This window comes from Stegodyphus dumicola, chromosome 1 (genome assembly GCF_044657685.1).
Source record: "Stegodyphus dumicola isolate Sdum_Otavi_A_Nest chromosome 1, ASM4465768v1".
Lineage (NCBI taxonomy): Eukaryota > Metazoa > Arthropoda > Arachnida > Araneae > Eresidae > Stegodyphus > Stegodyphus dumicola.
The window spans coordinates 136,311,661-136,888,376 of record NC_140768.1 but is presented as its reverse complement, the minus strand read 5'-3'; the positions used below and the strand labels follow the sequence as shown (position 1 = coordinate 136,888,376).

The 576,716-nt window shown below is 32.5% G+C and overlaps 5 protein-coding genes across 15 annotated transcripts; 2 read left to right on the top strand and 3 right to left on the bottom strand.

Annotated features, from left to right (window-relative positions):
- Positions 1 to 38,353: 38,353 nt before the first annotated feature.
- On the bottom strand, positions 38,354 to 98,457 carry TBC1d7 (TBC1 domain family member 7). 4 transcript variants are annotated; one of them, XR_015042302.1, is made up of 8 exons: positions 97,837 to 98,457; positions 73,549 to 73,733; positions 59,912 to 60,052; positions 52,424 to 52,569; positions 44,987 to 45,116; positions 43,883 to 43,957; positions 40,773 to 40,828; positions 38,354 to 39,346 (listed from the first exon to the last, which is right to left on the bottom strand). XR_015042302.1 is itself a non-coding variant. In XM_085821195.1 (7 exons), the coding sequence occupies exons 1-6, from the start codon at positions 98,024 to 98,026 to the stop codon at positions 43,898 to 43,900; spliced, it is 852 nt and encodes a 283-aa protein (XP_085677321.1). In that variant the 5' UTR covers positions 98,027 to 98,457; the 3' UTR covers positions 38,354 to 39,346; positions 43,883 to 43,897. The 4 variants fall into 4 exon arrangements, 2 of the variants coding, with proteins under 2 accessions (XP_085677321.1, XP_085677313.1); XR_015042298.1 differs by lacking the exon at positions 38,354 to 39,346 and adding an exon at positions 40,203 to 40,552; XM_085821195.1 differs by lacking the exon at positions 40,773 to 40,828.
- A 28,568-nt stretch (positions 98,458 to 127,025) lies between these two features.
- On the bottom strand, positions 127,026 to 194,720 carry Rad23 (UV excision repair protein Rad23). Of its 2 annotated transcripts, none has more exons than XM_035374319.2 (8): positions 194,517 to 194,720; positions 188,041 to 188,119; positions 185,192 to 185,271; positions 172,955 to 173,166; positions 168,728 to 168,911; positions 166,371 to 166,467; positions 155,550 to 155,869; positions 127,026 to 140,693 (listed from the first exon to the last, which is right to left on the bottom strand). In XM_035374319.2, the coding sequence occupies exons 1-8, from the start codon at positions 194,580 to 194,582 to the stop codon at positions 140,652 to 140,654; spliced, it is 1,080 nt and encodes a 359-aa protein (XP_035230210.2). In that variant the 5' UTR covers positions 194,583 to 194,720; the 3' UTR covers positions 127,026 to 140,651. The 2 variants fall into 2 exon arrangements, with proteins under 2 accessions (XP_035230210.2, XP_035230209.2); XM_035374318.2 differs by lacking the exon at positions 127,026 to 140,693 and adding an exon at positions 145,956 to 146,659.
- Positions 194,721 to 194,818: 98 nt separating this feature from the next.
- LOC118201403 (sperm-specific sodium:proton exchanger-like) lies at positions 194,819 to 446,502 on the top strand. 6 transcript variants are annotated; one of them, XR_015042259.1, is made up of 27 exons: positions 194,819 to 194,953; positions 203,824 to 203,901; positions 215,400 to 215,469; positions 219,325 to 219,520; positions 229,447 to 229,701; positions 243,009 to 243,149; positions 243,987 to 244,100; positions 248,944 to 249,214; positions 253,772 to 253,915; positions 263,538 to 263,709; positions 278,007 to 278,088; positions 279,149 to 279,327; positions 282,241 to 282,387; positions 299,072 to 299,169; positions 306,910 to 306,973; positions 312,464 to 312,760; positions 327,221 to 327,415; positions 328,003 to 328,188; positions 330,601 to 330,765; positions 336,579 to 336,704; positions 338,262 to 338,360; positions 340,025 to 340,228; positions 345,062 to 345,190; positions 347,862 to 348,059; positions 375,303 to 375,461; positions 440,404 to 440,572; positions 446,291 to 446,502. XR_015042259.1 is itself a non-coding variant. In XM_085821147.1 (26 exons), exons 4-26 carry the CDS (start codon positions 219,370 to 219,372, stop codon positions 406,677 to 406,679), a joined length of 3,741 nt encoding a protein of 1,246 aa, XP_085677273.1. In that variant the 5' UTR covers positions 194,819 to 194,953; positions 203,824 to 203,901; positions 215,400 to 215,469; positions 219,325 to 219,369; the 3' UTR covers positions 406,680 to 407,820. The 6 variants fall into 6 exon arrangements, 4 of the variants coding, with proteins under 4 accessions (XP_085677273.1, XP_085677277.1, XP_085677289.1 ...); XR_015042261.1 differs by lacking the exon at positions 446,291 to 446,502 and adding an exon at positions 443,939 to 446,284; XM_085821147.1 differs by lacking the exons at positions 440,404 to 440,572; positions 446,291 to 446,502 and adding an exon at positions 406,515 to 407,820.
- LOC118197310 (uncharacterized) lies at positions 390,825 to 525,396 on the bottom strand. Of its 2 annotated transcripts, none has more exons than XM_085821168.1 (11): positions 525,254 to 525,396; positions 510,506 to 510,656; positions 489,435 to 490,535; positions 486,506 to 486,619; positions 471,540 to 471,638; positions 454,516 to 454,714; positions 442,067 to 442,226; positions 436,903 to 437,087; positions 424,399 to 424,510; positions 411,880 to 411,946; positions 390,825 to 390,982 (listed from the first exon to the last, which is right to left on the bottom strand). In XM_085821168.1, the coding sequence occupies exons 2-11, from the start codon at positions 510,633 to 510,635 to the stop codon at positions 390,894 to 390,896; spliced, it is 2,256 nt and encodes a 751-aa protein (XP_085677294.1). In that variant the 5' UTR covers positions 510,636 to 510,656; positions 525,254 to 525,396; the 3' UTR covers positions 390,825 to 390,893. The 2 variants fall into 2 exon arrangements, with proteins under 2 accessions (XP_085677294.1, XP_085677291.1); XM_085821165.1 differs by lacking the exon at positions 525,254 to 525,396 and adding an exon at positions 520,433 to 520,510.
- Positions 525,397 to 525,680: 284 nt separating this feature from the next.
- On the top strand, positions 525,681 to 560,467 carry RpL15 (ribosomal protein L15). The gene is made up of 4 exons (XM_085821183.1): positions 525,681 to 525,831; positions 535,050 to 535,228; positions 545,825 to 545,961; positions 560,122 to 560,467. Exons 2-4 carry the CDS (start codon positions 535,057 to 535,059, stop codon positions 560,425 to 560,427), a joined length of 615 nt encoding a protein of 204 aa, XP_085677309.1. The 5' UTR covers positions 525,681 to 525,831; positions 535,050 to 535,056; the 3' UTR covers positions 560,428 to 560,467.
- Positions 560,468 to 576,716: the final 16,249 nt, after the last annotated feature.

The following is a 576,716-nucleotide window of genomic DNA, read 5'->3' as shown; positions in this document are numbered from 1 at the left end:
ACAATACTCCCGGATGCCTGTAGAAACTCCTCGCGGATGAGGGACATTGGTTGGGTGTGGTTCTTCCGAATTTCTCTGGACAGCACTCGTCGGTCTCTATCTTCCAGTTTCGTTGGTCTGCCGACTCGGGGCACATTCCGACAATCATTGCACACCTTGCACTTCTTAATCACATAGGCCACTGTCGATGTACTCCAGATCATTAGATATGTCCGTTAAGGATCGGCCACATTTGTGATACCCGATAATTATACCTTTCTCGAAATCAGAGAGCTCCGAACTGCGAGGCATCTTGCACGCGACTAAAGCCGATGCTGTTTCCTACACGATATATACCTGCGGAGTCCGTGACGTACCTTAGGACCACAGATATCATCATTTGCATAGGTGTCCAAATATTTATTGGTAGTCAGTGTATAACCACTAGATTATGCATATGAATCAACATGAAAATGTCAAGCTTATTTTTCCAGCGTAGAGTTGTCATCCCATTTGTGAAACGCACTGTTCGTTTCTCCTCTATTCAGATATTTTTTCCCTTATATCATTTTGGATATGCTTCCTATACAGAATAATAGTTCAATATGCATTTGTTTTATTTTCATTTAATAAATTTTAAAAAAAGTTTGGGGGATGAAAAGAAATTACCCATCAATAATTTATGGCCTTTGTTTTTAAGTGCCACTCCTTTCTTTCACGACATTATAAGATACCAACAAAATGCTTCGTAACTTGCCCAGAAATATTATCAGTAAATTTGCCAGCATACTTAACGCCTGTTTCACACTAAATTACTTTCCTGATCTCTGTTATCAAGCAAAGACCTTTCTTCTCCCCAAACCTGACGGATATCGACCTATCAGTCTGTTATCCAGCCTAGGAAAAATTTAGGAACGAATTATACTTACAAGAATCGAGCCATATTTTCATCTTTTACCTAACGATCAATAAGGCTTCAGAAAAAATCTTAGCATGACTTGCCAACTCGTGAGAATTGTTGAATTCGTCGGATCTGCATTTCACAATAAGTGTTGCGCTCCTTATGCTGGACGTGGCAAAAGCATTTGACCGCCTCTGCCATGAGAGGCTCATCTTCAAGCTTATCAAACTAGGACTTCCTAGAGAACTTATTCTTCTGATCTTCTCCTTTTTGCAAAACTGTACATTCTTCGTTGCACAAGGAAATGAAAAGTCAACTCCAAGACCTATAAGATCCAGTATCCCGCAAGGCAGTATCCTTGGTTCTGAGCTTTACCACCGAATTTCGTGTTTTTTTAGGGATGCATGCCGCTCCAAATCTGCAAGAGTAACGATGATTTTCGCCAGCTAAACGCTTTTACTTACTGCTCAACAACGGCCTGTATCCCCTCAAAGCACACATATTCCATTACAAAATCTCTTTATTTCACCCCCTCTATCTGCCTTTCATTTTTGGCTGATATTTTTTAATCACTTTGTATATGTGTATGTTTGTATAAGATAAAAATTCTATTTTTATTTCAGGCCCTTTAATTTTTAATATGGAAATTCTTCCTTTTTGAATTGCGTTATACACCAGGCTCTGTTTTATTTCAAATAAAATTTAAGAAGTAAACATTATTTGCCAATAGCTTTGAGGGAACGCTTTGATGATTCAAAATGTCTTATTGCAACATAATCTCTCTCCAAAAATTCAAAATATTTTAAAACGCGGCAAACTCTTCCAAGCCCGCATCTGTTAACATAATTAGTACCTAATTTACCTGCTGAAATCTACATGTGTGTGCAAATTAAATGCCCATCACTTGAAACTGTGCGTTGCTAAAAACGAAGGATCAAATATTTCGAATCATAAATTCGTCACAATCAAGAATAACGCCATAATAAAAAAAAAACTGAATGATTTTTTTTAAAAAAGTACAAATTAGGTAAATTACTTTAGAAGTTCCAAAAACTCTTGATTTGGAATATTATTTTTCGTCCTATCTAACGGTACAAAAATCGAAATTCTGCACTGTTTAAAACACGGATATGAGAGAAAATACATTACCCAACATTGGAAAATGCAGCACCAAGCAGGACAGGCCTAAAAATTACGCAAATTTCAGGGTAGACGCACCTCACCGAATTATGCGAATGATGTGAGATGTGCAGCTCTCCAACGCACGTTGAAAAAGATATAAGGGAAGGAACCTGCAGAATGTTCAACTTTAGTGCCGTTATTTCTGCTAGGGAAATCATCGTACAAAATCTGTTCTTATCTTAGAGGACGCGTCTAATAGCAGAGAATGCCAGGCCGTCAACGGAGGCAGTTACAGCAGAATTTAAGAGGGGCATGGTGATCGAACTGAGAAAGGCAGGTTGGTCCATACGGCAAATCTCAGCTGACACACACCTTGATGCGTCCACAGTACCAGCTGTGGCAACGATGGTTGGAACAAGGAAATGTGCCAAGTTCGACGGGTGCCGGTGCAGCCAGAATGACGTCAGCACGTATGGACCGACGCATTCGACGACAGGAGGTGGTGCACTCGCAAGTCACTTCTACCTCCATTCTGCAGCATGTTCAAGACAACCTGCATGCTCCAATATCGACCAGAGCTATTTGCCGTCGATTGGTGGCTAGTGGCCTGCATTCGTGGCGTCCGCTAAGAAACTGCAATTGACCCCACATCATACACTCCAACATCTGCAATGGTGCCGTGCTCGAGCGATGTGGACGACGAAATGGCACAAAGGTCGTGTTCTCAGGATGAGACAAGCTTCTGTTTCTCCAATGATAGTCTCCGCGTACGAGTGTGGCGTCGATGTGGAGACAGGTTCAATCCCGGCAGCAATTGTGGAACGCTCCACTGCGCGACATCATGGTTTGGGGGCCAACTGCTTACGATTCCAGGTCACCTCTAGTTCGTATTCAAAGCACTATGACGGCCCAATGATACGTGGATCATGTGCTGCGGCTGCTGACACTTCTGTACCTTCAGGGAGTGGCCAATGCCCTCTATCAGCAGTACAACGCCCGACCACACACTGCTCGCATGAGCCAACGTATTCTGGAAGGTATCTTTTTGTTAGTCAAATTGCGCTTTGCGACGCTGCCAACTGGCTCACAGGCCACAGAACAACCCTCTTTTCGGCCTGTGTTATTGAAGTAAATCCACTTTTCATCACAAGTGACGATCCGGTCCAGAATTTTGTCCTTGCGCTGATATTCGAGCAGATTAGTGCAGGCCCGAACACGTATATCCTTATCCTTTTTAGACAGTTCATGTGGCACCCAGCGATTGAACTTATACGTCAAGTTTATGCGACGTATAGCGCGGCTAATGGATATGGGACTAACGTCTAACTCCTTAGCAAGTTCTATAGTGATTCTATACTGATTTTCTTCTACAAGTTCTCGCAAGCGGGCCTCATCAACGTCAGTAGGCCTGCCAGAGCGCTCTGCTTTTGAGCCCAGTCCTTGTTTTTGAACTTTCGGTCCCAAACTTTTTAGTGTCATATGTTACGACATTAGTACCTAAAGCTGTAGCACATGATTTGGTGACATTTTGTAGCTGATTTTTTGAAACAGAATTGGAAGTAAATGATGGTTCTAATCTGGTAGCGTGATAGTTCTATTTCAGACCCCTTGTACTTAATAGTAACGATAATTTTTTACAAATTTCACAACACAGTGTATAAGCTAGTTCTCCCGCCTTATTAGCATGCATTCGCAGTTTAGTGGTCAGCACGCTGGGCGCGTATTCCATAGGTCCGTGGTTCGATTACCGGCGAAGGTGTTGCTCATTTTTAACTTCTCCTGCTTCCAAAACATACCTAATATCTCTACAGTGGCGCCCGAACTAAAAGGGTGGTTGATGATGATTCTCCACACCCAGGATTTGGCGATTGGGTCCCCTAAAACCCTAGACGCCCTTTAAAAGGGAGAGTATATAAAGAATTTCTCCTGCCTTTGTAGTGTAGTGGTCAGCACACTCGGCGAGTATTCTAGAGGTCTGTGGTTCGATTCCCGGCCAAGGTGTTTGCTAATTTTTCCATTGTTCTGCTTCCAAAAAATACCTAATATCTCTATGAGTGTTCTAAAACAAATCACTTTTTTTTCAAATGCCAAAAATCATTTGACAAAATATGATTAAACACGCCAGCGTATTATGTTTGCGAAGACGTTATTTGCGATGGCGGGAAAGTTTCGTTAAAACCCAATATTGATGTATGTTATTGATTCCCCTTAAAAAGTCGGGATCTGTCCATGGAATCAGCAATAATTCTTCTGCTTTACTCTACTATTTAGTTTTTATTTACACTGCTGTACCTTTATTTATAATCTGGTAGCTTATATTCAAATCTAAAAATGCTTTCTTAATTGCCAATTATTACAACAATAGCCCACTTTTGCATTCTAAATTTCATTTCGAATTTCCCAGGAGAAAATTTCCTTTATTTTGCTTTGTTATTCTCCCTCCTTTCAGCATGCCTTCGTGATGTAACGGTTAGCACACTCGTTTCGTATTCGAAAGGACGAGGTTCGAGTCCTGACGACGAGGGTATTTCTCATTTTCCATATCCTCTTGCTCGAAAATAACCTAATGACTCTACAGTAGCCCCGACCTAAAAGATGGTGGATGATGATTTTTCGATCAGGATTTGGCGATTGGGTTCCCTAAAGCCCATATCACACGGCGTTTGTTTCACATGAACAACTGTTTCGGACAATTTTTATGCCTGTTTTACTGAAAGACGTGCGACCTTTTCCTTCCTTTCGAAAAAAGTTGCAAGTTGTTCGGTTTCAACCAATCAGCTATCAGCGCCGAACGCTGTTATCTTGTTTGCAATGGAGAACCAGTTTTCCCTGTGTTAACCCCAAAGCGAGCTGTGGTGATTGGCTGTTGTGACAAAGCAGAAAAATTGTTCCAAACAGTTGTTCTTTCGAAACAAACCGACGTGTGATAGCAGCCTAAGGTATTTCCCCCCCTCCTTTCTGCATGCTTTCGAGGTGTAATGGTAGTACACTCGGTGCGTATTCGAGAGGTCTAGGTTCGAGTCCCGGCGAAGGCATTGCTAATTTTTCACATCTCCCATATCAAAGAAATCCTGACAATCTACAACTGAATTGAATTATTTATATAAATATAAAAAAGAGGGATTGTCATTGATTAGAATGAAGACATAAAATTATTTCTGAAAACATTTTTTAGAAATTTGATAATTAGCTTTAAATATAAGTAACCTAATCTGAAGAGAAGGTGAAAATGTAATAAATTGATAAAAGAACTAATTTTGTAGGGGGGGGAATTCTCGTAGTAGAAATGAAAGAAGTAATATACGTTTTAATCTTACAACAACAACAAACAAACAAACAAAAAAAAAAAAAAAAAAAAAAAACTGAGATATGTAAATTTAACGAGTTATCTTTTGACTTTCATTTTCTAATCAGTGAAAAATTAACATTAATAAAATTTAAGCTATCCAAATGAAGAAGCTTATAATTTAGCATTTAAATACCTAAATGATATACAAATAAAAATTTCATCACAACTTTCTAGCTTTAAAAACCAGTTATTTGAACAGTAAGACTGCTTTAAATATTTTGAAGATAATTCTCTAAATACAGCCTAGTTCAATCATAATGAAATTTGAAGCTGAAATAAGGCTAATATTCCCAGTTACTGTTGATAATGGTAAGAGAAGCTTCTATAATCTTAAAATAAGAAAAAATTATGAAACATCTTCATCTGTTCTCTGTATAGAATATAAATTAAACTATCAAATTCCTTCTGGAAAAAATATTGATGATTTTGTTCTATAAAGGTAAGGAGAATTAAATTATATACAGTCAAAAGTCTTTAATCCGGACTTTAATCCGGAGTCTTTAATCGGGACTTCGGCGATTCCGAATTATCGATTTTTCCAGATTATAGATCATCAGTTTAAATCTGGTAAGATGGCATGCAGAAGTTATAAAATTAAAAATATGAAACCGTAATTTATGAAATAAAGAACAATTATGATCTAAAGGATATCAAAATTGAAAAAAAAAAAAAAAAAAAAAAAAAGCTTAATATTTATTTGTTTTTTTTTATTAAACATTTCTTTCAATGTAAGTTGTTTAAGTTGCTTTGTTTTATGTGATAATACTTTCTCTTTAATTCTATAAACATACATAATTTCTTCTTCAGTTACAAAGTTCCGCTGGTCAAGTCCTATAATTGCTGTATCGAGAATACCGACTAATTTGTCAATCGAAATTTTTCCGTTTTCAATAACCTCTGTGTCACTTTCTTCACTATCGGAAGCGAATTATAATGAGGAGGAATTTGATTTAAATCATATCAAAGACGGAGTACATGGAGATAAAATACTGCATTTAGTAAGGAATTATAAGACAAATAAAATAAAAACATCTGCCCTGAAGATAAGGATAGTGCTGACAGATCAACTTCCAATTCATTGCGCGCCGTGTCGTTCCCTTCCCCCGCAGAGCAGCGTGAAATTGATAAACATATTTCGGAATGATTAGATAATCAAAGGATATGCCTTTATCCATTTTTTGCAGCAATTCCACTTTTGGTTTAATGGACTTCGAAACATACTTTCGCTTTGTAGATCCTTTACATATTAGTAAATATATATCGGAAATTCTATTTGACATAATCGAAAGTTCAAGCTTACTTTTATAAAATTGCTGTAACAGTCTGCAAAAAATAATAAGCCGGATCCAATTCGAAGATTAAGGAACAACGCAATCTGCAACATTACCTGAATTAGATAATTTCAGCTTAGCTTATACCGTCCGTTATACATTAAACGCGCTTGCGTAAACGTATTATGCGCATGCGCACACGCATATTCGCAGCCGTAAAGGTCTTACGCGCATGCATCAAAGCGACGCATGCGCAGAAATTTTGTAGATTTGAGGTCGGATTATAGATCATTCCGGATTATGGGTGTCCGAATTAACGACTTTTGACTGTATATAAAATTACATAATTAGTACAGCATTTTTTACATTGCTATCTATTTTGTTTCTTTGATATTTGCTATTTTTTAAACATTTCTCAGTTTATAAATATAGATCATTAATTGTAACATAATTTTTCTGAATATATAAAGCTATGATTGAACATATTATAAGTAATAGAATGTTGTGATTTGAAATATTTATCTTCAATGAATATGAAAGCGTATAAATATCATTAATTTCAATAAACATAGGGGTATGCCTCTGCTTAAGGCAAAAAAATATCTATGTAATGCTCTACTTAGTTAGAGTCAGCATTGCAATATATGTTTTAAAAATTCCTCAGTGTAACCTCAAAAATATGTATTGATATTTATAATTATAAAAACACATAATTTCTAGACCTTTCACCAGAAAACGTTGAGGCATTATTTCCAATTCAATCAGTTCTTATGATTCAGAGAACGTAAAGAGATAATATAAAAATCAGCTCTGTGCTTCAAATCCCTAATGCATTATTTATGGAACTCCTAAATGTATTCTTTTCATGTGGTATCTATTGTCATGACTTTGAGCACACATGTTTGGGACAAGAATATTTGCATCTGATAAATGTTTGTTAATATAAATATTCAGTTTAAATTGAATTTTCAGAATATATTTTCATATGTGAAATTTTCAGAAATTTTTATACATGGAACATACCTTCATCCACATTAAGAAACCTTATAATGTATTTTGCTTATATCATTTAATGACTATTATCTAAAAATATGTCGCATTACTTAGCATTCCTGACTGCATAACTTTTCTTCTGTTTTATCTTCTCAGAAACAAAATAAATCATTATATTTTAATGCTTTTCTGCATAAATTATTTTCTTTTATTTAGTCCCAGAAATAAAATAAACCAACTTACTTTAATGTTTTTTTTCTGAAATAATTTAAAGTAGTCTTTTAGATATTTTCAGTAACAATTTGGATATAAAAGTTCAGCTGAACTTTGGGAAGTGGCAATTACATGTTTTGCTATGCTTTTGTACACTAAAGCCTACATTTAATAATTTTATTGCATCGAATCTACTGTCTCTTATTTTAGATTACAAGTGAATCATTTCTTATGGGATTCACGATTAGGCCTTTTCAACACTAGATTTTTTTTCCACTTGTTGTAATCTCAACTATTTCTAAATGTTAGGTTAGGTTATTTAACTATGGCAAAGCCTTGAGGGCTATCTGCCTAAGGGGACGGATGCCTTTGTGGAGGACTTTCTAAGGGAAACTGGCTTGTATATACGTTACACATGGGTAAAACCACGAAAACGGCCATGCAGCCAACCCATTTGCGGGATTCGAACCTTGGGCTGAACTACCAGTGTTCAGAGACTTTACCGCTCGGCCGCTGGTGGGCCCCTATTTCTAAATAATGTCATCTGGTGTGACCGCACAGATTCTAGTGCCAGCTCTCATGAGGTTTCAGGTGGTTTATAGACGTCTTTTATTTCCTTTCAGAGGCAGATGTAAATGCTCCAAGTCCTTATATGCATCATAAGAGAGTGATTTTTTATTACTGAAAAACAGCTAAAACAGAAGCAAAATGCATGGTCTTTTTCTTCACTATGATTAATTAATTATGATCTCCATTGTTCAAGTCCCTGATGCAATGATTTGGTGAATATTTTCTAAAATAAAATAATTATCCCCTTTCTCTAGCAGATCTTTCAGTTCTTTGGCATCACTTACAGAAGGATTCTATCTTATCACATCAATGTTGAAGTACATTACTCAATTTCTTTTATGAAGAGAAAAATGCTAAAGCAATGCAATTATTGCTCTCATTATTACTAAAGTCAAAATTACTAGGATAACACGTCCTGATTTTGGTGGGACAGTCCTGCTTTTTGGAGGACTATCCCGTGCCCCACAGATTTTTAAAAATGTCCCGCTTTTTTAGAAAACATCTGCATTTCTTATTTTAAATGTACTGTTAAAATATATTACCTATTATTTATTAATTATTATAGTAAATAAATAAAAAATACATAAATAAAAAAAACACATAAAATGTATGCAGAGTACACTAAAATAGGCGATGTAACGAGTTAGATTTACTCGGTGGTGTTCGATCATTGTCGTTACATCTCGTCAAGGAATATCTATTGTTAATGGAGGAACAGCTAGCATTAGCTCAAGGGCTATTTGCTTTCTACACTATAAACCAAATCAAAGTTTCAGATCAATTGATTGTACATCGTAAATGATCAAAACATTGTACGACAAAAAATTTGCAGAAGCAACGACAAAAACTGAAGCAATTATTTGTAATGATTTTTCACTATATTCGTTTTCACAATTGCAGAAACAATTAGATTTTAAATGCACATTTATATCCATATATTATGATGCTTCCAACCACAAAAATTTTAAATTATTTTCCACAATTGTTAAACTTTTTGATCTAGAAACAGAAATTAAAATTAGAATATTAGATTTTATTTCACTGCCGGGTTAAACTTCAGAAATAATTTTTGATTCAATATGTACTATTTTAAAAAATAATAATTTGAACTATAAAATCATTGCCTATTGTGAAGATAACACTAATGCAAATTTTGGTGGAAAAGCTAGAAGAAGCATCAATAACGTTTTTACGAACTTAACGAACATTTGAACCACAAAATTATTAGAGTAGCTTGTTGGAAAGAAGGAACGGAAGACCCTCAGATGTATCCCCAGGGGTGTTCTCTATCAAAATTTGGATGGCTGCAGCATTAACGCAGTGGAATTATACCTGTATTACCAACAGTTTAATTTGCATATTCCACCACATGATGAAATGATGCTTGGTACTGAATTTGGAAAGAAATGAAGGACAGAAGATATGCTTCTAGTTCCATATAATTTGATATTAGTCTAACACTGACATACAGTGTGTTCATTTTAAAGCAGATAAGAAACAAAATCATTATTTCAGTCTTGTATCTCTATTATTACAGTTGTTTTAAAGGGAGAATCAAGTAATAGAAAATAAAATAAAAAATAGAAATGCAAAACTCAAATAATGATTTTTTTAAATGATCTGTCTTATAATAAATGCACTGTGTTATGAATAACACAACATATTGCATTACACTTTACTCATATCTCATCACAAGCAACTTCAGTCCCGTCTTCCCTAGGATACTATGTTCAGCTGTTTCTTTGTAATATACATGTCAACAACCTTATATTTATGTTAGAAGATAGGGATGTAAATGTATTGATGTATGCTGAAAATTTGGTGACATGGTCTTCCATCCTCAAAAAAGGTACACAGAAATAGTTAATTAAATGATGTCATGAAGACTTGAGTACTTGGTGCCAATTAAATAACATGCATAGAAACAGAAAAGCCTGCCTGTATAACTTTTGTATTGTGTCACAAGCCTTTTGACTTGGAGTTTTATATAATAATATCCATGTGCCTCAATACTAAACTTTTAACTAAATGGGAATTGTCTTAAATAGAAATTTGTCTTGGAATTAATGGATTGGAGGAATTATCATTGAAATAATTGTTTCTAAACTTTTAACTACACGGTAATTGTCTTAAATAGGAATTGGTCTTGGAATTAATGGGTGGAGGAACTAATGTTAAAGATAAATAATTTTTTCAATGTAATTAAACAACAGGAGTAAGGTGGGGATATGCGACTTCCACTTTATTTACAACTTACAAACCTACTTACTGTTATGAAATATTCCAGCACTCAATTAATAACTGCCTTTGAGGATTTGAAGAACAAATTGGAACAAATGCAAAATCAGATTCTTCACCTTGACTGGCATTGAAAAAAACAACCCTAAGAGTTACTTTTATACCGAACTGGACAACTGTGCATGTCTCATGAGATACAAATTTCCAACTCAAGTTTCAACAACATTCTTAGACTTTCATAGATGTCTCAGATAAACTTTGAGCTACAAAGCTTAAAATTCAGCAGGGTTTTGTTTAATTTACATTGAGGGAAAAACTCAAGGATTTTGATGATTTACTAGACTGGTGCCCTTGTGAAGATACAATAGTTGTGTTTTGATTAGCAGTGGAATATCATTGCTGGGCTGTCCACAGTAAGACTGGAATTTTTAATAGTCTTGATTATCTCTGCCATTCTGGCTTTATGGATAGTGATCACTTCCTTCTTTGTCCTGCTCTAATAAAGAATTCTCTACTTAAACATAATTGGGAAGCTCGAAATAACATGAGACTTTTTTTCACACTATTTTAAACTTTAGTAATTTAAATTTAGCATTTTAAACTTTAGTAATTTAAATTCTGGCTTGGCTATTGAATTCTAATTTTATGCTTATATGCTATATTTTAATATTGTTTTATCACCTAAGGATAAATTTTCAAAGGTTTTTCTTTTCAAGTATATAGTTTACGAAATTTAACTCATAATATCCTAAAATATGATTTTAACTAACAAGGAATAAATAACATTTTTATGACTTGAGTATCAAGTATAATAACTGAAATTCAAATATTTCTTATTCGTAACATATTTTACTTGTATTCACTATCAAACATGCCAAACTTGAATAACACTGAATCTTGAAGGATCTTAATATCCAGTACTGTAAGCCTGAATACAGATGATACTGTAAGCAGCTTCTGTTTTATTACTTGATAAATACAAAGTTCTAAGATTGAAAACGAGGAAAAAAAAAAAAAAAAAGATTAAAAACCTAGGAATTGAAATACCACAACATATAAGGGAGAGTTAAATAAGCTCGTAACTAAAAAAATAAGAAAACTGTAGCATGTTTTTCTTTAGTACTACTACTTTAATACATTTTATTACCTGTTACAACAAGTTTGATTGTTATGGCATTTGGATTTACAAAGTAGATCAGCTGATTTGCACAAACAGATGTTCGTAGTACACTTTTTTCAGCTGCATTTTCTAAGTCCTTGTACCCCAACTAAAGAAATTTTTTTTTTTTTTTACTATTTCACATACACTTACTTCTTCTATACCAACTTCTTCAATGTTCAAAAAATTTTTCTTTACAAAAAATAAACTGCTTTCCTGTTTACAACGATTTTAATTTACCGAACTTACTATCAAAAACATAAAAACTCATCATCTTAAATATCTCTAATAATGGCTATTATTGATTTTGGATCCATTTTTTATCTATCAATATCAGGTACTTTTATTTTAACATTTTTCCAAAAGTATTTGTCCAAATGTAGGTTTCGGAAAGTTTTTAGTAGACACAGTCTTCATCTTCTTTGCCTGCTTCTGAAGTCCTTCCTTAACTGTCTCTCGAAACACTTTCACATTTTGAGTTTTCTTGATAATTGCACCCGTTGTGTCAGAGTATATATCTGGTTCTTTCATTTCAATTCAAACTTTAGTATCTGCTTCCATTGTTATGTCTGATTATTTTTCATATGCATTATTATTATCTTGCAATTCTAAATCAACTGTTGATTCGAGATTAGTTTTCCCATTTTCTGTATTAATCACACATTCATTAGTAATACATACTTATAACTTTTTTCTAAATCCTGTTCAGTGGTCATGTTACTAATCAAATTATGTGGCAAAACTGAGTTAGCAAGTCCTAGCTTCATAAGACAACTTTGCAGGACATCACAGGATAGCTTCATTAAGATGAACATTTGAATCCTTCCTGATATGCTTTGTTTTTTTATTTTTGAACAAATTTTAATCCTTCTGACCAATTTCCTATCTTATTTGTTTCCAACATGTTCTCAACATCTTGGTTCACCTGTTCGACAGAACTTTGTGACTGACTGTGTCTCGGTTTTCAGTGAGCTATTTTTATATCACTCCACATTTCACATAAACTGTTTATGATTTGATTTGGTTGCAAAATTCCCTCCTATTATCAGAGTGAAGAATGCTCAGGGCTCCAAAAGCTATGAAAATATCCAGAAAGTGATATGCTACTTCAACAATTCTTTTACTGTGTAAACATCGGAGTAGGACAAATTGTGTAAGATGATCTTGATGCACTCAAATGAATTTCATATCATGATCAGTATTGGACTGCATATCTATTAGGTTGACTTGGCATCGAGAATTCATTTCACTATGCACAACTGATTTAATTACAATCCCATCTTTCACAGTTTTTTGTTTCTTCTGACATGGTTCGCATAGTCTTAAATATGTGAAAATAGGTTCTACTGTTACATTCTTGTACTTACGATTCAGTTCTTTAATCATGTAAGTTCTTTCACCATGGCCAATTGCAATATGAGTGCTGTGTTGAAGACTTCATCAGTTGTAACATAATATAGGATTTTTGCAAATAGTGATATTATAAGTTTGTCCTTTCCTCCAATTAGAATACGACAGCGTTTCAACCTTCTGTAATGAACTGTTTGTTTCTCCATCACATATTTCTCACTTGTTAAATAAAAGCAGTTATCAGGCTTATTTTTTACAAATTCAGACAAAATGTCATAATCTTTTTCCGCATAACATCACTCATTTCCCATCAGCAAAATAAAAAAAGCAATGTATGTAAAAATAGAAACAAACTTCAGGGAAAGTGCAGAATCACCCCTGTTTAGCGCATTTCTCAAAATCGCCAACTTGAAAATAACAAGTCTAAGAATTGCACAAACTCAGTGTCCATGTACACAATGACCTATTTTTGCTTAAAATAACATCAGAGAATTACACAAACTCGGCACTACGCACTACCTTGACTTTGTCCATGTGAACATCGATAAGTGGGCGATTCTGCACTTGCACCCAAACTTCTTCTTTTTTAGATCGTAGCTGCTTACACTTGTTTAAATTATGTCCAAGTTAGACTGCGAATGGTGCAAATAAGGAGAGGCAGGAACAGAAAAGTGTCATGACGGAATTTGTGTGCGGAGGCTTATTCAAGGTTGATTTAAATCCCTCGTTTCAGGATTTTACCAGAAGGCATTGGTAACTCCTCGGTTTTACCTCAAAGGCTGAAGTGGAATCATATTAAAGCATACTTCGAGCTTTTAACAAGCTACTTTGGTAAAAGCTAGGTTTTACTGGTAAAACCTAGGATTTACCAGACTTTAGGATCTTACAGTAACATATCTCCATTCATACTGCGTATAATATTTTACTCGTAAAATATATACGATTTTCTTATATTCTTATATATATTGATTCAAATAATGAATAAAACTTAAATGCAATAATGAAAAACAAGTGCAAATGATTTTTTAAAAAGCACGTAGCTTTTTCATAATATTTATTAAATTATAAAATGAACAAATATAATTTTTTCACAATTTTTATTTATTAAATTATAAAATGAACAAATATCATTATTTCACAATTCACAAAATTACACATATATACAACAGTTAATATATATTATTAGTAATCTTCCTTTTACTTACTGTTTATTCCTAACCTACTTTTTTTTTTTTTTCTTTATTACAGATACTTTAATAATCCCATTAAAATATTCTCGTGCTTTCATGAAAAGCAGTATTCAGCAGAATTACTAGATTTTATTTTAAATGATTTTATTTTAAATTAGATTTTATTTTAAATGATGTTATGATCATCAGTTATGTTATGATCATGTTATCAAAAACAGCAGTAATATTAAAGAATATGAAGATTTAAAAATTATTAGAACACTGCTCGTATTTTGTTATACTTCTAACTCGGAAAAAAAAATCTTCCGGATTCTACAATTCTGAAGTTTTAGTTACATGCTCCATTACATAACGCATTTGTAATCTAAGTTTGTTTTATTTGGTTATTAATGCAGTTATATGTAATCATGTCGAAACATTTATCAATACGTAATGGATGTAGTTACCAAATAATTTTTTGCCATCGGTGTTTGTTTACATCATGATATTAAGGATTTTCTATGAACTAAACTTCTCGAAATTCACATAAAAAAGTGGAAAACAGCCAATTATAGTAATCCAGACAAATAGTTTGTGACGTATTGTTGCTACCAGTCACGTGAGACCCACTAACTTCCGTAAACCGTCAGCGTTTGTAGTCGCATAATTGTAACGGACTTTTTGGAAATACGCTTCCCTGCCACAATGTTCGTTCACTTTAACTGCAATGGACTCAACGGTCGCCTTACTTAAGGCTCCTATATAAGAGCTGTCACGATCACGAAAGCTGGAGGCAGTGTCTAAACATAGCTCCGAAATTTTTTAAATAACTGTTTCAGTAAATATTTTCAACTCTCTAAAAAAGTTTAATGCACCTTTCCTATGCAATGTCTCATTCATCAAATTGAAAAAGGAAACTTCGCTTCATCGAAACTTCAGGTGTTTTGTAACTGTTTACTATCAACACGAGAAATCCAAAAGAGGCCCTGACACGGAATATTCAGATAAGTAACATTCTGTTCTCTATACAATATATGTTTTCTCTATCACTAGAGTGCAATTAAATTTTTTTTATTTATTATTTTTCATAAGATTCTAGCATTATACAATAGTTAGTAATAGTAGCAAGTTATGTGGTTCTTTTCTTCGTAACTATTCCGTAGAGACGCCACATTTCTTATCAGTAGTCTGTTCTTATCAGCAATTCACACCCTTCGGAGGCCCCCTCTTCGTGCTTAGGAATTTCTTGAGAGGGAAAAAATGGGGATCTCTTGACCAACGATGAGTATAGATTGTGATTTTTGTAACTAAGATCCCCGACTTTTTTTTTTTTTTTCAGGTCTCAAACTTAGAATTATGAGCAAATAAAAATACAGTGTGACGGAATTTGTTAAAGTTGTACTATAATAAATTACAATGGTTAATTAATAAATTAATTTTATATTTAACTAATATTTAAGAAAAATAAACTGTGTAATTTATTTTTGCTGAAATGCTCTCACACTGTGTATGGATTTATGATTTTGTCAATTACTGTTTTTCTAAAATATACATGAATTTTTTGGGAACGGCAATAGTTAATGTTACTTTAGTTAAAATATTATGTACATCTCTGTGATGATATATGTCTTTTCTAGTTAGGTCTCAAGATTAGGGCATGCACATTACCATGTAGGAATTCATTCATTTATTATTTTTTTTTATTAAACTTAGCTAAAGTTTGCTTCTTAAAGACACTAATTTTTGCAGATGAACTCCTTAACTACGCTCATGGACACAATCGTATTTTAGGGTATTTTCTACTTCTTTTCCTTTTCTTTCTATAGGCCCTTTTTTTTCCCCTCTATTATTTTAGGGCCATTTCATTTAAATTTTATTTTGTCTCATCTTTTCTTTCTGGCCTTTTGAACTCGTACAAAATGTACGAAGTTCCTTTTTACTCTCCTCAAATACGAAATTGCCCCTCTTTCTATATACCTTTCCTTCGCACCTATGCTTGATTTTTCGCCCATCGATGCAGAAAGACTTAGCGGTTGCAAAACAAGACATCTGTCTACTTTGTCTGTCTGTCTGTCTGGCTCCTATATACCAGGCTGAATCATCAGGCATTCGCGCCAAAGAATCTCTAAGGAGAAGAATGAAAGCTTCCATAGACGCAATGTAAACCTGTTTCGCCTCTGCGCCGCTGTACCGAAGAGCCACGGTTATGCAGTGAAACAACAGCGCAGGGTGAAATTTAAACAGCGCAGTTCGAGGAGATAGTAAATTTTTTATTTTGAAATAACTCAAAATGTTTTATTTTCATACATTTCTGGAGTTTTATGAGCAAAAGGATGTTAGTTGGAATTTTGGGGCGAATTATAGAAACCCTGTCCAATTTTTATTTTCAATTTAAACAGCAAGCCGTACGAAGACAAAATTTAAATGAAATAAATATCTTAATTCTTTTCTTCTGTAAACTTAAAAAGGGGGAAAACACATGCCATACAAAACGTAATAAATTTTTATGGATCTATAGTTAAAATTTTACAGTGAAATTTTAAAAGCAAAATTTGCAATAACTAACTGAAGCAGAAAAAAAAATATTTAAAGACAATTAAAGGCGCCCCTAAATAAATTGAAAACACTGAAATACATTATAATTATCCGACAAAAACTTTAAAAACAAATTACCATGAAAAAGTTTAGACAATTATTTGGAATGACCATTGTGAAAGCCAAGAGCAAAGTTTTCACTCAATAGCCAAAACCATTTCACTTACAGCATTACATTTAAAAAGTCTTTAAAAGAATTTCACATAGCTAAAACCAAGTACCTCTGACTACAATAACAAAGAACGATTTCGAACAACGTGGTAAAAGATTGCTAACATGGCCGACGGCATGCTGCATTCTTTGATGCTGCTTTGTTGCCTCCTGGTGTTATTTCGCACATGCGCAGTGAGGTACGGAGGGTGGATAGCTTTGGAATGGTTTGCCCCTTTAAAGTAAGCTTCAGGGATATACATAATGTGTCTCTTCGGTCTGACGGAGCCACATTTGCCCCGGAGAACCTTTACTTCTTCTCCTTAGAGATTCTTTGTTCGCGCTCCCAAGTGGGAAATTTAATGGCGGCTGTGTAGTTACGGTGCAACAATTTTTTGTGTTTTTTTTGTGTAAAATGGGCGGATGTACAGCTATTACTTGTTCAAATCATTCACGGAAAGGTCATACATTGGTAAAATTTCCTAAAAATGAAAAAAGAAGAAAAATATGGGTAAATAATTGCCGAAGAGACAATTGGAAACCTGGTCCAGGCGCTGAACTTTGCTTAGTAAGTATAATGTTAATTACGCCTTCATTTAGAGTTTATATCTTCTGTGATGTTTATAATGTGCAAGTAAAGTGAAATTCTTGTGTACAATAACCTGAGTATCTGCTAATTTCTGTAATAATATTTATAATTAAATTAGTCTAGGGTTAATGTACCCGTCGCCAAACATCGCCAATGTAGATGTTTTGAATGTGGAAAAGAAATTTCTCTTCTAATATAAAGCGCGGATTTTGTTTTCCTGTGCTAATTGTGGAATTTATACTAATGTAACATGAAAATCATTAGCATATTGAAATTTATTAAAAAATAAATAATAATTTGGAAAGTCAAGATAAAATCTGAATGTTTGCTAAAGATATATGTAACATTATACTATAGTTGCAATATCGTTGGAATGATATATAATTTTTTCTTTATTTTATAATCACTATTGTTAAAAAGTTAGATGAGTTGTTTATGCACGGTGCCCACTACTGTTTCTTGGTTATTATAACTTCCAGAATTTTGACATTGACATCTGAAGTCAATAGAATAAATTGAATAGTGTGAGACAAAATATATATAATCTGACTTCAATAATTGCAAGGATTGTGCAAGTTTATTTATAATCACAGTATTATACAATTTGGCAATGGAGTAAAGATTTAGAAATGAATGCAGAACATTCAAATTAGTATTTTCTTGTTTCTAATATATAGAAATATAGTCTATTTTCCAGTATAAAAGTTTTACTTAAAAGTATGGGAAAGCAGATTTGTTTCATGCATGATCTTTATAATACTGGTATGAAATGAATGAATTTTAATCTGTAAACAATTTTTTGTTAATATTGAAATGTGTTTCTTTGGGTACATTTTTAGGCACTTGTGGATCATGTCAGACGACATGCAATAGAAAAAAGATGTCCGTGTGCATAAATTTTCCCATTGTGATACTTCATTTTATCTAAATTTCAAGGATAATTCTTTTTATTTTTATATGGCATGTTATCAGTATAAAGGCTAGTGAAAATAAATTGGTATGTGTATCTGTTTTTGAAGTGTAATGCTTAAATAAAAGATGGTGTGTGTTTCTTCATTTAAACAAAATTTCAAGGATAGTATTTTTCAGTGTTGTGCTGTTTGTTATTTCTCAATGTAAAGGGTAACAAGGGGAAAAAAACTGGTATGGTATATCTGTTTTTTAAGCATGATAATTTTATTTATTTCTTTAGTGATGCATATATATAGAGAGAAGGTGTTTGGTCCAACTGAAGTTATAATAAATCTAATTTTACTAGATCTCTCCCTCCCCTCAGGTGTAGAAAATTTTCAAGTGCAGAAAGTTTATTTGCAGAATTATTTCATTTCTGATAAACTTATTATCATTAATTTTTTATATAACATGTTATTAAGTTACACATTTGACTACTGTGTAATAAAACTGTATTTAGGGCAAAAAATTAACTATAATTTTGCATCTGGTGACTAATATCATATGCTTCTAAGAATATTACTTTAACTTTTTCCATAATTTTTGTATTTCAGGAACATGAAACTGTTATTTTGATATACTTAAATAATAAAAGTGTGTATCTGAATCAATTAATGGATACAAATATTTTACAGTTATTTTTAGAAGATATTTGCCATATCGCTTCTAATAATTCATAAAGTATGTTAAAATATAGGTAAATAATTTGGTGCAGAATTCAAATTCAGGGTTTAAAATATAGTCAATCATAAGACTAAATAATTTTTATTTTCATGATTTGCCTGGGCTTAAGAATGTACTTTTCACCCGGTGGAAATTGTCATCAAACTGTCCTGAACAGGCTTTTTGTTGATAATAACTTCCAGGCCTATCAGTACCTCCTTTTGAGTGGAGTATGTTGTAAGTGCATAATCTAATTGCAATAATATAATCTATTCGCAATTACAAAATAATTATAAATGCAGTTACATCTTAAATAGAGGCCATTTTAATACTTTTAAATTTTCTCAAGATAACTTCCCATTAAGGTTCATTTGGAGGAAACTATGCAAATACTAAAAAAGAAGTTATGCTAAATTTATATATTTTGTACAGTACTTTCTTGTTATAATGCTGTTCAATATATCTTCAATACTTTTGTAAATTTAACGACATTCTTTGCAATCACTGTGGTGCTTTAAAAAGAAGTTTCTTAGTTATGCTTTCTAATAAGAATGGGTTTAAAATTAAGTATTATGTATAATAACTAGCAGTTAAAAAAACTTGACTGCATGAAAATGCTGTTGCTGTGTAAAATAAAAAATAAGCTTTCTTTTATGCTTTGAAATGAATTACATGTGGTTAAGTCGTCCTTTTACAATTTAAGAATGTGATTAACACACATTCTTAAATTGGACAGGTTTTAGCTAAATTATTAGTATAAAATATATAAACTATGAATTATTTTGTAACATAACTCAAATTACAAAATTCATTCTATATACGTTCAAAGTTATTATCTTTTATGGAATAACTGTTTTTTAATTTAGGTAAAAATTGGATTTTTAGAAATATTACAAATACAATGCAACACAAAGGTGATCTGATTGAAGAGGAAGGACTTTTTATTACGGTTTCTAGTTCGTATTTATATTACATTTGATGAAAAGCATCCAAAACACAGAATGCTGTACTTTCTTCTTCCATATATGTTATGAAATATTTCACACATTTAAAAGAAAGTGTTTCTTCAGAATCTTGCACAATAATTTCCATATACCTGAGACTTAAATGACAACATATTCTTAAGTTATTTTTTTAGTATGAATTTACAGTGCTTTTATGGAAATTTTGTTAAAATGTCATTAAGATAAAGTTATTTGCACACTCTACGCTTTAACTATTTCCCCATTTGACACTATTGAAAGTTTTTATTCATATCTTATTTATTACAGTCTGCTAACGAAACTGAAACATCTAAAGAATAAGTTATTTTGAATATGTTTACAAAATATACGCGAAATTTTTATTTAAGTGAAAACGTCTATATACTATTCAAGAATTAATAAATTATCCGAAAAGTTTATATGCGCTGAATGCCGCGCGTCTATAAAATAAATCTTTAAAAAACAGCAGACATTCAGCCAGCGTGTGCGATAAACGCGCCAAAATTGGCAGCGGGTTCACTCCCTCGCCAAGAGAGAAAAGTTGGTGATTCAGCCTGGTTTAAAGGAGCCTTAGCCTTACTGCCATGCGAAACAAATGCGCATGCTATCTTCCTAAGCGGAAACAAGACTGGGAAAGAAAAAATCTCCAAAACTAAATAAATTCATCTTCTATCGCAGAGACAGAGATACTTGCGCAGGCGGAGTCGCCATCCTTGTTCACCGAGATCTCCCTCAATGCGAAGTCTCCCTAGACCACCTTCTGCATGACTCCCGCACGGAAGCGATCGCTGTTAAAATCACCTTAAAAAAAACCCCTTCTCCTGATTGAAGTTTACAATCCCCCTCAGCATGTGCTCTCTGAAAACTTCCTTTGGTCTCTCAGCACCTTTTCCTCTATCCCTACTATTATTCAAGGTGATTTCAACGCTCACTCACCCTTATGGGGTTCCTCTAGCACAAACGCTAGTGGGGCCTCACTCGAAAAATTTCTTCTCCAGTCCCAATTCACCCTGATGAACTATCCTGCTCCTACTTACTTTCACCACTCGGGCACTACCAGCACTCTAGACCTTTCTCTAATCTCATCACACTTCGCACACCGTCTTGCATGGCATGCACACCCCCACTCCTACGGCAGCGACCATGTTCCTATCTATCTCCACTTTCCCTCTTCCTCTCCTCCTCAGACGGTCAAGAGAAAGATTCTTGACCACTCTGAGGTTGTCTCTAAATTTGCTAAACTATCTCACCACACCTCCTTCTATTCCCTATCTGACTGTGAGTCTTTTTTCTCTCACATTCAGAACGTCACCCGCGAGAGCTCCCATAAAATTACAGTACCTGTTTGGAAGAAAAACCTTACCTCTTTTAACAAATTATGCGCAATCAGAACTCGATACAAAAGGATTGCGTATAGTACTAAAGATCCTAAAGATCTTATAACTTACCGTAGGGTAAATGCTAAAATCAACCGACAAATAAAATATCTAGCAAAAAAAAAAAAAAAAAAAAAAAAAAAAAATGGGAACATGCAAGTCTCTCCTTCGATCCCAAAATTCCAAAATCTAAAATTTGGAAAATTATTAAATCTCTCTCCTCCTCGCCTATCCCAAATCCTGCTTGGCATACCATCCTTGCTCTTGAAAACTGAGACCTAAATTCTTCTGTCTGCACCCTCTTCTCTTCAGAATTTAACCCCCCTATAAATCCTATCCCATCCTTTCCTTTCCAACTCATTGAGGCCTATATTTTCTTTCATAAACCTCCTCTCAATCATGCCCTTGACTCTCCCTTTCTACCCTGCAAACTGCGTACCGCAATTCGTACCCTCCGCACAAACTCCTCAGAAGGGCCAGACGGCATTTCCAATAAAACACTGAAACTCTTTCCTCACAAAAAACTCAGCCTACTTCTCTCAACCTTCAATTTCTTGTGGACTAACTCGAAATTCCCCTCCTCCTGGAAACAATCTCTCATCATCCCAATCCCTAAACCGGGGAAAGACCTCTCATCCCCATCTTCCTATCGTCCCATCTGTCTCAGCTCCTGTCTCGGAAAACTCTTTGAAAAACTTGTTAAGAATAGACTCTCTTGGGCCTTCGAAAACTTCAATATTTATAATCCTCATCTGTATGGATTCAGATCAAATAGATCTGCTATCGACATCGTCCTACTACTTACCCTCGACATCCAAGATGCTTTTCATCACAAAAAAGAGACTTCTGTTGTCTTCTTCGACCTCAAAAGTGCATTCGACTCTGTAAATCCAAAAGCACTCCTCTGCAAATTTCTTAAACTAGGATTTGGTAAAATTATTAACAAATATATCAAATTCTTTCTTTCTCCCCGTGATTCCAGTATTAAACTCGGCTCCCATCTTTCCAGCCCTTTCTCCATGGATCACGGCACCCCACAAGGAGGAGTACTTTCTCCCCTTCTCTTTAATCTTAAGCTCAATGACCTCCCCTCCCTCATCAATAGCAACATCCGCATCGCCATTTTTGCCGATGATATTGAGATTTGGTCCATCTTGGACAAGGGTATTAACTTACAATACGCAATAGACCAAGTCTGTGACTATTGCACAGAATGGGGTTTCTCCCTAGCCCCAGAGAAATGCCGCCATCTATTCTTTTCCAAAAAACGACATCCATGCCCCCCACTCTCTTAATCTATGACCTCCCCATTCCTCCCACCTCTTCTCACAAATTCTTAGGAGTCACTCTTGACAGCTCACTATCCTTTACTCCACATATCAAACAACTAACCTCTAAAACAAAGTCTACATCTAACATACTCAAATCCTGTACTGGCACTTCTATCGGCCCTAACCCACACTCGCAGCTCCTCCTTTATATCTCTACTGTCCGCTCTATCTCCATTTACAGCATCCCCGTGCTATGTAATCTATCCACAAATAAGCTCAAACCCCTGGAGATTGCCCACAAAATGGCTATTAAGAGAGCTCTCGGACTTCTCCGATTTACCCCCTCCTCTGAGGTGTACATCGAATCCCAACTAAAACCCATATTCCTTAAAGCCCAACACCAACTCCTCCATCTTCTTCACAGAGTGTGCATCTCAGCAAATAATCATCCCTTAGCTCCTCTGCTACTTTCACCTATGCGTTCAGGCAATATAATGGATTTCCTCAAAATTAAAACTCCAAATCTTTCCTTTCTTACAACCCCCCTGCCTCTCCTATCAACTCCCCAGCCCGCTGGGACTTCTCTCCAGCACCCACTCGATGCTATATACCTTCCCTTCCCTCAAAATCCTCCCTTCCTTCATCAGCTATTCAGTCTCTCTGCCTAGACACTCTTACTAATCTTCCTCCTAATTCCATTTTCATTTTTACTGATGGCTCCCTTACACCAACCCACAATGGTGCAGCATATGTTATCCCGAAATTGGGCATTCAACAAAACTTCACCCTTCAAGACAAATGTACCATTATGGAGCTGGAACTCCTTGCCATACGTGAGGTACTCTCATGGTTCTCTTCTTCTAATCATCCCCATAGCTTTATTCTCACCGATAGCAAATCTGGCTTACTGGCCCTTCAAAAGCTCCTTTCTTCTACTTCCCTTCACACGCTTCTATCAGAAATTTACTCCCTTTATAAGACTTGCATCTCGCTCAATAAATCAGTCAAATTTCAATGGATCCCCTCCCACATTGGCCTTGCTGGAAATGAAGAGGCGGATCGACTCGCTAAACTTCCCACAGGTACTTCAATTTCTCTTCCACCTTCCGCCCTCCAAACCAAAAAATCTCTTATACTCTCTCTCAATACTGACTTCACCTCCTATCTACAAAATCATTCTGCCAACCCTTGGCGCCCCCTCTCTTCAATCACTCTCTCCAATAAGCTACTTTCTCATCCCCCAAAAAAAGTTGACACTTGCCTGCGCCGTCTGAGAACAGGCGCTATCCTCACCCGCGAATTACTATTTAAATTTAATAAAATTGACTCCCCCCTTTGCCTATTCTGTAAGGTCCCTGACACCCTCGAACACCTCCTACTTTATTGCTCTCTCTACTCCGCGCCCAGGAACACCCTACAGACTCATCTTCTTGCACTTTCTGAATCCCCTCTCTATCCTTGCTGCACTCTACTCCACTTCCTCTACCATTCTCAAACTCCTAGGAGACTTCGTCAAAGACTGCAATTTCATAAATATGCTTTAAATCACCTCTTTGTCCCTTCTACCTCCAGCCCTCTGTCTCCCTCAACCACTACTTCTTCACCAACCTCTTCTAGAGCTCTACATGCCTGCTGGCTTTCCTCCTTCATTAACATCTGTCCACTATACTCAACTTTCTTCTTCCCCTTCTCTCCCTACTATGCATTACTACAAGACCGAGAGTCCAAAGCACTTACTTCTGTAAGAGACAAAAATACTACTCGACAAACGTTCCTCAACCGAGAAACTCTTCTCCTAGCCACCTCCAACCAGCACCGACAAACCTCCGAAATAAGTATCCAAATTTATGTCTCTCTTCCTATTCTAATTTATATCTTCACTTCACCACGCCAGCTCATCACCTGCTCTATCTTCCTATTCTGAAATAGGTCATGCACATATTCATCTCCGGCTCTTCTGCTCCCTCATTCTACTTCCATATTACCTCCATCTCCAAATCCTGCTCTCAAAATATTCCTCTTCAAGACGCACTTATCTATACATTTTTTCACATATATCTGTCCTTACTCTTAGAAATCTTATCAATCACCTTACATGGGCAAGTTTGCACGAATATATGAATTAATGCTACATTATCTGAATTTTCCTGACCTTACCATCCTTCGCTTTCCCTTTACTCTATGGATATCTCAAGCTTTCCCGGTCTCTCTCCCCTCTATTATAATTATTTACCTTATATATTTCTCTTCTCTCTAATAACTCGAAAGGGGCCACTCTATCTCCCCCTTTCCCTACTAAATAAAATCCTCCGTCCATTCCTTTTATCCATTTGGATTTAGACTCTGTCCCAAAGATTTCTGAAAATCCATGCACTAACCATTCTAGACTGATATCTAGATTCCAGTGTACTGAAAGTCATAGTTCTTTGGCATCGTCAAGTTCTCGGGAGCCGATCAGGACATCGAAATCGGGACGCCAAGCGACACAAGAAGAACCAAAACAAGGAAATTGGTTTGAGACATTCTTCCAAAACTGTAAGAACTTTCGTTTTTACCTTAACCCCGCAATTTATTTTATTTTTTGTTCTTTTTCAATAATTACCCTTTCATCTTATATTTATGAATAAAATTAGTCTAAATTTTTCTTCTCTTTTTATTAATTTTTCCCCCTTTTTGCATTTCTATCAAATGTGTAATTCCTCAATCCTACTGAAGTTATTATATGATAATATAATTTCTAGACATGCAACTAGATATAACTATTCTATGTTGTTAAGTTCTCCTTACCATGATTATATGCTGTATTTACTTGTTTATATACTTAAAAAATATATTTATTTATTTATAAATTGTTTTTCTTCCTCTGATTCCTGATGGAATCTACCGTATATTCTATTGTACAGTATATATGAAAGAATACAATGTGACAATTGAACTACTTATAAAACTTCACCAGTCGACATGCTCTATTACTGCATAATGTACTTATGTTTTCACATGTGCTTTTCTTTTTTTTTTTTCCCTTCCCTCTCCCTGTATATCGTGTAAATTTTTAAATATGTTAAATATTTAGTGCCTCCTCGATGCAAATATTCCCTGATTGTGGACACAACTATCTTAAAATAATATTATTTACCTAATTTTCTTACCTACTCTCATCACACAGTTCCACCGTCATCATACTCATACGTATTAGCAAATTAGGTTTTTCTTCTCTTCCTTTTCCTCTATTGGCCTTTTTTTTTTTTTTTATATATATATATATCTTTTTAAATTTCTTTCCTCTCGATTTCACTATGGGCCATTTATTTTTTTAATTTATTTTGTCCTAACTTTTCTTTCGGGCCTTTTGAACTCGTATAAAACAATACGAAGTTCCTTTTTACTATCCTCTAAATTGCCCCCTTTCTATATACCTTTCCTTCGCACCTATGCTTGATTTTTCGCCCATGTGTGCAGAAAGACTTAGCGGGTGCAAAACAAGACATCTTTCTACTTTGTCTGTCTGTCTACTAGCCGTTGACGAGCTTGCGAGTAAATACGGTTCGCCGCCAACGGATCTTCTCCGGAAGAAAGGGTTATAATTGATAAAGATATGGCTGTAAAGGTTAGTTTTGTTTTGACATTTTTATAATTTCAGTATTGTGCGTCAAACTGCACTTAGTACTATTGTGCTACACATTCATTGCTTTTTTTTCATGTGTAATTTATTCTTCACTTATTTATTGTTATTTTTTCAGATTTCTACGTTATCTTTTCTGAATTTTTGAGCTATGAATAGATGGATTTTTTTTTTTTTTTTTTTAGATTAAGGAAATTGTCAGACATGATACTTGTCTGTAGTGTCTTAGAAGGATTATTTTTCAATCAAAAAGATGTTCTGAGAGACATAACATGAAATTATGTCTCAAGGGAAATGGATTAGGCATATTTCATTGTCATTGGTTTCATGCCTTAGGAAAGAAACCATCAAGTGTCTGGTTAAGAAGCGCATGGCAGAGGGACCAATTATTATGACTGACGAATGGCAGGCATGGGTATTATGTGCATAAGATTGTTAATTATCTCGCAAATTTTGTTAAGTTGCAACTGATGCGCTTAGTCTATAAAATCCTGCTGCCTCTGAAATTATGAGTACAAAATTGTGGTCTTGAAAAGTAGAATTAGCTAATCACCTACTGAATACCTGTTCCGACATGAAGTTAAGTGTAATGGCCAAGATCCATTGATTAAATCGCTATTAAAAATTTTCTCCTCATAGGGTAATATGCATCTGTCAATTTCCTCGTAGGGTAATATGCACTGTGATCCAATAAAATATTGATCTTGCATTTCTAATTCATTGGTCAGTGTGTGTAATACCTTATAAGCAATGATATTAATTGTATATTATTTTATAGATAATATTTCTTGCTTTCTCATTGTTTTGATTTAATAATGGTATTTTGTTCCCATGTCTAAATAATTGGGTGTTAACTGGTCCAGATTTAATTTTTCAGCCAGTGTATATTGTTTGTCTTGCTGTTTTGTTTGTTTTTATCCAAACATGATGTGTTAATATGTACTAAAGATGCAATAGCTGAATTTAATAATTTTTATGTACCTTTAATTAATGTGGCTAATGTTATGCAAATGCTAATTGTTATACTAATCATTAGATTGCAATGCTTGTTTAAAACACAAATTCACTTTAGATCCAGGTGAATCAGCAATCTTGCTCAGCAAATTTCAGATCCATGTACTTCAGAAATTACCAACATTTTGAAAAATCCTGCCTTGCTTAATTCAGCAAAAGTACATAATTTCTTCATAAATGATTCAATAAGCTTCTTATGTTTGTTTTGAATAAATGAAATAATGCTGAATTAGTTGTTGTCCCACTAGTACTGAAATCCTGTGAAAATGAGAAATTTCTCATATATCCCATCTTGGAGTTCAGAAAACGTACGAAATCTTATTGAAAGATTCTTTTAGAAGAGTATGTATAATGACACAAAGAATTTTGTTCTCCCGTATCATTTACATAACAAATACAAATCTTTCACTCCTAAACAGGCTCCATTTAAAGCTATCAGAATACCTAAATATCCAAATGACTTTTTTCCGTGTATATTGGTTGTCCTGTACGAAATTGTGGACATGATCTCATTATTCTAGATCATTTTTCTAAACATCTTGTTTTATGACTTCTCAAAAATCTCACTGCTAAAACTATTACAGCACATTTATTACAATATATGTACCTGGAAGACCAGAAATGATCTTGATTTAGACACAATATCCTTCACTGGTGTTTGAATCGATTACCAAATGCTTGGATATTAAATTATCTCACTGTATTCCTCAGAGACCTGAGTATAATGAACAAAATGAACATTTTAATACCTGCATCAAGAGCTCTTTGCTTATACTTCATGAAAAAGGTATTCCATTTGAAACTGCATTGCTTATCCATCAAAATATTTACAATGGTACTGTTCATCCTTCAACTGGTTATTCTCCTAATATTCTGCATTTTGGAAGAAAATTATCATTACCTTTTATTATGTTTAATCTTGATCCAAAGCCATTCAGGTGGAAAAATCATATTATTTGTGTGATTTTTTAACACAACTAAAACTAAGTTATGAGCATGCCTATGAGATGTTGGAATAAAGCAAATAGAACTGAATACTTGAAAAATGTCATATTAAGATCATTCAATGTTAATTATATAGTGTATGTGAAATCTAAGGTTACATTCCAGCATAGGTTTTCGAAAACTTTTTCTTCTAAAGTAAATGATGTAAATTATGTTATTTGTGCACTTGACAATGATGTTTTCTCAGCCATTTATAGAATTCACATCAGTTGCCTTCGTTTGGCTCCTAAAAGATTCTCCCACACTTCAGTACACTGCTTATACGTCCATTATACATAAAATGCGCACGCGAAAACGTATTCTGCACTTGCGCACATTCATATGCGCAGTCGTAAAAGGTCTTACGCGCACGCGTGAACGCCTCTGCACATGTGTCAACGCGGCGCATGCGCAGAAAGTTTTTAGTTTTTATGTCCGGATTATAGATCATTTCGAATTATGGGTGTCTGTGTCCGAATTAACGACTTTTGACTGTATGTATTTTGCATAAAAAGTTGCTTGTTTTGAATTATGGAATATTTAAATAAGTGGTTCTATGTTTTAATGTTAAAAAATTTGTTTTTGTGTAGATGGCATGGTTTTAGTGATACCTAAATGAAAAAATCTTCCCATTTAAAATGTAATCTATGTAATATGTATTTCAGACTGTTAGCTCCATAGCGATTGTCATGATTTTATATGAGGCTGGCACCATGATACCGGAATTTTTATTATGCACATAATTAATTTTTCCTCCTTCCCTCAAAAAGGGATGAATATCCGATGAGGTCACATGTATTCCTCAGTCCTTGGAATTATTACAAGCCATCTAGAACCAGATAAGGGATTTCATCTGGCGACAATATTTTTGCCAACAGGTTTGTTATAACATGACCAAGCTATGTCATCAGACAACTCATTTCAGTTCAGTTTGTCTGCAAAGTGAAAGATATATTACGATTGGTTGTTCTCGCTGTGGAATATTTTCATTTTCCTTATACTTTTCTTTCTGGAGTATGTTTGACTTTATATCTCCACTTACCGTATGAGAAATGTCAAATGTTGTTAACGAAGGCTGTGAAACTACACTCAGTGCACAGAAATACAAATTTTTAGGTGCCAGGAGGGATTCTACTGTGGCGGACTTCATGCAATCAATATGGAGCAAAGTCTGACGAGAATCGATAAATAAACAATCTTTGAAAATGTATTCAGGACTCTTCTTTTCCTTTTATTGGACAGCTCACCATGACATGGCAAATATCATGATCCTACCTTGGGTAAGCCACTGTACTATTGAAGTATTCTCTTAACACTACACACACTTCCTATAGCTCACCCTTGTGTGTAACAATATAAAACAATACTGCTAAGATTGTTTCGGGATTATTTATATAATTACTGTTACATTTTTATTAAATTTTTGTTATTTAATTGAAATTGTTTCTTTCATTGCGAGTCTTTAATCGTTGAAAAAGATATATTAAATTGAGAATAAAAAAGTAAATAATTACTGCAAGAGAAAACAGACTTTAGTTTTATATAGTTAATGATGTTTTTTAAATACCGCAGCAAGCATACATTAGGTATTCTGATATTAAACTAGTAGTTTTGCAACAAATATAATTAGACTCTATTAGTAAATGATCAGTTCAAAAAATGAAAATAAAAAATAGAAGCAGTAAAACATAACACATGCAAAACATTTTTTTCAAAAATGCTACATGTACCAATTTGAAACTTAACAGCGAGAAAATATCATATCATTATAACTGTGATAAAATTTTTCTGAACATAAGAAATTCATCTTTTAGGCTATTGAATGGGATAGAATGACTTTGAAAACTTATTAATTACACTTAATTTCAGGGAGGAGGAACACCATTGTAGGTAATGAGAGTAATATATAATTTAACCATGGCCAACAGTTCAATGTCTTCATACAGATCCTTTGGAGGAAAAGAGCACATGTACTTTTTTATGTTTCACGTGGAAAAACCAGGAAAATGCCCATGCAGCTAGCCTCTTGATGGGATTCGAACCCAGGACCAAACTAGCAGTATTTGGTGACTTTTGCTGCTCAACTGCTGGTGGGAAAGAACAAGGTACTTGCAAATTGAACACAAATTTAATGAATCACTCTAGCCTCCTATAGCTCACCATTGTGTAACAATATAAAACAATACTGCTAAGATTGTTTTGGGATTATATAATTACTGTTAAATTTTTGTTATATAATTGAACTTGTTTCTTTCATTGCGAGTCTTTAATCGTTGAAAAAGAGATATTAAATTGAGAATAAAAAAGTAAATAATTACTGCAAGAGAAAACAGACTTTAGTTTTATATAGTTAATGATATTTTTTAAATACCACAGCAAGCATACATTAGGTATTCTGATGTTAAACGGGTAGTTTTGCAACAAATGTAATTAGACTCTATTAGTAAATGATCAGTTCAAAAAATGAAAATAAAAAATAGGGGCAGTAAAACATAACACATGCAAAGCATGTTTTTCAAAAAAGCTACATGTACCAATCTGAAACTTAACAGCGAGAAAATATAACATTATAACTGTGATAAAATTTTTCTGAACATAAGAAATTCATCTTTTAGGCTATTGAATGGGATAGAATTTTCCTCCTTTGGAAAGAAAAGAGGACATGTACTTTTAAAATCAAAAAGATCTGCATTATATTTTTAGTTAAAATACTGCATTTATTGGTTAGAAGTTAGTTCAAGCAGGCCAAAATTAAAGATAGATTGAATTAGTCAATATTTTTTACTCTTTATATTTAATTATGAATAATATAGTTCAGCATAACCAAGCGTTCAGAATACTTAACTGAATTCAAATCCGAATTCTATTTTAAAATCTTTTGAAATCAATTTGAAACATACTTCTCAAATAACAAAGATATGGAAATTTTTAACAGAAAACAGTAAAAATATCAAAATCAAAACTGACATCTGATTCATAAAAAAGAATAACTTATTATGATAGTACAGAAAATTTACTGACTGAAGCAAAAAATTCTATAAGCTTCATTAAAATTTCGCCACAGTTTATATCAAGCTGTGTATCTAAGCATTTTACAAAATGAGAGACGCGAAGAAACTATTCTAATTAAATTTAACATATATACAGCAAGTATTATTACTAGTAATATGATTATTTTTCTAAGGGGGAGGGACTGAAAAATAATCATTAAATTAATCATTCATAAAAAGTACTACAAGCCTTACAGCATGAAAGCTGTAAATTAATTTTATAATTTGAGGAATAAAATACAATCATTAGTGAGCATAATATTATAACGTTGATAATAACGCAATCCATGACATTAAAAACGTAAACATTTTTTCATTCGGTACTAAGCTTCGCCGCCTGGCTACTCAATAAATGTTTACATTTGGAACTACTAAGATGGAACAACAGCGCCATCTAGTGAACGCGACATTTTAGGACCGTTTTTCTACTAGACAGTTTCACCTCCTTCATTATACTCCGTGGTCCAGACCTTGATTCTTCCCTACATGGTATTACGCAATTGGATTCAAGAGCTGCTGCCGGTATTGGGAGAATAAAAAACTAAATAAAGGAAAAGAAAGAGACTTACCAATCTGAGGTGTTTTTCATTCTAATTTTCAACAGACTGCGTTAAATTTCCGGAATAGAATCATTCTTCGCTTGGGTTGGTAGACCGCAGAACTTTTAGTCCTATTCAATCCAGATTGGAAAGTGACAAAAAAAAAAAAAAAAAAAGGTTTGTTGTTTGTTTTGCAGCGAACTGTAACAGTTTCACTATTCGAGATTTTGCGGAGAAAGGGGAGAACCCCCCAACCTTCGTACTGTATAATGTATTGGCCAAATAAATGAAATTATTTTGACTATTCGATTACTTTCCCTTTATTTAAGCCATTCCGAATATTATTCCTTAGAAAGCTAATTTGTGTTAAAACACAACCATTTTTGGAAGTTTACTATACTTCAGCAGTTACTGCAACTATGTTATTATAAACATTCATACATATGCTCATAATATAAGTATAACGATCATAATAAACATGAATATGAACTGACCAAGCGAAACGAGAATGCAAATTATCAAGATCTTGATAGAAATTCAAACGTGTGTAGTATTTGGGTGGGAGGAAAAGAATGCCGAATGTACCGGAGTTTTCTACTGCTTTTGCAATTTTTTGACCAACAGAACGACGGGCACCTATCTGTCTGTACTCTCCGCGCACACCAAAGGTTATGTTAATGCAAAGAAAGGGGGAAAAGCTATTTCCGGGAGTATGATTCATCATCTGACATTCCATATTAGGAAGAAAAGTTGTTTATTTAGTTTCGGCTTTGGTACGGGGAAAAATTGTGCGTTCATTAAAAAAAAAAAAAAAAGCACTAAAAGCAAAAAATAAGCACTAAAAACAAAAAAATAAGGGCTTTAAAGAAAATGTAAGCATCTATAAGGGCCTTTATATTTTATTTTCAAATATAAGGACTTATAAGCACTTATAAGGACCGCTACGAACCCTGTTTGAATATTCTGAGACAATTACATGGGGAAAAACCCTGCGAAAAGTGCAGAATCGCCCACTGCTTGGCGCGTTTTTAAGAATTGCACATACTCGGTATCCATGTACACATCGACCTATTTTCACTTAAAAAAATATCCCAGAATCGCACAAAAATGGCATTGCGCACTTCCTTGACTTAATCCATGTACACTGCTTTGCACATACTCGGTATCCATACACACATCGACCTATTTTCACTTAAAAAGTCAAGGAAAATTGACAAAAATCCAATTCTTCTTACTCTTGTAAAAAGCAACGAACAAATAAGTGGGCAATTCTGCCAAAACTCTTACTATGAAAAAATTGAAAAGAAGATATTTTTAATTAATTACATAGCTAATTTTGCTTTTGCTAAAAGCTGTTTCGTAAATTATGCTTTAGAGCATTATACCTTGTTTACTTTTCAGATTCAAAATATTGTACAATAAGTTGCCAAAATGAAACTTTATAACATGACAGAAAAATAAAAATGTTTTTATTTTAATGTTACTTTTTAAATATACTTATATATAATGGTAATATACATTACATTACCATTATTTTAATGAAATTTATCAATGTTATGATGTTTTAAAAAAATCGTCGAAAAATTCTGAGATCTCGGAATTAAAAGTTTTCTATAGAAGCTGATCTTAAAATCGCCAAAATATTGATAAGTCGCCAAATTTAGAACCGTTTAATAAGAGAATTCACATCACCAAAGCGAAAAGTTGTTTAAAAGCTCTTTATTAAAAAAATGAATATCAAAATGCTTATGTTTCACTTCCTGCTTAGAAAATCGAGTATTCCATCATTTTTATTAAAAATAGAAACAAATTATAACCCATTCAAAAGATAACCATATATGTCAGTGAATCGCCAAAAATATTCCCCCAACATGCCAATTCACACTCAAAATGGCAGTCATAAAAACAGACAGAAATTTCAGATGATTAAAATTAAGGACCTTCTGCTGAGTTTGGCCAAAATTAAGGACCAAAAATCGATTCCAAAAAATCTAAGGACTGTACGAACCCTGTTGAATACTGATTATTTATTAAATAAAGTGTAATCAGTTCCTTGAAAATTGCCCAGGCACGATCGCCATCAGCTTTTAGGCTTGATGATAGCCAACTTCCATGGTTGATGAGATTTTATGTAAATACTGAAATAGCTTTGTTTAGTCATTTCACATTTTTATATTGTTTATGCTAATTTTTTCATTTCTTTTCGTGGTTTGGTATAATCTACTTAGATGATGGATGTCTTCTTGGAGACTTTTTAAGGAAAAGTGGCTCATATTCACATTACACATGGGGAAAACCATGAAAATGTCCATGCGTGGAATCTCCAGGTTGAACTGCCAGTGTTCAGCGATTTTACCACTCTGCTAGTACACTATTTCTTGTTTAAGCAGTTGGTATTTTATAATAAATCAATGCTAAAATTGATTCAAAAGTAGTTCATTTTTATTTATTATTTTCATTGGTCATGTTGATTTCATAGTTGATAATCCATGTATGTTGAAGTTTTAAAATAGGATTAATAAATTGCTGGCAGTCTGGCCGAAAGACTGATACTTATTAAAATATTCATCATTTGGCAAGCTTGAGTGATGAATTATGACTGTGCTTGATGGAATAATATAAGTAGTGAGTGTTTTTGAAATTACTGAACACATGAATTTACAAAATAAAGTTTTAATTAATTTTGTTTTAGTTTTACATGAAAGTTCTCTTTTGCACATTTAATGTATATAAGATTATTTTAGGAATTGGATGTAAAGGAAATTGTTGCATGTTTATTTTTATTAGTGTGTTTACCACTTATTTTTGTAATTCATTCATAATTTTCTTAATTTAATGGTATTAATAAATCAATGTATCAAATTTTGGCATGAGTATTTTTCTTCAGCAAACCCTAAAATACATAAATACAGTAAATTTAAATGAACACACAATACTTACCATTGCTAATTGTTGGTTTCTCTAAGATGACCACCTTCATAAATGAGCTTATTCTCTAGAATCATAAATTGTCATCTTGGAGAGGGTTCATTGTATATAAAAATGACAATATATTTTGATTATGATATTCTTAATATCTAGGGAAATTGATCTGCTGCTGACTGAATAATAAAGTACACTACATTCTATATCACTAATTCTGTAAGGTGGCCGCAGGTCATGAGACAGGGGTTCCTGGACCGAAGCTCCGTCCCAGACTAACAAAGGCTGAAAGAGAGGTTAACACTAGAGCAAAGAAATCCACTGGCTTTGTTCCAAAAATACAGGATAATGATTTTAACAGGGTTGTTAATAGATTGTGGCACATATGCAAGCAATGCATCAGCAGCAGAAAATAAGCAATACAAGTTTACAGATAAGATATATGTAAGTAAATATTACAAAAAAATAAAAGATACAAAAAGCAAAGATGAGCAGTCAAATAGTACAAGTTATAAAAAGGGATTGAGAACAAAAAATGTCAGCAATAAACACTACAAATTGTAGCTTTTGAACATAGTTCTCTAGCATACTACCTGTGCAAATTATAACAACTTTAAATTCTTAATTATTTTCCTTTACCATTTCAATACCTTTTTGAGAATTATTTTAGAAATATCCTTGCAAATTTAAATAGAAATACAAAACCTAAAAGATTGTGTATTGAAGAAAATACAGAGAATCATCAGAGTTTTATTTTGACCTTTTGGAGTTTTTCATTGAGTTTTCTAAAATTCTAGGTAAAGATAGCTAAGGGACTGTCAGATATTTAATATTACCAAAACAGTATATGGTAAATATCATTGCTACGTGGACAGGGCATTAATGGGCAATGTGGATGGGAATTGTGGCATTAATTATAGATACAAAATTCTTTTATAATTTTTTTTTATATTTATTTCTTGGCTAATCTGTTCATGATAATTTTGTAGTTTTTTGGATTCTATGGGTTTATATAGAGTTCTGCTGCTGAGTAATGCTTGTTACTACATGAGGTAAAAACTTTTAAAAATTATTCCATTTGAATTTCAGAGATGGATTTAATTGAATTATTTAATTATGACAACATATACAAGGACTAATACTTAAACAAAGGGATGTTCTCATGGATATTTTTAAGGCAATTAGCCTGTATTTACTTTATACATTGCTATTACCAAAAGTAATGCAAAAGTCATTTTTACTATTTCATTAACTGACACAGATTGTACAAACCCCATTGTTAGAATGATGGTATTATTCAACTTAATTTTCATTACATACAATTTATCCCATTGCTGAAGCCAACATTTGAATCCCCTTTGGAAAAAATTAGCTGCACATTGTTTTACTTATTTTCAATTCATTTATGTCAACATATTGTTGCCATGGATTGTCCTTCACTGGACAAGTAGAAGTCTAAAAGTTTTGTTTTTTAATCGAATGGCATGCACTTGCCTTTTTTCGGCATTGTACATTCCTAAGGTGGTCATTTTATTGTGGACGCACCTAACAGGCGGCCACCATTACCTCCTATGAGGGGGCAGACAATTTACATCTGTGCCTTCTTTGGGATTCGAACCTGGGCCCTTCAGTATCACAGTCGGCTCCCCTAACCACTAAACAATCTGGGCTAGAAGTCTAAATGTACAAAATGTAGTCTAAATAATAGATTAAAGTTCACTATCCAGACACTAGTTTGCTGATTACGTAACTTACTGGGGGCCAAAGATGCTTAAGGGCATGCATAATAATGATGAATGTGAATTATGTTCTGCTTTAGTCTTTTATTCCTGATGACTTTTCAAAGCTCTTGGAGGGCATGAATGTAATACCTGTTGTTCACTGCGAGGAATAGAACTTGGGAAAACTACTTTTTTTCAGCTTCAGCTACAGGTGGGTACAGCAGTGTGATATTTCGATATGATTCCTTATTCATTTTGTATTTATATATAAAATGGATTCTAAAGCTCGTAGATTTTGCATAATCTAATAGTGTAAAGTATATATAATGCACATGGTTATTTACTCATAGAGTATTTTGATTATTTTTTATTCTGCATGTGTACTTAGCTAATGTGAACAGGTTAATCGCAGGATATATACCATTTGGACTATTTTAATGTTAAGCTAATATTCATAGTTTTGAGCTTGAGAAGTGTTATGATCTGTACGTGCTTACTCCCAATAACATAGCAACATTTCAAAAATTAGTTTACCTCTCTTTGTCAGATCTATTACAAACATAACACAGCAAAATTGATTAATGCATGTAAAAAGCAAACTCCAGAAATACAAAGTGGTTATGAAATTTATACACCAAAAAGCTAAACTCTGTAAAAATTTAACAAAATGGCATTATCATGCTGCTCTGGCACCCATCAGTATTACTTAGCCATTTATGGCTAACTCTCGTTTCAGCTATTGCAATTACCCCTTGAGACCAAAAGGAATTTGTTACTACATCACAAATAACAGCCTAACAATGGCAGGCTATAAATGCAGTCATGACCAAAAGCTTAAGTGGTTCCCATTAAGAGCTTGTTATTAGATTTGATTTTGTTCTGCTGTTGACTAATATCAGAAATCTTTTCTCATGATAGCATAATAAAACAGATAATATAGTGGTGATACATTTAATGATAAATACCATTCTCTTTCCAACGCTTTTTTTAGTGTAAAAGTTCTCATAGTTTATGATGAAAACTGGTATTTTTGCGAAGATGACCATTGAACATATCCAACAAATTGTTGCAAAATTTAAATCAAAGCATACCGTGACTGTCAGCCCATTTCAAATAATACATATGATACAAATAAATACACACATGGAAATTTTCAAACAATTTTCTTTACCAGAGCAACAAGTATAATGCTTTTTAATTTATTAAAGGGGTGAAGTTAAGTGATGGGAAGTGCAGTGCTCATTATTTTCTTTACTAACAATTGAAAGTTCATACAGTCGGTCATTTTGGTGTAAATCAGAGTTTCTTAAACTTTTTTCAGTCGCAACCCCCAGGACCTCATAATATTTACAAAAATTTTGTGGGACCCCATAAGTATTGTGCAAATCCAACATACATGTAAGTAAAATTTTCAATTTTTTCACTTGTTCTGTAATATACTATTGCAGTTTTAGGTCATTAACTTTAATTTCTAATTTTAAGACATAGAACAATGTGAAAATTTTAAATAAGTAACAGACAAAATGACAGGGTCACGTGCAATGCAAGGAAAATAAACATTTATAGTATAAAAAGAATGCGTCAAAACAGTCTCTTTTTTTTTTTTTTTTTTTGTCTGCATAGTCTTATCTTTATCTATTTTCAGCTACATTGTGTAAAAATATATGGTAATTGTAAAATTATTATAATAAGTTAAAGAAATATCAAAACTGCTAAAATTTTTGGTGACCCACAGTTTAAGACACCCTGGTGTAGATAATAGCTTTACCCTTTGAGTAACAAGATTAGAACATGAAGTGTGATATTAACAGGTATTTACGATGAACTGCTATTAATAAGAGAGTGGTTCATGGAATGTAAAGAATTTAAACTGTTCAGATATTTATTAAATTATTCCTAAAATCTTTAACAATAAGGCCCTGAGTAGGATTTTCTGGTCCAAAAATTTCACATTTATTTTTGTAAGATAATCCTATATTCTATCATAATATGAGTCTTGTACAATTAATTGCACTTTCAACAGTGGATGGCCCAAAAGAAATGGAAAAAAAAAAAAAAAAAACTGATATTGTAAACAATGTAGGTTTTTAGGTTAATTTGCATAAGTTAAGTGACTGTCTGTTTGCTAGTTTCTGATCTTTTGGTGTAACAGAAATGTTTCACCTTCTGAAATGACATTTGGCAAAGTAATTTATTCACAAAGCAGAACATAATTAATGCCATTAAATTTGATGGCATTCTCTTCTTATTTTGAAGACTTATTCTACATACGACTCTTTCAAAATATACTTAAACTCCTTTTTTAATGTATTAACTCTTCCAGAATTTCTAAAAATTTTCAACCTTTGTGCACTAATAAAAATTAATCATGAACGTCAGTCTTCAAGATTACTGTCCATGAAGATTATTTGTCCATATACGATGACACCGTACTTACGATTTTGAACATAACACATAATGATGATTATGTTTATATGCAGTTTTTCAGATCTCGGAATTCAAGATTTCAAAATTTGTATATAAGTAAAAAAAAGTCTGGACCACAATCACCTCTAGCTTCTTTAACAATTTTTTGCTTATTGCATAGCTACATCTCTAGTTTCTGTAATGAAAATTACATTAAAATTACAATTAGCATTCTATATATTGTAATTTTTTTAGATACTGTTATATAATTCAAAAGCAATAATGATACCAAAAATTGTTAAATTGGTATACTCGTATTTTGAATGTGGCATCATCATATGAAATAAAATCAATTGGGGGAAAAATAATAGGGCAATATGTTGTAGCTAGTGTTCTAAAAGGATGCAGTTTCTCCAGGCCTAACCTTTAATACTCTTGAAACATATAGGAAGGGCAGTATTTTTATAAGCAAAAGAAAAAAATCTGAGGTGTTTCAGATTTTAAATTACGTCCAAAGGGGTTTTTTTAATGTTTTGTGTGTTTCCTTTATTAAATATGTTCTTTGCACTTAAACTATAAAATTCAGCTCAAGAGCAATGTCGCAAAATAATTTTAAAATGAGCATATCTTTAGAATTTCCGAAACGCAGTTCTGCGCACTGGAGATAAACAGTCCCCCCCCCCCGTAGAGTGTTGCCATTGCTTGCTTTTAAATCATTGAGTTTGTTAATCAAAAATTTGTTAAAGTTTTACAAAATATGAAATTGATAATAAAACAAATTCCAGATTTCACATTTGGGCTTTCAGATGCTCATATTTGCAGTAGGATTACATCATTCGAAACTGGATGGCTCTAGGTACCATTGTTTTATCACAACGCGAGAAACATATGTACATTTATTCAGATTCATCATTATTTAATTTCTTTAAATATAATACAGGGCGATAGTATTTGGTGGCAATAATTTGAAAAGTGATAGAGCCTTTTAAAGTTTGCAATGCAAAACAATAGTCTTTCAGGGACAAAGCCCCTTTGGACTAAAAATACTAAAGTTTCTAACAAAAAATTCCCTTCATTTATTCATGTAAAATTTGTAAAAAAGCATTTATTAATAAAAACACTAAAAAATAAAATTAATTTGTAGCAGATTTTTCTTTATACACATTTCATTCCACAGACAAAAATATCACAGGTTTGAAGATGATCGCAGTCTGCCCTTCCTAAATGCAATCACTATTTCATGCAAGAAAAGAACAAAATGTTCCAAGAATGAATGTTACATAAGGAATAAATATGAAGTAAGGAAAGTTTTTCGCAGCCGTTGATGAATGTATAAACTTAAAAGTAACAATGATTACAGAAAACTGAAAATTCTGAGATCTTTTGATTTGGCAGAATATTTCTGAAAAAAGAAAAAAGTTATACAGTATAATTTTCAAATATATAACTAAACTTGAAATACATATGTTTAAAACAATATATTTTATTTAAATTTAACAAACAAATAAAAAATGCTAATTTAAAAATGTAACTAGTTAAGCAAACTGAAGAATTTTATGACAAGAAATTAATTTATTATGAAAAAAATACCAGTTTTCCAATTATAAAATCTGGACACTTACCAATATGAAAGGACATATCACTGAAGGCAACTTTTTTGTTAAATTAAGATGTTACACTATAGGATAAAAAATTATAACTAATTTTAAATGTGTATCAGCAAAATCAATTTTTGAAGTGATATTAAAAAAATGTAACAGTTTGAAACAGCATTTAAAAAATTATAGCAGCTTTTCATAAATTAAAAAACATATAACATGTTAAAGGTTACTGAAAAATGCGAATGTTAGCTAAATATAAGCGTAAAGCTGATACAAATTTCTGTCAAAAATTTTTTTTTTAAATTGCTCAACAAGTGAAACATTTTCCGATTACTGTAAATTTATATTATGAACAATGAATATTTATGTTTTTGTCTTAGGACCTTAAAAAAAATTTTTTTTTGGTACAATTCATTTTGTCATCATTCAGTATTCTTGATACAGTTTTAAACAGAGGAATTCCATTAATTTGTAGGGTTTCCCTCAGTTCACTAACCAGTTATTATAATTTTGGTATCTTTTCTGAATTTTCTGCTTCACCTCACATTTCCTCGCCAGAATGCAAATTTTAAGTGGGAGAAAGAGCGTATTCAAATGTTTAGACAGATTTCACTAGTATAGTGCATGTTTGCTATTTTGGCCTCCAGCTGTTAACTTATCAGTGGCTACACAGTCTGGCCATTTATTTGTTCTGTTGCGGGTATAAACTGCTGAGTCAGCCTGTTAAGATAGATTAAATTGTGAAGTCTAGTACTACTTCTTTCCAATTTATAGTTCTCATTGCAAGTAATCGGTGTTTTTGTGAGCACGGAAACAGTGCCTTTTTGTTAAAAATTACAAAGTAAATTTTATTTCCTCGAATAAATTCCAGAATGGATTAAGCATGATTCTGTGTAATAAATAAAAGGGCTATTTACACCTTTACCCTGCTGTAATTGTTTTCACGCCTATGCAAGAGTCACACTCTGAGATCTAAACACTTTGTATGATAGCAAAAAAGGTTAGATCTTATAAAATCCTGTTTTGCAATCAATGATTTATAATCTGTTTAAAGGTATTTTCGCAAAGTTTGTAAAACCAGTCTTTGTTTTGTCTTCTAATTCTATATATGTAATTTATGGTGAAATAGAAAAAACAGAAGAAGAATGAAGATTTGGTAATAGGGACTGCAACTAACAGAGTAGTGGAAGAACTTTCAGATCACGTTCAAAGCTATTTCTGCCGAGTATGTGATTAAATTTCCAATCCACATACAACTACATAAATTTCCAATCAACAATGAAGGGACTTTATATGCTAAAGCTCTTCAAATACAATTTTTTGCTCTAACAAATACATTTTTTTTTTCCCTGATACAACAAGATACTTTTTTAAATAGATTTACAGTTTTACTTCATTTAGTCATGAAAATGATATTGATGTTGCAAGTGGTATACTACAATCACAATTTTGCAGTTTACAATTAAAAACTTGAATAAATTTATAAAACCAGCTAGGATTGACGCCCAGTGGTGTTTAATTGGAAAACTGAAAGGTGCTGATAAAATTTTAAAGTATACTGAAATGTCTAGAATAAAGCTGATCATCCTGCCAATGCTCCATAGTAATGCAGAGTGCAAGTTGTTGCAAAATCGATGACTAAATTTATATTAAATATTAATAAAGACACATTAGAAAAACTTTTATTAGCTTAAGCAAGCCTACATTGCAACAGCTATTAACAAAATTATGAAATTTCTTTATTTCTTTCTCAATGAAAGCAAAATCTGCCACTGTTCATAGCATTTGTACGAAAACTGATTAAAGTATTATTTTTTTGTTAAAAGATTCAAATAAAAAAGTCCCCCACCCCCCATGAAAGTATTTTTGTACTGTGTGCATTTAAGAATTAGAAACTGAACTTTCAGATATTAATTAGTAACTATTTAAAGTAAATTCATTATTAAAAAATATATGTTTATCATTTAAAAAATCTTTGATAAAGATCTCCTGATAAAATCAGGAGATCTCCTGTGTTGGCAAGTATGTATATGAAACCTAAGATATTCATTGCTTTATTCTATGAGGCAATTTGCATGCTTTATGGATGCTTAATCCTCTCACTGCGCACTTCTTTTTTATCAAAATAGGTTTAAAAAATTGTGTATTTTTTTTATTACATATTTCAAATCTACATACATTTTAGAGTTAAAATATGCAAAAAATTTTTGTAAAAGAGTTTTTTTTTTCAATATAGAATTAGATCATAGAAAAAGGTTGTCAGAATAATGATATAAAAGGAAAATTTTGAAATTTAATATTGGTTAAATTATGATTTATTTTATAAAATACAAAGTAAAACATATATATACTAATAAAAATATCTGCATAATGTAATATTTTGCACCACTGTCAAACGTTTTCAATAGAAAATGAATTTTCAGATTCCTAACAATCTGCGGAGGAATCTGAGACATTCTCATCAGTTTCGCCATAACTATCTTCAATATACTTGAAATCAGAGTCAGAACTACTATCAGTGTCAGAAATATTGTCAGGAATATAGGTTACATCACTCGTGAAACACTTCCTGCCAGACATCTTTGAGCTCTGAAATGCGTGTGCAAAATGCTACATTACGTATTCTTGTATATTTGCAAAAATGTGGACAACTAACGTCATTTGTTAGCCCACATCTAAATAAACAATTAAACATCACAGAAAAGCTGAAAGGAAACCTTGAATGGGTTGCACAGTTAAATAGATGGCAGAAATTCATCTGCGTGGAAACCGCGGGTTGTGCAAATTTTGGTATTTTTACGTTGCCCATGGAAATAGCAGGATGTGCAGTGAGAGGGTTAAACTTAATTATATACTATCTCAAAAAACAAATTACATCCTTAGCAATCTCTTATTAGAACTTTATAAGCTACTGGATCAAGTTGCTCGAATGTAGATAAGTGTTAATACAGTAGAATAATTAGTTATTCTTGCAGTTATTTTTACACTAAAGAACTATGTACTGCAAAAGAAACAATTGTGCCAAAAGTAAACTTGGGTACAAGAAATTGCTATAGTAATTTAGTAAACATGGTAGCACAATACTCAACATAAATGTAAAAAATAAAATGAAAGAAATGCATGGTTCTTACTGATTAATTTTGGCTTCAGCTGTAGTATAAGTCTAGAGCTTTATTAACTACAACATCAGATGTATCTTCTGGAATCTGTCAAATATAATGAATCTCAAAGTTATATAGTATAATTATTACATTAGCTATAATTAATGCCTAAGAGCTAACCGATGAATAATTATCACATTTTCATGTACCCATTTTATGCATCCCACAGTTCTTTAGGGTGACTATTCCTTTATCATAACTTAAATGATTTATAAATATTAGGTTGGTGCATTCGAAAAGACCAACATCTTTATATGTGCAAAAACTTAACAAAAAAGAGGAATTATTTTAGTCAAAATAGTAATCTTTGGCATCTAGGCCTTTTTGCCAAACTATGAATCTCATGCTCAGAACTGTCATGGCTATGACCTCAAGAATTAGCCAGTACAGCAGCTGCACCTGTCAACAGCCTTTAGGAGGTAGGGAAATTTTAGAATTTAGGAAATGTCAAGATTGCACCAGACAGCAAAAAGTCTGAATCCAGCTCTGCTTTTGACCATGAAGACAGTTGTCCATATGGGAAAAAAGGTGGTAATCTGTTGGGAGACAAGTTTGATGAATGGGATGGGTAAGGAAGGGCTTCACAAGGCAGCTAATAGAATAATTAGTAGGGTTTTAGTGACATATTGAGACAAGTGCTATCATGCAACATAAGCACACCATATATATTCATGAATCTATTCATTCTACCTCAGGTTAAGTTGTACATTCACTCTCTGCAGTTTGGCACACTAATAGTCCAAATTCTTTATTTTATGTTGCATGAGAAAGTAAACAATGCCAAATGCACACCACTACGTTTTGAGAATGAAAGAGCTCCCCAGAATGCTCGTCCCCAGCCGCAGGTGTTACTGATTTTGACTGTGCCTTTTCTAATGTTACAATATTTCCACAGTGATTTCTTGATAAAATGATTGTCAGTTCAGTTAACAGAGACCTTGGTTGACAGAAATTCTACTGTACTTTATAAGTAAAATTTCATATTTCTGTGACGGATCAATGTAAGATTCTAAATAATTTACAAATATACATTAAATACTTATTTCATATCTCTAATTCTACAGCTAGACTCACTTTTTTGAGCAATTCAATAGCCGCTTCTGGCCCAGTTAGCGCTAATAAAGGGTGTCGACGAACCATTAATATTGCAGCTCCAACATACGATAAAATCTTGCAAGATCCACCAATCACTTTATCACATATTCTAAAATAACGAAAAGTACAAATTAAAAGAAATTATAAAATTCAAGGGATAAAGGAAATTTGATTACAGAAATCAAATTCTTTAAATTTACAATGTTCGTATAATGGAATCTCCAATATCATTGTTCGTTTAAAGAGTAACAAGAATAACAAGCTTTATTATGCACTTCCAAATATAAAGCTTTTTCAAAAAAATGGTGATAAATTTTATAAAAAGAGTTTCAATACTGACTGGAAGAATTCTATAAGAATAAAATCCATATACTCAAGAGCAATCTACACAAAATTCACAAAGATATATTTGATAAATATTTTCACAATGGCCAGCTACATGGTTAATAATAGATATATTTTCCCCCATATGAAACTGTTATTTAATATGCTACATATGCTTATAAACTATTCCTAAACCTGTTATCAGAAGAATTGAATTACTCCAGTAATATGAAGGATTACATAAAAACCATTTAATCCTGTCAACAATACACTCAATCCTGTTACTGAATGGAAAAGAAAATGTTGAAATTCGAAGTGAACTATGTAGTTCAAATTCTCTTGCATTGTTCTTCACATTCAGCAAGGTTAATGCAAATTTTCTCTTCTTTTGTGTTTATCTATTCAAAACTACAAAATAAATTACATGTTGCACTGTATAAATAATGATCTAGATTCAGTTTCAAAATCTAATTAATTAAATTTTGTTTCTTATTCTTTCTGAACAAACATGTCGATTAACCCTTAACTTCCCAATTTTTTAAATTTCTATGAAAAAATTATATCAGCTACTTCTTAAGTAATAATAAAAGGAAAAAATATTTTAAAAAAAAAACTAAGCAGTTTTAAATTGAATTTCAGTCTTTTTTTTTTGTTTGTTGCAGAAGTGCAACATTGCACAGTAGTGCTGTAAAATTACAAAACTTTTTTTTATATGAGGATTTTATTATTCATTGTTATAAATTGCTTTAGCCTTACATACAATGAAAACTTTTAAAGCAGTTATTGACTTTGTTGTAAAACGTCTCCTACTTTACACTTTTCGCACTCAGTTTGAGTGTAGCTCTTGCAGTTTGGAAACTTGCACAGTATTCTTTTCTGACCATATTGGCCAATGATTTATACCATCTCTACGAATGTCCTTACATGGAACGGACTGGGCAGTCCCTTTGCATCTTTTAGTCTGAGACATTTGTTCTATTGAAGTATTACTAGGTCTTCCTCTTTTAGCATTTCGATCGTACCCCATTTTGCATAAGCATGATGCAACTTCAGATTTGAATTTCTTTAAATTCATTAGATTTTTTTTTATTATTATTTTTATTTTTTCAGATTTCTTCATTGTTTCTTTAATTTGATCAAATCCAAGCTCTTCTGACCAGTATGCTCTATAGTTTGGCAGGTGAACTAGAGATGCATAAATGTAAATACCCAAATATTGATTTATTTCATTCTCTGATATAGTCAAATGCTTACTTGGATTCTTTTGAATAGCATATCGTTTGCTGTCTTCATAAATGTTACTTATGATCTCTTCCATCCATAAATATTTAAAAATTTGGTACGTAGTGTCCAAATCCGTAATTTCTCTTGGGAGCGTGTCATCTCCATGGAATTTTATTACTTCTTCAATCAATGAAATGTTTTGATTTTTCCATAAAATATTCTTTGAAAATGTTTTATTATTCTTAACAGTTAAATTTAAAAAAGGTTCTCTGACTGAAATACACCAGCGGTCGAGCGGTTAAAGTTGCTGAAACACTGGTAGTTTGTTTTCGTGGTTTTTCCCATGTGTAACTTGTATACAAACCAGTTTCCCTTAGGAAATCCTCCACGAAGGCATCCCACCCTGTAGGCAGATAGCTCTCGAGGCTTTGCCATAATCACACACACACTAACTGAAATATTTCTATCAAATTTATTATCATCATCATTGGATGTTTTTATATTCTGAATTGTATTTTGTGAAACAACACTATTTCACAGTCGCTATCCGAATCATCATTAGATAACACACAATCAGGTAAAAAATTAACATCACCAGCAGAATTTTCAAGACTATCCTCACTTAAATCACTCAATTCGCCCAAATTATTCATATATCTAGCAATTTCATCTTGGGTTAGTATACGCTTTTTGGCCATGTCAAAATGGTAACCAAAGACCAATGTTGCAGACTTGCAACATATAATTAAAATCAAATTTCTTTCAAAATTTTTCTATTAGAAAATCAAAATTTTTTTAAATGAACATAAAATGTTTAAACTTCTTACCTGGTAATTTTTTTCGTCAATAAACAAGAGGAAGCATCAAATATAATGGATTCTTTTTACAGCAAAAACACAGTTCTTGAGGAATCAGAGATTTTTATAATTGTTGCGATTTCTGGGGAAAATGTGCTGCTATCTAGTGACAAATTTAGCATGTATTTTGTTGCAGTAACCTTTTTTTCTTAGATAAGTGATTTGTAGGTAATTAAAAAAAATATTGATTAAATTAAAATAAATCATATGTTGCAGAAATGCAACAGTGGTAAGTTAAGGGTTAATTGTTTTTCTTATTTTTACGAGTTAAAAATGAGTTTCAAACACCTAATATTAGGCACATACATAAGTAATGAAAACACTGATGTGGAATATAGAACATGATACAGTACAGTCTTTAATCCAAACTCGTCGGGACTTCGACGTTTCTGGATTAGGGGATTTTCCGGATTATAGATCATCAATTTAAATTTCGTAAGATGTCATGCAGAACTTATAAAATTAAAAATATGAAACCGTAATTTATGAAATAAAGAGCAATTATGATCTAAAGGGTATCAAAATTTACACACACACACACACACACACACACAAAAAAAAAAAAAAAAAAAAAAAAAAGGCTTAGTATTTATTTGTTTACTGTATTAAACATTTCTTTCAATGCAAGTTGTTTAAGTTGCTTCGTTTTATGTGCTAATACTTTCTCTTTAATTCTATAAACAGACATAATTTCTTGTTCAGTTACAGAGTTTCGCTGTTCAAGTCCTGTAATTGCTGTGCTGAGAATAACGACTAACTTGTCAATCGAAATTTTTTCGTTTTCACTATCCTCTCTGTCACTTTCTTCATGCCTTTATCCATTTTTTGCAGCAATTCCACTTTTTGTTTGATGGACATTAAAACATGCTTTCGCTTTGTAGATCCTTTGGCAGCTCCAGAATCGGAAACTCTTTTTGACATAATCGAAAGTTCAAACTTACTTTTCATAAAATTAAATTTCATAAAACTAAAATTAAGAATTCAATTCCAAGTAACGTTTTAGTTTTGCCTAATACTTTAAGATAAAAAAACTTACTCAGCTGTGAAATTACTTTATCTATATTATATTGATCTTTACTAAAAATCACAATATCATCTACATATAACAAGAGAATTACATTTGAACTCTGATAAACACAATTACACCATTGTATTTTCTTAAAATGTAGATTTTCTAAAGTACTTTCAAATTCACAAAACCATTCACGGCTGCTTTGATTTAGACCGTAAATGGCCTTGTGTAATAAACACACTTTATTTTCCTCTTCAATAAATCCCTCTGGTTGGGTTATATATATATTTTCATTTACGTTTGCATACAAATATGTGTTCTTTACATCTAACTGACAATTAGTCCATACATATAACATACCAGTATAGTGAAAAATATTCTCATGATTGAGAAATTTACTACAGGACTGTAAACGTCATCAAAATCTTCACCTCTTTTCTACCTGAACCCCTGTGCTACTAAACGTGCTTTGTATCTAACCACTTGATTCTTTTCATTTCTTTTTAGCGTATAGACCCATTTGTTTCCTAGCATAGTTTTATTTTCTGGCTTTTCGACTAATTCCCAAACCTTTCTTTTCTTCATTGTGTCAATTTCTTCTTTCATTGCTTTATCCCATTCTTCGGCATTTGCTGATTTTCGTGCTTCTTTAAAATTTTGTGGGATAACAATTTCTACGGAATTTGCTTCTTCAGACACGGAGCTAGTCTCCTGTTCTACAAAATTAACTTTCCACGAGTATTTGTTTTTTCCACTAAAACTTATCTTTTTCACATTTAATATTTCCTGCCTTACAATACTTTTCAATAACATTATAGGATCTAAAACGGGTGTTTGTTCCCTCTACATAATAATATATGTCTGTACGTGTTCCGTCTGGCCTTTTAACTGCTTTTCTTTGCCAGTTTAAGTCTGATACTTCTTTCGGGGTAGACTTGTCATTTGACAACTTTATTTCTTTTCTAGAAGTTTCCTGTTCTTCATCTGATTCTGCTAATAGCTCAGATTCCTCTAGCCTTTTAAACTTAGTTTTTGATTTCTGTTCCAGGATGCCATTTGCTGCATTCAATTTTTCATCGAACTTCACATTACAGGTTTCTATTAATCTGCGTTCTTCTGGTAGCCATATCCTATAAACCCTAGTTTCCTTCTTATATCCTACCATGATTCCTTCTTTGCACCTCATTTGTAATTTATTTCTAATCTGTTTTGGCATGCCAACATAGGCTTTACAACCAAATATTTTAAAATAAACAACACTGGGTTTTCTATTTAGGAACATTTCATAAGGGGTTCAGTTGCTTTTATGACATACTCTGTTCCACGAATGTACGAAACAGCCAAGAGCTTCTGACCACCATTCTTTTCTCATTTTACCATCATCCAGCATAGCTTTAACTGCGCTTAATGCCATTCGGTTAAAACGTTCACACACACCATTCTCTTCTGGGGCGTATGTGTTTGTGCATTCAACCTTAATTCCATTTTCGTCTAAGTACCCTTCGAATTGCCTGTTACAGAATTTCCCACCGTTATCGGTGCGTATACTTATTAATTTTCTATTCATCAGTCTTTCCATTTGCCTATGATAATTCTTTAAGTTGTAGAACGATTCATTTTTATTTTTCATACAATAAACTGTTACTAATCTACAGTAGTCATCCACAATAGCGAGGAAATATTTATTCCCACCCTTAGATGGAACTGGGAGTGAGCCACAAACGTCTAAATAAACCAACTGCAATGGTTTATCCAATCTCTGCAGACTAATCTAATCTAATAATCTAAATAAAATTCATGCTTTATTCCGTAAATTAAAATAAAATAAGCTAACACTGTAGCCTTTACATTTAAAATGATTTGAGTGAAAGAAAACTAGCATTATGCTAACTCATAACAACACATTCGACGATACTGGCGTACATATAATACTCGGCCAACTTGCCGATCTTGACGTCATCGGCAATCATGTTAGCTTACCGCTGATTGACCTCCGATCAAAATTTGCATAAGGAAAAACTAAAGCCAACAGCTATATCATGAATTAAATGCATTTTTATTTAACAGAACTGGATTCAAAAGTAAAAAAAAAAATCTTAACATCTGCATCTATTGCTTTTAAATAGCTTAGTTTACTCATCATTAGTAGACAGTTTAGAGAAGCCAAATATCTTACATTTTTTCGAATAGCAACAGACGTAAATGAAAAGTGAAACTATGCAAAATCATGTTTTCAGACTAATAACCTGGGTTGATGGTTCAGGTGGTACTCTTAGGGTGATTTCCATATAAGAATTGGTAACACACTAATTTGTGTTTCGTTAGGTTGCATATTATTTTCTGTTTATAGAACTAAAAATATGTTTATTATAAATACATAAGAAGCTGTATTAACAATACAATAATGACAATTGGAAATAATTAATACTGAATGCAAAATAACCAACTATTTGTAAGTAAAGTAATTGTCCTCATTATGTGAGAATCTTGCTTTTGATAAGATGTCTCTCCAGTTGAGAGTCTTAGAGCACTCTGTTATCTTATTGCATTATTAATGCCCTTATAATTTTTTGATTGTGTTTTACATTGCCTTATTTGTTACATTCAAAAATAGTATCAGAGGAGCTAAGCTATCACTGGTTTTCCGGCCCACTGAATTCAAAAGGCCTTGATGAAGAATACAGTGTAGATCGCTAAAATCTCTCGACATTAGTCATAAAGTTATGACTCTTGTGATGTCAAGTGGAAGCATTACTGAACGAGTTAAATTCTCCTGCAATGTCAGAGCATACTGTCTCACATCTTGTAAGAACTCAAAGACTACGACTGTGAAGTGACTGCACATGTGAATTTCTTATCTTTATGTGGTCCCTCACACTTGCATATTTTTAATGTCACAAAGAGGCCATGCCACCACAAGATAATGTGATAGGAAAGCTACGTTTCTGAACTATATAATGAGTTGATCAAGAAAGATGATAAAAATTTTTTGGTATTTTGTATTCCTCCTACTAAATTATTGCAGCTTTTTCCTTGTTGTTTGCTTCATGAACTCTTTTAAACTTATTTCTTTTTAATTATTCTTTGAATTACATTAATGTAATAAAAAGAAGTTATTGCAAGTGCAAAATTAAAGCTAATTATATTATATACATAATTAAAATATTTAAATTAATTAGTAATTTAAGCTACAAAAAGTTTCTTCCATTTTTTCTACATTGTGAAACTTATTTCTTCTAGCCAGTTTTTTCTATGGTTCTTCCTAACATAAAAGAAAACTCGTTAACCCTCGTTAGAACTCTCTTCTGTTTTTCTCTCTGAATACTTGCTCAGCAGATAGTCAGTTTTGACTGTACCATAAATTCTTCTTCCCTTCTCTTACCAATTTAGAATACTTGAAGTACAATCAATGAGAAGAACCTCACCCATCTAATTTTTTGTCATATTAAGAATAACAGTGAAAATAAATTCCTTTTGCAAATCAGAAGAGAAATTAATTCTTTGGAATGCTTCTGAAATCAATCCTTAGAATCATGCATAAATATACTGGAGGTTTGTGCAAATGTAATTCTACTGTACATAACAGTTTTTTAATTTCTTTACTGCCTGGTACTTCCTTGTTAAAATTGCCACTGTGCTTAGCTGTGAGAATTGGCAAATTTAATCTCTGAACCTGTAACATGAAAATTTCAAAGGCTTATGCAGTAGTCACTTTAATAAGAAAATACCTAGAAGTTAGTTACACCATAAATGTCTTACACTGATTTCACTGTTTATCAATATCAGATAAAATAATTAATACTTCTAATTTTTTCAATTATCTTAAATGTTTTCTGATATAATTTAATACATTACGGGCTTTATTAAAATGCACACAGGCAAACAGTTTCATGAACAAATAGCAATTTTAAAATAATTAAATTTGTAAATTGCAATGCAAATCCACAAAGTAATATGCCAAATTAAGTAAAACAATAAATAAAAGAAATGAATAATAACCTTGCTAGTGAGCTTTTATGTAAAACTTGAGCAAAATATCTTCCAAACCACAAATCTACAGGTATAATTTCAAAAGCCTTAATCAATCTTAAATGTTCATATAAAACACTATCTTCTTTTCTAAGCACAGCTTCTAACTGCTCTCTCTAAATAAATTTAAAAAAAAAAAAAGGCACAACATTAATAAAGGATTTATATTTTAGGTTATTCAAAAAAAGATAAATGGAGAAGGGAAGGGCAATAGTTTATACAAAAATTTATATAGCAGTTAAGAAGAAATCAAAAACACAGGATACTTTTGAAAGGTATACTTCTACATGTATCTTAATATACATTTACTACAGATTTAAGTATTTGTATAAATGAAAGTAGATATTTTTGGCCAAAAAATACGTTTATGAAATCAAAGATTACTCAATTATTTTTTATCTTCTTCACTTTATGAATAATATCTATGTTGTTAAACAAATTAATTTTATTTTTCATTTATATTAAGTAAAATAGTAGTAAAACGTTAAATATACATTACTACTCAATATGTTTTCCTTTCATTTTTATCATCTTTTTAAACTTGTACTTAATTAGCCATTTGCACCATTCTTTAATTTTAGAACTGAATAATAGCTATGGTATGCTGTATGACACAAATTATGAGATAGCATTAAATTAAAACAGCAGTTGAATGTTAAATAATAAAGTAAACAAAGCAGTAAAATTATACATACAAATAATTTACAATGTGCATATTTTTTGAGTTGTAATCGCATATAATTCAAATTGTGAAAGATTATATTTAAAAAATGGTACAACAGTTTCAAGAAATACTGTCATTAAAAACTACAGTCTGCCTTGGTAAATAGTTGTCTCTAGAATACTCTATAAATTTTTCTTAGGTTGCAGATTTTGTGTAATATAAAGACCTACATTTGATTTGCTGATATTACTTTTACGCACATTTTAATTTGTGATTGGATATATTGTAACGTTGAAATGCACATTTTTCAGCACACAGAATAAATACTTCTATATGAAACAAGTTGCTTAAAGAAATCCAGCCAAGCTTTCGAATTTAAAGTACTGTAACATAACTGCGCATCGGTGGTTTTAAGATTCAGTGGTAATCCAAGTTTATCGAAAGTGTGGTGGTTCAGCAAAACATAACATCACATCTCATATCAATAAATCAAATCAATAATCACCAATCAATAAAATATAAATTGATTTAATTAAATATAATAATATCTCAATCTCAGAAATCGCACATCATCCATCGAGTCTCAGCACACACTCAATGGTGCTCTCAGCGCTCTCTAGCGTTAGATGGGTCTTACCAATAACAAACATATTTTTCTTTGGAAAAAACACTGTGCATTTACCTTTAGTTCAGGGATGCTTGAGGCCATCTAGATTAAAACTTTTTGATTAGAAAGTGATACTTTCTGCCATACAAGAATGGTTTTTTGCCCAAAAATTAAGCAAAAGTATTTATGCAGTAACATTAATAGAGGTTTTTTCTTCACTTTCCTGAACTTGATATGTAAACTGTTTGTTTACAACATGTTAATCTAAAACTATATTTTATCTTAGCAATCAACAGGCTAAAGCATGTGCACATTTAACATTTTTTACCCTTACATTATGAACATGGAGGTTATCTTCAGTACCTTCTTGTTGATCTTCATGCTCCATATAGTAATATTTGCATGGCAAAATATTCTATACTTACTGCAAAGTAAAGCAAACTCCAGCCCTTTAAAGTCCAAATTACATTTTTTTTTTTTTTTTTTTAAATTCAATCTCACATTTGTTCCACTTAATTTTTAGTAAGTCAAATTTAACTCCCCTACCTCAGTTTCTAATGTCATGTAGAATTGATTCTGATTTGCATAAAACAAAATTTTAAGGGAAAAACAGTCGGTCTTATTGCTTGTTATATTTTTAAAATTTTTAAATACTTTAAATTTTTTTTTTTGAAATTAGATAAACAAAACACAGAATAAGATGAGGATGAATCAGTAATAATATCAGGATTTTAGACAATAATTCTGCAGTACTTAGGCATTCATAAAACAATCTTGGCTCAGTTTGATCAGTCAAACTGATGAAACTGATGAAAAAGAATACAGACTTATAAATGGGGGGAGGGGGGCACTTTCCTATATGCCCACATGAGCATTTTAATATTTAATTAGATATTTATTTTAGAAATCAATGAATAAATCTATTTACAAAGGATTTTTTAATACATATTTCATGGCAATCACTGTAAAAACAGATACAGAACATTCCTTCCCTTTAGTAAATTTGTAGCATATGCGATGATCGCAATGAGGCCGAAGGCCTAGCCTTTTTCTTCTTCAATGGTTTGACAGCCCTGGCCTTCTTCACAAGTCTTCTCTAGGCATCTCTACTTTTGGCAACTGATTTCTGTTTTTAACCTTTAAAATATTAAGATCTTTTTTGATACAATCAATCCATCTTAGTGGGGATCTGCCCCAGGGTCTATTTCCCATGGGCTTTGACAGAAAGATTTTCTTACAGCAATGATCTTCATTCATTTTAGCCAGATGGCCAGACATTTAAGTCGTCCCCATGACGAATTTTACAATATCAGGTTGTTTATAAATTTTATAGTTCTAAATTAGTCTTTTCCATGATCCATTCACTTAGACCCCACAAAAAATGCAATGTAAGATCTTTTGCTTAAAAATTCCCATTGCTTCCTCATCACATAAAGTCAATGCCCAAGTCTCTGATGCATAAGACAGATACTACAAGACTTTTGTAAAGAAGCAATTTAGTTCTGAATTTAAGAAAGCTGAATTTTAAATAACTCTTCAGGGCATAAAAACATCTTTTTGCAGCAATGATTCTTTTACACATTTCTGGGGCCAACACATTTTTATTATTTATTTCTGTTTACAAATAAGTAAAACTGTTAACTTTTTGAAATTTATAATTGCATATTTCTAAGTGACTAAGCTGTAAGTCAGACTTTAAGCAAGGTAAATATTTAATTTTATTTTCATTTACAATTAAATTAATTCTTTTAGCACCTGAAATTTCGGTGGTGAAAAAATGGTGAAATTTTCCAGTTAATGGATTTTGTAAAGAAATGTGGAGAAGCGGTAATAAATGAAGATGATATTACAGAAGTTTTTCATTGCGATGACAATGCCCCAATCATCAATCAATTAACGGACAGCGAAATCCATAGTATGGTTCTAGATCCAGAAAATACCACTACCAATAGTGACAGAGAGGTTATTGAAAATGAAAAAATTTAGATTGGCAAGTTATTCGGTATTCTTGACACAGCAATTACAGGACTTGAACAGTGGAACTTTGTAACTGAACAAGACATTATGTCTGTTTATAGAATTAAAGTTATTAGCACAAAAAACAAAGCAAATTAAATGACTTACATTGAAGGAAGTATTTAATAAAGTAAACAAATAAATATTAAGCTTTTTTTTGTAAAATTTGATACCCTTTAGATCATAATTCCTCTTTATTTCATAAATTACAGTTTCGTATTTTTAATTGTATAATTTCTGCATGGCATCTTACCAGATTTAAATTGATAGTCTATAATACAGAAAAATCCCAAATCCGGAATCGCCGAAGTACTGATGAGTCCAGATTTCGGATTCAGTATTGTATACATAATTTTGCATGTGTACAGGTTCATAATGGATTGAATGCACACAGAACTAATGGTAGCTTGATAGAATTTATTTTTCTAAAAGAAACATTTTATGATTCTTGAACTTTCCACAAATGTAATCATAGCTCTTCGCAGTATAAAAGACCACAATCAGTTGTTACCACTTCAGACTATGAAGAACATTAAATGCAGCGCAATGCAAAGCACATTTAAAGAGCAAAACTCACACGGAGATCTCTCAAAACTCTACTCTGAACTGAAAAACTGAGAATGGATGCTTTCTTCGGTCTTACACAATTTTTTTGCAGCTGCTGAGAAATTTCAAATACCTTCCACTTCTTGAAATTACTATAAGGCATGTATGGTTAAAGTTACACATAAGGGCCAGATAGGGTTACATATAAGGATCAATTACAGTTTACATTGACCAGACCCCAATGTCATCAAATGGTCACCGAGTTCCAGTTCTTGCCAAATTTGGCAACAAAAATTAGTTGCCAAATTTGAATGAGATAGTCATTTACCCATTAATGTTACATATTCTTGCTCTTGTAATTTTATTTTTCTGACAAACCTCATTACTTCTTCAGACTTTTCATGTTACATCATACAAAATTTACAGCAATATTTTAATTAATTAAAGAGATGTAGGATTATAAACAAACAACTTTTAAATTTAAATAATTAATCTTAGTTTCAATTCCTTGAAACAAAAAGCAAATTTTCTCATTTTGCAAAACATATTTAAGTATTTTACAGAAACTTAATATTTCAGATATGTCTATTGAATCTTCTTCTTCTTCAATGGCTCGACAACACTGGGTGGGACCGGGCCTTCTCCATGCATCTCTACTTTTGGAACTGTTTTCCAGTTTTTAACCTTTAAAATATTAAGATCTTTTTCGACACAATCAATCCATGTTAGTGGGGGTCTGCCCCAAGTTCTATTTCCCATGGGCTTTGCCAGAAAGACTTTCTTGCAGCAACGATCTTCATTCATGCTAGCAAGATGATCAGTACATTTAAGTCTGTAATTCAATGAATTTTAGAATATCAGGTTGTTTGTAAATTTTATAGAGTTCTAAATTAGATCTTCACCACGATCCATTCACTTGGACCTCACAAAAAATGCAACATAAGATCTTTCGCTCAAAAATTTTCAGTTTCCTCATCACATAAAGTCAATGTCCAAGTCTCTGATCTGATAAGTCAAGACAGATCTTATAAGACTTTTGTAAAGAAGCAAATTAGTTCTTAATTTAAAAAAGCTGGATTTTAAATAATTTTTCAGGCTACAAAAAAACATCTATTTGCAGCAACGATTCTTTTACATATTTCTGGGGCCAACACATTTTTATTTATTCATCTCCATTCCCAAATAAGTAAAAAGTTAACTTTTTGAAATTTTTAATTGCCAATTTCTAAGTGACTAAATTATAAGTCAGACTTTAAGCAAGGTAAATACTTAGTTTTATTTTCGTTTATAAATAAATAAATTCTTTTAGAACTTTGCTCTATGGAATCTATACTCAAAAGTAAAATTATATACCATAACACCTCTTTACAAATTCATTTTATAGGTTGACCAGAAAGTCATTTCACTTTTACGTGATGAAATTTCGAAAGTGCTGTACTAAGCAGTCCTCTCGCAAAGTCAATGAATGTATGGATAAATAAGATTTTTTGTTTTAAAATTTCACATTCATTTTTTTTTCTTATGTTCTGATCAAGACTGGTAACAAAAAGCTCAAGGAAAGTCATCGTACATGTTTTGTCATAGCATGCTTTGTGAAATTTATAAGTGTGACAAGCAACAATGGCTATTTGAAACATTTGTACTACATATCGAAAATAAATTAATTTTCCTCAGATACTGGCAGAACTGACTCATGCCAATCATCATGAAAGCCTCAAACACTGGCAATGGTTTTCCAAATTCCATCAACAAATTTAAACCTCAAGGATGATAATCATCTGGGAAGACTAATGAGACTAGATAATGACCTGCTGGAACCTAACTATTGAAGGATATGTCCATCAGATAATTGCTGAATTTTTAATTACAATTTTTTTGTCCAATTCAAACCTTCCAAGCTGTCAAGCCATTTATATGCATTCAAATATAAAGATATTCGTTTTGAAATGTGTTCAGACAATTAAACTAGTGTAAATATTGGAAGACAAACAGTCAAAGTAGAACAAAAAGTACAAAGTAGAACAGTCATTTTGAAATAATTCTAATCAAGAAAATACCACTTAATTATTGACCTTTTTAAGAAATTTAAGGTTTTAGGGTTAAACTCTTGAAAAGTTAAATTACATTACTGAATTATTCAACCAGCTGCAGTCATCAAAGTCTATCACGTACTTAACAATCACTTAACAAATCAAAAAGAACTACAGACACAAAATTCACGTCAACTTCCAACTGGGAACAAAGCCCTAAATTCCTACATCTTGTTCAGTAGGCAGGAAAAAGATTGTTTCTGATCAAACTGTCACTAGACAGAAATAGATTATGTACATTAAGTTAAAAAATCAATGGCTTTCACTGATTCAGATAATAACTGTAATACTTAAACCAAGTTATTGTAATATTTAACCACCTCAAAATGATTTAACTGCATGTCTGGTGGAATAATACAAGCAGAGTTTACTTTGAGGTATAAGTACCCAGGTTAGACTATCATTACATACCTCTGTAATCAATCATTTAGTCATCTGAATCAAGCTCTTCATGTTAAACATCTAACCCTGGCTCACAAATAAAAAAAGTGTAATCCTGTTCTATAATGGTACAAAACCACATGTTGCACGAATTGCATAAGATTAGAGAATTAAATTGAGAAATTCTACCCACTTCTTACTTTCTAGAGCTGTGGTTCTCAATCTTTTTTGTCCCATGCATACCTTTCACCATTGCTAGATTATCGTTTTTTCCCTCCCTTAGATGATTTTTCAATGTACTTCATAAATTATACGAGAAACAGTATAGAGAATGTTGATGAAGTTTTTTATATTCATAAACTAAAACTAAATACTCAACGTGTAAATAAAAGGCTGATTGTACTCCCACACGAAACTATGAAATTCTATGGAATATCCCCCCCTTCAGTTGGGAACTTCTGCTTCAGATCATGCTTCAACAGATTATCATCTATTCCAATCTTTAGAGCACTTTCCGCAGAACACCACTTCTCAAAATACTAATCAATCAAAACAGATCTCATAGATTTTTTTTTCATTCAAACTGCTTTCCTTTTATAAAAAAGATATTGCATGTTTAGTTCCAAAATGGTAAACTGCTACTTATAATGATACTGATTATGTAATTACAACATTAAATATTTCCTGCATTTTCTATTATTCCAAAATGACATTACTTCCTAGATAAGCTTAACAATTATAAGATGCTAGATTTAATGTAAAAACTTTCTCTTGCAGCTTTAAAGCATTTAAATTTAAACATACCCGCTACAGTTACATACATATTTTATACATAATTTTAACTAATATTAAACCTTCACTGTAACCAAAATATAAATAATAAAATTATGTTATTATTCAAAATATAACAGGTCTTCAAAATTCATAAAGGTGAACAGAATTTACATATTTCATTCCCAAATGTATCTGAAAGAATTGTGATTTTATTGAGAGATACAAAAGCTCAAAATTCATGTCTATTCATATATAAAACATCAAAACAACACATGCAGATTTATAAAAATGTGTAATGCAAAAATTTAGAAGATGAGAAGATAATGTATTTTTTAAATTAATTTTTATGCTATTTCATAATAAATTGAAAATAGACTTACCAAAGATTTGATATTGATACTAAATTTTCTTTGATATAAAACAAAGTTCCTGAATAAGAAGTATGCTACAACATCTGACGAAGTCAGTTCATGGAAAACAGCGGCCAGAGCAATAAGGTTTTGAACATATGGGCTTTCTATCTGAAACATCAAAACACTTCATGAACTGATGAAAGCATAAAATATCTTCATGCATTGTACATTTTATACATACATAAGAAAATATATTAATATTCTGTTAAAGCCATACCAGGCATTTTTTTTTTTTTTTTTTTTGGCTCATTTCTTTCGTCATGCCTTTCGCTTGATGCTTGACATATCTCCCAGTGAATCCACCCTTTTTTTACTAAATTTCTATTCACAACTGATTTATGATGAAATGTTTACATCCAGCAGCTTCCTAATCTGAGATTTATATTGATTCCAGCAGCCTGAAATTAAGAGCAGCACAACACTTAAGAGAGCTAATTAATGGAAGAGCAATTAATGACAGCCTTTGGTGCATTCAAACAAGAGATGAAAGCTGGCCTAGCATCCATTATACAGACGAAAGCTGTTCAAGAAAAAGATGGAAGCTGGTCATTAAAGAAGACATCAGAGCTGTTAACTCCATCAAACTATAAATTCACCTTGAAAAAGTAAATGGTGCCTGCTGTCCAACATATATTCTAGACATATATTCAAATATATGTTGGACAAAGATATTTTGTCCCTAAGAGCGTAAAACAGGAGTGATAAGAAATCGACCCTCAAAGACTGAAACTGCAGTGCTGAAAGCCACATATGAAGAAACTGCAGAAACACCCCAAGGCACAGAAGCTAAAACTGATCCCAGCCACAAAGAGGGAAACTAATTATTGACCATCTCCCATGCAGTGGAGGTTGACAGATAATGAGGTACCTCATTTCAAAGCACTTCAGATTTCTGCAATGAGTGGTAGCAGTAAAAGACTCTTCATCATGGGACATATCGATGGAGTTCCTTGCAATGCAACCATCAACACAGGAGCCAATGTTAACTTCATCCAAAAAGATTTGGCTCAACAATTAGAAGATAAACTCATCTGGACGCTGCCCTGCTTTACACTTCAGAATATGTCCGGGGATAAAAATGCCATCAATGAAAAATTAAACATCAATATCATGTTTGGAAATGCCGCCTACCATCACACGGCATATGTAGCAAATATTACAGATCCTTTCAAACTCGGATTAGACTTTCTATGGAAATACAATTTTTCTTTGGACTTTAAAAATAATTAACTGCATTCTGCCTCTGAGGACATAACCCTATTAGGAATTAATGCTGAAGGAGTTAAATAATGAAGGAGTTAAATCTGTCCACTAAATCATAGTTCAAGATAATATCACAATAAAATGAAAACAGAATTTTTACTTCATGGATCCAGAGTTAAAAGCAGAAATTGCTGGTATGGTGTAATGGAGTATCACAAGAACTGTAATACCCAGTGTGAAGTACTAGTAGCCTCAGCCCTTGTCTACTTATTGAGGACAGTTATCCTGGTGAGAGTTGCCAAAGTCAGCGATAAAGCGAGAATCATTAGGAAAGGCGAAGAGGTTGCAGCATGTACTCCAGTGACCTTTAATAAGCAACCCTAGTCTGCAAATATCTGTGTCTTTGGATAGCCTAATACTGGGATTATTGCAGAATGCAGAACTAAACGACGAAGAGAGGGGTGCTGCCGAATATGTGATTCAAGAAGTTTTCTACCTCTTGTTTTCTGAAGTAGGTCGAACCAGTTTGACACAGCACAGAAATGATACCATGGATCATCTACCAATCCAATATACTAGATGTCTACTGATTCTAAACAGGAAGAGGTAGGAAAACTTCTAAAGGACATGCAAGAAAGCAATGTCATTGAGCCTTCAACAAGTTCTTGGGCCTCTCCCATCATCCTGGTCAGAAAGAAGAATGAATCAACTAGATTTTGAACTGACTATCGCCAGCTGAAGGCGTTTACAAAGAAAGATAGCTACCCTCTTCCCAGTTTTGATGACATTCTGGACACTCTTTTTGGAAGCAAGTGGTTTTTGACACTTGATTTAAAGAGTTGATATTGGCAGGTAGAAATACACCCTGATGACCAAGAAAAGACAGCTTTCACTACCAGACAAGGACTTTGGCAGTTCAAGGTGATGCCGTTTGGACTATGTAATACACCGGCAACATTCAAATGCCTTATGGAGATGGTGTTGAAAAGACTTTCCTATGAAGACTGTCTGATATACCTGGAATGACAACATCCAGAAAAGTTTTCAGGAACATGTATAAAATCATAGGAAGGTCCTTCTGAAACTGAAAAAAGCCAATCTAAAGTTGATTCCCACTAAATGTAAACTATTCAGATAGGAAGTGACTTACCTTTGATATATCATCTCTGCCAAAGATAAGTGTACCGAAAAAGTGTCAACTGTTAAAGACTGAAGACGCCCGAAAATGTCCATATCTAAGAATCTTAATGTGGCTTTGCACATACTATAGGAGATTTGTGAAGGACGTTTCTTTCATCACAAGATATCTTCACAACCTGACGGACAGCAAGCAAAAGTCCTTGTGGACAAAAGGATGTGATCATACATTTACAAACTGAAGGAGGCCTTTAACATTTGCTCCAATACTGATGTAACCTCAGCTCAAAAACCATTTATTTCCAACACGAACGCAAGCAATGATAATATTGTTATACCACAGAGGAATTACTGTGTCATGAGGAAATAGTTGCTTGCCATAGTTAAAGCCATAGGATATTTCTATCAGTACCTCTATGGCAGAAAATTTCTGCTCTGAACAGATCATGCATCATTCATCTAGCTCTTAAATTTAAAGAATCACAAAGATTAAACTGCCAAGTGGATATTGAGACTCCAGGAATATGACATCACTATCTGTCATTGGAAGGGATCATCACATGGAAATGCCAATGCACTGTCAAGAAGACCCTGCCCAGAAAGCTGTAAATATTGCTACTGGATCGAAGTGAAACACGAGCTGGTTAATTCGTCACACATCAAGTTATGTCTTCAACATCATCTGATTCATACCAATGGAGTGATAGAGAAGTCAGGTAGAACCAGTTGGAAGATTCCAACATTAAGTCGATAACTGTCGTAATGGAATCTTCAAATAGGAAACCTACCTGGCAGGACATTTCTGTCTGTAATCCTACGACAAAGCAAAAAGATGCTTCAGAAACTGAAAGAAGCCAATCTAAAGTTAAATCCTCACAAATGTAAATGTGTCATGCAGGAAGTTACTTATTTTTAATAGATCATCACTGCCAAATGCATTGTATATTTTATACATGTATAAAATGTACAAAGCATACATTACACGTAGTTGAAATTAGAAAGTTTGTAAAAAAGGTTAGCTTTAAATATGTTCTTGACCCAAAGATGGCGCCACTGTTTTTTATTCTTCTATAACTGTGCACTCCAATAAAACTTCACTTGTGTTCCAAACTCCCAACAGGTATGTTGTGTATTATTTATTCTCATGCATGCAAGTAACCACTCTCTGCTATATTGAGTTTCTAATAGGTTATGGGCCCAGGCCAGATTAAGAAATGAGGATAAGTAATCTAATGACTAGTTTAGTTTGTTTATTTAATTCTATTTGTAAATTTTTAGAATTACTTTAACCGAAATTGGCCACATGGTTATGTTAGGGTTAGCCAAAGCACATGGTTGCAAAAACTTAACTAGTACAAATATTTTTTACTGTTACTTATTTTGGCAAATGTTTCTTTGAGAATAAAATTAATTCAATAGAAAATTTATTTGAATTTATCTCAAATTATAATTTTTTTTGTCTCTTGTTGATTAAAGTTAAAAAAGGAAAAATGCCAGGGGGAGACGGTTCATTTAGTCATAAACAATTGAGTGGAAGGGAAAATTACATGGATTGGAAATTTTCCATGAAAATGCATCTTATTAAATTAGATTTATGGGCTTATGTAGAGGGTACAAAAGAAGATCCAGTAAAGGATACCAAAGCTCTGTCAAATATAGTTGAAGGGGTAAGTGAAATTATTTTCAATGATATAAGGGATTTAACAAGTGGAAAGGAAGCTTGGAAAGTATTAGCTGAAACATATGAGGATAAGGGAATCACAAGAAAGGTTTCAATAATTAAAACATTAGTGAATACCCGTTATACTGATTGTAAGGATATGTCTGACTATTTACATAGGGTCATTTCATCTTATCAGCAGTTAAAATCTACTGGTGTTAAACCTGATGAAGAATTAATTGCAGGAATAATTTTAGCTAATTTACCTGATAGGTTTGAACCTCTTATAATGGCTTTGAAAAATTGTGGTGAGGCAATAACAGTTGACAATGTTAAAAATCGCTTGTTAGCTGAAGATTCAAAACCCCTAGTCAATGAAAGTAAGGAATACGCATTTGTTAATAAAAATATCGGAAGCAAAAGGTACTTTAAAGGAAAATGTTTTAAATGCGATTTGTTTGGCCACAAAAGCTCCGATTGTCAGAAGTCACCTCTCAAAAAGGATAGATATAATGAACACAAGTTTAACAAAAAGTCTAATGTTGGATTAAAACATAACAAAGGGGAAGAAGCTTATTTAGTGGAAATTAGTGTAGCTAATTCTAATCCACATCCCAATATTTGGTATATGGATTCTTGTGCTTCTTACCACATGACTCCACATAAAGAATTATTAGATGATTATCAGGATGCTAGTATTCATCAAATAAAAACAGGAAGTTCAGTAATAGAAGTAGAAGGTAAGGGTAAAATAACTTTCCTCTTATCTAGAAATAAAAAAGGGGAGTCTGTAACTTTTAGTAATGTTTTACACGTTCCGAAGTTAACAGCCAATTTGCTGTCCATTAAGTATTTAAATAAAGTATTTGGAATGGTTAGTACTTTTACAAGTGAAAGATGTTTTGTGTATGATGGTAAACATTTAGTTGCTACTGGAACAGGTATGGGAGATAATTTGTATTCTCTTGATTTATGTAATGAGTGGGCTTTAATTACTGATAAAAATATTTCAAATGAATTATTACACAAAAGAGTGGGCCATTTAAGTGAAGGAGGAATGACCAGATTAAAAGATATGGTCGAAGGTTTTACATTGTTAAATTGTATGTCATGCATTAAAGGCAAAATGCATAGACAACCATTTCCCAAGGGAAAAGCTAAGCGTGCAAAAGAGTTATTAGGCATAGTACACAGTGACCTGTGTGGGCCTATGAATGTTACATCAATTGGTGGTTCTTGCTACTTTATTAGTTTTATTGATGATTTGTCGCGAATGACTTTTGTTTATTTTTTGAAAAATAAATCTGAAGTTTTTGAAAAATTCAAAATATTTCAAGCATTTGTTGAAAGGCAAACTGGCAAATCAATTAAAATCTTACACTCAGATAATGGTACTGAGTATGTAAACAATGAGATGGATAACTATTTAGCATCAAATGGAATTCTGCATCAAAAATCTATTCCATTTACACCAGAGCAAATGGGTGTAGCTGAACGTAGTAACAGAACTCTTGTAGAGCGAGCACGATCAATGTTGGTGGATGCTCAACTTGATCAAAATTATTGGGCTGAAGCAGTGCAAACTGCAAATCACTGTAAAAATATATCTCCAACTATTGCAGTTGCAGGTATGACCCCTTATGAAAAATGGTATGGGGATAAGCCAAATTTAGAATACTTGAGAGTATTTGGATGTCGTGCATTTGCTCACATTCCAAAACAAAAACGTAAAAAGTGGGATATAAAAGCAAAGGAATTAATGCTTGTTGGGTACTGTCAGGATAGAAAAGGCTATCGATTAATAGATCCCAAAACTTATGAAATAATAAATGCACGAGATGTACAATTTTTGGAAAATGAAATGTACTACAAAAAGGCAAGTAATATGCCAAAATTCTATGATGAATCCTCATTCAGTGGGAGCGTGATTACGACATTTTCAGATACTGAGAATGCAACAGCTGATGATCAGAACGGTGAATTGGAAGGGATGGTTAATGATAATACTCAGTCTGATCATGAATTAGTTAGTACTAGTATTAAATCTCATCACGATGAACATAATACTGCTCAAAATGATAGACATGATAACAGTAGTGTAGTTGATGAGCTACCTACATTGACTAGAAACAGAAAACTTAAGATTCCCAAATAGTTATACGGACTATGACACACACGGGATGCCAGAAATGCCAATGCCAAATTTAGATCGAATGTGCTTTGTTAAAGCTATGGCAGCAGCAACAAATGGTGTGTATTCTGAACCGAAAACCATTGATGAAGCATTAAGGGGCAATGATGCAAACCATTGGAAGGATTCTATATGGGAGACTATATTAGGCCATATTAAAAACAAAACATGGGAAGTAATAGATAAACCTTATGATAAGAACATTGTAGATTGTAAATGGGTTTTCAAAATTAAATGTAATTCAGTAGGCAAGATTGAAAGATATAAAACATGTTTAATTGCTAAGGGCTATTCTCAGATTGAGGGAATAGATTATACTGAAACATTTGCACCAGTTGTCTGATACGTAACATTAAGAGTTTTATTAGCTTATGCAGCTATATATGATTGGGAAATTGACCAAATGGATGCTGTAATGGCTTTTGTACAGGGAACTCTAAATGAAGACATTTATATGAAAATTCCAGACGGTTTCAGTGAATTTTACAAGCAAAACTTAAAGGGAAAGGTCCTAAAATTAAACAAAGCATTAGATGGTTTAAAGCAGAGTGGGTAGACTATGATACCAACTGTTAGAAAAGGGTTTAATAGAAATGGGACTGAGGCAAAGTTCTTTTGATAGTTGTGTCTATATTAAAATAAATGAAAATAAAGATCTTGTTACTATTTATGTTGATGACTTACTCATTTTTAGTAATAACATAGAACTTAAAAATTGGGTAAAACAACAACTTAAAGAAAAATTTGAAATGAAAGACTTGGGACCAGCAAATTATTGCTTAGGAATTAAAATTGAACGAGATAGAACTAAAGGGTCCATTAGCCTTAGTCAAACTCAGTATGTAGAGAATATGCTTTGCAAATATAATATGCATGAATCTCATGGTGTAAAAACACCATTAGACCAAAATCAAGTGTTATCTAAACTGCAGATACCAACTAGTAAGGAACAAAAGCTACCTGTTCCTTATCAGGCTGCCATTGGGAGTCTTTTTTATGCAGCTCAAGCAACACGGCCAGATATAACTTATGCTGTGAATTTCCTTAGCCAGTTCTCCAATAATCCGGCAAGGGTTCACTGGAATGCTGTCAAGCGCATGATGCGGTATCTTCGAGCCACTACAGATGCTACATTGTCTTTTTCAAAGCACTATAGTGCTGATGTCCTTGGTTACAGCGACTCAAACTATGGAGGTGATGCTGGGGATCGACGATCAACCACTGGATATGTTTTCCTCATCGGAGGTGGTGCAGTGTCATGGTGTAGTAAGCGTCAACCAACCATTGCAACTAGTACAACAGAAGCCGAATATATGGCTCTTTCTGCAGCTACTAAAGAAGCCATATGGCTCAACAAAATTGTTAAAGAACTTGAGATTATTACTGCAAAGCCAGTATTATTATACTGCGATAACAACAGTGCTATTAATCTCAGCAAAAATAGTGTGTATCATGGTAGATCAAAGCATATTGATACACAACATCATTTTGTGCGAGAAGCTGTGAAACTTCAGCACATTGACATACAATATGAGACTACTAATGATATGATTGCAGACTTTTTGACAAAAAATGTAAACAGTGCAAAACATGAAATGTGTGCAAAAATGATGGGTTTAAAATGAAGACCAATGTAATTTAATGTTTTATTATATGTATGTGTGCTGATGTAATTTCTCAATGTATTTAATTAGGATGATATTTAAACCTAAAGTGGGAGTGTAAAAAAGGTTAGCTTTAAATATGTTCTTGGCCCATAGATGGCGCCACTGTTTTTTTTATTCTTCTATAACTGTGCACTCCAATAAAACTTCACTTGTGTTCCAAACTCCCAACAGGTATGTTGTGTATTATTTATTCTCATGCATGCAAGTAACCACTCTCTGCTATACAGTCAAAAGTCGTTAATTAGGACACCCATAATCCGGAATAATCTATAATCCGGACCTCAAAGCTAAAATCTTTCTGCGCATGCGCCGCATTGACGCATGCGCATAGGCGTTTTACTCGTGCCCGCAAGACATTTACGACTGCGCATATGCGTCTGCGCAAGTGCAGAATACGTTTTCGCGTGCGCGTTTAATATATAACGGACGGTATAAGCTAAAATTATCTAATTATCTATTTCAGTTAATGTTGATGATTGCGTTGTTCTTTAATCTTCGAATTGGATCCGGCTTATTATTTTTTGCAGACTGTAAGAGCAATTTTCTAAAAGTAAGCTTGAACTTTCGATTATGTCAAATAGAATATCCGATGCTGGAGCTCCCAAAGGATCTAGAAAACGAAAGTATGTTTCGATGTCCATCAAACAAAAAACGAATTGCTACAAAAAATGGATAAAGGCATATTCTTTGTTTATCTAACCGTTCCGAAATCTGTTTATCAATTTCACGCTGCTCTGCGCGGGGGGGGGGACGTCGCGGCGCGCAATGAACTGGAAGTTGATTTGTCAACACTATCGTTATCTTCAGGGCAGATGTTTTTATTTTATTATATGTAGTATTTATTATTCGGCTTATAATTCTTTACTAAATGTAGTATTTAATTTCGATGTACTCCGTCTTTGATATGATTTAAATAAAATTCCTCGTCATTATAAATATCACGAATACAAATCAAATAGTTTTCTGGTTGCAATTTTCTAATTTTGGCTATGCGTGAGGTATGCTTTACGCATCCGCGCGTTGAAAGAAATGTTTAATAAAGTAAACAAATAAATATTAGGCTTCTTTTCTGGTAAATTTTGATACCCTTTAGATCATAATTGCTCATTATTTTATAAATTACGGTTTCATATTTTTAATTTTATAATTTCTGCATGCCATCTTACCAGATTTAAACTGATGATCTATAATCCGGAAAAATCGATAATCCGGAATCGCCGAAGTCCCGACGAGTCCGGATTAAAGACTTTTGACTGTATTGAGTTTCTAATAAAGTTGCAACCAGAAAACGATTTGATGTGTATTCGTGATATTTATAATGACGAGGAATTTGATTTAAATCATATAAAAGACGGAGTACATCGAGATGAAATACTACATTTAGTAAGGAATTATAAGACGAATAAAATAAAAACATCTGCCCTGAAAATAAGGATAGTGCTGACACAGGACTAAAGAGAAGGGCTAGCTCATAGAGCGTTTCCCCCTGAAACAGGCAGTGAGGAGTGATGACGTAGCAATGATGGCACTGAGCGCGGAGATGCAATTGACAACATAGAAATTAGCGTTTTAAATTTGAAGAATCAGCGTTTAAAATGAGCTGTGTGTGAAAGGTAGCTATAATTTGGAAGAGACAATGTTACTGCAGTATGCATTTTACACTGAACATTACAAAATTTAATAGTACTTACTCAAGTTTAAAATAATAGATAAAATGCGCTACTCTTAGCATAAAGTTCCTTTTTTTATTTGCAGGGATTTTTTTTTCTTTAAATGCTTGTTTGTTTCTAATCATTTCTTTATCTGCATGTTAACTAAGAGAACTGTACTACTGCTAAGATAACTATAATAACAGCTATTTAAAATTAATCAAAATAATAACCTTAAATTGGCATAGTTTTAAATGTAGTATATGGTTATATATGGCATATAATAGTGTATGGTTATATATGGCAAAATTTCTGCTAATCTAAGTTTGAGTTTCAGCCTAATTGTAAATTTTACATTAGCATATTTTTCTCCGGATTCATTATAATAACATATATTTTTTAAAAAATAATTTTGTAACTTAGGCTTACATCAATATTTCATTTAAATAAATACATGTAAGATTGTTATCTTAATTTAGACAAAACAACTTTATTCACAGTACCTAAAATAATTATTTAATTTTTCAAAAGTGAGGGTTAAGGGGGCAGGTCTTCTTATGCCAATTACTTTAATATTATACTTTATATATATTTTATCTAGAATGCTAAGCTAGCACAAAATCGAATCAATAATAACAGAGGATACAATAAAAATAACTGTAACAATATCTTAACAGAATTAGTTCTCATTTGAAATATGCTTTACGCTATTAACTTCTAAAATGCAATCTAGAAATATTTCAAATCAAAACATATTATATATACTTACTTTTTGTCTCTCGTTTCCCTTGACCATTAAATAATTTGGTTTTAGTTTGTGACACAATTTAATTCTCTTTAATAATATCAACATTTAAAACAGTTCCATCTTCTAAAACAAATCCTTTATCTAAAAAGTGGTTTCTCAGTAATTTGAGCCCACCAGAGGCCGAGCGGTAAAGTCGCTGAACACTGGTAGTTCGGTCCGAGGTTCGAATCCCGCGAACGGGCTGTTTGCATGGGCGTTTTCGTGGTTTTCCCCATGTGTAACGTGTATACGAGCCAGTTTCCCTTAGAAAGTCCTCCACGAAGGCATCCCTTCCCTTAGGCAGATAGCCCTAGTGTGCTTTGTCATAATTAAATACACCAACACTCAGTAATTTGAGGCAGTGCGCTAAATCTGCAAAAACCCATATTTTTTTCGTTTGGAATACTGGATTTGGAAAATGAGAACTATTAATCGAAATCTGTAACTCTTTCCACAAAGTAGTAGATCCTCCTAAATCAGACACTATTGCTTTCATTTCTACTCTAGATGATTGAATATGTCTTATGAGTGAAAAAAGAAGTTTTTTCTTCATTGGAGTGTTAAAATCAAAAAATATTGGTTGTTTCCACTGCGAAATGAGACCTCTTATTAAAACAAACTGCACTTTTTGAAAAGGACCGATTTTGGTCCAGTTTAGAGTCATAGCAGAGTTTAGAATCTATGTGCATTTCGTCGAAACTGAGAACGCATATTTTTTCTACAGAATTCAAATATTGGCATCTTTCCTTCATTACAGCAAGAACATCACTCTGAATTCCTGGACTACATGAAAATTTAGTGCAGTCCTAAATATCCGCATATAAATGTGCTAGTGCTAGGTAAAGGAATTCCCATTTTTTCTTTCCAAAAATCGTAGCTTTTAGATGACAGAGCTCTTATGACAATGCAACGTGAAATATCTTCACTAGTCCACCGGATTTTTTCCTTCTTTTCTAGCAATGCGTTAATCTGCGTCTTTATAAAAATATGCTTTAGACGTTTTTCCAAATTCTCCGATCTGTTCTGTTTTTTCCTAAATTTCACTGTTTGGGATTTTAATTTCTGAATTTCCGATACAAATTTCTTTCTAAATGTCGTCCACCTTCTTTGTCGCTGAGCAAACATTCTAAAATCTTTCTTTTCTCTATTTGTCAATATTTTATTACAATTTTCTAAGGATATTATTTTGTTCTTCAAATTATCAATACATTCTTGTTTATCTTTACACTTAGGGCACTCGGGGATATTGTCACATAGGGCATTGTCACTTGTGAGTTTTATTTCAAAATCATTCACATTTGATTTATTATTGTCAGCTTCAATTTCGTTCTCGGCCTCAAAATAAATTTTCTTTGGGCTTAATTCCTGTAGTCTTTCAAAAGCACTCTGCATTAGTTTTTTCAAATGTCTCCGATTTCTTGGTGTTATTTTGTTTACTGCACATGATAAATTTACTTTCGGCACAGCATTGCATTTCAACAGTTTCTTTTGCGGCAATCCAAGCAAGCGATTTCTCATGTTATCTTCATAATCACTGCACAGAAAATGTTCGCTGCAAATTCTTGCTTTTTTCACATTAATAGAATCCTGTCTTCGACATTTATGTATCCATTCTTTCGTCAAAAGCAAATTGTCCTTGGGGAAAGCATGAAATACAATATCTCTTCCTTTCGTATTTCTATAAGTGTTACGGGACGTTGCTACAGCACAAGAAGCCATATTACATAAAGGATACTTTAAATATAGAATTTAAAAGGAAAACTGACTAAAACTATATATACACAAATTATTTTAAATATTTGCATTATTAGAAAACAAATATGTATGATTAAAATGAATTTGGGATATGCGATCTCCAAAAAATCGTCTCGCAACTGAATGAAACTACAGTTTTAAAGGCGCGAAATCAGAGCAGGTGCAACAGAGATACGTCAGATTACTCCCGGTTCCCCCCCCCCCTATGAGACTCGCGTCGGCGAGGAGTCGAACAAAGGAATGACCTAGCCCTTCTATTTATCCCTGGTGCTGACAGATCAACTTCCAGTTCATTGCGCGCCGCGACGCCCCCCACCCCGCAGAGCAGCGTGACATTGGTAAACACATTTCGGAATGGTTAGAGAAACAAAAGATATGCCTTTATCGATTTTTTTCAGCAATTCCACTTTTTGTTTGATGGACATCGAAACATGCTTTCGCTTTGTAGATGCTTTGGCAGCTGCAGAATCGGAAATTCTTTTTGAAATAATAGAAAGTTCAAACTTACTTTTATAAAATTGCTCTAACAGTCTGCAAAAAATAATAAGCCAGGTCCGATTAGAAGATTAAGGAACAACGCAATCTGCAACATTAACTGAAATAGATAATGAGATAATTTTAGCTCAGCTTATACTGTCTGTTATACATTAAACGTGCATGGGTAAACGTATTATTCGCGTGCATAGACGCATTATACGTTTACGCATGCGCAGAAAGATAGTAGCTTTGAGGTCCGGATTAGAGATCATTCCGGATTATGGACGTCTGGATTAAAGACTTTTGACTGCATTAGAATAATGCTGTACATAATAATAAATTTAATACATATCCTAAGTCGTGTTTTGGAGATATGAAAAATGCAATTTAAATTTCGTCAATCCGCCCAGTAGAAGGAGACATATAGAACTGTTCCCCATTTTTTTTTCTTTTTTGTGCCTTTTGCCAAATAAAGTACAAGTTTTGAGCAACTTTTAACAAATGTATAAATTTAAATATAATTCTAGCACATTATAAATTTATAAATCATGCATAATATTTACATGATAAAATTTTAACTTTCATTTATTAAATTAATCATTTAATCAATTAAAATATTACACACTAAGATTTTGAAGGCCCAAAAAAAAAAAAAAATCAAGTTATGCAGCAGACATACTCCCGTAACCACAGTGTGTCATGTGTGGTACAAAACACAAACAGCAGTCTATGGCCATATGTGAAATACAGCCACTGAAAGAAGCTAAGGACTATATTTCTACAGAAATTCTTACAATTTTGCTGACATGAAAATAAAGCCATTTTATTCTTAAGCAAAGAATGTGTTTTGGGAGCAAAATTTTGATTTTTTCATGAATGTTTACAGAATGCCTGGTTAAATCTTTATGAATGGACATTAAAGATGTCTTAATGTTACATTTTAACATTAAAATATCTTTGATGGTACTAACTGCTGAGTTACCAGAGACTCTCTTTATTACTGAGTTACAAGAGATTAGGAATTAACTGCTTGCTTTACACAGACAGTACATTTCTTAATAATGTTATAACTGTTCACCTGTTCTTTTTCATTAAACAGAAGTATATCTTTCGTCATCAAAAACATCAGAGTATGAACTACAGACATAGGAGTATCTTCATTTATTTTATGCATAATTTCTAGAGAATGCTTCAGGTGTATATAATGTAGTTGTCGAGTCTTCATGATGGAATCATGGGTTGCTGCATTCACAGAAATTACATCTTTAAAAAATAAAAAGAAATAAAATTACATATATTTTTTACAAACAACTAATTGAATTTATTCAAATGAAAGGAAAAAAATACAGCGAGTTTTCTCTCAGTGCTTCAAATTACTTGATGGTTTTCTCCATTTCAAATTTGATAAAATAACTTAAATTGAAATAAATGTTTCCACGTAATAAAAATTATGGGAATACATACATATTAGTTTCAATAGAAACTACAGGAAATAATTTCAGTTATGCAGATGTTATATATTGAGTTATATGTACTACGTATGGCAGTGGTACACACAGTTATCACATTAATCAGTGGCTCAATTATTAAGATTAACAGGCATTTTTACTTTAACCTAGGTTAGAAACCCAGGGAACTGGCTGGTTTCATAGATATTGTGGATTTTTCTATATGTAAATTATGAAGAAATAAAATAGTAAAGAAGAAACAGGTGAAGTGCAGAATTGCCCACTTATTTGCCACTTTTTTACAAGAGTACGAATAATTGGATTTTTGTCAATTTCCTTTGACTTTTTAAGTGAAAATACATCAATGTGTACATGTACAAAAAGTCAAGGGAGTGCACAATGCCGAATTGGTATAATTTTCTGATGTTTTTTAAAGTGAAAATAGGTAAATGTGTATATGGAATGTGCAATTCTTAAAAACGTGCCAAGTAGTTGGCATTTCTGCATTTTCCCCGAAGAAACCTGTGCATAATGTCAGGAGAAAACCTTCTTAGAGAAAAAGTATACTATATTCTAATTTTTGTACCACTGACATTTTCTCTTCATGTTGACATTCTTTTTGCCAATATGGAAAACATGCCCAAAACTATAACGGTATTTAATTTAAGGAAACAAAAAACAATTAATATATTCAATGTTTTATTGATATTAAGATAAAAGCTAGGAACTATTTAAGCTGACTGAGAACTATTTTCATGTGCCTTTTGCCAGCAATTTCTAAACCAGTGTAATATCTTGTTATTTAATAAATAAATATAATTATTGTTGAAGTGGCAACGCCATATTTGTATTAAACCGTTACTCAGCAGTGTGAGATATTGTTTTAAAAAAAGATGAGATTCTGAAGATTTTAACAGCTAGGAGTAGTATGAAAATTTTGCCACTTAAGAATTGTATAAGATTTGTCTATCACCGAGACTATAAATAAAATTTATGTTCTACTAAGAAGATTGTCTGGTTTGTAAATTACTGCAAAATACATTACAGTCTTAATTAATTGAAGGTTCCACCGAGATCCTGGAAATTAGAAGTGCAATTATCAATTTCGATGGTGCTGGTCTCCTAATCCCAGAAATTTACTGAATTTTTTAGAACAAGTTTGCTAATACCAATTACCAAGTTTGTTTATTTCAAGGAGAAATGGATGTAAGAAGTCTGCCGTTTTAAAGCCAGATTTGAAGCGGATCATTCAAAGGTTATCTTCAGTGCTTCTATAACTTGCGTCCGAGCAAAAGTCTGTCAAAACAGGATACTGCTGATCTCTGAAGATAAGATTAACTTTTGGTTTTCTTAAAAAAGCTTTTATTGAATTTTAATACTTTGTTTCAGAATTATAGTTTAATGTGTAATATTTTGTTTAAAATAACTGACACTAAAAATATTCAGCTTAAATTTATAATTGATATTTGTGGTAAAGAAGTATTTTAAAATTATTATTTATGCTTTACTTTTATTTGTATTGAATTTTTATGTTGATAATTGATATGTGTAAGCCATCCCTACGTTTATATATATATATATATATATATATAAAGAGAGCTGCTAGCTGAATTTTGAATTTGTTGCCAAGCAGGCGCGTGGAAAATAAGTAGCAATGTCAAACTGACGTAGTGTGATTTGATTACACTGCAGAATTGGCAAAAGGTTTTTTTCTTAGTTCTCGCCATCAAGGCGTGTGGTAGATAGTAACGTCTTCCCGACGTATTACAGATTGAATATTCTAAAAGTTGAATTGCCAAACTGGCAAAAATTGTTTTTGTTATCACCAACGAGCTGTGGAGATAGATAGTAAAATTGTCAAACTGATGTGGGTAATTGCCAAACTGGCAAAGGTGTTTATATAGTTATAGCTAACGAGGCTTGTGAATAGTGAGTTAAAAAGTCAACCCGACGTAGTATTATAGTATTTTGTGCCAACCTGGCAAAGTTGTTTAAATAAATCTCTCCTATTGGTTGGTGTGAATTTCGTATTTGAGAAATTAAGTCTCTCCAAAAATTATATATTTTTAATAAAAGTACGAGCTTTTAGATTGTATTTCAAAACGAAGCCTATTAAAGGTAACTTGTGTCAACATGTCATTCTTAGGTAGGAGTAAGAAACAGGATTTAAAAGTACTAGCAGAAGAGTTAGGTTTAACCGTGAATTTAAGATTGCTCAATTGCATAAACTGATTACTGAAAGTCCCGATTATGATGAGGAATTTACTCGAGAAATACTGGCTGCAATTAGAGAAGAAAGGGAAAGAAAAGAAGAATGCGAAAGAGAAGAAAGAGAAAGAAAAGAAGAATGCAAAAGAGAAGAAAGAGAAAAAGAACGCGGAAGAGAAAGAAGAGAAGAACACAAAAGGGAAGAAAGAGAAAAGGAATGCGAAAGAGAAAGAAGAGAAGAACGCGAAAGAGAAGAAAGAAAAGAAGAGCTTGAAAGAGAAGAGCAAATTAGAGCCTTTGAGCTACAGAAACTTCAGCTGGAAGCAATGACTGCCACAGCACAGCCGGTAGAAACTACGCAGTTACTTGAGCAGCCTTTAAAAATCAGAATTCACGATGTCATGCCACGTTTCAACCCTAAAGAAGATGAAATAAGTTTATTTCTGGTGTTATTTGAGCGTCAAGCTAAAATAATGAATATACATGCTGAAAATCAAGTGACTCAACTTATTTCATTGCTGCCTCCCGACATTGTTCAGCTTATTGCTAGAGAACCAGAAGAGGACGCGAAAAAGTATGAATATGTAAAAACTTTACTGTTACAACGATTTAAATTAAGTGCGGAAAAATTTCGACAACTATTTAATAAACACCAAAAATCTACTGAAAGTACTTGGTATGATTTCTACTCTGAATTAAAGAATTATTTAGAAGGATGGCTTAACGGATTAAACATTAAAACTTTTGAACAACTAAAAGATATCATGCTGGTTGATCAAATAAAAAAGCGTACCTCTCCCGATTTCAAAGAACATTTTATGGATCAATGGACAACCATCATTTCACCTACTGAAATGGTTAAAAAAATTGAAGATTTTAAAGATGTGAGAAAAACAATAAAACCGAAATTTTCTGCCAATCAGACTGAGAAAATTAACAAAGGATCATTTAAACCGCGTTATGATAATTTTGTGAAAAAAATAGAGCATCCGCCTCATTTTAAGCATTCTGATAGATGGGATGATTCGAAATACAAGAAAGATCATCAGCAAAGGAATCAGTTCCAAAACAAAAACCAAGAAAATTTATATGACAAAAGATATCGACCACGTTGTTTCGAGTGTGGATCATATGAACATTTTAAGCCTCAGTGTCCCCGCTTAAAACCAAATGAAAAAGATAAATTGCGTATCTTTGAATGATGATTTGTTAGAGACGTATACAATTAACGGTTTAGTGAATGGGTATGAAATGCCTATTCTTCGAGACACAGGAGCCACTGTTGATGTTATTTCTCGAAAATGCATTAATAACATAAAAATGACTGGAGAACATGCCTGGGTACAATATCTTTAAAATGACCGTTTAGTGTGTCTACCGTTAGCGGAAGTTGAAATTAATTGCGAACTTGGTCATATAAAGACAAAGGCAGCTGTTGTTACAAATGATTCCGGAAGATATGCACTGGGTAACAAAACTGCACAATTGTTCAAAAATAAATCATTCTTAAATTTAGAAAACATAAATTCGGTTTTGACACGACCTCAAGTAAAAAGATCTCATGAAGATGATCGAAGCAGAGAAATTGAAATGGAGAAACTAGAAGAACTGAAGTTTATTGAAACTGACGAAGATATTTTACCTCAAGCTGATGAGGAAGACAAGGAACTTAAGAAAGTGATTAATGTTAATTCAAAGGAATTAATTGAATCTCAGCATCAAAGCAGAGATCTAGCGTCATTGCTTAACGAAGCTTGAAAATTCCAGCAAGACAAATGATTTTAAAGTAAAAGAAAACGGATTGTTGGTGAAAAGGAAAATAGATAAAAATGGAAATGAAAGGGAATTAATCGTTAATCCTGAAAAATATAGGGATCAAATAAAATCATTATGTCATTATAGTACATCTGGACATTTAGGCGTCGTCAAAACTAAAGATAGATTAACAAGATACTTTTACTGGCCTAATTGCTATAAAGAAATAGAAGAGTGTGTTAAAACTTGCGATCCATGTCAAATAGTGGGAAAATCTAATGATAAAGCCAAAGCACCTTTGACTTTAGTACCAATTATTGCAGAAGTATTTTCAAAAATTAACTTTGACGCATGCGGTCCTTTACCAATAACACCGAATGGCAATAGATTAATCACAGCTATTTGTTTAGCTTCAAAATATCCGGATGCTGTATCTGTTCCTAATATTGGCACAACGTTAGTAATTGAAGCCATGTTACAAATATTTAGTAGAATGGGTTTCCCGAAAGAAATACAAACTGATCAAGGTACCTCCTTTATGAGCAATCTAGCCATTGAATTTGTAGAAAAATTTGGAATAAAAGTAACTAGAAGCTCAGTACACCATCCACAGAGCAACCCTGCTGAAAGATTTCACCGAACAATCAAACGAATTTTAAAAGTTTTATGTATCGAAGCAGCCCCTGAGTGGGAGAAGCAAGTTCCCGCAGATCTATTTGCTTTAAGAACAATAACGCACGAGAGTACAGGATTTACAGCTGCAGAATTAGTATATGGTCGAAATCTTAGAACACCTATAACATTATTATATGAACAATGGATGAATCCTGAAGACGAATGAAATAATGTTGTTGAATACGTTTTTCAATTGATAAATCGGTTAAAAAGATGCAAAGAGCTGGCTACAGATAAAATGCTGGAAATGCAAACCAAAAGAAAAGTGTGGTACGATCGTAAAGCTATCAAAAGAGAATTCTCTGAAGGGGATTTAGTATTAGTTGTATCAACGAATAAACCAAACAGACTAGCAGTTGAATGGAAAGGTCCTGGGAAGGTTGAGAAGAAATTATCCGAAACTAATTATGTTGTGTGTTTCGAAGGAAAAAATGACTTAAACCAAGTCTACCATGTTAACATGCTAAAACCTTATCATAGACCAGCAGAATCGGTTAACCTTATGATTACAGAAGATCAATCTGCAATTGATGATATGGAGGAAAATTTCCCAACAATTGACTCTGAACCAACACTGTTCGATTTTGAGGACATTAAAGAAAACAGTTCCTTAAGTGATAAGCTAAGTGAACAACAGATTCAAGAATTGCATGATATGCTGCTGAAGTTTTCAAAAATCTTTTCTAATAAACCTGGAAAAACTCATTTAATAACGCATGATATTCAATTGACAGAAAACATCCCAATCCACTGTAAACCATACCGAATGTCTCCTAAACAAACGGATATATTAAAAACAGAAATCGATAAAATGCTTCAGCATAAAATAATTGAAATAGGAGATTCAGATACAGATTTTAGTAGAAGTAGCAGGGAGGGATCCAAGACCTTGTATCGACTATAGAAAATTGAATAAATTGACTGAAACACAATTCTTCCCCTTGCCTAACATCGAACAACGAGTAGAAACGGTAGCAGGCGCAAAATATATAACTCTTTTGGATTTAACAAAGGGATACTGGCAAATACCTTTAACACCTAATGCTCAAAGATTAGCCACTTTTGTTACAAGTTTTGGCACATTTAGACCTCTACGGATGCCTTTCGGACTTGAAAATGCACTATTTTCATTTAGTAAAATGATGGCCGAAATCCTTCACGGTTGTGTAAACTTTGCTGTTCCATATTTAGATGACGTGGCAATCTTTTCAAACACTTGGGAAGAACATCCAAGTCACCTGAAAGCCATTTTATCCAAAATAAAGGACGCTGGTTTAACTATTAAACAAATAAAATGTAAATTTGCTCAAGATAGAGTAAAATATCTAGGACATATTGTAGGTTGTGGTATAAGAATGCCAAGTGAAGTGAAAGTAAAACTATTCTTGATTTTCCAGTGCCATCCACAAAAAGTCAAGTCAGAGCATTTTTAGGATTAGTGGGATATTATAATCATTACATTCCCATGTTCTCACCTATCGCAGCACCTTTAACAGAAACTTTGAAAGGAAACTTAAAGAAAGGGAAAATAAATTGGACAGAAGAGTGCACAAAAGCACTTGAAGAACTAAAGGAGAAACTGTCTCAAAGGCCTATACTACATGCACCTGATTTCAATAAGGAGTTTATTTTGCAAACTGATGCTTCAAACTCTGGTATGGGTGTCATTTTAGCTCAAAACGATGAACGAGACAATGAACATCCCGTATTATACCTCAGTAAGAAGTTTACAGAAACTGAAAAAAAGTACTCTACCATAGAAAAGGAATGGGCCGCCATAATATTTGCTGTAAAGAAACTTCAATGTTATTTAGACGGGCATACTAAATTCCTCATCATGACCGATCATAATCCCTTAGTTTGGCTCAAAAATAATGTGAGTCTAAATCCACGACTTATGAGATAGGCACTAGTACTACAACCCTACAATTACACGATCGTTCATCGAAGTGGTATAAACCATAAAAATGTAGACTCATTAAGTTGTATTCCCTGGCCTGATTAAATAATTTGTTTCTCTATACAGGTAAAAAAATATTTTGTTCCTTCCTCTCTTCCTCAGTGTATGTTATTATGTTATATCTTGTATTTCAATTCTGTATTGTGATAATATTGTTGTTTTAAAGAAAAAAAAAAAAAATCTGAAACATTTCAGATTTTAAATTACGTCCAAAGGGGCGTTTTTTAACATTTTGTGTGTTACCTTTCTTTATTAAATATCATGTTCCTCGCACTTAAACCATAAGATCCAGTGCAACAGCAATATCGCAAAATAGTTTTAAAACGAGCATATCTTTAGAATTTCCGATACAGAGACTCACGCGCTGGAGATAAAAATGTTTTTTCTGCACAACGTTGCCATTGCTCGCTTTGAAATCCTTGAGTTTGTTAATCAAAAATTCGTCAAAGTTTTAAAAAATAGGAAATCGATCATAAAACAAATTTCAAATTTGGTCTTCCACATGCTCATATTCGTTGGAGGATTACGTTATTCAAAATTCGATGACTCTATGTACCGTTGTTTTATCACAATACGAGAAATATACATACATTTATGCAGATTTTTCATTATTTAATTTCTTCAAATATAATGCAGGACTCTAACATTTTGTGGCAACAGTTTGAAAAGTGAACCGACATTTATGAGTCCGGACGCAAAATGCCAAAACGAAACTAATAGTCCTTCGGGATTCAAATCCCTTTGGACTAAAAAAAAAAAAAAAAAAAAAAAAAAGTTATCTGGAGGGGGAGAGGTTGTAATATCTTGTTATTTAATAAATAAATATAATTACTGTTGAAGTGGCAACGCCATATTATTTGTATTAAACCGTTACTCAGCAACGTGAGATATTGTTTTAAAAAAAGATGAGATTCTGAAGATTTTAACAGCTAGGAGTAGTATGAAAATTTTGCCACTTAAGAATTGTATAAAATTTGTCTATCACCGAGACTAGAAATAAAATTTATGTTCTACTAAGAAGATTGTCTGTTTTGTAAATTACTGCAAAATACATTACACCTGACTTATTGAATCATATAGCATAGCTGTCAATCTAAAATTATTGCATCATGTGGTCATACTATTTAAAAAAATCCAGATTGACTTAAATTCACATTATAATGCATAATTCAAGTTATTGAACTACAGTCAAAAGTCGTTAATTCGGACACCCATAATCCGGAATGATCTATAATCCGGACCTGAAAGGTACAAGCTTTCTGCGCATGCGTTGCTTAGGCGTTTACATGTGCGCATAAGACCTTTACAGCTGCGAATGTGCATGTGCATAATACGCTTACGCATGCATATAATGGACGGTATAATCTAAGCTAAAATTATCTAATTCAGTTAATGTTGCAGATTGCGTTGTTCCTTAATCTTCGAATTGGATCCGGCTTATTATTTTTTGCAGACTGTTAGAGTAATTTTATAAAAGTAAGCTTGAACTTTCGATTATGTCAAATAGAATTTCCGATATATGTTTACTAATATGTAAAGGAAATTAAAAATATATATTTACTAATATGTAAAGTAATTACAAAGAGAAAGTACGTTTCGAAGTCCATTAAACAAAAAGTGGAATTGCTGCAAAAAATGGATAAAGGCATATCCTTTGTTTCTTAAACATTCCGAAATCTGTTTATGAATTTCGCGCTGCTCTGCGGCAGAGGGGGGGGGGGAGAACGTGGCGGCGTGCAATTAATTGGAAGTTCATCTGTCAGCACTATCCTTATCTTCAGGGCAGATGATTTTATTTTATTTGGCTTATAATTCCTTACTAAATGTAGTATTTCATCTCGATGTACTCTGTCTTTGATATGATTTAAATCAAGTTCATCGTCATTATAATTCGTTTTCGATAGTTAAGAAAGTGACAGAGAGCTTTTGAAAACGAAAAAATTTCGATTGACAAATTAGTCGGTATTCTCAACACAGCAATTATAGGACTTGAACAGCGGAACTTTGTAACTAAACAAGAAATTATGTCCGTTTAATAGAATTAAAGAGAAAGTATTATCACATGAAACAAAGCAACTTAAACAACTTACATTGACAGAAATGTTTAATAAAGTAAACAAATAAATATTAAGCTTTTCCTTTATGTAAATTTTGATATCCTTTAGATCATAATTGTTCTATATTTCATAAATTACGGTTTCATATTTTTAATTTTGTAATTTCTGCATACCATCTTACCAGATTTAAACTGATGATCTATAATCCGGAAAAACCGATAATCCGGAATCGCCGAAGTCCCGACGAGTCCGGATTAATGACTTTTGACTGCATTTACATAATTCTGATGCAGAATACATTTTTTTCTTGTAATGAATAATAATGGGACTGTTCAGTTTGTCAGCTGATGAAAATGAAAGTGTTGCATTTCTTTAGAATATGATGTTTAGCCTAACAGTAGGAAACACAAAAGTCTGCATTCACTGAAGATGAATGATCAAACTTTATGGATTGAAATTTATGCACTGTTTCTGAATTTGTACAATTCTCATATTTTAGAACTACAGCAAATTACTGTGTACATAAAAAACAACAGCATGTGCAATTCACTGACGTTTTTCCAAGCGAAAACAGATATGGGCTGTGCAAAGTCATATATGATAAGATATTTGTATACAGTACAAAGTCCGTAATTCGGACGTCCATTATCTGGAATGATCTATAATCCCGACCTCAAAGCCACAAACTTATGCATGCGTGTTCGATGCACAAGTCCGCTACCCATGCGCGCTTCCGATAGTGAAGAAAGTAACAGAGAGCGTTACTGAAAATGAAAAAATTTGGTACTATTTGGTTTTGAGGGCCGTAAAAAACTGCAGCAAAAATGTACGCGCAAAAGCGCCAAATCTAGCAAACGCGCCCATTTAACAGCGCGCCAAATCTAGCAAACGCATTGACTTCAGATTGCGTAAGTTTATATAGTTTTATATTTCTTAAGACGCCACTGACATACTAGTTTAATTCTTAAATCCTTTTTTGATTTTAAATCCTTTTTTGATATCCTATGGATTTAACAATTTGGGAATTGCCCATGACGAAAAGTCGGCAATAGAATTTTGGGTAAAGTGCAGAATCAACCACTGCTTGACGCGTTTTTAAGAATTGCACATACTCGGTATCCATGTGCACATCAACCTATTTTCAGTTAAAAAAAAATCCCAGAATTGCACAAAAATGGCACTGCACACCCCCTTGACTTTATCTATGTACACATCGACCTATTTTCATTTAAAAAGTAAAATAAAATTGGCAAAAATTGAATTATTTTTACCCTTGTAAAATAACAATAAAAACAAATAAGTGAGCGATTCTGCACTTCTGAATTCCGATTCTGAATATTTTCAAAGAAAAGGCATCATTCATTATAGAAAATTATGTTTGAACTACCAACGAGATGAAATTATGCTTTAGCAATAAGTCGGTAGCGAAATAGCGATGCAGGCATCCATTCAGTTATATTTAGCAATTTTTATATAAATTATAATAATGATCTGAAATAGTTATTTATTCTTATGCTTCCATTCAGTCATGTTTAGCCTTTTTCATATAAATAATAATAATAAGAGTGTATTAAATGAAATTAACCTTTCATCTAAATTAAAACATCAATCATAGATAGTTATTTACTATTATACTTCCTTTCTTGCCGCAATTATTTTTGGCAGCATTGGCATCAACAATAGTTTGGCGATTTTTTACGGCCCTCGAAACCGAATAGTACCAAAAATTTTTATTGACAAGTTAGTCGGCATTCTCAACACAGCAATTACAGGACTTGAACAGTGGAACTTTGTAGCTGAACAAGAAATTACGTCTGTTTATAGAATTAAAGAGAAAGTATTAGCAGAAACAACGAAGCAACTTAAACACAACTTACATTGAAAGAAATGTTTACTAAATTAAACAGATAAATATTAAGGTTTTTTTTTTTATTTTTGTGTGTGTAAATTTTGATACCCTTTAGATCACAATTGCTCTTTATTTCATAAATTACGGTTTCATATTTTTAACTGTATAATTTCTGCATGCCATCTTACCAGATTTAAATTGATGATCTATAATCCAGAAAAACCCCTAATCCGGAATCGCCAAAGTCCCGATGAGTCCGTATTATGGACTTTGTACTGTATATATCTTGGCGATATTTGTATATATAACTCGTATATATATCTTGGCATCAAGAAAGAATCACCGAAAAACCAAGAGGCACCCAAATGTAAACTTTTACTATTTTCAGAAGTCACCAAACTCTGGATACCATGAGTACAACAGTTCTTTAGGTAACCATATCCACTGTATGTTGCAACCTGAAAGTTCACTGAATCACCTTTCTCTTTTGTAAAAAAATTGCCAAACTGCATAAAGATGGTTTGCTAATATCTAAGTACCATTCTATGCTCTTAGCTGCAAAATCAATCAGGTTATATGAATTGTTATAGTCGTTTCTTTAATTTTCCCCACCGGCGCATATATTATAAAGTTTTTTGTATTATCAGTAATATCTGCTGCAATACGCATTTTAGTTTTCTGTACCACACAAATATGTACCACTCGGTAGTCAATTATGTAAAATTATTATTTGTTGGAAATGCATTTTTTATATCCACTTACAAAAATATATAAATAAATGTTTCAACTATTTTCAGAATTGTTAAAATTCTGCTCTCATTCATCTTTTTAATCTGTAAAAATCAGTGCTTCATACAACCACACAAATACAAAAAAAAAAAAAAAAAAAAAAAAACTGTAAAATAAATCATGATGAAAATCTTCACAGGAGATTAAATTTGCATTTAAATATCAATCAGATGAAAATTACTCCTGATAAATCAGGTAACAAATTCTGCCATATTAATGGCTGGAAAAGAATTCTGCATCATGAAAAAGTATGAAGCCTTAGTTAGAACACCAAACAGACAACGTAAGAAATGTTATATTTTCATATTAAAAAAAGAAAGATCACTAGCTAGAAAATTTTACATGTTCAATGAGTCCATTTTTACTATCTTTGATTAAAAAATTGCTGCACTAATATGGAAATTAAATTGCACTTATCCATTAAAACTGCTCTCGTTATCAATCAAAAAAGCAAAACTGTAAAATTTTAAACATGAGTAGAAACTTTTGAATCAATTTTTAGTGATTCTTCTGAAACAGCAATAACGTCTGGTGATGATTTGCAGTTTAACAGCACAACCATACAAAAATGATGATATTTATGGGAATTACCTAAAGTGGCTCATAATCATATATAGTCAAAAGTCTTTAATCAGGACGTCCATAATCCAGAATAATCTATAATCCGGACCTCAAAGCTACAAACTTTCTGGGGGGCGGGAAACGTCGCTGCACGCAATGAACTGGAAGTTGATCTGTCAGCACTATTCTCATCTTCAGGGCAGATGCTTTTATTTTATTCGGCTTATAATTCCTTACTAAATGTAGTATTTCATCTCGATGTACTCCATCTTTGATATGATTTAAATCAAATTCCTCTCCTCATTATAAATATCACGAATGCACATCAAATAGTTTTCTGGTCGCAATTTTCTAATTTCGACTATGCGTAATGTATGTTTTACACATGCACGCATTGAAAGAAATGTTTAATAAAGTAAACAAATAAATATTAAGCTTTTTTTTTTTTTTTTTGTAAATTTTGATACCCTTTAGAACATAATCCGGAATCGCCGAAGTCCCAACGAGTCTGGACTAAAGACGTTTGAGTGTACTACAGTAAAAAGGTCCAAAAATCTGGACTCGTCAGGCAATTAGAGATTTTGGATTTTTAACCAGTAAGACATGTAGAAATTATAAAATTAAAAATATGAAATGATGAAGCATTTATGACCTTAAGGGAATCAAAATTTATGAAATAGAGCTCAATATTTATTTCTTTGCTATATTATACATTTCTTTCATTGTCAGCTGTTTAAGTTGCTTCATTTTGGTGAATTCCAGTCAAGGACATAATTTCTTGTCTAGTTACAAAGTAAATTTTGTCTTGCTTCTATCGCATGCTGACGAAGTTAAGACTGAATTATATTAGTTTATCTGTTCATTATACTTATTTCCTGCCCAAGCTTAAGGCTAATTCAAGTCTAGAATAAATAAATTCCTACATCAAGTTTATCCAGGGCCAGCATAACCAGCATTTTGCAACCCAGTGCAGCTTCTGGTCCAAAATTCTTCTGTCAAGCACCTCCCTAAATTCTAAAATTTTACCATTCCTTAATTTTATTGCTCAGTGCTCCTTTCAATTCTAAAATGTTTGCCTTCCCTAAATTCCCCCGCTCATTGCAGTCACACCAGCTCTGGAACGGATCACAGGCTCATTCAAATAACAAATTACACTCATGTCCATAAATTAAGGATATTTCGGAGTCATGCAGAAATCGAACTCTAAAATAAATATATCACCTGTAAAATCACTACACACATCTTCAAGAATCATATGCAAATTTCAGGAAGTAACCAGATGACACCGATGGTACGTTACAATGATGAGAGTGTAAGAGAGTGATATATAAGGAATACAGGCAAAGAAGTAAAATTGTTCGCAGGCGCTTTATAAGCATATCAGTGCAATAACCGAATAGTTATAACACAAAGGACGTAGTTGGGTGATTTTTTATGTGGTATAATTATTGGCCGTTTGGAATGTGGGCATACCCAACTGGAAGTATCAGACGAACTTGGAATTGCCCAGAGTGTCATCTCCAGGCTTTGGCAACGATTCCAAGATGATGGTAATGTGAGTAGACGTTACAGCACAGGTCGCCCCAGAGTCACAATGCCGAATGAGGACCGGTATTTGGCAGCTACTGCCAAAAGAAACAGGCGGAACACAGCCTCAGACCTGTCTCGTCAGCTCTCTTCAGCTACTGGTATGACAATTTCAAGGCAGACCGTGTACAGATGCTTAGGGCAGATTGGTCTATATACTCGTAGACCTATCAGATGCATTCCACTTACTGTAACTCACTGTCGCCTGCGGTAAGCCTGGAGTAGAGAGCATGCATTGTGGACACCTCAACAGTGGGCTTGTGTGATGTTTTTCAACGAGTCCAGGTTTAGCTTGCAGTCTGATTCTCGCCGGACTTTCATATGGAGAGCTCCAGGTACCCGTTACCACCAAGGAAACATCATTGAACGAAACCATTACGGAGGTGCAGGAGTGCTCGTTTGGGGTGGAATTATTCTGGGTTTCAGAGACCTGCATGTTGAAATTGGAACCATGAGAAGCCAAATTTATCAGGATGTCATTCTGGAACAACATGTATGTTTGTTTCGGGGCGCCATGGGCGCACAATTTGTGTTTATAGATGACAATGCCCGTCCTCACCGTGCAAACATCGCAAGCGAATGCCTTCAATCGGAGGATATCACCCGTATGGACTGGCCAGCATTCTCACGGGACTTGAATCCAGTAGAGCACGTGTGGGACATGCTTGGCCGATGAGTTGCAGCCCGTCAACCTCCTCCTACTGGTCTACCGGAACTTCGGAGAGCATTGCTTTTTAAGTGGTGTAATATCTCCTAAGATCAGATCGATAATTTGATACTCAGCATGCCTAGGCGTTGTACGGGACTGTATTAACAATCATACCAACCATGTAATATTGTTTTTTTTTTTTTTTTTTTTTTTTTTTTTTTTTTTTTTTTGTAATTTGCTCCAAGGAGAAAAAATAGCTAATTTTTTTAATAATATCAAACATATAGCATCTTTTTTTGCTCTTTACCTTTTATTTAATAAATAAGCTTTACAAATAAGTCAAATTTGTTTTGGTTCTAACTCTTCCTTTGCCTAATTTTGCATTTTCCTTAATTTATGGACATGAGTGTAGGTACTCTTGATTCAAACAACACTAAATGTACTCTTTCGGCTTATGAATATCATTTACAAAACCTACTGGTAACTTGGCAACCAACCCTGCTACAGCATCCTCCTACTTTTTTTTTCCCGCGCCATTTTGTCTTCATGAAGTAAAGACAGATTTCTTTTTTTTTTATTTACTCAACATTTTTTCCAACAATCTGCTAGCCGAATTACGCTTATGCTAGAAATTTTATGGAACAAAAGTGCTTAATCCTGACGAATATTAACTGCAAAATTGAAAGAAAGTGCAGAATCGCAAACTCCTTGCCGCGTTTTTAAGAATGGCACATACACGGTAACCATCGACCTATTTTCACTTAAAAAAACATCCCAGAATTGCACAAAAATGGCATTGTGCACACTCTTGACTTTATCCATGTACACTGCTTTTTTCTCATAAATTAGAAAAATTTGCCCGAAAAATGCAGGAAAATTTTGTGAATCTTTAAAGTCATTAAATAGGACATATATGAAATTACCTGATCGTGAAAAAGTATATACCCTTTCCAAAGATGAACATTTGCACGTATAAAATAAATAAAATATCCAAAAACTTTTCCCTCTAAATTATCTATTATAAACGTCACCTGCGAATTTATAACGCAAGCATTTAAAATGGTTGCAAATACTTAGTGTCAAATACAGTCAAAAGTCGTTAATGCGGACTCGTCGGGACTTCAGCGTTTCCGGATTATAGATCATCAGTTTAAATCTGGTAGGATGGCATGCAGAAATTACAAAATTAAAAATGTTAAACCATAATTTATGAAATAAAGAACAATTATGATCCAAAAGGTATCAAAATTTACAAAAAGAAAAAGCTTAATATTTATTTGTTTACTTTACTAAACATTTCTTTCAATGTAAGTTGTTTAAGTTGCTTCGTTTCATGTGATAATACTTTCTCTTTAATTCTATTAAACAGACATAATTTCCTGTTTAGTTACAAAGTTCTGCTGTTCAAGTCCTATAATTGCTGTCTTGAGAATACCGACTAATTTGTCAATCGAAATTTTTTAGTTTTCAGTAACCTCTGTGTCATTTTCTTTACTATCGGCAGCGAATTATAATGACGAGGGACTTGTTTTAAATCATATCAAAGACGGAGTACATCGAGATGAAATACTATATTTAGTAAGGAATTATAAGCCAAATAAAATAAAAACATCTGCCCTGAAGATAAGGATAGTGCTGACAGATCAACTTCCGATTCATAGTGCGCCGCGGCGTTCCCCTCACCGAGCAGCGTGAAATTGATGAATAGATTTCGGATTTCGAAACATACTTTCGCTTTAGATAATTTACACATTAGCAAATATGTATCGAAAATTCTATTTGATATAATCGAAAGTTCAAGCTTACTTTTATAAAATTGCTCTAACAGTCTGCAAAAAATAATAAGCGGGATCCAATTCGAAGATTAAGGAACAACGCAATCATTAACATTAACTGAAATAGATAATTAGATAATTTTAGCTTATACCGTCCGTTATATGTTAAACGTGCACGCGAAAACGTATTCTGCACTTGCACAGACGCATACGCGCAGTCGTAAATGTCTTGCACGCACGAGTAAAACGCCTATGCGCATGCGTCAATGCGGCGCATGCGCAGAAAGATTTTAGCTTTGAGGTCCGGATTATGGGTGTCCGAATTAACGACTTTTGACTGTATAGCAGAGAGTGGTTACTTGCATGTATGAGAATAAATAATACACAACATACCTGTTGGGAGTTTGGAACACAAGTGAAGTTTTATTGGAGTGCACAGTTATAGAAGAATAAAAAACAGTGGCGCCATCTATGGGCCAAGAACATATTTAAAGCTAACCTTTTTTACACTACCACTTTAGGTTTAAATATCATCCTAATTAAATACATTGAGAAATTACATCAGCACACATACATATAATAAAACATTAAATTACATTAGAGAGCAGAGCAGCGTGAAATTGATAAACAGATTTCGGAATGGTAAGAGAAGCAAATCACTCTGTCACTTTCTTCATGCCTTTATCCATTTTTTGCAGCAATTTCACTTTTTGTTTAATGGACTTCGAAACATACTTTGGCTTTGTAGATCCTTTACATATTAGGAAATATATATCGGAAATTCTATTTGACATACTCGAAAGTTCAAGCTTACTTTTATAAAATTGCTCTAACAGTCTGCAAAAAATAATAAGCCGGATCCAATTCGAAGATTAAAGAACAACGCAATCTGCAACATTAACTGAATTAGATAATTTTAGCTTAGCTTATACCATCCGTTATACATTAAACGCGCATGCGTAAACGTTTTATGCGCATACGCACACGCACATTCGCAGCCACAAAGGTCTTATGCGCACACGTAAATGCCTATGCGTCAACTCGACGCATGCGTTTGTAGCTTTGAGGTCCGGATTATAGATCATTCCGGGTTATGGGTGTCCGAATTAATGGCTTTTGACTGTATTTAAGGTGCTACTTTGGTAGATGGTTGCACGGATTTTGGCGATTTTTCTTTTGGTGAGTAATACAAGTTATGGTAAACCCATTGCTGGATAAGTTATTTATGGTAACCGATACTTTGTTGTCATTTTATTAAAAAAATAATGCGTTTTATTATGCATAACTTTCGTGTTTTAAATATTATTTATGGCTTCTAAATATTGAAAAATCAATTTAATTTTACATTTTTATTTGAAATAAAAATTTTGTTGTTTATAATATTTTATATAAATTTATGTTGTGGATGATGTAATCAATGACGTCACCTTACTTTAAAAGTAATTGGTTTTATTAATATCTATAAATTTAATCTAATGTTTTAAACATTATTTATGGCTGTGAAATATTAAAATACAATTTAATTTTGCATTTGTTTTAAAAATGATTTTATTATGAATGATTATTTAAATAATTTTAATTCTATGTGTGATGTAATCAGCTCCCTGATTGGTTACTGAATATTTGTGCATTACTGCGCCATTTTAAAATTTTATTAGTCATCTCTTCGAATTCCTCAGATTTCAAATGGAATGAATATCTCCGTTTCGAAGATGAATGTTGTTATTGGTAATTACCAAGAATTATTGGTACTGGAATAAAAAAATTGCCCTTTGAGACCTTATTTTGGCCAACCTGTCTTTCCTAATCAAAGATTTATTTATAAATTGTTAATAGCGTCAGAGGAAATTTATTTTAAATTTTGAGGAAACCTCGCTAATTGCTTCTTCAATGATGTGTGAGATATGTGGATAACAGATGAAGATGGTTGAAAGAGCCGATTCAATTATGATTTTGATTTTTTTTGTGGTACTTATCAATAAACAAGAGGTTAAATTACTCAAAAAAATGCAAGTACATATTTTTCTTTTATTTTATAATTGTATACTTCAATTTTTGTTGAAAAAATTAATACACTGTTTTCAAAAATTGCTGAGATAATTATTGTCACATATGTTTTAATGTTAATTATATTTTATATAACGCATTTTAAAGTATTTGAATTTAATAATATTCTAATTCTTTTAAATATTGGTAGGATGGTTTTTAACTCAATATTCAATTTCAGTAATATTTTAATCTAATTAAACATTGGCACAATGTTTTTATAGCGGTGTTTTTATTCTCTTTTTTGCTATATGAAAGTAATAATAGCCTTACTTTAGTATTTTATACTCATAGTAAATACATTTATTTACACTTGAATGACATCTTGAAAAACGCCATTTTCAACAAAAAATTAATCCATTACTTTTAACTATATTTATTTTTTTTTAAAGTTTCGAATACTTTACTATGCATAAAAACAGCGTTTTTCAAGATGGCTGACGATTGTAAAAATCGCGCCAACAATTGCGCCAACGTAAATCGCCAAAAATCCGTGCAACCGTCTACCAAAGTACCACTGTATTTAAATTATTTCCATGCATGTTTACTTCTACTGAAACGTATTCCAAAATGCTACAAACATATAATTCACAAAATCACTATCATTTAATTAAAATATAATTAAATTAAAAAACACTACTTAAAATATAAATAAACACATACATTAAATTAATAAAAATTAGCTTAAAATCTTAATTACTTTAAACTAATTCATTGCTAATAACAATTTTCCAATAATACCATATTAATTTATTTATTCCTTATATTTAGAACAATGCATAAAAATAATATCCTCAAATGATTAAAAATACTAACTAAGTTCAATTGGCTGCAGTACTACTGCTAATTTCTAAATCTGAAATTCAAACTTATCTGTAATATCCTTCCTTTCACACAATCTCATTTCATTCCCACATGTTGAACACTCATACTTATCCGCAATTAATCCTACACTCGTACACCATTCAAGCAATTCTTTTGGATTATCAGATAAACGCAATAAAAATTTCGAATTCACTTTAGATAGGGCCATGGAATCCAAAAATTAAGCAACACTGTTTCACACATCACACAATGAAGCTAAATACAAAATGCTATAAAGTACTGCAGATATTTTTCCAAATTCCCCCCCCTTTTCCGATTAAAGAACTGTGATTTGTCCATAAACATCACATGATCTCTCATTTCTCTCACACAAAATAATGTGTAATTGAAACTGGGTACTTCTCACGTTATTGCCGAATAGGTAGTAACCTTTATCGCCTACCAAAATGTCGCCAAACTGCCTGTTACCATATTCCAAAGATTAGCCAATCTACTTTTTGCATATGGATAGAAATTTCTCTCAAATTTCATCTTGTCAACACAATCAACAATTCACAGCGGAATTAGCTGAAGTCTGTAATCACTGGCAAGTATAATGTGAACATAAAAGGTTACCATGCTGTCTGGCATTCAATTACTAATATTTAAAAAAAAAAATTGCTTAGGCATCACTGCAAGAATCAATTCTCAAGCTGTCATAAATAATGATTCGCTAGGTTTTTAGGTCTCGAATATAAGTTATTTAGTAACTGTAAAGTCGACGATATTTCGATTTGAGATACAAGCTAAACAAAAAGTCTATGGAGTTAAATGGCTATAGAGGCTATGAATACGTTTCTTCAGTACCCAGGTACATATTTTATTAAGAAATATCAAATGCACAAACGTAAAGTATACAAAAAACTTTCCCAAAAGAATAAGATTGATGGTGATCCAGTGGTCTGGACTTTGGATATATTGTTAATCAACTTATTGTACGGGCAAAAAAATTAAAATCTAAGGCACTTAGCTAAATCAGCTGTTGACAATCAAATCCATGAAAAATAGCAATGTTTAATAAATATTGTCAGACTTTAGAAATAAGAGATTAATTACATAATGGTTAAAAAAATACTTAATTTCATTTTTTAATCTCTTCTGTTCATATATTAAAAAAAGTAATAAAGAACTGCATGTGCTAAAACTATGCCTTAAATATTAACCATAAGTCATACAAGAGAACAAACTATTAGGGAAATTTAATTAAAGTGTTCACTGCATAAATCTCCGGCGATATTTGAAATTTGCACATTTCAGATATTAGAATCAAGTTTCCCAGTTTTCGTGATTAAGCATGGTAGCTACTTTAATGAGGAAGAATATGTACAAAGTTCTCACAGAATTTTAAATAATAATAATTTTAGATGTACTCAATATTTCTATAATTTTAATCCAATTCCATATAATTACCATTTTCCATGATATATTGTCCCAATTAGTTTAATAAATTGTTAAATATAAACCTTAGTTATTAAGGAGATCTTGACTTGAAGTCTGATCTAAAGAATATAACTCTGATGAGCAGACAAAAGATTTAACATGGTTCCATAAAAAAAAGAACTCGTTGTTTAAAAAAAAAAAAAAAAAAAAAAAAAAAAGCTCCAATTTTTACCAATTCATTTTTCTAAAAAGATATAATTCTTGTACTGTTCCATACTTAATTCACACTATTCTTAATTATAAATAGAACTTTCCCAAATTCAACAAAATATAAGATGACCTCTTTAAGACAACTGTTTTTTCCAAACTTCTGAATGATTTAATTTTGAAGATATTTTTTTTCGTGATTTAATTTTGAAGATGTTTTTTTCCACTTGAACAAATACTACTTTATTATTTATGGTTTTAGCATATAAACTTAAACATAATTTAAGTACTTATAGTAATTCTGAAAAACAGCATCCTCTTGAAACAAAATATGTAAATTGCAATACTTTAATAATAGTATTTACATGTACACATACACAACATATTACTTAAAGAATTTTTAAGGTAGTAATCATATATGAGGAATTACTCCATGTACTATACAATTTAAAAACATCAGCAATTCTAGCACTTTTTGTAAATATGAGAATTAAACCCTAGAATGTTTGGATTAAAAATTTGAGAAACAAATTTCGGAACAGCTTTAGTATTGGTCCTTATGGCGATATTTTATTTGGTGACAAACTTCAGTCGCCAAGGTAGACCCAGTTTTTAAGATCGAAAAAAAATGGCGGATTGTCAACAAAACCCGATCTAGACTAAATAACAATCCTAAAAAATAAGCTCTTAATCAGAATAAACAGTCTTTCTCTAATTTTCAATATTTCTAGTACTGCTATGATAAATTCTTGAAACACTACTGTAAATGAATTTATAACAATTATTATGTTATGAGTAATGAAATTTACAAAATGTTAATATTTTTAATTACGAAATATAATGTATTAAACATTAATATTTTAAGTAGTTAGTTCATATTTGTATTTTATTATATTAGTACTTAGTTAATATTTTAAATTTACAAAAGGTTAATTTTTATGTTTATGAATAATGAAATTTACAAAAGGTTAATAAATGCATTTCAAACTAGTATAAACTAGTATACGTTACTTTAGTTTCTTAGATTCTGTTTTTCAAACTAGTATATGTTACTTTAGTTTCTTAGATTCTGTTTTTCAAACTAGTATATGTTACTTTAGTTTCTTAGATTCTGTTTTTCAAACTAGTATATGTTACTTTAGTTTCTTAGATTCTGTTATTAAAAGAAAATAAAAAAAATATTTCAAAGTGAAGGAAATCAAATTCAATTATAATGGGCAAGTTTTGTACCAGTGTTAGAAATATTTTTTATGATTAAATATTGTAAGTGGTAAAAATATTAAGAAGTGTGTATTTTTTAATCCCTCAATTTATTACAAGTAATTTATGATTATAATTTAAAAGCTAAAATTAAATTATCATAATGAGTAAATTTTGTACCAATGGTAATAATACAACAATCATCGTAAATGATGATTTCTGTGAAAATTCGAACAGTCATTGGATTCCACTAGTGGTGGAGTGATAGCCACTGAACAGTGGTAGCTCAGGCTGGCTATGTGGGAGTTTTAGTAGTTTCCCGTAGATGTAATGTGAATCTGAGCCAGTTTCTCTTAAAAAGTACTTTATGTAGGCATCCTTCTTCTGCTAGCCAGCATATGTATTTATTTTCTATTCATAATTCTTCTTATTTCTTAATTCTAAATCTTACTTCTGAAGAGAAGAAGTGTTGCATCTATAGGTCGAAAAATATGGTCAATATGTTTGCAAAATCCTGTCAGTTTTGGAAAGCATTTAAATAAAATAAATAATTTGTATGTGATGCAAACAAAAATGCATTACACTATTTCATGTACTGAATAATTAATCAGGGAACATAGTATATTGTAACGTTCCTTTATTTTGTAACCAGAGTTATTTTATGCTTGGGATCTTTACTGTCGATTTCCTCCATCCGTTTTCTCACCAGAATCCAAATGAAGTTTTTATTTTGTAAAACAAACCGTGTTTTGCCTTTTGAGGCCACATTAATAGGTTGCTAGATAAGAAAAGATTTGTAGTCTTCAGCCTTGCATTATAATTGCTGATAGCTGAATTCCATGCCAGTTAAGTTTTTAACCAACTTTGCATTAAATTGATTTGTGCAGCCTTTGGGCTACAAATTTATTTGAATTTAAATTTTACATTTGAACTTAATTGTTATCATAAGTTATCTTGCCACAAGTGGTTGACTGAGTCGTAAGCACAAAGTGTGCCTTCTGTTCTGTACATCTAAACTTTATAATAGAATAAAAGTATATCTTAACTTAATAAGAATATATCTAAACTTTATGATAATAACATTTAAAGACATTGAAATCAGTATCTAAGTGCTTGCCATGTAGTCAAATTTTTATATATAAATTGTACTCTTATTATAGTTTTTATTACAAAAAATTCAGATTTCTGTTAGATAAAATGTTTAAGTAATGTAGAAAATTTTCTTTAAATTTAAAATAAAAAGTCGACTGCTATGTCAACATACTATTAATAAAAGTAATAATACTCAGTGAAGGTTATTCACATACAGCTGTTAGGTTGTAAGATTTACAAAATTTGAGAACTCTAAATTATAAGCAATATATTCCATAATCTAAGCAACATTATATTTTTTATAGTCAGACAAATTATGAAAATGTTATAAAAGCAATAATGAAACCTGATTTTGGTCCTGATTTGAACCTATGAATTCATGCAATTACACATCCCTATAGTTCTAATATGAGGTAAATAAGTATTTTTAGACCATGGTAATTTTGATCTCCTTAGCAAAGGAAACACCAAGAGTTTACCTCATGCTACTGAAAATGTTTTTTTTTTTTTTTTTCCTTGGGGGGTTGGAGTTTATAATAATATGCAGAGTTGACATATGAAAAAATGTCAAGACTCATGTGATGTAATATTAAAAGTCCAGTTTTAACTATCAAAAATTTGGCTTTTTAAAAAATATTTTAAATTTTGTGCTTTCCTAACACAAAAGTAACTTTAAGAAAAACACACAATTTATCCCTCCTGCCATCAAAGCTCTGATACCTATCAAATTCGTTAAAGTTACGTGGACAGAAATGGCGGCATGTTTGAAGCTCAGTATTTAGGGTTACCAAGGTTATCATAATTTTTCATTTATCGCTCCAAAATGTCGCCAAACAAATTTCTCGTCAAAAAGGACTAATACTAAAGCTGTGCCCAAATTTCATCTCATAGTCAAATAAATGTGGCATAAATAGATTACAGTAAACCTGCATCATCACCTCTCCTATCTTTAACAGTAATAGCTTGTAACTTAACGTTCCGATTTCTATAGAATTTCAATTAGATTTACAGCACTTTATGGATTACTACGCAGAAAATAAATTTCTCCTTATAAATTATATTTTCGCTATAAAGTATTTTAAAATATGTGGGCATGTGTAAGAAAGAAGAATTTCTTAAGTTTTTTTTTTTCTTTTCCTGAAAGAAACATTATTCAAAATTATCTTTCCTAAATTTGAATCATGTTTTATGTGCATAAAAGATAAGTTTTTCACATCGAGAATAGAAAACTGGAGTTAAATTCATTACCGGTCAGTATACAAACCTAGAAGGATTTTCCATACGTATTCTCGATATATTGAAGGTAGGGTAAACCTCAAACAAAATTTTGATAGTTTAGCTTTATCCATAGGTTTTTCGTTTATTAAAATTTCTAACGATTTTTTCTCTTCTACACCACGGAATCCAACTTTGTCATAATATGCGGAACGAAAGTTTCGACTTTTATCTGTCATTTTTAGGCTCGAAATATTACATAAAACAGTTACTACACGATTAAATTTTCGCAAAATCCAGTTCAAACATAGTAATCAATAGCAGTCGTAAATAGTATTGCCAAAAGATTAAAACTCAGCATCTAAAATAAGTCGTCGATTATTTCCAGTTCTCTTTCACTCTCTTTAATATCTAATTAAGCCGCAAATTTATAAATCAAGTTAGTCAGTTCTAGAAAGAAACTAAAAGCATGATGCCGCAGATCTCTCAGAAACAAGAGATTGAGACTCTTGGTCCTACAGTCCCAGACACAAGCGTCTAGAACCCAAACCTCACTTTTGCTCATCGCCCGGGTTTCGGAATAACGGAGGGTAATTAACGGAATTCCTTAACGGAAGGAAGAAGGGATTTCATCCAAGCGCTCGCAAATGCTCATGTTGAACTACATCCAAGCTCATGTTGAATTACATCCAACAAGACATATCATCACGATAGTTCTTCCCTTTCTGCGCATGCGCTAGCCACACAATTTCTCCAAGACCTCGTAAATCGCCAACTTTAGTCGCGAGTTGCGTTTCCTAGGGAGGAAGTAAAAATAGGCATCCCGCTGAGAGTTAAAAAAGTACGTGATAACAAAAGTCATCAGGAAAGGCGAAGTGCTTCTATCATGCACTCCGTGCTTCAAAGTCTGTGTCTTCAGAGACTAACATCGGAGTTATTGCTAAACAGGAAGAGGTAACGAAACTAAAGGACATGCAAGAGAGTAATGTTATCAAGCCTTCAGTAAGAACTTGCCATCGTCAGATCGTCCTCGTCAGAAAGAAGGATGGCTCAATATCCAGTTCGACAAATTTCATCGTCACCAAGAAAAGCAACTACTCTTTTCCTAGAGCTGACGACATTCTAGATTCTAGATACTAGATACTGGAAGTAAGTGGTTTTTGACGTTTGACTTAAAGCGTGGATAGAGATATATACTGATGACCAAGAAAAGATGGCATTTATTGGAAGACAAGGCCTTAGATAGTTCAAGATGATGCTGTTTGGATGCTGCAGTGCTCCAGCAGCATTCGGCCTCATGGAAACCGGTCTGAGAGGTCTTTTCTAAGAAGCCTGTGTAATAAACTTGGATGACAGCATAATCGGAGGAAAAAGTTTTGAAGAACATTTAGAAAATATTAAGATGCTTCAGAAATTGATCTTAATGCTTAAATGCTTCCTGGGGCTTTCGACTTTTCAAGTACTTTCTTCCATCGCAAGACCACTTCACAAACTAGCAGAGAGCAAATAAAAGCTGTTGGGGACAAAAGAATGTAAGGATGCATTTTACAAATTAAAGGGAGCTTAAACAATTGCAACAATGCTGACGTTATTTATTTTAGTGAAAGCAGTAGGAATGTCGGTGCTGTTTTGTCCCAAAATATAAACGGTCAAGAACATGTCGTAACATACTAAAGCAAGTGTCTAAACCAGAAAGGAATTACTTTATCACCAGGAAAGAATTGCTCTCCATAGTTGAAGCTTCCCTTATTACGTCTACGGCAGAAAATTTTCCTGCTCCGCCCAGATCATGCATCATTAACCTGGCTCTTAAATTTCAAGAATCCTGAAGTTCAAATAGCCAGGTGAATACAGAGGGATACAATCCCTAGGAATATGATATTACTATCCGTCATTGGAAAGGATCATCACATGGAAACGCTGACTCCCTTTCGATAAGATCTTTCCCAGAAAGCTGCCAATATTGTTTCAGGGTCGAGTGAAATACGAACTGGTCAATTCAGTCGCACATCAAATTACGACTTCAACGTCGCCTGGGATAAGGTTCAGAGAACAGACTTAACGCCAAAACGGGGAGAAACAGCTTATTATGGTAGACCACGTTATGGTTTTCGTCCGATGACGTACTTCTTGTAGGAGGACAGCGTGATACTTTTTCCCTGCTAAGGGATTATCCTTAGCAGCAGATCGGGATACGTATTCGGAAAATATTATTATGTTTGCTGTTTGCTTATCAAGAAAAGAGTATCAAATTAGAAATAGCACATAATTGAATAAAATGTAAAATATTGATAATATATGTAAAAATAAGTGTCTTGCACCTGTAAATATTTATTTAATGCTTTATTTTCTGTTGTCATTTGCTTTGTTATGCTTCCCTCTACTTATCGATGTTCAAACATGGTTTATTCTATAGCTTTTTAGTATTTATTTTATTTGCATTGATTGCAAGTAATCTATAAACATTTTCTTGTACTTTCTTTCTTGCAATGTGTGCTTCCATATCGTAGTGCAATAAAATAAGTCAATGTGTGCTTCCATATCGTAGTGCAATAAAATAAGTCAATGTGTGCTTCCATATCGTAGTGCAATAAAATAAGTCAATGTGTGCTTTCATATCATATATCATTTTTCATAAACAGCTGAAGGACACTGAAAAAAGATCTCTCTTAATATGGGAGAAATTGCACTTGTGTCCCTGGTATTTAATGAATAATAAGAGGAAAGTTAAGCATTTAGGTAGTGAAGGAATTATTTAATGTAGGAGAAAACCAATTCATTAAGCATAATTCTAACATTATTTTGATAACATTTATGAAATCAGACACACCAGAAAGGAGTTGTCTGAATGAGACGAAAATCTGTAGATGGATTGAAAACGAAACTAGTATGATAGGAATTTAATTTTTATTTAGGAAATACAGCTACAAAAGCAAAATAAATAATGCAATGGCCCACCTTTAGCCCTAATGCAAACTCTAATCCTGTTAGGCATTGACTCGTAGAGTTGGCGGATGTGCTCCTGGAGGATTCCTTGGCATATACAGGGCTATCCAAATTAAACTTCCCCAACTCTGAGGCCTGTGCAGAGAGTTGTATGGGTCATAATGTGATGAAATTTTAAAAACAGACACTTCAGATCATGCGCTCAAGATTTATTAAACAAAAAAATTAGTACAAGAAGTTGCCGATAGGTGGCGCTGAAGATCAACAAAACATTCTACAGATAATCTGTAGGTGTGCCGTGGTTCTCCACAAATCTTTCCATTCGCAAAGCAGTGTGTTCCCCAGCGGAACGCAGTAAGTCCACATTAATTCCACGAACATATCGAATAATTGCGTCTTTCAGATGTGCCAAGGTTGCTGGGTGTTCTCGGTAGACCCGATGCTCTAAGATTCCCCAAAACCAAAACTCGCATGACGCGAGATCAGGCGAGCAGGGAGGCTAAGCTGTAGGGAAAGAGTGGCTGATCACACGTGCATCGGTAAAAGTTGCCCGTAACACCTGTTGAATATCGTTGTTGTAATCTTCTGTTGTAACACCAGAAGCTACGAAGAATATGGGGAGGTGCACCATCCTGCATAAATATCGTGTCCTGGAGGCGGCCACGTTGTTGCAGTTCAGGGATCACAAACATCAACATGTCCTGATACCGTTTTCCTGTGACAGAGCAGGTTTTGAACCCTATTGGAGTCACCTCTTCAAAAAAAAAAAAAAAAAAAAAAAAAAAACAGGGCCCAATGACGAATGTTGCAGTGAAACCGCACCATACAGTAACCTTTAGAGGGTTCAAAGGCACTTGATGGATTGCGCGCGGGTTCTCACTTGCCCAAATGCGGCAGTTGTGCGTATTTACTTGATCATTCAGGTGAAAATGGGCCTCATCCGTTCAAAGGATCTTCTACGGCCAAGCAGCATCGACTTCCATTCTGGCAAGGAACTGTAACGCAAATGTTTCCCGAACTACCTGTTTATGTACGCACTAATGTACACTATTCGAATCACGAATGTCGCTGCCTTCGCATCTAACTATCTAACGACGTATCTAAATGCCACATCTAAAATTTCTGCAAGCGGTGGTTCAGCTATAATTCTATCATCAAATACACAATCTAGTTTTAAAAGGATTTATTAAAATACTAAAATTAATCTAATCTAGAATCTAGAATCGAATCTAATGTTACATCTCAGGAGCAGCGTTCTAGCTGCGTCATAAAAAATCGAAAGTTAAGTTCTCACTGTTGCCATTCTGAGGCAGAGAAAAGTTTGTTTCTAATCAAACCGGAACATCGGCATAGTGAAAGTTTCTAGTCAAACAGGAACATCCCGGCCCCCGTTGGACGATTGTCCAACATCATTTGATATTGGAGACGGCTCGGCGAAAGATTCCATCTGAAGTTCTGACGTCTACGACTCGTACTAGTCCATCTGGACCAGAAAAGGTCTCCTCGATGCGAGCTAGTGTCCACTTCATGGGTGTCTTGTTTTTATCTTTTAACAAGACTAGTTGTCCTGCCTTGAGATTGGATCTCACTTGATTCCATTTTGAGCGGTTCTGCAAATGAGTAAGATATTCCACGCTAAAACGGTTCCAGAAATTAGCTCTAAGTTTTTGAATTTTTGAGTCCATCTAGAAGACAAGGTCAAAGAATCTACAGAATCATTCGGTTCTGGTATCGACAAAAGTGGAGCTCCTATTAGGAAATGACCTGGAGTCAAAGGCTGAAGATCTGTTGGATCAGCCGAAATAGGTGATAGAGGTCGAGAGTTCAAGCAAGCTTCTATTTGTGTAATTAATGTATACAGCTCTTCAAAGTTTAAAATTGTCGTTTTCGCGACCTTTGTCAAAATTCTCTTCGTTGATTTTATATTAGCCTCCCATAACCCGCCAAAATGCGGGAAAAGAAGGAGGAATAAATCTCCATGTTATACCTTCTTCGGAAATAAAGCGCTGAATAGGATCCGATCTACAAATTCTAAAGAGTTTATCAAGAACATTCTTCGTTCCCTTGAAGTTCGTAGCGTTATCACTCCAAACAATGGATGGTTTAGATCGTCTGGCAATAAACCTTCTAAGGCATGCTAGAAATGCTTCAGTAGACAAATCCGATACTATTTCTAGATGAATAGCTTTTGTACTAAAGCAAATAAATATCGCGATGTATGATTTAAACGTAACTCTAGATCTTTTCAAATTAGGCTTGGTGATAGCTGGACCTGCAAAGTCCAGTCCTATTTTTTCGAATGGTCTAGTTATTACAACTCTGTCTCTAGGTAAGTCTCCCATCATTTGGTTCCTTGTTCGAAAGTACGTCATGCATTTACTTATAACGCGTCTAACTCTATCTTTTCCGGAAGGTATCCAGTATAATTGTCTAATAAGAGAAAGTGTTGTTTGAACGCCCGAATAAAGAGATTTTTTATGATAATAATCTATGAGTAATTCAGTGAAATGATGTCTTTTGGGTAAAAGTGTAAGGATCTTAAGCTTTACTAACGTTTATTTTATTTTAAATCTTTACTATCACTTCTTATTTTCTACTTCCGGCCAGAATTATAAGCGTTAAGGTTTTTATGCAAAGTTTGTCTGGCGAACGCCAAGTATTTAAGTTGTGGCTTTTTGCCAAGCGAGAGAGAGGAAGCAGTGAGTCGAAGCAGGCCGCTTACCTTAGAAGTTACGCAGTTGCTGGTTGCCTTCCAGCCCAGAGGTTTTAATCCTCTTCATAATTTTTAAACGTATTGTAGTGTTCACAGTTCTCTGTACTACATACGCTTCCTGTTAATATAAGGCCAATCTTCCACGTTTATTATTTTAAAGGTAAATTAGAGTTTAGTTCTATTTTTATATTTTTACGTTAGACCCCCAAGTAGCGGGTCTGTGTATTCCGAAGTACGGAAGTTATTGTAAATAGAGAAAATAAAGGGTTTTATATACCCTTCTTGTGTATCCTGTCTACTTCCCACAATTAGTGAACATAGCATTAGTAAGCTCTCTGTTCCGAGTCAGGTCCTTGCATGTTCCCGAAGAAGGTAAGAAGGAACATTGATCCTGATAGTGGCGCCCAACGAAGAAGAATAACCATGGCCGAGTTTCAAGAAGAACCTGTGCTGCCTGCAGAAACGGCTCAGAATCCAGAAATGCCAGCTGCCGCCCTGGAAGGATTTGGTTACATCGTCCAGACCATGCGCGCTTCGATGAAACCAGAAGCAACATTTAATGGAAACTCACCGGTAACCAGTTTTTTGGAAAAATTGGATGACCACTTCATGCTCTACCCCGTGCACGAGTTTCAAAAAGTTACCTTAGCTACCAGCGCTTTGAGGGGCCAAGCGCTTAACTGGTTCAAATGTATAGGCAGAAGTCTCTTGGGTCAAGCAGGAAGTCCCACCTATACTTACGAGAATTTCAAGACTGCCCTACTAAAAGCCTTCCCTGTTGTAAGGGATCGTGCGAAATTAGAAACGGAACTTTTCAGAATATATCAGCAAAGAATCGAAAATCTCTCAAGCTTTATTTTAAGAAAAATTCACGTCTTCAAACTCTTGTATGGAAACCGTCCGGATCCTGAAATAATTCAAGTGATTTTGCCGAGGTTACTGCCCCAAGTGCAAGACTTTATTGAATTGAGAAATCCGACTACACTGGAAAACTTATTTGAGCTAGCAATCCAGTTTGAAAGTAGAAGAACGGCGGACGTCGAAAGAAGACGCCAATATCAACAGCGAAACCAATTTGGTGCGCCTAGACCACAGCAAACTCAAGCACACGGCTACGGAAGCAAAGCGAATCAGTAGGCAAGGAAACCCGAGCATTCAAACACAGCCGGCGAACGTCGACAGTTCAATAACAATCCAGGAAAAAAGTCTCAAGGCCAGGGGAAAAAGAAGGAAAGCACGGAAATGAAAAATAATTTAAACTAAAACGGATTTCTGCTGACGGAAGGGTGCGAAAATCCGAAGGCCACGAAAACCCCTCTTCCTACAAGTTAAATACAGTAATGGTGAAAAATTTGACTCTTCCGAAGATTGAAAGGTTGGTGAATAATATCCCAGCCACCGCACTCCTGGATACAGGCGCGCAGTGTTCCTGTGTGGCAGAAGATTTTTTTAGGAAGTATTTTCGTAAATATCGCATATATAATTCGGATAATACGACAGTGTTAGCGGCGCAAGGAGAAAAATGTAAGTGCATAGGTAAAGTACCGTTGTATATCCGTATCAAGGACGAACAAGTAAAGGTGATGTTTTTTATAGTAAAGAATATGCAAGCACATATAATCTTAGGAATAGATTTTCTTTCAGACGCACAAGCAACACTGGATTTTAATGAAGCGTCCCTTAAGCTGACAATGAAACCAGTTCGTGCAGAAAAGGCTGAACCGCCGATGTTAAAACTTGACCACCTCTCTAATGACGAGCAAGGAAGAATCCGACAAGTGGTAAGTGAATTTGCTTCGTTATTTAGTGATATTCCAGGATTTACTCAGGTTACTAACCATAGTATTGACACCGGAGATGCGATGCCAGTTCGCCAAAAACCATACCGGTATGATAAGAATAAGGAAAAAATTATAGAATGGCATATTACCGATATGCTACGTAAAAAGATCATAACGCCCATCTCAAGTAGTTATGCTAGCCCGGTGGTTTTATGTAAGAAAAATAATGACTATCCTTTGACGCATCCAAAAAGGTGGAGATTCGCTATTGATTACCGTAAATTAAACTCCATAACTAAATATCCGGTATATCCGTTACCGATCATTGAAGAAATTCTAAGGAACATAAAATCAACCAAATTTATGACGACTTTAGACTTAACGACTGGTTATTTTCAAATAGGGGTTAGGCCTGAGGACGTGCCTAAGACTGCTTTTATAACCAAGTCTGGCACTTATGCATTTTTGCGTATGCCGTTTGGCCTTTCAGGGGCCCCGGCAACATTTCAGCGATGCATGGACATTGTGTTAAGACCTGTTCTTGGAAAGTCCACATTTATCTATTTAGACGATATCATTATTACTAGTGATAATCTCGACCAAAATGTACAGGATTTAAGACAGGTGTTTTCTTTATTAAATGAGGCCGGTCTAAAAGTTAATGTCGAAAAGTGCAAATTTGCAGCCCCTGAATTAAAATATTTAGGTTATAAAATATCTCGAAAAGGAATCGAGACAGATGAATCAAAAATAATCGCTGTACAAAAGTATCCGACTCCAAACACGGCAAAGAAGCTCTCTTCTTTTCTAGGACTTTGTTCATATTATAGGTCCTTTATAAAAGATTTTGCAGCTATCGCTGAGCCATTGTTAAAATTAAAAAGGAAAAAGGCAAGATTCTCGTGGACGGCCGAAGCCAATAGTGCTTTCGAAAAATTAAAACAAGCATTAACGCAAGCCCCTGTGTTGAAATTTCCTGAAAAGGATGAGAATTTAGAAATTTCAGCGGATGCTTCGGATTATGCGGTAGGAGCGGTACTTTCGCAAAATCAGCAGCCCGTGGCATTTTTTAGCCGAACTTTAAATCAAACACAAAGAAACTATTCCGCGACCGAGAGAGAGGCACTTGCAGTTTTGTTAGCAGTGCAAAAGTTCCGAGTCTATTTTGGAAAGGCGCCAATAACAGTGTACTCTGATCATGCGGCGGTAACTAGATTGTACTCAGGGAAAAATTTATTCCCAAGGTTAATAAGATGGGCACTCAAGCTGCAAGAATATAATCTGGTAATCAAGCATACCCCCCGAAAGGAAAATATCGTAGCAGATGCCCTATCAAGAATTAAAATAGATGAACAAGGTAATACCGTAAAGGTGGCAATGCTCACAGCATGTACAATAAATTCCCGAGAAACTGTAATAACCGAACTGGGTAAGGATCCTGAGTTTGGAAGCATTTATGAGTATTTAAAGGATCCTGAAAATTTTAGCCACCAAGATATTGTGGCGATAAGAAATAGGGCGGCCCATTACGAACTAATAGATGGTCTATTATTTTATACAAAAACTACGAATTCCAACAACGAATTTCGACCTGTTATCCCAGCTAGTCTTAGATTAAATATCCTGCAGGAGCTCCATGACAGCCCTTTAGCTTCTCATGCTGGTATTCGAAAAACTATCCAACGCGTACGCGAGGCAGTCTACTTTCCTGAACTGCAAAAGTTAACAAAGGCGTATGTCCAGTCCTGCCCAACATGTCAAGCAGTTAATTATATTAATTTCCGCCCGGCCGGGTTTCTAAATAGTATTAAATCCGAATTTCCAAATAAAATAATTGGCATCGATTTATTGGGCCATTTCTCAAAAAGTCAGTTAAATAAAAGTCGCTATCTCCTTGTTATGGTTGATCATTTTAGTAAATGGACCGAAATTGTTCCCTTAAAACGAGCCTCCGCGAAATTAGTTACTGATTCTATTTTAAATAAATATATTTTAAAATACGGGGCGCCCCTAAAAGTTATATCGGATAATGGTCCTCAATTTGTAAGTAATATATTTGAAGACATGTGCCAAAAACTGGGCATACGTCATTTAAAAATGGTCCCGTATCGGCCGCAATCAAATATAGCGGAACGGGTCAATAGAAATACAGTGAAAATTATCCGTAGTTATGTTAAAAATTTTCATAAAAGCTGGGATAACTATGTCAATGAATTTGCTTTCGCCCTTAGGACCGCAAAACATGATACAACGGGCAAAACCCCTGCTGAGTTATTTTTAGGCAGAAAGATTATAACGCCGTTAGATAAATTATTTTATGTGCAACAAAGAGCCCCAGAATTTAAAATGGGTGATATAGAAAAACTAATTAAGGAAGCAAAGAAGAATACTGAAGTAGCACAGAAAAAAAAATTATATTACGACTTGAAACGACGGGGAGTAACTTATAAAGTAGGGGATGAAGTTTTAAAAATTAAGCATTCACTTTCTTCAGCACCAGAAGATAAGACTGCCAAATTTTTTCCACGATTTGAAGGACCATATGTTATAGAAAAAATAACTCACGCTGTAGTAGTGTTAAAAGCCAGAAATGGTGAAACCTGCTCCGCAAACATTGATCAAATCAAACCCTACTTCGATCGTAATAAAATGCAAATATTTTCAGATCTTTTGCAGGATCCGGCACGGCAGACACCGCAGGCACAAACTCCAGAGGTGGAAAAACGACAAGTACAAGGGCAAGCCATTAAGAGGCAGGAGCAAGTGAAAAGAAAATTTCCCCGCGGAAAAATCATGGAGGTAGGAAGTAAGAAGGAGTCGCCCTAAACAAGTTTCTCCGTACCCTGGTCTGAAGCACCGGCGAACCCTACGTGGTGACCAAAACTGGGTCATTTACCATTGAGTTCTATGGGATTTGACGCGTTCGGGTGTAAATATTTTGTAATTACGTCGCAAATATACATATAAATGTATATATTTTCTTTTTCTACAACACTTCAGAGTCCTAAGTATGTGAAAACAACATATTTTTAAACAACATTTCATTCTGAACGGAATTAAATGCTATACTTTTCACAGGACAGTTTTCTCAGAATGGTTTAATTTGAATGAAATATTTTCACAAGTTTTCGTTAACTAAATTAGAAAAAAAAATTACGGTAATTTAATTTTATTCGGTTAAGGTACAAAAATTAAGATCAAAGTTTATTGTATTATTAATATTAAAATTATGCATTATTTCTTTTCTATTTATAGAGCTTCTTCCTAAAATACTTTCTTAAATATGACATGATTTTTTGGCTTCTTTTAAATCGAAAAATGTAAGTCAATTTATAATTAATGCTCTATTCGGTTCATTTTAAATTAGAGAATTATTAGGAATTAGCGAAATACTTTAAAGAAGTATTTCGCTAATTCCTAATAATTAAATAGGTATTAAATAGTATTTGACTTTCTCTGAATATTTCTGAAAGGGAATAAAATAAGTTTTTTTTTTAAAGTATTATTTAAACTTGTAACTGAATTATAAAATGTAAAGGGAATAATTCTTTTAATTATACTTATCAGATTTTTTTTTTTTACCCTTCATTTCAACAATACATATTCCAAAACTCTTTATTACGTACTTAAGTGCGCATCTCATAGCATTTGCTTTACAATACCTTTTAACAGATTGCTTTCCAATACGAACAATTCTTGCTTAAATAGTTTTCCAACGTATTTGTCAACAGGATTTCAATTTATGTTTACAATTCAATATTAAGGTTATTATATATTTAGATAACATTTATAATCATTATAAATTAGATACATTTAATCATTAGATTTCTTCACAGTACTTTCACAGTTGTTTATAAGTGAATAAATTCTTCATTTCAAATACATTTATAAATAATTTAATGAATATTTAAGTATTTTGTCAAAGGCAGATACATGCTTTTTGCAAGCACATGCATAAATACCCATACATATTTCCTATTTATCATTTCCGGCATGTGCAAATCTTTAATTTCTGTGCATTCACTATATTTTTCGTGTAAAGTAATTTACACTAATTTAGCATACACCCGAAAGTTTTACATAAAAAATATATATGAATATAATTTGAATGAAAATTATAAGTATTATTTTTAATACCCACTCAAAGGTCAGTTTTTCTTCAAAATTCCTCCACGATGGCATCTCTCTCTTTAGGCAGATAGCCTTTGCATGCGTTACTCTATTTAATAAAAACTTAATCTGACCTATGTGCCTAATTACAAATATTACATACATAATTTTATATTTATATTTAGCCATCAAGTTTCAAAATTTTCAAATCTTCTAGAAAATAAATTTTGGCAGATCTCTTTTAGCAATTTTCTTAAAATCTATATTTGTGTAGTGCAACAGCTTAAAATTTTATAAAACAAATTCATAATCAAAATCGCTGTTGTTAGTTATCGAAAAATAACCAAGATTTTTGCGTAAATGTCAGTAAACTATACAAACTGCTATTATCCATCACACTATGAATGTTTCTTTCATGCGAGAGTGTCCTTTTTCGATATCTATGGAACTGTCGTGTGTCGAAATACTATCAGAATCTTGTTAAGCGAGCTTCTGAATGTAAACAAAGAACACCCCGTCTGGTGACCCAAGCGTCAAAGCAGTGCTTCACTTCTAGCGCGGAATGGCCCCTCCTCCCTTTCCTACCTCCATGGGAAAAACTGAAGGTAGCAAGAAAAAGAAGCCGTTCCACCGTCCAGAAAAGAGAGTTCACGAACACCCCCAGAATGAAGAAGGGAGAAGAACGACGTATGTGAAGAGAACCAGGAGAAATAACGGCAACTATAACCCGGTTCTAAAACGGAAGATCTACTCATCCGACAGGACTCTCTGCAGCAAATGCCGCCGAACTGCGGAAGGGCCATCAGCGGCGGAGGAAAAGTTACAAGGAAAATTTGAACGGCCAGCAACGAGGTCCAAGCAGGAACACGAAAGAAGTTTCCCGGTTCCGCCAAGACCAGCTGCCATCAAACGGCCAAGACCACAAGCAGAGGAGAAAAAGAAGGTATTCAAGGGTGACCGAACTGGTGAAAAAAAGGAAGCTTCCAGAGGAAGGCACTGAAGGGCGAGCCCGTACAAGAAGGAGGATAAATCAAACAACTATCTGCAATACCTTTAAGGACTGGGCCCAGAAAAGGATGTCCGAATATCACAAAGATAAGTAAAATTTTATGTTACCTTGCAAACTTAAGTTAATCTTTCATTCTTACTGCAAGTGGCAGATTTCAAGAAGTTTTACCTCATGCGAGGTCTACCTTTATCGCCAAAAGGGCGAGAAATGAGTTGTTACCGATTTTGGTATTATGTTTTTCAATTACTCGCGCGTAAAACTAAAGTTGATGTATAATAGCGTTGTGTAAAGACTTAAATATTGTAAAAAGTTATTGTATAAATTTTATTTAAAACATTCTAGCAAGAAAGAAGTTTTAGTCTGAAAGACTTTTTGAAATGTAGTATTTCAATGTAGAAAGAATTGGCACTTGCTTTGAAAAGAATAGAAGTTAACAATGTACTACTAATGTATGTTTTCAAATGTGTAAAATTAACGGCATGTTGATATGTTCTTATATACAATGTGAACTGTTATTTTAAATGTTAAGAAATACCGTGATATGGTAAAAGTGAATGTTAAAATTTTTTTTTATTCGAGTGACTGTAAAAAGACTAAATCATGGTGAATATGTGTTAAAGGTTGAATGATGTAGTTAGGCTCTATGACGCTACACTTCAGAGTTAGACACTTTCAGAATAGTACCTCAGGGTTTAGAGTTGAAATTAGGGTGTGTTACGAGGTCTTGTATGTTGAATTTTAACACGTTAGTGTTTTGATTGTAGGAGGAAGTGTGGAACACGTAGACAGAAACACATTCGTGTTTGGTGTTCTTTTACAACACATGTCAGAGAGCACGGGGAGAGATAATTAAAATAGTCATGAATGAAATAAGAATGTTAAGAGAAATATAATTATACATGTTACTTGCCATTTCATTGTGTAACATTTCATTAAACTAGTTTTCCTTCCAGATCTCTGGAAGGAACCAGATTTGAATAAGAGCTCCTGTTTGGATGCAGTACAGATGAAAAAAAATTGTGTATCCTGGGAGTTGCTATTGTAAAAACAAATTTCTTTCTTTCTTTTAAATTTCTAGTTCTAGCGAAAAATATTTGTAAAAGATTGGCCTCGCGTTAGATTCTAGAGCTAAAAGTTTTCAACAAGGTCGTTTTAGACCTCAGTTTCAAACTAATTAACTCTGGCGGGAAGTATGTAAGGATCTTAAGTTTTACTAACGTTTATTTTATTTTAAATCTTTACTATCACTTCTTATTTTCTACTTCCGGCCAGAATTATAAGCGTTAAGGTTTTTATGCAAAGTTTGTCTGGCGAACGCCAAGTATTTAAGTTGTGGTTTATTGCCAAGCGAGAGAGAGGAAGCAGTGAGTCGAAGCAGGCCGCTTACCTTAGAAGTTACGCAGTTGCTGGTTGCCTTCCAGGCCGGAGGTTTTAATCCTCTTGATAAATTTAAACGTATTGTAGTGTTCACAGTTCTCTGTACTACATACGCTTCCTGTTAATATAAGGCCAATCTTCTACGTTTATTATTTTAAAGTTAAATTAGAGTTTAGTTCTATTTTTATATTTTTACGTTAGACCCCAAGTATCGGGTCTGTGTATTCCGAAGTACGGAAGTTATTGTAAGTAGAGAAAATAAAGGGTTTTATATACCCTTCTTGTGTATCCTGTCTACTTCCCACAATTAGTGAACATAGCTTTAGTAAGCTCTCTGTTCCGAGTCAGGTCCTTGCATGTTCCCGAAGAAGGTAAGAAGAAACATTGATCCTGATAAAAGAAGTTGATGTTTCTGGTCTTCTGAAAGATTGGAGAAACGCAGTCTCCCACCAACTCGTAAAAGTTCATCTTCATCCAGAAATACATTTAAGGAATAAACCTTACTATTACTTGGAACTGATCGTTTCGACTGCAGGCACTTAATTTCAGGTTGAAATTCAGAATGTTTTACACATTTGACTAGCACCTTTGTTGTATTCTGTAACTCAGAAGCACTCAAAAAACTTTCTTTTCTTAATGATGGATTGGTTCTACAGTTGTTCGCAAACCTTAAACACCACGCAGTGGTTCTAATGAATTTGCTGAATGACGAATACCTTTTAATGAATTCGTTCTCAATAGAATTTTCATCTGTGACTGTTGAGTTTACTACAGCTCCCCTTCGAAGTTCAAGCTCTTCATTATCTTTGAAATCTCTTACTGATTCTGCAAGTTTAGGCCACGAATCGATGCTCTGTAATAGCCACCACATGTCACTATTTCGTAGTTCAGACAACGTTATTCCTTTCGTGGAATTTGTCTTTGTTCCTCTGGTCAGCATATCAGCTGGATTTTCATCTCCAGGGCAATAATTCCAGGACTCAGGTGATGTTTATTAAAGTATGTTAATAAAATAATAATAATATAACATATAGTTTAGATAAGTTCTGCCAACAGTGAGTGTTGTCGTCATCAGGAGATCGTGCTTCGCGATACTGTCGTTCAAACAAGAAGCTATAGTTTGTAATTCCAATAAAAGCTTCGTATTTTTGCTCTGCTGTTTGTTTTCTCTATTTTTAGAAATACCTTTTTAGGTTATGTATTTTTTAAGAAATACTTTTTTAGGTTATGGGTCAAGCAAGTTCCCATATTGCGTCAAATGTTTTGAATTGATGTTTTCTCGAAGAAACGGAACTCGTTAAGCCTAATCAAGTAAGTGTTTTGTTTTCGTTATAGCAATCGAAAGTTGTTTAGAAATCAAAGTATGGAATTATCTAAGGTCCAAGTAAAGCCTTTATCAGGTGAAAGCGATTGGCTTATATGGAAATACAGGATAAAATTTGTTTTAAATTATCATCCTGGTGCTTTAGAAATTGTAGAAGGAACTATAATGAAACCAGAAATTCTTCCTATAGATGCTCCGATTGCGCAACAAGAGAAATATAATGAAGCTGTTAAGAAGTTTCAAAATGCAAACACTAGTGCTATGATGGTATTAACGAATTCCATGACGGAAGAAACTTTGCAAAAAGTTATGAGATTTCAGACTGCTAGAGAAGTGTGGTTGGAATTACATAAGTTATTTGAAGCATCATCAGAAAATCAATTGTATAATATATGCATGCAATTTTTTCAATTCAAGTGGAATGAAAATGATAATATGGCAGCTCATCTTTCCAAATTAAAAAAACTTATGGAATGAGTTGAATTCAGGACTTGAAAAGAAAAATGAAAATAAGTTACCTGACATGCTACTCAATTGCAAGATTTTAGATGTCTTACCAGGACAATACCATTTGTTTAAGTCAAGTTGGTTACTCTTGGGTGAAGACAAAAGAACAGTTGATGAGTTAACAGCACAGCTTTGCTCTCATGAAAGAGAATTTAAAAGTCATGAGAAAGGCAATACAAATGAACAAGTGGCATTAGTAATGTCAAAATCTGAAAAACAAAAGCAATATAAAAAAGACAAATTCAGAAGGAAACCAAGAAAAGAAGATATTTGCAATTATTGCAAAAAGAAAGGACACTGGGGAAAAGATTGTAAACAGTGGATTGCTGATGGAAGACCACCCAAGAATAGGTTAACGAAAACCAATGAAGGAAATACAGGCAGTGTAATACTGATGTCCATTGACGAAGAGGCTAAGACTGATCGAACATCTTTTTGGATTGATAGTGGAGCTACAAGACATATCATGAATTGTATCACATACTTTATTGACTTTATGAAGTTTGATAGTCCCTGTAGCATCAAGGCTGCTGGAAAAGAAACTTTAGTTGCTCTTGGTAAAGGAACAGTATGTGTCAAAACAACTATTGGTATTAAAATCCAAAGAATTTACCTTAAAGATGTTTGGTATGTCCCTGGGATAAACAGAAATTTATTTTCTTTACTTGCTGCTCAAGATAGAAATCCGAATAGTAAATTTATTTCAACAGTTACAGAATGCTGGTTAAAGGTTAATGGTCAAGTAGTGCTTTTTGGAACTCGCAAAGTATATGGTACTTTATACAAGACAGCTATCGAACCTATTATGCCTGATAAAATTATAGAAGTGCATGCTGCTGAAGCAGAGAATTCCTTGTTAGAGTTATATCATCAAAGATGGGGACATCAAGATAAACGTCACATTAAGAACATGCTTGAGAAAGAATTAGGAATTAAAATCCCATTTGAAAGAAAATTGTGTGAACCATGCACTTTTGGCAAAGCACACCGTTTACCATTTGGCATAAGAAAGCCAGCCAGCAAGCCTGGTGAATTAATTTCAGCTGATGTCTGTGGACCTTTTGATGAATCTTTCCAAAAGAAAAGATACTTAGTTGTGTTTAAAGATAGCTACACAAAGTTTCGTTATGGGTATTTTATCAAGGAAAAATCTGCTGTTGTAAATATGTTACAACACATGCTTGCACACGCTAAAATCTTAGGACATTCAGTCAAAGAATTTCACAGCGATAATGGAGGAGAGTTTGACAATGACAAAGTGCGTGCTATTTTGCATTCTGAAGGTATAACTCAAAGACTAACAGCACCTTATTCTCCTGAACAAAATGGCTCTAGTGAAAAGACATACGTACAATAATGGAAATGGCAAGAACATTTAAGTACTCAAATTCTGAAGCTCATTTTCCTGCAGCAATATGGGCTGAACTAGTCAACACTGCCATATATATACTAAACAGAACTGGCAAATCATCAGTAGAAGGCATGAGTCCTTATGAGCTATGGTTTAAAAAGAAACCTCGAATTAAGCATCTTCGTATAGTAGGATCTGTGTGTTATGCCCATATTCCTAAACAAAGAAGAAGGAAAATGGATAATAAGGCTACAAAAGCTTATTTAATTGGTTATGATGGAGACGAAAGATACCGACTATGGATCAAAGAAACCAATAGTGTGATCTGTTCACGGGATGTTATATTTAACGAAAAGCTCACAAATTGTGAAGAAAGGGTGCAGTTACCTATTCAAGATCAAGATAGCCTAATTTCTGGCTCTGAACATCAACAAAATTCAGAAAAGTTTCTTTGTGAAGAAGATAATTTAGAAAAAGAATACAACAAAGAAATATCTAGAAATATATCAGAAGAACATTCTGAAAGAGAAGAACGTGAAGATATTAATTTGCAAAATAATGCACAGTCAAGATTCCTAAGAGATAGAGCTGACTTGAGAAAGCCAAAGCGTTTTGAAGATTATATAATGATAAGTGAAGCTTTTATTATTGATTCTGAAGAACCTGAATCTTATGAAGAAGCGATCAACTGTAAGCAAAGTGTTAATTGGAAAGAAGCTATGGATTCAGAGATGAAATCATTGATAAGAGAATGAAACACGGAGTTTAGAAAAATTACCAAAAGATGCTAAAGCTATACCATGCAAGTGGGTTTATAAGATCAAAAGAAATCCTGATGGATCTATTGATAAATTCAAGGCTAGACTTGTTGCCAAAGGATGTACTCAACGTTTTGGAGTTGATTATGATAAAACGTTTAGTCCAGTAACAAAGTTAGGAACTATTCGTTCAGTTTTGAGCATCGCAGCCAATGAGAAAATGCATCTTTCTCAGTTTGATGTCGGTTCAGCATTCTTATATGGAAAACTTGAAGAATCTATATACATGCAGCAACCAGAAGGATACAGTGACGGTTCGAAGAAAGTCTGTAAGTTGAAACGCAGTTTGTATGGACTTAAACAATCATCACGTTGCTGGAATAAATATTTTGGAGATTTTGTGTCACAGCTGGGCTTCAAGACAAGTGAAGCTGATCCATGCTTATATATAAGAAACAATAACGGCAAGAAGCTAATCGTATGTTTATATGTAGATGATGGTTTAGTAGCATCAACAGATCTACAAGAATCTGAAAAATTTCTCAGAGAATTGAAGTCGAGATTCAGAATCACAACTAAACCAGCAGTATACTTTCTTGGACTTGAAATTAAACATCTTGAAGATGGAAGTATTAAAATTAGTCAGCAAGCTTATGCAAGAAAAATTCTTCAAAAATTTGGGATGGAAGATTGCAAGCCAGTGTCAACTCCTATCCTGAAGGAAGGTCTAACTGAAAAGAAAAAGGAAGATAAATCAAACAGAGAAATTTTTCCTTATAGAGAAGCTGTAGGAGCTTTAATGTATCTTATGTTAGGCACAAGACCAGATTTAGCTTACTGTGTTGGCATTCTATCACGTTACCTAGAAAATCCTTCGAAAGATGATTGGAAAAAAGTGAAACGTGTATTCAGATACATAGCAGGTTCTCTAACTAAAGGTGTTACATACAAGAATAAATACAAACCAGGAATTCTAGAATGCTATAGTGATGCAGATTTTGGAGTCTGTCAAGAAACAGGAAAATCAACGAGTGGAGTAGTGATATTATATAGTGGTGGAGCTATATCATGGATTAGCCAAAGGCAAACAGTTGTTGCAACTTCGACGACTGAAGCAGAAGTAATTGCAGCTAGTGAATGTTCTAGAGAAGTAATTTGGTTAAAGCGACTATTTAGTGATGTAACCAAGTTACGTGAAACTCCAGTAATTCAAGTAGACAACGCCGCTGCAGTGAGACTGTCACCAAACCCGGAGTTTCATCGACGCACAAAACACATTGATATCAAGCACTTTTTCATACGAGAGAAAGTTCTAGAAAAGGAAATCATTGTGCAGCAGGTACCTACAGAGGCGCAAGTTGCTGATATAATGACTAAACCTTTATTTAAACCGAGACTGTTAATTCTTTGTGATAAGATGGGACTTAAGATGTGACTTTTTTTTTAAATTTATTATTATTATTTTTTTTACAAGGGGAAGTATTAAAGTATGTTAATAAAAATAATAATAATATAATATATAGTTTAGATAAGTTCTGGCAACAGTGAGTGTTGTCGTCATCAGGAGATCGTGCTTCGGGATACTGTCGTTCAAACAAAAAGCTATAGTTTGTAATTCCAATAAAAGCTTCGAATTTTTGCTCTGCTGTTTGTTTTCTCTATTTTTAGAAATACCTGTTTAGGTTATGTACTTTTTAAGAAATACTTTTTTAATGTTTTCTTTCGTATTTCCATTACTCGATGTTGGATGAATGGCTTCCATTTATTTAGATCGCCCTTTATCCAATGTAACGTAATAGAAGAGTCTGACCAAAAATATACATTCATCTGGAGTCTTTTCTCTAACTGTTCTTTCACATTTGAGGCTAATCTCGCTCCGATGAGCGCCCCCATCAGCTCTAATCTTGGAAGGGACAGCTTCTTCAGTGGAGCTACTCTCGTTTTGGAAATGACAAAACTACTTCCTATTTCACTGTCCATCGTGACGTATCGCAGGTATATCACAGCTCCATATGCCTTCTGACTAGCTCGGTAAAGCAATGCATTTGAATATCTCTCAATTCAGACTTGTTAGTCTTTCGGAAGTAATGTCGCGGAATGTTTACATTCTGAATCGCTGACAGTTCATTAATCTATTTTTTCATTCTGTTTTCAAAGTCCAATGGTAACGAATCATCCCAATCTACCCCAAATTTCCTGCATTAGTATTTTTGCCCTAATAGTGAATGGACTTATAAATCCAATGGGATCGTAAGGCTTTCCAATGGTTTTAAGAACTTCTCTTTTTGTCATTAGCTTTGTTTTCCCTTGAGCTTGATTAGTTAGATTTTGTGATTCTATCTTCTGAAGGTCTTCCTTGTAATTCCATTTATATCCCAATACCTTCTGTTCCAGAAATTTCTGGATTTCCCAATTTTCGTATTCTTCAAAAACTTCCTACAGATTCCCACAATTTGTTTTCCATTTTCGCATGTTGAAACCAGCAGCCTTCAATATATATCTAATATCTTCATATATGAGTTTGGCTTCATTTTCGACTTCATCCCCGCCTTTTAAATCGTCTATGTATAAACATTCGTTCAATAGTTTAACTGCTTTCTGATTTGTTTCTTTAAAGGTATTTATGTGATGTTTGATAGTAGCGGCAAGCAAAAATGGGCTGGATGTAGCTCCAAACAAAACGCGAGTTATCCTAAGTATTTTCGTGTTAGGTTTTCCATACTTATCTGTAAGGTTATTTGCCCACAAAAATATTACAGCATCCCTATCTTCAGGTGACAGAGAAATCTGGAGAACAAGCCTTTCTCCATTTACTGCCATAGCATTTACTGCCTACATTGGTCGGCAGTAAATGCTATGCTATGTGTCCGAAATTGTATTAATATCTCTAACAATGGTGGATTTAAATTAGGACCGGAATAGAGACAATCGTTTAAAGAGTATTCATTTTTCGAATGGCTGGATGCATCAAATACAACTCTCACGGGTTTGTCAGGTCGGATAACTGGCTGGTGAGGCATGTAATAAATTCTTCCTGTTTCTTCAGAACTTGGATCAATTTTCTCAGCTATACCCATTTTTAAATGCTGTTCTATAACTGAGTGATACTGCTGATGAAGCAGTGGATCATTTCTCAACCTTTTAACCAGTTTATTAAGGCGAACTTCTGCATTTACGTAATTCGTTTTTAATTCAGTCGAATGTTCATTCCAAGGGAGTTTAACGTCATATCGCTTTTCTTTAAATTTGATAGTTCTGTTAAATTCTCTAAAATGTCATTATCTATTTTACTAATTTCCTTCCCTTGTTCAATTCCCAATGTTTCTAATTCCCAAAACTGCTTTAAATGTGTTGAGACCAATTTGTCATCAGCAATAATGTCCATGTTTAACAATTCACCGTTAGAATCAGTCCGGCCCTGAAGGCACCACCCAAATATTGTTTCGGAAGCTATAAGTTTATTTTTAAAACGTTTAAGTCTACCAGTTATTACTTCATGATGGTAATCTGCTCTGATCAAAACAGCAATATTTTTATCACTGAATTGACAAGAATCAGCTAATTGTAATCCTATTAACTCTTTGTTAATTTTGGAAACTGGGATATCAGGGAAAGGCAAATTAGTTGCACATATTTGGTTAGTTTCTAAAGCTTCAATTTCTATATTTAGCGATGGTTTACTTCTGTTTTCTAGTTTAACTTTCACAACATTGTAAGTTTGTTCTGTTGCATGGTTAACCCCAAAGGCAAATACGGACAAAGTCTCCTTTCGAATAACAGGTAATTTACACTTCTCTGAAATGTCCCGAATTATAAAACTTCTCATCGATCCATTGTCTAATAGAATACGAACTGGTTCTAAATTATCCTTCTCAGAAAATGGACGTATCATCACAGTACACGTTTGTAGCAATGCACTGCGGAAAGTTTCAGTTTTTAATTGACTAATTTGAACATCTTCTTTACCGGATGGAATTGTCGGCACGACCTTGATTTTCTCCGATTTGGTTTCGAGTTCGAAACAAATAGACCTATTGTGTTTTTTATTACATATTTCGCACATTTTTCTTTCCTTACACTGCTTAATTTTATGCTGAGATTTTAGGCACATAAAACATCGGGCTTGAGATTTTAAAATATTTCTTTTCTCCTCCACGGTTTTAATTTCGCAGCACTCCGAATCGTGTAGTTCGTCACAATATACGCATTTACTGCTAGCGACTGAAGCAACATATTCATACGTTTTAGGCGAACTTATTTCAAACTGTTTACTGCGCTTGTTGTTTACATTATCGTGAGCGGAGTGGAGACGATCATTTGATTTATGCCTCCAGTTATGAATCATTCCCGCTCGGTGTTTTGTTTTTGCTTCTCTACTTTCATTTAACTGCGTAGCTTTTTCGCGGCTTTCTATTTCTTTACGAATAAATTCCATTAATTCGTTAACGTTCCATGTTTGGTCACTGTTTCTACTGCGACTGTATTCTAATGTTATCTCTGATGGAATTAATTTTAACAATATTGGGCAAAGTAAACTACCGTAAGTTTCTGACACGACGTTCATTGACTTTAAGCATCTAATTTGAGTTTCACACTGATCATATAAATTCCTAAGATTTTCTATATCCCTTACATTTCTAACAGGGGAAAGATTTAACAGTTTATTCAAGTGAGCATTTATTACCAAATCTTTTCTCCCAAACCTGCTAATTAACAGTTCTATAGCTGAATCGTAGTTCTCATTTGTAAGCGAGAGTCCGGAAACGGCATTATAAGCTACCCCACTTAGTAATGACTTTAAGTAACTGAACTTATTTACTTTCGATAATGAATCATTGTTATGGATAGCTGCCTCGAATTGACTCCAAAATTCCTGCCAATTGCTAGAATCACCAAAAAATTTAGCGATAGTCAATTTTGGAAGGCGAATAATTTTATTATTTTCAAGTTTGGAATCTATAGCGGTTTCATTAGGAATGTTCATACTTTCCTTATCCGAATTTTCGAGTTTGTGTAATTCCCTCAATTTTTTTCTTCCTCTAATTTGCCACAGTTGGATTTTTCTTCATATTCTAGAGCGGATGAAACTTCAAGTTCAAATTCATCCTCTGGGACCTTCAAATCCTGTTCTATTTGAGTGTTTAAATCACTCAGAGTTTTTGCCTTTTCGTTTAATATGTCTAAAGTTTCTTCTATTACATTTATACTAACGTCATCTTTGCTTAATTCTGTCTCAATTTTCTTTAGTACCTTGGACACTGCGGTCCTTAATACTTTGCGTTTCAATTTAAACTTAGAGACAGGATCTTCCATAATTACACTTTAAATAGAAAACTTATCCTACCTTTTGCAGGCTTCGTACACTTCACACCGTGCTAATCCATACTTACGAATCCATATTTTCGAATATTAGCCGACTTCCCGGCATATAGCACCAAAAAAATGTTTATGTACGCACTAATGTACACTATTCGAATCACGAATGTCACTGCCTACGCATCTAACTATCTAACGACGTATCTAAATGCCACATCTAAATTTCTGCAAGCGGTGGTTCAGCTATAATTCTATGATCAAATAGTTTTAAAAGGATTTATTAAAATACTAAAATTAATCTAATCTAGAATCTAGAATCGAATCTAATGTTACATCTCAGGAGCAGCTAAGTTCTCACTGTTGCCATTCTGAGGCAGAGAAAAGTTTGTTTCTAATCAAACCGGAACATCGGCATAGTGAAAGTTTCTAGTCAAATCGGAACACTACCCATCGGACAGCTGATGATAACTATGGATTTTGTAAGGAAAATAACCGAGGATTCGACGCATCACACGCCAGACGGTCGTGTAGGGCATATCAACAGCACGAAAAACAGTTGGCACACTGACAACACCATGTGGAGATTGGCTAGTGGGATCCACGACCGCCAAAGCAACGTCTTCTACGCATGCAGATTCCACAACCTGTCGCCCTCTACCTGGTAAAATTCCCAGCTGTCCTGTTCTTTCGAACTTCTTCATCATGTCTCTTAGAGCGCGTGGTGTCATTGGTCCTCGGCGTAAGATCTTCAGCCGACGGAATGCTGTTATCGCAGCACAGAAGTTCTCGTCATTCTGGTAGAAAAGTTTCACTAACAGAGCTTTGTCTTTCAAAGTTGCCATTGTGCATCAGCGAGCTGGAAACAACTGCCTGTGCAAGGCCTGTCTTCCACTTTTGTAGGGCTCGTCTTTTGGATACGTTGCGCAGAAGCTTTATTTCTGCAAATCACGTTGCTGCAATATGCACATTACTATCGGCAACTTCTTGTACTAATTTTTTTTGTGTACTAAATCTCGAGCGCATGATCTGAAGTGTCTGTTTTTGAAATTTCATCACATTATGACCCCTACAACACTCTGCACAGGCCTCTGAGTTGAGGAAGTTTAATTTGGATAACCCTTTACTTTCAGACCAGCAAGATAGAACTGTACTGAACGTCTCCAGACATGTCTTCGCTAGCCGTCGGAACTCACTGCTGAAATGTAAGCCCAGAGATCCGTGAAAGGAAGGGCAAAAATAAAGGGCTAGAATCTCATCGAAGTGCTGCCGTGCTATAAGGGTGCCACACCAAACGAGGCCGGCTGTCAAATGAAATGACACTCCATACCATAGCTCCTGGTTGTCTCGTTGACAGTATCCAGATGAGTATGCATTGCTGTACTGAACGTCTCCAGACATGTCTTCGCTAGCCGTCGGAACTCACTTCGAAGCAGGACTCATCGCTGAAAGCAATTATATTCCAGTCTGTTAGATCCCAGGTCGAATACCTCCGGCACCGCTGCAAACATGCTTAACGGTGTGCAATGACGATGGGTAGCCGGGGAATGCCTTCTGTGACTTTAGCCCCGAGCGTGTTCGGATGATCACTTCGTCCTTGCGTTCTGCAGTCGCTTTTGCTCTACCGTTACATTCTTGACGCTCTCTATAACCATGGTTCACCTATTCCTCTCAATAACATAGAATGGTCTCATCACTCGTATCCAAATATCTAGCTATCCTGCGGCCACCCTCATTCCTTTATTCTTAAATGGTGACATATGCTCGTACTTTTGACGAACCCGTCTACGAGACGTTGGTACAGTCCACCTAGATCGACGGACCCATACTTGCTTGGAAGTTATGCATTACCAGTGGAATATCTTCCGTTTTATGCACCATCCGTCCATAGTTGGCAGAGCAGTGGAGTATAGAGGTGTTGACACAGCTATCCATTTCATCTGGATGCTCCAATGGAGCTCCATAGCTTGTCAACCATTCAACACTAAAAGTTAATCATTTCCATATTTCGTCGTAAGGTATAGCCATACGCAATTTCTACCTATTTGGATAACTTCTCAATGAGTCGATTTCTATGTTATAGGCTGTATGTATACCTGTATGTACGTACGATAGATTTAAATTTATTTGCAACAGTACTTGTTTGTCAGCTGATAACATTACGCTACTGCCTATTAAAATTGCAACATCATGAAGGCGACACGCAATAAATGTCAAATTTGCATGAACCCCAAGTACTACATCCTGGATATAAGAACAATTAGCATTCCAGCGCATGCGCGCAAAGCCTGTATAAGTAATACCATCTGCATTGCATATGCATGGGGCGAAAAAAATTGAACGTGTTTTTCATTCAGAAATCGTATTTAAGCGTTAGTTGCTCGGAATAAGATTATATTACGCCCTCTATAAAAAGAAGAAACTCTTACTAGTATGCGTTGGAATTCGACCACGGCAAGATCGTGGACTCTTTGGACTACGATTCATTCTTCCGCGACATTGCTGCCCGTGTTGATTGGGATCCCATGACTGTAAGGCGAATATGAGATCAATGGGTTCATATTGAACGCCGTGCAAAATCTCAGCGGCCTTGGGCATTAAAACCCGAGAGAACGTTGCGGGCAGTGAGATGACGTCTGCAGCACCACGGACAGTCAGCACGGTGACCACTGTTGCTGTTTCCCATGACGCTACAACAGAAACAGGTGCACCTACAGTGGACTTCATCGACGACACTGGGCACAGGAGTGCACCATGTCGTGATTCAGACGAAAACAATTCTGCGTACAGCATGATACGAGCGCATTTGTGTGCGGAGGCACAGAGAAGAATGACGTTGCCAACTTGCATTCGTGAAAATAACATGGCCACAGCAAACAAAAGGTGCCATTCCGCTTTCATCCTGGTTACGTCTTGTTCCCATAACCGGTAATGTGGGCAAACGTCTTTACATTTGATGTGTTAATGCCCATGGTTGTGCCGTCTTCAAGGCCTGCGTGACGCCATCTTTCAACAAGATGATACACGACCTTATGTTGCCTGTGCTGGCCTGATGTTCCTTGAGACAGAATGTGTTCGAGTGTTGTCCTGATCAGCACATTCTCTAGATCTCTCACTCATCTTATCATGGGTTGCCGGAAGATTGCCATGCCATCACTGGCCAGAAAATAGAATTGAAGCTGCATGGAATGAATTACCTGTGTTTGCCATTCGGGCTTAATTCGATTAGATGCTCAGCCGGATTACAAATGTTGCTGCTGCCAGAGGTGTTAGCTTTATGTACTGAATTGCGCATCTTATTAATCTCATACCACTTGTTAATTTAATCATATCTTCCTCTCAATACATTAATAAATACGACGTCTGCAGCACCACGGACACTGACCACTGTTGCTGCTTCCCATGACGCTATAACAGAGACAAGTGCACATACAATGGACGTCATCGACGACACTGGGCACAGGAGTGCACCATATCGTGATTCAAACGAAACCTATTCTGCGTATAGCATGAGAACGAACGCATCCGTGTGTGGAGGCATAGAGGAGAATGAACGTTGCCAGCTTGCATTCGTGAAAGTCATACGGGCTCAGCACCTGGCGTGTTGCCATTCCACCTTCATCCTGGTCACCTTTTGTTCCCATAACCGGTAATGTGGGCAAATGTCGTTACATTTGTGATGTCTTAATACCCGTGCCCTGTCTTCAAGGCCTGCTTGATGATGTACAAGATTCAACAAGATGACGTACGAACTTATGCTACCCTGAAGTTCTTTGAGACAGAATGTTTCCGAGTGTTGCCCTGATCAGCACATTCTCCAGGCCTCTCACTCATTGAGAACATCTTATCATGGGTTGCCGGGAGATTGCCATGCCATCACTCGCCAGAAAATAGAACTAAAGCTGCATGGAATGAAGTACCTGTATCAGCTTAGCTCAATCAGATGTTCAACCGGATTACAGATGTTACTGGCTGCCAGATGTGTCAGCTTGGTGTACTGAATTCCGCATGTTATGAACGTCAAACCACTTGTTAATTTAATCATATCTTCCTCTCATTATATTAATAAATACAATATATACGATAAATATGATTCTGTTATTTGCTTTGCTTCCTGGTATAGAAATTTTAATGAACAGCACCGTATTTGTTATCTTCTTATGAATCTGTTCTACAATCTAATTTTTTGAATCGTCGATATTTGCATCTTTATATCAGAATCTATCTCATATTCAGGTCCAGTTCTGTTAAAGTGCGCAGTGCGTGAATGCAAAAAGGCCACCAGATCCCTAGTTCGACCTATAGTGTATTTTAAGGAATAAAATCCAAACACTTGGTTATGTATGAATTTGGTGTTTCTATGCTCTTGGTATGTATAGGGCTGCCCAGGCGGTATAATGGTTAATGACGCTGAATGCCGTAGTGAAGGGTCTGGGTTCGAATCCCGAAGAAGGAGTAGCTTTTATTTAACTTATAATATCTTCACATTATAAGCCACCATGTGCATGGATGTTTGTCAGTTTATAATGTGAAGCTATTATAAATTTACAATCATCCATGCTTTCTTCATGCACGAACCAAGCGAGCACTCAAAATACAAGGCCAGCCGAAATTCTCTCGAGAAGCTGATAGTAGAGGAATAAAAGTTGGGAGACCCTCGGATTACCCGCAGGGCCATCCTCCATTAAAAACTGAGATAAAGTTAACAAAACTCAGCAATACACAATGTACTTTCGGGAATGGAACGGGTGCTTACCAATTAACTTCGCCTACAACTGCCTTTTCCAGTTGGGATGTTATGAATGAAACTTCTATATGATAGAATATCTGAAAAGATTTATTTCCATAAAATTAAAGAGTGTTTTTAAACTTAATAGTCCTCATATTAAAAATGATTATTAACGGAAACATAGTGAGATATACCTAAATTTATTTACAACCTCTCCTGTATTCCCGAAAATTCTTATAAATGCCGTTAGTACAGGAAGTTTTCAAAGCTAAACATTAAGAGCAACATAAAAAAATATACAGTGGGGGGGGGGAGAATCCAAAATGATTTATATAGTTTTTTTTGTGGTCAGTACTAAATTTTAATTCTGAGTGAATTGGTTTCGACGTTGTTTGACTGATTGATAAATAGCGCTCTAAAATAATATTGGCTGGTTAAGTTTCGAATTACAAAACATCACCAGCATTATGTAGACAGACTAGACAGACATTACTAGAAATGTCAATGTAGGAAGTCACTTGACATGGATTAATAGAGGAATGACGCAGTCCAGAGATGTTTATTATAAGCAGTTACTATTTTTAGTACAGAAACTGAAAATACCTAAATTAAAATGATGAGTTAAGGGCAAAACAAATTTTAATTAGAATCTTGATTTACATAGTTTCATCTATCAATCTCTAAATATACACTTAACAATATACAAGAAACATTAAAAAATTAATATTCTATTTTCTGAGGTATTTTTTAAATATATATGCAGAAAAAGACTTTAATATCTATAGTTCAGATTTCAGACACAAACTGTCTGCCTAAAGAGATTTGGATTTATTAAGTTATGGAAAAGTATGCTAGTGTATATTCCTTGATGGAATAATGCTGTTAAGGAGAACTTTCTGATGGAAACTGTCTTGTACTTATGTTATGCAAGGGAGAATCTATGAAAACATGCATGCAGCCAATCTGTTCCCTGGGAATTGAACTTGGGCTGAACTATCAGTGCTCAACTGTCTTACCTGCTGGGCTGTGAAGGAAAAAAATGCCTTCATGGATAACTTTCTACAAAAAACTGCCTCTGTTCATGTTATATATAGGGAAAACTACGGAAGCATGCACGGAGCGAATTTGTTCATCATAATTTGGAGTTTGTCTCACTATCAATGTTCAGCAGTCTTACCCACCAGATTCCATGGTAGGGTGTATATATTACATATAGAGTTGTTAATCACATTTATGGATTTTATGCCAGCTCAGTGTGTTCCCTATGTTCCATTCCTTTCCAGTGTGTATGATTTCAAACATGAAAGCAAGATTTCAATATGCAAGCAATAAAAATTGTTTAATACATAGCACTAATGCTGTTATATGAGAACATAAAGCAAAGATTATACAAAATTTCGAAAAAAAAAATTCATATGGCAGTAAACTACGTAACACCACATTTCACAAGTGACAATGCATTGTTTTCACAGATTGTTTAAAGAATCTAGCTGGTAATAACAAAAATTTTTGAATTTGTGTGAAAACTGTCACTAAATTTAGTTTGGTAATGACACAAGATTTTCAATGTATTTTGATAATATTAAAGAACTTTGTTGTTCTGCATGTAATAGAATACAAAATCAAAATGTTCATGTTATGTCTGAAGGCATGACACACACACATACATACAGGCAATAGTTAAAAGAGGCAGAATAATTTTAATTCTAAAAAAAATGGGTGATAATTCCTTATTAATACCATAGACTTGAGCCACAGTTATATGGCAAAACTGTTGTTAATAGATATTTTTTTACCAAATTAGGTTAGATTATTTATATTGCACAGCACGAGGGTTATTTGCAGAAGGCGATACTTTTATGGAGAACTTTCTTAAGGTGAGCTGGCTTGTATTACGTTAAACATGTCCAAAACCGCAAAAACTCTTACACAGCCAGCCCATTTACAAGGATTTGAAACATCCATATTTAGGGATTTGCCACTGGTGGATGTTTGCTTGTAGTATGGAAGACACAAACATCTACAGAATTCAGGTATGCTTGAGATTTCAGTCTCTATAGGGGTATACTGATAATCAGGGTTAGGTCAGATTAATTTATTAAAGCAAAACACATGAGAATATCTGCTCAAGGAGACATATATCTTCGTGGAGGACTTTCTAGAGGAAACTGGTTTGTATTTATGTTTCATATGGAAAGCCATCCAAACACTCATGCAGTCAGCCTGCTCATTGGGATTTAAACACGAGTCTAACAATATTCAGCTTTCTTATTCACTTGGTCATTGGTGGGCTACTTAGAAAAACTACAAGAAGTAGGTATGAAATGTCAAAATTTTTATTTTTATCTCGTACTCTTGCAGGGCAGTGATATTTTTGAATAAAGACTAATCAAAACTATATCAATGTCCCTTTTTCAACTGACCATTTTTGTTAAAATATTCTACTTAAGGATTTTTTTAAATGATGACTATTTAATTATACAGAAATAAAATATAAAAAGTACTGCCATCTTATTCATTTAAACTTTTATATAATAAATTATGAAAAGCAAAATAACATGATTTCTTAAACAATTCAAAATTAATTTTTAAGATGGTTTTAATATATAAATACCAAAGGAAGATTCATTAGACAATATTATTTCTTTCACAGTTGAAGAAAAAGTTTTTTAATTTTATATTTTATTCATAGACTTCATTGTTGAATTGATAAACAATTTAACTGCATTAAACTGTCACATATCTGTAACTTGATAAAAGTTTAGCACAAATTCAGTATGTATTTTAAAGTACTTCACATTTTCTGTTTCTTTCAGATAAAAAAAAAAAAAAAAAAGAGTGTTAAAAATGTGTAAGTTTATATTTAATAATCTGAAACCATAAAAACAAAACATTCAAAATTTTTTCTTTAAATAACAACAAATCAAAATTGTTAAATAATGTACAGCTATTTCACAAAATATTTTATATGAGAATGCACTGTACATTATTTACATGAATATCAATAACATGCATTAGTGACATCTGCCACATTCAAAACATCAGATGGCCTCCAATATTTTAAATCGAGTCCTTTATAACGGTACCAACATCATTATACTTAGAAAATAGAGCTGGTTAATTTTAACACCATTAAATGCTACAATGTATTACATGTTACAAATATAGATTACTGATTTCAAGAGAAGTTAAAATTTACTGTATTACCGTGATTGTTATTAGTGATACTTTGATCCAGTATTTATGGTGTCGCATACACTGAATGCGTACTCACAATTAAACAAGTTAATAATTGTTAGTGAATATCCAGTAATATAATTTCATCACTGTATATAACAGGTAACAACTGCTAATGCCTAATTGAAACTTTCTAAATATTTTATGAAATTGATCTCCATTAGCTGAAATATTTTTCAAAATAGTATACTTCACTTGATAAAACATTCACTTCCCAGTGGTGAAAAAATTAACATACATACATATTAATAATACTTAGAAAAAACCCTTTAGCCAGGTATATATTTCATAGCAGCCATCCCTTGAATGCTTTTGTGAGGTAAACATTCAACTTGATTTGAAAAATATGTTACTTCTTAAAAAAATTTCTTTCCTCTCCTATCTTGATATATCTTCTACAACAGGGATTTTCAACCAAGGGGGCTTCAGGGGGAAGCACATGGTCAGCCTTTTATTTATATGTTAAGTATTTAGTTTTAGTTCATGAATATCAAAATCTACTTTTGTTCCAGTTTTGGAACTTATAAACATTTTCTACACTTTTGCTGTTTAATTTATAAAACAAGTTGAAACATAGCCTGAATCTAAATAAATGTATATGCATTTTTCAAGAGTTGGAGAGGGGGGAAGGATTTTCTAACAATGGCAAAAGAGATGCATAGGGCAGAATAGGTTGTTTTATTATTTTTAATACATCTATGTTATAGTATTTATTATAATTAAAGCCATGGCTTTCAGATACTTTTATAATTGATGAATCAAAGTAATATCCTTTTAATCTTCATTCAAAAAATATTACCATCATAAATATTCATCTAAAATGTGTATGTAGGAAGTATTTTTGTGTTTTTTGTGAAAGGGAAGGCCATAAAGTACTGTACTTTCTTTGTATTCTCAGATTAGTCATGCTACTGTAACATTTATGTTCTCAAAACCTGTGCACTGTATTATCATTTTCCAGGTTACAACTTTAGTTTGACTAAAAAGAAATTCACAAATGTTTCATTGTGCAGAACTTATAAGTTCACAAAATGTTGAGTAGATACTAAAAATTAAGAAAAGTTGAAAACAGTAAAAATCATACTATGCAACCAACTCCAGAAACCATCTGTTGGTGTTTAATGATCTTTTGCACATATTGGTTCATAAATACTGGACAAGTTTCACAAAGATTTAAGAATATTTGCATAGGCAGTTATATTCCTGTATTAGCTAATTCTGTTTCAAAGTCATCAGACATCATGTCAGTAAGAAATGCATGTTACAATTCAGAAATATTCAAGAAACACAATTAGGTGTTCATCATGTTTCAAAATTAGCAAAGCTTTTCAATAAAAAAGAAATATTTTAAGTAAACTGCCATGGGTTTCTTATTTCAACAATAACGCTTACTTACACGACTAAAGAAACAGCGGTACTGTTCTGTTATCGGGATCGAGTTCAGAAATGTATGTATGCGTTTATGTATGCATGTATGTGTTCATTGTATGCATAAGTACAAATATATGTGTGCATACAAATACACATATAAGCACATACATACCAACACATGTTCATACATTTCTGAATCCAGTCCCTTGATAATAGGAACAGTACCAAAATAACTGTTACTGCTTTTGCTCAGTATCTGAGGAAGCAAATTCCTTGGATGTACGAATTGTAAACTTTTCTATACTTTACTTTTTATAGCTAATAAATAAAGCTTTTCCTTCAGATTTTCAAATTTTTCTTTTCCGAAAAATTAATTCTTGCTATTAAAATCTGTTTTTAATTATAAAAACAGATTTTAATAGCAGTAAACTGAAAATAAAAGAAGAGACGTACTGCTGTTTACAATAATGTAAAAATAAAGCAGTAATTTGAAAATACAGAACTATGGATTTTTACTCGACTCTTAATCTATACAATCTCCTCATGACAATGGTAAAAAGTATAAAAAAAGAGGGGAATGAGACTGTAAGCTGTCAAACTATTGTAGTTATAGAAAAGTATAGTTAGTTGTTTGCTATTGCGTGGGTCTTCAGCCCACTTCAGGATCAATATAGGGATCAAACCTCACTACTGCATCACATAACAACTAATTCGTTGGAAATTTGGATCATTAGATATGTTTTGTATTTCCTAATGCAAATCACAGTACAGATATTTATAGGGCATTCAGTACGATTTCAGGTACATTATGAATGCAGGTGATACCAGGATAAAAAACATTTATCTTTTCTGCTACGCAGATGAACACTATACATTTCAAGAGTAATATCAACATGGCAGTTACAGATATGGCACTGTTTGACTTTTGTTTTTAGTTATCAGAGATTAGCAAATAAGGCATAGTTTGAAATTATTATACACACAATGTGATTTCAAAACATTAAATTAGTAATTATTAAAAAGACACACAAATTCTGTTTCAAATGACAATTATATTTCAAAAGCAAAACAACGTGAGTTGCTTATTACATGAGTAAATTACAACGTGAGTAAACTATGAATACAACGTGAGTAAAATATGAATTCCGAGTCTCAGTTTGGCCATGCTTAATCTGTACATAAAGTATATGGCATATAATTATAAAAAAATAACTTCTAAGAAACAGTATATTCTTAATTTGTTTTAAGAATATGTTCTGAAAATTATTCAGATTTTTGAAGTTTTCAAAAAACAACACTTTTTTTTTTCACTTTCATGCAATATATAAATTGCTATTTCAGTGTAGATGAAGTATCAGACTTTCAATACTCAGCTACATAAATTTCTATCCATAAAAATTGTTTTCTTACTTTTTCATTAGAACTAATAAGAGATTTTATTTTAGATATAAAAAATGCACTCAGATATATATGTTCTGCTTTACCACTCAGAAATAATACTTAGTGAATTTTGTGGCATGGGCTATACTTTCACATCATTTTGTTAACTTCTTTAGAATATGGTCACTTTTATCTGGTTGCATGTGTACTCTCCCTTTTATTTTTTGTTTATTACCTCTGTCTTTAAAATATATTGAACTCGCATTCTCTACAATGATTATATATTCTTTATAAAAATGAATATTTAGACAAAAAAAAAAAAAAAAAAGCATAAGACAATTAAACATTATATAACTATAGAGAGCTAATTCTAGAATGGCTACTATGTGGAAGGCTATCAAATACTGCATTTTTAAAGTAAATAATAGAAGCATATTTCTATCTTAGTTATATGAGAATTGAAAAATATGAGATTATAGTATAGTTAGTTATACGAGAATATCTGAAATAATATTTTCACAAGCATACACATAATGTTTCAATACTTGGGTTTTCAAAGCAGAAAAAGTTATAAAATAATACACATCCAGAAATAAGTGTCAAAAGTAGCTAGTTATCTGATACATATGTAGATTATATGAGCAGGAATGTGATATATTAATACATATATAAAATCGGATCGAAAAGTAATTGCAATGCGTTTTCGTAATAGACACACATTACTCGACTTTTAATGCTAATTTAGCAACATAACAGAACAAAATTAGCAATCAGATACCAAACAAATATAAACACATCTTAATCACATTTTTCCCCATGTATTTTCTTTTTCTCCTTAGCACCTATTCCCCACATGATATTTACTTCCGTTGGCATAATGAAATGTCGCCCATATCCTTAAAGGAGCCAAGTTGGTGCAACCAAGGCTGTTCTCCGAACCTTATCCCATCGCCTGACCCAGAACGATGGAGTGATAAAGAAGTCAGGAAAGACCAGTTTGAAGATTCCGACACTAAGCCCATAACTGTCTTAATGGAATCTTCAAATAGGAAACCTACCTGACAGGACATTTCATATGTATAACCCTATGATAAAGCAATACTGGGCTCTCTGGAACTCACTCTATATTTGAAACGGCCTCTTGTAAGCTGAACGTCGAATTGAATGCTGAAAAAACGTTGGCAGCTGATACTTCCACACATTCCGGATCCCTGACGTCCTTAACGAATTACATAGCAGTCTGACAGGAGGCCACTTTAGAACAACGAAGATTTTGCATAGAGTTTGAGAGCGCTTCGATTGAAGTAAAGCAAGGGCTGACGTGCAAAAGTGGTAACAATCTTACGATGCCTGCGCGTGCAGTACCAGATTTATGTATAAGGCTGAACAAGCTATAGCTTAGGGTCCCCACTTTCTTGGCTTCCCCCGGAAAAAATGTAGCATATCCCATATAAAAATATTGACTCATATCCCTCATAAAAAAACTAAACTCAGTGGCGTAACAGCCCTAATGGGCCAAGGCCTGCAGTGCCCGAAATCTGCTTTATTGACCGTGGGCCCCAGGGTAAGCATATGCCCCCGAACAAGTGGTCAGCTTGTCGCATGATCCCCAGTGTTTAGTCTCTAAGCAAACTTGGTACTCATAAAGGGCCCCATAAATACAATAGCTTAAAATCTCATCAAATCTAAATCCGGTCCTGTGTGCGTGCCGGAAAAGACCGAGGAAACACAGTGGAGGAAAGCTGCAATGTTAGGCCATGTAACGTTGCAGCTTGTTGTAATGTTCTAAAAAGACACATCATCTTAGATATCTTGAGACATCTCTCACGTTCTGCGGATGGCAACAAATACATCTTCGTTGTCATTGATTACTTTAAGGTGACCTCCAGCAGAGTAATGATAGATCCTTTTACTTGCAGGTTTGAAGTGCTTTTTCAGTTATCTTCCGTTCACGGAAAGAATTTTATCTCTGCTTTAATTACATAACTATATAAGTTACTTACATAAACAAAACCCTTTACATCCACAGTCAGACGGCATGGTAGAAGGCTTTAATCAAAGCATCCTTAATAACCTACGGCTAATGGTTTCCCAAAATGGACAGGACTGAGACCAGAAGTTACATCTGCTTTTACTGGCTTTTCACAGTTCTGTCGACAGACAACTGGCTATTCCCCATCCCAAATGTTCTTGGGTACTGACTTTTATCTGCTTTGTGTTCTATTACTTGGTTGCCCCAAAACAGAGACCTACAGGACATCGATTTAACGAATGGGGCAAGGTGTGGTTATGGAATCCAGTCTGACAGAAAGGACTTTTTCCAAACCTGCGGTCCTTACACAGCCCTTAACAGGCTGCATGATGTCACTCTTAAGATCCATAACTCATCAAATTTTAAACCTAAAGTCGTTCATTACGACCGGCTAACCGCTTACTATGCAGTGCCCATAGTGTAATGTAATGTAAATAGTGTACTCTAACAATGGTCTTATACGTATATAAATTTGAAAATCCTTGCATTTATTGATTTGGCATTTTATTAATTGTATGTCATTTATTGAAATTATTATTTTATTATTGCAAATTTAGTATTGACTTTCCTTAGTTGTATATATGACTTCTTGTCCAGGGTTTCAACAACTTGGGATGTGTTTTTTTCCCTCATTGTACGAAGTAAAAGAAGTATTGTAATCGAGAGAAATTTTGGGTATCATATTTCAACGAAAATATACATTTTTTCCGCTCTTGAATCCATCTGAATGATGTTTTTGCGTGACATCTGTATGTATGGAGAGAATCAAGGTCTGTTTTTCCCAAAACAGATTCAAAAGAAATTTTTTCCTTGACGTTTGTAGGTACGTACTTATGTATGTATCTCGTGTAAACCAAAAACGAGTAGCCTCAGATCTTTTTTATTTTTGTATATGGGGCTGCTATAACATGTAATTGTGCACCTCCCTTTTTGGTTGCAAATGGCAGCACCAAAAGTACATACATATGACACCCACTCTGTTACTGGGGTTGGTGAGCTAAGTTTTTTTAATGTTTATATGTTGGTAAATAGTGCATTTTTTGCTTTAAAAGTGATTATGTTGTTCTTATGTTCGGTTAAGCTTTTTATTCCTTTACTTAATCTGCATGCAATAACTGTAGGATTATCAACAATTTAAAAATTGTTCAAGTGCGACTAAGCCTAATGGGCCAGCCATTTGTTTGCATTTGAAACTTAGTAGAATAGTGAATTAAATCAGTTTATGTACCTTCAGTGTCTCTTTGCTGAGTGGGACCAAAGTAAACTTAAAATTTTTTTGCACCGAAAAATCTGCCTTCTTGCTTGTTTTTGTTTACAAACTCGAATTTTAATTGTAAATTTTTTTAAAAATCTGTTTTAACTGTATTTGGTGTTTTATGGTTTTATATATTTTCCAATTTTTAATGAAGATATGTTACGAGTTTTCATGCATTTTTGCCTTGCTGCTCAATAAATTCAATTAATAACTAATTGAATGAGAAATACATTTCTAATGAAATTCAAGGAAATAAGTTTAAATGAAATGCAGCAAAAAATGTGGATAATTTAATAGGCCATACAAGGAAGACATGTGGAGTCTACATCAGATTTTTTAAATTTTGATTATAGCAAAGCACTTGAGAGCTACTTGTTGAAAAGTGGTGCAATCCTTGGAAAGGGGACTATGTTACGAATTTTGTATACATGTAAATAATTTTAGTGAAATTACATGTAAATTGCAGCATCTCTTGTATAATGTAACATGAAGGTATCAGAATAAAGGGATCGTCAAGGGGAAAAAAAAAAAAAAAAAAAAAAAAAAGAAAACTACACAGGCAAATCCATTTAACCTTTCGAAGACGGGATGGCCATTATAGTGGCCATAGAGACCTCTTCGAAAAGACTGGGTTGTCCACTTTAGTGGCCATGTATTTTTCCCCCATTTTCCAGGCTGAAATATCAAATTTGACGTCCCTGGGGTTTTGACCACTTATCTCTTTCAAAGGTCTTCCTTTTGCGACATAGATGCACCCCTCTGAGAATCCATTAAACTACACACAAGAATCTTAGTTGCAAATAGGAGGTGATTTCTTAAAGGGGGAAAGCATTCGGTCAAGATTTCCCGTTCTTTGGTACCTTTTACTGCTACCAAAGCCCCGGCCTCAAAAGGTTAACACTGAGTTAAAGAAACGGCTATCTCTTTATGGGAATCGCTTTGGTCCGATCCCCATACAGCTGTAACTGTAACTTTTTTTCTTCCAAAAATCGAAGGTTCTGGAAATTTCTCGGCAGATGGGGGAAAATTATATAAGACTGGAGACAGCATCAGTTTTCAGTTTTAGCTAAAAGGACTGAGAGATCATTGTGCGATGTTACACATTTGAAACTTATTGCATGGCTTGTGTTCACCGTTCTTAATTGTAAGAAGTGGTATTTATTGATTGTGCTTTGTCATACTGCGAAGAGCTGTACGAGTACTTTTTCGCAAAAAGTTACAGAGCATAAATTATTTTTTGAGAAATAAATTTCATCAAGATTTCATGAATTCTGCGTGCATTCAATCCATTGTGAATGTAATTATCGTATGCACATAACAATATATTTATTCTCAAACAAAAAAAAATTTTTTTTTTGGGGGGGGGGGGTAAAAAAAAAGATCCCAGATATATGGATTTACAGTCTATATTTTACAAAAGTGCAAATTCCGGATTTGAGGAAGTAAGAAAATCCGACTATATCCAGACTACAATCACACCTACTTTGGATATGTTATTAGCAAAGATTTATAGTCAAATTGTGTTACACTAGCACTCAGATATCTTTGGCTTGGAATTTGTTAAAGTGATAAACGCGAATCCAGTGTTAACTCGATGCAGGAATATTTGGAATTGAAGAATATGGAGTAGTTTGTGCCGAATTGTCACATATATTTTCAACAGATGTTCGACGCAGGATCCCACGGAATAACTCTCAATAACAGTTCAAAGATGGGATTGTTTACATCAGGAAGCAGACATCCAGCATAGCAAACAGTTAGGTACCATTTATAATGTCGTAATATGCATATGAGTTCCTAATGGTTTGAATGACACAGAACCAACAATAGCTTGATAAAATTCATTTCCCAAAAGAAATATATTACAGTTCTGGACCTTTTCATAAACATACTCATACAACTCTTCTTGGTATAACACATCACAATCAGAGTTAACATTTGAAACTATTCAGAAAGTTAAACATAACATAATGAAAAACACAACCTGATGCTCCCTCCAGTTTTATATAGTTTTGTTCTGGCCACAGAGAAATTGCTGGAAGGCATACACGGTTACAGTTACACATAGGGAAGAAACGAATTCAGAACAAAATGTTGCCAAGTTTGGCAAGAAATCCTTGGTGAGATAGTTTAAGATCAAGTGCAACCATCCTCGCTGAAATACCCTCTATACAGAAGCGTAGAAACAATGTTATTAAGAAGAAAAACATAATCCTTCTTTAAATCACACAGATCTTACAATCAAAATTATCTCCAGATATATTTCTACATAATTATTCATACTGCTGTAAACTTTTATACAAATATTTGATTAATTCATTTATTCACTTTATGATTATTTAGACATTTTGTACAACAGGCTGTCTGTCCTTTGAATATTAAAATCTATCTTCATTCTTATAACACTGTATTTTGTTTCATTTAATTTTTGGATTTAGGTTAATATTTCGGTATTTTTTGTACAACTGAATTTAATGGCCACACATTACATGCAGAAGTGCTAATTTTTTGCATAGAATTGTAGACATTATGATTCTGAATTCAACAATATTTAAACTGCGGTAATAGCTCAATCAGAATCCAATATATGGACCCATGAAACACCATATAAAAATGGCTTCAGCAATTAGCAGTATTCAAAGGAACTGCAGTTCGGAATTAACCAAATTGGATTTTATTGCTCACTATGTTGATAACAAGAATTTGCAATATTTCTCACATATTAAAGAGGTTTTGTCCATCATCTGCATTCTCCTTGAGTTATTTACTTTGATACCTTTTATTAATAGTTTACAGTAAATTGCCAATTTCTTCCTGTTCATATGGAGTGATTATTTAAAAAGACATGCATTAACTTATAAGCTTACAACAATACAGATACAGGAATAAAGAAAATAGCTTTAAGGAGAATAAGTACAAGCTGCCAGTACCCTCACAACAAATTAACCTGAAGATCTGTTGCCTACTAGATGAATTTCTAAAAGATTTTATAAAACATTTCAAAGATCCTTGGGCTCATCTTTCTTCTTCTTCTTTTTTTTTTTTTTATATCACAGCCAAAAATAAGATGGCATTTAGGGAAGATCAGAGTAGTGCCCTCTCACCATTGGCTATTTTATAAAAAGGGAGCCTTCAGTTAGTTCAGAATTAACCCCTTAACTGCATATATAACTCAGCCAATGCGTTAACTGCCACGGGCGTATATACAGTCAAAAGTCGTTAATCCAGACTCGTCGGGACTTCGGCGATTCCGGATTATAGATCATCAGTTTAAATCTCGTAAGATGGCATGCAGAAATTCTAAAATTAAAAATATGAAACCGTAATTTATGAAATAAAGAACAATTATGATCTAAAGGGTATCAAAATTTACAAAAAAAAAAAGAGCTTAATATTTATTTGTTTACTTTATTAAACATTTCTTTCAATGTAAGTTGTTTAAGTTGCTTCATTTTATGTGATAATACTTTCTCTTTAATTCTATAAACAGACATAATTTCTTGTTCAGTTACAAAGTCCCGCTGTTCAAGTCCCGTTAATTGCTGTGCCGAGAATACCGACTAACTTGTCAATCGAAATTTTTTCGTTTTCACTAACCTCTCTGTCACATTCTTCATGTCTTTATCCACTTTTTGCAGCAATTCCACTTTTTGTTTGTTGGACATCGAAACATACTTTCGTTTTGTAGATCCTTTGGAAGTTCCAGCATCGGAAATTCTATTTGACATAATCGAAAGTTCAAGTTTACTTTTATAAAATTGCTCTTACATTCTGCAAAAAATAATAAGCGGGATCCAATTTGAAGATTAAGGAACAACGCAATCATTAACATTAACTGAAATAGATAATTAGAGCTTACACCGTCCGTTATACATTAAACGCGCAGGCGAAAACGTATTCTGCACTTGCGCACACGCATATGCGCACTAGTCAAGGTCTTACGCGCACGCGTAAAACGCCTGTGCGCATTTGCCAACGCGGCGCATGCGCAGAAAGTTTTTAGCTTTGAGGTCCATATTATAGATCATTCCGGATTATGGGTTTCCGAATTAACAACTTTTGACTGTATATGCCTTTCCAAAATACTATTATTTGCTTTCCGCTGCTACCTGTAAAATTATTCGCAAAGCACCACAATGATTTTCACAAAGTATACGAAGGAGGATACTATTTCAAAGAGGAGGGAATTGGAGAGGGGGATGTTTGCCGTAAAAGTAAAAACTGTGCGATATTGGCTGGTGTTGTTTGAGTAAAACGTATTTTTTTAAAAATTCTGTGTCCTCCGTTTTTGTTTACTTTTTTTAGTAGGTTCCAGGAATAAAGAAAGATATAACGGAAGTTTCAAACTCATTTATCTTTTTTGAATTATTTTTTGATGAACTGCTCAGGCTTCATATTGTTACTAAAACCAACCGTTTTGTAGACAAGTATACGAACCAACACCTTGCAAACGAAAAATCAAGAACAAAATCGTGGCAATCAACCTGTTCAGAAGAAGTATATGTTTTTTTAGGCATACTGATTTCACAAGGTATAACACTGAAACCTGATATTACACTTTACTGGTCTAAAAATGAATTGATCGAAACTCTATTTTAGGGATCTTTTTTTATTATAAAAACATAATTTTTATTGTACTGTTACTCAAAACATTAAATTTTGTGCATTCATTTTCTTCTTTTATTCTTTGTTTTGTGAAAGTAAAGAGTTTTTAGAAAGTAAAACTTGCACTTACTCCCCCCCCCCCAACACATCGCATAACTATGCATGCCTGTGTGAAAAAATGTGGCATCGGGAAATGAATCTTGTACGTTTTCCGTTGCAGTTAAGGGGTTAATTTGCTAAGATTGGTGTGCAACTGAGTTTAAGTACTAAATTTTTTAGCCATGGTATTGTAATTGATCTTGAGAATTATACACAACTACCGTTTTCTTATTGATTCCTATGATGTTACCGTACATGGTGAATAAAACTTAATTCATTTGCAAAAAAAAGGGTAGTCACAATGGGTAGCAATCACTTGAAAAACACCAATTATCCACAGAAAAATTAACTATGAACAACCTGATTCTTACCATAAAATTTAATTGCAGCCTTAACTGAATGCAATTTTTTTTTATCTGCAATAATAACTTCAACTGCAAACTGAATACATTATTACCTCCAATGCTGTAAGGAATTTATTTTTTCTTACCCCAAATATATTAGGAGGGATAAAAATTTTTCCAAATTTAAACTATTAACAGTAATAATTTTTCTGAGCTCTCTAATTAATAAGCATATTTTATATACTCTTTGTTCTTAATTTATAATTTTTTATTATTTTATATATCCTTTGTTCTTAGTTTAACATTTAATTTAAGGATTAAAACTTCTGTTATTTTATACATTCCAGCCAATGTCAAAATAGGAACATTAAAATATACAGTTCATCTGCTACTTAACAAAGAATCTCATTTGACAGCAATTAAAATGGAAACTTATTTTTTAAACATTTTATTAAATATGAGTTAACCAAAACAGTTTGTGCAGTTTTAAAAAATAATTACTTCTTGCCTGTTAGTGTGGTAAAATTGATTGTAATGCAGGGCTTGAAGTGTGCCAGAGCTATGCTTCGGTACTTTTCAGTTTTTAAGATATATTACAATTCTAGCTGGAGCTCACAGGAGCCCTAAATAAGATGAGCTCCGTAACTTCTTTTTATGAAACTGACCTACAATTAAAAAAAAAAAAAAAAAAAAAAAAAAAAAAAATTTAGAATTCGTAATATTTTACTTTAAGTAAGACCTTTCAATAATCGGTTTTCCTAAGATACAAATTCATGAGACATTCAAGGAAAATCCCTCACTCACATGTAGAAATCTTTCCATTTAATACGTGTAATAAATTTACGAGAGCTTGCTTAGGAACGCGGAAACTTCTCGTCATGCCATCGTATCTAGTGTTTTGTTATCAATGGTTACAGTTCATTATCTTCACAAGAAGGGAAATTGATGTGCTTTAAGTGACAGCAAGCATAATAGAGTGAAATACTGAGATTCTCAAGAATGCCCTATACTATCGTCTTCTTGCAGTATCCACTAATGTAACCTAATACGGGGGGCGAAAAGTGTCATCAGCAACTTTATGTTCATTCTTAGGAGTCAGATTCAGAACTCTTTTTGCCCCTGACACACATTCCACTTGATGACTATATTTATATCAGTAGGGGGGACATGGTCAAAGAGAACACTTTCTCTCCACGATTCCCCGGCAACTCTTCCTTTTTTCTTAACCGCTCAAAATGTCTCTTTCAACCATTATCTGTATTCTTATCAGCGATAATATAAAAATATTTAATTTTTGTGCTGGTAAAAGAACATTTTATAACCTATGATCCCTTGAAATAGTGTATTATATAGCACGGAAGGTGTGTTTATTTCTTTTATTACTCGGCTTTTGGAGGATTAGAGTAATTCATCAAAATCCGTTACTTTCCATATGTACGAAACAATATGAAGTAGATTTTGCATTACTTTATGGATCCATACAGTATGTAACATAGTGCAGCCTAGCGGATACTTCATTTTACTTTTGCTTAAATTTCAAGTGCACATATTCCTTTTTTATTTCAGTATTTTTCCCCATAATTTAAAGCATAAGGTTTGGAATAATTATACATGGTCATTACTAAAAATTAAACTATTCAGATAAAATTCAATGTTCAAAATATAGTTGGTGTGAAGGTAAATGAAATTAAAAATTTTGTTCAAAAATTTAACTACAGTCAAACGTCGTTAATTCGGACCTCAAAGCTACAAACTTTCTGCGCATGCGTCGCGTTCACGCATGAGCACAGGCGTTTACGAGAGCGCGTAAGACCCTTACGGCTGCGAATATGTTCGAATATGCGCGTTTAATGTGTAACGGAGTTATACGCTAAGCTAAAGTTATCTAATTCAGTTAATGTTGCAGATTGCGTTGTTCCTTAATCTTCGAATTGGATCCGGCTTATTATTTTTTGCAGACTGTTAGAGCAATTTTATAAAAGTAAGCTTGAACTTTCGATTATGTCAAATAGAATTTCTGATATATATTTACTACAAAGCGAAAGTATGTTTTGAAATCCGAAATCTGTTTATCAATTTCACGCTGCTCTGCGGCAGAGGGGGAGGCAGAAACGTCATTATTAGATGATAGATTAGAAAGATTATGTCACATAGAATTTCCGATATATATTTACTAATATGTAATTTGTATCTACAAAGCGAAAGTATGTTTTGAAATCCGAAATCTGTTTATCAATTTCACACGGCGGATTGGAAGTTAATCTGTCAGCACTATCCTTATCTTCAGGGCAGATGTTTTTATTTTATTTGGTTTATAATTCCATACTAAGTGTAGTATTTCATCTCGAGGTACTCCATCTTTGATATGATTTAAATCAAGTTCCTCGTCATTATAATTCGCTTCCAATAGTGAAGAAAGTGACCCAGAGGTTATTGAAAACGAAAATATTTCCATTGACAAATTAGTCGGTATTCTCAACACAGCAATTATAGGACTTGAACAGCGGAACTTTGTAATTAAACAAGAAATTATGTCTGTTTAATAGAATTAAAGAGAAAGTATTACCACATGAAACGAAGCAACTTACATTGAAGGAAATGTTTAATAAAGTAAATAAATAAATATTAAGCTTTTTCTTTTTGTAAATTTTGATACCCTTTAGATCATAATTGTTCTTTATTTCATAAATTACATTTCATATTTTTAATTTTGTAATTTCTGCATGCCATCTTACCAGATTTAAACTGATGATCTATAATCCGGAATCGCCGAAGTCCCGAGGAGTCCGGATTAACGACTTTTGACTGTATTAGCTTTTGCATTTCTGTAGAAAAATTATTTAGGATAAATGTTTTTATTCAAATATGAAGATCAGCATTAATTGAATTAAAAGCATGTATTGCAATAACGAAAACTGCAAAATTTATTATTTATAGTATTTACTCATCTTTTATCCTTCATAACCTGTCGTATTTATTTTCTCATATCACATTTGTTACTTGATTATTTATCTACTTGTAATTTATTTAATACCAATTAACAATGTACTTTGTATTTTAATTTTAATTTCTTGTAATTTAGTATTTTATTTATTATTATTTTGATGATACAGTTTTTATATATCATTCCTAATGAGTTAACGCAGCGCTCCGGCACTTCTCATTTTAGAAATTAAGCCCTGTCTAATGGCAACATATGTTTACATTCCTTTCAATTCCTATTCAGTAGAGAGTTGTTCAACACGTAGCATGTTTCACTACCGGTTTTGTAGGAAGTTTTTTGAGAAACATGTTGTTGGAAATCTTAAAGCCTATTTTTCTTTACAAGTACAAATAAGGAAACAAAGCTACAGAAGTCACTAGAAGAATATGCTCAGCACTGAGAGACATCAGTGAGTGAACGGACTGCTCAAAAGTGGTTGAGCCAATATTCCAGAAATGAAAGCCTTAAACACAACCTCATGTTGGTCATCCAACCATCCTCAAGAAGTCTAGCTGGAGGAGGAAATCCAGCAGAAGCAGAATCCTCAACAAACCTGCCAGGAGCTTGCACACTGATTTGGAGTATCTGATGAAACCATTTGATCACATCTTAATAACTTTGGGATGACATGGAGACTAAGCGAGTGGGTTTCTCGCATCTTGTCTACGGAAAACAAGCTTCAATAGTTGAACATCTGTTTGTCACTACTGTTAAGCCTTAATATAGCTCCATTTCTAGATTAAATATTGACGTGTGACAAAAAATGGATCATGTACGATAACCGCAAGAGGAAACATCTGGAATTAGTTAACTTTTGGTTCAGTCTCATTGGTGCTAAACCAGACATTCATCAAAAGAAGGTAATGCTGTGTGTTTGGTAAATTAGTGCAAATACAGTCCACTACAAATATCCAGAAAGCGGAAAAACCATAACAGCAAACTAGCACTGGTCCAAAAGAAGAGGAGTATCCTCCTTGACGATAATGCCAAACTTCACATGACAAAAGTGACCAAAAGAGTTGATCAAAACACTTTGCTGGGATGTTCTGCCTCCCTATTCCTCAGACTATCACCTGTTTTTGGCAATGGATAACCACCTGCAGGAACAACAGTTCTGAAAATGTGACGATGTCTTAAAGGCTATATCACAATTTTTGGATTAAAGAAAAAAGGATATTTCAGTAAGAGCATTTACAAGCATGTATCTCATTGGGAACATGTAACTGAAGCCAATGATGATTACTTCAAAGAATAAAAAAGCTATTTTAAGATTTTTCTGGGAATTTTTTGATGAATGATGAAAATTGAACAAACTTTCTTGGTTACCTAGTAGAGACCTTCTCTATAGCATAGGTCATTAGTATTAGGTTCTCTACAATACTGCATGTATTATGAAAATGTTCTGAGATAAATAAAAAAACTTTTTTATAGCTGAATATAAGCAACATTTTTTCACAATTTTAATATTTGGTGCTTCCACTTTTAGCTTTAATTACAGCAATAACACAGCTCAGCAACTATCCAATCTTTTTCGACACTCTTCAATAGTTATGCCATTCCAAACTTGTTCAAGAGCATTTTTAACGGAAACTTACAATGTTAACGAGTACTGGCATAGCTTTTGTTTTAAATAACCCCATAGCTGCTCTGTTCAATTAAAATCTGAGGATTGCAGTGGCCAGTCTATAACATAATATTTTTATGAAAAATCCACTATGCCGAAGCTCTGACTTGTGACATGGTGCTTTATTTTGCCAAAATTTGATGCAATACAGGTGTGTATCACAAAATACTATATAAAAAGATCAAAAGCGAGCTTACTGTTGGTTTGGTGTGGTGTATTTAATTATGGCAAAGCACATTAGGGCTATCTACCTAAGGGGGAGGGATGCCTTCGTGGAGGACATTGTAAGGGAAACTGACTCGTATACATATTACACATGGTGACAACCATGAAAAACACCCATGCAGCCAGCCCGTTCGCGGGATTCAAACGTCGGACCAAACTACCAGTGTTTAGCGACTTTACCGCTCGGCTGCTGGTGGGCTACTGTAGGTTTGATTCATCAGAAAAGATAATATCTGACCATTCTTCCTCAGTTAACTGCTTGTGTGATAAAGCCCATTTTATATCAATATTCTACACTGCCCCCCAAAGAGTTACAACTTCAGTTTGCAACCTTTCAAATCAACTAAAGCAAGCTTCCTTCTCTCACTTTTAGCAATCACTGTGCAACCAATTTCTTGTGTTAACTGTACAGCAGGCCCAGGAGAATGTTTTTGGTTTCTTATTGATTTTTGGAAAACAATTAGTTCACCACATTTTGATGTTACTTTTCCCCCAATCTCACTCAAGCATGAAGCTGTTTTCTTATGTTTCAAAGTATACTGTACAACACCTTGAGAGCATTTAAGATTTTTAGCAATCTCAATTTCAGATTTTCCTTTCTTATTTAAAAACAAGATTTGATACTGTTGTGGAACATTAAGTTCTAGCAGTCTTGTACAAACTATTTTTTTTTTAGCATTTTAGATACAACTGTTTTGTCATTTTCTTGTACAAACTATATTAAGTTTCAAAGTTACTAAGTAACAAGTGCAACACAATAATCAACCTTTCACTAAAACAAAGTGTCTCGATAATAAATATTTTTTTAAAGAAAAGTATAATAATGAATTAAACGTTGTTTATTTGCTTTTAATTCTTACTAATTTAAAAACAAATTCACAATTGTTAGACAATAAACACTCTTGTATCTGATTATTACGTTTAAAGTTATCTTAAAAATATGGAAATGCCTAATACTTTGGACCAAAGCTGTACACAGATTCTGCTTTACATAACTATAATAATAAAATATACTAAAAACATTTGTATCTCTTTGGAAATTTGAACCGAGATATATGGCATTCATATACTTAACATATATTATAGAGGCACAGCTGCATGAGAATATTAAAGATTTTATTTCAAGTAATTCTTATTTCATAAGTTCAAAACAGAAACACACTAAAACTTTATAATTTTTGCCAATACGGTACATGTTATATCTGAGCAACAACATGACGTTAAACATACTTCAAATGTACAGCAATCAACATAAATAAAGAAAAATACAACCTCTTTTTTTTTTTTTTTCTTTAAAATGAATTTATTGCAACAAACAAGCCTGGAAGTATATGAACTCAATAAAGAAAATCTCAGCTTGCAAAACACAAAAATCTCAAGAGGAAAAATTTTATGAAAAGGAATTTTTTTAAAGTATTTTCAAAATATTGTAACATGCACAACAGAAAAAAAAAAAAAAAAAAAAAAAAAAAAAAAAATATGTATGTACATATGCATTTAATCAAATGGACAATGGCTGGTTAATGGCATTATTTAATTCAATGTTCATTTTAGAGAAGTACATCTGCTTTATATTTGAGTTATCAGTTCTGATAGTGCCTACTATGTAGATCATCTTGGAAATGAGCAAAGGTAAAAAACAAGTTCTCTTTGCATCTGCATTCTGATATACATTAAGTATGACTTAATCAATCATCAAGATTTTGAGATAAAAGAAAATTAGCAGCAAGGTTTTCATTTTTGTCACAGGCAAAATACGCTTGAATGACCAAATACTCAGGGAATCCCAATGCTTTTAACTGGAAAAGAAAAGAAAAGAAGAAAAAAAAATTAGCAATTTAAAAACTAAAAAATAAACTTTTTTTATATGAAGCTAAAAACAAGGTTTAATGCTTTCAGTGCCATTCCTGGATATAGAAATTATTACAACAATTTCCCTGCAAAATTTCTAATAGATATTTTAATATTGGGTTGTCATGATGCTTTTCTTCTATGTTCTTCAAAGGTCTTTTATTTATATAAAGAACACTCTTTTATTATTATAAAAGTCTTTTATTTATATAAAGAACATTGTGTTTTGCAAGCTGAGATCAAAGAATAGTATATTGCCTGTTTTGTTCAATAACTTTTTGCTTTCTTTAATGATGTTTGTAATTCCTCGTTTACAAAAGAACCTAGCTTTATCAGTGAAAAGCTCAATAAGGTGCTGATTTACAGCCTCATCTAAATTGATTGCTATACCACTAAAGAAATTTTGAAGAGACCAAAACAAGTAAATGCCTGAGGGCACAACATCAGGTTAAGTACGATATGCATGTTGACACTCTTCATTCAAACTCCAAAAATTTTTGCTAGGATCAAATTTGTGTGTAGTCTTGTTTCAGAGCTCCTACCAAAGATGCAACAAATCAGGTCGAATGTACAGCTGTTGCCAACTGCTGGACAACTTCAACAAATCTATCTTCCAGAAACTTCCAGAGCTCAATTATTTAACAGGAACTACATTCCATCCCCATAACAAGAGACCACACACAAGTTTGACAACCTTAAAAAAAATCATTGGAGTTTGAATCGTTTCTTCAAAATTTCTTTTATGGTATAGCAGGGTTCGTACACATTTCCTTACATGAAAATTAAGGACTTTTAAGGACCATCAAAGAAAAAATTAAGGACCTATCAGCAAACAAAAAAAAAAAAAAAAAAAAAAAAAAAAAAAAAAAAAAAAAAAAAATGAATACAATAAAGCAATTATCCACACAACCGACTTCATGCTTGTAATTTCACTTTAAGAAACTAACAGAAGTGTGTATTATGCACTATTATTAAATTCAATTTAATACTTACCATAAAACAATTTTGAAAATTAAACTAACTCCCTACAAGTTATGAAGTAGATAACTTTAAATTAGGAACATAATCTCTTGAAACACATGTATAAGTGCATTTTACACTAATAACAGTCACTATTTTAGAGATTTACATGGTTATTATTTAACTTATTTGATATTTATTTAAACACAGTCAACTACTATTATAATCACAATGTAAGAATATTTTGCAGATTAAAATAACTGATTTGTAAACATACAATTTATTTCCTTGGTTTTTTGAAAGATACTAGAATAATAAACTGTACAATAAAAGATACAAAATATTTGTGCTATTTTTTAAATCTGAAATCTTTTCAGCTATTTTAACATCTAATTTATTTATGTCTATTTCCTTTTCTTTAACTATTCTTCTAAGTTCATTTGCTTTGATAAACAAATCAATGTTCCTGCTGGTCTCAGCTTCATCTGCTAAAGCATCTACTTCTTCATTAACATCTTTAATGTCTTTTAGAAGAAATTTTTTCTTCTGCTTCATATAATCAATTTCTTCGTCAATAATATTTCTTTTCCTCTTTGAATTTTCAGATTTAGTTAAAGATTTTTGTTCTTCTAAATACTGAACTTCTAAATAACGAACTCCACTTCTTGCAGAAGCTGCTGCTGATCTCATTTCTTTATTAATTTCGATATTAAGGTCACATCCAGAAAATTTTATGTAATCAAATACTGTGCATTGAAAAATGTATGATGAGTCACTTAAATTTTCAATTTCAATTGCTTTATTTACAGAGAAGCCCCTTTCCACAGAGGCCTGTTCATGTGACAAGATAAGAATACTTGTCACAGTCAATACTTGAATAGTGAAAATATACATTTTTTATTATATATATATAATTTATTTCCTAAACAATATTGATTAATTGATTATATTATCTCCTAAGTTTAATTAAAGTAGAATTATTTTAAAAGAGTGAATCCATACTGGTAGTTATATTTTGAAAGAAGTATATATATATATATAAATATACAGTACGAAGTTCGAGATCCGGACATCCAATATCTGGAATGATCTAAAATCCGGACCTCAAAGCCACCACCAACCAATTTTTTAGGGCTTTTTTGAAGGGAAGGGGTATGCTTTACGCATGCGCATTAGATTTTTTTCCTCATCATAAAAAACATGTCGGAAATACCAATTCTTAATCTCCGTTTGGCGCTAAATAAAATATCTCATTATTGAAGAAATAATTATTTTAGCATAAATTTGTGTGATTAGTAACTTGACTCCATAGCTGCGTATCTGCTTGGCATAATCTCAAACCGAAACATTTGTTAATTTTACAACGATTATTTTATATCCTTGATGCCGAAATCGTGAATCATTATTTATTGTATTTTGCTTTCATCACCACATGTTTATCAACGGATGACAACTTGAGTATGAATCATGCAGCGACGCCAAATAACAGAGTATTATCCGATTACAGATTTAAGTTTAATGCACAAAAATGTTGACAAGGGGAGATTTAGTAGAAATTTCTTTCCTTATGCTAAAAATAGATTTTGTTAATGATACTCATAGGACAAACGATCATATTTAGTGCTATTTGAATTAAGAATAACTGATTTGTTATTCACATAAAGCCAGAACCAGCGCCAGAGCTCGCATAGCCGCAACAGGCGGCAGAATTTAGCGAAGTTAAACAGAAGTTTTTCATTGCGATGACAATGCCCAATCATCAATCAATTAATGGATGGTGAAATCCGTAGTATGGTTCTAGATCCAGAAAATACCACTACCAATAGTGACAAAGAGGTTATTGAAAATGAAAAAATTTAGATTGGCAAGTTATTCGGTATTCTTGACACAGCAATTACAGGACTTGAACAGCGGAACTTTTTAACTGAACAAGAAATTATATGTCTATAGTATTAGTCTAAAGTATTAGCAGAGAAAACAAATCAAACAACTCACATTGAAAGAAATGTTTAATAAAGTAAACACATAAATATTAAGCTCTTTTCTTTTGTAAATTTTGATACCCTTTACATCATAAATGCTTCATTTCATAAATCATGATTTCATATTTTCAATTTTATAATTTCTACATGCCATCTTAGTAGATTTAAAATGATCTAATATCAGGAAAAATCTCAAATCTGGGATCGCCGAAGTCCCGACGAGTCCAGACCTCGGACTTTGTACTGTATAAATATATATATATATATCACCCTTAAATGACATTGTTTCTTAAAACGTGTTAAACTTTTTGGAGCCACAGCTCCTGGTAACTTTTAGGCGAGCTTACTACAATTTCTAATTTACTTATTTTGCAGCAAATTGCGTAAAATGTTATCTAGACCAAATTGGTCTTACAGTATTGTACTAACTACCTTGCTTGTTATATTATACATATATGAAATGTAATTTCTCATACATTATTTGTTTTGTGCAGCCGGGGCAACAGGAATGAGACAAATTTTGGAATATAAAGTGGTAGGTTTATTTTAGCATCCATCTCACAAGCGTTCTCCTTGTACCTTGAGCAGAAGCCCTATTTATAGATATGTGTGCGTCACGAGGCTCATCCAATCAGCGATATTAATTGAAATCACGAAGTGACGCTATCTTCTCATCAGGAGTGTTCTTAAGGACTTTATGTAATATGACAGATTTATGAGTTTGGCGATTTGGCGGGCGCCAACAGGTTAATATATTTTATACTAAAGAAAGGATTTCGCCAAAATTTAGGAACAGGGATGCAATTTAGGTAGAGAATCGCCAACACATTATTAAGCAATATTATTAGAATTTAATTTAATCAATTGATTTAAAAATATCATTACATACATATATATATATATATAATACGGAATGTATATTTTCAGTTAAACTTCTACCCAATAACTTTAGTAATTCATGAAAGTTAATTTTGCGTCTAGTTAATTCAGGAAAATTAGTTTCAATTAGTTGTTTTCAGCTTTAAAAATATTAAAAATATTTTAATTAGTTAGTTATTTTCAACTAATAATTGTATCGCCATTAGCAAAAATTATGCATTACTATCAACAACATAGGTTTAAACCAAATACTTAATTGTCTATTGAAGCTTCTAAACGTATTTCCGAACTTCACTTTTTCTCGGCTAGCGTTACCGAATTTGCCCTTGGCGACCTAAAATCAAAATGGAGCCAACAGATTTCCCGCGAAATCGATAACAGACCCTCTGCAGAAATAAACTCATAATCCTGATATCCCATACATACAGTATGTGCAAAAGAGAATAAACTCTGTAGAAGGTGATAAATTAATTTATGGCTTAATTGAAACAAGCACAGAAATTAAGCTAAGCAAAACCGTGTAAAAACAAATTGAAATGATAAAACGAAACTTAATTTTCATGTGAATTTTCAGCTCTGACTCTCCCATTCTAGAAATTTCAATTTGTTTCACACAAAGACCACATTTAAGGATTGCTATCCATCAATATCCAGTCTGTAGTCAGCTTGATGAAGCCACAGTTTATTGAAAATGCACTTTCCAGGCATCTCGTTCCTATTGGCGTCGGAAGGGTTGTGGCCTTCCAGGTTGGGATTGCTCTAATTTTGGCAAATATTTTCAGAATCCCCCCCTTTTTTTCCTCGAGCACCTTCATCATCACTTTCACCTCTTAAAGAACTTCCGGCTTCATGCTTTCGTCACAATCTGCCTAAATTTATAGATAACACCTGTTTCGAAAGATTGGGTAAATAGCCAATCAGACACCGATACTTTCGTTTGGGTAGCTAATGGGTTTTTTTTTTTTTTTTTTTTTATCGTTTGCAACGCAAATCCGCCAACAGATTGGTTAAGAGCCGTGCAATTTTAATTCCATATTCATGAGAAATCGCAATTCACACATAGAATGGCAATCATTAGAAATAAGAAATGTCAAATGAGCAAAATTAAGGACCATATATTCATTTTGGCCAAAATTAAGGACTTTTAAGGACCAAAAATCATTTTTGAAAAAATTAAGGACTTTTAAGGACCGTACAAACCCTGTATAGCATTAAATTCAGATTTGGTCATAAATCAGCATCTTGTTCAGCTTTTCACTTCAAAAGGCAGGTTCTTTTGTGAATAAGGAATAATGAAGCTCATTCAAAGAAAGCAAAAAAATTATTGAAAAAAGGGGCAATAACCGACATATCATTGCTTTTTTTTTTTTTTTTTTTTTTATATAAATAAAGGACTTTTGAAGAACATAGAAAAACGCTCCAGGACTTTTCAGACAACCTAATACAGTACCAGTTATGGACTAAACATCACATTATTAAAGAAAATTAACTTGAAAACACCAGAACTTTCATAAACAGAACTGAAAAAAAATTTGTATTATAAGTTAGATTTAATATTATACCTCGCAAGCTTATTTAAAAGCACAGCAAATGGAGCATTAAGAAAATGAAGCTTTATTACAAAGGTAAAATACTGGTTCACAATCAGCATTATTGGTGAAAATTTTATTTAGTAGCACAGCTTTTTGGCTCTTCTTATGACAGACTGCATTTTAACAGCATTTATTACCTAAATTGTTTGTCTGTATTACTTTTAATTTTTATCTTTGAAATATTACGTATAGTGAAGCCTTCAGTGTATGGTGTGTTCGGACTGAACACACTGTACTGGTAGCGCCTGTCACGTGAGAGTGAGTCACAGAATCTGGTCTTGTGCTTCAAATACGGTGAAGGCTGAGAGCACAGATTTATTTATATTTGTTTTTATTCTTTTCTGTTTTGGTTTTTAAAGACCCCGGTGCTTTGTTTTCACTTAGCTATTTGATTTTCAGCAAGAGCAGACCCTTTTTTTTCTTTTGCTTTCATCATGCGTAGTTTGCTTAGTTTTGATTTATGTAGATTTTTATTTGTATATATATATATATATATTTGATAATAATTTTTTTCTAGTCAATAATTGTAAGTATTATAGTATTTTAATTATTTTTCTTATAAATTTTAAAATTGTGTAAATAGCTCAGAGAGGTCTCAGCACTGCCGAAGCAACGAGTTCCCTCCCCCCATTCTTTTTGGTGTGTGCGTGTGTGTGTACAGTATCAGGCTTCCCCGTGGTGCACCCTGGGTTATGCTAAATCTGCTATGGAGATCAGATTTTACTGTTTTTAAATTATTAATAACCAATCTCACAATGGGTTCTAGGACTTCATGTCGATACCAGACAGCCATCAAAGAACCCTGTTTAAAGAAGTGCAGGTCGGTGCGGTATCCTAATGAAATCCTTGCCCACACCATAATGCCTCCGCCTCGGAATGAGTGATGTTCGTTGATGTTTTGGGACTGATTGCGTGTTGTTCACGCCATATTCTTACACGCTTGCATCTGGTTCCAGAGCAAATCTTGACTCAATAACCATGACATTGCCCCAGGCAGACACTTTCCAATTACATGTTCCTGGCACCACTATAATCATGCCCTTCTTTATTGGAGGAATAGAGGAACACAAACTTTAGGTACCTGGGCGTACAGTCTACTCATATGTAATCTTCGACGTACAGTAGCTGCAGATAACATCTTACCAATGGACGCTGTAACTATAGATGTCACACGTGTGGAGGTCGCTCTGCGATTCCGCTTGGCCATAATAGCAATATACTGATCTTCCGCGGGGGTTGTAACCCTTGGGCGAGTGGCTACGGGCTTTCGGACAACTGTCTGTGTGGTTTGGAATTGTTTCCATAAATGTGAAATTACAGAATGATGAACGCCGAAGAAAAGAGCAACATCTGTGATCGACTGTCCTGCTTCAATGCACCCTACAGCACGCCAGCGCTCGGAATCTTCCATTCGTCTTCTGGAAGTCATAGAAACACGTATGTCTTGAAAACAAATTGTACGAAAATTTTAAACACCTTCTATCAGCACTTACAATCAACTTCTGTAACCCTTCATAAAGCTGGCTTCTTATAAAACTGCCTTTCTTTGCATATTTCGTGACATGAAAGCACTATTGGCTGTTACCTAACATATTTGCATACTTCCATCTACCTCTGCAGTGAATTGCATCCTCTTCAATTCTGATTAGCTTCCAAAAATTAGCATTTTCCTCTCCGTACTTAACTTTTGGAAGTGAGTGTATTTTACTGTAATATGTGCTTCACAGCAATGCTCACCTATCGCAGCTCGTGCGGCTCAGTGTGTTTGCTTTGGACACACCCACAAAATATAGACGGTTTGTGGAATCTGTAAAATTACACCTGCATATTCTCCTAGGCCTAAATAGACTGTCTACAAATTTTTTGGGTACAATTCCAACTTTAAAGAGTAGCATGCCGGAAAGGGTTAAGCGGTGTTGCCACTGGCCAGATGAGTAAAAAATTTAAGCGCCAGTAGTTCGCCCTGCTGTTTTAACCTTCTCCTGGTTTTCTTGTGTGTAACGCGACCAGATGATGGTTTCTTCAAGTCCTCCTCAAAGGCATCCCTCCTCTTATGCAGATAGCCCTCGTATGCTTTGCAATAATGAATTAAACAATGCTTGCCCGACATCGTTGGTTAATCTGCGTGTCATATATTGTAATCTAAATTCATCTAATAGCTTCTTAAAAATATGCATTATTTTGTATTACTTTATATACTCCTTAAACCAATAAAAAAGAATACAAAGTTGACAGTAAGCTTTTTTATATCTGGCTTGGAATAAAGAAAATCATTCGAATAACTGGAGTCCTACTAATACTGATGTACTGATAGCTCTGTTAAGAATGCAATCAGTACAAACTTCCCATATGTAATTCTTCCAATCTATTAGTGTTTTGTCAACCATATTTCAGCTACTGAGCATATTGCGTTCAATAATACATACTTTTTGATGGTAGGATCCCATAACTTTGAAAAAAAATCCACTACTGTTCTACAGAAGGAAGGTCCCAAGTTTTTTCAAAATGCAAGGAAAAAATAGAGCAATAACAATTTATATCTTTTTCATAAAAACAAAATAAGGCATATAAAGAATCAATCAGAGTCCAGCAAACAAAAGTGCAGGTGTTATGAGTGTGTTGCTACATCGTGCTTATCAAACTGAAGCTAAATTGCATATCTTGGTGAAATTAAGGACCTATGAACAAACGGGAACTGAATAGGATTAGGATTACTCAGTTATGGCAAAACACACGAGGGCTATCTGCCTAAAGGGAGGGATGCCTTCGTGCAGGACTTTCTAAGGGAAACTGGCTCGTATACACGTCACGAATGGGGAAAACCACGAAAGTGCCCATGCAGCCAGGCCGTTTGCCGGGAACTGAATAAATTCAATTAAAAATATTATCTATGCCTGAACTTCACTTTTGTAATACCGTACAAAAAAATACAGATCTGTAAGTACGATGCATTATTATTAAACATAATTATTAATAAGTTTGAGAATAAAATATACTTTGAAATTTATCAAATAGCATTAAATATTTTACACTTATAATAGTCGGGCATATTTGAAAGATGATAAGCGACTTTTTTTTTTTACGTTTTACTCACAGTTAGTTTTCTGTTGATATTTTTGTTTCATTTTGTCTCATACTTGTTCAATCTAAAGGTTTAGTAATTATGCTTTTAGAGGTAATAATAATAATCTCTCATAATATAGATTTGTTCTTAATTAACACATTAAATATAGTTGTGTTTATAAATAGTCCTACCATACAGACTACACTGAATAAATAAACTAACTGGGTAGAAGACAATATTTGCAAGTCACTTGCATTCAAGAAAATGGAGAACAAAGCAAAATTAAATGTAGGCAATTTAATGATTTAAAAATTATGATTGTGAAATTTAAAATTCTGCTAAAATGAAAGAAAATACATACTCGTTCAATGGCTTCTCTGTCTTGAGGTGAAACCTGAGATGTTGCTTGACTTAAGGAAGATTCCAAAGGAAAACTACCAGCACCTCCTGTAGCAGCAACACCACCAGTTGCAGGTGAGGCATTACTTCCCTGACTGGATATTGCAGGTTCATTCAACATCCTAACAAATGCCTCTTGATTCTGAGATATAAGCTGAAGTAATTGAGGGTTATTTTGTCCTATCTGCTGCAAAACTGCATTTAATAACTGAGGATTCTGCTGTATCACTTGCCTCATTTGTTGAAACTGAGGCTGATTCCTCAAGAATGATAGAGGTTCACCTGAAAATGTTACAGAAAATAAATGAATATTTCAAACAATTTTCATCTTTTAGAAGGGCATCCTTCAATCACCAATATACATTGCCAAACATAAATGAAGATTATGACAAATTACATAATTATTAAATAAAAATAAATATCAACTAATGCTAATTGATGCACATAAACCCTTGATGAAAACGGATTGGGGGAATGCAATTTCACATATATGTGCTATCTTAATTGTTTCCATTTAATTAGCTCAATGCTAGAATTTCATTTATATGCAGTTCAACAACATACATTCATCAATACTAAATGCTTGCTGGCATCAGTTCTGACCAGATGATATCAAAAATTTTAAAAGGTTTCCTTTGACTGAAATGAAACTAAAATGGTAAAGATTGTAAAAGAAATTGAAAGATTTTCAGATTTGGAAGGAGAAGTCAAAGAATTAATCGAGAATGAAGAGCTGGATGATTTTACGACATTAGAGGATAAAGAAAACTGCAATAATGAAGAAGAAAGAGCACCTATAATGTACAAGAAGTTAAATAAATTGTTAGAAAAGGAATTGAATTTGCATCGAAGACTGACCCAAACAAAGTAAAGGAGAAACACTGAAAAACTTTGCACTTATTACTCTCAAGATATTAAAGAGTTGCATTTATCATTGGCCCAAACAAAAAATCCCCCCTCCAAAATTAGTTAAGTTTTTTTCTTTTAGTTGTAAAGCTATTTAAGTTTGTTTAAATTACAAATACTTTCATAATCTTAACTATGCTTCATACATTTTTCTAACACATAGAAATAACTTTGCAGAGCACTATGTCCATCCCACATCCATAGAGAGTTTACTGTATTTATATCTATTACATCCCAATTAACAAAAAACACTACAGCAAATCTACAATTTGTATTATTGGATGGGCATTACCGATTAATTTGGATTTTAAAAAGTTAGAAAAGGTTAGTAACCATTGCATCCAGTTTTTAAAATTTAATCTCATGCAATAGGATTAACAGAAAACTGTAATTAGAAGAAAATCAATTACATATTAAATTTACATTCTCATTACCATATATTATTTATCACTTTGAAGATGTGAGATTCACAAAATATGAATAAACACCAATATATAGTTATATATGTGATATAATGAAAAACTCAAGACTGTCAATTTGAAATAAAAAAAAAAAAACTAGGAGTTTCTAGGAGGTTTTTGCACTGTGAGATGATGCGACTCTTATAGCTCTTGTAGAGCTATAAATTGACTCAAGTTTGCTTTATAATGCATGGTTTAAGTATGATCCTGATGTAAAACATACTAATATTGCCTTAGGTATTGTATATTGCTCTTTAGTTAATTTCATTCAGTAATTTCCTTACACTTTTACATCAAGAAGGTTCCGAGTAAGGAAATGAAATTATCCTTACTAATTATTTATTTATCAAAGTTCTTTTAAATATGATAAATATAAAATTAATGATTAATGTTATTAATTAAATTAATCATATTGTGTGGATAAACTTAACAATGGACTTAACAATTAACAATTGTGCAGAATAAAAAAATTACATACAAATATAATATTAATGGATATCATGCTTAAATCTTCACGAAAAGTTTTACGAATGTCTGTAGCAGATAAAGACAATTTTGATGAAATAACAGGTAGTAAGAAAAATGATGTTGAAAACCATTAGATGGGGAAACTAAATTTGACCAATTAAAAATTCCTTAATTCAATAAACTTTAAATTATGGCTGGGAAATTTTTTCCTTAATAAAGGCTCTCAATTAAAAATCTGGAAATTCAGTGATTTATTGGAAGATGTGATGAAAAACTGGAAAACACTTCAGATGTAAAAATTCAAGCAAAAACCTAATCTGTGCTCAATAAAAAGCGATTTCAAATTACTGCCAAGTGTGTGCAAGGGGAGAAAAGGCGAGATTGAGAATACAAGAAATACACTATTTACTGAATTTATAAACTAATTATCTTCATTCATACTAATCATCGTTAAGTACGAATTCTTATCATCTGCATAGCACAGTACAAAGTCCAAGATCCGGACTTTTCAGGACTTCACCAATTCCGGATATTAGATCATTAGCTTAAATCTAGTAAAATGACATGTAGAAATTATGAAATTAAAAAATGTGAAACTTTGATTTATAAACTAAAGGGTATCAAACTCTCTACATGTTTTATTATTGGAGGAAATAAAATGTGCATGCATAGTGCATAAAAAAAGGTTGATGAAGTCCGGATTTTAGATCATTCTGGATATTGGATGTCTGGATCTCAGACTCCACACTGATAAAATTCATGTTTTACAGTCAAAATTGTTGGAATACCGCTTTCCTATCACTAAAGATATAGATAGTGAGCAGTTTCCTAGAAGGACAGAAAAAAGATGATACTCTGTGGGTTCAGAAGCAAGGTAACATTTTACAACCAAACAAAATCAACAGCAAAAGCAAAGCAAAATCAGGCCTAGCATTACCATGATGAAAGTTAATGCCTTTGCAATTCACAAGTGTTCAAGTATCAGTTCTCCCCTTTTTCTGTCTACCTGTTTGCAATAGAGATCAACATTTATTATTTGGTAAATATCAGCACATCCCCACTAGAATACTCATCACTACAGACATCACTAAACAAAATCTTTCTGAAATACAGTCTCCTTTCAAGGTTTATGTAAAAGCACAGTTTTACACTGCAACTTCGGTGAAATAATCTTCGTCGCTCGGCGCACATGCATAAAGTCTAATTGAACCAGTTTCTTGTTGCTATTTCACAGTGTGCTGCAAGAAACGAGGCTTAACACTTTTTCTTCACACGTTGTGAGCTGCGAGGATGTCGTTGACAGTTTTCAAATTTCAATTTTCTGCAAAATTGTCCTATAGCTTGCCATCCAGTACAGTGGAAAGCCAGAAATCTCATGGAACTGTCAGCTTTTAACAGCAATCCCAAGAAGGCAGCTTTATTTCAATAGGCATGTTTTACCAGCAATCTGTTGCCATGTGCTGTTATGCTCTTCAGATGTAATATTGAGAAACTTCTTTGCGTTTGTAGAAAATGATCTATGTAGTTTAAAGAATAAATGCTTCACCGTAATTTTGCTGTATCTATATTGTGTTGATATAATTGATAATGAAGAAGAAATAGGATTTATTGGCGTGCATGCACATGCTTCAATTGGTAATGATGCTGTACTTGAATGAGAAGAACAAAGTATTAACGGCAACTCATGTGTAATTGCAGAGATTATATATGCAATCAAGAATTGAGTGAAATGATTTAGTAGCTACCAATATATAAAATGAGCAATTACGTAACTGTATTTATTCTGTGAGAAAATCGACTAGCACTATACAGTAAGAAGTAAAACGGTTTTGAGAATATCGAGTGATAAGTCATATGAAGGAGAATTACCGTACAGTCAAAAGTCTTTAATCCGGACTCGTCGGGACTTCGGCGATTCCGGATTATAGATCATCAGTTTAATTCTGGTAAGACGGCATGCAGGAATTATAAAATTAAAAATATGAAACCGTAATTTATGAAATAAATAACAATTACGATCTAAAGGGTATCAAAATTTAAAAAAAAAAAGAGCTTAATATTTATTTGTTTACTTTATTAAACATTTCTTTTAATGTAAGTTGTTTAAGTTGCTTCGTTTTATGTGATTTATAAACAGACATAATTTCTTGTTCAGTTACAAAGTTCCGCTGATCACGTCCTATAATTGCTGTGCTGAGAACACCAACTAATTTGTCAATCGAAATTTTTTTGTTTTCAATAACCTCCGTGTCACTTTCTTCACTATTGGAAACGAATTATAATGATGAGGAATTTGATTTAAATCATGTCAAAAACGGAGTACATCGAGATGAAATGCTACATTTAGTAAGGAATTATAAGCCGAATAAAATAAAAACATCTGCCCTGAAGATAAGGATAGTGCTAACAGATCAACTTCCAATTCATTGCGCGCCGCAACGTCCCCTCCCCCCGCAGAGCAGCGTGAAATTGACAAACAGATTTTGGAATGGTTAGAGAAACAAAGGATATGCCTTTATCCATTTTTTTTGCAGCAATTCCATTTTTTGTTTGATGGACATCGAAACATACTTTCGCTTTGTAGACCCTTTAGCAGCTCCAGCATCGGAAATTCTATTTGACATAATCGAAAGTTCAAGCTTACTTTTATAAAATTGCTCTAACAGTCTGCAAAAAATAATAAGCCGGATCCAATTCGAAGATTAAGGAACAACGCAATCTGCAACATTAACTGAAAAGATAATTAGATAATTTTAGCTTAGCTTATACTGCCCGTTATACATTAAACGTAGAAATATCTAAATATATTTTTACGTATTTTATTTATCAGTGAGCTTACTTCCATGTGAGCATATATCTATGTGGGCATATTTCTGTGTGGGCTTTTTTCCTGTGGACATTTTTCCGGTCACTGTGCAATTCAGTACTCAGTTAGAGACAAAGTATTGGTAATCTCACAACCTATTAGCAACAAAACCAAAAAATGATCCGCAAAATTCGCACCTCGACGAGTTGGCCCCTACATAATATTAAAGAAAGACATTCTTCTGTGAGCTATGAAATAGCTGATATTAAAGATCCAAGTGTGTCTCTTGGAACGTATTGCACGTCTTCTCTTCGACCATTTAAAGAAACCCCTAATGAAACTGAGCCATTTTATCCCGTTAAGAATAGAGGAAAACCAAGAAAGAACATTTCTAGGAATGTTTCACAAAAGAACCAACCACACAGTTCTTCCTCTGGCTACTCACTGATATGTCTTATTAACTGGGGGGGGGGACTGTAACGAACGAATATCGTCAGCAACACCCTCTACTGGCGCTACGGGGAGAATAATCAGTTCAACGCGAGGCATACTTTCGAACCTTAAACACAGGAAATATCCAATGGAAAAAGTTAAGCAATTCTCCAAAACCCACGAAGGACAGAAAATTAGACTCCCCATATACCTACTGGAAATTAAAAAGATCCCATGAAGGCAATAAGATCCACCAGCTTAATAATTTAACATCACCATACCTTAATTTTAACATCACCATAGAGAAATTCAATCCCAAGAAAAAGCCAGTCCAATGCTACCGCTGCCAGCAGTTTGGTCATTCGCAGTATTGTTGCAGTAATCTTGTCAGATGTGCAAAGTGCGGGCAACAGCATCAAAGTAACCAATGAAACAAGAAGCCAGAAGACAAGCCTAAATGTATTTTCTGTGGACTCTGCCACGTCAGCAGCTATAAAGGCTGCAGTGAGTATAAGAAAAGATTCGGAAAAAAAAAAAAAAAAAAAAAAAAGCCCTCCCCAGCCTAATGCTCCAGAATTCACCGAAGAAAACTTCCCTAACTCCAAGACTGCCGAAATTCCAGCGCAGAAAAATCCCAGCCAAGCTACTTATAGCAAGAAACTAAAAAGTAAAATTACTCCTACCCCTAAAGACCTCAGCGACGCAATGAAATACGTAGCGCATTCGGAAACTAAGTACCGTTTCATTCTAGCGCCGTCGCAGCGCTGTGTTAGGCGTCCCGCGCATGCGCACTAGTCTTTCTTGTTCACTGACTTTCAATTGTCGCCATTTTGGTTGCTATATGTTGTGTTTTCAGTTTGCAGTGCACATTCAAAATGTTTAAGACAATTAGTTCTCCTGCTGACTGTGAGATTCGTGCCGTGATTAAATTTTTGAACGCAAGGAATGTTAAACAGGCTGAAATTTATCGTCAAGTGACAGAAGTTTACGGTGAATACTCGATAAGTGATGGAATGGTGAGAAAGTGGGTAAGAATGTTTAATGCAGGTCGAAAAAATGTCCATGCTGAGGCTCGGAGTGGTCGGCCTTCTGTTGTCACCGATGATTTGGTAAGGAAAGTTGATGAAGCAATTCATGAGAACAGACGCTTCACAATGACAACTCTTTCAGAGGCATTGCCACAAATTTCACGTACTGTTTTGTTTGAAATTGTGTCTGACCGCTTGAATTATCGCAAACTGTGTTCCCGATGGGTTCCAAAAACGCTCACTGATGTTCAAAAAAAAAAAAAAAAAAAAAAAAAAAAAAAAAAGCGACTTGGTGCCCTGACATTTATCACGCGGTACAGTGATGAGGGAGAAAACTTTTTAAACCAAATTGTGACAGGTGATGAAACTTGGGTGTGTCATTTCACACCAGACTCGAAACAATTGATGGAGTGGAGACACACTTATTCTCCGAGAAAACAAAAGTTCAAAGTGACAATGTCATCACAAAAAATCATGTGCACTGTCTTCTGGGATAGGAAAGGCGTTTTGTTTACTGAATTTCTTCCCAGAGGTGAAACCATTAATGCGGCACGATATTGTGAGACTTTAACAAAACTAAGGCGTGCCATTCAAAACAAACAAAGAGGAATGCTCAGTAAGGGAATTGTGTTACTCCATGACAATGCTCGACACCATACTGCTGGTGTCATTCAATCGTTAATTCGACAGTTTCATTGAGAGCAGTTCGATCACCCGCCGTACAGCCCGGACTTGGCGCCGTTCGGCTATCACCTGTTCCTGCACATGAAGCACGAGCTTGGTGGCAAGTGCTTTGGATCTGACGATGACACGAAAAATGCTGTGGAGTTGTGGTTATCGAAACTCGCGGGAAGTTTCTTTGACGATGGTATACAAAAACTGGTCACCCGCTATGACAAGTGTTTGATCATTGGCGGAAACTATGTTGAAAAATAGTTTAAAACATGTATTTTCATGCAAAAATAAAATTGGATTCGAAAAAATTGTTTTACTTTTTTTTTTCTCAAAACGGTACTTAGTTTCCGAATATGCCTCGTACATGAATTACTCTATAAAAGCGAATACCTTCTAAACTTCTATTACTCCACACTTTACAGATCAAGGATGCTAATTATCACACTGGCATCAGTGACAAAGTCTGATAATAACTTTCAATTATAAAATAAGTAGAATTTTTTTCACACGGCGTATTATTAGGTAGTAAAATTAGAAGCTGTATTATGTTCATACTATTAAATCAAGTAATATTTATTGCTCAATTTGTTACACCCAAAGGACAGAGGTTAAATTCTATACAACTAGCATGATTTAAGTAAGTTCTTGGTCACAATAAAAGTTAACGGCTTTCAAGTACAAACTGGTACTAGAATATCGGTTTAAAACTGAAATCTGCTATATAATTTGGGAGAACCAACCAATAGCCGAATGATAAAGTCCCTGAACACTGGCAGTTCGATCTGGGTCTGATTACAAGTGAATGGGCTGACTATATAGGTATTTTCATGTTTTTTCCCATGTTTACTGTGGATGTGAGCCAGTCATCCCGAGATATTCCTTCATGAAAGCATCCTTCCTCTTACGCAGATAATTCTATGCTTTGTCCTAATCAAATAACCCTCTCCCCCTCAGTAACATACCGTATTTACGCGAATCTAATGCGCATCGTTTTTGGCCAAATGTAGTACTCAAAATTGGGGTGCGCATTAGATTTGAGTGTAAAGTTCGCTGATGACGTCAACCGAATTAAATCTTAACAATGGATTACTGTATTTCTCGACTACATTTACCGTTACATTTATCGTTGACACATTATTGCATAGAGGATACAAACTGCAGAGTATGTAGTCACGAGATGGAGAACAAGCTGAGAAGAATGTCATATGACGCTACTTTCAAACGTAAAGTAATTCTTTACCCTGAAAGAAATGGCAATAGAAAGGCTGGGAGAGAGTTAAACGTAGCTGAGAGCAATGTTCGCTTGTGGCGGCAACAGAAATTGGCACTGTTTGCAACTAAAACTAGTAGAAAGAAATTCACTGATCCTCGCAAAGGAAGACACCCTAAAATTGAAGAAAGAGTTTTGGAATTTGTACGTGAAAGGAGGAAGAATGGACAACCTGTGACTAGCGACACTATAAGAAATAAAGCAAAAGAGGAGGCTGAAGTTCTTGGAATACCGAAACGAGAGTTTAAAGCTAGCCGTCGATGGGTGGATCGGTTTATGAAGCGAATGGGCTTATTTCTAAGACGCCGTACAACAATATGCCAAAAGCTTCCTGCAGATTTTGAGGGAAAACTACTAACATTTTAGCGGTATGTCATCACACTTCGGAAGGAAAAGAATTTTTTAATGGGGCAAATTGGCAAGCCTGATGAGACGCCAATTTGATTTGATATGCCTCGTAACTACACCATTACGAAGAAGGGGACTAAAAAGTTATCATCAAAATAGTGAATAAAGACGTTTACTATTAATCACTGATTGTAGAAACTGTTAGCTAGATAGAAATGTTACCATTTATTTCATGTTCATACTTTACGATATGTACCGTATATACGGTAGTGGTAATTAACAATGATTGTTTTACATAACAATAGCCCACTAATAGGTTAATTCTATGTTCTGTTACTTTATGTATAAATCCATTGTTGTATAAAATATGGTATCTAAATTTAAATAAAATTATCATACCATTGATTGATAGTTTATATACAAATCCATTGTTGTATAAAATAAGATTCAATAAATTCCTCATACCATTGATGCGCATTACATTCGCCGACAAACAATTTTTTTATTATTTAAAGTTTTAAAATGGGGATGCGCATTAGATTCGCATAAATACGGTAAACATTTCACTAATTACCAAGATTATTCAATATTTCATTTATATAAATCTAGATAAAGTAGAAGACATATATTTATTCAATATAAGCAAATACAATACTATAATAAATTTTATTATGATTTCAAAAATTGTATTGAGTAAACATTAAATTTAATACCATTTACTTCTTTAGAAGAATGGTGGTGGTGGGATGAATTCTAGATCTGGTTACACTGAAACAATTCTATACAGCAGGGGTGGCCAAACTTCAGTCAGTAAGAATCACATATTAAAATATGAGAGCCAAAACTAGATTTTCCACACGGCACATATTTACATCATTTTAAAAATAGCAAAACAGGTTTCAAATGGAAATCTGATTCTAAACATGCATTCAATAACAGTATGCGTTCACATCTGATGACTTTATTTTGGACATTGAGGAGTTAGTTTACCGTATTCATACATATATTTAAGTTTACCATATTTCATATATACATTCAACATGGCTGTTGGCACCTGATCGTCTGCTATGGGAAACCTTTCGCCTCTAAACTTAGTTGCCTAGCAACAAATCTTGTAACGCCCATGCATCAATATCGTTTGTTTTTGTAATTCTTTTTATTAGCTTGTTCGATGAGAAATTTGTTGCTTGGATTTTTGAATGGCTGCTAATTGAGCAGTTAATTTTCAAATAGAATAAAAGATGGATTTAAAAAAAAATTAATTTTGTTATTTCATAGATACAGTCCATAACAACGGCTCTAGCAGGCACGTGGTAATAGCTTCACCAATTGCCAGTTATGGTTATCCTAGTTATAGAGCATTTCAGCTACATTAACTTGCAGAAACTTTTCCAATTTATAAATCTAAAATATTTTTCAGAAATTATTACAAAAGAAATCTGACGATGCTATTATAAAAAAAGATTTCTGAAAAGAATGGATTTGCTCCTGTGCCTCCAAACAACAATTTACAAAGAAAACATTTCACAGTAAATAAAAACAAAACTTTCAAGAAAATAAATATTTCCAATTAAACATTTTGTGGTTTATAATTATCATCTATCTTTCATCAAATACCACTATTATTCTTTAATATACAGGACTCTCAAGATTCATAAACTAAATTTAGTATAACCTTTATTGCTACCAGTAGTCAGTTTTATATGATCACAACTTTTGACACAAAACTTATGCTATTTTTTTTTCCTCCCAGCCAATAAAAAAAAAAAAAAAAAAAAAAAAAAAAAAAAAAAAAAAAAAAAAATTACACAGAAGTTTAGTGTTGTCAACAGATCACATTACAAATGCATAGGTATTAGTCACAGAAACACTGCAAAAGTTTGCTCGACACAACTGACTGCAATTTGCTCTATTGAGATTTATAATGAGTGAAATTTATCCACTGGCTGTTATATTATTAGATAGAGTAACGAATTAGAAATACATAAAGTTAAAATTAATATTCTAAAAAGAGAGAGAGAGAGAGAAGCTACTCAGGTTTAAATGGTACTTGAACAAAATAAATTTAAATCTTGTTAGAACTCAAACAAGCTTTTTTTTGCAATAAGAGCCTTGTGATGGTTTAAAAAACTGGTTACATCTTTTAGATTGCAATCATTACATTACGCAAAGCCAATTAATCACTTCTGGAATGCAATGTATTACATTATGTTAGATCATTCAATAATATCAGATATACTAACAAATACTTTTTTAGAAGTTCTTTATAATAATGCAAATAGAACCATTTATCTACAGTACGCATAAGACATTAAATCTTTGATCAGCACGAATCTGACATGAAGAGATTTACCAGTTATACGACTATTTGTAATTTAGATTTACTTACTGTCACTTCCTGCTGTAACTGAACTATTATTGCTAGATTGTGTATTAGGAGCAGGAGGTGATTCACTTTGAGGTTCGTGTTCAGCAGGAAGCACACCCTGAAATAAGAACCAAAGCTATAAAACACATACGCATTTCAATTCTCAAGCTTCTCATATAAAAGTAAAGAAGTTCTTTGTTGTAAGGGAACAAAAATACGCAGAACTGAAAATAAGAAATTAATTTTTTAATTATAAAAAATACCTTTCAATGTGTGGTTAAAAAAATTAATTTGTAATCACAAGCTGCAGGGTGGGAAAATTAATATCACAGTGGCTAAAAGAATATCATACAATACTGACCTTCTTAGCTGCATGGCTTTTTGCATCTGGTCATGCTGTATTAATGGCTAATTTTAATTATTTAATTAATTATTCGAAAACATGCACGACCTCGAGCATTTAAAGGAGTAACGATTTTCCCTGTGATATATCGCGCAAATAAAAAAGCATTGATGACGATTGGTTTAAAAATCATTTTATACCTGAGGGTCGGTGACATTTGAATTCGGTTGGTTTACCTGATGACTCAAAAATAGTCCTGATTGTTGACAACTGTTCAGCACATACTTCACTTAAAGTTTGAGTGAAGGATAATGTATCCGTATTACTCTTCCCTCCAAATTGTACGTCTATCATTCAGCCTATGTATATGGGAATAGTGCACGTGCTGAAATGCAAATATAAAGTAGCATTTTAAAAATCTATATTAAATTTCTTGAACAATGGCAAGACTATTCAAGACTTTTTGAAATCTTTTAGCATAAAATATACTGTGAGGAGCATCGCAAGATGGTGGGAGGATGAGTCTCCAGATACGTTAAAAAATGCTTGGCATAATTTATGGCCAGCTACCATATTTCATGGTAAGGACAATGATGATAGCCATGAATTTAAAGGTTTTCGGACATCGCAAACAAAACATGAAATTTTCCAGTTATTGGATTTTGTAAAGAACTGTGGAGAAGCGGTACTAAATGAAGATATAACATAAGTTTTTCATTGTGACGACATTGCCCCAATCATCAATCAATTAATGAACAGCGAAATCTGCAGTATGGTTCTAGATTCAGAAAATACCGCTTCTGATAATGAAGAAAGTGACAGAGAGGTTATTGAAAACGAAAAAATTTCGAATGAAAAGTTAGTCGGTACTCTCGACACAGCAAGTATAGGACTTGAACAGTTGAACTTTGTAACTGAACAAGACATTATGTCTGTTTATAGAATCAAAGAGAAAGTATTAGCACAAAAAGAAGCAACTTAAACAACTTACATTGAAATAAATGTTTAATAAAGTAAACAAATAAATATTAAGCTTTTTTTTTTTTGTAAAACTTGATACCCTTTATATTATAATTGTTCTTTATTTCATAAATTACAGTTTCATATTTTTAATTGTATAATTTCTGCATGCCATCTTACCAGATTTAAATTGATGATCTATAATCCGGAATCATCGAAGTCCAACGAGTCCCGATTACGGACTGTAACAACGATTACTGTAACAACAATAGAACAAGCATTTGGTATTCACAACATATTTAATCAGCCAGTAGTCACTGATAATGGGTGTACATGTCTGTACAAAGTGATTTCAAAGAGCAACAGTGCACACAACTAATTAGCAATACCCAAAAATTAATATTCAGTGAAAATATACATATACAAATTTTAAAATTTTAATTACAACATATAAAGACTGTGGCCAAGTTATGTGCATCACTAAATTTACTATTTATTAAAATGTTCAGTACTTTTGATTATTTGCAACCTCAGTTTCAAGATTAAAATATGTTTCATAAAGATGCAGTATTTTGCCATCTAATGTCAAAAGACTTATGCCTGATTGCCCTGCAAATATTTTATTTGTTTAGCTATCTAAACCTCATAAATCAACTGGTATGTTTACTGAATATATAATTCATAAGGAATAGTGATAATTTTTGAAATTGATTTCTACATTAATTATCGTACATTAACATTACAATATATTACAATAACTAGCACGAAGGACATAGCTGAATAAAAGTATCCAAGTAATTTTTTAACTCATCAAATTCCTTGTTTTTTTTTTTTTTTTTTTTTATTATCATCAATAACAACAGTACCCATGAGCTGTAAAGTTAGCCAAGTAAATGTTTCCCACCATTTCACAGGTTGTCAATAAATTGGTGACTATTTGTGTGGGGTGTGAATGATCCCCCCAAAAAACTTTTCTTACTAAATTTTTTTTTAAATGCATTAAATGTTATATTAAGCATTATCCAAAGGGTTTAATATTTAGGTTAAAAACAAGATCCAGAATAAAAATACTCACAGTAAGCAAATATTCAACAGCTCTATCAGGATTATTAAAGCTAGCTCTTAAAGCCCTTTCTACATCCTCTCTTTCATAACCCATTTCAGCAATTTGAGAAACCATTCTTGCATAATCTTCACCTAACACTAAAGTGGATTCTGCAGCTGATATATCTAAACCTTCAACATTCACAGAAGTAAGGCTGGAATAAGATTAAAAAATATATATATTATTATTTTGAAAACTCAAATTCATAAAAGGCACTTTTCTAATAACCTGCGATCCACAGAATTTGCTAACTTATAAAAATTTTGCTACAAAGGAAACAAAAAGAAAACAGTATAATGCAGAAATCTTAGATTCAAATAAATGCAAAAATAAAAAACAGCTTTGATAATGATTATAAATATTTTTAAAAAGTATTCTTACAATATCTATAAAATATAAAGATATTAATAAAGATTTACCATAAATGAAAAGTGGAAAAATAGTGTCACAAACACTTAATACGATGACTAGATTATAATTAAAGAAATAAAGATTTTTATTAAAAACTCTGTGTGATTAGAGAACTAAAATTATCACCTGGAAAATAATCAAAACAATAATAATAATAATAAAAACTAATGCGTTAACCACATGACTTCATTGTACGGAATATTAAATTATACACATTTTTTCTTGCCTTTCATTTAAACTTATTGAATTCAATTGAATCAAATCTACTTCATTGATAGCACATACACCACAACAGAATAAATGCATGCTTTGCCACATTTGGCGAGAAATCGTCCATTTGGTGACATGCCATGTACGGATGGAGAACCTTCTGGAACGAATTTTTACCGGTTTAGCCTAGAATGTTCTTGAACACAAGCTGAAAGCTATATAAACCCTGCTGGCCCGCTGTCAGTTAGTGTGAGAGTGTCTCGTCTAGCGACTGATAGTCAGTCTGATAGTGTCTCGAAGTCTAGGGCCGAGAGCTTGTTAAGCTCCAGGAATGACTGAACCGAAGAGTCGGGCTCTGTGTGTCGTCGAGTGCATCGTAGCATGGAGTCTCGAGCGTATGTGGAGTTCCGAGAACGACCGAGCAGAGCCAGGAGCTGCACTCTGGTGCTTTGCAGTGAAGCTGTCTCGACCGTCATAGCCTGATAATCTCAAGGCTGTGTCGCTGATTGTGTCAGCGTATTTATAGTAGTTCTTTGATGACTATAATGTGATTTTGGAGCTGTCCTGATTAGTACTGGCTAAATAAAGTGTGTTTCGATATTCCATCAAGTGCTGTCGTCATTATTCACTCCAAATCCACACGAACGTAAAGAAAATAACGTAACAATATTATGAGACTTGGAGGGAACACAATTTAAATCAACTTTTAACAAATCTAACTCAGTTTGATTGTTTTTCCTATATCCTTTAGAATATTAAGTCAACTGCCTGTTTTTCATGTTGCTAATAGTAAATGCCTAATACTCTAAGCATTTTCTACTTTGGATCAACATAGAAGTTTATGTCAATAGTAGCAACAACACATAAATAAATGTTCATTTCACAAACCAAGAGTTGATATTAAGTACTGTGTGATGTCACTAATCACCATGGTTACACCCCACATCTCATTCTGAATAGAATTTTTTATATTCACTATCGATACCAAGACAGGCCATCTGGTAAAAACCTATTGACTGCACTGTTTTGGAAACTTAATGATTTATTCATCACAGGACAAAAGATTATGATCTGTCCTTTACTAAATTTTGGTTATGTGCTATCATATACATATGATAGTGACTAAAGGCTGTTGATTTTAAATCTGCATAACAGGAAATTATAACAATGTACCATAAATTAGTAGTTTTTTTTCCTTCTTCTTCCCCATTTTTTTATACCAGAGCCAAGTTGTACATATATTCATTATCCAGTTTATTAAATCCCAATTCTTTTCTAACTGTGCTAAATTTTCCAATAATGTTACTAGCTGGTTATTAATCCTTTCATGACTAGTGGCAGTTACATGCAACACCTTGACATGAGAATAATATATTTTCTCCCTACGTTAATGTGGAACATCACAGTTAAAAGAAAAGTAATCAATCAGCAATAGTATAACAAAAAAAAAAAAAAAAAAAAAGAGTAAGTAGTTTGGTTTATTTGACTACAGCAAAGGACAAGAGGGCTACCTGCTGAGGGGAATCCTCTGAATGGCATAACCTTTTGGATATGGTAACAAAAACTACATTTAAACATCATTTACTTGGTACAAATTAATTATTTTATTCTATGTTTTCAAGAATTTTCAAGCATTAAGATAATATCTAGCTCATTAAAATTCTTTTTAAAAATTCTGAATACGGTAACATAACTAAAAACTTATGATCACATTAAGGCAGACATGACATTCATGAAATAAAATTCCACAAATAACTTTTCTAAGTGGTTTAGATTTTATACTTTTTTGAACAAAAATCTGGAAGTAAAAAAAAAAAAAAAAAAAAAAAAAAAAAAAAAAAAAAAAAAACATCTAGTGAATGAGACTGATTTGGGACGATATGAATAAACTATATCACACAGAGGGGGGGGGCAATTAAATGTCAACAGATTCTCATGATGTTAACATACAAAGCACCAACCCATCAAATACAACACAAACTTAAAAAAATATTCAGGCTAATAAATCATGATTTTACACAACAAAAATCAGGTATTCATGCACATTTCTTGGAAGAATACTTATTTGTGGCATGCTGATACCTAGTTCTCTCATAGCGAAGGGGTTTATAACTGTTAAGAACTATAGCAAATAAAAAGTAAACATTTTACATCACTTATCAGATAGGGTTCATAGCCACATTTTAGTTAAAAAAAATAAGCACCTATAAGCACTTTTCAAGCACATTTTAAGGAAAAAATAAGCACCTGTCTAATTACATTATACACAACTGCATAACCTTAAAAGAAAAATTAGACTTGTAATTTAAAATATGAGCAATGCAATATTTATTATGAGAATGAGCATTACCTCAACAATGGAAAACAATGAACTTTTTTTTTTTTTTTTAATTTTAAATGACAGTTCAATTTACAGAATTAGTTTACAATGAGAGGGGAAAAAACTGTTCAGAACTAAACTATATTACAAAACTTAATGATGATATTTCAGTTGAAAATATGAAAATAAATAATAATTAGCCATATTAATTGTATTCGTTTGGCACCTAATAATAAATACAATTTATTTTTAATTACTGTATAATGTATTGGCAACGAAAATGAAATTATTTTGATTATTCGATTACTTTCCTTTTATTTAAGCCATTCCGAATATTATTCCTTAGAAAGCTAATCTGTGTAAAAACACACCCATTTTTGGAAGTTTATCTATACTTCAGCAGTTACTGCAACTATATTATTATACATATTCATACATATGCTCATAATATAAGCATAACGATCACAATAAACACGAATATGAACTGACCACGCGGAACGAGAATGCAAATTATTAAAATCTTGATAGAAATTCAAACGTGTGTAGTACTTGGGTGGGAAGAAAAGAATACCAAATGTACCGGAATTTTCTACCGTTTTCGCAATTCTTTGGCCAATAGAACGACGTGCACCTGTCTGTACTCTCGCGTGCACCATAGGTTACGTTAATGCAGAGGAAGAGGGGGAAAAGCAATTTCCGGGAGTATGATTCACCATCTGACGTTGCATATAAGGAAGAAAAAAGAAAAGTTGTTTATTTAGTTTCGGCTTTGGTACGGGGGGAAAATGCGCGTTCATTAAAAACAAAGGATAAAAAAAAAAAAAAAAAAAAAAAAAAAAGGCACTAAAAGCAAAAAATAAGCACTAAATAAATAATAATAATAATAAAAAAAAGGCTTTAAAGAAAAAGTAAGAACCTATAAGGGCCTTTATATTTTATTTTCAAATATAAGGACTTATAAGCACTTGTAAGGACCGCTACGAAACCTGTCAGAACTTCAGGGAATTTTCACGACTTTCTTTGCATAGCTAAAGCAAACTATTAAGAATTCTATCGCAGTACAGGGGGGAAAAAATTGCTTGCTTATATACACATGAATCCAATGTAAAGATGAACATCTCATTTAGGAGCCTGCTTCACTTGGAGACAGGATTAGAAAGTTCCTTCCAAAGAAGGAAAAAACACCTGGAAAAAATACGTGAGTGGTTATGCTTCTAAAGACATTCTTGAATCCCCGCAGGAAGTAACGAATATACCTGGTCTCACTTTTGTCATCAGCTGATTCAGTAGTCTCTGATTTAGACTCGGATTTTGAATCTGCAACACTTGATTTATCATCAGAAGGTTTTTCAACAGTTTCTTGAACAGCTGCTGGTTTGGAAGGAGTCTGCCTTGTTACATTAGTTGCCGCCTGAGCAGCAGTAGGGGCACTTTCTGACGAACTTTCCTCATGAGGAGAATTTTGAGGCTAAAAGAAAAAATAAAATTTTCAGCACATGGTGGGACGATGCAAATAAACAATTACAAAGAAACTGAATACTTTAATGAAACACTGTAAACTAGAACTTGTATGCGAAAACAAAGCTAAAAATATAACTTAAGAAGATATTAAAATAAGACCACGGAAAATCCTTTTTCTCCTGAATTTTTTTATATAAGAAAAGTTTACATACTTTTTAACAAACCTTGGAATATGCATGTAAGAAACGTGTGTGTGTGTGTGGGGGGGGGTAAATGTACAAAACTTAGTTTAGTGGAGGTTTTTTATTTAATTTTTTACACTGAAATTTTTACTTTCTTTTCAAGGCAAAACAGCCCAATCTTTTAACATTGTTCCAGACAAAATTTTCTTTTTCTTTCTTATAATTGAAAATTTATTGCATCTGAATTCTAATATAATGGGAGACATCAGTTCTAAGTATGCATAGTGCCTTTAACTTTGTCAGTTCAAACAATGCACTATTTTAATTCAAAAGACACAGACTTCCTGATAATGTTAAATAGACATCTCTGAGAAGTGTCCATTTTTCATGTTGTGAAGATGATATATGTTTTAGTAGCATAATTTAAGATTTAGCCAAAAATTCTTTGGAAAATTTCCTGTCATAACAATTAGTTTCCTCATAAAATTTAGCAATTAAAATATTTTCTAGAGTTTTTGGTGAAATTGAAGAACGAAACATAGTTTTGTTTTTCTTCACAACTCTGAAGACTCTCTCGCACTCAGCATTACTGTGTGGAATTACAGCTGCAGCTTTTTCTGCTGCCAAATTAATTAAGTGGCATGGGCATCCAATAACAATTAATTCATTTTGTTCTTTTTTGAGGAAAGAGGCTACACCCTTTTTGTCACCCACCATGACATGAGCATTATCTGCACCAAATGAAATGCAGTTTGATATTGGGATGTTAAGTTGTTTCAACTCATTAATTACCAAGAAGGCAATATTTTCCTCCGTAGCATCTCCATTTAACAATGGAAGACGCAAAAGATGAGTTTTCATTTCATTAGAAACATCACAGAAATATGTGACAACGATGGGGTAAAGCTTCCAATCGCATTCGTTGCTGCCATCGATTGACACCGAAAATGCTGAATTCTGGAGTGCAGCTATCGTTTTACTTTGTGCATTGCAAGCAGTTTCGTTCACAATAGAAGATGTTTTAGTGCGAGCACAAGCATATTTCTGAGCAATCTTGGAGTCGGGAAACATCCGTCTGAAAAGTTGACCGGCATGATCGGCAGCGCTTAGCGGCATGTTGTGTTCGATGAGGAATGCAGTAAACAAACACTCTGCCAAAATGACATCGGCATCCGAATTCGTAGCCGAATTTGAAAAAAAAATCATCCACTTTCTTTGACGTTGTCGAAGCCGAAGCATTAACTTCATGCTTTTTAAGACTTAACATGCTTCACAATGTCGCTTCTTCCACCGTGACTTATTATGAAGTCACACACGCACACGTTGCAAAAATGCATAGTTATTTCCTTTGAAGGATTCTTTAATTGTTGGAAATTCGGCTTTGTAGGCCAAAAATATTGAGAATACGTTTTTTTTTAAACTCATTTCGTAACGACGACGTATTAAGAAAATTCGTAGCACGTGCAAGCAAACAAAAAAAAAAAAAAAAAAAAAAAAAAAAAAAAAAAAAAAAAAACAGAACGCAACAATCCAAGCTCGCTGAGTAATTCCCTTGCTGCTGAAGCGAACGCGAAAAAAATAATCTGGCGCCCACAAAGAAAAGAATCGGAGAAACTAGTTCAGCGCATTGGATTGGCTGGTTAAGCGGCGAGTTAGGAGAAACCACAGGTTACTGGATTCGAAGTAGTCGGTAGTTGGCGGTATAACACGATGCAATTGGCGAAAAATTCTAAAATTTCGACAAAAAGCACTAAAAACACTTGAAAGAGGAAAAAAATCGTAAAAAATGGATTACGATCGTAAAATCGTAAAAGTTGGCAGGTATGACAATGTGAAATAAAGACCTAGTTATGCTAGTGTGGTGGCGCCATCTGATGTTACAAGGATCAATGAAAAGTCCTTGATTTCTTCGGATTGTTGTTTAATTGTAGACTCTGAAAACTGTTCTTCTGACGATGTTAAGAAAGTTATTAAACTAAAAATTAATCCATTAGAAGCTAAGTTAGGTGTATATACTTTAAAAAAATATTGGAAAAGATAAAGTTTTGCTTAAGTGTTTGACAGAAAATGATCGGAATCGACTTCAAGCCAAGATTGATGAAAAGTCTCCGGAATTGAACATGTCCTTGCCAAAAAAGAAGAATCCCGTTTTACTTGTAAAAAATGTGCCTAATGAAATACCTAATGAAGATCTCCTGAAAGTGATTTTGAACAAATTTGTTCAATTTGTTGTTGAATTTGATGAAAATAGAAGTATATGTAAAGTTCGTTTTACTTTAAAAACCTTCCAGTTAACGAGGCACGTTGTGATTGAAACGCACCCCATGGTTCGTAAACGTATTCTGAATCAAGCCAGGTTGAAAATTAATTGGAGTATATGTGAAATTGATGATTTTATTATCATTAATAGATGTTTTAAGTGTCTTGGGTACAACCATCATGCTGATTAATGTCGTGAGTGAACAGCCTGTTTTAACTGTTCTGGAGAACACAGGGCAAAGGATTGTTCGAATAGGAATGTTGTAGCTTGTATAAACTGCATCCGCTTCAATCATAAAACAAATAAAAGCTATAAAAAAGTGAATGTTAATCACAAACCCTTTTCAGAATGCTGTCCTAGTCATGAATTTATGAGAAAGAACATTCAATCTCGAATTAATTATGGCTAGATTGGCTAGACACGTTCTAAAGTGTGTGCAGTTAAATCTTCATAAATCCAAATCTGCGACACAACAGCTAATTTTAAATATGGAAGCTGATGATATTGACTGTGCTTTGGTTACGGAACCTCATTATTACAAAAATTTTCTTCCAGGATATCCTGGCACTTCTAGACTTTATTGTGATTCTAATTCTGACAATGTAAAGGCGGCAATCATCATTCGATCACGTGATTTATCAAAATTTCTTGATTATAAAAATACGGATTATAATATGGTGACCTTGGATATTACTGTTGGCTCAACTGTGCTTACTCTTTTTTCATACTATTAGAACCCTCAAGAAACATTGACTTAGATCTTCATAAAATTAGTCAAGTCTTTTTGTCCAAAATCTTAATCGACTGGTTTGGTGTATGGCAAATCTGAATTATGGTTTAGTCCCTATTCAGACTCTCGTGGAGATAAACTGAGCGAATTTATTTCTGCCAACAACCTCTTTGTTATTAATGAAGATTATGGACCTACGTTTCAGGCAACTCAGGGTTCTAGTTATATTGATGTTACTGTTATTGGTTCAGATCTTCTCCAGGATGTTTCAAATTGGCGGCTGTCTGAAAAAGAATCCCTTTCTGATCATATGATGATTGAATTTGAATTTTGTCTCTCTACGTTCTTACGAGACACCTCAAATGTTCCTTTTAAGATCTTCAATACAGGAAAAGCAAATCGGGATCGTTTTAGAAAATTTTGTTCTTCTCGCATCACCCGTTTCATTGATATTCTTAACGACTGTACTGACGGTCCTCGCCTAAAAACTCTTGTTGAGAATTTTAATTCTGTTCTTCTCCAGGCATCTCAAATTTCCATACCTGTTAGGAACCATGGTAAGCACAATGTTCCTTGGTGGTCTGCCGAAATTTTTTGTATGAGAAAGAGGCTTAATGCCTCTAGGCGTAGATTTCAGTGTTGTAAAAATCCGCCTCTTAGAGAACTTTATAAAAGTAAATATCTTGAATATAGAAAAGTTTACAATCTAAAGCTTGTTGATGCTAAATCTCAGTCTTGGAAAACATTTCTTTTGACCATTGATGTTCACAATGTATGGAAAAAGATTTACACGTATGGAGTTAAAAGAGATTTCACGAAAAAAATTGAAATAACTGGTATTTGTCTTTCCACTGGAGAGACAACCAACTCTTTAGAAGAGACAATTACTGCTGTGCTTCAGAAATCTTTTCCCTCGGATCTAGAGGAAAATGTTGATGATTTGCATAAGGAATACCGTCAAGCTGCGCGTACTGCTTATTCTTCTTTTGTAGATCCTATGTTTTCTTGTGATGAAGTTAATACAGTTATTTCTATGCTGGAACCAAATAAATCACCTGGTCCTGACTATTTCGAATGAGATTATTAAACAGTTTCATTTAACGTTTCCTCAATTTCTCCATAAACTTTTTAACGTTGGCATTTTCCCATGTGTTTGGAAACATGCTCAAGTAATTCTTATTCCTAAAGGAAATGAGTCTAGGATTCCTCACCTAGATAACCTTAGATGTATAAGCTTACTTCCTGTTTTAGGTAAGTGCTTGGAAAAACTATTTATTAACAGAATTTGCTGGTATCTCCGTCATGGAGACCTTCTTTCTGGTAATCAGTATGGTTTTACACCACAAAAAAGTTCTGAAGACGCTCTTTTACGATTGAATGAAATTGTTCAGAGAGGAAAAAAGAAAAACTTGCACACTATTTTGGTCTTTTTGGATATTAAGGGTGCCTTCGACTATGTGTGGTGGCTTTGTATTCTCAATCTTCTCAAAAAACCGGAACTTTCAATGAATATTTTTTCACTTGTTGCTGATTTTTTAAATGATCGGGCGGCCAAACTGTAATTGGGCTCGGCTTCTGCAATTCGTAACCTTGAAAGAGGTTGCCCTCAGGGCTCTGTTTCAGTACCTACGTTTTGGAATATTATTATTAATGATCTCCTATTAAAACTGGAAGATCTTGCTTGTTGTGATACTATAGCCTTTGCGGATGATGTTTTGTTTTGCTTCCAGAGTAGGGACCTTTCTGCTACTTTTTTTACAGGCACAAGAGACTTTAAATTTTGCCTCCAACTGGTCAAAAGGTTTTAAATTAGATTTTAATCCTGATAAAACCAGGGTTATGATTATTGAAAAGCGAAACATCTGTTATGATGCTTTTCAGTTATCTCTCGATGGCACCCCTTTGACAGTGGTAAAGCAAATGAAATATCTTGGGGTTTCTCTTGACTGTAAATTTTCTTGGAAACAACACTTAATTTATGTATCAGAGAAATGTGATAAATTACAGCGTGGATTAAGTCGTATTACACGCAACACATACAGTATTAATTACAAAGTTCATTTGCTCATTTATAAACAAGGAATTGCACCCTTCATTATGTATGGCTCTAGAGTCTGGGGTATATCGCTCAAGAAGATAAATTATAGATATTTACGATGTGTTCAAAGGCGGATACTTCTGCGGGTCACATGTATTTATCGTACCGTAAGCTATGAGTGTGTTTATGCAATTTCTGGTTTTCCTCCAATTGATATTGCCATTCTTCTTTCTATTGCTTATAAGGAAAATATTTTTGCTTCTGCTGTCTCTCAGTATGATTGTATTTTACCTCTATCTGATCTCCCTCATCCTTCAGAAAGAAATGCTGTTAATTTTATTCAGTTTAGCAATAAAATCGTGGATGATTCGCCTGCAACTTGCTATACTGATGGCAGCAAAATTGATGGCAAGGTTGGTCTCGCATTTGTTGTCTTCAAAAAGGGTTTGAATTTGAGCATTTTCAATTTAGAATCAGAGATGAATGTACCGTTTTCATAGCTAAACTTTTGTGCTTAAACTTCGTTGTCAAATGGGTCTCTAAACAAAACAGTGCTGTTTTGGACTATCTGATTTGTACTGATTCCCTTTCATCCTTGGAGATCTTAAAATGTATTTCTTCTTCTAATAATATCATTATCGAGATTAAAAAAGAACTGAAAAATCTAAAGGATAAAAATATTTCGGTTACATTTTCATTCGTTCGTGGTCATACAAGTGTTGCTGGGAACGAACGAGCCGATTTCCTTGCTAAAACTGCGACTAAGTGGGAAATTGACACTTTTGTCAATATCCCTAATTCCTTTTATAAGAAGGTCATGTATGAAAGCATTGTGGAGTCGTGGAATCACGAATTCATTAATTCAAACAAAGGGTGTTTAACTAGGAGATTTTCCCCTTCTATTTAAATGATATTGTCATGTCATCATTTCTTCACAAATTAACCCAGTTTCTTACTGGACGTGGGAATTTTAAAAGTTAGTTGAACAGATGTTAGTTGAACAGATTTAAGTTGAGTCCTGAGTCTGTCTGTGACTGTGGCTTCGGCGGCGAGGAGAATGTTGAACATGTGCTCCTTCTATGTCCTAAATATGAGAGCGAAAGAAAAGTCTTGAAACTGGGACTGAAAAATTCTAATATTAACTGGTCTCCAGAGTTTTACCAATTTATTTCCGAGAGAAGTGCTTTTTAACACTTTTTGTCAATTCATTGTAAAACTTTGTAATCATCCTCGATTTTATTTCAGTTTTCTCTTCTGTTTATTTTGTATTGTGTTTCATACTTACTTCTGTAAGCCCCATGTGATACTATTTGGTACATGGTGAACTTGTTGTGTTTCTTTTAATTAAAAAAAAAAAAAAAAAAAAAAAAAAAGACAGTAAATACCAAGCAAAACATTTCTTACTCAAAGTCTCTAAAGAAATACTCCACAAAAATGATTCCCATAATTTCATAATTTCTTTCTTTTTTTTTTTTTTTTTGGAGGGACGGGATAAGAAAAACACATACTCACATTTTAGCTAAAATGCATAGAAGGAATCACATGTAAAAATATGTAATTAAGAGTAAATATCGATACTGATAAATTTTTAAATAACACCATTGTTACTATAATGGTTTTAAAAAAATAAATTGCAAAAACTTAAATAATAAATCACAAAAATTATCTACAGCGCCTCTGGGGTTTACCGGTGACCCCCCCCACAAAAATACATTTATATAACTCATCTTATCTTTCGTAGATAATATTTCAACATAATATACATCGCAAAATTAAAAAAAATAATATTGGCGCCATGAGCAAACCACGTAAAATGCGCATGGCAGCCAAAGTGTTAATTTCATTTTGATACAAGTAACAAACAGTTTAATAACAGTCACCACTTATCATAAAAGGATTGTACAGTCAAAGTCTTTAATACGGAATCGTCGGGACTTCGGCGATTCCGGATTATAGATCATCAGTTTAAATCTGGTAAGATGGCGTGCAGAAATTATAAAATTAAAAATATGAAACCGTAATTTATGAAATAAAGAGCAATTATGATCTAAAGGGTATCAAAATTTACAAAAAAAAAAAAAAAAAAAAAAAAAGCTTAATATTTATTTGCTTACTTTATTGACAGATCAACTTCCAGTTCATTGTGTGCCGCGACGCCCCCCCCTTTCGCACAGCAGCGTGAAATTGATAAACAGATTTCAGAAAGGTTAGAGAAACAAAGGATATACCTTTATCCATTTTTTGCAGCAATTCCACTTTTTGTTTGATGGACATCGAAAAATACTTTTGCTTTTTAGATCCTTTGGCAGCTCCAGCATCAGAAATTCTATTTGACATAATCGAAAGTTCAAGCTTACTTTTATAAAATTGCTCTAACAATCTGCAAAAAATAATAAGCCGGATCCAATTCGAAGATTAAGGAACAACGCAATCTGCAACATTAACTGAAATAGACAATTTTAGCTTAGCTTATACCATCAGCTATACATTAAACGCGAACGAGCACACGCATAAAAGTATTACGCGCATGCGTGAACGCATTATTTGTTGACGCATGCGCAGAAAGTTTGTAGTTTTGAGGTCCGGATTATAGATCATTCCAGATTATGGGTGCCCGGATTAACAACTTTCGACTGTAATTTCTAAAGGTACAATTACACAATAATGAAATAAATATTAAAAGTAGTCTAAACAGAAGATTGCTCCTAAGAATCACACAGTCTTTGGCAAAAAAAGTAATTAATTTAATATCCAAAAAACATCTACATAAAAGATGAACCAACCATCACAGCACAGTAAGTGTCATAACTGTTAGTCATACATATGGCATTTATGCTAAATTTGATGCTTGGGCAATTTTTGATGATGATAAAAAATTACTTTTATTAAACAAAAACAAGGAAAATTAGCACATTTGGCCAGGTTATGAATTTTTCAATTAATTACTTTGTTATGAGCAGAGAGTTTCATTAGTTTTTGGGGGGCTGCCCCCCCAAAAAAATGATGAAATATACAGCAGGACTATCAATTAGTTCACACTGGTAGAATTTAGTAGTAGTTTGATTAGTATTTATAAAGATTCTCTAGCATTGCACAGCTGTGGAAAATTTACAAACGATTTTATAGCTTGTTAGAAATTAATGTTAAGTTGTATAAGCACTAGGATGTAATCCACATACTTGGAGTAACAATAAGTAATTCTGAAAAATATCAAGACTTCTTCTGTTACTTTTTTAAGTTCTGTAAAATCTAAAAATAATGATAATAAATAGTTTAGTTGTATTTTCTTTTAAATTTTACTTGACAGTTTCTACTGAATGAAGAGTATAGTCCAAAATTAATCGGAGGGAGAAAATTCAGCTAACAAACAATTAACAAACATACCTTTCTTTTTAAGGTTTCGATATACTTTTAAGAATATAGAAATATACAAAGAGTATTTTTTTTAATTCAAAAAAAGCTGTTTACTTTTTTCCTTAAATAATGGTAGTAAAAAAAGGCAGCAATTCAAATTTTAAAGACAATTTAATATACTTTTTATGATACGGTTTAATATACTTGATATACGGACATTTTTATATAACTTAATTAAATTATTTTAAACTATCTCTGATATTAAAAAGATATATTTACAGAAACAAATGTATATAACTAGCATCAAATTTCTTTCAATAAATACTGCTATTTTGTTGCTATTTGCAGTTTCTCTAAATAGTAGTTTTTAGGTATTACTGCATTACCCATCTAACTATAACAAGAATCATTGGGCAGAAATCTATGTCACCGACGTACACAATTGAGACTTTTACACAAATGTATTTTATCATGCAATTAGAGTGTGCTTTCTTATAACAAACCATAACGCAATGTGGAGTTTGCTGGTAATAAAAAAGAAAGTTATATTTTTTTCAGAAATACGCATTTTGCAAGTAGTTAAGAATGCAGAAATGCGCATTCCATGATTTACAAACGATGAAACTGTTCCAATTATTTCAGGGAATTTGTGTTACGAAGGATAGCAAAAAAACTTGTTTCGAAGAGATTTTAAAGCAGACCGCTGAATAGTATCCACCAGCTATAAAAATCTAAACATTGTCCAGATTGGTTCTCTTTACTATTTTTAAATAATAAAATGTATATAAAATGATGCATTTGGCTAGTTTTCATTTAGCTCAAAAGTAGTTCATGAACTGGTTTTAGGTGATTGTGATAATAGTTTTCTCCGAATAAATGGAATTGCCTGATGGTCTTTTTATGTTAAAAATGTTGATGTGTACATGGAGAGCAGTGCCAAGTTGCTCTGTGATGCCAAGAATTCCAGTTTTTAGCCATACAGTGGTGGCCAAAATTGTGGACCCTTTTGGAAATTTTTATGCTTTTGAAATTTGTATGCTTATAGAAAATGTTACGTTTCGCAAAATGCAAACTTGTATATATCATTTTAAAGATAATTTATTACTGAATTCAATGCAAAACACAGAATTCAATTATTTGCAATACAAAATATGTACTTTAATATAAATAAAAAACACAGTTATGGATTGGTTTGTAATGTCTAGCTTTCCTGGCCAATCACTGTTCTTGTATGAGAACCAATCAAATGTTAGTAACTGCCAGTAGAAGCTGACATCATGTTTACACTTGAAACAATTTATTATTTTTGCTTTGTCTGTAGAAGGAGGACCTGTTTCTTATACACTGCAATTACAAGTAGGAATTTTTGTAAAAATTTTTAATATTTAGTCAAGAAGCAATGACATCAAATAAAAGAGTAGATTGGACACCTAGAAAGGGATGTAATATTATTGCGTTACGAGAAAGTGGTCTTTCCTATGCTGAAATTGCAAAGCAGGTGGATGGTTCAGTGACTACATCTGGAGTCCGAAAGTTTTGTTTACGATGTCAGGAGACAAATTCAATAAAAAACAAAGAAAAAGGCTGAAAAAGGTGCACCACATATATTGATGACAGAAGAATAAAAAGACTATGTCTCCAAGATAGAAAAATGTCATCAGCGGCCATCAGAAGTGATCTGAATGATGCTGGTGTTTCTGTCAGTTCAAGAACAATCAGGAGAAGATTAACAGATGTTGAACTGAGAGGTAGAATTGCACAAAAAAAGCCTTATCTTAATTTTCAGCAACGAAAAAAAAGACTACAATGGGCAAAGGAACACATTAATTGGACACATGATCAGTGGTCACAAGTTATATGGAATGAAGAAACTAAGATATTGTTATTCGGTAGTGATGGGCGAAAATATGCAAGACGTAGAATAGGAGAAGAGCTACATCCTGACTGCATTCAAGCAACTGTGAAGAACCCAGTTAGTGTTATGATTTGGTCATGCATGTCAGCAGATGGTATTGGTCGCCTTCATGTCATCGATGGTACACTGAATGGCAGAAAAAACATTGACACTATTCTAGAACCAAAACTTCTAATTTCCATCAGAGATCTCTTTCCCAACAATGCTTCGTTTACTTTTCAGCAGGATTCTGCTCCTCGGCACACGGCCAAAATATCGAAAGAGTGGTTTCGTACAAAGAGCATTAAATTGTTGTCATGGCCAGGCAACAGTCCTGACCTCAATCATATCGAAAATTTGTGGCACCGTTTGAAAACTTGTCCGAATGAGGTGCCCATCAAATAAAAGGAACTAATAGAGGCATCATGTAATAACGAAAGTGGTGTGATGTCGATGTGAAGCTGTAATCAAAAATAAAATGTACCCACTAAGTACTGATAACTCACTGCAATCATCACTATCTATTGTATATCGATAACTATGCAATTTCAGTGTTTCTTAATGAATGTTACGTGTATTTTTAGTTTTGTTAATTTATTTTGGTTTTTTGTAATTGTCAGTGTGCTACCAGTTTTTAAAATGCTTAGTGTTTTTTCTTTGTTAGATTGGAAAAAAATTAGTCGTCAACGGCTGGCAACTTTGTGGGAGCATTCGATGGATAATGTGATACAGTCAAAAGTTGTTAATTCAGACACCCATAATCCGGACCTCAAAGCTACAAACTTTCTGCGCATGCGTCGCCTTGACACATGCACGCAAGATTTAATGTATAACGGATGGTATAAGCTAAACTAAAATTATCTAATTATCTATTTCAGTTAATGTTGCAGATTGCGTTGTTCCTTAATCTTCGAATTGGGTCCGGCTTATTATTTTTTGCAGACTGTTAGAGTAATTTTATAAAAAGTAAGCTTGAACTTTTGATTATGTCAAATAGAATTTCCGATGCTAGAGCTCCCAAAGGATCCACGAAGTGACGGTATGTTTCGATGTCCATCATACAAAAAGTGGAATTGCTGCAAAAAATGGATAAAGGCATGAAGAAAGTGACAGAGAGGTTAGTGGAAACGAAAAAATTTCGATTAACAAGTTAGTCGGTATTCTCGGCACAGCAATTACAGGACTTGAACAGCGGAACTTTTTAACTGAACAAGAAATTATGTCTGTTTATATAGAATTAGAGAGAAAGTATTACCACATAAAACAAAGCAACTTAAATAACTTACATTGAAAGAAATGTTTAATAAAGTAAAAAAATAAATATTAAGCTTTTTTTTTTTTTTTTTTTGTAAATTTCGATACTTTTTAGATCATAATTGTTCTTTATTTCATAAATTACGGTTTCATATTTTTAATTTTATAATTTCTGCATGCCATCTTACCAGATTTAAGCTGATGATCTATATACCGTAATTGCTGAAGTCCCGACGAGTCCGGATTAACGAGTTTTGACTGTAGTACCTTTTGGATATTACTAAACATAATAAATTAAAGTGCTACATATAGAAACTTACCTTAGTAACCATAATAACTACAAATTTCTTTTCATCAATGTCATAATCACTAATTTTCGTATCATCACTAAGAATTTTTCCTGAAAAATAAAGAAATAAAATTACTTTCGAAAATAAAAAACCGTAAAAAATTCTGGCAGAATTCATAGAAATCCAGATCCCTCTTTTAACAGGTTACATTTTACAAAATATTATTTTTACAGCAGAAGCAAATTACACATTCACTTTAGTACGATAATTCTGTTTATGACAAAAATATAACATGTATGAACCCTAATATCAGACATACAGCGACAGCAATATTTTTAAGGTCTATAGCCACTGTAATAAATCCACCGGAGTAGCTTGCATTTCATTATGAGATTATCTAACAGAGAGAATTACTGATAACAGACTAAAGATATTTTAAGACTCGGAGAAAAATGTTCTAATATGACATGAAATTAAAATGATGGGCAAAAATAAGGAAAATGATAATTCTCGTTTTCATTTTTTTTTTAAATGTCTTCGTTTCAAGTAGTATGTATGAACACTAATTGTAGTATCTACAAAATCAGAAGAATGTCTTACAATTTAGTACACCTATAAAGGAGATGGAATAAATGAAATGATGGTTTCGTTAGGTTACATTATTTGAATATGGCAAAGACACACGGGCTATCTGCCTAAGTGGACATATGAAGGAACTTTGTGAAGGACTTTCTGAAAGAAACTGGCTTATATTCATGTTACATACTAGGGAAAACATGAAAACTAACCACTGTTTGCCCAAGTCCAAACATACATGTTGATTGAACTACCAGTATTAAGGGATAACCACCACTCAGACACAGGTGGGGGCTAAGAATGAAATAGTGGCTAACTGGTTATTGACTAAGCACGTAAAACTACCAGCCTTAAGAAGAATGCCTTCATGGAAGACTTTAAATAGAAACTGCAGTCATATTACATAAGGGGAAAATATCCACAAACCACATGTAGCCATTGCCAGTGTATTAGGAATTAAAACCACTTCAATTCAGTTGATGATGAATTAGGAAACCTAGGATGTAACACATTCATTTACATAGGATAGTACAATTTTTTTGGACAACAAAATTAACTTATGATTAAGAAAGAGTTAATTGGTAGGGTAATGCAATAAAGTATTGCACTGGATAGCAAATTCATAATGGCGATCCTGCATATAGCAGGCATTTAGCATTCAATAGTCTTAGCCATTTGGTTACTGGTGATTCTAAAAGTGGAATGAAGACAACACAATAATGAAATAAAAATGAATGATTGTTAATGCATGAAACATTCATGGTACTGCCAATCTAATACAGTCAAAAGTCGTTAATCCGGACTCGTCGGGACTTCGGCGATTCAAGATTATCGATCATCAGTTTAAATCTCATAAGATGGCATGCAGAAATTCTAAAATTAAAAATATGAAACCGTAATTTATGAAATAAAGAACAATTATGATCTAAATGGTATCAATATTTACAAAAAAAAAAAAGCTTAATATTTATTTGTTTACTTTAATAAACATTTCTTTCAATGTAAGTTGTTTAAGTTACTTCATTTTTTAGGTGATAATACATTCTCTTTAATTCTATAAACAGACATAATTTCTTGTTCAGTTACAAAGTTCCACTGTTCAAGTCCTATAATTGCTGTGTCGAGAATACCGACTAATTTGTCAATCGAAATTTTTTTGTTTTCAATAACATCTGTCACTTTCTTCGCTATCGGAAGCGAATTATAATGATGAGGAATTTGATTTAAATCATATCAAAGACGGAGTACATCGAGATGAAATACTACATTTAGTAAGGAATTATAAGCAATATAAAATAAAAACATCTGACATGAAGATAAGGATACTGCTGACAGATCAACTTTTAATTCATTGCGCGCTGCGGCGTCCCCCCCGCCACAGAGCAGCGCGAAATTGATAAACAGATTTCGGAATGGTTAAAAAACAAAGGATATGCCTTTATCCATTTTTTGGAGCAATTCCACTTTTTGTTTAATGGACTTCGAAACATACTTTTGCTTTGTAGATCCTTTACATATTAGTAAATATATGTGGCGTTCCGACAGATACTTCAACTTCTATTCATGAGATGGCGCCACGTGTAAAATCCAGTTCTTAATCGGAGCAGCAAATCGACATCTTTACTCACTCAGACTTCTCGTCGGACAAGTGTACGCGACGCTAGCACGAACTGTGTTCCGAGCTCTGTGTTGATCTCTGCAATGTAATTTAGTACTTAATATATTCTTTTGTTATAGGAGATTGTCTACTCTTATTTTCTTTAATTATATCATGCATTAAGCACACACAACCACCAAATATATATCAGAAATTCTACTTGACATAATCGAAAGTTCAAGCTTACTTTTATAAAATTGCTCTAACAGTCTGCAAAAAATAATAAGCCGAATCCAATTCGAAGATTAAGGAACAACGCAATCTGCAACATTAACTGAATTAGATAATTTTAGCTTAGCTTATACCGTCCATTATACATTGAACTGCATTCGTAAACGTATTTTGCGCACACGCATATTTGCAGCCGTAAAGGTCTTACGCACATGCGTCAACACGACGCATGCGCAGAAAGTTTGTAGCTTTGAGGTCCGGATTATGGGTGTCCGAATTAATGACTTTTGACTGTATTAGTCACAATACACATTTCCCCCCCTGCTTCAACACTCTCCATGAACAAATATGAATAATAATCAGTTTATATATTTTTTCTTATGTAATGAAGATAATCTGAAAATTGATATAAAATCAGAATATTGTAACTGAATCTAACCCTAAAAAAGCAGCAACAATACAGGATAATGCTTACCTGCATATATCAGCTTTTGGCAATTTGCAGGAAATTCATTACCTTTATGTGCTTCTATTTTTTCCTTAAATGTTCTAACCTACATGATCAAAGCAATTAGTTCCACATAAGAAAAATTTCCATCATAAAATTTTCCAAATCTTTCCATATATTATCAAACAATAATATAATTAATATCAATATTGGAAAATCAACTCTTTAATCTATTCTATTTTTAATTATTGCTTTATATGCTGGTAAGATTCTCTTATTGAAGACACTAGTTCATAATAAATTCTTAATAAATGAGGCATTTTTTATTTCGTGTCAGTTCCAAATTTTTAAAATCAGGTACACTACCAGAAAAAAAAAAGGGGGGGGGAGTTCTATATTTCCTGTTCTACTGGGTCGATTCATGAAATTCAATTCCCCAAAGCGCGACCTAAGATATGTATTAGATTTATATATAGCGTAGTTCTAATATAGGTATTTTGACACAGAATCGGACTTTTTTCTTAAATGATACGCCAATTTTTTCCATATTTCAATTCTACGACTCAAATTATGCCAAACTGCCATGTTTTGTAAAAATCACATGAGTAGTTTTTAAAAGATTAGCTCTCAAAATTTTAGCTCCTCAATGTTAATTAAATTTGATGTATATTTATTAACATTTTTTTTTTTTCTTTGTACTTGATTCTTTTGTCCAAAATTAGGGCTTAATCCCAATGCAATTTGCACATATTTTAAGATTTATTTTTAAAATTTATATTTTTAGATATTTTCCATAAATTTTTTGAAAAAATTTCTACACATTTTACAAAATTTAATATTTAGGCATAATTTGAGTTGAAGAATAGAAATATGGAAAAAAATTGGCATGTCTTTTCAGAAAAATTCTGATTTTGTGACAAAATACCTATATTAGACTAGTGCTTTATATAAATCTAATATATGACCTAAGTCATGTTTTTGAGACATGAAAAATGCAATTTGAATTTTGTTAATTGCCCCAGTAGAACGGGAATTATAGAGCTGTCCCTTTTATTCTTTTGTGCAGTGTACATATATATTAATCAAGAACTCACTATACGGTATTTCTTATTTGTTTAGCTAATTACGACAAACAAATAACAGCTTAAGGGGAGAGAATGCCTTTGTTGAGGATTTTCTAACAGAAATCAGTTCATATTAATATAAAACACAGAGGAGGGAATCCCAGAATTCCTGAACACTCAGCATGCTCATTGGGATTTGAATTCTAGTCAAATATCTTATTAATTCAGCTGCTTGTGGACACTATGATATAGAATTATCTTGGATGATATACATATGAAGGAAGTTCTTATAATCTTAACTGCTAGTTTAATAAAAAGTAAATTACTTTTTTTTAATCACATTTTACATCTGATATCAGAAAATTTACAAAAATATTCCTAAAACAAATTATAGCTTAGTTCACTAAATATTAAAATAAAAGTTTATCTTACAACATATACTTATCTACATTAGTATCTGTTAACTTAGCAACAGACACAGGATGTTTTAAAAGGAAGGAGATAGCTATATTTAGAAATAGGGTACAACTTGGTAGATTACAAATGCTGTGAAATATATCCACATTTATTTACACTTTACTGAGGTATAAAGAAAAATACTTTTTAATTTCTTAGTCCTAAAATGTATACTATAACTGAAAAATATTATAATATTAAGGTTTAATCCTAGTATCCGGTGCACAAGAGACTTGGCTACTTTTGGCGACTTTATGATGAGCAGTAAAAACGGAATGGAACAGCTTTAGTATTGGTCCTTTTGGCGATATTTTATTTGGTGACAAACTTCGGTCGCCAAGGTAGACCCGGTTTTGAAGATCGGAAAAAAATGACGGATTGTCAACAAAACCCGATCTAGACTAAATAACAATCCTAAAAAATAAGCTCTTAATCAGAATAAACAATCTTTCTCTAATTTTCAATATTTCTAGTACTGCTATGATAAATTCTTGAAACACTACTGTGAATGAATTTATAACAATTATTATGTTATGAGTAATGAAATTTACAAAATGTTAATATTTTTAATTACGAAATATAATGTATTAAACATTAATATTTTAAGTAGTTAGTTCATATTTGTATTTTATTATATTAGTACTTAGTTAATATTTTAAATTTACAAAAGGTTAATTTTTATGTTTATGAATAATGAAATTTACAAAAGGTTAATAAATGCATTTCAAACTAGTATATGTTACTTTAGTTTCTTAGATTCTGTTATTAAAAGAAAAGAAAAAAAAAAATTTTTTTTTACAAAAGGTTAATTTTTATGTTTATGAATAATGAAATTTACAAAAGGTTAATAAATGCATTTCAAACTAGTATATGTTACTTTAGTTTCTTAGATTCTGTTATTAAAAGAAAAAAAAAAAAAAAAAAAAAAAAAAAAAAAAAAATTTTTTTTACAAAAGGTTAATTTTTATGTTTATGAATAATGAAATTTACAAAAGGTTAATAAATGCATTTCAAACTAGTATATGTTACTTTAGTTTCTTAGATTCTGTTATTAAAAGAAAATAAAAAAAATATTTCAAAGTGAAGGAAATCAAATTCAATTATAATGGGCAAGTTTTGTACCAGTGTTAGAAATATTTTTTATGATTAAATATTGTAAGTGGTAAAAATATTAAGAAGTGTGTATTTTTTAATCCCTCAATTTATTACAAGTAATTTATGATTATAATTTAAAATCTAAAATTAAATTATCATAATGAGTAAATTTTGTACCAATGGTAATAATACAACAATCATCGTAAATGATGATTTCTGTGAAAATTCGAACAGTCATTGGATTCCACTAGTGGTGGAGTGATAGCCACTGAACAGTGGTAGCTCAGGCTGGCTATGTGGGAGTTTTAGTAGTTTCCCGTAGATGTAATGTGAATCTGAGCCAGTTTCTCTTAAAAAGTACTTTATGTAGGCATCCTTCTTCTGCTAGCCAGCATATGTATTTATTTTCTATTCATAATTCTTCTTATTTCTTAATTCTAAATCTTACTTCTGAAGAGAAGAAGTGTTGCATCTATAGGTCGAAAAATATGGTCAATATGTTTGCAAAATCCTGTCAGTTTTGGAAAGCATTTAAATAAAATAAATAATTTGTATGTGATGCAAACAAAAATGCATTACACTATTTCATGTACTGAATAATTAATCAGGGAACATAGTATATTGTAACGTTCCTTTATTTTGTAACCAGAGTTATTTTATGCTTGGGATCTTTACTGTCGATTTCCTCCATCCGTTTTCTCACCAGAATCCAAATGAAGTTTTTATTTTGTAAAACAAACCGTGTTTTGCCTTTTGAGGCCACATTAATAGGTTGCTAGATAAGAAAAGATTTGTAGTCTTCAGCCTTGCATTATAATTGCTGATAGCTGAATTCCATGCCAGTTAAGTTTTTAACCAACTTTGCATTAAATTGATTTGTGCAGCCTTTGGGCTACAAATTTATTTGAATTTAAATTTTACATTTGAACTTAATTGTTATCATAAGTTATCTTGCCACAAGTGGTTGACTGAGTCGTAAGCACAAAGTGTGCCTTCTGTTCTGTACATCTAAACTTTATAATAGAATAAAAGTATATCTTAACTTAATAAGAATATATCTAAACTTTATGATAATAACATTTAAAGACATTGAAATCAGTATCTAAGTGCTTGCCATGTAGTCAAATTTTTATATATAAATTGTACTCTTATTATAGTTTTTATTACAAAAAATTCAGATTTCTGTTAGATAAAATGTTTAAGTAATGTAGAAAATTTTCTTTAAATTTAAAATAAAAAGTCGACTGCTATGTCAACATACTATTAATAAAAGTAATAATACTCAGTGTAGGTTATTCATATACAGCTGTTAGGTTGTAAGATTTACAAAATTTGAGAACTCTAAATTATAAGCAATATATTCCATAATCTAAGCAACATTATATTTTTTATAGTCAGACAAATTATGAAAATGTTATAAAAGCAATAATGAAACCTGATTTTGGTCCTGATTTGAACCTATGAATTCATGCAATTACACATCCCTATAGTTCTAATATGAGGTAAATAAGTATTTCTAGACCATGGTAATTTTGATCTCCTTAGCAAAGGAAACACCAAGAGTTTACCTTATGCTACTGAAAATGTGTTTTTTTTTTTTCCTTGGGGGGTTGGAGTTTATAATAATATGCAGAGTTGACATATGAAAAAATGTCAAGACTCATGTGATGTAATATTAAAAGTCCAGTTTTAACTATCAAAAATTTGGCTTTTTAAAAACTATTTTAAATGTTGTGCTTTCCTAACACAAAAGTAACTTTAAGAAAAACACACAATTTATCCCTCCTGCCATCAAAGCTCTGATACCTATCAAATTCGTTAAAGTTACGTGGACAGAAATGGCGGCATGTTTGAAGCTCAGTATTTAGGGTTACCAAGGTTATCATAATTTTTCATTTATCCCTCTAAAATGTCGCCAAACAAATTTCTCGCCAAAAAGGACTAATACTAAAGCTGTGCCAACGGAACATATAGAATGAATAGTAAACGAGTTATTCAAAGAATATATATATAGTTATACATAGTATACACTATATAGTTTATACTATGGGTATATAGTGAGAGTATAAAATGTGTAGTATGTACATAGACGTTCTTTGGGCCATTTTTTGTGCTGCCGATAATTTTCAAAATCGCGCCAAGGCTGCACCGTATACTAGGATTTTACCTAATATTAATTATTTAAGCATAAGTAATAAGGTTATATGACATCAAAATCTCATATGAAAATAAATCAAATACAATGCATATATGCATGACAATACATGATTAACCAAATATACATGAAACATTTATATCTCTAAAGTTAACAATTATATTAGATATTATTAAATAAAAGTTTAACACGTTTTATCTATATTTCGTAGAAAGAAACATATTTACAGAAAAAATCAAAAATGTCTACCATGTATCAATACATTTTTCTTACGCAGCATTAGAATCACTATATTTTATTTTAAATAATTCTGGATATGTTACAAATAATTTATTTCAATGTTAAGAAAACTGTTTTATTGTACAAGATAAATGGATGCAGATTGAAGAAATAAAAGGATATGACTAAGTGAGAAATCTGATTACCAAAATTACACAACATTCATCCTGCTAAAGATTTATTGTGAAGATGTAGATGGTGTGATGGCCTGTCAAAACCTTTCAAATAACCTAATTTTCTGCCAAAACTACTTATTTAAACATATTATAAAGGTTTCATGGGTTTTCCTCTCCCTTTTTTTCATAAAGTTACCTCTCCCCAATTTTATAAGCATTTATTTAATAATTCCAAGTTTTTTTTTTTTCCTTTCAATCCAGGCCACAAGCCTGGCTAAAAGTTTGAATCTAGGGCAGTATCAGTCAACAGACATCTGTACTCTTCAACAGATCTTTTAGGTTCCAGTTGAAATTTTAGTTTTCAAGCCGTTAAATGTTAGGAGGATAAATATTAATTCTGGGATTTGTTTCCCAACTACCAAAACATAAAACTTCCCAATTCAGAATCATCTGATGAGAACAGAATATGCTGACATATTCGTTACATGTTAATGTTTTATATGCCTAGTGAATTAAAAAATAACTATGCAATTTAATATTTATTTAAATCATATTACAAACATGATGACCTACATATCAGAAAAGCGTCATTTAATAAATGCTCCATGGCCTACCACATAAATATAATAGCATCGTTAAATTACAAACATAAATATAAAATTATTAAATATAATTTATATTAAGAAACTGTTACTCAAAACAATTATTTCGTCAGTAATACAATTAGCAACTACTTGAAATTTCAAAATGACATATAGTGAAGATACATTTTAAATTCACAAATATATGCATATTTAAATACAAATAGAACTCAAATATTATAATTAAAAAATAGAACTAAGAACTCTTACTGTGCATATGCTATAAAGAAAATCTAAGCGTAACATAACACTTCTGAATTTCACACGAAAACGTCTTCGTGACAATTCAAATGGCAATTTAAAAATTATTTAACGCTAACCTTTTTAAAACTGATGTAAACAGGAAGTAAAATGCGCAAAGTTCAAAACAAGATTTAATTTTGCTGACAGTCAGAATTTCATTACATGAAAGGGGAAAATGCAAAGTCATAAATTTTCAATGAAAACAAATTATGTAGGTAAGGCATGTGAAGTTAAACTGAAAGGGAATAGGTTTGTTTTTCATTTGGCTTTAAATACAAGGAATAGGAACAATATTTATCCCTTCTCACAAACATGTTTTAACAAAAGATAATTCCATGTGACATATAAAACAAATGGTATTACTAATTACATTATCCTAAATATCACAGACAAACATGCAGTAAGGATTACGCAGCGATTTTCTTTAAAAACCATTATATTTAAGCCTACATACCGACTCAGATTCCTCCACTTCAATTTTAAAAGTCTGCTGTTTTAATGTTTTCAACGTTATAATCATTTTTGTAATTAGTTAGTTTCTGCTTACAAATAAGATAAAATAAGGCGATTTACTTTAAAAAAAGAAAAAAATTTCTGAATCCCTAATATCAGAGTAAGCGTGTTGTCGGCATTGGACTCAAGTTGATGTGACGTCACAGTAGACTTCTGCTTCTTCTACAAATTTTCATCTTTACTTTAACTTTTTATGTGGCCTTTATGTAGCTATTATGTGTTGGCGATTAGGAAAGGATCTGATCGAAACGTAATTATTCGCTAACAAAATATGGCAACTGTGAATGCGTAGAACGAATTTTAAATTGTCACAAATTGTTTGTTTCTAAGTTTTTGTTGTGTGTTTTGTTTACAGAAAGGATTTAAATGAAGTATTTTGTGAGTAATAATGTTTTACACTTTTTTTTACAATATTTCAGGTTTTAGGAAGTATGTCTTTGAAGGCATGGGTATCTAACGATCTTTGATTTTGTAAAATAATATTTTGACAGAATATTTTTTTATTTATAAATGCATGTTATTTACAAATTATTTTGGAAATAACTTTCAGTTAAGTCAGCTAGGAATAAGTTGCTTCGTAGTATTTTACGGTAGCCTTAAACTCTACTGCAATTTTACACTTTAGGTAGCAAAACATCCCATTTATTTATTTCAAACTTATTTATGCATTATTTTATTAAAAAATGTTGATAATAATTTTTTTTGTTTTAATGTTTAGGAAGATACATTTTATTTAACCAAGGTGCTCTAAATTATTGTATTAATTTCAAAACTTCCATGCATTTATATCTGTATAAATGAAGTGAATTCTATCTGTATAAATGAATTATTAATTATTGTATTAATTTCAAAACTTCCATACATTTATATCTGTATAAATGAATTATTAATTATTGTATTAATTTCAAAACTTCCATACATTTATATCTGTATAAAAATATGTAACTATTATTTAATAGTTTTTTTGTAAAGTTAGTACCTTTCAATGGATTTTAAATGTATTAATTAGAATTAGCTGAACAGTATTAATTGTCAACAAATGAAAAAAACAAAAACTTTTGCAATTATCTTTTGATAATACTGAAAATAGGAATATAATAAAATCCATCAGTTCATTAGCAATAAACTGAATGTAGAATATTTATCAAAAAAAAAAAAAAAAAAAAAAAAAAAAAAAAATCAAATATTTAGGTAGTGTAAAAAAATTGGTTTAATCCTAATGTACGGTACACACCGGATTTAGCGACATTATGAGCAGTAAATACAGTAATTTATGATGAGCAGTAAATGAGTCATTTTGGTGTTGGTAACAATTTTCAAATTGCGCCAAGGCCGTACTGTATACTAAGATTATACCAAAAAATTACATTTGCAAGACAGAAATAATTTTACTGCATCTCATTTGAAATTATACTGGTAAAAAATGGTATTAGTACTTCAGATGACTGAAGCATTTGAAGAGAAGCATTTATTTGGATATCTTTAGGTTTATTTCACTGATGCATCTAATGCCACCTATTTTTTTTTTTTTTTTCATTCTTCTTTTTCCATATAAGATATGCAATGTTCTCGGTTTTTTGCACTGTTGTTCTCGTGTGTTTATCAATCTGTTTTTGCTGTGTACATTAGAGAATTCCACAAACTTGGCACTATACACAAATTCGGTGCCAGAATCCTAAAATGAGAAAAAAAAAAAAAAAAAAAGAGGCGCATAATGCCTTTAAGCCAGTCATGCTTTATGATTGCAGAAAGCTGATTCTGAGATTTCGTTGAAGGTGACAAAAACTGTATTATGCAGTTCACTGCTATGCTAAAACATTAAAATTTCACTAGGAGAGATACATAATCTTCAGTTACATTTGTGAAAATATCCAGAGATGTAGTAAGCCTTGGTTGCCACATAAAGAAAGGATTGTGAGTTGTCATATACAGTCAAAAGTCGTTAATCCGGACTTATCGAGACTTCGGCGATTCCAGATTATCGATTTTTCTGGATTATAGATCATCAGTTTAAATCTGGTAAGATGGCATGCAGAAATTACAAAATTAAAAATATGAAACTGTAATTTATGAAATAAAGAACAATTATGATCTAAAGGGTATCAAAATTTACAAAAAGAAAACAATAATTATATTTAATAAAAACAATAATTATATTTAAACAATAATTATATATAATAAACAATAATATTTATTTGTTTACTTTATTAAACATTTCTTTCAATGTAAGTTGTTTAAGTTGCTTCGTTTCATGTGATAATACTTTCTCTTTAGTTCTATTAAACAGACATAATTTCTTGTTTAGTTATAAAGTTCCACTGTTCAAGTCCTGTAATTGCTGTGTTGAGAATACTAATGGTTAATCTTTGGATTATGGTAACTTTATGATTTTTTAGCGAAAATTTGGCAACTAACTCTGCTACAGCAACCCTCTATTTTTTTTTCGCCGCCATTTTGTCTTCACGAAGTAAAGACATGTTTCTTTTCTTTTTATTTACTCAACACTTTCTCCAACAATCTACTAGCCGAATTACACTTACGCTAGAAATTTTATGTAACAAAACTGGGTTTAATCCTAGTATCCGGTGCACACGGGATTTGGCTACTTTTGGCGACTTTATGATGAGCAGTAAAAACGGGATATATACGATGACGGGTAACGTAAACAGGTCATTCAAAGAATATATATAGTTATACATAGTATATACTATGTATATAGTGTATATACAATGTATATACACTACAGTATATACTATGTATATAGTGTATAGTATATATATATATATATATATAGACGTTCTTTAGATCATGTTTGTTGTTGGCGCTAATTTTCAAAATCACGCCAAGGCTGCACCGTATACTAGGATTTTACCCAAAACTGCTCAATCATGACAAATATTAACTGCAAAATTGGGAAAAAGTGCACAATCGCATACTCCTTGCGCGTTTTTCCGAATAGCACATACACATAAACCATTTACACGTCAACTTATTTTTACTTAAAAAAACATCCCAGAATTGCACAAAAATGGCATTGCGCACAATCTTCACTATGTCCATATACACTGCTTTTTTTGTCATAAATTAGAAAAATTTCACGAAAATGCATGAAAATTTTGTGAATCTTTAAATCCGGTAAAAAGAACATATATGAAATTACCTGATCGCAAAAAAGTATATACCCTTTCCAAGGACGAACATTTCCACATATAAAATAAATAAAATATCCAAAAACTTTTACCTCTAAATTATCTATTATATTATAAACGTCACCAACGAATTTCTACCACAAACATTAAAAATGGTTACAAATACTTAGTATCAAATATTTAAATTATTTCCATGCACGTTTACTTCAACTGAAATGTATACCAAATTGCTACAAACATAAAATTCACAAAATAACTATCATTTAATTAAAATATAACTAAACCATGTACACGTCGACTTATTTTTATTTAAAAAAACATCCCAGAATTGCACAAAAATGGCATTGCGCACACTTTTCACTATATCCATGTACACTGCTTTTTTCTCATAAATTAGAAAAATTTCACGAAAATGCATAAAAATACTCAACGTATACTACTCAGACGTATTCCAAAATACTACGAACATATAACTCACAAAATCACGATCATTAAATTAAAATATAATTAAATTAAAAAACACTACTTAAAATATAAATAAGCACATGCATTAAATTAATAAAAATTAGATTACAATCCTAATTACTTTAAACTAAATCATTGCTAATAACAGTTTTCCAATAATACCATATTAATTTATTTACTCCTTGCATTTAGAACAATGCATAAAAATAATATCCTCAAATAATTAAAAATACTAACTTACCTAATCTTCAGAATTTTCATTACGTGGCACGCACACTTCCCTACAGAAAGAGTTCCAATCGGCTGCAGTACTACTGCTAATTTCTAAATCCGAAATCCAGTAGTCAACTGGCAGTCTATTCACCCAGTAATAAGAAATTAATAAAATTTCACCCATACTCAAACTACTTTCAGCAAACCATGTACCCTTCCTTACACTCCGTTTCACAAAATGTCCATTTTCACCAGATTTCTTGCACCGCCATTCAAACTTATCTGTAATATCCTTCCTTTCACACAATCTCAACTTATTATTATTATCAGATAAACGTATTAAAAATATAGAATTCACTTTACATAGCGCCATGCAATCTGAAAATTAATCAACACTATTTCACACAACACACAATGAAGCTTAATACAAAATAATACAGTCAAAAGTCGTTAATTCGGAATCGTCGGGACTTCGGTGATTCCGGATTATAGATCATCAGTTTAAATCTGGTAAGATGGCATGCAGAAATTACAAAATTAAAAATATGAAATGTAATTTATGAAATAAAGAACAATTATGATCTAAAGGGTATCGAAATTTACAAAAAATAGCTTAATATTTATTTGTTTACTTTATTAAACATTTCTTTCAATGTAAGTTGCTTCGTTTCATGTGATAATACTTTCTCTTTAATTCTATTAAACAGACATAATTTCTTGTTTAGTTACAAAGTTCCGCTGTTCAAGTCCTATAATTTGCTGTGTTGAGAATACCGACTAATTTGTCAATCGAAATGTTTTCGTTTTCAGTAACCTCTGGGTCACTTTCTTCACTATCAGAAGTGAATTATAATGACGAGGAACTTGATTTAAATCATATCAAAGACGGAGTACATCGAGATGAAATACTACACTTAGTAAGGAATTAAAAGCCAAATAAAATAAAAACATCTGCCCTGAAGATAAGGATAGTGCTGACAGATCAACTTCCAATTCATTGCGCTCCGCGGTGTTTCTACCCCCCTGCCGCAGAGCAGCGTGAAATTGATAAACAGATTTCAGATTTCAAAACATACTTTCGCTTTGTAGATCCTTTACATAATTAAGACACAATAACACGCCGAATAAATACTAATTCAGAAGTCAAACAACAAAAATCAGCGTTATATTTACCAAATTTTCACAGGACTAGTTTCGATGGTTTTACCGAACCACCATCTTCAGCTGCAAAACCGCAAATGAACCAGATAGGAAATAATGATTAGATAAGATAAGAAAGCCTGGACAAGAATAAGCAAGTGGCGCCATCTGTTGGCAAAACCAGAACTAAAACATAATTTTTCTAAAAGCCGAAGGCAAATTTGGATTGGAATTAGGATCATTAACTAGAACAGAAAGATTTTTATGAATGTGAAATGCCTCTAGAAAATCCAGTTCTCCAATGGAAGATGTTTTTTGAATAATTTTGGCAGCAGAAAAATTGAAAGTGTGATTTTTGGACCAACAATGTTGAGCAACAGAAGACTTCTGTGTTTCCTTTTTTCTAACATATGCCTCATGTTCTTTGACGCGAAATTTTAAGGCTCTCTTAGTTTGGCCAATGTAAATTAAACCGCACTGGCAAGGAATCCTATAAATACCCCAGGAATTCATATCCGGAATGGGGTCCTTGAGTATAGAAGTTGGAATTTTATTGATGGGAGAGTAAACAACCCGAAAGTTAAATTTCTGCAAAATATGTGCAACTTTATAGCTAATTGATGGAAAGAAGGGAATGACAACAGAATTTTTATAATCTCCTAAAACAAGAGTGTGCCTTTTAGTGTGTTGAGATGAGAATTTTTTAACTGCTTGATTAATAATGTTGGGTGGAAAGCCCCAGTCAATAGCTATTGCTTTTAAATAATTTAGTTCTTCATCAAGGGCTAGTTTGGAGGAGCAAACTTGAAGAGCACGGAAAACATAGGAATAAAATGAAGCTAACTTTTGTTTAGTCGGATGACATGATTTAAAGTGTGGTGGAAGGCAAACCGATGAAGGTTTACGGTAAACCGTAGTACTGAAGTTGGATGTGTTACGTGTGACCAGAATGTCGAGAAACGGAAGAGAATTGCAAATCTCAAGTTCAAAAGTGAACTGAATAGCAGGATCAATAGAATTCATTGTTGAAAGAACTTTATTTAAATCATCTTTATTACCTTCAAACAGAGTAAAAGTATCGTCTACGTAGCGGAACCATGCGGGGAAGTTTAAAGTTTCAAACAATTTTGATTCATAATAATGCATGTAGATATCAGCCAGGATGGGACTGAGGGGCTTCCCATGGCTAATCCCTCAGTTTGCTTGTAATATTTATTTTGGAAAACAAAATGTGTTTGTTTCAAACAGAGTTGAGTGAGAGAAATTAGCTCATCAATTTCGATGCAAGAGAAATGAAATTCGCAAAGTCTGGTTTCTAGACATCTTAATGCACCCTCCACTGGGACATTGGTGAATAATTATTTTACATCAAAAGAAACCATGAGTAAATTACTAGGAGAAATGTTTTTAACTTTTTTTACAAACTCTTGAATTTTTTATGGTGTAAATGTTATTGTCTAATAGAGTTGAAAATCTAGAAACTAAATATTTAGCTAATGGATACGAGGCAGTACCTAAATTTGATACAATAGGGCGGAAAGGAATACCACTTTTATGAATTTTGGGAAGAGCATATAATCTGGCACAATTCGCAACAGATGGGATAAGTGAATGTTTTAAGTTGCCTGAAATGATTTGCGAAGATTTGATCGCAGTTTTTATTTTTGACAAGTCCGAAGGTGAAGGATCTTTAGGGATCGGATTATATGGTCCTTCGTTTAAGAGTTTAGTGACACCATCGATGTAAGTGTTCCTATCCATGACGACTATCTGGCCACCTTTGTCGGCCTTTGAAATAATAATATCCGGGTTAGAATGAATTTCAAGCAATGTAGCTCTTTCTCTCGCAGTTAGATTTGGTTTCAAAGGTTTATTATTGAATTTCACATTATGAGTGATAAGATGACTAATCATTTCTTTCTGTGAATCTGAAACTTTACTGAACTTCACACAAATTCAGATTTCAGATTCACAGAACTTCAGTTCTCTTCCGTTTCTCGACATTCTGGTCACACGTAACACATCCAACTTCAGTACTACGGTTTACCGTAAACCTTCATCGGTTTGCCTTCCACCACACTTTAAATCATGTCATCCGACTAAACAAAAGTTAGCTTCATTTTATTCCTATGTTTTCCGTGCTCTTCAAGTTTGCTCCTCCAAACTAGCCCTTGATGAAGAACTAAATTATTTAAAAGCAATAGCTATTGACAGGGGCTTTCCACCCAACATTATTAATCAAGCAGTTAAAAAATTCTCATCTCAACACACTAAAAGGCACACTCTTGTTTTAGGAGATTATAAAAATTCTGTTGTCATTCCCTTCTTTCCATCAATTAGCTATAAAGTTGCACATATTTTGCAGAAATTTAACTTTCGGGTTGTTTATTCTCCCATCAATAAAATTCCGAGTTCCATACTCAAGGACCCCATTCCGGATATGAATTCCTGGGGTATTTATAGGATTCCTTGCCAGTGTGGTTTAATTTACATTGGCCAAACTAAGAGAGCCTTAAAATTTCGCGTCAAAGAACATGAGGCATATGTTAGAAAAAGGGAAACACAGAAGTCTTCTGTTGCTCAACATTGTTGGTCCGAAAACCACACTTTCAGTTTTTCTGCTGCCAAAATTATTCAAAAAACATCTTCCATTGGAGAACTGGATTTTCTAGAGGCATTTCACATTCATAAAAATCTTTCTGTTCTAGTTAACGATCCTAATTCCAATCCAAATTTGCCTTCGGCCTTTAAAGAAATTATGTTTTAGTTCTGGTTTCACCAACAGATGGCGCCACTTGCTTATTCTTGTCCAGGCTTTCTTATCTTATCTAATCATTATTTCCTATGTGGTTCATTTGCGGTTTTGCAGCTGAAGATGGTGGTTCGGTAAAACCATCGAACTAGTCCTGTGAAAATTTGGTAAATATAACACTGATTTTTGTTGTTTGACTTCTGAATTAGATCCTTTACATGGTAGTAAATATATATCGGAAATTCTATTTGACATAATCGAAAGTTCAAGCTTACTTTTGTAAAATTGCTCTAACAGTCTACAAAAAATACTAAGCCGCATCCATTTCGAAGATTAAGGAACAACATAATCTGCAACACTAACAGCTTAGCTTATACCGTCCGTTATACATTAAACGTGCATATGCATCAACGCGACGCATGCGCAGAAAGTTTGTAGCTTTGAGGTCCAGATTATGGGTGTCCGAATTAACGACTTTTGACTGTAAATACTTCTTGGTAACGTAGTGCATTTTCTCATAAATACTTTTTTGTAGCTTTTCGGTGGTTTGTGTGGATAGTAAAAAATTACCAAAATAATAAAACAGGAAAGTGCTTAATGCAGTGTACTGAACATGCAGTTAAGCGAACATGAATGCATGTAATTATATGTATGAATGTATACAATTAAAAGTGTTTTAATTAAAACTGCATTCTGCACACATTTATTTATTTAATACTCCTGTAGTGTATGTTCTTTGAAATTATTTTTTTGGAAAACATTAAAAAAATTTTAAGAGGTTCTAGTTCAAAGGGGCTTTGTCTCTGAAGGACTATTGTTTTTGTTTTGCGATTTTGCGTTGATTCACTAAAAACGGCGAATCACTTTTCAGACTGTTGCCAGAAAGTATTATCACCCTGTGTTAAATGTAAGGAAATTAAATAATGAAAAATCTGCACAAATGTATGTTTATTTCTCGCATTGTGATAAAACAACGTTACATAGAGCCATCAAATTCTGAATGACAGAATCCTTCTATGAATATGGGCATGTGGAAGACCAAATTTGAAATTTGAAATTTATTTTATTATCAATTTCCTATTTTGTAAAACTTTGAAGAATTTTTGATTAACAAACTCAAGGATTTCAAAGCGAGCAATGGCAACATTGTACATAAAAAACTTTTTTATCTCCAGCGCATGAGACTCTGTATTAGAAATTGTAAAGATATGCTCGTTTTGAAACTATTTTGCAATATTGCTGAACTGAATTTTATGGTTTAAGAGCAAAGAATGTTATAAATAAATGTAGCATACAAAATGTTAAAAAAATGCTCGTTTGGACGTAATTTAAAATCTGAAACATTTCAGATTTTCTTTTTTTTTTCTTTTTTTTCTTTTTGTTTGTTTCTTTTTTTTTTTTTTTCTTTTTCTCTCTTTCTTTCTTTCTTTTTTTTTCTTTTTTCTTTTTTCTTTTTTCTTTTTTTTTTTAATATTAAGCTTTTAGTCATAAATAATTGCATGGTTTTAAAGGCATTTGCTTATTCATAGGAAAAGAGTGTGATTCATATGAAGAATAAATGTGTTGGTAGGTGCACTTTGATGGAAACAAGCTACTTTTATTCAAAGGTATGCTCACATAATATCTGAAACTAATGTGTACTAAGCAGAACTAATAACTAGAAAGTGGACTGTATTATTATGAAATTATGTTAATAAATCCTAATTGTTGGTTTTTGTGCTGCTTATTGTTAAATATTTCTAATAATAATAATAATAATAAACACAGAAGAGAAACATATCAAAGAGAAACATAAAATTAGCAAAGCAACAACCTTGTAGAATAGAAGAGAATGTGACAATCAAAATCGCAATAACAACCTTGTATTTCGCGTACATTTATTAAAATACTCAATCGATTTCGAGGGCAGCTGCAGGTCCCTCCTCATCAGGAGAACAAAATTACTAGAAAGGGAAAGCAACCTCTGTAACGGCTTTTTATACCCTTCGGTAGTACCATGCGCAAGGAGGCATGCCAATAGATGGCGTTTGATCAACAACCTTGTGTTTCGCGTAGATTTAGTCAAGAACTCAATTGATTTTGAGGGCATGAAATTGATTGAGTTCTTGACTGTCTTGTAGATTCATTGCTATTGGTGAAGAGGGACCTGCGCCTATTTGCCTTTAAAACTAATTGAGTTCTTGACTAAATCTATGCCAAAATGTTGCTGTTTTGTTAATTGTATATTTACCAAAATGTTGTTGCTTTGCCAATTCTATATTTCAAATAATTTTGGAGATATCGCATCTTGTGGCTTAAATACTCTTGCTTGAGAAGGAAAAAAAAAAAAAAAAAAAAAAAACATATCTGCTTCTTTTAGTATACAAGCATGCCATAATAATTTTCCTAAGTATGAATATGTAAGTTTTGCAGTTATTAAATTTATTGATCTAGAATTTTCAAGCTTTTTTCATATTTTAATTTCTTTTGTGGTTTTAAATATGAGACGTGAGATCCTGATTTCTTCTGAGATTATGAACAGATTCTTTTAATCTTCTCAGAGACTATTAGCATTACCTTCGAAAACAGCTCAGGTTAATCTTTGGATTATGGTAACTTGGAGAAAATTTGGCGACCAACCATCCTACAGCACTAGCAATCTGCTAGTTTTTGTTTGGACGCCATTTTGTTTTCACGAAGTAAAGGCATGTTTTTTTTTTTTTACTCAACAGTTTTTTCCAACAATCTGCTAGCCGAATTACGCTTATGCTAGAACTTTTATGGAACAAAAGGGCTTAATCATGACGAAGATTAGGTGCGAAATTGGGAGAAAGTGCCCACTGCTTGCCGCATTTTTAAGAATTGCACATACACGGTATCATCCATGTACATGTTGACCTATTTTCACTTAAAAAAGCATTCCAGAATTGCACAAAAATGGCATTGCGCTCACTCTTGTCTTTATCCATGTACGCTGCTAAAGTCCTAGCTAGTAACCTTTATTGCCTTACCAAAATGTCGCCAAACTACCTGTTACCATATTCCAAAAATTAGCCACAGCTCATTGATAGTAAGCTGTGATTTGCTTGGAACTTATATATTGAATAAGAGTTGATACACAACTTTTCTGTCAGTTCAAAAACAGTATTGGATTGACAGCAAGCTGCATTTGGAGAGTGTAAGAAAAACTAAAAAATATTTATGCATTAAAATTATATGTATGAATGGTAATTTTGCAATTTAATAATAAATTAATACAAAAATATGACAAAAAAGTAGGTTAAATTTAATAAATATAGAACTTTATGCTACTGCACTTTTGCTAGAACTTGGTCCAATTTTTTCAGTGTCATAAATCATGTTATTATTTTGCAACTGAAGTTAGCTTCCAGATTTTATTATCAATAGTACTGTAACTGTAACTAATAAGTAACTGATGATGCCATGAATTCTTTTTAATATATTAGTGTTCATTATCATTAAAAGCATGCAAGCAAGTAGTCCAAAGGAGAAGTTTCTTAAAGATAGATAAAATTATTGAATATTTATAATTTTCCTATAATGAACACTAATAAATTAAAAAGAATTAATTTTGCTCTCATTTTGGCTTTAGCTCAATAAGATAAATATAAAGCAGTTTTATTTAGTATTATTTGTAAATTAAATAATTGTTAAAATTCTGTATTATGAATTAATATGTATAAATATGTCACTAAATTTTTCACACTTTTTTAAACTCATTTAGACAGGCAGCTAAGCTCTGGCATTGTGGTATATTGAGCCTAGAAGTGACACAATGGTACAGTTAACTACCAAAGAACATGATTAAATTTATTCTGTATTGTTTAAAACTGGGGGGAAAAAGAAAGAGAGAGAGGGGGGGATTCCATTTCAAGTGTGAAAATAAGAAAAAAGTTAAGCTTTAATTTTTTTTGTTACATATAAAACCGAAAATTTAAATTTTTTTTGGAATTCATATTGGTAAACATTTTTAAGAATCCTATATTGCATTATTAAAATTAATTTTTAATTAGTTTTGAAAAACTGTGTTGTCTTAAATTTTTAGTATCAAAATAAAAGAAAAATAAAACAAAAAAAAATTGCAATACATCACTTTTTTGAATTAACTTTATGATACAATTCCGTTTTGAGGACCGTAAAAATTCGCCAAACTATTATTTATCCCAAGGCTGCCAAAAATAATTACGGCAACCCTAATGCAAGAAAGGAAGCATAATACTAAATAGCTAAGATTATTGTTTTAATTTAGATGAAAGGTTAATTTCACATCATACAATTTTTTATTATTATAATTTATATAAAAAAAGGCTAATATAACTTAATGGAAGCATAATAGTAAATACCTATTTCAGATTATTATTTTAATTTAGATGAAAGATTAATTTCATATAATACAATTTTTTATTACTTAATTTATGAAAAAAAAAAAAAAAAGGCTAAACATATTTGAAATTAAACGGGTGGCATAAAATTTTTTATGTCTTCCAACATAGCAGAAAAAATTTAAGTTTCTTTGTGCAAATGTCTGTACATAAACTTGGAGAAGTAATAATCGAAATGCTGTCGAGCAGTGCCTAGATGGCCTTTATTAAGCCATTTAGCACTGCTCCACAGCCGCTCTACCGTTCGTGTATAACACCCACTTTCCGGGTCCACAAAATTGTAGTTGTAGTTGACAGTAAAGTGTTCAAAACCGTCATCTTGCAGTTCATCTGACTTGTATGATTTCCAGCACTCAGTATAAATAAAGCTTTCTTCTGCGATATTTTCCTTTATGATGTTCAATAAGGTTTTCACCAATCAATCTGGAACAGCGACTAAGAAACATTCATTTGATTCTCTGCATAATGCGTGGAAAACCCATTGTGACAGAAGAACATGTTCAACATTATTCTTTCTTTTGGCTGAAAAGGCTTTCGTCTACTTCAATAATTTTGCCACATCCGCCGATTTTCAACTTAGGCTGAGCAATCAAAGCTGCGGCACACATTTCACGTATGTAACTGTTCCAGTCTACAACTGTATTGTGGTTCATCTTGAGCTGGAATTCACAAAATTCAACAGATGTCATTTCCTGACACCGAAAACAGATGAACCTAACAACTGTAAGGAAGGTTATTTTTGGTCCTTCAAACCAATTTTGACTTCTTAATTCTTTCTTCTCATTACAGGTTTTTTTCCTGCACCACCATTTCACTACGGAGTTAGTTCAAACATAGTTTTCTATCATGAATGATGCCTTTTTTTTTTTCAAAAAATTCTATTTCAGACTTTTTGCCATTGGGCAATTCCGAAATTATAAAATCCATAGTGTTATCAAAAAGAGAATTAAAAAATTAAACTAGTATTTCAATGGTGATTTGCAAATATAGAATTATCTAAACGTACTCAATTTGAAATCAGATTTGGCATGCTGTTTAATGGGGCGAGTTTGCTAGATTTGGCGTTTTTCCACATGCATTTTCGTTGCAATTTTTTTACGGTCCCCAAAATGGAATTGTACCAAGTTTACAATACCACATCATCTAATCCTCATCACTGGAGTCGTATAGGAACATTGTGATTCTAGTATATTTTCCTGTAGGAGGCCAAATATCCACAATGTTCACTTTGTCTTCATCTGAACATCTAGCGGTGCTATATGACGGTTCATTTCTGTGTTGCAATTTCTGTAAATAATTTTTATGTTGCTTAATACTTGAGTTGTGCTGCATGTGTTGTTTTGTGTACCTTGCAAGGAACCCTTTTTGTTAAGAACATCTCCAATTTGTTTGCCAAATGTAATGCGTAATGTATATCATGAACAGAAAAATTTGGGTTAGATACATTTTCATAATTTTCTTTATCCTCTTTAGTCACTGAATTTATATTGGATTCTTCTAGAAGCCTTGCAAGATCTTCTTTATCCAATGATTTTGCTGAATATAGTTCAACATCTTCAGCAGACGCATCTTCAAACCCTGTACCACGCAGCAAACATGCAACATTACCTATCTGATTGTATTTGGTGTGCTTACATGAAATATTTGAGTCTTCATAAACCATATCTGGTAAAAGAGCTTTCCAACCTGCTTTCACTGTCAAAGCATCAAGATCACTTCTAGGTGAAGATACAGTATTTAATGCAATTTAAGATTGAAAATTCTTTCCAAACTTGCATAAGTGTCTTATTTTCTGCAGCTTCTAAATTATCCAAAATACAATGAAAAGACATTTGTATGTAATATGCCTTAAATGTTGATAATTACACCTTGATCCAGTAGCTAGATTAGTGATGTAGTATTTGGTAAAGAAATATTATCTTTATATTTGGATGTTCTAACTCCTTTGGATGTCCAGAATCATTGTCTAGTAATAGTAATACTTTGAAGCTTAAATTTTTCTTTTTTAAATATCTTTCTATGTTAAAGTGTTGCAAAACCAATCTGCAAACATAGATGAAGTCATCCAAGCTCTATTGTTGGCTTGCCAATAAACTGGTAGCGGCTCTTTAACTACTTTTTTCAATGAGCGAGGATTCATTAGTTATAAATAATGGTTTCATACAACAGTCTCCTTATGCATTAGCCCACCAGCGGCCGAGTGGTAAAGTCGCTGAACACTGGTAGTTCGGTCCGAGGCACAAATCCTGCGAACGGGCTGGCTGCATGGGTGTTTTTGTGGTTTTCCCCATGTGTAACGTGTATACGGGCCAGTTTTCCTTAGAAAGTCCTCTACGAAGGCATCCCTCCCCTTAGGCAGATAGCCCTCGAGGCTTTTGCCGTAATTAAATAACCTAACCTAACCTGATGCATTACTGCATAGGAGAAGAGTGATCCTTTTCTTAGGCATTTTTGTTCCAGGCATAGAGTTCTGATTTTTTTTAAATATATGTACAAAATGGCGGATTTTTCTAGTCTAAACCAGTCTCATTGTCATTAAAAATTTGGTCTGCTGCATAAAAGTTTTCTGCAATTCTGTTGTAAATTGATCAGCAGTCTCTACATCTGCAAAAACACTTTCTCCTTGGAACCTGATTAGAGAATGCCTTGCTTTAAACCTTTCCATCCAGCCTTTACTAGCACAAAATGATTGCGATTGTTGTTCTATGGTAGTTTGCTGACGTTCTTGTAAATACTTATATATCTTAAGTGCTTTTTGTTTGATAATGTTCCCACTCACTCTTTTATTTGCACAATCATCAATCCATATTGAATAAGCTTTCTTAGTATTCATGATATTTACATTTGTTGAAAAAAGGCACTCTTTTATTTGCACAATCATCAATACAAATTGAATGTACTTTCTCAGTATTCATGATATTTACATTTGTTGAACAAAAACTTCGTGTAACACCTAAAGTTACTATTGATGCATACTCTTTTATTTTTTCTTCATTCCTTTTTAGTAGCCTCATTAAAGTTCTCTGTCTGTTCAACAACTGAAACTTTTCTCTTCTCAATTCGTCAATAACGACTTTTTATTGCTAGAGGGGTGTAGTATCTGACGACTGTTTGGTGATCAACAGAGCGTGCTTGGTGCATGTAGCTCTTCTCCAAGAAGGGTTAATGTATTTTAAGAGAGTTGCATGTTAGCCTCGGAAGAGTAAGGTTGTAGATTTCGCTGTGCTATAGGAGCAATATACTGCTCTGAGTTTACTATTATGCTTTGAACCATATTTTTAATAAATGTTTGTTTTGTCTTGTTGAATGGTGCTTTATTGAACCAGGAAGCCATTACAACACGCTCTCTTTCGAGAACCAGAGAGGTTAGAAGCTTAGAGCTTTGAAAATGGAAGTGGTGTAAAGTTAAGCCTAACTCACGAAAGAAGTTCGCAAAAGGGAGTAAAAACGTGAGAATTATTTAATTGTGAGTTTAAAAAGCTTGATTCTAAAGGAAAATAAGAGAAAATGTTCAAAAATGCAAAGAAAGAGGATTTAGTAACAGTTCTATTGGAAATTGGCTAAGAAGCATCCTCGGATTTGAAACTGGTAGAACTGAAACACAAACTCCAGAATAGCAAGGAATACATCGAAGATGCTGATTTCGTGAAAGAAATTCTGATTACTGCAGTGGAGAATAGAAAAAGAAAAGAAGAAATGGAAAGAATGCAGATGGAAGAAGAAAGATTAAAAACAGAAAGAGAACACGAAATAGAATTAGTGAAGATTCGAGCAACTCAAAATGAAGGAAGTAGAAGTCCGACACCTTCAATCCAAAACACAGGACGAGAAACCGAAATTTCGCTCGACAAGCTGATCAAAGGAGTAGAAATACTGACTATACCAGTACCGAAAAGAGCAGAAGCATTGAATATATTTTTCGATTCTATCGAAAGAGTATTTAAGCACAAGAAGTTTCCTGAAGAATACAAATCGGAAATATTATTGAAATTAATTGGAGAAAAAAGCTTCAAATGTTCTTGTTTATATAAAGGAGGAAGATCTGCAAAATTACAAAAAAGTGAAAATTTATTCTGAAGGAATACCAAGCTACTCTGCAAACCTGTTTAGAAAACTTCAGAACTAAACGTTATTCCGGCGAAACGCATATCTAGTTCGCTTCAAGACTAACAGCTACATGAGACTATTACTGCAAGTCAAGAGAAGTAAATGATTTCGAAACACTCAAGGAGTTAATTATTTCGGATAAATTATTCCAAGCTTTAGATGAAGTAACAGCTGCACACGTTGCAATATGCCAAGGAAATAAATGGTTGAAGCCGCAAGAATTAGCTAAAGAATGGGATATTTATTTCGCGGCTAAAGGAAAATCTTTCGATGAAGTCCGAAATGGAATTAAGCGATCACCGAGATTCCTGGATACAACATGTACACAAGATAAATATATTCTGCCACACATGAGAAGAGAATATTCAAAACAAGAAGGATTTCACATGAGAAGAAAAGAATGTTATATTTGTGAAAACTATCAACACTTCGCAAGAGATTGCCCAAACAAAAGAAGAAAGAACAAAAGTGCAGTAAATAGGAAGGGAAAGGATGATCCCAAAACTCAAAAAAGTTCAAACAGAACATCAAAAGAAAAAGCCATTTTAGCTAAAGTAGACTCATCCCATCTACAATCCGAATTCGTAGAATGCATCGTTCAACCACTGTAAAAATAGATGTTTTTATTAACTCTGAGAAAATCGAAGCCATCGTAGACTCTGGAATACAGATAATGATCGTACATTCATCGCTCATTCCAAATTTAGACGAGAGAGAAAGAATTAAAATATGGCTAACACCTGCTTCCTGCTTTCGGACAACCGATTGAAGCAAAAGTTTGCTGTGGACCTATTTACCATAAAGACCATGAAAGCAATGTATTTAATTTTGTGGATACATTAATTGCAGTGACTGATAAGCTAAATGTGCCTTGCCTAATAACACCAGAAATACACAAACTGTTGATTTATCCTGTGGCAAAACAATCAAGTGCAGAAAGAAATAATTACAGAAGCGAAAACTTACAAACTTTATTCGCCAAACAAAACAAAGTTTATTCACCAATGCATAGTCAAAGGACAGCATCGAGCCCCCTCCTCCCGCTAATGCTTTTAGGGGAGAAAAACGAAGGAGAGAAGGCGAGTGCTTACGTAAACACAGACTTGTCGTCTGCTGAACACCTACGCGAAGAGCAAGCTAACTGTCCCTCGCTGAGAGAAGCATGGAAGCTAGCTGTAGAAAAGAAAGGAAATTATTTATTTATTGATCATCTGTTACATCACCAAGAAAAATATTAAGACAGACTGTTTTTCAGTTAGTGCTTCCGCTTAGTAGAAGAGCACAAGTGTTGGAATTAGCACATAGTTCCATTTTCCGTGCCCATCTTGGAATAAGGAAAAAAAAAGAGTGAATACAATATTAATTTTTTTGGCCTGGATTAGCACAAGATGTCGAAACCTTTTGTAAAACGTGCAAAGATTGTCAGTTGAAGAGTCCAGAAAGCGATCGGACAAGATTCCCATCACACCAGTCAGAAGGCCAGGATTACATTTTGAAGCAGTTAACATCGACATTATGGACCTATTGAACCTCCTTCTGCTAAGAAACATAAATACATGTTATGCCTGGTAGATCAACATTCCCGATGGCCAGAAGCCATTCCACTGAGAAGCTTGACAGCAAAAGATTTTGGAGATTTTCATGAGAACAGGAATCCTTAATACAATAGCTAGTGATAACGGAAGTAACTTTGTTTCAAAATTAACTAAACAATTCCAGAAAAGACTAGGTTCTCACCCTAGGTTTTCGCAATCAAGAAGCTGGAAACGCCGAAAATGAAAAGAGATCTTAAAAATCTGTTAGGATTATGTAATTATTATTGCGATTATATCCCAGGGTAGGCAGAAATCGCCTACCCAGTCACAGAACTCACGAAAAATAAACAACCAAAATACTCGAATGGACAGAAATTCATGAGTCAACATTTCAACAACTGAAGGAACGATTAGCAATGTCAACGGAGTTGATCACCCCAACATTGCAAGATCCATTTGTCATTCATTCTGATGCATCCCAGATTGGAATAGGTGCATGTTTATCACAGCAAAGGGGAGAGAAACAATTTCCCATGTGTTACGCGAGCAAGAAATTATCGAAACCTCAACAAAGCTTGTCGACTAAAGAGCATGAAGCTTATGTTATAGTATAAGCATTGAAGATGTTCGAACCTTGGATTTTTTCTTTTTTTAATAATTTTACAATTTTGTGCAAATATGATGTTTATGTAATTTGAAATAGATAAAAAAATTATTGGATAACAAATATTCGAGGTAAGTGGTAAATTTAGATATTTGGTTGATCTTTACAATATGGTAACTGGTAGTTTGGCGACATTTTGGAGGCGATAAAGGTTACTACCTGGGACTTTGGTAATAATGTGAGCAGTACTCAGTTCCGATTACGCATTATTTTGTGTGAGGGAAATGAGAGATCATGGGATATGTCATGTGATATTAATGGACGAATTACGGTTCTTTAATCGGAAAAGGGGGGAAATCGGGAAAAAATCTGGAAATTTTGTATTTGGTTTATTCTGTGTTGTGTGAAACAGTGTTCGTGAATTTTTGGATCCCATGGCCGTAACTAAAGAAAAGTTTATCGGACACGTAATCAAGATTCTGAAGAAGATTAGGTAAGTTAGTATTTTTAATTATTTGAGGATATTATTTTTATGCATTGTTCTAAATGTAAGGTGGAAGTAAAGGAATTTGGTATTATTGGGAAAATTGTTATTAGCAATGATTTAGTTTAAAGTAATTAGGATTGTAAGGTAATTTTTATTAATTTAATGTATGTGCTCATTTATATTTTAAGTAGTGTTTTTGAATTTAATTATATTTTAATTAAATGATAGTTATTTTGTGAATTTTATGTTTGTAGGAATTTGGTATACGTTTAAGTTGAAGTAAACGTGCATGGAAATAATTTAAATATTTGATACTAAGTATTTGTAATGCTTGCGGTATGAATTCGTTGGTGACGTGTATAATGTAATAGATGATTTAGAGGTAAAAGTTTTTGGATATTTTATTTATTTTACATGTGGAAATGTTCATATTTGGAAAGGGTAAATACTTTTTCGCGATCAGGTAATTTCATATATGTTCTTTTTACCGGGTTTAAAGATTGAGAAAATTGTCATGTATTTTCGTGAAATTTTTCTAATTTATGAGAAAAAAGCAGTGTACATGGATATAGTGAAGAGTGTGCGCAATGCCATTTTTGTGCAATTCTGGGATGTTTTTTTAAGTAAAAATAAGTCGGCGTGTACATGGTTTATGTGTATGTGTTATTTTGAAAAACGCGTAAGGAGTATGGTATTGTGCAGTTTTTCCCAATTTTGCAGTGAATATTTGTCATGATTAAGCAGTTTTGTTAAATAAAATTTCTAGCATAAGTGTAATTCGGCTAGTAGATTGTTGGAAGAAGTGTTCAGTAGATAAAAAGAAAAGAAACATGTCTTTACTTCGTGAAGACAAAATGGCGGCGGGAAAAAAAAAATAGAGGGTTGCTGTAGGAGAGTTGGTCGCCAAATTTTCGCCAAAAAAACGCCAAGTTACCATAATGTAAAGATCAACCAGATATTTTTCTCCCAAGGATATAAATCATGTTTCAGCATCATTAATTAAAGAGAATGTTAAGAATAGAATTATATATTTATTTAAGTAACCTGAATAGAGAAATTTTGATAATGTTTTATTGATAATTTTCATAAGTAAGAAGCTAAATAATTTTTTACTGTCATCATTGGAATAATACTGGGCTATATTTTAACATGTGTATAAAAGAAAAAATATCAACTTGGTTTCTTTGTGTTAAAAAATTGAGAAAGTGTTACAATAATAATAATATTTGGAACCAGTGGGGTGAAGTTAAGAAAAATGGGTTACCTATGTTTATATATGTTTCTGTAGTAAATTGATATGTAATTGTAGGTATAGCATTGCAAATGTCTGTAGTAGTTGAGATTTGAATATTAGTGCAGAATGTTTAAATTTATATGTAGTTTGTTTTTCTTTTTCTCATTGATTGCAAACAGTTGCTAGATTTTAGTTTCCAGATTGATGATTGATTCGTAAACAGTATCAACAACAATTTTACGATGGGGGTGTAGTATCTGGCGACTGTTTCGTGATCAACAGTGTGTGTTTGGCACATGTAGCTCTTCTCCAAGAAGGGTTAATGTATTTTAAGAGAGTTGCATATTAGCCTCGGGAGAGTAAGGTTGTAGATTTCACTGTGCTGTAGGAGCGACGTACTGCTCTGAGTTTATTATTATGCTTTGAACCATATTTTTAATAAATGTTTGTTTCGTCTTGTTAAATGATGCCTTATTGAACCACGAAGCCATTACAAGGGGAAATCCTTCTTCTCTATACAGCAGAGGAAGTGACCTTGATTAAAACGAGTCAATGTTTGGACAGCTAGAATTTGTCGAGAATCATTTAGTTTAAAACCCGGTAATTTGGGAGAAGGTATCCATGTTCTTTGGGGGTTACATGTATTCCAGATGCTGTCTGCTAAAATTTGGTATTTAGTTTTTAATCTCTGTGATTTTTAGTAATCACATGTTACATTCATGTACTTTATCTTGCTTTCCTATCTTCCTATTCCAGATGTTTGTGCTTCTTTTATACAGTTGTGCTTATTTATCTGTGTTTTTCCCTTGAAGAAAAAATCCGTTTTGTGAGTATGGTTTTCATAATTAAAATATTTGAATATAAAATAATTCTTTTTTTTTTTAACCTTGCAACAAATTAAGAATTATTAATTACTTAAAAAACATGAAATAGTTTGTTACCTACTGATTGTAATGGAGGACATTCAGTAATGTGGGCATTTCTTTCCCTAGAAAAAATGGAAGAGAATATATTTAGTTCATGCAAAAATTTAAGTCTGAAGAAAGTTTAACATTTAGTAAGAAATAAATCTGGGAATAGATAACAAATTATAAGCTGATATAATTGTGCATATTTTCATTCATCATACCAATAAAAATGTTTATGCTTTGCAAACAACCTATATTAACCTTTCAAATGCTTAGAGAGGACTTAAATTTTAAAGCAGTTTTAAGTTGGTTATATAATTTTATATCAAGGTATGTGTATGATTATTGGATTCAACTCGGGTAAAACGTTTTGTGAAATTCAAGTGTTAAAAGTAGTTTCAGATATTTTCAAAGGCTAAAATTATAAAAGCATTGCTCAAGTTTTAAATTTTATTTTAGGCAAAAAGTTAGCAATGTCTGAGAACTATGGCATTTAATAAAGTAAATGTTTTTTGTAGATTAAAATTATATTGATTAAAAAAATTAGGAAATCAGAAACATGTTTCTTCCAGAACGTCAATTTTCCACGAAACATGTCTTAAAAATTACAGAGATGGGCATCAGTTATTTTATTAAATAACTCAGATGTATTTTCATTTCTTTACAATTAAGGGAGCAAAAATCATCAAAATAAAAAATGAAAATTAATCAACAAAAAAAAAAAAAAAAAAAAAAAAAAAAAATTTTTTTTACCTATTCTTGGACGATTTTGCTGCTCATTTTTATCCCTCAAGTTTCAAACATGAAAATACTGATTTATTCTTCCCACCAGTACTGCTTCCATTTTGCAATCTTTAGTTCAAAATGTTATAAAAACTTTAAAGTATTTCTAACACACTTGATTCATCAAGATGGAGAAAAACATTTAGAGAAATTAAGAATCTGAATTTTAAATACTATGCACATACAGTAAAGAAATATGATTAATTATTAAAACTGAAATGGTAGAAATTGCTGTCTTCACTTGAAATGAGAGCGAATACATCATAAATTCGATTACATATAATACAGAAAATTTTGAGTTATGTTGGTTTTAAGCAGAGGATGATAATGATGATATTGATTTTAAATTACTGACAGACACTCCTGCAAATTCAAAGCATCGGTATCTGTCAAATAATTAAAAACAACTAGACATTCTATTCGGCATGGTAGTAAAAAGCTTGCTTTCACAGTATTTAGCCTGGGTTCAAATTGTGTGGATAAGGTGTAGATGTATGTGATTGCTTACATCCTCTTCTTTTGGGTGTAAATTGGCTTATGCCCTGTTGTGCTTCTTGAGTGGTGAGATAATTTAAATGGGTAATGGGTTTGGTTATTTTTGACAAATACTTGAACAGGCAAGTCTCCAGCCAATGTTTTAAAAAAGTCATTACTTTTTTTTACATTTATAATTTTATTCCTGACTTGGACTGTGTCCAGCCACTGCATTAAAACAAAGTCTTAATTTTCCCCCTACAATTATAATTTAATTTGCCATATTTAAAAGGTAAATAAAATTATAGTTGTAGGAAAAAGTATCTAAATGATAAAATGGGAGGGTGAAAACTTTTAGAGCTATAAAACTTTTTATGTTAATCTTGAAACCATAATAAAAAAGGTCATTCAGTACAAGTTCTACATGAGAGTAGAACTCAAGTGGTTTCAAGCTATTCTTGAAGGAAGAGAGAGAAAATTGGAACTTATTCAGAGCATAATTATATGTTTTAAGATCTAAAGCATTCACAATACAGTATTTCTCTTTTTTTTTTTTTTTTTTTTTTGCTGAAAAGTAGAATATTTAAAGAATGAAATTAAATTTTATCGATTAAAATATATAATGCGATTTTTTTTAAGAATGTTTTTTTGAAAATGTCATCATTTAGGAAATCACGTATCCTTATGATTCTGTTTTGTTAATAAAAATGTTCCCATTGTCTTGAAAAAAATCATCTTTTCAAAAATGAATCTGGATCCAAAAGGATTAGATTTCATTAAGTTAGGTTATAATTTTGAAAAATTTGTCTTTTAATCAATATTTGCATCAAAATTTATGCAAAAATGAAATATTAATCAGTGTAACAGTCTCTAGTTATGTCACTCAGCATTTGAAACTAGTTATATCATAAGACAACATTATATCAACATTAAGACAAATATATCAACATTAAATTGATATTGTTAAGTGTTTTTTTTTTTTTTTTTTTGAATGGTTACAAACTAAAAGCAATTAACTTGTAAGTACCTGCACTGGGTATGAGATACCGAAGCTGTTTAGTTTCAGTGTTTACATCAAGTTATTTTGTTCATATTGGGCTAAAATTTCTAGTAGCTGAAGTGAAGGTACATTCTTTAAAACAGGAAAGGTGAACTGTGTCTAGAAACAATTTTCTTAGAATGATTCCTTCGGGTATGTCATATCTGCACGAGTTCCTGCATTGTTTAGACTTTGTTTCTCATTTTACTTCATTGCTCAGCACAGCATGGTATCTTAGCTATGAGGATGATATCAAAGGTTGTGAAATCTTTTTAAAAACTGTTTTGGGTGAAGATGAGTCCTTTATTGAAGAAAGTAAAGAAGTTTTGGATGAAGAATATTTTAGTGGACACTATTTTTTACAGAGAATGCCACAGATACTGAAATAGAAGATGAGCCTTAAATCTGCCAAAATGAATAATTGCTTGGTTAAAAACAAAATGACTAAATGGTTTAAAAAGAAATTTGTTTCTAAAAACAGTCAGATTGAATTGTTTACAAGAATACAGTAAAAAGGGAAACCAAACAAATCCTCCAAGAACGAAAACAAAATGGATTTCGGTATTAATGAACCATTTAATAACTTGAAGAAACTTATAAAAGATGTGCATTTTATTCTAGTACAAAAAGGCAGAAAAGCCCAATTTATTTTCTAAAAATGTAGAGCATTTGTATGGAACATTGGCACACTATCTCTGAAAACTATAAACTAAATATAAGTAGCATTAATACTTATAAAATAAAATTATTTCTTTTTTTATATTTTATTTATGAAATAATATTTTATTTATGGTATTTAAATAGAGAAAAACACTCTCAGGTATGCGGTACTTGGTACGGATTCCCGTGTTTGTATTTACTGCATAAGTGTTGCCAGGTTAAAAAGTAAAGATCTAAAAACTTAACTGAAGATTTGTAACCTATATTCATATTTGTGATATTTTGTTTATTTTAGTTTAGTTAGTGTAAATAGTTTTTATATGACATATCAGATAGACACATTTAGAGACAGTAAAAATGTGAGTAAACATTGTGAAGTTTTTAAAGTCATATCTTGTTTGTCAGTTAGCTAGGTACCAGATCAAATTTTGAAGACATTTTTCATTATTAGAAGATATTGCCTTAGCTGTAAATAATGTTTTCTTAAGTCTTGTTATATGCACTCTTTTACTGTTAGCTGTGGATTTCCACCACTCTAATGGAATCACTGCTTGTAAAACTTAGCCATCAAATAATGAACTATTGCATGTTGTTGTAGGAAATGTAACCCCCTTCCCCCCAAAAAATTGTTTATAATATTTTTTTTATTTAACTGATTAAAATTATGGTTTAAATTAGTAGTTTTAACCATTGTTGACATTCTGGGCACTACTGCTTTGATCTATAAATTGCATCATGTAATGTAATTTTATTTTTAATAATTGTTGTTGCTGGTGTGTGATTAAATTAGAATGAATAATTATGATTTACCTTTTAGATAATAAAAGAAGTGTTTCTATCTTATATAATTACTCTAAACACTATGTCAGAGGAGTTGAGACTTGAACTGCTTGGGCTCGAAAGTGATACCAATGTTACAGAAATTTGGAAAATCAATAAAAAAGTAGCTTACGAAAGCTATTTGATTGGAGCTAGAGGCACTCATTTTGTAATGTGCTGTCTTTTTGCTGGAAGTAAGTTTTGTTAAAATGATTTATTTATTTTTTCTATACTGTATTTACTTTTGTATCTCCCTTTTCATTACTAATTTTTTTTTATATGAAAATTGAGAGAGAAAATTTATGCAAATAATTTAATTTCTGGAGTGTGAGAAGAATCTAACAAATGAAAAGACAAACTATTGGCAACACAGTGTTATTTACTTAAAAGAAACCTACTTTCTAATAAGAATATATAGCAATATTAACATTATATCAATATCTAATAAGATATTGAGAGTGTTATTTGATTTATGCTTACAGTATCTTGAATCTCTCATTCGTTTACTGTTGCCTGATGCAACTCTTTAGGCCTCAAATCGTTTAATGCTGCTGAAACTGCTATCTATGTCAACTGCTATAGCTTGCAATCCATCGGCATTGTCACCTTTATCATCATCTTCATCACCATTCAATCTGTCTTTCCACATATAGTGGTCTAAATAAGTATCAAGAAGATAAGATGTCCGCATTTTTGGGAAGCTCTTCATAATTTCTTCATCAATTAGAGTCTATGCATCCAAAAATCCATAAGGAAATCAATTAGTAAAGTGAAAAAAAAAAGTCACTATGTGGAAAAATTAATTTCAAAGTTTATGAACGGTTGCTTCCTGGTCGCCTTGAGGAAGGGAAAATTGCATAAATTCTGGAGATAAAAGAAAAAAAAAAAAAAAAAACCCGTAACTTTGAGCTAAAAGCCAAGTGGGAAAATGTGTAAGTTAAGTACTGCATATACAGTCAAAAGTCGTTAATTTGGACACACATAATCCGGACCTCAAAGCTACAAACTTTCTGCGCATGCATCGCGTTGGACCTTTACGGCTGCGAATATGCGTGTGCGCATGTGCATAATACGTTTATGCATGCGCGTTTAATGTATAACGGATGGTATAAGCTCAGCTAAAATGATCTAATTCAGTTAATGTTGCAGATTGCATTGTTCTTTAATCTTCGAATTGGATCCGGCTTATTATTTTTTGCAGACTGTTAGAGCAATCTTATAAAAGTAAGCTTGGAACTTTCAATTATGTCAAATAGAATTTCCAATATATATTTACTAATATGTAAAGGATCTACAAAGCAAAAGTATGTTTCGAAGTCCAACATGAAAACGTGAAAGATTACTTTTTCTAAAATAAATTAGAAAATATATTATGTGCAAATAGAATATTCGTTGAAAATGAAATAGACTTCAACCTTTGGATATAACGATGGTTTTAGATGAAATTTCTGCCTATGAAAAGAAATTGACGTATAATTAATTCTTCATGAGGGTACAGTAGACTTTAAGGTACCCCTTGTATTATGGCGAAGTTGTTATTTGATTTATCGCCAAGTTGTTGTTTCATTTATGGTAGGGTGCATGGTTCTGGGAAATTTTGAATCATGGGATGTTTTGTGAGCATTTTTGTGGTGTGTGTTGGTTTGATACTTTAGACAGTAGAATGGCTGATTGTAGTAAGATTATTTTGAAGTTTCTGTATGATTTGGAGCGAATGGGGAAAAGAGCTTTAATTGACTGGTGTGTAAATGAAGGTTTACTTAGTAGCCATTATAGGTGTCCTGTATGTAGGAAGGATATGTGTCTAGTCGAACGTAAAAACCATTTAGATGGATTTGAATGGGTTTGTAGGAAGAAAGGTTCAGATGGTCACTATGTGAAGCGTTCGATCAGAAAGAGTACCTGGTTTCAAAAAGTCATTTGAGTATGATTGATATAGTTAAAAGTCGTTAATTCGGACTCCCATAATCCGGACCTCAAAGCTACAAACTTTCTGCGCATGCGTCGCATTGACCTTTACGGCTGCGAATATGTGTGTGCGCATGTGCATAATATGTATACGCAAGCGTGTTTAATGTATAACGGATGGTATAAGCTCAGCTAAAATTATCTAATTCAGTTAATCTTGCAGATTGCGTTGTTCCTTAATCTTCGAATTGAATCCGGCTTATTATTTTTTGCAGACTGTTAGAGCAATTTTATAAAAGTAAGCTTGAACTTTTGATTATGTCAAATAGAATTTGTGATATATATTTACTAATATGTAAAGGATCTACAAAGCAAAAGTATGTTTCAAAGTTCATTAAACAAAAAGTGGAATTGCTGCAAAAAATGGATAAAGGCATATCCTTTGTTTATCTAACCATTCCGAAATCTGTTTATCAATTTCATGCTGCTCTGCGGCAGGGGGGGACGTCACGGCACGTAATGAATTGGAAGTTGATCTGTCAGCACTATCCTTATCTTCAGGGCAGATGTTTTTATTTTATTTGGCTTATAATTCCTTACTAAATGTAGTATTTCATCTCGATGTACTCCGTCTTTGATATGATTTAAATCAAATTCCTCGTCATTCTAATTCGCTTCCGATAGCAAAGAAAGTAACACAGAGGTTATTGAAAACGAAAAAATTTTGATCGACAAATTAGTCGGTATTCTCGACACAGCAATTATAGGACTTGAACAGCGGAACTTTGTAACTGAACAAGAAATTAGGTCTGTTTATAGAATTAAAGAGAAAGTATTATCACATAAAAAACGAAGCAACTTAAACAACTTACATTGAAAGAAATGTTTAATAAAATAAACAAATAAATATTAAGCTTTTTTTTTTTTTTTTTTTTTTTTTGTAAATTTTGATACCCTTTAGATCATAATTGTTCTTTATTTCATAAATTACGGTTTCATATTTTTAATTTTATAATTTCTGCATGCCATCTTACGAGATTTAAACTGATGATCTATAATCCGGAAAAATCGATAATCCAGAATTGCCAAAGTCCCGACGAGTCTGAATTAACGACTTTTGACTGTATTAATGGCTACATGTAACCTTTTCAGCTTGCAAATTCTCCTTATTGTTTGCCTGCCAATGCCTGTATTGTTAGCTTGGTAGCATCTGACATATAGCTGGTGAAATTCTTTGCCTGCTTTTCAGAAAAAAATTCAAATGCTGTTTTATTGACAGCATCGTATATATTCTGGAAAAGGGTTTGGTATCATTTGTAGCAAAATGATTAAAGCCATGGAATCCTGATAGTTTCTCCTTTGGTTTGATTTTGAACAGAGTGTACTGTGAGTTTTCATAATTTTCCTTTTGGACAATCTAATACAGTTTAATTTCACTTGGAATGTCCATAAAAATGTCACTTACTTGAATACTTTTTTTTAATAAATCAGTTTATTAAACACTGAATTGGAAAAGAAACCTGCCTGTGTAATATTTAAAACTATTAAAAAAAACATTCATAGATTAGCAGAGATTTCAAATAAACCTCTATTGATTTCAATGGTTATCAAAAGCAGGTTCCTCATCTTCAGAAGTTAATCAGTTATCAGTGATATGGGCATTCTAAGTTCTCCTATTGTGGCAATTTTAATTCACTAGATGTGGGCCCGTAGAGTGAAGATTGTATCAACTGTCAGGAAGATCATCCAATATTTTCTTGATCCTGTAATAAACGGAAAAAGGAAAGTAAAGTGGAGAATATAAAGGTCACCAAAAGCATAGTTTATGCGGAAGCTAAGTAGATAGTAGATGGTACTCAGCCGTGTCCTTATATTTCTTATACCAATGCTCCTAAGTCTTTTCAATCTATTCCAGCATTTCCTTGTGCTCAACATGAGAACCAAAAAACAAGCAGTAATAAAACAAACAAGAAAGAATTAGGGGCCAGATCCTCTGAAGCATACTGCAAAGAGAAAACAAGAGATTATACAAAATAAATAAAAATCCAGAAGTTCAAGCAACAGCTTATTTGAGAGAATGTGTTTTGATATGACAGATTTGGAGATAGATGGTTCCTTGCTTAACTAAGAAAGCTAAAGAGTAGAGTCAAAGCAAAAGCTAGAAAAGTATGCAAAGTCAGAGGATTTGTGGATATCTTATGTGTCATCAACAATGTTTTCTGCACCTAGCAAGAAAGTATGGGAAAGAGTCCAAAGAGCATTGGATGTATTATAAAAGGGTTACTCACTTTCAATTTACAGACAAATGACTAAATGATAAGCTGCAAAAAAGAAACTGCAAACACAAGCAGGGAAGCTTTTGTTAGTATGTCATGTAGCAATAGTTATCCTCCAGAATTTCTATCCTATGGGCTACAATCAGAAAATACCCAATTTCTATCTAATATTTCCAACTTAGAAGTTGTAATGATGATTTTACAGTGCTTTTGTTCAAAACTAGTCAAGACTGATGACTTCTCAAGCACTCATGGTATTAGCTAAGAGATGATAAAACACTTCTCTAAAACCTCTCTAAATCATTGGCTGCTCTTCTTATACTGTATAATAATGTTATGTGTGTATTTGTTCATTAATGGGTTGAATGTGCACAGAATCAATGATAGCTTCATGTAATTTGTTTTTTCCAAAACATTTTACACTTCTGGAATATTTCACGCAGAAGCACTCATATAGCTCTTTTTAGTATGACGGAGCACAATCAAATGATCAAACTCTAAAAATGTTGAACACAAGGCTAATGTAAAGAGCCTAAAATGTATAATCTTGCATGGTGATCTCAATACACTAAGCTAAAAACAGAAAACTGATGGTGTCTCTGCTCTTATATAGTTTTCCTTCATCTGCAAAGAAATTTCTAGTATCTTCTATAACTCAAAATTGCTGGAAGGCATACACAGTTATAGTTACATAGGGATGGATACAATTGCAGTTACACAGGGATTCAGCTAGCTACACTTATGCAGAAATCAGACCAAACTATCAGCAAATGGCCAGCAAGTTGATAATTTGTCAGCAAATTCGTAGCGAAAATGTGCAAAAATCATAGCCAACTTGTCGCTTTCTCACCAAATTGGTGAGATAGTCATTTACCTCAATGTTAAATTAACTTAACCCTATAACTCTATTTTTCTGGTTTTGCTTCTGAAGCCTTCCATTTTATGTTATACAAAAGATACTACAATTTACATATAATTCCATTAAAATGTTTTCACATATATACAAAATTTGTAACATTTGAATATGGGTTGAACAGGGTTTCCCAGATGCGTAACAAAGGGCTAGCGCAAAAGCAGGGAGAGATCGTAAGGATCCTTCCAACTATTGTACCATTTCTCTGAGCAGTTGTATATGCAAAGTTCTCAAAAAGATGGTATACTTGTGTTTAGTCCACTACTTAGAACAAAATTATCATTTGTCCCCATGTGAGAGTAATTTCCGTAATGAAAGATCAACTACAGACAATATTGTCATCCTAGAAACGGCTGCATGAAAGGTTTCCTGAAAAGCAACCACATAGTATTCATCTTTTTCAATATGGAAAAAGCATATGACAGAACATATGAGAAAGCATATGAGGTGGAGGTATAGGATACTTCTTCATTTATACAATACCAGATTACGTGGATGATTGCCAATCAGTTTAATAGTTAAATGTTATCAAATACAGACTGTTTCCTGACAAATGAGTTCATTCAAAAAGAGGGTGTTCCTCAAATATTTATTAATAGTCCCTCTTTTTAATTTAAGAATTAGCTTTATTCTTAAAGAATTTCCGTAAGCAGTTCTTGGGGTATTATATGTAGATGATTTTCAGATTAGTTGTCAAGGCTGAGACATGTTGTATCCAAAGACAACTCCAGATTTGTTTAAGCAAAATTAGTAAATGGGCCATTAGAAATATATTCAAGTTCTCGAACCAGAAGATACTACATGTGCATTTTGGTTACAAAAAAAACCTACATCCAGAATAAGATTTCTTCCTGAATGGTGCGCTGATACTGGTGGTGCCAGAGGAATAATCCTGCAATTATTTGATGAAAGGCTCAGTTTTTTGTTTCACGTACCAAGCCTGAAGAACCAAGAACGTCTTTACAAATACCTCTTGAGGAGCTGATTGATATTCTATATTGCATATTCACCGAATTCTTATGTAACAGAAAATTGAATATGGGTAAATTGTCTATGGATCTGCATGGTCTTCTGTGTTACTGAAACTTGCTCATATTCATTACCAAGCTGTGCAGATTTTCTCCAATGCATTCAGAATGTCTCTAGTGTGCAGAGTCTTTATGCTGAATGCTTTGAGCCATCTTTAAGCCGCTGTTTTAAGACATGTCTGTTGTCTCTGAATTACTACTTCAGTTTTAATTCTCAACCATTTCATGCTGATTGATCTCTTCTCTTTGATGATTGCTATCATCTTTTGTGTAACAAGCACAAGATTCATGCATTTCTCCATTTGTTTTACAGTGACACTCACTTTTGGATAGCTTTGACTGATGTGAAATTTAAAGCAGTCAAGTTGTATTGTATTCCACCTTGGACATATTTTAAAATTCTTATTTTTAATGTTTTTAGTGATTTTGTTAAGAACAGTACTTATGATATTGCATTATGACAAATTTTTGAAGAGCATAGATGCTAATACAGTAGTATGTTCCAATGTATAAAGATGTCTCAAAGACCAACAGTCAGGTTGCATTGGCATTTGTGTGTGAAGATGCTGTCAAAAGCTTTAGGTTTGCTGAGGTCTTTTCAATTTTCTTCTTAGAAGTAGTTGCCATCTGTAATGATTTGACATTTATATCTAAGCAAGAAATATATTATTTGTGCAGATTTAAAAAGTGCCCTGATGTGCCCCAAAAGTGAAAGTCTTTTATAATGACAACCCTTTAATTTGGGGGGGGGGAACAGTTAAGCTAGAACAAAATTTGAACAATTGGGATTACAACATTTTTTACTGCTTGGTACTTGAATACATAGGAATCAAGGGGAACTAATTGACTGATATTGCAGCTTAGTAGCTTGTTGACAATTCAACCAGTCTATTCCCTTTAGAAGGTCAGAAGGTCATCAAAAGCAGATTGTTAGATAAATAGTAGCAGTTATGGGAGATTCAAGTGAATAACAAACTGAAATGTGTTAAATCCAGGGTGCAAGTTTGGGAACTGAACACAAACTGTATAGAGGATTTGCTCTTGATTCACCTGCATATTGGTTACTTAAGATTAACTCATCAATATTTATCAAAAGGAGGAAATGAACCATTTATCCATTTTGTGCTATTCTCTTTTATTCGTTGTCCATATTTTAATAATTTTTAATTCCCTTACAATACTGTTTTAGCATGAAACAAATCTTACACTAATAGACATAATTGGAGGGCAGCTATCTTTAGCTATTTAAAGGTTATCATAATGTATTATTGCATATAAATTTTAACTGAAGATTAGGCTTTTGATATGCACCCTTTGCAGACAAGTATTTGGGCACACAAAATAGTTTTAAACTTTGTTGTCAGCCTTCTATTATCACTCTCCTTTTATGTTTCAAAATGTTTTTATGTTATGTTTTTTTCACATAATTTTGTATTTTTGTTATGTCATTTAATTATATTGCTATTTTATGTCATAGCTATGTATGTATGTACACAGCACTCCCCCCCCCAAAAAAAAAGGGCTTCCGTTCTACTGGGCTGATTGGCAAAATTCACCTTGAGCTTTTCATGTCTTGAAAGCATGACTTACGATATATATTAGATTTATATATAGCATTGTTCTAACATAGTTATTTTGACACAAAATTGAACTTTTCCTGAAATAACATACCAATTTTTTTTTCCCCGCAGTTCGTTTCTACGACTCAAATTATGCCAGATTTCCAAGTTTTGTAAAAATCACATGAGTAGTTTTTAAAAAATTAGCTCTTAAATTTTTTGTTCCTCAGTGTTAATTGAATTTAATACATATTTATTAATATCTCCTTTTTTATTAAACGTATTTGATTATTCCTTTCACGTTTCAAAATTTAGATTCATTCCAAATAAAATTCGTCTTATTTTTTATGATTTATTTTTGAAATTTGTATTTTAAAATAATATTTATAAATTTTTTAAAAAACAATTTTGAATTATAACCTATAAAATTTTCACCATTATCTTAAAGTAGATGTATTTCTAAGCATACCTGCAAAAAATTAGAGTTTTTATTCAAGTAGAGTTATTATTTCCTAAGATATACGGGAATTTACATACTGGCGTGTTTTGAAATTTGGTGTATTTGTTATAAGTGATAATAACTCCAAATGTAGTTTATGCACTTTGTTAAAATTATTTGAAAGTATGAACTACGACTTTTATCCCAATCATGTACAATGAAAAAATGGAAAGGAAGATAGGTTGCTATAAATTGCCAAGTGTTGCCAAGTGAATTATTCTTGGCACAAACTGACAAAAATAAGATAAATTTTTGAATTCCTGTGTAAATTTTGCGCCAAATTTTACAAAATTTAATATATATTTAGGGATAATTCGAAGCATAGAATTGAAATATGGAAAAAATTTTTTATGTCATTCTAGAAAAAGTCCAATTTCATGTCAAATTACCTATACTAGAACAAGGCTATATATAAATCTAATTTATATCCTAAGTCACGCTTTCGAGTTGTGAAAAATGCAATTTGAATTTCTTCATTTGACCCAATAGAATGGGAGATATCGAACTGTTGCCCCCTTTTTGCACAGTGTCCCTGCATGTAATGAGTGTGTGGATTCTAAGAATGTAACAGTGGGTCTTTATTTTATTTACGTCATGTATACATTGTAACCTTATGCTTGGCACATCACAATCTTTGGTTATGCACCAAAAAAAAAAAAAAAAAAAAAAAAAAAAAAAAAAAAAAAAAAAAAAATTTTTTTGATTCTTAAGTGCCTGAAGTAGAGATGGAAGAAAGTGAAAATGTGGCTGTTAAGTTGTTATAAACTGATAGTAAAGCTATGAAATTGCAATTATCAAGTATTGAACCATCTGAAAATTAATGTGATGCAGACATGGGAGAACCTGATGTACAGCTTAGGCAGAGTTATGTATACTTAAAGCTATATATACCCTGCCTGTATGCAGAGTACTTTAATTCAGTAATAGTAGTAGTATGCTGAATTCAGTAGTAGTCTTTTGAGTTCAGAGATAAGCTTGATAGTGACTGAACTGAGTTGGGAGCTGTACTTTAGTACTTTTCTGTGAAGTTGTTTTCACCAATGTAGCTTGAAGGCTGTGTTGCTGATTGTTTCAATGCATTTATCGTAGTTTTTCAATGACTGTAAATGCGTCTCTGGATCTCTTCTGTGTAATACTATGTTTTGATTCTTCATCAAGTGGATCAGTCACTCCAAATCCTAGAACAGTATTTTATTTTGATGTGTGGTTCATTTCCTTTGCTTATATTGTAAAGACATTAGATTTTTTTCGAAGCAGGAGACATGAAAAATGAGCAATGCCCTTGCTGGTAGTCGAACCACGGACCTCTCAAATACGTGCCAAGTGTACTGACCACTGCACCATCAAAGAATGCTAAGAAAGTGGAAGAAATACCTTATGTACTCCCCCTTTTAAAGGGAAACTGAGAATTAGGGGACTTATCGCCGAGATCCTGGTGGTGGAGAGTCATCATCCACCACCTTTTTTAGTTTTGCTGCCACTGTAGAGACATTAGGTTATTTCGAAGCAGGAGATGGGAAAAGTGTGCAATGCCCTTGGTGGGACTCAAACCACAGATCTCTCGCATGCAAGCCGAGTGTGCTGACTACTACACCACAAAGGCATTCTAAGAAGGCAGGAGAAATACCTTATAATATATTGAATTTATACTTTAAGGCAATCAACACGATTTTTAGAATTTTTTATGCCACATTCCAAGGCAATATAATTAGTTAGTTGTCATATGTTTATGCATTGTATCTTTGTATAGTTATATATTAAAAGAATTCATGGCAAATTTCAAAAAATTCATTTAATTATCTGTAAATTAAAGATAACAAAAAGTATATAAGTGTGAAATCAAATTGCAATGCAATTTTTTTTCCAACTGTATTTTTTATAGTAATCTGATTGCAATTTAAATATGTATTGTTTGAAATATTCTTTTTTATTTGTAGTTGCTATCCAGTTTGGCTCTAAGAAATATCACTACCCTTACACTGTTGGTTGCTTCATATTTGGATTTGTCATAGGAATTTTAGCGCTTAATAGTTCATTTATACAAGATTATACTGCCATCACTAAAATGGATCCTAGTAATTTGATGCTTATCTTTCTCCCAATTCTTATTTTCGAATCTTCTTTCTCAATGGATGCTCATATGTTCTTCAGAGCCTTACCACAATGTATTGCACTTGCTGTACCAGGGCTATGTAAGTTACTTAATATTTTAGTAAATAAGAACATATATCTTTTCATTCTATTTGGGAAAAAAATGCTTGAAAGAGGTTATTACAACTGGACTTTGTTTTCTTGAAGAATACAGTCAAAAGTCGTTAATCCGGACTCGTCGGGACTTCAGCGATTCCGGATTATCGATTTTTCCGGATTATAGATCATCAGTTTAAATCTGGTAAGATGGCATGCAGAAATTACAAAATTAAAAATATGAAACCGTAATTTATGAAATAAAGAACAATTATGATCTTAAGGGTATCAAAATTTACAAAAAGAAAAAGCTTAATATTTATTTGTTTACTTTATTAAACATTTCCTTCAATGTAAGTTGCTTCGTTTCATGTGATAATACTTTCTCTTTAATTCTATTAAACAGACATAATTTCTTGTTTAGTTACAAAGTTCCGCTGCTCAAGTCCTGTAATTGCTGTGTTGAGAATACCGACTAATTTGTCAATCGAAATGTTTTCGTTTTCAATAACCTCTGGGTCACTTTCTTCACTATCGGAAGCGAATTATAATGACCAGGAACTTGATTTAAATCATATCAAAGACAGAATGAAATACTACACTTAGTATGGAATTATAAACCAAATAAAATAAAAACATCTGCCCTGAAGATAAGGATAGTGCTGACAGATCAACTTCCAATCCGCTGCGTGAAATTGATAAACAGATTTCGGATCTCAAAACATACTTTCGCTTTGTAGATACAAATTACATATTAGTAAATATATATCGGAAATTCTATTTGACATAATCTTTCTAATCTATCATAATCTAATAATTACGTTTCTGCCCCCCCCTCTGCCGCAGAGCAGCGTGAAATTGATAAACAGATTTCGGATTTCAAAACACACTTTCGCTTTGTAGTAAATATATATCGGAAATTCTATTTGACATAATCGAAAGTTCAAGCTTACTTTTATAAAATTGCTCTAACAGTCTGCAAAAAATAATAAGCCGGATCCAATTCGAAGATTAAGGAACAACGCAATCGGCAACATTAACTGAATTAGATAACTTTAGCGTATAACTCCGTTACAATTTAAACGCGCATGCGCACAAACATATTCGCAGCCCTAAGGGTCTTACGCGCTCTCGTAAACGCCTGTGCGCATGCGTGAACGCGACGCATGCGCAGAAAGTTTGTAGCTTTGAGGTCTGGATTATAGATCATTCCGGATTATGGGTGTCCAAATTAACGACTTTTGACTGTATATGCTGTTAACCCTACAAACAGCTGGGCCATATTTATAAAAGATTTATTCCCATTTTGCATATATGAGTTTGCTGTTTAAATTTATTCATATATGTTCTAAAAAAAGTAAGGTAAAGCAATGTATAAATGCCATACAAATATAGAATATCACCATTAGATCTGAAAGAATTGTTACTCAGCAAGTTAAAGTAAATATAATTTTAAATTTGTTTAAAATATCTGATTAAATTTTTACAGTTGTAGTATTAGCTAGAGGCTGATACTAGAAGAGTTGTTCTGACATCAGTTTTATTATCTCATTCTGCTTGGTCAGGTATTGTATTGCATCTAAATTATATTTGCTATATTTGTAATTAAATTCTGAAGATTGGCTGTGATATCCTTAAATTAAGTCAGCTAAGCAATATCCATGCCGATGAATATACAGTGGTGGCCAAAATTATGGACACTTTTGGAAATTTTTATGTTTTTGAACTTTGTATGCTTATAGAAAATGTTATGTTTCGCAAAATGCAAACTTGTATATATCATTTTAAAGAGAATTTATTACTGAATACAATACAAAACACAAAATTCAATTATTTGCAATACAAAAAGTTATATGTACTTTAATATAAATAGAAAACACAGTTATGAAGTGGTTTGTAATGTCTAGCTTTCCTGGCCAATCACTGTTCTTGTTCTGAGAACCAATCAAATGTTAGTAACTGCCAGTAGAAGCTGACACAAGCGTCTAGACCCCAAACCTCACTTTTGCTCATAACCGGTTTTTTCCTTAACTGGGATATGAGGAAGGGAAAAGGGATTTTGAGTATAGGGAATTTTATATAACGTTGTTTATATCGCGTGCCTATGAAATCACTGTACGAAAAATGTATTAACGTATCTTCTGAAATAATAAAATGACGTTTAGAGGAACAAGTAATTTTGCATCGGAAATTCAGCGGATACCCTTGGAAACAATTGAAAGGTCTTTCTCAGGGACATGCAAAATCAACTGTTGACTCTTCTATGAATTACGGAAAAAGATAGCTGCATGCTCAGAGTTGGCGAATTTATTACCTAGATAAAATTCCACTGCTAAAAATTGAGCTAAGCTCTGTTCCATCTATTTGGATCTATTAGTAAGCTTGCATGTATAGTTAAACTTCCCAACATGAAAACAAACTTTCCAGAGATTTAATGCAGGTAGTGCAACACAAGAGTACCTGATCCATCAAAAAAGTATTTTTTTCTGAATGTATATCCTAGAAACAAATCTGTAAGTGACTAGTAGTGAAAAAGTTCCAAGAAAATATATAAATAAATAAAATACCCTGAGCCAAAGTATCCGCCAAACATGCACCCCAAAAATAAGCATATGGTTGAGCTGGTAGTCCGCATTTTAAAAAAAAGGTTCTTATAAATACTAGTTATTTAGAAAGATTGCCTGTGTGGTATCCATGAGAGGATTTTCTGCATATTACAATATTTTCCACATATATTCCTCTATATACAAAAATGAAAACTATACACCACTTTGTACAATTTTTTTTTTATTTAAGATCATAAATCAATCTATTTATATCAGCTATATGAAATGTTTTATTTAAACTATAGCAATTAAATTCATGAATTATAGTAAATTAATAAAGATAAAATAAATTTTAACTGAAAAAGACATGGCAAGTGTTCATACTACAGAATTACATCATTTAAAGTGCAGGAAAGAATGCAAATTTAAAAGTTCTAGTTGAATGCGTTGCCAAATACATTTTGTGGATATTATAGGTTGCCTATTTTGGCAATATAGCACAGTAGCTGGTGAATTCTTTCGCAAGTCGGATGGAAAAAGGCTCCAAACAGCCCAAAATTGTATATTACGTCAAATTTCAAACTCACCTTGGTACATTCGTAATAAATAACCGTATCAATTTTGAGCTCAAAATGGACCAGCTTAATAGTATATATTGTAAATTAGCAAGGAATTTTTTTTGAAAGCAAAAAAAAAAAAAAAAAAAAAAAAAAAAAAAAAAAAAAAAAAAAATTCAAAACCCTACCATTAAAATATGTAATTATGACATTAATGATCCTGCTAACTGCAAACGCCCTATGGCCATACTTAATGTAAATATTAATTGATGTTTTCTTACTGTTACCTGAATTATTATTCAGCACTTGTGTTATATATTGTAACTATGCTTATTGTATAATGTATGTACTTCTTCTCATATATGCACATATTTTGTATCTTGTTTGACAGGACCAGAGTCAATTTAATATTTCAAATTGCTCAAACGTATCCATTATTTTTACCTGCCTTTTTATTCTTTTCCCCTTTTAAATTTTTCACTGAAGGAGTTACACCTACTTCTTGTTTATTCTTCTGATTGCTGTATATCTCCCTTTCAGGATATTTGTCAACGGCTCGAAAAGCTTGCAACCAGATGCTTTCCCCATCAGCTGACTCTCTTTCACTACACCTTTTAAATTCTTATCTCATATTAACAGATTAATGTTAATATCTTGCTTAACTTTATTACCTTTTTATTATAATTTAAAGACTTACCTTAAAGTTATTTATGACAAAATATTTTATGTGACTTGTTACTTATATCTGTTCATATAGCTCAATTTCTTTTTTCATTTAGAAATTTTCTTTGTGTTAATGCTCACATAATTAGTAACTTTTTAATTTTGTTTGATATCGGTAGGGAGTTCAGCCCAGGTAGCCAGGTGTATACACCTTTCCCCTGTGAAACAGGGGATTGCCCATGATGAATTCTTTTTATGGTTGGGTAGGTAATCAGATATTTCTTAGTACCAATTTCTTTTTTATTAATAGTTTATCAATATGTCAATGATTAAAATGCTGATGTTAGGAAAAACTGTTTTTCCTTTATTCTTACATATCGAAAACTGCCACCAAAAATATTAGATGTGACATTTTACCCGTTTTGTGTAACAATTTGTTCTTCATTCCGTCAGGCTTGTGTTTTCCTTCTTGTGCATTATGCAATGCTCCCACAGATTTGCATATGTTATGTAAGTGTCAATATTTGTATTTTCTTTTAGTAAAGCATACTATCCCATCATAACTTACTAAGATGCTGTGTAGTTTATTCAGATGTTTATCCTATACAAGTGTATTATTTATCTACACTATGTTCATGTACTGAATTTAGTGATACCGTTCCTTTCTATACGTAAGATTGTAGGGATTTATATTTATTTTAACTAATAATTTAAAAGGTACTATTCCGTTTTGAAGACCATAAAAGAATTGCAGCAAAAATGTATGCGCCAAATCTAGCAAACGCGCCCATTTAACAGCGCGCCAAATCTAGCGTACACGCTGATTTCAGATTGTGTTAGTTTATATAGTTCTATATTTCTTAAGATGCCACTGACATACTAGTTTAATTTTTAAATTCTTTTTGTGATTTTAAATTAATTTTTTTATATCCTATGGATTTAACAACTTGGGAATTGCCCATGATGAAAAGTGTGCAATAGAATTTTGGTTAAAGTGCGGAATCACCTACTGCTTGACGAGCTTTTAAGAATTGCACATATTTGGTATCCATGTACACATCGACCTATTTTCACTATAAAAAAAAAATCCCAGAATTGCACAAAAATGGCACTGCGCACATCGTTGACTTTTTCTATGTACACATCGACGTATTTTCACTTAAAAAGTAAAAGAAATTTGACAAAAATTCAATTGTGTTGCTTGTAAAAAGCGGCAAACAAATACGTGGACGATTCTGATCTTTACCAAGAATTTTTCAAAGAAAAGGCATCATTCATTATGGAAAATTATGTTTGAACAACCAATGAGATGAAACTATGCTTTAGTGATAACTCGGTAATGAAATACCGATGCAGGCATCCATTCAGTTATGTTTAGCAATTTTTATATAAATTATAATATTGTTATCTGAAATAGTTATTTACTCTTGTGCTTCCATTCAGTCATGTTTAGTCTTTTTTATATAACTTATAATAATAAAAAAGTATTATATGAAATTAACCTTTCATCTAAATTAAAACATCAATCTTAGATAGTTATTTACTATTATACTTCCTTTCTTGTGTTAGGGTTGCCGCAATTATTTTTGACAGCACTGACATCAACAATAGTTTGGGATTTTTTACAGCCCTCAAAACCGAATAGTACCATTTAAAGTTTTATTTGAAACTTTCCTATGAGCCTTCATTCCCTTAATTATCAGTGCCAGAATAGTTAAATGTTGTAGCGCGCGTGAATGAATGCAAATTTTCTATGTTGAAGAAAGTAGTTAAGAGAAAGTTAGGCTCTAGCTGCTATCTCTGCTGTAGGTACGTTTGCTTATTGCTGGTTCAAGTGGCTTATATTGCATTGCTTTGCTGCCACTAATTTAGAAGGAGGTTGAAATTGCAGATCTCGCTGAGCCATGTAGGTTAGTTTTATCACTTGTTAGTATTTCAACTTTTAGTTTCAATTATCTGACTTTCAGTTACCGCCCAAATAAAGGTGAAGTTTGTTAGCTTCGAGTTGATGCATTGTAAATTTTAAAGAGTTAATAAAGGGTACATGAACCCTTCTCCTGTGTAGTTTCCTGCTACTCCAGTATACAGATAGAGGTTAACCCACCTGGACTCTACAAGATAATTCACAGTTAATTTTATTGTAAAATATCTAAGATATACAAAAATAAAAAAAAAAAAGATTATATGGTTAAATGCATTATAAACCGTGCAAGAAATTTACAGATCATTTACTACTCTTCTGTAATTTTAGTGTAACTTATGATCATTACATACTTTTGGTGGTAGTTTTTGATATGTAAAAATAAAGGAAAAACAGTTTTTCCTAACATCAGCATTTTAGTCATTGACAAACTATTAATAAAAAAGAAATAGGTACTAAGAAATATCTAATTATCTACCCAAACATTTAAAAAAAAAAAAAAAAAAAAAAATTCACCACACATTGTGCTATATTGACAAAATAGGCAACCCATAATATCCACAAAATGTATTTGGCAATGCATCCAACTAGAACTTTTAAATTTGCATTCTTTCCTGTGCTTTAAATTATATAATTCTGTGGTATGACTCTTTTTCTATTTTGTGAAATGTGGACTACCAGCTCAACCATGTGCTTATTTTTGGGGTGCATGTTTTGGCGGATACTTTGGCTCAGGGTGTTTTACTTATTTACATATGTTCTTGAAACTTTTTCATAGTCACTTACAGATCTGTTTTTAGGATATACATTCAGAAAAAATACTTTTTTAATGGATCAGGTACTCTTGTGTTGCACTACCTGCATTAATTCTCTGGAAAGTTTCAGTTTTCATGTTGGAAGGTTAAACTATACATACAAGTTTACTAATAGATCCAAACAGATGGAATACAGTTTAGCTCAATTTTTAGCAGTGGAATTTTATCTAGGTAATAAAATTGCCAACTCTGAGCATCAGAAGCTCACAGTCTTGAAATATAGACATTATCATACCAAGCAATGGTCTAAAACAAATTTTCATTGATAAAGATACATCAAACATTGTTTATCATATTTTCACTTTCATAATGTTAATCTTATACAAAATACATGCTTAGTGAATGAAAATGTTTATTTTATGAGATAATTCACAAGTTTTGATGTAATAAATGTGCAGTCCTTTTTAGTCTATTCTCGCTGCTGAGAAAGAAAGCTATTCTGAAAAGACTAAAATATATATTTGTTAAAGATATTCTGAAAAGACTAATATATAACCTCACATCAATATAGGGTCAGACCCAAATTCTCAATTTGCCTATTAATCAATTATATATGCACTCTTCTTTGATATAGTCAAGGTCTCAAGAGTTTTATTAAATGTCTAGGCTTTACAAAATATATCAGAAATATAATTCAGTCCTATCTTAGAGGTTTGTAATGCTATGCCATCCTAACAAACAGACATTCCCCTTAAGTAGTTTACAGGTTCTCGTTAATCATGGATTGGGTGAATAATATTTTGGATATCTAAAGGTTACATCAGGGGCATAGTAGAGGGGGGCATCTGTCCTCGGGTGCAGAATCCAAGGGGCACCAAACTGATATTACGTCATTTTAGAATTAAATGTTTTCCATCCTTTTCAAGCAGTAGGGGGCACGAAATCTTCAGTTGTCCCTTGTCCCTGGGCGCTGAAAACCCTAGCTACGACTCTGGGTTACATACAAGTTTATTTGGGATAATTAACATTTTTAATTAATTTTTCTATGGATTTTAGCACTGCCACAAAATTTTTCTCCTTTCCACAAGAAGTTACAGACAGTTTGTTTTCCAACCAGTCGACCATCAGTATCAAAGTAATCATCAATCAAAACAGTTTTAATGTAGTTGTTTTATATCATGCCAAATCAAAAAAAAAAAAAAAAAAAAAAAAAAAAATTGCACCAAATAATCTTTGCAATCTTATTATTGTGATAATATATTTATATAGCCATTTCTGCAGATGAAAAAATGTGATTTTTCTCGCATAAAAAGCATCACTTAGTCTATTCATATAAATTGTTGCAAATACAAATTTATATATTAGAATCTACATGACGAATAAAAAGTTATATTTGATGTAAAAAAATTGCTGTTGAATTCTTCACAAGGAAAAAGAAAATTGATAGCACTTCAAAATCCATAAAATAATCCTTTCCTGGGTTGAGTGCTCTATTTATCTTGGGACAATTTTCATTTCTAAATTAACAAGGAAATTTTGCAAGGACATATTGCATGTGCTCTTACAAGATGCCACCAAAATTTCATTAAAGTATTTTAAAAATTCTTGATATTCCATGTTTAAAACATTAACTGGACTAAAACATACTGCAGTAGAAGACCTACAAATGGAAGAAGCTACAATCGAGTTCTATTTCCATATTATTAAACTTCCAGAAACTATGAAATTCTAAACAGTATTTTACAATATTTAACGAATATTGTAAACATACCGTGAAAAATCTGGCACACAGAGTATTTGGAATTTTTATAAAAATATCACCTAGGTCTTTCATACACCATATAAAAGCTATTTTTTTACAAAATATGGATTATAAATAATACTGATTAGGTATTATTAAAATGCATATATAAATGTCAACTGTCCAATTTTTCATGAGAGTAAAAATAATATAAAAAATATATATAGAGCGCTTGGAATTGATTTTACACACAATTCATGGACCAACTTCAATATCAATTGTCAAGAAGTCTGATTATTATATTAAATCAATTAAATAAGCAATGTATAATTTTAATTTAAATATGAATTTAAGATGCACTATAATGAATAAATGTCTCTAAGAATGTTATTCCTCATAGTAGCATAGATGATAAACTAAAGATCTCACAACAAGTGTTGCCATGCCATGAGCTTTGGATTCTGGCAGCATAATGGAGTGTAACAGCTAGAAAGCGTAGAAAGATTACAATATGAATATTCCCGCGAACGGGCTGGCTGCAAGGGCGTTTTCGTGGTTTTTCCCGTGTGTAAGTATATGAGCCAGTTTCCCTTAGAAAGTCTTCCACGAAAGCATCCCTTCCCTTAGGCAGATATCCTTAGTGTGCTTTGTCATAATTAAAGAAACCAAACAATATAAATATTTCTGATGATAACATTTTATACCTTTTTGTTGCCTTTTCTATCCTCATCAATATCATAACACATATGCTATTTATTTCTTTGGTTACTTTTAATGCAGCTGTTTAACTCCTATAATGTTTCTCTCAATTCTTACTTTAGGTATTGCTTTATACTTTTTCATTTTTGTTTTGATGTGTACATGCATTAAAATAACATAACAATTTGTATAATGCATGTTTCAGTGGACCAAAAAAATTTAAATAAAAGTAGTAAAATTTCACTACTTTTAATTTTTTTCTTTTTTCTTCCAGTAATGAACAGTCATGTGATTTATGTACATGGAATGGTACTAAATAATCTTAGATTTTGGGAGGGATACAATCAGTTACACATTTAACATTAAAAGAGGTTGAGCGTAGGGAAGAAATATCAGATAAATTTCTCCAAACAGGAAAATGTTTGAAAAATCTTTCTTTTTATAGAATATGTGTATGCACTTAATAGTTAATAAAATATGAATCATTCCATAAAATGAACTAGCAAATTTTTACGAGAATTTTATTTTTGCGGAATGAAAGTCAATATTAAATTTGCCAGACCAAACCAAAGATAAGAGGAAAAATAATTTAAAATATAGCCTATTATGCCTCCTTTAAAAAAATCTACTTATTTACAATCATTTTTTTAAAATTATTTTTTTGTGCATAAAGACCACAGCAGCTGATCCGTGCTTGCATGTACCACACATGTGTTTCAGGAATTAAATAACATGCTTCATTTAACTGTCATTTCGCAGAACAGTAGCTACCTGCTCTTAAAATGTAAATAACAGACATAAAGTCTATTCTTTTTCCACATTCAATTTCCTGTTTATTTAAAAACAGAACATTACCTATCAGCCATAAAGTTAGTCACGCAATTTTTGCCAATTTACAAAGTCGTCAACTAGTTGTATGGATTAAGATAATAAGCGTAAGATAAGCAAAATATTAAATAAAATAAATGCTTGTATAGCTTTGAAAGTTTCAATCTCGTACAGAGAAGGGTTTTTACATTCATAAATCAAAGCTGCTAATGAAAATCAAAACTCTTTATTTTCCTCATACAAAAGTCCGAAATAATGCCCCTTATTTACTCATTATATAGATGAGATTTTAATTAACAAATAATTAGCCAAAATGCAGTCACCTGCTGGCATGGGATCGCCTGCTCATATTGGATAATATAAATATGCGAAATATTTGCATTCAGACAAACTTTGGCACAATTTACAAATGGAAATTTTACACACAATTAATGGTACACAGTATATTGAATGAAATTAGCCACTTTATGTTTAAGAAAAACTAATGTAAGTAAATATAGCACCACTAACGCATATTCGTTAGTATTTCAAGCGATAGTAACATAAGCACGAGGTCTTCGAAATGAGCAATTGCGAGTGCGTGCATGCAATCCAACATGAGCATTTGTAAGCGCTTGGACGAAATCCCTTCTTCCCTCTGTCATTCCGAAACCCGGGTGATGAGCAAAAGTGAGGTTATGGGTCTAGACGCTAGTGAAGCTGACATCATGTTTACACTTGAAACAATTCATTATTTTACTTTGTTCTGTAGAAGGAGTTTCTTATACACTGCAATTACAAGTAGGAATTTTTGTAAAAATTTTTAATATTTAGTCAAGAAGCAATGACATCAAATAAAAGAGTAGATTGGACACCTAGAAAGAGATGTAATATTATTGTGTTACGAGAAAGAGGTCTTTCTTAAGCTGAAATTGCAAGACAGGTGGGTGGTTCAGTGACTACATCTGGACTCCAAAAGTTTTGTTTACGATATCAGGAGACAAATTCAATAAAAAACAAAGAAGGAAAAGGTCGAAAAAGGTGCACCACATCTATTGATGACAGAAGAATAAAAAGACTATGTCTCCAAGATAGAAAAATGTCATCAGCGGCCCTCAGAAGTGATCTGAATAATGCTGGTGTTTCTGTCAGTTCAAGAACAATCAGGAGAAGATTAACAGATGTTGGACTGAGAGGTAGAATTGCACGAAAAAAGCCTTATCTTAATTTTCAGCAATGGAAAAAAAGACTACAGTGGGCAAAGGAACACATTAATTGGACAGATGATCAGTAGTCACAAGTTATATGAAGTGATGAAACTAAGATATTGTTATTCGGTAGTGATGGGCGAAAATATGGAAGATGTAGAATAGGAGAAGAGCTACATCCTGGCTGCATTCAGGCAACTGTGAAGAACCCAGTTAGTGTTATGATTTGGTCATGCATGTCAGCAGATGGTATTGGTCGTCTTCATGTCATCAATGGAACACTGAATGCCAGAAAATACATTGACACTATTATAAAACCAAAACTTCTACCTTCCATCAGAGATTTCTTTCCCAACAATGCTTCATTTATTTTTCAGCAGGCTTCTGCTCCTTGCCATATGGCCAAAATATCGAAAGAGTGGTTTCGTACAAAGAGCATTAAATTGTTGTCATGGCCAGGAAACAGTCCTGACCTCAATCCTATCGAAAATTTGTGGCACTGTTTGAAAACTCTTGTCTGAATGAGGCGCCCATCAAATAAAAGGGAACTAATTGAGGCTATAATTGTTTCCTGGCATCATGTAATAACGAAAGAAGAGCTTAAAACTCTTGTCAGCTCAATGAAACGTCGATGTGAAGCTGTAATAAAAAATAAAGGGTACCCTACTAAGTACTGATAATTCACTGCAATTATCACTATCTAATGTATATCGATAATTGTTATCATTTAACTTTTTTGTATTGAAAATAATTGAATTTTGTGTTTTGTATTGAATTCAGTTATAAATTCTCTTTAAAATGATATATACAAGTTTGCATTTCGTGAAACGTAACGTTTTCTATAAGCATACAAAGTTCAAAAACATAAAAATTTTCAAACGTGTCCACAATTTTGGCCACCACTGTATATTAAAAGTACATTATAGAGTTTGACTTGCTTTGTGAGCATAAACTAAATACAAACTCGTAACAAATATGCAGTGAATTATCACTGAAATAACTACAGAGGTACTTAATAGCCTCCATTATAGAAGTAATTGAGCCACTTCATTTTTGCACTTTGTAAAAAAGCTTTCATTGATTTCTACTGTTTTGTTAGGTCGTCTGATTTTATTGGAAGCTTTGTGTACTACACTATGAGAACGAGCTTTCTGCAGGTGGTGTTCCAATCTATTACTATTTTGTTGGCAGTATCCAGCTGTTTTTTTCACCATTCAACAGATGTTAATTCATTTGACCAGTCACAAATGTGATTCTACAGTCCTCCTCAAACTTTTTTTTTTTTCCAAAATGCTATAAATAAATAAATAAATAAATAAAGCAATAACACTTAATTTATATCCTTATTCTTAAAAGCAAAAAAGGACTTATCAAGAATCAGTCGGGATTATTTCAAATGAAAGTGCAGATGTTAACGTGTTGCTATGTCATGGTTATTGATTATTCACACTGAACCATTTTACTTGGCTGCAGTTTCATGAGTCAACGGAATAATACATAAGAACCAGAAATACAAAATCCTTTTACAAAATAGATTAATTTCACTGACATGATTTTAATAATACTTCTAATCTAGCATTTAGTCCTCTTCGGTGTATCATTTGATCAGTTCTCTACAGTTATAAAAGATACTGATATATATAGCAGTTTTATGCCTTGGTTCACTTTTAATAAACATTGACAGTTGATCTAGCAAACTCAATCTATATTGCAATAATCAAATTAGTAACATATCAGTTAACATGACTTATATGCCTTAAAAACCCGAAGAGGAAGAGAAATAAGAGTTATTTTCATTGTATGAGATGGTTAAAATTATATAGATTTTCTTTTATTTAGTTATTAAAAGTATTTTAAAATATTAAATCAGGCAAAATCAGTCTGAATTTTAAAGTATTCACCATTATACTAGTCCCTTTAAGGGACTAGAATAATGGGTACTCTATCATTAAAAACATCACCTCTCAAAATCTTATTGTAGAATCAATCTGCTTTGAATTTATAGTCATGCTGTTCGTGCTAATTCTTCATATTGAGAATACTAAGAAAAAGTAAGCTTCTTTTCTAAGTAGTTTTTTGTTAAATAGTTTCATATTTCTAGATTGTTTGGTCAAATATGCAGTTACTTCTCAAGGTACTCTGATGGTCAAAATCTGAAAAAAATATGCTTATTGACTAGTTTCAACCTATGCTTAATGCTGTAATTATTTATGATAATTGTCTGCACTGAATGCAATGGATTTCTGTATGTAGGTTAGCTGATGAAATGTCTCTGAATTGTATATAACTTTATGAAACAATTCATTTGCTATCATTTAAGCAGCATCTTAACTCTATTTTTTATGTGTGCATAGGATGTAGTGCTTATTATTATTTGATGTTTGCAATATTTTAACTCTTTATTTTGAATTGCAGTGTTCTGCACAGCCCTCACAGCTCTGTTTGCAAAATATGTTCTTGTGAAATATAATTGGAGCTGGGTCACTACATTTATTTTTGGTGTCATTGTTAGTGCAACTGATCCTGTTGCTGTTGTTGCACTTCTAAAAGAAATGCGTAAGATTCAAAAGCATTTTTTCATTAATATTTTTTAGCATATTTCATTTTAAATACCATATTAATTATGTATAAGAAATCTAGTAAATCTATAAAGAAGAGGTGTTTTCCATATGTACAGATATGTATATGTCAAATATTCTTTTACAAAGGTATATTTAAGTGTACATAAAATACAGGTGGTCACTGAAAGGGTTTAAAAAAATTCATTCTTGTTCATTTTAATTTTTTTTTTTAATAGAGCATCCCTTGGAGATTAAAATGGCTATATATGATGTCCAACAATGAATAAAACTCAGTTTTCTATTCTACTGGAAAATCAATTATTAAAACTCGGAGAAAATGCTGATAACATTTTAATGTCGGAGTATCTCCTGACAAGAATATGATTTGGAGCCTAATTACCAATTTGACAGAAGAGGATGAGTCTGCAGTCTTTTGGGAAGAGGCTCTAATAGCCATGCTGATTCAGTGGTGGTCTTTCACTGGAATATAAAAACTCAATTTTACTCATTGCTGGACATAATATATAGCCATTTCAATCTTCAAGAGATGCCCTACAAAAGAATTTTAGAAACTTTAAAAATAAATAAATAAAAGTAAAGAAGGTTAAAAATGAACAAGTTATGAATTTTTCAAACCCCTCAGTCTTTCAGTGGCCACCCTGTAGAAATCATTAGTCTGTTTCTAAAATAATCAAACATTTCTAAAAGGTCGTACTTTTATATCATAAAAATAATTTTTTCAAATTAATTATTAAAAGGTTTATAATTTTTTATTATTAATGATTAAAGTAGTTTTTTTGTTTTATATTTAATGAGTCTGTTTTTAAAATAGGGATGCCTCATTCTTTTACCATTCTTATTGAAGGAGAAAGTTTATTAAATGATGGAGTAGCTATTGTTCTGTTTGAAATACTTGAACATCATCTTTCAGGAAGAAGCTTAAAAGGTAACCATTTTCTCTATTAATATCTGTGTATGTATGCATACATATATATTATCATTCTTTCTGTTGTTTAAGGCCCTTCTTTTTCCTCATTACATGCAACTCTGATAAAGGTTGTAGGAAAGGTGGTTTATTGGTTACTGATAAATACCAATTGTGTTGCATAAATATATTTTATTGTTTCCTGATTAGGATGAAAAAGTAAGTAGAATAACTTCAATTTTTTTTTTCTGTTTTTGTTTTGGAAGATAAGTTGTATGAGACAATAATCATTTAGTATCAATCCGATGTATTAACATTCTCTGACTCCAGGTATAAAAGTTATGGAAATGATTAATTTGATTCAAAAGAAATTATAAACTGGAAGTGGAATAAGGCGATGGAGAAGTAGTGATTGCTGCATAAATGCATCTTAAAATTTAACTTTAATAATAAAGTTTTGAAATAACAATTGAGATGATACAGTAAAAAGTTTCGCTATAATTCATGTGCAGCATGGAAATGAATTAGATTTATATAAAAATTAATGGCTTTTAATGAATCATTTTAAAGACATTTAATAAATTAATTTTATGCAGTAAGTATTTTCAATGAAAGTAATAAAACTTTGAAGTGTGGTTTTATTATAGTCCTGTGTTTATTTAAGTGACTAAGCTAGGAGATGTTATGTTTCTAATGCTTAGAAAAATATCACAACTGAAATTAATTCACAAGTTAAACAACAAAAATCAGCGTTATATTTACAAAATTTTCACAGGACGCGAAATTTTAATGCTCTCTTAGTTTCGCGTCAAGGAACATGAGGCATATGTTAGAAAAAAGGAAACACAGAAGTCTTCTGTTGCTCAACATTGTTGGTCCCAAAACCACACTTTCAATTTTTCTGCTGCCAAAATTATTCAAAAAACATCTTCCATTGGAGAACTGGATTTTCTAAAGGCATTTCACATTCATAAAAATCTTTCTGTTCTAGTTAACGATCCTAATTCCAATACAAATTTGCCTTCGGCCTTTAAAGAAATTATGTTTTAGTTCTAGTTTCACCAACAGATGGCCCCACTTGCTTATTCTTGTCCAGGCTTTCTTATCTTATCTAATCATTATTTCCTATCTTGTTCATTTGTGGTTTTACAGCTGAGGATGGTGGTTCGGTAAAACCATCGAAACTAGTCCTGTGAAAATTTTGTAAATATAACGCTGACTTTTGTTGTTTAACTTGTGAATTATTATTTATTCGGCGTGCTATTGTGTTTTAACTGAAATTAGCTTATAATGAAGATATGCTTTCTTGCTTGAAGCAAAAATTTTTGGCATTTGTTGTTCTGTAGGGAAGAAAATGAGTTTCATGTCCTTTATTTTTTCCCTCCTTCATTGACGCATTTGGGCTAGATCTGTGAAGTAATGATCATGAAAATATTCTTGAATCCTTTTTGGGGAAAGACGAAAGATTTCATTTTAAATTTATACACTTATAATTTATCAGATAAGTCTATTTGCCTATAAGACCATTGTATGGTCATACTTGCTGTTTTGAATTAATAGTTTTTAATAAGTTTCTTTTGCATCACCTGGTAATATTTGAAGCATACTCTTTCTTTTTGAGGGAAAGAGAACAGAGAAGAGTGGAAGACACAATTTGATTTTTCTCAAAATTGTCTTTTATATTAAAATTAACAGTAGTATTGAACCTATACTGTTTAACAAAGTCGATCTGGTATCTTAAAAATACAGTGAACGCTCTAATGATGACCACTTTTAAAAGTGACCAGAATTTCTCAGAACTTACATTAACATCAGTATTATTGTTATCAATGCTGATAATGATAATAATATTCTCTTAAACAACCATTCCCTTAAGCTGGCATCAAATACATACTAAGACAACTAACAAATATCTAATTATGGTAACAGTGTAAAATAATAAGGCATTTATGTACTAAATAAATCCATATATCAGATATTCAGTGTGAGATTTTTATTATAAGAGAAAGCTTTTTATTAAAAATGGTTTTATACCTGTTTTGGTTCATTAATTTGACCCTTTCTCAGCATAGCATGATTTATTAAAAAATTTGATTTTGTATTTGTGACAAAATTAAGCAATGCTTTCTGCTACTTTCCTCTACTATCCTTTTCCTTTATTGTTTATTCTAAGTTTTCATTTATTATCTGTACAGATGGTAGTATAAAAAAATCAGTGTTCATGGGTGCTCATGTCATTCAAATATGCCATTAATGTTGGTTTATTTTTTCCTTATCTAAATAATTACAGCTAGTTAATGACAATCAAATCATTTAAACTTTAATTTCAAAATTATAAATGCTAACTATAATTACACTTCATGATTTTCTTAAATATTTAGAGCTAACGAAGAAAATTTCTTTGTTGAACATGAAAGAAGTGTAAAACAAGATGAATGCAAATGCAATAAAGTGTTAGTAATTGAGGATTGTATGAAAGTAAAAATAATTTTTATTTTAGCTCTGACCAAAAATTAAGTCATACAGTACTTCTGTTTCAGTATTTTTCTCTACTATTCCATTAGCCTTTGGGTAAGTTCATTATCCAAACTGATAAGAATAGTCATCTTATCTAAGGCTTAAGTTATCTGGAATCATGAGAAGTCATCTTAAAGAAAATTTTTTACTTTTATTATTTTTAGTCCAAAGGGTCAATTTGCCCTGAAGGACTGTTAATTTCATTTTGGTATTCCACAATAAGTGTTGTTTCCCTTTTCAGATTGTTGCCACCAAATATTATTGCCATGTATTCTATTTAAAGAAATTAAATCTGCATGAATGTATGTATGTTTCTCTCATTGTAATAAAACAACAGCCATCAAAAGCCATCAAAATTTGGATAATGTAATCTTCCATAGAATATGGGCATGTGGAAGCCTTAATTTGAATTTGAAATTTGTTTTATTATCAATTTCATATTTCATAACACTTCAACAAATTTTTAATTAAAAAACTAAACGATTTCAAACCAAGCATTAGCAACACTGCAAGGGAAAAAAAAAGCATTTTTATCTCCAGTGAGACTTTGTACAGAAAATTCTAAAGATATGCTCATTTTAAAATTATTTTCCGATATTGCCGTTGAACTGAATTTTGCGGTTTAAGTGCGAAGCACATGCTATTTAATAAATAAAGGTAACACACAAAATCTTAAAAAAAAAAAAAAAAACGCCCCTTTGGATGTAATTTAAAATCTGAAACCTTTCAATTTTTTTTTATATTAATGTTTTGTTTTTTAAGGTAGTTTCTCCTTTCAGCATTAAATTAAATACTATTTTTGAATAAAGAAGCCTCAATTATTATCCATTAAGCATCTATTGTTTAAAAAGTTTTTTTAAATATTTATTATATTTTTTCCAGAATTTTTGCAAATTTTAATGGAAAAAATACTGTCTGTTAAAATTAGGCTCATTAATTGGACTCTACATTCCTCATTCCATCCATAAGGGTAACACACTTTTATGCTATTTCTTTTTTATTTTCACCTTCATTTTTTTGTGTGTTCTAAACAAAGACTATGCAAGACAAGTATGATATCCAGCTCTAAGATAACAAGGATATAATAAGCATATCATGGGACACCATATAGTATTCATGACAATTGAACCCAAAATGTAAAAGGGTTATCAGATTCTATTCAAAATCTTTGTTTGAGCTGCCAGATAGAGGCTATTCAGGGCTGATGCTATGATGTAAATATTGAGATTTTCACCATTTGGTTAAAGAGGAAATAGGGAACATATAGAGGAATCTATGTGGAGATTTTTCAATGATTCTTCTCTTAGGGAATGGAAAGTTTTAATCCTTATCAGTTTGTTTTGTTTGAGATAAATATGCTCTCCACGTTCTATGCTCTGAACAAGAATTCTTCATTCTTTAAGTCTTTTCCAAGATGTGTAGCGGATTCTATATAAAGGTAGTTGGTACCATATGAAAAAATCAAAACTATGATTTTTGCACTCGGAAAAGAAATGGATATGATGACAAACTTGAAGCATACAGAGGTTAAGAAGCATTTTTGAAATGATTTGCCATTCAAAGAAGCCTTAATCTACCAGTATCTGGACAAATGGTTCAGATAAAGGCAAATTCTTGCCTTTATCTGAACACTTTGGAGAATAATAAATTTAATTACTGTGCATAACAATAATTGCAACGAAATCCTTATAGTATGCTTTTTACAAATTAGATTTATTATTAACTTCTTTTAGGCCTGGTGGCGCAGTGGCTAGCGCATCGCACAGCAGCACCACAGGTCTGGAGTTTGATTCCTGGGCTGGGCAAGGTCAACTCAGCCTTTCATCTCTTGCTTTTCCATCTCTTGGGTCGATAAAATGAGTACCAAGTTTGCTTGGGGACTAAACACTGGGGGTCCTGCGACAAGTTGACCACTTGTTCAGGACATATGCTTACTCACCCTTGGGCCCACAGCCAAGAAAGCAGATTTCGGGCACTGCAGGTCTTGGTCCATTAGGGCTGTTATGCCACTAAGTTTTATTAACTTCTTTTGGTCGGTATACAATGCCAATCAGTTGTTTCTTTATTCATCATTAAAGTATTACACATCTTTGATGAGATAATCTATTTTTCTCATTGGAATGGATTCGGTTCACCAAAATCTAGTCTCTTTAATTTCATTTTAATGTGGTTCAACTATATTAGGATTTATATTAATTATATAAATATTAGGAATATTTTCATATTTAATATTCATGGTTAAAAGAATAAGGTAACATAATATATGATATAATAGTCTTATGTTTCTCTGATTAATATAACTGATATATATCTTTTCTTGTTTTTTTTTTCTTTTTTTTTTTTCTAGTTACAGATTCACTAATTGAATTAGGTAAAACTTGTTTTGGAGCACCAGCTTTTGGGTATACCTTGGCAAAAATTTCTGAATGGATTCTTGTGAGAATATACATTAGTCCTGTTTCAGAAATGACTATCACATTTGTTTTTGCTTATGCAACATATTTAACTGCTGAAAGGTTTCTTGGAATATCAGCTGTTGTTGCAGTTGTTCTATATGGAATTACGTTAAGTAGAAACAAAATGTGTATAAGTCCAAAAAGTGAAAGCTTAGTTTATACGTGAGTATTTATCAGATTTATTTTTTAAAACTAGTGTAAACGTACCTGCTAATATTTACAAGTTTCTATAATTTTTGTGACAATATTTTTAAATTTACATTTTTATAAACTTTATATACAAGATTTTTTTTTTCTTTTTCTTTTTTCTTTTTTTTTTTTTTTCATTTTTTTCCCAACCTGTTAAAAGTTATGGTTGTTTGCAATTTATTGATAAACCTCTATCTTAGGCATGTAGTTTTATCAGATACTTAGGTTTTCATTCAAATTTCTCATACTAGCTTTAGCTGCATGACTAGTAAAATCTTTATTCTTGTCTTAATTATATACTTTATTTTTGGAAGAAGACTTTGAAAATCAGAATTACTTATTTTCTAAATTTTTTACCATGTATTGTCTAAATTTTCCATCACATTTCACCATTTTAATAATTTTAAGATCTTATATATAAGATGTTGATCTTATGTATGTAAGATGTGACAAGTATGTCAAATTTAGATTATTTTGGTATATAGCTTTTATACATAGATATATTAATTTAGAAGTCAAACAACAAAATCAGCATTACATTTTCAAAATTTTCACATGACTAGTTTCGATGGTTTTACCGAACCACCATCTTCAGCTGCAAAACCGAAAATGAACAAGATAGGAAATAATGATTAGATAAGATAAGAAAGCCTGGACAAGAATAAGCAAGTGGCACCATCTGTTGATGAAACTAGAACTAAAACATAATTTCTTTAAAGGCCGAAGGCAAAGATGGATTGGAATTAGGATCGTTAACTAAAACAGAAAGATTTTTTTGAATGTGAAATGCCTCTAGAAAATCGAGTTCTCCAATGGAAGAAGTTTTTTGAATAATTTTGGCAGCAGAAAAATTGAAAGTATGATTTTCGGACCAACAATGTTGAGCAACAGAAGACTTCTGTGTTTCCATTTTTCTAACATATGCCTCATGTTCCTTGACACGAAATTTTAAGGCTCTCTTAGTTTGGCCAATGTAAATTAAACCACACTGGCAAGGAATCCTATAAATACCCCAAGTATTCATATCCGGAATGTGGGGTCCTTGAGTAGGGAACTCAGAATTTTATTGATGGGAGAATAAACAACCCGAAAGTTAAATTTCTGCAAAATATGTGCAACTTGATAGCTAATTGATGGAAAGAAGGGAATGACAACAGAATTTTTTTAATCTCCTAAAACAAGAGTGTGCCTTTTAGTGTGTTGAGATGAGAATTTTTAATTGCTTGATTAATAATGTTGGGTGAAAAGCCCCTGTCAATAGCTATTGCTGTTAAATAATTTAGTTCTTCATCAAGGGATAGTTTGTAAGAGCAAACTTGAAGAGCACGGAAAACATAGAAGTAAAATTAAGCTAACTTTTGTTTAGTCGGATGACATGATTTAAAGTGAGGTGGAAGGCAAACCGATGAAGGTTTACGGTAAACCGCAGTACTGAAGTTGGATGTGTTACGTGTGACCAGATTGTCGAGAAACGGAAGAGAATTGCAAGTTTCAAGTTCAAAAGTGAACTGAATAGCAGGATCAATAGAATTTATTGTTGAAAGAACTTTATTTAAATCATCTTTATTACCTTCAAACAGGGTAAAAGTATCGTCTACGTAACAGAACCATGCCGGGAAGTTTAAAGTTTCCAACAATTTTACAACAACAAACACTTTGTTCCTTGTAATATTTATTTTGGAAAACAAAAACTTTGTTTTCCAAAATAAATATTACAAGCAAACTGAAGGATTAGCCTTGGGAAGCCCCCTCAGTCCCATCCTGGCTGATATCTACATGCACTATTATGAATCAAAATTGTTTGAAACTTTAAACTTCCCGGCATGGTTCCGTTACGTAGACGATACTTTTACCCTGTTTGAAGGTAATGAAGATGATTTAAATAAAGTTCTTTCAACAATGAATTCTATTGATCCTGCTATTCAGTTCAGTTTTGAACTTGAAACTTGCAATTCTCTTCCGTTTCTCGACATTCTGGTAACACGTAACACATCCAACTTCAGTACTACGGTTTACGATAAACCTTCATCGGTTTGCCTTCCACCTCACTTTAAATCATGTCATCCGACTAAACAAAAGTTAGCTTCATTTTATTCCTATGTTTTACGTGCTTTTCAAGTTTGCGCCTACAAACTATCCCTTGATGAAGAACTAAATTATTTAACAGCAATAGCTATTGACAGAGGCTTTTCAGCCAACATTATTAATCAAGCAGTTACAAAATTCGTATCTCAAAAGGCACACTCTTGTTTTAAGAGATTGTAAAAATTCTGTTGCCATTCCCTTCTTTTCATCAATTAACTATAAAGTTGTACATATTTTGCAGAAATTTAACTTTCGGGTCATTTATTCTCCCATCAATAAAATTCCGAGTTCCCTACTCAAGGACCCCATTCCGGATATGAATACTTGGGGTATTTATAGGATTTCTTGTCAGTGTGGTTTAATTTACATTGGCCAAACTAAGAGAGCCTTAAAATTCCCCCCTTCCCGAGCAGCGTGAAATTGATAAACAGATTTCGGATTTCAAAACATACTTTCGCTTTAGATCTTTTACATATTAACAAATATATATCGGAAATTCTATTTGATATAATCGAAAGTTTAAGCTTACTTTTATAAAATTGCTCTTACAGTCTGCAAAAAATAATAAGCCGAATCCAATTCAAAAATTAAGGAACAACGCAATCATCAACATTAACTGAAATAGATAATTAGATATTTTTAGCTTATACGTCCATTATACATAAAACGCGCACGCGAAAACGTATTCTGCACTTGCGCACACTCATATGCGCAGTCGTAAAAGGTCTTACACGCACACGTAAACGCCTATGCGCATGTGTCAACGCGGCGCATGCGCAGAAAGTTTTTAGTTTTGATGTCCGGATTATAGATCATTCCGAATTATGGGTGTCCGAATTAACGACTTTTGATTGTATATGCTTTTTATACTGACCTTAATATAAGTTTCATATTTTATCCTTGGTACTTAACCCAGCATAGTGTAAATATATGTGCTTTGTATTTATTGTTTTCTGATGACTTTATGTGTCCCTGGTAGTGATAATTAAGTGAGAGATACCGGACTTCTACAGCCAACTTCCCCTACTCTTGAGGATGGAAGGGGTTGTAACAAACATCAGGTTTATATCAGAGAACTTCCTTTTTCTCATGGGAACATACCCCAGTGTCTGCTACAAAGATCAGAAAGGAATCCAGGAAAAGACTCGTTAAGGATTTGGCCTCTTCGGTGGTTTCTGTAGATGCAGTTGAAAAGTGTACAAAAAGGCCTTTTGTCTGAGAAATGCCAGAGGAGTAAGTTTCATCATGTGATGGGAAAGCTGCTGTCTTTCTTCTTCTGTTATTGTGCTATGATTTTGTTTATTTAACCAAGAAAACTGATGTTAAGTTTCAGAATAAATATTAAAAAAGACAACTGGTCTCAGTTTTTCCATCACGGAAGTTCAGTGCGTTACAGTGCCCATAAAGTATACAGACAATTTTCTATAAGAAAGAAAAAGATTACCAATTTTCAAATAAATTTATTTCCTTCAAAATAATTGCCAGAGCAATCTGTGCAGTTTTTCCAGCGTTTCTTCAGGTCATCAAAATGCTGTTTACAGGCACTGAAACTGTTTGCAAAATACGCGAGACATTTGATTTAATATCCAAGACATTTTCAAATCTATGCCCTTTCATGGTCATCTTAAGCTTCAGAAAAAGCGAAAAGTCAGCTGCAAAAAGTCAGGAGAATATGATGGGGGATGTATCCCTGCAATTCAGTAGCAAGATGTTGTACAGATAATGGATGGGGGGTCTAGCATCATCATATGAAACAAACTGTTGCCCAGAACCCAAAGGCTCCTTCTTAACTTGCCTTAACGTGTTTTTTAATTGAAAGTCAACCTCTTTGTAAAAATTCTGGTTGATTGATTTTTAAGGACAAATTCATGGTGAATAAGTCATTTGTAATAAAAAAATGCAATCAGCATTACTTTAGTCTTTGATTTTGGCATCCAACTTCATCCTCAACACATTTGTGTCTGCAAGCAATTTTACCACTTGTGCACTCATGCGTTCTTCATACTGATGCATCACCATATACTGTTCAAATTATCTTTAATGCTTCAGCAGCAGATTTACTTAATGTTAACAAAATTTAATGTTATAATATTCTTCCATCTTGAAGCAAAATGTTTTATACCATATCTTCTCAGCAACTGGAAATGACACTGACATTCTGATATGCAGATGACAAACTAACCGGTTAAATTAGCTTTAACAAGCGTTGAGATGTCACTCTTTCTAAATGTATGTCCAGCCTTTTACTTTTTTATTTTATCACTTGTCTTTTAATTTGTGCAGTTGCTTTAGAGCAGACTTTGTATGTCAAAAAATCCAGTACAAGTTGCCATATCTAATATCAGAAAGAAAAACAGAGGCAGTCTTAAAACTTTTCACTCAGGCCTTGTATATGTAATGTGTAAAATACAAATTAATATATTTAATGTTATATTTTCTTTTCAGTGACTGGAGATTGTTAGCTGTGTATGCTAATACTCTAATATTTATATTTGTTGGGATACTTGCTAGTATTAGTCTTTTCCAACATCGAGATTATAGAGAATTTGGACTTGTATTTGTTACTTACTTAGCTCTTACAGTATTCAGGTAAGTGAATATTTTATTTCAAATTCTTGTAATGCATTTTTTCTTATATTAATACAAGGTTAAAAATGCAAATATCTATATTTAGTTCATTCCATTTTTTTTTTCTGTTAATTTACTTTTCTTGATGATGAATGCTTAAGAAAATATTTTATAGCTTCTTGCCTACCTAAATAAAATTATAAGCTTATAATTATACAATAGAACTCATTTTTCTGATCTAAAAGTGCTGGAACTCTATTCAGTTTACAGTTTTTAAACTATGGAAAATATTTTCAGTATTTTGAAAGGAAAAACAAAAGTGTAACAGCATTGAACTAAAGTATGTACTACAATATATTAACATGTTCATGTAGTTTAAACTAATGAACAATCCTCTTTCAAGTGATCATATCTTATTATGTTTTTGTGAACAGTGTGTCAGCTGGTGTGAAGTAATAATTTTGTTCAATGAACTATAAGACAACTATTATTTCAATTATATTATTGATAATACTATTGTAAAATATTTCTCATTAACCTATATAATGTTTCAGTAAAATATTATTGGGGAAGTATTTTTTGAGCATCCCATTTTCCATTTATCCTACAGATTCTCATTTCTGTGTAATGATCTTAACTCATTTGAGATGAAGAATAATTTTAAAGGTAATCCCCAGGAGTGAAAAAAAAACTTTTTTTTTTGTTGCATTTTTTAACAGGAAAAAAAAAGTTTTGGAGCATTGAGAAATTAAACGCTATTTTCATATAAATGAAATGATAGCACACTCTGTGTGATTGTCTGTTCAGAAACAATAACAGCTGATAATTCCAATAATTTTCTAGTTTGGGACATGTAATAATGTATAGTAGCGAATCCAAAAACAGAACTATTTTCTTCCATTTACCTCTTAAGATCTTTTCAGCAACTTATTTGTTTCATTTTCAGTCATAGGTCAAAAATTTATCATTAAATAACAGCTCAAGGAAGTTGTATGGCTCACTTCCTTTCAACAACTTTTTTTTAGACTTTTTTGATTTTCTTCAAAAATGATATTTTAAAAATCTTTGTCATATATCTATCATTCAGTATTTTCATTATGTTCAATTCCCTTTCATTGTAATGTTCGTTATCATTTTCTTCAATAATTTCACTAAATTCATTAGCGTTTGTTCCTCTATCTGTACCTCCATGTTCAGCATCACTGCAGTTATTGTTTACAACCTTTTTTTGCCTTTTTCCGCCTTTCCATTAGAGCAAGAAATCATCGTTTGCGTTTGTTCCTCTATCTGTACCTCCATGTTCAGCATCACTGCAGTTATTGTTTACAACCTTTTTTTGCCTTTTTCCACCTTTCCATTAGAGCAAGAAATCATCACTTTCGTTGTTAACTATTCATTTCTTGCAATTTCACTGCACTTAGTCATCGATTTCTTATTTTAGGATCAATCCTGAAACTAAAATAAATTTTAACTTTTGTGATTGTTTAGGCTTTACACTGTTATGAAATTATATAATTTCCATGAGTATATTATCATTGTGTGTAACTAGTCTTTGTGATGACAAAATGCCTTATGCGCACAGTGTGTAATAAGTCTCAAATTGGTTAATAATGTATTAGCATTTTAGTTATCCTGGATATCAATTAATTTCACTTTCCTATGTTTATTTATAGTTCAAATTAAGTTTAATTATGCTTGAAGTGTTTGTAAAGATAACATTTTTAGGAGATATATTTTAAATATTCTTTCATCCTGATAAAAATATTGTGCAAAAATAGTTATCTCATTAATGTACCATCTATATGGCAACTGTTAGTTAAATAACGTAGGAATCTTTCAAAACTTATATACAGTACAAAGTCCGAGATCCGGACATCCAATATCTGGAGTGATGTAAAATCCGAAACTCAATGGCCACCACCAACTGTTTTTAGTCCAAAAGGGCTTTGTCCCTGAAGGACTATTGTTTTCGTTTTGCGATTTTGCGTCTATTCACTATAAACGGCGAATCGCTTTTCAAACTGTTGCCCCAAAGTATTATCACCACATTCAAAGAAATTAAATAATGAAAAATCTGCATAAATGTATGTATATTTCTCGCACTGTGATAAAACAAGGGTACATAGAGCCATTGAATTTTGAATGATGTAATCCTCCTACGAATCTGAAACATTTCAGATTTTCATTTTTTTTTAAAAATTATTTAAAAAAATTTTTGTTTTATGCTTTTCTTACACACGTATGTTTCATTTCTTTCCCGCACACAATAAAATACTTGGAGAGTCCCGATTCGTAATTTCACTTCGGTACTAAATAAAATGCCTCGTTAATGAATGGTTCGTAGCGGTCCTTACAAGTACTTATAAGTCCTTATATTTGAAAATAAAGTATAAAAGCTCTTATAGGTGCTTATTTTTTGCTTTTAGTGCTTTTTTTCTTTTTAACGAAAGCACATTTTTTCCCCGTGCCGAAGCCGAAGATGAATAAACAACTTGTCTTCCTTATATGGAACGTCAGATGGTGAATCATACTCACAGAAATAGCTTTTTGCCTCTTTCTCTGTATTAACATAACCTTTGGTGCATGCGAGTACAGACAGGTGCACGTTGTTCTGTTTTGTCAAAGAATTGCGAAAGCGGTAGAAAATTCCATTACATTCCGTATCCTTTTGCTCCCAACCAATACTACACACGTTTGAATTTCTATCAAGATTTTAATAATTTACATTCTCGTTCCGCATGGTCAATTTATATTCACGTTTATTATGATCCATATGCTTATATTATGAGTATATGTATAAATATTTATAATATTATATTTGCAGTAACTGCTGAAGTATAGATAAACTTCAAAAATAGGTAAGTGTTTTTTTAACACAGATGAGTTTTCTAAGGAATAATATTCGGAATGGCTCAAATAAAGGAAAGTAATCAAATAGTAAATTTCTTTGTGGGGGGGGGGCAATGCATTATACAGTACAGAAGTTGAGGGTTCTTCCCTTTCTCCACAAAATCTCAAATATTGAAACCATTACTGTTCGCAGCAAAGCAAGCAATGGACTTTCCTTTTTTTGGTCACTTTCCAGCCTGGAATGAATAGGACTAAAAGTTCTGCGGTCTACCAACCCAAACGAAGAATGGTTCTATTCTGGAAATTTAATGCAGTCTGTTCAAAATTAGAATGAAAAACCCTCCAGATTGGTAAATCTCCTTATTAATCAATATGAGTATGCCGAGTGTGACGTGTCCTCCTCAGTGATAAATATGCTACATGGGCACATGATGGGGAAAACTGGACGAAGTAAAGTGGCATTTTTCTTTATTTAGTTATTTATTCTCCGAATACCAGCAGCTATCGATTCCGATTGCATAATATCATGTGTAAAAGAATTAACGTGAGTGTATTGTGCAATAATGTTTGCGATATGTTGCAGAGATAAAGAGTTTTACTGTCCTTGCTAAAAAACAGATTATTTTTCTGTTCCATTGGGCTATTTTTTATATGATGTACATATCGAAATATCAAAAACTGAAATTTAGCTGAAAAATCTAAAAAACGGCTACAATCTACCCCCTTCTTCTTTTATTAGTTACGCTTGACTATCTGGAATTTTCAGATATTCGGCAATTTCTGAGTATGCCGTTTAGGTAAGCTTTTACTGTTAAAAGATGACTGCATGAAGCAATTTCCTGTCTTCTGATTTCAGAAAGGTTCCTTTTTTCACTTATTTTTACTTAAATTACTTTGTTTGCAAATTGCAAGTCTTTAATCCGGACTTGTCAGGACTTCAGCGATTCTAGATTAGGCGTTTTTCCGGATTATAGATCATCAATTTAAATCTGGTAAGATGGAATGCAGAAATTATGAAGTTAAAAATATGAAACTGTACTTTATGAAATAAAGAGCAATTATGATCTAAAGAGTATCAAAATTAAAAAAAAAAAAAAAAGCTTAATGTTTATTTGTTTGCTTTATTAAACATTTCTTTCAACGCACGCATGTGTAAAGTATACATTATGCATAGTCGAAATTAGAAAATTGCAACCAGAAAATTATTTGATGTGTATTCGTGATATTTATAATGAGGAATTTGATTTAAATCATATCAAAGATGGAGTACATCGAGATGAAATAATACATTTAGTAAGGAATTATAAGCCTAATAAAATGTAAACATCTGCTGTAAAGATGAGGATAGTGCTGACAGATCAACTTCCTGTTCATTGCGCACCGCGACGTTCCTCCCTGCAGAGCAGCGTGAAATTGATAAAGAGATTTCATAATGGCTAGGCAAACAAAGAATATGCCTTTATCCATTTTTTTTGCAGCAATTCCATTGTTTGTTTGATGAACATTGAAAAATGCTTTTGCTTTGTAGATCTTTTGGCAGCTCCAGAATCGGAAAATCTTTTTGACATAATCAAAAGTTCAAGCTTACTTTCTATAAAATTGCTCTAACAGTCTGCAAAAAATAATAAGCGGGACCCAATTACAAGAATAAGGAACAACACAATCTGCAACATTAACTGAAATAGATGATTAGATAATTCTAGTCTAACTTATACCATCCATTAAATGTATTATGTGCATGCATAAATGCATATGCGCATGCGTAAGTGCATTATGCGTTTACACGTGCGCAGAAAGTTTGTAGCTTTGAGGTCCGGATTATAGATCATTCCAGATTATGGAAGTCTGGATTAAAGACTTTGTACTGTACAATGAAAATTTAGAAAATGATCAGGATTTTGATTTAAGTAAAATTATTTAAATATTAATATGAGTGGAAAAATAAATTGTACTTATTTCTCTATTTTGAACCCAAATTTTATCATTAAATCTTTTAATATGATTTAGTTCTGCATAGTTTTTTCCTTCTGATTGTAAACTAGTTCTGTAAATTGAACTGTTATTTACTATAAAAAAAAAAGAATGTAATTGTTTTCCATGGTTAAGTAATGCTCATTCTCTCTTAATAAATGCTGAATTTCTCATATTTTAAATTACAAGTCTAATTTTTCTTTTAAAGTTATGCAGTTGTGTATAATGTAATTAGACAGGTGCTTATTTTTTTTCTTAAAATGTGCTTGAAGAGTGCTTATAGGTGCTTATTTTTTTAACTAAAATGTGGCTACAAACTCTGTTGAAAAAACAACCATTTTAGCATAAATTTGTATGATCGAGAATTTGGTTCGAATCCGTATCTGTTTGGTATACATCTCAAACCAAAACATTCTTCATAGATACATCACTGATTTACTGCCTACTAATATTTTATATCCCTCATGCCAACCTGGTGAATTATTATTTATTATATTTTGCTTTCATCACCACATGTTTATCAGCACATAACAGCTTTAGTGATGTTGTTTTCGAGGTAGTGACTTCAAACCAGTTTGCTGCCTTAGAAGAGGAAGTCTGTCCAGATAGACCTGCTGTTTCTCCGTGTGAGAAAATGGATGATGAGCTCATAGACATTTACCCCGATTTTTTTGTGGTCTTTGTGAAGGGAGGAGTAGCAATGTCTAAACAATTTTTTTATGTTAGTAATTGAATAATAAAGAGTATGGTAACTTTTAACATTGACATTACGCCTGGCAATGATTACAGATTTAAGCTAAATGCATAAGAAATGTTGACGAGGTAAAATTGAGCGAAAACTTCTTTCGATATGCTAAAAATAGATTTTTCTTATAGGCCAAAAGATTATATTTAGTGCTATATGAATTAAGAATAACTGATTTGTTATTCACATAAACCCAGAGCCAGTGGCCAAGCTCATGTGACCACACCGGGCAGCAGAATTTAGGGAAGACAAAGGGAGGCACTTGGTAGCAGAATTTAGGACCAACAGGAGATAGCATCAGGCAATAAGCTATCTAGTGCCGGCCCTCAATAAGCCTTAAATATATGGGAATTTATTTATTCACGACTCTGATAAGCCTTAAGCATGTGGAAGTAATAGACATAAGTATAATAAATAACTAAACTAATGCAATTCAGGCTTAATTGTCTCAGAGTGCGATAGAAGCAAGATAAAATTTAGCGGAGCAACTTGTTTTAGTCGCCAATCTCATGATACGTAGCCAAATATGTATAGTGAATGATAGCTAAATTTTATGATCATAGCAGCAAATTTTAAAGGTTTTTGGATATCGCAAACCAAAGGTGAAATTTTCGAATCAAAGGATTTTCTAAAGAAATGTAGAGAAGCAGTAATAAATGCAGATGATATAAAAGCAGTTTTTCATTGTGATGACAATACTCCTCAATCATCAATCAATTAATGGATGGTAAAATCTGTAGCTTGATTCTAGATGCAGAAAATACCGGTACTGATAGTGAAGAAAGTGACAGAGAGTTTATCAAAAATGAAAAAAATTTCGATTGACAAGTTGGTTGGAATCCTCGACACAGCAATTACAGGACTTCTGCAATGTATTAGGGGTATTCCGGAAAGTAATGTAGTTTGTGCACTTGTCGATATTTGATTGTCATTTGTCAGCTCATTGTGTGTCTTGAAGCCATGACAAAGTCATTTTAAGGTTATTGTGACTTGCTCACTTCTAAATAATTCAATATTAAACTTTTTTTTCCTCCAATTTGGGGTGAAATGGCCAGCCAAATAACAGAAGAGCATATCCGACATTGTATGCTTTTTGAGTTTCGTAAGGGTAAGTAACACAACAGTTGCAACCAAAAACATTTGTGATGTTTATCCACGTGCATTAGACATTCGTAAATGCCAAAGGTGGTTTTCCAAGTTAAAATCTGGTGATTTTGATCTCTTTGACTCTTATCGATGAGGAAGACCAACAACGTTAGACTATGTCATGCTAGAGCAGAAGTGGAAGCAAACCCATGTCAAACAATCGAGGAACTGTCAAACACCCTTAACCAACCTTGGTCGACCATCCAAGAACATTTAAAGCAAATTGGAAAAATAAGTAGAGGAGGTATGTAGGTCCCCCCATATAATCTGTCTGAAGAGAACAAACCCAACCGATCTATCGCATACAACGGCACCATACAGAACCATGTTTTGATCCTTTGATTACTGGAGACAAAAAATGAGTCCTATATATGATAATCCAAAATGCAAAAGGCAGTGCCTCTCGCTAAATGATTGGGTTTACATCCCCAGAAGGCACTTCTATGTGTTTAGTGGAGTATTCGGGGAGTTGTTCATTTTGATTTGCTGAAACCTGGACAAACTGTTAATGCAGACCTTTATTGTGAATGACTGAATCGAGTGAACCAATCTTTAATCGGAAAAGATCCGGTGATTGTCAACAGAAAAGGCATCATTCTTCAACATGACAATGCAAGACTGCACTGTGCAAGACGAACATTGGAAAAAATTAATGAATTTGGGCGGGAGGTATTGCCTCACCCCCCATACTCATCCGATATCGCACCTTTGGATTTCCATTTATTCCGATTCCTACAACATTTTCTTAATGGCAAAAAAATTTTGTAGTTGCAAAAGATTTGAAAATCTGGATGATGTCCAAAATGCCATCTAGAGATATTTTGCTCAAAAACCAATTGATTTTTATCGGTCTGGGATTGAAAATCTGCACACTAGGTGGCAAAAGGTTATTGATAACGAGGGTGATTATATTATTGATTAAAAATAAAAACTTGTTAAAAATTTATTTGTTTGAATTTAATGTAAGAAAGTGACATTACTTTCCAGTCCTCCTAATAACTGAACAAGAAATTATGTATGTCTGCAGAATTAAAGAAAATATTAGCACAAAAAATTAAGCAACTTACATTGAAAGAAATGTTTAATAAAGTAAACAAATATTTTTTTTTTTTTTTTTAAATTTGGTAAAAATATATTTATGGGTACCTCTTGGTGAAAATTGGTGATTTTTGGCGATACATGGATACTGAGTTTGTGCAATTCTTTGACTTGTTATTTTGGCTTGTGTAGTAGCGATTTTTTGCACCAAATATCGCCTCTACACAAAGCCAAAATAACAAGACAAAGAAAGAATTGCACAAACTCGATATCCATGTACACATCGAGCTATTATCACTTAAAAAAACATCAGAGAATTGTACAAACTTGGCATTGCGCACTCCCTTGACTTTATCCATGTACAGATCGACGTATTTTCACTTAAAAAACCCCAGAGAATTGCACAAACTAGGCATTGTGCAGTCCCTTGACTTTGTCCATGTAGATATCGAACTATATTCACTTAAAAAGTCAAAGGAGCAGCAAACAAAAGATATATATAATCTCAATACTGACCTTCCATTAAACTTGCATTTGCTCGCTGGTATTTTGTACTGTAGATCATAGTTAATTTATCAGAGTTTTAATATGCAAGTGAAAAAAATTCAGATTTTATTACTGATAATTATGTAACATATTTTAAAATTTCATGTAGTTAAAAATCTAGCAGTACCTAGCAAAAAGATTCACAAAACTTATTTCTTTAATATTATTTTTTTTTTAAAATTGTGGTTCACATTTCTTTTATTTATGCTGAGCTTTAAAATGTATATAAAAGTTGTTTGAGATATTGATTTAAGGGATTAGTAGTGCCACTCTCTTTTCTACATGTTGGAAGTTACATTGTTTTGAAATTGGAGAAAGTCATGTTATGCTACTAATGCCAAAGAATTTTTATGCGTGATTGATGTAACTTTTATCCTGCTCATGATTGTTCATGGACATTCTTACATTTCGAGAAACTCGGATAAGCAATAACATGAAAAAAATCTTGATCATACTTCTTAAGTAGTTGATTTTAATAAATCTAAGCTATTATAGTTGATAACAATTATACAGAGTATATACAGTGTTACTTTTAATATTGTTCTTAGCAACAAAAATTTTCAGCTTTTCCAATGAATTTTTTGAGCTTTTTGATTGAAGAGAAGATAAAAAGTTTTGAATTTAATTTTTTTCTGAAGTAAACATGGATTAATTGAAAGGTAGAACTAATTGAAATTGCTAGAAAAAAGACTTTAAATTTGTGAAACGTTTTTCAGTGCTTTCGGTACAGCGTATTTGTATCATCCAAATTATAATAACATAATGCTTTTCTGTGTAACAAGTCAAGATGTTCAAAATAGTATACAATATTTTCATATTGTTCATATATAAGGCAATTAGTTTAAAATGGCTAAGACAATTACATTATCATGTACAAGGTGATTAGCTTATTGACAGAAATATGTTCTTTAAAAATTGATTATATTGGGAACGTACTATATGCAAGAATACAAGATGACCCACGTGAAAGATTTTGATTTATTCGAAAACAGAAATTTAGTGTATAAAAGCCTTCTCAAATTATACATGAAACTGCTAAAACAAAAGACTATGCAACCAAAGGCAGTACGATTGGTAATCTTTTATTTGCATCGAAACAAAGCATGAGAATAAATATCATAATTTGTAACAAGAAAGCGTACGGAGTTACCATAAAAAGAACTTTGAAAATAAAGGTAAAATGAGGTAATAAAAAAATTAATAGGAAATAAAAGATATAATTCCAATGTTTGATTTATATTTGACTGTTTATCTTTATATGTAGTCTACACATATGCTAGTTTTATTTTTATTTTCTTATTTACTAAATAATATAAACTACATTTATCTTATCAAATTATATTTTAGATCACTGATGATTATATTATTTTATCCCATTCTTAAATACACGGGATATAGTATAAACTGGAAACAGAGTATCATCTTGTCATGGGGAGGATTGCGAGGAGCTGTTGGGCTCGCTTTAGCTACAATGCTAACATCAAATCCTAAAATTGATGCAGCTATGCATGTGCACAAGGTTAGTTTTTCTAAAAAAAAAAAAAAAAAAAAAAAATGTTTTTTTGCATATTTATTTCTTACATATTATTTCATATAACTGTTAAATCTTTTATTTTTCAAATGAAAAAAATAGAAAAAAAGTAATGCTGAATATTATTATATGAATTATATAAATTTAAAACAACCTGACGGGTTGAGATACAATAACATGCTGATTATAATTTTGGCAGCAGAAAAATTATTCAAAAAACATCTTCTATTGGTGAACTGGATTTTCTAGAGGCATTTTACATTCAAAAAAATCTTTCTGTTCTAGTTACCGACCCTAATTCCAATCCATCTTTGCTTTCAGCCTTTAAAGAAATTATGTTTTAGTTCTGGTTTCATCAACAGAGGCACCAGTAGCTTATCTCCTGTCCAGGCTTTCTTATCTTATCTAATCATTATATCTTATCTTGTTCATTTGTGCTTTTGCAACTGAGGATGATGGTTCGGTAAAATCATCGAAACTAGTCCTGTGAAAATTGGAAAATACAACACTGATTTTTGTTGTTTGACTTCTAAATTATCCTGACAAGTTGCTTATATAACTTCCTCACTGAGCAAATGTCTTTTAGAAAGGTATTCTGTCTATGTTTTAACTTTTCTGCTTTGCTGCAAACATGTGAAAAGCTGGAAAAAAAAAAAAAAAATTGGTTACATGTATTAATCATGCAAGTCTCAATTTTTCATGTTAACTAATTTCCATTTACAAATACTCAGTTTAGTGTATATGCAGCTTTTCCGAAATCAGGACCTTTAGAAGTATTTGTAAAATCACTATTTTGGCATTAATTTGCATATATCGATAACTAACTCTAAGCATTACTTTAGATGTAAGTACACTACTTTAGATGCAAAAATGATAGAAATATACTATAGATTGTACATGAAATTTTTATGTATACAATTTTCCTAAATTAGAGTTTTGTGAGCTTGCGGGAAATTTTGAATGCCGTCTTTTCAGGTAAGTACATTAATATTGCTAAACATTTGCTTGATCTAACCCTGCTCCACCAATTTCTATATTGTTTCATATGAAATATTTACCTGTGTTCAAAACAACATTCTGCTGATGAACTTTGGATCAGGATTATAGAAGCAATCCATGAAATCCCATAAAAATACTTTCATTGAGTAAAAAAAAATTACCTGTATTGTGAACTTAAAATCTATCATCTTAATTGAATATTCAAAGTATGAGTTAAATTGAAACAAAATTAAAAAAATTAAGTTTTTATATGCAATTTACAACATATTTTTTATCGTGTAGGTATCCAAAGTTATAATTACATCAGAACTGACGGTATTTCAGTGCATATGAAGACTGACAAGGAACCAAGTTTTTCGTGCAGTTTATGGCAATCTAAATTTTGAGTAAAAATTTTGAAAAAATATGCAATAAATAAAGCATGAACACATACATTACTGGAAAAAGTTTAAAACCTCTTGTATATGCAGCTCCAGTCTGGAATGTTGTTTTCTCAAGACTTACAGTTCAGCTCTCCAAAATAACCTTACATATCAATGCAAATACACCACAGTAGATTAGAAATCTAGCACAATAAAGAATTAAAAATGTACATAATCATAGTCTCCCTACAGCGTGTAGATTTTATTTTGGTATCAGTTTTTCAAATAAGAAAATATTAATCTCAAGGATTTTGATGTTTTACAGTTGAAATTTTAATGTAAGTTCACTTGTAGTATGTCAAGTGCCAGACTGTGACAAAATTTTATCTCTATTTTACTACTACGTTACGTAAAAATACAAAATATCAGATTAATAAACCGAATTTACTTTGTACTTACATTCAGTCTGACTGCTAGGTAGATCTTGACAAATCCAATAATGTGAAGCTATTAGAACAAACTTTATTACAGTCTATTTACAAAATATATGCATCACCCAAAATTTTGTTACAGTTCATTTGTTTTTACATGGGTCCATTTTTTTCGTTCATCAGTTCTCAAATGTTATCAGTCTCAATGTTTATTTTTATCTAAAAAGCATCTGCATTGCTAGAGTGCTGTTATTCAGCGCCCTCTGTCTATCAGCTCGTGATTTCATAACAATATCCCCACCTTGAGTATGATGGAATTGTACTCAATATCACAGAACAAGTCTCTTTGGCTTATGTATTATTCGCCCACTTCTGGAAGTAACTGGTGGAGATTTTAGATCTGCTTTGACTCTTCCATCCGGAATAGACTGCAAAACCGTCATTTCGTTTGCTTGTTCACCCACTTCTAAAGGATAAATATTCTGCAAGGGTCTTACTATGTCATCATTCCTTGTTTTTACTTGAACAACACGAAAGTGTCCATCCTTCCCTGGATACAGCTTAATTATTCTTCCTAGCTTCCAATCAATCCGTTTGCTGTTTTTACTCCCAACCCAAACTATTTCTCCTAATTTCACTTGTTCCTTGATTTTACTGGCTTTCTTAGAATTTTTAATTTGTTCTAAGTATTCAGTGAATCTTTTTCTTAAATCTTCTCAGAGTTTCTGACGATACTGCCAACGCTTATTCAGCTCTGTTCCATTTACGGGATCAAATTCAATCGTAGAACCTTCTACATTGTCCCTTAAAAACATATTTGGATTTAAAGGCATTAAATCTTGAATGTCTTCCGATATGTATGTCAAAGGACGGGAATTGATGACATTTTCAACTTCATATAACTCAGTGAGTAATTCTTCGTAATCTAGGTTTGCCCTGTCTAAAATACTCTTCAACATGTCCTTTATAATTGTAATCAGTCTTTCCCACCATCCTCCCCACCATGCCAATGTAGGAGGATTAAATTTCCATTTAATTGTGGCTTTTCCCTCCACTTCTTTCCAATTAATTTTCTGGAAAAGGTTATTTGTTAACATTAAGTTAGTACCATTGTCTGAATATATAATACTTGGTCTTCCTCTCCGAGCTATGGATTTTCTCAGGCTTTGCATAAATTCTTCTGTGGATAGAGTAGTAACAATTTTAATGTGTAGTGCCAAATAAACGGCGCATGTAAATATCACTATCCATGCCTTCTTCTGACCTCGAAGGTATAAAGGTCCAGCCAAATCGACACCCGTAATCTGGAAAACTGCAGAGTCTGTTACTTTCTCTTCTGGTAATGGTATGGGGTTTACATCAAACCTTAAACCTTAAATCGTCTACAGCGACCACAGTTTTTTTATTACATGACAAACTGAACGTCAGCATTTGAGAATCCAAAATTGTTCTCTCAGAATTGCCATTAAGGCTTGAATACCTGCATGGGAATTTTCCTCGTGTTTTTGCTCGATTAATAGGTTGGTAATAACATGGTTGGGAGGAAGAATTATTGGAAATCGAAAATTTCTACTGTTGTTTCTCTGAGAGATCTTTGTTGTAATTCATATCAGTCCTTTCTCATCACAAAAGGTTGCAATGATACAATTGTTTTGTATTCATGAGATTCAAAACTTTCTTCTTGGATTAATTTTAAAAGAATATTTTCTGCTTCTGCATATTCTGCAAAAGTAATGTTACTGAAGATACAATCTTTAGGTAACGAGGGCTCTAATAAGCTGTTGATTCTGATTTCCATGAATTCGGATCTTCAGAGTTTGCATCAGTACTTCAGGCATACTTGTCTGATTCGTCAGAGTATTCCCCGTAATTTAGGCCTTTTGATCATGTTTATCCTTTTCGGTTTCCCTGCACTCACTTAATTAACACTTACGTTGGGACACATAGCAAATAATGTTTGCTAAAACACTTTGTGCACTTAACAAAATCTGTTTTCTTTGATCTAAAGACATACATCTAGTGGATTTACGTTCTACACAGTCATAGTTCTCACCACAAAAAATACAATTTCCCTTTTTTATAGGTTTTGCTTTTGTCGATTCACTGTTTAAAAGTCCCGCAGCTGTCGGTATTTCATTCCTCGCTCCATGTTTATGTTTCAGAAATGCTTTCGTTTGTGATTGACATTCTACATTAAACCCTTGTCTGTCCATTGTTATTCTCTCTTCACATTCAACTTCTTTCTTCAGAAATGTCATCAACAGTTTTAATTTGTTTGTTGAAATACCTTTGTCAGCTGAGTCCAAATTTCTTTCCCATATTCTCAAAATATGATCCGGTAAACAGGCTTCAACAAAAGGATACAACATAGCGGCATATTTCTCGGTTGTAACCTTTAAACTTTCTAACGCACGTAAATGTGTTTCTATTTTGTCATACAGTTTAAACACAGAAATTTTATTCGCAGAATTACTACTATTTTTCATCACTAAACAAAATAGTTCTCTCACATAAACTTCAACCAAAAGATCGTCTCTTCCAAACCTACCTTTCAAATATTCGATAGATTTATTATAATTTTCAGAAGTAAATGGAAAACTCTCTACAAGATCTCTAGCTTTAGATCCAGGTTCCGTACATTGTAGTAAATGCTGATATATATCTTCGGGGTCTAATTTCTGAGCTTCATGAATTTTTCTAAACTGGCCCCAAAATCCCAGCCATTCTTTTGCCTCGCTATTAAACTTTCTTAATTCAATTTTAGGAAGTTTAAATTTCCTTTTAACAGCTTCATTTTTATTTTTAGGTAAAATTATTTTCCCTTTTGTTAAAGTTCTGTTCAAGTCTAGTTACTTTCGTTTTAAAATATATAAATTTGTCATTGTATGATTCAGTGGTTTTGATTTCTTTTTCAAATTTTTCATTAGAACACTTGGTATCTTTACTATTCAATAACTCCAATACCTGTTTATCCAAAGTATTTATCTTTTGCCATTTATCATCAAGTTGAGCGAAAAGAACTGTAATCTTATCTAAATCTAATATATGGACCTTTAAAAGTTCATTTAAATTATTCGCAGTCTTAGTAAAATTTGTTCTTAAACAACCTCTAAATCGTTTAATTTCTTCCATAATTGAAAGCAAAAGTAGTGAGTGTTATTACTGCCCGTAAATCAAATTCTTAATAAATAATCCAAAGTTCAACAAATATTCATTATAGAATCAATCATTCAAATTTTAACAGTAATACTCTCTACATAAAATAAAAACTCAAATGTCTCTATTTCACTGTAATAAATTTTGAATTAAAGCTACTCGGCGTCCTGTTACGAATGCCATTTTGTTACATTATGTAAAAATACAAAACATCAAATTAGCCCTTTGCGCTCGAGGCGCTTTTCTGTCAGGTGAACCAACAACTCGAGAGTAATCAGCCACTCCCGCTTATATCATGAGTTCCTTATTGTTAACTTAAAATAATTTTAGACACAACACTTTAAACTTGTATATTTTAACATTATACATATTTTTGTAACTTAATGAAACATATGTATTAAACATTACGTTCTAAAATTTTGCTTCGTATGATATTTTACAAAACAATCTCCAATATGCATCCTTGGCTTGTCGGGGCATGTGTCACAGTAGTATACAGTTTGTCGCCTTTGGGAGCAAACCTTGCAATCTTTTTTTTTGCCCTATCAAAATAATATGCAGCTTCCCATTTAGTCGGATCGCTTCAGAAATGCTGTGTGAAGTAGAAACTGTGCTGGGTTGTTTTTGTCGAAAGTCTCCTCTCAGTTGATCCACTAAAGTTTTCAAATAATTGTAGGTGAATAAGCGGCTGTTCGTTTCTCTGCTTCTTTACTGATTTATAAAGAATGTATGAATTGATGGAGCAGATCTCCAAACCCCCCAAAAATAGTTTTCGCCACCGTTTTACAGATTTTCTTAAAAAACAATATGTCGAAGCCAGTTGGTCAGCTCGATCAACACCGCTCATAAATTTGATGTAATTTACAATAACATTGGGCTTTTTTATAACGACTTCAATACCACCTCGTAGAGTTCTTCTTACAGGAGTTATTCCTGCATTATTCCAAGTAGTCAAAGCCCTCACAATCCTCTTGTCCTTCCACGCAAGGACCAAAGTGTTACCTTTACGATATGCACATGTGGTTCGATTCTTAAATTTTGGCTTTTGTATTTCACATGGCAGGTGCTTTCTATTTGTCATGATCGTCCAAGTAAGTGGCACTTTTGTTTGCGTAATTCTTCCGCCAATATGTAATTCATATAATATCGGTCCGTGAACATGTGGTGTCCCTGAACACCAAGAATTTTATCCTGTATCATTTTGTATAGATGTAGCGGTATTCTGGTTGATACCAGTAGATCGGGTCTTATCAAAGTCTCTGTTGTTAGAGATCCATAATACGGCAGAATAGCACAAATGAAGCCGGTATTTGAATCTGCGAGCATATAAACGCGAATACCCCATTTTGTAGGTTTCATTGGATTGTACGTAATGAATGATATGCGGCTTTCGAATTTGACAGTCGACTCATCCACAAGAATCTGCTCTCCGGGTACAAAATAATTCAAGAACCTTTCATTTATATACTCGAGGAAACCAGATACTAACTGCAAATGTGTTCTAGGGTTTGTGTTTTCTGAGGGTATTGTCTTGAGGTGAAGTCTCCAAAATATTTGACAAAATCGATCTCTTGTAAACGTGTCTGAGTAAAACGGAATATAATTAGTATCATTTTTCGACCAGTATTCTTGTATGTTTGCCAGTGGCGTTGTCCCCATATTTATGATTGCCCCAATAAACGCCTAAAATTCGGTAACTGCTACATCGTACCATGATCGCCATATAGAACGGGATGATAAGGTCTTCCCTTCCACCTTCCTTGCAGTGTTATTGTTAGTTTCCTGCACTATGTCAGTAACTAATTCCTCGGTGAAAAATAATTTGAAAAAAAATCTATTGGTTCTTTTATGTGCGCAAATACGTGTGGTCTTACTTGTCTTTCACCGGATACAAACGGTATTCTTCTGGGGATTTCTTTGGATTTTGTACACACTGTCCATTCTGAAGGTTCAGTCTCTTCTGTACAATCACTTTGGCTTCCAGATTTACTATTGATTATTTGGATTTTTCATCTTCTTGCTCCTCTAACGTTGTCACTATCTTTATCACTTCCGTCTTCGTTCTCATGGGCAAGCTGTCTACGTAGTGATGTAATTTCGTAAGTTATTGCCGAAAAATTAAACTCCTCTTCGCTAGAAGTAACTTCATCGTCGTGTTCCATACTTATTGGGCTCAGTAACTTTGAAAGAAATACTGCGATCGGCAAGAAGGTTGAGTTCGAACTGATGTCAAAGACAGAGTCCTACTCGCGGTCGCAAGTATTTTTGAGATAAGACATTTAATCGCATAAGCATTGCAAAGACAACCTTTATTTGAGATAAGACATCCTTATAGCTATTCAAACACCTCGTAATATGATCTACAAAAGGCCAAGTAAATCTCTCAAGCGATATTCCTTAGGTCAAACACAAATAAACACATTGATTAGAATGGTGTCTCTCAGGCACTGCTCGAGTTATCGCATCACATGCAGTGGTGCCTGAGAGGCACCGCCCGAATGCAAAGGGTTGATAAATTGAATTTACTTTGTACTTACGTTTAGTCTGACTGCCAGGTAGATCATCACAAATCCAATAATGTGAAGCTATTAGAACAAGCTTTATTACAGTCTATTTACAAAACATATGCATCACCAAAAATTTTAATACAGTTCTTCATTTGTTTTTACATGGGACCATTTTTGCTGTTACTAAGTTCTCAACTGTTTATTTTTGTCTCTAAAACATCTGCATTGCTCGCGCGCTGTTAGTCAGCGCCCACTGTCTATCAGCTCGTGGTTTCATAACAGTTACATTAGTATTATAAAACATGAAAGGAAGTTTCTTAAACATATTTATTGTTTTTATGTCCTTGTAAAGTAAAGTTTTGACACTTATCAGAAATATTTATACAGTACAAAGTCTTTAATCTGGACTTGTCGGCACTTCGGTGATTCTGGATTATAGATCATCAATTTAAATCTGGTAAGATGACATGCAGAAATTATACAATTAAAAATATGAAACCGTAATTTATGAATAAATTTTGATACCCTTTAGATCATAATTGCTCATCAAAATTTACAAAAAAACTTTATATTTATTTGTTTACTTTATTAAACATTTCTTTGAATGCGCGCATGCGTAATGCATACATTACGCATATTCGAAATTAGAAAATTGCAACCAGAAAACTATTTGATGTGTATTCGTGATATTTATAATGACGAGGAAATTGATTTAAATCATATCGGAGTACATTGAGATGAAGTACTACATTTAGTAAGGATATTATAAGCCAAATAAAATAAAAACATCTGCCCTGAAGATGAGGATAGTGCTGACAGATCAACTTCCAGTTCGTTGCGCACAGAACAGCATGAAATTGATAAGAGATTTTGGAATGGTTAGAGAAACAAATCACCTCTCTGTCACTTTCTTCATGCCTTTATCCATTTTTTGCAGCAATTATACTTTTTGTTTGATGGACATTGAAACATGCTTTCACTTTGTAGATCCTTTGGCAGCTCTAGAATCAGAAATTCTTTTTGACATAATTGAAAGTTCAAGCTTACTTTTATAAAGTTGCTCTTACAGTCTGCAAAAAATAATGAGCTGAATCCAATTAGAAGATTAAGGAACAACGCAATCTGCAACATTAACTGAAATAGATAATTAGATAATTTTAGCTTAGCTTATACTGTCCGTTATACATTAAACGCGCATGATGTTCAGTTATAATGAAATAACAGTATAATAAATTGTTTTTCTACTTCTTAGCTTTGCCATTTTGAACAGCTCATTTTAAGTGCAAAAATAGATTAATAAGTTTAATAGTTTAAGATGCTTTTTATTTATATCTTTAATTTTAGGGGACTATTTCATTAAAAAATAGGTTTATCATAATTGTATAGCTCAGAATTCTTTTCAAATTGTAAAATGAAATTATAAAATGAAATATTAAACTCGACTGTTTTTTAAATTTATTATTTATAACTTTTTATATATTTTAATTAAAAAAATGAAAGTTCTAAATTTTAATGGGAAACTTTCTGAGATGTTAAGCTTTGTCAGGTGATACGTTTTTTCCATTTTATGAAGAGTTTAATGTTTTACATCACATTTGAAAACTTGAAAATACAGTCAAATACCAAAAATCCGCCGATCTGAAATCCACCAACTCCTGAAATCCACATTGCCTCTCAAAATATAAACATTAAGTTTATAGGTTCTGGAAACCACAACATGGAGTACAGAATATCGAAGAAAAAACACCAAATAATAATGAGTCATAATGGAAATAGAAAATTATTGACATGATGATAAAAGTGTTTTTCCATGCAATCTGCATCGAGGTAAAAAAGCAGACAATTCACTCAACTCTTCTTTCAAGTTCACGATTCACGTTGTTGTATTTTGTGAACTTTGTTATTTCGCGATATTGTTTAGTGTTGCCGTTTTTTTTTATCCGGATATTTTGTGTATAAAGTAAGAATATTTTAAATTTCAGCGCTTTTTAATACAATGACAGATAAGAAACGCACTCATGATTTTACTGCTTGCAACATTGAAAAACGTAAACTCATTGCATTGAAGGTAATGCAGAAAGTGGAAATTCTGCAAAAGATGGAGGCAGATGCTACTCCTTGCTTTATAACAGAATCATATGGAATAGTGGCATGGACAGTGTATGATATATGGAAAAATAAAGAAAAACTGTTAAAATTTTACAGCAACAGTGATTGTAACACTGGAATCCGAAACCGGAAATCTTTGCATGAGGCGAAATTGGCAAACCTTGATGCTTTCTTGTACAAGTGGTTCCTGCAGCGGCGAAGTTATCGGGTAATGATTTCAGGACCGTTCCTGAGAGAAAAGGGGAAGCAGATTCATGCTGATTTAAAAATAGAGGAGCCGTGCAATTTTAGCAGCAGTTGGCTGAACAGATTTAAACAGAGACACGGTATACATTATCTGAAAGCATGTGGGGAAAAACTTTCAGCAGATAAAGATGCTTCAGAGAAATTTTATTGATGAATTTTCTGTGTTAGTGGCAGAAGAAAATCTTAGCCCAGAACAGGTTTTTAATATGGATGAGACTGGACTTTTTTGTCGATGTTTGCCAAGAAAGACATTTGTGACAAGCGAAGAAAGTGCACCATCAGGGGTGAAAGAGATGCTAAAGAAAGAGTTACCATTTTGTATGCAGGAATGCTGCTGGAACTCACAAATGTAAACCAGTGGTAGTGGGTAAGAGTACCAATCTTAAAGCTCTGAAAGGAGTAAAATCCTTATCTGTGATTTACAAGAGTAATAAAAATTCCTGGTTCAAAAAACAACTTATGACTGAATGGTTCATGGAGCATTTCATTAAAGAGATTAGGAGGCATTGTAACAGTTTGGGGTTACCATCAAATTGCAAGATTTTACTATTGTTAGACAATTGCTCTGCACATCCAGATGCAACTATTTTAATGTGGGATAATGTCATGGCCTTTTTTTGTCCCCAAATAGTACATCATTAATCCAATCAATGACAAATAAGAAACTATAAATGCCACTATAAACCACTATATAATGCCACTATAAACCAGAGTTTCGGAAAAACATTCTTTCAAGTGACCATTCTATTGAACTTTGTGATTATATAAAAAAATTCACCATCAAAGACTGCATTTATTTGTTAGCTGAATCATGGAATTCTGTTTCCCAAACAACATTAGTAAATGCCTGGCATAATGTATGGCCATCTTCTTTGTTTATTGAAACTGAGAGTGATGACAGTGATTTTTCTGGTTTTAGGGTCAGTGCAGCAAGGGTTAAAGCAAGAGAATTGCTTTTATTTTTGAAAGAAAAAATAAACGAGAAGGCTTTGCAAGAAGGAGATATTGTTGAATGGATGATGTGTTCAGATGAGCCAATGCTGTCATATCAGATGACTGATGATAAAATCATTGGCTCTGTTTTGAACTCTTCATAACAAGAAGACAATTCTGACACCGACAGATAGTGCATTTGATAGAAGTGAGAAAATATCTTTTAATGAGGGTCTGGAACTGTGAAAAATGCCTAAAATTTTTAGAACAACAAAGCTGTGTCATAGAGCAAGAGATTAGGACTCTATATAATTTACACACACACACACACACACAAACGCAAAAAAAAAAAAAGAAAAAAAAAAAAAAACAACTTACTCTGGAATACCCTAAAGTTTTAAAACAAACCTCCATCAAAAAAAATGTTTGGAACATGTAGAAAAAATGAAATACTTTATGCTTTATTACTATCCCTTATTTTTATGTCTATTGAATACATCCCTAATGCTTTTAAATATCCCTGTAAGCACTAATGTAAATGAATACTAATATAATATAATCAGTTTATATATGTAATAATAATAAATTATTGTAATAATGTATAATAATTTAATTAAATCTATCTAATATCCTTATTTATTTTGCACTTTTAGTCTGAATATTATGATTTATCTTTTCTGCCCTGAAATCCTCAAAATCCTAAAATCCGCACAACCTTTGGTCCGAAGCTTTGCAGATTTCTGGGATTCTACTGTACTACTTTAAACTTTATAAGATTACCAACAAAGATGCTTTGCTTCAGAATTGAGTTAACGTAACAAATTATTTTATAGATATTCATGCTGCTCTATATTTAGTCCCTATTGCCGTACATGCAGCTAAAATGCTGGAAAATATTGAAAAGCAAAGTAAAAAAATATAAATCCAAAATATTTTTATTATACAGTAAAAGCTTGACTATTCAAAAGCTCGAAAAATGCCAAATTTTAGATAGTTTAGTACATAAAAAATGGATTTACGTTAGAAAAGCTTAATGAATGGTGGAAATTTCTGCTATAAAAATATAAGAACAATTATCTTATTTGTTACCAATTTTAATATTAAAAGCCTGCATTTAAAATTATGCAGGATCCTGCAGTGAACCAGGGCATTTTAAAAGTACAATTGTTCATTTCCTGCTCATGAGAGAGTAGGGGGTTTTGGATTATTTTTTGAAATTTAATGCCATTTGTTAAACGTGGAGCAGTGATTGAATTTACATAGTGCTTTCTGTGTAAAATCATTTTATAAAAATGATACTGTGAGACTTTATTGATACTGGAATGATGAAAATCCAGGGGAGTTGCATCAAAGCCCTTACATAGTCCGAACGTTACGATGTGGTGTTCACTTTGATCATTTGGATTACTGGGCCATATTTTTTTTTCCAAAACGCTAGAGGAAATGCTACAACTGTTAATGCAGACTGTTACACACACATGGTCAGAACATTTTTTATTCCCTAAGTTTCCGGAAATTAATTTTTCCGAGCAGAATTGGACCACATGTCACACTGCTTGTGTATTCATGGCTGCTTTAAGAGTACTTTTCCTGAGTGGACTCGTATCCAAGCATGGTGACATGTCATGGCCCTCAATATCACCAGATTTTTCCGCATGCGACTATTTTCTTTGAGGATTTCTGAAGTGTACATTGATATACTGCAAAACAAACTGGAATTAAAAACAAATATCTTACAAGAGACCTGCACGACTTCAACTTGACCTGCTCCTTGTAGTGACGGAAAATTTTTGGTCATGATTAGAAAAATGTGTACAGAGAAATGGCTCTTACTTGGACTGCATTTGTTTTAAAAAGTAAAACAATATTCTTTACTCAACTCAGATCTGGGGGGGGGGAATGTTAATTTTAAAATTTTATTATTTCACTGGCAGACCCTATATAAGATTTAAAAAAAAATTCAGACATAAAGCCTACAAAATATGTAAGCCTTAAACAGGAATGTAAAACATCTGATCTGACTATGAAATTTAGCCAAATATGAAAGTTGGCAGGTTGCCAATCATTTCAGACAAGTTTAAATGAAAAGATTGTTCTTTATTTACTTAGTTAATAGACAGATATGAATTACAGACTTAGCCTATAAAAAACTTAAACTGTGTATCATAAGCCCTTTTTTATCCATTTCCAAGGACAAGGTCATGTGTCATGACTTTTTTGATGCTAAGATCTTCTAACTTTGAAAATACTCCACTTCACACTGTCCCAAATATTAATTATGTTTTCAAAACACAAGAATAAAATAGAGCTAATATACATCTTTAAAAAAATTAAGATACTTTTCTGTTTCGCCGGCGCAAATCTCTCCAAGCAGACTTTATTGGCGACAACACATAGCATACACATATAAAATGTTAACAAATGTTGGTTCTAAGAATATTTTATTTTGAGGGCATAAACATTTTAATATCGTTTAAATTTTATAAAAAGCCAATAAATAAAGACAATAAATTTGTAAAAAGTCATTAATTTAAGAATTTACTATGCTTTCATGGTACAACGTCCTGATTCACGTGACCCCAAGTGATCTCATCTCACGTAAATTACGCTACAAAAATCTAATTCTCTCAGTAATTATCTACATTAATTTCAAGTTAAATCTTAATTTGGAATACAAGTTTAAATGCAAGAATTATTTCAATTCGTATGAATAGCTTACTCAGAAATTATGTAAAACCGCAGAGCTTTACTTCGCTAGTGCATTCTTATTAGATTTGATGAATTTAACCCTTGACTTTGCCTTTTCTATATTTTTGCCTTCGGGTGAGCGGTGTGATTGCACCCTAGTCGACTTAATTAGCTCGAATGGCCTTAGGGCACAAAACTGAACTCTCTGGTAAAAATTCTATGTAATTGTATGCTAGTAGTGAAAGAAACAATCAATTTGATAAGAAATGGCTGCGACTTGTTTTGAAATTAAGCGTAAAAGGTTACCAGCGAGGATATTCCGTTTGGCATCAGTTGTACCATTATTGGCGACTTTATCACCTGCGCCAGCAAAACGGAAAAGTACCAAAATTAAATTAGCTTATTAAGAATTTACTGAGTTTACATTAAGCCCAAGGAAACTTCTTTTGATAGTGCTGTTACATCATGCTTATATATTATTGGTGCCAAATCACACTTTGGTGACAACATATACAAGTTAATAAGTATTACTAGCTCCATAATGCCATCTCTCATTTCCTAAATTTTTCAGGGAAAAATTTTTCTAAAATTCTAAAATATTCTGATTACTTGAGCTTTCCAGTTAACTGAATGCAGGATAGTCAAATTTTTACCATCCTTTACATTTTATATGTTCACTGTAAAAGAAATTAATTCTGAAAAATTTTATTTTTAGTTTTGAATAATAAACTGTTTAAAATGTGTCATAAAACATCATATGTCAAATATGCATTATTTAGAATTTTTGCCTAATTTCTTCTGACATAACTATTCTCTAATATTGTTTTATTTTCATATTCTATTTATTTTTTTAGATTTTAGTTCAAGTTGCAGGAATTATTGTTTTAACTCTGTTGGTGAATGCAAATACGTTAAAGCTTATAATGAAATGGATAAGTATGTATGTCCTTTACAAGATATTGCTTTTAATAATCTAAAATAATTAAGTAAATTGCATAAATGATTAGTTTTCCTATTTAACTTAAAACAGAAATTGTATAATTAAAATATTAAAAGTATTACTATTAATTAAAATAAACATTTCATTAAAGATCTAGAAAATTCGGAACACAAATGTACTGTACATTAGAGTTCAGTGTGCTGTTAATGCTAGTCTACCCCCCTCTTGTTACTCAAAGTTATTGTTACAGCTGTCTGTCTATTGCCAAGTATGTAGAGGAAAAATTAGACTGATTATTTTTTATTTCCAAAGGTAGTTTTCTGTTTGACTTATATTAAATAATTGCTCCCCCCCCAAAAAAAACCCCCATTAAACTGTGATGATAGTTCTAAAATTAGAGAAGTGAATAATTTTAAAATATTTAAGGGAATCTAGGTCAGTGAAATTAGTCATCGTAAAATTTTCTTCCTAGTATTTGACACAATATTATATAGTGGTACTAATGCTGTGTTAAAGTTAATGTAAAAGAAGTTGGCATATCGGATTGTCTAAAACGTTTTGAGCCTTTGGAGGTCAAAATTGAGAATATATTTACTGTTATTTGAAATGAACATTAGGAAGACACATATGCTCCATTTTGTTTGGCGACCTGCCATTTTTCTGGCAGTAATAAATCGTATCCTCATGGAACATTTGCACCCAGATGGTTAAAAAAAAAAAAAAAAAAAAAAAAAAAAAAAAAATGTTGTTTATACAGGATTCATACTCAGGATGTAACATTAGCAACAGCAAAAACTAATTTTAAAGCAAATCTTTTGCCCTAAGTAATTAGTGTAGCTTTAAATGCATGAAAAGAATACATTTAAGGAAATAACAGTATCATATTCCTAAAAGGTTTTGTATTTTGTTTCTTGAGAAATTATGCATTTGTACCAGAAGTGTTCCTGCTTATGGAGGGCTATTTTTTTTCTTTTTGTGTATCTGGTAATAATAAGAAGTACTTCTCAATATGAAAATGCAATGAAAGTATTTTTTTTTTTCATTTTTGTATTCTAGAATTCAAAGAAATAACATTGGTAAATCGATTATCTATGGGTAACGCTTTGTCTTCTGTAAAAGAAATTAAAGAAATGTCAATGAGAATATGCAAAAATGATTGGAAATACAGAAAGGCTGATTGGGCTTGCATTTATCATCACACTGTGGTTGATGATCCTTATAAAGGAGGCTTATATGTGAGTATTATTATTATTACTTCTCTTTCTTCTTCTACAGTAGTGACATTTTCCTATGAGAAAAACTACATTCATGTAATTTTTAAGATCAGAAAAATTTTTAATGAAGAATACAAAATAAACTATCTAACACTTCATGCTACTTTTGTATAGTCTTCTTTTATACATAGGTGAGATCAGGGCTGGATTAATGATTAAGCGATATAAGCACATGCTTAGGATGCAAAGGAAAGGGGCCACTACTAAAAGAAACTTAGATATTCAGGAAAGATGGCACCAAATATTTTAGCTATTACTGAAGGAGAGAAGGACTGAAGAAAAAACTGGTGTAAACATATGTGGGGGCAGCAAAATCTTAAGTGTCCAGGACCTCTAAAAGTCTTAATCCAGCCCTGGATGAGATGGTACTTTTCCATGAAAAGTATATATTTTTCCATTATAATTTTACCATGCCTTTTTTGTATAATTTAAAATCGTGAAAAGGGGTGCATACTGGCACTTCTTTGCCTTTCTTCATGCCTTTGGCTCAATACTAGATGCCCCCCTTTTTTTGGATTTTTTGCCATTTCTGCTAAATTTCTATTGCTGAAACTTTTGTGTCTGGATTTCTATTAATTTCACTCCTGAAATCCTCTTTAAAAAATGGCGAAACAGAAAATAAAAACAACTACAGTAAAGGAAATGTTTATATGTATTTCCTTTTTAAATGATTAAACAAAACTAAATTAAAATAAAAAAAATGGTAATTTATAAGCACCATATTAAAAGAAATAATCATCTGAGACTAAATGGCAGATATAAAATTAAAAATGGCATACAGCATAACTGAGTTTTTCTCCTTTGGAATGATAGCATGGCTAAGTTTTCTCCTTTGGAAAGCATATAATGCCACCTAAATTCAATGAAATCAAGAGTCTAAATATTGGAGAATAGTGCTTTTTTTGTATTGATTGTGCCATTTTGTGCTGTCATACAGCAGACTGCGTATAAAATCTAGTGTCTGTATTAACGAAATGATAAGAATGATATACTGTGAAATATCCCAAACAGCATTGAGGGTGAAAGAAATCTTATTATTTGATGAAAAACTTGAACATCTGAATGATGGGTATAAAAAAAAAATCTAGGAAAAAAGGTAAATTAAACTGGTAACATTTGGTGCTGAGGAAACACTAAAAAAAAAAAAAAAAAAAAAAAAAAATGTGTTATGGCTTTAATGAAAAGTACTAATATAGTTTTAATGTAACTTAAATTTTAAGGCATTTTTTTCATTCTGGATAAAATTTAGCAGTGTAAGGTTTGTGTTCTTTATATATATGGAATTATTGTTTGAAATATCATAGGTCCATATAAAAATTTTGATCCTGATGTAGTATGCAATCTACCACATTTGGTTAAGTATTTATCTTTTAGATGGACTGTTGTGCATTAAAATTGGTTGTTGTTTTAATCATTTCTTTAACCTGCCATTTTATTGATGTTTAAATTAAAAAATAATCAGTACAACTCTGATTTCACCAAATGTGGCAATATGTGTTCTGCATTGGTTTTTGGCGCGATTGCATGTTGTATGGCAACCCTGTTGATGTTGAAAAATCTTTCGCTGGAGTTCATTGGTTCGTGCCTTGCTTTGTGTCTGAGAAGCTAGGGGGGAAAGATAAAATGGTGGAAGTTGAATTGAAGTTCGGCAAAAGGAAATATCATGGCCATCCTGTTGAGGGCAGTGGGTATTTGGAGGTGTGGAAAAAGGATCTGGGAGATTATTTTTAGTGGCTGTGCACGATAGAAGTAGGGATTTGTGATTTTATTTATTTGTGAACCATAGTATGAATTTTCTCGATAGTGTGTCTGGCTGTCATATAAATACGATAGTGATTACGTGGCGGCATGTTAAAGGCGGTATGAAATTTGTATTTCTGCTGTTTGAAAAAGCATTAATTCATGGTAAGTGCATTTTATTTTATTCTTGTTCTTATTTTGTAGAATGTTATGTTCATTGTTTTTTTAGTATGAATTTCTGTCGTTATTGTTTTTTTTTTTTTTTTAAATTGTTTAAAATAAATTTTAGTTATTTTGTTGATTAGTGCATACCGTCTAAATTGTGCAATTCGTAGATGTTTTTTAAAGTTGAAACAGAACTCTGTATACATGGTATTTTTTGAAATTTATTGTTGTTATGTTAATTTATTAAAGTGAGGTGTGCGTAGTTCGTAGATTCGTTTGTTGTTTAAATTGTGCAATTCGTAGATGTTTTTTTAAGTTGAAACAGGATGCTGTGTACATGGTATTCTTTGAAATTTATTGTTGTTATGTTAATTTATTAAAGTGAGGTGTGCGTAGTTCATAGATTTATTTGTTGCCTAAATTGTGCAATTCATAGATGTTTTTTTAAGTTAAAACATATTGCTGTGTACATGGACTCTTGTCAAATAATTTTGGTTAGAAACTTTGCGGTTTTGCTATCTAAATTTTTTGTTTTTGTTTCAGATTTTTAGTTTAAATTGTGTTTTCAAACCATGTTTTTGGAGACATTTTAGGCTTAAAGTTCGAAATGTAGACAAAAAATTTAGGTAGCAGTAGGGCAGCGTGGAGTTTTTTTCGCCAAACACTTTTGGCAAGAAATTTGGTGACTTGAGGGCGCATATCAGAGTAGTTCCAAATAATCTTTTAGTGGAATCGTACAAGAAATGAATAACTAAAAGCAATATATCATAAATTATATTATTTCCTTGGTAGCTTCATTGCATTTTTTTTGAAGGGGTAGACAATTAAATTTTTCATTATATTAGTAATTTAAAATTGATGCAATAAGATATTCTGGAAAGTATTGAAAAATCATGATATTTTTTAAATATCATTTTGAATTATCAAATATCATTTAATATTTATCAAAGTTTCAGAATAATTTTACAGGGAGATGATCCTGAAATGTCCAGTCTGTATATTCCATATGGAACTTGTGATGACTGTGCATTAGCTATCCTGCCTTATAAATTAAAGGAGGAAGAAATGGAAGGTCTGAATGAAGCTGCTCGCACAAAAGTCTTAAGAGCCATGAAAGTAAGTTAAAAATAAAGTCTAGGTATAATTACTACATAGTTTAATATGCAAAACATTTTCTATGATACAATTAACATTTTATAATATACATTTCAATGATTTTATTTTTAATTACTTATCACTGTATAACATTAATTAATAATGTGTAAAATCGTAATAAAAATCATATGTGATTTTTCAACATTTGCAAAAAGCATTTTTGGAAATATACACAAATTTTTAATTTTTGGTCAATTTTTTGATTGAGCATTATAAAAATGTTCTTTAGTCAAACTACTCAATTTTTTGTAATGAATGTACAAAATTATTTAATATTCATTTATACTTTTGAAATGAGTATCTTTTATCTTGATAAGTTCAATGTGAAATTTTGAAAACTAATACTGCATGAATTCTTGTATTTTATGAATGCTGCCATGTTGTAATGCTCATAATTATTTGTATAATTATTGTAATGCTCATAATTAACATGTTGTACAGTTTGTTATGAAACCTGTCATTTTTGGTTTGTGCTTATTTTTATCACATCACCCAGTTTTCTGCATTTGGAGTAAATGCTTGTTTTGTATATTTTTATATAGAGTGGTTTAAAACTATATATTAAAAATATAAAGGCTGGTAGAAGGGACCTCAATAAGCAGATTTCGTACAGGAATGTGTGTGCGGTAATGCCGCACTAAAGCACTAGCGTGTAAAGCAATATGAAACATAGGACATTGAAAACACAAGTAAAGACAAAAGAGAAAAAAATATTGACAGTTTTTAATAGGTGCTCGAAAGAGTGGCCACCAACAGCAATACAAGATTCACAGCGGCAGACCATGGATTGGCGCATATTAGAAAAGACGTTGGGCAAGTTGAGTACATGCCCAGCAGCAACAGACAAGCAGGCAATAAGAACTTCTGCAGATGTGACAGGACTCTCGTACACAAAGCTTTTAATATGACCCCAAAAGAAGAAATCCAGGCAGGTTAAATCAGCAGAATGCAGAAGCCAGGAACTGGTCCACTCCATCCTACCCAATGCTGGCCGTAGACAGCATTCAAGTGATTTCTGACGTTCCTGGAAGCATAAAACGATCTACTTGTGCTTAACTCCCAATGAAGGTGTTCGAATGTTCTATGATCCAGCTGCTTCCTATCCAGGAATCGCTCCCTGTACATCCTTTAAGCAGCTAATCTATTTTCTTGTGTAGCCTGTACATGAAATGCATGTTGGCAAGCTCCACATTGATGCATTTTGCTCGAGACCTGTGCGGAAAATGAAGAATCCAGCTTGCACAGCACTTGTATTTCTCACACTCATTAGCGCTCTCTGCCAGCTCAATGGGCATTACTACACACATATTCCTATACGAAATATGCTAACTTATGACCCCTCTACCTGCCTCTATATTTTTGGCATATACAAAGTGTGACACACACACACACACACACACACACAAAAAAAAAAAAAAAAAAAAAAAAAAAAAACACGAGGCTGGTTCACTAAATCATTGCACTTGCAGAATCAGTTTTCCGTGACATTATCACCTTTAAAGTAGTTCCCTTCAGTAACCACACACTTCTGCATTCAGTGCTGCCATTGCTGGTAACAGTTCTGGAATGAGGTTTTTGAAAGGCCCTTCAGGAGATTCTCCGATTTTGCCTGAACCTCTTCAGCTGAGGTAAAATGTGTTTCCTTTAAGTAAGATTTAACTTTAGGAAATGAAAAAAAAGTCCCATGGAGCCAAATCAATTGAATAAGGAGGATGCTCCATCACAGTAATGTTTTTGCTGGTCAGAAACTGCTAGATAGATAGGGCTGTGTGAGTGGTGCATTGTCCTGATGCAACAGCCATCCATCACTCCAAAACTGTAGCCTTTTTTTTTTTTTTTTTCTAATTTAATTTAAGTCTTTTTAGTACTTCAGTGTAGTAGTATTGATTAATAGTGTGACCACTGGAATCCATTCAATGAGGAATGGCCAAGGGGGCGCCCAGCACATTCATCATCTTCCACACTGTCACTTCCCCCTGAAAACCACCTATGCCATTCAAACACATGTGCATGAGACAAAGTTTCATCTAAGTCTCGGTTAACATTTGAAATGTTTCCTTCGTGGCTAATTTCTTAAGTTTCATAAGAAACCTGATGTTGATTTGCTGTTCGTTTTTTTACATTATTAGTTTTTTCAGCAGAATGTAGTTGCACATGTTCACTCGGTGATACAGTACTTTCCACTGACATGGACGATTAAGCTGAAATTGACATGGGCAATTAAGCCTCTATCCTGCATGGATAGAGGAGGTGTGTGACATGACATCACCAAAACAATTATTGCCAACTCCACTATGTTTTTAAACTACACACTTAGTCTCGTTTTTTTGTTTCACACTTCATAGTTTTGAACCACCCTGTGTACTACACACAGTACTGTTTCATATAACCAAATGCAATTTGAATTAAAAAAGCACACCAAATAATGATTATTGGAGGAATTAGAGCAACAGGAATCAGCTTGACTCAAGTAGCTTAATCTCCTTCCGCTCTTTCTTCTCATCTTATCTTATCACTGGCTTTTCTTTCATAATTTGCACTTCTGCAGTTGAAGAAGAAGGTTCTGTATTTAAACCTTGAAACTCGTCCTGCAAATTTATGAATATTAGGCTGATTCTTGTTGCTTTACCTCCTCCAATAACCCAAATGTAATGTCAAAGCTTACTTAAAATTAATTTGCAAAATTGAGTTAATTGAATAGGAAATACTATTGAATAATACTGAAGAATCAGAAGGCACATGCAGTTAAATTAAAATGAAAAACAAGCATTCTATGTTTGCCCATGCTAAAAACACATTTAAATATTTCCAAGAATGGAATTTTTCAAGCTGCAATTCTGCTGTGTCAATTCCAGTTTGAATGCATTTTCATGTCAAGAGTGAGTTCAAATGATAGTAACAGTTCACCTTCTTTTACAACTGTGTCAGACGTGGTTGCTTCATCTCAGTTCTAAAAAATACAGCAACCGTGCAGGAAAAAGCAGAAGGTGAACTTGATGGAGCCATCATTTGAATGCCTGCTTGTGAGAGCTCGAACCTTAATAATTTTTAAATGTGGTTCTCATTGTATAAGTCTAAACTAGTGCTTCCCTTAAAATGATATCTATATCAAAACAGTAAGTGCTAGGATGGTTTTCCAGTATATTGTAAATAAAGCCCTGTCTCAAAAATAAGCCTTAGACTGTCAGTCAGACGGACTTATTATGATATGACCAATTGGAGAACATAATGAACAGACCTGAATGCTTGGAAGGGGCTGTTACTATTTAAAATCTTTACAGTTTGGTATGCTGTGTGTTATAATGGGCATATTTAATACATTTGTTTGAATTAAAGAAATGTCTTCTAAATTTTATGTGCGCAAGTTTTTATCACTTTTGTGTGGTGCTTCATTCTTAGCAGTTTTTATTGCTACTCCTATGTCATAAACTATACACAGCCCCAGGAAAATTTGAAACATTGCAATATTGGGCGGAGGAAATTCTTCAACTATCTGTAGGAAGATGAGTTCTGTCTCTAAGAAGACTGATAACAGTATTCAAACAGGAAGATGTTGAAATTATTGAATGTGCACTTGTATTCAATCAATTTGTCGATGACATCCATTTTTAAAAAGGTCAACTGTACAATACAGTTGCTATCAATTAAAATGCAGCATTTATAGATCAGAAATCTGAAATGACAATTTATAGCTCTGTTTCATAAGATGAAAGATGCTTAAATTATTTTTCCTTCTTAGCATGCCTTCGTAGTGTAGTGGTCAGCATGCACGGTGCGTATTCGAGAGGCCCGTGGTTCGAGTCCCAGAGAAGGCGTTGCTCATTTTTCATCTCTCCTGCTTGGAAATAACCTAATGTCTCTACACACTTGCATTCAAATCTGTTGATGTCATAGATTTTTCAAAATACAAAATCTCTAATACAATTGCTCTTAATGAAACTGCAGTATTTAAAGATTAAAGATCTCAAATGAAAATTGATCAAAGGTGAATGTGTTAACTGTGTGTTGTCAATTTGTTTAGATGGAAAGAAAACTCTACATCTAGAACATAAGATTGACCAGGTTTCATGCATTCATGTGCTTAAGCCTAAAAAAAATCTAGTGCACATGAGCAGCTATTAATAGGTCAGTTCAAATACTGTCACTTGTTTTGTGAAATATTCAGAGTTCTGCTAGTCTGGGGTTCAGCCACACTAAAGACATGAAGATTTTCTTTGTAGAATTCAGAATAGACCAGGTAGTGATTTATGCAGGAATTCCTGCCTACCTGCAGATTTTTTATATTGCAATGAACAAATTCATTGAAAATTTGCACATGGAAATCAATTACTACATTAACCATAGAAGAGAAATAAATATGTGTGGACACTCTGTGAAGTGTAGCCTAGAAGCGGCCCTTAAGTGAAGAATTTGTGTTGTGTTGCTAATGGACTACAGGTTTGGTACAGGTACAAGAAGTGTTCATTTTAAGAGAGATGTATTGATAGATAAAAGAGATTAAGGGCAAGCAGTTTTACAAGAAATGGGGCCCCAAGTAATTCAGCCCAGAATTTCAAGTTTGGAGCTTTATGACTATGGGTTGGTTTATTTGATTGTGGCAAAGCACATAAGGACTTAAGGGAGTTCTGCCTTCAGAAAAGACTTTCTAAGGGAAACTTCCTTGTATCCATGTCTTGCATGAGAGAAACCATGAAAATACCCTTGCAGCCAACCTGTTCTCCTGAAATCAAATTACCAACGTTCAGAACTTGCAGCCAGTGGTAGGATTATGACAGTGGGGCTGGTGAAGCAATTTAACATGACCTGCAAATACATTTCAATTATATATCTGTCATAAATGCAGTGCTTATACACTTATGTCCAAAATTATGTTTACATGCATAAATTCACGGATTTCTCAGAGACTATGACTTATAATTTAATGAATTTTCGTGGAATCATACATAACATGATGACAGATAAATGCAAAAGAAAAAATTGAAGATCACCTCATATGATATAAAATTGTAGCATGAAACAATAAAAATGGTAATAAAGTGTGACAAAGAGAGTTAAGAAAAAAAGGAATGATTCAAAAAAAGAATTAAGTCTTAATTTAATATGGAATATGATCTCCCCGACTTGTACACACATATCACAACGTGTTTTAAGGCTGGAAATAACGTTGTTAACCATAGTTTGGGGAATTAATCTCCACTCTTCCAGCAATGCCGTCTTCAGAGCATTTACATCTCTAGGAGGAGGATGTACACGTGCAATTGCTCTTCCAAGGTAGTCCCATAAGTTCTCTTTCGGGTTAAGGTCAGGAGAGTTTGGTGGCCAAGGTATTCGCTTAATGTCTTCACTTTCAAGGAATTCATCAACGAGGTTTGCTCGATGTGGACGGGCATTATCATCCATAAAAAAAAGTCAGGTCCATATGCACCCCTGAAAAGTCTTACATAAGGATCTAAGACCTCATCTCGATATATCTGGCCTGTCACAGATCCGCTGCTGAACACGTGTAGGGACGTACGTCCATCGATCATTATTCCACCCCATACCATCACACCTCCACTATCGAAACAGTCACATTCCACAATGTTCGAGGGATCATTTCGTGTTCCTGACTCCCTCCAGATGTAAACACGTTTAGAATCACCAGTTAAACTAAACCGCGACTCATCAGTAAAGAGAACATGGGACCATTGATGTTCAGTCCAGTTTTGATGTTCTTTACACCAATTAAAGCGATCCCTCTTTTTCTGTGAAGACAGTAAAACACATACCCTTGGCTTTCTGGCATAAAGGCCTTTTTCATTAAGTCTTCTGTATATTGTTTGCCGTGATGCAACAGTTCCAGTGGCGGCTGCAAGCTCTGAACTTAACTGGCGAGTAGTAGCCTTTATGTTACGACGGGCAGTTAATGCCAGATACCGATCTTCAGAAACAGTTGTCATTCGTTTTCGACCCTGTTCAGGCCTCCTTACAACACTTCCATCATTTTGAAACTGTTTCCTTAGCTTAGAGACTGTCTGTCTTGAAATATTCAGACATGTGGCTGCTTCCATGATTGACTGCCCTACTTCTAAACGGCCGATAATTCGCCATTTTACAGATTCTTCCAAATGATACTTCGAAGCCATAACAAACCGCTTTAAGTCCCTACACACTGAAATCAAATGCTGTTCACTCAAATATTCAGTTTGCGCAAAGCGCTTGATTCATCCTTGGATGACGTAACGCCTAGATTTGCATATCACAAACCGTTTGATTACTTTTGATTGGATAATGCTAATTAGGCTTGGTTTTCCCACATTCCCTGCAAATACGGATCACATTGATTCGATATTTCATTGAATATCATCATTTTTGGGTATGTAAAGATAATTTTGGACATGAGTGTAGTTTGAGATATGGGCAACTTATGTGCAGGAGTTCTGTTGAATGGGGAAAAAGATAGAATAAATAAGCTGGGTCTTTATAGTTTGTATACTATGCTATATGCCTAGGGTAAAGTGGGATACTATCCCAAGTTCATACTATCATTAAGACACAATAACACGCCGAATAAATACTAATTCAGAAGTCAAACATCAAAAATCAGCGTTAATTTACAAAATTTTCACAGGACTAGTTTCGATGGTTTTACCGAACCATCATCTTCAGCTGCAAAACCGCAAATGAACAAGATAGGAAATAATGTTTAGATAAGATAAGAAAGCCCGGACAAGAATAAGCAAGTGGCACCATCTGTTGGCGAAACCAGAACTAAAACATAATTTCTCTAAAAGCCGAAGGCAAATTTGGATTGGAATTAGGATCGTTAACTAGAACAGAAAGATTTTTATGAATGTGAAATGCCTCTAGAAAATCCAGTTCTTCAATGGAAGATGTTTTTTGAATAATTTTGGCAGCAGAAAAATTGAAAGTGGTTTTCGGACCAACAATGTTGAGCAACAGAAGACTTCTGTGTTTCCTTTTTTCTAACATATGCCTCATGTTCCTTGACGCGAAATTTTAAGGCTCTCTTAGTTTGACCAATGTAAATTAAACCACACTGGCAAGAAATCCTATAAATACCCCAGGAATTCATATCCGGAATGGGGTCCTTGAGTAAGGAACTCGGAATTTTATTGATGGGAGAATTGATGTAGTACTGTTACATGATAGCATATGAATAATTCTTATGCCGTATTATTATTCATGTAAAAACAATTTATGTCATATTTTTATGATAGGAAATTAGTTTGGAGTGCTTGGTTTGAAGCTAGTCCAGATATGTATTTTATCTGAAAAAAACAGTTCATTATAGAAGATACTACATTATAAATGAGTATTTTTAAATGTGTGACATAAAAGAATTGAGAGATAACGTAATAAGCTGAGAATACATAGCTTTCCAAAAGTTTTAAACATTTTTTTTCCTTAAATTTCTGTTTTCTGTTAAAAATAAATAATTAATGTAGAAAAAGTACTTGCATATTGATGCAACCGTATTGGCACAGTATAATACTTTTTATAAATGAAACTTTTTTATAAATGAAAAAGTAAAAGTTATTTTTTGGATGCAAGTTGCTGATTTTCTCATTTTTTTGTTTAATATTGTCAAACGAATAATATTTGCCAGCAAACTTTATCAACATAAAAAAAAAACTCTAACAATTTAAAATACAAACTTTATTTATTAAATATGAATTATTTGATACATTAAAAAGTAAAGCATATTTTTTGTAAAATCCTCCTGATAAAATTTTTTTTTTACCTATTCTTCTTTGCAAGTACACATCAGTCCACTTCCCACTCTTTTCCATCACCACATTTCATTTCATCAGAGAATTACATGAACTCAACACTGGGTACTGGCTAGCTAATAAGTGTGTCTCATCTTTGCATGCAGAACATTCAGCCTTATTTGCAGATAAATTCATTCAGACATTTTCTTCTTTCAATCCAAATACAAAATTAAAAAAAGGCAAATAGCTTTCGAAAACAGACTTTTAAAAATAAATTTAAAAAGACTAATTTAAAAAGAAATATCTCACAATTCCATTAACTCAGGTTATGAAAATAAATGAGGTTGCCGCAATTAAATTATTGCCTACAGCAAAGGAAGAAGGTTACCAGATTAAAGACATATCTAACAATGAAATTTCCAAATTTGGCATACTGCTTCACTTTTAGCCAATGAAAAAGAATAATGAACTAAATTCATCATTCAGTTTAAGTACAAAATTTTATTTTTTACATAGATACAGAGGCTGTTCATACATTTTTTAGATGAATTTGTTTTGCTATTAAAAAACATTGCCTGCTTGAAAAAAATTTTTTTAACTGCAAGTATATTTTTGAAAGGGTAAATTATTATCTGCTGTTTGACAATTTTGTTTTCATGCTTTAAAGAAGCAATGTATGGGATGCTATGTTTATGTACTTACTGAAGAAAATTATTCGAATTTAGTTATTAAAAAATCTGATGTGTACAGCACGACTTCCTTGTACGGAATATTAAATTATACGCATTTTTTCTTGCATTTCATTTAAACTTATTGGATTCAATTAAATCTAATTTGCCGACAGCGCATAAACCACAATAGAATAAATGCATTCTTTAAAATTCATTCTAGTATTTGTTTACCATAGCGGCACTCTGGCACTAGATTCACTTAACAGTATTATATTTCGTTCATATTATAACTCATAATGCACCAAATTTATATCATTTAAAGAACAGAATTATCTAATCGTTGCCACATGTTCTATTCAAATACTATAATAAAACTAGAACGATGTATAAAAGAATTAAGCAAACAAAACAAAAAAGAAACCGTTTTTCACACACGATTGAGTATTTCTCATTCAATTAATTCAGTTCTCACTTCGCGAGAATACATAAAAACTCAAAATATCTATATTAAAAATTACGAAGTAACTCTTAAACACTTATTTCCTCGAAAAAACTCCAGAAAGGATTAAGCATGATTTAATTGGCAATAATAAATGAAGGTGCTATCTTTGTTGTTGCGAAGCTACGTTTCTCTAGATTGGCAACAAATCCACTAGTCTGCTGTTTCAAATGTAAAAAAACAATGGCCGCCATCAAGAAAAGGATTAGGCTTAGCGGTACTTAAACAACTTTAAAATTGTTGATAATTCTAAAAATATTGCATAGAGATTTACTAAAGGCATAAAAACCTTAACCGGAAGATAAAAACAACGTAATTCAATCATTTTTAAAGCAAAAAATGTACAATTTACAAACACATAAGAGTAAAGAAACTGATATCACTGAGCCGGGTAACAGAGTGGATATATGTTTGGTGCGACCGATTGCAACCAAAATACGAGGTGCACATCTACATGTTATAGCAGTCCTATATACAAAATTTCAACATTCTGAGGCTACTCGTTTTTGAGTTATGCGAGATACGTACAGATGCCACGAAAAATTCTCTTTAGAATTCATTTTAAAGCAGTTTTATAATTTTTTTGGAGGAAAAGAGTCTTTTTTTCTGTCCTTACGTACAGATATCATGCAAAAACATTGTTAAATTGCATTCGATAGCAGTCAAAATGGATATTTTCATTGAAATATGCTGCTTGAAACTTTTTGCGATTACAGTACTTCTTTTTTACTTCGTAAAAGGAAGTAAAAATGCTCTGAAAGCCATGATTTTTCTGTATATAAACCAATGTTAGATAGCATTGTCCATAACAAAGGGGAGGAAGTGTCAGAGTTTGGCTTCAAGGAGAAAAATTGTTCAAAATACATATCCAAGGAAAAAACGGAACATGTGAATGTTGCAAAGGTAAAAACTGTAACGTTAAAGAAAAATCTATCAAAGTACAATTACATAATAATTAAAATGCTCAGTGTCATCTATAAACAAAGTAATTTAAGCTGATTTGAATCTTGATTGAAAAAATGTAATGTGCCTTGTCTTTCTCCATGACATATCACCAAAATCAAAATTAATTGCAGAATTCTCTATGAGAAACAATTATTTGGACAAAAAGGGAAAAAATGTTGTCACAGTAGATGTCTTGGGTATATTTAAATGACTGCAATAAAAGATATCCATTTATTATCAACAAAGAGCAGAAAGAAATCTTAGAGCATGGTTCATAGAATCTAAAAATAGTTTTTCAAAGAGATTTATGGTTGTTGCTGGTTTTTAATACAGTCAAAAGTCTTTAATCCGGATTCGTCGGGACTTCGATTCTGGATTATCGATATTTCCAGATTATAGATCATCAGTTTAAATCTAGTAAGATGGCATGCAAAAATTATAAAATTAAAAATATAAAACCGTAATTTATGAAATAAAGAGCAATTATGATCTAAAGGGTATCAAAATTTACAGAAAGAAAAGCTTAATATTTATTTGTTTATTTTATTAAACATTTCTTTCAATGCGCGCATGCGTAATTCATACATTAGGCATAGTCGAAATTAGAAAATTGCAACCAGAAAACTATTTGATTTGTATTCGTGATATTTATAATGATAAGGAATTTTGATTTAAATCATATCAGAGACGGAGTACATCGAGATGAAATACTACATTTAGTAAGGAATTATAAGCCGAATAAAATAAAAACATTTGCTCTGAAGATAAGGATAGTGCTGACAGATCAACTTCGAGTTCATTGTGCGCCGCAACGTTCCCCCCGCACAGAGCAGCGTGAAATCGATAACCAGAGTTCGGAAGGGTTAGAGAAACAAAGGAGACTTTATCGATTTTTTGCAGCAATTCCACTTTTTGTTTGATGGACATCGAAACATGCTTTCTTTTTGTAGATCCTTTTGCAGCTCCAGCATCGGAAATTCTATTTGACATAATCGAAAGTTCCAACTTACTTTTATAAAATTGCTCTAACAGTCTGCAAAAAATAATAAGCTGAATCCAATTCAAAGATTAAGGAATAATGCAATCTGCAACATTAACTGAAATAGATAATTAGATAATTTTAGCTTAGCTTATACCATCCGTTATACATTAAACATGCATGCGTATACGTATTATGTGCATGCATACACACTATGCGCATGTGTAAAGGTATTACGCGCATTATGTGTTGACGCATACACAGAAACTTTGTAGCTTTGAGGTCGGGATTATAGATCATTCCGGATTATGGGTGTCCAGATTAACGACTTTTAACTGTATAATGACAAAAAAAAATTAAGTGGAGTGGAGAAAACTATCAACTCTGTGTATTATCAGGAACATATTTATATCCAGTTTTCAAATATGAAATGCCTTCTCTTTATCCACAGTGTCATCAATCAGGTAGAACTGCATCAAAACAAAACAAGCAGCTGCATGTCAAATTCTACTGTTAATTTCATAGAACAAGAAATGTATCTTAAAGTTATACACTTCACTCATGGTCCTACTAAATCTCCTGATGTATCATCCACAAATTTTTGCTCTTTTGGACTTTTAAAGCGTGAATTGGCCAAAAGTCCAGCTACATCCCTCCTTGGACTTTGGAAAGCTGTTCAAGAGGAATGGCATAAAATATCTTTTTTGATACTCAAAAGGGCATTGTCTTTAAAATTACAATGTAGAAAGATAATGAAGACTAAGGGTTATCAAATGGAACATTTAAAACACAAACATTTTATGTAATATATTTCTGTAACTACAATGAAAATCATCTAAAAATGTGTGAATAGCCTCTGTAAAGCCGATGACAGGCTTGGTTGCTACTAAGGTCGGAAGTGGTGGCCACTTCATTATGGAAGCACCTAATAGGTGGGCCGCTGTTACCTCCTATGAAAAAGTTGTCCATAGTTCTTTGTGTCATTTCGGTGGAATCGCAGCCACTGTCTTGGTGATTGTGTCCTTGCTTGGAGGGCTGTGGGACAATGTTCATACATTTGCACCGTCAAATGTTTCCGAAGAAAAATCGCAAGGTGATAAATTGGGTGACCTAGGGAGCCAGCCAATGTTTCCTCGTAATGAGAGAAGATGTCCAGGAAACAACTCTCTTAGAATTGCTAAAAAATGCCGCAAAGTGGAAGTTGTGTCTCTGTCATGTTGAAACCAGACTTTTCCATCTTCACGTTCCCCAACAAACTGGTTTAACTTAGGTTGGAGGAAGGTCTCAATAATGTGATAGTAACGATTTGTAGTAAACATTACCATTAGCCCATCATCTTAAAAAAAATAATAAGAAAGTCATATACCAAATTTTGCAATGGACCACCAAACTGTCGTATGAGGGCTGTGAAGTGGTAATTGGTGAAGTTTCTGGGGGTTTTCTGCCACCTAGTAGTGGAAATTTTGTTTATTTACAGTACCTGATAAGTGGAGGTGGGGCACATCAGATGAAATCAAAGCAGCACCAGGGAGAACGTTCTGAAGAATGTCCTGATATGCAGTCTTGGGAGTTTCAAAATCTCTCTCACTTAATTCTTGGGTAACCACCATTTTGTATGAATATGAAGATTTCACTGCAGGATTCGTCTTACATCCCTATCAGACAATTCCAGGGCAGCTGCATGTTTAAGTGCTGAACACTAGAGATTACTGAATAGATGCTTTCACATATGCCACATTTTCTGGTGTTGTTACAGTCCGAGGTTGGCCAGGCAATTTTTTTTTCAGCTTAGAACATTTTGCTCTAAAGTTTCATACCTAAGCGTGAATAGTTTTTCTCTCTTAAATAGGATCATATCAGCCAAGTTTGAATGAAATGAAAAATGCTCGCTGAGTAGAAATCACAGAACCACCAATACAAGTATACTCCTCCACAACAAATGCATCCTATATGTGTGTATATATATAAATATTACAGTCTAATTAGGTATCTCCAAAATCAATCAATAAACCTACTAACAAGTTGGTTGTAATTTCTTTTGCTATGGTGAACATTTTATGGCAATCGTTTTAACAATAAATTCAAAGCAGTCACTCCCTTTAGAGATTTTGCGGCAAAGTACTGTATTCCTGCAGAAATTTTATTACACACTTTTCCACAGTTGGCAAAAATTCCACGAGTACATATTTTAAAATTGTGTTTGAGGCAAAAAATATCATGATTTGTCTATTTAAAAAAAGCTGTGATTTGGATCACAACGAATAAATATTGAATGATCACAACAAATGAATAATATATATGAAAATGGTGATATTGCTTGATTGAAGAATTTTTACAAGTATGTTTGATTGAAGAATGGTTATATGCATTGTTGCCAGGGTTTGGCACGTTCTGAAAATTTGGAGACTTCTATTATGGTAATTGTGATAATGTATAAATAACATAAAAATTAATGTGAAGGTTGATCTGTATTTGAGGCACCAAATTATGCAGCTAAAAGAATACACTACACAACATAAACAAAATCTCCTTGAACATATAATAGGATATATACAGTTTACAAGTTATGAGCCACTGAAGATCAGAATCAACATGATGCAGATATTATTTGCCTCCATATCCACTTATCCCCGAGTCTTCTGCAGTTACTTCGGCATCCAAATCCAGATCCCCCTTTTTTGTCTTATTTATGAATTTTGCAGTGTAGATAGATCATTGTCAAATGTATCTGCATCATTCTGGGGCCTTAGAATATGTCCATCAGGTTCTGTGGCAGCAATATATCACTTATGTTTCTAGTGGTGGCTAAAAGTTTGAGATTGTATTGTAACACATGAATTTATATGTAACCTTGTCTTGTTGTCATTGTAACTGGTTCCATAACAAAAGCTTTGCATATTGCACCCAGTGTTAGTATCTTACCTCCCTGCATATAAGCTTTTATTCATGATACCTAAAATCCTATAGACCAGTTGTTGCTTTGTTAAGCTTCATGTTTTTATTTTTTCCTTAAGAAGTAGGAAGCTGCCATCACATTCACCTGTCTCTGGTGTTCATCATCTCTTAACTCTTAAAATATACATTTCCTGTATTTGTTCACAAGGCAATTTTTATTTATCTTTGGCCACAGTATGTTTTACCTGCATTTGGAAATTTTCTTCTGTTTCCCTGTGTAGTATAACATTTGCTTTTTACTGATGCTTTATGTCTTATAAATCAAAAACTATGTGTTTCCCAGTATATGTTCATAGGACAGTTTTAGATAGCCACAAAATGCCTTGCCAGTGTTTGGTGACTTTATTCTTGGGTACTCTGTGTAAGTAAAAAGTTTAAAAATTAGCTTTAAAGCAGTCCAGCATTTTGGTTGTTAGTCAAGTATCTTATTTTTTTTGCTGTTGTCTGGCAATACTCTATCATATGATAATCTTGCGTCCTATGATAATCCTGCATTTATTTTGCCATGCTTTCATTATAAAATATCTGCCAATAAGAGCCAAAAATCTTCACTTGGAAGTGCATTTATGGTGAATGACAACATCATTTCTTTGCACAGGTATGTCTACTGCTTTTGAAGTTTATTTGTAGACATAATACAGTGTTTTAGATTTTGTTAAGTTTGAGGGTTTGTTCATAAAGTAATGAGATTGGCCGCTATGCTCCAGTCGCACATTTCCCAGGGTTGGGATTTTTGTTGGGAGGTCTAAGCTAAGCAATGCACTGGGTGGCAGTTAACTTCCAAGCTCTGATCCTGTGAGGATCACTCATGGCACGAAAGCTGTTTCTGAGGTTTTATAACAGCATAAAACGTCAAAAATGTAGCATTCGTTTTAGCAGCTCTATACAATTAAATCTTACTTACACTTGGGCAAAACTACTCCCGAGATGCTTGCCTTGGTTAAGGAGGCTTACAAAGACGATGCCAATTTTTTCTGCTGATTCAGTGAGTTCACGAAAGGACAGGAGACCTTTGAAGATGTGGAGCTCTCTGGGTATCCTTCAGTGAGTGAGTTGGACAAAAATGTGACCAATGTGGAGAATCTCCTGGACTCTGACCATTGATAAGGAAGGTTTTTGTTAAATTGATGCCAAAAGTGTTGAGTGACGAACAAAAACAATGACAAGCTGGCATTTCCCATAGGACATTAGAGCTTAGCTACAGAAATCCTTCATTTGCAGTGTGGGAATTGTGTTGGCAGCTGTGTATCTAATTTGAAACTAAGACTAATTTGAAAAATTTTGATTATACATACCTATAGAATCAATAAATTCTTTTTACCAGACCCTGTCTCATTACTTTACAGACAAACCCTGTAGCTCTTTAGCCACATTCATCTCACACCATAAAAATCTGGGAGGGAGGATTGATTGCATATTCATACCACATGGAATGTAACATTTTTAGCTTACAAAACAGCAAGTTAATGGTGAAGTAAGTATGCAGTAAGATACTGAAACATACATGAAGTATCACTGTCCAAGAAACAATAAGCATTTACCAAAAGATAAGCGCAGATGAAGGTGAGGCCTGACCATCATGAATAGCTTTTTTCAAAATGACTTATAAAATCTCCATGGGACTAATATCTAGCATATATTTGCAGGTGTTGTGTACTACGCTTGGAACAAAATAATCTTTTATTGAGAGTGATAGAGCATTATCTGTAGAAAGTTGGAAACTGGTTGCAAAGCACACATGCAATGAATGGGTGGAGATACTACCCAAAATGTAACCAAATGCTCTGTCAAGTGATCTAAGTAAAATTGGTTGTTCTTTAATATCTTCATGAATTTTGCATGTCATAATATGGAACATTTTATTATCAGTCTATTAATGTATAATAAATATTTTACTAATTAGATTTTTAAATCTTTGGGGACCATATAAAATGTTACATTTAATTTTTAAAGACTCCTTACGTCCAACATGGAAGTTACTTTATTAAAACATTCTATTTCATTTAAAGAAATTTTGTAATAGGAAATATAAGTTTAGGATCTAAAAGTGTAACCTCCTTTTTATCTCCCGGAATATTCTGCACAAAATAATAGTTATTTATGCTTAACATTTAAAGGAGTATATGTATTTCTTTCTGCATTTAGGTAAACTTTAATGTAAAATAATTTACTACCATATTGTAAAAGCAAAAATATTTTAATTTCGTAAAATAATAAGGGAACAAATGTTTTTGAAGACCAAAAACAAAAAAGAAACCTGTTGAGATTGACCTGCTTTATAAGTTGTTTCTTATCATAAACTTTTTTTTAAGGAAAAAAAAGACTGAAATTGAGATCATGATAATGAACACTTATTTTTAAATTTGAAATTTCTTAGTCAAGAAATTTAACTGTCACACTGTATTTAATATACATTCTTAATATAAAATTTTATTTTATTCCTTCATTGTTTAAATCTTCGCCAATATAACTTTCCTGGAGTGTTAAGAAATTTTATAATAACCAAATGTTTTGAATATTAGATTTGTGATATCTTGAAGATTTTAACAGATGGCAGTGAAGTGAAAATTTGCTTAACAAATTTGTTAAAATAATATTACATTAGAGAAGTATGAATTTGATAAAGTCAGTTCAAGCACTTTAAGTATATGATTTGAAAGTTTAAGAAACTGAATAACTGTATATAAACATTTTATTTTGTGAAAACCATTCTGAAACCTTTAACAGAATTTTAAAATATGCTTCATTTATTAAGAATTTGTACGTAACTATTATTGAATAAAGCAGTTCAAAGTGTAATAGTTTATTGAAAAGTATTTGGAATTAAAAAGGAAATTTTAGAATTAGTTAATTCATTTATTAGTATGTATTGTTTTCATAGGGTCATTTCTGGAAACAATTTCGTAGTGGTTTTATCCAGAGAAGAACATTAAAATGTTTAAGTGTAGCTGCAGATAATGCGTCAGACATAAAAAAAAAGTGAGTGATCATGATAAAAAATCATTAGTTTTACCTGCATATAAATATATATATATATATAGCATATATATTCAAAATAAAGTAATTAAAAGTAAATTAAAAAGCCTAAGACTTGCACTAAAGCTGCAAAGTAATAAATGTTTTATTATTGTAAATTATTATGAATTATATAGCATATATATATATGTTACCGTGAAAGACCGAAATTGGAGAATGTCGACTTTCACCAGAGAATATCAACATTCACTAAATACGTCAGTGAAAGACCGAATATTCACTACATTCTTGTATATTCGGACCCTCACCAGTGTATGTTGACAATCACAGATATGCTCTGGTGAAAGTCAAAAAGACAGGTCATAAAGTGCCATAATAGTTTTAAGTTGTTGCGATAAATAAGATTTGAATCACGTAATTAGTAAGTTTTTTATTACTGTTATTTTATTTTCTCATTTAGAATGTACTGTATAATTAAGTAAGTTTTTAACTTCTGTTATTTTCCTTTCTCATTTTGAATGTATTGTGTGTTTTAGGTTCTCATGTTCTTAAGTTCTTATTTCAAGTTACAAGTGCGTTTATTCGCGACTGAATTACGGAGAAGAAAATATAATATTGTTATATGTTCAACATTCACCATTAGTACATGGTGAATGTCGTCATTGACCGGTGTAAGTCAGAAATAAGAGTATTTGGAAAATATTTCAGACATACACCTAGAGACTATGTGAATGTTGACATTCACCGATGAAAGTCGACATTCTCCAGATTTCGGTGTTTCACCATAATATATATACTAGGAAGCCCGGCGGTCATATGAAATGACCACTGTTCTAGATATTATAAATTGTAATTAAAATGATTTGTGCAAAGATGTCTTCTAATTCAAACTGAATTACCCAGGGCAGGCAGCGAAGACTCCCCTTTGCTTACTGCCCCAGGGGGCTTCCCTCTTCTACTTGCTTAATTATTTAAAGTAGAAAGCAATGAAGGAAACACTGGCGGTACATTTTCTTATGAGCCACCGTTAGCTCAGTAAATAAAGGTGATTTAAATAATAAAATGTTAATTCACATGTCAAAGATCTCTTTGTACGCAATATTTCTAGTGTAGATCTTTTCATCATTTTTAAGCTCGCCTTGCAGAGGACCATCCATTATTTTTAATTTTACGTCCGTTCTTTCATGAACTCTTGAACAGACAACATAAAGTTGTCTGTGTCCAAATGCAGGCTCATGTAAAAAAATGCCAACACGTTTAAGCGTTTGGCCCTGAGACTTATTGATGGTCATAGCATAGGCAAGTTTTACAGGAAATTGTCTACGTCTCAATTGAAATGGCAACCCTGTGCCGTGGCAACTTCACCCCATTGGCTTTTACAGTTACCAGGGTTCGTACGGTCCTTAAAAGAGTCCTTAAAAGTCCTTAAGATTTTCGGAATTGATTTTTGGTGCTTAAAAGTCCTTAATTTTGGTCAAAATTGACGGAAGGTCCTTAATTTTAATCATCTGAAATTTCTGTCTGTTTTTACGACTGCCATTTTGGGTGTGAATTAGCATTTTGCAGGAATATTTTTGGCCATTCACTGACAAATATGGCTAATTTTTGAATAGGTTCATGAGTTATAATTTGTTCCTATTTGTAATATAAATAATGGTGGAAAAATCGAGTTTCTGAGCAAGAAGTGAAACATAAGCATTTCAAAATTATTTCATTTTTTGTAATGAAGTGCTCTCAAACAACTTGCCGCTTTTGGGGGTGTGAATTCTTTTATTAAACGGTTCTAAATTTTGCGATTATGAAAATTTTGGCGATTTTAAAATTGGTTTCTATAGAAAATTTTTAATTCCGAAATCTGGGAATTTTTCGACAATTTTTTAGAACATTCTAACGTTGATAAATTTCATTAAAATAATGGTAAATATTGGAATTATATTTAAGAAATAACATTAAAATAAAGCATTTTTATTTTTCACTGTCATAGTATAAAGTTTCATTTTGGCCACATATACAATTTTTTGATTATGAAAAATAAGCAAGGAATAATGCTATTCAGCACAGTTTACAAAACATTTTTTAGCAAAAGCAAAATAGCTATGTAATTAATTAAAAATGTCTTTTTAATTTTATTCATGTTAAGAATTTTTCCCATTTCTCAGAAAATGCATCAGTTTTCTCTATAAAATTAATTTCACACTTTTTTCCTCCGATTTTTTTCAAAAACATTTCTGGCTTTTTGCTGTTACAGAATTGGCAGGGGTAATTTTTCTGTAGGATTTTAGACATTGAAGCTTGGAAAGTTTAAAAAGATTTTAAGGCAAATTTATAGACCAACGATTCTAAAAGATTCCAGAAAATGTGATAAAATGAAAAATGTCTCCATGGTAGTAACACACAGTTTCTTACATTTTGAAGAACATCTGGAAGAACAATGAAAACATAATAAATCGTTGAATGTTTTACTTCTGATTCTAGAATCGCTTTCTTAACATTTTTATCTTCCCTTTATTTTCTCTACTTTTCACTAGATCAAAGAAGTTATAAAAATAATTTTTTTTTATTAATAAAGAAATTGAAAGCTGACAATTCAAAAGATTCATCTAATATGTCTTAATGCATCATACGCAGAGCTGGCGCTAGGCATTTTGTCACCTGACGCAATCTCTGTGGATCCTAAATTCTGCTGCCTGGTGCCTTTCTAAATTTTGCTTCCAATGCCTGCTCTAAATTCTAAAAGTTTTGCCATTTCTAGATTTTGTTGCTCAGTGTGTCCCTAAATTCTAAAACTTATGCCACACCAGCTCTGTGACCAGACTTTACCATATGTATTTCATATATCTTCTGAATGTTCGTATTACTAAAAGTTATAGGAAAGGGAAACGTATTGAAAAAAGAAACTCAATATGTAAAGAGAAAGAAAATTATTCTTCAAAGATATGTACAGTTATTATTATGTAAATTACGTGTTAAACCTTTACCATGGTCACAAGGTAAAACACAAAAATATAAAAATTCATGTGAAACTTATTCTTTGCATCTCGTGAGACTTAATGCAAAACAACTTATCACCGCTAATGCGTTAGTGGCTTAATAGAACCTTTAAGTATATTAACTGAGTTACAACCTCTGGTGTGTATTTGGTGCATTTAAGTATGGCAAAGCATACGAGGGCTATCTGCCTAAGGGGAGGGATGCCTTCGTGGAGGACTTTCTAAGGGAAACTGGCTCGTAAACACGTTACACATGGGGAAAACCACGAAAACGCCCATGCAGCCAGCCCATTCGCGGGATTCGAACCTCGGACCGAACTACCAGTGTTCAGCGACTTTACCACTCGGCCGCTGGTGGGCCATACAACCTGTGGAACTCTACACAAAGCTACAACACTAACAGCGTCAGACAGAGGTCAGCTAACTTTCAAAACTTGCTAACTGTGCCTACATCAGGCCTTTCAGGTTTGTTCTAATCAGCAGGTCTCTATAGGCGAGCAGGAGCGGTGACAACAGCCAGTCTTTTGTTATGAATCATGCTGATTCTGATTTTAATGCTTATTTTAACCTATGCTGCGTGACATTAAAATCTACTTACTATTTACTAAACCTCTAGACTGAGCAAGTATGTGACAAAATGAGACATTAAAAAAAAAAAAAAAAGCTAACTGTTAGTAAAACGTAACTAAAATGTCACTTATCTTCTTTCAGATATGTCCAATTATTATGAGTGTAAAATATTTAATGTTACTTGATAAATTTCATAAAATTAATTTTATTCTCAAAATATTAATGATTATGTTAATTAAGTTATGTTTAATAATAATGCATCCTACTCACGTTCAGGCATAGATATAATATTTTTAGTTGAATTTATTCAGTTCCCATTTCCTCATAGGTCCTTAATTTTTTTCATTAATGGTCCTTAAAAGTCCTTAAAAGTACTTAATTTCCTTCTGCAGAAATGTGTATGAACCCTTAGTTACGCAAGTAACCAATAAACTATCGACGGCAAACAGACTCTTAAACCACATATATGGGGTGAAGTAATATCATCTCCTCCGAAACGGATGGCTCCCGGGCTTAACGAAGCACACCGTTGGATTCCGCAGGTCCAGGGCAGGCCATTTTGACCAATTGCGTCTTCGTGATTCTTTAATTAGCTGAGATATTAATTAAAAACTAATTTTTCCCTATGTTTTCCCTACATTTTTCACTTTCTTTCTTGGGTTTTTGCTATTATAAGAGGGATTTGGCTACATGCCAAATTCTTTTTTATCGAATATCTACGGAACGGTGCGGAGTGTAAATTCGAGACGCATATCCTCAGATTTAAAAAAATTCTCCGAATCCATCGATATCGTTCTAATTTTTTTACGACTTTAATAAGCCAAGATATTAATTAAAAACTGCAGAAACATTAATTTGCGCACTCGTTTTTCCGAGTGGCAACAATAAACTATCGGCGACACACACTTTAGCTGCTTATATATATAAAGAGTATGCATATATATATATATATAGTTTTCCTGCATATTTAAGAATAGACAATTTTAAATACATAAACCATCTTGAGCAAAAATAATCTATGTTTAATGTTTTCCTATTTGATAGTATCGCTAAAAAACCATCATACCTTATTTTTAATATTTTAAAAGTGAAACAAACAATTGTTTCCTTTTGCTTTTTTTTTTATTATTGTTTATTTATTTTTGCATACTGCTTTAAGAAGTTTTTAAGTTGCTCACATTTAAATGTATTCAGTTAAAGTGATCAGCATTAAGTCTAATTCTAAAACCTCTGTCACATGTCTATAGCAAGAGTGATTACTCTATTCTCTTTTCAGTCATGCTTAATGGATTTAATTTTTTAAATATTCTTGAAAATTAATTTTTGTCATGAGTTTTTCTGATGTGGAAATAATCATTCTTTACTAAAATGCTGTTTCTTTATATCTACTAACGTATTATGTATTTGAGTTACACAGGCAGTAAACTGAAGTTATTATTATAATCTTAAGAAGAGACTTCGTGTAGTTGACATTAAAAGTTAGAAGATACTAATATGAAATTTAGTTTTTCAATGATGTTTCATTATTATGTAAAAAATATAAGCAAAGATGCATAATTTGCAAATGCAAATAAGAGTAAAGTTTATTTCAGAATAATTACAATCGTTTCAATATAAAGTTACATAATACTAATATTTCTTATATCGAAGTATTGCTTTTATGAAAACAGCAGTTAATCTTCCCCTTATAATCTACATTAAAAAAAATATTGTTGAGATGGAGATAGGAAAGGATAGAAAATTTATTTTTAGATGAAATTTGATAAGAGCACAAAAAAGGTCTGATTTCAGTAACCCTCAAGGCAATATTAAATTAATCTTGCAAATCAGAAGATATTTAAGAAATAATGGAAATTATTGTACTTGTATATAATTTACTGTTTTTCTGTGCACTGGGATACTGAAATCTTGAACAATCTATGTTCTATTTGGTGTTTAAAATAAACCAACCAATGAACCAACCAAATTGTTTAAATTGTTTAAAATGAACCAACCAATGAACTTTGAAAAATATACTTTCCTCACTCAAAATGGGCACTGTATTAAGACGAATGTAGTTTGGAAGTGATGAATTATTTATTAAAAAAATCAATCATACTTTAGCCCATAACTGAACTGGAGTTTTTGAATTATCATCTGGATATGCTGATTATTACACAACAAAAGCACCTGGGAAAAGTGACTTAATTCTTTGCAGTTGAGGGTCTTGGATTAGATAAACTATGGGCAACTTTTAATTTATCATATGAAGATTAATAGGAGATATATGAGCTTAAAATTCTAGAATTATGTTGATATAGGTGTAATTGTTATGTAATGTTTATAATATAGAAATTTTCATGTGAATTGAAATGAATAGGTCAAAAGTAACTTAAAAATTTGTGATGTATGGAGCTTTGGAAATGTAGTATTAAAATTTGAGAAAGCTTAAGAAATGCTACTAAATTCATAACTTTTTAAATATTTCTGAAACTTTGGTTTAATATTTATTCAAAGCTCAGAACTTGTTTTCTTAAGTATCCTTTATTCTGGCATTATATTGGGAAAATTTATTATATTTTTAATTATTATTATTATTATTAGAGAGCATTTTTTTTTTCATTGGTAGTTTTTTGGTTTTAATGACCTAAAAAATTTTAGATTTTACATTTATTTATTTGTTTATTATTTATTTTTTTGATTAAAGATGTCTCTTTCTTCCTATTTTAGATGATTATCTATCATGTTTTAAAAAAAGATCAAAAGTTATCCGAGATTGCTTTTGTTGATAATGATCTATACAATCGAAATGAAAATTGCACAATGTGTACTAACTTGTGGCAGGCTTCTGAATTGCTCAAAGATAAATCAGAATCACACAACTATGCAGAATCAGAAATGCCACTATCGTATGCTAGTGTGCACAGAACATAATGTGAGAGTAGTACCTAAAGAAATAAAATGCAGTTTATTAATAACAACAGATATCTTTACAAACTGTAGAAGTGTGAGAAGTTATTTAAGCTGCTTTCACAAGCTATCACTTTAGTAAGCATAAGTTAATTGTTAGTGCAGGGAATCATGAACATACTGGAAAATTCCAAACATGTCTTGGATAGCTGTAGCTATATAGATGCTACAAGATTCCCAACACTGCCCTTGGATGCGTCATATGCCAGAGTTTTCATATAACCACATAAAATTAATCAAGACTAGATAATTCTGTCCATTGTGCAGACCAGTGAACTGATCCCCCATTATCTAAATGTTTGTTTAAGTGTTTATAAATGCTATTGAAGAAAAAAGTGGAAGCCTGATTATACTACAACTACATTTCATAGCACAGCAGCTGCTGTAGACCTATCATTCATTCAAAAGTTCCTGTAATAGTATATATATAGTAATATAGTGTAAAATATCCTGTAATTCCATCTGTCCAGACAAATAGCATCAGCTAATTGGCTCTCAACAATGGCAGACCAAACATTTACTTAAATGTGTGTAATGTTTTCTCAAGATGACCTTTTGTGCAGTCTTACAGCTACCTATATAAAGCTGTCTACCACATGGAGATAATGTCTGACCATGCATAGCTATATGAATCTGTTTTCCCTTTGAGCAACCACCTTTCTTAGAAGTATGTATACATTGTACTGAAACTTCCTGTAGATACAATAATTTTAATTTAAAAATGTCCTTCTTTTTTCATTGGTGGTTATTTCATTGACACTGTGAATGCAGAATGGTAACCATAACTCTTCTTCATTGTGTATTTTAAAATTAAATAAAAAGATAATCTTATAAATTTTTATTGTAACCAGTTTTAATTTGTTATTTATAAATGCATAGGCATATTCTAAAATTCATAGAAAACTAGGACTGTAAAAAAAAATTCTGAAATAACATAATCTACTGTGTGAAATGATTTATTTACTAATATGGTTATTGTATGTTTTGTTAAATCAATCAAAGCACAATTATTTCAACTTTATTAATGCATTAAATTAAAACAAAAATATTAAGTCAGAAATAATTTTGTCATCTGAATTTTTTCAGCTGTTGTGTTAACTCGAGAATTTTTTAAACAGTACGTAAAGCAGTTTTCTGCTGAAATTTTCTTATTTTAATGGCTCTTGTTTTTCAAATTATAATACACAACATCAGAATATGTTAAATTCATTAAATAAAAATTATGCTATTGCAGATATTTGTTAGCAAATGAAGTTGCTAAAGATTTTATGAAAATTAAAAAGTATATTCATTTCCTGGTAAGTAAAGTTTTTAAAATTTGTGTGAAATTATGTATATTTAGTCAAAATAATTACTTATTATGCTACAAATTCAGTTCCTGAAGCTTATTTTTCTAATATTTATGCTCATAACATTATAAATTACATATATTTGTAATTTTTAAGTAACATATTAAATGAAAAACAATCATTCCTTTATATGGTAAACATTCAGTTTTATTATGAATTCAGTAGGAAGAACTAGTTGAAACAAAAGTGAACCTATTTTCTGTAATCTACAGAACCTTTTTGGTCTCTATAACTTTTGTACTTACTTTGCATTTATTTTATAGTTAAACTGTACTGTGTATATAAAACTTCTTCATGTATAAAACAAATCACACACTCTTAATTTTTGAATGTAATATTTATGTATTTGTTTACAAAACTTTCCAAAAAATTTCTACATTGAAAGTTGCACATTACACATACATCCACATGTATTGCAAATATTCTGTCTTTGGAAATATTGGTTGAATTAATCATCTCAAAATAAATTGTTTCAATAAATTCATATATTATGTATGATAAAATTCATATGCATTTATAAAAATAATAATATATAACAAATGGATTTTTCTGCAGTCCTTATGTAATTTATAAAGATATTTATGTATCATTACGTGACAAATTTAAGCATAAAATTTATATTGTGTAGTTATTAAACATTGAGATCAAAACTAAAAGTTCATCTGAGAATGGTATAAATATCTTGTCCTATATTTTGAAGTGTCTCATTATTATTTTTTTTTTTTGTATTTATGAATATATGAAGTAAATATTTTTATTTAAATTACAAAATAAACATAGTTTTCATATTAATAATTAAGATAATAAATTTTTGCTGTGTAATGTTTACATTTGAATGCTTCCATGAAATGTTATTATTGAAGCATATCTAATATCCTCTGTGATTTCCTTGAATCCCCCGGGGAATTAAAAAATTCTTCTCTTTTCAGGCAATGCAGGTTTGTGCATTGGTACACCGGAGTATCAAGTTGAACCTTGTGGAAGTAAAGACTTCATTTGTTTTTAACTAATATCAGCCAGCTCAAATCATCATAATAAAATGTTTGATTGATTGTAAGATCTGAAAGAAAGAGCTATCAGGCATAACCTTTTCATATTCTCTCCTCTGGGGAGGATATAATCTTCATTGTATTTAATTTCCTTGCTTCTTTAATTACACAGAGCTTAGAGGTTAGTTTTCATCTCACAGTGTAAGGCATGTATCAGAATTAATTGCTGTAATCAAGACACTGATTCTATGATACTTCATTTAAAAGACCACTAGTTAGCATTTCATTTAGATATAAGCATTGTCACCAATTCTTAAATGCAGAAGTGAATGAGAACCTTGATTCAAGTTAATTTACAAAACTTGGATGGTCTGCTGCATTTATGAATATATGAAGTAAATATTTTTATTTAAATTACAAAATAAACAGAGTTTTCGTATTAATAATTAAGACAATAAATTTTTGCTTCATGATTTTATAAAAATTTTTGTTATTCATCATTGACAGTCAAGTAGGTAAATTTTTTATTAATTCAAAAGCTTAATGATAAGTTAAAAAGTTCTGTTTTATCTACTGTAATATCCAAATTTTCTTGCTTTATAATGGCAACTAAAAGTCATTTGGAATGGTTTTAGTACCTGGAATATTGGAAATTAAGGACTACTTTAACTAGTATGCTAAAACATCATTAGATTGACATATACAAGATATGCTTACCAGCTTTGTTAGACAAGAAAACCCAATCTGATATTAATTTACATTAGTGTTGTAGTTTTCCTTCCTTTTATCTCTTAATTAAGTATGGAGGAACCTAGTGAACTATTAAGCAAATAATTGCTTAAGTCCAGAAACAGAAAGGTAGAATTTGAGAAGGGTTAATTACCCTTTATTGCTTATACTAAAGAGGTAAAGTGTAAAGAGGGTCTATTTCTCAGGATGTACAACAAAGCCTCCACTTGGGCTTAAAAATATAAGACATAAGAACTTAACTAATGACTAACAAAAGAGATTTAGCCGAAGCTGACACAATTTCTAAGTAGCATTAAGTTGTTGGTCCCTAATATTAAATTAGCTAGCGAAACTGTGAAGAGCATGTAATCTGGTTGAGCATAGTAACAGCTTAGAGAGATGTAGCCAAAAGGCAAACATGCACTATTCAAATACTATGATTCTCTTTCTCCAAGTCAGTGAAACTTCAATTTAAATACTACTCCTTCTCATTTGCATTTGGCCCATCAGCATCCGAGCAGTAAAGACAGTGAACACTGGTAGTTCGGTCCGAGGTTCGAATCCCGTGAACGGGCTGGCTGCATGGGCGTTTTTGTGGTTTTTCCCATGTTTAACGTGTATACGAGCCAGTTTCCCTTAGAAAGTCCTCTACAAAGGCATATCTCCCTTTAGGCAGATAGCCCTCGTGTGTTTTGCCATAATTGAATAATCCCCTAATCCTTAATCCCTCATTTGCATTTAGTGCGATTCTAAAAACTTATTCTGATAAGGAATTGTAAGCTGAAATTAGGAGAGACAGGAAAGGAGCTTTAAACTCAAAAATAACTGTCATAAACTTAGGATAAACCTTACAGTGTTAAAAAGTGGATAAACATGTTCTGAGAGAAGAAAAGTTCCTTCATTATCAGATGCTGTTTAAAATAAATAAATAAAAGGATTTAAGTGTATTTCTTTATTTTAACTTTAAGGTTCTGTAAAATTAAGAGCTTTCATGGATGGCATGTCGTGTTTTGCCAGCAATAATATAAACTGGGTGTCTTCCATTATTTTCTTCCCTCTCTGTTGGGTATATTGTTTTGGGATTCCTTATGTCTACAAGTTCTCTTGGGGTTCAGATTGTTGTACTCATAAGAAAGGTTTTTCAGGTGTATAGCATATTAAAAAAAGTCTTTTGCAATACAGCTTAATTAATCTTCAAAATTATTTTGTTTTTATTGTAATTTTTGGTCAAAAAGTTATTGAACCAGATCATCCAAATTTTTTAAGCTAACTTGAATTAAGGTTCCCATTCACTTCTGCATTTAAGTATTGGTCACAATGCTTATATCTAAATGAAATGCTAACTTGGGGTCTTTTAAATGAAGTAGAATAGAATAGTTTCAGAATAGAATAGTTTCATAGAATCAGTTTCTTGATCGCAGCAAATAATTTTGATACATGCCTTACACTGTAAGATGAGAATTGATCTCTAAGCTCTGTGAGATTAAAGAAGCAAGGAAATTAAATACAATGAAGACTATATCCCCCCCCCCCAGAGGAGAGAATACGAAAAGGTTATGCCTGATAGCTCTTTCTTTCAGATCTGACAATCAATCAAACATTTTATTACGATGATTTGAGGTGGTTGATATAAGTGTAGTTAAAAACAAATGAAGTCTTTACTTTCACAAAGATTTCAACTTGATGCTCCAGTGTACCAATGCACAAACCTGCATTGCATGAAAAGAGAAGAATTTTTGGTAGAAACAAAACTGCCAATGGTTTTTTATCCACTGCTTTTCATATTTTATATTCTGGACCTTTTTCTTTTTTTAATTTCCAGTTTGATTCCCTGGGTAATTCAAGGAAATCACATACACTTCAATAATAATATTTCATGGAAGCATTCACATTTCATGTAAACAATATACAGCATGGCTAAAAAATAATCCTTCCTTTTATTAATGGATTTCTACCATAATTTTAAAATGGATGTAACATACTGTAACATGAATACTAACTTACTATAACATGGATGGATTTGTAGTGAGGTGCTCCACACATTGTGCTAAACATAACCTTCAAAATTCTTGTGTATCATTCAGCTATTGAAGTATTAGTACTGTTTGCAGGATTGACAAAATTCATTTGATGGTTTGTAATTTGATGGTAATAACCTAATTGTGTATGATCCGAACAGCGATAGATTGCACACGATATTAATACCAAGTTCCTTGTTGAGAGAAAAATACTTGAATTTTATATATCTGTTATTGGTGGAGAAGACAAAACAGAGACATGATTGAATTACCCCTTTAAACATGTATAATTTAAAATAAAATACGGACTAGATCTAGCAATATTCTGCTTCAGATTTTACTCTGAAATGCTGTATATTGTTTTGTAAGAAGAATTTTCCTAAATACACATTATTAAAAACTGCTTAGATCTAAAGTGAATACCTTATATTGTTGATCTCAAACTGGGGGGGGGGCATGTAACCTCCAAAGAAATTTTATGCATCCTATGAAGACATTTCAATTATGTGTTTGTTGCAATATGGTGCTGAATGAATTTCAAGATTTTGGTTACATCAATTCTGAGTTTATATTATTTTAACATGAATAACATACCAGAAAATATAAAGGGAGATAATTAATTTACAATGAGATAGAGACCTTATTCAAAGATTTGAAAGTACAGATTGTATTAACTTTTATTAATATTTATCAAAGAATAAATAAACACAGTTGCACATTTTTTGCACTAAGAATAAACGCTTTGTTGGGTAATACTTTTATATATGAACAGCGTTTTTTTTTTTTTTTTTTTCACTTTTGAAAATCAATTAAAAAGCAAAACCTGATTAAGTACGGATCATCTGCAATTTGTCATTATAATTTCTAGTTGTATCTTTCCAAGGCTAAACACTTTAACAAAATTGAAACATCATGAAGCTTTATTAGGAAATAAAGGTATTTATAATCATTTGCATAGAAAAATAAGTACTCTTATTTATGCATTGAAGAAAAATTTAATGAATGAAAGAAAAGACTAAGTTTTATTATTTATTCTCAAGTTATGAACCAGTTGGTAAATTTTCTCTGAAACCTTAAAATTTTTATAATTTTTGATTTTTATTTTAAATGAAAGCAAATTAATTAATGGCTAATTAAACATGTTAGAATTATTTAGAAAAAAAGTCAGTCTGAGAATTTTATATTTAGTCATCAGTATATTTGAATTACTAAGTATAACCAACAAAAATATCATGCAGGTATCAAACTTTATATCTCAGATAGAAAATAAATATAAATTTGAATTTTTTTCCTTTGCAGTATTATTATTATTGTTTATATATGTTTCAATCAGTATTTAGTAAGCAAAAATTATTATCTTATTACTTAAATGTTATTTAAAATATTTTATTTAATTAGTAAAATATTTCATTTTATTAAAAAAAATATGGCTCATCAGCTATCTTCAGATAGTGTATTCGGCTTGCATGCAGTTTGAGTTCAGGACCATTACCTTACTTTTAATAAATCTTACTGTTTCCAGAACGACAACCATTTTACCTTATTATTCGACTGTTCAGTAGAACAATCGAATAATAAGATCCTAGTTGTTTTTCCTGCTGATTTCAAAAGCTTAAGATTTAAACAATTAGATAAGTGAAACATAATTTTCTTTATTGTCATTTTTTCCCCCTACATTCATTTTAGCTTCATTTAATTTACAGGAAACAAGGCAATCTTGCGCTTTGAGAAAACTGGAAAGTAGGCAAAATAAGAGATTTGATATTAATATTCACATTGCAAGAAGCAAAAAACGAACTGGTTTTAAAGCCTGGTGTTGTAAGCTTTATTTCAGCTCATGGTTTGAAACTTTAGTTATCATTATGGTTATTTTGAATGCCATTCACATTATTGCAGATCTTAATTTTGTCTTTAATCCTGCCAAAGTATGGCCTAGTGATTTCAGCAATTTCTCTGCCTTATGTTTTGTAATATTTTTCTGTGGAGAAGTTACAGTAAAAGTAAGTAATTTAAATTTAATAAAAATGATAGATTAAAATGTCAAATTGAAAATTTGGATTTGTAAGATATTTTCAAATCTCTTAGAAATAATGCATTGTTTCAGTGAGCAAGTTATTTTCTAATAACTGCAGTTTTTAAATGTTGTTAAGAAATGTTATGTGGTTATAAAATTATGCTTTTTAATAGCAAAATATTTTTAAAAATCTTATGCTGAGAATAATGACTAGCATATAAATGCATATGTTTTTTAATATTTATTTAAGGACAAATATAATTAATAAGTACAAGAAGGAAGTAACAGGAATATTAATATATTGTATACATTATTTAGATTAAATGTATATTACACATTTAAATCAAGCACTTAAAGCTTTAAGTAATTTGCTTTCTCTGGGCGTGAAGGTTGTTGTTAAACTATATTAGTGTTTAAATGTTTAAACATATATTTAAAAGTAATGAAAATATAAATTTAAACAGATTACCTGAATGGATACTGTAATGTCAGAATACCCGTGTTGGGTAAAAGAAAAGACAGGTTGTCTTTTAAAATATTTGTTTTGAAAAATTTGTGATTAAATATTAAAATAATTAAATCATTACAGTCATAATTCATACAAAGGCCGCTGACGCCGTGACGACGCTAAAATGCTTCTGCTTTCACTCGTTTACAGCATCAAAAAAGCTTTTTACACAAAGCTCTCTCCTTGTTTTTGTTACAACCTGGAAAAGAAACTTAATTAGTCCCTTATGTCTGGAAACCACACCAGTGGGGTTTTGGCTGCACCTTACTTCCAAAGGTGTGCTGTCCATTCTGTCTCAGCACCTGGAAGTCCGAGGGGTGCATATGTCTCAACGTCACAACTTCTACCCTCCAGGTGGGTGGGCAGTTTTCAGAACTCCATTCCTCCTACCTTACCACAGCAAGTCTTAATAATAAAACTAATAATTATTAGCACTAATACTCTTTTCCCACAAAGCTGGGCTAAGTACCAAGGATAAACATAACAAGAACTATATTGAGGCCAGTAAAAAAAACATATAATCAACATAAAACTGAGAACTAAATTATACACATACAATAAAAGAACATATAGTTTTCTGAAATATGTAATATACAATATACATTCCAACTTTAACATTAATTATGTTTTGCTGAAAAAACAACCCTTGCAGATTTTAAATTTTCAGTATGTGGTAATCTCTCAATGGTAACCCAACACCTGAAAAAGAACTACTACGTTCGACCTCAAGATAATCCTTTTCCAAAGAATTACTGTGATTGTTTAACCCTCTGAGCGATATGACCGGGTTTAGGCGGTCAAGGAGAACTATCTCAAAATCGTTACGGACGCTTCTAGGCGGTCAAGGGAAATGTTTTCAAAAGCGTTGTTGATGGTTTTAGGCAGTCAGTGGCTATGATATCAAAAGCGTTACCAGCACCTTAAAGCGGCCGTGCGGATGCCTCAGTGCCCCCTTCTGGAACCCTGGAGATCTCTAAATGACAACTCTCAGTAGGAGTCTAAGAGGATTGCTCTTCTTCGTCTTAGACCGCTACGTTTTATCGCCAAGAAAGTGTTTAGACATACGACCCACTGACGCGAACATGCTTCGCTAAATAAATAAGCAGCATGTAAAAATTTCCCATTATTATCTTTAAACAGATAACATTTTCATAAAATATCCTTTAGATTTCAAACTAAATGTTCAGAAATATGCAAAATGCTTGCGAATTCAATTAAAAAATATCATTTCAAAATATTTGCATTATTTAAATAAATTTACTTATGATTATGTATATGCATAAAACCGGCAAGTTAAATACTTTCAATTAATTCAAGCGAACCGAATATCACTGCATTCAATTAACATGAATTACATGCAATTGCATATAAAGAATAACATTACTTAAGCAATAAATCAGACAAAATTTAGAAAATCAATAGTCTATTTTAAAAAGTTATAATAAGCGTATTCTTGATATGGGTTTATAAAACACAAACTTATTTAATAGTAAATATAATAATGGAAAATTAATTATTCTTTTTGGAACAATACTCGTTGCTTATAATGGTTTGCTGAAGTTTTCTTCTAATGCATTTTAAGTAATCCAATGCTTTTAATGTATATTGATATGAATGTGATTTTCATTAGAAAAAATTTTAATAAGTTTGATATTCTTGTGTGCTCATGCTTTACATAATATACATTGCTTTGCTGAACGCAATGTAACTACAAGCAGCAACGAAGAGTTGAGTAAAAATTTCCATATTTTGTTACGTAAATAATTAAAATAACCTACAGCGTAACATCTGAGTTTCCGAAATGTAACCCGCAACTTTTCTAGGAGTTACAAATTTGAATTAAAAAAAAATAGCAGTAATTAAATAATAAAAACGAAATACTAATAAGAAAAGAAGCACGAAAGTTTTTTATGTTTGTTTAGTTTATTTTATTGTTTATATATATATATATATATATATATTGTTGGCGAATGGTGAAGTTGTCGTAGGCAAATGACATATAATAAAGAAGAATGATCTGTATTATTTATTATTTAAAATGCATATAAATTTCCTCTAAAATAGTATCAGTCTTAGACTGAATGTTGTCTAAACAGCTACAATGATATTTTAACTTGATTAACATATCAAATACAGTTTTCTTTTAAATAACTTTGTCAGCAATCCGAAGAACCTTTTTGAATCATTAGATGATTTTGATTAAAACTTGGATTAATCCAATTTAAAAAATATTTAGAAATACCGAAATAATAAAAGCTAACCTTATTTTAATTTCTTTATCAAAATACTACATTCTTTAGTCAGCAAGAACTGATCATAAAATCTGAGCCTTATGCCCAAGATTCATAGGTCTAAGCAGTAAAAAAAGCTTGTCCCACTAGAGAATATTGTCACATATTATGGAAAAGATTTTGCAAGAGATCATTATTTTAGACAAATCATGACTTTTTAAATTTAATCTCTTATATTAGAAATCAAGTATTTTATCATAATTTTATTTTCACATATGCAGATGATCGCCGGGCCCTTCCATAGCATAAATTAAAAAAATACACATAGCAACTTCAACCATGAACATATAGCTTAAGAGAAATTTGTTTTGACATGCTACATGAAGGAATGACTAGTGATTAAAAAGGAATAGCTGTAGATGTGTAAAATACCTGTACTTGTAACCTTCTGTATTTCTAAAGGAAAGCTTAAAATGGTTCACAATAACGGATGGCTTTGATCATTCAGTAAAGTCATCATAGGTACATTCAATTTGCAGTTTTGAAGAACTGCAGTAGTTCAGATTTGTCGCAAAAGAGTACCGTATTTGACGGCATCTAAGATGCACCCTTGTTTAGAAGGCCACACACAAGGAAAAAGAGTTTGTCTATGTGTGTGTAGATCTTTATCCAGGCTAAAAATAGTATTCAGTATTGAAAGTTAACCTGTGTCCTTCATGTATAAGATGCAGGTAACTTTTTTGAGACCAAATTTAGGAAAAAAAGTGCGTCTTATATGCTGTCAAATACGGTAATTACACCCTTGGGGATATGCTTTGCTTACGGAACTGAAAAACAAGCTTTTAAACATACGCATACAAAAGACGTACCTTTTCTCACAACATAAATGGCAGATGTGATACTTTGAACACATGCTTTCAATCAGTTGCTTTCTCCTAACAAAGGTTCCTAGCAAAGTCTTGTACTGTTTTAAATATTCTGTGTTCGAGCATTGTGAATGCTTCCATTCATTATTTTTAATTTGAACAATATTAAGTTGCAATTACTGGTTAAAATGGCTTAAAATAAATTGATGCATTATGCGAAAGTTTGTAAAAATGAAAACTGGATTCACTTCCTTTCACATAATTTCTGACTAGCTCTTCCAAAATAGTTTAAAGCTTACTTTACAACATACTAGAAAAGTCTACATTTTGGGAAATGCATTTTAGTTAGTAGTTTTAATTGGGGTTGTTATGTAAGAAGACATTTAATTGTTGTTGCTGTCTTACAGTGCTTATTTTATTGTATAATATAAGTACTGTAAGGCAGCAATAATGCAAATATTGCTTTTCTTGTTAATATTATAATTCATCGAGGAACTCTAAAAAAGAACAAAAATAATTTTCACCGTTATAATATGTCTTTAAAGGGTTTCCAATAAAAGCATAGATAACTAAGTAGTAACATTAATAACATTATATCAATTAATTTACTAACCGAATATGATAAAAATTTTGAATTCGAAATCCGTCTTTAACTGAGTACTTTTCTCAGAAAGAAAAATATCCTCAAAATATCTGTACTGGTAATACATTTTTTGGATAACATCCTGAGAGGAATTCATTGATAACAGTAATATGTAGAATCCTTTAGGTACCTAAAGCCATGATACAAGTAACGCACTCAGCAGAATCACACTCACGGTCGGTTCGGTTTTTTAAATATGGGAAAGCTATGAAGACTATCTACTAGGAGGGATGCCTTCGTGGAAGATATTCTGAAGAAAGCTAGCATATTACACATGAGGAAAACCAACCATGCAGTCAGCCCGTTCGCCTGAGATCGAACTCAAACCAGGCTGAACTGAACTGCCAGTATTCAGAGGTCTTGATGTTCAGAGTTCCAGATTCAGAGGTCCTGTTCGGCCATTGATGAGGCCTTGAACACAATAATGAATCTTCAGACTTATTCAGCTGTTAATTCCATATATTCTCCTTTCTTAAAGACTGAAATTCGAATCATAGATATTTCAGTTTACTAGTTGGATCTGCTACTACTTGCACCAACAGAGGACGCAAGGCAAAAACGGGTAAGTCTCTACAAATGTACCAGCACGACAGCATTATAAGATTTCTTGGACATCTTAACTTTGAAAATTATGTGGAATGTATTTTCAAATGGATATTATGTTCGATTATTTTTTAACTTGCTGATTCTAAACTGATCGTCGCTTTTTCAATCCAAAAAAATTTCGTACTATATCTAGATGCTATATAAATCATTTTATCTACATACACTAAGTTACGAAATTTAACTTTTACATTAGTCCTACAGCAAGAAATTTCAAAATAGTGTTCTTCAACTGCAAAACAATTCTATGAATACAATAAGTTTCAGAAACTATATTTACTATCATTTAAGGCTTTAAAATTTTAATATTTATTACAAAGATTTCAGAAGGCGTCTTGGCATTGAAATAATGGAATACTAATCCTGAATTCTTAAAAAGTCTTCCAACAAAGGCATCCCTCCTTTTAGGCAGATAGCCCTAGTATGCTTTACATTAGTCAAATAAGTCAAAGCATATTGTTGCTTGATAAAAAAAAATTTTAAAAAAATATTTATTTTAAATAATTTCGACTGCAAACGTCGTTATATTTGTTACTACGGAAAGAATTTATTTTTGTGTAAAATTCTGAATGGTTGAATTTTTATAATACACAGAAACAGAGATAACAAGAAACTAAAAAATATTCATAATTTACTAGGATATATAAACAATATAATCATTGTTAAATAGATTTTTAATAAGAATATTTTGAAAAAAATAAATGATTAATGTATATTTCTACGTCGTACTTCCTAAGAAGCTTGTTTGTTTTAACTGAAAACGATGAAACATTCTTGAATCATCTGACTAAGAAGTAGAATGCTTTCGTGGAAGAGTCTGAAAAGAAACTTGGCTCATAATTGTATTTCACACAGAGAAATCCTAAAAAGTTCCTATGTTTCCAGGCTGTACGCCTTGATTTCAATCCGTATCGAACGATCAGATTTTGTGGTCTTATCCAGTCGATCATCAGAAGACCAGTTTCGTAGAAAACTACAAGAATCAAGTCATTAAAGAATTTGCTATTACATTGCATCAGCTAAATAATTTGCATGTCACATAAATTTTAAAATTCTAACATAGCATGCAAAGTCACATTTTCCTAAATAGATATGGGCTAGCCAATGGTCGAGTAGTAACATTGTTGAACACTGGTAGTTCGACCCGGACTCATATTCTGGCAAACAGGTTGACTGCAGGGACGCTTCGGTGGTTTTCCTCCTGTGTAACGTCAATACCAGCCAATTTCCCTTGGGAAGTTCTCCACGAAGACATACTTTCATTAGTAAGCTAACACTTTCTTGCTTTGCCATAGTCAAATAAACTAAACCTAAAACTGTCATATGTTTTGCCACCTTTTTTAAAGGAAGTTTCACATTCAGCCTCCCTAACAGTAATGAGATAATTTTACTTGTTCGCATATGCCATATTGGCATATTTTACACGTTCAAATATTCAATAGGATAATTATAACTCTATTTTGGCTGATCATAGAATAGATCGAAATAGATGATAAAAATGGATCTTTACGTAGATATTGTGCAGTTGTTATATTGTGTTTTAACTGACTGCTTATAAATACATTTAGATAACATAACTTTAAGAATATCAAATTTATGTATAGAAATATTGCTTTAGATGAATTTTAGAATGAATATTACAAAACATATTTTTCCGAAAGACAATTTAAGACGGAAATTATTGTGCGATATTCATTTTAAAACAATACTTTCCTCCTTAAACTTATAAGGTATTTTCTCTCTCCTTTCTGCATGCCTTTGTGGTGTAATGTAGCGTATATTCGAGTCCCGGCTAGGGCTTTGCTCATTTTTTATGTGTCTCCTCCACAAATAACCTAATGTTCTACAGTGGCGTACGAACTAAAAAAGAAAGGGGATGGATGATGATTCTTCACCACCAGGATTTCGCAATTGGGTCTCCTAATATCCAGTCGGCCTTTAAAAGTCGGAATATATAAGGTATTTTCTAACTTCTCATTGCATCCTTCGTGGTGTAATGGTAACACTCTCAGCACGTTTTCGAGAGGTCCAGGTTCGAATCCCGGCGAGGGCATTGCTAATTTTTCACGTTCTTAACATCAAGGAAACCACTCTACAAATTATCTTTCTGAAAACACTATCTGGTTTCATATGTAATATTTTACAAAAAGAATTTAAAGAAAATTTAATCAGTTATTCTTTAAATTTTGCTTTAAAAAAGTGTATTTAATGTGTTTCTCTTCAAGGTATGCTATTTAGATTACTTCTAATCTTTCTTGTAAAATTTTTATAAACAAATAAAGCTCTTATATTTGAGATCGTTTGATATTAAAACCATATATTTATTTATTTTGAAACATCTTAAAAAATCTGATGCGGACACCACATGACTTTCTTGTACGCCAAATAAATTAAATGCAATTTTTGCTAAACTTCATTTAACCCTATTTGTTTGAAAATGAGATATGATCTTCCATTTCAAAATGCCTCTTTGGCACTGCCAATTTCAATAGAAAAAGGAGGTGCACAATTAAATGTTATACCAATCCCATACAGAAAAAATTCAACATTCTACGATTAACCATTTCTTAATGCGATATACATGCATACATACGTACGGACATACGGTACAGACATACATAAAACTAATCATATTTCCCAAATATAAAATTTCAACATTTTATGTTGAAGTTATGCGACATACGTACGTGTAAATGTCATGATGGAACTAATCAAAATGGAAATTTCCTTTGAAATATGAAAATCGAAATTTTTCGCGATTACAATATTTTATTCATTTGTCACGAGTCAAAATGGTGTCATAAATAACTAACTACTAATAAATTTATGATGCAATCTTAAGAATTATTTAAATCTAATACTTTAAACTGGACTAAACTGAAAATATTTGAAAATTAAATATAAACATAATATTAAAACAAGTTGCGAATAATTTGTATTCGAAAAATTGGAACATGAGAGAAAAAAATTCTCACAATTTCCCTTTGTATATTAAAAAGTATTTTCTCAGAAAATAATGATAAAAATAGCAAGATTAATTTTTCACCATTATCGAAGCAATTTCTTAAAGAAACTGGAAATTTAAAGCATTTTACGTAGTTTCTCACTTACTGATGAATATTGACTAACTTTCTGTATTCGGCACATATCTTGATTAAGGTACGAGTAATATACAGCATATGCGTTAGTATGCAAATTATAAAGTAACCAAATAGGAGATAAAATACCATTTTAGCAACCAGTCCTGTGACGAAGATATCATAGGGAGAAAAACTAATTTCACTCCCTAAATTCAACGAAGGGGAGAATTAGCTTAATTATATCCACACAGTAAGGGGGCCCACTTTTGAAGTAGTTTGAGTCAGAATACTTGCCGTTTTTGCGACAGACCTGTTAAGTACACACGATTATTTTTTATGCGTTTTCCTGAAAAAGTCGTAACATTCGGGGGGTTAACGTGACCCAGTCACAAAGGTTTACAGCGTCACCTTTCTTTTGTAGGTTTGCTACAAAGGAATATTTTATTGTACGCAGTGACAGTTTATTCACCTTCGTTTCAGGCAGAGAGAAATTGGTTTTCTCCACCCCTTTTGTTTGAGACAAGACTTCATCCCTTTCTATAATGAGGGAAGAAACTTCGCTTGAGGGTTCAAGTTCGCCGCATTTAGACTTCAGTGTAGAACTTTTCCCGATGTTTATTGTGTTGATCTACTGCTAAATTTTCACCTGTTCTGTTCCGTAACAGATAATGACCGGGATCCAATTCATTTCGAATGACCACTGCTTTTGTTATTACTTGGTTAAAAGTTCCTTCTATTGTAATGTTTGCTAAGGGTAAACAAATGGGGGCCTCATCAAATGGGTGTTTTACCCAAACACTCTCGCCCATCAGCATCGAAGGAGTGAGATATTTCTTGCATATTACATCAATGCATGACCCGGTATCTCTCAAAACTGGAAGATCAAAACCATTCACTTTAGCCATCGTTAGGTACGGGGCTAAACACTCTTCTTCAATTTCCTGGACTCTATTTACAATAAACGGAGTTTTGAAATGTTTTTTAACTTCCGGACATTGAGGCCTTAAATGTTCGGTTGAACCACAAGAATAACTCTTAAGTGGTCTCCTCATATCAAATTGGCGCTCATTCTGATTCCAGAGATGTTCCCTTCTCTCATAGACATATCAATCTTCCCCTCCAGACTGGTGATACTTTTGTCTCTTGAATTTAAATTATTTTTATTTTCCCGTTGTGACTCAGAACTATGAACAGGAGATATCTTCTTCCGAGTTTTGCGTACATTTTCATACTCTTTTAGCATTTCTGCTAATTTATCTGGAGTTGTTACCATTCGTCAGTAAAATGCTGCCACACTTTGACATTTACATGGTGCTTCATGTGGTCCGTTATCATGAGATCCTTTAAAAGTTCAAAATCGGTAGCTTCCAAACCTGCAATCCATTTTTCAAAACAAAATGCTGCCACACTTCGACATTTACATGGTGCTTCATTTGGTCCGTTATCATGAGATCCTTTAAAAGTTCAAAATCGGTAGCTTCCAAACCTGCAATCCATTCTTCAAAATAATTCCTTAATTCAAATTCAAAATCTCTCTAAGTGGTTCGAGTGTTTCTCTGGGATTCCATAAATTTGATACGAAATTTTTCTGGACTAAGCTTAAGCCTTTTAAGCAATATCCTCTTTATATAATCGTAGTCATAAGCCTGCTGCTCTGGTTCTCGTATAATCAGTTGAACTATGTCAGTTGACAAAATTGTCAATAAAACCGAAACCCATTCTGATTGGTGAAGATTCACACGCTTTGCTTGGCACTCAAACATGACTAGATACAAATTAATGTTGTTTTCTTCAGGGTCAAATTTTGGAATCATTTTTTTAAGATCGTAACAGCTTTTCTTAAGTTCATTTTCTTCATTCCCCCCATTTACAGAGTCATTTCCATTAGCGGATAGTAATCTTAACTTCGATAATTCAAATTCCATTTCTTCTCTCCTAATTCTATCTTTCCTCTCTGTATCTTCTCTCTCAAGCCTCGTTGAAGTGGTATTTTCTAACAGGTTTTTCACTAGTTCCTCCTCATAGGATTCATTTCCTATAATCATCTGTCTTAACTCCAATATCCTAAGTTCAGAACTAACTTTTCCCCCTAACTCTTCAGCCAAGGATTTAACTTTCCTAACGTTTGCTAAGAATGCCATGATATAACCAAAATTATGATAACAACCTAATAATTTTAGCTCCCTCACACTACATATATATAAAACTGATTTAAACAAATATCATTTTCACAAAGAGAGAGTAAAATTGAACCTTTTTTTTCACAACATTTTTTTACAGATCTTAAACAAAAACAAGACAGTTTACACTATAATATGCACATTATGCGTTCAAATAAAAATTTGTCTACTTGAGGACTACAGATAATATTACCTCTTAAAAGTTTTAAATTCAGTTGCGTTAAACTCAATTGCTTATGATAATACAATATACTTTCATCAAAATTTGAGGAATATTAAAATATGCATTCAGAGGTTAATTATAAAAATCATATATCTACATGCTCATAACTAAACATTAATATGACAACCGTTAAAATGAAAAATACTGGGAATTTCTAGAATTCCCTTTTTACTCATTCAGTAGAAAACTTTTTCTCAGTTCTTACACAAATAATGGTTGACACACCTTAACTGAAAATTCTAATATTTATAATATTCAAGACATCTTAAAAATGAATGTCAGAATGCCACCTATCTTTAGAATCTTCAAAGTTACAGTAATTCTTCTCCTTTACGCATTCAATTATATAAGCTTAATTTGAGCACAACACATTAACCTTTCAGATATTAAAAAATGTATTAACAGAGATTTAAATTCTAAAATTTACACTTCTTATTGTAACATAAAACTCAAACAGCACGTTTCTTTAAGCTTTACAGAAACAAATCCTACAGTCTTTGTAGACTCTTATATCAGAGACCTGAATCGTAGACTTATCATATTGTAGACACCTTATCACTACACTACACATTCACAATAATCTGATGATCTTCGTGCAAAGAACACACTGCACTGAACCCCATACACTGCAGTGCACTAATTTTCTCAGGTACAAAGATGATCGCACAACTATCACTTCCCCCCTCACTACACCGCACCTTCATGATGATCGGGTGATCTTCAGACAATAACGCACTGCACTAATTTTCTCAGGCACAACGATGATCACACACATATCACTTTTTCACTACACTACACATTCACAATGATCTGATGCTCTTCGGGCAAGGCTTGTCCATGCACTTTTGCACTAATTTTTCTTGAACACAAGATGATCGCACAATTTATGTCGCTTAAGATGAGCTGTATTCAGGAGACTGTCGTTCCTTTTTATCTGGACTGATGTCCGTAAAACTTCTTCGTGGATGCTATCTCAGTGCTTCAAAGAGCTGTAAATCACTTTTTTGGATTTTCTCATCTGAATCACTGCCACCATTTTAATAAAGCTGTAACGTCAGAACACTCATGTCGGGTGCCAGAAAAGACAGGTTGTCTTTTAAAATATTGATTTTGAAAACTTAATAAGAAATTCTTAATTAAATATTAAAGTAATTGAATCATTACAGCCATTATTCATATAAAAGCCGCTGAAGGGGTGACGACGCTAAAATGTGTCTGCTTTCTCTCGTTTACAGCATCAAAAAAGCTTTTTATACAAAGCTCTCTCCTCGTTTTTGTTACAACCTGGAAAAAAAACTTAATTAGTCCCTTATGTCTGGAAACCACACCAGGGGAGGTTTCCACTGCACTTTTCTTCCAAATGTCTGCTATGCATTCTGTCTCTGACAAACAGATATCTCTCATTAAGCACCTGGAAGTCCGAGGGGGCATATGTCTGAATGTCACAGTACTCTTCTGTTATTGGGACTGGTTTCAGATATGTATATATACATGCATGTATGGGTTCATCCGTGCATGTATATATATATATATATATATATATATATATATATATATATATGAATATATGTATGGATGTATGTGTTTACATAGTATAATGCACATGCACACATACTATTCTGAATCTGGTCCCGATAACAGACCACTTAATGTGAGGAAAATGGAGTTTTATTATTTTTATCTGAAATGGGAATTTATTTATTATTTATAATAGGATTAATTAAATTAAGATCTTTGATTTTAAAAAATACTCGTTTTATTATTGATTTTCCTTATTCATCCCCCTCGTGGTGTTAGACACTTGGTACTTACGTTCATTATTTTATGTTATTTAGCAGCTGAATTTTATTGAATTTTTAGATGTAAAGTTAAATTAACAACTGATAATTTTATTGCATCACATAATTTTAAAAATTTGCTTAAAAGTTTTTAGCTACAATTTTTGTTTATTTATTTATGTTTTATTAATATTGTTCTATGAGTACATAATAATTTTTTTTTTCTTCTTTTTCCTCCTGCATTTTATTGTACCTTGAACTGATGCAGAGTAAAAGTTTCTTGGAAACAAAACCTATGTTTAAAGGAAAATGCAAAATGTTTTAGTCAGATTTTTGTAGACATATATTTTGTTCAGTTTATAAAAATTTATGATTTTTTTAATGGTTAATATGCTTTGATCATGTTGTTCATTCTTTTCCAGTGTCTATAAAGTATTTAGAAAATCCTTTTGTCTTTATCTGAAGCATTTTTTAGATTTTTTGTAGATTCCAGCTTCTTTGAATGGTGAACGATTTCAGAAATGCTTTTTCAGTATCCCTATGCTCCACCTTTCTCAGCTTTTTCCTTGTATCTGAATTGTTTTGTCAATCAGATATTATTGAATTTTGATTTTTTGAACATGATTCCAGCTATAGATTTGAATAACTGTATTTGTGGCCGATATCGATTTCAGTGCGTTTATTTTTTACTTTTTGAATAATGGTTGCCCTATCTCCAATACAGATGAATTTTTGACCCAGCTATAGTATGCAGAGAGTTTGATCAAAGAGTATGTGAGAGTTTTTCTGTTCTCAAAAATAGGAAAAAAGAAGGGAATTTCATCACTTGTGTGTCTAAAGACTGCAAAAGCCTTGGAGAACACTTACACTCAAACAAAACAAGGCAATAAAGATAAAAATTTTTCATTCCCTAAAAGAAGAACTAAATGCAAAATTGCAAGTGCAGAAGGTATTAAACTTCCTTTTTAACCCGAATAATGAAAATTTCACAATTGCATCATAGCATCAGCACTGAATTGGGCTCTGTCTGATCGCTCAAACGAAAAATTTGAAAGTTATTAGAGAACTAATTCATGTTTTTTGGTTCAGTGGTCATGTTCAGCATATTGTGTCTAAAGATATGCTTTTTGTATCCTCGTTTTCCTAGAACTGGATGTCCACTTGTCTTGCACAGCCTTTATTTAGAACACACAGAAAAGTGGAAAGGAAGATAAAGGAAAAATAGCTTAAATGGGTTTTTCATTTACAGATGAAACAGATGTGTTTATATCAATTAGTAATTTTTCCACTAAAACTTGTAGAAATTCGGGGGGGATGTGAAAGATACAAGGGGAAAAAGTATCAATTGAAGATGTCCATACAATATGTTATATAATATGTTATATCCGATTTTCATACTCTTGGAGCTTTGCTGTATCTATATAAAATAACATTCAGTGTATAGGAAACTAGACTGAACCAAAAAGTTCATTTAATATAAGCCGGTCTTGTTACAGTAGAATTTGACCATATTAAAAATTGTAGATAATTGATCCTCTTTGCCCATATGCTGTTTACTGTCGTATGACAGAATTTTATTTGTTGTTTACCATATTTTATATCATCAATGTTTATACTGTTGAAAATGTTTTTATTTTCATTAAAAAAATACAGATATACTTTTCCCAATAAACACAAAGAAAATTATTTTATTTTTTCCATAGAGATACAACTTATTTTAAATCTAAGCACATTATATTTTTTTCATTTTTATCATACTCAAATTAAAGATATGTTTTTTTCATGCAGATAAAATGTGTATCCTATTGCTCTTTAACCAGAATCAGATTGAGACGTTACTGTATTATTGAAGTAAAATAATAAAAAATTAATTTAACATTGTAATTAATGCATATTAATTTTTGCACTTGTTTGCATAATTTTCTAATATTAGGGGAGCAAATTAATAAAAATATGTGAATAAATTGATAAGCTGGATTTTCTTTGACCATGAAAGAAAGATGTGGAATGTAGATAATGGTGTTTCAGATATGTAGAAGTCAGATATCTAGATATCTAGAAATGGGGATCTGTAGGTAAAAAGTTGTTATAATTAAGGTAAAATAGCACTCTGGAAAAATATTAATTTAGAAGTCAAACAACAAAAATCATCATTATATTATTTTTAGTCTTGTGAAAATTTGGAAATAGAATGCTGATTTTTGTTGTTTGATTTCTAAATTAAAAAGGTGCTGTTGATGTGTATGCAGTTATTTGCTGTTTAAACTTATTCATTATTTTTATTTTCAAATCTTTTTTATTTATTTTTGTGCTTACCTTGTGTCATTTTATTAGATTGCTACATTAGGCTGGTATCAGTATCTCACAGGTGTGTGGAACAAATTTGAATTTGCAATCATTTTGATTTGCATTGTAGAAGGATTAATAGACTTCATTTTGATGTATTTCTTCATAAAGTATCATGGCTGGATTACACATATGAGAATTATTATTCTATTGAGATTATTGAGGATTTTTCAAATATTAGAAGTAAGTTTGTTTTTAAACTTTAAACAGTTTTTTAATTTTATTATTTAATTTAAATTCTTTATTTCTAATCTAATTATTACAATATAGTATTAAATAAGTTTTAGTATTAACTGTTGAGAATTATTTTAATTTTAAAACAAATTTACGTAATGTCATTTACAATTTAAAAAAGAACAGAAATTTAGAATTAGTGAGATTCAAATTTACTTTGGTTTTTTAAAACAATGATGCATTCTGAGAAAGACTAACACTAGTATTTTCCCCCAAAGCCAAATATGCTATTTGCGAGCTTAAAATATTTTGATTAAGCATGTGTTTTAAAAGAAAACAATGTTTTCCCTTTAAATTTCATATTGTTTAATGAAAGCTTTATTTTTCAAAAAAGGGTTGCCTTCATTAAGAAAATACAGTCAGTCCTAGGTTTGCATAAAAGGAAAATAATTAATGAGTCAAATATAGAATAGAATTTGTCAGTTTAACGAGATTTATATTATGTCTTTATGGAAGGGTTATTATGCTATTTTGAATTAAATTAGTAAAGATTACACAATTCTGTATAAATTTTCTTTTCTGTATTTTTCATTTAGCGGTTTTGTGCCTCACTTATAGCATTTTCAAGAAATTATACATCATCTGAATTGTATTATGTTTATGATCTTGGTAGAGCTTTTCTATTCGCAAATGAAGGAGTTCTAAAGCATATGCCTGTCATTGTAGATTTCAAACCAAGTGCGAATATTCCTAATCAAGTTTGTAAAGCAAATATTTCAGATGTAAGTAAAAGTTTTCGTCTTTATTTTATGATTATTGTTAATCTTTTCTTTGGTTTACATGAAGTTAATAAAGTGTGAATGGTAAAGCTGGAAACTAAAAATTTAGTTAATTTTAGGATTTTGCACTTTTCTGTTTAAGATAGCTTACTTCGATTTGCTCCTTTTCCCCATATTAAAAAATTCCCCAAATACTAACTAAATAATAATTTTGTAAGTTATTTGCACTGGAAATTTTCTACCATTGATAGATTTGTAGCATTGAAGTACAATCCAAATGTGACTAAATATGCTCATTATAACTTAAATGTTTATTTTCTTATTTTTCGTAAAAATGAAATATTGAGTTATACATTTATGTTGAAAATTTACACAATACAGACGTCAGATAAGAGTATGCTTAAAATGTCTGTTACGTTTCTCGCTCAGTTATGTGTAAATAATATAAGTTATGCATAATATATCAGTTATATGTAAGATTTAAAATGGGAAGTAAAGATTTAATTTTATTGAGTCAAAATGTTTGCAATTTGGAATAGTTTCATTTGCAGCAACAGTTCTAGGTAGCTTTATTATTATGTTAAAAATATTGTACATAAATTTGGTAGCAGTACTAAAAACAGATATAAAAACCAAATGCTCCATATAAAAAGAACAATAAAAATAACCATGTTGTGTATAAATTTTACATAGACTCAAAAAAATCACAACTTGATAACTAAAATCTGTTTCAGTTATTAATACTGAAATACTTATGAAGTTAATAGAAGTCTCAGGCGTTTTTGAAAAATTACTAGACCAAAAATAAAATCATTGTCTTTTTTTTTCTTTCCTTTAAAAATAGAAAAGAATATATGATATAATACTTGGAAATTTTAAAGTTAAAAAAACTTAAAAATAATTATTGACAATAAATAAATGCTGTTAATAATACAATGATTTATAAGAACTCAGCAAGTACTCAGTAAGCACTTGTCTTTTAATAAGTGTAGAGTGAGGTTCTTCTGTGGGTATTAAATTCTTTAGATGTGATTGCAAAAACTGATGCCTTTTTTCAAAATATAGCTCTGTCTTCTGATGCATTAGATTATTTTATTAAATATTATTGGGTTGGCAACTGAGTAATTGCGGATTTCTTTTAGAAAATCAAAGACAATTTTTTCATGGAACTAAATAACTTTATTCTGTAATGTATTGCCCATTTTGATCAATGACCTTTTGCCATCTTTCAGGCAGCATCATAATCCCACGTTCATAAAACTTCTGGTTTTTATTATCAAAAAACTGAATCATGTATGATTTGTCATCATCATCATTATTGAAATTTTTACCATTCAAGGAGTAAAGATCGAAACAAAAAGTAATCAGATGGTGCAAGGTCAGGACTATATGGTGGATGTGGCGAAACATCCCAACCAAGCTCCAATAATTTTTGCCGAGTGACCAAAGATGCGTGTGGCCTTGCATTGTCATGATGGAATACAACACCTTTTCGATTTGTCAATTCGGGCCGCTTTTCTTCAACTGCATTGTTTAATTTTGTTAGATGTTCAATGTAGACATCAGAATTGATTGGTTGGGTGGTAAGAGTTCAAAGTAGACAATTCCTTTGTAATCCCACCAAACTGATAACAAAACCTTCTTTTGATGAATATCAGCTTTTGATGTTGTTTGAGTTGGTTCACCAGGCCAGCTCCACGATCTTTTCCGCTTGATATTGTTGTAAACAACCCATTTTTCATTGCCAGTTATTAGTCGTTTTAAAAATTGATCATTTTTATTACGTTTCTTTAGCAAACCACAGCTGTTAATGCGTTGCGTTAAATGCGTTTCTTTCAGTTCGTGAGGAACCCATGTATCAAGTTTTTGAACATAGCCAAGTTGTTTTAAGTGATTTTCAATGCATATATGTGATACATGAAGCTGCTCTGCAATTTCACGTGTTGTACTGTGACGATCCGAATCGATTATTGCTTTGATTAGGTCGTCATCAACTTCAACTGGACGACCAGAGCGTTTTTCGTCTTTGAGTGAAAAATCACCAGAACGGAATTTGGCAAACCAATTTTGACACTGCCGTTCTTTTAAGGCTTCGTCATCATAAACAGCACATAACTTTTTATGAGCTTGCGATGCGTTTTTCCCTTTGCGGAAATAAAAAAGCAAAATATGACGAAAATGTTCCTTTTGATTTTCCATTTTTCAACGAACGCCAAACGAAAACTACGCAACCGATCAAAAAACTTTTTTTACTGATTGGCAGCTGAATTGCCAACTATCAAATAACAAAATGTGTTTTACATTTGTACTACGTCTGCAACCCTAAAAATTCAGTTAAAGCCATCTATGAGTGAAATTCGCAATTACTTAGTTGCCAACCCAATAGTTATCACTTTATACCTTTCTATTACTTAGATGATTATTGTTTTGGAGAACTTTGAAATGCAGTATCCAGGAGTTGCTTTTGCATTGAAATCAAATCGTGCTGCCAGAAAAATTCTAAATAGGGTTGAATCAGTCCTTGAATATTTTAAAGAAAAGTCGCTAATTTTAAAAGAGGATGTTATCGAAGTGAAGAAGGTAATTTTTATCTCATATTTATTTATGTAATAAATATGGATGTAAAGGATGATAAATACTAATTTGATTTTTTGATACACATAATTTGATTAATAAAACTTTTATATTTATCTTTGTGTAAAATAAATGGCTATAATGAAATAATATCAAATTCAGCATAGTCCTGTATTTTATCAGACAAGTTCTCTTCTTTCGTTTTATGTATTATCCTGAACTATGTACTAGCATAAATATTATGAATGTAACATGATTGAAAAGTAGTAGTTCATCAGTGAAATGATTATATTAATTGAATAAAACATAAAAGTAGATGGATAAATTTTAGTATATATAGTCTGTTACTTTGAAACAGGCACTTAAGGTTCATTTTCCTTTGTCTTGCTTCATTTACTATGGTAATGACAACTGTGGTAGGTGACTAAATTTCTCATTTTTCCCCCATCACTTCATTTATGTTTAGCCTGTTTTACTTTCAAAAAAGTACTTGTATGAGGACTAATTTTAGCTGAAGTCTCAAATGAGGTGGAGAAAATAAGGGCTGCATAGTGATGATGATACGCATTGTGATCACAAATAGAGGACACTCAGAAAGACCCTGAAATGCCTGTTTTAAAGTAGACTATGAACAAATAGCTTACTACTGAATGAAATTCCTTTGTGAAAGACTTTTTAAAGCCATTTGGAGGCCCATGGTAGTAAAATTTTTGGGTCTCCATAATAAGTATTTATGTTCCAATGTGTTTGAAACCCAATTAAGTGCTGAAGTATAATAAATAATTAAATGCACATAATTACTTAAGATTTTAATAAAATTATAATTTAATATTTTATTTCTAAAAAATGGTATGTTATTTCCTATGCATATAAAAGCCAAAATTCATAAAAATTAAAATTATGTAAAAAAAAATAAATGTAATGGGAAAAAGAAATGTAAAACATGAAACTGCTAAAACATTTTAGGCAGTAATTAACTGATTATTAAATTTGATGGACTTTATAATTTTCTTCCTTGATTTCTTTCTAATAATTTCATCAAATATTTTTTAAGTATTTATGTTATTTAACATTCCTTTTTCCATATGCAATAGAGCCATATAGTTCAATCTTTCTCTTGACACTGTACTTCTTAAATAGTTTTTTTAAAACAGAGAAAGATCTTTCTCCAGATGCAAACTGGAATAGTCAAAAAAATTTTTTTATTAATATCTACATTAACAAAACTTGATATTTCTCTGGCAGCATGATATACTTATGTGGCAGAACTAAAGTTGTCTTAATCTTCTTTTAAAAATACTGATCTCAAAAGACCTTTTTAACAATCTCATGGTTATATGTTGAAAAAGGAATTTGTTAAGTTTTATTAACAAATTCCTCATATATAGTACAAGGTGTGTATTATACTCATGTATAATACAAGGTGTGGCTATTAATTTTCAGAACTGCTCTAATAATACCAGAACATATGATGAGAAAAACTTAACCTTTTAATATGTTTTGAAGTAATCTCCATCGGCCGTAACACACTTTTGTGCTCGACTGTATAAGATGTGGAAACAACTTGTAAAGTCCTCTTTCAGAAGGCTTTTCAATGTCGTCGTTATGTTCTTCTTGATGTCTTCAACATCCACAAAGCATGTTCCTTTGATCACAGTTTTGAGTTTGGGAAACAAAAAGAAGTCTGCTGGTATCAAGTCAAGAGAGTTTGACCGAACCTTCCCAAACTCAAAACTGCGATCAAAGGAACATGCTTTGTGGATGTTGAAGACATCAAGAACGTGATGTCAACATTGAAGAGCCTTCCGAAAGAGGACTTTAAAAGTTGTTTCCACAACTTATACAACCGAACACAGAAGTGCATTATGGCAGATGGGGATTACTTCGAAACATATTAAAAGGTTACATTTTTGACATCATCTGTTTACTGGTGTTATTAGAGCAGTCCTGGAAATTAATAGCCACACCTTGTATAATATATAATATACTTAAAAGCCAGTGCTCTGTGCATTTATAATGTTGAACTCCTCTAATACTAGTAAAGTTAGACACAGTGATCAATGAGAAAATCTTGCACTCACGGGATACAACACGCACACTCGCAAATGACTGTGAACCTACTTCTTTGGTATACCCCCAACTAATTCTTTCCATACCCTACTTTAGAGACCACTGATATAAATAATGGCCAGTTACAGAATTTAATCATTAGCATTACATTTTATTTTTCATGCAAGTAATACTAAACATCCTAAAAAAATAAATAAGTAAAAATAAAAGAAAACTGAAAGCTTCCAGATTTTATATTATGCCCAAAGGGGCTTTTTTTCCACATTCGGGTGGACGACTATACTATTCAAAATCTGATAGCTATAGATATCATTGTTTTTTCACAGTGCAAGAAACATACATACATTGATGAAGATTCTTCATTATTTAATTTCTTTTAATATAATGCAGGGTGATAATATTTTTTGGCAACAGTTTGAAAAGTGATACAGCAATTTATAGCAATTTGACGTAAAATTCCATTCCGAAATTAATAGCCCTTCTAGGCTAACGCCCCTTGGGCTGAAAAAAAAATTGTAGCTAAGATACATAAGTTATCCCATTCAAAGCATCATTTATTAACTATACTAATGGTCTAAACATTAATAAATTTGTTGTAAAATATTATTAAGGAACAAATATTATTTTTAAATGTGTATCTTTGGCAAGGATTTTGCTGTGGATAGGATAACTTAAATTTAGTATTTGATGTAACTAGGCAACAGTTTCTTTATTATTATTTCAGGTTGGATTTCATCCAAAGTGAAACTATTATTGCCAGAAACAATTGAGTATTATTGATCAAAGCTAAATTGAAAAAATGTTCGAATTTGACAAATGAGAAATATTTATTTTCTCCTAAAATATTGTAACTTCTAAATTGTGATTAATCTTCATAATATGGTTATTTTTATACCTTGTTTATGACAAAAGATCAAATTTTATTACAAACGTTTATATTATCAATTTAAAAAGAGTGGAACAATAATAACAATTTCATCAAAATTAATATTAGCAAAGCTAATATGATGAACACTGAACCAACATTGAAGCAGAGGATCCTAATACTAAAGAGAGCACTATATGAAATGTTACACCCAAAATGGCAGCAGTATGTTTTATGAAAGTCATTTATTGTTTAATGGCTTGTTGAAAGTGGTTATAAATGATCTTCAGTGGTTTTGTGAAACAAAACATGTAGAAACTATTCGTAATGGACACTTCCATAACAGCATCTGAAATCGAATAGCATTTCTTGAAAAATGAACAAATTAAGCACATCAATGACAGTCACTCTCTCTAAGATGATCATCTCTCTGAGATTGCAGAATTGCTTGGAACTACAGGTGTAGTCATTTTGAGAAAGTTTAAAAATATAGTTAAGAACAGAAAAAGATTAGGTAGATAGGGGAAATGCAACAAAATTTGAAATTTCACTGTCTTTTCAATTTGTTACTTTTAAGTAAAATGGATTGATGAACATGCTATTTTATTGAGCTAATTGTAATGAACAATTTTGATTGATTATTGTTCCTTAATTAGAAAAATTTTGTATTTCCAGATGATACTGTAGATGCAGAGCCCCTTTGGAGCTCAGCCCTGCCATAGTTACATTACACGTAAGAGAAAATGTGTACAACCAATCCATCCAAACATCTGGAACACAGGGTGTCTGCCAAAAACATTGCGGTAAAAACATCGTAGACAAAAATGTCCTAGAGAAAACAACACAAGGCAAAAATATCATGGTACAAAACATCATGGGAGAAAAGAAAACATTACAGCTCAAAATATTGCTGTCAAAAATAAAGTGGTTCAATGATTTCGCAGTTTGAAAACATCGCCGTCGAAAATATCATGGTAAAAAATAAAGCGCCTACAAATCATTGCATGATGATAACATCTCAGGCATGCTTTTCTCAGGCTTTACGAGTTGTAAATGCATATTCACATAATGATTTGTCAGCGCAAAAAGCAAAGACAAACATTTAAAATTTTTAGATTTTGTAATTTTGAATCAACTAATAAATTTTTGCCGAAAAAGGAAGAAAGAAACTTAAGCTTTTAAAAACTGAAAATGAGTAGAAAATTAATGCAACTTACAGCATTTAATAGAATTTTAAACTTACGTAATTAACTAATAAAGGTCAGAAGTAAAGTCAATTAATCTTTTCATATAAAGTTTTATTGTGCCAGAAGTTGCATTAATTCTCTATTCATTTTCAGTTTTTTAATTCTGAAGTTCTTTTTCAGCAAAAATTTATTAGTTTAATTCAAAATTAGGAAATATAAAAATAAAAATGTTTCTTTTTCTTTCTTGTGCTCACAGATCATTATGCGAATATGCATTTACCACTTCTAAAGCCTGAAAAATTCATGTCATGGATGATTTGTAAATGCTTTATTTTTTATCACGATATTTTCGATGGCGATGTTTTTAAACTGCGAAATAATTTAACCACTTTATTTTCGATGATGATATTTTGTACCATGATGTTTTAAAACTGCGATGTTTTAAAACTGCGATGTTTTTGCCTAGCGTTGTTTTCTCCGCAACATTTTCAACTGCGATGTTTTTGCCTGTAGCCAGAATACAGAGTTCAGAGTGAAATGTGATTACTTTTTAGTACAGCTATTATAAAATAAGGCAACTTTGACATTGCCTAGAAGCAGCAAGTCAGAAGGGCACAAAAATAGAAAAATTATGGAATACATCAGTAATTTTGAAATATTTTTTGTTTGCAGCCCCTTTTGTATGTTAGAATTTCTCCATGACATCTAAGGTCAGAATATAGACCTACTTAAAACTTACAGTACTAATTTGATACAGTTAAGTTAGTCAAATTAAAAAATAAATAAAATGTATGTTTCAAAATCAGAAACAATTTGCTTAAAATTTACTAAATAATTGCATTTTGAACATTCATATCCTTCAGTAAATGAATCAAAATTAGTGGGAACTTTCTTAATCCCCTATCTTTTGATCTTGAAATCAACTGGGCATGACCACCTCATTTCCTATTCCGTACTGAGTTTTCTCATGATTTTTTTTTTTTTTTTTTTTTTTAAAATCACATAAATCACAGTTCTGCTTTTTTATCAACCCAACTTTTCAGTAGCAAGACATCACATAATGTGTACTTATCTTTTAGTAATATCCAAGTCATTTAGTTCCATATTTTTGAATTTGGTCTTCCTTGTATTATTACAGGACAACTTAGTAAGATTTCTTCCTCCAGAAGTAAATTCAGATTGACATCTGGAGTTAAATTTCAAACCAGTTGATAATATGATAAGTACTTTTCAAAAATAACGATTTGTGTCGTGCCTGTCAGATGTTCTTCCTATTGCAGATCTAATTTAATAAACCATGTTGACTAAGTATCATTTTTGTAAAAGTATTGGAACATTTCATGGGATCACTACAAACCACTTAAGTGCTGCAAACCACTAAATGCTGCAATGCACAGTTTGGGAACATTGAGATGTATTACATCCTATATGAAGTGAAACTCCTCTAAAATAATCATCCACTTCTGAACAGTATACCATATCAATTTATTTGTATGCTTTAATTTAAAAAAACTTATTTTCTGTTAGAAGCTAAATTCAGTTCTGTTTCATGGTTTAATTATTTTAGAAGTTCATATAAAGTCAAACTAAAATTGAAATACTAAATTATGCTTGATATTTGATTTTTGAAATCGCATTGTATATGTGTAATATAAAGAAATTTATGTTTTGATAATCACATAATTCTATGCTTACAGGTGTTATTTAGTATGACTAAAAATGTGGTTTATGCACCCAGAGTTCGACCAATCATTCGTGATGTTCCAAAAGTTTTAGCAACTGTAGACTGGATTACCAATTTCGAACTATTGGAAGAGATTGAAGTCAGTATATAGTATAACAGTGAAATATAGTGTATTTATATAACCTCTTCAGTTGTATTCTCTTTATAATTATGGAACTAATAATATTAAAGATGGGAAATCTTCATTCTTAAAAGATGCAAAATTCTTTAGATTAAGATTTTTTCTTGTAGCTTGTAGACTTTTGCCATACAGAAATGTTCAAAATCTCTTTTGAATGGAAGCATACAAGTTCTGTGTTAGTGGTAACTAGGCATTTTAGACCATCATTCTATCAGAAACTGCTCCACTTTTTTCAGAGATGATTTTATCATTTTTTTCCAGTGGGGGGGGGAGATCTTATTCTATTTTTCAGCAGAAATTACAATAATTCATTGAAATGTAAGCCTGGTAATTGTACAGGGAAAATATGTAATTTTATGTTCTTTTAACTGCAACTGAACAATTTAACATTGATAAATGGAAACATTGTTGTCTTGAAAGTTGCAGTTACCTGAAGAAACAAAGTCTGCTCCTTTGAACAGACATGGTCACTTAACATTGCTATGAAGTTAATGTATTGCAAAAATGATATAACTGCTCAATAGCATAACTGAACCACCACCTTTTTTTTACTTCCTTATACAAAATAAAGGAAGTATTATAATCGTGAAAAATTCTGCGTATCATATTTCAACGAATATGGGGGAATAGATGAGTTTAGGGGGGAGAGTACCAAATTTAGAATGTTAATTTTGAGCTTTCCATTTATGTTTTAAAGCAGCCATCGTATTTTGTTATTACCGGCTCAGATAACTCGGTTTTTTTTTCTTTTATGCCTTTAGTTAATCTGCATGCTATAGTTGTAGAATTATCAACAATTTAAAAGTTGTTTAAGTGTGGATAAGCCTATTTTTTTTTTTTTTTTTTTACCATAGCAGCCATATTTGTTTACATTTGAAACTTAGCAGAATAGTGAATTAGGTCTTTCTGCACTTGCAGTGTCTTTTTGCAAAAAGGAAACTTTTAGTTTTGCGCACTGAAAAATCTGCCTTCCTGCCTGCTGGCCAAATCGTTTGTTTTTGCATAGAAACTGTAATTTTTAAATTGTTTTAACTGCATTTGGTGTTTTATGTTTTTCTGTATCTTTCAATTTTTAATGAAGGTATTTTGAATTTTTATGTATTTTTGCTTTGCTGCGAAGTGAAAACTGAATTAATGGAATGAGAAATATACCTATAATGAAATTCGAGAAAATAAGTTTAAACAAAACTGTAACAGGAAAGCAAAACTGTAAGATAACAGTGTTAAAAAAATAAAAATGGCTGAGAAAACTTTTATTACAACTTTTATCCTTCAATTCATTTATGCATTTTTATATGGTTTATATTGAAATAATAGTTGATTATTATGTTTTAAAATGTAATGATTGAATGAAATATAATGAATAATGTCAGAATTTTATGAAGAAATATTCGGGCTACAATGTGGACTAAAATAATTTTATTAATTTTTGTATCATTGTAATTGTAGTATGAAAAGGTTCGGCTTGTTTATATTAAGTTTTGCTTGTTAAATAGCTGTCTCCTTGTCTTCTAGAATGACCATGTAGTACACATTTATAAAGCTGGGCAAGTTTTGCAAGAAACTGGTGTACCACATAAATTTTTGCTTTTTGTAGTAACTGGTATTGTCAAGGTAACTTATAATTTTAAATATTTCTTATTTGTATAATGGATTAATTTAAAATTAAATTCTACACTTCTTGCTTACTTGAAGATAAAAAACTGCATTTATTTTTTAACTTTAAATTTTATTTGTTTCGAATCAGCAAAGAATGCTTAAAAAAGAATTAGATATTGAAGGGATTTATAATTAAATAGATTCATAAATTATTATTATCATTATTATTATTGAAAATTTTGAGATCTTATTTGCCATTTTTTGTAATATTCTCATTAATTTCATTTGATTGTTCATCTTATTACATGAAATAGGTGAATGTTTTGAATGTGCACGCATGTTCAGATTTTAAAATTTATGTATAGAAGATATTTTTGTGCATTTAGAAAAAACTATGCATAAATAAAAATAAGTAAGGCAAGCTTTTGGTTTTACAATAGCTAACTTTATATTCCAATAACTTGTTTTAAAACAAAACACAAAAGCATTCATACATCCATCTTATTTACCAACATTCAGATCGAGTATATATTAAGAAGGCTTGAATATTTGGCTCTGCTGTCAGTCATACAAGTATAAAGTTATGCTCATCTTCCAGAAAAAGACAGAGAGAAACACCTTTTATTTATTTTAATTATTTTTTATTTATTTACTTTAATTTTTTTGCAAATTTAAGAATAATGCCTTTTTAAATTTTATGCTTAACATACATTGTTTGAACCCTAGTGTTATAATAATTTATTGATTCTATAAGTATCATTTATTGATTATTGGGATGCTTATGTTAATGCTTTTCTCTGAATTATCTCAAAATACATGGGGTAAAAATTTTACTAAACAAGATGGCATTTCTATTCTTCTAGTATATTTTAAATACCAACTGTATAGATATCATACAAGCAAGACAGCATAACTGATTTATGTTATGCATACTGAAAGTGTAGAATTGCAGTTTCCTCGTACATTCTTCACTGTTCTGTAAATAAAAGTTTGCACTCCTTTACTATAAATAAGATTTATTTTTAATGTATAGGATATTTTTTCGTATACATTTATACAAAGTCATGCACTAAAAATTATCTTTCTGAATAATGTTATATCAGTGGCATAATTATGTATACAAAAATGTGAATTACATAAAGCTCTTATAACAAAAAATATTTTAAATGTGAGCAGTAGAATCTTCATTGAATTTAAGATATATATATATGTATAGCTTTAGGATATATACACAGTTTTTAATGCCAATTCATAATACTTAATTTGTAATATTGTGTAAAACCTTGCATTCATTAAATATAGTACTTAAATTGCCAACTTTTCAATGAAATCTCAAACACCAATCTGTAGATGTTATATAGTAGACAATGTGGGATCAATAATGACTGTAGCATTTGAAATAAATGGATTACTTATTTTAAAGAGGTATAAAAGAATATTTTTAATTTTATTCATCTGGCCTTTCTTTAATATAATTTGTTTACAATTAAAAAATTCCTTTGTTAGTTATGAGTGGTGGTCCATGTATTCCAAGGAATATCTTTCAAGTTTCAACTTTGAAGACAGCAAAATAAAATATACAGAGTATAGTACTGTGATGTATAATGTTTTAAATTACAAAAATTGTATTATATTCTTAGATTATAAGATCTATATTTATTTATTTTGTTGATTTTTAGGTAGTAGCTGATGAAGAGAAATTTGAATCATATCGATCAGACTTGTACAATAAACTCCCAAACAGTGATTCTTTGCTTTTCTTTGAAAAAGCAAAAGAGGATGAATTTGTAGATTTTCTGACAATCTCTCAAACTCTTGGACTGCTAGGATATTTGCAAAGAACATGCTCTGTCACTACTGCTATTTGTATAACAGATTGTGAGGTTTTTCATTTTTTCTTATTTTAAATTTTATAGATAAAAAGTCATAAATTCAATTAACTCTTGAATTATAGAGAGGTTAAGGTCACTAGCATACAGTTCGTTTACAAATCTGCATATTAAATTTGTTTGTCCAAATTATCTGATGCTCATCAGAAGCCTTACCAATAAAAAAATTTGTGTATAGTTTGCTTATTTTTTAATGCATTATGTGTAGTAAAATTACAGTAAAATTATTTACCTTTATGAACTAGTATAGTGATAATTTGATTGCTTTATTGTATTAAGGGTAAAGGAAATTTCATTACAACCTTAGCTTCTGTTGAAGGTACGTGTGGTTCATTTGTTTACTATTGGAACACAGCTTGTTCAAGACGAGCAAATGAATAAAACAGAACCAAAGTTCTTACCTTGATAAAGCATAATCCATGCTGCGGATGTAAAGAACATGATCATTATTGTTAACACACAAAAATAACATATTTATTAGGTATAAGAAGAAAAAATAACTGACAATGATACAAGCGTAGTCTACTGTCCGTGGCAAAATGTTTGAGAATGAGTCATACAAGGAGAGAAGGTTTCTCTTTCTTTCTGGATCGAGTCCAATTCCAGTTTGTGGGAGTAAGGAGGAACGTCTGAGGATACAGCTTAATCACTTTCAATTATCAATTGCTTCACAGCTTCATGAAGCATCATGGTCATTATAAAAATTTTACTTATAATGCATAAAATTTATTATAATGTAAAAATCATAATGCATATTATTTTACATAAAATTTTTAAATATTGCATATTTATTCATAATAGCCTTTACAAAACATTATTGCATCAAAATATTTTCAGTATATTTAAGCAATGTACTTTTTTTCTTCAAATGCTATGACTTTTCTCAGTTTTTGTGACACTCTTCCAGCATATTTAGAGGCATTTTGCATGGAATTTATTACTTTACTTAAGGTCTTCATAAATACAATTAAAAAAATGATAACTGTGAAGATACTGCATTACTGATTGTATTAATTTTAAGAGCTATTAAGCAAAGATAATAATTAATTTCATAACCATTTAACATGTATGCTGTCAATCATGCGCTGGAACGTGATGTGGTGAAAAGCTAATCACATGCTAGTATGTGCTGTGAGATGATGTCTCAGGTGCCACTCATGCACTGGCGGGGTAAAAGCAACGAACAGTGGCCATTATGTTTTGAGTATGTAATGCTGGCACTGACAAGGAGTGAAGGTTAGAAACAATAGTACTAAATGTATACGGTTTTGAAGTAAAATTTCATTTCGGTCAAAGATTATATACGAACAACCTTTTGAAATGCTGTTTGTAATGATATCATTGTAACTACTTGTTATAAATTCATTTATAATATATATATGTATGTTTGTAATATAGTTTCATACAAAAATAATGCATATTTTTACTTATTTTGATTCATTTTTAAATGCCATCTGCCAGTGCATAATGTGGCATTGAAGAAATAATTTTACTTGTAATGCTAATAATGCATTGGCACATAATCATAAAAATTCTCTGCTTAGCATTTCTATGTTCAGGCAATAACTATCAACATAAACTCGCATGACCAGCAGCAAAAATGTTAAAGCAAATGTAGCTTATGTTACCTTATGTTAATATTGTGCAGCAGGAGGGGGCTGAGAAACTATTATACAGCATGCACAGCATATTCTGCAGTTAATATTATGCAGATATGGCTTTTCTTTACATATGTCTCACTGCCAGTGGTTGCATTTGGAAGTGTTTATGTACTTCTTTCTTGGTAAATTTTAACTTTTTTGTAACATATTTATGATATCCATAAATGATAGTATATGATAAATTAGATTACTATCAACATAGAATTTATGTGTTTATTATATGTTTTAACCTTTTGTTTGTGTGTGTCTGCTATTTCTCCTCCTAACTGCAGTAAATCTCCAAAATACATAGGCTATTCAGAAAGTAAGGAACGTTTCCATCTGACGTCGCTAGGCGCACACCGATCACATATATTTTGGTGTCTGCGTGCTCAGCATCTCGGTCGGTGTCCAGCCATCACAACTGAAACATTTCCACGCTGCCCGTTTTTTCGATATTCAAATTGAAAATGTGTGCTACAATTGAAAATCCCGCCAGTTGTGAGGTGCAGTCTGTGATACGGTTTTTCTTGGCAAAAAACCTAAAACCTATGGAATTTTATCAACAAGTGTATGAAGTGTACGGAAACAACGTAATGAATGAAAGTTCCATCCAGAAATGGTGCATTCAGTTTAAAAATGGACGAACTAACATTTACGATGAAGAGAAGAGTGGACGCCCTAGCATTGTGACTGACGAACTGGTCACTAAAGTTGATGAAAAGATTCGTGAAAACTGCTGTTTCACAATAACGGAGCTTTCGCTTAATTTTCCACAAGTTTCACAGACTTTGTTGTTTGAAATTGTCACACGAAAGCTAGGCTACTGCAAATTTTGTGCAAAATGGGTGCCGAAATTGCTTACAGACCACCATAAAGGTCAGCGAATGGGAGCAGCTTTGACATTTCTGGAGGCCTATGACAGACATGGTGATTCATTACTGTATCGAATTGTAACTGGTGATGAGACGTGGGTGAGACACGTGAATTGCGAGACAAAATTACAGTCCATGCAGTGGGGGCACACAAGTTCCCCCAAAAGACCAAGAAAATGTTGCAAACCTTGTCACCAAAGAAGATTATGGCGACTATGTTTTGGATAGGTAAGGTGTGCTTCTGATTGATTTTCTCGAACGTGGTACCACAATAAACTCTGAGCGGTACTGTCAAACTTTGCGCAACCTTAGGAGAGCAGTTCAAAACAAGCGCCGAGTTTGTTTTGAACTTCTCTCCTAAGGTTTCTCTCCTAAGCGCATAAGTTTCTCTCTAGCGATCCAAAATTCTGTCTAAAAATGAAAAATGATATAAAACAGTCTTGAATGTGTTGAAATGCTTTCAAGAAATGCCACTATTTAGCACAGACTTATCATCTGAAGTAAAATTGCTTTTATTCTGTAAAACTAGACTAAGAAAACTGATGTAAGTAAATATTAAGTTCAGAAAGCAAAAATTTCTTTGCCTAAATGATAATGAGCATAAACATAAGTATGCATACATTAAACATACCTGTATAGATATATAGGTCAAAATATCACCACTGTTATTTGTCAACCAGGCTTCAATTCCCAGCTAGGGTATGCTGAATTTTTCAAGTATTCTTTGATTAGTATAGTAAATGTCTATATTCCGAGCTAACAGTGGTAGATGGTAATTTATGAATTATCATCTGCCACTTTAAGTCAATAATGATAAGCCAGCTAACCTTCACTCATTATTTTGAGATCTTGAGTGCATGTATTGAGACATTGCCTAATTTCGTGTAAGAATTTAGTAAATGCAAGAAATTAAAGGCAATTTCTTAAAATCAAAGGACTATTCACCAATCCATGAATATAAGAACTTTGATTCAACATCTACTAAATTTTAAAAAAGGAAAGAAAGAAAGAAATCCCAGTCCAGAATTTTCGTTTTTTCTACAGTATAATTTCATTGTATTTTTCAAAACAATAAAGATATTCCATTTGAAAGCATTGTCACAATTATCATTTTTTTATAATCTAAATAATATTCTTATACTTTTAAAAATTAATATTCTTATAATTTTAAATGATAATATTTAAATTATAATAAATCATAATTGTAGCAATGATTTCAAAAGATTTGTTAAATACGAAAGCTAGTATTCAAAATTATTTGTCTTACTCACAAATGACTGCTGCATTTGAAGTATACTTTACAGCAAGATCATTATATTTTGTTACATATCAGTTGTAACTACTATGTACATTTTCCATTATTGGTTACAGTGGTATCACCATCTATTGATAGCAGATGGAAGTGCTGCAGTTTCCATCAGCTAGCATTGAATCTTTTTTGGGGGAGATCTGTTAATGAAAAAGGTAGCAAATGAACTGAAAGTTGCTCCAAATCTAGCCACAAAATTTACTTTATATGAATAAGCGAGATTGCTATGTACAGTTTATACCTGTGTACAACACTGCTTTTGACATATGAGCCTTTTAATCATTTGATCATAATGAGTTCTACTGCTTAGAGTGAAAAGAGAGAGAGTAATCCTTCAAAGGTAGAATTTGTATTATATCTGGTTAACCAGCCTATAATGACTTGCTATATATGTTTTTCAAGATAAGTTAGTTACAGTGATGAGAGTTAAACTAGCTCTTATCATATTCCTGACCTTTTTTTTCTCCTTCTAGTTGAGTACTGTGTTCATAGCTAAGAGCTTCAGGAATTGAACTAAAAGCATGCTCTTAGTCCAAGCACTAATGCATGTTCTGTCTTTTCTGTGAGCGAGCTAGAATGCTACATACTTTCTTGCTTGGGAAGTATCTATATTATTTTATGCCCCTTTAATTGCAACTCTTGAGTTTCTGAATAATGTAAATGTTGCAGACATTACTCTGGAATAAGTTTTATATAGCAAAATGTAAGTAGCATTAGTAAGTGTCAAAAACTGTTATAAAAACTCTGTTCACAAGTGAATAATGAAAGTTTACTTACTATTATTAATATTCTGTGTTATGTAGAATAAAGTATACATGTAGTTATAAGATGAAGTATAATTAAAATAAATTAAGTAATAAATTAAGCCGGAATTTAAGTCTTTAATCACATTTCTATAGAGCAGATAAATTTCTGAACCTATAACAATGAAATAAGTAACATACTTGGTCAGATATTGAGTCTGTTATTTATCTTATCATAATTTTTGCTTTTTTATCTGCAGTTGATACAAGTAAGCTACAATTTATTAGATGAAGCTGAGAAATGCTATGGAAATCTGATATATTCCATGTGGAGAAGTATAGCAATCAAAATAGCAGCACAGATATTAAAATTACAAATACGATATAAGGTGAATTGTATTTTACATCTCAAATATGTTGTATTATAAAATGTTATTACTAATTTCTAATGCGAATTATCATTGGTCAAGATGCTGCTAATACGAACGAAAAATTGACAATGATAATTTCTCTTTTTAAGCTATGTACAAGAAATGTCAAAAGGTAAAATGTCTCTTCATACTCATTTATATTGCATAAAAGATGATAAAAATATTTTTACTTTATGCAGTATAAAAAAAGAAAAAAACTTAACACACTAAAAATACTCTAATATACTAGATGTCCAGAAATCTGCAGAGCTTGGGACCAGAGGTTGTGTGGATTTTGCGGATTTCAGGACAGAAAAGATAAATCATGATATTCAGACTAAAAGTGCAAAATAAATAAGGCATATTAGATACATTTACTTAAATTATTATATACATTATTGCAATAACTTATTATATGCGTTAAGTTATTATTATATATATAAATTGATTATAGAATTTCGAGGTTTGCCGATTTCGCCTCATGCAAAGATTTCCGGTTTCCGATTCTGGTGTTAGAATCACTGTTGCTGTAAAATTTCAACAGCTTTTCTTTATTTTTCCGTATATCATACACAATAGTGTCACGATTCCATACGATGCTGCTATACACCGAGGAGTAGCACCTGCTTCCATCTTTTGCAGAATTTGCAATTTTTGTATTACCGTCAATGCAGTGTGTTTATGTTTTTCAACTCTGTAAGCAGTAAAATCATGAGTGCATTTCTTATCTGTAATTGTATTAAAAAGCGCTGAAATTTAAAATATTCTTAATTTATCCACTAAATATCCAGACAAAAAAAAAAAAAAAAAAAAAAAAAAAAAAAAAGGCGGCAGCACCAAATAATCTCGTGAAATAACAAAGCTCAGAAAATACAACAACATGAATCGTGAACTTGAAAGAATAGTTGAGTGAATCGTCAGCTTTTTTATCTCAATGCAGATTAGAGGGGAGAAAAACTTTATCATGATGTCAATAATTTGATATTTCTGTTATGACTCATTATTATTTGGTATTTATGATGTCATTATTCGGTAAGTATTTTTTCTTTGATATTTTGTGCTCAATGTTGCGGCTTCCGGAACCTATACACTGAATATTTATATTTTGAGAGGTAACACGGATTTCATGTCGGCAGATTTTCGGTATTTGACTGTATTACTGTTTAATACAATAATTTGTTCTTTAATTGAAATTAAAACAAAATCTTAAAAGTGAATTAACATTTTAAATGACTGAAAATTTTTTAACTTCTCCATTTCTCAAAAGTATGAGACCCACCAGCGGCCGAGCAGTAAAGTCCACTGAACACTGATAGTTTGGTCCGAGGTTCAAATCCTGCAAACGGGCTGGCTGCATTGGCATTTTGATGGTTTTCCTCATGTGTAATGTGTAAGTGAGCCAGTTTCCCTTAGAAAGTCCTCCATGAAGGCATCCCTCCCCTTAAGCAGATAGCCCTCGAGGTTTTGCCATAATCACATAAACATTCTGAAAAGTCTGTGAAAGCATAATTTATTTATTGAAAATGCCTGTGCTATGTATTTCGTTTTTTAAAATCTTGTAATAATTGCGAAGCCATGAAATTAACACTCCATGTATGTAAAATTATACTTACTGTGATTTCTCTTAGGTAGTGTGTAATTTCTGAATTTCAAATTCTGTTGTATCTATCATTATTTCATCTTCAGTTTAAAAATTTAAATTTGCATTTATCAATAACACATTAGATGAAATTTAAAAAGTTAAAAAATATTAAAACTGTCTTTTATAAAAATTCTATGTGAAAACAACGAAAAGGAAGCAATATTTCAAAAAAGAGACAGTGAGACATATTCTTTGAAACATGGGTGCAAAGTCCAACGTTGCAAATGTCACAGGAATAGAATATCAGAAATTTGACTCATTTAGCATGTGTGTATCTTATATGGTCAGATAGCGCTACTCTGCTATACGGGGATAAAAAAAAATAAAATAACAATAAAACAAATTAATTAAATTAAAAAGTATTTCAGAGCATCGAGAACATGTTCATTTGTTTATGTGAAATGACCCAGTAAGAGCCGTCACGTTACTCAACACTAACGAATTAGCATTTGTGTATATTCTTCTACGTTCAGAAACCTATATCGCAAAAATAAAAATAAAAAGTACCTGAAAGCATCGAGAACATGTGCATTTGTTTATATCAAATTATGCAGTTAAAGAGACAGTAAATTACTCAACACCTACCCACGAATATCTCTGTCTCATTCTGAAACAAAATACCAAAAATAAAAAACATTGCATAGGAATGAAGGTAAACATACATAACTTTCAATATATTTCCCCATAACAGACATACAGCTACATCTAGTTGAAACAAAAAATACTAATTAAACGTTCTATCTAAAAAGTCAAATGTGGTACCGCCCGGCCATAAATTGAATTAAATGGCGATTCAAATATGACACACCCGCTGCTGATGCACATATGACACGCCCGTACTGAATGGGTTAAGACTTTGTATTTTTAAATATGTACAACTATTTTTTGAAGTTAATGCTTTTAACAAAATTGGTTTATATGAATCAAGACTGTCATAGCATTAGCAAGTTATTAAATTGTTGTAATATTCAGGAAATGAGATTAAACAAATATTTTTTCCTTTTCTAGAATTGTTCAGAAGAGGACATTAAATTGCGCTTAGGAAAGGGATTTTTACCAGATATGTCAGGTGTTACATACTGGAATGTACCTGCCATTGTTGATGATATGGTTATTATTCAAGGAAGAACGAGAGACTTTTTATCTTCTAAAAAATTCATAGCTCCAGCATATATTCCAAGCTCTTACAAAAGCCTCTTCATGCTAGTAAGATATCAGTATAAAAACATTTTCATATACTTAATAATGTTTTTTTAATGCAACAAAATAGTTTAGAAAGTCATAGAATATCCCTTAAGGAATTATGCAGTTGATAGCTGTTTGAGATCACCTTACTGCAAATATTTTACTTATTGCATTGTAAAAGTTGGGTAAATTATTTAAAAAAGAAGCAGAAGCATTGAAATTGCTTATGCAATAGACTGTCATTCACTGAACCTAAAGGTAATATTGTAATAAAATTCGTCTTGGACTGGAATTATTCAATATAAAGGATTACTCGTGAAAATAATGACTTCTGCTACTTTCTTAAGAATATATTTTAAAAATAGTTGGAACTTAAATTACATTTACTTATGAGTACTTATTATTACTTTACCAATGAGAAATTTAAAATTATTTTTGTTTTTAACTATTTAAATAACAAATTTGCTATAAAGGTCAAAGTTTTCTGTGAGATTGCAATGATCCCCCTTCCATTATGCCAAGAAAGAGGCTTGAAGGTTTCAAGTGACATTATCCTTAGCTTCTCTCTGAGAATTCTTTCACAAAATAATCTTAACCACAAAGGAGCTGAGCTACAGTTAGGTAGAATTCTAACTCTTAAGGGAAATTATAACTAATTATCCCCTAAATTCTTCAAAATAAAAGTATGAAATAGACTGTGAGGATCTCAAATAGCTGGCCTTCGCTCATCTGACACATCAGGTGCTCAATTGGTCCTGAACAGGTTAAACAGGTCCTTTGACGTGTGACCAAACTACACATTAATTTTAGACAGAGAGGTAACCACTTCAATACTTATAGGTTTAAGTATTTGATGTATTTGGAGCTTTATCATAAGAGTTATTTTGATTTCTCTTAATTTTTTGCATCTCTTGAACAGACAATATGATTTCATCATTATCTAAAATTTGATAGTCAGGACTTTGAATCCACATTTAACTACTTACTAATTCCATTTTCATTATAATTGAGATTTCTTTCCATCTAGATTGTGATGAAACTACATCATTTGAGAATTTTTCCGCATTTTATAACATACACCTCTCCCTCCTCTTTAAAAAATAATTATTCTGATTTACAGTTTGACCTTGAAACTGGCATGTTTGTATAACTGGATAGCTGGCACTCTATTGATTCAGTAACTGGATGACTAGCGCTCTCTTGTACTTAAACGATGTGATTAGAAATGGGTGTCGAAGCTTTTCTTGGTATGCTAAAGTAATCTCAATAAAATTCTGGTAATCAGCAACACTTTTGATTTATGAATGCATGTAATCTGTGTACATTTTTGGCTTTTTTTTTTTTTTTTTTTTTTTTTTTTTTTTTTGAGTTATCAGAAAATTCAATGCGGCAAATTTAACAGCAATTTTTTTTTCTTATTTCAAATATTTTCTTATGTAAATAGACATTTAATAAAAATTACACTATATTTATAATATATTTTAATTGAAAAGCAAAGTTATTGTATTATTATTATTTATGATTTTTTAGTATATTTTGCATGCCCATCTGTATTTTTTTTACTAATCACTGGTCGTAAATTTGTACAAATTTTTCATTTTAGATAAGTTTATCTTTTTTGGTGTATATTCTGTGTGTTTTGGAAATAATTTTGAGTTTATTTAATTTAATATATGTAAAGAATTTATTTGTCCACAGCTTTCTAATACACTTTCTCAACACAACTTGATACACACTTTCTAAATACAACTTTTCAATTTCTAATTTAAATATGCTTCATAAAAGTAAAGTGTTAAGAGATATTCTTAAAAATATCATTTATAGAGATTTTTCCTTTGTTAAACTTGGAAAACTAGGCAAAGGAAAGGAGACTTAAGAATACAGAAATTGTCTTCTTGTGAATCTAAAACTTCAGTTTTAGCATTACTAGTAGTGTTATTAATCCAGCTGCTCATTCGTAGGAGGCAATGGCAGAAGTAACATATGGATTTAATTTGGAAAAATATCACTGTTAGGTCCTTTGTAAGCAATGAATTATTCATCCCTCTCCCCTCTTGTTTGACAATATGGAAAAAAAATTGCACATAATTTCACCGGTGGATAAATAGTAGTTTTATACAAAATACTAAAAATGCATTTTCAAAAGACCTCTTTACTACCTTAAAGACTTCCTATCATTTATTCCTTTTTCTCTTTCATTAACATTTGTTCTTTGTATATAATTGGGTTTAAATATTTATATGAAAGTTTTATGTTCTTATATCTGTATGAAATGGTTCTTAAGGCAAAAGTACAGTAAAACTGCACTTAACAAGGGGGTTTATATTTCATTAGGTCGAGTGTTATACAAAATAGCATGAAATGATGTCATCTCGTCATGTAAATAATGAGGTTAAAAAACGGGTATAAAATAAAAAAAAAATTGTGCAAGTATTTTGTTATTAAGTTCATTAAATGTGTTTTTATAACAATACAAAATAAAAACTTATTTCTTACAAATATTGAAACATAAGAAATGAATATATAGAAATAAAAATTTGAAGTCATCATTTATATTTTAAATCATTTAGATTTTTCTATATTTCCAATTTTCTGTTTTTTTCCCCGTCAAGAACGTATCTAATGTTATTCACATTTTTCTTTTGTGTTCCATAAGAAGTTGTTGATAAGGGGACAAGGCACCCATGACACGCCATTTTGCCTTTGAACTCCTATCACAATTTGCGTCATTTTCAATAAATAATTCCAGAATTTCTGTTAGGGAAGTTAAACTGGTTTTTAGAAATGTCATTGAGAGTTCTTTTTGCTCTTTTTCAGAATCGCTATTTTTAATATTTTTGTGTTCTTTTTGATCTGGTAATTCTTTGAGCTAATTATTAGAAAGATTTTCTGCTGTTTTGTACAAAATTTCTTCAAGATCTTGCACATTTCCTTCATCTAAACTTTTTTTTTTTTTTTGCTAATTCCACTATTTTGTTCATATTAACAACATAATCTTTAGTGTCGTCATCCTTGTTTAAATCTGGCCAAATGTTGTTCCACACCTCTTTCAAATATATTCTGTTACCTCATTCTAAAAAAGATTTATGCTTTTTATAGCATCCATGACATTATAGGTTATTCTATTATTTTAAAAAGGGTACTGGTTGGATAATGGCTTTACAAATTTGTTAAAAAATTCAGACAGAGCCAATTGAGTCTACTGCTATATTAGCGAATGGACAGACAATTTTAAGTTCTTTAGAAACTGTATTAGGCTCAAGTCAATATTTCAAAAGGAAAAATTATTTCTATGGCATAATTTATTGGTTACACAATTTTTTGATAATGCCATCCTTAAAGGAAGGCTTGAAGAACAAACAAAAATTTTATCGAATCTTAAGCCACTTTCATTTGCAGCAGTGGCAGATCCAAAACATTTTCCTCAGAAAATAATACAGAAAATACGAGGTAGATCTACAAATAGGTCCGAAGAATTCACAGTTCTACTCTATCCAAAAAAGGAAGGATCTACTTCCAAGAAGGTGAAAAACAAAATTGTAAACTCAATTAATCCCACCCAATTACACATTGGTGTTAGAAGACTAAGAAAAATTAATAAATGAGGTGTTCTAATAGAATGTTCCTAAGCTTCTGATATTGAAGCCTTGGAAAGAGAGGTTAAAACAAATGATTTGCTTAGAATTATATGGTAATTCAACGTCCTGTTAAGAAAGATCCAAAAATTATTATTTATGATGTAGATTCTGATCTTTCTCAAGATGAACTTAAAATTATGATTAGAGACCAAAATATGGTCTTTGAAAATGGTGTTTTTGACTTAAAATTTTCAATAAAAGGTAGAAATACCAAAGTACACGGGGTGGCCAGTGTAGATGCTAAGAAATATAGAGAACTTTTAAAAGCAGGAAAACTTAACATAAGATGGTCTCATCTTAGAATTAACCACTTCCCAGTTTTGCCCGAACGCCGTTCGGGTACTTGTAAATGGCACTTTTTTGATTTTCCCGAGCGGCGCTCGGGCAAAACTTTTTTCTAGTCTAATGCACTGATTTGCCCGAATTTTTTGCATGTTTAGTGTGTAATGTTTCTAACAGATGGCGCTAGTAGTCCAGTAAAGTTAGAATTGCAAAACAACTGGTTTCAAGGTTAGGTTTTACTGAATTCTTTTACGCAAATAAAGGCGCGGAATTTCTTTTCACTAGCCCCGGTGTTCCGGCTACTGCGAATACTATTTGTTTTAAATTTGGAGCTAAAATAAAAGAAGAAATGAATGATAATGAGAAGCTTATAACTGAAGATATAACTCTGATATTGACTCAGATAGTGAATCTGAAATTTCACTAAATGATTCTGGAAGTAATGACAGTTTGTTGTCTGACTTCTCTAGTGATGAAGAAACGGAAAGTATAGATAATCTAACGCAAATTTGGAACTTTTATGAACTTGATATTAATAATTCTTCTTTGGAATCGAACAGATATGTAATAACAATAAAACATTTTAAATTCTGACATCTATTTTTGTAAAGTGTGTTTTCTAGTTCGCTTACTTGTTCGAAAAAAGCCAACTTTAAGGAAATATGTGCTTTTTACGATGAAAATAAAAATTAGCATAAATCAATAAATTCAATACTTGTAATAGTTCTGACTGCTGATTTGGGTTTATATAATGACTTTCTTCATAAAAATGTTTATCAAAAATATGCTTATTTTTTGTCATAATATGACGGAAAAAAGAATCTGTTAAGTGGTTAAAGAATTTTTGAAAGTAACTCAATGTTTTAAGTGTTCAAAGTATGGGCACTTTCAAACAAAATGCCTAGAACCGCAAATAGTATATGCTAAGTGTGGTGAAGTTGGACATAAACATTGGGAGTGTAAAGCTACTCCAAAATGTATTAATTGCAAAGAGGCAAATGAAAAGTATAAATTGAAGCTTAGCGTTGATCATTTCAGCGTAGATAAAAATTATCATTGTCACAAACGACAAATGGATCTTTTAATCAGTCGTACTAATTATGGCTAGTAGAAGTGAAGAAGACTTTAAAATGGTTCAAATAAATTTATATATATTAAAATATATTAAAGTTATTGAAAGAGGCTATAAAATAGCCTTTGATTCAAGAACGTTATGTAGTGGATAATAAAGTTTGTGGAATCCCGATGAAATTTTGAACTTTTTGTGACAAAAATTATCCACGAGCGGCAATTGTTCTACTTGACAGCTCTCCAGCAATGCTTTTGTATGCTTCCTCGAATATAGTGGCTATCAAAATGATCATTAATAATGGAAACATAGTTTTTGTTTCAATGTATTGCCCCCCCCAATGACACCTTGAGTGACTATTTATATTGTATTAACAGTATTATTGATTCACACGAAGACTTGGAAATAATTATTTGCGGAGATTTCAATGCTAAGAGTCTCTTATGGGGTCCTTATGATCACTCAATAGATCCAAAAGGTGATGCTATAATTGAATTCTGCTCAACAAACAATTTGAATGTTTTTAATAGTCCTGATAGCCCAACTATGTTTTCCTGTGCCAGAGGCAAAAACTGGATATACCTTCTTTTGTCCTGAATTGGTCTGTTTCTATGGATATATCATGTAGCAATCTTCGCTACATTGAGATTGAACTTTTAAACAACTTACATAGAGAGAAGAAATTTGAACGTTTCTATATTTGGGAGTAGAATTGGCTAAATTTTCATGCAGAACTGTATAACTTTATAAATCAAGTTTCCGGAAAAAATGCTCCTGATTTAAATATTTATACTAAAGATCTTACTAACTCAATAGTGGATATCTGTAAGAAAAATAAGATGAACAAATTTAAACAGAGCAATGCTCTGGGTAAGCAGGTGCATTGGTGGTCTGAAAAATGGCTGTTTTAAGTTAAGCTCGACTGTATCAAAGAACATTTCAGAGATGTTACAATCGTATAGAAAAAAATTTGTTAAAGATTCAATATAAGAAGAAATTAGCTGAATATAAACAAGAAATCAACCTTGGTAAAAATTGTGCTTGGGAACAACTATGTGCAATTTGAATATTCATCAACCTTTTGGCATTCCTTACTATATTGCTGTTAATAAATATAAACGAGCTTTACAAATTGCCTCTTTGAAGTACCAAGATGGGTCTTATACTAAGAATATAGACAAGACAGTAAATTACCTCCTACAATATCACTTTCCTTGTGATACTAATTATGGTGATCTATCATGTCATTATCAAGTTAGATCAGATTGTAGGAAAACTCCAGAGACCGTAAATGATTACGATTTTATTTTGGATGAAGTGGAATTTACTTTTAAAATGTTAAATAAAGGTAAAGCCCCTGGTCATAAAAAGTTCTTTGTAGCTATTCTGAATGAATGTTTTCGGAGGGGAATTTTTTCTGAATGTTGGGAAGAGGCTGATTTGGTTTTGTTCAACAAAGAAAGAAAGGATAAAAAATATCCTTCCTGTTTTTTCCCCATTTGCTTACTGCCTTCCTGGGGCAAGGTGCTGGATAAACTCATGACACAATGGTTACAATATTATTTATTATCAAATAATCTTTTAAATAAAAATCAGTTTGGTTTTATGCTGGGTAAAAGTACTATCTAGGCTATAGATAATTTAATTTCTGACATCCTTCGAAATAAAAGGAATTGTAAACATACTGCAATTTTATCCTTAGATGTAAAGAGCGCTTTCAATAATGTTTGGTGGCTAAATATGAAATGTCCAAGAAATATCTTCATATTAATATGTGATTTTTCTGAAGGAAAGAAAAGTTTCTTTATATGATGGTAATAAGTGGCATCACAGAAATTAACAAAGGGGTTGTGCCCAAGGCTCAATATCTGGTCTACTTTTGTTGAATATTATTGTTAATATAGCTTTAAACATAACCTTACCATAAAATGTTGATATACAAGCTTATGCTGACGATTTTGTTTTATTCGCCATGGGAAGTGGTCACTATACTATTGATAAAGCTTTAAGTTTCGCCACTCAAGAATTGGAGACGTGGTCTTTCCATGTTAAACTCAAATTTGATCCAAAGAAGAGCTCTCTTTTGGGTATTGCCAAAACTAATACTAGATCAATACATCATAGGTGCAAACTGTATGGACAACCAGTTAGAGTTTCTAAGACAATAAAATATTTGGGCATCAATGAAAAGCTCACTTTTATACCTCACCTATATCAAATAAAGATCGAATGCGCCCATATTCTTAATAGACTTAGTAAAATGAATCTCCAAGGTAAAGTTCTTAAGAGTTTATATAAAAGAGCTATTGAGAGAAAAATCTTGTAAGCCTGTGGCGCATGGGGGACTGGAACGGTCCGAATGTGTAACAAAATTTTGAAAATTCAAAGAATCGCTTTATTGGAGATTAGTATTTTAGAACTGTTTCCACAGTAGCTCTTCAGATTTGGGCTGGATGTCCTCCGATCGATATTTTAGCAGAAAAAAGAATATGCTATCTTTAAATTAAAAGCTGGTAATAAAACTGTCAATTGTTTCATTGAGATCTTCTCAGCTAGAGATTTTGACTTTGAGAAAGGTTTAGACATTTCTATTTATTACGTGCTCCGCCCTTAGGCACTACACGGAAAGGGAGGGATGCCCCGTGGAGGTCCTTTTAAGGGAAACTGGCTCATATCCACGTTACACATGGGGAAAACCACGAAAATGCCATGCAGCCAGCCCGTTCGCCGGGACTCGAACCCCGGAACGAACTACCAGTGTTCAGCGGCTTTTACCGCTCGGCCGCTGGTGGGCCAGGTTTAGACATTCATCCAACTTTCTTAAAACAGCTGAATTGACATAAAGGCCTCACCAATATGACAGGCTACACATTTTTACAGATGGATCTCAATTAAATGGTCATGTGGTGGCAGACTTTTGTGTGTTCTCGGATGAGAAACTGAGCTTACAAAGGAAATATAGACTTTCTGACAATGCCTCTGTCTATCAGGCAGAGTTAGTGGCCCTGCGAGAGGCCTTATATTGGCTTATTCCTAATTCTGTACTAGATCCTGTAGAAATCTATAGTGACTGTGAAAGCGCAATTGTTTCAATTACGGATGTTTGTCCAAGTAACAGTCTAATTAAACAGATAAAAGATATGCTCATTTTTCTTAGCGCTTTCAGAGATATAAAACTCTTTTGGACGAAGAGTCATATTGGTACCATTGGTAACGAGTTAGCAGATAGATTGGCAGTGGCTGTTGTTGAAAAACAAATTATTGATTTTGAAGTAAAGGCTTCCTTTGACAGTTATGGCAAGCAAAGTGGAACGACCCAGATTCTAAAGGAAGATTCACATATAATTTAATCTCAACTGTAAGTGAAGATGCCTAAGTGACAAGTATCTAAACCAAGCTTTAACTAATCATGGACACTTTCCCTTTTATTATAATACTTTTTTTATTAAAAATTGTATTATAATAGGTTTTCAATTAATAATTGTGCCTGTCCATGTGGCATGAGTAATGTCGATATTGAGCACCTGTTGTTTAGATGCTCTTCTATGAAAAATATTGGTCTAAGATTTATTCCAGATATTGCTAAATTTAATACTCTAAGGGATCTAAGTAAAAATACAGTGACTAAATTGAAATTTTCAAATTTCATAAAATATGTATCTATAAATGAAATGAATTTATATATAGATTGTGTTTAAAATTTCCCTGTCTATTTTAAGAAAAACTAGGATGTTTATGATATTCTGTTATTTTATTTCTTTGTATATGTAAGTAACATACTTTTATGCATGTAAGTAACATGTGTTATATTTTACAAAGTACGTAATAACGTACTTTTGTTGGCGTAGCAGGTAAATCTCAACAGCTCCTAAACTTTAAGTTCATACTTTAGTTGTTTATTTTATTTAAAGTTATATCAAGTGGTATGGTGGTAATTTTGCTTAATGAGCCTGATTAGGCCTTGTTTAGATCTGGATGTTTCTTTAATTAAATAGCTCTACTAAGTCTTGTTAAGCCTATGATGTTGGGAGGCCCCAACTTGTCAGCAACAGTAGTAGTGATGACTGCTATGAACTGGAAATTACACCAACTCTTAAGAAGGGTTTAACTCCCTTTCTATTTCACTTTAGAAATCACAGTTGCTCACAAACTACGCCGACCCGGCGGTTGAACAAAATAGACAAAAATGCAACTAAAAATAAATGACAGGATGAATAAATAACAAAGTCACTACCTAGGAGGCTCTATAATCGTAACTAACTTAACCGCGTTCTAAGATACGGCTGAGATTCCGCAAACTTTCTGATTAAGAATTTGAAAGATTCAATGAACTGTCGAAATAGGCACACAGGCCGAAACGCGCGGTTCTTAAACTGTCTACCAAGCAACCTTCACGCTCGTGATTCAAGAAGCACACTTACAATCTCACTTCCCTTCTATTTAAACTCAATTACTTCTGCTAAAATTTGAATACTCTGCACGTTCTACTACGATTTACATACTCTAGCATTGGCAATTCCAGGGTAAAGTAAAGGCTTGACAGGAAAGATAGCTTAAAATAAATGTTAGTTAAAATAAATATATACCCTACAAGCCTCTAATGGCGGTACAGGAAGTTCGATCAGTGAGAGGTCCTCCAAAAATCTATTATTGATTGTTTATCATCTCTGCCTGTTTTTTTTTTTTTTTTTTTTAAGCATTTGTGTAAATGTTTGCCGCAGGTAATAAACTTTAAAGTTTGATATAACACCTTGATCCGTCTGTTGGATTAATGCAGTTGTGTTAGGCAGCAAGAAAACCACTTCAACTGGAATGCTTGTTATTAAGTCATTGGGTAGCTTGGAACATTATCCATTAAAAGTAGCGCTTTGGGTTCAAGTTTTTTGATTTCATAATAGTGTTTAACAGAAGGGCAAAAATGTTCAGTGAACCAGTTCTGGAAAATTTTCATAATTATCCATGATTTTTTATTAGACTCCCAAATTCCTAGTAAAGTTGATTTTCATATTCCTTTCATAGCTCTTGGGGTTTTGGAATAATAATCAAGACATGGCTTTAATTTGAAGTCCCCACTGGTTCTAGCTTTCAAGAGAAGTGTTAAGCGATGTTTTGTAGCTTTAAATCCTGGTGCACATTTTTCTTCACAGGATAGAAATTTATATTTTGGCATTTTCTTCCAAAATAGGACCATTTCGTCAACATTAAAAACTAATTCTGGAGGATAATTTCCTCATTCAATTTTGAGAATTCAGCCACCGCTTTTATGTCTCCACTTGCTCTCTCTCCTATAATCTGTACGTTGTGAAGATTATTTTGATGTTTAAATCTATTAAACCATCCTCGATTTGCAGAAGTGTCACCTGTTTCAATCTGAATGTGATTAAAAATTCTTCTTGCTTTTTCCAATATAGCTTGGCTTTATAGCATTTCATTGTCAGTCCATATAGAAAGTCGTTTTTCCATTTCCTCTATCATATTCTAGTGACAGAGGTTTTTGTAGTTGTAGATGCTGATTATACTATTTTTTCTTTATTCTTGAGAATTGTTCTTATTGTTGAAGTTGACAAGTTCAATGCAACACCAGTTTGATATTGACATTCACCATTATCTAATCTTCTAAGCATTTGCATTTTAGATTCTAGCAAAATCTTTTTCTGTTGTGTTGTTATTGCTTATTTGCTCACTTGTCTGATGTAGTCAGCCCAAGCCCACAAAATTCCTCGTGTCAAGAACCGCCTGCCATTGGCAACCAGCTTTGAGCACATTTCAGGTGACAGTGCAATTTAGCTGAGTTCCACCCTCACTTTCAGCTCGGCGCATATTTAAAGTTCCGCTATGCTGTACCAACTCTATACATTTATAAATATCCATGCCTTCTCTGGGATTCAAACCTGAACTCTTCGGCACGGCAGTGAGTGAAGCTAACTATTATACTGGCTGGGAGGTGAAATCTTTTTCTTGTTGCTGTATTTTCATGTTTCTTATTATCACCCATATTAAAAATGAAAAATTATAATATGTATCAATCAAGAATCATGTATCAATGATTACATGACATAATTTTTTACTTAAAATATCAGTACCAAATGTCTGAAATAATAAAAATATGTTTGTGAAACACTACAGAGAAGAAGTAATGCAGACAAATTACTTTCAATTTTGGCTAAGCCCAATCCTGTGGGCAGTTTTCAGGGAATCCCGCTATTCAAATAAAAATGCATTAATCTGAAACAGCGCTAAACAGATTAGCGTTAAGCGGGGTCTTAGTATATTTTGGTTAATTACTAAATGAAAAATGTAAAAAAACTGAGGAAGAATTAACCTTTAATGCAAATTTTTTTATTCCGCACAGTCTTTGGTTTCAAAGTATGGGGACTCTCAGAATTTTATGTAAATATAATGTTATATATTAATAAAATATAATAACTATATTTAAAAAATCAGTCAAATTTCAGTAATAGACTAATAATTTTAGAGAAAAGTTTTTCATGGTTTTTGAGAGAGCTTGATATGGCTCTTTCTTCCTGAAACAGCAAAATATTCTGTTTACTGAAACTGAATAACAAGTTTCTCTTACCAAACATTCTATAAACAAGAAGCACTGTATTTTCCAAAATAAAATAGAATATGAAGTCCGAGATTCATACTCGTCGGGACTTGCGCGATTCCGGATTTGGAATTCCAGAAGATCATCAGTTTAAATCTAGTAAGATGGCATGTAGAAATAATACAATTAAAAATATGAAATTGTAATTTATGAAATAATGAAGCATTCGTGATCTAAAGAGTATTAAAATTTAGAAAAAAAGCTTAATATTTATTTGTCTACTGTATTAAATATTTCTTTCAAGTTGTTTAAGTTGCTTCGTTTTTTGTGCTAATACTTTCTCTTTAATTCTATAGACAGACATAATTTCTTGTTCAGTTACGAAGTTCCATTGTTGAAATCCTGTAATTGCTATGCCTAGGATTCTGACTAAATTGGCAATCGAATTTTTTTTTTCGTTTTCAGTAACCTGCCTGCCTCTTTCTTCACTATCAGTAGCAGTATTTTTTGGATCTAGAACCATACTACAGATTTTTCAATCCATTAATGGATTGATGATTTAGGTGCATTGTCATCACAATGAAAAACTTGTTTTATATCATCTTTATTTGTTACGGCTTCTTCACATTTCTTTACAAAATCCTTTAATTAAAAGATTTCACCGTTTGTTTGCGATATCCAAAAACCTTCAGATTTGTGGCTATCATCATAAAATTTAGCTAACATTCACTCAAAATATTTGGCTAGGTATCTTGAGATTGGCGACTAAAGTTGTTTTGCTAAATTTTATCTTGCATCTATCTCACATTAAGACAATTCAGTCTGAATTATATTAGCTTAGTTATGTATTATACTTACCCCTATTCCTTGCACATGCTTAAGGCTTATCTGAGTCTTGAATAAATAAATTCCCACATATACCGTAATTTCCGGAAGAAAGGCCGCATCAGCGTAAACGCCGCACTCGAGAAAAATGGCAGGAAAAAAATTAAAATTACACAGAAACACCGCATTAGTGTAAACGGCGCAATAGATTAAATTGCGCGTGACATCGTCGTGGGCCGTATAGATGCAAAAACTCAACCTAAGTCCTGATAGCATGTTCCTAAAATGTACTCGCCGTACCTCCTGCTGTGAGAGCTGCTTCGCTGCTATTGGTTAGAAGAATTTAGACGTAACATAGAGCTTTCGACGTCATTTGTTTTGTCACATGGTAAAGCTTCTCGCACTCCAGCCATATTTGTTCGGATCGGATCGCGTACAGTGGTTATGTTTTAATCCTTTTAAAAAAATCAGTTGAGAAGTCAGAGGTGATTTTATGTACAACTGAATTAATTCATTTGTTAATATATATTTTCACTTTATGCAATACACACTTGAGAAATACTGGATCATTACAAAGGAAGGAAAATGGGTTATTTGCTTGAGAGGGTTATATCCATATTGCATTTTGCTAATGGAATGTTGGAAAAACAATATTTAACATAGTTTATTAATCTTTTATCGTGATACAACCACATTTTTAAGAACAAGATTACAAAGTTTACAATTATACACCTAAATTTATCTCAGTTTTCACTCTGAGATGGAATCCCAGGAAAAATATTGTTAATGATGGACTAGTAGTTATATAGAGAAAGCACACGTGGGATCTTTTCCTTTACTGAATAACATTTGCCAGTCAATTTACAGCAAAATATGTATGCCTACATTGCCTACTGTCCATTAAATTAAATATAACCTTTGAATCGCTCTTAATATTATTCTTGTTTTAAAAGTAACTATTGTCAGTTAATTCTATCAATAACCTTTAGTATGCATTAGGTAGTAAGGAATATACTTTTTAGACACATAAACATTGCTTGGATTATCCTATATTTTCACTTATATTTTAAAATACACAGTGTTATTTCCATTATCTATTTCTACTTCATTACCTTTTTTGATGATCTAGTGTCACAAATTGCATTTTGAATGTATTTTAAATTTACCATTAATATCTTAAACTACATTTTGCACCAATATTTATGTTTGTTCTCCCATTAAGGGAAACAAATATAATAATATAAGTTAAAATGTTTCATGGTTTAGACCATGATCTTCGCATCATGGTTTAGACCATCAATACTTTTTCACAGCATTCTGGTGAGATTCAGAAAATTAGAAAGTACCAAAATTCATCATTTTAGAATTATTTTGAGTAAGTTATACACTTTGTGAACTGTGATGAACAAAAATTAATAAGCTGTGCTTCCTTCAAACCAATTTCCTTTCTTTCACATAATGATTTATTTGCATATATCAGAACTTTACTATTGCAATATGGAATGATTATTATTTCAATCTATGAGATTTTTACTTTACCACCAAAGAAAATGCACAGACATCATCGCTGGGAAATAACTACCTCTAAAAATCTGAGATGTATTAATAATAAATAGGTACCTTTGTCACAATTTGAATTATCATTTTTAAAGCACATTGATACTTAATTATGTTAAAAGAAAGAAAAAAAAAAAAAAAAAAAAAGCACTATCCTACTTGATCTGGTTTTCCTACCTGAGCTGGTGAATGAACTCACTAGTTTGACTCATTGATTAAGATAACATAATCTGTATGTATGGCTGTTACAGTTATATTATTCTTCAGTTCAGAACTAAGTAGGTGCTACATAGCAAAAAGTTAAAGTAGTTTTTTTTTTAAAGTGACCATTGTTTCAGCTAACTTTGGTAGAAAAAATAAGCAGCCCTTAGATGCTTTGCCATGTTCAAGTAACCTAACCAAACCCACATTAGAACGTCATAAGTGACTACAGCTATAGTTGTGCATAGAACTTTGCAAATAGAAGGATAAATAATATAAATTAATTTTTTCCAGATGAATCTTAATACATCAACACCATCAAGGATCACATCCATGGTCTGCATAAAAAAAAATGCCACATTATGTCATGCATTATGTATCCCCATACAAGTCTGAAACCAAGTGTAATCGTATGGTCCATTACATTCCAGTTGCCTTCACGTTTAATGCTCATCGGTGGCCAGGGCAACCTGTATGAGTGCAATGGGCAGCAAGACATAGGAGTGTCAAAATTTTTAGAATTTTGGCAGGAACTGGAAGGCATAATTTGCAAGCAGCAGTTATTCTATTAGGTGATAAAATATCTAGCTCTGGCTTCGCTAGCAGCCAAGCAGTAAAGTAGTTGAATACTGATAATTCGACCTGGGTTTACATTCTAGCGAACAGGTTGGCTGCATGTGTGTTTTCATAGTTTTCCGCATATATGAAATATGTATAAGCTAACTTCTCTTTGAAAGTACTCCATGAAACTATCTCTACCCTTAGCCAAGTTACTATACTGTAATCAAATAAATTAACCCCCTCCCAAAAAAAACAGCCTCCATGTTTAATGTGCAGTTGAACAGGCGGCATTATTTAGGGCTACTGTAAATGATTTATCAGATTTAAAAATTCTAATATCGAAAATATTATGCATATTATAATGATTGAATGCAAGTAAAGAATGAGATATTATCCAAATTTTCTTTACGTACAACAAATGTTTTGCTGTGTATGTTATGTGAGCACTAGCTACATTATGTATAAAAATACCATGTGAGCACCAGGTGTATTTTGTACATAATGTATTAACAGTACATTGTGTACAAAAATGCACTCTTTAATGTTTGCCCAATGGAAGACTTCAAATGTGATAGATGATGCAGTATGGAAACTCGTACAAAAAATGTGAAATCAATAGCCATTTGGAAGTGTGCTATGTGATCAATGTTCATAAAATGTATGTAGCATGCGAGGTAATTTTTTAGTTTCTAGTTCATTTCCATAAATTGATTATTGTGTGTATACTATTTATGAAAAGGCAGTGTTTTTAAAATCTGATGAATCATTTATTATTACTCTGAGGTTTTCGAAGCTCACTGCTGTCTATCTTTAGAGGTTGTCTAGAACTAGTGATCAACAAGGAATGTCTGGCACATAACAAAGAACAACTCCTAAATTTCCACCATTTTTTTTACTGATTTATTTATCCCTTGATCTATGATTTCATCAGATCTGTTATCTACTGAATATATCAGGCCTATGATTATAAAAAAACTAACGTACCACAGTCTACCCATGGCTACATCAGCTGAACACTGGTAATAACTGAAATCTACTTTTCTCACATATTCTAGGTGCACATCCAGTATCTGTTTATCTTTATGCAATGGCTGTACGAGGTGGTATACTCCAAGTTTAACTGTTTTTTAAACCATGTACTTTAAGTCTAACTGATTTGCTTACACATGTACAGTTAAACCATGTATTAAAATTTATGGTACTATTCGGTTTCGAGGGCCGTAAAAAAATTGCAGCAAAAATGTATGCGGGAAAGCGCCAAATCTAGCAAACACGTCCATTTAACAGCGTGCCAAATCTCGCGTACGCGCTGATTTCAGATTGCGTAACTTTATATAGTTCTATATTTGTTAAGATGCCATTGAAATACCAGTTTAATTTTATTAATTCCTTTTTGATATCCTATGGATTTAACAATTTGAGAATTTCCTATGATGAAAAGTCTGCGATAGAATTTCAGATAAAGTGCAGAATCATCCACTGCTTGACGCGTTTTTAAGAAATGCACATACTCGGTATCCATGTACACATCGACTTATTTTCACTTAAAAAAAAATCCCAGAATTGCACAAAAATGGCACTGTGCACATCCTTGACTTTATCTATGTACACATCGACCTGTTGTCACTTAAAAAGTAAAAGAAAAATTGACCAAATTCCAATTGTTTTTACCCTTGTAAAAAGCGGCAAAGAAATAAGCGGGCGATTCTGCACTTTACCAAAAATGTTTCAAAGAAAAGTCATCATTCATTATAGAAAATTATGTTTGAACAACCAACGAGATGACATTATGCTTTAGCGATAACTCGGTAGTGAAATATTATATGAAGTTAAACTCATCTAAATTAAAACATCAATATTTAGATAGTTGTTTACTATTATACTTTTTTCTTGCGTTAGGGTTGCCGCAATTACTTTTGGCAGCACTGGCATCAACAATAGTTTGGCGATTTTTTACGGCCCTCGAAACCGAATACAGTCAAAAGTCTTTAATCCGGACTTGTCGGGACTTCGGCGATTCCGGATTATTGATTTTTCTGGATTATAGATCATCAGTTTAAATCTGGTAAGATGGCATGCAGAAATTATAACATTAAAAATATGAAACCGTAATTTATAATATAATGAGGAATTATGATCTAAAGGGTATCAAAATTTACAAAAAAAGAAGCTTAATATTTGTTTACTTTATTAAACATTTCTTTCAACGCGCGCATGCGTAAAGCATACCTTACGCATAGCCGAAATTAGAAAATTGCAACCAGAAAACTATTTGATTTGTATTCGTGATATTTATAATGACGAGGAATTTGATTTAAATCATATCAAAGACGGAGTACATCAAGATTAAATACTACATTTAGTAAGGAATTATAAGCCGAATAAAATAAAAACATCTGCCCTGAAGATAACGATAGTGCTGACAGATCAACTTCCAGTTCATTGCGTGCCACGACGTCCCCCCCTCCGCCCCGCAGAGCAGCATGAAATTGATAAACAGATTTCGGAACGGTTAGATAAACAAAGGATATGGCTTTATCCATTTTTTGTAGCAATTCGTTTTTTGTTTGATGGACATCGAAACATACTTTCGTTTTCTAGATCCTTTGGGAGCTCCAGCATTGAAAATTCTATTTGACATAATCGAAAGTTCAAGCTTACGTTTATAAAATTGCTCTTACAGTCTGCAAAAAATAATAAGCCGGATCCAATTCAAAGATTAAGGAACAATGCAGTCATCAACGTTAACTGAAATAGATAATTAGAGCTTATACCGTCTGTTAAACATTAAACGCACATGCGAAAACTTATTCTGCGCTTGCGCAAACGCATATGCGCAGTCGTAAATGTCTTGCGAGCACGCGTAAAACGCCTATGTGCAGAAAGATTTTAGCTTTGAGGTCTGGATTATGGGTGTCCGAATTAATGACTTTTGACTGTAGTACCAAATTTATTTGTATAATAAATATGGCTTTATCTCCTGTCTTCAATAATGTTATGCTTTTAAGGGCCATCAGTGTTTTAAGATTACAACAGTTATTTATATTAATGTTAACCCCCCAAAATATTAAATCATTGTGGAAATCTACAAATTAGACAAACTGCAATTATCATTTTCTTTTAATATTTAATCTAAAGCAACGGTTCTCAACCTTTTGACTAACACGTACCATCTAAACAAAAATTGAAAACCTTTAATACCACCACCACTCCTGAACAAAGCTCAAATCACATAAATTTACGAGTGTTAGAAAAAAAAACTCAATCAGGATGTTGGGTTTTAATTTTTTAATTTAATAGTTAAAAATACTTTGCTTCTTTGTATCCCACCAGTTGAGAACCCCTCCACACTCATTCTGCAAATAAATTGGAAAATTTTTATATTTTTGTCTATTAACAGTCAAATGGTAACTGTGTTAAGTGATAATATCAGTAGAACATATTCGCTGTACTGATGATTTTCATACTCTTTCTCAAATGTACACATAACTACTAATAATTTATTCATAGTAAATCATTAGTAGAAGATTTTACTCTTTGATGAAACACATTTTACTTAACTTATCTTTTATGCACTTTTGTAACATACATGTTAAATGTCAGTTTATATATTTTCTAATTAATATTTCTTTCACTTAAATCATCATTTCCTAGAAACTGGTATTGCTGTTTGTTATTAATTTTTCATTAAAATGTATAAGTTTTTTTTTTTCTTCTCAGAATTTTACTTCATGTGATGAATAAGCATTATTTCCATTAAGTTGGAAAATTTGGATCTAGGAAAATATAAAGTTTGTCCAGTTTTGTCTGACATCATTCTAAATCTCAAAACAAATCTATAGCACATTACTTTAGAGACAATTTTGATTAAAAAATCTGTGCAAAATAACATTAACAAGAGAAGTTATCCTAGCTGTATCTAAGCAAATGTTCTGTGATACATATTTATGTAGGTATAATATATTTATGATATATTTTATTATAAAGAGTTTTACTAAACATACATCACTTAACCTAGCTTCATATTTAAAGACACAAAACATTTGTACACTGATCTCAGGCAGGTCATGGCTGGCTTGGTCTTTCATGTATTTTCTAATCAGAAAAGCAGGTATGAGACAAATATCATTTAGTAGCTTCCATGAGAGCATCTCTCAAGCAAAATACTTGTCAAAATTAATTAATTAGCTTTTAAAGGTACATTAAAAGCATGATGTTATGAAGAAGAGAAAAGTTCCACAAAGCAGAAAAAAAATCTAAATTACAAATTAGCAGGAAATCCAGCCTTAGTCCTACGAAGCTTTATTATAGCACTATTATATTTATTGTTTTAAACTCTAATTCATTTACTCAGAAAAACCATTCTATTAAGAAATTTTATATAACCATCATTAAGAAAAATACATTGTTTTTAATGTTTTTATATGACTACTTCATTTTAGACAACATATTACTTTATGAAGCCAAATAATTGATATGCAAAACTTATATATCATTGTGTAGATCTTTTGAAATTTTAATATATAATTAGGTGCTTTATTAGTGTTGGAAACATGATTTTGTAAGTAATTATTTTCTTCTCAGAAGACATGCTGTATTTTTGTCTTAAATCTGGCTGGTATTTTCTAGAGAAGATAATCTTTTAGAAGACTTTTGCTTACATTTTTGTTTGATTTATCCCTTAGAAAATTTCATGAGTATCATGATGTTGACTGAGCAATGCTACTAAGGCATTAGTTTTATATCATTATGCACAATGGCAAATGGTATGAGAGCGACTAAATGGCTAGTCAATAAGATGGTGATTATTTCTGGTGCTTTTTATTAAACACAATCTGTAGCTTTCATAAGTATAATAAAATCTGAGAGATAGTAATTCATCACGAATCAACTTGACTGCTTTATGTAATCTTAAACAATGCCTAAGACCTATGGAAAAGCCACTTTAATAAGGGAGTGTACCAAGCATCTTTCTAAATTTACAGCTGATATCACTCAAAACAGTTTTATGTATCTTATCATGCACATAAATTATGTCATGATGCAAAATATTTTCCCAACATGATGATAATGTAAGTCGAGCCTCCAGCAATGCACACTTCACATTATCAGATATACCCCATTAATAGAGAGTTCCTGATTTCGAAGCAGAGAACCACTGTACACATATATAGCAATCCTGTAACTGTCTAGTAGAGGGTGGTTTTACTATACTTCACCTTGTTGTACCCTGCCACTATGATAATGAAAAACTGCAGTTGCTTATGATAGTGTCAAACTTAATTTTTCATCTGTTCAAATATTAATTTGATCCAAGACACTCTGATATTCATTAGTAACAAAGTATCATGCACATATTATGCGAATATAATTATTTTGGCTTTGTATATATTGTTAATGTTTACTTCAGGACAGTTTGGCTATGTTGTAATTGTAAGTCACTTTGTTTTTATTTGCAATCTACTGGTGGTTGGGAAAAGTATAAAAGAAAATCATCTAATATGAATGTGCTGTCAACTCCATTAATGGCTGCACGAAGTCTTTAGGAGCTATCTATCCTACATCAATAATTTTTTATACAGAAATATGCAATAGTTTTATAAACTATGTAAAGTACTTACTCTTGAAGTCTCTTAGATAACTGTTAATCAATAATACACTAATAGCCATTAAAATTGCTATAGCATGAAGGAAAGCAAATAAAAAAAATATTTGTTGTGCGTAAATAGTATGGCATGAAGACAAAATGATTAAATTTGTAAGCAGCTTGGGGGTTTACAAGAGTGCGAAATCAGTCGAAACAACTGCTCCACCTGGCAGCTAAAACGGCCCTTATCCAGTTAGGCACTGAGTAGAATTTAACTTGAATAACAGAAATCGGCATCTCATTCCATTCTGATTCAAGTCTATGCCACACTTCATCAATCGTATTAGATGGAGAGGGTTGCTAGGCCAGTCCTCAGCAAACCATGAGCAGGTATTTTCAACGGGTGACAGATCTGGACACCGTACAGGCCAGGGCAGCAATCAAATACACTGCATACCGAGGAAGGTCAGAACACAATGTGCAACATGTGGTCTTGAATTATCCTGTTGGAAGATTGCATTTGGCAGGCCTCAAAGATAGGGCACAACACCTGGATGTAAGATGTCACAAATGTACTGATCTGGCATTCAAATTACCATCGATCCAAACTAAAGATGTGTGTGCCATGTGCTCAGTGGCTGCCTATACCATCACATTAGGGTTCCTATGCCGATACTGAATGCAACCAGGCAATGTGCAGTCTCCTTGGAGCTTCTAGACACTTATACGACCATCAGAATAATGCACACAGAAACGGGACTCATCTGAAAAGACGACATTGTACCTCTCCTATATCCAGCTTTGTTGTCGGACACACCACAGTAGCCATCTCTCTCTGTGCTGCATTGTCAAGGAAAGCTAAAGTAATGGACACTGTGCTGATAGTCCATGCTGATGCAAACGTTGACACACCGTACGAGCAGATACTGGGCATGCTGCAAATATGCCCATTTTCTGACTAATGGTCTGTGATGTGGTTGTAAATTTGGAGGGCTGACCTCACAATATGCCTGTCCTTTCGGGTATTAATCATGGGACGGCAATGAGATCCTGCATGACGTTCAGGATAATCCTCAGCCATATTCACTTAGCCATATCCTACACATGCCATATTCGCTTAACAGTGGTTGGATGTTGACTAGTGCAACGGGCGATATCACAGAACGATAATACACACACTCTATAGGCAACAATCCTGGCTCTATTGAATTCTGACCCTTGCTGGTAAGCATCATTTCTTATTATTCAAGGCATACCATGATATTCTGAACACATTCCAACCTTGCAAAGTGCTTTCCGAACGACAAATCCACTGCACAACTTTTTGAAATTATTAATTCACCATGCCAAACTTTGCCTAGAAATACCATAATGACTGTTTCCAAGTTTTTGAATGCTTATTTTTTTCCTGTGATTTACATAAATTAGTATGCAACTGAATACCCACATCCAAAACTGAAACAATGTTTTTGATATATTACTTGTGACAATGACAAAGTAAGTGTTCTAGTTTGCCTTTTTGTACCTTTTTAAAAGACGGACATCATCAGAAGTTGCTCTATATTTTTAAATAATCGAAAACAATATTCTTTTTTAGAATATCGGTTATTACTGCAAATATTAACAGTACTCCATTTTTTAATTTTAGTTCCAGAAATATTAACATACCAATGAAATATTAAAAGATTAAACTGTTCTTCTGCCAAAAATTTTCAAAAATACAAAACCAATCTTGATTTATTATAAAATGAATAAAAAATCCCTTCATGCCAAGCTCCAACTCCCTCAAAATTTAATCTCTAATGTTAAATCATAATTCTCTTACATTATATCACAACCTCTGATATTTGAAAATCTAAAGTACAATAATAGATACTTTTATGCTCCGGTAACGAAATTTCTTTTGCATAATTATATATATTGTTTGCCGAAATTTGTCTTCCTAGTAAACATATCTTATGCCGTCCAAATAAAATACTTCAAGCGTTATGTCTGAAGAGGTTTGTGTTCTATATATATTCTTTACCAGCTGTACCTTTTAGTGGTTTATTATTAATTCAGAATTGTATATGCATACAAAATTTATTACGTCTTATACAGCAAACTACAAATTACACTTTCACAACACTTCAGAATCCATGCTCGGCTTGTCACGTGACCAAACAAGTGTCGTTTTTTACGTAGCAAGTCGGTCAGCCAATAGTGATTCAGCATTGTCACAGCAGGGGGTACGGCGAGTACGTTTTAGGAACATGCGTCCTGATATATGACATACCAGTTAAGAAAAATGCATGAAATGAAACCATAACTCAAAAATAAATTAAAGGTAAGAAATGTATAGCTTCTGTGCCGTTTAGAGACATTTTCAAAAATTTTCCGCTCCCTAATTAAAAACTATCCAACAAGTACTTGTACCCAAACTAATGGGATCTGTATTTGGCAGAATGCCAAGAAACATCCATTCATGCTGAAGGGGAAATACGGCAGAGTTCGTTATTTCGAGGCAGGTGGAGTCATGTCCGCCTTTGAAAAAAATTGCAAAAAAGGCAGGGGTGGGGAGAGGATGGGTCCTGAAAGATTCATCGAATGGCAGAGGAGAGAGACTATTCAAACTGATGAGAATGTTGATTTGAAAGGGGGAAGAATGTTATTGTTCTGAGATCTCGTTTAGGGTGAATAAGGCATGTAGGTCCGTTCAAGGGAAAGAATGTAAACAAAATAACGTTTTCAAACAGCAACTGAGTGGTCTTTTGTGTGGGAACAGCACCAGTCTATGCACAATGACAAGGCCATCCAAACTATGTACAATGACCATCATAGGAAATATTTTCTTTTTAGTGCACCTAAACGCCGCACCCGCTGAAAATATAAGTTTTAAACACGTAAACGCTGTGGTGTTTCTTCCGAAAATTAAGCCTTATTGAGGCCTGGCGCTAGAAATCTTACCGGCTGATGCAGTCTCTGCGGGTCCTAAATTCTGCTACTAAGCGCCTCCATTTGTCTTCCCCAAACTCTGCCGCTCGATGTGGCCATACGAGCTCTCGCACTGATTCTGGGTTTATGTGAATAACAAGTCAGTTATTCTTAATTTAAATACCACTAAATGTATTCTTTTGGTCTATGAGTATCATTGACAAAATTTATTTTAAGCTAGAAAGATATTTTTGTTAAATTTTTCCTGTCAACATTTCTTAGTGCATTTAACTTAAATCTGTAATCATTGCCAAGCATAATGTAAACGTGATAGGTTACCATGCTCTTTGTTATTCAGTTCCCAATATAAAAAAATTGCTTACGCATCGTTACATGAGTCATTACTCAAGTTTTCATGTGTTGATATACATGTGGTGATGAAAGCAAAATATAATAAATAACGATTCGACAGGTTGCATTCAGCGATATAAAATATTAGCAGATGTAAAATAAAAGATGTTTCTATGTAGAATGTTTCGGTATTAGATGTAGTATGCCAAGCAGATACGCAGCTACGGAGCCAAATAATTGATCATACAAATTTATACTAAAATTAATGGTTTTTTTTTTTTTTTTTTTTTTTTTTTTCCAATAACAAGGTATTTTATTTAGTGCCAAAGTGGCATTAAGAATCGGGACTCTCCACATGTTTTATTATGCTCGAGGGGGAATCAAATGCGCATGTGTAAAGCACAATAAATAAATAAATAAAATAAAAAAAGTTGCAGGTGGCTTTAATGTACGGGTTTTAGATCATTCTGGATCTCGACTTTGTACTGTAGCATCCACCAGTGGCCAGGTGGTAAAGTCGCTGAGCACTGGTAGTTCGACCGAGTTTATATCCCAGCAAGTGGGTTGACTGCATGAACATTTTTGTGGATATGTTCGCACATAACATGGATATAAACTAATTTCTCTTATAAAGACTTCCCTTCCTTCCAGTAGATAGCCCTCATGGGTTTTGCCGTAATCAAGTAAACCAAACTAAAATAAAATCAATTTTTCTATGTATAATTTTATATTTTTTCTTTTCATTTGAAATTATTATGCACCTTTTGATAATAAGAGTAGTTTAACAAAGGTTTTATTTATTATGAATTTCACTGATGCCATCAACCAGTTCACTGAAGAAATTGAATTTCTTAATTTCCTTCTATTCCTTGACATTCTAAGAAAATACAATAAATATAATTTCAGCATTGTAATTTATGAGAAACATTTTCCTGTTTGCTTCTCTTTCCAAGAAAATCATTTCAAGAGTAAAAAGATATATATATATACAGTCAAAAGTCTTTAATCCGGAATGATCTATAATCTGGACCTCAAAGCTACAAACTTTTTACGCATGCGTAGACGCATAATGCATTTACGCATGTGCATAATACGTTTACACATACGCGTTTAATGTATAACGGATGGTATAAGCTAGGCTAAAATTATCTATTTCAGTTAATGTTGCAGATTGCGTTGTTCCTTTATCTTCTAATTGGATCCGGCTTATTTTTTTTTGCAGACTGTTAGAGCAATTTTATAAAAGTAAGCTTGAACTTTCGATTATGTCAAAAAGAATTTTTAATTCTGGGGCTGCCAAAGGATAAGCAAAGCAAAAGCATGTTTCAATGTCCATCAAACAAAAAGTGGAATTGTTGCAAAAAAATTTATAAAGACATATCCTTTGTTTCTATAACCATTCCGAAATCTATTTATGAATTTCACACTGCTCTGCGGAGGGGGAAACGTCGCGGTGCGCAATGAACTGCAAGTTGATCTGTCAGCACTATCCTTATCTTCAGGGCAGATGTTTTTATTTTATTTGGCTTATAATTCCTTACTAAATGTAGTATTTCATCTCAATGTACTCTGTCTTTGATATGCTTTAAATCAAATTCTTCGTCATTATAAATATCACGAATACACATCAAATAGTTTTCTGGTTGCAATTTTCTAATTTCGACTATGCGTAATGTGTGCTTTGCGCATCCGCGCGTTGAAAGAATGTTTAATAAAGTAAACAAAATATTAAGCTTTTTTTTCTTTTTGTAAATTTTGATACCCTTTAGATCATAATTGCTCTTTATTTCATAAATTACGGTTTCATATTTTTAATTTTATAATTTCTGCATACTATCTTACCAGATTTAAGTTTATGATGTATAATCCGGAAAAACCGATAATACGGAATCGCCAAAGTCCCGACAAGTCTGGATTAAAGACTTTTGACTGTATATATCTTTTTATTCTTAACATCTTTTCTCTCTTGATATTCTTTAGAATCTTCTCTAATCTCAACAATGGACAGTCTAATCACATTGGCTGTTGCCCTGTGACATTGTTCTCCCCTACTTGCGTCACACGACGAGTGGGAGAGCATTCAAGGACACAGAGGGGAATTACAATCCCTTTCACCTTTGTTTCTTCATAGAGAAGACTGCATAGCACCAGGTCTGTTTTTTATGTTTCTTTTCCAACAAAATTTTTTCTTGGTCTTAGCAAGACCCAATGTGTTTGTTTTCATTTAAATTTAATTTTAGATTTCTAACATTTATAAAGGTTTAATTCTTTAAGCTTGCAGGTCCAGCCTGTAAGTTATCATATATTTTGACTAATAGCAGACCGCTATTTATTTTTATCTTAATTATTGCATTACATCATAATTGCATTTACATCTTTTAACACCTTAATGTGTCATTTTGTGTGGACGCGTTGGAAAATTGGAACAGAGAGTTGAGACTAAAAAATTTTTTAAAACAATTCATCTAATTAAATAAAAATTTTGTAACGCAAAAGATTCAATTGTCTGTTTCAGCGAAACGCATAATGGAGTTAGCTTGGTTCGACGTTTAATTAGAAATTTCCCTTGAAAAGCCAGATTGGACTTCGAATTAGCTAATTTACCATTTTTCGCTCTATATTTTTATGTTTTTTGTTTGTTTTATTTGTTTTAACTTGTTCCATCGATTTGTTTTTATATGTTTTTACTTTTCTCTCATCACATCGATAGGTATTTTACTGTATTTTTTGCCATTGCTAGTTTCCAACGATTAGTATTTTAGTGTGTTGAATATATTTTAGAGTCTATTTGGTGTGTAGCATAATTTTTGACGATTAAAATGACATTGTTTTTTAAAAAATGTGTTGAACTTTTTCTTGGAGCGACAGCTCCTGGTAACTTTTTTTCGAGCTCTCTACAATTTCTCATTTCCTTTATTTTGCAGCATATTGCGCAAAAAATTTTTTAGACCAAATTGGTCTTTCAGTATTGTAATTACTTCCTAGCTTGTTAATTTATATATATATATATATATACATATTATAACCATTCTGTTTTCTGCCAGCTGTCATATTGCGTACATTTACCAGAAGTTGCATTTTAAATTTAGGATTGCATTATTTAATTATTGCAAATTACACCAATGTTTATTTTTTCTGCAATTCAATAAAATTTATATTTGAGTCTTTAATGTTCAGTATCAAATTTGAATTTTGAACAAATTTATAACATTCATTTTCAGTATAAATTGACATATATCATTCAAATTAAAAAGAATTTTATGTTAAAGATTAAGAAATTTATATTAAAAAACAGGAAACTAGTAAAACTTTCATTGCAAATTCTAGCTATACAAAGACTGTCCTGAAAGTTAATGGACCAGCAGCATTTACCAATTCTGTGGATTTAACTAATGAAAATAACACTAATTAACTTCAAAATTATGTTTGCTTATTTAAGAACAATTTGATATTTATAGTTAATATAGTTTCCTCATGCTGTATTATACATGGAACGTCAAAGTAGTCATATCAGATTTTTTTATTATCTATTTAGCCATATTACATAGCAGACTGATGTGAGAAACTATATTCTGAATAATGAATTTAATTTATTTTTACTTATATAGTGTTATTGTAAGCTAGATGTTTTAAAGGGAAAATATCCTTTTTTAATGACTGATGACTTTTATAAAACATGCACAACAAATTTTCTAATTTCTCGCTAAACATATAAAATTTAATAACTTTCTAGGATGATGTAAGGAAAAGACCACCAGTAATAATCATTGTGCTACTAGATCCAGATTATGAATCTACGATAGATCCGCACTGGGTAAATCTTGATAGAATAGTTTCTTCAGTACAACTCAAAGCCCCAGAATTTAGAAGGAAGAGCTTTGTTACAAAAAAGGTAAATAGGAAATATTCCTTTATAGAACAAAACATGGATGATGCTTTTTGTTTTAAAATATATACATAGAAGTATAAGTATTTATCGTAATATAAGAGGCAGAAGACATCTGAAGACCCTTTTTTGATATCGTTTTTTAAAACAAAATTGCTTTTATGTATTTTCTGAGAGGTATGCACTGTCTGTACATTGTGCTGAGTTTATGTATAAAATAATGCAAATTTTTTAATTGAATAAAAAACAAATTGATTAAAAACTGTTAATCACAATATATATATATATATATATATATATATATATAAAACTCAATATTGAATAAAACTATTGATTTGAAAAACGATCAGGTGCGGGTCTCTCTTCTTTAGGAATAAAAAAACTTTTGATATGAACTTTTTAGAAAATAGTACAAGATCTGGTCATTTTTGTTTTTTTTCAAATAAGCTGTGAACAAACGAATTAATACAGTAGAAAAGCTATAATATAATGTTTCTTTAATATTCTGGCAAACATTACTCATATTTTGAGTTTTGTTATAAGTATTATAAGCTGTTTGCATCTAAAACAATAAAAAAATTCATGCTGCTCTGAAAATTGTCAATATACAGATGTGTAATAAGGAAGTTACAGAAATTCATGAAATTTGAAGTATTTAATAAAAAATAATTTTCATGTACTTAAAATATTTATATTGTTAAAGAACAATGCTTATTTTAAATTCTTGTCTTCTCAGAAATCATTTAATTTTTCAAATGATTCTTATATATGATTATTTTGTGTTTGAGTATACATTCATAATTTTTCTATCTTTTCAAAATGCACCTCTTCCCTTTTTCTTGTCCTAGGAAAATCCTATTTTTTTACATAAGTAGAACCCTTTCTTGCATGATTTTAATTTTGACAAGAAAATGTTTATTTACAGTTACTTTCAGTTCTATGATTCTGAAATAAGGTCTGTTACTAGTTATTTCAAAAAAAAAAAAGAAGGATTTATTTCAGATTTTAAATTGCGTCCAAGCGGGTTTTTTTTTAACATTTTGTGTGTTACATTTATTTATTTAATATCATGTTCTTCGCACTTAAATCATAAATCATAAAATTCAGTTCAACAGCAATATCGAAAAATAGTTTTAAAATGAGCATATCTTTAGAATTTCGTATACAGAGACTCACGCACTGGAGATAAAAATGTTTTTTCTCTACAACGTTGCCATTGCTCGCTTTGAAATCCTTGAATTTGTTAATCAAAAATTCATTAAAGTTTTACAAAATAGTAAATCCATAATAAAACAAATTACAAATTTCGAATTTGATCTTCCACATGCCCATATTCATAGAAGGATTACGTCATTCAAAATTCGATGGCTGTATGTACCGTTGTTTTATCACAGTGCGAGAAATATACATACGTTTATGCAGATTTTTCATTATTTAATTCTTTTAAATATAACACAGGGTGATAATACTTTCTAGCAACAGTTTGAAATGTGATTCGCCTTTTGTAGTGAATCGATGCAAAATCACAAAACAAAAACAATAGTCCTTCAGAAAAAAAAAAACTGAAAGGTTTCAGATTTTAAATTATGTCCAAAGGGGCATTTTTTTCTCGTTTTGTGTGTTACTTTTATTTATTAAATATCATGTTTTTTGCACTTAAACCATAAATTTCAGTTCAATAGCAATGTCGCGAAATACACTCATGTCCATAAATTAAGGATAATCCGGAGTCACGCGGAAATCGAACTCTAAAATAAATATATCACCTGTAAAATCACTACACACATCTTCAAGAATCATATGCAAATTTCAGGAAGTAACCAGATGACACCGATGGTACGTTACAATGATGAGAGTGTAAGAGAGTGATATATAAGGAATACAGGCAAAGAAGTAAAATTGTTCGCAGGCGCTTTATAAGCATATCAGTGCAATAACCGAATAGTTATGACACAAAGGACGTAGTTGGGTGATTTTTTATGTGGTATAATTATTGGCCGTTTGGAATGTGGGCGTACCCAACTGGAAGTATCAGACGAACTTGGAATTTCCCAGAGTGTCATCTCCAGGCTTTGGCAACGATTCCAAGATGATGGTAATGTGAGTAGACGTTACAGCACAGGTCGCCCCAGAGTTACAATGCCGAATGAGGACCGGTATTTGGCAGCTACTGCCAAAAGAAACAGGCGGAACACAGTCTCAGACCTGTCTCGTCAGCTCTCTTCAGCTACTGGTATGACAATTTCAAGGCAGACCGTGTACAGATGCTTAGGGCAGATTGGTCTATATACTCGTAGACCTGTCAGATGCATTCCACTTACTGCAACTCACTGTCGCCTGCGGTAAGCCTGGAGTAGAGAGCATGCATTGTGGACACCTCAACAGTGGGCTTGTGTGATGTTTTCCAACGAGTCCAGGTTTAGCTTGCAGTCTGATTCTCGCCGGACTTTCATATGGAGAGCTCCAGGTACCCATTACCACCAAGGAAACATCATTGAACAACACCGTTACGGAGGTGCAGGAGTGCTCGTTTGGGGTGGAATTATTCTGGGTTTCAGAACTGACCTGCATGTTGAAATTGGAACCATGAGAAGCCAAATTTATCAGGATGTCATTCTGGAACAACATGTACGTTTGTTTCGGGGCGCCATGGGCACACAATTTGTGTTTATAGATGACAATGCCCGTCCTCACCGTGCAAACATTGCAAGAGAATGCCTTCAATCGGAGGATATCACCCGTATGGACTGGCCAGCATTCTCACGGGACTTGAATCCAGTAGAGCACGTGTGGGACATGCTTGGCTGATGAGTTGCAGCCCGTCAACCTCCTCCTACTGGTCTACCGGAACTTCGGAGAGCATTGCTTTTTAAGTGGTGTAATATCTCCTAAGATCAGATCAATAATTTGATACTCAGCATGCCTAGGCGTTGTACGGACTGTATTAACAATATTAACAATCATACCAACCATGTAATATTGTTTTTTTTTTGTAAATAGTTTTTTTTTTTTTTTTTTTTTTTTTTTTTTGTGTGTGTGTGTGTGTGTGTGTAATTTGCTCCAGGGAGAAAAAATAGCTATTTTTTTTTAATAATATCAAACATATAGTATCTTTTTTTGTTCTTTACCTTTTGTTTAATAAATAAGCTTTACAAATAAGTCAAATTTGTTGTGCTTCTAACTCTTCCTTTGCCTGATTTTGCATTATCCTTAATTTATGGACATGAGTGTAATATTGAGCCTATCTTTAGAATTTCCGATACACAGTTGTTGGAAATAAAAAGTTCCCCCCCTTCCCCGTAGATTGTTGCCATTGCTCGCTTTGAAACCATTGAGTTTGTTACGCAAAAATTCGTTAAATTTTTACAAAATATGAAATCGATAACAAAACAAATTCCAAATTTGGGCTTCCACATGCCCATATTCGCAGTAGGATTACGTCATTCAAAATTTGATTGCTCTATGTACCATTGTTTTATCACAATGTGAGAAATATACATGCATTTATGCAGATTTTTCATTACTATTTAATTTCTTCAAATATAATGCAGGACTCTAACATTATGTGTCAACAGTTTGAAAAGTGAAACGGACATTTATAGTGATTTAATGCAAAATCGCAAAACAAAAACAATAATCATTAAGGGACGAAGCCCCTTTGGGCTTTATTAAAAAAAAAAAAAAAAAAAAAAACTCTTTTTAATTCCTGGAGAAATTGGATTTTCTTTAAAAATGTATATGAGTTTTTAAAGATTTCTTGGAATCTTTTCCCAATAATATACTTTCTAGGTTTGAAGGTAGAAACTGATATCTTTTAATTTTACTTTGTTATATTAGCTTTTATCAAAGTAGGATTTTATAATTTTGATCTCAGAACATTCAGTTTTAAAATGAATTCTTCTATACTTTTATTTTCCGAATGAGTATTTTGCTTACTCTAGGTTACATAATTTTCATCAGCTGAATCATAATCATTGGCTGTTTGATCCTCAGAAATATCTTCATTTGAATATTCAGCTGAAAATTTCTGAATCCATGGAGTCAATATGAAACTTTGAATATTCAAATAAAATTGCTTGAAAACATTTTCTCTTCAAGTTTCCAAAACTTTATCTTGATGTTGTAGATCCAGAGAATTTTTATTTTTCAAACATAGCGACTGATTTGTTTTGAAATTGTAAAATATTTTAATACTTAAATTTTCATGAAAATCTCAAAATGTATAGTTGTATGAGAAGCAACACTAGCATGATTTCATGAATTGGATAAAAATTACCCAGGGCAAAAGTAATAAATAATTATCGCAGAATAAAGTGTCTGCAAAAATGCTTATGAGAACAAGAGATTTTTGTCTTTGCTTCTCTGGTCAGTATGTTAGCCGGATTTTTATCTCCATGACAACAATTCCAGGATTCAGGTGATATTTTTCTCTTTTATTTCCATTACTCAATGTTGGATGAATGACATTCATTTATTAAATCACCCTCTAGCTAATATAACATCACATAAGCATCTGTCCAAAAGTGTACGTTCATCTGGAGCCTCTTCTCTGTCTGCTCTTTGACATTTGAGGCTAATCATGTTCCAGTGACTGCTCCCACCATCTCTAGTCTTGGGAGAGACAGCTTCTTCAGAGGAGCTACTCAGGTTTTGAAAATTACAAAACTACTTCCTATTTTGCTGTCCTTTGTGACGGATTGCAGATATGTCACAGCTCCATATGCTTTCTAACTTGCATCAGTGAAGCAACACATTTGAACATCTCTTAATTCAGACTTACTAGTCTTCCAGAAGTAATATCACAAAATGTTTATATTCTGAATCACTGATAGTTCATTAGACCATTTTCTCAATCTGTTGTCAAAGTCCAATGGAAACGAATAATCACAATCTATACCAAATTTCTTGCATTAAGTATTTTTGCCTTATAGTGAATGGACTTATAAATCCAATAGCATCTTAAAGTTTTCCATTAGTTTTAAGAGCTTCTCTTTTTGTGGTTAGCATTGTTTTCTCTTCAGTTTGATTCGTTAGAATTTGTGATTTTATCTTTAAAAGATTTTAATTGTAATTCCATTTATATCCCAATATCTTCTGTTCCAGAACTTAACAGATTTCACCATTTTCATGTTTGTAAAAACTTGGTCTTTCTTTTTCACATGTTGAAACTAGCAGCTTTCAATATATTTTTAATGTATTCATATACAAGTTTAGCTTTGTTTTCATCTTCATAGACACCTATTAAATCATCTAGGTATAAACATTTTTTTCAGTAGTTTAACTGCTTTCTGATTCGTTTCTTTAAAGGTATTTATGTGGTGTTTGATAATAGCAGGAAGCAAAAATGGGCTGGATGCAGTGTCAAAAATAAAGCATATCATCCTAAGCACTTTCATATTGGGTTTTCCATCTTTATCTGTAAGGCCACAAAAATCTCATAGCATCCCTGTCTTCAGGTGACAAAGAAATTTGGAGAAAGATTCATTCGATATCAGCAGTAAATGCTGATCTGTATGAAATTGTATTAATATCTCTGACAATAGCAGATTTTAATTATGACTGGAATAGAGACAACAATTTTAAGAGTATTAATTTTTCAAATGGATGGATCCATCAAAATCAACTCTTGATGATTTGCCAAGTTGAATAACTGGCTACTGACGCATGTAATAAATTCTCCCTGTTTCTTCCAAAACTTCGATTAATACCACAGCAGTACCCATTTTTAAATAACTGACTGATCCGGTGATGAGGCAGTGGATCATTTCTGAACCTTTCAACCAGTTTATGAAGGTGAGCTTCGTGGCATTTACATAATTTGTTTTAAAATCAGATGAATTTTCATTCCAAGAGATTTATCCTCTCCCCCCCCCAATTTGATAATTTTGTTAAAATTCTTCAAAATATTAATATTTATTTTACTCTCCTTTCCTTCTTCAATTCACAAAACTGCTTTAACTGCATTGTGTTCAATTTATCATTAACAATAATATCCATACTTAATAATTCACCATTAAAATCAGTCTGGCCTTGAAGGCACCATCCAAATATTGTTTCAGAAGTTATAAGTTTATTTTTAGAATGTATAGGTCTACCTGTTATTACTTCATGATAGTAATCTGCACCAATCAGAATAGCAATGTTTTTGTCATTGTATTCATGTGAATCAGCCAACTACAATCCTCTTAAATCTTTGTTTATTTAGGAAAACGTAAATTTAGCTATACATATTTGGCTATTTTCTAAAGCTTTAATTTCTATGTTTAGGAATGGTTCATTTCTGTTTCAAATTTTGACTTTCATAAGTTTATTTTGTTGCCTGGTTAACCCCAAAAGCAAATACTGACATTCTTTCCTAATAACAGGTAATATTCTTTTCTGATATTTCCTGAATTATAAACTTCTCATCAAACCATTGTCTAAAAGAATACACACTGGTTCCAAATTATCCTCATCAAAGAACGGATTATCATTACAATGCATGTTTGTAGCAATGTACTACAAAAAGTTCCATTTTTTAATTGACTAATCTGAATATCTTCTTCACAGGGTGAAACTGCCGACATGCCTTTATTTTTTTCTGATTTTGTGTCAAGTTGGAATCAAATAGATCTTTTATTTTTGTTACATATTTCACATATTTTTCTTTCTTTACGTTCTTTTATTCTGTGCTGAGGTTTAAGGCATAAAAACAAACAACCGTGATTCTTTAAAATATCCCCCCCCACCAATCCATAGTTTTAATTTCACAGCACTCACAATCGTGTAGTTAGTTACAATATATATAATTATTTCTAGTAAACTGAGTAATACATTCATAAGTTTTAGTTGAAATGTTATTAAACTATTTATTGCACTTTTCGCTTATATTATTGTGTGCAGAATGGAGGCGATCGTTTGGTTTATGCTTCCAGTTCTGAAACATTTCTGCTCAGTATTTTGTTTTTGTGTCTCCATTGTGATTCAACTGAATAGCTCTTTTGTGGCTTTCAGTTTCCTTTGCGAATAAATCCATTAATTCTTTAATATTCCACATTTGATCATGTTGCTACTGTGACTATATTCTAATGTAATCACTGATGGAATTAATTTTAACAATATTGGGCAAAATAAACTACTGTAAGTTTCTGATATCGTATTCATTGAATTTAAGCATCTAATTTAAGTTTCATACCACCCAGACAGGAAAGTGGTTAGTGACTCTGACTATCGTACTGTTCGAACCCTATAGAAAGCATGAATGTAAATTATGTGTGCCTTCATAATAGGTGACGGAGGCCACCAATTAGGTGTCTCCATAATAAAATGACCACTACTTCTGGGCTTAGTAGTGCCAAGTGCCTGTCATTAAAAAATGAGTTTTATACTGATCATATAATTTCCTAAGATTCTCTACACCCCTTACATTTCTAACAGGGGAAAGATTCAACAGTCTATTCATGTGAGCCTTTATTACCAAATCTTTTCTCCTAAACCTGTTAAATAACACCTCTTTAGCTAAACCGTAATTCTCATTTGTAAGTGAAAGTCGAAAATGACGTATAGGCTACCCCACCTAATAGTGACTTTAAATAATTATATTTACTTTTGATAATGAGCCATTTTTATGGATAGTTACTTCATATTGACTCCAAAATTCCTGCCAATTGCTTAAATCATCAAAAACAAATTTTATTTATTGTCAGTTAGGTAATTTTATAGATGAAATTTCTGCACTTCGATTTGGAAGATAATTAGAACTGGACACATTTTCCCCTTCATTAGAATTATTATCTGTGATCTTTTCTGATAATTATTCTCTTTTAACAATTAGATTGCTCTTGTATTCTAATAGATTATCATGATACTCTTCAACAGAATTAATTTCTTAAATCTGTCTCTTTGAGTATAGAATTAACTGTTAGTTTAATATTTTCAATTTTAGTACTCAGCTGATTTAACAATGGCTTTAAATTACTCACTGGCTTATTTTCTTAAATATTCTTATCTATTTTATTGATAAGTTTTGTAATTGAGCCTTTTTTTTGCTAGCTCTTACTTTTTTCAGCTTTTTCAGTTTCATTGCAAATAAAGAAAATAAATGTTTCTTATCTTTTCAGATGTATATCCAACTTTAATGGAATTCAAATCTTGGCACATACAATTCCTTCAAAATATTCATTATATAATTATTAAGTTTTCTTCTTAATCCTCCTTCCGAGCTCACAGGATGCACCAAAATGTACAACAGATAATATGGTGTGGTGTATCAAAAAGTTCTAAAGTGTAGTGTATACAAAGTTCTACAATGAATTTAAATTTCCACATGTGTGGTTTAACATCTCATCAGCAGTATTCAAGCTGCATAAAACAAATCGAAAGCAAGTTTCAAAGTGAACGCTGCCCACCAGCAGTAAAGACGCTGAACACTGGTAGTTCGGTCTGAGGTTCGAATCCCGCGAACGGACTGGCTGCATGGGCGTTTTCGTGGTTTTCCCCATGTGTAACGTGTATACGAGCCAGTTTCCCTTAGAAAGTCCTCCACGAAAGGCATCCCTCCCTTTAGGCAGATAGCCCTCGTGTGCTTTGCCATAATTAAATACACACACACACACAAAGTGAACGCTGTTGTCACTTTGAGTTCTCTAAATGAATATGCTTCTACTGATTTTCGTATTAGTCAGAGAAAAGTGTTTATTCAAATCGGAAACACTGGCATTGATAGCTAATTGTATTTACTTTTTGTTATATATTGATTTATTATAATGTGTAACATATTCTTTGTAAAAAAACAATCATTGGTGGTTGTAAATTCCAGAATTCTTAATTGAAGTTCAGCTATTTTAGATTCACTGCTTTCATATTGAAAAAATGTTCCAGGAACTGATTTAATATGTTTTTGATGAAATAGCATAAATGTGAAAATGTAAAATGTAATTATTTTTAAATTCCAGATGCTCTAAGTTCTCGTACTTAACTATTTTTAACTGCATGACTAGTACTGAAAACTATTATCACATAGGTAAGGATTTTTATTTTGAAAGACCTTTTTGTAAAATGATGAAATTCTATGAAAATATATAGAAGCAATTAATGTAAGACTGCACATGAGAATGCACATCAATAAAATTATTTTACCAAATATGCTGCCTTTTTCTGAACCTGACTAAATCTTTACATTTTGAGTAGTTTAGATTATGTTCGTCAAACATGTTTTGAAACATATTGAAAAAATTATTTACTAATATTTAAACTCTTACAAATATTCATTTTTCATATATTTACAGCAACATTTAGCTTTACATCTAAATGGTATTTGAATATTACTGTAAACATTTATTTAATCATCACAAACAATTAGTGGAATCACGGTAAAAGTGGACATTAAATATTGCAAAACCTTTAAAATATAAGCTATAATTTAGGAATTGCAAAACTAACAAAGTAAAACATTATATTAAAAAAAGTCATCAAAAGGGAAGAGGACCATGTCAAAGTAAAGCATAAAATTAGGCAAAGCAACAACCTTTTGTTTGCCAAAGATTTTAGTCAACAACTGTATCAATTTTGACGGCAAACAATGCGCAGGTCCTTCTTCATCAGAGGCAAAGAATTCTAGAACGAAGGAAAGTCGTGGATGTATTTATATCCAAAAAAAAGTAAAGTAAATGGGAAGGTACTGCCATCTGTTGGTAGAAATAATAATGAAAATTGAAAAATTTAAGTTAATAGAATTCTAAAACCATTATGAAGGACTGGATTGGAATTAGTCATTAACTAAACAAGATAAATATGTGCGGAGAAGCATTTTGGATAAATTTTGCAGAAGTCAGAATTGTGATTAAATTTCCGATGATGATTAGCTATCAAAGGCTAGTTAATTTAACCTTTTTTGACATAAGTTTTGTTTTCTTTGATGTAAAAAAATGGTCCTTTAAGTTTGGCTGATATATATCAAACCATACTGACAAGATATGTTATAAATTCCCCAAGAATTAAAGTCAGAAACATCTTTAAGAATCGAATCATGGATTTTATTGATATGGAAGAAAATGACTTAAAAATTGAAGTTCTGGAGAATCCATGCAATTTTGTAACTGATAGAAGAACAAAATGGAAGTATTAATGTTATTTCTAATAGCAGAATGTCTTTCAGGACAAGATGGAAGTTTTTTAAAGGCTTTATCAATGACCATGGAAGAAAATCCATGGTCAATGGTAACTGATCCCAAATAATTAAGTTCATCAGCAAAAAAGATTCTGAGGAACAAAGTTTGAGAGCACAAAATATAAGAGTAAAAAAAGCCGTTTATTCGTTAGCCAGGTGACATGACTTAGCATAAAGAGGCAAACAAACAGAAAAGTGTTTACGGTAAACTGTAGTGCTGAAATCAGATTCATTGTGAATTCTAAGAATTTCAAGCAAGAGAAGGGTATTGTCAGGTTCAGTTTCAAAAGTGAACTGGATGGTTAGATCAATCAAATTTATAACAGATAAAAATCTGGGATAAATCTTCTTTATTACCATCAAAAAGCATGAAAGTGTCGTCAACAAAGTGAAGCCAGAGACAAAAAGATAGTTTCTGAAATAGTTTGACCTCAGAATAGTGCATGTAAGTATCAGCATGAACAGAACTCGAGATTACGCTAGTTTTTCAATTTGGTGATATATTCATTTTGGAAAAGAACGTGGGTTTGACTCAAGGAGACTTTAGTAAGAGAAAAAGTATTCAATTTCTATATGCGTGAAATGGAACTCTTGAAGCCTAGTTTCAAGAGATTTTAGTGCTCTTTAGCCTGGAACATAAGTAAACAGTGATTTAACATCAAAACAAACCATAAAGAAGTGCAGGGGAGAAATATCTTTATCAACAACTTTAAAAGAATTTTTTTATAGTGCAAATATTGCTAGAAAATATAGAAACTAAATATTTGGCCAAAGGATACCATTCCAAAGTTAAAAACTATAGGTCAAAAAGGAATTCCAATTTATTAGACTTTAGACATAAAACCTAGACAATTATGAAAAGATAAACTGAGCTGGAAGTGTATGAAAAAAGAATTGGAGGAAAAAAGTGTAAAATTAATTGTATAGAGAAAACTGATGCATAACTCTTACCATAAAAAGAATACATTTTTAATTAATCACATAGGTATTTTGCTTTTGCTAAGAATTCATAAATTGTACTGTATAGCATTTATTCCCTTGTTTATTTTTCAGATTCAAAATATTGTATAAGTCACCAAAATGGAAAGAAATGTTACTTTTATAATATGACAGCGAAAAATAAAACTTTTATTTTAATGTTATTTTTTAAATACAATTTCAACATATTACCATTATTTTAATTAAATTTATCAATGTTATAACGTTTAAAAGAAGTCAGAAAATTCCCAGACCTTCGAATTAAAAATTTTCTACAGAAATTGGTTTTAAAATCGTCAAAACGTTGATAAGTCACCAAATTTAGAATCATTTAATAAAAGAATTCACATTTCCAAAAGCAAAAAGTTGTTTAAGAGTTCATTAGAAAAAAACAAAAGAAATAATGTCGAAATTTCATTTCTTGCCCAGAAACTCTAATATCCCACCATTTATATTAGAAATAGGAACAAATTATAACCTATTCAAAAGATATATTCAGTATCACTATATTCAGTAAATTTCTAAAAATATTCCTCCAAAATGCTATTTCACACTCAAAATGGCAGTGGTTAAAAACAGATAGAAATTTCAGATGATTAAAATTAAGGACCTTCTGCCAATTCTGGCCGAAATTAAGGACTTTTAAAGACCAAAAATCGATTCCAAAAAACCTACAAACAGTAGGAACCCTGTTTTAAAAAGATAAAATATAATTTTGTGAAAACAGTCCTAACAATATATGGAAGGGTCTTGTAAAAATAACATTTACACTTTTTGTGCAATTCTAGATAAAAATGAGTTTACTAATTTGATTATTTTTTTCCAGGCTATTATCAACAAAATCCAACACTACTGAGAGCAAATTTAGGGATTGCAAAAGAAAACTTATTTTTAGACACATAAGTTTTTGCCTTAGGAAAAGCAATATTCATTATTAAATTTAAAGTTGTCCCCTTAAAAATATTTATTGAAGGATACAGATAAAACCAAAAATCTAATTTAAAAAGAAGCTTTTCACTCACACAGTCTCGTATTCTATAGCTCAGTTTTTAAGAGAGACAGAAAATGAAAAGCGAGTTTAGAAGATCAACATTTAAAGAAATATTTTTGAAAAATCCTACATATACAATTTTTAGTAATATAGCATTCAAATTTTATTATTTTATGATTCTATATGTCATTTAATGCTGGTGTGAAATTTTTATTTGAATGTTAAACCAAGGCCAACTTTTACTCAAGGACTGCCAGACTGAACGAAATTCCGGTTCCCAGTTTTCAGTGGCTTTTGCGAAATTCATCACTAGGTGGCGCTCGCATTCTTCTACACTTTTGCTATACGTTCTTTATTTGTAATGTGGCTCGTTATTAACAAAAAGTGTATTTTATTAAAACGTGCTGCTGTAACTAATAGTAACATAGGATGGTATATTGTTGCATGCTATACTGTAAAGTTTTCTTCCTTTTAAAAAAATTTTTACGATTGTATTTTAAATAATTATTCGTAACATATAACTGTTGGATGAATAGCATTTCCATCAGTTTCATGTAATACAGATTTAATACAAATACATAATACAAAATTTCTTAAACAAAAGCCATCATCACATAAAATTTTAAAGCTTTAAAATTATTTTGATATGTTTCTTTCACTCAGCTTTTGTATATAAACAAGCTTCTTAATACGTGTGTGTATGTGTATTCAGCTTCATGTCATTTTTTCGTCTTTCTGAAATAAAAATATCATTTTTTTTATCATACTGGAGATATCTCTGTTTTCTGCATAAATGATATTTTAACCTATTATATATATATGAATTTAATGCAATTAAAATTTAAGAATGCATCCACGTATATATTTTATAAGAAATGATAATTGTGTTGGCTTTTTTACAATATTTATTACTTTTTAGCTCTCGTATTTGTTATCTTTGATCCAGAAACATTTGAATGCTGTCTGTACTAGCTTCAAAATTTTAAAGCACACATCTTGTTTTAATTAGTGCGATGTATCAGTATGCTGTGCATGAATCTTTGTCTACCTGGTTGAGTGTTCTGTGGTTGCACTTGAAGTCATTAAGATTCATGTCGAATCCATATATGTAATTAATGGAGGTAATACTTTTTGTTTTAGGGAATATTGCTTTATTTTTTTTAAATATGCTGTCAATGATATTGAAATACTTGGTACTAAGCACTAGCAGTCTCACAATTTTATATTCCCTCCATCCCAAACTAGTTGCTGCACTTAGGTCAAAAGTTTCGTGCCAAATTAGGTGCTACATGTAGGTGGAGTCATAAATAATTTTCGATGCAGTTTAATAGGCGGACATCAGTAAAATTATAAGGTGTACTACAAGGAATGTAACGCTGTATACTAGGTTTCCATTCTCAGGTCTTACTTTCCACAAATGTAGCACTTATTTTGGGACAATTTTATCGACGCAAATTTAAAGGGTTCGCATGTTCTTAAGCCACACTGTATTTTGTAAGGACTATACTGCCCGTATTTCAGAAAGATCGTGTTTATGTGCTTAAGGCAAAGCCTCGAGGGCTGTCTGCCTAAGGTGAGGGATGCCTTCATGGAAGAATTTCCAAGGACAAAATAGATCATTGAATTTACATTTAATTAGACTGAAGATTTTAAGCGATTACTAATGGAAGAGTCCTTGCAAAATGGGGCGTGGCTTAAGGGTGTGCGAAAGCTGGATTTTTTAAACTAATTTCGTACTGATTTAAGGAGGGAATGCTTGGTAAGTAAAGTTGTTGATTGATAACGTAGCACCTTGACATTTCTGGAAAATGTGCAAACAAAATCATAAAATCTTAGTATCAATAACCAGTGCTCAAATGTAGCAACTAATCTGGGACAGAGTAAGTATATGATTCATAGTGATTAATGTCATACATGTTATTATTATATGCTGTAGGTGATATTGAAATACTTGGTATTATTTTGAATATCTGTAGTGTTGCATTTACTCTTCAGAGCTCTAAATCTGCATTATTTAAAATTTTATTTTTTAATATTTCCTAAAAAAGTATTTTATATTAATTAAAAAAAAGAAAAAGTCTTCAGTACCTAAAACCAAATCTCTTTTAGAAATACTTTTTCTCTTATGTATTAAATTTTAGATCATCATTTATTAATTTCTTAATTACATATTTAATAGTGGCTCCAAATTATTTTGTTGCACAGGACAACTGATATTAATACGATGGAAATTTTGCGCTGAAATAGTTTATGTTCTGAAGCTACCTGCTAACTCCGTACTATATAAATAATTTAAAAGTAAAACATGTGCTCTAAATTACCCTTAAATTAGAATAGGTAACTCTAATAAGTACAATTAAAAATAGTGTATATCTAGATGCAAGCAGGAATTAAAATCAGAATCAAGTAGCTGACAGTTATATATGAAAAAAGAAAAATGGGATAACTTGAAATTTCATGCTTTCTTTTTAAATAAAAATATTTTTATTAAAAAGAAATGTATAATTTCTGACTACTATAGATTAATCGTTTTTAAATTTTACATATAACAAGACAATTATTTGTCTCGGGTACCATTCTGCTTGCTCATTGTTAATGTCGCAAAGAGCAGCAGAATAGTAGCGCCATCTTGCGGTCAGTAGAAATTTCATGGAGGCCACAGAAAACATAAAAGAATATTTTCCCTGGCAAGCCTTGAGTATAAGTTGGCCTTGGTTAAAGTAACTTAGGAGAACACCATTATGTAATGAAATGATTTGTATATTTTATGCACATTAAATTTCAACTGGTTAAAAATTTTAGCTATCACATAAAAAAATACCAGATAACACTTGAGTCATGAAATTTCTATATGCAAGTTATTGTATAAATTGTTTTGAATAAGTCAGCAAAGTTTATATTCTCAACTCTGGATGATAAACTACAAATCTTACATTTTAATAGAAGCTAAAATTATTTTCTGCCTAAAATATCCAAGCAGTTTCATAATAAATTAATAATTTTTAATGATACTCGTATAAAACTTTTATTGATATGTAAAAGCTCTAAATGAGGATTATAAAAAGATTAGAAGTCAAATTTTTTCTGTTCTATAATTTGTTATGTATTTTAATCATGTTACAGAGTGTGACAGATGTCTTTACTTATACAATGAAAATAGTATTATAGGAAATTTCAAAATATTCATCTTTTGATTCACCACATTCCATTTTACATTTTAGTTCTTAATTAAAATTAATTACACTACATGACACAAAATTTACATGAATTTTTATTGAAATAGCAAAAAATAATTAAGATTCTAAAATTTTCGTAAATACATCTAGTAAGTGCCTCTAAATGTTTTTTCATTTTCTCTTTTTTGAGTTTCATACAATTTGGACACACCTTCTAATCTTCTTTGTAGAGCAACTGTAAATGAAAACAACAACATTAAAATACATTCAAATTTTTTTTAAAAATTTAAAAAAAATTTTATGTTATATTGTTACTTCTTACCCAAATATCAGAAACTAAAGTATCAAAAATAAAAAGTATATGATTCACATTAAGTAAAATACATAATATCAATTTTAATACTATTATTATACAGATACAACTCCCCAATTATCCATGCATTTTTAGAAAAGTTCAGAATAATCTTTTAAGACAAATACTTGAAAAAGATGGAAACTTAGTTTTTGTAAGAAGCTCATAATTTCTCAGTTTTTGTAAATTAAGTTCAACATTAACCCAAATTTAAAAAAAATGAGGAGAAAAAGAATCTTTAGCATTTTAAAGGAAGAAGATTATACTAATGAAAAAGACACAAAACAGGCCTTTTGTCATTTCTGACATTTGAGGACTTAGAAATGCAAAAGCAGAAAACATGGAAGAATTGCTGCACACAGACAAGTTGGATGCTATGTAATTTTTACAATACACTTTGTATTGTAAAAATTGCAAATTGCATTTATTGCAGAAATTTTTGGGATAATGTGACTCAGGAGACCAGTAGAAGAATGTAGGTATGGGTAAAGACTAAATATAAGCTATGATGAGATATTTGAATGTCAGAGTATGCACATTTATTTATATTTTTAATATATTTCAAAATTAATGAATTCTTGCTTGCTGATTAATATTTTGCTTTTGCGAAATATGAGAGAAAATACACACAAATAAAAGAAAACATGACTTTTTTAATCCATATGCAGTTATAAAATCCAGATTACCAAAACTTTTCTTTTGATAATAGTCATTATTTTGCACAGTATTCACTATTATTCAAAAATATATCACGCTTTCCCTAAAAAAGTGTGTTTTTGTGGAGAAGGGAGGATACTTAACTTATAAATTTTATTATTTTAATTAAAACTCATCTAAAACAGTACATTATATATCATACATTTTAATTTTCAAACAAAGTTAAATTTTTACAACAGAACCTGGCCATTTTTGGGGGCCACCCAGTGGCTGAGGAGTAAAGTCACTAAACATTGGTATTCCAAGGTTTGAATCCCAGCAAACAGGCTGGCAGCATGGGTATTTTCGTGGTGTTCTCCATGGGTAATGCATATATGAGCCTTGGAAAGTCCTCCATGAAGGCATTCCTTCCCTTAGGCAGATAGCCCTTGAGGCTTTGCTGTAGTCAAATAAACCAAACCAGCCCATTTTTGGACTATTTGTGTACCCCAGTGTATTAATTACATGAATATCTTGGAATAACTTCACACTGTTATGTAAACATATCTCATTTTAAAATTTGTTCTAACTGTTGCTTACTATGGATGCATAAAAATACCTCTTTATATATAAAAAAAAAAAAAAAAAAAAAAAAAAAAAAAAAAAAAAAAACTTAGGTCAGAGCATAACTGTGTGCTGTTCTTTATTTGGATTGCTGTTTTTACCATGCTATAATTTTATTAGTATAAAATATACTACATAACAATACAATATATAATAAAAATAAAAGTATTAACAGGGGGGAAACCAAATGCTCTCAGATTTTATATTAATCTAAAGGGGCGGTTTTTAAAATTTTTTTATGTTTTGTGTGTTACACCTTTATTTATTAACCCTCCAGGCGGCAAGGCCGTATATATGTGTTCGAAAATAATGGCTCTCATAGCGGCAAGGCAGCATATATGCGTCCAAATATTTTGGTCCTCATAACGGCAAGGCAGCATATATACGTAAACTTGAATTTTGGCACGAAACGGCAAAGCAGCATATATGCATAGACTCCAACCTTCAGCAAACCTTGTCAGTAGTCAACGCGCGAATGACATTATTACAACTTTGAAAATGTGCGCGTAGCGTATGTTGTAATTAACCATTCATTAATTTTAAATTAATAATTAATTGTAATCAATTTTATTACATTTAAAATCCATATACATATAAAACTGAATAATTAAAAATATACCTTGTAAATTATATGCACATTTAATTAGAAATTTTCTTTTAACTCCTCAAGCATTCGCTAATAAAAAGTACTTCAAATCACTACTAATCATAGAAAAAATCAGAAGCTATAAATCATATCTTTATTCTGGATATGATTTCTACAGGGAAATAAAATTTAAATAACCAAGAATGATACATATAAGTATTAAACAAAATACGCATAATTTATGAATGCAAAGATTTATATGTAGCATGCTTAGCAAGCTTAAGTTCTGATTTTGAGAATGTTTTTTTATAACACAGTTCTTCATTTGCCTGCATATTTATTTTTTCAATCAAAACTGCTTCAAGAGTTTTAAGACCTAAATTTGGTCGAAATTCCGTCTGATTTTTTTTAACAATAGAAAAAATTCTTTCGCAAGCTGCATTTGAATGAGGTATTATTAAGACAGCAAGCATTACAGAAGGCAATACTTTGTATTTAATACACCCATTCATATTTTTTAATTTGGCAATTTCTCCCCATGCTATATCAATACGCAAATCTACAATTTCTTTCAAATCTTCTACTTGATTAAGACATTTTTCATCAATAATGGATGGAAAAGTATTCATCAAGTAAAGAACAGATGAAAATGAGACTTCAGTTCTCAAGTTGATGTCAGCAACTTCAGCATGTTTTAGAAATGGATCACTCAGTGGAAATTTATCAATTATATATGAACATGCAGTTACAAAAAAAGCTCGCACAGAATTGAAAAATGATTTCACTTCACTTTCATTCAACTTGGCATTTATCACAGCATCCCACTGTTCCAAAATCCTTGTTATAGATTCTAAAAGAGACAACCATCTCGTACTGCAATATTTCAAAATTTTATGAGATTTTGCATTCTGTCCCAAAATTTGTTGAGCAACTTTGAAGCTATGCTTCCGTTTCGAACTTTTCTCCAAGTAAAAATATATATCTATTATCAACATTTCAATTTCTGCGCCAATTAATTTTTCAGTAGCTTTTTTTGCAGCTATATGCAAGAGGTGGCACGGACAACCTCGGGTGATTATACTTGGTTGATGCATTTTGATAAATGATGCTACACCTTTAAACTTTCCAATCATATTACTAGCATTATCTGAAGAAAATGATAAGCAATTTTTCCATTCTAAACCTTTGTTTTTAAAGTTTTCATTTATACAATTAAAAATACCTTCTCCTGTATTATTCGTGCATTCTAAAATAGAAATGAATGAAGTAATTATCACTCCTTTTTCTTTACTGTAGTATGTTATAACCAATGGGTACAGTTTGTTATCATTGTTATCATTACTTCCATCAGTACTTAGAGAAAATGATGTACTGCACACTGATTTTATAATATCAGCAACAGTATTTTCTGCAAGCGTTTTCACAATAGCAGCAGTTTTGGTATGACCGCAGCTAAATTTTTTTGCTATGGCAGAATCCGGAAACATTGCTTTGAAAAGCTCTTTGGAATGATCCGAAAGAGAAAGCGGTAGATTATGTTCAATTAAAAAATGAACAAAATAGCATTCGGCTTTTATAGGATCGGTTTCATCATCTTTTATTAAGAAATTTGTTATTTCTTTATATTTTACGGTGCCAAGTTCTACATGCTTTTGAGAAAACACATGCCGTTTACAGTCATCTTTTCCGCCATGAGCAACTGAGAAGTCTTTGTTGCATACACTGCAGTGTGCGTGATTCACAGAAATTTCGGACGCTTTAATGCATGGAAATTCTGAAGAATATGAATCTTTAAACTTCTGCTTTGATAATTTTGGCTTCTTCGTTCGAGGCAGCATTATGATTAAAAATCTTTCACCTGATTCACAGTTCACAAGACACACGCTAAGCTCTCGCCGTAAACTACACAATGCAGCCGAATGCAGCCTAAACACGCATCAGCGAGGAACCTGGGAGACAGACAATTGGGTGGAACTATTGATAAGTCGTTAACGGTTGGAGTTACTGATCTACGATTGGCTAATTCTTCAAAACTAGGAACGCACTCAACACGTGATATATGATAACACGAGTATTCAGCCAATCATTGGATGAATTAGTTGGTTCTGTTTTGCGTACTGGTTCTCCTGCTCTTGTTTCTGTAAAATCCGTAGTTTTTTCTATACTTTTCGTAGCTCGTAGTTTTTCATGAATTTCCGTAGAAACTACGGAGAATCTGTAGTAGTTGGAGTCTATGTATATGCAGCCTGTCTCAGAGTGCTCTCCCCTCTCTGCTCTTAATGTAAACTGACAGGTGATAATTTTTCTCTGTGGGAGGTAATTGAGGAGAGGAAACTATCTATTAGCTAGGGGCAAATGGGTTTTATCGTTAGGTTTTGAATAACAACTCTGAATAAATAGCTCGTTCAAAAACTTCCAGCTGTTCTGTGCTTATACTAGCTATAGTAAACTTAAATGTTTATGTTCGTAACGAGAATTTTCATTTTCCAGCCTAATTATTCTCCAAATTTTAGATGCAGTTTGGCAAAATGTAATTAGAATTACAATTAAAATTGCAAGAAACAGTAATTGTAACTGCAACAATATTTTGAAATATGTGATTTCAATTATATTGCAATTGTAATTAGCTTATGCAATTACAATTAGAAAGTAAGTACTTTTTAAATGTAACGATAATGTATGTAATTGCATTTTAAGTCTTACAATTACAATGCAGTGATAATCACAAACATTATAATTATATAATCTAATTACAATTACAAATTTTATTGCATCTAATTACGATTATGGTAAAACTGTAATTGCAAATAGATTATTATTATATTAGCTAATTACAACATAATTTTAACTGCAATTGCAGTAGGTAGTTATAACTACATAATTAGGAAAGTAATTGTCTCTGATAATTGGAATTATTTAACCTAGTGAAATCATGATCATAATTGTAATTCTAAGTGTAGTATGCAATTGTAATAAAATTATGCAATTACTAAGTAGTTATAGTTAAAAAGTAGCTGTTTTTTTAATTACAATTACAATTTACATAATTTCATTTAAATTACAATTACTCTGTATTTGTGAAATCCAATTTCATATTCAATGCAATTGCAATCATATAATCTAATTATACACTGTCATTGTAACTCCAGTAAGTAATTATGATTATGTAATTAGGATAGCAATTGTTTCTGATAAAAGCAGTTACTTAGCCCAGGAAAATCATGATCTTAATTGCAAATGTAATTGTAGAATGCAATTGAAAACACATAGTAATTGTAATAATATTATGCAATTATTTTGTAATTACAATGTAACAATTTTTAATTACATATACAATTTACGCAAATGCATTTTAATTGTGAAATCTAATTGAATAAACAGTATAACTGTAATTATATAATCTAATATAAATTACAATGCAATTGTAATGACCTCTTAATTAAAATTGCGCAGCAGATGATTGTAATTATTTAATCAGAAAAATAAAAGCCCCTTATAATTTCAGTGACATAGGCTAAGGAAATCGTGATGATATTTGAAAATTACAGTCAATAATATTATATTCGAAATGTTTCTGCATTTTGGATAATGAGTTTTTAAATAATACAACAGGATAATCACCTATAAGAAAAATATAAATATTTTCTGTCATGTCTTCTTAATCATCTTACATATATTGTAGTTTGTGGTACCAGCATAAATAGGAGTTTATTTAAAGGAAATATTTTATATAGACTGAAATGCACATAACGTTAAGTAAGCAAATATGTATGTTTATGATCTTCAATATACATGTGAACCTAAATTACAAGATTAAGGAAAAGCGAGCAAAGAGTTTATAAATGTTTGAAAAGGGATGTTTTTGCGAAGGATTTGTTATGGGAAGCTTGTGTTGTTTACATTACACAAGAAATAAATTATAAAAATTACATTTATCCTTTCCTTTTCAGAAAGGGGATCATCAAGGACTAAACTAAGTCTCATAATTTTATCCAACCTATTGCTTTAGCAAGTAAAAAATGATTCTGATTGACAATCAGTATGCTTAATTGCTGTGTGTACTAGACATTTTACTAAATCCATTTATTATGAATTACCGCCCAGACAGTAAAGTGGTTCGTGACTCTGGTTGCCGTACCGAAGAGCCGGAGAGTTCGAATCCCGGATAGGGCATGAATGTAATTTGTTCGTCCTCTTCATAGGAGGCAACGGTGGCCCACGTATTAGTTCCCTCTTTAATAACATGACCGGCCTTAGTAGTGATCAATGTCTATAAACGGCTACTACCTGCCATTGGAAAAAAAAATTACGAAGTGGTCGTTCATTTAACATAACACACATTTTCCATAAATAGTTAAAATGCTTTATTCAGTTCAAGTGAAAGTACTTGCATGAACTAGTTTTCATCATTGTTTCACGTAAGAACAAATAAAGGTGTTTTTTATGCACCTATGATTGTTATATTATTTGGATTACGGTAAAGACTGCAAAGATGCTTCTGTGGATAACTTTCTAAGGGACACTGGCTCATGTTCACATCACCCGTTAATAAAAGCGGGAAAAGATCTTTATTTAATTTAATGCAACGAAACGTTTAAGAAGATTGATGTACTCATAGAGAACTTTCTAAAATAAAATTATTTGTATTCATGTTACACATAAGGAAATCCACAAAGCTATCTAAACAGTTAGATTGTTTGCCAAAACTGGCATTTGATTTGAACTAGTAGTATTCAAAAGCCAACCTATTACTCTGCTGAGCGAAAAATCTAATTGCCTTTGAAGTTATATTGTAATTCGAAAAATCATTGTATTACAATTATTTTTTTACTTTTTTCTCCCCAATGGCACATTGTGAACAGTTACAGTAACACAGTCCATTAGGCCAGATGGGGTGGTCTCTTTAGTATGGAGGCACCTAATATGTGGGCCCCCATCGCCTCCTATGAAAGGACGAACAGTTATAACCACGCCTTCTCCGGCATTCGAACCCAAGCCCTTCAGTATCGCAGTCAGGCTTCCCTAACCACTATACCATCTGAGCAGCACAATTACAATTATAACTGTATTAGTTGTAGTTTTAACTACAAAGTAACTACAATGAATTACCAGCTTTTCTCAGTCAATAACAGATAGCTTAAACTTTAAAGATAAATGGAAGGTCTTATAATTTGTCGAATGGCAATATTCTAAGAAAGTGTAGTCTCCAAGATGGTCGAAGTTTAATTACAGTCTTACATTGCGCATACTCGCAGCACTTGCCCAAAGGCTGTTCCAAGATTATTTTTGTTCATCTCATCCATTAATTTTGGAGACAGGATCATGTCTAGAGACATTTTTTTCCAAGGACAGTATTTCATATAATAGAAAAAAATAATGCATCTCCCTCAAAGTGCAGGAAACAACGAGTACTGATAAATTTAATTGAAATTACAATTATAATTCTAGTTAATACAGATACAATGTTACTTTAACAGTTAGAATTACATTACAGTTCTAATGGCAAAAATGTCAAATGAGTGGTATACTTTTACTTATCTTATCACAATATTAAACTTTTAATATTGTTTTATTTTAGTTATCAATATCACAATATTGAGCTTTTTAATACCATCGGTACTGAAAAAATGTTTTACTACTGTCATGAAATGTATATTTGATAATATTTTCTCATTGCTGTTTTTTCTTATATATTTTTCTCCATAATTTATAAAAGTTTGCAATGGAAATAATTCTGAGGATTTTATAATACCTCTAAATTTTCATGAAATAAAGTTCCATTAAGGTTTACTTGAAGGAGACTCTCAGTGCAAACACTCGAAAAAAAAGTCACGCTACATTTACATATTATGAAATGGTTGAATGTACAGTATTTTCTTGTAACAGCGGTGCTTAATATATCGCATTTTCTGAAAGAATACATGTGTTGCCTAAAATCGAATTTAAATCACTATAATCAGAATAATTGGCTAAAGTATTAAATTGTAATTTTTATAGCATCAATCGAATTAGTGGATTTTATTGAAGATAAAAATTTGTTGATATTGACAGGCTATATTATTTTTTGTACTATAATGAATGCTGTGAGACATCAGCAGACATAATAGCTAGAGCAAAATTCAGGATATGGTAACTTAAAAAAAATAAATAAATAAATAAAAAATAAAAAAGAAGAAGCAGAAAAAGAAAGCGAAAAAGAACTGAATACAGTGGGAAAGAGAAGGCTTACTATGGTGAAACATTAGAAAAGTTTAGACAAAGTGTTAATACTATATGTGAGAAAATACTAAGGGAAAATTGAAATATATCATAGCTACGTTTAGTGTTTTCTATATTATTTGACACCAGTCTCTAACATCTGTGATGCCATAACTTGAATTTGAATTGCTATCTGATTCTGATGATTCGCAAGATTCAATATCTGAAGAAAGTAGTGCATCTTCAGTATCAGAGCCACTCTCCATTATATAAGTCGAAAAATAAACTTATGTTTGATAATTTTAAAATTATAACTGATTGAAGAAAGCTAGAGTACAAAATGTGCAGAATACAAAAATGTTAACTTCAACTTAAAGATTTCAAAAAAAGAACTAAGAATTTTCATTACTAATCTCAAATTTAAAGCGCCTCAGTTACTGTTAAACTGTATCTTTTCCCCTGCGAAACTACGTTGTCAAAAAAATTTCTTACGTATACAAATGCTGCTTTACTTCATACCCTATTTTATCCAATAAACTTAGAAACCGTACAAAATGATTTTATTCATCTCAAATAGAAGAGAGTTTTGAAAAGAGAGCGGAACTTTTGAAGTAATTTGATTCCTTCCGAAGGCGCCATGAACATGACAATTTATAACTGTCAGCTTTTACAACTAGAAATTAGATAAACTCTATTGTTTGGTAAACCGGACTGTGTCTTCCGTACTGTCTAGTTTCCGGGAATGGTGATGCATGCAAACTTTTCCCTCTTTCTGCCCTAAGAATAAACAGCTCAAAGGGGAATTCTAAAAAATATAGAACCTTTTCATATATGCTCTTATACTCTGCGATTAACAATAGCGTTTCTTTATTTAGATAGCTTTGAGCATGCAAACTCAGTAAAAATTAGAAAACAAGTACCATATTTATAACAAAGCAGGTTATCTCAGTAAATAAAGGGTATTAAGTACCGGCGATGGCAAGATTTTCCCATGGTTTGAAAACTAAGTAATTTATTCCTTTCAGAAAATTTTCTCGGAAAGCAAATCATCACTTACGAATAGAAAAAATGTTCTAAGAACTATGGGATAAATTTATAATGGGAATGAAAGAATGGAAGAAATCGGAAACTCTTTTCTAGTAACGATTTTACTCCTCGAAAGTTGGTTTCAGTATCACATTTTTAAGGAAATGACACATGAAATGGATTTCAGAAACTGAATCTCAAAATCACCAATAGCTATCCAATATTCTGCATTTGTAAATATTTATTTAATTTGCATTTCATCCAAATGTTGAAACCAAAGAGGAAAAGAAATCACCTTACAAAAGGAAAAAAAAAAAAAAAAAAAAAAAAATATTCTCATTCTTTTACAGTGATATTCCATTAAATTATATCAGAAAATCATATCACTGTTGGATGCAATAAATATTTATTTCAGACATGTTGCTTCTTTATGGATGCAACTCTCTTTTGCAATTAAACACTGGTAGTTTCGCCCAAGTTTGAATTCCAGTGAATGTGTTCGTTGCTTGGTATTTTGGTGAATTTTATGTTGAATATACGAAACCAGTTTCCCTGAAAAAGCCATCTACAAAGGCATCCTTTTCTTCAAGCAGGTTCCCATCGTATGCTATCTGCCTACGTATTTCATCGTATGCTATCTATCTGAATCTGCAAGCTATCTATCCCTATTTGATGTTGACAAGATGTATTCAAAAATTACTGTTCTTATTTTTTATTTTAAAATAAACAATTGAAATGGAAATCCTCAGCTTGCTTTTATTTACTTAAATAATAACATTTGATAATGTGAATTGAGTATTAGAATAATTTGCGTATTAGAACCCAAAAAAAATTTAAACACCAATTTTGAAACTTTTGTTTTGGTTTGCTTTATTTTTACTTCAAAGCACGCGACAGCTATCTGCCTAAAGGGAGGAGTGCCTCTGTGAAGGACATTCTAAGAGAAACTTGCTCGCGTCCACATTATGCACAGGGAAAACCACAAAAATTCCACTTTGAAAGGTAAAAGTATCTAGTATTCTACGTCTATATTTTTAAGAGTGAGATTTTCTTACAATGAATTTGAGCAATTTAATAAAAGTGCTATAATTAATTAAGAATTAAAATAATGTTCTTTTGTGATTTACATAAGGTAACACTTTCTGTCAAAAATAATCATGAAACCGAATTTCACTACCATGTAATTTAGTTCGAAAACTGTGAGATATCTATGGCATCTTATCTGTATGTAGACAATTTTTAATAAGGTTGTTATGACTGAAATTTGTTTCAAAATATTCAATATTTCATAACTTCTGTCAACCAATAAATGAGATAAAGGTAAACTTCCCTTTCATAAATATGAAACAAGATAAATGAAATAAATTTGTGGTAAAATGAATTACAAACAATATGTCGAAATGACTGACACTGAGCATGTGTTTGTTATTTTAATAATATTTTAATTATCAATTACATGTAACTTTCAATAGGAATTAGGTATTTTAAGCCTCTTATAAATTTTTTCTTAGCGTTAATGCTCGATAGCATGAATCAAAAGCAGAAAATTAGTTAAACTACACTGTCTCAATAGTTTGTAAGATTATATTGCATATAAAAACAAATTAACATTCTATAAACGTACATTAAAATACCGAAACAAAATAAAAATCAATAACATTTTTACTTAATAATAAGCAACAGAGAGGCTTAATAAGCACTAGAAGGGGCGCCAAATTGGCTATAAGAATTCGAAAATTACTTTAATTATTTCTTAAATTTGTCAGTAATTATTAGGAGAAATAGGCTTCGTCAAACTTAAATAACCAAAAAAAATTCAAGAATACCTGGAAATTAATGCAATGTGCATTTCGATGTTATTTCTTATTTATCAAAAAAGAATTTTTTAATTTTCATTTGAAAATTATAAATAATTGGCTACATTATTTTCTGAATTTATAAAACTACGATTAAAAAATACTTTAAGAATTATGGTATGATTATGCTATAAGAATTCTGATATTTTGATTTAATACAGTTACTTTTGCTTAATACAAATGTAGTTATTTTTATATATATAGGGACGCGCATTTACCTTTCTGCCTCAGGTGAAAAAATATTTTGGCACGGCTCTGATAAGCAATTAAAATAAAAAATATGCGCAAAATTAGTAACAAGGCAATAGAAAACTCCCTTTTCTGTTTTGGATATCCAGAAAAAAAATATCTTTTTTCGTGTAACCAAAGTATGGACACAAAACGTGTTCCTTCCTCCGTAAGGGCAAAACCAGCCCATCTGCTTAATCGCCTCTAGGCAGTAATCAAAGGACAGCAGGAAACCACCACTTAAGTTTAACGACTTGTTGATCGCCCTACAAGGAGGGGGGAAGAAAATCTAACAACGGCCGTTTTTATGACAATTTTAGTTCACTCTACATGAAAAAAAAAAATTGTAAACATGGTTAATTTTTACTGCAGTTTTCGAAACGTAAATAGAATCAAATGCGAGCCGGCCGGTGGGTTAAATATCATGTTCTTCGCGTTTAAACCATAAAATTCATTTGAACAGCAATATCACAAAATAATTTTAAAATCAGCATATCTTTAGATTTTCCAATACACAATCTCGGGCGCTGGAGATAAAAAATGTTCTTTCGTACAATGTCGCCATAACTCGCTTTGAAATTGTTCAGTTTCTTAAGCAAACATTCGTTAAAGTTTTACAAAACATGCAATAGATAATAAAACAAATTCCAAGTTCAGGCTTCCAGATCCCCATATTCTAGTGGAGGACAACTTATTGGAAAATTTATGTCTCTAGGTGCTGTTGCTTTTTTGCAGCACGAGAAACATACATACATTTGTGCAGATTCTTCATTCTTTAATTTCTTTAAATATAATACAGATCTCTAATATTTGGTGGCAACAATTTGAAAAGTGAACCAACACAGAATGGCAAAACATAATTAATAGTCCTTCTGGATTAACAAGACATTGATATGAAACATCATAAATAAATAATTACTCATTCAGTGATGTAATCACCATCATTGTCAATGACCACCTGCCAGTGTTCAGGTATAAGTTAGTGCCTTTCCTGTAAAATTGTTAAGGTTTCAATTTGAGGAATTCCGTTAACCAGTTAAGAGAAGTTTCAACATAAAATTGTTTTCCCTGAATGTTATTAGAGAGAGACCGGAATAGATGGTAATTAGAAAGGGCAATAAATGTGTCAGAAGTGTTCATTTTTTCCTACTGAACACTCCAATCCGATCAGCCTTGAAAATGGCCAAAATGAGCTGTTAACAATATACAAGTTCCTTCTGCAACAATCAAATTCCAAACTGAAGAGAAGCAATTGAACAAGGAAAAAAAAAAAGGTTTCAAAATGCGGTGCTGCCATATACATGAAGAACACAGACTTGCACATCGAACCAATATTTTAGCCGAAATATTGGTTCGATATATAAAAGTATCAATTTTCAGGCAATAAATATATTTAAAAATAATATTCTTGTTAAACTGCTTTTGTTTACAGTGGCCTCATTTTTGGTTAGCATTAAAATTACATCCTTTATTTTCTAATGAGTAGCTACTTAATGTATGTTAAATGCAAATATGATTCAATGATATTATAATGAACCTTAAGATCATTATTTTCTGATAATAAAAAAATATTTTGCAGATTTTTTTAAGATCATAAAACCCTGTTTATTTGAAGTAAGTTGAAGAAACATTTCATATAACCTATTATTTCCATTTTATGCTGCCTATTTTTGGTAACTAATGATAGAAATAAAGGAACATAGTTTTGGCAAAAGTATATTATAATTTATATACACACATATAAATGTTATACACAAAAAACATGGGTGAACATAATTTTGCATTTTTAACCAGTTCACCGTTTTCCCCAACAAAAACTTGTTCACAGGAAATGCATCTTCATCCATTAGTAACGGCAGACTCTCATTGGGGTGAAATGTGGTCTGGACCGAGACACATTTGTCACATTGTGTTTTTCCAATCCTCCCCCCCCCCCCGAATGAGTCAAAAATAAAAAGAGGTGATTAAATGAGGAGATAAGCGGGACCAAATGGCCTAATGATTTTTGTCCCACTTATCTCCTCAGTGTTGTCACATTAGGATCACAGTGGGGCTGTATCAGTAAAGTAAAGGATGGGAAATCACTATCTCTGAGTGGATACCCCCTCAACGCATCTCGTGAGATCCACAATCAATTCCTCACTTTCATTAATGAACAAAGAGGTTTGAAGGTTTTAAATATCTTTTTAATTCCTACTGATTCCCTGAGGATATAATTCCCTGAACTATGAATTGCATTGAAATATTATCTGCTTTAAATTTCATTATGACTGTGTTGCGTTAATTATGAATGAGATTGGTGAAATGAAATTTTGGAAATTCATTTTTCAGAATTTGAATTATTAATTAATATTTTACTTTTCAATTGTTATTTATATATATATTTTTTAAATCTCATTAAAATCGAGAAAGCTACAGCATTAAAAGTCTCGGAATTTAAAAAAAAAAAAAAAAAAAGGGTAATATACGAAATTTGTATTGCTCTATTGTTTCTTTCAGTTCCTTGCTAAATGTATAATTATATTTTGTGCAAAACATTTTCAACAATATGTACCTTTTTTGTTTGAGAATAGATGTCTGCCATTTTGTACAAGAGACAGATTTATATACTAACAAGTGGTAGAAATGGCTGGTATATCTTCATTTGCAAAAAATACTGATATAAAATTTTCATTTACATTGTAGAAATCTTAAAATTAATTAGCAACAATATTTCATAAACAAACCTCATAACCTCATAATACATCTTTATATTACAAAAATTTATTTTGCAAATGCAATTTCAATTTCTTTAAGTAAAACTAGGTAAACCTTCATTGTAAAGTCGTATAGAAATATGTAAATAAGAATAAAGTTCTGGTATTTTACAATTTATAATTTGTTATACGTGGTTCCCGTTATTTATTTAATACTTACAGACTTATGTTAACAGTTAGAATTTAGTATTAAAAAATTTAATGTATTTAAGTTCTAAATATAAAGTGGAAAACTCGAATTTATATATTATTATATTATTTAAAATATACGAGCTATAATGTGTTCCCTATTTTTAACCTACATATACCAAAACTTTGAAATAAATTTAGATTAAGTTTGCCTAATCTAATTTTAAGGACACTCGAAAGTTTTTATGGGGATAGTCTTGGAAAATACAATTCTTGAAGCCATTTACTTTTATAAGGCTAGAATAAGAAAAGAGAAATATTAACGGAATTATGAAGCTAGTTACAACAATTACAATTTTTAATATGGTCAAAAATTTGCTGCTTAATTTTATTATGATTATTATTGAATTTTCAATTCAATTTAAAAAAAAAAAAAAGAAGTGTCACTTCTCTAGTGATCTATTCAAAAAGAATAACTACAAACAGTTACTAACTTCTTAATTTTTAAAATTGGTACTTTACATAATTCAAACTTTATTTGTTGTAGAAAAAGTACAATAAGCTGCTTTAAAAAAAAAAAAAATTAAAAAAAAAAACTCTAAATTAAATAACTGCAATTTTAAATAAGAACCTTAAATATCTAAACTAAAGAAAGTTTTTTTATAAGAAAATAAATTTTAAATTAAATATATAAAAATATATGGGAAATAATTCGGTCATTATTTTTGCTATAGCGCATCAAGAAAATAATAAAACAAAATTAAGGATATTTCAAATAGGCAATACTAGCTAATGAAGTTATTTTAACTCCACTGAACAAAGTTTTTACTTGTCATTTAAAAATTGCATTTGCATTGCAATAGATTTCAATAGATTTGGGGTTGGATACAAGAAGTGAGGTCAAAGCGAAAAATATCTGATCTAAGTAATGCACCAGTCTTTGTGTTTATGATCCTTGTTAAGGGGTCTTGATTCAGCGTCCTTGAGTGTGACAAGAATGCAGTCAAGTTGAATTGAATAGAACTTCTAAATAGATCTTCACAGCTGGTGAAAAGGGGTAAAGAAATATTCTAAGGCCAGTTTTGGACACAAAAAATTTATCTTTGGAAGAGAAAAATTTTACAAAATGCTTGCATTTTCCAGAACAGCAAATATAAATAAATATTACCATACATTGGTTCTTTAAGAACACTACTGTTCACAATTCTTTCACATTCAATGTTTAATTATTTCAAATATATGCATCATTTGGGAATTTTTAACATTTTTTTAAATGTACTTAATTGCTACAGGAGTTTAGATTTACTAACTCAGTTTCTGAATAGTAAAATAAAGAATAACTTTGATTCGAAAATTAATGAATTCTTATTTGTTAGGTGATTAATAGAAAGTCTACTGGAAAGTTTTATTGGATAATGTTCAACATGGATGAAGATGTTCATTTGAGACGTACATGGCTGTTTCTCTCTGTGACTGCATTTAAAAACATCTGCTTTTCTAAATTAACTAAAACAAAACTGTCTCATATCATTATTAAATGAGAAGCAATCAGGTAAACACAGCTACTGATCAAGTTCATTTATGACAATGTATTTTGTAGGAATTTGAACAAATATAAATAATATTATATAGGAAGAAATGCCACAGAAGTAAGTCAAAATTTAATTACAATTTTTGGTGAAGATGTAGTTTTGGATAGAACGTGCAGGAGATGGTTAAAAAAATTCAAAGTGGGTCAATTTGACATTAATGATAAGCCACACTCTGAGGCAGCCACCTTTGATCGATGACAATAGTGTCAAGACCATGATAGAGCAAGATCCTTTTTTGACAATATCAGAGATTGTGGAAAAGCTTAACTCAGCAAACCATTTCGAACCAGATTTGGAAACTAGTATTAGTTTACGTATGTTTCGGATGAGTTAAGTAAGAAACATATGCATGATTGAGTCATCATATGCTCATTTCTGCTTGCTTGGAACAAAAATTAACCCTTTTTGGACCGAATGATAACTACGAAAAGCGGATTATTTTCTTTCACTTCCCTAACAGACAGAATTTTCTGGTAGACCTCATACGAGGGCCATCCAGGAAGTAGATTACGTTTCCGTCTGTGTCCGCTAGGGGCGGGGCTAGCGCGGCCATCTTGGGGTCAGAGCGTTGCGCAGCTCAGTCTGCATCTAGCAGTGCTAGTGAGAGGTTCGTGCTGTGCTCCGTTCAGATACTGTGACGGTTTGAAATGTCTGCGTTAATTGAAAATCCCGCGAGCTGCGAGGTGCGCTCAGTAATAAGGTTTCTGACTGCAAAAAACTGTAAACCGATAGAAATCTATCGGCAGCTTCGTGAAGTGTATGGGGACAACATTATCACTAAAGGTGGAGTGCGTCAGTGGGTCATAAGATTTCAAAATGGCCGAACCAATGTTCACGACGAAGATCGAAGTGGGAGACCCAGCATAGTGACCGCCGAACTTCTCGAAAAAGTCGATGCTAAAGTCCGTGAAAATCGAAATTTCACAATAACGGAACTTTCTTTGAGTTTTCCACAAATTTCGCGAAGTTTGTTGCACGAAATCATCAGCGAAAAGCTTGGTTACCACAAGTTTTGTGCAAGATGGAAGGCAAGAAGAGGTAACGAAGTGGTTGAAGGCGCAGGCGGCCGAATTTTTCGACGAAGGAATTTCCAAGCTCGTACATCGCTACGATAAATGCCTTAATTTGTATGGTGACTATGTAGAAAAGTAGTATTTGAGTGTGGCTTTCATCTGTATATAATAAAATTTGTTTCCTATACTTTGTTTATTTTTTTATTCCAAAACGTAATCTACTTTCTGGATAGCCCTCGTATTTTAGATTGGAAAATTATAATTATGAGACAGAAAATATGTTCTGGTAAAGAAAGAATTTTTTTTTTTTATTATTATTTATATCCCAGGAAAAAGGTGATTACTGAAAAGTTGTTTTTAATAATGATTATTTGTACAATATGAAAAATAATTTTCGAAAATTATGCATGATTTTTTATCTTTAACCATCCTCAAATTTGTTATAGGAAACAAAAGTTTTTAATCATGAATATACACAGTACTGACATAAGTTCTGTCAGTACTTGCAATGCATATAACTACTAAATAAAATTAGGCAAATCCATTAATTTGTATATATATATATATTTTAAGTGCTACAGAATGAATATACTCTTATTCAAAATAATCATCATGTGCAGCAACACACTGGAAAGATTCTGAGGCCATCAATAGCTGCATGAATTGTGTCCAATGGATTTTTTTTTTTTTTTGGCAGCTAACGTGATTGATTTTTTTTTTAACATCTCAATACTGTGGTGCCATTTTTGACATTTCTGCTACAGAGTGTAATCCAATGGACTTAATTTCGGACTTTCACTTGGCCGTTTCTGCTACAGAGTGTAATTCAATGGACTTTATTTCGGACTTTCACTTGGCCAGTAAGCAGCAGCAGTGAACAATGACACATCAGTTGTCAACCACTGCTGCATTATTTTTGCTTTGTGTGCAGAGCAATAGATTATTAATTAACATGTACCCTGCTCAAAAAACCATTATTTTTTTTAAACAGCTTTATATTAATATATGGTATCACCATTTCCAAAACTGTGTGGTAGACAGATGCAGAAGTCTTTACACTACCTTCACAAGAATGCACTTCCAATATTCCTCACCAGGAAACCGCACACCATACCATGCAGAAGCAGAGGGATGTCTGTGCTGCACAAGTACAACTTTTTCTCTTGCTTCCTTGGAAGACCATGCATACACACAATCATTTTGCTAGTTAGAAGACTGCTTGCTCTCACCATACATCATTAACAAAACATGGGATCAAACATGGCATATCTCCTTTAATTTTTCAGTTATTAAATGCTGCATACACCTTTTATATGCACCAACATGTAAATCATCCTTCAGATATGTGACATATCCATAGTTTATGGAAATATATTCATTTCACAAGACAAAATTATTTGTTTACGCACAGCATTTTATCAAATCCTTGCATGAACAGCATTTTTAACTTCTTTCCTGCGTACCGCCTGCTGTTGCCACACTGCAAGACGGTTACTGGCGGAGTCATAAAGGTCACATTGTAGCCGACAACATGCAACGTTGCCACGCTTCTTCATTCACAATTACCATACTATAGTGTGTTTAGATTTTACTCACAGAACTTATGGCAGTACTGTGTAGATAGAATTATCTCAGTGATACAATTAGTTAATGGAAATCTAATGCTTTTGTAACTAATACAGGGTTCATAGCCACATTTTAGTTAAAAAAATAAGCACCTATAAGCACTTTTCAAGCACATTTTAAGAAAAAAAATAAGCACCTGTCTAATTACATTATACACAACTGCATAACCTTAAAAGAAAAATTAGACTTGTAATTTAAAATATGAGCAATGCAATATTTATTAAGAGAATGAGCATTACCTCAACAATGGAAAACAATTAACTTTTTTTTTTAATTTTAAATGACAGTTCAATTTACAGAATTAGTTTACAATGAGAGGGGGAAAAAATATGCAGAACTAAACTTTATTACAATATTTAATGATGATATTTCAGTTGAAAATATTGAAAATAAATAATATTAAGCTATATTTGTATTCGTTCGGCACCTAATAATAAATACAATTTATTTTTCCACTCATATTAACATTTAAATAATTTAATTTACATCAAAATTCTGAACATTTTCTAAATTTTCATTGCATAACAGTTTTCCCTTAACATATATCCCAAGCAAAGTAATTTAAGTAAAAATGAAGCACATTTCTGAAATCAGAAGACGGGAAATTGCTTCATTCAGTCATCCTTTAACAGTAAAAGCTTAGCTAGCCAGCATACTCGGAAATTCCCGAATTTTCCGGATAGTAATTGGAAAAAGAGGAGTGGGGGAGATTGTAGCCGTTCTTTAGATTTAAATTTAGGCTAAATAAATGATTTTGACATTTCGATATGTGCATCATACAAAAACCAACGGAACTGAGAAATATTCTGCTTAGAAAGCACAGTAAAACTCTTTTAAGTGTTCATAAACAAATCTCAGGCTGAACATCAAAATTAATTACCAATGCAAAATACTGCAAACGTTATTGCGCAATACGTGCAGCGTAATTCTTCCATATGTGATATTACGCAATCGGAATCAACACCTGCCGGTATTCGCAGGGATAAATAGTCCTGGGTATTCTTCTAAGTCCTGGGTATTCGGAGAAAGAATTAAACAAAAGAAAAGAAAGAGACCTACTAATCTGGGGTGTTTCTGATTCTAATTTGCAACAGACTGGAATAGAATTTCCGGAATAGAATCAATCTTCGCTTGGGTTGGGTAGACCTCAAAAACTTTTGGTCCTATTCAATCCAGATTGGACAGTGACAGAAAAAAAGTCTGCTGCTTCAATATTAGAGATTTTGCGGAGAAACTCCCAACCTCCGTACTGTATAATGTATTGGCAAAGAAAATGAAATTATTTCGACTATTCGATTACTTTCCTTTTATTTAAGGCATTCCGAATATTATTCCTGAGAAAGCTAATCTGTGTAAAAACACACCCATTTTTGGAAGTTTATCTATACTTCAGCAGTTACTGCAATTATATTATTATAAATATTCACACATATGCTCATAATATAAGTATAACGATCATAATAAACACGAATATGAACAGACCACGCGGAACGAGAATGCAAATTTAATAAAATCTTGATAGAAATTCAAACGTGTGTAGTATTTGGGTGGGAGGAAAAGAATACCGAATGTACCGGAATTTTCTACGTTTTCGCAATTCTTTGGCCAATAGAATGACATGCACCTGTCTGTACTCTCGCGCACACCATAGGTTACGTTAAGGCAGAGGAAGGGGGGAAAGCAATTTTCGAGAGTATGATTCACCATCTGACATTGCATATAAGGAAGAAAAGTTGTTTATTTAGTTTCGGCTTTGTTACGGGGAAAAAAATGCGCGTTCATTAAAAACAAAGGATTAAAAAAAAAAGCACTAAAAGCAAAAAATAAGCACTAAAAACAAAAAAATAAGGGCTTTGAAGAAAAAGTAAGCACCTATAAGGGCCTTTATATTTTATTTTCAAATATAAAGACTTATAAGCACTTGTAAGGACCGCTACGAACCCTGTAATATAAAATAAAATTTCTCATATGAGGAAAATGTGATTTAGTTTTTAAATTTTTTAAATTATAATTAGTACTATATAAATATTAAAATTTAAAATGATCGTTCTACACAGTTTCTTCTTTCTTGACCTTGGAGAGCAATGGAAAACAGCAAAATGAGCTCTGGTCACAACATTAGGTTGGGAAAGGTAATATAATCACAACGTGATAGTTTTTATTTTTCCCTTCAAGGAATCACCAATTTAACTATTTTATGAAACCATGCAATGTTATATTCTTATTTTTATGCTCTGTTTTAAAATCTAAAATTCCTCTAAACTTTTAACAACTTTTCATTTTGGTACAATGTTTCGTTTTCTGTTCCTAAAATCCTTATTGTTAGCTTCCTGCCATGTATATTCTAGAAGTCCCTAGTTCCATCAACATGAGAGAAATATATATTTATAGTAATGATTGGAAAGCATATTATTTAAGCAAATTAAAAAATCTCAATTAGTTCATGTCAAATTTACGTAATTAAAATTACTCTTTTACTTGTCATTATAAACTAAAATTTTAATATATACCTGTATTCTGATCTACCCACTGCAGTGCATCCATATGAGCATTAAGAATTTTAGCAATTTGTTGCACCTGAAATAAAACGGTTAAAAAATTAAATCATATAAGTATTTAAAATTTCAAGTACAATAACAGATTTAAAACAAAAGAACAAATTTAGCTACAGCGGAACTTTTCTAAACCATTACTTTGCTTATCATATCACTTTCTTTAAGTTTCAAAATATCTCAACTACCGTATATACCCGCGTATAAGTCGACCCCCCCCCACCTCGACATAAAAAATTCGTAGAAAATAAGAAACCCGCATATACGTCTGCCCCCCACTTCCGAAATTGACCGAGAAAATTTTTTTTTAAGTACTACATTTATTCAAAATCATCTGAGAAAAAAAAAGTAAATATACGATAAAAAATACCTTGGTAAATAAAGAAAATCAAAATCCTTCAACGTCCGATTCGCCAAACATTTCATAGAACTCTTCTGTCGTCATTGGCTCGTCATCATACATATTTTCAGTTTCGAACTCTGTATTGTTACAATCACTACTAGAGCCTTCGTCGTCATTTTCACTTTCAAAAACAGCATCATCTTTCATGTCGGTATTTGACTCCAAGGTATTTGACACTCTTAACCCATGGGATGTGTGCTCCATACATATAGATTTTTTGCTTGATTCTTATTCTTCTGGTGAAGATGGCCACTTCAGATTTATCCACATTGATTTGCAATTTCCATTTAAAGCCAGGCCTTCAGTACATGTATGTGTATCAGCAGTGCTTGAATGGCTTGGTCTAGGGATGCATTTTTTGAAAGGATTGCCGTGTCGTCTGCATAAACCAGAAAGTAAATCGGGCTGATGAGCGAACCCTGAGGAACACCAACATATGTGTTCCTCTGTGTATGTGTAGAAAGTATATTTTTGTAGCAAACAACAAATTGTCTTTTTTTTTTTTTTTTTTTTTTTTTTTTTTTTTTTTAAATAGATATATCCTGGGAACCCAGGTTGATAAGTTTGCAGAGTAGCTCGCTGAGCAAAACACGAATGAAAGCTTTCAGTACATCGAGGAATAGTGCAGCAGTGCTTTTTCCATTCTGTAATCCTTTGGCTATGAATTCTGTCCTGTCATAGTCCTCTTTTGTTAAGAACTGGCTATCTTTTATGTCTTTTTGCTAATTGCACTTCAAGCAATGTACTAATTAGGCGTATTGCACTCATGTGTCAGCACTATCTTAGCACTAAAACTTGTTAGTGTAGTTTTACTTGCATTCGTAATTGCAATTGACTTTTATTTTATTTACCATAATTGTGTAATTTCCTTATTATAGCGCACTAGTATTTGATTGTAATTGTAGAAGTTTTACTCTTCTATTGCGACTTTTACACCATATGCTCAGTTTTTTAAATTTTTTTTTTTTTATTTTTTTTTATTTTATTGTATTACATTCACTTGTTTTAGTATTGTTTTTGTAATACGAGTATTAGGCATATAGCACTGTTAATGTACTTAGTGGTGCGTATCTTTAATATTTCTGCGTATTCTACTTGTGGTTATCATTAGCATTGAATTTATGTTTTTAACTTACACTTCTTAAAGACTTTACACTGCATTATACTTTATTCTCTGTGTAAGCACAACATTGCTTATCTTCTGCATACGAATCTTTTGGCATTTAGTACTAGTCTCTGATGGCAACCAGAGACGATTCTCCCAATTTGCTGTATAAATTAGATCAGCCAGCAGTCATTAGCCAAGAGGCACAGACTTCAGAGGATTCTGTACAGACGCCAACTGTGAAGGTGAATTCCTTAATAGACAATTTTTAAGACACCTAGAAAAGCACCGAGGTAGACGTAAACTTACCTCAGCAGTAATTTCTGTCCAGGCAGATTACTTAGCTGATATAAGGATTGTTTTGAACGACCAAGAGGTAAGAATTGCAGAACTTTATGGTGAATTAAAGGCACTTAAGGATAAATTTCCAACTTGTGTTCCGTACTGCTCAGCTTCTGACACTGTTCAGCCCATCCCCTCTGTTCAACAAGACACTGTTCTCAGAACAGAGGAAGAAGTGAACCACGAACAGATAGTGGAAGAAGCTTTCCAAACGGTTGTTAACAAATGCGCCCGCAAAAAGCAACAAGCTCCCGTTCAGATTCTTCTCTCGGAGCACGTACTACTAATTAAAGACAAAGACGATAAGAGGACTCCAGACAGCATTAAAGAGCTTTTAAAATCTGTTATCAATCCAATTAAGCTAGGTGTCCACGTAGTACAGGTAAGATCCACACGATCTCGTGAACTCTTGGTAAGGTGCAGGGAGAAGGCACATCTAGCAAGACTAAGAGGCGCCATCACTGCGAATTCTCAATTAAGCAACCTGCAAGTTCGAGAGCCAAGAGTTCCAAGACGCTCCGCTATTGTGTTCGCTACTCCAGAAGACACAACTAAAGAAGATCTTACGACAGCGTTTTGTGAAGCACTCGGGCGCTACTCAAACGAAGGTATACACCCAGCACGCTCCTTCAAGAGTAAACTGGGTCTCACGAATTGGATCGTAGAGTTTGATGTTCATATTACAGATAAAGTCCTTTCACTCAGAACTGTCTATCTTGGCCTAAGTTATTGTGCTGTAAAGGAATATCATCGCATTACGCGTTGTTTCAAGTGTCAAGGCTTTGGACACCTAGCCATTGTAGTGACATTTATTGTAGTGAAGAAATAGTGTGCAGCACTTGTGGGGGCGCCCACCGCCACACAGATTGCAGTGGTGATCTAACAATCTGTGTCAACTGTCAAAGGGCAAACGCTTCTCAGCAATTGAATTTAGATACAAAACACACAGCAAGTGACACGCAATGTCCCATCTACAAGCAGCATATGGAGCGTCTGATGCGTCGCGCTCAGGCGAACAATTAACTTCTCTATTTGCTAACGAATTGCAAGGTATGATATTCGCCCAATGCAATCTGCAAAGGGCGCGAGCAGCTACATTAAATTTTGCTGATCTATTGGTAAGATTTAAAGCCACAGTCTCACTTATACAGGAGTTTTATACTAGTGGTGAATACATACCTGGTCTGCCAAGCACAGCTAAAATCTACTTGTCAACTTTAAAACTCGCAGGTTTGATTTATCATGGTCCATTGTCACCAGTTCTAATCCGACAAACTGGACATACAGTTACAATCCTTTTAGAACTACACACTTCCTCGCTAGCCCTCACGAGCGTCTATATGCCTCCCAGTGGTTCTATGGATGATCTTCTGCAGGAACTGAATCCTGATTTTCTTGCCAGATATCCGTTTCACATTATAGCAGGGGATTTTAATGCCTCGAGTTCTCTATGGGGAGCACGGGGAGAAAATGAAAGAGGCCGGAAGGTTCTAGACTTTATCTCGGAAAGTTGGCTAGTTGTGATCAACTCTGAGGAGTCCCCTCCCACTTTCTTTACCACTAGGGCGGAGGGTTGGCCTGATCTGACTTTAGCTTCATCCCCACTAGCACATCTTATCAGCAATTGGAGAGTCAGTGATACGCCGACGTTCAGTGATCACAGGCTGATTCTCTTTGAACTGAAATTGCCGAGCATATATTACACACAGTATCGCTTAAAGACGAAATATGGCGGACATTCCAAGTTCATGCAACAGTGCAGGCTGATTTTGCCCCAGTACCTCAAAGGACTAGACAACTGTACATCTGGTATCGATTTGGACAGGATCTACAATAAATTAATACATGATCTAATGGCAGTTGCTCGGATGTCATACAAAAGGAAGAGATTGAAAATATCTGACTCTTTATCCTGGTGGAACGGCAAACTTACGGAGCAGAGGAGTAGAGTTAGGGCTTTACGCAGAAGAGCGCAGGCGGAAATAGACCCTGCTGCCAGGCAAAGTAGAATGCAACTTTACAGAATGGAACACGCCAGTTACAAAAAACTAATCATTAATAGCAAACTGGAAGCGTGGCAAAACCATTGCAGCAGAGTCATAGAGCATTATGGCAAGGTACAGAAAGTAGCCTGTGCGAAAGTATTTCGTCCACTACAGTTAGCAGCTTCGCAACTTGGCACTACTAGCGAAGAAATTTTGGGCAACATACTTGAAGCTATCTTTCGCAATGACACACAGGATACAGACTCAGCACGACAGGCGGACATCAGAGAACACTATGATAACTTTAATTGGACTACCACTGAAAGTGACTCGAAGCTGCCAGCGCCAAAAGAATTGCACAGAATAGTCAAGGCCCTAGTCAATAACAAGGCACCGGGCCCAGACGGCCTTGACAACATCTTAATCAAGGTTGTGCATCAAGCAAGCCCAAAGCTCTTGGTTAAATTATGCGGCACATGTTGGAGACTGGGTCATTTCCCAACAACTATGAAAATAGCTGAGACAGTTCTCTTTCTGAAGGTCGGGAGGGGCCCCGATGATCCAAGATCCTACAGGCCTGTCAGTCTGCTACCAGCCATTAGTAAAGTAGTTGAACGAGTAATACTGAGCAGACTCAATCATTTCTTAAGCAAAAGAAATATAATACACCAAGCTCAGTTTGGTTTTAAACAGGGTACTTCAACAGAGCATGCTCTGACCAGTCTGTTGGACACAATCAAGGTTAACCGAAATAACGATCTGCACACAGCAGTCGTGTCAGTCGACATCCAAGGGGCATTTGATTCACTCTGGTGGCCAGATGTGATCGAATGTCTAGACCGAATTCAGTGCCCGATTGAAATCCTCAGGATTATTCGCAGCTATTTGTCTGATCGGCAAATACAGATAACAATGCCAAATGGCCAACTTCAACGACGACTGGTGCGTGGCTGTCCCCAGGGTTCATGCCTGGGCCCAGTCTTATGGAACCTGGTTGCCAACACAATATTTGATCTTTACAATGGTGACGAGACTGTCAAAGTCCAGGCATTTGCCGACGATTTTCTGCTTTTGGTCACTGGAAGACACAGACTGCAGGAGAATGTACAGCGAGCACTGAACCTCTTTGCACAATGGGCAGCCGATCACAAACTGGAAATTTCAGCGTCCAAAACTAACATTTTACTCATAGGGCGTAAAGCTCCACTGAGGCGGAATCCAACTATAAGATTATTAGGTCATCCAGTTAGGACTGTTTCCCAGTTGAAATATCTAGGTGTCATCATAGACAACCGCCTCAAATGGATTCCACATTTGCATCATATACACCAGAAAGTAGTATCTCTTACCAATGACATGAGACGAACTACTGGCATGTATTGGGGCATTAGACCAGACATGTTGAAGATCTGGTATCGTACAATAACAGCGAGGGTGATTTTGTACGGGACTTCAGCATGGGGTATTCATCTCAATGGAAACCTGAGAAGGAAACTCAATTCTATTCAGCATCTCCAACTCCTCATGATTACTAAAGCTTATAGGACCACTTCTACAGATTCATTGCAGGTGCTCGCTGGGTTACCACCATTGGATCTTGTCGTGGAGAGGGAGGCTGGACAAGCACGGATCCTACGCATAAGGAAGATTTTATCCTGTGGGGTACCAATTACTGCGCTCGTGATTACGAGGATCATTCCCCTCGTTCTCTAGGACATCTAGCGGACATAAATTATGATGACAAAGTCACCATAGAGCCCTTAATTCTGGCTAGGCACGAAATTTGTTTTTATACAGATGGTTCCAAAACGGAGCTTGGCACAGGTAGCGGCTTCTGCGTCATGCGAGGCAATACTATCTGCTACACTTGGTCACAGCGGCTGTCAGATTACAATAGTGTATTTCAGGCGGAACTTGTAGCAATAAAGGCAGCATTAGATTATATTAAGCAAAATCTAACAGGACCAGTCAGAATACTGAGTGATTCAGCATCAAGCCTACTGGCCATTAAAGAACTCAACAGCAAAGCGGATTCTGTCCACATTATTAGGGATGCTCTACTTCAGATTCCCGAGTCCCAACGACCGTACTTGAGCTGGGTTCCAGCGCATGTAGGCATTGCTGGAAACGAAGAGGCCGATAGGCTTGCTAAGCTAGCAGCTAACGACTTGAATATGCCTGTAACACCCCTAAAAGCACCAGTTTCCTATTTAAAAAAGATTATCGAACTTAAAATGTTAGAAATTTGGCAACAGAGATGGAACAACCACCACAGGCCGCAGAACCTTTCGTTTCTTCCCCAAAGTTGGTCTGAATCTGGTCACTAGTAGTGCTCATCTTACACATTTCTTTACTGGACACGGACCATTTCCAAGCTATTTACGGCACTTCAGATTAGCTACTTCAGACAGTTTTGGATGTGGAACACTAGGTGATCCGGATCACTTTGCTTTCGAATGCTCTCTCACGATACCATTTCATTTAAAAAAACCCTCTGAAGCACACTGGTCCGGGTGGTCAGACACCCTCAAGAGAAGTAAGCTCGCATTTAATCAGATTCATCGAGTAATGGACATTTGTGCTTGTGAATTCTGTTGAACAGAAGCGGTGTCAACAGCAGCTACAGCAGGCAATTCTATACCAGCAACTTTCATAATTCTTACCTTACAAATTTGGTATCTTATTATATACGATAATATTCAACTACTGAAATTAGGACAATTTCAGAGACTAATGGCATGCCATTGTACCTATGTTACGTACATGCATGACAGCCATGTTTAGTGCAGTACATGAATAACTTTGCTGGAACATGTTACCTCCTAGATGCAGATTACCACAATCTATGTCTGTCTATTTGTACTTCAGTGTCGCTTCTATCCATTATTAATCTTTAAATTTTATTGTGTTTACTTAATTTTTGTATTGTATTCTGTGTATTTCAATTTACATATTGTCTTAGTGTATTGACCTGTTAAGTAGTAAGTGCGTTGTGTTATGTTTTCAAATTAAGTTTGCGGTATAATAGCAAATACATATATAGAGCTCTCGGCTAGCACCATGAAATATTGTGTGCAAATGTTTTGTAACAGTTTCTAGTACTGTGCAAAATGGAACAGTTTATAACAAATATTCGTGGCCGCAGAACCAACTTTCTGATAAGCACATTGTATATTGATTGTTATTTTGTAGTATTCGCCATTTTATTTCAATGTATGTACAGTATTCCATTAAGTATCTTGTATAATTTTTTCTATTAATGTGGAGTATAATAGTTTAGGGTCGTATAATGATAAGTAAGTGTGATGTATAATAGTAGTATTGAACCAGACTTTCTTGGTTGTAGAACTTTGTAAATATGTATTGAAATATTTTGCTGGATTTAATGTTTTGAAATGACTCGTATTCTATCTCTGCTAGAATATATTATATTCCTAATTTCACTGTGACTGTTTCCAAAGGTTATTGTCTAGTGTTCTTTAATTAAGACACAATAACACGCCGAATAAATACTAATTCAGAAGTCAAACAACAAAAATCAGCGTTATATTTACTGAATTTTCACAGGACTAGTTTCGATGGTTTTACCGAACCACCATCTTCAGCTGCAAAACCGCAGGCGATTTTGCAGCTGGTTTGTGGTGGTAAAAACAAATCCCCAGAGGAGGGCTTTTGTAACATTTCCTCAGTGGGCTACTATGTGTATTTCGACCACGTGATGTGGTGCGGTTGAGTTGAAAAGGTTCAGCTTGGATGGCTACTAACTGAGCAACCTCTTTTGAAAAAACACCAATTTGAGCCTGTAACACCACAATACCTGAACCAGGAGCCTGCACTGCGTGTATTTGTGCTGGAATGGCCAGCTCGTGAATTTTAGCCATATGTGATAACCTCTTAACGCGGTGATCGCTGTATAAAATTGAGTTTCGTCGGCAGTAATGTGACTCAACGCGCATCCAATTGAATGAACCATAACGATGGGTCTCGTCGACAAAAGGGAGGTGGCTTAGCTGCCACTCGCGCCAATTATGAAGCAGTATCGTTGTCAACTACTTTAGATCAATAAAATATGCACAGTAATAATATGTTTAGAATATGCACAATAATAATATGTATAGAAAAATAATCACTATGTACATAGTGACACAGTTTCTTGGTACTTGAAATCAGAGAAATTGGCGGCTCAAATGCAGCAGACGATACATATAGCCTTTGAAATTGTTGACTCACCGGAATGCAGCATAACGTTTGAAATGACAGGTGAAATGTCTTATGACATTAGGTGACTTAGGTGAAATGACAGGTGTCATCTCATCACACTGAATAACTTACTGCTGCTCAGAATTTTGACATATAAACTCCATATTCGTGCAACATTGAAGGTTGCTATTCGTAATAAATATGGGTCACCAATTATGGAAGTACAATTTTTTTAGACAGATCGTTAAATAATTATAGCAATTGAATAGAATAACTATTATTTTGATTTTGGTTGCTATGTGTTACCAGACTGGCAGAGTTGAGTTGTAGTAGGCAAGTTTCCACATATCTATTTATCTATAATGAATATTAAACTTTTAATTGTTTAAAAACTGTACTTTTTAAAAACACTTATCTAAATATGTAAAATAAATAACATCTTTTTAACTAATTCTACATCATCATATGTCTGATTTTTCGGCTGACACAGATGCATTTCCGAATCTAAGACTAGTGTAATTAGGTAGTGACTATTCTTAATATATTTTTTAGTATTTCATGGCAGATTCAGCATTTTATTATTATTTGCATTAATTTCTTATTAAAAATATATTCTATATATTATATTCCTGAAAGTTTTTTTTGTGCGGGGGGGGGGGGGGCAGGCACAAAGGTATTTTGCTCCGGGCGCCAGTTATGCTTGCTACACCACTGAAACAGCAAACTCTCTTTTGCTCAAGCGGTGTCAACTTTGGTACAAAACAAGACAAAATTTCAGGAAAGCACTTCCTTTTTTGTTTTAATTTTAACAAAAATGCAGCTGAAGGACATCGACTGCTATGTGAAGCATATGGAGAACATGCTCCATCAAGAAAAACATATGACCAGTAAAATTTGAAGATGCTGAGTCAGAGGGGTTATTGGACCAAGATTCATGCTAAACTCTAAGAGAGCTTGCCAAAAGCTTGGGAGTGACTCAAGAAGCGATTTCAAAGCTTCTCAAGGATATGGGTATGGTGAAAAAACAAGGAAATTGGGTTTCATATGAACTCCAGGCCAAGAGATGTCGAACGGCGTTTTTTCATATGCAAACAACTGTTCCAAAGGCTAAAATCAGAAGGGGTTTTTGCATCGAATTGTGACGGGGGCAAAAAATGGATCTACTACGACAACACAAAGCACAGAAAATCGGACATGCATCAACTTCAACGGCCAAACCGAATATTCAAGGCAAGAAGCTAATGCTGTGCATCTGGTGGGATCAGCTCAGAGTGATCTATTATGAGCTACTCCAGCCTTATGAAACCATCCTTATGAAATTATGAGCTACTCCAGCCTTATGCAACCAGCCTTATGAAAACATTACAAACAACATTTCATGCAACTGAGCCAAGCATTGAAGCTCAAATATATGCCAAAAGGCATGACAAAGTGATCTTTCAGCATGACAACACTCGCCCACATACTGCAAAATTCATCAATGAAACTTTGGAAGCACTTAAATGGGATGTCCTACCTCACCTGCCATATTCACAGACATTGCTCCTTCTGACTTCCACTTGTTACGGTCACTTACTCATGATCTGGCCGAGCAGCACTTCACTTCATACGAAGAAGCCAAAAATTACGATCGTCTCAAGAGACGAGGAATTTTTTAAAAGCGGAATCCATATGCTACCTGAAAGATGGGAAAAAGTCATAGCTAACGATGGACAATACTTTGAATAAAATACATTCTTCCAATTTCTCTGAACAAAGATTCAATGTTATTTAAAAAAAAAAAAAAAAAAAAAGAGTATAAAATATATTTGTACACCAAATAGCTATTTTCTTCCTTTCCCCTCCACCATATATATATATATATATCTATTTTTTAAGCTTAAAAAAATTATATGAAAAAGCTAACAATATATTGACATTTTCAAAAATGGCAAAGATTTGAAGATTGAAAAACTATCATTATTAAAAGTAGCTTCTGCTAAGGCACAGCACGTAGCAATATCTTTTTTAAAAACAATTCTTGCTGCTGGTCTTTAAATTCAGTACATAATGAAAACAAGAAATGAACTCATGCAATGAGCTGGAAGCATCATTAATTCAATGGTTTAAACATGAAAAAATCAGCAACATTCCAATTTTTTTAAAACTTTCTGGGAAAAAACTCTTATGAAGCATATAATGAATATGTAACTAAAAATACTTTCCATGTATACTCATTAATATAAATAATGGAATAGTTTAATAAATGAAAAAATAAAATTTTGTTACTACTTTAACTCAACTTTCACATTTTCATATAAACAATGCAGGTTACACAGATAACGTTCACTATTTTGATGTACCTAGTTATGTAGAACATTATGTGCATCCATGAAATATTGGTAAATGTACTTAATATTATTAGATAGGTGGTTGGAGCACATCAAAGGAAATGTTGGTTAAATCTGGAAAAGAGACCCTCCCCCCTTTTTTTTAATCGTCATAATTTTTAAATAGGTCTTTACAGTATTAACAAAATTTTACCATCTTGAAAAGCAATATTGAGTTTATCTGAATGAATATGTTTGGCAGAATAATGTTGAAAATACATAGAGAGAAAACACACACACAAAATAAATAAAATAAAGCACAGCTGAATAGTTAAATAAAATAAAACATTTATGAAAATATGCTTCTCTGTCTTCGATGATATCTGATATTAATAACACTTTTAATGTAAAATAATTTTATAACATTAATGCCAAAAATTATAATTTTCTAATAAAATCTTTAGACTACCTGCATATTTTGTACATTAGAATAACATAAATTAAGAGAGCATATATTTTTCTTTCAAAATATTTCCTGATTTATTTTCAGATTAAAATTTATATAAGAAGATAGTTTTTATATTCTAATCTTATTTTCTCAAATATGTTATAAGATGTGTGGAATGTGCAATTAAAACATGCTAATGACATATTTATCATTATGCTGCATGCACATTTGTAAGTAGTATACTGAACACTTAATTTGTCATTATATTTGATTTTATGAAAAGGGATAATATTAAATTTTAAGATTTAGAAATGTAGCAAATTTTGTATTGCTGTTTTTCAAAACGACAATACAATAACAGGAAACATGAAGAAGAATTTTTTTTAGAAATCCACACACATACACTTAAGCATATGATTCAAGTTCCAATAATACTGCAGTATAAAAAAATTCAAAACTTACAGTACATATTTAATGTTTTCAAACTATAAAATCACGAAAGGGGTATTATACAATATGATATATGCAGCTCAACATGTCTCTCTCAGACAATTTTAAAATGTTCATTTATAATGATAGAGGTTGTATTTTTATATTTTCTGAGAATAGGGAATTATGTACATTCTGAAACATATAAAAAGTTAAATAAAAATTTGAGTCCTCATTAGTGATGTACATTCATATCTTCATTTTATATATATATATACAGGGTGTCTCGTAAATGCAGCGACAAATTTCTGGGGCAGGTAGGGTACATTATAAGGATTAAGAATTACATAGGAACCCATGCCCAGAAATGTCACTGTATGCCACCAGGGGGTGCTGAACAGGAGAATGCTAGTGGAAAGAGAGGATTGCCTCATTCAGTACCATACAAAGACCATGGAACGCTATACGAACTGGGATCTTGCAGACATGCACTAAGTGTATGGAGTAGCTGAGGGTAATGGACGGACCACTGAACGCATTTATTGAGAACACTTCTTTTCTTCTTCTCATCCATACCACAGTTTGTTTGCACATCTGCATGAAGATTTGTGTGACTACAGGTCATTAAGATTTGGACTCATTTTGGACTGGATGTTCATAGCCATTTGAACAGATCATTCCCACATCGATGGACTGGGCGTGGTGGACCAGTTCCCTAGCCTCCATGCTCAACCGGATTCATCAAGGCTTGATTTCTTTTTGATTCTTATCTTGATTCTGCCATCAAAAATGTCATGTATCATGATCCTGTAGTGTCGGAAATAGATTTCGTGCCAAGACTTGCCTGTGCAGCTGCTTCAATCACAGAAACTCCTAGTATGTTTAAACATGTCCGGCAATAAATGGTCTGTCAGTGCCGGAAGAACCTGTTCCAGAAAGATCAATAATTCGTGGCATTCAAATAGTCCGTCGGTGTCCGGCATGTTTGGCGTCTGATGTTGCAAACTTCGAGCATCTGTTGTAACATTCAAACTGTCGTACACCATTTGTATTTATGTCCAATATATGTTTCAAATTAATAACTCTTGTTTCTTTTCCCATCTTCTACCTCTGCTACCACTTACCCCTGACATTTCCAGGCATGTGTTCCTATGCAATTCTTAATCCTTATGATGTGTCCTACCTCCACCAGAAGACACCGCAACATTTATGAGACACTCTGCATATATACTTAAGGAAAAAAAGAAAATACTTACAGGATCATTATCATCTTGAGTTTTATTAGCTGTATTCACATGTTCAATAATTTCACATATATCCTCAGACATACGTTTCAACTGAGCATCAATACTTTCAGCAAGATGATACCTACAGATAAAAACATGCGAACCATATACACGTATGCAAACACACACATATATATATTGTAGACAAGATTATTTTTAACAACATAAAAAATCCTGAGAAGAAAAAATTAAGTATAAATTGTATTTTTTACTATAAATAATTCATTAGCCAAAAATTTATTATTTTAATAACTGAAACTCATATAATAGTAAGAAAATATTCATGGATAACCAATACACTGTTACAAGTGTATTGGTTCATAAAAGATTGAATGCACACAACTCTGATGATAGGTTGATAAAATTTATTTTATCAAAAGAAACACTTCATGATCTGGATCCTTCCGCAAAAATAATTGTACAACTCTTCACAATATCACAGAGTACAATCAGTAGTTACATTTTAAACTACTATAAATGTTAAATACAACAAAATGCAAAGCACAGCTAAAAAGCGAAGCTAAACTGGAGATAGTACTTGGAACTCATGCTGAGCTAACAGTTAACAACAACCACTGAGAGAAGATGCTCTCTCTAGCCTTGTTTTCACCCTGCCACTTAGATATTTCTAGTACATTCAGCTTCTCAAAATTACTGGAAAGCAATATGAGGGTCAAATTATAGTTACAGCTAGTATAGTGATCAATTACATTTATTCAATTATAATACCTATTACAATGATACAGGGACCAGATCAAAATGTCACCAAATAGTTGCCAAATTTAACCACAAAAATTAGTTGCCAAAGCCGTTACATATAGGGATCAGTTGCAGTTATTCAATTACAATACCAAATGCAGTTATACAGGGACTGAACGCAAATATTACCAATGTTAGCCACTTTTGGCCGTTCCTAGCCAAATCTGGCAACAGAATTAGTCACTAAAACAATCACGAAATTAGCGAGATAGCCATTTACTCAATGTTAAAAGACTTGCCCCTGTATTTTTATTTTTCTGACAAAGTTCATCTCTCAAGAATTTTCAGGTTACATTGTATAAAAGAAATATGATAATTTTACTTATAATTTCACTAAAATTACCTATCTATGTATACTGCACAAAAAAAAAAGGGGGGGCAGTTCTATATCTCCTGTTCTAGTCGGCTGATTGACGAAATTCAAACTGCATTTTCCATGTCTCGAAAGCGCGACTTATGATATACATTAGATTTATACATAGCATTGATCTAACATACTTATTTTGCGACAAAATTGCACTTTTTCTGAAATAACATACCACTTTTTTCCATATTTCAATTCTACGACTCAAACTATGCCTAGACATTAAATTTTGTAATTTTTGATGAGAAATTTAAAAATTTACCTTGGCGCATTTTTTTCAGTTTGAGTCAAGAATAATTCACTTGGTGAACTTATAGCAACCTATTTTCACACTGTTATAATATAGGTATTTTGATACAAAATTGGACTTTTTCTGAAATGACATGCCATTTTTTTCCATATTTCGATTCTATGACTCAAATTAAGCATAAGTACCGTAATTTCGCACGTATAGTCCGCACCATCGTATAGTCCGCAGACAAGATTTTATATAAAAAAATTTCAAAAATCGTCAGATAGTCCGCGGACTATACGTCCGAAATTGCGTTTTTTTAATACGGCGATATTAATGTATTTTAGAAACAAAGAACTAAGTATAAATAGAAAAAAAGTACTTGCTTACTAATATACCTTCAGAAATAAAACGCTAAATACAAATAAAAACAGTGCTGGGTTTTCGCCGTGGCATTTTTACTCGCCAAGCTCGCGGTTCATCGACGATGAGCCGAGCCGTAAATGTGATATTTTGTAAACGTGATTTTTAGTGCATGTAAATTCAAGTTAGCAGACAAAACAAGCATATGGTAGTAAAAATTCACAGATAATAAGCATGTAGATGTAAAACTAACCGGTTAAACGTGATATACGAAAATAAATTTGAATTAAATTCAAGTTAGCACAGAAAAGAATATATTAAGCATAAGACAATATATAAGCATTTATAACGGAAATAAAAATTCATTTAAAATTATAAATTAGTATTAATGTATTGAAATTAACCGGTTAAACGTGAGAAACGTAAAAAATTTGTCTTAAATTCCAATTAACACAGAAAACAATATATTCCTTACATCAGCAGTGGTTTGCTAATTTTGATGACCATGGTGATGCATCAAACTATTCTGTCATCTTAGATAATCAATAATATTTTTTTATTTCAATTTAATCATCTATTTATGTCACACCTACCATCCTCTGAAAGGTTATTGTTAGAAAAGCATTAACAATATATTATCTTGTTAAAATTTTACGCCATAAAAATTGATTTATTCTCATAATTTTAGATCACAATAACCAATAATAAAAATAAAAGCATTATTTAATTATTTAAAATGCACATGCATATTTTTGCGGCCTACGGAAACAAATTATTTTAGAGGTTGGAAACCTCGTGGTTCTTAGAGCTGTTAATAATTAAGAACACACAACGTGAACAGCCGTGTTACAAATTAGCATTCACCCCTCCCGCGGTATTTTCTTCCTTTCATCCCGAACCAAGAACTGGTCTCTATCTACGAAAATATTTCTATCTATTCGTTGTTAAAATTTCAGAAAAAATAATAATAAATAAGAGAAGAATAATGTAAATCTGCAAATGCGAACAACAGTGATACAGTGCTTACTAATTAATCATATATTAATTAATCATGCATTCTACCACATTCAGGAAAACCTTCAAAGTCCGATTCATCGGTATTAGAATTAAACAGTTCTAATATATTTTCGGGAAGAGTGTCCGAAAGTTCATTTTCAGCATCACTATCTTCACTGTCAGTAATTTCCTCGCTTTCACTAACAATCCTGGCTTTTATAAATCCCGATCGGATGGTTGACACTTTAACACTTTTCCAGGATTTATCGACCCATTCGGCAACTTCACTGTATGAAGCGCATCTCATATTTCCTCCTTTTGTGAAAGTATGTAAACCTTCCGACATCCAGATCTCCCAGCAAGCACGTACGTGGGACTTGAAACTTTTGTTCACGCTAATATCCAGAGGTTGCAGGATTTTTGTTAAACCTCCTGGAATAATGCTAAGTTCAGCACCGATGTTTTTTTTTTTTTTAGCTTCTGCCTTTACACTGTCTTTTATGTGAGCCCTCATGGAATCCATAATTAGTACTCCTTTGGAATTGAAAAAGGCACCTTCTCTCTTCTTCCAAACTTCTTGAAACCAATCGAGCATAATGTCCTCGTTGCACCAACCTTTTTCATTGCACCGTATTATGACGCTTCGAGGAAAATTTTCCTTGGGAATTGTTTTTCTCTTAAAGATTAAGAGCGGCTTCAACTTTGTGCCGTCAGCACAGCAGGCGAGCATCACTGTGAATTGGGTCTTTTCTTGACCAGTTGTTGTTATTGATATTGTTTTCACTCCACAAGTATCGACGGTGCGATTCGGTGGGCAATCAAATGTTAATGGAACTTCGTCCATATTTATAATATTTTTTAGGGAATACTTCCCTTCTGCAATAACTTTCCTTGTAAACTGAAGGAAAGAAGCTTTTTTTTCATCTACGTCGTCCGGAACAGCCTGACACATTGTCGTTCTGGTGCGAACTCTCAAGTTTTTACGACGCATGAAGCGGTAAACCCAATTTATCCCTCCCTTGAAATCCGTTATCTGCATCTCTTCTGCCATGGACTTCGCACGGATACGGATTTTAACTGTTAAAATGGAGCGTCTGGCATTTCTTTGGTCGAGAACCCATCTCAGTAAATTTTCCTCTAAAGCTGTCCATTTTACTTTTCCGTGCCGATTGGATCGCTTTCTTCCCATGCTTTTTAACACATCCTTTTGTTTGCGCCAATTTCTCACCGCTTTCTCGTCCACTTCAAAATAAAGGCCCGCTGCTCTATTTCCATCTTTTTCAGCTTTCTCAACTACCTTGAGTTTAAACTCGGCAGTAAAACTCCGGCGATGTTTCATCAACGTCATCGAAGATGAAAGACAAAATACGAAAACAAAATACTGTGCAATGTGGTATCCTCGTGATAAGTGGTAATGAAATGTGACCTTTGACCCCACTTACTCAGTGTTGCCAAACCACGCTATAAGTAAATGAATCACGGTTTTTTTTCGTACTCCAGGCCTCCAGGTACACAAGCACTAAGGCTCCTAAAAATCGAGCTGACGCATCAACTACTTTTCCTTCTCCCGGCAGTTGCGCTAAAGCAGTGCGAAGGATACAAGACTGTGGTTGCGCTGAGTGCTCATATCTGGCATCACTTGATGCGCCAGGCTGGAGTTTAGGAGCTCTACTTGCTACTACTCATTCGTTCTGCACTATGCTCTATGGTTTACTATCGAACGATACATACGAATGTTGTCTTGGAATCTCGCGGTTTTTTTATATTTGATCATCGGCAGTTCACGACAGCGTGTTTTTTAAATTTCAACGATTTTAACCGTGAACAACCAGCGTATTATCCGCACTGGTGGATAGTCCGCAGCTTCAAAAATTCGCATTTTAAACACAGATAGTCCGCGGACTACGCGCGAAATTACGGTACTAAATTTTGTAAAATTTGGTGCAAAATTTACAGAAAAATTCAAAAATTTGCATATTTTTTTTAAATTTTGGCCAAAATAATTCACTTAAAAAAATTTTAATGTATAGCAACCTATTTTCCTTTCCTTTTAACTTCCTTGTACGAAGTAAAAAGGAAGTATTATAATCGCGAAAAGTTTCAGGCAGCATATTTCAACGAAAATATCCCATTTTGACCTCTTTCAAATGCAATTTAACAATGTATTTCCGTGATACCTGTATGTAAGAACAGAATAAAACACTCTTTTCCTCCAAAAAAATTATAAAACTGCTTTAAAATGAATTCTGAAGAGAATTTTTCGTGGCGTCTGTACGAACGTATGTACATACGTGTCTCGCATAACTCAAAAACGAGTAGCCTCAGAACGCTGAAATTTTGTATATAGGACTGCTATAACATGTAGATGTGCATCTCGTATTTTGGTTGCAATCGGCTGCACCAAACGTATATAAATATATTTATATATATATCCACTCTGTTACCCGGCTCAGTGATCTCAGTTTCTTTACGCTTATATGTTTGTAAATTGTACATTTTTTGCTTTAAAAATGATTGAATTATGTTGTTTTTATATTCCGGTTAAGGGTTTTATGCCTTTAGTAAATCTGTATGCAATATTTTTAGAATTATCAACAATTTTAAAGTTGTCTAAGTGCCACGAAGCCTTTTTTTTATGGCGGCCATTGATTGTTTACATTTGAAATAGCAGACTAGTGGATTTGTTGCCAATCTAGAGAAACTTAGCTTCGCAACAACAAAGATAACGTCTTCATTTATTATTGCCAATTAAATCAAGCTTAATCCTTTCTGGAATATCTATATTAAAATTTATAGATATCTATATTAAAATTTACTTCATAATTTTTAATATAGATACTTTGAGTTTTTATGTATTTTTGCCTTCTCGCGAAGTGAGAACTGAACTAATTAAATGAGAAATACTCAATCGTCTGTGAAAAACTGTTTCTTTTTTGTTTTGTTCGCTTAATTTCTTTTACACATCATTCTAGCTTTATTATAGTATTTGAACAGAACATGTGGCAATGATTGGATAATTCTATTCTTTAAATGATATAAATTTTGTGCATTGGGAGTTATAATATGAACGAAATATGTAAGTTAACTGTTATATAATTATTGGATTATATAACAGTTAACTTAGTTTCCATTATATAATTATTATATAAGTTAACTCTTATATAATTATTAATACTGTTAAGTAAATCTAGCGCCAGAGTGTCGCTATGGTAAACAAATACTAGAGTGAATTTTAAAGAATGCATTTATTCTATTGTGGTTTATGCGCTGTCGGCGAAGTAGATTTAATTCAATCCAATAAGCTTAAATGAAATGAAAGAAAAAATGCATATAATTTAATATTTCAATACAAGGAAGTCATGTGGTGTACACATCAGATTTTTTCAGGAGCATACAGAATTGGTTTCTTGCATAGCAACTCTTTTAAATTTTTAAAAGCACACACATATTTCACATATTTCAGACCATTGTATATTTCCTTTTTTGTTACCCCCTTCAAAGCGTCCGTGAGGGGTGAAGCAATTTCCGAAAATCTCGGTATGTACTGGCGATAATACCCTACCAGTCCTAAGAAAGCACATACTTCTGTTTTGGTTTTAGGTGTAGGATACTCCTTTACAGCCAGGATCTTTACTTCATCCGGGGTTCGTTGTCCTTGTCGCACAACATGGCCTAGGTATCTCACTTGATCTTGTGCAAATTTACATTTTGATGGTTTTAGTCCTAAGTTTGCTTTCTGTATTCTCTCTAGAACCGAAGTTAAGTTTTTATGGTGCTCTTCCCAGTTTTCTGAGTAAATGGCAATGTCATCCAAGTATGGTACAGCGAATCCTTCGCATCCAGCCAGTACTTTAACTTTGCTAAAAAAAATATGGGGCATTTTTAATCCAAAGGGTAAACACTTCCTGAAACTTCCAAAACTACGTAGCGTATGCGGAAACTAAGTACCGTTTCATTCTAGCACCATCGCAGCACTGTGGTAGGCGTCCCACGCATGCGCACTAGTCTTTCTTGTTCACTGCCTTTCAATTGTCGCCATTTTGATTGCTCTATGTTGTGTTTTCAGTTTACTGTGCACATTCAAAATGTTTAAGACAATTAGTTCTCCCGCTGACTGTGAGATTCATGTCGTGATTAAATTTTTTGAGCGTGAGGAATGTTAAACCGGCCAAAATTTATCGTCAAGTGACAGAAGTTTACGGTGAATTCGCGATAAGTGATGGAATGAGGAGAAAGTGGGTAAGAATGTTTAATGCAGGTCGAACAAATGTCCACGCCTAGGCTCGGAGTGGTCAGCCTTCTGTTGTCACCGATGATTTGGTAAGGAAAATTGATGAAGCAATTCATGAGAACAGACGCTTCACAATGACAACTCTTTCAGAGGCATTTCCACAAATTTCACGTACTGTTTTGTTCGAAATTGTGTCTGACCGCTTAAATTATCGCAAACTGTGTTCCTGATGGGTTCCAAAAATGCTCCTTGATGTTCACAAAACAAAGCGACTTGGTAGTGCCCTGACATTTCTCACGCGGTACAGTGATGAGGGAAAAAAATTTCTAAACCAAATTGTGACAGGTGATGAAACTTGGGTGTGTCATTTCACACCAGAATCGAAACAACAATTGATGGAGTGAAGACACACTCATTCTCTGAAAAAACAAAAGTTCAAAGTGACAATGTCATCACAAAATATCATGTGCACTGTGTTCTGGGATAGGAAAGGTGTTTTGCTTACTGAATTTTTTCCCAGAGGTGAAACCATTAATGTGGCACGATATTGTGAGACTTTAACAAAACTAAGGCATGCCATTCAAAACAAACGAAGAGGAATGCTCAGTAAAGGAATTGTGTTGCTCCATGACAATGCTCGGCCCCATACTGCTGGTGTCACTCAATCGTTAATTCGACAGTTTCATTGGGAGCAGTTCGATCACCCGCCGTACAGCCCGGACTTGGTGCCGTCCGACTATCACTTATTCCTGCACATGAAGCGCGAGCTTGATGGCAAGCGCTTTGGATCTGATGATGACACGAAAAATGCTGTGGAGTCGTGGTTATCGAAACTGGCGGGAAGTTTCTTTGACGATGATATACAAAAACTGGTCACTCGCTATGACAAGTGTTTGATCATTGGCGGAAACTATGTTAAAAAATAGTTTAAGACATATATTTTCATGTAAAAATAAAATTGGATTTGAAAAAATTGTTTTACTTTTTTTTTTTTTTTTTTTCAAAATGGTACTTAGTTTCCGAATACGCCTCGTAGTTACAAATGTTGCATATCTTTGAGCTCTTTCTGTTAGTGCAATTTTACAGTAGCCTCTAGACAAATCTAATAGGGTAATATATTTTGCTTTTGCTACAGTTTCGATACGTTCTTCAACATTAGGCAAAGGATAGTATTCAGTTTTAGTAACAGCATTGAGTTTACGATAATCAATACAAGGCCGAGGATCCTTTGATGAAGATTCTATCAAAATCATGGGAGATGTATAGTCCGATTTTCCCGGCTCTATAATTTTAAGATCAAGCATTTTCTGGATTTCCTTTTTGAGAATTTCAGTCTGTCGGGGGTGACTCCTAGACCAGTCACCCATTCTTTGCAATAATTTTCTATTTCATAATTGAAATCCACCCATGTGGATTCGGTACTCTTTTGATGCTTCATAAATTTCTGCCTAAACTTTTCCGGGCTTAGTTTAAACCATCTTAACAATAAATTCCTCATGTGTTCATAGTCTTTAGCTTTATCGGAGGGTTCTCTAGCTATTAACTGGGTTTCTTCGTAAGGAAGTAGTCCAGTAAATGATATACAAATTCTTCTTTATCAATTTGAGTCCATTCTGCTTGCCTTTCAAACAATAGCAAATATAGACTGATATCTCCTTTCTTGTCATCGAATTTCTGCATAAGGTGATGTAGCTCCGTTTTCGGCCGGATCTGTCCGGTATTTTGAGACTCTGTCTCTGCTTCAAGTCTTAATCTCTCTAATTCATACTGTTCTTTCCTTTTCCACTCTTCCGCGTCTTCCTGTCTTCTATGTTCTTCTCTTTTATCCCTCTCTTTCTGTTCTTCTATTATTGTGTCCAAGACGCCTTTGACGAATACTTCATCATAATCTCTACTTTCAACAATTTTCTGTTTTAAATCAACTACAGTCAAAAGTCGTTAATTCGGACACCCATAATTCGGAATGATCTATAATCCGGACCTCAAAGCTAAAAACTTTCTGCGCATGCTCCGCGTTGACACATGCGCATAGGCGTTTACGCATGCGCGTAAGACCTCTTACGACTGCGCATTTGCGTGTGCGCAAGCGCAGAATACGTTTTCACGTGCGCGTTTTATGTATAACGGACGGTGTAAGCTAAAATTATCTAATTATCTATTTCAGTTAATGTTGATGATTGCGTTGTTCCTTAATTTTCGAATTGGATCCGGCTTATTATTTTTTGCAGACTGTAAGAGCAATACTAAAAAAGTAAACTTGAAATTTCGATTATGTCAAATAGAATTTTTGATTCTGAAGCTCCTAAAGGATCGTACAAAACGAAAGTATGTTTCGATGTCCATCAAACAAAAAGTGGAATTGCTGCAAAAAATGGATAAAGACATGAAGAATGTGACAGAGAGGTTAGTGAAAACGAAAAAATTTCGATTGACAAGTTAGTCGGTATTCTCGGCACAGCAATTAACGGGACTTGAACAGCGGAACTTTGTAAGTGAACAAAAAATTATGTCTGTTTATAGAATTAAAGAGAAAGTATTATCACATAAATCGAAACAACTTACATTGAAAGAAATGTTTAATAAAGTAAACAAATAAATATTAAGCTTTTTTTTTTTTTGTAAATTTTGATACCCTTTAGATCATAATTGTTCCTTATTTCATAAATTACGGTTTCATATTTTTAATTTTAGAATTTCTGCATGCCATCTTACGCGATTTAAACTGATGATCTATAATCCGGAAAAATCGATAATCCGGAATCGCCGAAGTCCCGACGAGTCCGGATTAACGACTTTTAACTGTATTTTCAAATCTGCAGTCACATGAACTCCCAGTTCATCAGCGAGATTTTGCAAATCTTCCTTACGAGCTCTTCCTAAGTAAGACATTGTTTCTATGTTTAAAAATAACGAACACTGTGTTCTTTGTACTTCCTCAAAATAGCTCAATTCAATTACTTTAATTAATTAATGCAGTCAAGAATCACGGAATTAAATGCACTCTGTTAAATATGTATACCTCAAGAATGAAATATTTAAATTATATGAAGTTCATTCTTTCTACCACATTAATTGTGACTAAAATAAGAATAACAACATAGAGCAATATATATATCTACTGTCTGGACAACTAAAATGAATATTAAAAATAATATCCAATACGGTAATAAAATATGACAATTCAATATTAACAGGAAGTAATAATCTGGTATCGCTAATATTGCGTTCAGTGATGAACTAATAAAATAAAGCAATTCAATATTAACAGGAAGTAATAATCTGGTATCTCTAATATTATGTTTAGTGATGAACTAATAAAATAAAAATATGCACGATTATTCGATCTCAGTCGGTGACTCCAAAATAATTATGACTGTGATTCTTTGGCGATATGCAACTCCAGTCATGGAACACAGCAATAACTTCTATTTAACACTCAAAAATGGTGACATACAAACAAGAAGAAAAAATAATTCTAACATTTAAAAATACGAGGGCCATCCAGGAAGTAGATTACGTTTCCGTCTGTGTCCGCTAGGGGCGGGGCTAGCGCGGCCATCTTGGGGTCAGAGCGTTGCGCAGGTCAGTCTGCATCTAGCCGTGCTAGTGAGAGGTTCGTGCTGTGCTCCGTTCAGATACTGTGACGGTTTGAAATGTCTGCGTTAATTGAAAATCTTGCGAGGTGCGCTCAGTAACAAGGTTTCTGACTGCAAAAAACTGTAAGCCGATAGAAATCTATCGGCAGCTTCGTGAAGTGTATGGGGACAACATTATCACTGAAGGTGGAGTGCGTCAGTGGGTCATAAGATTTCAAAATGGCCGAACCAATGTTCACGACGAAGATCGAAGTGGGAGACCCAGCATAGTGACCGCCGAACTTCTCGAAAAAGTCGATGCTAAAGTCCGTGAAAATCGAAATTTCACAATAACCGAACTTTCTTTGAGTTTTCCACAAATTTCGCGAAGTTTGTTGCACGAAATCATCAGCGAAAAGCTTGGTTACCACAAGTTTTGTGCAAGATGGATTCCAAAAATCTTGACAGAGGACCACAAAAATCAGCGAATGGGTGCAGCGTTGAACTTTTTAGACGCTTACCATAAGGATGGTGACTCTTTACTCGATCGCATCGTTACTGGTGACGAAACATGGGTGAAACATGTGAACTGTGAAACGAAATTGCAATCAATGCAGTGGGGGCACACAAGTTCTCCCCAAAAACCCAAGAAATGCATGCAAACAATGTCGGCAAGGAAGATGATGGCGACTGTTTTTTGGGACAGAAAAGGTGTAATTTTGGTGGACTTCCTGGAAAGAGGCACTACAATAAACTCTCAAAGTTATTGCCAAACTCTCCAAAAACTCAGAAGAGCAATTCAAAACAAGCGCAGAGGAATGTTGAGCTCTAAGATCTTGTTGATTCACGACAACGCCCGGCCCCACACGGCAAATGTCACTCGTAAAGTTCTTGAATCTTTTAAGTGGGAGTTGTTTCCTCATCCGCCGTACAGTCCCGACCTGGCACCGAGCGACTTCCACCTATTCCCAGCAATGAAGAAGTGGCTGGCTATGCAGCGTTTTGATGACGACGCACAGCTGCAAGAAGAGGTAACGAAGTGGTTGAAGGCGCAGGCGGCCGAATTTTTCGACGAAGGAATTTCCAAGCTCGTACATCGCTACGATAAATGCCTTAATTTGTATGGTGACTATGTAGAAAAGTAGTATTTGAGTGTGGCTTTCATCTGTATATAATAAAATTTGTTTCCTATAGTTTGTTTATTTTTTTATTCCAAAACGTAATCTACTTTCTGGATAGCCCTTGTAAATTACATTCTTCGTGCGAAAGTCGCACGTGACATTCGAGTCTGGTTTCAAATATTGCCATTCACAAATACCTTAATGTTCATCTATTTAAATTATTTAAACTACAAGATTTTAATACTATTTAAAGCTGTTACAATGCTAATGGTCATGACTGTTCCAAAAAGATAGTACACTATGTGTTTGAAATGAAATATTTTCGCATGCTCCAGCCTTTCCTGACTGGGCATGCACTATGTAAATTTATTCACTTTTTAACGAGGAAAATACATTATGAAGGATCATGATAAACCCCTGATAATTATACCATATACTAATCTTGCACATAACTTAGAAGAAATAAGACAACTTAGACATAGAAGAAACCATCATTTATAACATCAAATAGAAAAGTGTTATGCTAAATTCAGAGATAGCTAATTTAGATATATTTTTTAAAAAAAAATAGACAATTTTTTCAGAGGCTATCCATTTCTTAAGTAATGACGGCCACATCAGAATAAAACTAACCTAGGCATTTCTTGCAGCCTTGATAAATTCAAACCTGGTCTTTATTTGAAATTTTAAACTTTAAATTAAGATTTTGTGCTTAAATGAAAGAAATGTTTTTATTTAGCATGATATAGTTTGTTTATCTTGAAATTTGATATTCCTAAAACTTAAAATTCTGTGCTACAAAGAAAAAGATGGAAACAAATGCATATTCTTACGTATGCTCTCTTTCCAAATCAGCATGCTGCTGCACATGAATATTTGGGGTTGATTCTATGCTTTTCTCAAGGGGTGACAACAAATCTTCCAATTCAGATTGTTGAGCAAGAATAAAATCTAATTCAAGATCTAATCTTTGTTGATCAAGCTTGACTCTTTCAACAGCATCATTTAATACAGTGATCTAAATTCAAAATGAGATTTCATTATTGAATACATATATAAATATACAAATTTAAACAAATTTAAATTTTAACAAACATGTATATATGTGAAAAGGAAATTTAAAGTTAAATTTAAAAAATCTGCAAACATATAAAAGATTTAATTTTCGAACTAATCTACAATATCATTTAAATTCAGATAGCATAAGTAAATAAAGTGCAAAACCAAACCATGAAAATAAATTCACCAATTTAGCAAATTAAAATTAATCTAAAAAAATTTTTTTAAATGTATAAGTGAATGACTGTTGAGCAGGCAGGAGACAGACTTATCAAGGGGAAGTTGCCCCCAAACCTAACTCTCCAATCATTCAATTTATGTTTTGTCAATCATGCAGGCAAGGGTAAAAGTCAAAACCTAAAGTAAAGAGTGAATAATGTCCAAAAAGAAATACCAATTAAGTGGTACCTTTAGAAATTAGCAATTAAAAATTAAAGTTCTAAAAGGAAAATACCAATGAAGCCTTTTGAGAAATAAGCAATGTCAGTATTAATTAAGTCAAGTATTAAATTAAACTGTTTTAAAAAAATTAAATTTTTTATAATTCAGAAACCAATCTATTTTAGAAACCCTTGTCTACAGAAACCTTTCCGACACGAATATGCATATCAATAAAAAGAAACTGTGTCGGGGAGGTTTCTGTAGACAAGGGTTTCTAAGAATTCCTTCAAGAACTCAGAAAGTACACAAAATAGCTCTGGAAAATGTGTATGAAGAAACAAAGAATGAAGTTATTGATGGTGTATTACAGAAATGGTTCGTGCAAAAATGATAAAGAATCACACATCCGAGAGTCCGATTTTGTAAAAAACAGAAGAGCACACAAGAAAGTCAACAGAAAGACGAATTATTGCCCAATGGCAGATGGCTTTCATAATACAAAAAGCCTTAAGAAATTTATCACCTAGGTGTACATGGCAAAAAATTAGATGGCTTTCACAATGCAAAAAATTCCAAGAAAATTTCTTTAACCCTTTCGAGACTGTGCACCTTTAAGATGGATGGGAGTTGAAATAGAACAAAAATCACAGGGAAAAAAAAGAAAGGTTTCAGATTTTAAATTACATCCAAAGGGGCTTTTTTTTTTTTTAACATTTTGTGTGTTACCTTTATTTATTAAATCTCATGTTCTTTGCACTTAAACCATAAAATTCATTTCAACAGCAATATCGCAAAATAATTTTAAAATGAGCATATCTTAAGAATTTCTGAAACACAGTCTCGCACACTGGTAATTAAAAAAAAGCCAAATCCAGTGCTCCAAAATGAAAATTTTGATGCCTTACCAACTTACCGTAAAGCCCATAAGTCAGAATGGACAACTTTTTTTTAATCCCAAAAATGGATTTTAAATAATTAAACTGCAAAGGCTCACAAGATGCCTTTAAAAAGTATTTTTTAATCTGCTACATAACTTAAAGTAACTTAGTATTATTTTTTATGCTTTTCCAGTTTACTTATTCATTTATTTATGTGATCTAAAGACCAGTTCCAAAGAAAGAAACTTAGCCAGGAATCTCTCACATCACATAATTAGAAATAACATGAATTTTATATATATTTTGATCCAATTATTTGATAGTTACAAACATTCTTTTAGAGCAATGTTAAACAACTGAAATGACCTTAATGACTCTATATTTCAAACAATTATTAAGCCAATAAACATTTTGAAATAGCATTAATATGTATTGTTATTATTCCTGGCCAGGTTAAAAAAAAAAAAAAGAAGGTATCCTTGGCCGAGGGTGTCCGCCTATAACATCGCGAACGAAAACGTCGCGGAGAAAACACCACAAGGCGAAAACGTCGTGCTACAAAACATCGTGGGAGAAAACATCGCAAAGAGAAAACATCGCAGTTCTAAAACATTCTGCTACAAAACATCGCCATCGAAAATAAAGCGGTTAAAAAACTTCGCAGTTTAAAAACATCGTCATCGAAAATATCGTGGTAAAAAATAAAGTATCTACAAATCATCGCATGACGATAACTTCGCAGACATGCTTTTATCAGGTTTTAATTATTGTAAATGGATATTCCCACAATGATTTGTGAGCGCAGTATGTAAAGAAGGATAATTTTTATTTTCACATATTTTATTAACTAATAAATGTTTGCTGAAAAAGTAAGAAGGAAACTTAAGCATAAAAAATTAAATGCAAATTATAGATTATACTTTTCATGAAAAATTACCAGTAAAAACTTTATAAAAATTATTTATTAATGGCCTTTGTTAGTTAACTATGTCGGTTTAAAATTCTATTAAGTGCTATAAGTTGCATTAATTTTCTATGCTTAAGTTTCATTCTTACTTTTTCAGCAAACATTTATTAGTTAATAAAATATGTGAAAATAAAAATTATCCTTCTTTCCATCTTGCGATCACAAATCAATATGGGAATATCCATTTACAGTTATTAAAGCCTGAAAGAAGCATGTCTGCGATGTTATCGTCATGCGATGATTTGTAGATACTTTATTTTTTACCCCGATATTTTTAAACTGCAAAGTTTTTTAACCGCTTTATTTTCGACGGCGATATTTTGTAGCACAATGTTTTAGAACTGCGATATTTTCTCGTTGCGATGTTTTCTCCCATGATGTTTTGTAGCACGACGTTTTTGCCTTGCGTTGTTTTCTCCGCGACGTTTTCGTCCGCAATGTTTTTGCCGTGATGTTTTCGGCTGTAACCTTGGCCGAGTTGCTTGGGCATTTTACTTGGACAGCCCAAATTTGCCAAGCTGCATCTCAGTTTTAAAATAGAACCCCCTCAAGCCAAAACTCAAATTACCCACCTCTTTTCCTACCTCATACCTCTCCACGGGCTTTCAGCTTAACAATATTTTAATGCTCCCATGATGCAAGGATACCATGCATTTATATACATCTACACCTTTTGGATCTGAAACCTGACTCAATATGGCAGTTGACATCAGTTAACTTCCATATTCAATTAGGACAACATTGATAGGCTCTATTCTTATATGAGCCTTAAGATCACGAAATGTGGCGATATGTGTTCTGTGCTGGTTTTTGGCACGACTGCATGTTTTATGGCAACCCTTCTGATGTTGAATACTTTTTTGCTGGAGTGTTTTAATTGCTCGTTGGTTCGTGTCGTGCATGTTTTGAAATGGCCTATGTTGCAATGAGACACATGGTTGCAAGAGGGTCTGAGAGATTATTTTTAGTGGCTGTGCATGATAGAAGTAAGGAAATGCTGATGCAGTGTATTAAAGAATGGATTGAGCCTTGTATAATTATTTTTACAGATGGTTTGAAATCTTGCAAGGATTTAGGAAAAGAAGGTTTTCAACATTTATTTGTGAACCATAGTATGAATTTTCTGGATAGTGTGTCTGGCTGTCATATAAATACGATGCTAATTATGTGGTGACATGAAATTGGTATTTCTGCTGTTCAAAAAAGCATTCATCCATGGTAAGTGCATTTTAATTTATTCTTGTTCTTATTTTGTAGAATGTTATGTTCATTGTTTTTTTAGTATGAATTTCTGTCGTTATTGCTGTTTTTTTGAATTGTTTGAAATTTATTTTAGTTATTTTAGTTTATTTTGTTGATTAGTGCATAGTGCCTAGATTGTGCAATTCATAGATGTTTTTTAAAGTTGAAACAGAATGCTATGTACATGGTATTCTTTGAAATTTTTTGTTGTTATGTTAATTTATTAAAGCGAGGTGCATATAAAAGTAGTTCCCATATTTAAAGCATGAAAGAAGTTCTCGATGATAACTATTTTACATAATAATATCTTTTGTAAGACTTTAAAAGACAAGTAATCAATTATATGACCAAAAAATAAATTTCTGAAAAGTAAAAAATAACTACAGTTGTTATCAATGATACATATGTTTAAATGTATGCAAATACATATTTATATTTTAAAAGCTTAAATAATAAAAATAAGAAACGGTATACACTTTAAAAATGCAATTTCATCATCAATTCAATATCTACTCCCAAACTCCTAATTCCAAATTGGTATCATTTGAAGTGTTCTGAAGTGACTTTAATAGAAAACTCTCCTCTACTGTGTCCTGATGAAAATTTAAAAAATGCCTGATGCATGTATTAATTCAATACAACATGCAACCTTTAAGCTTGCATTAATTCAATTTTTGAGCCTTAGTCCACTGAGTAAGTTTGGAGTTTTATTGCATCTCTTAACTCCAAGCATATAAAGAAATGTAACATTTAAATCTAGGGTGATTAAATACCTTTGAAAATGAGTCTGCAATTCACATTTAAAGGAAACTTTTGGTGGTACATTTGAAACTGCTAGAGTTACATAATTTGTATACATTTTTATCACTCTACAACAGCAATAAAAATTTTCCTTTCCTTCTACTTACTAATTTAAGAAATAATACACAAACGAAACAATATGTAAAATTTGCTATGCATATATAAAATTTGCTATGCATATATTAAAATTACACACATTAATGAAAAACAATTCTGAATTCATTGTTTATGGATATCTTGATTAAAATTCCAATTTATTACAAACCATAAAGTTAAATTAATCTTATTCTGATAATTCTACATAAAAAGAAGATTTTGACTTTAAATAATGGTGATCCTCTCTTTCCTCAAGATGAAAAAGAGGACTGTCAAGGAAGCATATTTACTCAGCTAATCAGTGTAATAAAAATAAATGTTAGGTCTGATTTCCCCTTATTACACAGTTTACATATATTTTGTTTTTGCAATTTCAAATATTATGTATTACTTTTAAAATGCTGATTATGCTAATATTTTGCTTCTATAAACATTAATGATCAGAGAATGATATATTATATGAATTAAAAAAAAACTTTTGCTAGGGAGAGGGGGGCTGAACACTGGAAAAAATCACAAGCTTCAGGATTTAAAAGAAAGGTTCATGTTTAATATCTATGCACATATTTTTACCTTTTCTCCATTAGAAATTAATAGTTTATCCCAAGCATTAACTTGAGTAGCTTGATTCAAAAACACTTTTTCTTGTTCTTCCAATTCAATTTTCCATTTGTTAATTGTATCCTCAAGCTGTCTAAAATTTATAGTAGCAGGAGAAGCTGTACTTGGAGTTCTAAAAATACAAAGAAAAGTAAAAAGCATTTTAGTAACATAGTAAAACAATACATTTAAACGATTTAATATTTTTATTAACATTAAACAATACATTTTTTAACTATACACGTATATACACACACATATAACACTTCAGTAATTCACACAATTTTAAAATTCCATGCATGCTCTGAAAAATGAATAAGCAGAGCTATGAGATTTTTTGAAAATACACACATGAAAAATCAGCCATGCTCTCAGGAGATCTCCAGATCATCCAAATGCCTGCCAAATGTGTAACCAATTACAGCATGAGAACATACAGCTGGAAAAGTCTTTTTATGTTCTCAGCATGAGAACATACAGTTGGAAAAGTCTTTTTATATTCTCACTAATTTAAAAGGCAACAAGACCCAACAGCCAGATACAAGTTAGGACAAATTATAGTCCCCCCCCCACCTCCAGAGCAGGAATTACGAAAAATCAGATACGCGTTTGGCAGGATTTCAACTTTGATTCATCTGACTGCTGGCTGAACATACTACCAAATGTACCATAAGAACATGCCAGTGGAAATGAAAAAATCCAGTAATGTGGAAGCTTTGGCAACAGAAAAGGGCAATGATGTAATTCGAACTTGAAAGTGTGATTTGTTGCAAATGTTATGAACATCTACAAAAACGAATTTGACTATGGTAAACAATAAATTGGTCCTTCATTCAATATCTGTTTAATGCAAGTTATTTCATATGACTTTGCATTTATTATAGTTCTGAAATATACTGCGACTTAAAAAAACTAAAACTATAAGTACTGCTAAAAAATTTTCTTTCATGTTAGTACAAGCAATTTATTAAAAAATAGCAACATGTATAAACATGCCAGATAATTCAATTTACTATTAAACATACCTGAAAAATCTATTTATTATTTTATTTAATCCAATTTTGTCAGCAATTTGTTAATAAATATACAGTGACTCAAATTTGCTTTCAGACAATAGTATTTTTCAAATTTATTTGCATAGATCTTGTACTAAATATTAAAACATAGACTCCACATTTTTCCCCTAATGCATTATTTATTCTCTTTTTAAGACTGGCTTGTTGAAAATCAATATGATCAAAATATTCCTTGTAATTAAATAATTTATTCAAAATGTATTAGTCAGTAATTCAGATAATTGAAACTTCTGTTGAGATGTTTGGACATATGAAGTTCTTTGACATAATTTTTGTTTTAAGTAAAAATACATTACAAAAATTATTGTCTGCATTTGAAAACTATTACTTGTTTAGGAAAATATATTAACAGTTCCATATCTGATGTGAGAATGGCAAGAAACTTCAAATTAACAAATTCTATTAGAAAATTTAACTAATTATCATTGTTAGGATGGTAACCTAACAGGCGTTCAACTACTTTATACCCTCTGATCGCAAAGCCAGAATATATTTGCGATGCCTGTAAGATCATATATATATGTAAGATATAACAAAATATGATAGCTGTTTCAAAATATAATTGACGACCTCAAAATTAACATTCTAAATTTGGTAATCTGCCCTTAAATTCATCTCTTCTCAACGTTCCAGACTTTTCTATCTTATGTAACGTTTTAATGCAGATGCCCCTCGTCCAATCAAATTAATTCTAAACCAAAACTGTGAACTGAAACTTCAGCCTTCTTGCTATGAAAATACTATAACCTTTCCCTTTTTCCGGCGTTAGCTGTCCTGCTGGTAAGACGTTTTCATCTATGCTGCTGCCACTTACTTGCTTAAGATGATGTCGTACTTCAAAATGGGAGTTATTCTATTCAAATATTATGAAGAAATATCTTATCTGAAAAAGGATTATTTGATATGCATGGAAAAAATAAAGATTGTGATTTTTCAAGATATGTTGTGCTAAATTGCGTCATCATGCTTTTCACTCTGCCACCTTCAAACCACAGTTTCATTACAATAATATGGCGCAGCCGATTTTCGACCCTACAGGCGTGGAACGTCAGTGCAGTTTATTTCAACAAATCTCACATTGTTTAACGAATGAATAAAATAAAAAAGGTAACTATTCATTTGAATTCCCAATCAAGCCACTACGGTCTTCTCGGTCATCTACGCAGTATTGTAAGCTGTTGGGAGGTCCACTGCTTTCATCTACGCATTTGGAATCATTACATATTTATAAAAAGTCAGGACAGGATTAACCTGGTGCAAGTTTTCCCGAATGGATTTCGAACTCTGCTGCCTCAAACTTCCAGTGAATCACCAAATTCACTTCCGGTGTGTGATTTAACGGCATATTTTAAAAGTGCTTTGAAATCATCGAGTATCTGCGAGTTCAAAAGTGAAAAGTATTTCGAATCAAGGTCAGTGTCGCTAACGTAGTAAAACATGGTTAATCTTCCTTGCTCGCTCCGAATATTCACAATGTTTATGCATCTCCGATCATTGCGTAAAAACAAAATTAAACATCCAAAGTGCTTTGAAGGTCATCAACCTCATTAGTGAAATAAGAAATGCTAAATGGGATTTTATGCTCTCTTGCATGTTCAGCACTTTATTCGTCTAATTCTTCCTATTAAAAAAAAATGCAATACTATCAAAAGTCATGAAATGTGATCTGAAGTGATATTAAGTTCCAAATTGAGTTTATTTCATTTCGGAAAAGGAAAAAAAAAAGTTGCATTTTTAAGTTATTGTTTTATGATTTATTAATGATCTCAGTATTAAATCATACTGAGATCAAAGTTAATAATTTAAAAACTTTATCATTTATTTAAAATGTAGTTTTGCATTTGTGAATTGGAAAATAAAAATTATTGAATTTGATAAAAATTAGGTAAAGAATTTGAAGGTTTGACTTAGGGAAGGTTCCTAATGTGAATAAGATTTTTGTACTATTGTTTAAATTTCTATGAATTTATATTTTTTAATTTTTACTGTATGTTAAGAATGAAAGTATTGTTTTTGTAGGAATTTCTTTAATGTTTTTATGATAAACGTTGAAGGCTCTCACCTTATGAAAAAAATACATTTTTTTAATCTAAGTATTTTTATTTTTTCATAAAATGGAGTGTGTTTTTAATATTCGTATGGAATGACAGCAGTTCGAAAAAGGCCAGTTGCCTCTACAGAAGGAACGGACGTCTTTTCTACAATAACTGCTAATTTGGCAAATCTTTTGGCCACTGGTGAAGAATATTAAACACTAGTTTGCTCAACTGATAAACCAATATGATGGAAATGCTAGTATTTAGATAAAGTTGTGGAGTCTTCAAGTTTTGTAAAGAATACGTAAATTTTAAATGTCTTAATAATAGTGAAAAATTTGAAATTGTGTTTATGAATCGTGATTTACAAAATTTTTATATTTTAAAATGCCTTCCTTGAAAAACATAATTAAATAATATGAAAATTGGCATCTTAATTTGTAATACAATAGAAGCATTTTCATGAACAAAAATTTTAAAGAATTTTATCTGAACATTTAGTTTGTGAAAAAATTTGAACTTTTACCGTGTGGAACTATCAAGAACTTTACAAATTTTCATTGGACATTCTTATCTCAGAACACTAAAATGTGCAATTGTTTTTAAAAGAGTACAGTGTCTAAAATTACTATTGAATTCAAAATTTTATGACTTTCAATGTATTTCAATGTATATGACTTTCAATGAATATCGGTCAAAGTTTTATGGCGATAATTTTTTGTTTCAAAAAAAAGTAAATATGTTTTGTATTTTCACAATTATAAGTGTAACATTTTGCTGTTATAATGCTTTTTCTTCCACTCTGCTCACACAACCTTTCTTTTGAAGGGGGGATATGTAAGATATAACAAAATATGATAGCTGTTTCAGAATATAATTGACGACCTCAAAATTAACATTCTAAATTTGGTAATCTGCCCTTAAATTCATCTCTTCTCAAAGGTTAAAGACTTTTCTATCTTATGTAACGTTTTAATGTAGATGCCTCTCGTCCAATCAAATTCATTCTAAACCAAAACTGTGAACTGAAACTTCAGCCTTCTTGCTACGAAAGTACTATAACCTTTCCCTTTTTCCCGCATTAGCTGTCCTGCTGGTAAGACGCTTTTCATCTATGCTGCTGCCACTTACTTGCTTAAGATGACGTCGTACTTCAAAATGGGAGTTATTCTATTCAAATATTATGAAGAAATATCTTGTCTGAAAAAGGATTATTTGATATGCATGGAAAAAATAAAGATTGTGATTTTTCAAGATATGTTGTGCTAAATTGCGTCATCATGCTTTCCACTCTGCACCTTCAAACCACAGTTTCATTACATATATATATACATTTTAAAATATGTCCAAGAAATTAAGGCAATATATTAAAAGTACATAAATCCAGGTATAAAATAGCAGGAGCCTTTTGACATTAAAAATCAAGAAAATAATTCTTTCTCATGGTACTTTTGGGAGCTTCGCACTTTCTCATTGAAAACCCAGACTAGTCAGAGGGTTAATGTTATAAAGTGATGGAAATTTAATGGAACTGGTGAAAATGCACTTCCAAGTTCTTCGAAGCTAATATGAAGGAGGTCTAATTTATTCTAAGAAGAATCAAATAGAACCCAAATATTAATGCTGTGAAACTTACAGCAGATTTGCAACAATAGTTTGCAATAAAAGTTAACCTTGAAACTGTTAGAAGTACCATTATAACACTTACAAGAATACAAGCAAAATATGCCTATCATTCACAAAATCTATATTAACCAAAGATTTGTCATACTAAAACAAGGATGTGAAACTCGCGGCCCGCGGGCTGCCCACAACAAATATATTTGTGGCCCGGCCAATATATTGGCAAATAATAATATATAATAATAAACACATCGACGAAGAAAAAAATGAAATGTTTACTGCTAAGAAATTAATGATAATTTATTCAGTGTTGCTAGATTACTCACAGCGAGCTGACACACACACTACTTAAATTACAAATGCGTGCGAGTAGCTTGCGTTCAGCTACCTTCGGCTTTTGGGGAACACGTGCACTCAGAACTTGTACGCATCCCCCGATAGCCGAATGTGGCCGAACTCATGGTCTCAGTTTTCCAATCATAGTTTTGTACGATATATTGGTGCATGCATGTGCATGCACTTTGCTTTATTATTAATTATTACTTAATTCATATTGTTACGGATTTCATAGTTATTTATTTAGTTAGTTTTTTTTTATTTAGAATTGTAATTAGATTTGCTTCATGTTGCCTTAGCAACGCAGACGATTTTTGAAAAGACAGCTATGTTGGAAGGTTAAAAATAGAACAGCACGTGCATTTAATACCTAATAAATAAATAAATATCTAGTAATTGCTGTTGCCATCCACAAAAATCCAGATATTTATAGATGTTTCCAGTATATTCGAGAAATTAATTATAAAGCTTATAAAAGCCGAGAACAAACAACTCATCTCAGTAGTAGATGTAGTTCTAGCGAACTGTTTGTTTACTTAATGCTGTGATTGATTTGTAGCGATTTCGCTGTGAGATAGAATTAGTTTCTATGTTTTGAATTGATTTTTGCTAAACGTTTGACATTTTGTGATATTGTTAGAATATTTTTGAAGAAATATTACAGCATTTTGATTTATCTCTTGTGGAAAGAATAAATTTTTGTTAACTTTTTAACGTTAACCGTGTTTATTCCAACCCTTTGTATTCAGTATGTCTATATCAAAACCAAGTAGTAGTAAAATTAAACGAAAAATCGCAGACGAACATAGAATATTCCAAGTAAAATGGGAATTAGAATATTTTTGCTGTGAAATAAAAGATAAAATAATCTGCTTGATATGTAATAATACTATTAATGTACCAAAGTTATATAATATTAAACGTCATTACGAATAACACAAATCGAAATATAACAATTACGAAGGATTAATGAGAGAAGAAAAGTTGAAAGAGCTCAAGTTAGAAGTGAAAAAGCAACAGTCCATGTTTAGTAAAGTATTGCAAGAAAGTGAAGCGGCGGTACATGCAAGCTACGTCTTGTCCGAGTTTATAGCTAAACATTAGAAGCCTTTTACTGACAGTGATTTCATCAAGGAATGCCTAATGAAAGCTGGAGAAATTGTTTGTCCTGGAAATGTGAAGGCTTTTCAATCAATTTCGTTGTCTTGAAATACAGATGTGGAAAGAGTTACTGATTTAGCCGTGAATTTAAGTGATCAGATCAAAGCAAAATCATCTAGTTCCGAAAGTTTCTCCATTGCCTGTGACGAGAGCACGGACATTAGTGGGAAAGCTCAATTAGCAGTGTTTCTTCATTCTTGTGACAAGAATTTTAACATTTTTGAGGAATTACTGGAACTAATACCGATGCCTGGTACACTACAGGAGAAGATATATTTACTTGTGTTTTTGGACTTCTGCAGAAATACAATCTACCTTTGGCAAAATTAAATTCTGTAGCTACAGATGGCGCTCAATCAATGATCGGGAGAAACAAGGGCTTCATAGCATTACTAAGAAAAAAACTTAGTGAAATTCACGGTTCAAACATTCATCATATGCATTGTATTATACATCAAGAAGTTCTATGCATGAAAGTAATAAATATGGAGAATGTTTTGTCATATATAAAATAAGTTATAAATTTTATAAGGTCTCGAGGTTTAAATCAGCGTCAATTCACTGCTTTCTTAAGTGAGTTAGATAGTGAATATTTGGGTTTGTCCTACTATACCGAGGTACATTGGTTATCTTGCTCCAAGATTCTCAAACAATTCTGGGATTTGAAAGAAGAAATATGTCAGCTTTTAAAAACGAAAAATCAAGACGTAAGTTTGTTTTACGATCCAATATGGATACAAGATTTAGCTTTCTTGGTTGATATAACCAAACACTTAACCGATTTAAATTTATCGTTACAAGGAAAAGATCATATCATTACGAACATGTTTGACATAATTAAAGCATTCAAATGTCAACTAGTTCTTTGGGAAAAACAACTTAAAAATGAAGATTTGACGCACTTCCTGACGTGCAGCATGAACAAATCAAGTTTAGATGATACTTGTTCGTATCAAAAATATGCAGAAAAAATTGCAAATTTAACAACTGAATTTGAAATGAGGTTCAATGATTTTAGTTCCCTCGAAGACAATTTTTTTTTTTTTTTTTTTTTTTTTTTTTTTTTTTTTTCTTCGATTTTCTCAATAAGCATTGACTCTGTACCCAGCCATATGCAAATGGAGGTGATCGAGATTCAATGCAACTCAAATTTGAAAGCAAAATTCATTGAAGTGGGCGTGCCTGAATTTTACAAATATTTACCAGCCAGGTTTGAAAATACTCGAAAATTCGCATACGAAATTATTTCCTTGTTTGGTAGCACTTATCAGTGCGAGCAGTTATTTTCAGTCATGAAAGGTAATAAGCCTCCTATCAGAAACCGTATTAATGATGCTCACCTTGGGTCAGCATTGAAAGTTATCACTGCAAACAAAATTTCTCCCGAAATAGGAAAGATATTAGCAGAGAAGAGATGTCAAGTATCAGGACGTAAACATTAAATTTTTCTTGTTCTTTTCTATATAAATATATATACTGTCAAAAGTCGTTAATTTGGACTCGTAGGGACTTCGGCGATTCCGGATTATAGATCATCAGTTTAAATATGGTAAGATGGCATGCAGAAATTACAAAATTAAAAATATGAAACCGTAATTTATAAAATAAAGAACAATTATGATCTAAAAGGTATCAAAATTTACAAAAAGAAAAAGCTTAATATTTATTTGTTTACTTTACTAAATATTTCTTTCAACGTAAGTTGTTTAAGTTGCTTCGTTTCATGTGATAATACTTTCTCTTTAATTCTATTAAACAGACATAATTTCTTGTTCAGTTACAAAGTTCCGCTGTTCAAGTCCTATAACTGCTGTGTCGAGAATACCGACTAATTTGTCAATAGAAATTTTTTCGTTTTCAATAACCTCTGTCACTTTCTTCGCTATCGGAAGCGAATTATAATGACGAGGAATTTGATTTAAATCATATCAAAGACGGAGTACATCGAGATGAAATACTACATTTAGTAAGGAATTATAAGCCAAATAAAATAAAAACATCTGCCCTGAAGACAAGGATAGTGCTGACAGATCAACGTCCAATTCATTGCGCGCCACGGCGTTCCCCCCGCCGTGCAGCGTGAAATTGATAAACAGATTTCGGATTTCGAAACATACTTTCGCTTTAGATCCTTTACATATTAGCAAATATATATCGGAAATTCTATTTGACATAATCGAAAGTTCAAGCTTACTTTTATAAAATTACTCTAACAGTCTGCAAAAAATAATAAGCCGGATCCAATTCGAAGATTAAGGAACAACGCAATCTGCAACATTAACTGAATTAGATAATTTTAGCTTAGCTTATACTGTCCGTTATACATTAAACGCGCATGCGTAAACGTTTTATGCGCATGTGCACACGCATATTCGCAGCCGTAAAGGTATGCGTCAACGCGACGCATGCGCAGAAAGTTTGTAGCTTTGAGGTCCGGATTATAGATCATTCCGCATTATGGGTGTCCGAATTAACGACTGACTGTATATGTTTATTATTGTATTATTTGAAATAAATCTACGTTTCTATGAATATTGATTTTTTTTTTTTTTTTTTTTTTTTTTTTTTTGCGGCCCGCCTAAAGTTAAACCTTGTTTGTTTGGCCCAAGTGTACCTATGAGTTTGACGACTGTACTAAAACAATGTTATATTTGCAAACAAGTCACAGTTTAATACATTTAATTTTGGACAAATTGCTGTGTGATGAAAGCAAATAAAAAAAAATCATTAAAACTTATTGTCAACTGTTAATGATGAAGGTGGTTTGGGGATGTTTCGCTACCTCTGCAATGGGAAGTATAGTTTTTATAGAAAATAATATGGATGAATATAAATATTAATGAAAACCAAAAGCTTGTGCAAGAGAACTTGAAATACAAATTATGTTCATGTTTTTTCAGGATGATGATCCTAAACATATAACCCTAAATGTTCACTCGTGGTTATTATACAACTGTCCTGAAGTTGTCAAAACTCCGCCATTTTCTCTAGACTCATATGGCTTTGCTGAACTATATTACTGAACTTATATGGAACTCCTACTGGACTTATATGAATTGAGTTGGAGAAAGAATAGGGGAAACATGATATTTGTTTAAAAGCTCCATTAAAAGCAACTCTTGCAGAAGACCTTTAGTATAAAACACAACATCCTTACATAAAAAAAAAGTTAGTTGAATCTATGTTAGAGTTCATGTAAAGTGTAATCTTAGCTAACATAGATCGAACAAAATATTGAATGTCCCAATACATATGTTTCTTATTAAATAAAAAATTTAAAATATTTCAATACTTATGTGATTTTATTTTCAGAAATTTTTTAATAAATTACATTTTTACCAGAAAGCTTCGAATAACATTTCCCCAAACAAGTGATTTTTAAAAAACATGATCAATAGTATACAAGGGGGGGAATAAAGTCATTTCATTAGTATTTAGTAACTGGTATGAAAACAAAACTGGAAAACACAAGTGTCTGAAAATAAATGTGAGCCACCCTATATATATATGTATACACATACTACCAGGGTTGCCACTCAAAGAGGAGAATGAAATTCCCTGACTTTTCCAGGTTTTCCACGTATGTTTCGAGAAAATTCCAGTCTATTTGCGTAATGTACGTTGGCTGTGCTAAGAGGTAAATTAATTATGGTATTACTTGTACTGTGTAGCAAATTCACTTAATTATTCAATAAATCCCAGAGGACATTTATTCTTAATTATTCTTGGTACACTTTGTTTGATAATTTTGTTTACTTTTCCGCTTAAAAAACTTAATAAAATTTAAGATATATACATTGGATAACAACTGAACGTTTTATTTAATTATTACTCATGATCATCCCCAGTTCAACATGAGGCTAATCCGGTTCTTATAAATCACAACGCAATGCTAAAAGTTAGGTTAGATTTTAGGTAAATTTAATTTGTGTGAGGTGTATTCTTAAAAGGCACCTTAACACTTGAAAACACAAATATAATTATAATAGGAGTTGTTTTCTCCACTGAAGATTGAAATTTGAATCTGCCCAATCTGGAATAAAATAAGGCTTTTTTTGCAGACATTCTGCAGCTAAACGAAAGAAAGAAATCTATTTAATGATATTTTTTTACTAAATTGAGGTATTTTATATTTATTTCGCAGCATACATAAGGAAAAAAATATGTGCATTAAATTTCGTGATGTCATCATACTGCTAGAATTAATTTCAGGATTATGCCAGAGAAAATTTCCTGAAATTTGGAAATATTATTTACTAATGATAAATAAATTTAGAGAGAAGAAGCAACATTAAATTATATGAATAACATAAAAATAAAGATAATTACTTAAAAATTTAATTAGAATAATCAACGATATTTTAGCGAATACAGTTATATATGGTTATCCTAGATGATTGATTACTATTTTTTTATTTTACTGCAAAATGACAAGGTATTTATTAAAAAGAAAAGAAAAGAAAAAAAAAAGATTTTGCGGTAAAATCCTAGTATACGATACGGCCTTCGCGTGATTTTGAAAATTGTCGCCAAGAACAAAATGACCCGTTTACTGCTCATCATCATGTCGCCAAATCCCGCTGTACCATACATGGAGATTATTCTGACTAAAGAACATCTATGTAAAAAGCGGAGGGAAAATTTGCCAAGGGATTTGACGACGGAACGGCCAGAATTTCCCTCTCCGCGATGTGTACAGGAAATTGAGAAACACATGTTAAGAAGAAACTTTCTTTGACAAAAAAGAAAACTACGAAAATCCGTTTTTAAATTATTGCGAAAAATCCTAGAAGAAACGTTTTATCAAAGAACGTTTTTTCTTGGATTTTTTGCAATAATTTCAAAAACGGATTTTCGTAGATTTATTTTCCCCCCGTCAAAATAACTAATCCATGAATTAATTTACTTGCGCCAAAAAATATTTTCTTTTCCTTTAGAGTTTAAAGACATTTTAAACGATATTCATTTTATGAACTCTTGATAACGTGACCTTCGAACTTCGACACCGGTTTCGAGCTTTGGCGACAGATATATCGTGCATGCACAGCTGTTTCCCGCTATGATGGAACCGAGCCACGTCTGTTGCAGAAAGGTTTTCCTTCTTTACAATACATATTTTTTAACTCTAACCTTCATGGTACCGTATACTAAGATTAAACCCATTTTGTTTTATACGAGAACAGGTATTTTCTTTAGTTCATGCACTGCACATGCGATTCTCGAGGTTACTGGAAACCAATGTTGCGGGAAACTTGCTTTGCCTTTCTAAAAGACAATCAAATTGGAGCTGCGAAAATTGGCTCTATGCCAGCTGCCCGAATGACACTCGCATGATACACAATTCGCCAAAAAAGTGATCTCTTCCGACGTCGGCGCAAAATTCGCCTTTTTTGGCGGGATCGTTGTATGAAATTCCCTGACTTTTCCAGATTTTGACTAAAACACTTAAATTCCCTGACTTTTCCCTGAATTTTTTGGTCAATTTCCGAATTCCCTGACTTTTTCCAGTTTTCCAGGTAGCGTGGCAACCCTGTACTAGAAAATTAATTTTTTATGGACTCTTTCCAGTGGCCACAATTCAGCAGCTGCTACTAGAAAAGCTTCAAAAATCCACTATACTTCTATTCAAGCCAATGAATCATTGAAAATGGTAAGCATAATGAATATTTTACAATGAAAAACTAATATATTGACGCAATGCAAGTACAAAAAACCAATCATATCATTAACCATTTGCTTTTCACACTCGCGATTTTCTTCCGCCAATACAGAAATGCGCCAGATCCATTTTCTCACTGAGGCCACTACACGTAGTAAGTACCAGAAATTCCTTATATAAACTATATGTTAATTCTGTACATAAATAAGTATATTAAAAGAATATGCATATAAATAACAAAACTTTCTTTCTAATACTGTCAGTTGCAGGAAACTTAATTAACAATTAATACAGCTCACTATTTTACAGAAATCTAATTCAGAAAATGTTTTCTAATCTCTGTAAAAAATATACAAAAAAAGAACAATGAAAATTTATTCTAAATATTTATTTCATGTAAAGTTAGCTGAAACTTCAATAAATGTATGTAATGGTTAAAAATCAATATTAAATCAACGAACATAACAAACTTTCATCCAAATGGTACAACAAAACGTAATCAAAGATTTGCAAACATTTAAATATGCTTACACAGTAGTAGTTGTGCTTAAAACGGCAGATGTAATTGCTGCTGATACAGAAGATGCAGTGGAAAGAGATGTTGTAGTACCAAAAATTGATGATATGCTACTAGATGAAGTAGAAGTAGAAGATGAAAGCCCTGGAAATGAGAAACTTGCTGTTGTTGTTGCTGCTGCTGCCATGCTGCTAGCAGGTGTAAAGGAAAAAGCTAAAAATATTACAGAAAAATAATCAGCATCATAAACAATTTAAACCTTCCATACTATAAATATTCAATGGTAATATGCAGTCTTACATCAAAACAGATTACCCATTATAATTAAATCAAACACAAAGCTTCGAAAACCAAAATAATTAACCAATACATAAGATTGCAAAATTCATAAGTTTCAGAATTCTACTAGCAAGCAAATAGCTAAAATTACGTGTAATTAAAGATGGATAAGCAACCAATTCAAATAAATTTTAACAATACATTGAAGGAATTACAAAACTCATCCCCCCTCCAAAAAAAGAAAAAATCTTTCAAATATAATAAAGACAGAATTTTTTAAAAATTCAGTAAAGTATTTCACCTCAAACTTACTTAAGTTTACTTTAAAATTTTAAAGATAATATGAGATATCCAGTGACAAACAGATGAATAAACATTAGGTCATTCATAAACCTTAGAATAACATTTACTGAAGATGTTCTATGCATTTCTACAGAGTGCTTTTTTCTTAAAGATGAATGCAAATCTTATCAGTTTTAAAAAATTAAAATGTTTTCAATTACTGCAATCATTTTCACCCAAGGGGAAAGAGAATGGGGAATTAGCAGATTTCTATGAAAAAAAGAAGTAATATTATTTAACAAGTCTAAACCAAAATAGCAAAAACACTGATTATTTTTCCTGAATAGAAAAGACTTGAAATAATATATTCAGAATTTCATATTTCTATTGAATTTAACACCTTCATTACATTTATTTATATTTTCTTTCTTAGATTAGACTGCATTCGATAATGCTACCACTCACTTCAAAGACATATTCTTCAGAATATTGAAAATCACATTTTAACATTAGAGATGAATAATTAAAACAATTCTCTTCACATTAATCACAATGCAATTAAAAATACCTTTCTACTTTCTTGTATGAAGTAAAGGAAGTATCGTAATCACAAAAAATTCAGAGTACCATATTTGAATGAAATTATTCATTTTGATTGCTATCGAATGAAATTTAACGATGTTTCTGAGAGATATCTGTACCTAAGGACAGAATAAAGGACTCTTTTTCCCAAAACGAATTATAAAACTGATTTTAAAGGGATTCAGAAGACATTTTTTTTTGTGGTGTTTGTATGTATATAGGTACCTCACATAACTCAAAAACGAGTAGCTTCAGAATGTTAAAATTTTGTACATAGGACTGCTATAATACATAGTTGGCTGCTTGCCTTTTTGGTTACAATTGGCCACACCAAAAGTAAGTTAGAGGAATTCCTATGGGAGCAAACAGTTCTACACAAATTTGTAACCTATTTCTTTTTACTTTTGAATATAAATTCCAACTTATTTAAATAAAAATGAATTAAAGCTATTTGCTCATACTTTTAGATACATAGATGATATTATAACTTTCAATAATAATTCTACTTTTGAGCAATTCAAAATTTACTCAAATAGTTTAACACTTAATAAAACGAATACGAATCAAGATACTATTGAATTCCTAGACCTGCAAATTATTAAACACAGCAAAATTAAATTATTTGATAAAAAAAGGAATTTCCATTTTCATACTATTAAACTAATTAATTGGAACTCTAATATCTCTAGAAAAGTAATAGAAAACACGTTTCATAGCCAAATAATCAAAATAAAAAATATATGTACTGAAATAGACGATTTAAAGGAAGAAATAATAAAGCTAATTAATGTTCAAGTTGATAACCAAGTACCACCAAAATTTATTAATTTATATATTAAAAAGGCAGGCCTTGACTTTACTTTATAATTTTTTGGCTCTTTTGGATATGATAACATTACCTTAAACCTTAGCTGGAGGGTAATGAAGGATATAAAAGAGTAGAGAAATTATCTTGTAAATTTTTATTGTAAATATTTTGTAAATATGTATATTTAATCAATACTGGATTCTTTCCTTTTACTAATAAAGGGTCAACTCTTTTCAAAAGTCTCAATTATAGCCCGAATTGAGTGAAGATTTTAATCTTCTTCTTCTAATTTTCCATACTTTAGCCAGTATTTAGTTAAGTTTTGATATACCAATTGAAATCAAGTTCATTATACTTTTAATTTTTTCTTTCATTAAATATAACTTTTAATCAACTTCCTAAAGGAATTTTTGGGAAATTTCTGAAAAATTTTTTAGAGGACTTCGTTTCAAAAATTTTGGGAAATTTTACTTTAAAACTTTAATTTTAAAACATTTCAGTTTTTCTTAATTACCTTAATTACTTTAATTATTTGCAATTTTCACACAAAAAAAATTTTCACTTAACATTTTTTACAGTTTTTTCACAATTTTTCAACAGAACACACATTTCACATTACAAACAGTTTACATTTTTTATTTACAATACCACTTTATTTTCCTTCAAGCAAACTTACATCTCTTGATTGGCTTAGTTACTTAACTCCCTAAATAATTGATAATTACTACCTTTAGAATTTTAATTTTTAATTTAATTTTTAATATTAATGCTTACAAAATAATTTTTTACTATAACAAAGATAGCAGCTTGACACTCAACTTTACCTACATAAGCGCCATCTATATAATTTGAAGAACACACTTACTTCTCTTTTACAACACTTTCGCAGACCCCAACACTAATATAGTAGGTAAATTAGAATTAAAACTTACTATTTACTTGCTTTAAGTATTTTTTTTAATTTTTTATGTAGTATTTAAGTATTTTCTAAATATGAAATTATATTTTTAAATATATATATATATATTTTAAATTGAGAATTAGTTCTTTTTATTTCTTATTGGTTTATATGGATTTCTTTTTTAGTTTCTTTTTATTGATATGCATATTCGTGTCGGGGAGTTTTCTGTAGACAAGGGTTTCTAAATACATTGGTTTCTATATTATTTTTAAAAAATTAATTAATTTTTTTAAAAAGTTCAATTTAATTCTTGACTTTACTTGTTTCTCAAAAAACTTCATTAGAATTTTCCTTTTAGAACTTTATTCTTAAATTTAATTCTTAAATGTTAATTTCTAAGAGTACCACTTTATAGGAATTACTTTTGGTTTTGACTTTTACCCTTGCCTGCATGAATGACGAAACACGAATTGAATGATTGGAGAGTTAGGTTTGGAGGCAATTTCCCCTTGATAAGTCTGTCTCCTGCCTACTCAACTGTCATTCACTTATGCATTTTTAAAAAAATTGTTTAGTTTAATTTTAATTTGCTAAATTAGTGAATTTATTTTCATAGAATGATTTTGCACTTGATTTGCTTATGCTTCTGAATTTAAATGATATTGTAGATTAGTTCGAGAATTAAATCTTTTATATGTTTGCACAAATTTTTTAAAAATTATTTTGCCTTTTTTTCTTTTTTTAGAATTTAAATTTGCTTTTTTACTTTTATACATGTTTGTTAAAAATTAAATTTAAATTTGTTTAAATTTAAATTTCATTCCTTGCAGCAATGGCACAAAGACTATTTAATTAAATTTGTATTTAAATTTAATTTTTTAATTAAATTCAATTTATTCTTATGAAATAAATATATACATAGATGTAAAGACAAAAATAAATTTAGAATTAATTTTTCACAAAGACCATAATGAGCAAAAATATTAGGCATGTGTATATTTTGCTTTTTTTAAAAATTGTTTTGTAATTATATGTATATATTAGATTCTCTTCTTTTCAAATATATATAGATATATACCCACTTTGTCACTCGGGTCCGTGAGCTGGGATTTTTTTTTTTTTTTTAATTCTTATATGTTGGTAAACTGTGCATTTTTTGCTTTAAAAATGATTGAATTATGTTGTTCTTATGTTATCGTTAAGGTTTATATGCCTATAGTTAAGCTGCATGCTGTAGTTGTAGAATTATCAACAATTTAAAAGTTGTTTGAAAGTGCAGTTAAGCCTAATTTTTTACCATAGCAGCCATATATGTTTACATTTGAAAGTTAGCAGAACAGTGAATTACCGTAATTTCCGGAAGAAACGGCGCGGCGTTTACGTGTTTAAAACTTAAATTTTCAGCGGGTGCGGCGTTTCTATCCATGCGGCGTTTAGGTGCAGTAAAAATAAAATATTTCCTATGATGGTCATTGTACATAGTTTGGATGGCCTTGTCATTGTGCATAGACTGGTGCTGTTCCCACACAAAAGACCACTCAGTTGCTTTTTGCGAACGTTATTTTGTTTACATTCTTTCCCTTGAACGGACCTACATGCCTTATTCACCCTAAACAAGATCTCAGAACAATAACATTCTTCCCCCTTTCAAATCAACATTCTCATCAGTTTGAATAGTCTCTCTACTCTGCTATTCGATGAATCTTCCAAGAACCATCCTCCCCCCACCCCTGCCTTTTCTGCAATTTTTTTCAAAGGCGGACACGACTCCACCTGCCTCGCAATAAGGAACTCTGAAGTATTTCCCCTTCAGCATGAATGGATTTTTCTTGGCATTCTGCCAAATACAGATCCCATCAGTTTGGGTACAAGTACTTGTTGGATAGTTTTTAAGTAAGAAGGGAGCGGAAAATTTTTGAAAATGTCTCTAAACGGCATAGAAGCTATACATTTCTTACCTTTAATTTATTTTTGAGTTATGGCTTCATTTCATGCATTTTCTTAACTGGTATGTCATATATCAGGACTTAGGTTGAGTTTTTGCATCTATACGGCCCACGACGATGTCACGCGCAATTTAATCTATTGCGGCATTTACGCTGATGCGGCGTTTCTGTGTAATTTGAATTTTTTTCCCGCCATTTTTCTCGAGTGCGGCGTTTACGCTGATGCGGCCTTTCTTCCAGAAATTACCGTAATTCTTTCTGCACAGTCAAAAGTGTCTTTTTGCCAAGTGGGACCAAAAGGAAATGCTTAGTTTTGTGCACCGAAAAAATCTGCCTTCTTGCCTGCTGGCCGAATTGTTTGTTTTTGCATAAAAACTGTAATTTTAATTGTAATTTTTTTTAAGTGTTTGATCTGTATTTGGTTTTTTTATGTTTTTCTGAAACTTTAAATTTTTAATGAAAATATTTTGAGGTTTTATGTTTTTTTGCCTTGCCGTGAAGTGAGAACGGAATCAATTAAATGAGAAAAATATATTTCTAATGAAATAAGAGGAGATAAGTTTAAATAAAATCCAGAAAAAAAAAATCGTATAATTTAATATTCTGTAAAAGGAAGTCGTGGTGTACACATCAGCTTTTTTGTATTAGTGTTTCTTAATATTCAGGCAGAAAATTATCGATTTACAGGAAACTGTGATTGTGAAATCAAAATGGTGTAAAAGAATTGAAAGTAATAATACAAATGTCCAAAATATGTTATCAAATGAAATTGTCAAACACTCTTAACAATTACAGCAAATTAATTCTATCACGACTTACGAATAAAAGCATGCTGCACTGCTGCTTAGATGATATTAATGAATTACACACAGCAATATCTGATGTTGCTAGGAATACTGGAAGACAGTTCTATGAAAATTAATCCCTGCAATATATGATCTGATTGCTGTCAAGTTATCTTGATAGATGATTAACAAAAGACTTTTAAGAAACTGTGTTGTGACAGCAGTGAAATCTGAAGGCAGTAGCAAAACATGCTAAGCGTGTTTTTTCCTCTTTTTTCTGCCTTTAATTTTAAATCTGTACCTCTAGAATAAGATCTTTTAAGATATTTTGGACAATAACATACATTTTTTCACAATGGCAACAATCAGGAGTAGGCCTTTTCTTGTTTCAGTGCAATGTATCTGCTCACAGAGGAAAGGCTTACTTCATAACTAGAAGAATGTTCATTGAAAGTCGCTAGAATGAGATGCAGCACTGATTTCAACTCAAACATTCCTGAATAACAACATTAATCCTGTTTTTGTGATAATAAAATAAAAAATTTTTTATGCAGCAGTTTAATAAAATTTGGACAATTTGGTGAATTCTGCTGTTATTTTACCTTACGAAATAACAGCAAAATGAATAACCAAAAACGTAACAGTACCAATTTCAGAGTAAAATAACAGCACCATTTTGAAGGGTTTTGATTCTTATTTTCACTTGGATACTTGAATTGATATTTCACTTGGATACTAAATAAAATACCTCCATGTTGAAGAAACACAATCACTGTGCATGAATAATTTACACCCTGACAAACGCTTTCTTTTTTTTAAAAAATTTCCTTCACTACACACTCATAGTATTTTGATAAATGAATCACTTGACGATGCTTAAAACAATGTTTTTAAACATTACTAAACAAATACTAAACACCCCTCACTTAGAAAACCTTATGAAATTATCTTAACCTTATGTTAAATATCTTAACCTTATCAGACATCATCAGTAAGTGGCCGGTGACTTTTGGCACATATTAAATTTGAAACTATAAATCCATAATAACAGTTTGTTATAGTCTCATTAAATTACCACATTACACTCAAAATATAACAATTATGTATAAAACATTATTTTGTGAAAAAACTAATATAGATATGTAATAAATTCTGTAAATACCTTGATGACTGTGCAATAGCTGTAATGGATTTAGGCAATTGTTTTACTGTATAATTTGAATAATGTATGACAAAGGAAAGACTTGCAGATAGACGTGGCTATAGATACATCACTTAGTTTTATTTTGTGATAAAGCAAGCCTTGAGATTTACATTAGCATAGGACATTAGCATAGGTGCAATACACACCAAATCTTCCACTAGATTCTTTGAAATTTATATCTTAGAGAATGGACGAAATGGAAAAGCTAGCATCATGTGTTAATAAGAGTGGAGGAAAAACGGAAAAAGAGAAAAAGTAAATACACATTCAGAAACATGGGAGTGTCGAAAGGTATCTTAGTCTGCAATTAGAGGGAAAATATCCTCAATGCTACATGTTACATAAGATGGACTGAAACAGTTTAATTTCAGAGACACAGTCCAAAAAGTAATCATAAACAATTTCTACTTTTAGGGAGATACACAAATTGAAATGAAGAATTACAGAGCTAATTTCTATCGGGTTGGCAAGAAAGTGATTTCTGTTTTTTTTAGTGTAACATAAAACTCAATTTTTCCTTAAACTTTAATCAGTCATACGTTTTTCATTCAGTCCAATGACCTTCTGCCATCTTTCTAGTGTAACTTCATGATTCTGCCATCACAGAACTTCTGATCTTTATCAGCAAAAATCTCACCCAAGTGCTATTTCAGGTAATCATCATTACTGAAATTTTTACCATTTAAGAAGTTTCATAAACTTCAAAATAAATGATAATTCGATGCTGCGTGATTTGAGGCTATATGAGTGATGCAGCATCACTTCCCAACCAAGCTCCAATAATTCTGTAAAGTACAAAGTCTTTAATCCGGACGTTCATAATCCGGAATGATCTATAATCCGGACCTCAAAGCTTCAAACTTTCTGCGCATGCGTAGCATTTATGCATGCGCATATGCATTTACACATGCACATAATACGTTTACGCATGTGCGTTTAATGTACAGCGGACGGTATAAACTAGGCTAAAATTATCTATTTCAGTTAATGTTGCAGATTACGTTGTTCCTTAATCTTCTAATTGGATCCGGCTTATTATTTTTTCCAGACTATTAGAGCAATTTTATATATATATATAATAATAATAAAAAAAAAAAAAGCTTGAACTTTCGATTATGTCAAAAAGACTTTCCGATTCTGGAGCTGCCAAAGGATCTACAAAGAGAAAGCATATTTCGCTGTCCATCAAACAAAAAGTGGAATTGCTGCAAAAAATGGAAAGGCATGAAGAAAGTGACAGAGAGGTTAGTGGAAAAAAAAAATTTCGATTGACAAGTTAGTCGGTATTCTCAGCACAGCAATTACAGGACTTGAACAGCGGAACTTTGTAACTGAACAAGAAAATTATGTCTGTTTATAGAATTAAAGAGAAAGTATTAGCACATAAAATGAAGTAACTTACATTGAAAGAAATGTTTAATAAAGTAAACAAATAAATATTAAGCTTTTTTTTTTTTTTTTTTTGTAAATTTTTATACCCTTTAGATCATAATTGCTCTTTATTTCATAAATTTACGATTTCATATTTTTAATTTTATAATTTCTGCATGCCATCTTACCAGATTTAAATTGATGATATATAATCTGGAAAAACCGATAATCCGGAATCGCCGAACTCCCGACGAGTCCGGATTAAAGACTTTGTACTGTATATGCTGCTAAAGACGTGAGAGGTTTCACACTATCATGGTGGAACATGATTCCTTTGTGATTTGCCAATTCTGACCTTTTCTCTTTGATTTCTTCCTCAAATTAAAAAAAAATTATTGGCAGTAAACTTCTGAGTTGATGGTCTGGTTGCTTGGAAGCAACTCAAAATAAACGACACCGCTGTAATCCCAACAAATTGACAGCATGATCTTTTTCTGATGCAATTTTTCTTTCAATATGATTTGGCTGATTCACCATGCATGAATCGTGATCTTTTTTTTTATTAATGTTATTTCAGATGATCAACTTAATCACCAGTGATAATTCATTTAAAAAAAATGGTCAACTGCATTAAGTTTGAAATGTGCATCAGAAATACTGATTTGTTGTGTTAAGTTAATTTCTTTCAATTCATGCAAAACCCAAATACTCAGCTTCTTAAAGCGTCTAAGACATCGTATAGTGTTTTTCCAATTATATGAGATACATTTAAGTTTTTAGCAACCTCTCATACAGTACGACGATTCGATCCAATTAAGGCTTTAATTTTGTCAAGCTAGGTAAGCTAAAGTTATTGTAGGAGGTCAGCTAAACATTTGTCATCTTAAAATACAAAAACTCCAGGAGGAAATTTTTTTTACTGACATGTGGATTCTGTTAAGAAATCAACACCATAAACTTCAATTATATGCATTATGGAATATTAAATTATATGCATTTTCTCCTGCATTTCATTTAAACTTATTTCCTTGAATTCATTAGAGATACATTTCTCATTCAATTAATTCAGTTCTCACAACTCACAGTTCTCACAGTTTGCAACAAGGCAAAAATACACAAAAACTCAAAATATCTATTTTAAAAATTGAAAGATATAGAAAAATATAAAAACCAAATACAGTTGAAACAATTAAAAAAATTTTTTTTACAATTAAAATTACTGTTTCTTCACAAAAACAAGCAATTCAGCAAGCGGGCAAGAAGGCAGATTTTCCCGTGTACAAAACTGAAAGTTTACTTCACACTCGGCAAAAAGACACTGAAGGTGTAGAAAACCAATTTGTGGATGCTATGTTCAGTCAATATATGGGTTAATTTAATAACTTAAATGATAATTCCAGAATGGATTAAGCGTATTTTAATTTGCAATAATAAAAGAATATGTTATTTTGTTGTTGTGAAGCTCAGTTTGTTTAGATTGGCAACAAATTCCCTATTCTGCTAAGTTTCAAATGCAAACAAATATGGCTGTTATAGTGAAAAAATTAGGCTTAGCCACACTTAAACAACTTTTAAATTGTTGATAATTTTTACAACTATAACATGCAGGTTAAGTAAAGGCATAAAAAACCTTAACCTGAAGATAAGAACATAATTCAACCATTTTTAAAACAAAAAATGCACAATTTAAAAACATATAAGAATAAAAATACTGAGCTCAATGAGCTGAATAAACAGATTGGATATATATATACTAAAAAGCCCGGCGGTCATACGAAATGACCGCTGTTGTAGATATTACAAATTGTAATTAAAATGATTTTTGCAAAGGTGTGCTAATTTAAACTGAATTACCCAGGGCAGGCGGCGAGGATGCCCCTTTGCTTACTGCCCCACTGGGTTTCCCCCTTCTACTTGCTTAATTGCTTAAAGTAGAGTACAATGAAGGAAACCACTGGCGGTACATTTCTTAAGAGCTCACTGCTAGCTCAATCAATAAAAATGATTTAAATAATGAAATGTTAATTCACATCTCAAAGATCTCTTTGTATACAACATTTCTTGTGTAGATCTTTCCATCATTTTAAGCTCGCCTTGCAGAGGACCATCCAATATTTTTAATCTTACATCCGTTCTTTCACGAACTCTTGAACAGGCAACATAAAGTTGACCGTGTCCAAATGCAGGCTCAGGTAAAAAAATGCCAACGTGCTTAAGCGTTTGGCCCTGCGACTTATTGATGGTCACAGCAAAGGCAAGTTTTACAGGAAATTGCCTATGTCTCAATTGAAACGGCAACCCTGTACCGTGGCAACTTCGCCCCATTGGCTAGTACAGTTACACAAGCAACCAATAAACTATCGGTGACAAACAGACACTTAAGCCATATATATATGTAAGATAAAAAATGTATGAATCAGAATTATAATATAATTATAAACATTAATTCCTCCTCTCTATTCTAAAATCGTAATAACTTATCTGCATTGCGTCATTCAAATTAATCATGCGATCTTACGTAACCGTTAATACCAGATGCCTCTTGACGACCAATCACCGAATTGTAAACCAAAACTTTTCTCTTCGCGTGCTTCCATCCTTCATAACTACGCACTTTAGCTTTTGCCCTCTACTCTGCTAAGATGTAATTTCGCTGGCTTGCTTTCCTTCTCAACAATATCAAAAATGTAAATCTTCTGTGGAAAGGCACGACTAGAGTGCCAAGTGATTGTGGCCACAAATATCGATTGGAAATAAAAATGGAATTAAAATCACTTCTACTGCCAAGTTTTATTTACGAAGTCAACACATTAGCTTACGACACAATCAGATTACTTCCTCTTCAATATACGATAACTACGCATCGACACTGCTCCGGCTTTTCCTTGCGCTTTTAATATTACAATTAAGCCGGTAGGATAGTTTCCTGCAGTCTGAAACCTCAATGGAAAATTTAGTTCAGCTCTTCAAATCATCGGTTTGTGATAAATCCAAGATAATGTGAAAGAAGTGAATCATCAAATTTGTTTTTTCAGTGTTTAAAAAATAACAGATCATTCTTCACGCGTAGTGTTTACAGATTGAAAGTTATCTCTCGATAAATTGAGAAGTTCGAATGCCTAGTAAAAAGAAAATCATCAGTGAGTTACCGTTTAGGAATTAAGCATTACAGTGGGTTCAAGGTCGATCTGAGTTAGTGTTTGCAAGTATGTGCGACAGAAAATTATTTGCACTTCCACTTTTTCAACAGCTCAAAAATTATTACATTCGTGTGAATCTAGCTCAGGAACTAAATTATTTAATGTGCTGCGGATTCTATAGTTTTCATTTCAACTTTGGTTAAAATTTCTGCAATTTGTTTTGAGAAAATCTGAAATTCTTGTTCATTAATTTTTCTAATTTTTCATAATTATGTGTGAGCAAATTAAGTAACTAATTTTAAGCTATTTAAATTATTCATAGGGAAGGATATTAAGATAAGTTTTTATGTTTTTGAAATTTTGTTGAGAATTTTGAATACGAATTTTATAATTATTCTAAAAATAAAGATGTTAAAAATAAGTGAAATTAGTACAGATAAGTAATATGAAATTATGGTAAATGCATGTTAAAATTTATGGGTTATTGTGTGTTAAGTATAGTATGATGAGGGTGTACTGGTTCCTTCAACAGAGGCCTGTAATTACCTCTGTACAGTTGTTCCTTTTACCCTCTTCATGCAAGGTAATGTTGGAGGCTCTCATTTTAAGAATGCATGTAAATTTTTTATATTATTATTATTGTTATTATTATTATATTTTTTATTATGGAATGTATTAGTGCAGTTCTCAAAGGCCAGTTACCTTAATGCAAGGAACGGAGGCCTTTTCAAGTAACTGTCTAGGCAGCCTGGGCCACCAGTGCAGAGAACACACTGGTTAGCTCAAGAGGACAGCCCTATTGATGGATATGTTTGTTTAGTATTGCGAGGCTTTCTAGTTTGGTAAAATAAGGAATTGTAGATGAAAGATAATAACGGTGAAACCATAATTTCTGAAACTGTTACTCCTAATATATTTATGATGTTAAAATATAATTTATCAATATGAAAATTAATATCATAAATATTTATGTGCATTTAATTATAAGTAAAGGTTATGTAAAAGTATATTTTGTGATATTCTGTGTTAACAAGAACCTTCCCTAAAGAATTATGATTATGTGAACTCTCAAACAAAAAGACTTTTGTACTGAAATGCTGAAAAAGTCAATAGGACTCTAAAAATTAAAAATTTATTTTTTTAAAAAATTGATATTTATAAATTATACTTTTATAGAATCAAAATTTTATGATTTATGTTTTTCTTTTTTATTTGCTAGTGCTTTAACTCTTTCTCTTTAAAAAGGCTTCTCTGTCGCTACGCCTTTTTCTTTTTGAAGTGGGAAATATGTAAGATAAAAAATGTATGAATCAGAATTATAATATAATTATAAACATTAATTCTTCCTCTCTATTCTAAAATCGTAATAACTTATCTGCATTGCGTCATTCAAATTAATCATGCGATCTTACGTAACCGGTAATACCAGATGCCTCTTGACGACCAATCACCGAATTGTAAACCAAAACTTTTCTCTTCGCGTGCTTCCATCCTTCATAACTACGCACTTCAGCTTTTGCCCTCTACTCTGCTAAAATGTAATTTCGCTGGCTTGCTTTCCTTCTCAACAATATCAAAAATGTAAATCTTCTGTGGAAAGGCACGACTAGAGTGCCATGTGATTGTGGCCACAAATATCGATTGGAAATAAAAATGGAATTAAAACTGCCTCGACTGCCAAGTTCTTTAAATACTCAAGTTTTTTAAATACTACGCAATCAAAATTCTTCTTCAATATGGATCTTAGCACGCATCTACAACGTTCCGTCATTTCCTTTTGCTTTTATTATGAAATATATATATATATATATTTCATATATATATATGGGGTGAAGTAACATTATCTCCTCCGAAATGGCTGGCTGCTGGGCTTAGCGGAGCACAAAGCTGGATCCCGCAGGTCCGTGGCATGCCATTTTGACAATTCGCGTCTTCTTGGGACTTTAATTAGCCAAGATATTAATCAAAAACTAATTTTCCCCTACATTTTCCACTTTCTTTCTTGGGTTTTCCCTATTAGAGGGAATTGGCTATGTGCAAATTCTTTTTTCTCAAATATCTACGGAAAGGCGCCGAGTTTAGATTCGAGACGCGTATCCTCGGATTCCAAAAAATTCTCCGAATTTATCGATACCGTTCTCATCTTCGTACAACTTTAATCGGTTGAGATATTAATTAAAAACAGTGGAAACGTTAATTTCCGTGTTTATTTTTCCGATTGGCAACAATAAACTATTAGCCGCTTATATATATAAAGATATATTTATTTACTTTTGGTGTGTCCCATTGCAACCAAACAGGGAGGTGCACATCTGCATGTTACAGCAGTCTCACATACAATATTTCGACATTCTGAGGCTATCCATTTTTGAGTTACGCAAGATAACATACATACATATAGACACCACATAAAAAAAAAAAAAACTTTAGAATCCATTTTAAATCAGTTTTATAATTCATTTGGGGAAAAACCAGTCTTTTATTATATAACTACATACAGATGTCACGAAGAAACATTGTTAAATTGCATTCGATAGCAGTCAAAATGGATATTTTCTTTGAAATATGGTACCTGGAACTTTTTGCAATTACTATACCTCGTTTACTTCGTACAAGGAGTAAAATGTAATATGTTGAAAATGTTTATTTTTGTAGGCTATGTTACAATTGACAATAAACTAACAGTTGTGAGCAAAAATACATGGAATTTTTCTCTACAGCAAGCTAAAAGTGTCAGCTGCCAAATCTCAAAAGAAAAAAAAAAGTTATAAGATTGATAGAAGAATAACAAAATGAACATTATGCTATCTAAACCGAAATGATTTCTTACAAACCCAGTATATACATAAGATTTCATGTAAGAAGATACTTCTCTTCAAAATTAACTAACCCTCTGAGCACCCCGGGTTTTTGGATATGTCATGAAGACCTGTATTTAAAGAGCCTTTATTAGCTAAATATGCTTACATATTTTAGTCTCGATTTTCATAACCTTATATTCATCAAGATGGCATTTACGAGGCACGTCCAGAAAATAAGCTCCGTTTCAATTTATCTCCGCTGCAGCTCTGCGATCGCAGTTCCGCACATGCGCAGTAGACGCTCTGTATCAAGGAAAAGAAACGTGCGCCATTTCGAGATCGCTGTCAGTCACGTACGCTTTGTTGTACTTGTTTACAATGTCGGTGTTGATTGAAAATCCCGCCGCTTGTGAAATCAGATCTGTAATTCGTTTTCTGAATGCAAGGAAAGTGAAACCTAGTGAAATTTATCGGCAAATTTGCGATGTTTACGGACCAAAAGCAATGAGTGATTCAATGGTGAGAAGATGGGTCCGAAAGTTCAATGACGGACGTAGTGATGTGCACGATGAAGAACGAAGTGGGCGTCCATCTTTGGTTACAGAAGAACTGGTTCACGCGATTGATGACAAGATCCATTAAAACCAAAGGCTTACAATTAGTGCTCTCGCTATGGAATTTCCCCAAATTTCATGATCACTAATGCATGAAAATGTTACTGAAAAACTTAAATTTCGTAAACTTTGCTCACGTTGGGTACTAAAGATTCTTACTAAGCAACACAAAACAAAACAGATGGGTAGTGCACTTCAGTTTTTGACTCGTTATGCTGAAAGTGGCGAAGAATTTCTGACACAGATAGTCACAGGAGATGAAACTTGGGTTTCTTACGACACCCCTGAAAGTAAGCGGCAATCAATGGAATGGAGGCACACTTCATCCCCAGCAAAGGTTAAGCCGAAGCAAATCTTGACACCTCGAAAAATGATGTGCACAGTGTTCTGGGACTGGAAAGGCATCTTACACACTGATTTCTTACCGCGTGGTCAAACAATCAGAGCAGATGCTTACTGCGAGATACTTCGGAAATTACGCCGCGCAATACAGAATAAGCGCCAACGATTGCTGTCAAAAGGTGTTTTTCTTCACGACAACGCACGACCACACACTGCAAATGTGACGAAAAACCTCCTACAGGGATTTGGCTGGGACGTGTTTGACCATCCTCCGTACAGCCCTGACCTCGCTCCTAGTGACTTTCATCTGTTCTTACATCTTAAGTCTTTCCTTGGCGGTCAACACTTGAACAATGACGACGAGCTGAAAGAAACTGTTTCCAACTAGTTGAAGACACAGGCGGCAAATTTCTATGAAGAAGGTATACAAAAACTTGTGCCACGCTATGACAAATGCTTGCAATATTTCGGCAGTTATGTGGAAAAGTAGTTTAAGAGTTGTTGAATTTTGTGCAATAAATAACTTTTCTGTAGCTGTACACAATTTACTTTTATTACCAAACGGAACTTACTTTATGGGCGTACATTGTACATTATTAATGGAAGAAATAAAAATATCTTAAATTATAAGCTAATATATAACAAGTGACAAAAAATCTCATGACCGGATAAAGGTTAAAACAAGGAAAGTTAAAACAAATCGGAAGGTTAAAACAAGAAAAATCTGATGTGTACACCAGATGTCTTCCTTGTACAGAGTATTAAATTATACGCATTTTTTCTTGAATTTCATTTAAACTTATTGGATTGAATTAAATCTACTTTATCGATAGCGCATAAACCAGAATAGAATAAATGCACTCTTTACAATTCACTATATTTCTTTACCATAATGACACTCTGGCGCTAGGTTCACTTAGCAACATTATATTTTGTTCATATTATAACTCAGAATGCACAAAATTTTTATCATTTGAAGAATTATCTAATCGTTGCCACATGTTCAATTCAAATACTATAATAAATCTAGAACGATTTATAAAAGAAATTAAGCAAAAACAAAAAAGAAACAGTTTTTCACAGACGATTCAGTATTTCTCATTCAATTACTTCATTTCTCACTTTGCAACAAGGCAAAAATACATAAAAACTGAAAATATCTATATTAAAAATTTTGAAGTAAATCTTAAACACTTATTTCCTTGAAAAAATTCCAGAAAGGATTAAGCATGATTTAATTCGCAATAATAAATGAAGGCGTTATCTTTGTTGTTGCAAAGCTTAGTCTCTCTAGATTTGCAACCAATCTACTATTCTGTAAATGTAAACAAATATGTTCACCATGTTATTTAAAAATTAGGTTTAACCGCACTAAAACAGCTTTTAAATTGTTGATAATTCTACAAATATTGCTTGCAGATTTCCTAAAGGCATAAAAAATCTTAACCGGAAGATAAGGACCACATAATTCAATCATTTTTAAAGCAAAAAATGCACAACTTACAAACATATAAGAGTAAAGTAACTGAGATCACCGAGCCAGGTAACAGAGTGGATTATATATATAAATATATTTATATATGTTTGGTGTGTCCGATTCCAACCAAAATACGAGGTGCACGTCTACATTTTATAGCAGTCCTCTATACAAAATTTGAGGCCACTCGTTTTTGAGTTACGCAAGATACATATGTACATACGTACATACAGACAGCATGAAAATTTCTCTTCAGAATTCATTTTAAAGCAGTTTTATATTTTTTTTGGAGGAAAAGTCTTTTATCTTGTCCTTACGTACAGATGTCATGCAAAAACATTGTTAAATTGCATTCGATAGTGGTCAAAATGGATATTTTCGTTTAAATATGCTGCCTGAAACTTTTCGTGATTACAACACTTCCTTTTTACTTCGTACAAGGAAGTAAAAAGACAATTACAAAAAAGTCTAATTTATTTATTCATTAAATATTATGCAGGAATTACCAGGAGCAGCGGATGTCGTAGTTAAACCAGTACAAGTACTGACAGTTGGAGCAGTACTTGTTTGATCTCTCTGAGTTGATGTCAATGAAGATAAAGAAGCTGAAAAAAGACAAAAATCAAATCTTTAGAATTTCAAGAATTTAAATGTATTTAAAAAAACTAAAAATTCAAAATCATAACAGTTTTATTCAGCAAGAAATTTCAAACCTTGAATACATTACCATAGTTATTTCACACACATAAAACATTTCAGATTTAGACTTGTTTTTAACTCTTTCACATCAATAGAGGCCGGAATCTGTTTCTCTCAAGCATATGATTTTTTTTTTTTTTTCCCCTTGGCATGCTGTTGTTGAAGAATGTACACAGCGGACCTATGGTGCGTTCTTTTGTTCCACTTTGTCTGTGCTAATGGAGCACTTAACTTGTAACCTTGCACATTATGTAAATAATTAAATATTTTAGGACCAATTTTGCAAGAGAAGGCCCTAAAATTTTATGATGAATTTCAAGAAGAACCTGGATTTACTGCTAGTGGCTGGCTGGCTCAATAGATGAAAAAGTGGTACCACCACTCAAAGATCACTGGGCAAGAGCTGATTTTTTTAAAATTCATATGTTATTTCTTTCTAGGATCATTATACTCGATGTCTAGAGTTTTTTAATTAAAACATTATGCAATTTTTTTTTCCCTATGCCAAGTAGAATGCTACAGCATTAGCAATAGCCTTCTGCAGTGAAACAATTGTTTCACTCTTGGAGATCTTTGCACACTTTCAACCACTGTGTACAGTATGGAGGTAGGAAGTAAGAGGAGAGGCCCTAACTGGTTTACCCTGTTCACTGCTTTGAAGCAGAGGCAATCCCTTCATGGAAACCAAAATACTCAATTATTTACTATTTAGATCAGTGTTTCCCAATGTGGGGCCCCAGCCACACAGATGGGCAATTTGTTTGTTAAGGGAGACAATTCAAAAATGGACTCATCCAGAGTTTAAGGCGACAAAGAACGTTCAAATTTTCAAATTTTCTTCAAGAAATTTCAATTTTTATTCCCAAAAGTAAAGAATAATGTAAGTGATGTATATGTAAAGAGGTTTCTAAATAGTGGTGCATTTGAAATATTTTATAAAGAATTTTTGCAGTAGACATCGACATTTAAATGCTTAGAAATTTCTTGCTAAAACCCACCATCCAAGTTTCTTTCATGAGCATTTCAATTTTTTAATATTAAAAATTAAGTATCTGCTAGGGGGAGCATAATAATTTTAGAGAGGATTAGGTGGAGCATTGTTGGTTGAGCAACGTTGGGAAACACTGATTTAGATCAGTGGGTTTTGATATGATCGGGTGTAAACATTGTGTAATTACATCGTAAATATATGTATAAATATATATATTTCCTTTTACTACAATATTTCAGAGTCCTAAGTACGTGAAAAGAATGCCTTTTTAAACAACATTTCATTCCGAACAGAATTAAATGTTATACATTTTCCAGACCAGTTTGCTCAGAAGATTAATTCGAATGAAATATTTTTACAAGTTTTCATTAATTACCTTAGGAAAAAATTTTAAGGTAATTCGATTTTATTTGTACAAAATTCCAAGAAGTAAGATCAAAGTTTATTGCATTATTAATATTAAAGTTACGTATTATTTCTTTTCTGTTTACACAGCTTTTTCCTAAAATACTTTCTCAAATATGAGAGGAATTTTTTTTAGCTTCTGAAACATCTTTTAAATAAAAAATCCGAGTCAATTTATGATTAATGCTCTGTTCGGTTCATTTCAAATTACAGTACCTGTTCGGTTTAATATAGCGCCCTCTTGTGAGAGAAGCCAAATTTAGTTGAGTTGGTTGTTGAAGAATGTACACAGCGGACCTATGGTGCGTTCTTTCGTTCCACTTTGTCTGTGCTAATGGAGCACTTAACTTGTAACCTTGCACATTATGTAAATAATTAAATATTTTAGGACCAATTTTGCAAGAGAAGGCCCTAAAATTTTATGATGAATTTCAAGAAGAAGAGCCTGGATTTATTACTGCTAGTGGCTGACTGGCTCGATAGATGAAAAAGTGGTACCACCACTCAAAGATCACTGGAGAGAGCTGATTTTTTTAAAATTCATATGTTATTTCTTTCTAGGATCATTATACTCGATGTCTAGAGTTTTTTAATTAAAACATCATGCAAATAATATCAGAAGCATCAAAAGGTTAAATAATAAGAGTTCTAATAAACCCATCTCTTATTCCGTAAAACTGGAATTTTTGGAAATTCGACAGTCTCTCAGTCCATATTATGTCGAGTTTGCGGAACAATACAGTAATAAAATAAAATACTGGACTTTTTTTTATTGGACAAATTTTTTCTAATGTACAATGAAGGACAGAAAAAATAACATTCTTTCCCAGCATACTAGTGCAAAAAGTTAGAATGGTTAAACGAGAGTCACCAGAGTAAAGAGAATGATAGACATAGTATGGGAATATGGAAGGAAATTTTAATGCAGGTATGAAAACAAAGAGAAAAAGAATCCAACACTTTCTGACCACGGTTCCTTGCCGATGTAATTCCAGCTGTGAAGCAGAATATGACAGGAGAAATATTCTCTCTGAGAAAGGTGAGAGCTAGCGTAAGCTTTTGTGACAATTTTCGTCACCTATGTTGTTTTATTTTATTAAACTCTGCAGGATCTCTTTTCAGTGGGAAGTCATTAACTTTGGAGTTGGACGATCAGGGCTTTCATGACTGTCAGCACTTTCACGACTTTCGGCAAAAAAAAATTAGGCCCTGTAATAAATTTATTGCAATTCTAGTAGAGTCAGCCTTTGACACATAGGCGAGGATATTTTTCCTTAAAAGTCTCAGTTTCCATCAAAAGACAGATGTCCCAGGAAAAGACAAGCATGCATTTAGCAAAGCAATAACCTTGTGTTTGGTGTATATTAAATTAAGACTTTGTTGATTTTGAGGACAAACAGTTTCAGGTCCCTCTTCGTCAAATAAAGGGACCTGTACCTGTTTGCCCTAGATAGAATCTTAACTAAAACCTATGCCAAACACAAGATTGTTGTTTTGCTAATTTTATGTTTTACGCTGGCTTGTTTCTCTTCTGTCTTGATGCATTCAGAAATTAGAATTGGTTATAAAGCTTACTTATTAATAAAAAAAATTCGAAATAAAAATAATTTTCTGCTGAAATTGTGGTTCATTTACATAAAGAAAGATCAATTACATGCTAGAAATGTAGTCGATTTATGTGCCGCAGCTCTTTCTCATAGAACTTAAGTGCGCTCCGGCTACAAGTACTATTTCTCTCAAAAGCTGAGAGGTGCCGGAGCTGAGACGATAAACATAACTTCCATCTTTAATTTTTTTCAGTTTTACACTTATATTTCACAAGATATACGAGTAAACCATTTTTGTAATTTTGTTAGTTATTCCATTACGGCTCTTACTAATAGAAACTACAAGTAGTATTATTCCTCAGCTATATGGTGCTCATTATTATATATATCTTTACGTGTAAACGAAATTAAGTAAAGTTGTCAAGAGTTACTGCGGAATATATTCTTCCGTATTAAGGTTTACAGGTTGTAAAAGAAAGTGTGATGACTGAGTAATTATAGTGTTACGTTTTCTTACCTACGGGTTCATGGATTTGGAGTGAATAATGATGACAGCACTTGATGAAGTATCAAAACACAATTTATTAGCCAGTATTATTCAAGACAGCTCCAAAATCACGTTTACAATCGTCGAAGAACTACTATAAACAGCTGAAACAACAGCCTTCAGACTATCAGGCTATAACAGTGAAGACAGCTTCACGGCAATACACCAAAATACAGCTCTCGACGTACTTTCAAGACTGTCCACGCTACAACTCGCAATGTACTCAACGATACACTAGAGTACAACTCCCGACTTGGTTTGTTCATTCTCGGAGCTCAACACAGTCTAAGGCAAAACTCGACGATGCACAAACTCACGATACACTAAGCGACTATTTCAATGCACTCGACGACCAGCTCTACACTAGACTACGAGACACTATCTCTTAACTGACTTGACTAGGTACTGAGCACTCCGCTTACCAGCAGGGTTTATATAGCTTTTGGTTTGCGTTCGAGAACATTCTGGGCCAAACCGGTAAAAATTCGCCCCAAAAGGTTCTCCGTTCATGACATATCGCCAATTTTGTCACCAAATGGCAATTTCTCGTCAAATATGGCAACCCTAAACCTGCTTTGCGGGGAAGCTATCCTACTACAGCTGGACATTTCGTTACAATATCAAATATCCTTAAGCAACACAAAAGAAGAAACTTCTAAAGAAAAGGCTGTTTTATACCAAAGTTAAGAAAACATTAACTTTTACATGCTTAAATTTTCACAGTGTAAATAATGCATTTTAAATGAGCGTAATGTTACTGTAAATATATTTTTCTGAAAAATAAAAATTAAACTTGGAAAGCAACATTTATTCCTTCTTCTTTATGTGAAATATTACTCAACCACGAAGAGTATAAACAACTAGAAGTAAATGGGAAAAAAATAAATTGAAATTACAACCGAACAAGATATACGTAGAAAAGTGGTTTACATGAATACGTCTCTAAATGAATGAATGCCATAAAAGAAATGTGAAAATCATAAAAACAATTAAGCTAAAATATGTTTTACTGATCAGAAAATCTCTGTTAGAAAGGAAACGAAATCAGTAAACATATCGTAAACAATAACAAAGTTATTAGTGCACTTCAGTTAATTGAGAAAATGATCTTGGATTTATTATTTTGAAAGTCCATCTATTTAGTTCTTGAAAACAACATTACAAAAGTCCATGAAAATAATTACTAACCGACTTCTTTCATTTGAACCAGAAGTTATACGTCTTGAGGATGTGTTAGTAAGGCGGCATAAATTTCAGGGATTTCGAACTCTGCTGTCACACAAGATCCTAATCTGTATTAGTTAATTTTACGAATAAGTAATCATCACTTTCACCTACTTTTTTTTTATAAATTTAAGTATACGAATATTAGGTGAAATAGTCTGTGTACTTATCTAAATGTGCCTAAATACTCTAATAGGACTGGAGTCATAGAATAAAATACTCAATGAAATCTTCATTCAAGTATGTATTCACTCTCTTCCACATCAGTGCAATAATTAGTTTCAATTCAAATGCCCAAAATCGTAAATTAGGTAAACTCTTCAAATGTTTACTACAGTTTATCAATTTTTTTGTTTGCATCCTCTTTACTATATTTACAGTTGCTATTTTTACTCTACATGTAAAGGCGAATGACGTACTAGTGGCAATGGCAAATACGACGTTAACATTAACAGTAATATTTCATCGAATAGTATTAAACTTTAGGACCTGCCCGTTGCAAGATTCATTAAACAACATTTTGCATGCATCTAAGAATTGCCGATTTGCAAATCAGCGTTGGATTTTACCTTCTGCTCTCTTAACATCCTAATACACTTAGTTATGTTTGTATCTACATTACAAATCAACATTACCTATATTTCTGCGATTGAATTCTTGCTTGCAACTTCTATTGCGAACACAACAGTTGGTAAAGCTACCAACATACTGTGTAATTACGTCGAAATAGTTTTCCTTTATTTACCAGTGGCAACTTTCGCAATATATTATGCAACAGTATGCCAGCAACTCAGGGCAATAATACAGAACTTGACTAAATCAATGAGAGATGAAAAGTATTGTGTTTACGACAATCATCTGCTTTCTTACAGCGCTGTAAGGCGTTTTACAAGAAGACTGGATAATGAAGTATCGATTTTAATCCTTCTTACTATTCTGTATGGCGCTTCTGCTATGTGTTATGTAATTGGCTGGGTGAATTATGATGACCCTTGGTTAACCGTATCACTTCTGACACTTTTTTCGACGAGCGTTTTGTCATTTATAATTATGACAGTCTTCGCAACTTTGGTTTTCGAATTATCGCTTGAATTCACTTCTCTCATAGAAGATATGTTGGAAAACACAGAGCTTTGCCCTGACTTGAAGAGAAGACTTCGAGAGTTCACCGGAAAAGAAATTTATTTGACAGTATGGAAAATTGTTCCCATCAAAAGAAGTTTCATATTTGCAACTGCAAGAACTCTCTTAACATATGTTATCCTCATAATTAATATCGTTAAATAAATGGAATTTGTGTTCTTGAGTTAATGGTAAATCAAAGTTACATATATGTAATCACATTAAACAAAATTAAAAATTTTTCTGCTTAATTCTTTTTACCTTTCTTTGCAGATATTCAAATTATATTTAATTCTGTGAGCGGTTAAATATTTAGCAGTAATTGTTTTACCAAAACAATATTTCATTCGAATAAGACCAAATAAAACTAAATTCGAATTTTTGAAATAAATATAACTTTCGACATAAAAAAAAAAAGAAAAAAAAACCTGCTTTCTTAATGTAACATTCATAACATTTTTCTTTATGTACAATAGCTGGTACTTCCTTGTTAAATACTGTAATATCTTATTTAACAAGAAAAGACTTATGTCAAATAGTAGCATGCAAACTTAATATACATAGAATTACCACATTAAAAATTGGATTATTCTGTCAATAAAAGAAAAAATTATTTAATACCCTTTTATCAGAAAATGTACATGATTTTAAGATAAAAGCCCTCTTTACTTTTAAGAATTGTTTTATTTGATAAAATTAAATGTAGATATCATTACAAATAAATTCCATTATAAGCAAAATTCACCACCAAAATGGATATGTAACTCAGCTTTTCATCCTTTCAGTGACTGTTTCCCATAGAATCATTTTTAAATTGTTTGGTATTTCTTTGCTAGAGTGCACAAGTCAAGTCATTTGAAAATTGTGCGTTACAGAATGGGCGATTAAGTTTGCTGTATTTGGCCACTGAATAGAGTTAGCCGCTTTAAATATTGAACCCAGTTCTTGAGCTAAACATTTTCTACAGATTCTGTTTATATTGTATTACTGAAGAGATAATTGTTACGTGTTTTTAACTGAATTATGGTTAGAAAAGATAGCGATTATCCTAGAATTTTATTTAATAACAGGCTTCTGCTTTTTAAGATATATTATTAGAATAATTCCTTCATTAAAAACAGATAACAGCATGAAAAACCATCAAGAAATTCGGTAGATGAAATATAGTTATACAAAGGAAGTATTTTAATGTCACATCTGCAATCATAATTGCAATTCATTTTTTATGAAGAAAAATACTTTGCATATAAAATTCGGGATCATATTAACCTTTTCTGAAAGAAAGGTTAAACGTTATGTGTGAAATGGTATTCACGAAAGTGTAATAACATTAGAGAAAACTGCTGTGTGTTTCAATAGGAAGTGGAAAATTAAATAACTTGTTATAAAGTACAGGTAATTTATACAAATATAATTAACTTCTTTCTAATCGGAAATCTATTGATGTTCTCTAAGGTTCAAAGTATCATTTCTTCATTTCGTACCTTGATGATAAATGATGGTGTCACATTTGCAAGTTTGGGAGAAAATATTTCAGTTTACAAAATTTTTCGAGTCACAGCATAGAATTCATAGATTCCCCCTCCAAAAAAAAAAGTTGATCCTTTTTCTTATACTTTGAAAGGGTAAGCAGTATTTTTATTTTACCACACATAATTTTATAGACCATCAGGCATTTTATTTTAAAGCAGGCAACAAGAAAGGAGCATGCAACATGAAAAATGGGCAGTGCCCTGTCCGGAACATTTATTAACTCGGAACATTTTATTTGCTAACCGGATGTGCTTCCCAATTACACCACGAAGGCACGCAGTAAGGAGAAGATACCTTACGTATTGTAAGAATTATTTTTACATTTTTGTGGCAGTTAAGCTTCCGGTAAATACTGTCTGATGTTCCCTTACTTCACAACATATATATTCGCTCCCTAGAGAAGTTTATGCAAATTAAAAGCGTGCACAAGATAGTTTAAAAGCCGGATAGATAAAACGTAATTTGTATTTATCTGTGTGCTTATCTGTATGATGCCTCGGAGAAGTTTAGTGCCATTGTACTTCTTGGAAGCACTGTTATTCCCTATTTCTGGATGAGAGAGCTGGAAAACATCGTGGTACAAAACATCGGAGAAAATATCGCAGAGAGAAAACATCACAGTTCTAAAAACGTGGTACAAAATAAGGTGGTCAAAAATAAAGCGGTTAAAAAACTTCGCAGTTTAAAAACATTGTCGTCGAAAATGTCGTGGTAAAAAATAAAATACCTACAAATCATCGCATGACGATAACATCGCACATATGCGTTTTTGAAATCCCATACTGACATATTATACAACTGACTTTCGTCATAACTAACTAATCGGCGTCCAAAAAATTGATTGCACGCTATACATGAAAATGTTAACGACACTTTAAGAATAAACGAAAACAAAACAATGTATAATTTTCACTAAAACAAAATCAGATTAACAAATGTGAAAGAAAATAATTTGATCATTAACTAAGCAATTTTTATAGAGGTAACTGTTCGGTTTAACATAGCGCCCTCTAGGATCAGTGCCCTCTTGTGAGAGGAGCAAAATTTAGTGGAGTTGGTTGTTGAAGAAGGTACGCAGCGGACCTATGGTGCGTTCGTTCGTTCCACTTTGTGCTAATGGAGCACTTAACTTGTAACCTTGTACATTATGTAAATAATTAAATATTTATGTGGCCTAACTTAGTTAGTTTTATTTTGGAACCAGTGCCAATTATCTCTCGTAACTCATCGCATTTTATACCAAACAAAATTTATGGTCCGCTCGCGGAGTTGTTTTGTTTATTGTTAACTAAGTTCGTATTAGTATAGAATGGCCACTATAGTTGCTTTAAATCGAAAGAAGGGCTCACTGAAAGCCCAACTAACTAGAATAGAGACTGTCATAGCGGATAGTACCAGCACATGACTAAAATCAAAATAGATGCCAAGCTCAAGGCCTTGGGAAAGATGTCTATTGCTTTGGATGCACTTCGATCAGAATATTATATTGCTGTGCCTGAAAAGGATGATACTTCTGAATTAGAAGAGGAATTATTAGATCTAGAAGCAAGAATCGACGATCTAGAGGTAAGTTTCAATCAAATGTTAATTGATAATGTTGCTAATATTAATAAGGTTGATATCGTAAAAAGTAGTTGTAAAATAAAGTTACCTGAAATTCCATTTCCACAATTTAGCGGAAAGTATGAAGAATGGAGCATGTTTAAAATTAAATTTAATAATATTGTTACCTCAAATACTCAATTAACAGATGCACAAAAGCTACATTATCTGCATGCCGCTCTTAAGGGAGAAGCAAAATTGTTGCAAACTCAGGAAGATACTTTTGAATCATTATTTACAGCTTTAAAAATCACTTCGAAAACAAGAGAATTCTTGTTAATATTCACATTAAAGCTATTTTAGAATTCGAAAAAATTATTCATGAATCATCGAAAGAATTAAGGCATCTAGTAGATGCTGTGAATAAAAACATTAGAGCTTTAAATAATTTGGGTTTCGAATGAAGCAAATTCTCAGATATTTTAATTACTACTGTCATTTTAGACAAAATAGACAAGGAAACTCGAAAACAATTCAAATTATCGGTAAATGCTTCAGATGTTCCTAATTTCGATAACTTGATGACATTCTTAGAAAAAAGAAGTCAAACTTTCGAAAGTATCAAAAAAAAAAAAAAAATAAATAAATAAATAAAAATAATATCAAAAACCCTTCTTATTCATTCAACTAATTCGGAAAAAAGTTGCGTTATATGTATTTCGCCACATTCTCTTTTTCAATGTAGTAAATTCCTTGATATGAATACGCTAGTAAGATGAAATAATTTATGTCTGATTGTCGATTGAATCATTTTTGCAATATTTGCCATTCAAAACATCCTACATTGCTTCATAAGGATGAGTCATCGAATTTGGATTCTGTTTCAAATAAACATCCGCAGACGATAGAGCAGAATACAGCTGGCCGGAAGGATATTCCTCCGGTCCCTAATTGGAAGGCGACGAGTCTTTCTAATTGTTTATTAGCTACGAATAAAAGTGTTATCTTGCCATCTGCGATTGTTATGATGAAATCTTCAAAAGGGACATTCATCAAAGGAAAGGCTCTTCTTGACAGCTGCTCAATATTAACTGCGTGTCTGCTCATTTTACAAAACAATTAGGTATTAAAAAAACAAAGGTTTTCAGTATTAAATGGAACTGATATTACTTTAAATTATAAATTGAGGACTTCAATTGCCAATAAGGATAAAACATTGACGTCTTCAGGGATATTTCCTCAGCTGATTACAGATTTAACACACCTGAGGAAATTGATTTATTATTGGGTGCAGAATGTTTCTTTGACTTATTAAAATCAGGTCAAGTTCGCAACGCAACAAAAGACTTATTGTTCCAGGAAACGATTTTTGGTTCCGTAGTTAGTAGTATTGTGCATAATTCACCACTTGAATCACAATACTGTGGTCTGCTTACGCAAAATGAAAAAACTGAAGAAACATTGCACAAATTCTGGGAGGTAGAAAATATTAATTTTCCGGATTCAGCACTTAGTCCAGAAGAGAAATATTTTGAAAAAAATTTTAATGAAACTCATTATAGAACCTTTGAAGGTCGGTACCTTGTATGCATGTCCATGAAGGACTCTGAATTGTTGGGCGACAGTTGCACCAATAAAAACCCTATCAATTCCTAGATTGGAACTGTCAGGTTGCCTTCTGTTATCCAGATTGATGGATAAAGTGATATCTTCGTTGAATGTTAAAGTAGAAAAAGTAATTCTTTGGTCTGATTCTACGATTTCTCTTGCTTGGATTAGAAAATCACCACACTTACTAAAAACTTTCATGAGTAACAGAGTCGCTTTAATACAAGAGCTTACGGGGTCATACCAATGGAAATATGTGCCATCTGAATCTAACCCAGCTGATGTCATATCGCGTGGACTGGATGCCAGTGACATTCTTATGTGTGATATCTGGTAAAATGGACCAGGCCTTCTTTGTGAGGACATGCATTACCCAGAAAAACCTCTTGAGCCTACCACTGATAATGACTATGTCAAGGAACTAAAATGTTTATCAGACTCTAATTTTGCAATATTAGAAAATAATTCTAGTTTAACCTCTCTCTTAAATCGAACAAATAATTATATGAAATTAATCAAAATTTGTAGTTTTATTTTTAGGTTCTTCAGAATCATTAGGAATAAGGAAAGGGTTTCAGGGACTATATCCTTAGAGGAACGGAAAGGGGCCGAGTCAACATTGATTCGGGAAGTGCAGAAAGGTGAGTTTTATTCTGATATTGAGTCACTTACGAGGGATAGCCAGGTACCTCGTACGAGCAAGCTTAAGTCGTTAAATCCATTCATCAATGATGGAATCTTACGTGCCGGTAGCAGACTTGCGCAATCTCAGGTAAGTTATGATTGTAAATATCCAATCATTTTGCCAGCTAGACATAGGTTCACTTATTTGATCATGTACTATTATCATCTGAAATATTTGCATCTTGGACCAGAAGCTCTATTGAGTACTGTCAGACAAAAGTTTTGGCCCATCAGCGGCAGGAATCTTGCTAGAAAAATAGTACATGGATGCGTACACGGACCTGTACCAATAGATCAGGTAATTGGTGATCTGCCTGCTGAACGAGTGTCAGTTGAATCAACCTTTAACAAATGTGGACTCGATTTTGTGGTCCGTTTCTTATAAAGGCAAAAAATCAATGAAAAGTGTTTTTCTAAAAATGTATGTTGCAGTATTTGTGTGCCTTGCCAATTCACTTAGAAATTGTCTCAGACTTATCTTCGGAAGCATTAATTGCTACCCTAAAGAGATTTTTCGCTAGGAGAGGGAAAAGATCGACCATATTTAGCAATAATGCTACAAACTTTCTTAGAGCTTGAAATGAATTAAGCAAGCTGTTTAAATTAGCCACAAAACCAGAACAAGGATTATCCGACTATTTGTTGTCAGAGGAGATTGAGTGGAAATGTGTACCCCCTAGAGCTCCATATTTTGGTGGGCTTTGGGAGGCGGGCATTAAATCGTTCAAAACGCATTTTAAAAAAATGGTTGGGAATTCAAAATTAACTATTGAAGAATTTTTAACTTTAGTAACACAAATAGAGGGAATATTAAACTCCAGACCAATTTCTCCTCTCTCTTCAGATGCAAGGGATTTTAAAACATTAACACCTGGACATTTTTTAATTGGCCGTTTTATAACAGCCCCTGTAGAACCAGAAATTATAAATAAGTCTGACAACAGAAGGCCTGTCACAAAATTAAGTATTTTGCCCATACCAGACAACTATCAGATATAAAATTTCCATATTATGAATGGACATTATTACATTATTCATTTAGTGCAAATGTAATTTTTATGTGTGACATTTTTATTTCTTATTATATGGTACTGAATTTAATTGTAATTGAAATAATTTGTGTTAAATTGCATTTCATTGTGTATTTCATATGTATGTCTATATTTGAATTTGATTGTAAAACTTTTATGGCATTATTAAAACTTGTTCAATGGGAGCCGGCATGTTCCGGTTTAATATAGCGCCCTCTTGTAAGAGGAGCCAAATTTAGTTGAGTTGGTTGTTGAAGAATGTATGCTGCGGACCTATGGTGCATTCGCTCATTCCACTTTGTCTGTGTTAATGGAGCATCTAACTTGTAACCTTGTACATTATGTAAATGATTAAATATTTGTGTGGCCTACTTAGTTAGTTTTATTTTGAAACCAGCGCCATTATCTATCTTAACTCATCGCATTTTATACCAAACAGTACCTTTTATTTTAATAATGAAATACCTTAAATATTGGTGCTGATTTCCATGTGCTTAACTTTTTATCTATATTTCTGAAAGGGAATAAAAAGGGATTTTTTTTCCTTAATATTATTTAAAAATTGTAACCGAGTTATATAAAATGTAAGGAAATAATTCTTTTAATATTTATCAGATTTTTTTTACCCTTAATTTCAATTAATTTTAAGTAGTAAGGAAGAGTTTTTAAAATATGCTTTTACTACTTCCTTAAGTACGCATCTCATAGAATTTGCTTTACAATACCTTTTAACAGATTACTTTCCAGTATGAACAATTCCTGCTTAAATAGTTTTATAAACTTATTTGTCAACAGAATTTCAGTTTATGCTTACAATTAAACGTTAAGTTTGTTATATATTTAGATAATATTTATAATCATTATAAATTTATATATATTTAATAACTAGATTTCTTCCCAGTAACTTTCACAGGAGTTTATGAATGAATAAATCTGTGATTTCCAAATACATTTATAAATAATTTAATAAATATTTATATATTTTGTTAAAGGAAGATAAATGCTTTATGCAATTATATGCATGAATACCCATATGTATTTAATATTTTTCCTTTTCGGCATGTGAAAATCTTTAATTTCTGTGCTTTCACTATCTTTTTTGAATAATTTACAATAATTTAGCATATACCAGAATTTTTTACATAAAAATCTGATATAAATAAAATTTGAATGAAAATTACATGCATCATTTTTCATAGCCACTCAAAGGTCAGTTTTTCTTCGAAATTCCTCCAGGATGGCAACTCTCTCTTTAGGTAGACAGATCTTGCATACCATTCTATTTAATAAAAACTTTTGGCGGAAATTTCATTTTTTAGTTAACCCAAAGGAATTATTTTTCAGTTATATAAAAATAAAACGATGAGTTTAAAATGAGCAACTATTGAGAGTTTCCTCTAAAATTTTTTTAAAAGTACCAAAAATTTAAAAAAAAAATTTTTTTTTAATTTTTAAAAAGCAATTTTAGTTACAATAACATGTAGATGGCCAAAAAATGTATTTTATTTAAAACATTATGGTGTTTGGAGCATAAAATAAAAGTAGCGAATACTCTATCAAGTGTATTGAAAGACATATACAATTTTAAAGGTACTGTAAGGTTTTTTTCATTCTTTACGCATAACATTTTTGCTAAAATCTATATTTTTGCAGTGCAAGAGCTCTGAATTTTATAAAACAAATTCATAATCAAAATCACTGTTGCAAGTTATTGAAAAATAACCAAGGTGCAAATGTCATTAAACTATACAAATTGCTGTTATCCATCACACAATGTTTTTTTTTTTTTTTTTTTTTTTTTTTTTTTTATGCGGAAGTGCCCGCTTTTCGATTTATATGGAGACAAAAGTCTGGGAGCACTGCTTTACTCATAGAGCGGGCCTGACCCTTCCTTTTATTCTTACCTCCATGGTATGCAGTTTCCCCTTAAGACAGGATTGCAATTGCGAGCATCAACAGCTAAATGTTGATGACAAACAAAAGAGAGGAAACAGGTACATTCTAATAAGACAGCTACTTTAGCCACTTCAAAAGAATGAGTGGCATGTCATTTAGCAGCTTCCAAAATCAACGAGCCATGCACTAACGTGATGTGGGTGAAAGCATTAGGTACAAAACAGATGCAGGTGTTGTGCCAACCCGCTGATATCTAAATGCCCAGGCATTTCAGGCGATTTTCCTTGTCAATTAAAATATGTGCACAAAAAAGACAAAATAATTAAACTAAATTATGGAATTCTTCTTATTTTATGTGAATACTTTTAATACAATGCATAAAATTGAAAAAGTGACAGGCAAAAGTAGTTTTGATTAAAATACATTAAACTTGAGAGTAATATATTTTGAGAAAAAATGAGGCATTTTGCTCTCTTTCATTATAAATACCAAATGCGTTATAATAACTATAAAACAGTATAACAATAACTGTGTTATAAATAGCAAACTTTAAAAATGCTTTACTCATAAGCATGAGCAAATGCCTGAAATCATAATTTTGAGCACACACTTCTCTCACACATGTTAAATAAATATAACATACCAATAGATGTCACAGGTTTATTCATTGTAAATATAGATGTTGTTCCAGTTCCTTCTTGAGGTTTACTAGCAGCAGCACTTCCCAAGGAAAAACCAAGAGGTGCACTTGTTGTAGCTGAAATAAATTTTAAAATCTTTTGTAATTTCAATACATATTTCATTTAAAATTATAGAGAGATTAAAGTTTTATTTAAAGCAACATTAACACTTTTTCCTTTAGATAGCTATGTATAAAAGATAATGAGATCTCCTAAGATGAGTGATTTAGCAGTAAATTTTAACCCTCTCAGTGTTACAGCCGGAAAATTCCGTGCAGAAGGTTGCCTTCCACATTCATTATACATGAAAATTTCTGCTAGCTTTTAATGTATCTGATTTCAGTTTGGATGTATATTGGAACAAAAGGAATCAAGGTACAAAATGAAATAGTCATTTTTAATTAAAATAAAAAAAAAAAAAATATCATTATTCATGACATTTTGAGGAACTTTGAAATTTCAGGGTTAAACCCGTAATGCTCAGAGAGTTAAACAAAAAGAGATTCATTTCGTCTGTAAAATGATAATATTGGGTATCAACGATAATATTGGGTATATGATAATATTGGGTATATGATAAAATTGGATTCCTACCACTGCAAATATATTCACGCAAACAGTTCACATTGGCATGTTTAATCATATTTTGTCAAATGATTTTTGGCATTTGAAAGAAAAAAACTGTGTTTGCTTTAGAAAACTGTGTTGTGAAATTTATTTTTTTAAAAAAACCCATTATCATTAAGTACAAGGTGTCTGAAATGGAACTAAATGCTACCAGATTACAAGCATCATTTACTTCTAGTTATGTTGTAAAAAGTCAGCTACAAAATGTCACCAAATCATGTGTACAACTTTAGGTACTAATGTTGTATCATGTGAGACTAAGAAGGTTTAGTACCGAAAGTTCAAAAACAAGGACTATGACATTCTAGAAGCAGAGCGCTCTGGCCGGCCTACTGATGTTGAAAAAGCCCGCCTGCAAGAACTTGTGGAAGAAGATAAGTATGCAACCACTTGAAAGCTTGCTAAAGAATTAAGACATTAATTCCATGTCCATCAGTTGTGCCATGGATCACATAAACCTGATGTACAAGTTTAATCGCTGGGTGCCACACGAGCTGACTAAAGCAGACAAGCACAGACATGTTCGGACCTGCACATGCACAAACAAAAACACAAGGACAAAATTCTGGACCGGATCATCACTTATTATGAAATGTGGATTTGCTTCACTAACATGGGCCTAAAAGAAGGTGATTTGAATAAACATTTCTGTAATTAGAACTATATGTCTATGACCAACAGTACGAAAATAAAACCCAGGTAAGGACTTTTAAGGATCAGGTATACAAAAGTTGGATGATCTGTACAGAATTAATTCAAAGAAATGATTCACTTTGTAGAGACATTAGGTTATTTCAAAGCAGGAAACATGAAAAATGAGCAATGCCCTCGCCAGAACTCGAACCTCTTACCTCTGGAACACACGCCGAGCATGCTGACCACTACACCACTAAGGCATGCTAAGAAGGCGGGAGAAATACCTTATAACATTACAGAACAAATTTAGTCCAAATCCAGAAAATGGAGCTGTCACTTTTTGTGGATTTTTACGGATATTTACTTTCCAACACCTCCTGTTGGAAATACACTAGAAACAGAGATCTGGAGTCTTATTTACAAAAAAGGGGGGGGGCTCATTCTGAAAGCATGCCAGGAAAATTCATTTTTCATTTTAGTTTAAAAAAAAAACTGTTTGCCCTCTGTTAAAAGCGAATTTAATTTTATCATTTCCCAACTTAAAAAAGTCTTTGTTCTAGGATTTTATTGCTAGTTTTGTGTAGCAAAGAGGTTTTATGGAATCTCAAAACTAAAGCTGAAAAAAATCAGTTAAGAGATTTATTGTTTGAATGAATTGACTTTTCTGATCTCATGGCTGGTTCACTATTCTTTTCACTCTTAGCTCCAAACAGAGGCGTAGGAACCCAGTGAAGGGGACGGGGGTCCATCCCTAGGTGCAGTATCCAGGGGGCACAAAACTGATGTTATGAAATTTTAGTATTAAATGTTTTCCATTCTTGGCAAACAGAAGGGGACACAAAATCTGTAGTTGTGCCTGGGCACCGAAAACCTTAGCTACGACTCTGGCTCCAACCTTGCTAACAGGTCCCGATCCCACTACTCATTCGACTTGTTCTACTCTTTATTCTATCCTCACTCACCATCCTTGCTCTGGATCTTTTTCATCAAGATTATTATTAGTGAGCGATCAGTTCTGATCCAACCCCATGAAAGAAAGGTTTTACCTATTTCTAGTGTATATAATGCTGCTTTTTTCTACTTATAATGCAACAGCGATTTAAAACCAGTGATGGAATTCTCTTCTGACAGGAAGATTTTTCAGGATTCAATATTTGTTCAGTCTCAGACTGGTAAGATCAAGCTGCACGAAAAAGTCTATGGTGTAACTGAAATCATATTACCAAAAAGAGAAGAAAAAATTATGTAAAGGCACCACAGAAATGCAATAAAACCAACTAAAATACTTTTTTTTATCTAAATATTACTTTAAATTCATACATGCCTTTATAATGTATTAAAATTAATAATTTTCAGTCTCAAGTTATAGATATTATATGCAATGCCGCACTTGAATGTAGAAGGGGAGGAAAAATAAAAAGGAAAATTACATTCTGATGCATAATGAGAAGGCATTACGAGAATAATAATGTTTAAGAATTATTGCAAGGTAGAATAATGCTACTTATCAAACTTTTTCATTTTTAAAAACCACAATAATTTATAAAAACAATCATAATTTAAAAAAACTCTCAGAAACTTTTAAACTGCTAACTATATTCTAATCAAAACTATAAATAATCAACTTACTTGCAGCCACAGAGCTGGCAATGCTCATCCCAAAAGAAAGAGATCCTGAAGCACTAGAAGCAGCAACTGGCATTTGAAACTGACTTGTTGTGGTTTCGGCTGTAGTTGCAGTAGTCTTGGGAACACCAAAAGTAAAGCCAGTAGCTGAAAATGGAGTCGTACCCATTGAGGTAGTAGAAGGCTGAAGACCAAATTGAAGTCCACCACCAGATATTGTAGGCTGAGTGTTAGTACCAAAACCTGCAGTCATGGAAGTAGTAGCAGGAGTTGCAAAAGAAGCACTAATTGTGGCATTTGGTGCAGGACCAGAAGAAGCTGCAAATCCAAACCCAGTTGCTGCCTGTCCAAAACTAAACCCTGTTGGAGCAGCAGTAGCAGCAGTAGATGTTGCAGTAGCTGATGGCAATGTGCCAAACGTACTGCTACTCGTAGCAGCAGGCATACCAAATCCACTAAAAGAAGCAGGAGTACTCTGTATATTACCAAATGCAAAGCCAGTAGATGTAGTAGTAGTAGCAGCAGGGGTACCAAAACTAAATCCCATATTAGTGGTTGCAGTGCTTGTGGCTGGTGCACCAAAAGAAAAACCAGTTGTGGATGTTGTTGTAGCAGCACCTCCAAATGAAAATCCAGTTCCACTCTGTGCAGGGGTGCCAAAAGATAATCCACTACTTTGGGCTCCAGATGTAGCTCCAAAAGCAAAACCAGAAGTTATAGAAGTAGTAGTTGGAGCAGCAGCAGTTGGAACTGCCCCAAATCCAAAGCCAGTGCTTGTTGTAGACATGCCTGAACTACCAAATCCAAAGCCTGTAGAGGCTGTTGTTGTAGTAGCTGGAGCAAACATAAAACTAGAACTCGTAGATGCTGCAGGCATATTTGTATTAAAAGCAAATCCACTACTGGATGTGGTAGGTGCAGCACCAGTAAATGAGAAACCAGCACTTGCGGGAGCAGCATTTTGTGTACCAAACGTAAAACCACTTGTTACAGATGCTTGAGGAGTAGTACCAAATGTAAAACCACTTGCTACAGACGCTTGAGGAGTAGTACCAAATGTAAATCCTGTTGAAGCAGTAGTTGCTGGTGTTCCAAATCCAAATCCTGAAATATTTTATTTAAAAAATATAAATTATATGAAGTTTTAAAATCAATAAGAGGGTTGTAACTAAAATAGTGACAATGCAGCCCAGAAAGTCAAAGAACAGCAGCCAAATGCAAACATGATATCAGAGCAGTGAGGTGGCACTGCTGTCGATGTGTAAAGTGCATAAAACCATAGTAGAGGGGTAGTTGCTGCATGACGTTGAAGTGGCCAGTATTGTTTCTACTGCTATAAATCATGTTTAAAAAGTGATTAGCAGTCATGGATTATAAAAGTTGCCCGTGGCAAAAACACACTGCAGCGCAATTAAAGATTATCTGGCCTATGATAAGAATGCATTACATTATAGGACGGCAGCACGATGGGTCAAAGCATTTAGTGCAGGTCAGACTAAAACTACAGATTTGCATTGCACATCTATTTCTCAACAACGCATTGACATCATCAATGGTCTCCATTCTATAGATTGTCCGGGAAATATCCATTGAAGTTAGGCTCAGCCATCAAATGGTGTGGCACATACTGCAGAAAAGTTTTAACATGAAGAAAACTGCTTCTTGCTGGGTTCCATATTGAATCTCTGATGTAGAGAAATGGTACCAGTTTGCATTAACTCACAATGACAGAAATATATTGTGTCCATATACCCACCTGGTATTAAGTCCTTGTAATTATGATCTCTTTCCTAAGTTGAAAGAACTCCTTCGAGGCATCTGATTTCCTGACATGCCATACATGATTTGAGCAGTAGGGTGCTCCATGGCTGACATCAACACACAACACCTTGCCAATGGTCTCCTACAGCTTTCAACATCTGGCAAAAGGTACAAGACTTTGCTGGCGATTATACTGAAGGAATGTAATGTAATTTTGCTTGTACAATCATTAAAAATGTTCTCCAGGTATGCTGCCATTACTTCATTTACAACCCTTATATTAAAGATCCTAAATTTTTTCTTACAGAATGATATACAAATTATAATACGACACTACATACAAATATTTTTACAGCTAACAACTCAGGATTAGAAGATTGCTTATGACTTTTGCATTATTTAAGTTGAATTAAAAATTTTAGAAATAATCTGTTCAGTTTTAATTTAATCTTTCAATATACTCTTCATTTATGGTTAATATCAAATATATGTTAAAAATAGAGGAAGAGAAATATTTGTTTGACTTTGGAGTGGGGGAAAGAAAAGAAAATTAATTTAGTTTCATGCGAAAGCAATAAAAATATACATATGTAGGAAATGTATGAAGAGAGTTGTCCTAAATATTACCTCAAATATACATCATAATACAGTACAAAGTCCGAAATCCGGACGTCTATTATCCAGAATGATCTAAAATTCGGACCTCAAAACCACCAACAAAATTTTTCTCATAGGCTGTATGCATGTGCATTTGACTTCCCCCTCCATGCATAATAAAACATCTGGAGAGTCCTGATTCTTAATTTCACTTCGACACTAAATAAAATACCTTGTTATTGAAGAAACAATCATTTTAGCATAAATTTATACAATCAGTAATTTGGCTCTGTTACTGTGTGTTTGCTTGGCACGCATCTCAAACTGAAACATTCCACGTAGATACATCGTTGATCTGACGTCAACCTGGCGAATCATTATTTATAATACTTTCCTTTCATCATCGCATGTTTATAAAAACATAAACTTGAGTAATGACTCCTGTAGCGACATCTAAACAATTTTTTTTATGTTAGTAATTGAATAATAAAGGAGTATGGTAACCTTTTATGTTGACATTACACTTGGCAATGATTACAGATTTAAATTAAATGCGCTAAAAAATGTTGACGAGGAAAAATTTACCCAAAATTTCTTTCCATATGCTAAAAATAGATTTTGTTGATGATACTCATAGACCCAAAGATTACATTTATGGCTATTTGAATTAAAAATAACTGATTTGTTATTTACCAAAACTCAGAACCTGTGCTAGGGCTTGTATGGCCGCATCGAGTCCCAGAATTTAGAATCCATAGTGATTGCATCAGGCAGTAAGATATCTAGCACCGGCCCTCAATAAGGCTTAAGTATATGTGGGAATTTATTTATCTGATGAGCCTTAATAATGTGCAAGAACTAGATATAAGTATAATAAATAACTAAACTAATACAATTCAGGCTTAATTGTCTCAGTGCACGATAGAAGCAAGAAAAAATTTAATAGAACAACTTGTCGTTAGTCGCCAAGCTCATGATGCAAGGATAACTAAATTTGATTATGACAGCTGCTAATTTTAAAAGTTTTCGGATATCGCAAAGCAAAGGCGAAAATTTTCAGTTAACGGATTTTGTAAAGAAATGTGAAGAAGCAGTAATAAATGAAGATGATATAAAAGAAGTTTTACATTGTGATGATCATGCTTCTCAATCATCAATCAATTAATGAATGGTAAAATCTGTAGCATGATTCTAGATGCAGAAAATACCGCTACCGATAGTGAAGAAAGTGACAGAGAGTTTATTGAAAATGAAAAAATTTCAATTGACAAGTTAGTTGGAATTCTCGACACAGCAATTGCACGATTTCAGCAATGTATTAAGGGGACCGAGAAGTAATGTCATATGTATGCATGTCGATATTTGATTGTCATTTGTCAGCTCATTGTGTATCTCGAAGCCGTGCCAAAGGCATTTTAAGGTCATTGTGACATCAGAGAATTGCACAAACTTCGCACTGTGCACTAACTTGACTTTGTCCATGTACACATTGATCTATTTTCACTTAAAAATCAAAGGAGCACCCAATTCTACACCAGAGCCAAACAGATAATATATAATCTCAATAAACTGAATTTTAAATCAAACAATGAAATAACATAAAAAAGCAAATGCATCTATGTACTATGCAAAGGAAATATCCACTAACCCTATTTATAAATTTGTGAGTCTTCAGTCTGTGGCACACAAAATTCCTTAATAGAATCCAATAAATTTCTTCAAACCATGTTCCCTTTCTAATGGAACACTTTGTTTATATGGTGAGTTTTTGAACCTTTCTTGTGACATATCCATTCAAAGCCATCTGAACGATCTTTACGTTCAACGATACACATTTCCTTCATACAAACACAACACTTATAATTCCGTTAAATTAGATCAACCAAACACCCAGTTTACCACTGGCAGCCATTTTACGATGCAAAGCAAACAATACGCAATGTACTTCCTAACTGATATCCAATGCAGAACGTAGCCCTTACAAATATTTTCCCATCAGTCAAATTCACCACAATCACGCAACTAATGGCATCATAATAGGGTCTCCATAACATTCAACTACTCAAGTTACCATAAATTAAACAACAAATTGGTGATAAATGAAAGAACAACTTAGCAATAATCCAAACAATACCCTAAAATATAAGCTAATTGCATATTATTATGCAGGCACGATGTCTAACGATGAATTCTGCTAGGCAAAACTCTAGGTCAGCGGTTCTCAATCTTCTGACAAAAGTATACCATTTAATTAAAAACTGAAAAACTTTAGTACTACCACTACATTTTACAATGACTATTTTTCAATTTATCAAAAGAAATATTTAAAAAAAAGTATATTTTGCCATTTGCACATCCTATTGGCTATTTGTATTAAATAGGCACACATAAAAATACTAGATTATCACCATTTTAATTATCAAAAGTTAAGTCATAATACTTTAATTCTAAAATTTAGTATGAACTCTGGGCCTGTTTAAAAGAGATCAGTTTCTTTCTTTCTCAGATATTTCACTGAGTTTTAACCGTAAATTAGGATCCACTTTTAATTTTATTCCATATTTATTTTTCAAATATGGCATGGAAGAAAATTCTTGTTCACACAAATAGGTTGTGCAAAATGGCAGTAAAAATTTAATAGCTTTATTTGAAATGCCTTTAAATTCTTTTTTCGGTTCAGCAAAATGTTAATAAGTGTGTTATTTTTGAAATCTTCAGTTAGAGTTTGATCACAGGAAAATTTTTGTCAGTTGTTCTTTTCTTCACAGATAAAATTTCAGGTACATTTGCACAAAATGGATTTCTAATCTAATTTTCTCTTTCATAATTCTGTGGAAAATACAAGTTGGAATTATTTATCAATGAAAAAATAATTTTTAACGTTGGATGCTAATTTTTTTTTTTTTTTTTTTTTTTATTTTCAAATTATTTTTAGTCAGAAAACTTTCCAGAAGTGGTAAAAAGCTTAAAATATTATTATCCAATTCTTTTTTTATTAGCTTGAGTTTTTTTTTAATCACTGTGCAATTTATTTTATCTCTAATGATAAACAAATTAACTCTTTGACCTTGTAATTCTAAATTTAATTCATTTAACTTTCCAAAAATATCAGATAAATATGCTAAAAGGGCCAACAATAATTCCCTAAATAAATACTTTTGCAATTCAAATTTTGAATTACAGATGAAAATTTGAATTTCTGATCGAAGTTCATAAAAAAATTTAAAACTCTTTGCCTCTGGACAACCACCTTACTTCGAAATGTAACAAAAGCGTTTCATGTTCACTGCCTTATCTCTTGAAATAAATCATAAATATTCTTGAATTTCAAGCTCAGCTTTTAATGAAATTAACAATTTTCAGGTTTGGGGGAATTGTTTTGACTACTAAAGCTTCACAACGAATGAAGCAGGGAGTAAATTTAGTTTCAGCTGCAACTTTCTTTATTTGAGAAATAACATCAGAATGTTTTCCTGTTAAAGCCCGAGCTCCATCACTGCATATGGCGATGCACTTATTCCAAGGAATATCATTCTCAAACATAAAATTGTCAATTACTTTGAAAATTTCATTTGTAGTTGCTCTATCAGGAAGAGATTCACAAAATACTCTTTGGCAATTTGTTTATCTTTGTCAAAACATATGTAAACTAATAACTGAGCAAAGTTAATTATATCAGTACTTGTATCCAATTGCAATGTGAAATACTCACTGTTTTATCTTTCTGAATAAGCGTCTGTTTTATGGAACTTACCATTTCATGAGTTCAACAGCTGTATCATTTGATAATGGAATATTATGAAGTTCATTAGATGCTTTTTCGCTAAATAATGCTAAAACGATATCTTCAGCTGCTTAGTAATATAGGGTTTTCTTCAATAGTGTCATCCTGTCCAGTCTTGGCAATTCTTAGGCTTATCACATAACTAGCTTCCAAAGCTTTTTCATTTGAAGTAATAAAGCCTTTCATTATTTGTTTATTATTTTTTAACTCTGATAATTTCTTTTTAAAATATTCTTCAGATTTATCCTTATATAGCCTTGCTTAGATTCAAGACTTCTTTTAAGAAACGAGGGTTTCATACTTTAATTGGATAATAGTTCACTGCAAACAATACATTGAGATTGAGGTTCCATTTCATCTCCATTTCGAGTAAACTCAAATGACAAATAACTTAATTAATTAAATCTTCTATAAACAATTTTTCTTTTCTTTTCAATATTCTTAGTGCTAGTAGATTGTCCTGGATCCATCACATATGAATCATCACTTTTCATCCTTAATCAAACCTAGCCATTTTTCCATTGTGAAAAATCTAGGTTTGTTTTATCATTTTTTCACCAATATTTAAATGCACAACATATTAAGAGTTCTTCAAAATCAAACGACAATATTATCAAATTGCTTAGAAAAGTGATGAATGCAAAGCAACAAGAAGACAAAATACCTGCTATTAGAGACAAGAAATTGATGTAAAAAATTAATTTTAATTGAAAATAGAGCAATAGGAACCTGGAAATGGTGGCAACTAAAAGTGTAGACATGTTAATAAATCTATCAACTCTAAAAAAAAATTAATGATATAAAATTATTTTTTTTAGGAATTTATTTTTATTACACATTAAATAAAACATCCATTTCTATTATTCCTTTTAAAAACATCATTTTTGACAAGTTATGTCTATGGCTAAAAGAATATTTGTGAAAATAAAAATGGATTATTTTGCTATAGGTCTACGAGCAGCTACTGAGGTTGAAAAGCTCAGATCACATATAATTTACTAGTGTTACAGAAAAAAACTTAAACTTAGCACATGCTTCTTTGTCTACCACCTATTTTTCTCATGAGTACCACCAGTGGTGCGTGTACCACCTGTTGAGAATCGCTGCTCTTGTTGATAGTGAAGGATAACCCTGATTTTATTTTATCACTTTTCTAATATTTAAAGGCAGTATGGTTTCTTGTTATTGTAGTCTTTTTTTCCATTGAGAGCATTCTGAAAATAGTGTATAAAATATTTAACATTATTATAAATTTTTTTAAAAAAACCTTTTATTAGCTGAAGAAACGTAAACAATGCACACACATGCAAACTGCCAAGCCTTTATTTCTCAGGTGCAAATGCATTTTGATATTTAACAACAAAATCTAGAGTTACAAATTTTGGTACTGTTCGGTTTCGAGGGCCGTAAAAAAATTGCAGCGAAAATGTATGCGCAAAAGCGCCAAATCTAGTAAACGCGCCCATTTAACAGTGCGCCAAATCTAGCGTACGCGCTGATTTCAGATTGCGTAAGTTTATATAGTTCTATATTTCTTAAGACGCCATTGAAATACTAGTTTAATTTTTAAATCCTTTTTTTTTTATTTTAAATCCTTTTTTGATATTCTATGGATTTAACAATTTGGGAATTGCCCTGACGAAAAGTCGGCAATAGAATTTTGGGGAAAGTGCAGAATCACCCACTGCTTGACGCGTTTTTAAGAATTGCACATACTCGGTATTCATGTGCACATCGACCTATTTTCACTTGAAAAAAAAATCCTAGAATTGCACAAAAATGGCACTGCGCCCACCCTTGACTTTATCTATGTACACATCGACCTATTTTCACTTAAAAAGTAAAAAAAATTAACAAAAATCCAATTGTTTTTACCCTTCTAAAAAGAGGCATACAAATAAGTGAGCGATTCTGCACTTTACCGAGAATATTTTCAAAGAAAAGGCATCATTCAGTATAGAAAATTACGTTAGAACAACCAACGAGATGAAATTATGCTTTAGCGATGAGTCGGTAGCGAAATAGCAATGAAGGCATCCATTCAGTTATATTTAGCAATTTTTATGTAAATTATAATAATGATCTGAAATAGTTATTTACTATTATACTTCCATTCAGTCATGTTTAGCCTTTTTCATATAAAATTAACCTTTATATGAAATTAACCTTTCATCTAAATTAAAACATCAATCTTAAATAGCTATTTACTATTATACTTCCTTTCTTGCCGCAATTATTAGGGTTGCCGCAATTATTTTTGGCAGCATTGGCATCAACAATAGTTTGGCGATTTTTTACGGCCCTCGAAACCGAATAGTACCCAAATTTTTTACATATGTAAATAACTTTAGTGAAGTTATATGTGATTTTTTTGTTTGTTTGTTTGTTTGTGTGTGTGTATGAAATTTAAAATGAAATGCTTCAAAAAGACAAAGCTCTGCCAGAAAAATAAGATTACAGCATCAAATTTTATTTAACATTCGGATAAATCGCTATCTCACTAAATTGGTGAGATAATGACATGCTGGTAATGGTTTTGACAACTAAATTTCATTGTCAAATTTAGCAATAAATCAACAAAATTACCAAACCTGGTAACCGTTTGGCAACATTTTGATCCAGTGCTTGTATAACTGTAGTACTGTGATTGAATAAATGTAATTGATTTCTATATGTAAGTGTAATTGTATCCGGCCCTCATATGCCTTCCAATAATTTCGAGAAGTGGAAGATACTTGAGATTTCTCGCTGGCCAGGGAAAACTATAGACAAGAGAGAGCATTAGTTTCTCCATTGCTTAGTTCTGCTTGAGTTTGGGGTATTGAGATAATTCTCTAGAACCTTTGCATTTTTCAATGCACTTTGCATTGCATTATACTTCACATTAAAGTGTTTCATAAACATAAAACATACATAAAAAGTGTTTAGGCATTGCTACATGAGTCATTACTCAAGTTGTCATGTTTTGATAAACATGCAGTGATAAAAGGAAAGTATAATAAATCATGATTGCCCCGGTTGGCGTCAGATCAACGATGTATCTATGTGGAATGTTTCGATTTGACAAGTGTGCCAAGCAAATACGCAGCAACAGAGCCAAATTACTGATAGTACAAATTTATGCTAAAATGATTATTTCTTCAATAACAAGGTATTTTATTTAGTGTCAAAGTGAAATTAAAAATCAGGACTCTCCAGATATTTTATTATGCGCAAAGAGGGAAATCAAATGTGCATGCGTAAAGCCTACGAAAAAACATTGTTGGTGATTTTGAGGTCCGGATTTTATATCATTCCGGATAATGGATGTCTGGATTATAGATCATTCCGGATAATGGATGTCCGGATTTCAGACTTTGTACTGTATTACTCCATGCATATTTTGCATTCAAATTAGTTGTTTATCCCAAAAATTAATCAATAAGTCTACTTGCAAGTGAGTGTTTTTTCTTTCATTTCAATGGACATTTTATGGCAATTGCTTTAACAACAGATACAAGACTAAAATACTGTTTTCCAGTAGAAATTTTACAGCATCCCCTCCCCATTGCTACCACATTCCACAAAAAAATATTTTAAATCTAACTTTAACAGGGTTCGTACACATTTCCTTACATGAAAATTAAGGTCTTTTAAGGACTTTTAAGGACCATCAAAGAAAAATTTAAGGACCTATCAGCAAACAAAAAAATCAATAGTGTGTATTATGCACTATTATTAAATTCACTTTAATACTTACCATAAAACAATTTTGAAAATTAAACTAACTCCCTACAAGTTATGAAGTAGATAACATTAAATTAGGAACATAATCTCTTGAAAAACATGTATAAGTGTATTTTACACTAATAACAGTCACTATTTTAGAGATTTACATGGTTATTATTTAACTTATTTGATATTTATTTAAACACAGTCAACTACTATTATAATCACAATGTAAGAATATTTTGCAGATTAAAATAACTGATTTGTAAACATACAATTTATTTCCTTGGTTTTTTGAAAGATACTAGAATAATAAACTGTACAATAAAAGATACAAAATATTTGTGCTATTTTTTAAATCTGAAATCTTTTCAGCTATTTTAACATCTAATTTATTTATGTCTATTTCCTTTTCTTTAACTATTCTTCTAAGTTCATTTGCTTTGATAAACAAATCAATGTTCATGCTGGTCTCAGCTTCATCTGCTAAAGCATCTACTTCTTCATTAATATCTTTAATGTCCCTTTGAAGAAATTTTTTTCTTCTGCTTCATATAATCAATTTCTTCCTCAATGATATTTCGTTTCCTCTTTGAATTTTCAGATTTAGTTAAAGATTTTTTTTCTTCTAAATACTGCATATATTTAGACCTTGCAGAAGCTGCTGCTGATCTCATTTCTTTATTAATTTCGATATTAAGAACACCTCCAGAAAATTTTATGTAATCAAATACTGTGTGTTGAAAAATGTATGATGAGTCACTTAAATTTTCAATTTCAATTGCTTTATTTACAGAGAAGCCCCTTTCCACAGAGGCCTGTTCATGTGACAAGATAAGAATACTTGTCACAGTGAACACTTGAATAGTGAAAATATACATTTTTTACTATATATATATATAACAGGTTTACTAATCTTTATGCGATTCCCAAATTCCATAAAACACCATTAAAATTTAGATTAATAGCTAATGGAACTAATAATTACAAGAAAAATATAGACTATTATTTTTCAATTCAACTTAATAAAATCTGTAAATTTATTTTCAATGATTGTAACACTAATCATAACTATTGCTGGATCATTCATAATAACACTCCTGTCATTAATACCATTCATACCATTAACATCCAAAACATTAACTGCTATGATTTTGAAAACTTATATACCTCACTTCCTCTAGAAGAAATCTATAACCAGTCTACTTGATCTACCAATACTTTTCCCTAATATACTCAATATCATGACTCTTGACAAATGGAAAACCTACCTAAAATGCACACTTTTTCATAACTACATCAAGTTTCAAAATCAACTTTTTAAACAAGTCAGAGGATTGCCAATGGGCTTACATTCCAGCACCTCGATCTGTAATATCTTTTTATTTGTCAAAGAATTTAACTTCCAAAAAAATCTACAACCACAACAGTTAAATTACTACAAACACACCTACAGATATATTGATGACCTTATTACAATTAATAATTTTGGTAAAATTGAAAACTCCGACATTTATCCGAATTGTCTTAAACTTAATAAAACTAATAATTTACAAAATAGCATAGACTTTCTAGATCTTCAAATCATTAACTACAAAAAAATTTTACTTTTTGACAAAACAAGAAACTTCAATTTCAATACTAACAAATTAATAAATTGGAACTCCAACATATCCAAAAAAGTAATTAACAATACTATAATTAATCAAATACAACGAATTAAAACTATATGCACAGATACAATAGATTTACAACGCGAAATTTTGATCCTTATCAAAATTCTCAAAAATAATCTAATTCCCTTTCAATTTATCAGCCATTGCCTTAAAAGAGCAGGCGTTAAATACTCACTCTAAATCATTTAACTGATAGGGATATGATAATTTATTCCTAAACCTGAGAAGGCGGTATAAGTTGGATGACTGTCAGTTGAAAGATTTGTATATAGTGTAATTACTCAATTGTATATATTGTAAAAAGCTAATTGTCTTCAGACATATACTGTTACTATACTGTTACTAAAAAAATGGGCCTATTTCCTGCCTTTAGACTGTCCATTAGCTCTTGGACAGCGACAATGCCTTTTTCCTTTCTTAAATTCTTAATCATTGCGACACGACAATTAGCCAGAAATTAATTAATTTCCATTCACTAGTATTTTAAAAAAATCTTAACAGACGGTCTCTCTCAGATAAGAACTCCCCAAAATACATCCCTCAAGAATTCCAAGTCCCACCCACTACCATAAATTACTTCACCCAAGTCTTACCGACTGATATTATTCAAAGCCCCTACTGCCGCTAAGAATTTTCGGACACCCTACACTTCTGAGTCAGACACGAAGAGAACACTTTGCCAACTCCCCCACTAGAAAGAATGTAAGTTACTTAATACCTTTCTGGCCTTTATATCTTCATGTACATTCACTGATCTTATTTATATTACTATTATTTTTATATTATTTTTATATTTTCTTTGATTTGTTTTTACAAAGTTTGCATTATTTATCTTTTTTATAATCTTCTATGTTTATTTCAACTTTACTTTGAATTCAATTTCATAATGACAATTTCCAATGTTTAATTTCTACAAATAATATAGTACTCAAATGCGTAACGATGAAAGTGTCGGGGACGGTTACTCGAGTTTTACAGGATTTCTCTACAGTAATTGATTAATACTCCAAATTGAATTGACTAAAATGCTTCATGAGAATAAGTTCTTTGAGTATCAGCATTAGATCATAATTCCTACTATTCGCGGAAATATTTGGCCTGACTAGAATTGCCGGTTTGGCTTTAACTTATAACTCGAGTAAAGACGAAACACTTTCGTATTTACGTATTTTTATCAATTATTGTTAATTGAACGGGAGTTGGTTTGTTCCCCTTGAAAAGTCAACTAATTTCCGATCAATGACAATGATTACATGTTTTAATTTTTCCTTTTACAATTGAAATATTATTCTTTGTGATGATTTAACTCCAGTCCCCGTTAAAACATTATTAACATTTTGCTTTCAAATTACTTCAAAACATCTTTCAAAATATAACTTACCAGTATGGATGTACACTTTTAAAATAATTCTACTTTAATTAAACTTAGGAGATAATATAATCAATTAATCAATACTATTTAGGAAATAAATTTTATATATATATATATATATATTAAAAGAGTGAATCCATACTGGTAGTTATATTTTGAAAGATGTATATATATATATATATATATACAAATATACAGTACAAAGTCCAAGATCCGGACATCCAATATCTGGAATGATCTAAAATCCGGACCTCAAAGCCACCACCCACCAATTTTTTAGGGCTTTTTTGAAGGGAAGGGGTATTCTTTAAGCACGCGCATTAGATTTTTTTCCTCATCATAAAAAAACATGCCAGAAATTCCGATTCTTAAGCTCAGTTTGGTGCTATATAAAATATCTCATTATTGAAGAAAGAATTATTGGTACTTTTCCGTTTTGCCGGCGCAAGCGATGAAGTCGCCAATAATGGTACAACCAATGCCAAATGGATTATTCTCTCTGGTAATCTTTTACGCCTCATTTTCAAAACAAGTCGCAGCTTTTTCTTATCAGATTGATTGTTTCTTTCAATACTGGCATATAATTACATATAATTTTTATCAGATAGTTCAGTTTTATGTCTAAGCCCACTTTCAGTAATTAAGTCAATTAGGATGCAATCACAGCGCTTACCCGAAGCCGAAAATATAGAAAACGTAAAGTCAAGGATTAAATTCATCAATTCTAATGAGAATGCATTAGCGAATTAAAGCACTGCAGTTTTACATAATTTCTGAGTAAGCTATTCACATGAATTGAAATATTTCTTGCACTTAAACTTGTGTTCCAAATTAAGATTTAACTCGAAATTAATGTAGATAATTACTGAGAGCATCAGATTTTTGTAGAGTAGTTTATGTGAGATGAGATTGCTTGGGATCACGTAATATGAACCGGCGAATCAGGATGTTGAAACATGAAAGCATAGTAAATTCTTAAATTAATGTCTTTTTACAAATTTATTGTCTTTATTTATTGGCTTTTTATAAAATTTTAAGCGATATTAAAATGTTTATGCCTTCAAAAAAGAATTCTTAGAACTAACATTTTTTTAATATTTTTTATGTGCATACTGTATGTTGTCGCCAATAAAGTCTACTTGGCGAGATTTGCGCCGACGAAACAGAAAAGTACCGAATTATTTTAGCATAAATTTGTGCGATTAGTAACTTGACTCCATAGCTGCGTATCTGCTTGGCATAATCTCAAACCGAAAAAATTTGTTAATTTTACACCAACTAATATTTTATATCTTTGATGCCGAAATCGCGAATCATTATTTATTGTATTTTGCTTTCATCACCGCATGTTTATCAACGGATGACAACTTGAGTGATGAATCATGCAGCGACGCCAAATAACAGAGTATTATCCGATTACAGATTTAAGTTTAATGGGCTAAAATGTTGACAAGGGGAGATTTAGCAGAAATTTCTTTCCTTATGCTAAAAATAGATTTTGTTAATGATACTCATAGGACAAACGATTATATTTAGTGTTATTTGAATTAAGAATAACTGATTTGTTATTCACATAAAGCCAGAACCAGCGCCAGAGCTCACATGGCCGCAACAGGCGGCAGAATTTAGCGAAGTTAAACAGAAGTTATTCATTGCAATGACAATGCCCAATCATCAATCAATTAACGGAGGGCGAAATCTGTAGTATGGTTCTAAATCCAGAAAATACAGCTACCGATAGTGAAGAAAGTAACAGAGAGGTTACTGAACGAGAAAAAAATTTTTATTGACAAGTTATTCGGAATTCTCGACACAGCAATTACAGGACTTGAACAATGGAACTGAACAAGAAATTATATGTCTATAGTATTAGTCTAAAGCATTAGCAGAGAAAACAAATCAAACAACTCACATTGAAAGAAATGTTTAATAAAGTAAACATATAAATATTAAGCTCTTTTCTTTTGTAAATTTTGATACCCTTTAAATCATAAATGCTTCATTTCATAAATCACGATTTCATATTTTCAATTTTATAATTTCAACGTGCCATCTTAGTAGATTTATTAGGATCTAATATCTGGAAAAATCTCAAATCTGGGATCGCCGAAGTCCCGACAAGTCCAGACCTCAGACTTTGTACTGTATAAATATATATCTCATCCTTAAATGACATTGTTTCTTAAAACGTGTTGAACTTTTTGGAGCCACAGCTCCTGGTAACGTTTAGGCGAGCTTACTACAATTTCTAATTTACTTATTTTGCAGCATATTGCGCAAAATGTTATCTAGACGAAATTGGTCTTACAGTATTGTACTACCTTGCTTGTTATATTATATATATATTTTAGTAATTCATGAAAGTTAATTTTGCGTCTAGTTAATTCAGGAAAATTAGTTTCAATTAGTTGTTTTCAGCTTTAAAAATATTAAAAATATTTTAATTAGTTAGTTATTTTCAACTAATAATTGTATTGCCATGAGCAAAAATTATGCATTACTATCAACAACATAGGTTTAAACCAAATACTTAATTGTCTATTGAAGCTTCTAAACGTATTTTCGAACTTCACTTTTTCTCGGCTAGCGTTACCGAATTTGCCCTTGGCGACCTAAAATCGAAATGGAGTCAACAGATTTCCCGCGAAATCGATAACCGACCCTCTGCAGAAATAAACTCATAATCCCGATATCCCATACATATAGTATGTGCAAAAGAGAATAAACTCCGTAGAAGGTGATAAATTAATTTATGGCTTAATTGAAACAAACACAGAAATTAAGCTAAGCAAAACCGTGTAAAAACAAATTGAAATGATAAAACGAAACTTAATTTTCATGTGAATTTTCAGCACTGACTCTCCCATTCTAGAAATTTCAATTTGTTTCAGACAAAGACCACATTTAAAGATTGCCATCCATCAATATCCAGTCTTTGTAGTCAGCTTGATGAAGCCACAGTTTATTGAAAATGCACTTTCCAGGCATCTCATTCCTATTGGCGTCGGAAGGGTTGTGGCCTTCCAGGTTGGGATTGCTCTAATTTTGGCAAATATTTTCAGAATCTCCCCCCTTTTTTTTTCTCGAGCACCTTCATCATCACTTTTGCCTCTTAAAGAACTTCCGGCTTCACGCTTTCATCACTATCTGCCTAAATTTATAGATAACACATGTTTCGAAAGATTGGGTGAATAGCCAATCATACACCGATACTTTCGTTCGGGTAGCTAATTGTTTTTTTTTTTTTTTTTTTTTTTTTTTTTTATCGTTTGCAACGCAAATCCGCCAACAGATTGGTTAAGAGCCGTGCAATTTTAATTCCATATTCATGAGAAATCGCAATTCACACATAGAATGGCAATCATTAGAAATGATAAGAAATGTCAAATAAGCAAAATTAATGACCATATATTCATTTTGGCCAAAATTAAGGACTTTTAAAGACCGTACGAACCCTGTTTAAGACAAAAAAGTCTCATAATCTGCACATAAAGACCATTGGAACTCTGAATATAACAAAAAATTGCATGATCAAAATTAAAGACAGAGAGAAATTTTGAAAGTGATGCGTAAAAGGTTACCAGCGAGGATATTCCATTTGGCATCAGTTGTACCATTATTGGCGACTCTATTGCCTGCACCGGCAAAACGAAAAAGTACTAAAAATAATTTTTGGCACAATATAAAATAGCGTGTGTTTTTTTTTTTTTTTTTTATTATTTATTATTTTAAGTTTTTGGTCATTTTATTTCCTATCTTATATTGATGTCTTCTTTAAAAATCTTTGTGTAGCTTGTTTCCTTTAAACCATTTGCTGTGAGTCTAAGATATCTTTCTCTGCTCTTTTTAAATAACTGAAAGGTATGTGAGAAAACAATGAATCTGATATTAGGTTAAAAATTTCCGTTCTGACAAAACTGGAGTTGCTACTTATCTAAGATCTTTGATTTATACTCTAAATCAGTCCAGGGTTTATGTTTTACTATTTTATGATGTAATACTTATTTCAAAGAACTTTAGATTTTTAATTACTGTCATAAAAACTACTGTGATGAATTTTAATTTACTTTGAGTAATTAGACATATTCAATCAGCTTTGGTTATTCATTGTTTTGACAGAGTTATTCAACTCTTCGAAATTAATTGTTGTTCTTGGAAAAAACAACTGACAGCATCCAACATTGCAAAAATTCTACAATACGTTTATTCTTAGTATACTATAATATAAAAGTATACCACAATTTTTTTTAACCTATTTCAGAAACCATGAAAATTCTATGCAATATGGCAAAAATGAAAGTTCACAGGCATCACTAGTGGAAGGACAGTGTACAATTAAAATAGTAATCCTTCATGGTCTTGCTTTTCTTATTATAAATAAATTATAAAAATTAATTTCCTTCTGAATAAATACTGTAGACACATAAATCAGCAAACTAGAAAAGACTAAGATTACATAACATTCACCCGAATTCCATGAAATCATGTTTTTTAAAAAAGAGCAAAAATTCATTTATCATATTTAGATCTTGGATCTGGCTGGTACAATAAGCCTATGAATGTTTTCCCCATATATCTGGAAGTGATTGCACAGGCCTTTAATAATGTTAAAAATGAAGCATATACACCTAGAATGGAAAGCTGAAAACAAACATTCACCAAATGACAGCCATTTGCCAATCGAAAAGGATATATGAATTTTTGCTATGCCTATAGATTTTAATATCTTCCACTAACCGTCCATAATGAAAACATTATTCACGTACAAAATTTTTTACGTAAACATTTTCAAAATATGTTACAAAACAAGATGTCACAAATAAATTATTTTGGAAATAATTATATGTAGTCTCCCCTCGCAAAGAAAATATAACATTATTATGATTCATTAGTTCAAATTTTATTTGGTAACAGCTATAATGATCTGTTTAATATTTTGCATTATTGCACAATACCGAATATTTGTGAGAAGTTACTAGACATTTTCTCTATCACATTCTGAAGATTCAGGCTTAGCCCAGGGATTCCCAACCTTTTTCTTGCAATGATGTCCTTATATTTCTCTCTATAATTTATAGCATACAACATAATCATGATGCAAATACAATCATATATATAACTTAAATATAACAATAAGACTAAGAATCTGATCAAAAGTTTTGAAAAAAATCAATTTAAAAGAAGTTTTATTATTTTTTGTATTTTTATTATTATTAATTTTAGAAATCTAAACAAGTTTTCTGAAATGAAATTAAGATATTTATTGAATAATAGTTCAGTTTTAATAAATGTGATGTTCGCACTTAACGTATCGATTTTTTTTTTCCCTGTATAAAATAGCTTAATTTTTAAATCATCTCTTTCAAAAAAGTTCAACGTTTTGGTACTTTTCCGTTTTGCCAGCACAAACGATAAAGTCGCCAATGATGCCAAATGGAATATCTTCGCTGGTAACTATATCAAAACAAGTCGCAGCCATTTCTTACCAGATTGATTGTTTCTTTCAATACTGGCATACAATTACATAGAATATTTGCAAAGATAATTAAATTTTATGCCCCAAGACCATTCTCAGTATTTAAGTCAATTAGGATGCAATCACACCGCTCACCCACAGGTGAAAATATAGAAAAGGCAAAAATCAAGGGTTAAATTCATCAATTCTAATGAGAATGCACTAGCGAAGTAAAGCACTACGGTTGTACATAATTTCTCATTAAGCTATTCGTACAAATTGAAATAATTCTTGCATTTAAACTTGTATTAAAAATTAAGATTTAACTTCAAATTAACGTAGATAATTACTGAGAGAATTTATTTTTATAGTGTAGTTTACGTGAGATGAGATCACTTGGGGTCACATGATACGAACCGTTGAATCAGGATGTTAAACCATGATAGCATAGTAAATTCTTAAATTAATATCTTTTTACATATTTATTGGCTTTTTACAAAATTATAAACCATATTAAAATGTTTATGCCTTCAAAATAAAAAATTCTTAGAACTAACATGTTAACATTTTTTATGTGTATACTGTATTTTGTCGCCGACAAAGTCAGCTTGGTAAGATTTACACCGGCAAAACACAAAATTACCCATGTTTCTTATTTTCCATAGCAAATTAGGTAGAATGAGATTTAATCGGCAATCCGAGATATGATTTAGGTTAAAATAACACACCAAATAATGATTATTGGACAAGTTAAACAACAAGAATCAACATAATGTTTGTAAATTTTGAAGGCCTAATTTCAATGGTTTAAATACAGAACTATACAGTCAAAAGTCGTTAATTCGGACACCCATAATCTGGAATGATCTATAATCTGGACTTCAAAGCTAAAAACTTTCTGCGCATGCGTCGCGTTGACTTTTACGGCTGCGAATATGCGTGTGCACATGTGCATAATACGTTTACTCTTGCGCGTTTAATGTATAAAGGACGGTATAAGCTAAGCTAAAATTATCTAATTCAGTTGATGTTGCAGATTGCGTTGTTCCTTAATCCTTAATCCAAAAAGTGCAATTGCTGCAAAAAATGGATAAAAGCATATCCTTTGTTTCTCTAACTATTCCGAAATCTGTTTATCAATTTCACGCTGTTGGAAGAGGGGGAAACGCCGCGGCGTGCAATGAATTGGAAGTTGATTTGTTAGCACTATCCTTATCTTCAGGGCAGATGTTTTTATTTTATTTGGCTTATAATTTCTTACTAAATGTAGTATTTCATATCGATGTACTCCGTCTTTGAAATGATTTAAATCAAATTCCTGGTCGTTATAATTTGCTTCCGATAAAGAAGAAAGTGACACAGAGGTTATTGAAAACGAAAAAATTTTGACTGACAAATTAGTTGGTATTCTCGACACAGCAATTATAGGACTTGAACAGCGGAACTTTGTAACTAAACAAGAAATTATGTCTGTTTAATAGAATTAAAGAGAAAGTATTATCACATGAAACGAAGCAACTTAAACAACTTACATTGAAAGAAATGTTTAATAAAGTCAACAAATAAATATTAAGTTTTTTCTTTTTGTAAATTTTGATACCCTTTAGATCATAATTGTTCTTTATTTCATAAATTACAGTTTCATATTTTTAAGTTTATAATTTCTGCATGCCATCTTACCAGATTTAAACTGATGATCTACAATCCGGAAAAATTGATAATCCGGAATCGCTGAAGTCCCGACGAGTCCGGATTAACGACTTTTGACTTTATTTCGTCAATAAATAATAATACTCGTACAATAAATTATTGTATAATAAGTTGCCAAAATGAAACTTTATAATATGACAGCGAAAAATAAAAATGATTTTTAATGTTATTTTTTAAATATACTTTCAATATATTACCATTATTTTAATGAAATTTATCAATGTTACGATGTTTAAAAAAAATCGTCGAAAAATTCTCAGATCTCAGAATTAAAAATTTTCTATAAAAGCTATCTTAAAATCGCCAAAATGTTGATAAGTCGCCAAATTTAAAACCGTTTAATAAAAGAACTCGCATCTCCCAAAGCGAAAAGTTGTTTAAGGGTTCTTTATTAGAAAAAAACGAATTTTGCTATGCTTATGTTTCACTTCTCGCTTAGAACCTCGAGTATCCCATCACTCTTATATTAGAAATAGAAATAAATTATAACACATGAACCCATTCAAAAGATACGTCAGTGAATCGCCAAAAATATTCCTCCAAAATGCTAATTCACACTCAAAATGGCAGTCGTAAAGACAGACAGAAATTTCAGATGATTAAAATTAAGGACCTTCTGCTGATTTTGGCTAAAATTAAGGACTTTTAAGGACCAAAAATGAATTCCAAAAAATCTAAGGACTCTTAAGGACCGTAGGAACCCTGTTTTATGCACTTGAGAAATTTACATATAATGTACCAAGCATAAAATTTCAGTAGAAAGTTTCCAAGAATTATTTGATATTTATTTGCTGGATAGGCCCTAATGATCCCACCCTGACTCGAGTCAAGAGATCAAAAGTTGTCAAATTAGTAACCCTGCTAAAAGCATAAAATGTGAAAATGCTTTAAAATGTCACATGGCATTATTGTAAACCCACCATAATACTGTGAAGTAAGACCCAAATTACAATTCATTGCAGTATATAATTTGAAAAAGAAAAATTGTTTTTAGAACGTTTTCTTTCTTACCTGTTGAAGCAGGTGCAGCTCCAAAACTAAAGCCTTTATTCTGTTGCTGCTGCTGCTGTTGCTGATTAAAAGCAAAATTAGACATTGGCTGAGCTTGTTGTGTTGGATTAGTACCAAATGAGAAACTCATTTTGTTTTTTTTAAATATCACCTGAAAATAAATATTATTCATTACTGGGAATATACTTAAATTTGTAAAAAACCTTCCAAATGGCAAAATGTTACTATTTCAGTAGCATTCCCATTTGGAATGTTACTAATGAAATTATTCAATAAAATTTCTCACATTGACAACCATTTCTGTACATGACAAATATTTCTAAGAATATAACAATGTAATTGAACATTACAGGTAGTCATATTCTTTACAGAAAACACCTCAAAATAAAACCAAATCTTCCCTAATCATGGATCATTCGCTTAGGTTTCACTGTAGTTTATGGAACTTTGTTAATTCTGTAAACTGCTTCAATAAAACGCAAACATAAAACTGGTGAAAAATAATCTCTGATCTAAACACATCTAAAATAAACCTAATTTACAACATGCGGAAGATTAACTATGGTTTCTAATTTACGCAAGCCATTTATACATACGTCAATATAAAAATGATTTATTTCTATAAATAAATAATTTAAATACATACTTCCATAAACTACAAAATGAGGAATTTGCTTCTAAAACTCTCTCTACATTTTGTTAATGTAAAATATGACAAATTTTGTACATTAATTTTGAAGATATAATATTAAACAATACTTTAACTGCAGTATTTTTGGCATTTCTGTTAGCTTTTATGAATTTCATACTAACGTCATATGGTTCTTTTCCCTCCTTACTGAATGTCTTTCTAATGCAAGTGGAAGCACATGTGGCTAGCAACTGGAAGATCTAGAGTTCAAATCTCTATGAAGGCGCAACTCATTTTTTGTGTTTCTGCTTCAAAATAAAATAATTAATGATCTCCACAAAGTGATAGGTGCAAGCCAAATTTGGCAATTTTGTTGTTAGATAACAATTTTAATCTGGTAAACTTACTTTCTTCCTTGTTAGTTAATGATTTTATTCAGGTAATCTAATTTTTTTGATAAACTGAATCAACGGGATTATGGAAAATTTATCTATCAATCACATGATATTCTCTACTTTTGAACGTTATTTGTTATTTTAAAAATTATGTACTTAGAAAGAAAGGGCAAAATGCCTGTGTTAAAGTGATGCATAGGGATGAATTTGACTGCAAATAAAGTTGAATGTTCTGTGCAGATGGATGAGATGTTTTTGGTAAATAGCTGGTGTGCAATGTTGAGGTTATACAATTCTGACTTTTTTTTTAAAGTAAAAGCAGATCACTGTATACACAGGAAGAACAGCAGCACAAAAAAAATTACAGAACAAGTTTACATAAAATGTATTTTATTTCTTTAATGTATCATATAATCCTTGTGTTGGATGTATATTTAATATTTTCATTTCTTTTTTTTTTTTTTTTTTTGTATATTTTATTTTCTCACTGCTTAATTTTACGTAGTGATTTACAATAATTTTGTTACTGGCAACGTGCTTTATTTTACTATTAAGTTTCTGTGAATGGCAACAGTTGTTCATGCTTATGTTTCAGTAGAATAGCGTTCGTAGTCGCACTGTGCTGCAGGCAATTTTTCTCTTAAATATTTCATGTTTTAGAATAGCAATAAAGTTTATTATACAAATCTGATGCTTTATAGTTCAAGGCAACTACCTTGTATAATAATAAAAATTTATACTTTAAATAATTAAACTACATTTTTTTTTTTTTTATAATCTTTGCTAATTCAATGATAAACACTAATAGCTTTAACTGATTCTGAAGCTGCTGAACAATTTGCAGATGAATTCATTGAACTCATTACTAGTGAACAATTATCTCCAGAAGAAATTTACATCGCTGATGAACCTGGTCTTTTCTGGCAATGTGTACTGCGAAATACCTTGGCAACCTCTACAGAAAAGACTCCAATTGGTGTCAAAGATTCCAAAGCGAGACTAACAATTTTAGCATGTGCGAATGCTGCAAGAACGCACAAGTGCAATCTTTTCGTAATTGGAAAACATGCACGACCTAGAGCATTTAAAGGAGTAACTATTTTCCCCGTGATATATCGCGCAAATAAAAAAGCATGGATGACACAAGCACTAATGAATGATTGGTTTAAAAATCATTTTATACCAGAGGGTCGGCGACAAACGAAATCATTTCGAATGACAAGTTAGTCGGTATTCTTGACACAGCAATTACAGGACTTGAACAGTTGAACTTTGTAACTGAACAAGACATTATGTCTGTTTATAGAATTAAAGAGAAAGTATTAGCACAAAAAAACGAAGCAACTTAAACAACTTACATTGAAAGAAATGTTTAATAAAGTAAACAAATAAATATTAAGCTTTTTTTTGTAAAATTTGATACCCTTTAGATCATAATTGCTCTTTATTTCATAAATTACGGTTTCATATTTTTAATTGTATAATTCCTGCATGCCATCTTACCAGATTTAAATTGATGATCTATAATCCGAAAAAAACCCTAATCCGGAATCATTGAAGTCATGACAAGTCCGGATTACGGACTTTGTACTGTAATACTAAACTGTAGAAAAAACCAGACTGCTGCATTAAAGCTATAAATAAATTATCCCACTGTAAATAAATTAATTATTCCCTTAACATCTACCTATGACTTTCAAGTTAGCATTTCTTTGAAAAAATCTAGCTTTTTTTTATTTTTATTAAACCATATATATTTTAATATGAATATTTACAACATAGTTCCAAATGTGGGCAATGAGAAAACTGAGAAGGGCAGTTTCTCAGTCTGAAACTGACAGGCAATAAGTTTTAAAACAAATACGAATGTGCTTTTAAAATTTGGTTGCTTAAATAATTTTGAAACAAATATTTAAGCAATTATTTCTCTACACAAATAATACAGTCACACATTTTTGCATGAATCACACCAAATCATATCACTTAATTCTTCACGTAAGTTAGTCCAAATTACACATAACTTTATAATTTTAATTCCAAAGGATTAAGAACTTATAAACTATCAGTTTATGTTCTCAATGTATGACCACACATACATACTTGCAAACCCAATTACAGTCAAAAGTCGTTAATCCAGACTCGTCGGGACTTCGGCGATTCCGGATTATAGATCATCAGTTTAAATATCGTAAGATGGCATGCAGAAATTCTAAAATTAAAAATATCAAACCGTAATTTATGAAATAAAGAACAATTATGATCTAAAGGCTATCAAAATTTACAAAAAAAAAAAAAAAAAAAAAAAAGGCTTAATATTTATTTGTTTACTTTATTAAACATTTATTTCAATGTAAGTTGTTTAAGTTGCTTCGTTTTATGTGATAATGCTTTCTCTTTAATTCTATAAACAGATATAATTTCTTGTTCAGTTACAAAGTTCCGCTGTTGCTGTGCCGAGAATACCGACTAACTTGTCAATCGAAATTTTTTCATTTTCACTAACGTCTCTGTCACCTTCTTCATGTCTTTATCCATTTTTTGCAGCAATTCCACTTTTTGTTTGATGGACATAGAAGCATACTTTCGTTTTTGTAGATCCTTTGGGAGCTCCAGCATCGGAAATTCTATTTGACATAATCGAAAGTTCAAGTTTACTTTTATAAAATTGCTCTTACAGTCTGCAAAAAATAATAAGCCCGATCCAATTCGAAGATTAAGGAACAACGCAATCATCAACATTAACTGAAACAGATAATTTTAGCTTATACCGTCCGTTATACATAAAACGTACACGCGAAAACGTATTCTGCGCATGCGCAGTCGTAAAGGTCTTACGCGCACGCGTAAACGCCTATTCGCATGTGTCAACGCGGCGCATACGCAGAAAGTTTTTAGCTTTGAGGTCCGGATTATGGGTGTCTGAATTAACGACTTTTGACTGTATCACATTAAGCATATTCTTTCAAACTATACTACTCTGCATGCTATGATAGGAATCTGTGGATGTTCTGCTGTGTACTATAAATATTTGCTGAAATCTTTAATCATTATCATTTTGCTTCAGTACTGCATGATCAGTTTTAATTAATAATTTGATATACGGCAGACGCAACAGCTAACTAAAAATGTTTTCTGATTTTAGATAGTACCTACCAAGTACATTAAAAACTCATCTTCTAGGATACCTATCATAAATGGCAACGAGAGTCAAAGTCCTGCAGACCCTATTAAACATGATACAGTCAAAAGTCTTTAATCCGGACTCGTCGGGACTTCGGCGATTCCGGATTATCGATTTTTCCGGATTATAGATCATCAGTTTAAATCTGGTAAGATGGCATGCAGAAATTATAAAACTAAAAATATGAAACCGTAATTTATAAAATAATGAGCAATTATGATCTAAAGGGTATCCAAATTTACCAAAAAAGAAGCCTAATATTTATTTGTTTACTTTATTAAACATTTCTTTTAACGCGCGGATGCGTAAAGCATACCTTACTCATAGCCGAAATTAGAAAATTGCAACCAGAAAACTATGTGATTTGTATTCGTGATATTTATAATGACGAGGAATTTGATTTAAATTATATCAAAGACAGAGTACATCGAAATTAAATACTACATTTAGTAAGGAATTATAAGCCGACTAAAATAAAAACATCTGCCCTGAAGATAACGATAGTGTTGACAGATCAACTTCCAGTTCATTGCGCGACGCGACGTGCCCCCCCCCCCGCGCAGAGCAGCATGAAATTGATAAACAGATTTCGGAACGGTTAGATAAACAAAGGATACGCTTTTATTCATTTTTTGTAGCAATTCGTTTTTTGTTTGATGGACATCGAAACATACTTTCGTTTTCTAGATCCTTTGGGAGCTCCAGCATCGGAAATTCTATTTGACATAATCGAAAGTTCAAGCTTACTTTTAGAAAATTGCTCTTACAGTCTGCAAAAAATAATAAGCCGGATCCAATTTGAAGATTAAGGAACAACGCAATTATCAACATTAACTGAAATAGATAATTAGATAATTTTAGCTTATACCGTCCGTCATACATTAAACGCGCACGCGAAAACGTATTCTGCACTTGCGCAGATGCATATGCGCAGTCGTAAATGTCTTGCGCACACGAGTAAAACGCCTATGCGCATGCGTCAATGCGGCACATGCGCAGAAAGATTTTAGCTTTGAGGTCCGGATTATAGATCATTCCGGATTACGGGTGTCCGAATTAACGACTTTTGACTGTAGTAAGTTATTACTATTAAAACACTTGCAAAGTTGTAAAGGTTTAAAATAACCTTTTTTTTTTTTTTTTTTAAATTTTGTCTAAATTGAATATAAAGGCACTAGTGCTACAGACAAAACCAGAACTTGTGACTATTTAAATCAAGAAATAACTGGCAATTAAATTCAATGCTGACAACATAGTCTAAGACTGCACATTTATCAGAATAAGCTGGCACAAGGTATTTTACTGGTGTGTATTTAAAATATTGGCTAGAATACAAAAATTGGAACATATTATCAAGCAGAGTGGTAAAAATTACTAACAGCAGACATGATAGCAGAGGCTCTCTCGAGTGAGATTCAAAATCCTTAGCTTAAATACACTCAAAGATAATTTGTATTCTAATACAGGAATACAGAAAAGAGAAGTTATAGTAAAAATCAAAATTATAATAATGAGTTAATAAACATAAAATACCTGAAAATTTAACAGATTACTGTTGCAAGGCTAAAGGGTCTGAGCAAAATAAATCTAAAAAAAAAGGGGGGCAGCAATGCTAAAAAGAATGGGAAACTACAATTTCTAACATAATTCTGAACTAAGAAAAACATTACATTTAACCTTTTTTTTTATTTAACCCCTTGATGTGCATTGGTAACACTGAAACCACCACTTTTCAAGTTTTCTTCTCTTCTTTCCGAAATTTCTGAGTGAGAAGCAATTGATCACTTATCTTTTACCTCAAAATAACACAAAATCACTGCAGAACCATATTTTTTTTTTTTTTTAATCTTAGGACTAGATGCCTTTTAAAATTTGTTTTCAATGAGAGAAAGATTAATTAATTTTATTCATATAAACAACTTTAAAAGTTATTCATCACATTATCATCATAAACAATAAAAATATAGCAATAATTAAACTGCCTATGTAAACATCCTGTGTATATTTATGGCATTTGCTTTGTGTCACACCTTGAAACCACTGCTCTTCACAATGGAGTTTGCTGCTTTTAAATGAGTGTGTTTATTTTTACCCGGATATAAATAATATTATATAATTACCAGGCTCTGAAACCACAGAGTTATTTTATTACTAAGCAATTCAAGCACCTGCTTAGTGGAAATGTCTTTGAATACCAGAGATTTTTCTCTGAGCTCAACATGCTTGCTTCCTATGCTAATATTGTGATTTTATAAATGATTCTGTGTTGTTTAAACATAATGTAAATATATTTTGCTATAATTAAAAATAGAAATCGCATAAAAATTTGATTTAAATAAAAATTATTTTATAAATATTTTGGGAAGAAATATAAATAAAATAAATATGAATGGGAAATGAAGCAGGCCTTCCCCCCCCCATTAATATAAAAAACAATTTTCATGTGTCAGACAAAAAGTGAACTACAGAACGCTGGATATATGCCAGTAAAATACAAATCCCACTGGTGTATGTTTTGTAGCATAAGGCAGAAACTTCATAAGACAAGATACATGTGAGTAATGTACAATGTGAGTCTATGCATGTACCAAAAAAAAAAAAAAAAAAAAAAAAAAAAACATGTTTTGAACAATTTCACAAAAAACTTTGTTCTTTGACATTTAAAAAGAAATCACTGAGTTTCTTTAATCCTTACTTTACAGAAATTCTTTATCCATTTAATGGAATGTCCTTATGATGTACATTCTTATGTTTTCATTGCTATAGAAAAATTATATAAATGTTTATTTTTTCATTTTTTCTGATGATATACTTTGTAAAATAATGCAAAAAATGCACATATAATGCAATTCTTAATTATTTTTTTTATTTATTTATTTGCAAGTTTTGTCATTTATTGGAGATGCACATGGAAAACGGGCAGTTTTCCCCCTACTATCTCAGTAAGTCCTAGATGCCTGCTCGTTTCACAGTGCAACCACCACCTGCAGATCAATGGACAAGAAAAGATTTTTCAAAAATTCATACATTACTTGTCTCTAGGATCATAATATTTGATTTCTAGAGTTTTTTTAGTTAAAACATTATAAAAATAATATTGAAGGGTTAAGTAAAATAATTAACCATATCTTTAAAATTTTAAAGTAAGTTTTATGGTAAGTTTTGTAATATATTTCACATGCAGAGAATTTCAAATATCTGAAATAACGAAAACCATCTGGATATTAAAAATAAGCAAAAGCTGCACAGAGATAATTAATGTGAATTGGCTCTTAGCCCTACCACTGATATATATGAACTGGCAATTAATATGTATGGCTGTAAAATAGTTAGCTTGTATATCAGCGAAACACCGTGGTCAAACAGCATCTGAAGTAAGTCAGATACCAATTTAAATTATACTTTTCTATCCTACTTTGCATATCGCATGAAATTGAAATATTCCCCTGGCAGGAAATGGAAATGAAAGAAGCTAGAAAAGCTAAGTAACTGAATAAAACTGGCTAGTTTAAAATTTAAAAAACATTCCTGAATGCTTTCATAATGGTAATAAATGGTAAGCAATAGAATATGATGATAAACAAATGAGTTTCATGATGGTAAAAAGTTAAGTACCTAGGTTCAGTAAACCGAACGAAAGGGAAATAAACAATAATTGACTGGTGTGTAAATAAAGGTTTACTTAGTTGCCATTATAAGTGTCCTGTTTGTAGGAAGAAAATGCGTGTGGTCGAATGTCGGAGAATACCTGCACTACAAAGGATATTTTTTACTCTTATTTTTGTGAATTTATGTGGCAACGCTAGTGTACAGATTCTATTTCAGATAATTTTAGGAAGTTTTTGAATGCTGTTATGGAATTTTGTTTGACTGAAGATAGGGGAATTTCTAAATAAGTAAGTGGATATTTCATTTGTGCAGTGCTAAGATGAATTTCCTTTTTTATGTTATTTCATTGTCTGATTTTAAAATATAGTGTATTTGGATTACATATTTTTTGTTGGCTCCTCCTTTGACTTTTTAAGTGAATATAGATCGATGTGTACATGGAAAAAATTAAAAGGAGTGCACAATGCCTAGTTTGTACAATTTCGTGATATTTTATTAAGTGAAAATAGGTCGATATGTATATGGATACCGAGTTTGTGCAATTTTTTGGCACAAAAAATCGCCGGTACACAAAGCCAAAAATTTGCACAAGCTGTGTCCATGTACTGCCAAAAACCACCAATTTTCACCAAAAGGCACCCATAAATATATTTTTACCAGAATGTTTTATGTGCATGATTGCCAGAGTTTGGACATTCTGATTATTTGACAACTTCGGCTGAAATATGGTTTAGCTTACTGCTTGGCAACTTTTTTTTGAATGGGCAATAAATGCGCCAACATGACTAACTTGATGTTATGATCCACTATAAACATTGATTCACTTTTTAAATTGTTGCCACAATATATTAGGGCCTTGTATTATATTTAAAGAAATTAAATAATGAAGAATCTGCATAAATGTATGTATGTTTCTCGCATTGTGATGAAAAACGCTACCTAGAGCCATCGAATTTTGAATAACGTACGTTTTGACCCAAATATGGGCATCTGGATGACTAAATCCAGAATTTGTTTTATGATCTGTTTCATGTTTTGTAAAATGTTTAACGAATTTTTTATTAACAAACTCAATAATTTCAAAGCGAGTAATGGCAACACTGTACGCGCTGGAGATTTAAAAAAAAAAAAAAACATTTTTATCTCCAGCGTGCGAAACTCTGTATCGGAAATTGTAAGGATATGCTCATTTTAAAATTAATTTTGCGATATTGCTGTTGGACTGAATTTTATGGTTTAAGTGCGAAGAACATATTTAATAAATAAAGGTAACACACAAAATGTTAAAAAAAAAGCACCTTTGAGGCATAATGTAAAATCTTAAATTTCAGATTTTATTTTGTTTTTTAATCTCATTATATTTGTTTTCATGCATAAAAATTTAGGAACTACTCTGATATGCGCCCTCAAGGCGCCAAATTTCTCACCAAATATTTTTGGCGAGAAACTCTACGCTGCCATATTGCTATCTAAATTTTTTGTCTACATTTCGAACTTTAAGACTAAAATGTCTCCAAAAACACGGTTTTCGCGAATGCAAAAACCACGTTTTGAACACACAATTTAAGCTAAAAATCCGAAACAAAAACAAAAAATTTAGATAGCAAAACCGTGAAATTTCTAACCAAAATTATTTTACAAGAGTCCATGTACACAGCGATATGTTTTAATTTAAAAAAACATCTACGAATGGCACAATCTAGGCAACGAACGAATTTACGAACTACACACACCTCGCTTTAATAAATTAACATAACAATAAATTTCAAAGAATACCATGTACACAGCATCCTGTTTCAACTTAAAAAAACATCTACGAATTGCACAATTTAGGCAACAAACGAATTTACGAACTACGCGCACCTCACTTTAATAAATTAACATAACAACAATAAATTTCAAAGAATACCATGTACACAGCGTTCTGTTTCAACTTTAAAAAACATCTATGAATTGCAGAATTCAGATGGTATGCACTAATCAACAAAATAACTAAAATAAATTTCAAACAATTCAAAAAAACAACAATAACGACAGAAATTCATACTAAAAAAAACAATGAACATTACATTCTACAAAATAAGAACAAGAATAAAATAAAATTCACTTACCATTAATGCTTTTTCGAAGAGCAGATATACCAATTTCATACCGCCTTTAACATGCCGCCACATAATCGCTAGTATCGTATTTATATGACAGCCAGACACACTATCCAGAAAATTCATACTATGGTTCACAAATAAATAAAATAACAAATAATCACAAATCCCTACTTCTATCACGCACAACCACTAAAAATAATCTCCCATACCTTCTTTCCACACCTCCAAATACCCATTGCCCCTCAACAGGATGACCACGACGATATTTCCTTATGCCGAACTTCAATTCAACAACTTTCACCATTAAATCTTTCCCCCTTAGCTTCTCAGACACAAAGCATGACGGAAACCAACGAACTCCAGCGAAAGACTTTTCAACGTCAACAGGGTTGCCATACAACATGCAATCGCGCCAAAAACCAGCGCAGAACACATATCGCCACATTTGATGAAATTAGGGCGTATATCAGAGTTGTACCAAAATTTGATATATTTTTAATGCATTTTTAAAAATTACTTTTCAGAGGATGCTAGGTGTTTATATACAATAGATGATTAGAATGAAAAAAAAAAAAAAATATTGGTTCTCTGAGATGACAAAGTACTTTTATGTATTCCCAGGGTCATCAAAGTTAGTAAACCACTGCTTTGAGTAATTAATCAAAGTTTGAATGAATCTTGAAAGATAACAAGATGTATAATGTTTATTCTAGTTTTATTTACAATGCTACTTTAAAGGATTTGAATATTATTGAAGATACTTGGCATTGTCAAATTTATTATGAAAAAGACAGTTGTTTCAAAATAAAATATTTTAAGCTATCAGCAAGTAAATTCAAAAAAACAACCTTGTAAAATTGCTTGTGTAAAATGAATGTTTTAAATGTACTATTTAGTAATGAATCCATTAATCTATTAAATGTACAGTAGCACTAATGATTAAACATAATTTTGAGAATATCGACAAGCAAAGCACGTAATGAAAAAGATACTTTTTACTAAAAATATTAGTATTCTGTATGAATGACAGAGAATATATGTAATGAATACCATGGCTAAATACCTATATAAAGAAAAAAAAATAGTATTCTCTACCTCGACACTTGCAAAAGTAAACCTGCTATGCAACACATAGTTAATTTCTGATTACATGATATTGCAAGCATTTTCTTCAGATTTTTCCTACAACTGGGTAAGACCTTTGAATACTGGTAGTTTGATCTGGTTTCATATCATGGTTAAAGAGCAGGCTGCATGATTGATTTTTCTAGTTTACCTCATATGTAATGCAAATTGCAAATACAAGCCAATTTCCCTTAAAAAGTTGTTCAAAATGGCATCTTTCTTCAGGTCCATAGCCGGTATTCATTGCCATATTCGAATAACCTAAACTTTCCTTCAGATTCTACATTGACATGATGTATCTGTCGTAAGCAGGACAATGATCATTCCGTCTCTATCAGTGTAGCAGGAGTGTATTTTAAAAAAGTCAGAATCATGAGATTCATAACAAAATCAACCATCTTGAAAAATTTATAAATTTTCAGATTTTCTTACGTCATGGGTTTCACTAATAAGATATTCATACTTTTGTTCAAGTTCATAAGCAGTGGAGCAATACAATTCTGAATACTGGTAGTTTGACCCAAGTTTGAATCTTCAGCATTCAGTATCTTGAGCCATGCCCCCCTAAAGTTATTACTGCTTGGCATAATAACAATCTCACTTGACCATGTTATCAACTTTGTCAAAATTAACATATCAGCTGCAGTCTCTCCAAAGACTCTCACTATAAAAGAGATTTAAAAAGATCTTAGAATACAAATAGGTTTGTCAACGTCTGGCAACAATTCATGAACTTTTCACGCAAAGCATTTACGACTCATTTCAGATACAACATTTTGAGAAGTGTTTCATCTACCTTTTTCAGTATGGCTGCATCATTCAGAAGAAAATGATGTTGTCATGTTTAATTTCATTAGGCCTGATGCAGAATAAAATATTGGAACTGCTGGTTTTTAATAAGTTTAAAATACTGGAATTGCTGATTTTTCCTACATCTGTTATAAGAAGAAATTATTTCAATGATATTCTAGAACTGCAATTATCGTAAAGTACATATTAATTTGTCAACAGCGTTGGTTATTTCATAACTGAAAATGAGAATATTGCTTTTTCCATTCTCACTTTGCATATTCTAAATTGCACTAATTTATACAGCATTGAATTATGTCCATTTTAAGGTAAATTTGCAGAACATCATTTCTTATAAGTTTCCAAACATCTTTTCAGAAACTGTCTTTCTTACAAGATTTAGATGATGAAGATATATTTAGTGATCATCAGTCTGAATTCGGAAAACAGTGTGACTCTTCAGAAGACATTCCTTGCGATCAAAGCGACTATTTTAGAGGAAGAGATAAAACAACAAAATAGAAGAAAGAGCCCTTTCGAATTCAAAGATGCATGGTGTCCATATATATATGTTCAAAGACACATATATCTAAAGATGTGGCTTCACCCATCGATGCATGGAAGCTAATATTTGATGACACAATGATTGAAATGATTGTGAAATGCTCTAATATTTATGTAAAAAATATTTTGGGAAATTTTAAAGAGATGCAAAACCTATAGAGAAGTGTTTCTTGCTTTTTTAGGACTTATGTAAATTCCATTCCAATTATCTATCCTCCCATGTAAATGTTAGAGAATTATAGGTGACTGATGGAACAGGATTGAATATTTTTCGTAAAAGAATGAACTATAAGCATTTTCTTTTCATTTGTGCCTTATGATTTGATGATGTTGGAACACGGGATGGCAGAAGAAAGAGTGATAAATAGCTACAATAAGAGATTTGTTTGAAAACATAACTTTGGAGGAAAAGCTAGCACCTTTTCAAGGACGATGCTCCTTTCTTAAGTATATGCCTAAGAAACCTGTAAGATATGGTATAAAGATATTTAGTGTTGTTGATTTTAGAATCTTCTATACTTTCAACATGGAAATTTACTCAGGTCAGTAGCCAGATGGGCCATACAAGAAAGTCAACAGTTCTTGTGAAAAAGCAAAGCGCATCCTAACTCCATTATATAATTCAGGAAGAAACATTACCACAGTTGGTATACCAGTTTATAAATTGGCCAATTTCTTACAGGAAAATAAAATTTCTATCGTTGGAACAATATGCAGGGCTGAGAAGATTATCCCACCTGAATTTGTGTCAAATAAGAATAGAGAACAGCATTCAACCCTCTTCGGGTTTCAAAAGGATATAATGCTACTTTCTTATATGGCTGAAAAGAACAAATGTGTCAACCTTTGTTAGCTATGCACAATAATGACCATATTGATGAAAGCACAGGAGATTTGAAAAAATCTGAAATAATTACGTTTTATAACTTGACAAAAGGTTTGGTTTATTGAGATTATAAAGTACACCAGGGCTATCTGCCTAAAGGGAGGGATGCCTTCGTGGAGGACTTTCTAAGGGAAACTGGCTTGTATACACGGTACACATGGGGAAACCACGAAAATGCCCATGCAGCCAGCCTGTTTGCGGGATTTGAACCTCGGACCAAACAACCAGTGTTCAGTGACTTTATCGCTCAGCTGCTCGTGGACCCTCATGAAAAAAGGAGCAGTTGATATAGTCGACGAAATGGGTAGCACTTACTCTGTGGCCAGAGTATCAAACCGATGACCTACGGGCATATATTTTTTGTTATTAAATATTGCCAGCATAAATTCAAAGATCTTGCTTTTATCTACTAAAACTCTACCAGACCTTATTTTTAAGCAATTTTATATAATAAATGTTATAATTAATATAGAATGCATTATTTTACATTCACACATTTCTAGGTCGCTTAATTGCGACGCGCGTTCTCGTGTTACATACTAATACAGCGCGGGTCCTGGGTTAACTTATACAGCGCTAAATGTCATGCTTAACCTATTTATTTTACTTCTATATGCTATATATCTTATAACTTGACTGTACACCGCTCAAATCATCGCTTCCATTTGTTAAATATCTTGCAACGTAACTAACTATACACCGCTAAAATCATGGCCGATTAGCCGTTGGTGAGCTTAGCTTATAAATACGCACCGGTGCCAACGGATCCGCTGCAGAAGCGCCAATGGATCCTTTGCGGAAGAAAACCCAATACTAGTTGCATATTAAATAAGGCTAAAGTGCAGAATCGCCCACTAATTTGATTGGCGATTGTTTGGCGCATTATACAAGAGTAAGAAGAATTGGATTTTTTTAACAATTTTCTTTGACTTTTTAAGTGAAAATAGGTCGATGTGTACATGGATAAAGTCAAGGGAGTGCGCAATGCCATTTTTGTGCAATTCTGGGATGTTTTTTAAGTGAAAATAGGTCGATGTGTACATGGATGCCGAGTATGTGCAAGTCTTAAAAACGCGCCAAGCAGTGGGTGATTCTGCACTTTCCCCTTCAATAAAACCATTTAAGAATAAAAAATGGTACTCTTAAAAAATGGCAACTAATAAAGACAATTTCAGATTACAAATAACATGTGTAAAACAGAATTAATTAACGGATTGTAAGAATTATTTGCGTTAAAAATAATAACGGTTTCAAATTATCAGAGCAAAAAGAAAATCGAACTATCAGATGTAACATACCACAGTTTAAAATAATCTTATTACATCGGCGGTTAACATAAAAGAATTGCTTTATACATCTTTTGAGACGGAATCAGATACTGATCTATCTCTTACAAGAAGCAAAATAAGTTTTGTATTGCTATGATACAGAGAAATAATATTCCGTATTTAAATTTGACTTACTTAATTTTATATAAAGTTTAACGAAAATTCAATAATATGAAAACATTACATATGCTTCGTTACTTTCGAACACGGAGTATACTCCGTGCTTTCGAATAATAAGTACACACAGCACACAGAAGCTGCCAGTAAATCTTTAATAAATAATTGAAATGTGTTCTTGACAATTTTAAAAATATATTTTAATAAATAATATAATATTTTTAATGAAATAATAATATGAAAAAATCTAAGCAATGAAATGGCCTATCGCTATGCTCATTATATCAAAATAAAGAACTAAATGATTAAAACCTTTTTCCATACATTATTTTTTAACCCCGCTGTTGTCATAATCCATTATGTGTATTTTCTTTTTGCTAAACCATAAAAACTTCATAAATGACCTATTTTCATTAATACTATCATAAGAATTTTGTCATCTCAATTTTAAGGGTCCAAATTCTTTTCATTAGTATATTTATAAAAGAAGACATGGAGAGCCACTTCAGAATGAATTCACCTAAACATAGCTTCCACTTCAATTTCAGATTTTGTATGTGTAATTGTATGGGGCTGTGAAGCACAGGTTATACAAGGTGAAAATCTTATTTCATCTTTTTAATTGAGATTTTTAATAAGTAATTCTAGCGATAAGTGTAATTATCAGAATCTTATGGAAATGTATATATATATAGTTTATTAAAGGAAATTATTGATGTTTAACTCATTAGAATTGCCATGTAGTCGTAATTCATTTTTACTGCATGCCTTATCTGTATTATCAATATGTTTTCAGTACGTAACCCTAAAGTACAGCGTATATTGTGTGTAAATAATTGTTTTACAGAAGATATGTCAGTATTCTGAATGTTGGAGCAATGTAAATGTTACCGCAAAAACTTTCAAAATTCATGTAAAGTGTTTGTATTTAAATTTCGTACGAAGAATTTTAGACTTGTTTTATTTTTATTTCAAAAATTGTGATATATTGTCTCTGAAATCTCTTAATTGTGCACTAACTAATAGCTGTCCTGTGTCTTTACCAGGATAGTCGCAAATAGTGCGAAATAAAAAATATTTTTTCATTCGGCACTTTTTTATGTGATGTGTCCGTGGTGGAAATAACAGACATGTAAAAAATAATGCTCTGAAAATATATCCATGAGTAGGATGAGCATGTCATACCCTCTACTTAGTATTGTAATTTCAGTCTGATGCATAAGATTAGTTTTGTTGTTATACGTGAATGATTATAAAATTGACTTTTTAGATAATGAGTATAAACTTGAATTTTTTGTTGTTCAGTGTATTAAATTTCAATGAAATACTACTCAAAAATGCTTTACCCCTTTTTGATAATGATTACATAGTGAAGTTTTGAGTAGTAATTTAAAAGCGTAGTTATCTAAAGTAAATTTGGAGTAACCAAGTTAACTAATTGTCTTTATATGTGTTCCTTTTTCGGGTTTTCATCCGCAGAGAACCCGTTGGCGCCGTTGCATTTTTACTCGCCAAGCTCGCGGTTCATCAGCGATGAGCCGAGCCGCAAACGTGATTTTTAGTGCATGTAAATTCAAGTTAGCAGACAAAACAATATATTAAGCATATGGTAGTAAAAATTCACAGATAATAATCATGTAGATGTTTGGCGTGATATACGAAAATTGTATTAAATTCAAGTTAGCACAGAAAAGAATATATTAAGTATAAGACAATATATAAGCATTTATAACAGAAATAAAAATTCATTTGAAAAATATAAATTAGTATTAATGTACTGAAATTAACCTGTTAAACGTGATAAACAAAAATAAATTTGTCTTAAATTCCAGTTAACACAGAAAACAATATATTCCTTACACCAGCAGTGGTTTGCTAATTTTGCTAACAATGGTGATGCATCAAACTATTCTGTCATCTTAGATAATCAATATCTTTTATTTCAATTTAATCATCTATTTATGTCACACCTGCCATCCTTTGAAAGGTTATTGTTAGAAAAGCATTAACAATATGAGTGCGTACGAACGTGAACAAGAGACTGCGAGTGTTGAAACAGATAGTGAAATAGAAGATTCTGAATCAGAGCATAACATATCAGAAAGTGACCACAATACAGATTCTGAACAAGAACATGATATAAATGATTTATGTGTCAGGTCTTCTGTCTCATCCTAAAATTTCTATGTAGGAAAAGATGGAACAAAATGGTCTAAAGTATTGCCTTCCAAAAATGTTCGGACTCCGTCGAAAAACATTGTAACCCATTAACCTGGTGTAAAAAAACAATATCGAAATTTAAAAACTCCAGTTGATTGTTTACTTCAAATGGTGCTACTTTGGTAGACGGTTGCACGGATTTTTGGCGATTTACGTTAACGTGATTTTTACAATCGTCAGCCATCTTGAAAAACGCTGTTTTTACGCATACAGTCAAAAGTCGTTAATCTGGACACCCATAATTCGGAATGATCTATAATCCGGACATCAAAGATACAAACTTTCTGCGCATGTGTCAAAGCATAATGCCTTAACGCATGCGCATAGGCGTTTACACAAGCGCGTAATACTTTTACGCATGCGTGTTTAATGTATAACGGACGGTATAAGCTAAGCTAAAATTATCTAATTATCTGTTTCAGTTAATGTTGCAGATTGCGTTGTTCCTTAATCTTCGAATTGGATCCGTTATTTTTTGCAGACTGTTAGAGGAATTTTATAAAAGTAAGCTTGAACTTTAGATTATGTCAAAAAGAGTTTCCGATTCTGGAGATGCCGAGGGATCTACAAAGCAAAAGCATGTTTCGATGTCCATCAAACAAAAAAGTGGAATTGCTGCAAAAAAAGGGATAAATGCATGAAGAAAGTGACAGAGAGGTGATTTGTTTCTCTAACCATTCCGTAATCTGTTTATCAATTTCACGCTGCTCTGCGGGGAAGTGGGGGAAACGTCGCGGCGTGCAATGAACTGGAAGTTGATCTGTGAGCACTATCCTTATCTTCAGGTCAGTTCTTTTTATTTTATTCAGCTTATAATTCCTTACTAAATGTAGTATTTCATCTCGATGTATTCCGTCGTTGAAATGATTTAAATCAAATTCCTCGTCATTATAAATATCACGAGTACACATCAAATAGTTTTCTGGTTGCAATTTTCTAATTTCGGCTATGCGTAATGTATGCTTTACGCATGCGCGCGTTGAGAGAAATGTTTAATAAAGTAAACAAATAAATATTAAGCTTTTTTTTTTTGTAAATTTTGATACCCATTAGATCATAAGTGCTCTTTATTTCATAAATTATGGTTTCATATTTTTAATTTTATAATTTCTGCATGCCATCTTACCAGATTTAAACTGATGATCTATAATCCGGAATCGCAGAAGTCCCGACGAGTCCGGATTAAAGACTTTTGACTGTAGTAAAGTATTCGAAACTTTAAAAAAATAAATATTGTTAAAAGTAATGGATTAATTTTTTTTTTTTTTTTTTTTTTTTTTTTTTTTTTTTGAAAATGTCGTTTTTTAAGATGGCAGGCAAGTGTAAATAAATACATTTACTATGAGTATAAAGTACTAAAGTAAGGCTATTATTACTTTCATATAGCAAAAAAGAAAATAAAAACATTGTGCCAACGTTTAATTAGATTAAAATATTACTGAAATTGAATATCGAATTAAAAACCATCCTACGAACATTTAAAAGAATTAGAATATTATTAAATTCAAATACTTAAATACGTTATATAAAATATAATTAACATTAAAACATATGTAACAATAATTATCTCAGCAATTTTTGAAAATAGTGTATTAATTTTTTTAACAAAAATTGAAGTATACAAATATAAAATAAAAGAAAATTATGTACTTACATTTTTTTGAGTAATTTAACCTCTTGTGTATTGGTAAGTACCACAAAAAAAATCGAAATCGTAATTGAATCGGATCTTTTAACCATCTTCATCTGTTATCCAAATATCTCGCACTTCATTGAAGAAGGGTTGATCTTTACATTACGGTAACTGGTAGTTTGGCGACATTTTGGAGGCGATAAAGGTTACTACCTGGGACTTTGGTAATAATGTGAGCAGTACTGAGTTCCGATTACGCATTATTTTGTGTGGGGGGAATGCGAGATCATGGGATATGTCATGTGATATTAATGGACGAATTACGGTTCTTTAATCGGAAAAGGGGGGAAATCGGGAAAAAATCTGGAAATTTTGTATTTGGCTTTATTCTGTGTTGTGTGAAATAGTGTTTGTGAATTTTTGGATCCCATGGCCGTAAGTAAAGTGAATTCGAAATGGGTATTTAGTGGTATTGAAAAAGATAGTAAGAAATGTTTTTTAAGGTTGTGTGAGAGAGAAATAAACATGTTTTATTATGTTATTTATTTTACCTGGTATCTTGCTTTGAAAGATAAGTATGATTTTAAAGATTCTGAAAGAGAATGAAGAAAAGTGTATCCGCCACGTAATGAAGATTCTGAAGGAGATTAGGTAAGTTAGTATTTTTAATTATTTTTATGCATTGTTGGAAATGTAAGGTGGAGAGGAATTTGGTATTATTGGGAAAATTGTTATTAGCAATGATTTAGTTTAAAGTAATTAGAATTGTAAGGTAATTTTTATTAATTGAATGTATGTGCTCATGTATATTTTAAGTGGTGTTTTTGAATTTAATTATATTTTAATGAAATGATAGTTATTTTGTGAATTTTATACTTGTAGGAATTTGGTGTATGTTTAAGTTGAAATAAATGTGCATGGAAATAATTTAAATATTTGATAATAAATATTTGTAATGCTTCATGTATGAATTCGTTGGTGACGTGTATAATGTAATAGATGATTTAGAGGTAAAAGTTTTTGGATATTTTATTTATTTTATATGTGGAAATGTTCATATTTGTAAAGGGTAAATACTTTTTCGCGATCATGTAATTTCATATATGTTCTTTTTACCGGGTTTAAAGATTGAGAAAATTGTCATGTATTTTCGTGAAATTTTTTTAATTTATGAGATAAAAGCAGTGTACATGGATATAGTTAGGAGTGTGCGGAATGCCATTTTTGTGCAATTCTGGGATGTTTTTTTAAGTAAAAATAAGTCGACGTGTACATGGTTCAGTGATATTTTAATGAAAGGATAGTTATTTTGTGAATTTTATGCTTGTAGGAATTTGGTTTACGTTTAAGTTGAAATAAACGTGCATGGAAATAATTTAAATATTTGATACTAAATATTTGTAATGCTTCATGTATGAATTCGTTGGTGACGTGTATAATGTAATAGATGATTTAGAGGTAAAAGTTTTTGGATATTTTATTTATTTTATATGTGGAAATGTTCATATTTGTAAAGGGTAAATACTTTTTCGCGATCAGGTAATTTCATATATGTTCTTTTTACCGGGTTTAAAGATTGAGAAAATTGTCATGTATTTTCGTGAAATTTTTCGAATTTATGAGAAAAAAGCAGTGTACATGGATATAGTGAAGAGTGTGCGCAATGCCATTTTTGTGCAATTCTGGGATGTTTTTTTAAGTAAAAATAAGTCGGCGTGTACATGGTTTATGTGTATGTGTTATTTTGAAAAACGCGTAAGGTGTATGGTATTGTGCACTTTTTCCGAATTTTGCAATGAATATTAGTCATGATTAAGCAGTTTTGTTTGATAAAATTTCTAGCATAAGTGTAATTCGGCTAGTAGATTGTTGGAAGAAGTGTTCAGTAGATAAGAAGAAAAGAAACATGTCTTTACTTCGTGAAGACAAAATGGCGGCGGGGAAAAAAAAATAGAGGGTTGCTGTATGGGAGTTGGTCACCAAAAAATCACCAAGTTACCGTAATGTAAAGATCAACCAAGAAGCAATTAGCGAGGTTTCCTCTGACGCTATTAACAATTTATAAACAAATCTTTGATTAGGAAAGACAGGTTGGCCAAAATAAAGTCTCAAAGGGCAATTTTTTTATTCCAATACCAATAATTCTTGGTAATTACCAATAACAACATTCGTCTTCGAAACGGAGATATCCATTCCATTTGAAATCCGAGGAATTCGAAAAGATGAATAATAAAATTTTAAAATGGCGCTGTAATGCACAAATATTCAGTAGCCAATCGAAGCTGATTACATCATTCATAGAATTAAAATTATTTAAATAATCATTCATAATAAAATCATTTTTAAAACAAATGCAAAATTAAATTTTATTTTAATATTTAACAGCCATAAATAATGTTTAAAATATTAAATTTATAGATATTAATAAAACCAATTACTTTTTAAGTAAGGTGATGTCATTGATTATATCGTCCACAACATAAGATTATATAAAATATTATAAACAACAAAATTTTTATTTCAAATAAAAATGTAAAATTAAATTGATTTTTAATATTTAGAAGCCATAAATAATATTTAAAACAAGGAAGTTATGCATAATAAAACTCATTATTTTTTTAATAAAATGACAACAAAGTATCGGTTACCATAAATAACTTATCCAGCAATGGGTTTACCATAAGTTGTATTACTCGCCAAAAGGCAAATCGCCAAAATCCGTGCAACCATCTACCAATGTAGCACCCTTCAAATTTTGGATGATGATATTCTAGGAGATTTGGTCAACTATACTAATATTTATATTTCAACAATAAAAGATAAATTTTCCAGAGAAAGAGATGCTTTTGAAACAAATTTAGCGGAACTGGCTTTGTTTGAATTGTTATACTATGCTGGTGTTTTGAGAGCAGCGCACCTGAAAGCAAAAGACTTGTGGTCTACTGATGGTTTTGGAGTTTTTAAAAATACAGTGACACTCAATGGTTTCCATTTTCTTTTGAGATGCATTCGATTCGATAATATAAATTCGCGATCACAAAGAAAAGAAACTGATAGACTCGCATCTATTAGGGACATTTTTGAAAAGTTCTTGAAGAACATACAGAAACTATACTGTATCTCAGAATATTGCACAGTTGATGAAAAACTTGAAGCATTTATAGGAAGGTGTCAATTCATGCAATACATGAGAAATAAGCCAGCCAGGTATGGTATTAAAATTTTTGCTTTATGCGATTCTCGCACATTTTACACATATAATTTAGAAATTTATGCCGGACAACAGCCTATCGGACCATACAGGCAATCAAATACGCCATCTGATGCAAAATCTATGCAAAAGAATCATTTCGCCGATAAAAGGAACATAACAATGGATAATTGGTTTATGAGTGTTCTTTAGCAACTGATTTATTACACAATTATAAACTTACTTGCGTCGGTACACTTCGAAAAAATAAAAGAGAAATTCCGTTAGAATTTTTGCCTCATAAAGGTAGACCTGTACACTCTTCACTATTTGGCTTCAAAAATAAGGAACTTACTTTAACATCGTATGTTCCAAAAAAAAAAATGCATCGGCCCTGGTATTGCCATTTATGCATGATGACAAAAAAATTCATCCAGATTCAGGCGATCAGAACAAACCCAAAATGATAATGTTCTACAATATGACTAAAGGTGGTGTTGATACTGTAGACGAATTATGTGGAACATGTTCAGTTTCAAGATGCCTACGTTGGCTGCTTACAATATTTTTTGGACTAATGAATATTGCCGGAATTAATGCATTCATAATACACTACTTTAACCATGAGCAGAGTAATATGAAACGAAAGGATTTCTTGAAGGAATTATCATTAGCCCTTGTAAAAGAACATGCAGTAATTCGATCAAAGATCACATCTCTACCCATTGCACTAAAAACTGGAGTGAAGAGGTTGGCTGGAGTAGATGTAACTAATGAACCAAAAAAGTTTCAAAAGAGAAGCTGCAGACGATGTGATATTTGTCCATGAAAAGACGACAGGAAAACATCTATATCTTGTTTAGAATGTAACAAATTAATTTGTAAAAAACATGTAAATATCTTATGTGAAGATTGTTTCAAAAGTAAAGATTCTGAATAATTAAAGGTATGTTTTTCAGTTATTGTATTACTGTACTTAATTTTTATAGAGATGAAATGTTAAATTGTGTTACTGAAATTAATTTCGAAAGAATTAAAATGATAAATTGTATTACTGTACTTAATTTTGAAAGGGATGGATTGATAAATTGCATTATAATATAATTAAAAATTAAATGAAATAATTTAATTAGATTAAATAATAAAATCAACGGAATTTATTTTTTAGTTAAAATTTGACTGTGGCGGTAATTAAAAAATAATGTGCATTTATGCATTTTATAGTTTTCTTTCGAATACCGATGATGTGCAAGACCTTAAATTAAGTCATATGTTTTAAAATACACTTAAAATTAAACTTATCTCATGCAAAATTAGAATTTCTAGTTTCAATCCAAGCAATAAACTGTGTTCGTTCATTATATTTAACATGAAATGTTGACAATAAAACCTTGGGGTGAAAATTGTCCCGTGCGCTTACTAACGCAGCGAAAGGGAGCGCGGATGCTGAAGGGTTGATCTAAAACTAAATACTGAACGGCTAAATAAAAGTCTGACTGCATTTCCTGCTCCCCAGATTTATAAAATTTCTGGGGAAAGTACAGAATCATCCACTGCTTGATGTGTTTTTAAGAATTCCAGGGTTTTCATCCGCAGAGAACCGGTTGGTGCCGTTGCATTTTTACTCGCCAATCTCGCGGTTAATCGACGATGAGCCGAGCCGTAAACGTGATTTTTAGTGCATGTAAATTCAAGTTTGCAGACAAAACAATATATTAAGCATATGGTAGTAAAAATTCTCAAATAATATGCATGTAGATGTAAAACTAACCAGTTAAACGTGATATACAAAAATAAATTTGTCTTAAATTCCAGTTAACACAGAAAACAATATATTCCTTACACCAGCAGTGGTTTGCTAATTTTGCTAACCATGGTGATGCATCAAACTATTCTGTCATCTTAGATAATCAATATCTTTTATTTCAATTTAATCATCTATTTATGCCACACCTGCCATCCTTTGAAAGGTTATTGTTAGAAAAGCATTAACAATATATTGTTAAAATTTTACTCCATAAAAATGTATTTATTCTCATAATTTTAGATGACAATAACCAATAATAAAAATAAAAGCATTACTTAATTATTTAAAATGCACATGCACATTTTCGCGGCCTACGGGAACAAATTATTTTACAGGTTGGAAACCTCATGGTTCTTAGAGCTGTTAATAACTAAGAACACAACGTGAACAGCCGTGTTACAAATTAGCATTCACCCCTCCCACCGTATTTTCTTCCTTTCATCCCGAACCGAGAACCGGCATCTATCTACGAAAATATTTCTGTCTATTCGTTGTTAAAAAATTAAAAAATAATAATAAATAAGAGAAGAATATAAATCTGCATATGCGAACAACAACAGCTTTAATTCAACAAAATGAACGCAAGAGGAATGGTTGCAAACTTCGAACAAGCGAATAGGATAAATCCGCGGGGTTACCAGGTTTGAACTATTATCGCCAAAGTTGGCGATATTTGCATTTACCGGGTTCTCTGCGGGAGTGCTTTTGAATTCCACATACTCTGCATCCATGTACACATCGACCTATTTTCACTTTAAAAATTCCCAGAATTGCACAAAATGTAATTGCGCACGCCCTTTATCCATGTGCACGTTGACCTATTTTCACTTAAAAATCCAATTTTTATTCTTGTAAAAAGTGCCAAACAAATAAGTGGGCGATTCTGCACTTTACCCAAATTTCTTCCTGATCAGGAATCCTTAATATATATTAATTCTTATATTATATCCCTTCATTTTTTTAGGTAAAAGATGGGAGCATATAAATATATGCAAGAACTATGGCGAAAGAAACAATCTGATGTTATGAAATTTTTGCTTCGAACACGATGCTGGTATTACAGGCAGTTGAATACAGTTCACAGAGCCCCTAGACCGACGCGTCCTGATAAAGCACGTCGATTGGGTTATCGTGCTAAGCAAGGTAGTATACAAATCTGTCTTTGGGGTGTAGAGAAGTTAATACTTCCATGGGTACTTACTTATTATTCTATCGACTCAGTACTGCGATTTAGTGGAATTATGGATGGCCGCTTTCTTTAAAATTCCGCAGTAACAATTGTCGAGAAGTTTCTGCCAATGGTCGATGGGATAATGCGCAAATACCCTTCCTTGTTAAAATAGCCACTTGATCACTGACTAAAATCGGTAGATTAGTTACCAGAATTGCCAAACTTAATATCATGTCAAAGTTGTCTGCATTATATCATTGATTCAGTATTTTTCTTTCTCTTAAATATTAATTATTTTTTATTTATAATAAATTGAAAATATACATACAATTTTTGTGAAATTTATGATGTGCAGCATACATAATGCTGCATGTTGTAATTTTCATGCTTGCTTAGACCAAGTGACATTATTCCTTCATTACTTTTATCCACCTTTAGTGTTAACTGGATGACTTTCAATTTTTTGTTGACTATCAAAATCTAAAATGTGAATGGAGAGTAGTTAAAAATGAAATTCAATTAGTATTATTTGAAAAAGCAATTTATTTGGGAAACTTTCAAGAATATATGAGAATTATCTGGCTAGGCATAAATGATCTACCCATTTGTGTGAAGAGATTGAGTTTCCAAAATAACTCAAAACTGTGGACATGCTTAAAGTTCAAGTACTAATTGCAAAATCTTTAGAACTTTTTTGTTTAGCTACCACATAAGTGCGTTACCAAGAAGAGCAAATGTTACCAAATGTGAAACCAACTAGCCTTGTATAAGCCAAGCCAAGATCGTGCTGCCGTTATTTTTTATTCTGATGTGTTGTTATATGTGCCAAAGAAACTAGTTTTTTTAATCAAGTTTAAAAGAAATCATTTAGAATTTTGTAGTTAAAATAAATCGAAGATTTTTGTTGAATATACACCTCGTGCAAGATTGTTAAATTTAGGGAAATATGTTAAGAGTAGTATTATAAAAACCGAATAAATGCTGATTAGACGTTGCCTTTTATCAAAAAAAGCCATCTCTCTCAGAAGATTGAGGGAAATGCTAAATTTTACATTTGTACATCGTGGTGTTTTTCTTTCAAGGCAGTTAAATATACATTCATGGCAGTATGTTGAGAGCCTTGTGCTGATAGAATGTGTTAGAATCATGCAAATTAAATTCTTACAGCAATTTCAAATTTTATTTTAAAATATCACTTGTATTTTCAGTGTTTCATTGCATTGTCGTTTTTCGTAATGTTCTACTTTCAGAATTCTTTTTATGCCTATTTTAAATTTACCATTCACCTTATTCTTACATTCAGAATTCTCATTTCATACATATTTCTACAGGGGGAATTAAATTTACAGATCTTTTCATTAACATTGATTTTTATTCCTTTCAGCTTGGGTGTTATGTTGTTGAGATTACTTAGCAGTAGATTTGTTAAGGAATCTTAAGTACTCTATAAAATTCATAAAAGTTCTGAGTATGACAGTAAATTATATTTCTTGGAGTAGCAGTAATGGTCTTCTTTTTTTATTGTATTTTGGCAAAGTTTGAATTCTGGTTTAGAGTGACATGTTAATATGTCAAATGTCTAAAATTATCTATTTTAGGAATGTCTTTAATATATATCTTCTCCATGTAGTTGCAAATTAAGACTAATTTACAGATTTCTTATTGCATGTGCGTTTGTGAAATTGATGAGATAATATTGAAATGACAAATAGAAATAAAATTTTTGCAAAATTTAAAGAAAATAATATAAGCAACTAAATACTGCATGCTTGGGAGGGAGAAACCACCCCCCAAAATATAATAACATAATAATAAGAAAAAACATGTAGCAACTAAGAATGAAATGCATGATTAAAAAAATTAAATCATTATTACTCTTAAACATAAGATTATTCTAAACTCGACCATTGGTAAATGAACTATGGAACTGATGCCAAATTTTGTAATGTTCAAATAAAAAAGATTATTTTTTAATACTTCTCAGACTTTTGCCATTATGGCTAATACCAGATTTGCATGGAAACTATTTATCTCATTCAACAAGACAGAGTTGCTTGGCTCGCGACCACATAAATAAAAATCTGATGTGTACACAACTGACTTCCTTATATGGAATATTAAATTGTATGCATTTTTCCTGCATTCCATTTAAACTTGGTGAATTGTACTTCGTCGATAGCACATAAAACCACACTAGAATAAATGCACTCTTTAAAATTTGCTATATTTATTTAGCATAGTGACACTCTGGTGCTGGTTTCACGTAATGGCATTGCATTTTGTAACTCGGAATGCACAAAAATTATATCTAATCGTTGCCACATATTACTTTCAAATACTATAATACGTCTAAAACAATGTATAAAAGAAATTAAACAAAAAAAAAGGAAACTGTTTTTCACAAACGATTCAGTATTTCTCAATTAATTCAGTCCTCACTTTGCTAAAAGGCTAAAATACATAAAAACTCAAAATATCTATATAAAAATTACGAAGTAAATCTTAAACACTTATTTCCTCGAATAATTTTCCGAATGGATTAAGCATGATTTCGTTCGCAGTAATAAAAGTAAAAGAAGGCGTGGCTAATCTTTGGAATATGGCAACAGGTAGTTTGGCGACATTTTGGTAAGGCGATAAAGGTTACTAGCTAGGACTTTAGCAGTGTACATGGATAAAGTCAAGAGTGTGCGCAATGTCATTTTTGTGCAATTCTGGGATTTTTTTTTAAGTAAAAATAGGTCGACGTGTACATGGATGATACCGTGTATGTGCAATTCTTGAAAACGCGGCAAGCAGTGGGCGATTCTGCACTTTCTCCCAATTTCGCACCTAATCTCCGTCATGATTAAGCACTTTTGCTTCATAAAAGTTCTAGCATAGGCGTAATTCTGCTAGCAGATTGTTGGGGGGGGGGAAATGTTGAGTAAAAAAAAAAATGCCTTTACTTTGTGAAAACAAAATGGTGATAAAAAAAAAACTAGCAAGTTGCTGTAGCAGGGTTGGTTTCCAAAAAATAGCCCAAGTTACCATAATCCAAAGATTAACCGAAGGCGTTATCTTTGTTGTTGCGAAGCCTAGTTTCTTTTTATTGGCAATAAATACACTATGCCAGGTTTCAAACGTAAACAAACATGGCCGCCATGGCCAAAATTATTAGCAGAATTGCCAACTCTCCCGAATTAGGCGGGAGACTCTCGATTTTCGACCGCTCTCCCACCAACCCGATTTACAATATATTTCCCCCGACTTTTTCTTTTATACTTCGTTATATAAACAAAAAAAAGTGATTTTGGACGTTGGAAAGCAATTGGATTTTCTCTAGATTATATCTAAAACAAAACCTTGCGAATCAGACGACAATTTCCGCTTTGTGAGTGACTGCATACGTATCCAGAAACGTCGTTCTGCAGTGGGCATCGAGCTCCACTGCGTGTCATCTGGCATATATTAGCCAGTGAGCACAAAGCAAGCTCAAGGCCGTTATTTAGATGTTCTTTAGTTACTTCGTTAATCTTGTCATGAGTTGTTTGCCTACACGTGCCTTCGAGAAATAGTTTTAGAAGTTACCATCTTTTGTTATGTCTGCGAGAAAGGTGAAATACTCGTGCACATTTCAAAAATCGTACACAGTTGACTTTCCTTCTACTATTTCCTCAAGGAAATGTAATAAATTTGCAATGTGTATCAACTGTCGTTGCAATTTTTCGATTTCGCATGGTGGAAGAGCGGATGTTCTCAAACATGTGCGTACACAAAAACACAAGGACAAAATGAGTTGTTTTGAGAAAAAAAACGAAAAATTTAATTTTATTGGGAAGGAAAGAACTATAAAGTTATTGATGCAGAATATCTGTTCTCTGCCTTTTTACTGGAGCATAACCTGTCACTGAATGCATCGGATCACGCTGCGACTTTATTTTAAAAAATGTTTCCCGATAGTGAAATCGCTAAGAAATACTCAAGTGCAAGAACCAAAACAGGTACAATTGTTAAAGAAATGGATTTGAAAAATAAATCCTCAGTTATTGATTGCATTAAAACAGCTGCGTTCTGCCTCTCTACGGATGGAAGCAATAATACCAAATCAAAACTGTATCCAATTAGTGTTTCTTTTTTTAATCCAGAGTCTTCAGAAAATGAGTGCAGTTTACTTTACAGTCCCCACTTTAGAAGGACATTTGACAGGCTTTATTATAGCACAGCTAATTATTAAAACTTTAAAAGAAAATGTAGTTCCTCTGGATAATTGCTTAGCACTTGGTGCCGATGATGCACCAGTAATGGTAGACTTAAAGACTGGTGTTGTAGGCATCTTAAGAAAGGCAAATTCAGATTTGCAGATTATGAGGTGCACCTGTCACCTCTTAAATTTAGCAGCTGAAAAAGGGCCAATAAATGTGAATGAACACATTGTTGTTATTTACTATATCTTGAAAGGAGTTCTAAAAGAAAGGAAAAATTGAAACATTTCCAACAGCTGCATAATACTAAAATGAGAAAAATTTTGAAATGTGTGTACATGCTGACTGTCTTTAAAGAAATCCTTATCTAGAATCCTCGATCAATGGAACCCACTTCTTGCATTTTGTAAAGAAGTAAATGCTTCGAGAGTTAAGATAAAAGGCTCTACTGAAAGTTATAAAATACCTAAAGTAAATGGAGATGTAGTTACTACTTCCATTGTTAAAAATAGGTTTGAGAAAAATAAAGTAATTTCTGCATCATTCAGCAATTCAACTGGCAGTTCTCAAAATATAAGCGTAAAGCTAATACAAATTTCTCTCAAAATAAAGAAATTGCTCAACACACAATACATTTTCCAATTACTATCAGTTTATCTTGTGAAGAACGAATATTTATGGTTTTTTTTTTTTTTTTTTTTCCCACTTAGGACATTAAAAAGCTTTCCCCCCTCCTCAATTTATTTTGCCATCATTCGATGTTCTTAACACAATTCTACAAAGCAGAATTCCATTAATTCATGTTTTGCAATCAATGATTTATGAACTGTTTAAAGACATTTTATCAAAGTTTGTAAAACCAGTCTGTGTTTTATCTTGTAATTCTATATGTGATATGATATATGGTGAAATAGAAAATCAGAAGAGAGATGAAGATTTGGTAACAGGAGCTGCAACTACAAAGGTAGTGGAAGAACTTTCAGAAGAAGACAAAAATAAGTTTTATCTTCATGTTAGAAGTTACTTCTGTCAAGTATGTGATTACATACTACATAAATTTCCAGTCAACGATGAAGTGATTTTGCATGCTAAAGTTTGTGATGTTTCTGCTCTAGCAAATGCATCTTTTTCTGACATAAGGTACTTTTTGAACAGATTTCCTGTGTTACTTCATTTAGTCATGAAAGATGATGAAATTGATGCTGCTACTGATATACTGCAGTCGCAATTTAATTAATTAAGGATTAATGATGATGAGGACATTTTGGACATCTGTATGCCAACGTACTTGGCATACAAATGTCTGAAATGTCCTCATCATCATTAGATTTGCCATATTCTTTATGATCAGAATATATCATAGTATCACTATCACTACTATCAGAATCAATATCTGAAATATTTTGCATCATTTCTGCTATTTCATGCTCTGTTAAACATTTTCGACGCTTCGACATTGCAACGGTAACGAAATTGCAACGAAAGAATTTACATCTAACAAGATCTAATTATTTTCTAAAAACTGAACTGCAAACCGAAATACCCAACGCTTTAACGAAAATAAAACTTCTCTACTTACAATAAACAACTACCACGTGCGAATTTAAAGAGACGTCATAAATCACGCCATTCAGAAACATTTATTTCCCCTTTTGTTTATATAATCAAAAACATGTGTATGTGAGTCATGCTACTCTCATTTTGAGTAGAAGGTCTAATGTATATGTATCTGAAACCAAATGGACATACAGTGCCATCTTGTGGCAGAAATCATAGTTTTTAAAACGTTCCAGGACACTGGCACAAGTATGTGACAGTCGAGGCTGAATGGGAAAATGCTCTGGCACGCCTGCATGTCGGCCAGGAAGTGAGTGTGTTCGTTGCTGCCACCTAGACGTGACAGTCGGCACGAAGGGGTTAAATGGATGGCCGCAATGATATTTCCTTTTGCCGAACTTCAATTTAACAACTTCCACCATTTTATCTTCTCAGACAGGCTCGAACCAACGAGCTCCAGCGAAAGATTTTTCAACATCAACAGGGTTGCCACACAACACGCAATTGCACCAAAAACCAGCGCAGAACACCTATCACCACATTTGGTGAAATTAGGGAGTATATCAGAGTTGTACCAAAATCTCTATTAATAAATTCAGAAATTTTAAAAAATTACAAAAATGAATCTTACCTTTTCATTCATTCGTTTTTTGATTGTGACAAAAATTTCCCTCAGAAACTGCAAAAAGCGGTCACTCGCAGATCATGTACTCGGCCAGGTACGAATCAAATTCATCTTTTACCTGCCAAGTACCCTTCAGACTTCTTTTTATGGCGCTCCACATGCCCTCAATTGAATTCGTATGAGCACCTGTTTCATAATCCTTAAAAGCGAGACTGATTAGCACGAAAGTGCATGAAACTCTCATCACTGAGGCAATCATACAATTTCTAACAGTCCGTAATAATAATGGATCCAAGCAAAATATTTTCTTTAATAATTCTTAACAGACATTCTTTCGTTCCCTCTTCAACCACATGAAAAAAACACTTATTTATTTCTCTTTCAATACCTCCAAACACCCATTTACCTTCCACGATTGTATTTTCTTTTACCAAATTGATGTTCCTCAAATTTCAACCACACATCCGGGTGGTCCAAGTACGTCATTCTCTCCCAAGCACATCTCCACACACACCTCTCTGCAAAACATCTTCCAGTCTACCATAGTGTAGTTACTCACATGCAACTCATCTATTATAAACTGATTCGTAAATTTCTGACCCCACAAATATGTTAATTAAAGGATCAGACTCGTAGGTATTCGTGCCTCGGAAAACCCAGAGCCCTTTATCTCACACTGATTTTGACATCGTGCTTGGAAGGACCAGACACACGACACCTCCAATTCAGACGAATATGTCGCATCTTTCCTTTCAACTGATTTCATACTATTTTTACATTTAGGACATTCGTACATATTCTCAATCAAGCCATAATCCATGCACCATTCTATCACACGCCTTTCACCCTTATCTTGCAACCAAATTGAATAAGTAAAATCCACACGTTCAACTCTTTCGACACCAGCCATTATGCTTACACACACTACGAGAAGCACAGTGAAATGATGAAAATTCAAAATGCCCACTAAATACTATATAAACAGTGACCTTAAACCCTAACAATTTTCATGACGCCAAGAGGTTGCCAGATTTCGCTTCATTTGGTGACTGGACCACAATCTGCAGTTTAGCCCATTCAGTCTTGTTATGAATCATGCTGATGATGATCTTACTTCTCATTTTAACCTGTGTCGTTTGACATAAAATCTATGTCTATTTACTAAAGGCCAGTTTAAATCTGTCAAAGCAGCTCATAGCGAGCCGCTCGTCCAGACGTTTAGACCTGAGTGAACGGACCTGTACTCTGATAGATTGTTTACACCAATCAGAGTGGACTGACAACTCACCTCCGTTTGTTTACGAAATGGATACCGACGTGGCAGCTGCAGGAAAGAATATGCATAGAAAATACATAGATGTTCTTTGGCTGCAGTGCTTGAAGTCTGCAAAGCAGTTTCAAACAAATTAATTTCTGCTCTTGGGATGGGGAAAAAAAGAAAAGGAAATGGGTACGTGACTGGGTCATATTTTATAAAACTTTAACGGTTATTAAATGAATTAGGAGTGTCAAATGAACTATTAAATGAATTTCGGACGAGAATGACCAAAGTTATAAAAACATTATTGCATATCAGATACAAGAATTTAAAAGAAACTCAGTTTGAAAGAAGTTATTTAGTCAACTGTGGTTATTGAAATTTTAATTAACAAAGTTTTTCTATTATATACAGCTGTTTATTTACACCTAATTAATCATTTACAAAATAATGTAAAAGTAATAATGTGTTTTATTATTTATTAATAGAAAGAATATATTTATTCATCCAGAATCCACAGAATCAGTAGCTCTCTGTGCATGTAATTAATTATGCAGAGTTCTGACTGGAACTGTGTTATTTCTAGAGAAGAATGCAAAATTAACACATGGAATATTAATTCAAAGCTACCATTAACACAACAGAAGCACAACTGCATAATATCTACCTAATTATTCAGAAAATCTCAAATAAATAAAAAGTAGCAAAAAACTTGGGAGCATTACATATATTACCACAGGTAAAAGAATGTATATATTATGACATAGTTCCAACAGGAAGATATTTATCGCAAATTGTTACTTTTGGATCCTATTGAAATTGTGTTTCTGGACAACACACAAAGTGATATCAACAAAATTAATAATATAGTGATTTACTTTTAAAATGCTAAAACGGATAGTTTAAGAAGATTAGAATTCATTTAGCATAATTTGTATAAACCTTAATACACCTTCAGTACTTGCACTCGCACATCCAAGCTGAATTGTAACGAATTATAGCTCAGAATGTTTTTATACAAAGCAAGAAATTTAAATATCCCCAATAAAACAGATCTACATATTTTTCATAATTCCATTTTTATTTTTTATAATATCATATATTTATTGCATCCTCCTGTTGGGATCCTTGTAGAAAAATGAATATAAGTACACATAATTATAGAAGTATGCAACTTATTAATGAAGCAGTGAAGTGTTCCCTAAAACACTTCATAAGATGCGTATGCATTAAAAAATACCAGGGTTAATCTCGGCATTATAGAACTCACTGTCACGACGTCCCTGCGAACGCTGCTCAGATAGATTTTTCAACAGGTTCAAAGTAGAAACGGAAGCGCTGACTCATCTCCCCTACGTTTCTACTCCGTCGAAGTGAGCGTTTACATTGTCAAAGTAATCGTAACGAGCGACTCGCTCCGAGCCACTCTGACAAGTGTAAACTGACCTTAAACCTCTAGACCAGCGGTTCTCAACCTTTTGACTAACGTGTACCATCTGTAAAAAAAACTAAAAACCTTTAGTACCACCACCACTCTTGAACAAAGCTCAGATCGCATAAATTTACGAGTGTTAGAGAAAAACTCAATCAGGATGTTGGGGTTGTGATTTCTGAAATAAATAGTTTAAAATACTTTTCTTCTTTCTGTACCACCGATTGAGAACCTCTACTTTAGACTGACCAAGTATGTGACAAAAATCAGATATGAAAAAATCAACATAAAGCTAACTATTAGTAAAACGTAAATGTCACTTATCTTCTTTCAAATATGTCCAACCTGTTATAAGTGTAAAATATTTAATGCTACTTGATAAACTACATGAAGTTTATTTTATTCTCAAACTTATGTTAATTTATTCATGTTTAGTAATAATGCATGTTACTTAGGGATCTATTTTACTTTTAGGATTGTATTACAAAAGTGAAATTCAGGCATAGAATAATATTTTAAATTGAATTTATTCAGGTCCCATTTGGTCATAGGTCCTTAATTTTTTTCACTAATGGGCCTTAAAAGTACTTAGCTTCCGTGTGCAGAAATGTGTACGAACCCTGTTATCTAATGTGTTTGGGGGAAATAAGTGCAACCTTTACTGTCTAAAAACTGTTTACTTTCACAAAATGAAAATACAAACTTTAATGTTTTAGAGTGAACGTATAATAAAAAAGATCCCCAAAAATGAGGTTTCAATCAAATTATTTTTAGACCAGTAAAGATCAGATTTCAGTGTTATACCTTGTAAAATTAGTATATGTAGAAAAAAAGAATATTTTTTTTCTTCTGAATTGGTTGGATGTCATATGTAGGTTTTTCATATCAAGTCGTACACAATGTCGGAGCAGTACAGTCACTGAACACTGGTGTATTTCTGAGCCAGTTTCTCTTAGAAAGTCCTCCACGAAGGCATCCCTCCCTTTATTAAGATAACCCTAGTGGGCTTTGCCGTAATTAAATAAACCAAACCGTACACAATTTCGAGCATTTTTCAGAGAATAGTCGCAATCCTCATCTGATGTAATGTATTGTGAGGTGTCCAATCCTAAAGATGACAGAAAGTAATCATCTATTTCACTGTCGTCACTCTCGAGCATGTTTGTAAAAAAAAGCACCTACTACTACAAACAGTAAACAAAAACGGAAGACTCAGAATAAAAAAATAAGTTTTACTCAAACAAAAACACACAATAACTGGCAGGCTTTAATCGTCACTGTCGGACATATTCATAAAAGAAATATAGTCTACAGTAAACAAAAGTGAAAGATGCAGAATAAAAAGTATGTGTTACTCAAACAGAAAAACAAGCCTTATGTATACGCCTGCGGCAGGTAAAGTACCAATTAAAATGGATTGTGGAAAAAAGTAAATGATTTGATGTTCATATGCTATGTAACAATGATGCATCAAAAAAATTTATTTCTGATGTATACTTTTTAAATCTTTAGGGTATGTTATCTACAGAATTCGAATCCGCCGTGGTGGACGCAAGAAGCAAGTTCCCAAGGGTTGCACTTACGGGAAACCAAAAAATCATGGTGTTAATCAATTGAAGCCTGTAAGGAGCCATCAAGCTGTTGCTGAAGTAAGTTGCATGTTGACTTTGGTGCTTTTTTTGCCAACCAAAGTATAATTATGTAAAGCTTATATTTAGATATCTCTTGATTTAAAATGGAAGAGGACTATATTCTAAGAGAATACACTGATCTCATCATAAATATCATTCTCTTAAAAGTAAGCTACACATTTTTCTTTGAAATTAGTGCTGCTATCTAAACAATTTTGACATAACTTTACCTCAAGGGAGACTCACGATTTTCGACCGCTCTCCCGCCAACCCGATTTACAATATATTTTTCCCGACTTTTTCTTATTCTTAAAATTTCTCACGATTTTTATGGAACTTTGCTTAATACTTTTTTATATGAACAATAAAATGTGATTTTGGATGTCTGAAAGCAATTGAATTTTCTCTAGATTATATCTAAAACAAAACCTTATGAATTAGATAACTTCTGCTTTGTGAGTGAGAGCATGTACGTATCCAGAAACGTCATTCTCCAGTTCTCCAATGGGCATTGTGCTCCACTGCGTGTCATCTCGCATATGTTAACCAATGAGGACAAAGCATGCTGTTATTTGGATGTTCTTTAGTTAGTTCGGTCATTTTGTCTTGAGTACACGTGCCTTCGGAAAATAGTTTTAGAAATTATCATCTTTTCTTATAGTACTGCGAAAAAGGCGAAATACTCGTGTACGTTTCAAAAATTGTACACGGTTGACTTTCCTTCCATTATTTCCTCAAGGAAATGTAATAAATTTGCAATGTGTATCAACTGTCGTTGCAATTTTTCGATTTCGCATGGTGGAAGAGCGGATGTTCTCAAACATGTGCGTACACAAAAACACAAGGACAAAATGAGTTGTTTTGAGAAAAAAAACGAAAAATTTAATTTTATTGGGAAGGAAAGAACTATAAAGTTATTGATGCAGAATATCTGTTCTCTGCCTTTTTACTGGAGCATAACCTGTCACTGAATGCATCGGATCACGCTGCGACTTTATTTTAAAAAATGTTTCCCGATAGTGAAATCGCTAAGAAATACTCAAGTGCAAGAACCAAAACAGGTACAATTGTTAAAGAAATGGATTTGAAAAATAAATCCTCAGTTATTGATTGCATTAAAACAGCTGCGTTCTGCCTCTCTACGGATGGAAGCAATAATACCAAATCAAAACTGTATCCAATTAGTGTTTCTTTTTTTAATCCAGAGTCTTCAGAAAATGAGTGCAGTTTACTTTACAGTCCCCACTTTAGAAGGACATTTGACAGGCTTTATTATAGCACAGCTAATTATTAAAACTTTAAAAGAAAATGTAGTTCCTCTGGATAATTGCTTAGCACTTGGTGCCGATAATGCACCAGTAATGGTAGACTTAAAGACTGGTGTTGTAGGCATCTTAAGAAAGGCAAATTCAGATTTGCAGATTATGAGGTGCACCTGTCACCTCTTAAATTTAGCAGCTGAAAAAGGGCCAATAAATGTGAATGAACACATTGTTGTTATTTACTATATCTTGAAAGGAGTTCTAAAAGGAAGGAAAAATTGAAACATTTCCAACAGCTGCATAACAGCAGTTTACAATTAGAAAACTTGGATGAAGTTATAAAATCAGTTAAGATTGACACCCAGTGGAGTTTAATTGGAAAACTGAAAGATGCTGATGGAATTTTAAAATATAGTGAACTATCTAGAATTATGTTGGCCATCTTAACAGTTTCCCATATTAATGCACAGTGTGAGATGATTTTCAGTGTTGTTGCGATAACGAGGACTAAATTTAGATCTAAAATTAGTGATGACACATTAGAAAAACTTTTATTAGCAAAAGCAGGCTTACGTGGCAATTGCAGTGAACAAAATTATGAAGTTTCTTTCTTAAAGAAAGCAAAATTTGCTACTGTTTATAACATTTGTACAAAAACTGATGAAAGTTGTTTTTTGTTTTTCGTTTTCTTAAACGTTGCAAGTAATAGAAATGTTTTTTATGTGTAAGGTATTTTTGTGTTGCTTGCATTTAAGAATTAGTTACTATTTAAAGTTAATTCATTATTAAAAACTATATTTTCATCATTTAAAAAGTCTTTTTAACATTGTGGAAAATCTCCTGATTTTTGAGTGTCATAGGTTGGCAAGTATGTGAGTAAAAGTAAAAGCAAACTGTTCTTGATGTTTCTTTAAATTGAATTTCTAAATAATTTTACCTATGGGGTTGGTTTTCTTTATTACGTTTTGGTACAATTCTGATTTGAGGACCGTAAAAAATCGCCAAACTATTGTTGATGCCAATGCTGTCAAAAATAATTGTGGCATCCCTAATGCAAGTAAGAAAGTGTAATAGTAAATAACTATTTAAGGTTATTGTTTTAATTTAGATGAAAAGTTAATTTTATGTAATGCATTTTTTATTATTATAATTTATATAAAAAAGGCTTAAACATAACTGAATTGAAGCATGATAATGAGTACCTATTTCAGATTATTTTAATTTAGATGAAAGGTTAATTTCATATAATACAAATTTTTATTATTTTAATTTATAAAAAAAGGCAAGTTTTTTTGTACAAGCGTTTGTACATAAACTCGGACAAATGAGAATCAAAATGCTGTCGAGTGGTGGCCCAATGTCGTTTATTACACCATTTAGCACTGCCCCACAGCCTCTACTGTTTTTGTAAGACACCCACTTTCGGGGTCCACAAAGATGTGATTGACAGTAAAATTTTCAAAGCCGTCATCTTGCAGTTCATCGAACTTGTGTGATTTCCAGCAGTCAGTATAAATAATTCTTCTTTCTGCGATATTTTCCTTTATGTTGTTTAATAAGGTTTTCGCTGATCTATCTGGAACAGTGACTATAAAGCATTCATTCGATTCTCTGCATAATCCACCGAAAACCCATTGTGGCAGAAAAACACATCCAACGTTCTTCTTTTACTAAAAAGGCTTTCGTGTACTTCAATAATTTTGCCACATCCGCCGATTTTTCAACTTGGAGCGATTAAAGCTGCACACCTCACGCATGTAACTGTTGCAGTCTATAATTGTATTGTGGTTCGTCTTCAGCTGGAGTTCACAAAATTCAATAGATGTCATTTCCTGACACCAAAAATAGATGAACCTTACGTCTGTAAGAAAGGGAAATTTCGATCCTTCAAACCAATTTGTCTTCTTAATCCTTTCTTCTCATTGCAAAATTCTTTTCTGTACTGCCATTTCGGTACCGAGTTATCGCTAAAGCATAATTTCATCTCGTATTTGTTCAAACATTTTCTATCATGAATGATGCCTTTTCTTTGAAAAAATTTTATTGCAGGCTTTTCATCACTGGGCAATTCCCAAATTGTTAAATCCATAGCTTTATCAGAAAAGGAATTAAAAAAAATTAAACTAGTATATCAATGGAGACTTGCAAATATAGAACTATCTAAACTTACACAATTTGAAATCAGGACGTTCTCTAGATTTGATCCATTTTGACTACAATTTTTTTACAGTTCCCAAAATGGAATTGTACTGCATTTTGTGCCTTGATATAGTAGGTACATTTGCAATGGGAATGGCAAGTCTTGCCAGAAATAAAATTGGCCCGAACTTTAATATATAATTAATGAGAATGTAGTGAAATGTTACAGCATTTGATTCTTAATTCTTTTGTATTTTTTATTGTGCTAGTCATCTCTAATAGCACTGACTCATGCAGTAGCCTTACCTGTAATTTATATTGTTCGTTGGTGTCCTTAGAGGTATAACATTTTATATTTATCAATCTGGGAAATTTGTTACTAGTTTAACTCTTTGGCATCGAAATCGCCCGTAGCGCCCGTTCATTCAGGCAACGGCAAACCGCCCCAACGCCTCGTTTATTTTCTACCTAGTTCTTTCCCCTCCACGTTAGTGTATGGCTCATTGGTTTCGCGAGTTGTTAAAAGACATGTCAATCATTCTTTTGAAGCAAATTAAGGAGAAATACGGAAAGCTATTGACGTTCGCAGGTGCAATCCGGCCCTAAGGTGAAACTGCGCACAATGGATGAAACCGCAAAAGGGGGGAAGGAAAACTATTCCAAGACAAATTCGTAAACACGGGCGTTTTCGATGTTTGTTGAAAACAGATTTGGTCGTCTCTCGATGCGAAAGAGTTAATGGATGATAATATTGGACATGAAAACAATTGATTCACTTCTGCTTTAGATGACTGTACAGATAAGTGTGGTGAGAAGTAACTTTAGAAATGATGTATTTTCACATGAGGAAAATGATTTTTTTTCTTCCTTGGATGTCTGATAAAATTTCTCATGAAGCATATACAGTATAAAGTCTGTAATTCGGACATCCATTATCCGGACCTCAAAGCCACAGACTTACACGTGCGTGTTTAATGCGCATAAAGCGTTTACCCATGCACGCTTCCAATAGTGAAGAAAGTGACATAGAGACGAAATTGTTAATAATGGTTTCATATTTTTAATTCTATAATTTCTGCATGCCATCTTACCAGATTTAAATTGATGATCTATAGTCCGTATTACTGACTTTGTACTGTATAAAGTATTACAGTTAAGTCAAACTTAAAAACCTATTGCATAAAATTTTTCAGTTTTTTCCACACGGATTCAGGAAATTTAAAATTAAGCTATATGTGTGTTATTATTTTAGAGGTTAGCTTTCTTCATTTTGTGATAACCATATATATTAGTTTTCAAGAGCATGATTTCTATCTTAACCCCTTCGCACCGACTGTCATGTATACGTGCCAGCAACGAACACACTTACCAACCGGCCGACACGCAGGCGTGCCAGAGGATTGTTCCGTTCTCTACCGACTGTCACGTATTTGTGCCAGTACTTTGGAACGTTTTTCAAACTATAATTTCTACCGCAAGATGGCACTGTATGTCCATACGGTTTCAGATACATGTACATTAGACCTTCTACTCGAAATGAGAGAAGCATGAATGAGCGTGTTTTTGATTATATAAACAAGCGGGGAACTAAATGTTTCCAAATGGCGTGATTTATGACGTCTCTTTAAATCGCACTTTATTCGCACGTGGTAGTTGTTTATTGTAAGTAGAAGTTTTATATGTGCTAAAGCGTTGAGTATTTCAGTTTACAGTTCAGTTTTTAGAAAATAATTAGATCTTGTTAGGCGTGAATTCTTTCTGTTTTTACCATTTCAATTTCGAAGCGTCGAAAATGTTTAACAGAGCATGAAATAGCAGAAATGATGCAAAATATTTCAGATATTGATTCTGAAAGATTAACTGAAAGACATTTTCCAAAACTTTATTCAAAAGAGACTGATAAGAAAATGAGAAGACGATGCTTCGTTTGTTCACATTCCCGGAAAAATCCTCCAAAACGGCAAATGAGTTATTACGAGTTCAAGGAATGTAACATAGGACTGTGTGTAGATCCCTGTTTTCAAATTTTTCATACGAAAAGAGAATTTTAAGTAATATATTTAGTTTTCAGATGTATAATGTTAAAAGTCATAAAATGGTGAGTAATTAAAATAAAATGTAAAATATGCATTTAAACAAGAAATAAGGTAATTAAAGTATATATATAAAAATATCTATAAAGCATAAGCCGTTTAAATACTCTATAGAGCATTATTAAACAATGCGTTGATACTTCGGAGATTTCATGGATTTAGGCTTAGTAGCAAAAAAAGCCCCCGGCCCTGGAGAGATGCTCGCAGAAGACACTGCCGGCCTCCGCGATAAGCGTGCGTTTTCGCTACCCGGCTCGAAGGGGTTAAACTTCCTTTCACGCGGCGGAAGTCACTTCAAGAAAAGTTACTAGAGTGGGTGCGTGGGGATCACATACCCCAATATTTAAAATATGATAAAAAATAGTATTATTTATTATTATTATTATTTTGTTTGTTTGTTTGTTTGTTCTCGTGTATTATAAATACGTGAATAATAATTGGGTTTCAAAAAATTAATTTCTGAAATAATCTTAAAATTAAGATAAATGAAAATAATAAAAAAATAAACATCATGCCTCTAAGTTTCATCGCATCTCTAATACACCATGCTTATTTTATTTCTTCACACTTTGAACGAAATACATTCACGTTCTTCTGTCGTTTGGCGCAAGGACCAAAAATTTATTACATCCGTCATACTTAGTTGTTTCGAATTTCATGTATTTGGTTTAATTCTTTGTCGAAACTTCTGCTTTTGTTTTGCATGCAGTATGTCAATTTCTTGGAAAAGTATTAATCTCTGATCTTTGTTCAATACTTTTTTTCATTAATTGTAATGCTAAGTCCTTCAGAAACAGACTTCTGTTTCTGGTTGGTGGATTAGCATTTGAATGTAATATAATTCAAGCATTTATTATAGCAACATTCAGTGCAAGAAATAAAATTACCATTGGCTACCTCCTTGTTATTCTAGCAATTGAATATTTGCCTGACATTTCATCCCCCATATTCACTGCTCTTTAGTCATATTATTAAAACATATAATTCCTGACGTTTTATTTTCTCCAATAGTATGATCGTTATATAATGTTGAAAGCATAAGAACAGTTTTTCCTTTTTTAGGAACATCAGGAATTAATGTTTCATCTTTTTCGAAACCAAAACATTGTAGAAAATATTCTTAGTTTCATCTTCAGTTTCTGAAATGCAATCTTCATCGCTTTCAAATATTTCTAATAAATCTTACATGCATTGCATCTCCAGTTCATAGGGACTCATTCTTTTTACCATAATGCAGTTAGAAATTTTTAAGAATTTAATGTCAAGTACTTTAAAATCACTTGCGAGTAGAAATATTTACTGTTATACTCTAGAAATAAATTTCTGAACTAAATATTCAGTCAGAAAACTCTTACACGGACAGGCGTGTGGGGTGTGTCATACCCCAGTTCCAACAAAATACCGATAAATCTTTTTCTGAAACACACAGGCAAGGAGAAAGCGGTTCTGAAAGTCAACCACAACTAGAAACTCAGCTACTGAAAGCAGCACAGAATTTCAGTTTCACGAGTTAGGAATATTCCACTTTTATGTAGGGTTGGGGTATGATGCACCTCACGCGCTTTCCCGCAGGTTAAGATTCCTTCATTTAGATTTTTTTAAATCCTATCTAAAGTTAATATTTTTTATAGTAGATATTTTTTGTTTAATACTTTTGAATTGTGCTTAAGGTGTGGTACTCATTTTTTCTTATTGCTTTAATCATCATCATTTTTGCTTAAGAATAGAATTTTTTTAAAACTTTAAGGTAAAAATATATTAAAGAGCGAAAATTGATGGTACATGGAAACCTAGTTTGTGTAATTTTTTGACTTGTTTTATCTTGTGTAGTGGTGATTTTTGCAAGGCAAAGAATTGCGCTTTCCCTTGATTTTGTTCATGTACACATCGAACTATATTCACTTAAAAAGTCAAAGGAGCAGCCCACAAAAAATACATAGTCTCATGTCACTGCATTTTAAATCAAACAATGAAATACATAGTCTCATGTCACTGCATTTTAAATCAAACAATGAAATAACATAAAAAAGGAAATTCATCTTTGCACTACACAAAGTAATATCCACTTACCTTATTTGTGAATTAACATGTCTTCAGTCAAACAAAACTCCTTAACAACATCCAAAAACTTTCTAAAATTATCTGAACTAGAATCTGTATACTGGCGTCACCACATAAATTCACAAAATAAGAGTAAAAAATATCCGTACACCGTTATCGTCCGACCATATGCACTTCATTCCTACAAACAGGACACTTAAAAATTTGTTTACGCACCGTTCAAGTAATGCTCTTTTCCCTTTTCTTTCCAAATCATGCAGAAACTTAATCTTACCACATTCAGATATTTTACCATCTAAACCACAAAACAAGCGATATACTTCCTAGCCAACACACACCACAAGCTCTTACGAATTTACTGCAATCATGCAACTGATTATGTCATAACAGGGGTTCCATAACATTCAACTACTGAGGCTACTGTAAATGAAACAACTTCGTGATATTATAAGGGGTACTCTGCCCTCTACTCTAACCAATTTTTAATAAAGGCAGCAAGCACCTTGTCATTATAAATTAGGAAAATTATTAAAGGATTTGTACATCTTGCTTCATGAATGACTGATTTTCTATGTAATCTGGTAAGGTTTATGAACAATAATATTTGAGTTTTTATTATTATTTTATTCACCATGTAATACTAATATTAATGAAAAAAACTTTTTTTCAAACTTGTCATCCAAATTTCATTTTACCAGAAGTTAAAACAGATCAGTGTATACATATCGACGTTTCCAAACTGTGTCATGTCGCCTTAGAATAGTGCATATGAACTACAATGGTGCTGCAGAATATTCTTGTATTTTGATAGGGATTGTATTTAATCCACATGATTTTAGAATCAATGCATGTATTGTTACTGGGGTGTGAAAGAACATATATAAAGAACTGTAAAAGTCATTGTTTTTAAAAATACCCTTGAAGGGAAATACTTAAAAATGTACAGGGATTTGAGGCTTTTTAAGAGCCAGAGCTTCATATGAAGTTTAATTCTGTAAAATGAAAACTTATTGAGATGCAATATGCTATAAAGACCCAATTTTTTTTGGCATTTCATTAAAAAATGAATAGTCCATGTGTGGCATAATACTTTTAATGAAAAGCAAGTAATGGAGGAATATTCAATGGGGAATTTCCATGTAATGGCAAAGTACCAAACTATGTTTTCTTATAGAGGTTGGAATAGCTGTGTAACTAGATAGGCCCCTGTTCAGATTTTGAGCATCATTAGAAATTTCTAATGTACAGGAAACACTGATGTATAATACTCATGCACTGTGTAGTTGCCAATTATTAATAGGAAGATGATATTAAATGATAAAAAAGTGATTTTCTTCCTTGGATATCTGATGCTTATAGATTTTAGCACAATAAGTCCTCTAGTGTAAAAAAGACACATTTAGAATAAGTACTGTAATAGTATTGTATGGTATCTTCTAATAACCTTTCAAAACCATCATAAAAGATCTAAAAGTGACATGATATGAAGAAAAATAATTTTGCTTGGTCTATTAATATGTATAATGTTATGCAAAATTACTGCAAGTTGATATGTAACAAAATTTAGTAAATTATACCCCCCAAATGAATATATGAAAGCTAATTGCAGAAAAGGTCTAACAAATGAAGTATTGCAAAAAAATATTGTGTGTGATGATAATATTTTATTAATGAGGTAAAATATGATTTTGCTTCTTCCTTGGATGTCTGATGCACATAAAATTTCTCTGAATTAAGGGTTATGCAAAGTAAATGACTTCCCAATGAAATGTTTTCCCAGATTTTTTATATGAAGTTAACTTTAGACAGAATGGAGTGCTGCAAAAAAATAACGTGTGTGCAATGATGACAATGTTTTGTTAATGAAGTAAAACATGATTCTTTTTCTTCCTTGGATGTCTGATGCACACAAAATTTCTTTGAATTATGAAGTATGTGGAGTAAATGACCTCCCAGTGAAGTGTTTTCCCATATTTCGGGTAGGAAAGTTAATTTTAGAAAAAATGAAGTCCTGTAAATGCAAAGAAATCACATGTGTGTAATGATTGATGACAATATTTTGTAATGAAGAATTTTAAAAAAATATTTTTTTCTTCCTTGGATGTCTGATGCACATAAAATTTCTTTAAATTAAGAATAAGTGATTTATTTGTTGAGAATTTGACACGTTGTCCAATTTATGGATGTTAATTATGCAAAATTTGTGCAATGTAATGAAAATTCAGAAATTGTTTGAAGTTTATAACTATAACAGTTTTTGGTAGTTTTTATTTTATTTTTGTATTTGCATTATGCTGCTGATGCTTTGTCATACATACAGAAACATTTTCCATTTAACTTTATGACAAATCATACAGAATGTTTATTGCAAAATGTTATTGAGGCATACAAATAAACACTAAAGACTCGTCTACACGTAGCGATTTCCTCGGCCAACAATATCTGAGATAGCTCGCCTGTCCACATGGAACGATTTTTCTCATTAGTACAGGAATTCACTCGGCAAATCGCTGTCAGAGGAAGTGTTCCCACCCTCTACAGTGTCACGCTGTCTACGATTTGTAATCAAAGCTTACAGTGTTGTCAAATAGTCAAAATAATTTATGATTATAAATTTCATTTTCTTCCAGTCCTATTTGTGCACTTAAATCTTGAAATAATAAAATAACCATGTTTCAGAAAAAATGAGTAACTACCGTGCTTTAAATCAAAACCTTTATTAATGAATAAATGGCCAATAATGTCATAAAAATCAAAATGGTATGAGTAAAAAGTAGTAAAAAAGGAATAAAGGTTACTACATTACAAAGCAACAGTGTAGTTTCAATGCAAAAATTTCACATAAGAAATATCATAAAGGTGCAAAGTCATAAGTAGTATATTTATTGAACATTTAATAACTAAAACAGTCTGAAAACTATGATCATATCACTATCAGTTAATCAGCTAATAAAATTTAGCAATATTGTATTACATTGTACTGTAATTTGTTTTTGCAAAACTGAGTTTGTGACTTCTTTTGAGCTGGTACGTAACTACTAAAGTTATCACCAGTGGATCTAAATCACGTGCCAACGGCCATTCGAAGAATAAAAAGAAAGGCATTAAAATTCAGTAAACACCACACCCGTAGGCGAAAAATAAAAAGTTATTTTTAAGGCATCAGTTCAAATTTAGTGATGGAGAAACAAAATTAAAACGTCCTTGCAGGCGCAGAAAGTCCAAAATTAAGGTTGGGGATCAAACCCACGGTTTTGATGTACGGAGAAAACCTGCTCTGCTCTTTACCACTGGGCTCATCTATTGCCCATGGCATGGCATCATTAATAGTTTTTGGAACTTTTCTTGGGGGAGTTAAAATAATTTTCACCCTGAATAGAAAATATTTGAATATATAAAGTAATGGGGAAGACAAAGCTTACCAAAATAAGAGAATCCCTTAATTTTTTATTTTTAAAATTTACATTACTCGTGTCCCACAACACATTTTCCCTATAGAAATGTATTGGTTTAAACATTTGAGTTTCGCTCCAACGAAATGCAGCCATGTTTATTATTCCAAATGAGGAAAAAAGCACATGATCACTCAAAGCAATCTTATTGGCTTGAGACTCCGAGTTTATCATATGCTAGTGAGCAATGAACACTAGTTCTGAAATCACGGTAGAGAACATGACTGATTTTTGCCACATGCGCAGATCCTTAAAATTGCTGCTCTACGAGAAAGTTGTCCAAGAAAATCGCTTCTTGTAGACGGCCTTAGCTCCATGTTGGTTCTGTGAGGTATTAAGTTTAAAATTTTATTGCATAAGCATTAATGGTATGTTTACAATATATATTACATTATGTAGCATACTGCTACTTCAGAAATGAGGAAGGTAAAAGTAGAGAACACTAAATCAGCAGCAGCAGTTCTTTGTTGTACCTGATACTGTTCTAAAACATCTCAAGCAGATTATCTATAGGTGTTCGACTTCAGAATGTGAAAGTGAAAAAAGATCTTGCACATGTACAAAAATATTTGAATATATAAAGTAATGGGGAAGACAAAGCTTACCAAAATAAGAGAATCCCTTAATTTTTTATTTTTAAAATTTACATTACTCGTGTCCCACAACACATTTTCCCTATAGAAATGTATTGGTTTAAACATTTGAGTTTCGCTCCAACGAAATGCAGCCATGTTTATTATTCCAAATGAGGAAAAAAGCACATGATCACTCAAAGCAATCTTATTGGCTTGAGACTCCGAGTTTATCATATGCTAGTGAGCAATGAACACTAGTTCTGAAATCACGGTAGAGAACATGACTGATTTTTGCCACATGCGCAGATCCTTAAAATTGCTGCTCTACGAGAAAGTTGTCCAAGAAAATCGCTTCTTGTAGACGGCCTTAGCTCCATGTTGGTTCTGTGAGGTATTAAGTTTAAAATTTTATTGCATAAGCATTAATGGTATGTTTACAATATATATTACATTATGTAGCATACTGCTACTTCAGAAATGAGGAAGGTAAAAGTAGAGAACACTAAATCAGCAGCAGCAGTTCTTTGTTGTACCTGATACTGTTCTAAAACATCTCAAGCAGATTATCTATAGGTGTTCGACTTCAGAATGTGAAAGTGAAAAAAGATCTTGCACATGTACAAAAATATTATGGTCACTGCACGAAATTAATATGAGAAAATTATGACTGCATATATGTTCTATGAGACCGGATTGTAATTTATCTCCGAATAGTCGTGTTTCGGCATTAGCCTACTATTCTATTTTTATTTATCACATTTGGTGTTCTGAGTTATGATATTTTATATGTGTGTGATTTTTGAAAAATTTTAGCTATATGTGTAAAAAAATGGAATTTGTATATATATATATATATATATATATATATAGCAAAGATGCCAATATACTAGTAACAAATTAGCTTTCATTTTGAAACTATAAATTATGAGCATTATAGTTTATTTTGCATCAATTTAGAATGTGTAGATTTTTTCATTCTATCTTTCAGGCTATACTTGATTTGCCACTTCATGTTTAAAAGTTAATGTTTGCTGCAAAGGGTCCACCGTTGTGGCCCGCTTGTTTTAATTGTCTAGTATGACATCTGTGATCAGTAATTTTGAAAACTGGCACAAATTTATGACACTGGTCTGTGGATTAAAAAAAAAATTTCATAGCGTCATCATAAACTGATAAAGAAATTGTCACATAGTTTTGATGCCAGACTCAAGTTAGAAAGTCAAAGCGTAACATATTTTAAGTTGATTATGAGCCTCTTATGCCAGCTTGGTTTACTAATAAATATTTTAAGTATAAAGAACCATATTTTTTTAATTGTGCACAAGACGTTATAAAAATTTTCACATTGATGTATTCCCCTTCTTGAAATCATGTAACGGTAGATTATTAGTGAGTGAATTAAAAATTTAATATTTTGCATGTGTTGAGAATGATTAGATTTTAAATCATTGCTCTCTAATTGTGAATACGCATCTAACAAATAGATGTCATGAAATATCCATTTTTAAAAAAAAATTATTTGGGGATTTGTATCATTCTTACAGCTACATATATGTCAAGCATTTATAGTTCGCATTAAATATCAATCCTATTTTTCATTAATCCATGGGATTTGATGCAATATTTACCATGTTAGAATTAGTTCATGATTTAACAAAATGCTTACAAAAATATTGCACAAATACATTGTTTAGTAGAAACAATTACATTTTGAGCTATTTCTATTTTTCCTTTGTACTGGTGGTAAGAACAATTCCCTCCCCCCCCAGGTGGAAAGACAGTTGAATGGAACAGACAGGTAAAATTCTGCACTTGTGTCATGTTTTGAATGCTTAGTTTATTGAACAGTGTTGGCTGTGCCACTTTTCTCCATTAGCTGAGATAAACCGTACAGCTGTTTAGAGTCGCACGGGTAAGGCTGAAATTGTTTTTATATCATTAAATATGAATATTCTTATACTTTTAATTACATGGTGATTTTAGCAGTATTTGATTGCTTCGATACCAAGAAATATTTTTTTCAATTTTTTTTTTATCTTCAAGTTAGTTCCCTTAACACATTAGCTGCTAGAGTGGTTATACAAAACTTAGAAGCATATGAATATGGGTTGTGCATGATTGGCTATTTATTAGAACATGCCACCATACCACCGTGTGATTGACAGAAACTGTTGAGGTATAGTCTAAACATGTTAATGCCATTAATCTATTCTGTGTTTAGGATTCTTGTGTTAAGGATATTTGAGGTTTTGGTGATTTTCCACAAAATTTTGATCATGCTGATTTTGAGAGAAGAAATTTTAGTGTATGGAAACAGTGTTATCAAGCTTTTGCTGAACTGAATATTACACTTATTGTTGAGTAAATTAGCTGTTCTGTTTATATCTAAAAGAAAGTGGTTTGAACAGTGCATTGTATAAATCTAAATGACTGATTAAATGAAATTTTATTTAAATATTACTTGAACTGGATTTTTCATGTTTGCTTTTCTTCCCACCTATATATTTGTGGAAGAAGATTTTTGTATTGTTTCCTTTATGTAAAAACATTGTATAATCTTTATATGTGTGTGTAATACTGTAATTTCTTATTATAGGAAAGAGTTGGCAGAAGATGCAAGGCTTTGCGTGTTTTAAATTCATATTGGGTGGCCCAGGATTCCACATACAAGTTTTATGAAGTGATTTTGATAGATCCTGCTCATAATGCAATTCGCAATGATCCGAAGGTTAATTGGATTTGTGACGCTGTACATAAACATCGTGAGTTGAGAGGATTGACTTCGGCTGGGAGGAAATCTCGTGGTCTTGGAAAAGGTCATAAATATAGTAAAACTATTGGTGGATCACGCCGTGCTTGCTGGAAGAGAAGGAATACACTTCAGCTTCGACGTAAACGTTAAATGCTGTGTATTCCTTGAAATAAAATTTTGACTTATTAGAGTTGTTTTGCTTTTTTATATATAAAACTTCTTAGAAAGAACTTTTTCACCCAAGATTGCAATATTTATCTGAAAATACTTTTAATAAGAGTTTAATATTAGTTCGGATCAGCTGCGCGGGATGTTCCTTCTATAATCCAGGGGTCACGAGTTTTGACCAAAAAAGATTTGTAACTTTAATTTGCCCCCCAAAAAATAAGCATGTTATATTTGGATACTATAGATTTTAAAGTTGATCTGGCATATCATTAGCTTTTATACCTAATTTTTGTATTCACAATTTTTTCTTCCAATTTGCTCTCTGACAACATTTAATACCTACTGACCTTGTCCCAATGCGTTCTGCCAGGGCCACTGGTTGAATTCTCCTCTATGCATCTCTATCTGCAAAATCTTGAAGGGAATAATCCATAAATGATAAATACTTTCTTTACACAAACAGGTTACAGAATATTTACATAAAGAAAAGTGTTTAAATGTGGCACGACGCAGCGTGCGACTTCTCCGTTCCGAGTTCTCGCGCAATCCCTAAGGGAGAGTTCATAGTTCGAGATGACGTCACTCAGCCATCGGATCTCAGCAAGAGTTGAGTTGCAACACCCTCCGGCGCGGAAGGACAATTGCTGTAATTGTCCTTATTACATTCCAGCTCCACTGGATATAATAGTTGCACTGGTCTTTTAATCGTATGGCCATTTAACAAGTGGACAGCATACGCTTACACCTTGCCATCTCTTCCAGGAAAGATTTCCATTATGATGCCCATTTTCCACATCAGCCTTGGAATTGTATCTTCATGCACTAATACAATAGTTCCTCTCTTCAAACAGGTTCCTGTTTTTGCCAGTTTGGAATGATGAGCAGATTTAAAATTCATCAAATAATCCTGCCTCCATTTTCGCCAGATTTTTTCTACCAGTATCTGTTGATATCTAAATCGATGTGTAAGACTCCTTTGTTGAAGTTAATTTAGAGCTTCCTTGCTGCATTGACAGTAACCGTCTTCTTATTAAGAAGTGACGAGTTGTCTAAGATTCTGGCTCTCCTACATCCGAGTATGTAAATGTTAAAGGACTGGAGTTCAATATAGCTTCCGCTTCTGTTATGACTGTCTCTAATTCCCTGAATGTCAAGGATGATTTGACTAGGATTCTCTTCAGAACAGCTTTCAGAGACTGAACGATACGCTCCCAAAAGCCTCCCCACCGTGCCGCCCTCTCAACTATAAATTTCCATTTGGTTCCTTGCTTAGAGAACTCGTCTTGAACTTTATTGCTTTTCATCACCTCGTTCAGTAGCTCTAATTCTTTTTCGCTCTTTTAAAGGTTTTGCCGTTATCGGTATACACTATTTGGCACAAACCTCTTCTTGCTATGAACCGTCTAAATGCAAGCAAAAGTTTTTCTGTGGAAAGTTCAGCTGTAAGTTCTAAATGCACGGCTCTAGTTACAGCACAGGTAAACAGTAAAACGTATGTCTTAGATAATTCTCTTCCACTTTTGACGTACAGTGGACCCGCGTAATCTATCCCGGAATTTTCAAATGGAAAGGCTTCTCAGCATCTGTCTGGTGGGAGAGGTGCCATATCTTGCATGACAGGTTTAGTTCGAAATATTTTGCAATTTCTAAGGGAGAGTTCATAGTTTGAGATGACGTCAATCAGCCATCGGATCTCAGCAAGAGTTGAGTTGCAACATGCAGCAACACAACCATGAAAACCAAGCAGATGTACTTCCTTATAGATTGCATTCATCGAAACAACACTTTCTGATTGTGGTTCTTTAGAATTTCTTCAGATAGCGCCCGTCAATCTCTGTCTTCTAGAGCGGTAAAGTCGCTGAACTCTGGTAGTTCAGTCTGAGGTTCGAATCCCATGAACGGGCTGGCTGCATGGCCGTTTTCGTGGTTTTCCCCATGTGTAACGTGTATACAAGCCAGTTTCCGTTAGAAAGTCCTCCACGAAGGCGTCCCTCTCCTTAGGCAGATAGCCCTAGTGTGCTTTGCCCATAATTAAATGCACCAACACCTGTCTTCTAGTTTCGTGGGTCTTCCAACTTGCGCCACATTCCGACAATTGTCGCTCCCATATCACTTTTTGAATGACACAGGCCACTGTGGATTTTGGGTAATTCATCCCGCCAGATATGCCCCTTAAGGGTCGGCCATTTCTGTGATAGCTGAGGATTACACCTTTCTTGAAATCATGTAACTCTGCACTTCGTGGCATCTTGCATGATGCTAATGCCAATGTTGTTAATTACATGATATTTAATGGCGAAGGGCGTAACATGTATCCCAGAACCGCATATATTGGCATTTGCATACGTGTCCAAATACTTATTGGTAGATAGTGTATAGAGAGTTAAAAGAATTTCTATTTTACTTCTTCTATTAGCCTATCCATATTTTGGTTTTAAACTTCTCAATTTATTGTTCAGCTGCTATTTATTTTGCATTTTGCCCATTATAATAGTTTTATTATTGATAAGAGGAACAAGACAACATTGTAGGTAGGCTTTGGTATGATGTCAGTTAGCTCCTTTTCTTTTGTCCGTACATGTCCGTGAAAACAGCATTAAAGGATCTGATGCCCACAATTCGCTAAATTTAAATTTACCTTTAGAACTTTTACAGCAGATGGATTCTGGATGTTGAAAAGTATGTGAAGTCCCTCATTCTTTTTGTCAAACTTAAACGTTGAGGAACTTAGTGAATTATATAGTGGCTTATCCCTGAGTTCGCAATTGAAACGTACACCTGAGAAGGGTTAGAGTGTAAAGACATTAGGTATTTTTGGAAGCAGGCGAGATGAAAAATGACCAACACCCTCTCTGGGAATCGAACCACGGACCTTTGGAATATGCACCCAGCGAGCAGACCACCACAACACAAAGGCATGCTAAGAAGGGGGAGAAATACCTTATAAAAGTACCCCTTTATTCCACTCAAAATAAGATGAAGAGTTTTCCCTTTTCTCGGGCTTACAACAAAGCCTCCATTCGGTCTTAAACTCAAATAAGAAATAAAAACTTAACTAAAGTGAGTTAGCCGAAGTTAGCATAACTATCTAACGTAGTTGGCCCTGAATTTGTACAAGCCGGCGAATATCAAAAGGAACGTAATATACGGCTGAGCGTCACAGCTTCTAGAGACTTAGCCCGAAGGCATACACGCGCTACTCAGGATTCCTAGCTAACTCTCACGAAATAAGTTGAAAATACTTCTAACTCATTTGCATTCAGTGGGATTCTAAAAACTCATTCTGGAATGAAGTTGTAAGTGGAAACAAGAATTGATAGGAAAGCACTTTGAAATTAAAGTAAATGTTATAAAATTAAAATATTCCTTGCATTTTTCTCAATTAGTTGAAGTACTCGAACAAAAAGGTCTCACAGCGACCTTTTTGAGAGCTTTAAATTCTAGAAAATTTTTCTCTAAATTTCACTTTCTAAACTTCTCAAACTTTAGACTCTACACCTTTTGATTTCTCCACTCAGTTACACTACTGAAAATCAAAGTTTTAACTATCTTTTAGGGTCAACTTTACAAAGTGATCTAAACGTAAGTTAGATAAAGAAAATTATGTTTACAAATTTTTTCATTCTTGATACTAGAACTACATACATCGTCTTGACTATGTTGAATCGTAATGACAATTTATCTCGTCTTTCGAATATATCTGGAAGGGGGGGAATGAATTCTCTATACAAAGAAATGTATTTCGCTTTCCTCTGCAATTTACATTTTATTACATTTATTTTGCCCTCAATCAAATTTCATTCACTCATACTTTTAACTCATTCCCCCAACGCTCTCCAGAAGTTTGTTGTGTAAAGATACGAGCGTATAAATGTTGTGTTGAAACGAACAACACTACTATCTAGCCAACTTCCTAAAAGTAAAAATATAGATATTCCAGATCTAAAAAGACACCTTAAAATTTCCATACTACACATAAAGTGCTAGTGCGCGAAAGTGTTTTAACGTTTCGTGTAACATATTCTATTAACTTTCTTTCAGATATTTCATTTAAACAAAGTTTGAAGTTTAAAGTACTTTTACATTCATTATCTAAAACTTTACTTTCTGTACAAACATTTTTACGCATTTAACATAATAACACTTTCAAATTCATTTTACATCAAAGCGTACATAGTTTAAAAGCTTTTTCGAAAACTTTTAACTTCTAATTTACAACCATTTCAATCGTAACTTCAAGGTCTTCCTGACTAAAAGATATTTACAGTAAATTTATTTGCGAACTAAAAAGAAATCTTGCTTTTAGCAGTGTTGCGAGTTTGAAATATTTCTTTCTCTGAACTTTTGTGGCAACATTGCGCAAGCGGAGATCGTCTAGGCAACGAGGAAGAGAGTTTCATTCTCGACCTACGCAGCTATTAAGCAACAATGCTTCTGTTCTCAAATAGTTCTGTTCATTAAAGTTTGTGTTGCAAAACTAACTTGCAGTCTACTAATTCGACGGATATACATAACATGGTCAACGTCGACCCGATGAAGTTCGAACTGTTTTAAAACAAAAATCTGAAAGTCGAAACGATTAATGAGAAAATGGCACCTGTGAAACTCGCAATTAACAGTCTTTAATCAAAAACGAGGATATATAATATCGCAAATAACGAGAATAAAGTGATGGTTACAAGATGAAGTGCCAGTGGATAAACTAGGTTCTGAGTTAGAAGATTTACGCAACGAATGCTACAGTGCGCTTTTGGACGTTGATTTGCCAGCCTTTGAAGCAAGCCTTGATGATTTGCAAATTGACCTCGAAACATGCGAGGTAAGCTTTCAAAAAATTCTATTGCAAATGTTAAAAGTAGTCCGTCCTCTGGCAACTCTAAAGTAAAATTGCCGTCAATTAATCTTCTCGAGTTCTCAGGTTCGTTCAAATCGCAGTTTATGGCATTAATTGATAATAATGATCAGTTGTCAGAACAACAAAAATTATATTATCTTCAATCAGCACTGAAGGGTAATGCCAAACAACTAATAATGGTAAATGGTACATATAATAGTTTATTTGAAACATTGAAAAAACGTTTTGAAAACGCACGGTTGCTTATTATGAGTCATATTAATGAAATATTTATTTGCTCTAAAGTTAAATGTGAATCCGCATCTAATTTAAGACAGGTGCTTGATAAAATCGAAAGTAATTTGCGATCCTTAAAACAGTTGGAATTACACGCAAACCCGCTTTGTGAAGCAATCTTAATATATATATTTCTTCAACGAATAGATATGATACTTGTAAGTTATACGAAATGGAATTAGGTTCTGAATTACCGAGCTGGGCAAAGTTTACGGAATTTATAAACAAAAGATGCCAAGCTTTGGAAAATGTAAACAAAGGTATGGGAGGAAATGAACTTAAACGGGAATTAACTCCGAAGTTCAAAACGCTAATAGTAAAAAATGACAAAAATAATTGTATGTTAGGATGCACCGAATCACACCCCATTTTGAGATGTAAAAGGTAGAATAGAGATTAAAATACGTTAGAAAGTTTAATCTGTGTTATAAGTGTCTTGGATTTCATGCAATGTCTAAATGCAAGAAAATTCATTTAAAGTGTAAAACATGTAACAAAAGTCATAGTACAATGTTACACGGAGCAAATTTCGCGTTCGAAAGGCAAAAACATAACAAAAAGGAACGTGATTTATTATTGATAGTGGAGCCGATGAAGGGGGAAAGGACAGGAATTTTGAAACCAAGTGTTGCGCAATCACCGGTGCCAGATGGCTCAGTTAGCAAAACGCTTGTTTTTATTCAGACAAAGTAGATAGATGTCTTGTTTTGCAGCAGCTAAGTCTTTTTGCACCGATGGGCGAAAAATCAAGCATAGGTGCGAAAGAAAGGTATATGGAAAGGAGGGACAATTTCGTATTTGAGGAGAGTAAAAAGGAACTTGATACATTTTGTACGAGTTCAAAAGGCCAGAAAGAAAAGATGGGACAAAATAAAATTTTAAATAAATGGCCCAAAAATAATAGAGGGGGGAAAAAAAGGGCCTATAGAAAGAAAAGGAAAAGAATAGAAAATATCCTAAAATACGATTGTGTCCATGAGTGTAGTTCAAAGGAGTTCATTTGCAAAAATTCCTGTCTTTAAGAAGCAAACTTTAGCTAAGTTAAAAAAAAAAGAAATGAATTCCTACATGGTAATGTGTATGCCCTTATCTTGGAACCTAACTAGAAAAGACATATATCATCACAGAAATGTACATAATATTTTAACTAAAGTAACATTAAATTATTACCGTTTCCTAAAAATTCATGTATATTTCAGACAAATAGTAATTGACAAAATCATAAATCCATACACAGTGTGAGAGCATTTCAGCAAAAATAAATTATACAGTCAGTTTTTCTTATCAAGCAAAGCAGTAATAACAATTTGTGAAAAACCAATTTTGGTCTAGAAAATATCTTGCGCAATATGCTGCAAAATAAGTAAAATATAAAAATTGTAGAAAGCTCGCCAAAAGTTACCAAGAGCTGCTGCTCCAAAAGGTTTAAAACGCTTTCAAAAATTAATACACATGAAAAGCAAATCATAAGACATGTAAAACAAATAAAATTAAAAAACTGAAAAAGTTAAAAAGTAAGCGGAAAATGGTAAACTAGCCAAATTCGACTTCCAAACAGGCTTTTCAAGGGAAATTTCATTTATTTGAACGTCGAATCAAGCCAACCCCATTACGCGTTTCGCCGAAACAGACAATTGAAACTTTTTCGCTAAAAAAATTTTTTGACAAAGTGTCTTGGAAATTTTAATAGTCTCAATTCTCTGTTCCAATTTCCCGACGCGTCCGCTCAGAATGACACATTAAGGTGTTAAAATATGTTAATCAAAATCAAAACTTCGTAAATCTAGTCTAAAATTAAAATCAAAATGAAAATAAATAGCGATGAGCTATTAGTCCTAAAAATGCAAAAACATACGGGCTGGGCCTGCAAGCTTAAAGATTAACAATTTAATTATAAAATAATAGATTTTAGAAAACTGAAAGAAAACCTGTAATTAATATAAAATAAAAAATTAGGAAAAGAAACTAACAAACTCAGTGGGTCTTGTTAAGACCAAGAAAAAGTTGTAATAAAAGAAATAAAAAACTGACCTTTGGCGATGCAAAGCTGTCCCTCTGAAACTTGTTTAAAAATGGCTGCTAACTTCTAGCGTCTTATTTTGGATGACGTACGGAGGGGAGCGAAGTGCTGTGGGCGTTTAGCCAATGCGAAGTGATTTTCGTTGTCTGCAACTCGTCTCCTATTATCGAAGGGGGCCGGAAACCGTGTAAAGATCTCAAAAAATGACGCTTGGCTTGTAGTAGGATGGAAAAAATTTTTTCGAAGTGAAAATGGCAAATTCAGCTAAAACTATTGAAACTTGGCCATTAAAGCATGAGAAAAAGGAAAAAACAGTCATTTGTTAAAAAGTCGTAATTCTTCAAGCTAGCGGGCGATCAAGCTACTATGAAAAATGAAAAAAGCCCGATTTGTTAATAAAAGTAGTAAAATTGGCCATTATAGAAATTTAAAATTATGTACACAATAGTATTTAAGATTTAAGTGCCAAAATTTTTTGGAGGAAAGAGAATGAATAAACAAGAATTTTCTGTACATTTTTACAATAGATTCTCTGAATTAGCCATCCTTCTTAAACCGTCCGTAGCTTTAGGTATAAAAAATCATTATCTAATTCAAAAAATCTATAAATAGGTAAGGCTAATCGTCGTAATTTATTATAGTACAATTTTAACAAATTCCGTCACACTGTATTTATATTTGCTCATAATTCTAAGTTTGAGACCTGAAAAAAAAAGTCGGGATCTTAGTTACAAAAATCACAATCTATACTCATCGATGGTCAAGAGATCCCCATTTTTCTCTCTCAAGAAATTCCTAAGGGGGGCCTCCGAAGGGTGTGAATTGCTGATAAGAATGGACTACTGATAAGAAATGTAGCGTCCCTACGGAATAGTTACGAAGAAAAGAACCACATGACATGCTACTATTACTAACTATTGTATAATGCTAGAATCTTATGAAAATAATAAAGAAATTTAATGGCACTTTAGTGATAGAGAATAAGATATTGTATAGAGAACAGAATGTTACTTATCTGAATATTCCGTGTCAGGGTTTCTTTTGGATTTCTCGTGTTGATAGTGAACAGCGAGTTTCGAAGAAGCGAAGTTTCCTTTTTCAGTTTGATGAATGAGACATTGCATAGGAAAGGTGCATTAAACTTTTTTAGAGAGTTGAAAACATTTACTGAAACACTTATTTAAAAATTTCGGAGCTATGTTTAGACACTGCCTCCAGCTTTCGTGATCGCCAGACCATTATTTTTGATAAACCTTTTCTTAATACAAACAAAAATGTTCTTCTCTCCACGGTCAGAGTAAATTTAAGGCAATCCAATGGGGAATGGTTAAAGTTAAATGCGTTATGTGATTCAGCCTCGATGCGAAATTTAATAACAGAGGAAGCAGCTGATTTATTAGGTTTTCAAAGATAGATTTAATTGGATTGAAAAATACTGTAGTTCCGATTACGGAAAAAATTTGTGCGCGCATACCTAACGACGAAGAATCTTTCAGTAAGGAACTCAAATTCTTAATTTTGGCAGAAATTGCTGAAAAGGTTCCAGCTGAAAAAATAGATGTCAAAAATTTGAAATTGCCAGAAAATATAAAGTATGCTAATCCTAAATTTTATTTACCTCAATATCGCTTCTTTTGGAAGGTGACGTGTTTTACGAATTATTAAGGAGAAACCAAATCCAGGTAAGGGGTAATTCTGTCACTTTAATTGAAACAGTTTTCGGGTGGATGGTAACAGGTTCTATTCCCGTCGTGTCTCCAAGTAATTCTTGATGTTATTTTATACAAGATGGTGTTGATGAGGGTTTAAGACAATTCTGGGAATTAGAATCAATTGGTGTCCTCCAAAGTGTACCTACTTAACTACTGTAACTTACAGTCTACTAATTCGACGGATATACGTAACAAGCAGTATCTAACAATTGTTCTCGCTCGAGAAAAAGCAACTTTGGACAAGATTATATAAACTGAACTTCAATTAAAAATGAAAAAACAAGGAAAATATTTACTTATCTTTTTGCTTTCTGAAGTCTTCCATTCTTTTGTGACTAAATTCTTGCCGATTTGGACAATTCAGGCTGTAAACTTTCCTTCTAGGCCCTCAGTCATTTTCCCGCAGGAATTCCTTCCTCTTTTAAATCTTTGGCAATGAATCGAGCTGATTTTCTTTCCAGTTGAGGATTCTGATGATCGGCTTTCCGCTTGACAACTTAATAGGATTCTTCTTGCCTTTGGGTCCTGTACACTTCTTTTAGCCTTCCTTGACACAGGTAGACTCAGGTGACCTTTTGCCCCTAAGACTTCTTCGTGCTGGATATTGCCTGGCTTCTCTTGAGGCGCTTGTCGATGGTAATGAGCGTCGAACGTCTAATGAGGGTTTCTTCGTTGAGTCCGGATCCCTCTGGTGATGGAACAATTTTCCTTCTCGTCATGATTGGTGATTCCTTTATCTCTAGTCTTGGAACTTGGTTTTGCTGGCCTTCCATTTAACGAAAGCTTCCTTTCTTCTCTTGGGCCTTCATCCATGGAATTTTGTGATTCTTCGCAAACAAATGCTTTACCTTTGGATACTCCAAACGTGCAATCATGTACAGAGAGCAATCCATCTGATGATAATACCCAAGACGACGGATCTAATCTTTTCACTGAATTTTACGGACTCAAAACTCAGTTTGAAGCCATTCAACAGCAGAAAATGTTCCTAAAACGAACTGGAGCCCCCCTAGATACTTCTGGATACCAACAACTAGATCTAGCGGGTAAGACACTCTTTAATAATATCAACGACATTGCAAACCGACTTAATGTACAGATATTCCAACTCCCTGCCATCTTACAAGAATTTCAGCAATTATTAGAAAACGAGAAAACTGCCAAAATGGCCGCCGAAAAAGAAGCTCTTCTCCGCCAGGAGAAACTCAAAGACAATTTGAAACCTGTTTCTCGCACGCATAGCGTAAAGAAGCAAGCAGAGAGACCAGTTTCGACTCCCTCGGCTCAAGATACTATTACTGCCTCCAGAAAAAAAAAATAAAGACTGCGAGCGTAGATTCGGAGGGCTTTATTACCCCGCATCACGCAAACAGGGAAAAACTCCAGAAATCATTACAATTGATGATAGTAACCCCACTGAAGTAATTGAAAATTCAAAAAATATTGCCTCTAAAAACAAATATGAAAGAATTAAAGAAAGCCTCTTGGACAGCGGTCGCAGTCCCGCCAAGGAAAGCTCTATAATCTCCCCCTGTTAACGAGGAAACTTCAAGAGGAGAAACTAGTACGGCGCAGTCACAGAGCGCACCCCCCCCCCCCTCCACAGCAACCCTCCATTCCTGCTATTCACGTTAAGAGCAGCAAACAGGGGAGAACGCCGATGACTTTCCTGCGAGAAATTGCCTCTAATATCAAGTGCATTCTCACTGGACCTTTTTTAAAATTATTTGTTCAAACAGAACTAGAATTTAGGGAGGTTACACGATGGAGGCGGCAGGCCGGCATCCAATTCAAGACTTTTGATCTAAAGCAGGACAGGCCTATCAAAATTGTTATCGGAGGCTTCCCTAAAGAAACTGAAATCGAGGAGTCAAAAATGAAGTGGAATCATGGGGTTTCCAAGTGCATAGGTGCGCCCGGTTGACTAAACCGCGCACTAGACACCCTATGCCACTTGTTTACATACAAGTCCGACCTCATCCCTTCATAGACCAACTGTACAGTGTCACCGATATGTGGAGCGCTGAGGTCAAATTTAAGGCTTACAGAGGCCGTAAAGGCCCTACTCAATGCTTTAGGTGCCAAGGATTTTTTCATTCCTCTGAAACTTGCACCCTTAACATCCGTTGTGTGAGATGCGCTGGCCCTCACTGGGCAAAAGATTGCACATTAAGTGACGATCAACCTGCTTGCTGCTGCAACTCTGGAGGTAGTCACCCAGCGTCCTTTAAATCTTGTCCTCGTTACCCAGGTAATAACAAAAAGAGCTCAAAAAAGAATTCTCCTGCAGCCCCCTTCAGGGAACTATAAGCACCCCAGCAAAAGCTGTACAACCAGCCACTGTGACTGCACCTAAAAGCACAAGCTCGCTGTCTTATGCACCGACCCTAGGTAAAGGACCTACAGAGCCCCGACCCAAAAATCAGGGTCCAAATCCGGCGGCTATGGCGAATGTGCCTCAAATAGCTCCCCCGGTTACTCAAGTAGAAAGTGGAGACTCCGAGGATGTTTTCTCCTCTACTTTAAAATGCCTAATTGAAATCTCCCGCGATCCTGCGGTAGATAGGCATATTCTACTACAAGCCTTTCAAAGCTTAGGCAGGCAGACGCTCTTACGAGTGCCTTGCTAATTTATGAAAGCTATATTATGCTTTCAAATTAGGATTTCTCGGCTGTTTTAGACCCGTGTCTTAAGTTTTTCAGAGCTGTAACCTTTTACCACTGCCTTAAATTCAACTTTTTAAGACAAAATTCAATTACCAACAGAGAACTTACCATGTGCACATGGAATGCAAACGGCCTTATCAATAAGATCGATGAGGTCAAAGATTTTATTGTAGTGCACGATCTTGACGTGTTATTAGTCCAAGAGACTCATCTTACCACAGGGAGAACTCCCAAAATTGGGAATTATGACATGTACTCGACTGACAGGGTGTCATTAGCCAGGCGTGCAAGTGGTGGCACCTGTATCTACGTGAAGCGTTCGATTAAACATCACATGATACCCCCTCGTGATTTAAGTATTTTGGAAGCGACAATTATCAAATTTTCCTCCAAAATTCTCCCCCACTAACAGTCATCTCGGCGTACCTGCCTCCACCATCAACTGCACCTGGAAGAGGTACTTTTCCTGTCAGTGATTTTGATAAACTTTTATCATTATCAAATCACCTAATTATTGCTGGTGACCTAAATTCACGTCATACCGCATGGTTTTGCCCTAACAGGAACAGGTATGGCATTAGTCTAAATTCATGGTGCCAGAGAAACCATATACAGATCGTAGCTCCTACCCTCTCGACTTATTACCCTGTTAGAGGGTCCCCTGCAGTTCTTGATCTGGCTGCCTTTTATAATGTCAATTTTAGACACGAAATAAAAGTGATTCAAGACCTTGACTCTGATCACTATCCAGTTTTGATCACTCTAGATATCCAAAATCGATACTCAAAATTACAGGAGCAAGTCTCTACAAATTGGGACGATTTTAGATTTATTTTGGAACGTACTGCTACCCCCTATCAAAATTACCAGCAATTCGGATTTTGACAGGTGTTTACTAAATTTGGAGTCCATTCTCAAAGAAGCGAGAGCTGCGACTTCAAAACCAATTTTCTATCCGGGTGTCAGACTCCCACCTGAGACTAAATCCAAAATCAAGCGGCGGAACTTTTTGCGAAAACTTTGGCAAAGGTCGCGTGATCCCAGTATCCGCGCCCAATTTCGCAAAATACAGAATGAGATAAGGACTGAAACCCGTCTCTTCAAACAGACGGAGTGTAAACACTACATTGAGTCCCTAACGACTGAAAACAATTCGATTTGGCGGGCTGCCGCTCGAATACGCAAACAATCCAGACACATTCCGCCGCTCCAAACGGCCGATGACGCACGGATGGCTTACATAAACACTGAAAAGGCAGAAGTCTTAGCCGACAGCCTTGCTACTCAATTCACTCCTAATGACGCCTACTGTAACCACCGCCCGGTTACTCAAGGGCGCATACATTCATGTGTTGAAGAGTTTTTAACACAACCTTTCACGCCTGAACTTAGGCCCACTGATCCTAAAGAGGTGATGAAATACATTAATAGACTGAAACCCAACAAGGCTCCAGGCATGGATTCTATCTCTAATCGCATGATTAAAAATTTCCCTGTAATGTTTATTGGTTGGATTACGGTCCTTATTAATTTTATGCTAAGGAGAAGCTACTTCCCCGACCGCTGGAAAATTGCAACGGTCGTCCCCATTCCAAAACCGGGGCAAAATCTAAACTTACCCGTCAACTACAGACCAATTAGTCTGCTTTCCTCACTCTCGAAAGTATATGAATATGTCTTACTTAATCGCCTGAATGAATTCTGTCGAGATCAAAACTTAATCATCCCGGAACAATTGGGTTTCCGACCTAAACACTCCACGGTACACCAGTTACTACGTGTAGTGGAATTCATTCATGAAGGCTTTCGTAAGCGAGAGAATACTGGAATTGTCTATCTTGACATAGCTAAAGCCTTTGACAGGGTTTGGCATGACGGACTTATTTACAAGCTCATGCGACTTGGGTTTCCGGCTCACATCATTAAAATTATTAGCTCGTACTTAGCCGGACGAAGCTTCCGCGTACGAGTTAACCACGAACTCTCCTCTCCCCGCCCGATCCATGCTGGATGTCCTCAGGGCAGTCTTGTCTCACCTCTGCTCTTCAATATCTATATCAACGACGTGCCTAAGGCACCTAGTATCGATTTAGCTTTATATGCAGAGAAAACGGCCATCCTAACTCAACATACCAACATCACCACGGTAATCTCTACATTACAGAGTTACCTTTCAGCCTTAGAACTTTGGCTCGGACTGTATAAAATCAAAATTAATGTCGCTAAATGTGCTGCGACTTTATTCATCCGAAGAAACATCCCTCGTTTAGATAATCTAATTTTCTTCGGTGAACCTATTCCCTGGGTTACTGCTTACAAATACCTTGGTGTTTTACTAGACTCAAAATTAACTTGGCAACTTCACATTCAAAAAATTATTGCGAATGCGGAAGCTGTCAAAGCCAACCTCCGCCCCTTTTTCGCTAAAAATAGCGACCTGTCACTTGATAACAAGATCTTACTTTATAAATCTATCATAAGGCCTATTCTCACTTACGCCATCTGGAGCTCAGCTGCTCTGACTAACCGTAAACACGTCCAAATTTTTCAATCAAAATTTTTACGGCAGATATTAAACGCTCCATGGTTCATAAGGAACGATGACATTCATAACGACCTCAAAATTATGCCCATTAATCGCTTTATACAGTGACTTTCGGAAAGATTTTTCAAAAACATCCATCTTGTTGGAAATCCAGTATTACATACCCTGCCGGTATATGATTCTGCGGTTGCCTCTTCTAAAAATCGACCCAGAGCAATCTTACAACCTGATTATGCTCAACTACCTTTTAAACGGCGTCGGTATTGGAATACAGACGCCCAAGTGAAAGCTTACCTCTCGTTCCTAAACTCCAACAGCCCCCGCGTTAACAATGCGTAAGGGCATTGACCGGAGGCATATTTCACAAGTGCACATCAGCGTAGCCACTGAGGGAGGGGTTTCGAAAATAGACCAATGAGCTTCTATCACTCTTGTGACGCTAAACTCCATGCATGTGGATTGTAAGGTTACGTTTTAATTTGCATTTGGTTGGTTCCCAGATATAAATGTATGGCTTAATAGTAGAAAATCTCGTAGTTCTTTTGTTTTTATGAGTTTAATTAATCGCTGACATTCTACTTTCGCGATTTTTATCACGCATTAATATTTGGATTGATGTTTACGACATATTATCGCTCTTTACATCGAAAAAATGACTCAAGCTACAATTAACCTCGAATATTATGCATTTACTATCATTTGAGGATTAAGAGAATTCAAGCGTATATATATATATTTAATTTAGCTAAGAAGGACTGGAAGTGTTACAATCAATCTAGTGTTTTCTTATTTCAATGCTTGCATTCTTTTGGTTTTTAAAGTGTAAGATTCAGAATACAAATTGTGTTTGATCTGATTATATCTATTGTTAGCATTAAAAGTTATATGTGAATCAATTGAATATATACGCTGTGAATAAGATAAATTCATTCTGTTTGATGAGTATTTCTTGTGTAAACAGTACATTTAAGAATGAGTAGTTATTAAATGTGAAATTTAACTCACTAAATGAACACGAATGCAAATTAATAAAGTTCACTTTAAATAAAATTCTGCATTGGCTATTATTATCGAACATCTTTTTCATATAGACTGCAATAAAAATTGCTGACTTCTATTTACATATATAATTGGTGTAAATAGTATTTTTCTCACATGCATACTTTTATGTAAAGATAGCATTTGGGTTCAGATGTTTATCACATATTTCTTTCTTCATTTTATTTACCACTTATTAAATAATATTTCACATGGATACTTTTGTGGAGTATCCAACATGTGTTTGTATTTATTTCAAATTCTCTCAACCAGGTAGTGAAATCATCACAATTGCTTATATTTGATCTAACTATATATGAAAATTTTCAGAAGAAATCGACGATGCTTTTGTACAGAAAATTTCGTGACAACATATTTTCAACCATCTTGCTTGAATCTTAAAGCACGTGAAAGGTCATGTGACATGACAGAAATATTACTAGATTCCCATTGGTCCATCCAAGAAGCCACTCCCTCGGTGGTTACACAAATGTGCACTTGTGAAATATGCTGACCGGAGGAACCCTGTTCTTTAACTCTTTAAGAAGAGTCTTCTAACGTTTTTTTAACAAGGGACAACTTATCTCCGCAGCCGCACGCGACGGCACTTAATTTCTCAATAGCATCTTAAAAGCTTCTTTTCCACCCGCTAAACGGGTTGCTTTCGAACCCCTAAGGGGACCTTTTAACGTCGCACTAAATAGCGACCAATAATTTTCTTCTCCTCCTTCAGTGTATCACACTGAACTGCTACTAGAACCAGCTCAACGGGTTTCGCCCCCAGCCCTTTTTGCCCAACTCTCCGGATTGCTTGTCCTAAGGATTTTATTTTGCTGTTGATATCAAGAATCAAGGAAATGTATTGCACCTTTTTATTCTTTTCAAAACTTTTTGAATGTTGACTCCTCTCTCAAAATTTATTCCTGGCCCTTTTTAAACACGAAATTTAATTTAAAGACTTTCTAAGAGTTTTCCTTTTTTCTCATGTGGAAGGCATTATCTAAAAAGCATTATTTTTATAATTAGGCTTCAAAATTTTCCCTTATTAGATGAACCCCTCTTTTGATGTAATTATTTTATCTCTGATGATGTGGAGTTAAAGGCCTAGCCTAGCGCACTCCGTAAATTAACTTCCTTGATCCTTGATTCTTCTATTGG

Excerpts from the sequence above, each read along its gene's own strand:
- TBC1d7 (XM_085821195.1), bottom strand. The coding sequence starts at position 98,026 with ATGACAGATAAAAGTCGAAACTTTCGTTCCGCATATTATGACAAAGTT. Across the intron at positions 52,570-59,911 it reads GTATCAATATCAAATCTTTG|AGAGAGCAGTTAGAAGCTGT; the intron begins GTAAGTCTATTT and ends AAATTTATTTAG. Across the intron at positions 45,117-52,423 it reads CATAAAAGCTCACTAGCAAG|AATATGTGATAAAGTGATTG; the intron begins GTTATTATTCAT and ends TCGTTATTTTAG.
- Rad23 (XM_035374318.2), bottom strand. The coding sequence starts at position 194,582 with ATGATTATAACGTTGAAAACATTAAAACAGCAGACTTTTAAAATTGAA. Across the intron at positions 185,272-188,040 it reads CCAAAAGCTGATATATGCAG|GAAAAATTCTTAGTGATGAT; the intron begins GTAAGCATTATC and ends TTTATTTTTCAG. Across the intron at positions 146,660-155,549 it reads ACAGAGAAGCCATTGAACGA|TTAAAAGCATTGGGATTCCC; the intron begins GTATGTATTTTC and ends TTTCTTTTCCAG.
- LOC118201403 (XM_085821147.1), top strand. The coding sequence starts at position 219,370 with ATGTCAGAGGAGTTGAGACTTGAACTGCTTGGGCTCGAAAGTGATACC. Across the intron at positions 312,761-327,220 it reads GTGGAGAAGTTACAGTAAAA|ATTGCTACATTAGGCTGGTA; the intron begins GTAAGTAATTTA and ends TCATTTTATTAG. Across the intron at positions 340,229-345,061 it reads TTTGTATAACAGATTGTGAG|TTGATACAAGTAAGCTACAA; the intron begins GTTTTTCATTTT and ends TTTTATCTGCAG.
- LOC118197310 (XM_085821165.1), bottom strand. The coding sequence starts at position 520,495 with ATGTGGCGGCATGTTAAAGGCGGTATGAAATTGGTATATCTGCTCTTC. Across the intron at positions 490,536-510,505 it reads AGCTGCACCTGCTTCAACAG|GATTTGGATTTGGAACACCA; the intron begins GTAAGAAAGAAA and ends AAAATATTTCAG. Across the intron at positions 471,639-486,505 it reads TAAACCTGTGACATCTATTG|CTTCTTTATCTTCATTGACA; the intron begins GTATGTTATATT and ends GTCTTTTTTCAG.
- RpL15 (XM_085821183.1), top strand. The coding sequence starts at position 535,057 with ATGGGAGCATATAAATATATGCAAGAACTATGGCGAAAGAAACAATCT. Across the intron at positions 535,229-545,824 it reads GGGTTATCGTGCTAAGCAAG|GGTATGTTATCTACAGAATT; the intron begins GTAGTATACAAA and ends TTAAATCTTTAG. Across the intron at positions 545,962-560,121 it reads GCCATCAAGCTGTTGCTGAA|GAAAGAGTTGGCAGAAGATG; the intron begins GTAAGTTGCATG and ends TTCTTATTATAG.